The following is a 576,716-nucleotide window of genomic DNA, read 5'->3' on the forward strand; positions in this document are numbered from 1 at the left end:
CTGGATATCATCAGGATAAGAACCAGAGCAAGGCTGGCACGGTTTTGCAGATGATTTAATCTGAACCCCTGAACATCGACCTGCCCTGTAGTGGGATGTGTTCAGCGTAAGCCTGATGGTGATTTAGCCTGGAAAAAAGAGAGCCAACCTGGAGTCACTGAAAACCCTAAATTTGGCTCTAAATACCTGGCTAAGTCTTGAATCTCGATTTGTGGTCGACCCCTCTGCAGAAGGCACAACCTTGGTTTAGGCACAAAAGAAACCTCCCTCTTAAGTACAATACTTAAGAATTTCTGTGGGGTGTCATCTGAGACATCTGCACATTTTTTTCCATTTAACGAAATGCTTTTATTTTTTTCACTCATGCCTAACCATGCCAAAGTGTTATGCTTTGTGAGAAAAAAAAGCAGGGTTTTAAAAGGGATACTTCCACTTAAATTATATTCATTCACATAGACCTAAAATAGAATAGAAAAAACACATAGTTTTGTCCACCAGTACCTAGACCAATTGTATAAACCTTTTCGCAGGATTTACAGTTTCTTTCACCTTTTCTTCCAAATATATGTAAATGAAATGTTGCGGTTCATCTTTTTATTGTCTGTATTGTCTAAAACAGGCGCAGGCAGAATGAGTCGCATCAAATGACTATCAGAGCAAATAGACTGACACAAATTCTAACCAAGTATGACTCTGAGAAGCTTCCAGATCTGTTTTCTGTCATGAGAAAGTGGAGTGAAACAGTCCGCAGTTATAAATACACCTCAACCGTCAGAAAAGCCCACGGTTGGGAGATGATTGCCATGTTTCGCCACCAAAACACAGCTGCTAACTATGTTAGAATAATAACGTTGTCTAAATCTATGAGTGGTGGAGGGTTAAGAGGAGGTAGTCGAACCACACACTCACACACACCGCTTCTCATCCTGTGCCACAGTGATTGTCGGCCCACATGCATGGTGTGTGTCCGCCCAGGAGTTAACCGCCAGCCCAGCCGGCCGTAAAGCATGAGAGTGATTGCATGAGTCATATTTAGAAAGGGCTTCATTTCTACACACGCACACGTTACACATTTATTCACGGAGGTGTATGCATAATAAACACACTCACGTTAACACACGCATGCTGGTGTGTTTCAGACATGACCAGATGTGTTCAAATTTCAACCATATCTCAAAAACCCCCATAATTGCTATGTCCCCTTTGACGTTTCTGTATTTTACTGACCAACACACACAATCAGAAAGGCTTTATCGCTAAAAGTGGCAGCACTGGGGCGAGTTGTTAGACCTACACAAATACCAGACTGCACTATTTATTCATTTGCTATGAAAAGACTCATATGTTCCCCTTACTGTAAAATCTTACGGATTTTGTGTTCCGGGCCTGTAACTAGCATTATTTAAAGAGTCATGAGATGAAAGTTAGAAAAGTAGACCCACTCTAGGGTGTCTCATTTTGGTTTGGCGGAATGCATTACATTTACTTTTGCCTTGATAAGGATTTTTATTAATCATTCAATACATGCAAGTTCAAATGGCAAAGAAAATATTATGTTGGCTTTTTTCAAATTGCAAATATAGTTCCAACTTTTAAAATCTGAGTAAAGCAAAAATAGAAATATGCATTCTTGGTTTGTTATGTAGAGAAAAATGTTTTTTTTTTTACCACTCAGCCAAACACTAATGATAACAACAATCCCTAATTATATGAAATGAATACAAATTGATTGAAATGACCATTATTCTCTGCTCTGTAACACAAGGGACCCGTTTGCTGAGGACACACAGATCTCAGATCAGAGAAAACGGACCAAAGCTACCCAAACCTATGTGAAATCACAAATGCAAACTGCAGATTTAGTATATTTCTGTCACCTTTCATTTGTAAACTACATTACAAACATTATCAAATTCTACAACTATACTTAAGTGGCAGGTATGTCCGAAGGTCTGTACCTGAGGTCTTACCCTATGTGAGCACGTAAAGAGGGAAAGAAAATTCAGTCCGATTGTGATAAAATGTGGTGCAGGTTTATGCGTTAAACTCAGCTGTCTTTACTGGAAAAGGTGGAAAAAATAAGGCCAGTGTTGGAGGTGATCCTCAACTCTATTCTTCGGAATACGGTGTTGCACTATTAAGTGTGTGCACACACGGTCTGTAAAATCTGTGGAACAAGACTTACAACTTGGCTCCTCAAACCACCAAGCATTATCGGATCCTCTGAGCTGTGGCATAGCTACTCCAATATTTGCAGTGCTTCAACTTTCAACATTTTGGTGTTAGAGATTAGCTTGGCTTTTACTCACCAGTCTCCAGCATCATGGAGCTCTGATTTCAAACCTACCCTAAAAATCCTGAATCTGAAATGAAAAACTTGAAAAACAGAACAACATGGTTCTCACTTTTTTCTGTGTGTACTCAAATGACAGAAAAGCATATCTTGTAACTCACATCTGGTGCTGTCTTGGAAGTAGTTTGGGTCTTAGATGGCCAAGTTTCTGGCTCCACACAGATACATCTGGGGTGAATGAAAGTAATTTTTTTTGCTTCAAATGAATTTTTCTGTGTTTTATGCGAATACCTTTCCTGGACTCTGATAGCTTTAGTGCATCTCTGTGCCTGTGTGCATTGACACCCTCATATATATCCAGAATCTTGGAATCTAATGTAAAACCCATTTGCTTGACTAACAGCCTGGTTGAGTGCTTGAAAAGCCAACATTTAGGCTGTGATGGACTGTGACTGCTCAACTGAGCTTCTGCTTTACAGGCATGATAGCTTACTGATTGGATGGCTGTTATTTTGACTGACAGACTGTGTAAATGAGCAGAGCTGTTCACAGGGGTCCTGTGCCAATGGCCGCCTCTGCAACAGGGTCCTGTGAATTTTAACAGCGCTGCGATGCTTGCCTCTATTCTCCAGGAAACCTGGCCCAAACCCATTTAGAACATTTAATCTAAGTTTCTTTATGCGATATGATATATATTCAGAGAGAGGTCATGTTCACTTCAAGCAGGCACATGTGACAATCATTTCAGGCTGTATTGTTTCTATTTCGAATATTATTTGATCTATTTCTATCTCCTTATTAATATCTATGGTATCCTGGCTACATTGCAAAGTTTGCAAAGTAACAGCAACAGATTTTTGTGTGCTTTCCTTCTCTGAATGTGTACCGTGATGTACATGTGTGCACTTCTTTTTGTGTGTATGCAGCTATTTGTGTGTTTTTAAGAGGTGGCGGAGCAGAACTGGAGCCTCAGCACATCTGTGCCAGTCTGGAGGAAAGACAGGAAATTCATCCCGGGAAGATAAGGGAGACGAAACACAAAGTTGGTCTTTGTGTATGTGGCCAGTAGCACAGCGAGGGGATATGAGTGCTTTTAGATCACTTCACCCACAGAGCTGAGATCAAACATTGTTCACTCTAAAAACAGAGATGATTAAGAATGTTGCAGGAAGCGAAGTGAAAGATGAAACCAGTAGTGCAGAGCGCAGTTCAGATTGCTTTTCCATAGTAGACCTGGGAATTACTGCATTTTGAGACTTTTTTTTTTACCGAGTTGTGAATATTGAATAAAAACAGTTTTTACAGGTTTTAATTGGGAATTTCATTTCTGACTGAAGTTTTTTTTCTTTCTTTTTTTTGTAACATCAAAAGGCGGGTGCTCGATAAGATCTCCTTCTCAGCCCTTAAACAGGATGCTTTCTCTTCCTCTGCACTCCCCTCAGTTCCTGGAAACACCCAGTTTTCTGAAAAGTTTCTCTTGAAAGTTTCATCTGCAGCTGGATTTAAAATGTTGAAGTTTTATTGGTTCAATGGTGTATGTTTTAGAGACAAATGTTAGAATAGTTTGCCCGTGTGTGAAGACACGTAAACTGATGTGAAATGTAAACTAAAGAGCAGAGCGAAAGCTTTAACTTGTGGTTAACAGGATTTAGCCACTGTAAATGCTGTTGTTTAATCATTCCAGTCACACATGTTATCAGACTTTAATCTTCCGCAGAAACATATTTTCCATCGATTTTTGTAGCTCAGAATCTGTAAAATAATGACAAGAAGAAATACATGATTTAATTTGTTTTATTAGATTTTTTTTAACATTCTTTTTTATTATTGTGATTCTGCCATGCACATACCTGGCCAGCCAGGGTCTATTTACATACATGTATAAACAAAAGCTGATAAAAATGAAGCAGACAATAAAAAAATTACATTTATTTGTCACACACAATATTTACAATCATGAATATACTGACATTTTGATTGATTTGAGCCTTTATAGAAATAATAGCACAAACGGCAAAGATATGTTTTTGCATGAAGAAGTACTGATGCCATCGACTGTTTGTTGTTTATTTGTTGTTTTTTTATTGCTGGCAAAAAGTGTTAGACATGTAAACATGTAAACAAAAATAAAAGGAAATAACAGCAAGCATGTTTCTGGCATTATTTACAACAATTCTATTCACAAAAATATACAATGTGCATTTTATCTGCCTGATAATTCTGCAATTTTCATAAATGTTAATTCGATGTGAGAATGAATATCGTGACAACAAACTGGAATAAACAAGATCTTTAGGGCTCTGCATATTGTATACTTGAAAATAAAATGACTTCCATAATGGATTTACAAAAAATAGTTCTGTGAAAATATTATGAAATCTGTCATTGAAAAAAGAAACACATTTCTTATTTTATCCAACTGTATTTTCATGCACGCTATGACATTGGTGCCAGTAAAGAAACTATGCTTCCCTTTGCTACCTAGAAACAAAGTGTGACACATTAGATTACACTGCAAAAAGCTTTGATATCAGACGTTGACCTATAAGTCCCAAAATTACGGGTTGGAAATGTGCTGAATTTGGTGGTGTACATTTAATGTTTGACTGTTAAAAAGCATGATGTCATGATATCATTTCTGCCAAAAGTTTGTGTGGCAGGCATACTGTATGGTCAGCTCTGGAAGTTTATGGCAACAGACGTATGAGACCACACTTCACCAAATATGCTTTGCTACGCTCTTACAGTGATTCATTGATGACCAAAGATAGAGGCAAAACCTTGAGTAAAAGCATGTTAAACACTTGGTGTCAGAGTCAGAGATGCGGGTTTATTTACTGCAGGAATTATCGTAATTATAGGTTCTAACTCCACAATGGGTGGGCTTGTTGGATGTAAGGTGGCCATGATTGATGGAACTTTGTCCTTTCAGTTCACTTTTTTCAGATGACTGCGAAAACTCTGAAGGCTTTTCCTCCTGTGGGGTTCAGTAGGCTGAATAAGGATGAGCAGGAGAGAAAAAATGACAAGTTGGATGTTACAATGTGTTACATGAGTAAGCGTTCATACTGTATGAATGTCCTGCTGAAACGAAGTGCCCATTTTAATATCAGTTAAAATTCTTTATAAAAATTCTACATATTGTTGCCAAATATCAGGAACCGGTGAAATATTACCTCTCTGAAGTGATGCCATTCTGATAACTGCCACTGTACTGCCGCCTCCTGTCCACTGGCATCACGTCAAGGTAACCACCTGACTCATTTAGGATCACACCTGCATGAATGGCAGCTCTGCAGATACCGGATTTCTGAATAGAAAAGACCAGGGAGCAAAAACGTCAATGAAAGCCCTGAACAAACTACTGTTCTGTATTTTGTACAGAATAAAAGGTAAATGCCAACATTTCATGTGAAACATTCATATCCATTCATTGACTAAGCAGAAAATACAGCTTTTTGCCAAAAAGTATACTGGAAATACAAATGATAATTCTAATTGTTGGCAAGTTAACTGACACAATGCTTTCAGAAAAAGAATCATGCTGCTAGGAAAGCATTGCACATGTACAATATTAGTGTACTACTATGCTGAATGCAGACTTGTCATAAGGAATTGTTCTGAAACCCTTTGCTTTACCCACTATGACAAGTCAAACACGGCTATCCACTCAATAAAAGACAAACACTTACATCTGAGTAGTATTTTGTACCAATGACCCGGGCTTGACTGTTATGCAAACAGTTCCTGGGACAATACAACCTGAAAAAAGTCATAAGCTTAGACAAGGTCATGGAATATTCTTTGTGCATGTTTTTTTTTTTTTGTAAACTTGTCTAATTGGGTGATATTATAGCCAGTGGTTAATTAATCTGGCTTTTAAAAGGTCTATTTCCGTTCCTAATTGGGTTTCTACTTCTCCTCTGCTTTTCTCTTTAAATGCTCTTGTCCAAAGAAACTTACAAGAGAGGGACAACATTTAAACTTCAGCGCAGTGTGGAATCCTGGTCTATACTTTGAATGTTAAGTCAGTTTAAACCTATTTAAAGCAAAACTGGAGAAGCTTGTGAACCTTAAAACTATGTTGACTTTAGTTACGCACCTTCCTGGGCCTTATACTGCCCCAGGGCACCTGAGGTCTGAGATACCGCAGTTCACGACTGTTTCTAGCTCCACACCCTTTTGCCTTAAGGTTGCTTGACATTTTTTGGGGGCTTTTGATGCCGTCTTTTTTGCCTCTTCAAGAGAGTAGGTTTTTATGTTGATATTGTGTTCGATGGAGCAATTGGTTTATTGAAGATTGATGATTGATAATCTATCCTGAGATAGATGTAGCCACCATGCTCATTGGTTTTGGAAGTACAGTTACACGTTGCACCTTGTTTGTCTTTTTTAGCTGGAAAGTATATGGAAAATATGGATTTGGCTGAGACAGGGTGGATGTTACACACACCATAACAATAACAACTTTCAAGTCTCAAAGTAGCCTGATCCTGAAGCATAAAGTGGGATACAATAATGTAATGAACATCACGTTGTATTAAAGAACACTCAAAAGAAGTGATTAAGACCATTTGGAAAATGTTTACCGAGGTAATGAATAAATTGAGAAAAATTATTGCTTTCTGTTAGGCTTCCATAAGATTTGACTTCTTTTTGCAACCAGAGGAGTCACACTGTGTCGGTCAGTGGAGTGAAAGCGAATTTGAGCTACTTTTGCACTGGCTTCACTTTTCAGAACAACAGGTAACATTCATTTTTCATAAACAGACAACTATACGGGAAAAAGATAAAGCATTCTGAAGTGAAAAAAATCAAAGATGAATGGTGAAAATAAAGATTCCCTCCCTAATGAGGGAAGTTACAGAGGCTGAATGCTGCAGTAGGTCGTAGTCCAGCAGTTATAACAACATTATGTTACCTGGGACAGTGTCGAACAGGTTTCTTGAAAGGACAAAAAAGCGCCACTGTGGTATCACACGTTACTGCCTTGACTGGGAGACAAAGTAGAAAAAATCCAGCAAGCAATGACCCTGCAGCATTTCTTTAAACAGACAACCTCACAAAGTGAAATGTGAGTTTGAAATGTGCTTCTTACCAGGGACTGATTCTACTTTGAAGGAATTTGCACTTCTGTTTTTCCTATAATGTGAAACCAAACAACATACATTTATGGTAATGGTGGAGTAGCAGTGCAACCTAGTGAGAAAATTGCACAAAATCTTTTAAAGATCGAAATGTTTGATAAGATGTTTGATTCCTACCCAATGGATTGGATCCCATTCTTGTAAGACTTGGTAAACTGCTGTTTTCTGCCAAGTCGGGTCACATCCAGCCATCCTCCATCATTGTCAATAACTCCAGAGTGTAGTCCAGCTCCACACACAGTGGATTGCTGGAGGATTAGCCAAAGACAGGTGGATTTGTTTTCATACAGTATACTACTGAATGCATTGAATGCTTTGGTAACTGCTATAAGTGATTACATTTACCATGTCATAGTATGCAGTCCCAACTACTTTTCCAGGCCTGTCAAAGCACCCAGGTGGACATTCATATCTGAGGACAGAGACCACAGTGAAGTGAGCAGCATTATTGCGCTGATGCTATGTCTTCAATATAAGCACATACAGAAAAATAAGAAAAATATTTGATGCTTGTCTGAGGTTGGTCATACTTTCAATCCTCATCTACCTATTACAAGTTGTTCCCTTGCACCGATCCCTCAGCTTGGTCTCACAGTCGACCTGTTGACCTTAAGTAACAACAAGCAGAGTAATACTTGTCAAAATACATTTAATGCATTTATAAATGTGTCATTCAGAGATATATATATTATGGGAGCTTACTTACACATTTGCTCTGTGCTGGCAACTTGGTTTCTCGCAAGGTTGTCATTGGCTGATGGGTTTGGTGTCTGGACCCTTGGTTGGGGCTCTGTCCCTCTGTCCCTCGCAGGTTCTGGTTCAGGTTCAATGTAGTTGGTCTCCTCAATCTCAGGTGCTGGTCGCCTGTCAACACCACCTTCTAAAAGAAGATACTGGATTATGTATTTTTTTATTATTTCCTGAATTCGCCAATTATCAAATTGTCAAATTATGGCAAATTTGCAAAGTAAAACATTGTAAATTGGTCAATAACTGGATGAATAAGAAAAAAAACAAAAAACATTTGGGCAGGAACAAACAGTTCAAGGAATTTAAGACCTTCTAGAAAGTCTTTCTCTAACTTACCCTTATAACATAGGTTGTCCCTGCATCCACCAGCATAGCTGGCTGGACAGGCAGAACAGGGAGCTCCATATTTGTACGGAGCATGACCCCACCAGTTTCCCCTGAAAAAAGTACATTACAACCCAAATTTAGTCACAATTGCACAAAGCCAAAATTATCTTTACCCTTCTGTCTTGGAGTTTATGGCAGTGTATAACAGGATGCCTCTGTGGACAACTTACGGTGGAGAGTAGTTGCAGACCAGATAGACAGCTTTGGCCCAGATCATTCCCCACACATTCATGTTGTAGCATACATTGATGGCACAACCTATACGATTACTCGTTGCCCACACCAACTTAAACAAACAATAACAGATAAACATTAAAACAGTGTTAACTGATCACTTTCATATTAAGGGAAATATGTACAGTAGCTGAATTTCAAATGGATAATGTCTGTGGTACAGCAGTGTTTTACATGATCATTATTCAGTAAGTTATCCTGGATAAGTTAATGTCAGTTATAATCGCAGAAACAGTCTTCTACATCTGTCTGTCTCCATTGTTAATTTCTAAGCTTGCAGTGAACTATTCTTTTAGTGCTTTAGGGCTCTAATCACCAAGAATGACAGTCGAATGACAGTTCTTACCTGAGTGTAGTGAGTGCAAACAGGTCCTGAACATCTCAATGGACAGTGTGGGTTACACTCCTGGGAGTATGGATAGCTGTAATACCTCACCTCATCATACCAGGCCTGAACGTGGAAGGTAGGGGGTCTGTCCCTTTAGTGACAGAAAAGGTGTTTTTCAATATCCTGTACTGTATGTTACCGAAAACACATAGCAGAAAGTAAATAACAAAGCATTCTATCAATGATTGTTAAATTTGTTATAATTTATTACAAACACCACAGTGGAAGTTTCCATGAGCAACGCATAACGACTGAGAGTTTCAATGGAAAGTAAACTTTGATGTATACTGTCTAAAGGTGTACACTCAATCCATTTGCCAGAATAAAAAGTGTTCAATCTATGTTCCTGGAGACCATGGTTATGATAACCTCAATGTTTCCAACAAAAGCCTTCAGCATGCCTAATTAAACAGAAAACAAGTATGCATTAGGAGTTTGGAGGGATGGCAATAGAATAAGTCCTTAAGGTGTGTACATACTCCGCAGGAACAGAGAAATTTGTTCTCTCTTTCAGGGCTCACATTTCTGGTTTGGGAGTTCTCGCAGCTTGTTCTTGACACATCATCTGGGACAGAACTTTTTTCTCATGTGGTGTCTAACATCTATTGTGTAATTGGTCAGATATTTGATGTGGGTGTAGTTTAAAGCGATACAATGTAACTTCTCAAAAAGCCCACTATGGAGCTCCCCCTACAGGCTTGGAGGTAATGTATGGTTACACTGTCGTAAATACAACACCCTTTCACTTTCACGTTTCACGTTTGTTGACGAACCGGCGAGGAGTCAGAAGGTGCAAGCTATGTCGACCGAGAAGGTAAGAGTAATCAAATGTACCTGGGAGCGTGAGAGGGGTCTATTTGTTTTTGCGGTAGGTGTGCCAGAAAGCAAGTCGAAGTACTTCCGCTCAGCTCCCGGGCCGCTCCAGCAAAGTTACATAGCGCAGTTTTTCCAACTCAGACCCCCGAAGGGCATAGGAGACAGGCTAATCGTAATATTAAAACTCATTCTAGCCGCACAATTTTTTTCAAGCTGTTATTTTAAGGTAGAAATGTTACATAGTATTGCTTTAAGCAGAAAAGCTAAAATGATGTCATTCCCGCTTTGTTGTTTCTGTCTGTGTAATAACTCACAGGTTCAGGTAACTGGAACACAGTAGTCAGTTTATTGTTGAATTTGGACTGTCAAACATCACTGAGGTAAACGGTGTTGGTTTTAAATATGTGCTTGGCTTGTGATATACTCTGATGATAATAGCACCATTAGATGGAATGGAGTTGATTTGGACTCTAAATTCATGTTAAATTCCATTAAGGTCACTACTTTATTCGAATAGTGTTGAAATAAGATTCCATTAACGCCTTATTATCCCGAAAAATAAATGCAACACCTTCACTTAAAGCATAATTTAAATGCTTGTTCATACACACCTGCCCCAATGCGTTCCAAGGTTTTGGCCTATTTGTGTCAACATGTGGCTCGGTCCGTGCTCCCATCGGCAGGCGTGCGCCCAGTGCTCTGCGCTCCTCTCCAACTCATAATCCCATACCTGAGGAGAACACACACACATATGAACACCAAGAATAGCACAGGTTCGTGGGTAAAATTTGAATTGCTTTAAAGTTGAACTTGGGTTACCGTTCACGGTCAGCCAGTATAATGGGCCGTCGGGTAATATTAGTTTTCTCTGAGCAAAAGGTTAATCTCAGATACTGGAAGTTCAGAGCAGCTTTGTCTTGAACAAAGTTTGCAAACCTTCAACTCCACTGTGGATCTTTCACCTGATTTAAATTGCCTAAGTGGCCACTTATCATAGTTGTGGCTTTAACCGCTGCTCATTACAACTTGTTCAGGTATCTCATCTCACTCACAAAAAAAACAAAAATTCCACTGAATCCAATATCATAGTTACTATGCACACTTGAGGCCCGTGAATCTGAAAGATGAACCTGCTCTTAACTGCAGTGGTTGTACGCATGCCTCTTGCAAATTTGACACGGTATAGTCAGAACTCGGCCTCTCCTTTTAAACACACACGTTCACTCTCTTACACGCAGACACATACATGAGACACCACCGCATCAACTTGCAGCTTTGTGCTACTATTCGGTGTGGTTGTGTCATAGCTTGTTTCCAGTAAGTTCTGATCTCGTAAAAAAAAAGTCTGATCGGAGAAAAAAAAAAAAAAGAACTGCTTACACAAAACGTCTCTGTTTTGGGTTTTGATGCAATCTTTTCTCAAAGAGCAAAATCAGCTGAAGTGAAGCCAAAATACCTGAGAACAATTCACACACATCTTGTTTTGAACAAAGTGAAACAGCGGTGCGTATGAACGGGGCTGGGCAATTTAAATGCTGCGGCAAAATTAATGTACTGTTGACTCTGTTGGGGAGGGGGAGAATTGTTACAGCGTGTTCTGCTGTTGGCATACTGTTTAGATGCATTACAGTAACACACGTCAAGACTAATAGCATAATGCTTAAGTATGGACCACCATAATACTTTCCATATGTTCTGTATAAAGCTAGCACATAGTAGCCCATTCACTGTGGTACTGCTCTCTGTTCAGGTCTGATTGGAAAACTGATATATTGAGTCAACTACAATCCTGTGGTGGCCAATATACCAACAAACACAATTCCATCGTGCCACGTGATGCTGTACTTTCCAGAATAGCTGTTTGGTAGAATTGAAAATTTATGTTAACCTACAACTCACTGCTATTCCTTCACCCTGTTCCTCTTGAGCACACGGCAATCGCCCTTTTTGATAGCTTCCTTCAGCTCCATCCATTCGGTATGATTATTGATCCAGGGCTCACATAAAGTCACTTCGGGAAGGTTCAGACATCAGTATTTTGATATTGCAGGCCAGCTTCTATGTGCTCTGAAATATTCTTCAGCTCCATCATTTAAAAAAAAGTTTCCTCCTGCCTGATAATATAAGCAGCTATGGTCACAGGAGTAGCTTCACTTTTTCCATGCCTACAATCCACACATGGGTCATTAATGAGTAAACTGGCAGTGTAACTTCATAGAGCTAATGTACAATCCCAATTCCACACAAGTTGGGATGTTTGTGAAGACTATGACTATTTAATCATCTGCAGGACACAAAAATGTTAAAATGTTTGGTGAATCTAGAGACTGTGCACAAGGACCACAGTTGAAAATCATTTTGGGATCTCGAGCGTATTGCATTGTTGTCTGTAAACACAGTTCACTATGTCATCCACAAACGCAGGTTAAAGCTCTGTCATGCAACACAGAAGCCTTGTGTGAACATGATCTAGAAACACTGCTGTCCTCAGTGGGCTAAAGCTTATATAAAATGGACTGAGGGACAATGGAAAACTGTTCTGTGGTGATCCATTTTCTATTCCAGTTTTATCACGGGGGGCTGCAGCCTATCCAAACTGCCACTAAGTGAGAGGCAGAGTGCCCCCGAGACAGGTTGCCAGCCCATCACAGGGCCAAACAGAAACAAACAACCATGTGCACTCTCAAATGTAGTCCTCGGGTCAATTTAGAATCACTAAATAACTGAGCGAGCCCATTTTTGGATGGTTAGAGGAAGCCTGAGTACCTCGAGAGTACTCACGCATACATGGAGAGAATATGCAAACTCTATAAAGAAAGACTCCAGCGGAGAATCAAACCATATTTACTGGGTAGTGGCAGTGCAAACCATCCACCACTGTGCAGCTATGTTCTGTGGTCGGAATAAGCTAAATTTCTAATTTTTTTTGCAAAACACAGCTGTTGGGGACCATCCAGCTGGTTGCTCAGTTCAAAAGCCTGCACCTCTGGTGGCATGGGGGTGCATTAGTGCCTATGGAACTGACAACTTTCAAATATGCATCTTTTACGTTACCATCAACGCTAAAAGGTAACATATCCTCCCATCTAGACAGCGTATTCTTCAGGGAAACTCTTTCATATTTCAGTCAGACAATGTCAAATGCACAATGGCTTCTTGATCCCGTCATGATGACCTTTTTGAAGGTACCTGAAAGAACTGCACGCTGATTGCGTTGAATAAAAAAATCCCCTCCCACTTTATCTCTCTAATGTTTAAATTTGGAGAGTGTGGTTATGTCTGATTAATTCTGTAACTTCACAAAACTCTGGCTAACGAACTAGCCAGCTGAGCAGAGGTGAGGTGAGAAATTATGTAAGAATTCAACTTATCTCAAGCATTGCTTTTTATGTTTTTTCAGATAATCATCTTTCATTTCCTTTGAGTGTGGCATCCAAAAAAGGCAGAAACATTTATTTTTTTTGTCCGGATAACACCTCATTATTTGAACCAAATTTATTTAAAGTTTATTGAACCCCAAGCCTGTATTAGAAGGCAATACAGTCCACTTGGAAAGCCATTGAGAGACTGTGTGTGATCATGAAACTGAAGTTGAGCACAAAGCTTTCACTGCACGCAATCTACAGCAGACTAATTACCTCTGCAAGCTCATTAGTTTTTCCACGTTCATGTTATTCTTCACCTCTCAGTTATCCAGTAGAGGGGAAGATGGACTGCCCACAAGCCTTTGTAGAGAGGTCAGAGTAACAGTGACCAATCCCTTTCTGCATTCCAAAGAGAATTAAGTCTCCAAAATGTTGACCTGCCTCTGGATATCTGTCTGTACCGCCTCTCTCATGAGGCTAAATGCAAGATGCACATTCTCAGAGTCATAGACTGAGTATGAGTCCTAAAGTCAGAAGTCCAAAAAAACATCTTTTGTTTTTGTATGTCAAAGTATATACGTAAATTCTTGTGCTGCAGTACAACCTTAAGTGGCTGTATTTATGGGATCCTTTGCAGAAGTCTATTTCTCAAGAAGATCAGCTGGGGAAGAACTGGCTTGTTTCAGACTGACAGCAAAAGACATTTGCTGAACAGCTTTTTCATGAAAATACGGATTCAAGCATTTGCATCCGGGAAATCCTGCTTTCTGGAAACCAAATTCTTGGCCCTCATCAGTCCCGTCTTACCACATCATTATCATCGGTAATAGTATCCCTCTCTGAAGAAACATTGGATTTGTGCACATAACATACATTTGCACCACTGTGCCTGACACTTCAAACGATGAGGCTCAACATGTTTGAAATAGATTCACCGCTGTGGCACCCAAAATGAGATGTGTGGAGGATCAAATAAAAGACAACAGTAGCCTGGTTTAAGTGAGTGGAGACCAGGGTTAGAGTGAAGGTAATGGAGGGTGAAGATCAAGCAAGCAAATTAGCAAGGCAGTGAGAAAGAAAATGTCACGATAGAGTAAGGGGGGGTGGGGTGGGAGGAGGGGGCCGGTTGGGAAGAGTGGTTGAGGTAGAAGGCAGGACAACACTGCGGGGGTGAAAGCTGGATCAGGGCCAGGGTCAGCAAGGGCGGGCAAGCCTGAGGCAGGAGTCAGAGCTAACCAGATAGGGGCTGAAGCTCGCAGAACTTCTTTTCTCTTTTCCCTTTCCCAGTGTGCTCTTTAGCTAACAGACTTGCCAAGGCAGAGTCAAGGATGTGCTTTTTGCGCAGTGTGGCAGGATCACAGGGACATACTCTGTGTCCAACCATAGTACATATGAACACAGACACAGAACAATGGGTGTGTTACATCAAAGAAGTTTGACACTGACCATGCGTTAAACCTATCAAGCACTCAGTACTCAAGCAGCACCTGCAGATTCACATAGATTTATGACAGTTAGTACTCATCTTTGATTCTAGACTCATTTCTAGCTGGTAAGCACTTGGTTGGTAATGCATAAATTGTGGATGTGTAAGAAAGACAGTCTCACAGTCTAAAAAGTTAAAGAAAGTGCGAAAGATGGTAGTGTTGGCTACCAGACACTCACTAGACTCTCATTGAATGAAGTCAAGAAACCCATTCCCACGGGTCAGGATATCATTAGCTAAATTCCTTTTCAAAATATTTCCACGGTCAATTACATAGGCAGACGGTATGGTGTGGTTGTGATTAGCACTGTCGCCTCACAGCAAGATGGTTCCCAGTTTGAATCTCAATGGGCCTGTTTGTGTGGAATTAGTATGTTCTCCCAGGTAAGTATGTTTTTCCTGCTTACCCTGGCAGACATGCAAGTTGAGTTAAGTGGTGATTCCAAATTGACCACAGGTATGACCGTGAGTGTACATGGTTGCTTGTCTTTGTCTCGACCCTGTGATGGACTGGCAACCAGTTCATGGTGTATCCTGCCTCTCCCCTGGTGACAGCAGGCACCAGTTTAATCAGTTTTCATTTGACTGTAAGCTTGTGCTTTGAGCAATTGGACTAATTTTAAAGTATTTCAATATCCAATTTAGATTATGATTATTTTAAAGGCTTCTGTATTGCTCAGAAGAGGAGACAATCGGCATCTCCATAAATATCACAGATTTAAATGGATCCACCATGCTAAATGAGCCAGTGCTAACATTAACAATAACTTAGCACTGCTCCCTTTAATTTAAATATGGTGACATTGAGCTCTAAAAAAACCCCCAAAACAATAACAACAACAACAACAAAAAACAAGCTTAAAAACGGAGGTCAACAAAACCATTGTTAGTGTTATGGCATGTTTCCACTATGCATGCCGGTACAGGTCGGAACAGTTCGCTTATTTCAGTGTTTCCATTACCACGAAAGCGTACCGATCCGTACCGTTACCATTTTTGTAACTCTTCTGCTTGGGGTACCTAGCACACAGGACCGGTTCCAGGCTCTGCTCTGTTGGTGAGGAGGCTGTGCAGCGGGAGCTCGATGGCGCTGTGCGAAATGAAAAAGTTTTCCAGCTGATTGCCGCAAAAATGGCAGAGAGTGGTTTCAACAGGACCACGATTCCAGTGTCGCATTAAGCTGAAGAAGCTTGGAGGTGGTTCGAAATTATGGATGATATTTGCTGTTATTTGCTATTTACGCTTCGGCACGCACTCCGCCCGCCCCTGATGGTCCCCTTTGTACAGTGGGAACGCAAGCTGACCCCAAAACGACCCAACCCGTACTGTACCGTTCCAAACCGACCCGTACCGGACTGCATAGTGGAAACAAGGCTTTAGTGTTAGGGTGCTGTCAACCCAAAAATGACATCTGACACAAGTTTTCTAACATTTTCTGATGGAGTTGGTTTAAAAATGGGGTGGTAATTTGGTGTTAAACGGTTGGTACATGATGTGAGTTACTTCACATTATTTCAGTCTTAAATACAAAATAAGAGCAAATAAACTGAAAATATATCTGCATAGTTGTATTGTTTGATTTGCACAAAAGAATCGACAAAATTGTACTAACGTATGAATTAAATAAAGACAAATAAGTGATCTATATCATGAAATCATGTACAAGGGACTAAAAACTAAAACTATGCATATTTAGCTTAGGCTTAGGCATGCTTTGAATTAAAAATGAAACTACTATAGGCTGAGAAAGATGGTGGTCTGTCTATCAGTGCATCAACTGGCCACAAGATCCCTCCTACGTCTGTTCATGTTGGTGTGATTTTTTTGGAATATTAAGTGAAAACAAAAACATAACAAAACTATATTGATATGTAATATCACAGTTATTGTGTTGAGTCAGTGAGCAGCGTCTCCCCTGTCCTCTCCATTTGAGCATAGGTGAGCAATAACACATGAAACAACATGTCAGCCATCACTTCCAGAACAGGAAATAGGTCTTGAGGCCTTGAGGGCAGCCACTGAATGCAATGTGCTTATGGGAGTTTGTATTCAATGTGCAAAGCAACATCTTGGCTTTTTCTGACTCCTAACCCCACAAACTATTACAACTAAATCAGTTGTTGTTGCTTTTTAGATACTCCTGTAGAGAAATCAGTCAGGCATGTCAATGACTGCAATAGTTGCAGCCTCTGACAAAGCAGAGGGTGGTTTTGGTTTCAGAAAGCCTGGAGTAAAAACTCCTTCAGTTTTTCGATCTTTTCCTCAAACCTCATGAACACCACTTCAGCATGCGAAGAAGTTGCAACTAAACTTGGCAGGCTGACAGGCAGCTGTGTCCTCTGCACTAACCATGAACTCCATGTTGGAGGCAGGAGGGTACACCTGACCCCGCAGCTTGTTGTGCAGGTCCAGGATTAGGTGCATGTCTCCCTCGCTGATGGCTCTCTTTCTTCTCGACTTCGCCTTCCACCACTCCTCATTTTTGTACCTGTACTTGTCCAGGATGGACTCGAGTTGGGTGGAGTTTGTAAGGGTCATGGCCAGGATGGTCCGGGTCAAGCACAGGAACAAGCCTACCACTCTAACCCAACAAGGGAAAGGAAGAGACCTCTTCATGACGGATGAGTGATGCTATGAGGGATGCCTTTTGTCTGCAAAACAGTTCAAATGAAACAGCTTGAGTTTGAATTTCTGTTCTTTTTTCTCTTTTGAAATAATCTTTCTTAAGACTTCTTGTTATAAATGAGAACAAATCTTGAATGCAAAATTTTAGGATTCTTTCTCCATTAAAAAAAAAGAACAAGTTCACAGTAAATGTTAGCCTTTATATAATTATAATCAGCTAATTATAATGGATAATCATTTCAATCAGCATTTATTCTTTCTTATTGGAGTCCAATAATCCTTTAATTATAGGGGACTCCACTTCAAACAGCGAGTCTACTACAGTTTTCATCAGACTGAGTGCATCCACAGGTCACTGCATCACTACACACAGTAGGACCAGTGTAAACTGAACTTTCACACATCATGTTAGAGGACAAAAATGCATTGCTAATGCTTACGGTACTTTATGTGCCCTGACATTTGTGATGTGGAAACTATAAGTAGCTATATCAACATATTTTGATACTGAATGACAAACAAAGTTAATTAATAGTTAATAATAAAAGTTCATATTTCCACACATTTCCATAAGAAGCTTACCACACATACAAACAGCAAAGTCGAGTTTACCTCTAAATTCTCCAACAGGGATCGAAATGTGTCCGTGGTGTAATTATTCCAGATGTTCAACCGTCCAGATATTACAGCAGTATGACAGTGCGCCAAAGGTGAGCACATTTATATCCATCCATCACACAAGATGAGCTCAGACAGCTGGGGCTGTTTCAGGCTGTACATCCACGCTGGAGGACAAAGAGCTCGCGAATGCCTAGGTACCTGTTGAATTCCTCAGGTCGCTCAGTGTGCCGCAGGCTGCACGGAACTGCTGCTCATTTTGCGCTTATATGCCAAATTTGCGCTTAGTTACGCTCGGCGCAGCGGACCACGCCTCTATAAACCCGCTTGCTCCCCCTCACCTAATCCTAACAAACACACACACACACACACACGCACTCTCTCTCACACACACAGGCCGGCAGGGACCTGTTGGAACTCCAGGGTTGATGTATTTGAGGAGGCAAGTGATTGCAGAAGAAGTGACGTGAAGGTAAACTTGTGGATGTTGTGAAAGCAGCCCACGTTGGTTAAAAATATTGCACATTTTGCTGTGTCCAGTGACCCCCCCCCCCCTTTTTTTTTTGACTGAAAGACAAGGTGAACATTTTTTCTGTCAGATGAAAAAAAGGCTGCAGTCTTCAAACATGTCCAACAGGCCACGAGGCATCGTTGAAAGCTATATTCTCCACTGCTAACAGAAACTTTGTTTGCTGACACAAAACCTGTGGAAAACTGTGCATTTGAGCATTCTTGGCGCAAATGCACCAAACATCCCACTCATGAACATCTTTGAGTTGTGGGCTTGAGGGCTTCACATGAAATTTTTCATTACAGTGTGTGAGAACTGCTGCAGCAGCCGGCAGGGTGGCCGGTATTTTCCCTTAAACAAAACCACAAAGCACTGATTCATCTGCCTTAACACACAGTCAAGCACATTTGTCAAAGTCTGTGGTCTCTGTCTGTGTGTTCTTTTCTCCCACCACTCTTTGCCGCATCTACTCTAACATGCTCTGTTCTGTCCATCAGCAAAGAAAGAGATCTCTTTTAGACCGTCACTATAAGGAACAGAGAGAAAATGGATAAAGGAGCTGGGGTAAGCCATGAAAAAAAACCCAGCATGGATAGCACTTTGCATCTATGAACGTCAAAGTACAAAAGTGATCTGTAACTTTAGCTTTCACATCAGTAAGTACAGGAAATTGCTCTCACACATTATTCCATGCAATGCCAAAGTAAATGAAGATCTGACAATGTATTAAGACAGAAGCTGAATGTCAGTGTCTCTTGTAATATCTTATCAGAAAAGATGTAATTGCCATCCTCTAATGTCCTGCCAGGTGCAACAGAATGTTCTATATTACTACAATATGGCACATTTACTTAACAGACTGAAGAAATTGTGGAAATTAAAGTGCATTGTCCTTTTCTGAACAAAGAAACGTACAGTGGCTGCCTTCTTGGTCATTTCGGGATCCAGTTTATACTTTTTTTCAATTTACTGGTCAATCATGTGGACTATAAGAAAAATACTATGGGGATGTCAGCAAATTGCTTGTTTTGTCTCAAACTAAAAGTAAATGTCATATAACGAAGTGTTAACATGAGTATATTTGTCTTTTGCAAACTCACTATTTGCATTCTATGCATTTATGAGATTCTGTAACATAATTTCTACGGCGGTGTTCTCATATTGCGTGCAGGATCAGAGACGTCTGCCAGCATCTGCTGCCCCCTTATGGATACAGAGAAGCTCTTCAGTTTTAAACATGCAATTCATGCACATGTGATGTCTGAGTTGCCAAAAACAAGTGAATAGTGAACTCATCAGTGCTCAACCTTAAAAAAGTAAAAGGGAAATATAAGAAAGCTAGTGCGTTCTCATATGCAGGGATAGTTTCATTAAAAAAAAAAGAAAGAAAAAATTGTAAGGATGCTTCTGTCTATCCTTTCTATTTTCAAAGCATGCACAGTCCTTTGTCAAAGACGATGCATACGTTATCACATAATTATCCTATGTGTTGCTGGCATTGTGATGTGGTCCATCAAAAGAAAGCAAATTAAGAATTGCTGCTATAAATGGCTGACAGATAGCCAGCTCAGAGCGAGGTGCTATATTCAACAGCCATGTCAGTTTTTCAGGGTTTGTTTATGTAGGGTGTAGTTTAATGCAGGACTGTTGCCATGATAAACTGAATTGAGTTGAATAATAAGTTATTAACTGTCAGGTTCAAATACCTACAAATTTATAAAGAAGTGAGAGAGACGTTATAGGACTTTTTAACTCATGAGGAGAACCGACGAGGAGACAGCCTTCATAGCTTTGTCCTGACCAATTCTGACCATCTCCTCACGCCTCCTCTATTTTATTCAGCAAGTGGGTGTGTACAACAACTCTCAACTGAGAGGAAAGGGGGTGTCACGTTTCAGGCCGCATTCCTAACAAGGAATTTTTACGACCTTAACACAAATGAACAAGGCACACTTTTCTTACAACTCTTGATCAATACAACAAACAGAGTTTATATGGGATAACTACATCACATGCATTAACAACTCAACATTAACCCAATAATGGCAATAATTTTTTGCAGAATAAATAGTTAAATATTATACTAAATATTCATAGTTATTCATAATATTATTCATAGTTAGAAAAATATGTAAAGTCTTTGTGCAGAGTTATTTTTGTGGACAGGAATAACCTCCTGAAGTGTTCTATGTTGAAGAAGCCTCTGACTGAACACAATGTTGTGCAGAGGGTGTGCACCATTTTCCATTTTGATGAGCAGCGTTTGCAGCATTCCTCTTTTCACGATCAGCTCCAGAGGCTTCAGGACAGAGAGGAGAAGGACCCAAATGCGGACACGGATGACGACAGGAGGTCGAAGATGAGCTTATCGTGATTAATTTACAAACGAACAGAAAGTGCGGCCAAGCCGGAGCACCATATAACTAAACTGTGAAAAAACCAAAACCTAAGAACTAAGAAAACATTACTATGCCTATAAACTTGAACATGAAAGAACTGGGACGCAAACCATGGAGTTGTAGCAGCAAGGATCTGACAATGAGTGTGAGAAGCCAGAGAGCTGATGAGTGAATGATTGCAGCTGAGACAGATAGAACACGTATAACAGTGGAGATAATGACCTGAACATGAAGACTGAGGAAACTATGAGTGAGAATGTTAAATTGGAAACTAAACTGAACAGAGGCAAGACGAGACTAACAGACAAAAGCAATAATAACAAAGACAAACCATGACAATAACTGAAAGACAGATAGAAACTAGACGAATACTAACAGAATAAAACTTGATTCAAACCAGTGAGTCAAGACACACAAAAACACAGAAAAGAAACAAAACCCAAGAGCAAAGTCCACAAATCCATAAACCCCAGCAAATAGATGCCTGCAAAGAGCACACAGACTTAGAAAAGGATGAGATACACTCAAGATCCTAAGGTCCTATTTTGAGAGGGGCTGTGATTGCTGCTTCAGAGATGAGAGAGATGTTTGTGAACTGATTGAGAAACTCCATGAGAGGAAGGTTAATGACATTTACCCTAAAGGTGGGTGGACCTTTAGGGTAAATGTCATTTAACCAATGTGTGGCTGGAGCCGTCACAGCATGTGTGTTTAGAATAAACCAAATGTCGGGACCTGGCTTTAAGCAGTAACTTTACTTGGTTTAGGGTAAGAAAACTAACATGATCAGAGCTAAAAATATCATTTTTATAGCATGATGGTCAACTCATAGATGCCACTTTTTCACTTCATATGCAGTTGCTCTCAGGACCACAAGAGTTGACCGACTCTTTGAATTATAACTCATATCTGCCTACACCAGCATATGCGACACAGTATCCCAATTTTTTTGTTTAAAAATTCTCCGCACATTCTCAGTTGGAGACAGGTCAGGACTGTGGGTAGACCAGTATAATACCTGTGTCCTCTTCTTTGTCAGCCATTCCTTTTTAAAGTGTGCAGAGGGTCTTGAAGTGTGATTGATCTGACCCCTGTTAATCTTTCAACTGTTCAATGGTCCATCCCAGATGCCTCTGAGCTCAGTCTTCTCTTTTAAACTGTAGAGTTTTAACTCTGTATTGTGCTTGATAAAGATTACCCATGCTAATCGCTTTAACATTTTTTTTCTTTATAGGACCAAATGTTATGAATGAATAAATGGAATATAGGAATATATCATAACAATCTATCCAAAGGAACACAAATAAAACATGGTGGGATGTTCTTATAAGAACATCACATACACTGTTTCAATTAATCAAGAACTGGACTCAAAATCAGTGATAACAGATCTTATGGATGGATGAATCTTCCCCAGAGCCCAGACCTCAGCATTATTGAAGCAGTGTGGGATCATCTTGACAGAGAACGGAACAAAAGGCAGCCCACATCTGCCTGGAATGTCCTTCAAGAAGTCTGGAGAACTATTCCTGAAATTACCAAAAAGCTCATCTAAGAGGGTTCAGGCTGTGATGATGAATAAAGGTGTTCATATTAAATACTGACTTCTATGCCTGTCAGAATTGTTCAGGTGTTTTTTTTGTGTTAATTTGTTTTCATTTGCTTTTTCTTGATATATTGCATTTATTTTTTAATGTGTTTAAATAAATCTCTGCTCTTGTCTCCTGTTTTTCTGGCAATATAAATAAAAGATGGGCCCCTAAAACCACTGCATATCACTGTATTTATCAATGGATTAATATATGATTTGTAGCCTATTTTCTTTCAGCCTACTCCATTCTTTATTGCCTATTAAAACATAAGAAATAAGTTAGGAGGCCAGTAATTACACGGTATCGTCTGAAACTTTGTCTTCAAGCGTTCACCAAGGTTCTGTTCTGGGCCCAGTGCTGTTTGCCCTAACTTGCTTCCTTTGGGTCATATAAGAAGTACATTTAAAGGTGTATCCTGCCATTGTCACGCAGATAATATTCAGCTATATGTCTCTTTTAAATCTCATGACATTTCGAAGACATCCGTGCATCTTAACTGCATAAAGTCCATTAAAGACTGGATGGCTTAAAACTTTCCTCACCTAAACACAGATAAAACAGAAGTGCTTCTTTTTGCTCAGCTGGTTTTGGCCCAAAGGGGAGAGAGACTCTGGATTCTCTGTCTTCCTCTGTCAAACCTACTTTCCATAATCTTGATATTTTTGTTAGCCAGGATTTGAGCCTTATCAGCATGTAAATGGCAAAGTTGTGTTTTTTTTTTCATTATTGGAATATTGCCAAAATCAGGTCTGTTGTATCCCTAGTGGAGATGGAAATGATTGTCCATGCTTTGATCTCAACCTGTTTTTTCATCCAGTGCTTCTTTGACCCACTTACAAATGGCTCAGAACACAGCTGCCAGGATGCTGACAAAAACGTCCAAAAGGTCTCATTGTAGACCAGTTCTGATTTCTTTACATTTGCCCATTCAGGTTCAGAATCCAGTTCAAAGTTTATGGACTCACATTCAGAGCCTGACATTCAGGTCCCTTCATGTGTAAAAAATCTGCTGCAGCCATATCATAACTCTGAGGTCCTATGAACAGGTTTTGTTGGCTGTTCCCGAACCAGGCTTAGAACTAAAGGAGACTTTTTTAAGGTTGTTATTCCCAAACTGTGGAACCCTCTTCCACTGGATCTAAGATGTGTGAGCAATGTGGACATTTTTAAAAAGCTTCTAAAGACACATATTTTTAAACTGCTTTTCGTTTAACTCTATTCTATAATGTATGCTTTATCTTTCTTTGCTATCGTATTGTCCTTTTATTATTGTATTTTTAATGTTTTCATTTTACTTTTTGCAAAGCACTTTGTGACACATATGCTCGAGAAAGTTCCTATGAATAAACCGTAGCCTACGTTTACAGTTGAATGATGCGCTGCAGATAATGACTGAAGAATAGAAATATAATAAAAATTAGAACTGAAAGCGATGATCGCAAGAAATGCGCACACAAGTGCGTCAACTATGCACAATCTCCCGTTTGCTCATTAATGTTCCGTGTGGATTAAATCAGCCTAAAGGTGGAGCAGAAATTGTGAAGGTTTGTGGCGGACGTGAGTTTAATCCTTTGAGCCGTCGGGAGACAGTGAGAGGGGGATGGAGATGTCTGCTCTCGGATTTGGTGCATTTTAGGGGGAATTACTGGGCTCAACAGTAGTTTTTCAACAAGAGGCGTGGGAACGCACGGACCGCTACGTCAAAACAATTTAATGGCAATAATTGAGAGGCAGCCTCTCATCCTCAGGGAACAGAAATGGTGCACAAACTTCTGCTGCCCGTCGGTGAGTTGACTGAGTAAACATGTATCATCTCTCCTCTGTCTTTTAAGAATGATCACCACGACATCTGATACTTTTACTTTGATTCTCCCATGCGGTCGACCTGTAACTGTTCAGCTCTCTGCGTGTGTGTTTTCCCCATTTCTTTTTTCTTCTTCTTTTGTCCATCTCTCCTCTCACAAACGGTACAACATTTCATCTCGTTTCTCTTGTGTCTTCTCAGCTTTAGCAGTAAGCCTCATGTCACATGAGGCATCTGGAGCCACAGCTACCACAAAAAAAGCTCAAGGTATCACATCCTTAGACGCTGCTCTCACAACACTGATGACATACATACATTTTATAGACTGAATGACAGTTGCGGCGTGTTTCAGCGTCAGTTCACACCTCCAACTTGTGAGTTTGAGAAAGTAATTATTTCTCCATAGTATTATCAGGTGATTTATTGAGTTAGATTCTTGTGACAGAGGTTGAATAGGCAGTGGTGTTTTTGGGGGTTGTTCTTTGGGTAGATCAGAGTGTTGACAAAGTTCTAATGAACACTCAGGGGAGAAGCTTCCCCATCTCCTCTCCGAAATTATGTTATTAATAATCTTTCTGTGGCTTGGAATGTGTCAAACTGTGTGCTGGCTGAGTTATATATTCTGAAATATACATCGTACAAATAGATTTGAAAAAAGAGAGTTTTTTGAGTTGTAAACCTAATAAAAGGGAGGCATCAAAACTAAGAATTTCTGCTTGTGTTAAGCTGTGTGCTTCCTTCTATTTGCTGGCAGTAAAGAACAACTCAGGTGTAATACCAGCTGAACAGTGTGGGACCTGGATTAAGGAGTCCGATGGAGGGTATTTCACCTCACCCAACTACCCTGAGAAATACCCACCAGAGAGGGAATGCATCTACATTATAGAAGGTGAAACCTAACCTTTCTAACCTCTATGTTTACATGCACACGTTTTCCATCTACCATACCGGATATTCCATTCATAGTCATCTTTTTATGTCACATTGTCAGCATAGTCTGATTAATGAGTCATGGCCATGTTATGTACACCATTGTGATATTTGTGCGCCTCCAAAGGTTCAATTATATCCACATGCCTCAGTACATAGAGCATCGCTGTGGTGTCTTCCCTCGCCCCAAAAGTCTGTCCTCATTTCATCTGCAGTCATGCTTCTCTGCACTGACTGTGCTGCTGGAACTGGTGTTGCCAGGTCTTGTGACAGAAACCAGCAACTCATTTTGTGAAAACAAGGCCAAAACAAACCCCTGGGTTCTTAAAAAACAAAAGCCCAAAAATTGCTCAAGATGAGCAGAACTGGCAACTGTGAAGATTAAAATGCCATGAAATGCCTTCAGTTTATACATGACTACATCATGCAAGTAAGGTTGGCATATTTCACATAGTTTAATGCTGCTCGCTCCAGATTTGATTTTATCCAGGTTAGGGTGATCAGAAAATGCTATTTACATAGCAGTGTCTTTTTCAGATTAAGGTCTTAAAGGGGTTAATAGCAGAATATTGCTGTGCACGTAAACATAGTCGGTCTCCCTCTACCTTTTCTGCTTTTAATTCCCCCCTCTTTAACTTGTCTTCCTACTGCAGCCTCACCACGCCAGTGCATCGACCTCTTTTTTGAAGATACCTACTCCATTGAGCCATCCTGGGAGTGTAGGTTCGACCACATTGAAGTCCGCGATGGTCCCTTTGGTTTCTCCCCCATTATTGGTCGCTACTGTGGGCAGGAAATCCCCTCCTACATCCGCTCCACCGGGAGGTACTTGTACATCAAGTTCGTGGCTGATGGTGAACTGGAATCTAAGGGTTTCTCCGCCCGGTATAACTTCACAAACGGTGAGGAATGGAGGTTAAAAACTCTCAGCAGTTCTCTTTAGTTTTTGGTACATCTTTGAACTGATTCTGTGGATTTCACAGGCATTTGATCTTAACCATTTTCACACATGCACAGGAGCCCAGAAATGTTCTAGCCATGTTCCCAAGCGGTGGCATGGAAACGCAAATTTCTGCTGTGTTTGATTTGGATTTCTAAAGATTTTCCACCCAGCCACCAATGGAACAACCATCAAATCTAGCAGCAAATATCCCGGAGCATTGAGCTAAGGGCTGTGCGTGCTGGTGAGAGTCGCTGGTTCATTCTCCTTCCTTCTGACCCGTTTGCTGCATTTCACTTGCTCCTTACCATTGTGGGTTCGTTCAGATTCACGTGTCTCTTACAGTATCTTGCTAAGATAGATACTGTTAACCTCAACAGCAGTTTTTAATGTCATAAGTTTACTACCACCCACTCAGCTAAACAAAAGGCTAGTAGGATTAGTGTCCATCAGCATGCACACAAAGGTTTCTGCTTTATGACTACTTCATGTTTTTCATGAAACTGGGTGGCTCTGCGCAGCATAAACTGTCATAGAGCGGCATAGTAAACAGAAAGCAGATACTCCCTACATGGCTTAGTAGGATTTGAAGTAGGATTGATTGTGGTTCTGTTGTGTCATACAGGTTTTGACTTTATTTATGTAATGAACTTCACAGAGGACTTCAGCCACAAAGGCAGTTTAGCTCACATTGTGTCTTAGGTGAATGAGGATGCTAAGGCTACTAAATTCCCTGCAATATATTATACGCTTCTGTGGTAGTGTGTCAGGTTGATGAAGTGAAAATTAGAACATGAAATAATGGTAAAAAAACGTGCAAAACACAGACATGAAGTTCAAGTTCTGCTACACTGATGTGGCTGGCAGGTGGATGATCAGAGTATTACTGTGGCTTTAAGCCTCTTCCTCTATTTCCTGGCACTCTCTCCCGACCAGCTGTGATTTTGACATTGTTGCATGTCAAACCTGGCTACCTCTTTAACCCCGTCTGTCCCTTTCTGTTCTTCAAATCCTGTTAAAACATAAACCAAACGGCATTTACTTGCTTGAATCTTGTTTTCGCAATGTCATAATATTATATCCAAATTCACTTTTATATGATACTACAAGATCAGCATCACAAGGAACCTTTGCAATCTTTCAACAACATTAAATGGATGCGAGGCTGTGCTGATTTTTTTGTTGTACATGCTTGCAGATAGTTGCATATTGCAACTTTAACAATAGTCTGGTTGCATTCTGCCGTGGATGTGCTCTCATTTCCATTCGTAGTGCAGGCACAGCAGCTGCAGCTGACAGGAGAAGAGGAGGGGAGCACATGCAGATACACACTAGTACATACACCCACACACAGAGGCACTTGTTCCCTTGGTTCTCTCTCACACACACACGGGAGTTAATGAAAGCTTGTCTTCAGGGAATGCAGCTTGTCAGCGCTGAGCCGTGGTAGCAGCTTAAAGGAGTCCGAGGCAAAGGCTTTATTAACCACAGATTTTATGGGCCACCTACACCAATGAGGGGCAGGGATTAATCTGCATCCCTCTGCCCATCTATCTATGTAGTCTTTGTTATTGTTTTTATTCCTCATGGATTTTTTTCCAGTTGTAGACTCTTCGGTCTATCCTGCATGCTTTAGTTTTGAAGGTGCCAGCGGTCCGAGATTGCTTGCTAGAAGTGCATGTCAGGGCTCAGCGCTGTTTTTCTGAAAAATATGACACACTCGGCTTCTGCATTATGCAACATCTTTTAATGAGGTCTCCATTCTGCCTGTGATAACTACAAGTAGGCAAACTTAAGAGTTCATTTTCAAAGACTAGTTCATTTCAATAAGCACTTTGACATGATTTGTCCCTTTAAGAGAGTATTTTCCATTATTAGCAGATCAGAAGATGCTGGTTTCTGTGTGTTTATATCAGATATAATAAGTACTTAAAGTCAAAAGTTAATCTCCTCACTAATTCCACCCATCAGGAGTTGCAGGAGGGAATACATTCACCCACATGCATGCTCGCATGATTACAGCCAACCAAAACACAACAACATTCTGAGAGAAGATTGTCGGCTCAGCTGTGTGCTTGATACCGCCAGAATGAGGACATACAATGGTAATGTCAGCGGGCTGTTTCAACTGACATAACAAACCTTTTAGCTAACCTTCTCTTTTCTTCATAATACATTATAGAATACAAAATGGTAAGTTTATCCTTTCAGATGATGAGTCACCATTAGCCTAATGTGCGCAGTTTCCATTCAATCTAAGGTCATCAGTCCAAGATTGGTCCCAAAGAAACAGAACGGCGTTAGCTCTCTGTTTCTGTGTACCCTCCATAGTGCGGATGTGAGAGTCCAGATGTGAATGTCCAAATTCTGTGACAGTATTATCAGAAAAAAAAGTATTCATCAGAAACACACGATGCTGCACAGAATGTAATCTAAACATGAGGATTAAATAAATAAAGAAGATTTAGAGAGGTAAAGTCAATTTTATGGAGCAGAGACTTTACTTTTTTCTTCCTTAATTAAGCATTTGTGGTGGCAGACAAACCAGAAAGCACAAAAATTATATCTCGACAAACCAGACTAAATTTAGTCAGAAAACTGTTTTAGTAACTCTGAACTTTGTCTTCAGAATGTGAGACATTCTGCAGGATCTCTCCTACAGAGATTTCTTGTTAATGCAGCTTAATGAAATCCTTTACATCACAGTTATGTTCAAGCTTGTGTTTTGTGGCAGCATTTTTGTTTCTGTCTACTACTCAGATTTGTCGGCTATCGCACTCATTACGTTAGCTCACACATTAGTGAAGTAAATCAGCACATGTTGTAAAAATGACTTCTGGATAAAATATTCTCTTTGGATAAAATCATGTTAACAGCCAGAGCTGTCATGGCGTCAGATTATTACTGCGTGATTATCCGGACCAAAACAAATTCGCAGTAAAACTATGACTGTAATATCAACAGAAAACAATATTACTGTCAGTTTAATGTTTTTTGTCTCCATAATTTTTGTCAGTTAGTCTCAAAATAGGAGATAAGGACCTGTGAAACTTATACAAACACCTCAATCTGCACTCAATTTTGTTTTTCATCCATACCGGTATACTATGACTCCCGTATTACCAATATAATGTCTCTCAGTTTAACAATGCAAACCAACGCTTTCTCTCTTTATTTCTATTTTGCACAGGGTGTTGAGAAACTGTTCAATTTAAAAGTCCCCGTTCTTGTCCGCACCACTCATCATACATCTAATTTGATTTCAGCCATACACATTTTTTTCTTGTACTCCCCGCAAAGCCCCATGTTGTATATCATAGCATCTCTCTCACACACATGCGCACACACCAGAATGGATGTGAATAATCTGACCCGGCCTGAAGCAGAATTGGTAAGAAACATGGGTGGATTAAACAGAATCCTTGTCGAGATCATCACCTTACTTCTGTCCACTGTTCTGCACAACCAATGATGAAAAACATTTGTATTTTAAGGCAACACTTTGTGTTAGAGCATTATTTTTTACAGAATGATAAAGAAGGTGCTTTTCAAAGAAGTCATGAGTATAAATCCAAAAATTTTTTTTATCACTCTGCTGTAGTTGATGCTGCCTAAGTCTAATCTGTCCTGACCTAAACTGATCTATGAGGATTTTTAATCCACCTAGCAAGTAGATTCATCAGCACAAAGGTTTAGGAAACAATATCTGTTCCCTTTCTGATGCAAGATGTATTTTTTCTTTTTTGATGAAGGGCATCAAGGTTTCGGTGGTGTTCAAATGAGGGCAGAAGAAATGTTCTGGTACATAGATTATGCAAGATTTAGCCATCTGTTTGTTGATTTTGTTTTTCAATATACCTTTAATGTTATATTTTTATTCTGATGTGTGTGTGTTTTTAATTTTCTCTCTATACTTAATCCAAAAATCTACAGTCGAGATTTTTGATAAAAATCTGTTTTCCTCTGAAGCATAATTCTCTTTAAAAAAATCTAGTTATTATCAGGTCTTATCTTTAGGTAAATACAACCCAAGATTAATAAAACACATAACATTGTGTCATTATTTATTTATTGAACAAAAACAAAACCAAAAGGTAGAAGGAGTGTGTAAAAAACAAAGCCCATCCTTACACACAGGGTAAGCAGCAGCTGGGCACTGCAACTCAAATTAACTTGATTAACTGCTCAATAACAAGTGCGGGCTACTTTGTGTTTGTATTCATGTTGACACAATGCCAAGGAGGAAAGACGTCAGCAATGATCTTAGAGAAGCAACTGTTGCTGCCCATCAACCTGGGAGAGTTATAAGGCCATTTCCATCAATTCCATCATTCTACAGAGAGAAAGATTTTTCATATGTGAAAAACATTCATGAGAGTTGCCGCTCTTTTCAGGAGTGGACTCCCCAGCAAGTTGTGCAATGCGCAGAGAAACAAAAAACAAAAACAAAAACCCAAGAGCTACATCTCAGTTAGCATGTTAAATCTTAAAGTTCATGACAGCACAATTAGAAAAAGACTGAATAAGTATGGCTTGTTTGGTAGGATTACCAGGAGAATGTCTCTTCTCTCTAAAAAGAACTTGGCAGCACGACTTAGGTTTGTAAAGTTATATCTGAACAAAACATTTGCCACAAGCATTACAATTGCCAAAAACACAGCACATCAGCACAAACATCTCATACCAACTCATAGAAATGCTCTGGTGGGACCTTACGAGAGCTGTGCATAAAAAAAAACCCTGCAAACCTCAAGCAACACTGTAAAGAAGAGTGGGCCAAAATTCCTCCACTATGTTGTGTGAGACTGATAAAGTCATACAGAACGTAATTACTTCAAGTAATTGCTGCTAAAGGTGGTTCTACAATCTATTAAATTATGGGGTGTACTTAGTTTTTCCTAAATTCTCTTAGTTCTTAGTTCTCTTAGATTTACAGTTCTCCAACATACGGTTTCTGCATTTTGGTTGAATTATTTCTCAAGAAATAATGACATTGTATAATATGCCATCTCTTGCTGTTCATCTGAGGCATTGTTGATCTCGTTTTAAAACCAGGGTCCTGGTGCCTGAGTGATGTGTCTACACAAAAACCATGTCTGCATCTTTTCCTGTGTTCAATTTGTAATAAAGGAAGACATTCTGTGCTATGTATACATAGCAATCTTACCCTGATATAAGGCGGAAATGGGAAAAGAGGTCTCGTAATTTAAAAAGAATTGAAGAGACTATTTCACTGAGTTTGCTGAGTAGTGATTTTTCTCAGATTTGGTTTCTCATTGTCATTTTTTTTACAATATACTCTTATTTACTGTAATAGTGTGGGCTAAATAATTGCAGTGTGATCTCTTTGGAGGACCTATAATGAGTTTGTTTGTTTTGGCACAATATTGTCTCATAGGTCTCCATGGAGCTGTTTAAGAAAACTGCAAACATACAGTTTTATGAATCTGCCCCGGGATGAAGACCAGATCATTTTGATTAGTGTCTTGATACGTTAAACTTTAGAATTTAAATGGGATGTACCGGTGAATAGCTTGTCTCTAACTTGACATGACATATTATCTTTTACTTTCAGATCCTGAGTTTAAAGAACTTGGTGTGCTGCCAGCTCTGCCATGTGAGTATTAATTTTTCATGACCCATAATTTTATTATTCCTTATGCACCAAGTGGCAAAAATTACTGCAGCGCCTGTCTGAAAAGATGCTTGAATTTAATGTAAATTATATATTTGAAAAGGAAAAAATGCATTTTAAAACAGTTGGGTTTCAGAACATAGTGAATTTGCTAAAAAAAGAGATCCAAGAGGGCAACAAATGAGAGCAGACTGAACGTCAAACCAAGCCATTAGAGAGCATGTCTGACAAGCGCAGTATGTCAATAGTTCACGATGTCTGCACTGGATGTTTTCAACTGGCAGTGTGGGTGTTACATTTACTTCTTTTAACCTAGTCCTAGCTAAGTAGGTATCAAGCAGTTGAGCTCAAAATGATTCGTAACTATACCAAATTTTGAGCTATAGTGATGCTCTTTTACCAACAAAAATTCTTCTGGCTTGAAAAGATTTTTTTTTAAGTGCCCTGTCTAAAAATGATTCTCACTTTCTCTCTTCTCACCACTTTTCAGTGTAATAGCAAAAAAAAAAATCTGTATTTGGCATCACAGAAATTGGTTCTGAGAGCTTCTAACAAGCTTTTTTGCACGTGTACACTGGGGTTTTGGCAATCTCCAGGTCTTTGGAGTTGTAGTAAATGGAACTTTTTCATCTGAAGAAACCTTGGCAGGCACAGGAATAAGTAGGCGATCCTTCAATGTTGTCCCAAATCGTACTGCTAGATAAATATGTCTAGGCAGCGCAGACCACCCCTTAGTATGACAATAATCAGTGCTTCCTTAGTGCATCTTGAGAATATTCGCATATATTTAGAACTGTGTAGTTGATCGGTTCACTTGGCACATTTTTTTTCACCTGTTACACAAAATTGCAGTTTGTGACTTTGAGCTGACCGGGCCAGAGGGTTATGTGGAATCGGCGCAGATAGCAAGGGAGGGCCGAGCACAGCGAACCGATGCAGTGGACTGCAGGTGGTACATCAAGGCACCACCAAAGGCTAAGGTATGTATGCTAACAAATACAAATGAAGCTACATCTGAACAAGAAATATCCTGCGTACAACTGAATCTACCAATTCCCATGTAAATTGCTATTATGAGTGCTGATAAGGAAAACTAATTGCCCATATTAGTACGAAATCTAGGTGGATGAACATAAAAGCTCTGGGTGGTGGAATTCACGTGGTCACATTTTGCAGTTTATGCCACCAGGTGTCACTTCATCTCATACACTGCACCTTTATTAACCACTCTTATGTGACAATAAACTTGTCAGTATTCACGTTTTCATTCACAAGATATTTTTTTACTAATTTTATTTCTATTGCTTAACTGAGTCTACCTATTGGTCTGTCTCTGGTAGAGCCAATTCAAATAAGAATTCCGTCAATGTAAAGTTTCTTGAACCTTGAAGGTAGCCCGAAGGGTCACTTGTTGAACTGTGGTCCACTTACTGCTCCTTTTCTCTCCTCTGCTCAACTTGAACCCCTCACAGATCTACATGCGTTTTCTGGAGTATGAAATGCACAATTCAAATGAGTGCAAGCGCAACTTTGTCGGCATCTACGATGGCAGCAGTTCAGTGGAGCACCTGAAGAATAAGTTTTGCTCCACGGTGGCCAACGACGTCATGCTGGTGTCCTCTCTGGGTGTGGTTAGGCTGTGGGCAGACGAGGGAAGCAGGAAAAGCAAATTCAAGATCCTCTTTACAACCTTCCATGAACGTGAGTGACGGGCCTTAAAGATCAATGTTTACATCAAGGAAAACATAGAACGCTTGTGTGGTATAGATGATTATCTTATTCAGCTGGCTCGAGTGATGGCAACCATGATAGTCTTTTTCTTTGCTGAGGAGGTTTTCTAACTGAGTGAAATGACCCAAGACTATGTAGGTGGCAGACATGATAAGATCTGTTTTCTGACAGCGGCTGTCTTTAATATCAACGCAAACTGCTTGAGATGTGAGAGGTGGAGTCTAAAGAGGCAAATTGGCCACACAACAAGCTCACAACAGTGACTGATCTTGCGGGAGTACCGGCTGAAACAACACTTTTAGAAAGAAAACTTTCTTTTTTTTCATATTAATTTCTTATAAATACAGTAGAATTACATTGCAACGGTTAACAAGAAAGTGACCTCAAAGGGGTTAAAAATGTAACCCTTTCTTGTTGGAAATGAAAATGAGAGAATGAGAAAACCAGATACATTAGGTCCTCTAAAGGAGAGATAACCATAAGAGATATTAAAACCTTCTCACATCTCATGCCTGTCAGTGAAGCCTGCAGCCAATCCTTGCAGAGTTGAGTCATTACAGAGGAGGTTCCCACCTTGCTACCTTGCTCCTACAAGTTTCTGATATCACGTGGCATTCTCCAGCACCAGCTAAAGTCGATCAAGATTTCTCAGTCTTTGTTTGGGTTGTGCCAAACTGTCTTGAGGGCAGGCATTGTGCAATCATGATGTAGCTAAGAAAAGGAAGAAAAGCCTGGCTCCAACGCGTTGATCACTTCTAGTTCCAAAAAGACTAACATTGTAACGGCCGAATGCCAACTCAATACATTAGCGAAACATTACACGTTTCATTAATATACTTTCAAAATTGACTACAGATTAAGTGAGATCGGCTTTCTGCCTTCTGCTTTTTAGCTCCGTGCGCAGGAGACACTTTCTTTTGCCACAGCAACATGTGCATCAACAACACCCTCGTGTGCAACGGGATCCAGAACTGCGTTTACCCATGGGATGAGAATCGCTGCAAAGGTAGGCTTACACACAGGGTGAGAAACTCCAGCCACAAACTACATCATGCATTTACAACACATGGCTGAGCTCTGTTTTTTCTTTTCTTTTTTTTTTTACATGTGCTGTATGTTTGACTAGAGAAGAGAAAAGCCAGCATCCTGGACACCCTGGACCACACGAACCTCACTATCATTGGAGTAACCTGTGGTCTGGTTGTCATCCTGCTCATTATATCTATCATCATTCAGATCAAACAGCCACGCAAGAAATATGTTGTTCGCAGGTGAGAGATTTCAAATTCACTGCGATGATTATCATGTTACTGCAAAGTTCTGTGTTACTGGCAAATTAAGACAAAAATATGAATACCAAGCCTGCAGCTGCCTCGATTGATTCAACTGCTTCAACATTTACTTTAATTATAGTTGTAGAGGTTATGCTTTTTAGCCCCTTCATACTTATTGATTTTGTTTTCTATTTCAAAAACTCATTAAGCTGTTTCCCAGCTGAAGATGGCAACAAAATGTTCTGATAAATGTGCTGTGCAACGGCAGACAGAAGACAGCAATTGGCCGGTGAACATAGCACTTTGCTCCAATTATTCACTGAAATCTTACTTGACTTCAACCTTTGAGTAACAATTTCAGCACTTCATCTTTGGGTGCATGCATTGTGCCATTTTATGGAGAGGACATCGTCTAAATCAGTGTTTCTCAATTCCGGTACTCGAGTACCACTGCCCTGCATGTTTTCGATGTTTCCCTCCTCCAGCACACCTGATTCAAATGATCAACTCAGTGCAGTGGCCTGATCAGGAGCCATTCATTTGAATCAGGTGTGCTGGAGGAGGGAAACATCGAAAACATGCAGGACAGTGGTACTCGAGGACCGGAATTGAGAAACACTGGTCTAAATGATGTCATAGCATTTACGCTTAGCAGCAGGCTAAATGAGACAAGGAGAAACCAATAGATCACAGGAATGGCGTCTACATCAAGATAACATATAAGCTATACTCAAGTCAGTTGTCAGAGGACAGTGCAACTGCTTGTTAAAAGTTGCACAGTTTCATTGTTGTGGTACATGTAACTGCCAGAAAAAAACAAAGAACAGGGAACTTTTGAGGAGGAAGTTATGTTGGACAAGTTCAGTGTTTTGCTAATGTCACTGTGATGTGCAGAAGAAGATGGAAACAAGCTGCCAGCGATGAAAACGCACCACGTGTTTTAAAACTTCAGATTTTATGAACTTACCACTGGAGTGATGCATGTGACATGTGGGAAACGCATTGCACAAAATAAATACTTTAGTAAAACAACTTATACAGGAGGAGTCATGTTAGCCATTTTCACCATTACTTAACATGAACACAGCTGATTCTGATTAACCAGCTGAGAATTAATGGGGCACTCTCAACTTTGCTCCCAAACTCTGGGAGAGGGGAAGAGAATCTCTAAAATATGTGACAACTTTCATGGACTTAACTGGACTTTGTCAAAGAGAACCCCAGGATTCATCAGCTGTGGAAGAAAGTATGATAGAAGCTTCACACTTTACAGATATGGCTATACCTGCAGCCTGCAGTGGTATTGAAGTCCTCGTAAAAGAGACTGCGCATAGGGCAGTTCAGTAGCCATTAGATGCACCTCTCTGATGACTGAGTCCTATTGTTTGTAACAAATGTTCAGCATTGAGGTGGGTCACTCACACACTGGGGTTGAAAAGATGCAGCTTTTTATATGAAATTTACCTGTGTGATTTTGAAAGCGCTAAATAAACATGGAATCCAGGATAATCTGACTAATGAAACTGTAGCTATGTGGCTCTGTAGTGTTTTGAGGATGCAGTACAATGAAAGGCATCTTTTGGTTAACAGGTAATCATAATGGTGAGGCCAGAAATGTGTGCTTGTAATTGTTAGATACTCTTGTAAATGTGAAGGACAGCACAAAACACAGATAAAAACAGAATAATCGAATCGGACTTAATAGGGATTTAAACATTTACTTTACCTCGCCTGTGTTTATGCATGTCAATGTGTGTTCTCTCTTTCCCTCTTTGCATCCACAGAGACGATTTTGACCCTGCCCTCCTCCATCCTGGTTTTGAGCCTCCTCACTATGAGCTCTGCACAATTCGACGTTCTCCTTCTGGGGAGCTGACTGATGCTGCCTTGGCGGAAGACTTTGAGAAGTTTCACAAACTCAGACGCTCCGAAAGCAAATGCATCCGCGACCACCACTGCGGCTCTCACCAGGGCAGCATGCACGGTAGCATGCACGGCAGCATGCACGGCAGCATCCACGGTAGCCGCAGCAACTTGAGCATGAGGGATGCCACAATTGCGCCTGACGGGGGGGCTGTCGTGTCGCCGATGATGGTGAGCCAGATGTCGCCACACCTGTCTCACCATAACACGCCAGCAGGTCGACGGAGCATCCTGGTGATGAAGCACAGCTACTCGCAGGATGGAGCAGAAGGGTACCGACCGGAGGAAGAGGAGGATGATTTGATGATGGATGTTGGTCCCACTAACAACATGCACCACATGCACCACCATCAGATCCCCCATGGCATGTCAGGGATGGACCACACTGTCCATCGTACACTTTCCAATGACTTTTAATTTGCCGTAAAGTGACATACGAAATAGAATAATCAGAACCTAAACCGAAATGCGATGCAACTAATGAGCAAAAAGTAGGTTAATTGTAGTTTATAATTTATTTTTTCTTCCTTATCCAGCCTAAAAAATCTTGGCTTTAAAGTCATAATGCTGGTTAATAAGAATCTTGTTGGAGTGCATCCAACTCAAATCCAGTCCTCACATTAAATGAGCAGAGTGTACTGAGGCTTGTGAAATAAACATGTACTTGTGGTTTTAGTAGAAATTCCCTCAAACCAAAGAGTTAAGAATCTGTGTTTATTAGTGCACAACTGTGGCAATGCAACAGACAGTGGAGGTGCAGGAATGTGAAGTATCACAGGAGAACATCAAAGGTAGATATGTATACATATACCACTTGCTCTAAATCACAGTTCCCTTTTGTTCTCTTTTGTTCCTGACCTTTCAACTCCGGTGCAGTGTGTAGTACAAAACAGATCAACTGTATACTACATGATATTGTACAGTATATTGTTTTGTTGAATGTTTTAGTCATATTTATAATCATTTTGTGAATGAGTGGCTGTAAATATGTTTTTTTCCTTTATGTTTGGGCATTACTGTACCACCAAAGCAAGAACAAATGTGTTACATGTTACGTCACCAGTGTTTATGTTTGATTCATGCCACCTTATGTCTGATTGTTTATTTATTTGATTAAATATTATCCCTCTTTTTTTTATGTCAACATGACATTGTCACTTTATTTCTGTGTTCCTTTATTCCGCACATTCCTATGTAACTGCAATGTCGACCTTAAATCGGAGAGGAACCTTCGATAACTTATCCCTGTGATGTACCCGGTTTAATAGTAGCGGAGCACAGGTCAGTGACAGGACAACACATTTTGTAGTGTAAGCTCTGTTATTTAGATATAAAGTTTAAAGTGTGTGAGTGGGGTAACTGCGGTTGGTTTGCATGTATTTTTTTTCACTTTGCTTAGGGCAACCTTGAATTGATAATAGCAGCTTAGCTTTGTCAGAGTCTGGTGTCATGATGGAGCTCAGCTAACGTTAGCTTCTGTTGACATCTCGGTAAAGTTAGCATCATGCCGCAGGACGAGCTTTTCGTAGACTCGGGGCCGCCTAACGGGGGTGTTAAGGAGAAAGGCAGCAGAAGCCGCCTCGGTCTCGTCGTCACTGGGGTGGTTGGGGGGTCGCTGGTCGCCCTGTACGCCGTGGCCACTCCGTTTGTTGCCCCCGCCTTAAGAAAAGTCTGCCTCCCGTTTGTCCCTGCAACCACGGCTCAGGTGGAAAATGTCCTCAAGGTGCTGCGAGCCAGGTCAGGGACACTGGTGGATATCGGAAGCGGAGACGGAAGAATAGTAAGTGCTGTGGACACCTGCCTCACCTCATCTTCAGAGGAAAGTTAAAGTATTCCTTTGTGTTTGTTTCGGTTTCCCCCACATCCTTGTCATATTCACCTCTAAACCGAAATGCTCTCATTTGGCAGTTTGAAGGAAAACTATCTGGATCTGCAAAGAAGTTTAATGGGTTCTGCCTTTGTCGAACACAATTTAACAAAAAAGAAAAAAACAAAAGCTGCTGCCACAGTTGGAATGTATTGTTTCCACGCTCATCAATCGCCTCAAAAAGCCTCCTTCCTCTTGCAGGTGATCGCCGCAGCCAAGCATGGATTTCAGGCATCCGGTTTTGAACTGAACCCCTGGCTGGTGTGGTATTCTCGCTTCAAGGCCTGGAGAGAAGGAGTCCACCGCTCCACTTCCTTCCACATCTCTGACTTGTGGAAGGTCAGTGACTCCTTATCAGTGCGGCATGTATCTATTTGATCTGGAGAAGGTTGTGCTAACAAAAGACTGTCCTTTTTTCCACTTTGTCTTTCTTTTCTTTTTTTTTTTAGGTCAGTTTTGCTCAGTATTCCAATGTTGTTATTTTTGGAGTACCTCAAATGGTGAGTGCTGCTGTTTGTCACAAATACTAAAACATTCCTATTATTATTATCATCCTTTAATATAATGTCCCCTTGTGTGTGCCAAATAAAGTCAATAACATAACCAAATAACGTTATTTCTCGACTTCACGTTGTAATAGTTGCTTCCTGTGTCTGCAGATGGACCAGCTGGAGCACAAGCTTGCAAGTGAGCTGCCGGGTACAGCCAAGGTGGTGGCCTGCCGCTTCCCCTTTCCTACATGGGTCCCTGAACAAACCGCAGGGGAGGGCATAGATACTGTGTGGGTGTACGACGCCAAAACATTTCAATCGAACCTTCACAGTGGACTGACAAGAAAGACGGCACCAGAAGAACAGGACTCAACAGAGTTGCATACATGAACTCACACCGCTCTCGTTGTCATGTTTATAAACAATCCTTGCAGGGCTATGAGGTGCATTCATCAATGATCTGTTTTGATAATGAAAATGGAGGGGGGGAAGGAAGGAAAAGTGGCCGGTTTATCGTCTGAAGCTCAACAGACAGGGGGAAAAAGACAGATAACACGAGAAGGTGACTAATTAAATTCAATTTCAATTCAGTTCCTGGGAGATGCAGTTTAACTGTATACAACACTGTGTCAAGTGGCTGAAGTAACGTGTTGTTGGTTAGCTTGTCTGAAAGGAAGCTTGATGTGTAAATTTGTATGGTAAAACTGCAGTGTACAACTTGTTTTGAACTTGTGAATGTATTATTAAAAATCTATAATTTATTATCAAGCCGTCTTGTTGTGCATGGTTGCCATCTAGTGGTGAAAATACGGCACAATCACGTGTTGATGCTTTGAGCATGTCCTGACCGCTAGCGAACGAACTGTTACCTAAAATAAGCTCTCTTTCAAATCTTGAAACGTATGGTGCCGTCAAAAGACTGTCGCAGCTTCAACAAAACACTAACTTGAAATGTTTAGATGTAGATAGCAAGCGGCCATTGCTTTTATACTGACTGTCTTACCGGAATACTGCTTTTGTGCAGGGCTGCCTTAGCAGCCAGTCAAGATGGACACCGGGGAGGAAGGTAGCTTATGTTGAAACTTAATTACCGTATTGTTGGCGTTAATTTGTTATACCTCTAATAATAATAACACAGTATGAGTCACAGCCTGGCACATTTAACTATGTTCAATGGCAAAAAAATGGGTATTATGTCTCCTGGAACGATGACATTGTCACGAAACCGCTAGCAAATTAGCCTTAGCTAACCAGCTAACGGGCATTAGCTTACAGCCGTTACCCAAGAGCTGTAAATGAAACAGCGACAGGGTGCTGTTGTTTCGCAGTGAGAAATGGGATATGAACCACTTGAGTTGGGGCAATGTCTGAAATCATAAGGAAATACAATTTAACAGTTCAGATTCACGTTATATCGTTAATTATTATCTTACAGGATGACGTGGATTAAGTGTATAGAACGTAACCGTTATCACAACATTACGTACAGTAACACAGTAGCGATACGGCGAGCCGCCGCTGAGCCACTTCAGCCAGATAGCAATGCTCGTTTATTATGTGTATAGTTATTTATCACGACCTAATGCTCCAGCGATATTAATTCCCTCGTCATAATGTTTTATCTCGCAGTTGTAATTATTGTTTGTAATCTTGTAAAAATGTACAGAACTAGTTTTTCGACAAAATAAAATATAACTCTTTTTTTTTTTTTTTTTTTTGCCCAATGCTTAGTTCATATCGGTATAATTTGCAGTAATTTATCACAGCCAGTAAATACTAAGGGCATCCTGAATGCTGTCATCGCTGGCTAATTATAGTAACTCTACTTTGGTCATTGAGCTACACTGGTAATCCAAGGATTATAGTTTGGCCCGGTCGCCCCGTGCTCGTCACATGTTCGTATCATGACAAATGTATCTTGTTTTCCACATTGACACACATTTGAAGACTGTCCCCTACACAAAGCTCACATTAATTGTGCAAGGCAGTTTGACAATGTGGATTGGTAATGAAACGCACTGCCAGGTCAAATCGCTGAAACGACACAGGGTTATACAGGGTCAACAGGATCTTATCCACTTGTGTTTTTGTGTGTTTTTTGCACAGCAGACATCTGCCGAGTATGTCGGTCAGAGGGGACCCAGGACAAGCCCCTCTATCACCCCTGTGTTTGCACTGGCAGCATCAAGTTTATCCACCAGGAGTGGTATGTCAGTGAATAAAATGTTTGTTTAAAGGTGGTTATAGTTGCATTATTCGCTGTCAAAAAACATGTATTTATGTAGACGGATAATTACACACCTGATAAACTGTATTTAAGGTCAGACGCAGACTGTAGGACAAAGAAATGTCCAATACTCGGCACGGCTGCGTTTTTTCTTTGGACCCACGGGAAACTTTCTGTGGGCCAGAGAGGGAAAACTCTTTGACGTGTCCTTTTGTCTTCACAGCTTACTGCAGTGGCTAAAACACAGTAGAAAAGAATACTGTGAATTATGCAAACACAGGTTTGCATTCACACCAAGTAAGTTGCTCGTTTTTCCCTGGAAAATCGTTCAATCCCTCCACAGTTCATTCATTTGTTGGAAGCTCCTCTAAATGACCAGTTTGTCTGTTCTCTCACCTCTCCAGTCTACTCTCCGGACATGCCGCCTCGCTTGCCTGTCCAGGATATTTTTGCAGGTCTGGTCACCAGTATCGGAACGGCCATCAGATACTGGTTCCACTACACACTGGTAGCCTTTGCCTGGCTAGGTGTAGTGCCTCTGACAGCATGTAAGCCACACCTTAGTTGACATGGAGAGATTGTTTTTTTTCTGTACACGAATCTGTCAGTTACCTTCTCAGTTCTTTGATTGGTCAAAGAAAGTAGACATCATTTGTATCGTTGTCCGTCATTGTTCACACCCTCTTGCAGACATAACACAGTTCTCACCTTGTACTTTGCAAACGATACTTTTTCTGCAACATCAAAATAGGTAAACGCATTATGTCTGTATAGTTAAAAGGAAATGTGTCCCTTTTTAAGCCATAAGTTTGTGCTTTGATTGAGAATCTAATTCAGCTTTCACCGGAGTTCAGCTTCCATTAAGAATAAATGCCAAGTATGCCACGGGTTATTGTTTTGACATTTTGGAATTCTGATGACAATGGTTTAAATGGTTTGATTGGCTGGTGCCTGCATGGCCAAATAAAGGGGAATTAACAGACCCGTTTAATTTGGGCGATGCACAAAGATCACCTCATTCAAAGTGAATGTGAAGTGAGATCATTGAAGCCTGGTGAGTACACGGACCGCCTGCATGATCCTTGGCAACCGTCTTGACAGTAAGAGCTCGCAGCAGGACACTCTGTAGTCTGAACATAGTCAGAAATTTTGGGCTCGTTTGATAAGAGCAAATTTGTTGTAATACTTCTTCTAGAATGCGCTGCTGAGGGTGGCAGCATGTTGGAGTAGCTCTGTACCTCACATTGAGATTTTTCTTTTTTTCTAAATTTCATTCCTGTTATTTCTTGGAAGAAATTGCATTTTTTGGACAACTGTTCCTTCCTGCCTTGGATGCTGTGCAGCTGGATTAATTTTTCCCAATACTTTTGTATATTTTACTCTTTTGTCATGATGCATCACCATAGCAACAAGGTGGTTTACAACAGGGAGCAGCTGAATAACATTGGAAAAGCAGAAATAATTCGACAACTGAAGCCAGAAATCCCACTGGAATTGAAAAGGAGGCGTCGTGGATGCAGAGCAGGAGCAAAGAGGAGAGAAAGAAAGAAGAAGAAGTTCAAACCATCTCTGCCATCCTGCATCATGGGAAATGTAAGATCGTTAGCTAACAAGTTGGATGAACTTTTAGCCTTGATAAGGACTCAGCAAGAATATCGGGAATGTAGCATTATGTGTTTTACTGAGACATGGCTACAGGATCATATACCCGACTCCAGCGTCTCTCTGCCGGGCTTCCTGACTGTACGAGCAGATCGAGATATAAATAGTAGCAGGAAAAGGAAAGGGGGTGGATTGGCAGTGCTTGTCAACAACAGATGGTGTCACCCAGGACATGTTACTGTGAAGAGTCGTATCTGCAGTCCTGACATTGAACTATTGGCAGTAAGTTTTTGTCCATATTATTTGCCAAGAGAGTTCACCAGTGTTGTTTTGGTGGCTGTTTACATTCCACCCTCAGCTGTTGCCGACACTGCATGTGATGTCATCAGTTCCGTTGTTGCTAAGATACAGACTCAACACCCCAATTCTTTTGTGGCAATATCTGGTGATTTTAATCATGCCTCACTCTCTGCTACACTGCCAACTTTTCAACAGTTTGTCAGCTGCTCTACCAGAGAAAACAAGACATTGGATTTGTTTTACACAAATGTCAAGGATTCATACATTTCCAAATCAAGACCTCCCCTGGGAAAATCAGATCACAACCTTGTTTTTCTCTGTTCAGCATATAAACCCCTTGTCCAGAGACTACCTGTCATAAAAAGGACTGTTAGAAAGTGGTCAGAGGAAGCTGAAGAAGCCTTACAGGGTTGTTTTGATGCAACTGATTGGATTTCTCTTTGTAAGCCACATGGAGAGTACATTAATGCCATGACTGAGTGTGTGACTGACTATATAAACTTCTGTGTGGACAACACCATCCCCACCAGAACAGTGAGATGCTTCCCTAATAACAAACCCTGGATCACCAGTGAGCTAAAGGAACTATTGAACAAGAAAAAAAGAGCCTTTAGGGAGCGAGACAGGGAGTTACTGAGGAGTATACAGAAGCAGCTCAAAGTCAAGATAAGAGAGAGCAAGGAGGTGTATAGAAAGAAGCTTGAGAGTAAACTGCAGAGGAACAATATCAGAGATGTGTGGTCAGGAATGAAGAAGATCACAGGCCTCAAGCAGAGGGAGGATCGGATGGATGGAAGTCTGGACAGAGCAAATGAGCTGAACACATTCTTCAACAGGTTCAGTTCAGGAACAAGCTCACCATCCTCCCATCCTGTTCCCAGCCAAAGAGACATCCCACCCTCCTCTGACCCACAGCTTTCCTGTAACATCTCCACCTCCACCTCAGTCATGGATTCTTCTGCTTCCACTAGTTTGTCATCAACCCAATCAGGAGATGCTGCTGTCTTTGCCTCCCCCTCCCACTTTTCTGTTTCTAGAAGTCAGGTGAAGAGGCAGTTGGAAAGACTGAACCGGAACAAGGCTGCAGGTCCAGATGGTGTCAGCCCCCGAGTCCTGAAGGCCTGTGCAGAGCAGCTCTGTGGGATTCTGCAACACATTTTCAACCTTAGCTTGACCCAAGAGAAGGTACCACTGTTGTGGAAGACATCCTGTCTGGTTCCGGTACCAAAGACAACTCACCCTTCTGACATCAATGACTACAGACCTGTTGCCCTGACATCCCACATCATGAAGGTCCTGGAGAGACTCCTGTTGACCCACCTGTGTAAGCAAACCAGCACATATCAGGACCCCCTGCAGTTTGCTTATCGCCATGGAGTTGGAGTTGAAGACGCTATCATACACCTGCTTCAACAAACCCACTGTCATCTGGATAAAGCAGGCAGCACTGTGAGGATCATGTTCTTTGATTTCTCCAGTGCATTTAACACAATCCAGCCTGATCTGCTTAGTCTGAAACTCCAGAAGACTCAGGTGGAGGCCTCAACAATCACCTGGATTAATGACTACCTGACAAACAGACCACAGTTTGTCAGACTGAAGAATTGTGTGTCTAACCAGGTGATCAGCAGCACAGGAGCACCACAGGGGACTGTACTCTCACCATTCCTTTTCACTCTGTACACTTCAGACTTCCAGTACAAGTCAGACTCCTGTCATCTACAGAAATATTCAGATGACTCTGCAGTTGTCGGGTGTATCAGAGATGGACAAGAAGCTGAGTACAGAGAGCTGGTGGACCGCTTTGTGGCATGGTGTGGGAACAATCATCTCATCTTGAATGTTAACAAAACAAAGGAGATGATTGTAGATTTCAGGAGAAACAAGGTCAGATCAAACCCTGTTTCCATCATGGGAGAAGAAGTGGAGGTGGTTGAGGAATATAAATACCTTGGTGTTCATGTGGACAACAGAATGGACTGGAGACACAACAGTGAAGCAATCTACAAGAAAGGACAGAGCAGACTGTACTTCTTGAGGAAGCTAAGGTCCTTCAAGGTTTGCAACAAGATGTTGCAGATCTTCTACAAGTCTGTTGTTGAGAGCGTCATTTCCTCTTGCGTCATCTGTTGGGGCAGCAGCATCAGAACCAGGGACCTAAAAAGACTCAACAACCTGATAAAGAAGGCTGGTTCTGTTCTGGGGACGACTGTGGAACCTCTGGAGACAATAATGCAAAGAAGGATTTTGCATAAAATCAAGAGAATTATGGACAACCCTGAACATCCTCTCCATGAGACTGTTATCAGAAAACAGAGTCTCTTCAGTCAAAGGCTTCTTCAGTTTGGATGCAAAACGGACCGCTACAGGAAATCTTTCCTGCCCACAGCCATCAGCATCTATAATAACTCTTTGATTTAATTGAGCTACATCAACATTTAATTTCCCTCTGGGATAAATAAAGTATTTTGAATTGAATTGAATTGAATTCATTTGCCACCAGCAGCACATTTCGGTCCTAAACATCGACAACTCCTAATATGTCTTTTGGTAAAATATTTCCCAATTTTACTGTGAAATGCAAGTTCTTTGCTAGCTGAAAGTTAGAGAAGTTGCTCTCTTGATGTGTTTGTTGATATTATTGTCATTATTTTTGTTCTTTCCCCAACAGGTCGCATCTACAAGTGTTTATTTACCGGCTCCGTGAGCTCTCTTCTTACTCTGCCATTAGATATGCTTTCAACGTAAGTCTCCGGTCTTGGTTTTTTCTCTTTTATCCATCACTGTTTATCATGGGCCAAACCTTTTTCTGACATACCCCTGCAGCCCTGTCAGGTAAACTAACCCCTTAACGCCTATTGTTGCATATATGCTACAAACCTTTTGACTCTATCAACCAGCTGTGATAACATCTTTATTCCCCCAATACCAAAAATTCTATTTATTTTTTGTGCAAAAGTGAAATTAATAATCTCAGCATTATTTACCATCTGCTTAAAGGCTAAAACACACACAAAACATTTTTTTATATACAGCTATATAAATTCAGGCGTTAAGGTGCTAGAATACCTCTTAATACAGATCACCCATCGTGATCCAAACGTGTTCATTTAACTGGTTCTAAACTGCATGTTTTTAGTATGAAGAGGCAATTGATATATTTTGGATTTATTTCATTGGAGTTGTTACCCATCTTCATGTACATTCTCTAACTTCAGCCATTCATTCATTGCTTTAGGCTTTCATTATTTTTCACATCAGTTGAACCACCATCCCCTGCTCTTAAAAGTTGTTTAAAGGTTATAAAGATGCAAAGGGGTCTCATTCACTGACTCCTGCAGTGGATTGTTTTCCCATTCTCTCACCTTTGCTCCGATTCGTCTAAAAACGGTTGCAGTGTTTGTGGCTGACGTGATGCAAAAACTGAGAAAATGTCTTACCCGTAGGCAGAACCTGCTCGCTGACTGCCTCCAGGGCTGTTTTGTGGTCACATGCACGCTGTGTGCCTTCATCAGTCTGGTGTGGCTCAGAGAGCAGATCGTCCACGGTGGTGCCCCACAGTGGTTAGAGCAGAATCCACCTCCTCTGATTCCGAACCAGCCCAACGGCCCTGCGCAGGCGAACGAGGTGAGTTTGGTTTATGCTGACGGTAGGCAAAGTTCTTGTGTGTCCGTGTGTGAGACGGATAATCGTCGTCTCTGCATACTGCTCAGCCTCAGTGTTCAAACCACATTATTGTGTAGTTGTAGGGTCACACTTGCATTACATTTTTTTTATCGTTGTCAATGTCTTTGAATTATTTCATGGCTCTGCAGGACCCCGGCGCTAACGCCGCAGGCGACGGGCAGGCTGCTGCAGGTGCCGCTGCCGCCCAGCAACCCGCAGACCCGGGTCCTGACGAGCAGGTACCTCCCAACCCGCGCGACAACGGAGACGAAGCCGAACAGGATGACGATGAAGGAGATGATGATGGGGAAGAAGATGAAGACGACGAGGAGGAGGAAGAGGGTAGGGAGGAGGACGCTGCCGATGCCAACAATGGAGGACAAGGTCAGTGATCAGAGAGACAGGATTTGGGTTTTTGGGAAACATAATTACTAAATTTTCACCAAAATTAAAACTAAAAAAAGAAAAGTTAATGATGGGGAATTAACGCGTAGTGTGGCAATGTGGTCGGTGTAAGTCGATGGACGTATTTCTTTCAGATTGAACACATATGGTGGTGTTGTCAGTCTGTGTGCCTGTAACCACCTATGGAAGAGTGCAGCCACATTGTTATTCCTTACCTGTTCCTCTGTGGGTGTCTCTTTGCAGAGGATTTGAACTGGAACGCCCTGGAGTGGGACAGAGCAGCAGAGGAGCTGACCTGGGAAAGAGTGAGAATGTGTTTTTTTTTTTTTATCATAAGGTGCCGTACTATGGCCATTGAAAACAAAACAAAAAAACATTGGAAAGCGAGTGGACCCAGTGAGATGACACATTTGGGCCTCCATAACAGAAACGGTGCATCTCTGCATAGTGTGCCTGCATAGCAGTCTGAATCAGTCAAAGTTTTCTGCTTTGTAATAGCAGAAGTTGTGGTTGCACTGAAATAATTTGTATTACCATATTAATTCATGAGTCTTAAGCAGTGATTATGACATTGTGCTCGATGTGTGTCTCAGATGCTGGGGCTGGATGGCTCCTTAGTTTTCCTGGTGAGTATGAACTCTCACTATTACACCACTCTCACACAGTTGAAACTGTTTTCAAATAGATTAGAATTACATGCTGATGTTTTTTTTCTCTCCTTTTCAAATTTTTACCTGTGCACTGAACTTTTAAAAGATTTGAAAGCTGTTTATCACCACCAAAGGCTGTTTGCAGCTTCCTCATTCTGCAAGACAGTAAATCTGACCCACTGTGCCATGTTAATGATTAGGCTGCTTTTGGTCCCTTACAGATGCTCCATAAAGGCCATGATTGATAAGATATAAAGATTAATATCCATGGATATGCATCCCATATTTATTTTACAGGAGTTTTTTGCAAAATTCAAATAAAGATTATTGTATTCAGCACTGTTTTTTTTTTTTTTTTTTTTATGGTTGGTTTTTGTTCAAATAAGAGAAAACGAATATTCATACAAACACTTTGATGAAACGGCGCAGCCTCAAAATAATGTGTGATAATGAATGAGGGCCATGTTGCGTGTCTTCTGTAGGAGCATGTTTTCTGGGTGGTGTCTCTCAACACGCTCTTCATCCTGGTCTTTGGTGAGTCCAACCTGCCTTTACATGCAGGCGTCGCCCCCAAGAACCTTTGACGGCTTTTTATTTATCATAATGCAAAGTCTTGACTCTGACTTTAGCATTATGTTCCCCATACTTGAGCAATGAAGAGGCCGTTATACAGTATGAGACGGTCACGTCTGCCTTTTCCGCTCCTGCAGCTCTGACCTCGTGTCTTTATTTCCCTTTAGCATTTTGCCCCTATCACATTGGCCATTTCTCAGTGGTTGGACTGGGTTTTGAAGACCACGTAAGTGCTCGACGATGCATAAAGAGAACCCACCACAGTTGGGGGATCACAGTAGTTTTCAGACGTCCTGCAGCGATGGAATGCGTTTATTATTTTTTCTTGCAGGTTAAAGCATCCCATTTTGACGGCCTCATCACCACAATACTGGGGTACGTCCTCCTGGCTGGAGCTCTCATTGTCTGCCACGTATCCTGCACATGCCACACATCACTTTGTGTGTGAAATGATATTTACGGTGTTCATGTATGCTTCGTTTGATCAGTTCGATACATATTCAGTATCATTTTATGTGGTTCAGTAATGTTTAAACTTCCAGAGTGAGTTTCAAAAGCAGTAAGTGAGTAAGAAAATGAGTCGTGAGACGTGTGAGTCCTTAACCTTTCCTCCTGTAGGCATTGGCTTCATTGGTGAGCTTCCAGCGGTCCAGACGCCTTCTGGGGGTCTGCTACATTGTTGTCAAGGTAAACTCGTGAAATGTTTGCACTGGAGCGTTCTCAGCTGTCTGTCTCTATTTTGTGTTTGTATCAAACTAGCAAAAAGTTGAGACCGTGATGAGGAAAAATTCAGATAACATTAAAACAGAAACTAAATTGCAAGTGTTTTGTTTTTTTTAACTTTTATATGTCTCAGGTGTCCTTGCTGGTTGTCATGGAGATTGGCTTGTTCCCGCTTATTTGTGGTTGGTGGCTCGACATTTGTTCACTGGTAAGACAAACATATACGGAGTGTAGTTGAGCCACATGCTGGCGCTTTCTGACTAACCAAAGAGATGAAACGCAGTCGCAGCGATGCGTTGTGCACGTTCAATGAAGAACAAAAAAAGAATGTTTAAACATTATTTTGCTGTTTCTGTATTGAAATGGCTGACCCGTTATTTGTTGCAGGAGATGTTTGACGCCACTCTCAAGGACAGAGAGCAGAGTTTCGACTCTGCTCCCGGTACCACCATGTTCCTCCACTGGCTGGTTGGCATGGTCTACGTCTTCTACTTCGCTTCCTTCATCCTTCTGCTCAGAGAGGTGAAATGAAAGACAAAAGAGGAAAAAAAGAAAACACTCACACCCATCAGCCTTTTGAGCACGAACATTTGTGCTCTAACCCACAGGTTCTTCGGCCCGGTGTGCTGTGGTTTTTGAGGAATCTGAACGATCCAGACTTCAACCCAGTGCAGGAGATGATCCATCTACCCATCTACCGACACCTCAGGAGGTTTATACTCTCAGTGGTCAGTCAGATATCCTCCTGCTTTACATGCAATTTTCCCTTCAAAGTCATTACAGTTTGTACGTTTTCACAGAAAAGTATTGGTAGTTGTTCCTGGGGATTGATGTATATATGATATATACAAGGCCATCTGAACAATAAAAAACAATGTTCCGAAGGATACGTATTAACTTAACACCTCTGAGTGATGTTTTAGGCTCTGAGGTGTTTAAAACGAACGTTCCCGCTCAAACTTCAGTGCGTCTAGCATGCTTTCCCTTATTTTACCAAAACTTAAGTGGTGTCAGCATACAGAGGAAAAATCTGAGTCTTATTAACATGCTTGAGCTTAAAATAATTTCCTAAAATACTCATTTGACTGAAGCTGTAGCACATCGAAATCTTGAAATAAGAAATCAAAAGACTTTTTTCAAGTAATGCGGTTAAGACTACGCCATCCACAAGAAGCCTTTTAACCATAGTTAAAGTTGGAAGCAGCGGAATGTCTCGGAATGTTTTCCCCCCTCATGTCCACGTATACTGGGACGAGGACGGCGGTCCAATTAAAAGGCCAAACCGAGCTGTAACTGCCGTTCAATTATGCTGTGCAGTTAATGTAATTGTTCTGAATGATACACTGGATAACTTTTTGGCCAGGTCCAACTGGGGACAAGTTATCCAGTAAAAGGATTTGGAGTGTACGCTGTGTTTTACAGTTCAGGTCTTGTGTTTGTGGTGTTTCCTGTCACGTCGTATGAGCCTTTCTCCCTGGAAGTGAAGCAGAGCATCACTGCTGTAATTGGGAGCAGAGAGACCTGGGCAGGAGTTGTATTCACTGCTAATGCCAGCATTACTTGTATTGACTCCGCTGTCAACACATGGCTCTGTGTTCAATTAGTAGCCCGTTGTGTCATTTATGATACTGCAGCGTGTTTTGAAGATTGTGTGTAAAGATGTCAGACAATGTTGTACATGGTAACCGTGACATTTCTTTTGGTGGTGGGATAGTGTGGATGTTTTGGAGCTGATGTGTAAGAATGTAGTGAGCTTGCAGGAAAAGCCAACACTGGGGTTGTTTACCAGTTGAGCGGTCGGTGGTTCGATCCCTGGCTTCTCCAGACCACATGTCAAAGTGTCCTGGGGCAAGGCACTGAACCATGTTGCCTCTGATGTGTTCACCGGTGTGTGAATGTGTGTGATGGAAAAAAAAGCTCAGCTGAGCCTGTATGACTGTGAACATGGCCTGTAGTGTAAGCGATCAACTAGTTATGAATATCTTGTATGTGTGTTACCAGGTGGTGTTTGGCTCCATAGTTCTCCTGATGCTTTGGCTTCCAATCCGAATCATTAAACTGCTCTTCCCCACCTTCCTCCCCTACAATGTCATGCTTTACAGGTACACAAAATCATCATTACACTCTCACTGTTGGATAGCTGAAGATGAGCGGATGCTTAGAAAGTAAGAGCTGGATTCCACAGCTTTTTATCCTGAAGTGAGTGTGACCTTGTTCTGTGGTCTCTTTGCAGCGATGCCCCGGTCAGCGAGCTGTCGCTGGAGCTGCTCCTCCTCCAGGTCGTTCTGCCGGCGTTGTTGGAGCAGGGCCACACTCGCCAGTGGCTCAAACGCGTCGTCCACGCCTGGACATTCACAGCTGGATATGCGCTGTAGGTCCCACGTGCACGCACAGAAAGGCACACCGGCACACGCATGTTGCAGATTTGCACTTATGAAAAAGCACGAGACGTGCAGAAAGGCTGGAGTGTTTGTTTTTCTTTGCTTCTTGGTCACACAAAGTTGTAAAAGGAAACTTTGCTCCACCACAGCGACCTCCACTCATACCTGCTGGGGGACCACGAGGACGATGAAAACCAACCAAATAACCTTCCCGGTCGCCATAACAACAACCGGATCCCTGGCCTGGGGGAGGGACTTCACGCTGCCCACCAGGCCATTCTGCAGCAGGGTGGGCCTGTGGGTTTCCAGCTTTACCACCGACCCCCCAACTTCCACATCAAGGTGCTTATAACTGCGCAGTTAATCACATCACAGACAAATTTGCTCATATTGAAATGTGATACTCATTTGAATTCTGTTTGTCTTTTGTTTAGATCATCCTGCTTGTTGTCTTCATGTGTGTGACTCTGTTACTAGCAAGTCTGATATGTCTTACGCTGCCAGGTGAGCTCAGAGTAAGCACTGTCTGCACATGGCCTCTCCTCCTCCTGTCCTCAGTAAGTCACCGCTGTGCCCCCACCTCTGTTTCCTCCTCTTTGTTCTCCTGCTCAGTGTGTGTGGGGCGTTGGCTCATGTCTCTCTGGATGGGCAGCGCGATGGTTCACGAGCTGTACACAGCAGCCAGCGGCCTGTACGTCTGCTGGCTGTCCATTCGAGCTGGCACAGTGCTGCTGTCCTGGATGCCACAGGGACGGACCGTCATCTTGCTCAAAGTGCACGAGTGGACGCTCATGGTAATGTCGTTCTCTCCCCGTTGTCAGCCCAGCTAAAGGCACAAACACGGCTTCTCATGTAATGGATGGCAAACGTGTATTTTAATGTCTATTTGTCTGGTGAGAACAGATCGTCAAGACCATTATGGTGGCCGTGATGCTAGCCGGGGGGATTCCTCTGCTGTTGGGTCTGCTGTTTGAGCTGGTCATCGTTGCTCCTCTCAGAGTCCCGCTGGACCAGACGCCTCTGTTCTACCCCTGGCAGGTATATGAGAATATAAATGTGCTGCTTTGTTTTTCGGAAAGTTTTTGTAATATCGTTGTAATATTGAAGAGGAAAGAAATGCCAGGATTGAATTGGTACACACAGATATGTTTTGGTGTATTAGTGAGCCATTACTAGGCCATCTTTGTCAAACCTGGTTACTCATCTGATCATTTTAAGAGGAGATGTTGAAATTTCATGCAAACTTTGTTGTGTCTGCTGTAATTACTCTGCCTCTCTCTGCCTACAGGACTGGGCCTTGGGAGTCCTTCATGCTAAGATCATTGCTGCCATAACACTGATGGGGCCTCAGTGGTGGCTGAAAACAGTCATTGAGCAGGTCAGTCTCACATTCTGCAAAGTTCCATCCGATCAACAAGGGGCAAAATAGGAACTGTGATGTTTGAATACACTGAAAGATGGTAAAACCCGGATGAGGTCTTTAGATTTAAGATTGCCTCTCAGAAAGATGCATATTCTCTCAAAATCTAGTTTGACTCTTTTTTTATAAAGGACGGTAAGAGCTCAACCGTCTTTGAGACAAAGTAAGCATGTCTGTCTCACTCCTGCAGGTGTATGCTAACGGCATAAGAAACATCGACCTCCATTTCATCGTGCGCAGGCTGGCCGCCCCGGTCATTTGCGTCCTGCTGCTGTCTCTCTGTGTGCCCTACACCATCTCTAACGGCATCACGCCGCTGCTGGGTGAGTCTCTCTGAAAGGTAATGTGTCAGGGTAGAGCGCTGATTTCTCTGCCCCCCCCCCCCCCCCCCGATCAGTCGCTGGTTTTCAAGCTCGTGGGGGGAAAATAGAGAACGGGTTTTTGCCTCCTCCGTTTCTCCCATTTCCCCCCAGCTGCTTCCCATCCTCGCTGCTCTGCTGTTTTTACGAGTCGTGTCAGAGATGGCAAAATGAGGACGAATAGCTCTGGTTTTTCTTCCTCCTTTTTGTGGGATTTTGATATTATTCTGCAGTAATATATGTGACACATCCAATCACTTAGCAGCTGAAACTGCATTTTGTCTGAACCGCTTTCTTGTTTGTTGTTATGTTGTAGGGACATCATATGTAATACTTCTACATACAGAGAGCTAGCTTTAGGGCCCATATAAACAACAATTTCTAACGTTAGCCCCTAAATAATGAAATAACAGAGGAATTGACCAGCAGTGGTTTACTGAGCTCATATCAGCCAGAGGAATTACGGCATCATTTGGATTCAGCTTGGCTGGCTTCAGGGTTTGAAATTGGTGTTCGAATGCAACCAGAGGAAAAGCCCATGAAGGTATCATGTCCTTCTTGGCACTCCCCAGGTACTGTAACTGTCAGCATTAGAGTGGTTTGGCTCAGAAAGCAGCCCGCGAGTGGAGTAGGCTGCTGGGCTGATTGAATTCTCACGTTACCATTGATAAAATTGCGTTGCAGTGTCAAAATAATGACCTTATTCCACCGTATTTCTTCCTGCCAGCTTGGAAGAGGAGGGTAAGGTTTGTGCTGCTGGATGGAACTGAATCCTCCACACTGGACCTTTAATGTTTATCTTTAGCCCCTTTCACACTGCCGAATAACCCGCGTTTAATTCGCGAATTTAGCGTGTCCGCTGTTGTGTTCACACTGCCGACCCGGGCTGCCGCGTCAACTCGACTCGCCTTTCGACCCGCGTCGGACCCTAGTCTTTTTGCCGAGCCGAGTTTGATGTGAACGCAATCGACGCGGGTCGGACGTGGGCGTGACGTGAGGAGTTTAAAAGACAGAATGGACAGCTGATTCAGAACAACAGCGACAGGTGAGGACAAGTTTCACTCTGTTTTAGCCTATATCAAGTTGGAGACGTTTTTGAAGATGGCCAACTGGGGAGACAAGGAGGTCCGCGAGCTCCTCAGCCCCCGAACAGAGGACGTTATTTTCCGCCACATTTCGGGGACGGTGAAAGATGGACCTCTGCTGGAAGGGCTGGCGAGAAAGATGGGAGAGCGCGGTTTCCCACGCAGCAAGAGGCACCGTAAAGTAACATCTCCATGAACTGCATTGCAAAAATGAGTTCTCAAGGTGTCCCGCCATCGTTTGTTTGAAAAATTTAATGCAGACAGGTGTATTTCACCGACGCATGGCTTGTGCCTACGTCATTGTACACGCCCAGCATTTTATGTGTTTCGTGTGACGCTCTGCCACTAGGCAACTCGCCCTGAACTCGGCTTCAGGCGACACGGGTCACCCTGACACACCAAGCGTTCACATTGCTCGACGCGGGTCGAAGGTGCAATTTGGACCCGCTAAGATAGCGGGTCGCAGTGTGAAAGGGGCTTTTGACTCATTTGAATTGATTCTTTGTGCTTTCCGTTCCACTGCTAACACTTTTGTTACTCACTGTTTGCAGGAGTTCAGCCAGACATGCAGACGCTGGTGGACAGGAGAATCTATCCCTTTCTGATGATGGTCACCATGCTGTTGGCCGTCCTGTCCTTTCAGATTCGCCAGTTCAAGCGCCTCTATGAACACATCAAAAATGACAAGTTAGTAGACATTTAAAGGATCAGTTTTTAGCCAGCTGACACATGGGGGCAACAAGAGAAGTTTGTCAGACTGTGTGAGTGTGACAAAGGATGAGGTCTTTTCTCATGTGGCAAACATTCAGGGTGGGAGTATAAGGAAGGGCAAAGCCCGCTTTAGAAGAGCGGATGAGATTTAAAGCATTTTACTTTGTGAATGTATCGTGTAAATAACACGTATAAACAACAGTTACCTTCATTTGTCCTCCGCCTCCAGATACCTGGTGGGACAGCGACTTGTAAACTACGAACGGAAGACTGGCAGGAGCACCGCCGCCTCCTTCGGCACCTCCTCATAGACCTGACACTGCTGTTGGATCAGTGGCGCCGAATCACTCCGGCCAGTTCTGGAGGCCGTCGGCAGCTCCCGGGGTGAAACCTTTTCGCTTTCTCTCTGCTCGTCTGTCGACTTCAGACAGCATCCATAAAATTTTGAGCGCAGCGTAGTCCTTGTTTTCCCAAACGTCTCCCAAGATGTTGACGACTGGAGGCAGAAGCGGCGCAGATATTCTGTACGAGGTTCGAAACCAGCCTGGAAAACTGTCAGCTCGACTGAAACCTATTTTTATTCGATTGTACAAAGGTTTGGGTTGGAGTCAGGTAAGCCGAGCGTAGCTTTTACCTCAGACTGTGCTTCGCTTTAAATGTTTGATGTGAAAGAAGTTATTTAGGTCGAGTGTCTTTTCATATTATTTTGAGCTGTGGGTGAGATGGTCCTGCTCCCACTGCTGATTCTCCGCAAAAATTGTCAATGATTAGGCGGGAATGTGTTGGAATGTGATAGAATTTTTACTTTTCTTTAGACCCGTTTTCATTGATTTCATTTAGTTCCATTTTTTTAAGAACATGTTTCTGGAGGGAGCTAAAAATGTAGAAAAAGAATCAAAGAAGGTTTTGGACAAAGCTAAGGACATGTTTTTGGTGCTCCCCTGAGGTTTAACAGTATGGATTTTGTTGCACCTTGTTCTCAGATTTTTTTTAGTCGTACCCCAGCAAAGTACAGCGTAGGAAAGCGACTTTATGGCAACATCTACGTTCAGGCCTGATTAAAAAATGCGAAATGCTCATTTCAGGCTAACGCAGCACACATGCAGGCCGGGCGTTTCATTTTCAAACAGAAGCCAGAGGACACGCAGGCAAACCAGCCACAGAAAGCCACCAAAGAGGGCCCAGGATGTCACTTCAGCCACGAGTTGGAACGCTTTTAAAAGTTATCTGCGAGTGCAAAGTCAGCACATAAACTTCTGTCATTGTCGTGCCATTTCTCTTCTTCCTCTAGACAGCTGTAGTTTCATAAAACACTGAAATGCTGCATTTGTGCCACAATCTGACATAATTTGTCCGCCCAGGTTGGTTTTCTTACGTTTAGATTCTGTGGAGGCGGTTTAATAAAGTTCTTTCTGCCTGGGCTGGCATCAGCGTTATAGACAGTCTTTGCTGTGCTCCTGGATTCAAATGCGCTCAGGTTGAGTTTTCAGCATCACTAAATCAACATCCATCAGCAAAGTGTAAACTGTGTGCTCCTAAACTGAACAGGCTTTCAGATGAGAGTATTCATTAAAGGGAGGAAGTCAGATGTGGCCCTCAGTTCTTCGTCTAATATCCCGACAGGCGCTACATGAGGAAGACAGCTAAATGTTTTTCTGCTGCAGTGGCTGTTCAAGTGGTTTTGCTTTGTCAGCGTAGAGACGCATCAAATAAACCGGGGCACCTGTAAATCAGCTTAAGAACCGCTCAAAGGAGCGAAGCGAGGTCTGGAAATCATCAGTGGCTCTTCTATCCAGCATTGAATTACTTACTTACTTATTTTATTGCTTTTATGTGGATTTAGATGAGAACAGTGGCACCACTGTCAATAGTTAGCGGCATAAAAAGACTGGAAACGGCGATGTTGGCTCTGTCCAAAGACAACTTCATCAACTCGTGCCTCTGAAGCTCACCAATTTCCTGCCTTTATACAAACACAAAGAGTAAACATCTAAATGACAGTGTGCAGTCTTAAAGGAAATCTCCTCATGGAAGAGGGTGGAAGTATTGGGAATGGATTCATCTAAGGTTTGGGGAATATGCTTCCTCGCTGCTTCACCACCGTACCTTTACCTCAGCTCCTTGCGTTTGTGAAGGCACTCTTTGCATGTGAACGCGGAATCTGCATCTGGCTGTCGTCCTACTATCTCAACTCATGTGACCGCATCGTCTGCTCTGCTACATTTTCGTGTTTCGAATATCAGAAGTCGTCGTAAGCCAGAATCGTTGGCCCCAAAACAGAGAAGAAAACCTGAAACGACAAAAGAACTGACAACGAAAGCCTCAGCCAATCTTCCAATCCTTCTAACTGACAGCGAGGAGGAGACGTTTGAAATGTTTTAGGTTCTTTTTTTTCCTTTTTTCTCTCTCTCTTTGGATCAGAATCGATCGTGTAGAGATGAGTGTTTTTACTTTTCATTCACATGTTTTATTGTGTTGCACTTTATACCACAGTTACAATCATTTCAGACTCCGTTGTAACACAGTCATCATAGCTGGGTTTGTGTGTTTTTTTACTCTCCCCCCATTGAGACGGAGGGACGTCAGTATTTGACAGCGGTGACTCTACAATGGATTTAACTTAAAAGATTAATTAAGTTTGCATCTGTCTATTCACACTGCATTTTTTTTAGGACTTTAGTTCGTAATAACCTGCTTTTCTGTCGATATGGATTGTGAATCACATTAACATTAGCGCTGACAGCTGTAGTGCTGCTGCTCACATCTGAATATGTATATCTAAATATATCTATATACATATAGATATAGATAAATATATATATAAGATGGTATAAAGTGACCTTTTAGTAACTTCAAACTGAGCTGGAAGCTTCGAATTTTTGGTGTTGAATTTCAATTTCTAAAAGCAAATGATTTCTATTTTTTTATATGTGCATAAACGGCAGTGGCATGTACTGTAACATTAAAGGTTATACACCTAGAGTTCTATCGATTGTTGGTTCTGTCACATGAAACGATAATAAACAGTTGTGAAGATGCGACTAAAGTGCCACTTCTTCTAACTCCACCAACAGCTTTCAGTTCAGGTAAGTGCGACTGAGGATAGGTTGGCTTAAAATCCCTAGTCTCTAAAACTTTGTATCAGGGTTAAAATCTTGTAATTGTGCCTCCACAGGCCTCTGAAATCATCAAAATGACATCGATATGATATTTAAACATTATATTTAGGCTTGAGGGAGGCTAAGTGGGATGATGGCATTCATTTTTATCATTACCAGTTATTATTACATACCCAGAAAACTTAATCTAAGAATGTATATATGAGTATATGTATTGCCATCAATTAACCACCTGTTTTTTGTCTCCATGAATGACAGTGAATCACACTCAAATCAGGATAAATGAAAGTATCCGCTTCTTTCGGCCTCTGCCTTCATCACGGGTCGCCACAGTGAGTCGATCTCGCATCATTGGTTTTGCACATGTTTTACGCCGGATGCCCTTCCTGATGCAACCGTCACCATTTATCCGGGCTTGGGACCGGCACTAGAAACACACTGGCTCGTGCTCCCCAGTGGCTGGGCGCTCACACTCACACCTACAGGATAATGTACACCACCAATTAACCGAACATGCATGTTTTTGGGGGGTGGGAAGAAGCCGGAGTACCTGGAGAGATCCCACGCATACACGGGGAGAACATGCGAACTCCACACAGAAAGGCCCCAGCCGGGAATTGAACCTGGAACCTTCTTGCTGTGAGGCGACGTTGCTAATTACCGCCCCACCGTGCAGCAAAGGAGATAATGAAAGTATAAAACCCCCAATTTGAAGTTTTTCACAGGTGAGATCATATCGTGACACTATTATAAGTGCATTATCAACAGGAAGTGAATATTTTACATAGAAAAACGAAACAAAACGAAAAAAAACTTCCATTCCACCAGATTGTGACTCGTCTCTAAATGTTTTTCTAGCCTTGTGGTTAATACGTGGGCTGTGTTAAAGGCAGAGGGAAAATCAATGAAGGTCCATCTCTACAAAGGTTGTTTCCCCCTCTGGATTTTAAAGTGAAAGGTTAAGCAGACTGGTTGCAGCACTTTTATCTCTTCTGTGTGCCCTACAGGAAAAGTGCTTGGGGTTAAGCACATGCCAATACGTTGGAAGATCTGTCTCTATGAGCTTTCAGTTGTGGAGAATCAAGGGCAGGAGGCCTTTTAGGCTGCTGCCTTCAACAACAAACCGAGCAGAGCCTGCTTCCTCAGATTAGAGGACAGAGGACATGCTGAAAATGTCATTAAGTTTACCGACCCGCTGTATTTTACTACTGATATTACCTGAGGCTGTTATATGCCTTTAAAGAAATGAGGCACCTTTAAACTTTAGGCACGTGTCACATATCTCATATTTTCAGCATTATGGTATCATTGCTCAGTCAAACCCATTTTTCAGTGTCAGTCGATAAAGACAGCTCATCTAATATGGGATCATGGCTGTGCAGGTGCAGAGTGTAGCTCCAGGAAACAGGATGTGAGGTTATTTCTGCTGAATCCAATTACCACTCTGCTAATGCAAAGTCTTAACAGTTAGTCCAAGAGCAGATTAGGAGCACATGAAGCTGAAACCAGATTTCTCATGTTGAGCTAAATGTGATTTTTTTTTTTCTCCAACCTGTGCTTCATTTTTCCCGAGCACAATGGGATCAACTTTTCCATGAAGATCAAATCATCCAAGTAAGCGCCTCTGATCTGCAGCTCCTTTTGGAGCTCTGGAAAGATTAGTGTAGTCTCTAAAGGACTTTCTTTTTCTCCTCTATTACCAGACCTCAGATATCACACATGAAAAAAAATCAGTATTCCTTCTTCCATCAGACTGGTGGAAGTTATTTTACCCTCTTAAAAAGGTATTTAGTTGTAGTTGTAGTTGTATAATGCTTAGCAAGAGAGGCAAAATTTAACAAGCACAGATTGCTTTATGCCCCCAAAAAACATGTTGGCTTTGTGTAGTGGTCATCTCAAAAAGTTCATCCAAATGGCAGACTGTGCAATGTTCAAAAATCATGCAGAAATAAACCCAAGAGCTACATCTCAGACTCTACAGGCCTCAGTTAGCATGTTAAATGTTAAAGTTCACGACAGTACAATTAGAAAAAGGCTGAACAGGGTTCTTATTTGGAAGTAGAAAGCCTCTTAAAGGGACATGGCAAAGTGGAGGTGTTTGGTCAAAACACACAGCTCGACATTTGGAGAAAACAAACATATCAGCACATCAGCACAAACGCTCATATCAACTTTAAGGCACGGTGGTGGAGGCGTGATGATTTGGGTTTGTTTTGCAGCCACAGGACCTGGGCTCATCGCAGTCATTGAGTCCACCTTGAAACCGAGTATTCTAGAGTATTGTGAGGCCATCTGTCTGACAGCTCAAGCTAAGGCAGAAAGTGGGTCATGCAACAGGGCAATGAGCTCAGCAGCAAATCCACGTTGGAATGGCTGAAAAAGAAAAGAACCAAGGTGTTGCAACGAGCCCGTCAGAGTCTGCGGTCCCTAAGAGAGTTGGGCTTACAAACTGCTCAAAGAAGAAGAGGGGGGCAAATGAGACCAATAACACCATACAGAAAACTGATTATTGCTAAATTACAAGGTCTTCATCTAAAGTTTTGCTTAGTTTTTGTTCAATAGATAATGAATGTGTGTAACATGCCAGGCTCACCTTTGGTTGTATTTACCTCGGCGATCTCACGAAGACAAGATAATTTCTTTAAATGTCCTGATATTTAAACCCTGGAACCGACAATAGAGTTAACACCTTTTATTTTTTTAAACCACTTAAATATGCTAAATATATTTAAAAACTATAAATGCAGTACTGTTTAAATCTAATAACTAATGAATTATTTGAAGACTCAGCAGCTTTAAAAGTCTTAATGTCACACTTACACACATTCTTTGACATTTCTGAAAGTTACTTATTAATCCAGTGGCATGCAGTAATTACACGTTAAATAGATTATTCGAACCGCACTCTACAAAATGTGTACGTTTGATGACTGAACTCTCTAGGCCCGAGGTAGTGTGAAGAATGCCCGACTTTCCACTGTTGCTGTTATACAAATTAGGTCACAGGGCTGGGAAATCCAATTTCAGTTGGCAGTGTTAAGTTCATCAGGAGATAAAAAAAACAAACAAGCGGGCTGGGGTCAGCTTGACCAGTGAAACTATTCACATTAATTAATTAGCACAGTTGTGTCAGTACAAAAGCCGTAAACAAATGTTGGTCTAGACATTTCTGGAGCCCCTGGAACTAAGTGTGAAAAGAAGATACAAGCTGCATTGCATAGCTGAAAACATAGACCACAGCACATCATTCCTGGCCTCGGCCTTGCACAACTCGTTATTCTGTTTTTTTTTTCCTACGACTATTCTTTAATGGTTCTTTTATTTATCTATTCATCTTATATTGATGATAAAATATTCATGATCATACAGAAAAATATATAATTTCCCTTGCAGGATTAATACAATAATATTCAATTTCATCACTTACACTTTTTTTAGACCTGCATCTACATCAATTTTATCATATTATAAAAACAAAATATTTACTTGTCTTTTTGACACACACACATATATATATATATATATATACATATATATTCACACACATATAAAATGTAAATAGTGGGAATGTTTTTTAAAGTTCCCACCATCCCTGGGCCAGTCAATTTGACAGATTATTGTATTCCAACAGAAGGACAAGAGCTAGTGAGACAGTCTAAATGGATTATCCTGAGGTATTTCAACAGAAAGCCTCTCATCCCATTGCTGGCCATCATCAAAGAGAACCTGAGCTCCTCCAGAGGGAAGAGCTGGATTAGTTGCTCTGTGCCATCAGTTTCAAATCAGGAAGGCTGCCAGTTCTTTTCCCTTTTTACTTTAGAACAACTTCAGCTTCAAAACATCAAGAATCCGGGATTTCAAGGTGCCCGGCGGGCTTCTATTGCAATGTATATACAATGTGACGGGCGAGGATTCTGGTGCTACTGCAACGAGTCAAATGGAAAAGGGCACTGGCTTTTTCGCATTTCAAAACTCATGGATGTTTTTGGACTTTTCAACCTCCGTGTATTTGAAAACGCAATTTTGACGCGCTTGTTAAGGGAGAAAAGAACTCCACTGTTATCGACTCTTTTTGGCCACTGCACCAGACGGTCATGTTTATGATCAAGCCTTTGATGACATTATCTTGTAAAGTTGTGGGGAATTCTAACTTCTACAGTGTCCTTACAAGATTTATTCAGCAATGTTGGAGAATCGGCAGCATGTGCAATGATCTCATGCCTCCTCTGTGGTATCTATTGACCGTTTAACCTCTGAGCCGGAAACTGCTATAATCAAGTGCCACGTGGGATTGAAACTTGTGGTGGGTTAAAATGAGACACTGCATTGTGATGGCTTGGTGGACCCAAACACTATAGGTACTACTAGAATTTTTTTTTGAATTTCTGAAAAGTAAGTGGGGACAGGGGGGGAGGATTTAAATGGTGTTAATAACAGAGGAGCAAGGAAAAGATTCAAAGATTCAAGAGAATGGAGTGGCTGGAGGGGTTGGACTTACTGACTCTGAGCATGGAGCTAACAAAGTGGCTGCAAATACACCTACTATGTCCATCAGTGAGGTTGATGAAGATGGGGATGAGTGTGAGGTTGAAGTTGATTACATGCAAAATTATTGGGAGGATGAGGACGATATCTATCAGGAGTTTGAGGAATTGGACTTTGAGGCCTTGCCGGATCGCTCAGACACACAGAGCATCACCTCCGATGATTCCTTCTATCCCCCGGAAAAATCAGTCGCCACCTGCTTCTACCGCTGTCCAAGCCCCGACAGCCCCGAACCCATCTCTTTCTTCAGGGCCTGCAGCAACAACAACGCCATCATAGTCAAGATTATGATCAGGCAAGGAGTGACCGAAGAGGAAGTGAAGGAGACAGACCGGAATGGAAGAGTAGGTATCTGGGTTTAGTACCTTTTTACTTGATGTAATGTTCGGAGGCTCCTCTGCATCTAAGTGGAGCCAAAAGTTTCAGCATAATATTCACAAGTTCAACTTTTCTGATGGAAACATAGAGTCCCAAAGTGTTTTGTAGATTATCAGTCATCTCAGTCATGGTAACACTTATAGTTTAAGTAGAGAGCAACCAGACTCATTTCTTATCGACTGATCAAGACCCTGAATTGACTTCTACTTCTGGATCAAAAACAAACATTCTACCTCAATGACTTTCAATGTGTCCCAATACCTGACTCCCAGTCTGCTAGAACTGAACAAGCCTCTTGGATGAGATGTTGAATATCCTCAAGAACTAAAATTGCTGTTTTCTGGTTGACATAAACTTTAGGCATACCAGGGGTTGTTGCGGCACCCCACCCCAGGAGTCCACTTGTTTTCTTTTTGAGTTCTATTGTTTTTTCCAAGGAAAACCAGTGGAAAAAGAATCTGTTGAACCAATCAGAGAATATTTCCCGGTCAAATTGCACAGCATGGTTGGTGGAATGCTCAGCGCTAATATTAAGCACTCACGATCTAAAGGCTAAAACGTGATAAGTTGCAAATATGCTCACAGGAGCCATCATTTTCAATTTCAGATAGCATTATTTTTAGTGTTCAATTTTGTTTAAAGTTTGTATTTGTATTTACAGCATCAGTGCGGTCAGTCATCCAACACCGATCTTCTGCATAATGCTGCTTAAGTCCAGCACAAACTTTAGCGTCTCCTCACAAAGCTTGCACACATGCCTCAGCCGCTGCAGGATGCAAAAGCAGAGTCTGCGCTACACTTTCCAGATTAAAGTCTGGCTGCTTCAAGCTTTAAGGCCTGTCAGTTTCTCAGCAAAGCCTACAGGTTTCCTCATCGCTTCCTTGTTACGTACCACTGTTGAAAAAGATGCATGTTAACAGGCTGTTCAGCCAGTGCTGATTGTTGCTTTTCATGGTCAAGATGACCAACTTCATCTGGGATGGACCATGCCACCAGCTACAGGTAAAATAAAGTCAGAAACGTTGGTCCTTCTGGTAAATGTGCTCTCCAAGCTGAGGCACATGGTGCAATTTAAGAAGAGATTGAAGTTCATATGAACTAATTTAGCAGGTAATGCAAAGGGGAGTTGATGCTGGAATTAGAGTCAACAAAATACTATCAACACCCCAGTAGGTTGAGAGACAAATCCTGAAAGAAGGTTCAGAGCAATTGGTTAAGCCTTCAGTGACAGATGGGGAGTGTAAACTGCACAGTAACAACTTAAAGAAGCAGCTTGCCATGAGGGCTCAGCTTTTAAAGGGCTCAATGAAGACACTGACCTTAGCACTGGGTGAGAGATACTGTGTTCTTTAGCTGGAACAGACAGAGTACTGTGACTGTAGCAGCCTTAGGATCGTTTTGGAACAGCAAATGCTGCTGTGGAAAGGCACAAAATATCAGGTTACTGAGCAGGACAACAACTTTATCAGAAGTTACCTTTTTACCCGGCACAAAGTTAGTTATTATTTCATGTGGTCTGACAATCCAACCGCCCTCTGGATTTGCCACCTCTGTGGGGAGACTTACCATGCAATCATAGCATCAAACCTCCCACTGTTTGCAGAATGGAGAAAAAAAGAAAAAAATTAGAATAACAAAAAAAAAAGAACTAGGGCCAAAAGGACCTCTATATCGAGTTAGAACCTAAGTGTGTGGCAGTTATCTCTTTGGGTGTGCATCCATCACCCATGTGCTCAATTCATAAAAATATATAGATTTTTTAGTAGCTTGAGTTTTTCAATTATGAGCTCTTTTCACACATAAAAATCCAGAAGGAAGTGATCGCCATACCTGATCCAGAGGACCGTTCTATTTGCTTGCATCATCTCTGTGATTTTAACTTGCCCAGAGACCGCCAGGGTTGCCTTTATAATAGATTTTGAAAAAAGAGAATATGATAAATAAAGAAACTAATGGCTTATCTTCTAATTATTTTCTAATTTTGTTGATTTGCAACATTTTGGCTGGGTTTTTCAACATCCAAGCATAGCGTATGCATACACTAGCTAATGATAATGAACAGACCACAACATGACAGAACTGTGCGTGTGACATTGGTGAAAATAACAGCAAAACGTCAGCTGTGACAAGCCTCGGATTAAAGAGTGGAAAATGTCATGCATGAATAGTCTAAAATCCATTTTTGTGAGGGAAGACTAAGCTTTGATGTAGGAGGAAATTCTCGAAGAATGTGGTCCCATTGCATGGTTCACATTTACAGATCTGACCACATTACCGGCGTCACAGAGCATTTACAAATGTGGTTTGACCGATTCAGATGCCTTTAGAAAAGCTCACGAGAATCACAGCCCACATTACTATTTTGCTGCACCTCGCCACTAAATTTCGTGAAATTCTGCATGGTAGTTTGTTGTGTGACGCTGCTGACAGACAAACTGAGGTGCTGCTCAGGCTGCCCATTTTTGTGGGAGAGTGAGAGCAAATCTGTCAGTAATAACGACCGCTGTCAATCCCAAATTAACATTCCCTTAGCTCTGTCTGCTCCCAACTGAAATGAAAAAGCGGCCCACAAATTCATCCCGTCGACAGGCTGACTGATCGGTGCTCTTTTACGAGAATCATTGTGATTAATGCATGCAGTGATTTTAACCCATTAGGGAAATATACGTGTGAATCTATTTCAAAAGTACACAACACAAAGCTTCACTTGAGCTTTGACAACCATGTTCTTGTTTTCGTAAAGAGACAAAAAATCTAGTCGAAGACAGAAAAAAAAAAGAATCATGCTCATTTGTTTTTGTGTTTCAGTCTGGCCTCATCATGGCGTGCTACCATGGCTACGTTGATGTGGTCATGAGCCTCTCTCAGTGCCCGTACTTGGATGTTAACTGGCAGGACAATGAAGGCAACACGGCTCTCATAACAGCAGCACAAGCAGGTAAGAAATGCAACGAAGGGCCTCTGAACTGATGATAATCAGCTGTTGTGTGATTCTTTACAAATAAAACTATGAAGGAAAGCCTTTAACATGACTTCTTCACTGAAAATTATTTTTAAATTTCTTCTTTTTTTTTTTTTTTAAAACATGCTTGTTAACTGTAATGTTAGTAGTAAGCTAAAGCTGATACCACTTCTGTCATGTACAGATGTTGATTCATGAATATTAGATCTTCTCAAGAAAATAAATTGTTACCATTTTAAGACAACATCACAACATTCATTTCCATGCAGAGATTCAATCATTTTCTCCATGATGTTGTACTGATGATGGGAGGGGTGGGTTCACAGAGTGGGGTCCTCTTTACCACATCCCAAAGAGTCTCTAATGGGTTATGGTCTGGAGTCTGTGGTAGCTCATTCCCATGTAAAAATGAGGTCTCATGCTCCCTGAATCGCTCAACCGCAATTTGAGCCTAATGAATCCTGGCACTGTCATCTTGGAATGTGCCTGCGCCATTAGGAGAGAAAAACATCTATTGATGGAAAAACCTGGCCGCTCAATATATTCAAGTAGTCAGATGACCTCATTTTCTGAGCACATGACATTGCTGAACTAAGACCTGACCAGCTGGAGTAACCCCAGCTGATTTTGCTTAGTTCGTTACTTTTTAAAATTTTTATTTTTTGGGAAGTGGCATGAAACAGAAAAAAAGAGGAATTCTTAAAGACTTGAATTCCAGCGTGCCTGCTTTCATACAGTTAAAAAGGAAACAATACTTCCTTTCTGGTTTCTGCCTTTATGGACATATTGTCTTACCAGCTTTGACTTTTAAAACACTATGACGGACTTATGATCTGTCTGCTTTTGATACATAATTTACAGTGGAAGAAATTCGACTGTGAAGTAAGGGGACGTTTATTATAGAAACAAATTAAAGCTCATGGTATATTATGAGGTCTGGGGCTTCCAACTGCTAAAATCACTGTTATTTACTGGCATTAGAGAATACTATCATAAGTCATTTCAAAGCGATGCAGCCACATGCGTCAGACGTGGTCCCAGCCTCTTATCACCTAATGATGATGAATAGCTCACTGTGTCCTGTGATGAATGGCTGCAGAGTTGCTCTTTATTTTCTGCTTCATTAAAAGAGGTATTGATTCCCTTTCATGAAAAAAAAACCCACTCTGCAACACCTCAGGGAAAACAGTTGACCAACCCGGAGTGTCCACAGCACAACAGCAGACTGCACGGTCAGAGAAGCTTTTCTGGAAACTTTTCACAAAGGTAGACAGTGTCTTGATATAGTTATGGGATCAGGCTCAAGCCTGTCGCATCATCCCTGACCTTCCTTTCAGACACGTTTCTGTTTCTAGGTGCTCCTCCAAAATGAATTCCTGTGGTGTGCCAAAATTGGTTTAGCCCGAAGAAGCTTAATTTGCCCTCTTGAAATTATAAATCAGGCAAACGGATTAACAAACAATCAGGCTTGTTCTGGCGCATCCGGCAGATGCCTGATCGGATTAGGATGTGGGGAGTCCCTTCAGGCTTTTTTGTTAAGTTCCATATGTCTTTGCTTTGCTGTCTCTGCACTGATCTGCTGAAGGGAGGCCACGGCTGTCGAGTGTCGCTGCCCTCCGAGTGTGCTCCAAATGTTAAGTGGTGTGGTGCTACATTACTGTGCACACGAATGCCCGGACCTGCAGTTTCCTAGCAGGGCATCGCCTTACATCATGACTTCACTTGCCAGTGCTTTTAATGTTGTGGCTGACTGGTGTATGTTTACACATTACCCAAGAAATTTGAAACAAAATGCATGAAAGCAGAGTGCATGGCTGATAACTTGACCCCTCCCCCCTCATATTGTTTAGATTGATGACTGTTGGTGATTTAGCATTAAAAAATAAATGCTTGACTATATGTATACGAGAAAATACCTTACAAGTCTTGAAAGCACAAATTTCATGACACATCTTTCTCTTTGGTCTGCAGGTCATATATGGATTTCAAACTTTCTCTTGAATTATTTTCCTGGGTTGGACATCGAGAGGAGGAACTGTCACGGTTTCACGGCTCTGATGAAGGCTGCCATGCAGGGCAGGCCTGGGTGTGTCAGAGCACTGGTGCTGGCAGGTATGTACAGCTTACAGGAGACATATTTTTGACAAATATTCACAGGCAGACAAAATCCTGAAATCTTAATGAAGTGTCTACGACAAGATAACACAGAGATACACCACAGCAACTTGTTTTTATTCCCTTTAGACACAGCTTTGCACGTACAGATCATTTTAAGGCCATCATTCCTCAGGGCATACCTCTTTTGAGATCGATAACCCTATGAACACGTTTTTGCAGCAACAGAGAGTCCTCAGAGCTTTTTACTGTGTACTTTGAGCTAAAATCACACACCAATCTGATTAAAAAAAACAACTTTTGACTGGCGATATTGTTGCAAATATTTACCCCTGATCCTTCTTTTAGGCACAATTTTGAATCAGCCCCAAACTGTTAAACAGGCAGCCCAGATGTAACAGCTGCTGGCTGGTTAATCACACCATTTAGATTAGGTAGGTTAGGTATTGAACTGAATTGGAATTTGAAAATTGGAATTCCCAAGTCCAGAGTGGTAAGAAAAAAAAATAAAGAATGCAAATCAGAAGTCAGATTTCCTTGTCAGGATATAAAGTATGAAACAGAATACTAGATCACTAATTTATTCAGTTTGGTGAAACATGGCAAAGCAAATGGCAAGAGGACCCGAGCTTAAACGTCCCACTTCAGAGTAACAGCAAATGCAACATCTTTTGAAGTTGAAGCTCGAAAGATAAGGATAAAATGGGCTGGATGACCTGAAGGTTGACCCTGAAAATATAAAGAGCTGACCTAAAGTCACATTTTCTGATTTTAAAGGGACCAAAACAAAATACTGAGGTTGTGTTTTTTCTGAGTTTTTGGTAAAAGTATATGGTCTCAAAAAAAGTGATTTTTCAGTCACATGTCCCCTTTAACACATACAGTACTCACAGTAAGTCAACCTGATCCATACTAGGAACCTACAGGAAAACGTCTGTTCTTATTAATGATCACAAACCAGCTTTTTTGCACGGCACTGTGAGCCAATATATCAAAAGTGACACACTTTAATGGAGAAAGGTAAAGCAAACTCCAGGACACCTTTAGTTACAGACCTTCACTTCACTCCACATCATCTCAACATGTCTTTGTGTGTCCAGGAAGTGATATCCAGGCCCGGGACTATGGCCGCAGAATGACACCCAGGGAGTGGGCTCTCTTCACCGGCCGATATGAGACGGCCAACCTAATAGATCGGCTGATGTCAAAACCCTGTGCTGAGCAATTCTGTGACTCCTTCCCCCGAGAGTGGCCCATGTTAGAGGTTAATACATTACTTTGGACTTCAGCCGCAGTATTGAAAGCGACACCCCATGCTATTTCTAAAAGTCTAAACATGTTTTCCTGCAGGAGCTGGTGGCCCAGAACCAAGAACCAAAGAGCTGCTGGATGCGTCTGATCAACTACCTCTTTTGCTGCAATTGTAGATTTTACATCAACAACAAGGTCAACCCCGTGGATGATGGTGTTCTTGACCATATGGTCCGAATCACCACCAGCATCTCCAGTCCATTTATAGCCACAGCATGCCACACTGTGTGCCCGGGCAGCCCGCCGTGCATCGGGAAGCGTCGTCCAGCTGTGCAGGAGATTCTGAGGAGGCAACGGGTGGCGGAGCTGAAGCGCCTGGGTCCAGACAGACTGAACAACTACAAGAAATTTTTCCAGAACTCACGGGTCCTCCTCATTCCCAAGGTGAAGGATCGAAGGGCAAGCCTGCAGCCTCAGCTGCTCAGCGAAGTGGCTGCGGCGTCCACGGTGGCCATGAGACGTGTCAGTCTCCTGCCACTCAACATGATGCGGAGAAGCAGCGTGCGGCCGGGCATCGTGGTGCCAAAGGTGAGGCTCTGCAAGGCCCCGCCACCCAGCTTCACACCGGTAAAACTCAGAAGAGGCACAAACCAGAACGAGCTCCAGATCCCAAAATGGGATTACAAGATCAAGAAAATCGAGAGGAAGCAGGAGGAGGAGAGGAAAAAAATGCTATCTCTGACAAGAAGAAGATGAAGGATGGGAGGAAGAAAACAAAGCAGGATGTGACTCCTTACAGAGCTTCAGTGTCTTGTTGAAAACCTCTTTTTGCAGTCGTTTTGCAGTCCTAGATAGGCCGAACCGAAAAAAATCCGACTGCAAATTTTTATTTTGATTGCTGAGATCATCAACCTTGGTGGACTTGTTGCCTTGTTTTCTACTTGGATTCACGCCCCCTCCTTTGTGAGGTATACTTTGAGATGCAATGTGGGAAATGGGGGCGCACGAGAAAAAACATCTGCAATTATTATTTGTAATCCCTGCAAAGACACGTCCTCCATAAATCCTCTTTATGTTGGCAGCTTTTATTATGGTGTATTGATGCAGGTTACCCAAACGCATGTGGCAGAGGAACAAGCAGAGCCGAAGTGTCAGTGTGCTTTAAACAAGGTGCCCTCAAGCTGTGGATTGGAACATTTGGAACATTTGCAACTTGATAACAGATAACTGGATACAAGAAAAACAAACAAAAATTCTTCGACAGCTCAACTGATTTTACCACCTAAGAATTTGCCCTGTGAGGAGCCACTTCTGTCGAATGAGATTTTTAACCATTAGCAATGGTACAGAGCAACATTTTTATATGAAAAATCACTATTTAGTTTGCATCATGCACACACAAAGATGTACATCAGTAACTAAATTCACTTTGTTGTAAACAAAGCGGGCATAAACTCTTCAGTTCCATTTTGTTTTAAATGTACTGAGAAACGGGAGAAAAAAATGTATGCATTAAACAGCAACATGATGAGAGGTCTTGCCGAGGAGAGGAGAAGAAGGCTTAAAGGAAAGTGCCATAAAGTGGAATAATCTATGCTGCTGTGGAATTTGAGAGGGAAGAAATGGGGCTGGGAAAGGCAGGAGTGCCACAGCCAGTGAGTGGGCTTTTAACAGGATGGACAAAGGAGCTCTGACTACTGCTCGCCGGCTGCTACAGCAGACTGAACCAGGACCGCTGAGCATGCAGGAGGACGTCACAAAGTCAGTCTGCGCTGATCGCGAGAACAACAGGTATTTTCAACAAAGAGAGGCGCCTGTGCAGAGTTTGACAGCTGAGCTGAGCAGCCAGCTCACACAGGCTTTGTCAGGGCTTTGTTGAGAAGCTGAAAGGCAGAGCCAAAAATAAACAGCTTAGTTCTTTGCTCTGACGTGCTGACTTCTGTCGCGAGCTATTCCACTGCCAATGCGGTCTGTGACACCTGCTCTGTGAATGCTGGAGAAGATATGAGGGCCGTCATTACCTGTTCCTGTATGACGCAATCCTTGTTTGAATTTTGCTTTGGAATGGCAGTAATGAAAAAAAAAAAAAGAAAAGAAAAGAAGAAAAAAAAAGGCATTTTTATGCAAGTGTCAATAAGTGATATAAAAGAAAACAATAAGCATGGCTCTTTTAGAATTAAAAATCTGGTTCAGTTGCAGAAGTACCCAGAGCCTTGAACAGTTGACCAAATAACCAGACATAATATTAAGTAGACAACATCGAATGCATTCTAAAGATGTACGGACATTCATAAAAGTGTTTTTAACAGAGAGGAGATAGTTGCTTTCCAAATTTACACCGCAGTTAACGGAAGTTATGCCATTTTCGAACAGAGCATGCCAGCTCGTGCTGGTAGTGCAGCTGCTGAAACTGAAGGCTCTCGTCAAAATATACTCAATTCTGGTGCCAAACACAGTTAGGACCAAGGCTTAAAAATGGCAGTCCAAAAAACAAAAGATGACCTATTTTGATAATCTATAGTGCCCTCTAGTGGCAACAACTTGGGATTGCAAACAAACAGTACACATGCCCTCCGTACACGTGTGAATTGCTCTGCTTCGTATTTTTGTTAGGCATGTTTTTTTCCATCAGGAAAGGAGTCAATGAGTACAATTCTTTGAAGGACAACTGCACCTTATCTTACTGTGAAAAAATCTATAATCCATGAATGTGTAAATATCATTTTAAAGGGAAGCTACTTGAAAACAGAATGGCTCTGGCATCACTGAACGTTCACTCTGAGTATCTGCACTACTCAGAGGCATTTTCTGTTGTCAGCAGGAGAGTGGACAGTCTCAGGGAAGACCTTGACTTACACCTGCCAAAGCCTGAACTTTAAAAGCTAAGGTAGTTTAGACCCCAAGAAAAAGCTCATTATAATTTTGAGTTTTGTTCGGAGCTATTCAGTGCAGATTCGTTCCAGTCATATACTGCAGTGAGCCAGGACTTTTTGATCGATTTCTCTCAGAGCTGGAATATAGCAGTTACCTGTAAGACTCCCTCTGTAGGTCTGGGTGTATCTCTGCCAAAGGCCGCACATCTTACCAACCAAGCACAGGAGACCGTCTTGTGACATGTTCACTGGGTCCAGAAACAACATTTGAGACGGATTTAAACACAGCTACTTAGACAAACTGAATTTGGAATTTCATGTTCTATTTACCAGGGGTGGAAAGTAACAAATTACATTTACTCACGTTACTGTAATTGAGTACTTTTTATGAGTAATTTGTAATTTTCTGAGTAGTTTTTTAAATGTGTAATTTTTACTTTTACTCGAGTACATTTTGACCCAAGTACTTTTACTTCGCTACATTTGAAACCCCTCACATTACTGAGTAAAACAAATATTGATGGTGAAAAATTAAATGCGGGCGGAAATTTAAACAGCTGTCCCGGAACTGAAAGTCAATTGCGTGGCCTTGCCTTGCGCGCGCCCTTACCATTGTTAAATAATCTGGTGTGGTGGATCTAGGCTACCTGCGCTTTGGAAGATGGCTGTTGCTAAACCTAGACGTGGAGACTTTGGAGGAGGAAAGGTCCGAAGACAAAGAGGATACACATTCTGAAGGAGACGAAAGCCAGAAAAACCTGTGGCCAAATTTAGAAAAAATATTCGTTTTCAAACGCACAAAAGGCAATAATGTGATTATGCAGTGCAAGATGTGCCTGCCAGCCAAAACGGAGCTTTCGGCTTTCAGAACATCGACTTCAAACTTACTTCTTTAATACACCTCGAAATCGATTAAAACAACTTGTACTGAATTTGATTCATGACTCATCCTTTTTTGCATAAAGAAACTGAAAGTATTTAAGTAACTTTTACTCAAATTACATTTTAAATGAATTAATTTTGTACTTTTACTTAAGTAAATTTTGAGATGGGTAATTTTACTTTTACTCTGAGTAGAATTTAGGCAAAGTAAAGATACTTTAACTTAATTACAATTTTTCAGTACTCTTTCCACCTCTGCTATTTACACAGAAACACAAAAGACGAGGACACCAAATCTACATGCCAAAGTCTTAAAACTCTAAAACTCTACTCACATTACACTGTCACTGGTTTATAACTCATACTTGAATGTTGACATTTTTGTTATCTTTGACTGTGTATCGAATGTAACTTTGATGTATCTAAAAATACTGATGTGCATTTTTTACCTCTAATATTGAAGGCCCAGCTACATTAAAGGGTGCACACATCAATGTGATGCTCTTCTTTGTCTTTTTGGAGAGGTGGAAACATTTTTTTCACAGCTGTAATAAACTGCTCAACTATGAAATTTCTTTTTCTGAGCTTTCTCATTCCACACAGACCAACAGAATCATAGTTGGCCGCAACAAACTTAATTTGCGATTCCTTGGGGTTGCTCAGCTGAAAAATCGCTTTAATAGCACGACCTACAGCATTTCACCATGTCGCCATCCTTTCAAGACTTTGTTTTTTGGCATTCAGAATTAGTGAAATTTTGAAATCCTTTTAAAGCACTATGCAGACTCCTGCGATGATTCTGTTGAAGTGCACACCAGTAACCACACAGTCCACCCATGTTCTGTTCCTCACTCCGGCACTTCATGGGAGCTGCGAAAACCTGACCGCCACCTCTCACAGATGCAGTCTGTGCCTGCAGCATGTTGATCCATCTGTGGAGAGTCATGCATAACAGGCCCGCGAGACTAAAATGGCTGCCATCCTGACCTGCGATGCAGTCTCCCTAATGACCACCAGAGAGCACTCATGACCCTTTACAGGTCAACATTCTGTATAAGCCTGCAGCTTTCACATAGAGACATATACACACACATGCTCTCGCAACTACACACATTTTTTTTTTACACATAATTCGAGATGATTTCATGGGGTTTTTGTACTCATCTCCTTGTCTCCTTCTTTTACGAAGCACTAGAAAGTTGCTTAAAGGACCATTTCGGTCGTTTACAACATCCAGCTGTATTGCCCAATCTAAGCCATGATTTAGCCATAGCAAAGAAGCAAAAAAATGTCATCCGACCCTGACAGTGTTGCTTGCACGGAGATTTCGGACTGACAACATAGCCATGGGGGCATGGATTTATATTGTGTTTTAAACGCTATTTTTATACCTCTTCTACAGCTCCAAACAACATAACACTTACGTGGTAGTGAGTAGAGGGTCCCTAAAGCCAAACCGAAGTGTCCCGAGGTCTTCATGTGGTCGGATATAGAGTCCAGAATGAATTTAATCAAGCCAGTACCTGCTCTCAATCAGAGCCTCTTCCGTCAACAGGAGGCTATCTCACGCGAGACATCACGTCACGTGACATTTTTAAAATTCCAACCTGTTAGTAAGCTAGGCTTTGATGTTGTATACAACATTTAACTTTCGAAAGAAATACTGGACTATGTTTGTAAAAAGAACGGCAACGAAATTGTGACTTTCCAGAGCGAGTTACTCCACACTCGGCAATCAACTACGGACTCACGTGACGTGATGTCTCGCGTGAGATAGCCTCCTGTTGACGAAAGAGGCTCTGATTGAGAGCAGGTACTGGCTTGATTAAATTCATTCTGGACTCTATATCCGACCACATGAAGACCTCGGGACACTTCGGTTTGGCTTTAGGGACCCTCTACTCACTACCACGTAAGTGTTATGTTGTTTGGTGCTGTAGAAGAGGTATAAAAATAGCGTTTAAAACACAATATAAATCCATGCCCCCATGGCTATGTTGTCAGTCCGAAATCTCCGTGCAAGCAACACTGTCAGGGTCGGATGACATTTTTTTGCGTCTTTGCTATGGCTAAATCATGGGTAGATTGGGCAATACAGCTGGATGTTGTAAACGACCGAAATGGTCCTTTAATGCTGCTCAATGACACAGAGCAACATCCATTGCATCATTTTCTGTATAGTTTGTTACTGCTTTTATAATGTATCACGTGTTTTTGGTTCATTATGTGTGAGCTGGCATTATGAAAGCAGCAAACCCCAATTCCTGAATTCAACCTTGACAATATACACCTAAAGGACAAAACATTTTTTTGTATTGGTTTTGGTCCAGATAATTAATATAAACAGTGCAGAAATGAATAACTGTAGAAATCAATTACTATGATATTTATTAAGTATTTTTCCACCCAATTGTTGTTGTTTTCATACCTAAATATTCTTCATTAGAAACTAAACACAAACACTGAGTTTTCTTCTCAAACAGTCTCAGGTTTTGGTGTCATGGATTCCACATTCCTTTGAGATTAGGACATAATTACATCCCAATATATCTGCAGATTTGCCCGTTACACCTCTGGTGTACCACCACATTCCAAAGGAGCTCAGTAAAATTATGTTAGACTGCACGTCGACACGCATAATACTGTTTCCATGTGATTGGCTGACTGGATAACTGTATGAATAGGCTGGTGTATAATATAGCGCTAAAAGCACGTACGACCTGAAATAGTTTTGCTTGTATGTTGTGTTCACCTGTAGTGGAAGCAGCTGGACATGCTTTTTAAAGTCCCATGAAATCCAATTTGATGCGGCTATTTGTGTACAAAATGACCTTGCTTTAAACTTGTTGTGCACAACAGTCTCCACTTCAGGGAGGGGCTTTGGAGGCAGAGCTAAAGCACAGCAGAGAGGGAGGAAGGGACCTGTAAGTTGCACTCATTCAAACTTCATGATTTCAAACTCCTTTTCAATACACAAGAACAAACAACTCAAGAAATGAGAGGTTCTTCGATGGTCCGTTTATATTTTTTGGAGCAGTTGCAATTTGTTTGAGGCAATAGAAAGATTCACAATTCTCTTTTTAAAACACATTTGGTCTAGCAACAAAAAGGGCACCGACATTATATCTCCATACAGGTCTTACAGTCAGATTTTCTGCCTAAGGATCACAAAGACATACATAACTCTGTCAGTTTCCAGATGCTTACTAACAAATACAGTACATCTGCTTTTCATCCAGTGCGTGTTTGTGAGGAACAGCTGCATTATGAGTCACTTTTCAAGCATCGGAAGGTAACCTCTAGGACTTCTAAACAGCAGTGGGTAGGAAGAGCCAGGGTCTGTTGTCATGTGTTACCACTCAGCCTTTCTCACTTGATGACAAAATACTCGTTCACTGGTGTAGCCTTTGCTATTTGAAATGACGAGATCAAGAGATCAGAAAGAAAGTGTGTGTGTGTGTGTGTTGGGGCGTGTGCCTGTGTAAAACATCAAACTCACACCTGGTACTCTGATTTGCTATCAGTGCAGCAGAAGGGTGGCGGGGGACAGCATATTGTGCAGTTAGAATACAGACATGTTGGAAATACTTCTCACGGATGTGTCATCTTTTTGGACTGCTTCGGTGACAACGTGGATCCCTGGGCCCTGGTCTACTCTACTCCACATAGCAACGACATTACTACACAAAGTTGACAATTTAGTGTGTTAACCAGAAAATAAGACGTGAAGAAAGTTCCTACATGTAGCTGTTTTTTTTTTCGTTTTTTTTTTTAATAAGTGTTTTCCCAAAATGTTGCTGCTATAAGTGACATCCACATCTGCACGTAAAAAGTATATATTTATATTTATATAATATATATCCATACTCTATTAACAGGTTTGTCTACCATGAAGTTAGAATTGCCACTCATTTCTCAGAAAAGCTTTTTTTTCCTTTTTTTTTCTCGTACTTCAAACATTGATTATTTTACAACACACAAATCAACTAAATTTGTACAACTTTCAAGGAAGGCTTCAGCCGGTCTCATTGTCCCTCTGTTGGTTTACTGTTTCTGGTTTTGTACCGTTTTTGTTTTCTTCCCAATGGCTGATGCATCTAGGCAACTCTCGTCTCAGAAAAACACAGCTTAGAAAAACTAAAGCATTTACAAACAGGCATCGTTAGAACCGCGAGGATGTTCAGCTGAAAACTTTCAGCTCAACTTGGACCCTTTTACGCACCCTTAACATTCCCCTCTTCAGTCGGGGGGGGGGGGAAGTATCGCTTGTTTGGCACGATTATATACACAATGAGGGACAGGTCACTCAAAGGAAAGGCTCACGGGGAACAAAAAAAGAGGAAATGTGGCGTTAATGTGGAAAGAGAGGTGCCGAAACACCAGTGCTAGCCTCAAAAGGAAAGAAAAACAAGCAGAACAGAAGGGGCTGCTCAACTTTTTTTTTCATCCTTTTTTCTGCAGATCTGGCAGCTGTACCGTCTGCATTAAGTCAGGCAGTGAAAGGAGCACCGTGACCTTGCAAATCATATCCAGTGTTTCACATTAATAACAAGTCGGCATCCGTGATGTGAGTTTCGCAGCCATCGTGTGTATTTGTGTGTGTTCGGAGGGGATCCTTCAGTGAGGAGGTGAGGCTGACCCAGTGTGGCGAAAGGCCTGACATGACACAGAAAATAGTGCAATGTACAGTACACAATGCATCTCTGTAAATGTACAGTGTACACACCAGATACTATACAACCAGAATTAAAAAAGTAGAAACACAACAAAAAAGAAAGAGAAACAAAAGAAAAAGAAAAAAAAAATCTTTACAAATGACCAAAAGTCCAGAGGTGATTCTTTCGCCCAGAGGAGGATTCATCTTTCCGAAGCCATGGAGAGAAACCAAAGTTTGTGTGACAGACCTACGTATCCTACAGCTCAGCTTCTTGTGCTTGACGTTTACTACAAGCCATGTTGCGAGACCACATATTTACAGGTTTCACCCAGATATCTCTGACGCTTTTTGTTCGCATTGCAAAACCTCCCAAATCCGATTCCACGGATCCATTTTTCTCTTTCATCGTCCCTTCTAATCTCAGCGCACATCTTTACACACTCCCTCACCATCCAACTCTCATCAAAACCACCGTGTTTTTTTTGTTTTTTTTTCACTTTCTGTATCCAAAAGCATTCAGAGGCCCGACGTCTTTCTGCCTGCATGCCGAACCCGCTCTACCAGCTGTCGATCACAATCACAAACTTAACACAGAAAGAAAATGTGTCTGTCAGTTTGGTTGGTGGTGTGCATGCACATGCGTGGCCGCTCCCCCTGTTGCTTCAGGTCTTCTTCCGTTCCCTCTCCCACCTCCCTCAGACGTCTCCAAAAGAAGCGCAATGTCACGTCTACGTCCTCGCGTCGTTTCTTGTGCTCCATCCTCTCCCTCCTCCATCCTGCTATCTAAAATGCTACTCAGGAGCTACAGGGGAGGATGAGGAGGGAGGCAAAAATATCTCTCAGAAAAACTACCCCCTTCGCAATTTCGTCATTCATCCTGTCCCCCTCTTCCTCCTCCTCCTCCATCCTCATCTCCCTTCAGACCCAGGAGTCTGGTGAGGCTGGATAGTGGCTGGTCTCATAGTTGAGCTCACTGTAGGGCCGTGAGGCGGAGTAGAAGTCTACATAGTTGCCGGTGGACTTGAGGCCCTGCAGGTGCATGTTGAGATCACCCTGCGGCGGCCGCCCGCCCGCATGAACCTGGTTGTCGTAGAAGGCCTGATCCTCGTAGTTGCCACTGTCGGGCGGGGGAGGATTTTGGAAAGGGGGGTAAGGCTCTGATGGCAAGCCTTGAGAGGAGACCTGCAAAATGAGCAAAAGTCACGCACTGAGACAAAAGCAATTCAAACCTTTAAAGTGCTGATACACACGACACTGTGTGACTCCTAAATGATGGCGCACCCGTGGCCGACAATGGAAAGTTTTGAGGCTGACTGCGAATTTACACAACACTGATGCCCATGCGCTCTCAGAAATTAGTTTGAATTCTAGTCTCTCCTCACATTGCCATAAAGCTTCCATGATGCACTGCATGCCGTCTGCCACCAGCGAGCTATCCCAACACATGATATTTCAGTATAAGGCTTACCCAGACTAGAAGCCTGCGTCGCCTTAAACCCACCTCGCTATTGTTGCCAAATGTGACAAGAACCTAAAGGTGTTGGTTATACTTTACACATGAATGCAAATGTTTGTTAAAAAAAAGAAGAAGCTACAATCATAAACTATATTAAAAAAAGATTCAGAGCCGATTCTTCATTCAGGAAAACAGCCAGCAGGGGTTTGCCCCCCCCCCAGTTAAACCATTGTGATTGCAGTGGGGGAAAAAAGCCATCTTCTCTGCTGTTAATATTTGATGCTTTTCTTTGAGATCGAGGATAAAAAATGTAACACTGGGTGGGTGTTGGACTGTGGACAGAGCAAACTGCCTCAATATATCAGCTGGGGCTCTGAGAACTCCTGTGAAGATTTCATGCACTTGTGTTTCTTCTACTGTATGAAAAAACAACTAGACCTAATCCAAGCTTTATTATTCACTCACTTTCTTCACTCAGTGTTTTTATTGCTGGCTGCTGTGACAGATCTGTAACTCAAGGGGCTTAGCTTCAGAACACAGTGGTTGACTGAATGTGTAGATACAACTGAGTAATGAGTAATGGTTGTAAAAGTGCCATGACCTGTGTTTAAAAACACAACCAGCCTGTGATACCGCTGCCAAAGACTGTAACAGGTAATATGAGGATGATTTACGATCACACCATGCCTGCTGAAATACTGTAGTGCTTAAATTGATTTCTACATAGGCGTACAGTTTGGTCTCTTTAAGGGTTGCCTACCATACATTTGTAATTTATTCTGTTTTGGCATCTCCATCTAGAACTTATTACTGAGCAACTGTGCAGCATATCATTCCCCTAAAAGTGGGGAGAGTCATAAAGAATTAAAAACAGCTTGCAGTGCAGAATGGAAAACACTAACACCCAAAGGGAGAGTGATGGAAAGGTATTCTGGTCTATCAGGTTGGGAGTTTAAATGTTCTCTCAGAGAATGTGGGACATCTAAGATGTTGCCGCTGCGTTGAAATTAACTCACTAGACATTCGATATTTCGATTTCTGCCTTCCTCAGCAAATTGACAGCTCATTTGAATTTGCATCTATTTAAAGGGAGCCGTCACATACAGTAAAGGAGTATCTGTGAGAGATAAAGGTCACGAGTCACATAAAGTCCTCTAGAATCAGGGAAATGCTTCCAGAACAAAAACAATGGTCCTACCTGATTATACTTTAGATCTTCAGTGGGAGACACATATGCTCCTCTGTGCAGTGTTGAAGAACCACCGGAGATTTGGCCTGGGGAGACAGTGAGGGTGAATCATTGAGGCTAGAGCTGATTCAGCAGAAAGTGGTTCACTGTTTGAGGCCGTCAAACAGCATGAGCGGAGGATTGGCGATTTCAAACTTGTTCATTTATCCATTGGATTTAACAAATGTTACCTTGTGTTAGCTAATAGACGAAGATTTATACAACCCTCATTACTGTGTGCTAAATATGTGCAGCGAGCAACCTGCTAGCTTAGAAACAGAGGAAACAGGCAGACTTTTCGTCTCATCAGTACGTCTGAAACCTACAAGTTAACTCGTTCATATAGTGGATGATTAATCTTTCGAAAAATAACTGCGATACTAAGGATTAATTATTAAGTTTAAAAGGTGCTTATATGTGGATATGTCTAAACTAACCATCCTCTGCCTCCAGCTTCATTCAGTGAGCAGATTAGAGAGCAATGTTCATCCTCTCACCTGTTAAAACAAATGACTCCGTTTCCCAGAATGCTGAACTATTGTTGTATATTTTTAAAACTCGTCTTAAAACCCATTTTTATTCCCTGGCTTTTAATCCAGCATGAGACTCTGTTTCTGTTATTGTTTTATTGTTTTTATTGTTTTAATATTGTTATTATTATTATTATTTTCTAAGGAGCCAAACTTTTGTGCAATCTGTAAAAAAAAGAAGTCTAGTAGTTAATTTAAGTTCTCGAGAGTTTCTATTAAAACAGGCATGAAACAATATTATATATATATAATAGCACCAACAAAAGGAACTCGAAGAGCTAATAGTTGAAAACTTGGCATATCCGTGCACGTCTTTAAATGAATTGTGGAAACTGGTGAAGTGGAGGACAAAAGAAGAAGTGGCAGGTTTAAATTTAAAAAAAACTATCTACAGCAGATGGACATCTGTAAGTTCGTGAATAGGGACAAATCCAGCAAATATCTGACACACAGGACCTGAGGGCAGTTTCTGGACCTTCAGTTGATCCGTCTACTGTTCACTGAAGCCTCGTCAGAAATGGTCTCCATGGAAGGGTGGCTGTCAAGAAACCGTTCTTAAGGAAGCTGAGGGATGCCAAATGACACAAGAAGTGGACTGAAAATCAGTGGCAGCAGGTCTGATGGAGGGATGAATCCTCCCCGGAGCTCGGACCTCAACATTACTGAAGCAGTGTGGGATCATCTTGACTAAGACTTCAACAAAAGGCAGCCAACATCCAAAGAAGAGCTTTGGGATGTCCTTCAAGAAGCCTGGAGAACTATTCCCGAAGACCGCTTATATAAATGGCAGAGAGCTTGTCTCAGAGGGTTCAGGCTGTGTTGGAGAATAAAGGTTGTCAAACAATGTGTTGAGTATCAAGCTTGTTAGAATTGTACAAACTCTGTTTTTACCTTATTTTGGCCTACTGTATTTCCATATATGTTTGCACATTTCAGTAAATCACTGCACCTCTTTCTTTCTCGTTTTCCCGGCAATATATAAAGAAATAAAAGGTGGCTCAAGACTTTTGCACAGTAGTGTTCATGCGACGGATTGATATTTTCCCCCTAAGCTATCATCTCAAGGGACAACAGCCGCTTCATAGGAGAATGTGTTTCTGTGACAGACGTGCATGATGGAATACTTACCCGTCATGGCGTCCTTCCGGGATGTGTGCTCGCCCTTGTTGCCATGGTAACTGGCATTGCCAGTCGACTCGTAGTCCGCCTTCCTCTCCTTCAACGCCATCATCTCCCTGGGGGATGCAGGAGCGCTTGCTGAACACAGAAAGACACACATACACACAGTGAATATCTTCACCCTTCAGCAGATAAACCCTTCATCAGTACATATGAGAAGGAGAATACAAAAGGAAGGACGAGGATTTATATCATTCTGGAGTCCTTGAACGGCTGAAAAGCCAGAAAAAATGCTGTTTCTGAGAGCATCTAAGCTGTTGCATTTATCCTGACTCTCAACCAATGCACAGCACTCTGAATATATTATTTTCTCTAGCCTGGAACGAGTTAAAAACAGGAGTACTGTGTTCACTTTGTACTGTGAGTCTGCGGCAGCAGCCACAAGTCCATGGTTTCATTTCAAATAAGTACATTTAGAGTCATTCCTCCTCACCGTTGAACTCGAAAAGCTGAACAATAAAAAAGAGGTGATGTAATGACAGGCAAAGACAATGAATTAGCTCTGGCAAGCCACAATGGAAGAAACCGGGCTATCAGTTCAGTGGGATACGTTTTCCTCTAATTTACAAATGATTTTCAACAGCCTTTCACAAAGAAGCTCTGAGCTGCTGTATGGCTGGCCAGCCGGTTTGATCTGCTTCTTTGTCTCTCTTCTGTATGTTATAATGCTGTTAGCATCGATCCATGTGCTCATTAATGCTCTGCGAATATCACCAGTCTATTGCAATATCAGCCCATCATCATCTTTCATCGGCTGCTGTTGAAATGCACGCATTTCTAAGGCTCCGCACACACATGCTTTCTAACTCAGAGACGAAACTAAGAAAAAGGTCAAATTAGTTTGTTTCTAAATGCAGGTGGTTAAACAAAACTTGTTCAAATGCCCTCTGCTTTGAATGATGCATTACTGAGCAGAAGCTGTACCGCAGCTGCTTGGCACCACAGAGGCCTATGTTCATGTTTTTGGTATGTGCTGAACATAAAGTCCTTTCTTCATCACACAGATATGCCGTGTCCAAAAAGGCCTTTAGTTGAGAATTCTAGGGTTGTCCTGACCAGAACTAATATCAGGGAAACATTCTGATCCAGTTCCATGAATCTATTATCATTGTTCTCTTTGTTTCGCTGCTGTTGTTGCCGTAGTGTGGCAGCCTAACACTAAAATATTGAACATTTTCCGAAAGTGTCATCATCACTCCAGAAACACGAAAGCCTTTGAAGGCTCAGATTATTCAAACCCTAACTTTGACAACACAAGGGCGGGAAACTTTCTTAATGGGCATGGTGCAAGGATTTTACGTGACAGAAGAGTAATTTATCACAAGTCACTGAGGTGTGAAGGTGAAAGCAGACTTGAGCTATAATGAAGCGGTGCTTGTTTGACTGGACTCTACTGGTGGAGAGAATGATGGAGGCTGAAAGGGACGACAGTGGAGGGGGAGGTGTGGACTCACCTGATCGATTGTTAGGCGAGGTCCGCACCGGAGAGATGGACGGAGTACGAGAGGAGGAATAAGGTCGCTGTCTGTCCCGCTCTATCGTGGAGGAGGAGCCAACAAAATGGTACTGAGAATAGCCATCCTGAGCAAAGAGGAGAATCGGGAGGAGACGGTGTCATAAATAAAGCTCTATTTTACAAGCCTTCGCGGCCATATTCTCATTGCTCACTTTCCAGTCTGTTCGTATGAATTATGAAAACACCGACAGGACTGACATCACCATTGTTATACACCCAGAGCAGATGGGTTGTACCTTTTTGTAAAGGCTGCGTAGATCTCTGTATTGCCACATGCTGTTCAGGACTTGCGATGCCGCTTTCACCACTTTAGGACTATGTCTGGGAATTCAGCAGAGAAGAAGAAACACACAGCGTAAAGCTCGGCTGTTCTTAAGCTATATTGTGCAGGTTGAAGCCACAAAAACATCACAGTGCAGAACAATGAAGAAGAAGGCAGGGACCGACACTACGGAATGTAAATCAGCTTACTACACCTTCGAAAAAGAAAACAACAATGAAAACTTTGTCTTCATATTCTCAGCTGCGGCACTTCAATTGAACTGAGACTAAATTGGATAATTGCTTTTCTGACTGATTGATTGGCCAATATTTCATTGTGCTTTCAGGGTTTGACTCAGCTGACTAATGGCTGGGGCTTTAATTGGCTCATACACCCTTATCAGTGTCCGGGAAATTAAACTTGGTTTCTTCAAGACATGAAGACGTAAATGGTATTGTTTTGGACTGAGGGATGATGTATCGTGACTTTGCAGTGAAGCAAAGCAGGGTGCCTGCTTGTTCTTTGAAGAGCAAGAAACTAGTGAATACAAATATTTCAAAACCTTTGGTTTCTCTGAAAGAAGTCTATTGATAAAGTCATCATTAACTAGTATCAGTCTATGATTATCTGTGGAGCACCGCAGGATTTCAGTTGGCTGCATAAGTATAAAGGAAAGAAACAAAACAGAAATTAACTTGATAAAAGAAAATAAACAAAAATCCTGCGAATATTTTACTACCTGGGGATGAAAAACACTTTTTTCAGTTCGCAATTTCAACGAAACTGAACTCAAAATCATTAAACGATACGAATGAAGCAAGAACGTGTCATGAAAGAAAAGCTAGCTGGTTTGATCATGAATGAAATGAGACATCAGACACACAAAAGGAAAAAAGGTCCCAGACTTGTCCAGCCAGGACTGAGACATCTTTATCAGGAAAATACACCAAACAGCCATGTGGGCCAGCCCCATTCAGCAGTCTTTCCATGGGCAAGATAATCAAGGCTAAGTTCAGTTATAGCTTGGCTACATATACATCTTGATTTTTCTTTGTATGATATTTTGTTAAGTCAAGATTATGTTTCTATTTCGTTTACTTAATCAGGTAAAGCAATGACTGAATCTAAGCGTGTCAGAGACAAAAAAAACCCCATCAACCAGCTGCTAAAGGCTAAGCTACTTTTAAGGTTAGGGTTTTGATTTGAATGTTTTACATTCTATTTGTGTCAGTTTCAACATGAAAATAATCGATAATAAACAACAGATTTCCAAAACGTAGATGAATTTCATTACGCAGGCACAACACGCTGTTAATATTATTTTTTTTAATCTATTCAAGTTAAAATCCCGGCGGCCCTCTCTCAGTCCCTGTGTTTCCTCTCACCTGTCCAATCACACAGATGATAAAAAGTGTAGGTGTGCAGGTACACAGTCGGTGCAGAGAGCACACAGGGAGCTCTCTGGCCACAGTTCAACTTCAATCCCGTTGACTCGCAGCTCTGAAACAAGCACGCAGGCTCTCATTACCTTCCCTCCTGCCTCACCCTGCATCTCTGCTGCTCCTTCACATTTCTCGTCCAACGCATGCACACGCCAGACCTTTCTTTTAAAGTCTGCTGTGCTGGAGAATTTGCCTTCACCTCTCTCTTGGCCTACCTAACTCATTTTCTTATGCACCTCCTCCACCTGTCTGCTGTGGGCTCTGCTGATGACAAAAATAAGCAGCTGTAGTTTTCATGTAGAACAGAAGGCCGTCTGATTAACAATGATATGCAGAGGTGTGTCGGACGCCTCACAATCAACCAGATCTTCCATCCAGCTGTACATTCTGCGATAGTCGCTTTTTGTTTCACAATGACAAATAATGAATCCATCCGACATCTAAACTTGATGCTCTTGTGAATAAAGTCACTTTCAGTATGCTGATCAATTGTATAAAAATTGGATGAACAATGTAACTGCACAATGAGATGGCAAGATCCTTGCTGTCCTTGGTCATACTTTACATGTTTTTTTTTACCTGTGATTTCTTGTTGATAAGGATCTATATACTCTGATACTCACAGGCTTAAATGTTTGCAGATCTTAGTAGCTCTCATAAAACTACACAAAGTGTCGAAGCATCCTGACTACACTGCCACGTGATGTCATTTCTACCTGCATCTGAGCACACCTTCTCATCCTCTTTATTTCCCCTCTCTTTCACCTGACATCGTCCCATTCGGCTTACTTGTCTCCCTTGCTGCGAGCGACGCTGATCAGCTTCTCAATGCCGCCGGCGTCCCTCAGGGCTTTGGTGTTCTCCATGTTCTTGGTGATGACCTCGTGCAGCGCGCAGCAGATAGCGGTGATGGTGTCGTCGGACATGGTCTTCCCCACCAGGATGCTGCTGTTGGTGCTTCCTCCTCCTCCGCTACTGGTGTTGTTGTTGTTACTGCCTCCGGGTAAACGGTGCACGAGATCCCTCATGGCATATTTACCTGTGATGATGAAGGATGAAAACGTGGGAATTTAGAGAGGAAGGATGCAGTCAGGAGTTGGAGGGTGGAAAAAAGTTGAAAAAAAGGTAATAATATTAGGCAAAAAAAGATAATAGTTCTGGAATGGAAGAGTGTCTTTTTTAATGTTTTTTCTTTTGAGATATTTTCCTGTGAAAACACGTATTTTTAAAACATTTCTCCACACTGGTTTGGCTGATGTGCTGCTGGAAGGACTTCTGCCGGTAACTCTGACATTTTTTTTCCACCTGTCATGATGCATAACCATTGCAATGGGAAAATTGTTTGCATGTTGGAGCAGCTGATTGGGCTTCAGAAAGCCCAGGTAATGGCTGGAATAATACCCCCAAACCAGGCTGGCTAAAGAAGAGATGTTGTGGATGAAGAGCTAGAACAAGGCAAGGCAAGGCAAGTTTATTTGTATAGCACAATTCAACTAGCCTGGAAAACCAGCGCCAACTGCTGGACGGCAAAATGTTTTGCCTGCGGTTGGGTCTGGCCTCGATCCACTTGTCATTTTGAAAATACTGCCCTGAATCTGGCAGATGGCAACTAAACCAATCACAACGCAGAGATGTGTTTTGAATCAACGCGGGCGGGCCAGAGGGTTTTGAGGGAGTGACGACAGAGCAGTGCGACGTTGGGCAGTGGAAGCGAACATAGACAAGCGAAAGCACAACAAGAAAGATGGCGGCGGCAATGGAACAGTGCTCGTTTGATTCAGCCTTGGCACACAGCCATTATAACGAACAGCCTTGCCACTCTGTATTAAGCCCCATTGTACCGGCTTTTTGGCTGCAGTTCCACCAGAATTCCACTGGGAGCGTCGGTGGAGACCAGAATGAATGGGACCCTATGGAGCTAGATGCTACAAATGGTCAGTTTCACCTAAGTCTCCTCAAGAGCGCTCAGATTTGAATGTAGTTTCTGAGAGCTCAACATGGGTTTCAAGTAAAAAATCTACTGAACGAGTACATATATCGCTTTGATTTCTTACTGGTTGGCTTCTTGTTATCCACAACGCGCTAGCATTGTGCTAATGACAGCTGGTCGACCCGCTATGTATGACGTCATATACACTTCAAATCCTTTTTTTAAGCAAATGAGTGGCTCTAAAAATCTAAAACTCAGCCATGGGTATTTTCTAAACACCCTTTTTCGAAAACAACATTCGAATTACTAGAGAAAAAATTATATCTTGAGATAAGGGCACGAAAGGGCGTATAGCTCCATAGGACTCCATTCATTCTGGTCTCCAAAATTGGGCGCCCCACGTGGAAAGAGGGTGGAACTGCAACCAAAATCGCCTCGTTGGAAACCGGAAATGCACCGTGAGTGGCGTATCTGTCCTATTATAGAATCTGTGCTTGGCATCAGTTTTGGAAGAGTCCCCTCCCACCAAAGCTTTCTGTCGCGCTTACTACGTCACAGTCAGTTGCGCTGATTGGTCAGAGCGTTGGCCTATAGGCACAGACGCGGTTTGAAAGACAACGGGTTGTGCTCATCAACAATGTTCCGTTGTATCCATTGATCGGTGCCAGACTAAATTAGACATCCAATCCATTTAGGCTGGTTTATCAGGCTACAATTCAACTACAGGGCTATTCAAAGTGCTTTACAGATACATTAAAACAGTAGAAATAAAAAGCATGATTTAAATTTTAAACAAAAAAGAAAGAAATAAGAACAATAGATAAAATCAGATAAAATCAGTATGTGATTAAGTTTTGAGCTTTATTCAAACGCAGCTGAAAATAGGTGTGTCTTCAACCTGGACTTAAATACTCTGCGTGTTTCAGCTGATCTGAGGCTTTCTGGGAGTTTGTTCCAGACATGTGGAGCATAGAAGCTGAATGCAGCTTCCCCATGTCTGGTTCTGACTCTGGGAACTGATAAAAGACCGGATCCAGATAACCTGAGGGGTCTGGAAGGTTCATACTCGGTCAGGAGGTCACTGATGTATTCTGGTCCTAGACCATTCAGAGCTTTATAGACCAGCATCAGAACTTTAAAGTCTATCCTCTGATGGACAGGCAGCCAGTGTAAAGACCTCAAAATGGAGAGCAGGGAGGAGGAAGTTTAAACCATTTCATTCCTTGAGTGTGAGCTCTCTGGCAGATAAAATGGATCCATTTAGAGTGCTGACAAAGATGCAGCAGGAATATCAAGAAGGCAAATTTAATTCACCATGACATGGCTGTAGGAGCAACTTTTATCACCTCTCTACTCAACTTTAAGATAATATGGGCAAACAAAGACTGCAGACAGAGTGATGTGAAACTATTAGCTGTGAGTTTCTGTCCATGTTGTCTACTGAGAGGGTTCACCTGTGTTACCTGCGGACGCTATGTATGACATCATCAGCAAAGTTGTTGCCAAGCTACAAAAGTAACACCCTGAACCATTTATTGCCATCTCTGAAGATTTCTACCACACCTCTCTCTTCTAGGCTTTCTAAATATTTGTGATTTTTATTTGATTATATCTACCTATAATTGAACTGAACAATTCAAATGATTTTTATAATCACCTCATTAAGAGTTGCAGGAAACTTGTAGGGGAAACTTTTCCATAGTCTCAAAAATCTATCTGCAAAATGTGTGTTTTACTAAGTTTCTTGTAAAAGTTTGAGCTGCAACCTAAAAGAATTCCTTAAGAAACCCTAAGCTGTGCATATATTATAAGCACTCAAACATTCTGTAGCTTAACACAGGGAGAAGGAGGAGTCAATTTTTAGTTTCGTATTTCTTGAGTCATGTTTTGTTAAAAACATGACATGAAGTGTAAACACATCACAAGCTATTTATTATTCAAATCTGAATACATTTACATTAAAAACTGGAGGAGATATAGAGAATTACAGTTAACTTGCAGCAGAAAGTGACACAAAGACTTAACTGTTTAATATTAATTTCACCTACTTTCGGAAAAAAAAGCTGGCAACACGAGCTGCTGATCTCCAATTTCCTGCATATTTTTCAGTGCAGTTTCGATCACGTTTTGACTTAAGATTTTTAGTGATATTCCTCTTTAAACAATGATAAAAAAAGTATGAATTAACACATCTCAGTTACAAACATAACTATTGATAAAGCCCATCACGCATTAAATGAGATTTTGGATGCAACCTTTGGACTGTACCAAAATCCCACAGAACAGAAGTTAAATAAAGTCTAAATCTCGTTTTCTAAACTAAAAGAGAAAGAGAAAAACAACCCCTCCCTAAACTCATTAAAAGGAAAGCAGAAATGCACTTTGGCTGGGTAACTGTCAGACACTGACGGAGACATGGTCACATGATCCAACACAGCCTGACTACATTTCCCATGACACCTCAGTACTGCTGTCAGGAAATCTTGTCCACTCTGGCCTGTGGCCCTCGTTCGGATCGGGTCATCGCCCTGGGGTGGTGTTGGCCTATCATGACTGACTGACAGCTCACGTCCACACTTTAGATGTATAGATCCTGCCACTGCCTCTGTTATACGAAACCAAACTATCTCTTAATCTAAGAGTAACACTTCATTGTCACAGACGTATTTTCTCTGTGATTGGAGTATTGACCACTTGTTGCTTCTGTGGACAGCAGGAAATGCTCTGCAGTAAGAAGTCAGTGCCACGGAAATGTTACAGCCAAAAAAAAAAAACCCACAACAATTATCTCCAGATAATCAAAGCAATTCAACATTTAAACAGGTTTATTGCAACGAAATATAACTGAAACCCTTATTAGGTTAGTCACAATCAACAGTTTGCTCACAGCAGACCTGTCAGTACTGACAGTATTGATATATGCTGCCAGGAGCTCTGTGGGCTCGACAGCACAATATGCTGCGCTGCTAATACAGTTTCATCATGTTAAATACAACACAACTCAGGGCAGCACAATATGTTCTCCCCACACATACCTGTTTGCCCTGTGGCAGCACAGTGAAAATTTTGACATTTCAGCGTACAAAGACTCCGCACATGGATGGTTGTATTCACTTACTAAAACATCACACCATTTAGCTCAAAGCCTAAAGCACCAAGCAGAGTAACATGTGGTCGTTGCCATGGGGACCGGCAGAAAAACAGAGTTTATCACAGCCATAACTCGGCCTCCAATGGAGAACCTAGAGTCAGCCAGAGCACCATTACTGTCTGCAAAAAATACAGACGAGAACGTTTAGTTTCTTTTTTTTTTTTTTTAAATCAAAGTTCAATTTATAAAAGTCATTACCAGCAAAGATTCTCCTCACAAATTATATTGCAACTGAAAGTCTACTGCCCAGCAACAGCTGGAAATCCCTGCATTCCTCTTTCTGCAATCACTTCAGTCGAGGCAGAATCAGGCACATTACCAAGCTTTTATCACTGTGGATCCACTTTGTAAGGATTCGCCTTTCCTCAGTTTTACATACATGTCGAAATGCAAAAGGCTTGCAATATCAATTGATTTCAACATTCTGACTGGAACATAAAGGTGTCCTTCTCTGTGTGTGACTTTTGTGACTGAAATACTTACCAATGAGCTCCTTGTTCCTGATGTCCAGAGCCATGTTTCTCAGGGCGGTAGCCACAGCACAAACCACCCGGTCGTTGTCTATCCTCAGCAGCTCCACCAGGATAGGGAGACCTTTCTCTTTGCGCACTGCAGCTCGGATGTAAACGGACCACTGGGCAGGAGTAAAGGAGCAGGGAAGCAGATGGACACAGCATTAGAGATTTGTTTGTGTGTAATTTTCCCTGAATTCATCTACCATCCTATATTTCATGTCCATCTACTGGTTAATAGGAAATGAATGGTATACAGACAGACCATTGTTGTCATTTTAAATATTTAAATATCTAATGCCCTACTTAGACATGTATTGAGCAGTAAAGGGCTTTCTTGAAAATGAAAATTGAAGGTTGACGAGAACTCTCAAACAGGCTCCACATACAGCACAGTACACTGTACTTCATTTCAGAGGTTTAGATGTATTGTCACATGATGCACAATTAATGAAACACCGCTCCGTAATTCTAATTACCTTCGTAAATGGTCCAACTAACCAGATACATTTTCATGAGCATTTAGAAGTTGAACTCAGCAAAGATAACTTAATGGCAGTAGTAGTTAGATTTTAAAATGTCATTTCATCATCTGACTTTCTTATTTATTTAGGGGAGGGTTTCAGAGATAATTAAAGTGTTGATTTCTGAATGATGTGTAGGAATCTGTTAGATCCAGCCATGAGCAATTTAAAAGGACCAGCAATCAATGCATGCTATGTTTTAGGACAAAATAAGCTAAATATTTGGAGACTTTTGGCTTGCTGTTGTCATCCCAAGATTTGCTTCTTTCACAGCCCATTTTGACACATACTGGAAAATCAACAACCTATTGCAACTGCTCTTTAGAACAACAATGGCACAGCTCTTACCTTCCAGCTGCCAGCGGCTAGGTTCTGTAGAGCCCCAGCTGCTCCCTCCAGGGTGTCTGGGTTGGAACACTCAGACAGCAGAGTGAGGTAGGGCTTGACAATAGTGGGGTGCCATAACATCTGGATGCCTTTTGGGGGCTCTGCCAAGTCTGGAAACGGGCCCACACCATCCCACTGCGGAATATGACACATAATTCATAATGGCAACGAATTTCATATTCTGTGTGAGGGCCAGCAGGATCCCCTCAGAGGAAAAGCAGGGACAAGAAGTTGAATTACGCTTCATGGTAATGAGTGGTGTATAAATAAGGTGGCATTCAATTTTTTGGTAATTCTGTTCTTTTGTCTCTTCTGTAATTAAAACTTGACTTTCTTTCCTGTACTGATGAGGCGTGAATAATAACAGTGAAAATGTTGGATAATGTAAAGGTCTGTATTATGAATTAACGATGCTGATCAAACTACTTTTAGGTAAACCAATACTCTAACTTTAAATCTCAATGAAAAAAAACACTTTCTGATCACATAATATTGGATGGAAATTTTCTGAACGTTATAATTTATGATACATTGACATGAGAAATGAAATGATAGCTTCAGCTTGGAGTGACCAAAAAAAGTAAATACAGAATATTCAAGTAAAAAGCTATCTGCTACAAGTCAAATGGCAGTGTGTGTGTGGGTGTGTGTGGGGAAGGGGTGAGGTGGGACACAGAGGGGAAGCTGACTAAATCACTCTGAGCAGCATGCATGCGAATAAATAACAGAATTGAAGATATTTTTCAATTGCTGCTGATTGTTTTGGAAAATGAGCTGCTAATGTGCTGCTCTTTCTAATCTGTCTCCCATTTCTTACTAATAATAGATGGATGGTTTCAGAGTTTAAAGTATCATCTGAATGAGTCTCATGCACAACGCGTCTGAGTTGGCATCTTTTTTTATCCGATGTATGTTTATGTAATGTTAGGATTTCCTTAGTTTAGCAACTATATTATGTCTTATCTATGATTGTCCTGTAAGCTTCCTACTCGTCATCATATCCTTTTCCAAAGCTGATTTTAATAGAAAACAATATTAATGTCCCATCCTTACTGTAATGAAGTAATCTGAGATGACATCTGTTAAGATGATGTAATACTGACAGTAGTTGTTTTCTTTTTTTGCTTCTCTATTTCATCTTTGACTTTATTATGCTACTGCTCTCTCCTCTCCTCTCCTCTCCTCTCCTCTCCTCTCCTCTCCTCTCCTCTCCTCTCCTCTCCTCTCCTCTCCTCTCCTCTCCTCTCCTCTCCTCTCCTCTCCTCTCCTCTCCTCTCCTCTCCTCTCCTCTCCTCTAATTGCCCCACAGTTGATACAGTATTGCCCTCTTCAACATGCACCCTAATCGTTGCTTCATGATAATCACCCACAGCTGCAATGAAGTGGAAACACACACACACACACACACACACACACACACACACACACACACACACACACACACACACAGAGGGTTTTGTATTATTATTTGAAGAGGATATGTTTGGTCCTTTGGCAGTCTTATCCCAGGGTTAGTTTTATGATCCTCGTCTCCTTGGAAACAGAAATAAAATCCCTGAAGGTTAGCTCAACAGATAGAAGTCTAAGTAAAGGTCTGTCTCCTTTAAATTTCTTTCTTGTCTCTTTTTTAGAGGGTAAGCCTGCCTTCTTTGCCATTGCATGAAGATGGGTGGAAAAAATAGCATCCAGAGCTAATGAGCAATTCACACGCCACGATCAACCGGAAGTGTTGGGTTTTCAATCCCAACATCTTCACTGGAAGTAGTAAAAGACGTCCTCCACTCAACCAGAATGTGATGCTGATTGCCTATTAGCATGACAAGAGCTCAGAGCCTTCTCCAAAGCAGCCTTTTGGTTTCTGCCAATTCATTAACTCGATGAACTCTCTTTCTTTCTTTTTTTAAGCTACAGGAGGATGGGACTCAAAAAATCCAGAGAGCAATAGCAAATCAGCTTGATATTTTTGGGGTCTAAGAACATGCCACAAGCATGAACAGAAATGAACACTACTTGATCTAAAAGCAAAGCTATGCTGGGCTGATGCTCTATAACAGTCAAGCTCTTTTTGTAAATATACATGAATGTCCTCTTGTTCTGCAGATGTGACCTTGATTAATGCAGATGACAGGCGAGTGTCAGTTGTCAACTAAAAGAAAGACTTTGAGACTTCAGACAGAGTGAGCCAAGGATGAACAGAGAACAAATCTCTAACAATGGAATGACAAAAAAACAACAAAAAAACATTCAATATTGTGTCATGAGTCCCAGCATAAAAATAAAAATGTAATCTTTAAACAGGAAGCACTTTGACAAGAAATTAATGCTTTTATAAGATAATTAAAATGACAGGATTAGCAAAAAATGAGAGAGAAGGATAAAGGAGCAGGAGTGGGGGAGACAGATTGTGAGATTAATCAATAGTTAAATCCTAAATTAAAACCACCAGGAGAACACAGAGTTCTGAAACACATAACTGAATCTGTTACAAGTCTTCAGTGTTTTAGTTTTCTGACAGACACAGACAGACACTCCACAGTAAAAGCCAGCTGCCATTTCCAACTGCCAGATGTTTAAACACAATCATTTTCTCTTTCTCTGAGGTTCCTGCTCAATTAGCTTTAGCAACATACATTTTATAAGGAATTATGCTGCTTTCCATTTGCCTTGGAAATCCAAACTCCGAGCTGATAACCCTCCCTAGTTGACAACATAAACCCATATTTGAGTTGGAAGTCAAACAAACTGTATGATTTGATATTTTTTAGGGCAAACTGCACAAGGTAGCATTTAGAATCAATACAAGCTTATAACAACACATAACGTTCTATTTTACCCACACAAACGCTGTTGCACCTGTGTAGACTGATAGAGGTTGAACAGTATAGTATGTGCAACTGATTTAACGAAACACAAACTGACTGACATTCAAAGAAACAGGTCACCATTTCTCTCCACTATGTCTGTGCAGGGAAGCCATGTTATGTTTTGAGGTCAGGTTCCTCTGATTCAGAGATCTGACTCAGGGGGGCGTTCCAGTTGATTTTTTTCCAACTGGTAACTTGGAAATCACAACTTAGTTGTTCTAAGTTGAATGCACCAACACTGTGGAAAAAGATGGTTGACACGCGCTCATTGCCGTATTTTTCCTTCAATTTATTGACGCGTAGGAAAGTTGAGTTGACAACATTAATCACATCAAATTAATTGAACTATGTTTTCCATCTATCTTCCCTGCATCTGGCTTGTGTTTCTGCTTATTGATTTGACACTTTGATAAAGCATGGGTACTTGTAGCTTGAGGTTACACAGTGTCTTACAGTGTTACACAAACTTGCACCTTCTCATTTTCTTGCTCCCAGCTCTTTGTGTACCACGGTTTCTGTAGCTTTTCCACCTGCATTGTCCCTGGTTCTGAGAAACAGGAAAAGTGGAGCAGTATATAACATTATTAAATGGCCAAAGTGTTCTCCAAGATGTCGAGGAGGGGTTTCTGGGAATGGCAGGCTTAGAAATATTCACTTTTTCTTTTAATGAGGAAGAAATTGCAATAGGCTTCATAACAGACTTTAATGAGTCAGTAATAACCTCACTGTCATGCTGTCTGTGATCCTGAACAGTGAACAACAATGAGAAATTTGAATGCCATTAGGCTGGAGATTGAAGACATATTACAAGTGTGAATGTAGGAGTGTGGGCTATAGACACACACACACATATTCTTAGTACACAGTGTAACTTGGGTGTTTACAAAAAAACAACAACTTCTGACTGAGACATCTGGTGTCTCTTGCCTTCACCTGCTTGGGTTCAGCGTTTGGCCTAGGGTCGTATCACCATTGTGCAGTTCTTTAGTCTCTTGATTGGCTTCCCTGCATGCACTGCAGTGTTGTGAAGCAGGCACCATGCAACGACAATTAGACTTGGGGAGAGTGATGCTCCTGCAGTTGGGTTAGAGCACGTAAGGTGCTTTTCAGTTCAGCACCCATTCAGCTGAAAAACACCCGTTCAGAACACGGTGACCTTGTGTTCTGAACGGATGTTGTGATCCAGGGGTGGAAGTGGTAAGCCTGGTCACCTTCAAGCTCATAGCCTTTGAGGTTTGTAAGATCACATGCAAGAGGTTGTGCTTGTGTCGTTTAGTAGATACGGTAAGCTTATCGGACCCATCTATGTGTAATGATGCCGGTTTGTGGTTGCATCAGTGATTATCGGCCATTTCGACCACCAACGATGCACTTTTTCATTCTGGCCTGACACTAGAGCTTGCACTGCTTGGAGCCAACATGTTAACACAGTGGCTTCTGTTGCATTCATGCTGAAACTTTGGAAACCTTTGTGTCTGCAGCTCAATGTATGCTGGCGAAAGAAAACTAACATCTATGCATCTTTTTGTCTCAACCATAAGCGTCAGAGTAAATGCATGGTTTTGGAATGAAAGCCTTGTATCCTGAATGTCTCCTTAGTTTCTCAGGAAATATTCCTATATAGATAAACACTTCTGTTCAGTTACAGAGAGCAAAGCAGCCTCCAGCTCAGGCTGAACACAGTTCAATTGTTGCGTGGATCTTGATCAGAGGACTTAGCTGATACTGGACAGTTAAAGAACAACCTACCATGTCACTCTTATCTGCCGTAATTAAAAATCATATTAACTAAAAGGATATTGTAGTGCACTCTTAATATCTTGGCAGTATACTAAATCCAGTAAATATTAGATATGAACCAGTGAGACGAGGCAGTGATTTAAAACCTGATGTTTTCTCACCTGGTCATGTCCCTTCTTTTTCTTCTTCTTCTTGCCCCAACATCCGGAACTCTCTGCGTCCTTGCCGCCAGTGTCGCATAACAGACCGTCCAGCTCCTCTGACCCACCCTGCTGGCTGTGGGATGTCTCTGCAGCCAGACGGTATGACAAGTTCCTCAGGATGCACACGCAGTTCTCCACAGTCTGTTGGAGGCAAGGAAAGTGAGAAAATAGGGGGGGAAAGGGAGTGAGATGGAGAATAAGGGATACAAAAAGAGACAAAGATGAAGGAAGCATAGATGCCAACCGGAAAAAGAAACTCAAAGATACTGTGTATGTACAGCATGTACACGGACACTTGCACATGTACCCAAACAAACTGAGCAGTGCAGACTCTATATATTATAAATACCCAGACATAAACACTTGCAGTGTGTATGGAGCAGACAGACACACACTAATCCTATTGTTGTTAGTGGCTACGCAGCCAACAGTCACAGACTTTGATCTGGTGGAGGATTTCTGCGGATTAAAAACTTCACTTCCAGTGAAGAGCCTCCACTGAACAGCACCAACTTATACACAAACACTGGTGACTCATCAAATGCACATGAACGCATGCAGCACTTTCACAACTCTAACCCAAACACATACACATGGATGAACATAGACTCACACAAAGCGCACAGACTCTTTCAAACAGTGTTTCTGTGTCACTGTCAATTTGGGTTGAGTACTATTCTGTTAAAACATTACATCACAAGCAAGATAGGTATTTTTTCTTATATACGATTATTAGTTTATCCCTTTTTGTAATTTCTAAAACTTTGAATGAGGTGAAACTGTGGTTTCTTTTAAGATATGAACAGATTTGGGACTGGGACTTTTGATGAGGGAAGTCTTTGCTATAAGATTTACAGCAAGTGGAGTATTAAACAACAACATTAAGACTTTGGATATAAATATATAATCTGCAGACTTAGTAGTAATATATGTTTTAAAAAGAAACTTGCATTTGCAATACATCTGCTTATAACTCCTGTAAATTTATGCAAATTATGAACAATGTCATTAATTGCACGAATAATGATAATTATGAAAGATGTCATCACATAACAGCGATTCACACAATGTGGACACATGCAAACACCTCATTTTCTATCATCAGGTGTTTAGGTATTTAATCAGAATATTGTGTATGTGCACATGCTTGTAGTTGTGTGTGCCAGCTGTTTATGTGTTTGCAACATGTGTGTTACCTTGCTGTCAATCTCACTGCTCCCTAGAGCGGTCTGGATGACAAAGAGCAGAGCGTCTGTTAGGCCCTCACACTCCCTCATCCTCCTCCGGGCTTCCTCGCCTGCAGAACTCACGTTCCTGTTTCACAGATACACAAACAGATCATCAATGAACAGAGATTCAGCACAGCTTCGGAACTGTCCACGCACTAGTTTCTGACAAGTTCTCTATATGTGAGCTCCTGCGCATCCTGAAACATATGGGGATGTACTACTAGTGTTTGCATGTCTGTGAGGCCCCACTGACAGAAGCTGAGAAATAAATATACTTTAACATAAGAGATGCACATACCCTGAGTGAAATAATGAGAAATGACAACCAGCTGGTAAACCTTTGGTATCCTTATACGGCATCATTTAAAGTGTTTATGTATGTTCTGTTAATGTCTAAATATTTTGGACCTACACTGACCTATTATCATTAGGTTCTTATACCAATAAATAGTTATATATAAATATATATATATATATTTTTTAATCTATTTTTTTAGCTTTTCTACTATAATCAGATAGATGCCTCATCAAGCTAAACAGAAAAAACTCAACCAGCTGTGTGAGGCAGAAGGAAAGCCTAAAAATACAGACCCATTCACAATATATCATTTCTACTGAGCTAAACTTAAGCTCATGTCGTGCTCATTTACAGGTTCTTAGTTCTACTTTGGCTCTCGACTGGAATATGCTTTCATGCTTTAATGTTGGAGAAATACAGTTTTTCGCCCACTGTACGTTGCTGTAGGATTTATTGTGATGAATAGATTGTGTCACCTTCTGACTGAAAAGCTCCAAAGATTTTTAATAGAATTACACACCATTTAAGTTTATTGTCCCTTTCTTTGCATGTAGGCCAGTTTTGAACACATCTGACTGAAAATTAGACACACATACCCATTCAAATCTTTTCTGGTCTGGTTATGTAAGGATGATCTTTGAAGAAGAACAATTTCCAAAAACAAGTTGTGTAAAATAATGATAAAAACAAGATACAATCATTTGCAAATCTTTTAAACCCTTGTTAACTGAAAGTAGTTAAAACTTCTTAAAACAACTTGTTTCAACAATCAACTTTTTGTTTTGTTGTGAAGATCTCACTTTGTTTCGTTAAAATGGACTTGTATTCATGTTAAAATGCATATATTCATATTAGTCTGACTAAAATGGTACAAATCAAAGCTCTAAAAGTTGGGCTAATACGCCCATATAATAGGCATGGGCAAATAGTTCAACACCTTAAAAATAATGATTTCAAACCTGAATGTTGAAACAATTTGGGGATTTTTTTCATCTACAATACATAATACCATTAAAAGAAGAGCTTGAAACATTGCTGTTGTATTATTAGGTCCAAATGATTTGCTAAATTGTTGTTGCAAACATCTGGCAACAATGAAACTCATTTAGGCTTAAAAAAAATTAGTCCACTAATCTGTCAAAAAAACAAGAAGTGCAACTGGGATACGAGCTCACAATAAATGAGATAATCTGCCTTTTATTAGTTACTGTAGAGTCTGTCCCATCTGCCAAGTCATCGCAAAAATTCAAAATCTGGCTGTTAGGCGGCACAACGGGATATGAGCATGCACAGAGTGTAAACAGAAGTGAACTGGAGGGGGGACAGTGAGGCATTGACAGAGTAAAACAAAAGGAGAAAAGGAGAAAAGCAGCATAATGTGATTGAGAGAGGAGATATGGAGTAATGGGATGAGATGGAGTCGGAGCGAGGGAACAGAAGGAAGAGGGAAGAGGGAGAGAAAATGAGGAAGCAAGGAGGATAATGGGAGATGGAGAGAGCGAAATAAAAAGAGAGAGCAGGTGGCCGGCAATATACCAAACCCACCATGAAATATTCAATCTTTAATCAGACTCCCAGCATTCCCTAACGAGGCGTGAGAAAGATGAATTAGCCCTTCGAGTTTAGGGAGCTGAGCCACTCAAAGTTGTCTCCTGCAACACGCACACACAGCTACGCTCAAAGATACCCACACATCACGCTACCAGATGAGTCCATTTTCACACATGTACAGTATTAGAGGCTAGTGAAGCTTTTGTTAGCAGTGAGATTAATGAGCCACACATATAGTTAGACAGACAAACAGCAGAGTGTACACGCACGCACGCACACACACACACACACACACACACACACCCACACACACACACACACACACCCACACACACACACACACACACACACACACACCCACACACACACACACACACACACACACACACACACACACGAACGAGAAGCAAGAGATTCCCACTCAACCTGTGCTGCATATCTGCCTCATTCTAATATAGAGATATGCAGAGACGCTCTCCTCACTGTCAAAACACAAGAAATTAAGCAATTTGTTGCACAATGAAAGCGAACACATCCGTTGCAATTTATAACAAACTGAAATAATGATCGATGCAATGAGAATTTAAGCGACAGGTGAGAACACTAACATTCAGGAAATTCAGACTGTCCATGTTTAAGGCTAATTTGTCATGATTCTGTCTCCGAGGCATGCATCTTTTTATTTTTTTCATTTTATGATCCAGTGCTTGAAGAACAGGAATGAATAACACATCTAAAAATGTCTGGTACACTGCCGATGTGTGTCTTTAGAAATATTTATGAGCTCCGACTGAGCCACAGAAATTTCATCACGCAGTCCTGGAAATCCTGAGAATGTTTGGGTAACATCTTATAAATGATCATTTTATGTGTGTGACTATGTGGCAGTGGTGGAAAGGACTTTTCTCATCCGAGCAATGGCAGTTTGCATGGCTTCAAATGTCTACTCCATTACATTTCAAATGAAAAATGTTCACAGTTTATGTATGACACATTCTAAACTTGGATCGGTAAACCCTCCAGGTTGCGGACCTCTCCGGTGGAGGTGAACTAATGTGGGGAACATCATGAGAGCAATGTTGTATTACAAATGTAACTGTTCATCGTTGCTCATTAAATCATAAACTTTCAGTAAATTATTCTTTTGTCCACTCTGCTCAGCCGGAGCGAGTTGTGAACACAACATGTTCACATTATCACTTCTCGGCTGCCAGCTTGTTGGGAAACAGTTGTTTATTTCCCATCCAGCAGTTGTGGAGTCAGAGAGAAACATCAGCATTTGTGAGTTTTTTTTTTTTTTTCCTGACCATCTGGCGACTGCAGAGCTGAATACCTCCCAAGTTCATTGTTAATTTTATTTGTTGCTGAGCTGGTAGTGGAGAGCATTCTGTTTCCATTATCAGAGTTGTGCACATGGGATACATTTATTGAGTCTTTAAAGACGGACTGCTGGCTCAGCATATGGTAAGGTTATCCATATCAGGAAACCTAACCATAAACTTAAACCTTAACCAGCTCACACATTACTCATAACCCCATTTCAGTAACCCGATAGAGGGTTTTGCCTCATTAGCACAGATCCTCATGAGGACGACTAGTCCCGACAAAGTTGATATTTATAAAAGGGCCCAATAAGGAAATGATACATGATTACACTCACACACTAATGCATGCAGACACTGTTTCATTATGGTGGCAGATGATGTATTAGTTTTTTAGGTAAGTCAGACACCACCATTATCAAACAGGCCTTAATTATCCTCACTTCTTATCCTTTTTGTTCTTTATATTCCTAATTAGTGAATTGTGCCAGCAATACCAGCAACAAGCACAGATAAGCAAAAAAAGATGTGTTTATTCATGTGTATATATATATATATATATATATATATATATATATATATATATATATATATATATACATACACATACACATATAAGACAGAGAGTGTTCATTAAGGTGGCTCAAAAAGGCTGGATTATCTATTTATTTATTTCAAAATACCCAATATTTAAGTTAGCATCATGTCTCAAACCAGCTGAAAAAATGAAAAGTCGAGTCATCTTAAATGAATTAAGACAGCTTTGAGGCAAGGAGCAAATACTTTAAGGCAAATTCTACGCTTGTTAGTGAATACATATCTCAGAGCCTTTCTGAGATATGTAGAGAATTTAGAAACTGGTAAAAAAAAAAGTTTGCTCAAACACTGACCGGAGACAGCCAGTGGCGTTGCGGAGGACCTGGGAGGAGTGGAGGTGCAGCTTGCGGTCCTCCTGTGTATGCGGGGAGGTGTCCCAGCCTGAGTGTGGGATGATCACAGCGTTGGTCAGCACGGCCAGGGCGTCCTGGATGATGGGCATCTTCAGGGCATCACATGACGACAGGTTCCACAAAACACCTAAAGGACAGCAGGGACACGGGAGGTGAAAAAACAATGCATATAGGAAGACTGAGAGATACGGCAGACAGACAACTGCAGGCCTGATGCCACTGAAAGATTTAGTAGGTTTCTTTGAGCAGCATGACTGAGCAGTCACAGTTATAGTGGCTTTACAGCAGCCTGAAAAGCCAGACACAGACCTGTGATACGCTCTAAAAACTGGTATCACAGGTCTTCTTCGCATGTCAATTTGACACATCACAGAGAAAAGGATGGTAGCAGCTTCAGATTCAGGGTGGAACGCTGCCTCAGCTTGAAAAGAACTCAGAACTTTGTATGAATCAAACAAACTGAGCCAACTGATGGTGCAGCAAAGCATTTTACTGGCTAAACTGATTCAAAAAGACCAAAGAGAAGCCCAATGTGCTACTGAGCTTGGATTCCTGGAGGCTGGCAAACTCCGGTGCTCCAGGCGGAACCTCGCACTGATTTCAACATAGCAGCTTTTTTGTTCTGTGATTTCAAGCGCCGATGAATCACAGCAGGTCCCACAGAACGCAGTGCTGTGTTTCAAACTGTATTTGAGTTGTTAAAAAATCCTGATATGGTCACAGAAAATACAGTCAAAATTCACAGATGAGCTGTTTTTTTCATCAAATGTGATGACCAAACAAAAACGGACCTTTGGAATGTTTCAGGGATCAACGATATAGGAGCCAGTATATCCACATCTCCAGACACCATTACCTCACTCTTGCACCCAATCCACGGTTGCCAGTTCTGCATGTCTGGTTAATGTAAATTCCATTATCTTCTCCTGTGCATGTGTTTTAATTCAAACATGATTTAATTTAGGCAGCAAAAGGTAGACATAAGCACATCGTGTGCACGGGTTGTTTTTTATTGCTTCAAAACAAGAACTATTTATTAATTGCTTTAGGTCACGATTGTGCTACTACCTGAAAATGTAACAAAACAGTACTGAAGTAAATCAGTTACCCAAAAGAAAAGTCCACAGGGCCTCCCTCTATCCGTCTCTTTGCTGTTTTTAATTCTCTTGCGAATTCAACACACAGTGAGCAGCCAACCAAGAAAATGGAGTGAGTTTTCTGCCTACCAATTACCGTCCACTCTTTTTGCCACAGACACAAACACGCATACTAGAATAGACTAAAGCTCTTCCTCTGTCGAGACCAACTCTCTCTCCCACTCAACCGTACGTCAGCTTGAACCTTTCAAGCCGAGGACAAAGAGGGTAAGAGGCAAATCACATCTTGCTGTTAAACATTTTGATATCTCGAAAAAGCAAAAGCACACTCGAACACACCAACCGCGATAAGAGCATCACAGCACTTTGTATCTTGTTGACCCCTGTCTTGAAGAATGTCTGCGTCTTAATCTGCGTTCATGTGTAATTATATGTTTGCTCCTTTATGAGTGTCAACCATGTCACATCTGCACTTATCTATTCCTCTTCTTTATGGTAGTAATTATAGCCGTCGTAATGGTAAAGCATCCTATCCTCAGATCTGTGTTTGTGTGTGTTTGCATGTATGGAATAAGGCATCTTCTCTTCAGAGGCGTGTTGTTCACCCTTGGCTTAACGGAGACTGTATGATTACAGCTTCTGTTATCTGTATATTTATATGAATTTCTTCTTGTGTGTGTTTGTGTGTACATATGTTTGACTGTGTGCATCTAAGCCCCTTTGAAAAATCAGACTTAACCCTGTCAGCTGTCTGGATTTTGCATATATAAGGAAGAGTGTCTGTTTGTGATCAAAAGGAATTTCTAAATGACTTTTTTCTTCATCACAGTGATTAGTTGGAAGTGTCCCATTATCTCCAGCTAAACGGGTTTTCTAAAAGGTTTTCTTTGTGAAAAGAACTTTCTTGTAGCCTAAATGTTTTCCTAACAGTATTCCAAAAGAAATCCTCTACCTTTCAATTCTCGATAGCAAAGAGTGAAACAAAAAGCTCAGGAATAGCTCTTTAAGTTAAATATTAGCTTAACACCATGAGAGGAAACAAAGAAAAACTAAGCATCAATAACTAAAAAAAAATTGCTTTATGAAAGCACCTGTCACACCGTGGTGAGGTTTTGTTTTATTTTGGTGTTTTTGTCTCGTCATTTCCTGTTTTATTTTGATGAGTAACTGCCCTCTCGTTTCAGGTCACTTGCCCTTCCTCGTGTCTCTGGTCTGATTGTCTCCCTGATTCCTAATTGTTTCCACCCGTTCCCTTTCCCCCTGTGTTCATATAGTCTGCGTCTCCCTTTGTCTTGTGCCAGTGTGTCATCTTCGCAACCATTGTCATAGTCTTGATTTTGATCCTGCATATTTCGCTTTTGTCAAGTCACAGTTCTATAGCCTCATTACGAGCGATTTTTGGTTTGTAATTTTCATAGTTTAGTTTTCTTCTTCGAGTAAGTTTCATAGTCTTTTATGTTGCCTCCCTGGGAGTGATTTTTGTTTGGAGTTAATAAAGTCTGCCCTTCCGCCAACTCTCTGCATCTGAGTCTCCTCTGGTGTCCAAGCCTGACAGCACCAAACTGCTGTGCACAGCGTAGTATGTAATATAGGTATGTGTGACAACCTGTCCAAAACGTAACAGTGTCACAATCCAGAGTTAGAAACTGTCAGATGGCAACATGTCCCAGGGGCAGTTGTTTTCTGTGAGGTAGCATCCACATGTCAAAATGAGGATCCCATGGATGGTTTTGGTAACCCTAACCATCCATGGGTGAAAACAAAGTAAGAGAGTTTGGATCTTTTGCATGGAAGTTGTTGCACTAATACCTCTGTTTAAAAAATTAAGCTTTGGAGTTTATGGAGATCTATTTGGTTCAATCTCCTCAGATATTTCGACTCCAGCTTAACAAAATGGAAATTTGAATTAAAATTAAAAATGATCTAATCTTATTTGCAAGCAAAAAAGTAATTCCTCCACAAATGTGTGTTTAGCAGATCATTCTATGTAACTGAGACATTGTTTTCAGGGAGGTCATGTAGCGCAATTTCTTTATGCAATTATTCGTGGAGCGTCACATACATTGGGAAATTGTTTTTGCTCTCTAATTTGTTGTTCACGCTGTATGCTGGATGTGCGGCATGCCTGAATCACTCAATGTTTTCAGGGCTGCATGCAAAAACCATGTCAGTTGAACACTGGCTTATTTCTCAACACCACCAAGGCTGCTCACTGTGATGAAAATAATGAATCACATCCCGCAAAGTCTAAACAAATTCACTAAATAATGCATTTAATGTCCTGTGGCTTAATTGTTTAAGCACTGCATGCAATTCCCCTTAGTCATGTCACGCATTAGAAAAATCCAGTAGACATTTGTATGTAACGGTGGCTTTTTTAGATCCAAAACAACAAAATGCCATGAAAAACAAGATTTTCCAGCGAGAAATATGATTATCCATATTATCTTCTCAAACTAAGTGGCACTTGTGATGCATTTTTTTTGTTGTTTTCAGAAGTGGTCCCCAGAGTAAATCTGCTTCAAGGAAACTACGGTATGTATGAAATTAACAGGCATACTTCTCATGAAAATAACCCAATTCTCCTTCTGAGGAGGATGTGAGCATCACTTTTAAAAGCGGAACTTACCAGACCGCTGGTTTAGTGGATAATGACCATAAATTGTAAGTCAAAATTTAATGCATGATGTCATGTTGCAGCTGCAAGACAGAGAGGGTTTTTTCTTTTTTTTTACCATCTTGAGTAAAGTCAGCTGTTTGCCAGAATCACTACTTACTGTGCAGAGTATGACATCATCTCCCTGAGGTGAAAGGCAGTGGGATTTCATCTTTGAAATGAAACATACGCTCCCGAACACACGAACCGTCTCACGCGCGTAATAACCATGAGACGCTCACCAACTCACACTGCAGCTTTTTCTAACACACACGAACATACAGACGCACACATCCAAGCTCTGAGAGGTAAGACACAAACACAGCCATGAGTGTGTGACAGATGAAAGAGGTTAATTGCCTCAGCCTTACATCATGAGTGGAAGCAGGAGGTTGTGAGGGCGCTGTTGTATAGAGGGAGGGGAAATTAATATGTTGGCCATCTTTCTTTGTCTCTGATGCTGTTTCCCATCTCTCATTTGCAATGTGCGTGCATTCCCTGTCATATTTGTCTCTTCTGGAGCACTGCAGCATGTCTCTTTGTTCTTCAGATCTCTTTCCGATATTTTGTTTCTCAATTTTTTCTTTTCTTTTCTTTCCCCTCGAGTACTTGATATTGTACTCATGCACTTGTGTGAACTGTCATGAATTTAAAGCATTCTCAATAAGCATTTGTACAGAGTTTTTTTTTTTCCATCAATTTTTTTTAATTATCCTTACATTAAAAGATGAAGATGGGATAAAATGTGATGCACTTTGGTTACCATTACAATGCCAAATGAAACATATGTAAATTTACAATTATAATAGGCTTGCTGGTCAATATTTGGTATGAGCATCTTAATTCAGCACAGCCTGAACCCTTTTACACAAGCCTTCAAGGATTCGTTCATCCCTCCATAAGACCTGTTGCCACTGATTTTCAGTCCACTCCTTGTCTCATTTGGCATCCCTCAGCCTTTTCTCCCTGTTTCCCTATCTTAACAATGGCTTCTTGACAGCTACCCTATGCCAACCCATGAAGAACATTTCTGATGAGGCTTCTGTGAACAGTAGATGGATCAACTGAAGGATCAGATGCATCTCTCATATCCTGTGTCAGGTTTTTGTTTCCCTATTTTTTAAGGACATCGTGTTTCACATATTCTGCTGTAGATAATTTTTTAGGCCCGCTAATTCTTCATTTATCCTCCATTTATCCTCCATTTTCTCCTAATAGCATTTGGGAAATCAAATTGTTGGTGCATTTTTCATAGCAACCCGTTCCCTTTGTGACAGGCTACGAGTAACAATGTGCCTCAGAATTAAAATGATCTGTAGACACAAAAGAAGTTGGGCCCCTTGAGTTAGGTGCCTTGTTATAGTTGGTTCATAGGCCAGTGTTAAGTAACACATTCCTCTGAAAATGGTCAGGTACAAGGACTGGACTGAAAATGAGTGACAAAGCAGCCAGTGTCCAAAGAAAAATCTTTAAAAAAGCCCAGAGAACCATTGCTCAACAACATGTTAAAAGACTACAAGGAAACTAAACCTTAAGAAATGGGTAGTGGCTCAAGACTTTTGCACAGTACTGTCCAAATACGCCTGCGGTTAATGACTAAGTCAGAGAACATGGCTGTTGTTGGCTTTCAACAGACCCCGTGTTTCTGTGCAGAGCAGCTTCGAGCCTTTTATCTGAATATCTGTAATCACTGAATGTCAAAACAAGCAATCAGTGACATCCTCAGGAGCTGCTTGTGAACGTGTTAATTTGGCCTACAGGTTAGTGACGCTCTAAAAGTCTCTGAAAGGGCCCACGTGGCGGTTTGACCTTGAAAATGGCAGCGTGCCTTTGTGGTGAGTGAGATCACCCTCCGATGACAGACACAGAATACATCACTTTCCCTCTGAGTAGATCTGTGGAAGGAAGATGAGTCCTTTCAATAGCTCAGCGGATAAATCAGTTTTCATTTTGGTGCAGAAACAAAATGGAGAATACAGCTCTAACAATCAGCGGTGACATGCTGGGCAAGCTGCAGGGCCGCTCTCATTTGCATCCCTCACATGACGCAGATCGAGCCTTCCATACGCAGGCTGAACAGCCACATGAAGCAGCATAAATGTTCACCGTATGAAGAGATTCAAAGCATGCAGCCTCCGTGCAGTTTGCATGTATAAAACAGGCGACAGAATGAGTATATTTCATAAAGCGCTGGTTAAGTTCACATGTCAGAGATTCATGCTGTAAAATTTCTACACAGGCTCTAAAAGTGGCTTCAGGCGGAATCAAATATCAAATATTTCAAATTTGATCAGAAATTCTAGGACACAAAAGTTAAAGCACAAAATGATGCGTCTCATTTTTATCGAGTTCCCTCAAGTTTCAATTTGGACAATGTCCTTAATCTCAGACTGCTGCTGCCCTTTCAGTCACGTACTTGTCTATCAGAAAAGTCATGCGAGACATGCTCTCCTTATTGGAAATACCAGCGTGATGCCATGCCATGGGTGGCGAATGAAGCTACCAACTTATCCACAATGATAACTTAGAAAAAGCACACGGGTAGGCAGAGAAGAGTTGTTCCAATCACAGCTGCCGATTGTGAATTCATCAGACCTGCTCCAGTCTCACATGGTGAGCCAGCCAGACTTTATACTGATTTCTTTTTAAAGCAGTGACCATCTGGCAAAAATGAAATCTTTCTAATTTTGAATAGGTTTCGCTTTATCTTCAAAATTTCACATTGAGTTTTAAATATAAGCAGCCTTTCAAGGTGTCGTCCTTGCTGCATTTCTCTGCTGTCCCTGAACGTGATGGACACTGTGACTGGACTGCATCCAGACTGTGGAAGGTTCCCATCGCAGCTCAAGTCCTATAACATCCATATCTGCCTCTGAAGAGCTAACACCATTATAAGGTGTCCAGGTCTGTTGCAGTGATGTGCGCTGCTGAGATCGAATGAAAAAGCTGCATCGTAGTGACAGGTGGAACCACAGTTACTGACAGCCCGCAGAGTTTAAAAGGGAATAAAGAAGTTAAGGAAAGCTTGGAACTCTGCGAGAGGCCTGATATCATGTTGTTACTTCTCTTTTTCACAAACAGCTTCACATCGCAGTTAAATGGGTCTCACGTTGAAATAGAGAGACCAAAGGTAAACTCAGGGACTAATAGAACTATACGAGTGCAGATCTCCCGACCCTTTCAAGTGAAAGTTTTATGGATGTCCGCTGCCCAGATGTGGACACAGTGGGCGACACTCGAGGCAGACAGGTGCATACTTTACAGAGACGCTGTGCTTTTTTAACATCCCACAGCATCAGTGATTTCTTTTATGTATTATGTGGTGCAAACCCAGACAGCCTGAAGTGATGCATTTGTTGCCCTATGCTGTTTTGTCAATAATTCTGCTAACATAGAGGCAGAGCAACAAGCATATACAACTTTCATGGTGGCAATTTTCTCTGACTTCTCCGACCATGGCTCCTTAGAAATTACTTATTGCAATGGCGACGTCTCTTGAATGGCATGTTGAATGCACGTTAACTCCCCACAACCGATTTTTCTTGCCGCTTCTTGCATACAGTTTCCAACAACTGGAAATGAAAAACAGCTGAAATGTGAATGAGATAAGTTTCCACTGACTGGCTTTAAACAAATCAACTAGGATGTCGCCAGGCCAGAAGGGGGGCAGTATAGTGGTTGTAATTGAGCAGAGGAAGTAGTTCTCCCAACTGGAAACGAACAAGAACTACTGTGGTGGATATCCATAAAAGGACAATGAAGAGAGCTCCTCTTCAGGAATTACTTTCATATCTCAGATATCATATCATGTCTGGGAAGACGCCGGTCTGTCTCGGGAGTTTATTGGTCGCCAACTACGACCGAAAACAGCCGGTAAGTCAAGTCTGTAATCTTTACCATGTCACATTTTCATCCCGAAACAGAAACCTGGCTATTGTCAGGATAATTTGGCCTTTAAATAATAAAACAAATTAGTTTGATAACTCCTGCTGTTTCTCATCAGCATTGGGGATCCTATATTCTGATATGATAAAGTAGATGGAAACAGAGGGACATTGTGGCCATTGGTTTGTTTGTATGTCTTCACTGTGAAATACAAGAAAGTCGCCAAAGCTGGCTGACATATTATTTTTTGTGTTGGGCATCTCAAGTAGATAGAGGTCAGAAGCAAACATTCACATTGCACGTTCATGCTGGATTTTAATCTCCAAAGGCAGAGGTAATATCTGCTGTTTTAAATCAGCTTTATTCCCTCCAAATGATCATTTTTAGCTCTAAACAGTTGACAGAAATGAGAAAATCAAAGCAACAGAAGGCAGAGGGCAGAAACCTTGTTTTGTGACTCGTTGTACCTCCAAGCAAACTGCACATCTGATAGACATAAAGCGCGTTTGTGCGCAAGTCCTTTGTGTATGTGTTTATGTCTGTCCACGCAGGTGTGTGTGTGTGTGTGTGTACACAGCTGAATCTGTAGCAAGCGATGCAGGCAGCTTGACTTCCCACTGTGATTCTGATTCAAAATGCCCACCAGAGAAAGAGGAGCAGCCAGACAAGGCCGGCGATACAGAGGAGGAGTGATAAAAAGGAAGACGAAGAAAGGCAAAGAGGACAAGAGATGGACAGGAGGAGAAGGAGACACCAATTATGAAAACCCAAAAGCAGAGATTGAGTTGTTTCCTATGGGTCTTTGAAAGGGAGGAGAGCGCGGTCTGCCTGCATCCGGTCAGTCGTTCAGCTGATTAATTTGTGACAGGAGGGATTTCTGTGTTCCGTGCCTTGAATTGCTGCTCTAATTTATATGATAATCTTCTTTAAGACTCCAGCAGCATACAAAACCCTTTTATTTCCATCTCTGTTAAGCCGAAAACCCTTTCTAGACTCGCGACACACATCTACATATGTACAAAAACGCACACGCGGGTCACATTGCGCATCAAATCTGCTTGCATGTGAAAGTCGTGAGGTCACTTCTCGTTTCGCTGTTAGTATTCATGACAGCCTCCTGTTAGCGCGAACGATGCTAAAAATGTAACTCAACCAGAATCGCACATCAGCCCGAGGTGTGAAGTACTGCTGTAAATGATTTGGAGTGTGGCAGCAGGCTCAAAAGCCCGCAGAGACAGCCTGCTTTCAGAGAGCTTGGAAAGGACAGCTGAGTTAGGCACTTATGGGGTAAAGAAGGAGGCTCCTCTCCTAATGTTTAAGATTTTCGTGAGTTTCATTGCTGTTAAGCAGTGAAATGGGAACCTAGATGAAGTCCTTTGTCTGTTTTGCACCACTTAGTGTCAGTAAAGGGTGTCAGACATCTGAGATAAAGCCTTGATGGGATTTTAACTCACTTTCAGTTATGTTGAAAACTAAAAAAACAAAATTGTAATTCCGTTTTGTTTTTCTCCTGTCGGCAAAAAACAAACCAGGTGAAGATTAAAAACATCTATTCAAATCAAGCCTGGATTTGATTAGAAAGAAGACTCCACCACAGCAATGTTAACACTCAGGGTGAGATCTGTGCGGCATTTACTCTATTTGTAAAAACAGAGAACGTTTCACTGCTTTTCTCCCCAAACAACACTGGACCAGATCAAAAAAACTAAGATGAACAACAATTTCAAGCAAAGACAGTTTAAAATTGTGCCTCTGACTTGCAAAACCTTCACTCTTGATGATTTTTCTTTGTGCTTCACAGATATAGTTTTCTAAGTATAATTGTTCGGCTTGGTGTTGATGGTCTTTGGGAAAAAATTGGTCCCAAATTTGGGAAATAAATATCCTTTCAAACTGGCAGCTGCTCTTAAAAATAGGAAGCAACATGACAGGTACCTCTTTATGGGAACTATCTTTATGAGTGTTACTAGATATGTACCATCCACTGGTACAGGCGTGCCTGGTAATCCTTTAATCTATCTGTGTTTACTTCCCCGACCCAGTGTAGCTTAAAATCCCAAATTAATCAACCCTAAATACATTATTAATGACGAGAAAGATATTTGTGTTTGCTTCCAGAGAATGCAAATATGCGGTGGATACTAGTGTAGCTTGACAAGACAACAGCTCATGGTGAGTGCTGGCAAGCAGGGAAGCAGGGAAGCAGGGAGGTGGTAAACAACTCTCTTATGTGTGTCTTTGCATCTCACTCTCTCTCTCTGTGTGTGTGTGCGTGTGTGTGTGTGTGTGTGAGCACATCTCTGTATTTGAGTATAAACAGGTATTTTTTGGCTGTTCAAAGTCAAAATGTAGGTGTTTGTCTACTATAACTGTGCATGCATGAAAGGATGTACTGTATGAGCAGGAGAGAAAACAAAAAACATGTGCTTCAAGATTCTAGAGATACTCTTTTGTAGTTACAGTATGTCTTCAAAATATCATTTGATTATTTATTGGGAGTGACTGATCGTGGCCAGACATAAAAAGATGTGAGCTTATGTCCCTCTAACAGCCCATTGAACACGTTGTATTTAGTCAGATGGCTGTTCAGAAAGGTTGGTGTCAGTTTTTTTTTCTTGCGAAAAAGCCTCACTGTGCGAGTTCTAATATAATTAATATACCCTTTCACTAAAATTACTACTTTAATTATTCATATGATTTGTCCTTGGTTGTGTTCTCTGGAAAACTTTGCAGGAAGGTTTTATGAATGGATTGATATTTCCAAAATAGTCTTAATATTCTCACTTTCTAGTGACACGTGTGGTGCAAAAGCTTAAAATTGACTTAATTTATTTAATTCAATTAAAATCTTGATATCTATTATGTTGGTTAAACAGTAGACAAAAACAGTAAGGATAATATTTAAAAAAAAAAAAAAAAAAAAAAGCTTCCAGCTGTAAAATGCCAAAGCAATGTCAAATCCTCCAATATTCCAAAAATGTAGAAGCTCCGGTTAAAAAGAAGCATCTCGCAGTCGATGCTCCACTTGTTGAAAGCTGTTCTGCCCTGTTATGTGTGGGTGGGTCTGGTGGGCTGCTACTGCTTTTCCAGTTATATTATATTTCAAATCAGACATTTAGCGTTTAGCCATGACGGAAGCATCGCAACACACAACATACATAAGCAAATACTTTTTGGAAGAAGGTACAAGTAATCATTGGGCCACTCTCTAAGCTTTCTACAGGTGCAGGTGCAGGGTACACAAAGTAGATTCTGGTGGGATTCTATCAGGATCCTTTGATCTTTGGCTCCTCACCTGTGAGAAGCTCCCGGATCTCCACGTCAGTGGTCTTCCGGAGCAGTCGGACCAGAGCGGGTATGCCTCCGCAGTTCTTCAGGGCGATCTTGTTGTCGTCATTCGCTTTGCCATACACCAGATTCCTCAGGGCTCCACAGGCGCTGCGGTGCACATCTGTCATCCGGTGGTCCAACAGGTCCACCAGCAGCTGGATTCCACCCTGCCGTCGAATCTGATGGAGGAGGGAGGACGAGGTAAGAACAGTTCGAGGGTTATTTATGAATGATGGCAGTGATTTCATTCAAGGTCAAGACATCAGAGCTACAAAGGTTAGAGGAAATGTAATCTTATTTGGCCATGTAAATATCAATGTTTACCTTGTAAAAAATAGAAAGTGCATGTTGTGCTGGTGCACAGTGTCTGAAAATTTACCCAGATTTTCTGGGAAATTATTTCTGACATTACACTCAGAGCCTGATGCCTTATATTGATTATTATATTAAAATGAAAAAGAGAAGGAAAGAGATTAAGACTAACACTACAATATAATAACACCTCCAAAAAACCACAACAAATTGGGTAATTACTGTATGTTTAGGTAATTACCCCTGAGGCTTCACCTCAGTAGACAAGGCAATCCACTTCCATTCCCTTTAGAATTTATTTTCTTGTAATCTAACAGCTGAGGCTTAGATATGTTTAAAGTTTTTGTTACAAGTTACAATAAACTGTTATTTTATTATTTTTGATAGATTAAGCCATAACTATAAGCTACTATCTTTGTTTTTTTAATCACAGGTTGTGCACTGGAGTGTAAGGTAAAAAAGGGTTAGTTGTAATTTATTGACAAAACAGGCCACAGAAAGCAAAAGGTAATGCAACATAAGTGAGTACACGTGTAATTTCCAGTTAAAGCAGGTGTGATTACAAAACAACCTGACAGCACCAAGGTATTATCAATTTTGCTCTGGGTTTTGTTGAATGCAACATGGCTCCAGATGGTAAGTGATGTTAGGAAACTACCCAAGCAAGTTAGAAACCAGATGTGTGACTTAATTAGTGTGAGAGAAATTACGAAAGCAGCAGCAACATAAACTGAAACGTGGCTGCAGCAGTGGTTAGGTGGCACAAGATGAGCTGCCACAAACAATAAATAGCTTACAGTATGCACAATGCACTATTTAAACAGCCTTGTACTTAGATGCAGATGTAGAACAGGGCAGTAATGATGTTATGCCTCGGAGCGATGTCATTGTCTATAGCCGATGGGTTACAGGGAAATTGATGGCATGTGATCCTTGTGAAGTGTATAAAGTTGTGCATGTTAGGGCAACAGCAAAAGGTAGGACAGGTTGCATTCTAACAGCTTTATTGCATTTGAGTCGTCATTGGAAATGTCCCCAAAAGTCAGTGGTCCACAGAGCCTCAGTTACAGCAGAAGCTAGAAAACTAACAGAAGTTGTACTGAGCGCATGAGCATAAGCACAGAGCAGGCAACAGATATTAGATATAAACAGATAACAGTTACTGCCATGGTTGAGGGAGAGGGAAAAAAAAAGCTCTATCGCTATGGCTGACTGTAGGGAAGCTCATAAGTCAGCTGTGATTTGTAGTGAGCACTTATTGAAAAGCAAGTTTACGCATCAGTCAGTTTACGTCTCACTTCGGTTTCAAACTTAAAAGACAAAAAAAAAGGAGAGACTGTGAAGAAGTTTCCGTGTTCTGTCACAGAAATCGATCTTATTGATCGCTGTTTTGAGGTAAATTCAACTTTGCTTAAAATATAAGAATTCTATCATTTCTTTGGATAGAGAGTGCTATCTACATTGCAGGTTGTTCTGAATACAGGAATTTTATAAAGGGCAGTTCTCTTGGCTGACATCCCCTGAGCAGGGAACAGGGTGTAGAGAGTACTGTTAACAGTGGACACTAATTAGTCCACAGTGGACACTAATTAGTCTGTGGAATTTAATGCAGCAACACGGTTTAGCAAAGTCTCCGTTTGGCTAACAGCAAGTGTCCAACAATAGATTGAGTTCAGTAGTATTAAATAGCTTTGGTGTGGTCAACATATGGTGATATGTTAATTTGCTACGTGCCTGTTCCCTTTGTTCACGCTAACTAACCCTGTGAAGCTTTTTCAGCTGAGATGCTGCTTACGGTAGTAGCCGTTAAGTAAAGGGAAAGTGGAAGTTTTTTTAAGCTTTCATCATCACAGGATAGCTCGGCAGACATTGCACAACCTTAATCAGTGCATCCGACTATAGTCACCATCTTCTCTTTCATTTGGTCTCCCTTATACTCGGTGTTCCCTGCCTATTAGCCGATTGCCATGAAGAACTTTGTTCATCCTTACAGCCACTCGTCTCAGTAGGAGCTTAATAATGTGGAATTGGGCTGAATTTAGTTGACACTGAGGAGAGAGATGGAACAGTTTTGTACAGGACACTGGCTGACGACAGCTCTAAAGGATGAGACGAGAGAGTTCATGAGCAGGGCTATATTCAGAGCTGTGTTAAGTGTGCATAATGAGGAGCTAATGTCGTTTGATGTGGAGAGCAGCGAAGCTCACCCAGATATGTTGGACGGAGTTTCCTCTGAATAAAGACAAATTGTCATCACTGGGGGAGTGCCACGTGCTAAATAATTGCTCTTTCAAAGCTAACAGCTGCATCACACCAAAGCGAGTTCAAAGTAGGTAGATTTACAACTTATCTGCTCAGCTTCTGGGCACACGCTACATCGAGGCCTCCTTAAGTAACGCTCAGTACTGCATTAGCTTTACCAGCTTGATGGAGGTTTTTAAATTGAATTATTTTTGTTATTTATGTCAAATAATGTAGTTTCTGTAAATGGCAAGATGTTAGCAGACTTGGGGTTTAAGCCGATACAGGTCTATGATACCTCTAAACTGCTTATTTCTTCTTTCTTTAAATAAGATCGTTGTTGCCGTGTTGGAGAACGGGGTTTAACTGGTGAGTTTCAGAGATGCTGGTAGGTGGATTTTAGTTTTTTTCTTTTCTTTTTATTCCAACAAGCTGGCAAAAGCTTCTTATTTTTCTCACACACGCGAAACCCCGTTTGACGCAAAGCATGATACTATAATATGAATTTAATCTATTGATTCGTGTCCACGGACAAGACTTTCACTTTTTTTTTAATCTGATTACCAGCAAAGAGACAATTTTTTTTTTTTCTGCAGAGGTCTTTCCTTTTGAACTCACTCAATGAATGAATAAGTAAGTACATGAAAAAAACAAATCATTTTTCTGTAAACGTAAGCCTGTAGATGACTACAGTTTTCAGCTATTAGCTGGAAAACATAATCAGATCCAGAGAAATGTCTCTCTGTGTGTCTGATGTTTCTCACCCCAGACTATCTCCAGTACCAGATGTAGTTCAGATTTCATTTTGCTTTCCATTTCGCCTTATTTTAATCTCAGAAGCTCTAAGATACCCTTGAAAATGAAGTGCCCGTTTTGTACACACGAGGACACGCTGCAGCCATGTTACTTTCCGCAGGATTTTTCTTATTCGACATTCCAATGTTTCAAATACGAAGGGGAATATCCTCATTTTCAGAATCTCATTAGCCATTTGATGTGACAGTTCTCAACAAGCTCATTTACAGCCGGCTCGATGTTTGGACGGCAGAAGAGGGGCATGAAATCTGTGTACATGCTTTGAATTAGAGGGATCAAAAGAATCTTAGCTTTCCAACGATATGCTGCATAAGAAATGACTTCATGTACTCAGAAAAGTTGAGTTGAAAAGTGCAGATTTGGAAGCTACAGATGGGGTTGTTGGAACCTGGTCAAGAGAGGTTTTTTTTTAGTCTTTGTATCTTTTATGAATGAAACATAAGGACATCATGAGGGATATTAAGACCAAGTTGAAGTAAAATAATTTTCAGGTGAGGACACACACACAAACTCATTTACTCGCTTTTTATCAAGCATCTTCATCTTCTAGTCAAGACACAAAGGAAAAACCTCAGCAGACAAATCCTCTCTATTATCGCGTATTAGAGGGAACAGTCGGGGAAATGTTTCTGTGATATTGGATTGAACTTACTCTCGTTTAGAACCAAAGCATGGATGCTTTCAGTGATCAGTACCTCAGATTTGATCTTGTTGTCTCCAAAGCAGAGGTGCTGGAGGTAGGCGGCAGCATTAGACTGGACGGATGGAAACTGATGCTGCAACATCTGGATCACCTCTGGCAGCTCTGGATCCCTCCAGCCAAACTCCCTGCAGACACATACGCACAAAGGAAAATATAGTGTGTTTTAATGGGAGCAGAGGTGTGTGTGTGTGTGTGTGAGTAGTTTAGCCGGTTACTAGGCAGTGTGCTTCCCTGCTGTGTCCCTGATTTAGAATGCTCACCGGACAAAAAGACAGACAGAGACAAAGAGAGGCAGAAATGGAGGCAGGGGATGAACAAAAGAAACTAAATACACAGATTCATGTTGTGCTTCAGTGATCTTTGACAGCTCTTCATCTGTGGCGGTATTATTCACTAATCTAAACACATCAAAACACAGTTAATGCAGCTGTGAGCTTCCAGCTTCACAGCAACAATCTGGGGAGAGAAAAAAAAAGAAAAGACACCAAAAAAAAGAGTTTTCAAAAAGTAATGGAGTCACCGTGAAACTTTGGCCAATGTGTTCCTCGTTTTCTGATGTCACCGTTTATGTGCGAGCAGGTCACTCAGTCATGACAGGACAATAACACTTGAATACAAATGGGTTCGTTTGGGTCTATACCAGAAATTCTGGTGCCAGTGCAAACCATTATGGCAGCTGTTTTGGAGAAGAGAATACTGACTAGTTTTTTAGCAACTGTGAGAGCTCCCTCCTTCTGCTTTGGTTTTACCAGTGCTTTCGCCTGAGGGCAGGCTTTAGGGATGTAGACACACGCACACACACCCCCTAACACACACACACACACGCGCGCACACACACACACACACAGATAGACACAAGCTCACCTACCTTACACAATGTGTAAGGGTGCATGTTTGTGTGAAGGGAGAAAAACACATTAATGTGAGAAAGATTTGATGTGAGAGAGAAAGAAGTGAGGGATCAGAGAGCGGGATGGAGTGGGGAGGCGGGGCTAATCAATACACATCATCTGTGGGACCAACTTAGACCAGCACTTGATTTTGAGAGGTTTTATTCTCAGAGTCGATTACCACTACGGGAAGATAAACAATGATACTTCCTGGATACAAATTCTTCTCCATATTCATCTGACTATGTCCTGCTGCCTCTGATGAATTCTCCACATCCAATGCTTTCCTTCCATCTCCACTTTTTCCTGATTTGACAGGAGTGTTTCTGACAGCGGCGAGAAGTTCAGGCTGCACACAGAATCTCTGTTTATTCCACTCTTTGATGTATCCTATTCATGATGCAGCAACAACCCAACGTCCCTATGGAAACGATTTCAGTATATTCTGATCTATCTCACATGAAAAAATGGACACACTTGCAGGTTTGCATACACACAGAGGCATCGAAGAGCAGTATTAACTAACACCAGACACACAATCCAGTGCCCTACTATCACATCCACATATGCATACTGATTGAATACACACCCAGCCATCAAAAGGCAGACCAGAGAAGCCAGGATTAGAACGCTTTTGTCTCTAGTTTCATTATAGGCCAATGGGATAAACCCAATGTTTGAAAATAAATAAATAAATAAAAGGGGGAACTGGGGAGAGAAGAATTTCAAAGGTTATTTTTTTTTCTCCCCGTCTTATTTAACAATTTTCTTCTTTTGAAAACCTCTCCTCTCGACATCTCCGATTCTCCTCCCGCCTGCCTCCAGGGACATAAACAAACACACAGCCATATAGTGCCGTTGTTACACACATACAGAGGAAGCATGTGGCTCAACGGGATAGGATTAAGGATGGCATACTCTTGTATATGTCACCCTCTGAGTTAATTGGCCGATAAGACATCTAATGCTGCGCCTGAGAGAGCCGTCACATGTGTATATAAATCTATTTTTTCCACATAGTGATTAGAAAGTGGGAAGCCAGTGATGAACCAGCGCACACATAAAGCTTCTGTGTCGACCAAATGGCTTCCGTTATCCAGCAGAAACACACCGCCACATGATATCATCTAGTAAACAAACTGATAAATATAACAAACATGCATCTGCAAAAAATGCAGGTCTGAGTAACTATATATTACTGTATTTGTACTTCACTGCGTGTTATTATACTGTCTCATTCTTTTATTTAAAACAATGCTACTCTGGAGGAAAATACTTTTTATTTCCATTGCAGATTTTCAGCTATTTTACAACTACAAATATTTGTATATTAGTGGATGGACAGAGTCAGGCGTGACTGAGATATTCTTAGCCTCAAACACAATCAATGTACGAAAGTACATGTTTATGGTGAATAATCAAAGAAAGAAAGTCTTTCCTTAAGACACTGTTGAGTTTTGAAACTGTGTCCCCCAATGTTCACAGGACTGTGAGCAATGTGCGGACCACGACAGGAGGAGTCGACATTAAGAACTCCAAGATTCATTCGATATTTAAACCGTAGGCTGCTAAACTAAATTCTAAAGCTGGAACTATCATTCCACCATTCTACTCACAAAAGAAAAGAAGAGAAAAAGAAAGAAGGAAAGAAAGAAAGAAAAAACATGGAAGTGATTCACAGGTCAAGGCTGTTGGTATGGCAGCGGAGGCTTTCTTCGCAACTTGGCAAAAGGTTTAACGGCCGGTCTTTAGGGTCGGTTTTCTGTTTTGATAAAAATAATTTGTCAATATGTGCAAAATATAAAAAGGGTAAAAACAAAGGACAGAAATCGTGAGATGACAACATTTCTTTTTAAATTGCTGATAAGTTTTGTGTGTTTATTATTTACTTAAAACCTATTTTCAGTATCTCAACCCAACCAACTGTGGCGGAAAGCAAAGTTGGAAACTGAAAAGCTGTTGGATCATTCTGAGTTCGGCGGGAGTCGAACTCGGTTCCCTTTGTGCGACGATGGTGGTGTAATAAGTTGCACGGTATCATGTGCGATAGTTTCACATAATAGAACAAGAAAGCATGTTACAATTTGCAAGGGAAAATGAAGGTATGTAATGTTTCTTGAACATTGAAATTGTTTTTGTGGTCTGTGAGCTGGCATAGGCATGTCTGGGATTCTGTAGCCCAGAAAGTGCAGTGATTAAAAACATTCTTTATCTGACCAACACAGTGATGTGACCTGCACACCAGTAGTCAAACAATAAACACCAATAGAAAGTCGAGAAAAGATACATTTGTCAGTTTTGCAAAATATCATCGTGTCTCCTTCTCTTCAAATGTTCTGTCTCAGGGTATCCTCTTTCTTGAAGTCCAAGTTGGGGAAACGCACAAGTGATACCTTTGATCGCTCGACACAGATGAGGGCACACGGTTCCTGCTGTTTGTGAGCCGGCGGGCAACAGAATGTGCCACATCCGCACACGCTCGCAATGAGAACAACACTGCACGCACTCATGCACTCACACAAACAAACACAGTAATGTTCCAAGAGCCCAGAATAGTTGCATCTCCCGTGAGAAGGTGGCACATCACAGGAGATCAACCTCAAGCTAAGCTTTAAGGCTGCGAAGCTCTGCAGGCGCACACACAGAAAGACAAACAAATATGTATATTCATAAAACGTGTTCATACCATACACACTGGATTCCTCACCGATGTACGTAGACTGTTAGCATGTCAGCAGATGTGTTATATCTCTGAAACAAAAGTCAGTTTTGAACAGCCGGAACAAACTAATTAAACTACAGTTTGAATTAAACCAGCCCGTTTCTTCTCTCCTGTGTGTCATCTGCCCCAGAAAGTTGCACCATAAGAGCTCATTCATTCACTAAATCTAGCCTAAAGCTGTATAACTTTTCACTCAGTGCCTTTCTCTCTTTTGCCGGGTGTGTGTCTCCTGAAAGGAGAACACAGGAGAATATGGTGCTGCTAGTCCCAAAGACTGTGTGACAACATCACAGCAGGGTGAGCAAACACTACTGAGCCATCTGTGAACTCGGGGGCAAGTGTTCACACAGAGAATGTTTGAAGTGTTTTAAGAAGAGAATAAGCCACATACAGTATCTGGGAAGTGCTGCTGCTCTGGAAGACAAATAATAAACAAATAGAATAATAAATCCTACTGGAGCTAAAAAAAAATCATTTTTACTTTTTCTCATTATGTGTTTATGGGCATTCTGTGAAATTTCGAAACTGTGTAATTATGTTCGACCATGAATGATGTGCTTCCTTTAGAACTCAATTGCCATTCCAGGGCTGTAGCTGTACCTTTTTCTCAGTTGTAACACCTCCAATTTAGAAGACTGCTGCAGGTTCAGCATGCATTAAAGTGGTGCGAAAAACAGTTATTGTTGTGGTAATGTCAAAATTTGTCTGATGCACTGAGCATAGTCAGCTCTTTTAGAAGTTGAATATGAAATATTAAATAAATGTGAAAATAGACATGAAGACTAAAAAAAATTACTGTATTTTCTTCAAGATAATCAAAAAACCTTCAACTTTTTTTGATAGCTTTCTATTTTTAGCCCTGAACAGTGTCTGCAGGTCTTCATATCAAGCTAGTATTAACGTGCAGACACACCAAGGGTATAGTTAAATCGCAAATAAGGAAGGAAAAAAAAGTATTCCCAATTGTCTCTTTCCTTATTGGTTAAGGAAACATGGGAGAAGACATTTCTAAACACTTAGGAAAAGAGGACCATGTTGTGATGACAATCTGACCCCACTTAGACTGATACCTCCCTGTAGGTACAAAACAGCTCTGTTACAGTCTTCATGATATTAACACTTAGTTTCAATCCAAGACAAAGCAAATCTTTTTGCAAAGCTTAAGGACCAACAACAGCACCAAAGCTATCAAGAGCACCCCAAAGCTCAGACTATTACACATACCTACCAAGTGGCAGCGGAAAAGGTGTTACGTGACACCAACAGAGAGCATACAAAGATCTACTTTCAGGCCTCCACACTGAGCTGAGATGTGGAGCTGCAATAACTGCACTGCAGCTGTTAAAAAATACTCCATGAGAAGCATATTGTGTACTTTTCCTAGAATGTTCTTATCCTGTTGTTTAACTGAGGCTAAATTATAAACACAAATCATCTCAGTATTGTGATTTATCATATGAATTAACTCTTTATTATGAAGGATGATCATTTAAGAAAGTAAATAAAAAGTTGAATATAATTGCCGTCACAGGCTGCTTTCACACACCCTCCTGTCCTCATACGTATCAGAGTCACTGAAATTATACGAAAAAAGCATCAATGTGGGATTGAATTACTTCCTTCTTCACATATTTCAGTGTTTTTTTTATGCTAAGGGGAAAAAAAATACAGAAAGCATCGAGGCTCCTTTCCTTAGAACTTAGAGAATTCGACCAACTGTTATCGAGGCTGCCAATTTGATTCTTACGAGTCATTTAACTCAGTTAGGAAGGTTCCAAAGCAAAAACAGACGATTCGACCAGGCCCCAAATATATGTGTACGGCCTAAAAGGCTAAACCCAGGGCAAATAAAGAAGGTGCACTCCAGCTCATAAAGCAATCAGCAAACCAGACCACCGTCATAGATAGAAGGAATAATTTACTCTAACAAAAACTTCTTTGAAATCAAACTCAGTCTTTGGTTCCAATGGGTGTGGTCCCATTTATACTGGCTTGAAAGTTTGAGTTTGAAAAAGTAAGTCTTTAAGCTGCCGTCGGCAGGTTTTCAAAATTCCGAGTCTAAAGTCGGAAAATTCGAACTGATACAACTTTCAGGTCCCTCCCGCTCTGTGGACGAGGTTGTGCACGTGAGTTCACACCAGTGTGCGTGCACACAAGCTGGGGGCAGACTCACGCTCAGCATGGAAGACGTGGTTGGTGACTGTTCTGCTCAGATAATAGATCAATAATAAACCTAACGTGATTGGTTAAAAATAGCCGGGAGCGCTCGATTTTTGCAAGCACAATTACAGGCTTCAGAGGGAGCTACAGAATTCGGGATTTTTCCTAAACAGCCTATTTAATATTCTCCTTTCAGAATCCCATGACAGTTCAAGCTAATATGACTAAAAAAAAGTTGCCGAAGGCAGCTTTAATGTTGAAAATATAGTCAAGGAGAAGAAAAACACTTCCACTAAAGAGAGCTGGATAGTGTAGTATTTACTGGCATAACTATTTTTATGCAATACAAATTTAACTGTGTTTGTGTGTGCGTCTCACAGAACCATCCCTAACATTTCATTAGGCGGCTCACTGGACTGGGACAAAGTACAGATAAACTGTCAATCCACTTTTTTCTTCCAAACCAACCAGGTGGGTTATCTGCCATCATCATCATCATCATCATCGTCTATGTGCAAATGTGTGTGTGTGTGTGTTTCTGTGTGTGGCCATAAATGTGGCATCCAGAGCCAAAACATTTAAACCACATTACACATAACCACATTACTGCAACCACACTAACAATTAAATCTGGTAAATAAATCGACTATCTATGTATTCTGCAGCTATGTCGGGCTGAAAGGGCTTCCTGTGAGTCAGGGCTTTTTTAGGAACTGAGTGATATGAAACCAGAAATTGAGCTAAGTGAATTGTGTGAGTTCCAACTGAGAAATGTCATTGGGGGGAGGGTGGGGGGTTGGAGACGCATCTGATGACTCATCCTCCAAAAGACAGAGAGATAAACAGAAGGAGACGCCTTGAGAGTAAACCTGCAGAGTAAACTGACAGAAGAAGAAGAAAAGAGGAACCTTGTGAGAAAGAAAATGTCAAAAGTGCATTAACCTTTCTTCAGGTGGCTGATTACATGCAAAAACTAAAGGAAAAGGAGTAGAATGCAACTGAACAAATCCCGTGTTGTGTTGGTTAGCATAACACAACAAATCTGAAAGCGCAAGGATCTGTCTGCAGCATGTTCAGCCATGCCATCGTCCTAGCAACAATGCCATTGCATGTGTTCACTTTGTCAGCTCTTCTTCATCTCTCTCCATCTCTACCACAACATATCGTCTGCTCTGTACTGCTCAACATGCAGTCGACATGGCATCATTACTTACAGCTTTTTGAGTAATTAGATGGGTATACACGGCTCTGTCAAGATCATAAATACACAGTATCAGATGTTCGTTTTATTCAGCCCACCAAAACTAGACCGAATGCGGTGAATTCGAATACCGAATTCTCAGGTGAAGCCTGCACGATTATTAGGCATCTAAATTAGAAGAATTATTTGTGAACCTGTTTCCCTTCACTGTAGATTACAGGCCAGAAGTTCTCTGCATAATAGTGGAAGGTTGCAGACTTCCTCCGGTATCTATACTTAATATCCACCAGAAACGGGTCGCAGGTGTGAGTGTTTACTCAATCATTTGGTCTAACTTCAAAATGAAGAATCCAACAGGCTTATTAAGAATAGTGGTATCAATGTTTGTGCTTGCTGTGGTATTTTATCTGTACAACAAATTGTTTTTTTACAAATCTATATCCAGATATTTCTTGACCAAATATTAATGCTGTAATTTGTGAATCTTAGGTTTGGGTTGTTATCGGATCAGTACTTTAGTCATTCATCAAGTGTTCAAAGTCTATATTGTGATCTAAACAAATTTTATTTGCCCTGGGTTTAGCCTTTTAGGCCGTACATTGCTATTTGGGGCTTGGTCGAATCATCTGTTTTTGCTTTGGAACCTTCCTAACTGAGTTAAATGACTCGTAAGAATCAAATTGGCAGCCTCGATAACAGTTGGTCGAATTCTTTAAGTTCTAAGGAAAGGAGCCTCAATGCTTTCTGTATTTTTTTCTCCTCAGCATTAAAAAAAAAACCCACTGAAATATGTGAAGGAGGAAGTAATTCAATCCCACGTTGATGCTTTTTTTCGTATAATTTCAGTGACTCTGATACGTATGAGGACAGGAGGATGTGTGAAAGCAGCCTGTGACGGCAATTATATTCAACTTTTTATTTACTTTCTTAAATGATCATCCTTCATAATAAAGAATTCATTCATATGATAAATCACAATACTGAGATGATTTGTGTTTATAATTTAGCCTCAGTTAAACAACAGGATAAGAACATTCTAGGCAAAGTACACAATATGCTTCTCATGGGGTATTTTGGACGTTGACCTCCAGTAACGAATGAGACAATTCAGTTGATGATTATAGGGCAAAGGGCAAAGTTTATTCAAATTTTTTCTCCCTCCACCCCTCACAACATTAGAATTTGATCATGTGGAGTGTTTTGTATATCAGTGAAGAAATATAACTATGATCATTTCACTTGTTTGTGCGACTTCCTCTCTACACATGGTGGCTCTACAACAGAGCTCCTCAATTACATTGACTGTTGCCCCCAAACTGTGGAATACTCTACCTATCCTGATTAGGTCTGCTGACACTGTGGAAGGCTTTAAAGGGCACCTTAAGACCCACCTTTTTAAACTAGCTTTTGGGTAGACCTCTGTCTATTTTATTTTATTTTCTATGCTTTTGTGTGTCTTTCTGTCTTCTGTATATATATTTATAGATATATATATTATTTTTTTTATCTTTGTTTTTTTTACAACATTGATGCTGCTGTTGATCCTGCATTTTTCTCTGTGAAGCACTTTGTGATTTTAATTGTGAAAAGTGCTATACAAATAAATTTTACTTACTTACATACTCAGGTGGGCCAGATTTTCAGACCAAAATAAATAACTGGGCCAGAAATTGTCTTTGACCAGTAATTTTAGCAGTTAAAACTCAAATAAATAAATAGATACTAGAAAACAAATGTATGTTTTGAAAATAACCAAAGTTTATTATTTTTTTCTTTTGAACTCAGTCAGATCTGACAAAGGCAAATTAAAAATGCACATAATAAAATAATGTAAATTGCTTCAACGCGAAGGGATACTGCTGTGGCTCTTTCTCGGGCTGTGCATGGCTGCACTATGGTTGTACAGCTCCTGTTGTAACATGCCCAGCTCCAACACCACATGTCCCACCATGAGCTCTTCGAACTTCTCCAGTCCGGTTTCAGAATCCACCACAGTACTGAAACCACCCTCATCAAAATCACCAATGACTTCCTGGTCACTGCAGTCTTTTCACCATCCTCATCCTCCTAGACCTGTCCGCAGCCCTCCTCCTCACTCGTCTCTCTAAACTCATTGGCCTCACTGGCACAGCACTCTCTTGGTTCCAGTCTTACTTCTCTAGCAGGAAACAATACATCACTCTGAAAGGATCCAACTCCATCGCTGCAGCAGTTAACCATGGCGTCCCCCAGGGGTCTGTCCTGGGTCCCCTTCTCTTCACCATCTACATGCTCCCCCTAGGACAAATTATCCGTAACCATGGACTCAGTTTTCACTGCTATGCTGATGACACTCAGATGTACCTCAGCATAAACCCCTCCTCTCAGCTCCCACCCACGCAACTCAACAACTGCCTGCAGCAAATCAAAGCTTGGTTTGAAACTTAACAGCACCAAAACGGAGCTCATGGTGGTGGCCCAGCACCACTGCTTAAGAAGGTTGGTGATCTGGCCCTGGTTATAGATGGCTGTTCCATCTCTCCATCACCAGAGGTACGGAACCTGGGTGTCATCCTGGACTCCACCCTTTCATTTCGGTCCCACATCAAGAGTATCACTAAATCTGCCTTTTTTCACCTGAGAAACATTTCAAGACTCCGGCCCTCATTATCTTACTCAGCAACAGAGACCCTCATCCACTCATTTATCTCCTCCCGTCTGGACTACTGCAATGGTGTTCTGTCTGGGCTACCCAGTAAGGCCCTTGACAGGTTGCAGTATGTTCAAAACTCAGCTGCCAGGGTGCTAACTCACACCAAGCCCTGGCAGCACATCACCCCCATCCTAAAGCAATTTCACTGGCTCCCAGTCAAAGCATGCGTCACCTATAAAATCCTTCTTTTGACCTACAAATCTCTCCACTCACTCGCACCTAAGTACATCTCTGATCTCCTCCACCCCTACTCCCAGTCGCTGCTTCTGCGCTCCTCAGACAAGGACCTACTTTCCGTTCCTCGCACCAGACTAAAAACATATGGAGATAGGGCCTTCTGTTCAACTGCCCCTACCCTATGGAACAATCTGTTTAAGTGTTGTGCAACTTCAGGGATTCCTGATGGTGTTTCGGACACTAATTAACATTTGTAATGTATGATTAGCAACCATGCCACAGAGTGGCAAGTGAGAGCAGCTGACTGAGCTTTCCAAAGCCAATACCCTGTATAAGACCCTAACTCCCGATGCGGTGAAGAGAAAACATCACGGATGGAGAGCAGGAGCAAAACAGAGAGAAGTAAGAACTATGTCCTCCTATCACTGCCAGATAAAATGGGCAACTTTTCTGGACTGACAAAGATTCATCAGATTTATTTGGAATAGAGTATTATATATATTGCAGTGACAAGGTTGCAGGAACATATTTATGAATCCAACTTACGCAGCTTTCAGACTTTACAGGCACCCTGAGACTGCAGACAGAAAGGTAAGAATAAAGGAGGAGCATTGCATTCATCGTGATCTCTAGTTATTTCAACCCCACCTATTGCTGCCCAACACCTACAGCTTTCCAACAAGTTTTCAAACTGTTTTTTTTTCTAAATAATTTATTTTTGAAAAATATCATTTCCATTAGGAGATTAAGTTCTAATTTGATTCACAAAACAGTAAGTCTTTTATTTCCCCTCAGTATACACTTCACCTTATTAAGTGAGTCTTGGCTCTAGCTAATAGCTGCTCATGAGTTGCTTATGAAATAACTTTGAATTTGTCGGAGCAAAGTCTGAACTGTCGCTTAGAGACTCATCTGTAGAGTGCTCAAAACAGGAGCACATCAAGTGCAGACTAGCTGCAGCCACTTTCACCTTTCCTGTAAGTGAATGTTGATATCGGTAATTGTAGAAGAAGTACAGAACATTTTATTCATAGGTACAACTATTGATACAGTAAAAGTGTGTGTCAACATGGAAAAGAAGTTCCGAGATGAACAAATAAGTGGTGAGTGTATCCATACATACAATTTGGCACAGCTGCCAAGTGCTTGCTCCATGAAAGGAATTGAGGAATTTATTAGGTTTTTTGAGCCCTGAGATAACTTTTGTTGTGAATCTGCACCGCATGAATAAAAATGAACTGAACAGAAAATGTTTGTTACCCAGAGAGTGTGTGTTTGAATGTGTGATGACATGGCTGACTGGTCCACTGAATTTCTGTCTTGTATGTGCATGCAAGCACACCAGAGTACTCACACACACACACACACACACACACACAGCGTACCCAACGTGTTAAGTACGTGAAATAAAACAAGGCACTTATATGATCAGGTCAGATCCTGTCTAGCACAAATCTGTCTCGGTGTTAGTGTGAATGTTTCCATAAATTACCGGCAGCCTGAGGGAGGACATGCGTTGGTGTACATAAGAGGCTGTCTTCACCGTAATGTGCCTTGATTTGCTAGATTGCACCAGTGCGTGTCTTGACAAATCAGCTAAATGATACTTATTTAAGCTTACAGAGGATAAAGGTATGATTAGGAAGGCAGCTGCAGATGGTGACAATGACCCTATACCCTCTCATCTTTTCACTGTGCTGATGCAGACAACATCAGTGCAATAAGAAATGCTTTTTCATTTATGTCTTGTTTCCACTTACTGTAGTTAATTAGCCCATAGTTAATCTTTAAAAGTATCTTAAACCAGATTAATTAATTATTATCTTATTTCCAGGATGAGCGCAGCTTATGTAATGGTAATATCATGTCTATTTGATGATCATTAGCTAAAGTCATGTCTCAGCATGTTAGCTAATGATATGCTCCTGCTTTAGCAGAAAAGCATTTCCCTACCAGTACCATTAGTTAACACTGTGTCTCTGTCAGCGTTGTTAACTAATGTGTTTCAACCAGTACGGTTGGTTAACATTGTCTCTCTGCCATGACAGTTAGTTAATGCAATTTCCCTGCAACTGGTAGATTTAAATGTGTTATTTTATTTCTGATGGCATTTAATCAGAAAACAGCCAACGGCTAATATACAATGCTAATTTCATCACTACATATTTGCATTCTGCTTTGAATCAGCCTTTTATATCTGTTTGTGTCTCTCACATGGTATATTGTATATTGATATAGCCAAATTCCCAACAAAGATGCTCTCATTCACAATTTTCTCTGTTTCTTTTGTCAAAGGATGACAGATGGTCTAAAGGTGTGACTGATTAGCAGGCCATTACAACTAGGTGTTCACCTGTGGTCACTCTCAAAGCAATTTCAAAATGTTATTCGGCTTTGCTATGATCCATGCAGTGATTTTGGTTGCATTTACATGCACAATAATCTCCAAGAGATGAAAAAAAAAAAAGCAACAGAATGTTTGAAATGTTTTCTCACAAGTCCATAGCATCCTAATGCACCACGGGGGAAACAATGCACAGGTGCTGCTTTTCTCTGCCACGAGCAGAGTGGAGGGAAGTGTTCCAACAGCAGGTTGAAGCTGCAGTTATGCTCGCCGCACAGTGCAGTGAAGAAGTTTAGCTTCAGAAGTCACGCAGAAAGTACAACATGCGAATCTAATTACACAGTTTTAACATCGCTGTTTCGCTTTTAAGCAGTTTTTTTTTATGTTTTTGTGACATTTACCATTTTTGCGCGTTCTTGGGTCTTGATGGGTTGTACAGATGCCTGTAAAGATGGACCGGGGTCACACAATATTCTCTACAGCCTGTCCTGTTTTTTTAAATGCGCAAATGCACCCCTCGCCAGCGTGTGCCAGGTCACAAGAACTGAGGCATGCCCGAAGAGCAAAGACTACACCAAAGCTCCCGCAGCGCTACCTACCGTGAAATCAGTTTTGGCTTGATGCCGTGTTAGAGGGTGAACACGGCGAGCATAAACAATGTGTGAGACCTTGCGTTTGCAGAGTAGTAGCCTACTGCAGATGTCTGTCCTTAAAGTTGCTAGAGTTGGTTATAGTTTTGTCCATTTAATAAAAAAGAAAAGAAAAAAAAAGTCACCAGTGGGTTTGAAAAGTAACCAAACATGGCAACCAAACTGCCAAGTTAATAACACTGATGGTGTCAGTCTCTTTTTTTTTATGCCATAAAATCATCAACCAAAAAGGTATTTTTCACTGCTTGGAAAAAAAATGGATGTGTGGTCTGGGAGTGTGTGAATTCTGTGACTTTTATGGTCAATAAACCCGGGATTATTTGTCCATCTGATTAATCCAATTTCGTTGTGGTGGGCCCACATTGTTAACTGACACAGAGTTTCTTCAAGTCTCGCCAATGTATGCCAGTGTTGTTGGGTAGACGGTCACATAAGGCACATGTTGAACGTTTTGGACAAGTATTTGCCATCTGCTGGAGATGCAAAACATCAGTAGCGCTATGCCAAAAATTAAAAAAAAAAAAAATCTAATTTCGGCGCTGAAATCAAAATTGGGCAAGCCACATGAACACAGCCAACACAAGACAGGCCACGAAATCACCTGAACAGACAATGAAGACAAACGAATGACTGAATTAACCAACAAGTAGATACCGGTACATGGATGGAAGGATGGATGGATAGATGAAAAGCCAAAGGAGAGAATGAGGAATATTGACATTAATAAACAAATTAATAATTGTCTACAAATTACAAACAAACCAATCAATAATTGAATTACTGCTAGTTAGTTACTTAAATTTGTTGTCTGTCTTGAAGAGAAATCCCAGCTTCTTCCGTTGCATTTTCAGGTCAGAGGGAATGTACTTTAGATGCTGCAATGAACCCTGATCTACCCCTCAGTCTAGAATATAGTTAGAACTAAAAAATAGAAGTGATCCCTGTTTAATAAACGACTACATGGGTGACGATACAAATGTGAGATGTTGTCATGGTGCCTTTAACATTAACAACTGCATCAGATATTGGTGCAATATAAAGATGATGGAGAGATTCAGTGAATGAGACAAAGGTAAAATAGATAGACAAAATGTACATATGTATAAATAAATAGTTGGATTACTTTGTCATTCTTTGCTCGGCTTGATTTTGATTCCACACAAGGAATTCAGGGTCGTACCTATCGAAGGGGGACAGGCAGAGAGACACAAGAGAGAGGTATATGTTGGCTGTCTGGCATCAAATTATTCAATAATTGTCATAATAGTGATGATTAGTAAATAGAAAAATGTGTATCCACTAGACTCATCTTTCTCTCTTAACATTTAGTTAACAGGCAATGGTAGAAGAGGTGGGCAGGGTGAAGGACATGCACTCAGAGCGATTGGTGGGACGATGGCAGTATATGACAAGTAAAGAGAGGGTCTTAGCACAAAAGAAAAAAAGCCATTTTCTTGTTGCTTTTATAGACTAAACTGTACGTTTAGCTAGTGGTTGGTTTGGTTTTTAGGTGGCCTGTAAGTCAACGTAGCTGGCGAATGATGGCGTGGATGAAAAAAAAAACTCAGAGAGTGACGGAGAATAGTGTCTTCTATTCTTTTCATTCTACTGACTGGAAGTAGGTAACCAACTGTATCAAAGAAAAAAAAAAGAAAGAAAGAACATCAAGACTGGCAGTTGAGTAGCTCGCTAGTTAGCAAATGACTAGCCATGTTAAGCCTGTTATGTGTAGACTGGTTATAATTGGGTACGGTTAAATTTAGATATATTTTACAGGCTATACATATATCTTGTACAAATTTGGCATCTACTCTAATGTGTTGAATGCATTTTTGTTACTCACTTGAAAATATTTTAGAAAACAAAGCTACTATAAATACACACATTTCAGTTATTCAACCTATCCTATAACTTTAGAATGCATCCTATGATGCCATGAAATATATCTTGAATATATGAAGTACATGATAATCTAAGTAGTGCTACAGCTCAGTTTCACAAGAAAACGACACTGTCCAAAATACAGCAAGGCCACTATAAAGGTGTGAAAATTGTGACATGGTAGCATTTTATATCGCCTGCTGTTTTGTAAAGGGAAGCATTCCAGTAACGTGATGTGAACCAGTTAGCATGGCTAATATCAAAGCCAAACTATTTTTTTTAAGTCCCTAACCCTAACCGCATTTTTATTGATTTCTAACCCAAACCAACATTGACAGACAGAAACTAGAATATGGGGTAATATTGACTCGGACTTGGTTATGTTGTGTCACAGTCTGTGGTGGAAGTCCACTGTCAACTCCCCCCCACCACTCAAAAGCTATGTTGACATGTGGGCCAATCTCACAAACACTACATTTAAGAAAAGGTACAGTTTACTTCAGTCGGTGTTCATTTCGGCCAAGAAATGCACAGTTTATTTAAGATACGGAAATGTTGGCAAACACTCTTACTTCCAAGCTGATGTAATGAAATACTTAACATACTTGTGTCTAGCTTTTAAAGTTATTTAATTCAGTAGCTTGGGGTGTCACAGAAAATGTCAAGAAGTTAAAGAATATACAGAGAAGCACTGACAAAAAGTTGTTTTAGGTCTTGTTGAATGGGATTTGTTTACAAAGATAAAGATATAGAATCACATCAGAATGATCTTTTTGACATATTGATAATGTCCTAATGGATCGTGCTCTTACTGTATGGCTATGACCTTTGGAGGGACCCTCCCTTTAATGCAACAAGGAGAACAAGCTTCTGAGACAGCTACAAATGGTAATAGCACAGATGTTGAGTGTGCATGTGGTGAACATAAAGCAGAATGCCATGCATCGCAAGTCAGTTCCTTTAATGTAGCGGGGCAGATGTGCTGAAGCTACAAAAAGAGTGAGCAAACACACAATGTGAGCGCAATGTGCACAGAGAAATAACCACGTGGACGATGGGTGAAGGAAAGAGCGATGATAACAGCAGGGACAGGAGTCACCTGTCCCAATGACACAGGGACAATTCGGAGTTTCCGGTTGTTGAACTATGCAGCGATGAGCAATTCAGCAGAGTGACAGCCTCATTAGGAATATTGTATTTGGGGGGAAAAAAGTATAATAGCAGCTTACACCTGAGCTGAAACGTCACAAAGAGACACTTCATCTTCAATGAGGCTGTGTCTATCTTTGACAGGTGGTCTGTGAAGTCATTAGTCAGAAATAAAGAAGGCTAAGACAGAGAAAATTCAAAGACACATTTGGAATAGTGTTTCAAACTTGATTCAGCTGAAAAAAAGAGTGGGGGAAAAAAACAAAACAGCTTTTAAGCTGCCTTTGTGTGCATTTATCTTTTTTTTTTTCTTTGTCTGTCACTGCCTCTCTATCACACACCCACACTGGTACACGGAGCTGTGCTCCACTAAAAGCACACATGGGGCAGACTCTCCACATCCAATGTGTCGACCAGTTGCACAGAACGTGCATTTGAACAGTGTGAACAAGCCCCAACGACAGGCAAACTGGAGAGGACGGTGAAAGATGTGGCGTGATGTGCGTTTCATACTAAAGCCCAGATTCAGCCAGTTTCACTGGATCTGAATGTCAAATCCTGACATTTAACTTTTACTACAAACTGTTGTAGCAACACCTAGCTCTGGCACTGAATTTATGTTGGATAATATTTGAACGCAATGAGCATTAAAGCCTAATGTTCGCCAGGTAACACTTTCTGGTATATTTTCTTGAATAATCACATTTACTTTGGTGAATCTGGCCCTCAGTACGTTCAGTGAAAGTGGAAAGGGAGCAGAGCAAAGGGCTTCATCAACAAACCAGAACCCATAACTACACACAAATATCATGTTTGTTCTCACCTTGGGTCCTTCTGGATGCTGTCCACTGACGGAGACCGGCCTAGAGAAGCTTCGGGGGGAAGGGCGGGGCCTGACTTGCTATAGGGCGACTCGGTGGAGGGGCAGAACTGCAGAGTGCGGTACGGATTGGCGTAGTCAGCCACCCCGCCTCCTGTGGCAAAGCTGCCTCTCTGAAAGGTGGCGGTGGCGCTCTGACTTCCCGTTCGCTGCAAGGGGATTGGATCAACACCGGGAGAAGACGGGGCTAGAGTGGGAAGAGGAGTGTAGGGATAAAACAGATAGTTGAGGACCTCTTGGTACAACTGGTTCACCACTGGGGTTTGAGCCGCAGGATTTGAGTGGGCGGGGAGTGGAGGAAGAAGAAATCACAGCCAAACACGAGCCCCGACACGAGGGTGCGTATAAACAAGCAGGGGTAGCAGAAAGCAACAACATCAGCACCGATGGAACAAAGGGGAAAGATAAAAAAAAAACAAATGAATAAAAGCAAACTACAGAGACAACTTCAGCTGATCAGGTGGGGTAACTTCAGGAGAAAAAAGGTCAACTCACCAATTGATCTTATTTCTCAATTGTAAAATAAAATCACAGTAATTTAACTTAAACAGACAGAAGCAGACAAATTAAAGATAAGTGTTTAAAAAAAAAGGGGGTAAAATAAAAATGACACATATAAAACTTGGCAGGCTACTGTAAAAGGGCTCATCTATGATGACATATAAACATAGTTGCTCCAAAATACATTTGAAATAGGGTGAGCACAAGATAAAAAAAAAGAATTAAACTGTAATGCAATACACACTGTAAATAAACAATGGCCAGAGCTTCAGTGCCATTTTCTCTTTCTGGAGTCAGAAGTGACTTAATTTTCAGAAAGACCACCAGCTGATAAGGAGTGAATCTAACTAATGACACCTTAATGGATTATTGGAAATAAATTATTAACTTAGTATTTAGCTGTTATGCTGCAAATAAGTGGAACAAACTGCCAGTGGAGATTAAACTTTCACCAAATGTAGGCATTTTTAAATCCAGGTTAAAAACATTTGTTCATGCATGAAATCTGCACGGTATCTTTTAATTTATCTGGACTGTTGCTTATTTTTTAAATTCATTTAAATTATTTTAATTGTTTTTCTTTATATTCCTTTATGTATTTTTAATGGTTCTTCCACTCCCAGCTGCAATGCTTTTATTTTATATGAAGCACTTTGAATTGTTTTGTACATGAAATGTGCTATACAAATAAATTTGATTTGATTTGATTTGATGATTTAGCGGCAAATTCGGATGTTTTCAGAATGTAAATGAGAGTCAGTCCATAGCAGCCATCAGTGGTTCAACACTGTCTTAACCTTTTTTCAAGTGGAATTGTGTGAGGAACTTCAGTATCTTACCAGCAGCAGACAGCAGTCAGAGCACTCTCAGTTTGGACAATCAGGAAGAAATCTGATGGAAGAGCTAAGCTAACATCTGACACATTTTTGTAGGCAGCGGTTATGCGTAGCGTAACGCAACATTGAGCTGTAACGCAGAAGAGGACTGTAGCTACTGTACAATTCTTTAATCTTTATCGTGAAATTGCGACATTTTTAGCCGTAGACCAAATTACGCGTCACAATATTGAGTCATCAGAAGAATATCACAGAGGAACCTATTCTTTTTCTTTTTGGAATTAAACACATTTAAAACCTCATAACTTTAAATATGCTGACTTTTGTTGGACCGATCTTATTCACCTATTTGTTTTTTTTTGCTTTAGTAATGCATTTGCTGTTTACCATATTTCTCCTTTCTTTTTTCCACAAAGCAGGAGCTCGATCGGTTGCTCGAATCCTTTTATTAAGACACAAAAAAAAACTGCAAAACACAGAACTGTAAAGGCCCTTTGCATCATTGGTACAATGCCTTGTTTTGAGGGAAGCGAGCTGGTTCATTTCTTCGTGTGTAACAAAGTACAGGCACCTCAACAAGGCCTGAGCATCACCTGTTTGTTCCCGATTCTGTTCATCATGTTGAAACTAATTAAATTGACCTTAAAATGGCCAGGCAGCAACAGCAAAACTGCATTTGACAGATAATGTGGTGTTTCGCCGCTATCGTGACTTTCACTTGCAGGCACAGAAGTGTGGATGATTGAGCTCATTTGATCCGTCAAAGTGGCCTATCAGCGAGCTCCAGCATAACAAATACGACCTCAAATCCTTTAAATAATCTGTCTGAAACTCTATAGCTTGGAATGAAGCTCTTTGCGGCGCTGTAGCATTTGTCTCTCCCTCTGCATTTCTTTCCACAGCAACACCGATGCGACCAAACCGGAGGAACAGCATCAACAGCCTTTTAGGACACGGTTGATTTATGTTGATTGCAAAGCACCCAGGCTAACACCCATGGGATTAATTGAGATTAATTTTCAGTCTTGAAACTAATTAGTTAACAGACTGTGACTGAGAGACAAATTGCCATTGAGACCCCAATTGGATTTACCTACCTGATCTGGTAAATTGGGCTACACGATCAGATGGAACAAGAGAATCTCTTATGTGTATTAGCTTTGTATATACCACGACAACATTAAACAACAAATGTCTGAGTGGGACCGGGTGTATTTGTTTCTCCTCTTTTCATGCTGTTTGTCTTTTTTTTCTCCTCTTTTCTTCAACAGTATCCTGCGGTGACTTGTTCTTCTCACTTTCAATAGTGAAGGTTCAGGGTGTGATTTAGAAGACAATGCAGCTATTTATAGTTTTATTTTGTCCGATAGTCATCTTCGTGTCATTATTGCAGAGTGAGCGTTATAGCATGCCCAACAGATTTTCCTTAATTTGCCTTCTTCTTCCTTTTACCAAGGGCACCTTTGTAAATGGTTTATAATGCACAACTAATGCCTGGTAAGTCATTTATAAATTGCCATGTTATGAGAAAAAAAAAAAACTTTAGGTTAATGCAGTGACGTAGAACTGCAATTTCACTTAATTGGTTCAGTTCTAGTCTTTTATAAAAATCAGGCCTCTGTGCCCATAATCTATAAAACACTATTAAACAATCTCAAAATTTACATGTCCATGCTAAGCAAGGTTGCTGCACAATAAATGAACAATATCCTTTTATTGTGCTCAGTCCAGGCTGCTGTGAATCCAAAGCTTATCCAAGACCCAAGGAAAGAGTTTTAAAGTAAAAGGTGGGGATGGCGAAATCTGTCGTAGACCTGGCCGTGTGGAGAACCTACAAGTCAAAGATATCCCTCAAGGGGTTTTGCTCATGACGCAAGGAATCTTCACAGAGCAATTTGATTATCATTGTATCCTCAGTGAATTGTTCTTCTCACACTGCTTCTACAGTCACTGATGTGAAAGACGAGACAGACCGAGCCCTGAGGAGAGCCAGCAGTGGAAGAGAGACATTCTAATGGAAAGTCATTTACTCTCAACATCTGAGTCACCTATGTTGGAAAATCAGCAATGCAGTCTCCAAAATCTACATCAAGATTAAAATCAATAACCTATTCACTTGCTGAAACATGTGGCTGGGTATTATTAAAATGATAAGAAGTCAAAGAATAGATATATGACACGTGCACATCCCTTTGGTGTTTAAACAAAAAGATGTAATTGAGGCATCCTCTACTCCTACTCCTAGTCTGTTTTCTCACCATTTTAAAATGCCTTAAAATGCAACACCACCGATGACTGCTAGGAACTGATTCCAAAACATGCAAATGCTGCAGAAGGTTCACATTTTTTTCCATTAAATTGTATGTCGACTGTTGTTATGACGTCATTAGCTAGATCAGTGTATTGGTGGCCCTTCTGAAAATCTTTTCATCGCCAAATTAGATTTAGTCAGCATTAAAGTACCACTACTGCTCCTCTCTTTTGTATCTATGGTCATTTATGGCCACAACAAGACCAATGGCTTCAAACCAGGGCTTCAAAACACCAAGGGCTGTTTTGGTGGTTGCTTCACGGATATATTCTGCTGACTCCCATTCATTTAGCTCCCCTTTATGTAGGAAAAGCTATGATGGCCACAAAAACCACTGAAGCAGTCTAACATGGTAAAGGGCATGTAGAGGAACAAGCATAAGCACAGATCTTTAGGACATAAATTGCCCCTTTTATGCCCCTAAATACAATTCTCAATCCCATGCTATTCTAAACTAATGGAAATGAAATTATGATTGTCATCATATACATTTCTGCCACTAAACTGTCTAAACTACATTTGACACGGTGGACCTTTAAGCTGTGGCTTACAGTGGTATGCAAGAGTTGAATACCTCCGTTCTAAGTGATGTGTGTGTTTCTGTGCAGTACTGTGCGTTTGCAGTAAGTTTAGCCTGAATAAAATGGAAGTTTCACTTCGCACCAGTTTTGCTGCAGACAGTTGTGTTCGTAGTCACCCTGTTCTCAGCTGAAGAACGTTGAGCTTTGAGCCATTTCAGCTGGTGAAGTTTTGCTCTTCTGTATTAGTATTAATAGTATTAGTAGCTGTTTGCTTGGCACCCCATCTGAAATCCTTCCTGATTCCGAAAACGGAGACTGCAGAGACCAACTACCCAAAAGTAGTTCAAGCTAAACTAAATATAAACTCCAAGCCCAAGTTCTTGCTTTGTCAAAGCTGAGGTAACCGCTGTGGAAAGATTGGGTGCATTTCTTCTTCCTATCACTGCTACAGAGGACACTGAATAAATGTTATTTTATTTTGAGTTGTACTCGCTCTCAGAACTATAATAAAATTCATATGTGATAACGGTATTTTATGTCTATCAAGTGTTTATTCTGTGGTCAAACCCCCTTGTCTATGCCCCCAGTCTTGTTCTGTTAACCTCTGCCAACTGATGTCCTCTCACCTTGTCCTCTTAGGTTGGGTTTGGTGTAGACTCGGTCTTCGTAGATCGGGTCGATGTGGTGTTCGGGGGACTGAAGGGGCCGTAGTTCAGAGCCCAGGTGACTGTGCTGGCTACTGTAGGAACCTCTGGAGCCTGGAGAACATATAGTGATGGAGCTTAGATTTACTAATTCAGTTTATATGGAAATGTTCTCAATAAACAACAAATTAGACCACTTGTGTTACAAATACGAGCACACAATACATATGTTTTAATTATCGTAAAATAACACAATGATAGCAGGTGGATGTCAATGAGAAACTAAACAAACTGATTCCTAAAAGTAATTCCATGACATGACCAACAAGCACACAGAGAAAGTAGTAATGAAATAGTCTTGACCTCTACCTGCCAGGCTACCAGGCCTTTGCAGGGTTGCGTTGGCATAAAGCTCGTGGGAAATCTTGTAGCCGTCTGCTCCGATGTGATGCAGCATGCGCTTGGTGGGCGACAGTGTGGCGTAGCTTCCCACGACCGAGCTGAGCTGGTGGATGGGCGACGAGCTGTGGTTTCCCCCGGGAGAGGCAGCCATGGGAAGCGGAGAGGAGGAACCGGCAGCGCCTGATGCTACCATGTTGATGGGCGATGAGGTGCTGTGGGAGGGATGAAATGAAAGCATGAGAGGGCTCATTCCAAGAAATTATGCTTCAGTCAGAATGCAAATTATAGAAAAAATTGACTTAAAATATGATATTTAGCTGTGAAAATATGATATTTCATACACTGGGTGGCTCCGGAGGATTTTGATCAGGTATATCTGTTCGAAAGTAAAGACGACACTTACAAAAAACCTGTTTAAAAAGAGTCGAGAAAGCTCGACAGTCCTGCTTAAATGTAGATCGAGTCCTAAATGCAATTTGGTTTAGAAGCGATTTGTTTAAAGTCACGGGAAGATTATGATCTCAGTTAAACATTAATAAGAAAAACTCTTTCTGCACTTGCTCCACATTTTCAGCATTAACAAAAAAAAGTGTAAATCTTTCCCTTACCTTGCCAAAGTGCTGTGAGTTCCTAAACAACCACTGATTTCTGAATTTGGCCAAATATTGTGCTGCGAAGGCAGTTGACCCACAAAATACTTTCTGAAGTATCTCAGAAGTATTGCATATATATTCCATATGCATTTTCCCAGATATCCGCGCACCATATTTGGTATTTTTGGAAATTCTGGGACCTGTGCATGAAACTAAAATTAAATTCTGTGGGTTTGAACCACATTTGGCTACACAGTATGAGCTTGGAAAGATTGGCCCACCAACAGTCTGCTACAAAGTATCTGCTCTGGTGTGACTAATACCAGCAGAAGAATTTTGCTCCAACTAACTGAAACAGATTACCGGCCTGGATGTATCTTCTAAAGCCAGACGTGCAAAGTAATTTTCGAGTCATTGGTGTTATTCCACAACCATAATGATCTTCCTCAGATGTATTCTTTTGTGCCTTGGGGTTGGCATAATTCTCACCTAATCTGTTTCCTGTAACAGAGCCAAGGTAACTCAATCAGTCAGGCGGAGATCGAACCAACCTGTAAGATTTGGCGAGTCGGCTGGGTGACTGTTTGGGCGAGGACACTCTCTGTAGCGTGGCGTAGCTGGGCATGTCGGCAGAGGCTGATCCCAGGCGCTGCAGCTTGGTAGGGGATCCCACCGCCTGCAGAGGAGAGCTCACACGCTGTAATGCAGAGGATGATTTGCACCTCATTAGAAGGGGAGCGTCAGTTTAAAAATTCATCTTCTTTTTTCTATTCATGTCATTATTTTCAGAGAGATTAACAACTCCCCCTGGGGCAGGGAAACCAGAGAGCAGAAGCGCTAATCTCTGATAGGCTGCAGATGAAGAGCTGAGGGTTATCAGGCCAAACATGAAGGGATGACTATGAACTTTAAAAAACCAATGAACATGAAATGTTAACTGCGAGTAAAGATTAACTTCCATCAGAATTTTGAAGATGTTTTTTGGGTGTCATGGGGAAATAAGTTGAAATGATATTTTCTTGCAGTTGCAGAACTTAAGTTCATTTGGGTTTGCAAGTGTGGACGGAAGGAAACTGATGCTGTACTCTTGAAAAGTGATGTAAAAACTGTTTAGATTGAAAAAAATGAGAAACCTCTATGATTTAGTGTGTTCTTAAATGCTTAAATCGAACCCAACCCAGAAAACGAGTCACTCGCAGTGCAGAAAAAGTAGCAATAACAAGGAAAATCATCACCAAAAATGTCCACATGTAGTACTCGCTGCTGTTAGGTTTGAAAAAAGGCTCTGAAACATATGAATGGCAGCTTCTTCTCTTTGTTTAACGGGTGGCCAAATGGGCACCAAGTTCAGACAGTTAGTGTAGTTAAAGACATTTCTTTATAATATGGACTGTTTCATAACCAGCTGTTGAACTGAATGTAAAAAAAAATGTGTACAGGATGAGGACACTACTATTCTTTGCAAAATAGGAAACTACAGAGTTTATGGAGAAGCATTTCAACCCTTCAGGGGTGATTATTTGATTCTCAGGACATTATTAAGTGTATGAGACATGATACACTCAACACATGAAACCTCTAAATATTCTTTGGTTGTATCAGGTTTTTACCGGCTATAACACTGTGTGTGTCAGACAACAACTGAGGCAACACAGCAGCGTCTTCAGAGATTTGTACCTGTGCAGGCAAAGTGGCGCAGGAGTAATACATGGACGGTCCACCAGGTGTTGGTCCGCCCTCTGTTGGCATGTGGAAGGCGCTGCTGAGGGCCTGCTGGGCAAATGAGTCTCTCTGGGACTGAGAGGGCAAGTCTGTGCCCACTAACTGGGCAGTTGCACGACTGGATGTCACCTAGAGTAGAGAGTGGAAAATATTAGACCAGTGAGGGAAAGGGGGAGGGTGCAGATATATAAATATTGGCAGACACAGTGGACAATGGCAACAGAGAGGGGGGTGAGGAACAAACCTGAATGGGGACAGGTAAGAGAGGCATGAAGATGAGGAGAAAAGAGGACAAAGAAGTAGAGAGGAAAAGGAAGGTATGAGAAAATAAAATGACGATTAAAAAGAAACACGCACCTGATTGTAGCTATGAACTGCCCCTCCGACATGGCCGCTGCGGGCCGACACCGTTTCCCCAAGTGCCATCCCTTGATTACTATGGTAGCCAGCTGCTGCATAGGCATCCTGGCTGTTGAGCTGCAAAACGCTTTGGGACAGCAGTCCTTGTCCTGATGGGGAAAGAAAAAAAGAGGAGAAGATCTAAAATAGCATGAAAGGGAGATGAGCAACATCAAAGGATGCAATCTTCCAGCATCTCCTTTTCTAGTTTATGTTTTGTGAGAGCAACTCGTTCGACCGAGTTAAAACCATGACGTAAGTAATCTTCAGTGAGTGATGTTACTTGAGTAGAACTGGGCTCTTCTGGTTCAGAAATGTTGAGATGACATGTATCTGTTGTCTCCAGAAACATAAGGTGCCAACTTTTGTTCTTGTGATTGCGTTAGTGAGAGGAGTTGGACTTAGAGAGAATCCAACTCTTATATGCTTTCATTTCTGTCAAGCTACTTTAATATCACCACGTTCTTCTCCAACAGTCACTCTTCATGTAAAGAGTTTTTCTTTTCATGGCCTTGAAGGCGTTTTGTAACCCAGTTTACATCCCACGTGTTATACAATGTAATTCTTTTGTATGGGAAAAAGAGAGAATGTGATTGCAACCGGTATGAATGTCAGTTTGGAACAGAAACTAAACAAAGAGAGCAGAGAGAAAAAGCGGAAGGAAAGCTGAGGTCGAGTTAAATGAAATTCCTTGTCCTCCCGTTTTAAAACAGCCATTTGCTTTTATCCCGCTATGTTATTCCGGCCTCTGTCCTTTCCCGTCCTCTCATGCTCTGTGACCCTTATATCTCACTCTAATCCTGACCTGCATTAGAAAAGACACTTTGAAGGCTCTCTCACTGCCTCCCTTCATCTCATCCTGTCTCACCCTCTCCTGTCTAACTCTCTGTCTCCTCTCAACTTCTGGGTGAATTCAATCTTCACATCAGATTCCGTCCTCCTTATGAATAAGAGCACATGGGCTGTTTGCTCACGCAGGCCAAAATGACCTAAATTTACAGCTGAAGAATGGTCTCTGGTGGTCTTGAATTGAAAAAATGACATTCCTGATGGGTCTCAGGCTCATCTGCTTGTCTGCTAATGCCTCTGTAGTAATAGTTTATCAAACCGTACCACCTACTATCTTCTTTGGCAAGCTGCTGAGTGGATGAACCCTTTGTTTATCACAGTCTGCCACAGGTTAGCTTAAAACCTCTCTCTCGTGATCATAGTCTTGTAAATCATGGAATTGCAGATCGTGTGAAAATCCGCCTTCCTCCCGCGGAGGCAGCGAAGTCTCTAGATAATTACACATCTTCTACTCTTCCTCCGGCAAATAGAATAAGCAAGGATCAGTGATTGGCAGTTGCTCAACTCCCTCTCACTCAGAACATTTGCGCTTTCCGTTTCTACATGCATACAGTTATCCAAAGCAACCAAAGATTAACGCATCATACCTTATTTAGCCAATCACACTGAGCAGCCAGCCTCGGCCAACAAGTCATTTTAGATTGTTCAGGCTGCCTTTAAGCTTTTTTTTAATAGCTTTCCAAAAGAAAATATCATCAGTGATGCTTTCTCAATGTGGCTGATACATCTCCCCCATTCCACATCTTAACTGGCATACCCAAATTAGAATCATTTGGACATCTAAGCCACACTGACTACATCCAAAAACAAAGTTGGTAAGAAAGAAAGAAATGTAAATGTTACCACAGTTCAACTCAGTGAGGCCATTTAACTTAGCAAATACATTCAAACCCCAACCACATTATAAGGGTATGTTAGTCAGGGCTTGAGAAGCTGAATTTTGTGGGGTTTGGGTCTGACTAACATATCTACAAACATTTTAAAAGCCTAGTTTTGGTAGGACTAACAAAACCAGTTGTGTCCTTCCCAGGGCCAGGTTAATCAGCTTAGTGTAAAACTAGAGTCTAGTTTCTGAGTCCCTAACCAGAGGAAATATATGTGAATAGATGCTTCCTGTTTGTGTCAGCACCAAACATGTCCATGTTTTTTTTTGAAAGGTAAGAAAGGAGGGAATGGTAAACTAGTTAATGACAGTGTAGAGCAAACTGATGAGACAACAGAGTCGCACAAGCACATCTTCTGGCCTAATAGCCAAAGCACAACAGTATAAAATGCTTCACTGCTGATTTTAGATGCAGCCTCACTTTCCTAAAGTTTCTCAGGCATTTGTAGTTTTATTATTCAGACCATTTCATTTCCAGTGCCAAAAGGCCAAAATGCATAGACTGCTACACATGACGGCGCTCGCAAAGAAAAGAGAATGACAAAAAAAAATGGCCGAGCGCACTCTGTTCTGTGAAATGTAAACTTCATGCTCCTGGGTGTTCCAGTAAGTCTGAAGACAGGAGGGCAGGGGTTACTTGTACAACAGCCAAAACTCTCACACCTCTCTTTCTAAAGTGCTGTTTAATTTTTAATGCACCCTTGATTAATTCACTTTTGGCCATGATAGCACTGATGTGCCTACTATAGCTTTAATTACTGAGATAAAACCTTTATTTTTTTCACCCAAAATGTGACTTGAAACATTTGGTACCCCGGTGGCAGCAGTAATGCATACGTTCAGCAACTGTGCATACACGGAACAGCCACTGTACTGTTCCCTGCTGCTGCTCTTTGGCACTTTACTGCATTTGCCAGGTCCACAAAGTGTTATTTGAGAGCACAAATATTGAGTGCTAGGAATTTATGAGTTTTTGAGCTGTCCCCTGTCAACAGTGGCGGTTTCTTTCATCTTTGTTGATGTCACCTTTTTGCCAGCAGACGGAATCAAACCACAAAAGGCATGAGGGGGGAAAGAATTTTTGCTTGTTTGCGATTATTAAAAAAGCGGAATCTCAGTGCCAGCGGTTAGTATCCACTGCATGGGACAGTCAGCAGCTCACGGCCGGAGGAGCGACTCTGGATGACAGTGGGCTGAAAAGTCATTTTAAAAAACAGCCAATAACTCTGTATGGCCATATAGTTGGTGGTTGCGCATTATTAAAAATGTGATATGAAGTTAACAGTCCAGGCTGTGCCTATGTGCCTGGTATAGGCTCATCTTGGTTGAGTATTTGCATATATGCACTCACGTATAAAACACATCCCTGTTGGAGGGATCCGTGCTGCTGGGCTGTGTCACATGGATTCACACTCACACGAATATGCACACAAAGCCAAATGTGCGTGTTCAAAGCCTGGGGATGTTTGACGCTTTAGGTGTGTTTCATTGGGGTCGCGGAGCTTTTGGGCAATCAACAGTCCTCGTATAGCATTATCACTCGGATGGCAAACATGGAAGGTTTAACCAAATCCATCTGATGTGGGAAGGAAGAGGTGGAGGCATTTGTGTAATGAACAGTAATGGGGTGTCATAAGAAGACCTCCGTCTTTGCATTTTTAAATCTATGATATTCAGAATTGAATGAACACGCACATGCTAGGCTAACATCTGCCTTGTGACCTCGTGCGCGAGTAAGCAGCATATCCGTGGATACTCGACGCACGCAGTGGTGCACTTTCTGACTGGAATAGATTTGCTCCCGCTTGTTCATTCCCTTTTCTGTCACTAACTTGGACATAAAGTTGAGAGGCTTTTGTTTGAGGCAGGCTTCTCGATTGACACCTTTGAATATTTCATCACTTTTCTATTTCAGATACCCTTTTGAGACATGTCGATTCTGGAACACACGCACAGTCCCCAAAAGCTGCATGCAGAAAAATCAAAACCATAAAGATTAACATGAACACTGGCGAGCATCACCAGCATGAAGCAGCATGAAGCATGAGGATGCTCGCTGTACTCTGCTGCTGTGCTGCACTAATCTGCTCAGTAGCTAAAGCGAAGGCACGGATTCCACTGATGCCAACGTATGTGTGTGGCATGGGTCTGTGTGTATGTATATCCTCATTAGCGCTGTATGGGTGTCAAATACTTACACATGTTTGATGTGCTAAGTAGTGTGCATATGTTTGCGTTTGAGATAGAAGTGTTTAAGCAGCTTTTGCTCTTTTTTTTTTCCAACCACAATAAATAAATACCATTTGACTGAACAGGAGTAGGCAAAAACAAACTTTTTCCCCTTTGACGGCAAGCAGATTATGCTAATATCATTATACTAAAAATGGCGACTGTGGCCGAGTTCTTCAAGGGACTAAAATCAAAACAAAATCCTGTAAAATAGCCCATGTAATAATTGGTATTTAATAACTACATGCAAGACATTGTGTTGTAATACTGTCTTGTTAAAGATACACATGCAAGACTATAGTTAACATGAAAATTAGTTTCTTGTATTGCAGATTTGAATTTTTAGTCGTCGCATGTTAATCTACGGAAGCCGAGAACAACCATGAATTTTTTTTTTTTTTTTATGCACTGTTATCTAGTGATAAAAAAAAAATCCATGGCGGTTCTCGAATGTGAATCTACATTTTTTTTTTAAACCAGTTTCAAATGTCAGGATACTACATCTGAACATAAAACTTGTTTTTTTCTAATTTCAGTTAACTTAAATTAGTTGGCAAAGTCAACATTTCTGACAACTTATTACAGCTCAGTTTACCAACATCTTAATTAACCCAAACAAATTTAGTCATATTTTCTAACATAACCATGCGGGAAATATCAACAGTTTTAACTTAATGTTAAAGAGAGATGTGTTAATGAAGATTCTCAGTCATCCAGGTCGTGGTAATAATAAGAGGCAACTGTATGTGTTAAAGAGATGCTTTTAGTGTGAGGGCTAACACGGAGCTAACACAGTGCTAACCGAGGTTTGTTGGGAGTGTAAACTTCATCAACAAAGAGCAAGACAGAGCTGCTAACGCTAGCATGATAGCATCCATACAAGCTTCCAAACAATGGTCTAAAACAAAAACGACATGACAGATTTATTAGAAGTGTAACTACACAAACTGATATAACCTACCTTATGAGGTGCTTATTTGCTTGCGTCATACTGGAGATACTTCCTAGCATGTCAGTTTTCAACTTGCAAGCAAGAAAAGTCCAAGACCAGAATTTTTTTACGAAAGTAAATACCAAGTAAAAACTGAAGTCTCTCTTCAGTGATGGTAAATGAAATGCTGTACTTTAATTAATACAGCACTGTTGTGCACAACATCCAACTCCCACTCAACACAGATACACTTTGTTCAACCCACATGTTTTTAGTAGCCGGTAAAACTGATATTGTTGCTAAAGAAATGTTGCTAACATTTGTTCCTATTTCTTTGTGTGTTTCTATTTGTGAGAGTAGAAGTGGGACAACAATTCAAACATCCATCTTAAATTTGCTAATAACCAGAGTGCTTGTGAGCAATAAACAATTGAACTGTTCAAATCTATCCCATACGATACGGATGCGGCTTGTCTCCTGTTGACAGTAAGTCAGCAATCTGGACACCCTAAAGCTAGTACCTCATGACAGAGCAAACAAATATTTCATCCATTCCTTATATAAACTTATTTTTCTTTTTCTCCCACTCTCCTGTTGTTCTCTTGTTGCATTCATAGTACCATCTGTGTCTGGCCTGTATATTCATTCTTTTTCTTTTTTCGTTTCCTGAGACTGGTCAGGTGATTGGTTACATAAATGTTATATGAACATTAAAGAAATAAAAAAAATACTGTTTCTAGTTTTGCCAAACGTGTGAGTGCTGATGCATGACACTGTGAGTGTTGAATAGTTGGTACAGCACGCGAGCCTATACACCCGTCTGTGTTTCTCTGTTCCTCAGTGTGTGGTTGGGTTCTGTGCATCCTGTCTCTATGCAAACGGCCCTGGCTTCATGTGCCTGTGCGGTGTACAGTAGTTGCAAGTTTGTGGGAGTGCCTCCTCTCTCTGCACTGTGAACAGCAGGCCAGCTGACATCTCAGCAAGGATGGATTAACATATCAGACTACTGGCACAACTCTGCATGTCTGCTGACAGCTACCTCTCTCCCCTGGGGTCGAATCTAGCAAAGGAACGGGTATCATCTCCTGGACTGAAAGCAAAAAGATCAGAGTAGAGCAAGGAGGCACATGGAGGGGTTTGGGATCTCTGTGAGAATTCTCTCTGACAACAACTTTGCGCTCTGGATTTAAAACAAGAAAGAAACAGAATGGGAAATGTGATTAAGAAAAAGAGTAAGGTATTTTTTGGATTCCCACTGATTCATAGCGTCACTGCATTTCATCAATTTCACAGAAAGCAATGGAATCTCACGAAAGACAGCATATTGTTGGACCTTTAGATGGTGACATGCTTGTGCAAATCAGTCATTGAGTACATAATGTGATCTTCTGGGCTTGTTCAAAAACGACCCATAGTGCTATGTCAAGCCTCACCATGGAGGCCGTCACTGGGAACTGCCCTTTATTTGTAAATAAGATAATCATCCAAGGCAGGAATAACCATTTATGCTGCTTTTGAGTGCACGTTCCTCTTCCGAGCTATTACTCATAACTGTCTTATGAAAAGTACTAGGAGAACTACAGACGGGTGAAAATAAAGTATATTCTGTCTTTTGGTGATTTGATGGTGAAGGTTGAGTGCTGTCTTATTGGTCAGTCCAAAGTCCACTAAATAATCATCATACTCATTGACCCCTCGAAAATACAATAATTGTTCTATAATTTTCGCATCACTTTAAGAAAACGAAAAAAACTAGACTTTTTCACTCAAAACATTCATCTTACTGTCCCCTGTAGAAGTGTCCTGCGAGTCCAAGATGCCCGATTCCTGGAGCGATCGAATGCATGAGTCCACCAGCTCCAGGCCTGTCGTCAGCTCCTCCTCTATGTCCTTCTGTCCATCTTTATGTTCATAAAAAAAGAGGAAACGTGAGTGGAAACAAAGACACTGTTTACAATTTAGAGTGTCATTCAATTATCATTAATTATTATGCCGCCTACATAAACTTCCTCCATGTCTCTACTCTGCAGCATGAGAGTAAGACAAGGCCTCCGAAAGACCACATACATTTGCCACCACCGACTCTAATTTTTCTACCCAATGTTCATTCTTTGGCTTTGAGAACCTATTTATCACACAGTCCTCCAATCTGAACGGCCACATAGGTTGTTTGCACTGGATATTCTCAGATGATTTTAACTTCTAGTGAGCTCCAACAACTTGGCCAGGTGAAGAAAGATCAGGGTTCGGGTTACGATAGTCATTACAACAATAGCTACACTGCTAAGTTTATAGTTAATAACCATTGTCATGGTAATAACTCCGACGATCCATCTTCCTCAACCTCTGAATTGTTGACTGTTGCTCTTTAACACTATTTAATTCTCCCCTTTTCTCCCACCATAATTACTTCAATCACTAGGAGGTGCTGTCACATCGAAAACAATTTGTGGGTAATAATCTGTTTGGAAAAAAAGAACCTATGGGGTCCAATCTCAGGAGATTATAGTGCCTTGGTCTCCCAGATCGTGGCAGAAGATTAAAAAAAAAAGATTTATTGAATGATTATATTGAATCTCTATGGGTTTATTGTTTTAGTTTAGAAGAGATTGACAAGGGTTGTTGCCGTGAGGTTAGGGACGGTGCCTTATAATTCACATCCTGGGAAGCAAATGATGAAAACCTCATGAATTTGTAATCTAATTAGGATGTATGCTAAATTACCTCAACAAAGCCAAACTGGTGCTCAAAGTAACAAGCTCACGGGACTTTTGGTGATTGTGACTATAGACAGATATACCACCTAACATCGGAATCAGACACTATTTAGCTTATTGACTGTATTCGGCCTGTTTGCAAAAAAGATAACATCTTGGGTATGTTTCGTTTATTTTCATTTGATACTGTTGGATCCAAAATAAAAGTTTTGCAGGGCCATGTAAATCCTGAAAAGTCATTGGGTTGGCATTGGTTTAACAGGCTTAAAAGTCTTGAAAAAAAATAATATATAGAACTGCTTTTAAAAGCAAAAGGATCTTTTTAGGTGAAAGGTTATAATGAGGGTTTTGCTGATGCATTATTGATATTTGTGTCCATTCAAAGAAGCACAATGAGAGGCAGAAATGGTTTGAAACCATTCATATATTTTTTTACTGGTAAAATTAAGGGCAAAAACAACTGAATCAACTGTAGGGCATCAGCTGATAACATCAGTATAAGCCCAAAAATGTAACAATCAGCAAATCCCTGATTAAGACTTATATTACAAGCTGCATTTTCAAAATACGTAAATGGACACATGAAAAAAGAAGTGGAAAATTGCCAAAGTAAAACGTTTGAATATATATAAGTATCGCAAATATAATTATGTACTTGAAAACAGCATTTAAGTAATACACTTAGAAACTGTCCAAGACCGTTCAAACCACCTGACTCAGTGGCAGCGCATTCCCTAATTAAAATCCAGTTAAACCCCATTGTTAGAAGTTTAACATCGATTCTCACTCAGCTGCTCATTAGTTAGTTACTAAAGAAGTGGCCTGTACTCGCGTCTCATCACCAAGCAGTATGCAAGGGTAAACTAGAGGTCAAGGTAAAAACTTAACTGATAATCCAGCAACAAATCTTGTGGGATTTAGGTCCACTTTGTACTTAGATACCAGCAGTTTGCCTGTCAGACGGACAACATGCCCAGTGTCTTCCAGTTAGAGAGGGCTGCCAAGGAGGATAAAAGCTTACAAATGAGTCTTAGGAGCAACATTAATCTCCTACGGAGATGGGGAGAGAAACGGTAATAGTTGTGGCCTTAGTGAGAGGATTTAGGAGGCCTGTTTTATTGACTTGGACTGATGCGATTGGAGACTGATGATGCCGATGCTGCTGATAAAACAATACCAGAGCTGACTGTGACGTTGCTTCGGATTTACTCTCAACCTCGCACAGAAAAGCCAGAAGTAATATTTTTTGTCTCACAAGCAATTGGTTTTTATCGATATGTGAGTGATGATGAGATCAAGAAGTCTGACCGGAGTGAGGAAGGGTTTTCCTGTTAAATAAATTCAGCCTTCCTGGCGGTCGACTTAGAGCGCAGCGGTATGGACAGCGAAAGCAGACACTGAAAGCCTTCACCACAAAACCTCTGGGTTTAGTTGGGCTCGCCACCTCTTTGTTGGCAGAGGTCACGAACCTACTCATCAATCTACTCTCAACACATGTCTGACAAAGAAGCAGAGAAAGTGGCCGAAGTGTCATGCATAGCTGGTGTCTTTTCAATGAAAATGCTGTCAGAGAGGTTGTCAAGCCTGGAGAGCAGTTTAAATTTGACTTCTAAATGATCTAAAGGCTCATTGATTCTTGTTGTCCTTTAAGAAAAAAAAAAAAATCCCCATCTGGACAAATGCTGACAATTATTCGAAAAACTTTCAACCCCTTTTCAGCTTTCACAATGGACCACAAAGAGAATTTGTGAGACGAGAGGCTTTTGTGTGAACAAACACGTTTTACTTGAGTTTAAATATGGGGAATGAGTTTGTTTGTTTTCATTTCAACTCTAGTAGCAACCATTCCATCAGTGAATTGAAAGTATAAAATTAAACATGCTAACAATGTTACAAGGACAATTGAGGGAAGCAGAAGAGTATTTGATGGGAAAGTTACCTTGGTTGTTCCAGCGAAACTTCTCATCTGCTGAGCTGCAACAGACAAACAACAAGGAGAACAAAGGGTTAGAAATATAATCAATTCAACTTTTTTTTATTTTTTATTTTTTTCAATTTTGTGTGTTGGAGCATCTGTGGGATAATCCTACACCGTAACAGCATTCAGTTCAGCTCCAGTTCCTCTGTTTTTCACCTTAAACTGAAGGATGATCAACAGGAGAGACTTCTTAAATACCTCAGACAAAAAAGTCTTCCCAAAAAACCAACAAGAGTCACTATAAAAGACGATACTGTCAGGCTAAAATATGTTGAACTGCAGGTATTTACCCAAGAGCTGTGTTATTTTGTCATTTGACAGATTTCAGAAGTGTGAGCACAGAGACATGTGAGATAAAAAAAAAAACAGTATTAAAACAGTTTCTAAAAGTGTAGACAGTACTGGACTGGATTCTCTGAAAGGAGAAACAGTAATAACATGTCATATGAAATGATAATAGTTTTCCATACACACACACTCTCACACACACGTACTGCTAATAACACTTTGGTTCAGTGTGGCGATAATTTCTTTTTTGTTGAATAATTATTACATTTTATCCTGCATTTGTTTAATTAGCAGCATTATCATCTACGCAACGCACTACTGCGATTTTAAAACTACAGCACTGAGCGAAAGGAGATGTGAGCAAAGTGAAACTTACTGGCAGATTATATATTCTTGTTCAACAAACAGAAATGTCAAACACAAGGTGTCTTAATACTTCATTTCTATCCACCCTCTTGCATTTAAGCTAAGCTAACAGCCTGCTAGTAATACCTATCTGAGTAGCACACAGACATACAAGTGGTGTCAATCTTTTCAGTTTGTTAATGTAAGAAAAGCTAATGTATAAATTTTCCCAAATATCAGTTTCCTGATTTTTTTTATTATTTTTTTTTATTTCAGGTAATGACACCTGTCTTGCGTAGCTGAAAATTAAATGCATTTTTTGGGATAAAATCTTCCACATTGATAACAACAAACCTCCAGCCCTTAAACGACAAATCCGGCGACTGTCATCTATTCACTACCTGTAAACAACAGATGTTGCTAAATCATCCCACTGATTACCTCCATTCTGTGTGGGTGTATACAGCGAGTGCCAAAGTGTGAGTGGGAGCCAAGCAGCACATGTTAATGGGGCCCTCTTTCAGCATAGCAGACTCCTCATTCATCAGGCATTGTTATGAACACACCCCCTTCATGTGTACACACAAGCTGTGGAATAAAGAGATCGAGACTGAACTTTGGTGTCTTTGAGGATAGTGTGTATTTATTTAACTGCCTGGCTTGATCAGATGGCTCTTTTGGTAACACAGGCTGAGTCATTGTTTTCTTTGAGGCAGACACACTGGTCCTCTCGATTTGATGGTGTCAAAATGTTATCTCTTTGCTCTTGAAAAGGCATGACTGAAGGTGGTTGTGTGTTATTTAAGTTAAAAAAAAAAAGCTAAATGCAACCTGAGGGCCCACATGGAAACCTCGCTCAAACTGTGAAGATAGAGGCCGGGTGTTGTTAACATCAAGTGGTTACAAGCACCAAGGGGCTGAAGGTGGAATATTAAACAGCAGAGAGGGTGTCAGAGTTTTACTAAAGATTTCTGCCACAATAAGAAAAACAAAACTGGCAAAACCTCAAAAGACTAGAGCATTTGACCATGCTAATCAAAGCTTAATCAAACTAAACACAGGATTATCCACGTCTTTGAATTGGATTATAAATCAGAGTCAGACCTTGATCAATTATTTGTGCTGGAGCCAACAGATAGGTTGGGAATCTCAGTCTAGCATGCTGTCTATGGGCCTGACAGAGAGCGATGCTCCTACGTGGGCTCAAATTGAGGGAGCAAGAGGATCATCACATTTCCTCAAGGAGGAAGCTCGAAAACCCTTTTAGTCCTGGGACTGACCCAGCAGACTTAAGAATAATAGCCTGTCAGCACTCCCACCTCTACCAATTCTTCCTCTGCTGGCCACCAGGTATACCTAATCAGTGCTCAGTATTTGAAACAGCTTATTGACCTATTGGTCCAGGAAACAGAGAGATAGAAGGTCTTTTTGCCCCACTGAATGTCGTTGGTGCATCAATGGAATCTGACAGTATAATTAGTGGAACGAGTGAGGACTAATTGACAGTGTGACCAGTTCTCCTGCCGCAGGTCATGCCACAACATAGTACTTCATCACTGCTAATGACATAACGCTGTGTGGCTGCAGGTGTGAGTGCGGTTTAGTTTGTGTGCACACAAGTGACAGCACAGAGAATTGTGTGTGTAATTGTTCAAATCTCAAACATTAAGAGTCAGACATATGCTGCAGCTATAGATCAGCAGGAAGATGCACAGCAACAACAACAACACAACATCAATTGGCTCTGAACATTTGCTTCTTTTCACAAAAAAGAATATTACATCATCCAAAACAATGCAATTGGAAGTGAAATAGAAAATGTATTGCAAAACAGCTCAGCAGCAATACCGGATTATTTTAAAATGCCTCCAGCGTTTTAAAAGACCAACCTTGTTGAACTAGGATTACAACGGTGGACAAACCTCTCCTCGAGTGTGAAAGTCACACTAAACAAAACAAATATATTTTGTTGCCTCCATTTCTGAGTGGAGAGAATGCTCACATTTAGCTGTGTATTTCAGTCTACTAAAAACCACCAAATCTAACAGTTAAGGATGTTTACACGAACATTTGGCGACTTAGAAAGCAAAGTAGTCATGTTAACGTTGGCAAAAATGGATAGACCTCACAGGTATTTAGTGAGTACAAACCTGACAGTAGAAAAGGAAAGACAAAACAAATGTTATGAACTATTCCTCGGTTCTGTTAAGTGCCACAGTAGGTCATGACCATGTGCCTGCATTTGCAGACTAGGTCATGTTGAGTGGGAAAATCAATCCATCCATCCATCCATACTTCACACACTCCAGCTCCTCCTATGGGATTCTAAATTGTTCCCAGGCCAGAATGGATATATAATCCCTCCAGTGTGTTCTGGGTCTGCCCTGAGGTCTACTACCAGTTGGACATCCCCAAAGAACCTTCAAAGGAAGGCGACCAGGAGGAATTCGAATCAGATGCCTAAAACACTTCAGCTGACTCCTTTCAATGCGAAGGAGCAGCAGCTCTAATCTGGATTCCCCAGATGATTGAGCTTCTCACCCTATATCTGAGGCTGAGCTTAGCCATCCTCCGAAGGAAACTCATCTCAGCTGCTTGTATCTGTAATCTCATTCTTTCAGTGACTGCTCAAATTCCGTGACCGCAGGTGAGGGTTAGAACAAGGATGGACCAGTAAATTGAAGGCTTTGCCTTTCGGCTCAGCTCCCTCTTCACTAAATCGGACCAGCGTGGCTTCTAATATAGCCCCAATCCGTCTGTCCATGTCTTGCTCAAACTCATGAACAAAATCCCAAGATATGCTGCAAAAAAAAAAAGAAAAAGAAACTTTATTGCGTTCTAGGCCCTGTTGCTGATTTATCGCCCAGAAGTTATAAACCAAAAAGCAAAAGGGAAGCACAAAATGTTCCCTCTGGTGTCAAAGTTCTGTAATTACATCATCTCCAACACAGATCAGAGCAATAAACAGTCATGGCAATTGGCAACACCTGGATGACTCTATCGAGGGTTCATGATAATACTAAAGTGGCCAATGAACAAGAAAAAAGGATTTGGAAGCAGCATAGTAAGAACATCAGCACAACGCACACACATAAGCAATCAGGAGATCTGCTAGAGTAAGACTAAATGTACAGGCTTCAAAATGGTCCAAAGGAGAGCATTATCAAGAAGGTTAGAAACAAGATAAGAAAAAAAGATAGAATATTGAACCGTAACAGCGAGTGCTACTTTACTATCAAGTGGGCCAATTAGATAGTACAGCATGTAACCATTTTCCTGCTGCTGCCATCTTTGGACCATAATATGAATCTTTATCACAAGAGAGAATGTACGTGTCAAGATAAGGGAAAAATCAAGCAAATAATAAGTTGGGTAAAAGCTCTCTATTACAGTACTTGAGCCCAACTATGACTCTCAAAGTAAAAAGCTCTCCTTGATATTTTTCAGTTGGATGAATGAGGAGATGAAAGTGTGATGCTCTGTAATTTCAAATAATGATCACCACCTTTCGTACAATCTGGACAGATATTTTCAGCTGCATTAAGAAGCCCATTTTTGGCTATTTGATGCTGTTCCTCTAGGAGAGGGGGAAGAAAAAAAGATAGTGTTGTAAATGAAACCTTTGCTCTCTCACCACAGAATGGAAAGATAAGAAAGTGAAAGTGAGAAAAAAGGAATATGATACAGACACAGCCAGAGACGGAACAAAAGAGAAACATGGAGGTAGAGGACAACGGGGGTAATATAATACAATACAAAGAGAGGAAAAAAGGATAAACACAGCACAGAGAGAATGTGATGGGCAGAGAGAAAGAAAGGGAAGAGAGCCCTGCTAAATCCAATGAGGGGGCTCAAAGGAGTGAATGCCACAGATAGCCATGACAATCCTGTCATTTTATCCACCCAATAAACACATTCGAAACCCCTCCATATAATCCATCTATTTCAGTGCCTTGCATATTATCTGTTATCTTTGCTGACCACAATGAATGGCCCTTATGTAGACAGAGCTGTTCCAAAATAGAGACACCGATGAAGTAAGGCAAAGGCTTTTTGGGCTCTTGGAAAGCGTCAAACAAGCAGACACCAGTTTAGATTAAATACTGAAGCAAAACTATGGCTGAAAAAAAAACAAGACCTCTGCAGAAAGATTTTTTTTTTTTAATTCTAATTCGACACTAATCATCGGCTGTCAGCTGCAGCCGTCACAGTTCACTTTATCTTCGCTGCTCACCTCTCACGCTGTTTGATTCCCACTCGTCACAGCCACTGACGCTGCACTTTTGAAAAGCTCAAAGCATCTAAATAAAGTCTGAATTTGCATCAAAATGTGTCCAAGTTTTTCCTTTCACACTAAATAGAAGAAAAGGCGTACTTGTTTTGTTTTTTCCCCCCCCCAAATCCTAAACGCATCATCGATGTTGATTCTCTTGATTCGTTTTGCTGAGTCGGGCGATGTCTCCTGCTTCCTTCAGACAACACAGTGATGCCGTTATTGATTTGTACCACAAAATGAGGTCGGTGGTTCAGACTGACACTTCTTACTTGAAGGAGAGCGGAATGAATCATTGTTAAAACGAGATGATTGTAAACCACTGTCAGTCTTGTAGTAAGGTGCGATTAGTGAATGAAATACCCTCAACTTTTAAGGTTTCTATAACAAGGAGTACGGAACCTGTTTTGGATTCGGCAGAAACTGGTAATGACGATGAATATGTGAAAGCAAAGTTAGAAGGTAAATTTGAGGAGAGAGGCTGGAGCTCTCCTCAGTGCTGTGAAGCTGTTAATTGAGATTCTGTTAACTTAATGAATGCACACAGACTCCAGAGTTTTGGTGATTTGAGGGAAAATGTTGCCTTTTTTGTAGTAATTCAGACCTTGAAGAAATGAACTGTACAAGAAGTCCACTGCTTCTGCTAGTAGTTTCAGCTGACTTTTTTAGGTTCTCCTGGAACCTTCCTCTATTCAAATATCCAATACATTTATAACATTTGCACCAAACAGCACACAGAGACAGTTTGTGATGAGCTGATGAAGACAGTGGAAGATTAAGCAGCTAAAGAGCTGCCTATTTCCCTCAAGAACCTGATAGAGGCCATGGGAGACATTCTTCCGAACTTTAGCTGAAAGTGCTTTTGCTGCTGCTGAAAACAGAGTTAATAAGAGCGGATAAACAGCTAAACTGTGGACCAGGAAACAACAGCGCCAAGCAAAACAGTCAGTTAGGTAACACAAGATTGGGTGGGACTGTAGAGCAGAGTAATAATCCACATTATCACCTTTTTACATGCCATGTAGCCCTCCTACCCTCAGTAATTATTAAACTACTGTGTAATATGGCAGCAGAAATATGGACCCAATGGCACATTCTAGTTTTATTTTTTATTCATTAAAATGCCACAGGAAATATTTGAAAGCAAAACTAGTTTTCAGTCAGAAATGTGTCAGTTCTTGTGGACACATTTGTCAGAGCCACAGTACAGCATACATGTCTTCGCATGGGAAAACCTCAGTGGGAATCTGTGAGACTTCACCACCGTTTCAGTCACCTTCATAGTGTCCCCTAATATCCATTACCCTCTGCATTACCAACCTGAAGGTTCCCATTATTCAGCAAGCAACATATCTGTTGCGGAATTTCTGTGCAGGCTATTATACAAAATTACATTTACAATAACCCCGATAAGTCAAAGTCCTGTTCATGAGAAACCTGAATATAATAGCCAAGTGGCTGATAACTGCAACATAGCATCCGTTATGTTTTCTTTTTGTTGCTATGGTAATAGCCGGAGTGTACTGCCACTGCTGCTATGTGGAGGACGAACACGAACAGGATATTATCCAAAATGTGACCTTTACATGGAATGGATCTGGTGTTATACCTGCTCTGTGCATTTATACACTTTAGACTACAAGGCAGTTTTCTATGGCGAGCAGTGTGAAAATGTCAACTTTTTGTTTTTCCAAGGCAAGGAAACTGGTAGTGTGTCTGCCAAAAACCCTATAAAAATTGTCATATAACACAACACTGGAGAGAAAATGTCCCAGACTGGAGTTACTGGAATTAGGCCCATCGTATTACCGTATCAATCTGTATAACTCTATAAGGCTAAATTTGAAATAAACCTGTTTAAAACCCAGGTGGAGCTGCCAGTTTGGATCATGGCTGTTTCAAACTGGGTAAGTAGTCTTACACCGTTTCCACATTTGCCATTTGATACATCATTATAAGAATATCGACTGCAGCCACTTTAAGGTTCAGTTCTCTCTGTTACTGTAACTATCAGATTAAATAAGATATCAGATGAAATGGGAGGTGGATAGCAGCAGCCTGTAGTGGTACAGGTCATTAGAGGAATGGAGGTCGTCTTAGTTGAATTGTGCCATGATGTTGCTCTGTGTTTAACACACCGAAGAAGAAGGGTCGCCAGGATGCTGTTTGCTGGACAACAATGGACCAAGAACTGTTTGTAGTGCAGAAACTAAGTGGTTATACATGAGCCTCTTAGTCAGTCTGTTAGTATGCGTGCACACATTGTGAGCTTCGACCTTTGAGGCATAAATGACTCCACATGGCATATATGATACTGAGTTGGAACCCTGTAGATCACTTCTAACAAGACACCGTGATACATTTCAGAGGCTGTTGGCAAATACAGATAAACGCACACAGTCTTTCTGCAGAGGAAGATGCATATGCTGACTTTGCATCAAAAATAGATTTCCTGTTGTTATAGGAGGCGGTCACAGAGTACATCACAGTCAGAGGGGGAAGCCCAGGCACAGCCCACACCACCAGTTGTGGACCTTTAATTACAGCTCGAGCCAGAAGATGGAGTATCCCGTTGCACTCTGTAACTAGGTGCTTTATCTCGCCTGGTCACACAAGTTTTACCTAATTATGCATTACGTTGGAACAATAGATAACTGTTGCTGCTTTGTCCAGGTACTTTCTAACGCGGCTGCGTCTCATATCTCAAAAGAGGGCAGAAATGAACAGGTTGAAAATGTCAAAAGCCTCGGGAGAAAGAAGAACATTATGACTCAGAGAGGCTGTGTGGTGCATAATGCATGGCAGGACGACATAATGAGATGATGGGAAATTTTTCAACCCAAGGTCTAAGGCTTCCTGCAAGTTGGAGTTGGTCCCGTAAGGGGGGCCATGAGCAACTAACTGAATCCTAGGGCTAGTAATGCGCCTTTATTGAAATCAATACCCTTATGTGCAGCTCCCCCTCGGCTTTACAGAGCTTTATAGTGCATTTCATTCCTTCATTTAGCTGTGCAGTTGACAAATTTACTTTCTTGATGACAAAATAAGACATCTAAATGGTGCCAGGCAGAGTTATTGAATCTATTTGACGGCTGACACAGAAACAAACTTGAAAGTGCCTGACACAAAGGAGGTTGAATAAACATAAGATTTGCACCAATGATTGATGTTAAATCAGTTCTGATTGATCTGCCAGCATACTGAGACAATGTTGCTGAAATATTTGCATTCTAATAGTCAATTAAGCCAGAATACAATTTGGAGTCAACCAATGGAAATGTTAATTGGTTATATCTTTTTCCAGCATTTTAACTGCTAGATTATACTATATTTAAATATGCATTTATTAATTTCGCAATTTTAGCCTCAATGACTCATAAATGAAGAATAACATTCAATCTTCAGTATTGTAAGAAACGATGAACAAATCATTAACTGCTAGATCTGTTTCAGTCTAATAACATGACAGAGCATATATAGAACAGTAGGTGCAGGTCGGGCATGTTAGGTGTCTGGACCATTTTATACTTTCACACAGGTGCCTGTCTGCGGTATTCTAAGCCCCGCATACCAATTCTTCAGTTGGTCTAAAGGCTGGTCCATCGTGGACATTTAACCTTAACCAGAAAATAACCCTTTTGATCATAATTAATTGCTGAATGAACGTCTTCTTCTCTGATTGTGCTGTTTATGGCCACAAGAGGCTGCTGTTTTCAGCTAAAAACCCATAAAAATCCACTGTACAAGGCCTGCTCAGCAGCAAACAGCAGACAGATACAGTTAGCCACGAGCTGGTGAACATAGAGGAGCATTCAGCAGCTAAAGAGACAGATTCCCTCAGCAGTTGGACGCGATCAAAAACAGAGCTAACAGAGTGATTATTGGACGTATATTTGCCAGTTGGGCAGAACTCTGAATGAATAATAATGTTGCCAGCTACAGTATGTGTTTAACAAGCAACAATTTGCCAACAAGTTCAACATATTATATGTTGATATATTACACATGGTTTCCTTTGCCTACAAGAGGCTGAAAACATTGGTTTCTGCCTATATAACAAGGGAGTTTAAGTTGCTTTAAATGAACCATAAAGATGATAAACGTCGTCAGAAAGACAGCAGATGAGAAACAATGATATTGATCATCTTTATAAAGGTCATATGTGGTTGCTGGTGGCCTTTGTTGTTCCACTCCAGTCAACTATTCTTAGTCTAGAGTCTATGTGTTAGCACTAATGTCGCAAAGTCAGACTTCTTGAATTGAGTCTTAGAGTCAGTGCATTCTTCATTGTGAGGAAAGAGAAACAGAAAAGAGCATTTGAACTCAACATTGTGCAGCAGCAAATACAATAAAATACTGAATCCCAGCAGTGCTGGAGCAGATTGCAATCACCAAAGCAGAGCTCTGTGTCTGGCTATGACTGATAATACTTTTCCAGTCAAATCTTCCTCTCTTTTAACAGAACATGCCCAGTGTGTGCTGCCAAACTGAAGCTAGGACAGAGAAGGTGAAGGGAGATATCCATCTCATCTGGTTCAGATGCACAAGCACTGAGGTAAGGTGGAGTGCAGCTTCATTTTCCTCCCCACAGCCAAGAAGAGGGAGAGGGACACGGGACCCTTTGAAGCAAGTGATTAAAGCGCAGCAGGATGAAGAGCAGCTCGCCATTTCTAATACCCCATTCACATGCCCCAAACAAATGGTTAGGAAGAGGAGAGGAAGAGGGCGAAGGAAGCAGAAGTCTCCTGTGACCCACTAAATTGGTCGAATTGACTCCCTAGTCAGGCAGTCTGGGAGGCAGCCATTTTGACTTTTGGCCAGGAGGTAAATGAGAGGCGAGGAGGAGGACATGTTGGTTCTCAGTGCGAGACCAGCCAGTATTTTTCAGAACCACTCCACTCCTTGGCAAATAAATAGCCTTGTGTCCATACTCTCCAACACAGATACATAAGAAAAATAAATAAATGTAGACTGACATTTTATTTGAACGTTTGAAATACAGCTAACATACTCTTAGTGCTGTGTTGGCATTTTAACCTTTCTTTGGCTGAATAAACGTCCTTTGCAAGACTATAGAGTCTGAGATGTGGTCCTTTTTTTTTTTTTCTGCTGAGTACTGCACAAGATTTTCCAGTTATCAAGGGCCCAAACATTCAGCCTGTCAAGAGCTATAAATAAGTGCGACTGTCAATAGACAAAAAAACTCCCATTGGGATAACTGTTCAGAGGCCATTTATTAAAAAGACAGCAAAGCTTTTCTCTGCAAGAACTAAGGTTTTGTCTTATAATGGGCTGAGTACTTCAGTTTAATTACAAATCATTCTTACAATACATTCTGACATGTTCTCATCATCTGATGTTAAAAGGAAAAAAAAAAAGGATATTTCAAGGGAGGGTGATGCTTCCCAACATGGTGCACGAAAGGATGCCATTTTACTTCCATCATTTCAGCTCTGTATTTGAATCCCAAGTGCTGCTGCCTGAAAACATTCACCCCCAAAACCAAAATGGGATGTATTTCTGTTGCCAAACACTGTGTTCAATCTAGCTGTTAGAGATTTAGAAGCAGCAAATTAGTTTTTCTTTCACTCTCTTTTTAGATTGACAAGCCAAAGCAGTCATCTACCCGCCAGCTAGCTAGATGTCAAATCAATCTCCTGGCTTTGGACTTTGGCCTGTTGCACACCCACATTCGCTACTGTACATCCACTCACACCAACTGGGTGCCAGGTGTCCTTATCAGGATCGATCGGGTCCAGCAGGGCCACTTTGCTGGATGGCAAACTTCCAAAGCTAGATAAAGGAAAACATCAGTTTGTTGCCAAACCTGCTGACGACCTGCTGTCAGTTTCATATTGCTTCTCCAGCTAAGTCCTATGCGTGCTGAGCTTTAAAACAATCATCAAGAGTGCATGTAAGGAATTAAGTTAATTAAGCTTCGTTACCAGCTTTTCATCTCCTAGTGTTGAGTGTAATTTTCTCATTCTCTCCTATTGTCCAAATATGTGGCAGCGGTAGTTTGAAAAGGCAGGAGTAAATGAGGCACACTTTTCAGTGCCAAATAAGGTAAAAGAAAAAATCCACATGAGTCCAAATAGTGCTCATTTTGTTGAATGATTTTCAACAACCAGCACGGACCACATATTGGTTTAGAAACATTGAGGTGTGATGTTTCACTAAGTCTCCTTCACAGCTGGTTTTGACTTAGAAAACTGGTAAGAATTTGTAGTTGGAGCAGTTGTGTGCACATTCTCAGTGGGATAGCTGCTATATGTATATAAAGAAATCAGTAAAACTGCAACCCATAAATAACTCACATTGACCAGAATCATAGCTCCTTTTAATTATAGGTCAACCACTGGAGGGAAATGAACAAAACAATTCTTTCTTGGTGCTCAAAAGAAAATAAATACAGACCTTACTTTGCAATGAGTAGGCTTGCTGTATTTTGTGATTTGGTACATTTGAGACACAGCGTGTCATATTCTTCACCTGTATTGATGCTCTTTCAGCAGTCAGTAAAAAATATTAATTTTCTAGCTGAGTAGAGTTTAATTTCAGTTTAAAGGAAGGAATGTCAGCAAGCTGTTCCTTCAATTCTTGATACATAAGTTTGCGGTAGAGTTCAAGCCACTTATTAAATGATATTTGGCAGTTGAGAAAGCTTGCATGCGAGTATAAATATTGTATGTGGAAGTATTAAAATGCTGCCCATATGTCTGATGAAGGTCTTATAGAAGATGTAAGCAATGGAAATCTTTATTTACTGTTTTCAGATTAGGAACGTCATATAAAAACAATTCGAGTACCAAGTCAATTAAGACCTGTTTTTCAGGTACTATTGGTACAGAAGCTACTGCAGACTGACTCCTAAGGTTCTGCATATCCTTGTTGATTAGTAATCAGGGAACAGTCATTAACAATCAAAAGCTAGTATGAGCTCTGCTGCCACAGATAATTTGAATGACAGATGGAAACATCTCAAAGATATCTAAGCAGTTCAGAGACAGACTTCCAGATCTCCCATTACAATCTCACGGTAAAAATGGTAAACTATATATATTGTGCTGATGAAGACAGAACATGTGCCATCCAGAACTTCTTTCAAAGTACTGTATTTCGGTAAGGACGTCTGGTTCATGAGCACAGCATGTTTTGTGTGTTTAGTTGAGGGAGCGTGACTTAGCAGCCAATAACGCTGAATGCTGACTGGTTGAGCATCAAAGAGTAACAGAAAAGCAGTAACAAAAGCTGAAAAGTGAGCGAAAACACATGGAAACAGCGACTGAATGATAAACCTATACCTTAAAGTAAAGTAACTTGAGGGCACCAGTGGCGACGATGGGACTCAATCTTGACTCTCCCACTTGGCAGTCGGGTGTGTGGTGCCATCCTCATGCCCTCTGACCTCCGAATGCTGACTATATAAATGGTATACTATATCTAATATATATCAAACGAGACCTCCTTACAAGTGGACAATCACAGTGCAAATCACAGTGAGGAAAAAAAATGTCCTTTAACATGAAGGTTTGTAGAATTTTTACAACAATCTAAATTAGCAGCTTGGCATTGCGAATTCCCAGTACACAGTAAACAGATACTGCATCTAAGCTCGCATTTCTCAAAAGACACTTCTTCCATGTCAACATTATTATCCATTTGTGTGCTTGAAGGTATGTTTGTGAGTTTGAGAAAACAAAATGTGCAGTGGGTCTTATTGTGTAAGCGTGCATGTGGTTTAAGACAATTTTCATTGGAGCTTATCCATGACACTCCTGTCTCTGTTCTCCTGGCAATAATATAGTCACATGTGACAACACAAACACAAACACACAAACACACACATACACACACACACACACACACACACACACACACACACACGCACACACAAACAAACTCAAACCAACATCCATGTGTGACAGACAGAGTTTGTCTGTGACTGTGGAGGATATTAATCTTACTAAGAGTGTCTGGGCTCCAAGTGACTCGTACTAAGTCGGGTGTGTTTGCATATGTTTGGAGGGCAGCAGGTTAAAGGGGCTTAACATGAGAATGCACCCCCCAGCCCCCCACCATCACCACCACCAGCACCCACCCCCAGCCTTTTCTGCCTCCTGGTTCATCTTGTTATTCCCTTACCCCCTCAGTTCTCTTTGTCAGCCTCTTTCCTTACTTTGCATCTGAGCCGACTCCCTGTTCTCTCCTCTGTCCTCTTCCTCTTTTCAACCCTCGGTCCCCTTCCTCTCCGTGTCCCTGTCTCAAATTTCGAGCTCTTTTCTTTTTTTTGTTACAAGAAAAGAAAAAAGCCCTGGAGCTTCTGACAGCTTGGAAACAATGCATGCTGTGTTCATAGCATCTTATTGTAGAAATATAAATAACAAAGCTGAAACGTATGCCTCACTGAGTTATAAAGGGCATAAAGTATATCCCGCTCAGTGTGTATTACTATTCCATTTTGATCAATCCAGAGGTGACACCACTCTTGACAACTAGAGTAAAATGTGCCCCAAACGAAGTAACTTTTTTTTCAATATGACTGAATTATGAGAGCAAATTAAAGAACGGTGTGTTGATATCACATCACCCATGTTTCAACAGAATAAGAGTTGTTTTATAATTTGTTAATCTAAGGTTAGTCCAGCCTCTATCATATTATGAACGGACAAAGCTTGGCTTAATTTGACTCTACGTCTTTGTAAAATCCCATTGTGTCTTATGGCTAGATGACAAGTTGGTGGATTATTCAACACAGAGCATTGACTGCTAATGTTGTTTCCATTTCCCTCTGTCTTCCCCTGCACTCCACCCTCTATCCCCTCATTTTATCAAGAGGGAGAGCCCTCCGTCAATCACATCCTAATGACTGACTACCTCTCCCATTCCTCCTCTCCTTCTCTCCAGAGTCACACTGCCGATCAATACGCAGAGTTAAGAGCGGATCACCAGAAATGTTAGCGTTTAAAATGTAACACGCACCCATCTCCCCTGCCACACAGATGAACAGCGAGAACATATGGACAAACCCACTGCTTTCATCATCAAGCAGGTTGTTTTCTGTGGATCGATAGAGGTTTAAAAATGAATATTATCATCCCAATCATCATGATGAATACTGTAATCACAAATACAATTAATAAGCTATTAATAGAGGTTTCATTGTATCCTAGGCATAACTGCTCAGAGAGCCTTCATCATAATTGTGCACTAAATGCGACATTTCCACATTTCAGATAAATGTGACCAATATACTGGAATCACTACTTATAACAGTGAGCCCAGGGATCATTTTTTTGGATGCTGGGACTTTTTATAATGGCATAAAGTGTGACTAAGTTGGCTATGTTACATAGGTACATCAGTAGTAATGCATGTTCTTCGTGCATAAAGTAGTTTGGAAAGATCTCAATGGTCAGGTTATCTCTACACACGAGAGCTCAACTATTAATGATGAATGCGTGTTCAGAGCTCTTCAGATAAAAGCCACTCGGTGTCTATAATAATGATGATGCAACAGGCGCAGCCGCCTCATACAAAAGCCAAACGTTCAGCAATAATGTGGAATGTGAGGAGAAATGTGACTGGCAAAATATATGAGAACGAGTGAAAGAGGGGGGGACAGAATAAATAAAACTAAGACGCCCAACTCATTTATTGTGTTCAGTGTGCATCAAAACTACTGGGCAAACCCGTCAGAGAAAATACAGAACATTTTAAAATCCAATAAAAGAACCAGTCAGCTGACCTCGGGATTATATCATCATTTCAAACTCGTGTTTATAAATAACTGTTATATAAAAAAGGAGACAGTATCAAGTTGATAAAGCAAACTTATGTATGTTTATTGCTCTATTAAGAAGAGGGCCCTCAGGCAAATAGGCTAATGAAAATAGTTTTGCAGCGTTTGAATTATCCACTTTTTCACTCACTGCCCCTCTGTATAGTCTGTCTGCTATACAGAAACTTCATAAGGGGATAAGGTAAAGACAGCTTCAGACATCAGTTGGATACAGGCAATTGTTGCTGTTGCATTTGGAAATGCAAGAACATCTGCGACGCATTAGAGGTCACGGACAACCCTGTGTTGCTATTTTTGGATTAGTAGTGTGTGTTGAAAATGGCATCCCTGTCCAATACAGTGAAATAAATCTCCATAACACATGTTATGCCACGCATGTTTTGACACAAAATTTGATTTACAACAAATTCATTATGAATGAAGTTTGCAGCTAAAGTGTGCACCTCCTCCGTTTGTTAACAGCAGCAAGACAGACCAAAATCTGACTGAAGAAAAATGGACAAAGTAATCTGCTGTCATGAAGCTGATATTAAAGCGCCATTCCAAAAATAAGAAAAAATAAATAAATAAATAAATAAAGTACCAGACCACACAACTGATAGGTGATGGCTCCAAAACCCTCCCATTCAATAAGTTTAAAGTTCTCTTGCAAAGTACAAAGTGAAAACATTTTTCACTTTTTTTCCCCTTGTATTGGTGTCATTAGTTGAAAATACTCCCTCTAAAATGTGTGCTGGAGGTCTATCTAAAAATACACAATAGGTTCATAGATATTTTGTTTAATCAGCTTTCATGTATCACCCTTTCAGACTTCACCTTCCTGTCCAAATATGGTCACAAGATGGCAACGACCAAATGCCAAAAAAATCCAATACTTCAAAACTTGTAATTAACAAACCAGTGGCTGATGTCATTGTGACTTCATCTGTATTCTATTTAAAGCTTGTGGCCACAATGAATGAAGATCTAAGCTGACCACTACATCTGCTGTAATCGGTGATGATATGTGTGGTGCCTTAAATAGTGAATAGATTCAAATAGAAAAACTAAGATTTAAGGACCTTGCTGCACTTGATGTTTTAACCCGTCTTAAGTCCAAACAGTCACTGATCAGTTAAATTCTCATTAGTCATGTAAAACATTACTCATTAACCTGTGAGTGAGAAAGTATCTTCTGTGTCTCTCAGCAAAGCTGCAAGTCTCTGCAAACATCCTTGTTATTGTATCCGTGCTGGGAAGAGAGTCGCATATCTGTGAGTATAAGCTGGCAGCAGAGAGCCCTGACAGCTCCTGGGTAATAGGCCCTTGCTGGGCTCGCTAGACAGGTCACATTTTACTGCCAGACAAGTCGTGGTGGATCTTGCCGGGTACTACTGTCACGGCCAATGCTTATATGTGCAAGCTCACAAACACACACGCTCACTACCCAGCAGCCAGACAAGCAAGCAGCCGGGAATCCGATTAGCAAACAAATGCCAAATGGGCACGGCCAAAAGAGGCAGACAAACAGCCCGGCCTAGGAGGTGGCCATCCACAGTAATGCCACTAAAGCAAAGATATCTATAGCCCACTGGGGATATGTGCTTAGAGGTCCACTTAAATGATTAGAGGAACGTAACCAGAGAGCAGGTTGACAACATGCTGAGAGGTACACCTACAGGGACTCCACAGAGAGAGACTTTCTGGGCTGAGATGCAATTGACTCCTTGTCATATTTCAAGTCTCCAGTTCATAGACAGATGTACAGTAGCTGGGTGATCAAAGGGAACCAAGCACTCTGCAGCTGCTCTAAACCAAAATTGTGCTCCAAGCAAGGTCTGGCACTGACTGATGACAGTGTTTTCATTCTGAACAACCAAACTGTTGAAAACAGCTACAGGGCCTTAAGTTATATGTCTTAACTTCACTGCTGAAGCAACCAACCTAGTGTGTTGATCAGAAAGACAGCCGACAGCTTGAAAAGAAGAGAAAAGTGTTGATGGACGGGATCAACATAATCAACAATAGGAGCAGTCATATGAATGTGAATGTTTGTCCCCTTCTGATATTACTGGTTGGCCAAGGCTTTATGAGTCTGCTACAATCCAAAGATAAATAAGCAAGAACAGTGCAGCTCTTAGCAATTACAGTTCACCTGTAGGATGCATGAGGCATAATCAATCAACAGTGACAGATTGTCTACAGATTGTTTTGAGTTTCTATTGTGGTGAAAAACTAAAGTGTACCTTCGTAAACTCTACAAAATATCTGCCCAAAATGCACTGTACAAGGTTTGGGGAAAACTAAACACAGCATATCAGCACAAACGCCACATCTCAAGCATGGCGGTGGAGGGCTGATGATCTGGGATTGTTTGGTATACAGAGGAGTTCATGGTTCTGTGGCTGCAAAGGTATTCTAGAGTCATCTGTCATCTGACAGCTAAAGCTTGGTTGAAATTGAGTCATGCAACAGGACAATGATCCCAAACACAGCGGCAAACCAACATCAGAATATCTGAAAAAGAAAAGAATCGAGATGTTGCAATAAACCAGTCAAAGTCCAGACCTCAACCTGATTGAAATGTTGTAGTGGATCCTTAACAGACTGGTGCATTAACAGATGTCTGCAGACCACAATGAACTTAAGCTTCACTGTAAAGAAGAGTGGGCCAAAATTCTTCCTCAACAATCTAAGAAACTTATAACATCATACAGAAAATGATTACTTATATGTTAAGTGTTGTGTTTTTTGTTTTCTTTTTAGAAATACTAGATTTTTAAGTGATACGTAATAGAAGAGTAGAGACTTTACAACCAGAGAAGCTTAATAGAAGTTCAGGGGTAAGATATATTAATGGAAATCCATCAATCAATCGAAGAATCATCCAGATTTTAAATCAGATCAAGTATGTGAAACAGCAGCTGCACCACAAACTGACAGATTTTAGTCGTTAATGGGATCAGTGTAACAAACGGGATTGAATTGTGTTTCAGAGGTGAATGTGTGCAATGCAACCATAATCACATGTTTAATCACACATTAACGCAACATATGTCGCACATTTCTTTGTCCAGACACTGTCACAGTGTGAATAATACAGTCACACACCCATGGGTTTGTGCTCTTTGGTGTAATAAAGTAGCAGCATATGCCAGGGCAGACATGGTGACCCGTGGTGACTGATAAAGACCTGAAACAAAGAGAGCTGAACAACTCATTAACACCTCAGAAAGTCCTCATTTTCCACAACACAACAGGATTGGATTTGTGAACTGCCAGCACCCCTGCTGCTGCATGGCCACTCTTAACACTCACATTTCAGTCCATCCATGGCCTAACCTGCCCATCTGTACAGAGTTTTCCACTATGTTAAATGTTTCATTTACTTGTTCTTTCATAGAGATACCAAAGTTTAACTCCGGAAAACTTTGGTCTATGATTGACATTTCGGTTTTCTTGCGTTACCTTTTCTCGACATGTACAAAATGCATTATTTCGTTCAATACTTATTGTCTAACGCCCATTCAAATATGAGATCACACTAAAAAAGTTACATAGCCCATCCCCTACTGTATCCTGATTTTTTATCATAGCACACTGCCAAAACACTTGAAACTGTCACACAGTCATTGTATCATTATAATTTTTACTCATATCTGCTGTACCTCAGTCTATTCACTTCTGGGTGTGGAAATTCGAACATTTAGGCAAATGATCCTCAAACAGTACATTTAATGCTCCGTTTGATTAGTTTTTGAGAGTGAGAGGTAATCCTTTTTTTAATCACCACTAGGGATTGAAAAGGTACGGTGCAGTTTAGCTAAATAGAAACCTTAACAAAAGCCTGCTTCTCTGTAGCCTGCCTGATCAAAGTACAGCAATCTGTTCCATGATTTTACACTGGACTGCTGTTTCCAAGGTCAAGAACAACACAATATACATATTCTTTTATGAGAGTAGCTAGACTATATAGCATACTAACACATCTTTTAAAAGAATGTGTAGATGCAGTGCCACAAGGGGAGGAAATACACTAAAGCTGTGGCGACACTGAGCATGTAATAACGTGCATGTTTGTGGAGCAGCTGCAGCAATACTATTCTTACACTAAAATCAATGAACAAGGTTTCACCTGGTGTAAGGTGAGTGTGTAAGTGGTGTGTGTGTGCCACAACAATCCGCTCTGCAAATGAATGGTATGAGACACTTGTCTCCCTCTGTAGGTTTCCATCAAGGCAACTGACAGTCCTAGCTAGCCAGCTGTTCTATGAGAAATGCTTGCAGAAGTGATGCTAATTCAAAGTACCCCAAAACAACTTTACATGACAGAGAAAAACTATTTGGTCACTACCCAAAATTGCAATCTATCTAGTTTAGTACATGACCACCTAAGCAAATAACAACAACAAACAAAACACTTGCGTATTAGCTTTAATATATCTGAGGTACGCTAACATGCTTGTGTTAACCTAGCTAAAGAAAGAAGGAGTATATAAAGGAAAGGAACAAAAAAGAAAAGCTTCAATCAAACATGTCGTGCATTTAGATTACAAATTGAATCAACTAAAAACCCTAGTTTGAATTTAGCCATAATTCCATCACAGAAGGTTCATTGAAATTTGAAGCATTCACACAGGAAGGCAGAAAGAGTGCGTCCTGACACAAATGGTGTTGCATTCTGTTTTGCCAGCAATTTCAAACTGAAGGCAACAAGACTTTTCTCAGAAATGTTCCAAATTATTGTAGATTACATCATTTATGAATCTGAATATTCACTATGTCATGTTGTTGCATTTTGCCCACAGTCAGCCCTTGTCATCTTTTTGCTTCTCCCTCTGTGCTCAGATGCTGTATCGCAAAACAGCTAAATTGCCAAAGAAATATTGTTCCCAGACAAGTATAGTTAAAACAGGGCCTATGAAGACTAACATCAGTTAGCTTTCAAGTAATTTTCAAACCTTCACACTTTTAAAATCCTGATCTCAAAACCAGTATGTCGACGGACGACAACATTTAAAAAAAAAAACGAAGGTGCTGTGTTTAGACTATTTAACATATCAAATGATTGCTCCGAAAGAAAAAGTTAGAAGGGACAGAAAGTCCTCCTCATTTTTTCCTCTTAGGACCCAAACCAATAATTAGACATCAGGCACATCTGGAGTGTTGCTGCACGTCTGTCTCTCTTGTATGTTTGGAGTGTAACACACTATCGGCAACGATGGAGTCCAAGTTATCTTCAACATGTTAAAATCAGCGTTGTTTTTGTCAGTGAGAGAGCTCACTCAGAGTGGCTGCATAAAGCAGAAGAGGGCACTAGAAGGCAGGAGACATGGTGGCATAAAAAGAAAACAGCTTGTATGTCATACACAATCCCTTCCCATTTGTCATATTTATGTTTTCTCTGAAGAAAACCACACAACAACATGGCCATGGGAGTGAAGGAACTGAAGACCGGCTGATAAAATGGATGCAAGGGAGACCAGGTTTGCATAACCTCTTTTGAAAAACACAAAGAAAACTCATTTAATGTTTCTACGATCACCCCCTTCTACACAGGTGAGCCGTGTCTTTTTGTGTGAGAATACGTTGCACGTCGTGGCCAGCAGTTGGAAGTTGTCTTTGCTGTGTGTTCATCTGCCATTTTGTTTGCACAGGTGCAGGTAACGAGAGGAAACTCGCCTTTTGTTGCCAATAGTTCTTTACATCGTTTAGGTGGATAAGAACCCCTTACAGCCCATGACTTACTTCTGGTTAAAAAAACACAAAAGAAATGTTCTGTTCTCAGTGAATGACGATGGCCGACACATTTTGCACATGCAGCTCATTTACATCTATTAAAGGGGTCTGAAAATCAAGATGATGCATTCTTATTTAAAGCCATGTGCTGCGAAGGAAGGACTGGAGTATTTCTGAACTGATTATCAAATATCATATGCCGCTTGCAGCAAAACTCTGGATGCCAATCACTGAATGTTAGACACTCTGGACTCCAGGCCAAGCAGCATTAAACAAAACTGCACAGAATGGTGGGAAATAAAATGTTTCAGAGGTAATTGAACGATAAATTCTAAACACAAACCTCCAAGGTATTGCCCTGGTCGACTGGTTTGTTTGTCGAACCATTTTTCCATTTAGTAATTACCTCCAAGTCGAAATCAAGTGGATGAACTATAAAAAAAAAACATTGTGCAATCCATGGGACACTACCACTCACTAAATAATAAACCCATCTAATTGAGTTAGCAAGGCTGCAGTATTTGCTCTGCCATTGTGCAGCTGGGTGACAAAGTGGCAGACGTGTTTTTTTCGGACTCCAAACCTCTTACATCCCATCTTGCTGCTGCCCTGAATGCAGCCCTGTGACACAGTTGAAGAGCTAAATACATGCACCAGTTAATTAGACTGCTGAATGAATCAGTTTTAGACCATCTTCCTGTTCTTTCTTGGTCCATCCCTCAAATTGAAATGACAGTGACAATAGAAGCAGATGAGTAATTAGTTTGAGACAGACAGAATCCCTGCTCACTTAAGAGAATCAAAGAAGAATAAAGATGATGGATTGCCCAAGTGTGTTTATGTGCAAGTATGGTAGAGGGGTTGAGGCAGAAACAGAGCGTGGGGCTTTAATCGTGTTACACTGTCCTGAGAGGCAGACTTAAGTATATTACCACTATTGTGTCAAGTGTGCTGTTTTCACATTGGGGCTGGTATAGAATGCATTGACTGAATTGTACGGGCTCAGAGCAGACAGCAGACTGATGCCCTAACTCAATCAGCAGCAGATAATATGACAATCATTTCACATTGTGCACAGTTTTCTTCCTCTTATCACAAATAAATAAGAAAGCTCTAAACAGAAGAATAGGCTCCTGCACATTATTACATTTTTTTTCATAGCTGCCATTGCTCTTTTTAATGGACAAATTAAAATGTCTCTCTTTTTCTGTGCTGTCAAACCTGAACGAAAACTTGAGTTTAATTCAAATTACTATCGGCAGCTACTTTGAGTTGGCACATTAATGAAACACTGAGTACTTTTTTCATGGTCTACAGTCCAGGTTTATGTGTTTCTCATAACCTCTAATACAGGTTATATAGTGAATCACTTCACATAATCATTTCAAATATACATTATGTCTCTTAAAATCAGATGTCAATTTAGCATTTGGTTTTAAATCCTTTCAAGCATCCATTTCTCACACACCTCCCTTCTCTGGTGCAATATCTGCCAGTGAGGTTTTGACAGTGAACATAGAGCGAGGTTCTAAAAATGACTGGACTGAGCAACGTGTTAGACAAAATGACAACCTAATAGCTCCCCATCTTTGTCACCGCCCTGTTGTTGTCCCGCATGTTTAATTTGAGTGGCCAAGAGAGATATAATAATAGTAAGATCTGACGACAGCGAGCATGTGTACCTAAATGAGGTCAGCTTAAGTGAACATACTGTAATTATGAGATTGAAGTGGTATAAAAACCTGATGAGTAAATGTGGCTCCACGTGTTGCTTACCACCTGAAATTGGTAGATTGAACATTTCTTATGAGACAAAGATGTTTTCAAGAGGAAAAAAAACATCTAGTTCACTAAAATAATCTTACATCTACTCTCTATCCAGCAATCAACAAAGTTCCATGGCCACGAGTGGGGTTAACTAGCTGGCATTATTAGCAATACACTAGCTTGGTTTTCAGTTTTTCAAAATTGCAAAAATCATCATGTTCATAACACTTATAAATGAGAGGACCAAGGAAAATGTGAAAAGTGTCACTTGAGGTAACAAAAACAACAACATTTTTGCCAGACAATGCAGTGGCTCTCAGATACGAGGTGTTTTAGGCCCTTTCGGCTCTTTGTTTTGTTTTGACAGCTTCCACCTTTAGTGCAGCTTTAACTCACAGTAAACCGAATTTCAAACCCTTCTGGGTGACTTTTTGTTCTCGGCATTACAAATAAACCAAAAGTTTGGTGGCTGCCTTGTTCAGAAAAGCAAGGAAAAAGATTATAGTCACTGAATACAGCCAAGCAATTAGCAGCCAAGGATTATCCTCCTGCACTGTTGTTAAGACAGATGAAAAAGAAGATGACTTATCCATCTATTCACTGTGAGTGTGTGAGTGTGTGTGTGTGTGAGTGTGTGAGTGTGTGTCTGAGACCTTCAAATGTGTAATTTGGCATGTACGCTTCCTAACAATCACTGAATGTTGGAAGTGAAATAATGACTGATATTAACCTTGCTGCAGTGGGTCGCATTTTTACTAAATCAGACTTTTATTACAGAACTTTTATTACAGGAGGACCATTATTTCCCTTTGTCTGACCAATTCACATTTTAGTATGAAGCCTTGTTGTTTTGTTTTCATTCCCGTTTGCCCTTTTTGAACTGCTGCATTTTGCTGTCAACAGAAACTCAACACTTTTGTTTCAAATTGAAAGCCCTCTTGCATCCGGCTGGCCAAGAATAATCTCGACTTTTTAACGGGACGTTTTGTGAAAGATTTGCAGGGATACCATATGTGGCAACAGCTGGACAGGAGGGAAGAAGGACACAACAAAGTGGAACAGAATGACGGAATCAAATGCCACTGTTGGGTCACTTTGAACACTGTAAAACACTGAGTATATGTTTAGCAAATAACCTTAAGCCATACAAATATACATAATGATTAATACATGCTTATTACTGTATAACACAAGCACCAGTGAGGTTTTCCAGGCCTGTAAATGGCCACCTTTTTTTTTTTTCCTGGAAATATGGGAGAGGTATACAAATAAGATATCAGCATAGCTAAAATTGCTGAGCAATGAACAAATACAAATTTGAGCACCACAAATACACACTTTGACTGCATTATGAAACACCACAATTCGCTGTTTGAATTTTGGCTTTGAATCTGAGCTTTGAGCAATGACCCGGAAAAAAATGGACAACATTAGTAGTCTGCTGAAGTAGATATGGGTAAAAAGAAAATATGTCAGTCCATGTTGCCGATCTACTCCAGTTAGTGTGTGGAAACTGGACAGTGAACGAGATCTGGTGCGCCACACAAATGCGGAAGTGTTTCTTCTCGAGTTCAAAAGCAAAGTAAAACAATTTCAAACTGTGATTTCCAGCACACATCAAGGAGCGTAACTCTAATGTGACCAGCTGTAAAGCCAGTCACCTGCAAGAGCACAGCTGACAGACACACAGCAAAAATGTACAGAAGAGGATCCGACAGGTGCGAGAAGCGCGTGCGCACACACACACACACACACACACTCACACACATACACACATACACACATACACACCTGATGCTAGTCATGCTTCCAGTCTCAGAGCCAAGCTTGCATCTCTCCAGCTGACTGGCAACAATTTGTCGTTCGGCTTCCAGCTCCCTGGTGAGACGTTCAAACTGCAACTCCTGAAGAGAGAAAGAGAACGTGTCAGAAGAATCTGTCTGTTTATTTCCCGTCACATTTACAGCCATCCTGAACATTATTTTGGCTGCGTTGTCTCAGACACATTTTTAATTGTTGTGAAAGAGACTTTGCGGTCTGCGGTGGGAAAACATGCCAGATATCATTGTGTCTGCCAGTGTCATATTGCCAGATATTCACAGAGAAGAGTTTGACATGTTGCAAAACTGTGACAAAAGCCGAAAAGTGACATTTGCTATTCTGCCACTGACCAAGCTCTGGCACACATGAAAGTTTGAGGGATTTAGGAAGTAGATATATAAATTTTTTCTACTTAAAGTGACAGGCTCTAGTGAAACCATCTATACAATGGCACAGTATGGATTATCTTGTCATTCCAATGAGCTTGCTGATGTGAGGGGATTGATAGAGAAGGCTGTCTGTCCTGTCACCCTTGTTAATGACTCGATCTGAAAGTGCAAACAGCAGAGTTAACCCTATCATCTCCCAAGGCTATAAAATGTCCAAATGATTCCAAGTTTATATCGCGCAAGTAACATTTTAAACAAATAGAATAAAATGAAAAAGTGTTTAACTGGAGAGATGATGAAATACAAAGATCTCTGTTGATTGACGATACATCTCGAAAAGGGCAACCAAACAGGGGCTTGACCCGAATCTCTGCACATTGTCTGAAGATCACGTGTGAAAATGGCTTAAATCTCAAACTGACTGCTATTAAATCTTTGCAGAAGAAAGACCACAAGCTCACACAACTCAAGGAGCTTCAGTCAAGCTTCAATTCAAAGAAAAACAATGCAGCAGCATGATGAAAATAATAACGGTTTTGTCTCTGCCACAAAAGAGAAACATGAGTGGATGTCTACATGCCATGCCTTATGATTCAGTCATGATTAAGCGATCTTTTTCCATTGCATTTCAGTGCAATTACAATAGGAGCTGTTGGAATGTGTGACTATCCTAGGTGTGGTCTATACTAGAAGGTGTGATGCCAATTTTATTAGACCACTTGGGAATTTTGATCAAATCTATGATGTACATTTTCAAATACAGGAAAACTGTTGCTCTTAAATCACATCTGTGTGGTACTTAAAAACAAATATTTTCCCTTGGGTTGCTCTGGGAAGAAGATCAATTTTTTGATGGTTGATTTATATGTGATGAACAACCACTAATTAGCTGTTGCACACAAACAAAGCAGCATCTGATTAGAATATTTGCGCCTGCTGCTGAAGATAATTATAACAGATTAAACTAAATCAATTTGATCAATTTATGCCCAAAAGATTCAACAAACATTAACAAAAAAATAAAATACAAAAAGCAAACAAATCGAATTGGCTGGTGGAGTATTTCAAATCGAGTGGAAAACAGAGTGGTTCTCCTCTTGGTTTCAGAGGTAGGTTTTATTTTTCAAAACCCAAAGCCTCGTCAGATCAGGAGATACGGGGAATCATTGTATCCAAGAACACACCAGAGATTACTCACACATAAAACCTTTGATTGTTAAAGCAAAATTAAGTACATCTTTTAATTCCCGGTTAGCCTCACAGCATGATCGTGGTAATAAAACGAGACGTTGTGGCTCCATAATGGAAACAATCAACTAGAAAAACTGGGTTTGAGTCTTACACTGCATGCAAAAATCAAGCCTCAGGATGGGTACAGAGGCTGTCAGTGAAAATAGTTTCTATTACAGCTGGAAAAACATTGCACAATGTCAGCATCTGTGAATGGCATCTCTTCACATCGCCTGTACAGCTTGGCCTTCAACACAAAACATCAAGATTAAACTATATTGAATAACGTTCAAGAAGACTGGTGAATTTCAGAAGCATATTCAATCAGAGGAAGCCCGAGTAAATTTGAACAGCTCAGATGGGGTAGGGCATCTTTGGCATGAACTTGGTCAGTCCTGCCATGTTGAAGGCATGGTCCAAAGATTGAGAGTGTGATGTGCATGAGAGCAAAGGTGTTGAGGAGATGATTTATGAATGGCGCCATAAATGCCAGGGGATATATCCCAAAATACTGGCTGGTAAAATGGCTCCCAATCCCCAGATGCTTAGCAGAGAAGGAATTCTCCAATATGTTAACAACCCGAGACCTACCGGGAGAATAACACAAAGGTATCTAAAAACAGACAAAAAAGCGAAAAATATTATCTTGCTAAATATGTCACCCTGCTTTAACCCAACAGAACACCTTTTGGGTTTTTGACTTCAGTGTTTAGTTACAACCGCTGGGCCTGGATTTTGAATAAAGTAAATCCTAACTGTTGGTAAATTATAAACAAGAAAAAAAACTAAACTAAACATTAGTAATGCAGTTACTGTAAGGTGATACAATTGGATTTGACATGGGTGTAATACTGCACTTTGCAAAATTCTATGCTGTAAAGTAAGAAGTTCCATCTGTCATTCTTCCTGAATCAGAGAAAGACTACAGTTTCTGGGTGAACTATATATAACTTATACAATATTTTGGCAAGAATACGGACCCTCGGGAAGCTTCTAGCTAAATTATACCTCATACATTCAGACAGCAACTACATATCATTAGTGCATAAAAAAGTGCATAAAAAGGCTCATGGCACAGAAACTGTCAGATAAGCAACCAAACTTTTGAAATTGTCTCAACAAAAGAAAGAAGGAAAGTCAGTTCTCCTTATATTTACTTGCACAATGTGTGTCTTTTGGCTAAGAATGCTTCATGGAGTGCTGGTTTTGGGGAGCTGTAACTCTGATACTGCCTGAGGCAACTCCAGGCTTCCCACCATAATAATACAATTTGATTATAATGACTCATTAATGTAATAAGTTCACAAATCAGATTGCATGTTTCACTGTAATTATGCACCATCTGCCCCACACCAGTATTAACTGGGTAAATAGGCAGGCTCAAACACGAGCACATTATATCCATGTGCACATGTGCAAACGGAGACACATAAATGCATCTGCATGGATTCTGCACTGCACGCACGAGGACACACGACTGCAGCAGAGTCACTGACAGTGACAGGTTATAAAAAGCTTCCCACAGACTCCATGACAAAGTTAAGTCCTTTGTGCGACTGTAAAATGTCATATATAGTCTACTGTGAAACACTGAATTTAACTTCTTGGTGCAGTGGCGGAGGGGAAAACGCTGCACCAGTCCGTTGATGTTAAAATGCACAGTGATGCAAGGTCTTTAAAGTGCGAGTACTGTTTAACAATGAGCGCGGCACGCAGTCTCTCCTCTGTTTACATGGACGTGTTTGCCGTGCATTGAAAATGAGGAGAATATAGCCACTAAAGATCATTTGTGAAATTTGGCTCAGAGTGGGTCTTATTTCCTAAGCTGATAATAAATTATGTTTGAATTAAAGGAAAATAAAAGCGATTACCACCAATCTTGTTAGCACGTAGAGTCTAAAATCAATCACTACAGTATTTGTTGAAGTTTTAGCAAGCAGCCAATCAGCCACTGGAAGAACACTGATCATTTCAGTGTGTATGATCACATCACTAAAAAGCTTCAATCCTCTGATGTTAAGCCAAACCAGCCACTGGTTACGGAGGCAGTTGAAAGCTGATTTTCCTATTTGCATCTCAAACGCTGCTCCGTGCAAGAAAACCAGCATGTTTTCCTCTGTGTGAGCAGACTTTTTGTGCAACCAAATCAATCTGAAACCCCTTAAACAGCTGATGTAAAGACCAAGAAGAAAGAAACCTACTTTGAGGCAACATCTCTGTAGCAGATGAAGGAGAATATGTGGAAGAAGTTTTTTCCTTTTTTTTTTTTTTGTTTGCTTGTTTAGCTGAGACAAATAACGAGAGACTGAGGCTGACCGACTAGCTTCATGGCGAGCCGTGAGAATTCAGATGTAAGTCTTCTTAAAAGCAGCAGAACAAAAGCGATTGCTCCCTCCTTCTAACCCCCCCTCCAACCTCCCAGCCCACCCCCTACTGCCCCTCCGATCTCTGCTCCCTCCAATTCAGAGCTGACATGCAGACACCTGTTACTGCAGAAGGAGAGGCAGGAACTGTGATGGAATTCATCTCGTAAAAAAAAAGAAGTGCTGGTGAGAAATGGCAGAAAGAGAAAATGTAAAGAAAGAAATGGAAGCTGTGAGGACACATACCTTCACATGGACCATGCTTCACAAAAAAAAAAAAAAAGGAAAAAAAAAAAGCACAAATTCACAAAGTATCCCGCTTTTCTGTGCTCCTTTCTGGTCAAAAAGCAACAGCAACGCGCCCTCACCCTCCTCCAAACACTCATCTGTCCGGGGTCAGAACACAGCAAGTGATAGAGAGATAGAGAGGAAGACATAGAGACTCAGAGACTACAAGTGTCACTTGAGCTGACTGCAACTCAGCCCCCCCCCCCCCTTCTCTGTCTCTATGTCTGTGTCTTTCTCTCTCCTTCCTCAGGGGCCATGAAGCACACACACACACACACACACACAAACACTGGCTGTTCACTGAGGCACAAAGGTCCCCATGGCAACGGAGCATTTAGAAGCCCCGTGGCATTATTTATGCAACGTTGCATCACAATGTGCCCTCCCACCGGCCGACCCTGGCAAAAAAGCCCGCCGTTTGCCAATCACTATCTGCCTTTCACTCTACCTCCTTCTCTGTCTAGTTCTTTCTGACCAGACCATCTGTACCCCTCCGTACCACCTCCCTCCCCCTTCCCCTCATCCACCATCATTGAAAAGCAAAGAAGTGTTTTGAAGAAAAGGGGGAGAATCGAGAGAGACTGAAAATGGATTTGGAATGGTATGGAGGGAGGCCCATGCACATAGTCAAAACAGTAGACTCATGCCCACACAAACACACTGACACACACACGTGTTCTGCCTCAGTAAAATTCTATGGCCTGAATCGGGAAGCGAGGAGTCGCTATGGTGGCCAAGGGCACATTAGCTGGATAGAGCAAATAAGTGCTGCTCTTTAAACCGTGGACATTTGTGTGAGATGTTTGTTTGGATTAGCCACTAACGTTACATGGTTAGGTTCTAAAGTACATTCTTTTTACAACGCAACTGTCATAAACATGGACATCAATTTCAACATGGTCTACGGCCGAATGTCGACTTTGTATATAAGGGCCTTAAAAAGTGATCCCTATACAAAAGTAACTGTGTTTTACCATAAATTGTTCTACAGAGTAACTTTCTATTCAAATCCAGCATCTAAGTCAAGTTGAATCATCTCCAGAGAAGGGATGAAACAAACCAATGGTCAGTATGAATGATATTAAGAGCTATAACCTTACAGAAGGACAACCATTGGTGCAGCATTCCACATATCAGGACATTATGGTAGCATGATCACACAAAAGGTACTCATCGTGAAAATAGATTGCTGAAAGATACCTGAATAATTCAAGACCACAGGAGACAAAATCCTTTGATCTGATGAAATCAAGATTTGAATATTTCCAACATTTTGTACGGTGGAATGTCCCTTTTCAAACGTGTTTAACAATGTGAAGGCAGCATCATTCTGTGGCATGAATTTCCAGAGGCTTGGCAGAGAGTCATACTACAGGCAAAGATGGATGCAGAAATTTATAAAGTAGTAATAGTTTATCTAAAATGTACACTGACACAGGAAAACAACCTGACACATACAGTGCCACCAAGAAAACACAAGAGCAGCATCAGGAATACTGTGTGAATTTCCTGGAGTGACCTAAGCAGAGTTTAGACCTTAAAAGGGCTGTGTACTGATGCTCCTTATCCGATCCGGGTGATCTTAAATCTTTCTGCCAAGAACAATGGGAGACACTTTCAAAGGAAAGGTGATCCATAAAGTGACTGAATGCTTATGTAAATTAGATGTATTTTTAATAAAAATGGACAATGTAAGTTTTTCTCTCTGTACTTTATGCTAGAGCTGTTTTCCAAATAGCCCTCATAAGAAGGAATGCTAAGCATAAAACAAAAAACAAGCATGCACAAGCATCTCTTACCCAGATACAGTCTGCCTCGAAATCTGAACCCATGGCCTCTCAGCAGACACCAGTTACGCCGTAATGTGCCAAAAAGCCCCTTTTCTCATTTTTCTCCCTTATCCAACTTGTTCACTCACCCTCTTTCTGAGTGGCACAAACTAAACCGACAATTACATGACAACAGATATACTTTGTACATGCAAAGCTCTAGTCTCTACTCATTTCTTTATTCAAATTTCAATAGGCTCAGCTTACATGGCCCCTGTGCTGCATCTGCTGGATTTAATGCACAGCATTTCTGAGTGGAGCTCAGACTGAGGGAGTAGGGAAACTGACGGTGGGGCCTCACCAGGGTTTACTGACCAACTGGGCAACTGTAGATTTAATCCATTTTACTTACTCAAGCTCTACATAATTTGATTTATCGCAAATTTGTCTGAATTTTGTTACACCGAATGCCAGCTGCACATATTCTTCCATCAAAAATCTTGCTTCACATCCTAAACTTGCTTGAATTTATTGTGTGTTGAGGAAAGACCGCATTGAACAACAGTGAAAAACATGAATGTGTTTCGGTCACCGTGATAGGTATCAACAAAACGAGCAAATCTTCATATCGCTGACGCTGATATCAGTGAATTTTGGACAGTATTATGTACAAATCAACAGATTTTTTTCTTCAAATGTTATTTTCATGTCAATTGACAACATTAACATATGACTGCTTTCCACGTGTGTGTGTATGTGATCATGAATAGCTTAAAAAGCCATTTAGGGAGAAGTACAACAATTAACTATGTCTTAATGACAGGGTTCCACTCAAGTTCTTGTCAGCTGATTGCATTGCTAAAGATTAGCTCTGATCTTAGTCTCTGACTGGAGAAAGAGGGTGAGAGAGAGTCAGAGCATGGTGTCACGGGCTTACAGGACCATGCTGGCCCCTGAAAGCCCCATTGAATATATTACTAAAATGTAACGAATGACTGGAGGACAGTTAGGGCTGCATGAAGAGTAGATTTGGATCATGTGTTCCATAGCTGTAGCAGCCTCTCTCTTCCTTCCAGTATAAAGTGGTCTAATTGGGCCCTGTGGTGCCCGCCTGGCATTTAGAAGTTTTAGACTTGGGGGGGGTTGCTTTCTATGAGAAAATGTCACACTGGCTGTATCAGTTAAAACCGTGTACTTTGGGGCTTTTGTTTCAGGATGGAAAAAGTATTAGGTACAGTAAGTCCATTTGATGACAAAGCTGTCCCAGAGAGAGAGAAAGACGAGTTAATATGAGAAGATGTGTTGATAGATGTGAGCGAGGTATGGCGGGGATGAAGATGTAAAATGAAGTGGAAGGAGACTGCAGAGATGGAGACAAAAGATTCAAGCAGATTGAGCTCTCCCCAGAAACTACACAAAAAGTGTCCATCTAGAAGCATTTGTCTCATTTGGCGCTAGCTACAGCTGGCTTATTTTTGTTTTACACACTTCTGTTTTTTTATGGACACGTTAAGGGAAACAAATTATGAGCAGCGATAAAATATTCAGGAATCTTTGTCTTCGTTTGAGTTTATGATGCGACAAAATAGAAAAAAGTGTTCAGACAGTATCAAGGTGAAATTTACTCACACTGCAAGCATGCTGAAAGCTCAAGAACTGACAACTCATGCTTTATCTGCAACGGATGAACACATGGCCTGTTTACTGGCTCTTACAATTTTGCAGGGCGATAATCAGAAGGGAGACATGGAATTTAGATGGATCATTCTGTGATGGTTATTTTCCTTAATGGTCTGGGAAGCAGTGCGTGAGCCAATCTTGAGCAAAATATTCAGGAACAATCTTTAAATACACATTCAGTTTAATGAAGTCTTCATTAGTGAAGTTTTCCACAGTATTTTTGACACATGACCGTGGCACACAGCTGCTGTCATTTATAGCAATTACAATCTTAGAAGCGGATGTTGTAAAAACTAATGAATAATGAATGTGAAGCTAAATTTGACTTGAAAAAATATCACTGCTGCTTTGGTCTGTTTAGTTTTACGTTCAGTTACGTACCCCTTTTCATTTTTCCACTTCACTATATCAGCCTTTTTGCTACTCTAAAAATATGCGTATGCGTGGTCTGAAGAATGTGTGCAGTGTGCACATCATCGCATATTCTTCCTTTATAAATACCAGTTTACACTTGACAGCAGGAAAAGTCATTTGCATGTTTTTTTTGTGTAAGCATAAGTTATATATCCAGCCCCTGATGTTTTTGTTTTGCTCTCTTTGTATTGTGTGGATAAGAATCCATGTGTACAAAGCTAACATTATCAGTCATGTAATCAATTAATTGAAAGATCTTCTCTGATAAATCACTTTGATCAAATGGCTCAGTGAGGAATGATTATCTTTGGTTTTTGCCTCTGCTCGACAAAGATGGGGAATATGTCACCTTGGATTTAAGGAGATTTTGTTGATGATAATGAATGATGATAACAGCGGTTAGCACCTGCCCTACCTGCGTGTAGTTTGAATCAACCAGAGGTGATGGTGGATAAAATAAGCCTCACTTACAGTTTTTATTGTGAAATTATGTCATTCTTGAGAGCCATCCTGCTAACCAATTGAGATGATGTCCTTTTGGCAATTAAAATGACTCATTTATTTTGAGTGTATGTCTACATTGGCAATTAAAATGACTCATTTATTTTGAGTGTATGTATACATTGGTATTTAGCTTAGCCTGCAGACTGCAATATCAAAAGAAAATAAATAAGGTTATTCACTGTGGAATTTCTCATACATGTGTTTTTCATTGACGTCAAAGAGATGAGTCTAGCACAGAGGACACGCTTTGATCAAGGACGGTTGTTAATATGCACATTGTGTATGTGGGAGAGGCAACTTTAACGCCAGCCAAGAGCAGCTGGAGACTACAAATGATTTAGTCTTTCTTTACAGCAAGTTTATACCTCATGCCATTTACACTTTGGTACCTGTATTCAGCTGAAATTTAGCTTTACTTTGTTTATGTAAAAGTAACTGGAACGTCAGTGAGCGATAAAATAAGCTGTGAATTAATATGTTTTATTGTCCTAAAAGAACCAGTGCAAGAATGGAACATTTTGGTATAGCTGCTTGAGACCTTGAATTAAACAGTTCTGGTTAAGTTTTGAGATCAGAACAACTCATCTTAAAAAAGCTAATCAATGTTTCTCCAGTACATAAACTAGAATGAAAAATTTGAATGCAAAGGATATTTTCATGTGGAAATGGTAGGAGAAGAGGGAAGAAAAAGTTTTCTATAAATCCTCTGTGCTCTTTCATGAATGAGCTGATATCCCAGCTCCAGCCATATTGCTGCATTTTTTGTCGTCTTCATTTGCATGTAATGAAATAATCAACATCTACTGCTAGACTTATGCTCAGACATCAAGTTTGATATCTCGTCCATCACACTGTTAGCCATCTGCTCCTCTCTCTGCATAAGGTCTGGAGCGCTACACTCAACACACACACACACACACACACACACACACACACACACACACACACACACAATGTGTCAATCCCCAGTTACCAACTTTTTCTCACTTGGTACCAGAGGAAAACTCAACAAAAAGATTGAGCTGCCAATTGTAAAATCCCCTTGGTCATTCATGGGTAGACCCGTAATGAACTGCTCTGCCTCCGCTGTTGCTGCATTCCGCTTCAAACTGAATACAGTCTACATTCATTTTGAAAGACACATGCATGCAAATATTCCTCCCCCAAAAGCCTTATTCCCAAGAGCAACAGTTAGAATTTCTAATTTCATATAACAATTGCTGGCATGCAGATGGGGTTAAGCAACACAGAAGCAAATACAGAAACTTTGGAAATGATTTTGCTTCATTCTCTAAGTGTGTTGAACAGCTTTCAACTGAAAACTCAAATTTGAGACAATAAGAGCTAGTTTTAACTTGACAATCACGTTAGCAAAGCAACAAGCTGTAAAATCTATCAACTGCAAAGCTACTGCCAGTTTCAGAGGAAAAAAATGTAAGTAAAAATGGTAAATATACTGTTGTCTACTTTGGTCTGTAAATTATAAAGCCATTTACTAATGATTCCAGTTGTAAATTAGTGATTAACATTACTTTAATGCTCAATGCCAAGCTAAAGGGTGAGTTTATTCATTCACCTTCACATCCAAAATAAGCAACCTATTCTCATTCACATTGCATCCAATGTTGCCAATTTTTTATAGGCCATTAACATTTAAGATGTGCGCAAGGTTTTTCTTTGGCAATATTTGACACCAAGTCAGATGCAGTATTTCACCTTTTGAATAAGCAACTAAGTATGCATAAAGGGTTTGAGAGGTGGTGATATAGGTCTTGGAGATTTTGGTTTGACTCTTGTGTGAGACTGTTGTATTTTCAGTTTCGCTCATACGCTTTTGTGCAAGAACTTCAATAATGTAAGACCGAGGTCATGGTTTGGTTTTTAAATAGGCACTTTAACAAGGGAAATCTGTACACAACAGATGGGCATCCTGACAAAGCACCAATGAGTGATTAGGTGGGTATGAGACTGAGCTTAAATATGAGAGATATTGACATATTTCTCCGATGGTGCACTGGAGACTTTCTTTCACTACAAAGCACTGTAAAGACTTTCCGAAACACCAATACTATGGCAGAGATGAAGGGAGAGAACACAATCCTCCAAAATCCCTAATAATGCAAATAATTGGCTCTTCTTTTTACTGCACACCCCCTTGTGAAAGAAATAAAATAGAATAAAACATTTAATCCACTTGAAACTTGAAACAACTTGAATATCTAACTCTAGTGAGAACTATGAGGAGATCTATATTTGGTAACTTAATGAGTTAGCCAATGCTAAACAAATCTTAATTAGTTCCTAATAAGCAAACGAAAGAGTTGCAGTGAGTTAGAAGAAAAGTCTTTTATTCTCACAAGGCTGCTGAGCAATAAGTAATAAAAACAGCCTAATGAATTATCTGCTCTAATGAATTAGAATTAATTTTATGTTCTTCCATATACCACAAATCATTAGTGTATAGGAAAGTTTATATTTGGAGACTTAGAATGTGTTAAGTGTATATTTTCCTTTATGTAAAGACAAAGATCAATCAAATGTTCGACAGATTTTATAATGAAGTGTCTGTGTGTAAAGCAACGAACAAAAAAGAAAATTAGTTGTACAGTGAAAATTAAAGTATAAATTAATCTCCCTCGAGAAAAACTGTAGTATAAGTTCATATGATTCACATTTACGACCTACGAGAATCTATTTCAGCTGCGCTGCCGATCAAAATGAACAAATGAACATTTTCACTGAGCACCATAATGTATAATGATTGTCCAGGGTTTGGAAAGCTAAAGAAACATTCACATTTTGCCTTAAAAACTCTGATATGATAATCATACAACAGCCTTGGTGGTATCATTTTTTTCCTTCCCTAATGAGGCAGACTTAAACAACATCTCTTTTTTCCAACTTGTGTTTCACCCCCGTTGAAACTTCTAAAAACACTGCAGGAGGTCATGTTTTCCTCATGTGAGAAGCTGAAAGCTAAATGCATAGCTTGAATGAACAAAATGTTAATATGAAAGCAGTAAAAATGGTGACTTACCAAGAATACTGAAGCACAACTGATTTGCATCTGTTATTTACATAAAACATGTTATGACATATTATGTTAACATACATATTTTAACAGGAGATTTCAGAGATGTGTATGAATAAATAAATAAATATCAAATACATTTTGTGTAAATCAGTATTTTTCTTCTGCCACAAAATCCCACAAAAAAAGCTAAAAAGACAAAGATAAAAATGGACTACTCTACCCAACAGCATGAATCGATAGAGACGCAAGTAAATGTTTCAATCATGGAAATACATTCCAATTAAGTGTATCAAAAATTAGAATGGCATCCAGTTGTCCTTTGGATATTTCAGTCAAGGCAAAAGTGACGGATGAGGCAAGCGAGAGACGTTGCAAATGTGCAAGGAGAGACTGTTTTCTGCACCTGATGAGAGGGGTTGACTCAGAATATGAAATGTGATATTAACTTGATTTAAATGATGAACTTTATTTCTACAGCTGCCTGAACTGTTTATGCACTCCTGATTGTACACCTGCTTTTCACAGATGTTGAGTTTAACAAGCGTTCCCTCTCCACATTGGTCCAGCAGTTATGTTTGATCAGGTGCAGCTGCTATTTTCGCATCATTTTCGCTATCTCCTCTATATCAGGCCTCCAAAGAAAACCTCCACGAACATGCAATACTAGCCAATGCACAACATAATATTCAGCTGTGCTGCTTTTTTTTTTATCTAATATGGATCATCTCCTTCTGATTGGATGACTATATCTGAACTGTATTATCAAATGTTACAAAGCTACAAGCAAAAGACAGCAAATCAATACCTAGTGCCACTTTCACTGTCTGCCACTGAATAAGACAATGTGTCAGATTTCTTTTTTCTCACATCAGAATTAAACATTTTTAGACTTCACACTGAGCTTCCCTCAATATCAGACATGGTGACAGCAGAGATGATGAACTATATGAAGACAAAAGCTGACGGATGGGATAAATACAACACTGAACGGCTAATCAATCTCGTGTGGGTAGAAGGAAACGGTGAAAGAACAGCAGACAGAATCTCCTGATGTGAGTCTGGGCGGGCAAAAGAAGCCGAGTCTGTGTTTGTAAGTGTGCATCAGGCTTTTTCTTGGTCTCTCGTGTCTGACCCCGTCTTCATGAACTGAACCAAAAAGTAAGCTTTGTTGTGTGTGTCTTTATTTGCGCTCCCTGCCTAAAATAATACTCACCTGTTTTCTTTTGCTTTATAGCCCGGTAACAAACGCTGGCACCCACCCAAACACTTTGAAAAATTACACACTGCAAAAACAAGTATTAAAGGAAATGACAAATGGCTGCTTTGAAAAAGTAATAACTTCACCATGGTGCAGGAGCATGAAATATAACAAATAGAGCTCGCAGAGGATGGAGATGGAGGAGTGAGTGAGGACCGATCTATTCATCTTTACTCTTGCCAAACAGTATACGTTCTCATCAGAAGGCCATTATCCTGCCCCAGACCATCATGTGGAAGTTTCTGGGTGTGAGCAGGCATGGTCTAGTTTCTGATTTCAAAGCTGCGTCTCTTGAAAATATTTTCCATCATACAGTTCATGCAGTTACGGAATGTTTCTTATGACTAATTTAGGACAGAAAGTACTGAAAACCCTCAAGCTTGGTGCAGCGTAGAGTAATGCTTCCCCTTCCCCTCCTGTTGATGCAAGCAGTCAGTCAACTGTGTAACATGGCTTAAGGAGGCCACCCCCCTCACCATCTTTTTTTCCCCCCTGTTCGAAAAAGACCAATTAAGCTGTCTGAGAATTTTGCAGTTTTTTAAGACATTAATAGCACACAGATTTCTATAGACAGTCTTGCTATGAGGTAGATAACATGGCTAATTAATGAGCTAACATCAGCTAGCTACCCTACTAATGCAACTTCAGAGCAGAAAAGCAGATAACATCAGCTGAAAAGTACTAATTTTGCAGAAATTTATTTTTATTTTTTTTAATTACTTTAGTAGCCTATTATGATTACATTTAGCATATATCACTTCTATACAATTGTTTACACTCACTTTCATTGTGTACAACTGTTTAAAATCACAACAATTTTTAAAATGGCAAGCTGGCTCTCTGGTGGTTCATTCTTGGAGATTTAATCCCTGTACAATGAAAGTGTGTGATATTTTTTCTTAGGGTTATCATGCCGTCCGAATGTCCGAACATTGGCCCACGCCTTTGTGTGTGTTTAAGTCTACTACTTTGATCACTTCAGGAATATTGTGTTAACTCAGATGTAGGTTTGTGTAAAAAAAACATGCAGGATTCATACTTTCTGCTACTTTCACTGTCACTTGCTATCTTTCGCTTCAGAAAACTTCCGCTGTCATTAAGGAAGATTACTTCATTCACATAATATGCCTCAGACATTGTTACTCATGATCAAAACCTGGCACCATCATTACTCACACCGCCGCCCCAACTGCCTTCAATTTAGTTGGTAATTCAGATGGATTTTGTTTGCAGCTATCGCAGCCCTTAGGCTTTGGCCCCATGAAGCGAGGAGTATGTGCTGCAGAGGTCTGAAAAGATCACTTTTTTTTCCTAACAAAATTCCTCCACATTTTTTACAGTCCAGACTTCTAGTGTTCGGTCCCAACTGTTACTGACACACATGAGACAGTTCAACAGATCTCTAACAGCTCCCTCTGGAGCCTCAAAGGGCTTCATACAAGTGCAGCAGTACTCCCCTCGGAGTCCTCCCCAAGATCTGTAAACAGAATCTAATGTAAAATTTAGGTTTAAGCACATAATGGGATATCACGCTGACATATTTGCAAATCTGTTTTGATTTTATTTCATACTTATTGGTACTTATCCCAGTGCAGAGTAAGCCTGTTAAAAGTAGTTTTAAATACTGCAGTGTTGTTGCTCTTGGGGTGACAATGTTGGCCCATCTGTTCAACATTTTGGTCCAGATTAAAAATGTGTGGACAACTGCTGGATGGATTAACATGAAATTTGGTGCATTAATGCCCTGCAGTTGCTAAAAACATGATGAGTCTGGCACTCCCTGTACTTTTGACTCAGTCACCAGCATGTCCAAATTCCAATGGACAAAATGCTTCCAAAGCTCATGTAGCAAAGTGACACAAAGTAGCTGTTAGCTTAGCTGGGCATCAGAATTCCTTTGTAATTCTTCAATCTGAGAGCACTCTGACTACTGTCCACCGCATGTAAGACACTGTCTGTTCAAACAAAAAAAACAGGATCTTTTGTTTAGAAATAATGTGACAAAGTATTTGGTCATTGTCACAAATTACTAGTGACAATGTCGGATTCAGAAGGATTGGTCCATTTTGAATTTTAACCAGTGCAAATTACAGGAAATCCAAGACAGTGGCTATTTGCAAAAAAAATGTCTGCCTCTTGTGAGTAGACCTAGGTTGTCTAAACTGAATTCATAAATACATTGGACTCACATGTTGAAGCCCTGGTAGAGTAACACAAATTACACATGTGAACCATTTTTCCACCACATAATAGTGCTGCTGACACAATTGAAAGACGGAGTAATTAAAAATCAGAATGCCTGAGATGCTGAAAGTGTCTCAAAGTCAAAAATAAAAGTGCAGTTTAAAAAAAATCTGAATACATTCAGAGCACTGTGATGAATATTCTATCCCTCATTAATACATAAACATCAAACGGAGCCTAGCTCTGAAGCCTAATCTTAGCTATACTGAAAATAAAATCAAGGTGACTCTCCATGCTTACTCATCACATGCAGTTTCTCCAATAAAGCTGCTCAGACTCTGATAAAGTGCGAGGAAACGTTGCATTCCACCACATTCGGGTAGCTGTGCCCCAAGGCTCTCTACTACCAGATCAAGGTGGGGTGACCTATTTGTGACACACCAGCTCAGATGGATTTTCCATCATTTGTGTTTACTGTTTACTGTCACATTCTTTTACCCTGAAAGGATGGAGGAATTATCCACGCTACTTTCTGGCATTCATCTTCCCCTAATTTGAGACAATGTTCCATGCATTTTGCACACACACATTCACAAAAAAAATCTTCAAACCTGTTCCTTGACGGATGCGAGGATGGCGGAGGTGGTTTCAGACTCCGAGCCGTCTCCGTTGGAGGCATTGAGGACGGGGCTCAACATGGCGGCAGCAATAGCAGTGTCAGACGCCACCTCAGGCACTGGCATACCTCCTGGAAAACAAGAGAGCGGAGAACTCTTTTACCATTCTTAAAGTCACTCTGAAAGGCCAACACTTAGGCAGAGACACTGTCACACCTACACTCTGCCTCACTTCAGTACTCACCCATACTTTTATATATGGATGTTGGAGTGAGCAGCAGAAAATCATGTGCTTTGAAACACATATATAAAGATTAGTAATCGAGTTATCTAACGGACAGTCTGGTAAAGACTGATTTAAATTCTCAATCTCTCTTAACTCGGATCATTTTCTCTGTTTGAACTGTAATGCCAAGATTAAAGAAGACTACTCTATATCCCCTCATGGACAAAAAGATGAATGTTAAGAGTAAAAATTAATCTCTCACAATGTCCCCGCGCTGTGCTGTGTGGGCAGGACCAAAGGAAAATTTAACATTAGAATTTCAAGAGAAGTATCAGCACCAGTCTCAGAGGTCCTTTATTGTCAGACACTTTATTTCGGTTGGACATGGAGGTAATAACCTACTGCTCATGGATATTGAGTTTGTTAGGCCATCAAAAACCATTCAACAATGTGTAATTGGTTATTTTAGAAGGAAATTATCATGAAGTGTTAAAATCTTTTGGCCAAATTTTTGTACAAAATTCTCAGTTTCAAGAGGCCCAACCCCAGAAATATTAACACTGACATACAAACACAAAGAATTAATCGCTTGATGCCATGTGCCACCCTGTATTTGATCAAGTGTAGGAGGACACGGGTTCCACATGTGCCATGTAATCCTGATGCAGCACAGAGCTGGTGTAATGGCTGCATCAGCCAGCTCTCCACACTGATGAAAAGCGTGCCATGAGGAATTTCAACTCGCGTACATAAAAACTGGCTGTGGGCATGAAGCAGCGGCAACCCTGCGCTGAGGTAAAAAGAGTGGAGAGTGTAAGTAGAGTGGAGGGAAAAGAGAGGAAAGAAGAAGAAGAAGAAGAAGAAGAAGAAGAAGAAGAAGAAGAAGAAGAAGAAGAAGAAGAAGAAGAAGAAGGTTGACTGTGAGAACGACAGAGCACAGACAGGGCAGCAGAGATTTGGAGGCGAGGTGAGGAGAAAAGGAGAGTAGGAGTGTGATGGGAATGAAGAGGAGATGAGAGATGAAGAGAAAGGAAGAAAACAACTATTTTTACATGCTGCAAGGCGGCAATCTCTGGCCACTGAAGCCTGCTAATGGAGCTGACCTGGCTATACTTGTCCTCCATTTTGGAAAATATTCCCTTTCCTCTCCATCCATCTTTCCAGTCACTGTTTCTGAAAAACTAAATTTTTCATAACCATCCACCTTGCTACTTATACTTTTTCCTGTCTCTTCTGGTTGCATCCTCCCCCTCCATGCTGCCTTCCAACTTCCCTCTCTCTCTTTGCCCACTTCTCTTCACTTGACCTGCTTTAGGTCGGTTTTATTACATTGCATCTAGCGGAGGGTGACAGATAAAGGATGACCCAAAAGGTTTGACTGGAACCTGCAACGCTACAGTGCACCCAAGCCCTTTAAGCACCCTCCCCTCCGCTACTCTGAGCATGCACTGTACCTCAGACACACTGCTTTTTTGGCCCTGTGACACCACTGCATGCTTCACATTTATTACGTCATCTCTCTTTTCTGGAATTTTCTTTTTCTTTTCCCATCCAACTGGGCCGTCGCAACTGCAGATTATAATTTGAAACTATTTTTCTTTGAAATCAGCCCCACATGTCTAGTTTGGTCTCTGCTGCTTCTGTAGTGACATAAAGTCATCTCTCTCATTACCACTTCTACTAATCCTACTGTGTTCATCCTCCTCCCTCTCTCTAGAATATAATTCCAAAATATCTTTTTTTAATCCAATTTTCACTTTTTGTAAGAAGAGGGCCACGGAGCACAGTAGTTGTGGCGATATGTCAGTCAAGCTGAATGCTTGCTGCAAAACACGCCCATCTTTAAAATTTGAAGCAGGAATCAATAATTGTTGCTGAACAGCGACCCCTGTGGTCAAATGTTCTCACTGCAGACAAACAGTACACTGAAATTTACCTTGATTTCCAAAAGATGATTTCAAAAATTATCTCAGGAATCAGTTGATTTGCTTGCAAAGTGAAACTTGACATGCAAATAATCTTGACTGTGCTGACTTTTGACAGAACAAAAAGCCAAAGAGTCCAAAATGGAGAAGGCTCTCACATCTTATTAGCTGCAACACCCTTTTTTTTTTTCAACCTGTTGGACTGCTCCACGAGAGAGGTTTGTGGATATGGCACAGAGAGTTATGGGGCAAATACCTCTCTGGAATAAAAACTGTGTACCCTTATTGTTCGGTCAGCTAACAAGCTTCATCAATTTAGATTTACAATCCTCAAAGCAAGCACCATGGGGAAGAAACGAGAAAAGACATCCCTTTCAAAAGTACTATCAGTACTTGCCTGAGATTACTTGACATTTTTTTAATCAGAATAGTTGGAGGGTTTCCACGTCACCTCAACAGAATCAGAGTTTCCTTTGATCCAACATTCACCGGAGCCGTAATGAGTCATGCATGCGGTGTTAAAATACAGAGGAGAGAGACCATTTAAACACCAGCCCATGGTTGTTTATGAAAATATAAAAAAGTTGGGCCAACTATGTCTCCATTAAGAAACCCTTGTTAAGAAATTACATTTAGTCTTTAGATGCAAGTAAAGACCTGCCGCAGTTTGTCATGCTGATCACATAAGCGTAATTTATATCACTGCTGATGTCTTTTGTTTCATTTATGCAATAGATATAATTAAGTAATATTATATAAACGCAGCCTTGATAAAGTCCTTGTGTTTGCACAGGCCTCCTTTTTTACTGTGTGTCTGATCTGCTCAGTCTGCATTACTCTTTTCACTATCAATACAATTCTAAAGTGCCGTGTTGTACCAGGGCAGGATCTTCATAAGGACTCAGAGGAAGTCAGGCTGAATAACATTAAAACCCTTGAAAAAGAAAAAAGTACAGAAAAAGAGCAGGAGATTATGGAAAGCTTTGTTTTTCCTCTTCACTTTGCAGCACGTCAGAGGCATTTTCCAAAGCATCTACTCTGGAGAGTACTTCTAAAAAGAAAAGTTTTGGTGGGAAAATGTCTGTATAGCGTGGACAGAAATACATTACTAAAGCTAAATTAAACCCTGACTACAACTTACAGGCCTTAATGTGTTCTATTTGAAACCTTTTCTTATTGAAATACCTTGTCAAAAGCGCAGGATATTTTGATGATTTAAAAAATCTTTGAATGTTTTTACAAAATCTGAACTACAGAACTACCTGCCATCACTTTATGTGCACAGTGTATTATGAGTTGATCATGACGTCATTCAGCTATACTCAACAGCTACTGTTTTGATGATGTTGCAATTTTTAAGTAAAGATATCGATTCAGTAGCATATGGTGCTACTTTGGGTTGTAGTTTCCAGCTGAAAAGCAACAAGGGAAGTCAAGCACGCTACTGCAACCACTTCTAGATTACAAACGAAGAAAAGACCCATGACTGTGTTCTCACTACATCTTCTCTGATCTATTTGATACATTTGACAACTACAGCTATTGGACACATAACGCTGCACTCAATCATTCAATGTCCAATCACCAAGGAGGTTTCCGTGAGACCAGCTGAGTTTAACAGACCTTAAAAACCACAACAATCAAAACTCAAACACATCAAATCTGTACGACAGCTGCATCACAAATGAACAATATGGACTTCATGTAGTCAGAGGATAGTAAATTCAGAGATTTGCATGGAAACCTAACTGTGACTAACACATTTTAAGTGATACATTGATGCATCGCTGTATATCCACACCCGCTGCACCACCTCCCCCACTGGTGTGTTGGCGCTGTAAAGTTTAACTTTAGACATAAACTATATCAATCCCATAGCAGCCATGACCATGGAATTTGCACCATTCAACAACATTGCTAACTTTCTTCCACAGCTTGAAGGTGACCAAAATATTTAATATCTAAACTGTGCATTTGTGAATGTACACAAAGCAGTTTGCTTGGTGTAGTTTATTACAGCTGATCTGAGAACCAAGACATGAAAGCTATGAGTAAGAACAGAGAGGACTGATCATATTCATTTCTTCACCATTCTGTTTACGAGGTGACACTTTTCATTCATCATGTTTAGTTCATTTTGGTTCACTTAAAATTAACTTGGTTATCTTCCTCTTTTATGTTAAGTTCAAATCAAAGTCAAACATGAGACATATTTGTACCACAGTACAAAATAAATAAAAATCATATCTCTCTAATGATTTAAGCGATTTTAAAGAATTTTCATTTTACGTTACCTGGATGCAAGAAAAAACTCTGGCAGAGGTCTTAATGATCAGTACTCCTCTCGGGATGAATTAAAAGCCTTGTGATCCTTTAACTTTCCATTGACCACTTTCATCAGGTAATAGTTTGGCCCAAGGCCTATTAAACCAATAACTAGCTCCTTTGAGCTGGAACATTAAATAAAAAAATTAACAAAAAAAATCAAAAATCAAAAATTAACATTTTAGCACTCAAAAAAATTGGCATACTAACTTTTAAGTCAAAGCATCATTTGACAACAGATAAACACTGCTGCATCAATATTGCAAATTCCTGCACACTACTGGTGGGTAAAGTTCTTCTGCACCGCGTATCAATCCTCTGCTTACAGTACTTTTCACTTGACATTACAATCGAGCTTAAACGTGAACAGAGGATGAGAGGAGAGGAAGATGCCCAGCGGCCCAGTTGCTCTAGAGAGCAAAACATGGGGGAAGCTTGGGTTTTCCACTGTGCAGACAAGGAAGCCAGCCAGATATAGGTCAACACAACAGACCGTGTCCAAGCCCTCATCACACAACTGACCAGTACAAAGCAGCTTTCCCCAGTAACAGCCATCAGAACTAGGTTATTGAGGCCCATAGAAGCTACAGACAAGACTTTGAATATGGATTAAGCCAAAAGGCTTTATTTCACTCAACTATAATCTTGGATTTTTTTAGGTCTATATTTCAGCGTCATAATGCAGGGGTATTTAGCCCTGCATTTCAAAGCTATAATCTCTGATATTGCTATTGCATTGTGAATGCAGCTAGCCATGATATGACTGGCATGCCTGACATGGGCAACATTAAGCTTAAACCCTTAGACCTTTAAGCTCATCCATTCGGTTCGAGACAGGAATGTTTAGGTGAAGATGGAATTCATCACAGATCAGCAGCAAACCGCCATGTAGATGTTTTTATTTTACTCGTCTTACTCATCACTGTGTTGTGACTGTACGGCATCCTGTGTTTCCTCCTCTGTGCGTGCTCATGTCTACATAGAGCACTAAAGCATGCTTGTGTGTGTATTCATGCATCCCTTCTGAGATGCAAACGGTTTGACGGACAGTCCCTTGTTGCCTCATTAAAACTCTCTGCAGTGTTAGGTTTAGTCAGTCATCTGTCCCTTTGTCTGGACTGGTTGCCCATGGGTCTGCCTGTAAGTTAATAGTTTAACACTTTCATTAGCAATGTAATTAGCACTGTCTGTGCCACACTGTGTATTTACCAAGCTCCAGGGTTCACAAAGGAGATAGGTCTTCAGTTCATTTCCTAATTCACTTTCACCTTAAATAATTATGTGAGTCCTTCATCCTTAAACAGGCCAGTAGATTAGGCTTGTACTGATTGCTATAAACAACACAGGAATACTTCTAGAAGTTCATAATATACTGTATATGATGAATGGTCCACGAAGCATTTTAGCCTCTTAGCTCATGGTTTTGATTTTATGGCTTGCTTTTTCTCAGTGTCCCTTACATTAACTGTATTTCTAGCTTCAAAGCTGACTTGGATGAGTAAAACAAACTAAATGTGTGAGTGAATTTCAGACTTAATGTTAACTTTGTAAGTCTGTGTTGTCAAAACTTGTTTCACAACCTTGAAGGGGCAAAAAATGAATTAAAAAAAGTGGTGCCTTACCACAGAGCTCCTACCACAGTGATGTAGGTGACATCATGACATCAAGACCTCATCTTGTCAGAACACTGGACCCCTGATACTGGACCCGTGATACTGGACCCCTGATACTGAACTGAATTTACAGGGCACAGGTTGGAGTTAAGCAGCTTTTGGACATGCATCCTTCACTGTTAATCTGACAGCAGATGAATTGGACAGCCTTATCACGTTTAAGATTACGATCTATTGAGTGAGCTTGTTCTTCCATGTAAGGAGCATACCAATCATGACAGATAAGGAAGATTTTAAAAAACAAGCAAAAAAAAAAACAATCTCTCCCTGAAGTTATGGCCCAGAGGCAATGATGTCCTGAAAGAATATGGAAGGAAGTTATCAATCAACGTAACAGGGCTAACAGTTTAACGTTACATGCAACTGCTGGCACAAAGCTCGAACTTCATTACATTTTTTTTTTTCTAAAAAAAACCCAAAAAACTAAAATTTAAAAAGTGCAACACAGGAGACAAAGGCTTTTATCCGACAAAACAAATGTTGTTAGTTTTAAATAAATGTTACAGTCGTCCAAGCCAAGGCAACATTATTCTGATCAAATACTGAAAAAACCTGGCATGTGCTTCAATTCTTTTCCAAGTGCTTCAGTTTCCTGTGTGTGACCATAAAGATGTTCAGGCTTTAAATAGCATGCACACAAAGCTTTTTCACAAAAATGCATTTTGACATGTCTCTGTAGAAAAAGTAAGAGTGTATATTGATCAAAGTTGCATACTAGTGTACATTAAAGACACACTAGAGAAGCATAAGGACCTTAAAGCTGTGTGCCTGACAATACTTTAGCACATTGCTGGGCAGGAAACTGCGCTGAAGAGACTAGTGGCTGAAATACTGCAGCTTGTCACGTTCTGCAACTATCTTGCGGTAATTTGCATTTTGTTTTGCCATACAATGTCATAGGATGACAAGACGCTTTCACAATGAAGGCTATTTTCAAATAAGAAGTTGAAAAAAAAAAAGGAAAGAAAACAATTTCGCCGTAAAGGACGATTACCGTGGCAGAAGGGGTGAAGAGGCTGAAAATTACGCTATCTGGGAAAGCAAAGTAGAGGACGAGAGAAAGAAACCACACAAGTGTAAATATTTGATCGCTGCAGAGCGCTTAGAGGAAAAAAAAAAAAAAAAAAAAAAAAAAAAACAGGATCCAAGACAGATGTCATGTCATGGATATCATGTCACTGGTTGCTTTTGGTATGTCATAAGAGATTAGGTCTCTAGCTCTGTGTTGTCACATTGCTTTGCTATGTGAGTAAATTTGTCCACTCGTGGGTGTTTATAATCATGCAAAGATTCTGAACATTTCAACAGCATTTTAGCTGCCATTTAAAAATCCTAAGGGTGACCTTTAATACATTCTTACAAAGTCAAGTTTTCAATCAGATATTAGTTTAGCAGGATATCATCTCTGCTTCAGTTGTTGGATTAGCATTTTACAAATTCTGTGTAGGTGGTGAATCAGAGGAAGCTGAAGCAGTGTTCAATCCCTAGGATAAAACAACTGAAATAAACATCAAACAGTCAAACTTTCCCAAGTAATTATTTATGTATTATTTCTATGCAAATGCTGCTTTGCAGCATGTTTATTTACTCCAGACTTTGCTTTCGTGCTCTGTATCATGGCTCCTGGGAATTAAACAACAGCAACATGTTCATCCCAGTTATATTATTCACCAGAGACTAAAGAGCTAATCTTTTAACCTTGATGTTATCATGTCTGCCTTACAGTCGAAGCCTCAGTAAGCAACCTCCATCCTGTTTTAGACCACCGTGCCAATATGTTCTTCTCATGTAAAAACGTTTGGTCAGTTTTTTGCGAATCCCACTCAAAAGTCTTGAATGTTTTCAGCGTTTCCAAAGGCTATCTGGCAATACAATAATATCTACAGTGTGCAATGCGTTGCACACATACCAGTTTCACACATATGCCACATTCAAATGCTTCAAAAATGTAAACCAAGAAAAGCAAACCATATTACAGACAAACAAGTTTGTTTTGTGCGAAACAGTGTTTCTTCATCGCATATATGACGATATACAAAATTATACATTTTTAAAAGTCTCCTGTAACACGACCCTTTATGGTTGCATGACATTTTTAGTGTCTTGTGGTGGTGTTTTGTCAGTCTTTTCAAGCATGACAATGAATTAATGTGTATGGTTGTACATGTGCAGGGCTCAGATGGGTATTTGTTTAATAACAGCGGAGTTACTTTCCACAACTTTAGGGTGCAGCACGAGAACAATAAAATTGCCAGATTGTCTAGAGCTGCTTTGACAAATCCTGCAAACCTTCACTCAGCCTGAACTCAGTAGGAGCTAGAGTGACACATGTGATCCCACTAATTATAGAGTAACAAAAAAGACATTCAATGCATCACCACCTCTTTCCACCAAAGAAAAGTTTAGGTAAAATATAACAGAAACAGATTTTGTCTACTTGTGCTGGTGCCCTTGTAAAAAACAGTCTAGCTATTAGTAACTGGGGTATGGAGAGGTAGTACTGAGGTCCTGCCTGGCCCAAATGTGAGCACACAGAACACACAGCTTGAAAGAAATTAACCCCAGCCACTGCAGTGCTGGCTGTCTTGATCTGTAACTGATTCTTATTGTAAGCTTGCCATCTTATGATCAATAACTGCAACTTGTTTCACAGTTTGACTACATATCCTTCTTTCAAAAAAAATTGTGTTGTGCTCTCAGCTTTGTATTGAGGACTAGGCATGGAGCCCCTCAACTCAAAATCTCATTCATGTTGACTGTGCAGACTAATGGCATCAAAAGCAGAAATTGGTAGCTTCCATTTTCAGGATTTTATTTGTGCATCCCTGGGGAACTGTTGTCCATCTTTACATACAATCTATGGTCTCAGTGAATTATAAAGGTAGAAATTCACCAACTCATCTCATCCCAAAACATCTCTCTAGATTCACAGTGATAACCTCACTGTGATGACATCACTCATTATCCGCATATCCACATACAAATTAAGACTTTTCACCACAGAGCTGTCACTGGCAGACAATAGCAGATATCTTGATGAGCATTAATAAGGGCTAATCACCCTTCAACTAAAGCTTACTGCGGTGAAAGTTCTGATGCTAATGGACATTTATACCATTAAGAGGGCTCACAAACACGAACTGTACCTACTGCACTGATACTATGTCATCAGAGCTGCTATCCTTAAGTGATATTCTGAGCCATGCACAAACCATTTGAAGGCAATTGGGCACAATAAAAATCTATTATTTAATAAAAAATGTATTATTAAAAGCCTGAGAGCAGAAAGCCACTTACATGTCAAAGCAAACACTTGCCAACCCAACTCAGAGCTGCTGATGTGTTGTTATTTTACTGCCTGCCACATAGAAAAAATTATCCCAATCCAATTGATTCTGGTTGTGTTTTAATTAGTGTTCTGAGTATTCTGATCATAAATGTTAATGATTCAAGGACAAATAATAACAATAAGAGATTTTTTTTTTTCATTCTCCAACAGTCATGCTACACATGCATACGATTTATTACCTATAGTCGCATAATCAACTATGTAACTGCAACTAAGGTGGTGCAAATCCAAAGAACAATGTGACTGACAAGGAAGCTGTAAAACAGCAATAGCTGCTCAGAGATGACAGAAGCTCAATGATCCTTTTTAAGGTTTCACAAACCCTCAGGCACAATACACAAGCAGCTGTGCTAATCTGGCTGTTAGACACACATTATTAGCACATTCATTTTAAAAGAGACAGCACAGAACTGCTCACCATTACCATTTGCAGGTGAGAACGAAGAGAAAATGCAGTGGAAACGTTCACGAGTCAACAAACACAGTGGGGGGCGCGTTTAGAACTCGTGATCTCTCCATGGATAGTGCTTCCTTCCCTCTTTATCAGCATTTTTGTCCAAATAAACACAAGACGTGAAAAGTTTATGCCATGATGCATGAGCATGTATGAAGGAGTTGAACACTGACGTGCTGACAAACGAAAACTTAAGCAGCATCTTTGTAAGAAGGAACACGGTATAGAGAAAAGTCTTTATTGGGAATCTGTCATTTATTCCAACAGCAGATATTTCACGTTCTCGCATCAGATTGGGTTGAAAGAGTAGAATACACTGGAGAGAGAGCCAGAATAATGTAGCATTGAACAATTCCTGCACAATCATGGGCGATGGAAAGTTTCCAATACATTACTTTATGTACTTTATGCCACAAAAAAAAACAAAAAACATTTTTCTCACTACATTGTGATTTTCTCTTTTTTTTTGGAGCCGTACATCACATTCAAACTCTAGCTTTCCATATGATAAAACTGATATTAAAGGCAACTATGACGAGCATAAAGTAGAAGCCATGTAAACTATCAAACTTAAGATTTGTGAACTGATTTAAACGAAAGAAGCCAAAGACACAAGCTGCAGCATCATTAACAAAGTGAAAACAGCTGAGAAGCATTTTAGAGCTACTTGGAGGGCTAGATTGCAATACTCGCCAAAAATGCCAACAAGGCTACACCAAAGCAGCGAGCGTTGATGTCACACAACCTGGGATTTCAGGGGACGACAACTGACTTCTATTGAGCTAACTGGACGTGCAACAATAGACCATTCTGTCAAAAAATTCAGTCAATGTATTAAAAGTAAGTCTTTATACAACAAATGCTTCTAAAGGTTCAATGTTTTTAGATCTATTTAGCACTACATAAAACAGAAAGAATACAGTGCAGCTTTTTTTAATCTAAGGCAAAAAAAAAAAGAAGCTTACTGTTCTACCTGATATGAAGCCATATTAAAAAAATCTATGCTTTGTATACCCACTCAGATCATTTGACTGGACTGTAAAACTGTACCATTCCACACCATGTCTTCACAGTTCTGCTGTTGAAAGCTCAAGTTCATTTGTTCTATATTTAAACTTCACACAGGCTAAAATAAACCTCCGATGGAGTTCAGTTATCTGAGTTCTTCTGTAATCAGAGACAACCGTATTCATTAGAGTTATGTTATCTCTACCTGTTCACATGCCTTACGCTGCACATATAGAGGCCAAGACACAGTTAAGGTGGACAACCTTTAAGGTGGACTGGCAAACCGCTATCTATACACACATATCAGAGTGGCGGCATACATTAAAGGATTTTAATCCATCCATTCATTCATACACATACCCACTTAAACCTCTATTCAATCGGCAAATGGACCTCCTGAAACTTTTAATTGCAGTGGCTAACTTCTGAGAAGTTTAAGCGGAATTAAAGGTTCCTTCTGCTCTTTATTTGCATTCTAAAGGTCGAAAGCCCAATGAAAAATAATCAAATAGTTCAGCTCATTTTCAAAAAGCCAAGACACAACTGACTTTTTTGGGTCTACAATAGCCTACAAAATGACATCCTCAACAGATTTTAAAGATAGACCTCATTGTGTTATAGCCGTCTCACATTTTCTCATGGTATTTTTTTTTTATAACATTGCACAGTATAATGTGGTGTTGTACGGTTCAACTCTGCATAGTTCTCCCGTTTTACGATGCAGGCGGTATCAACTCAGCGTGGGCACAATCAACTTTATCACTGTAGCAGGAGTGAAGCTGTGGCGACAAAGAGACAACTTTGTTTCATGTGGGACGCAGAAGCAATGCTGAGCAGTTCGAATACTTTTTGGGAGGAAGCATAACAACTGAGCGCTAGAGCTCAACTCCGGTCGGTAGAGAATAAAAGATTAGTCTGTAAATGTAAACGCAAGGTTGATAAACATGGTTATTCATTTGTTAGTCATCCACACGGCACACAGAAGACACATCCATGATTTATGTCATAAACTGTGTGTTGGACTTTCAAAACAACTTGGTAGAACAAGACACTGTGTCATCGTTTGCTCCACTTCAGAGACGTTGTTGTTTACACTAAGAAATGATGATTCTGTCTGACCCTTCTGCAGAATGCAGTTTCCACATCACCAAATAATATTGGCTTGGTTATCTCGTTGGCTGAGTTAGCACCAAAAGAAAGCATCAGTTAGGATGAGTTATGTGCTACTACCTACAATGGGGAAAAAAAAGAAGAAAAAAAAAGAAAAAGGGAACCGTACAATACCAAACTGTATCATAATATGTAATGATTTAATCCTGAACTACACCAAGTCCCACCTCACAAGTAAAAGGAAATATATTATCCATTAAACTTGAAATTCTTGCATTTAGACATTAATATTAACATTTCTAAAAACCTATGAATGACTAAGCTGATTGTTCTATATAAGAAATCTCCTGTATACTGTAGATTAAATTGATACATAATTGTATCATTATCATTCCACAGTCCAAGAAAAGTCCAACTGCAACATTTACACAAAAGAAAAAAGAATCCCACGCTTCACTCTGCCAAATCCATGCAAATGATTACACACACACACACGCACACACACACACACACACACACACACGCACACATAACCATGTCCCTCTTCAACCTCACCAATTATGATTTTTTTTTCAGCAGAGAAATATCAGTATACTTAAACATCAGTTGAAAACAGACACACCATATGTGTCTATGCGATTATGACTGTCATTACAGCCAAAAAAGCTTCACCTCAGCACACTGAGTCAGTCCGTTGGGGGAGGAAACATCTTGCTACTATGGCACAAATCTGATCTGTGTGCATTGCCGTTACATTTTATGGGAAAAACTTTCCCACGCATCTCCTTTGGTGATGCTTTCAGTTTGATGTGAAAGTTAGTTTTACCGCAGCTCAAGTATGTCCATCTCAGATAAGAAAGGCAACGAATACAGCAGGTCTTCATAACACCGATGCAGTTGAGGCCATTAATGAATAACTGCGATATTTCCAATAACATTAATGGTTCCTAGCTGACTCAACACTGTATAATGTGTCTGTTCTGTTTAAATGTGTTCCATCTGTGATCTCATAATTAGATTTCCGCACAAGTCCCAATATGGGATTGCAGTCCATTGCTCTGTTTTGCTCTTGATGCCACATGTATTTTTGTTTGTGCTATTTCTTTGCTTATATAGTGTCATCTAAACCCGACATAGGACTTCTGAAGCTAACAGCATCAATGGGCAATGCAAGACAAACATAAAAGAAAATCTATTGGTGCTTTGTCTTCTCACAAGATTTTTCAAATATGTTCCTGTGCTAATGTAATGTTTATCTCAGCATATTATAGCCTATTGTAGATTGCTAGGATAAGCAGATGGACTTTAAGTTTTAAAGTCATGCTTTAACTGCGTATCCTCTTGTTCAAAAACTCTTGAGCATTTCATTTGATGCTAAGGTCTAAATATGTCCTATAGCAGTAAAGAAAATTGCTTTAACCAACACATTTAAAGCAAACTTGGTACCTCTTGGCTAAATTTGTTAATGTGCAGAATGTTGATCAGGATCTTGCCGAGTCACATAAACAGTCGACAAAGTCTGTAAAAAAGTGGAGGAGGAACACTGTAAGACACAGGACTTCCAATTCATTTGTATTTTATTGAATATTTTTTTTTAATGTCAGCATTTAACTTTTTCTAAAAGGTATTTGAATGGGAACAGACAGCCTAATGACGGCAGGTTAAAGCAAAACATACCCTGATTCGTGGCGAACGTAAACCTGGCAAGCCATTGGGGCTTTTTTTATCTTACATTCTTAAAACTACTGATTATGTTTAGACATAAAACTTACTGGATTAGGTAGTTGAAAACATCATGGTTTGAATAAAAGAATACAACTTTTAACAATATTAACCACATCTTTCAACTGTAAAAAGCTTCTCCTCCATTTTCTGGGTTACCACAGTAACTGGTCCTATGTGACGTTACTAGCAGAGAACATGTCGTCTCTTGCCATCAGATGCTGAGGTACACCTAGCATGTTACAAAAATATTTTAAAGTGATACCATGTAGGGAAGGGAGCCTGGCCAAGCATCTGTACAGTATGTGATTGAGAGACGGAGCAGCTTAGTTTACAGGGACTTATTCATGAAGCCGACAATCGGCCGTCCTGCATGTCTGGAACATTGGTGAATGTCTGTCTCTTGTATTTTTGGTTTTTGCACCCTGTCACCAATGTAAAACGCCAACAGTGTCTTTTTTTCAGTCAAAACAATTGATGTTAATGGTGTTATTTTCTGTCAGTGAAAGAGCCTGCCAGCATAGCAAATGTGTGTATGTTTAGAGAGGCAGCAGTGATGACAGAAAGCTAACAGCTACTTAAGCATGAGGCATACTTACACAACATGACCATGAGGAGTTAAGAAACTGAAGACAAACTTATAATCACGACTTAAGAGAGAGCAGCTCTGTTTGACATTATCGGAAAACGCACAGCACATGCTGCTATGTTTAAGCATCTATTTTTTTTTCTAATCATAGTTTTCTAGTTTCCCGTATCGTATATGTACTTATTTGCTTGATACCTCCTCCTTTTGCACTTGCAACCAATATCTTCTTGCGCAGGCATAGTTTGTACATCCTGGCCAGCAGACACAAGGAGACCCCCCCATGGGCCTCTCATCGACTTTGGTTCTTCACATCGGTGTGTAAAAAGCCCTGACAGTGAGCTCATGTGTGCAGCCACGATGAGACAATCACAAGTAAGATGTCAGTCAATTTCAGCGGAAAGCCCTCCAGCTGCAGAGGTCAAAGTGATGCAGCCAGTGGGAGATGAAATAACTTAAACTGGGAATGTGCTTTTCCATCAGGGAATTGCTGTGTGAACTGAATATATAAATACAATACTTGGCACAAAAAAAAGAAATGCCAACATGTACAGATTGATATTGTACAAAAGGAGAGAGGCCGTCCTTGTCTAGTGTATTATGGCATTATAGACAGTTAGTGTGGTGTGAAACAGATGGAAGGAGATGTTTTCATGAAGATATCTATAAAACATTATGATGGTCATATATATATATATATATATATATATATATATATAAAATATGTGTGTGTGTGTGTGTGTGTGTATTCTCCTGTTTTTTATGAAAACAGATGTTTCCTTAAGTACCTTGAGATTTGTTTTACTAAACTAGAAAGGAATGCATTTGTTTCCTTGTTATCCAAACATAGGGGAGAAAAAAAAGCAGAAATAAACCCCAAACCATTTTCTTCTAACTGCTACTTTGAATTTCTCTTCATCTATTTCACCATCTCACACACAAGCCTTTCCTTGTATTGCTATACTCCTGAGAAAAAGGCCTTCGGTGACAAGGCTTTTAAAGATCTTATCAAGTCCTAATTCTCATCTACCTGCACATCTATCTGCACATTTGAAGTTAAGACATGAAAACTGGTCAAAACTGAGGATCACACAGGCCTAAACCTGCCTAAACCTTAATCGCAATCATGTAAGTGAAGAAATCCTGAGGATATCAGTGTCAAACTGCTGCCATATCAAAGCAAATCTCCTACGCAGGTATCCTTGGGATGTGCATTGATCCCCTGATGGTGATAACGGAGCCATAACGATGAATCCTAATGTATTATTTCAAGGTTCTGCCAAGGTCATCCTGCCCGAATGGAAAACTTAACTTGTTCAAACTCACTTATTAGAATCACTTAGACAAGGGCCCTGGATAGCATAGCAAATTGAATGGGTGCCCCATGCACGGGGCTGAAAGGCTTCAATTCCTAATCGTTGACCCTTTACTGCATAGATGTCAAACTCAGGCCTGCGGGCAAAATCTGGACTGCAGTGTCATTATATTTGGTCCCGCAAGATATTACCAAATGTCTGCTAGAGCTGGCCTGCCGGTAGACAGTGCATGCTACTAATCCCAGAATTCTCTGCTGGTGCGTTGGCGCACAATCAGACCCACAAGCACCCCCTCCTCTGTTGCCATTCATTAGTGACCAGATTCAACGTTCAAGCAAAACTTACGTTTGTTTCCATATTGTTTCCATTCACCGTTATATCTGAAAAAAAAACTTCTTCAACTGTAAACATTTTTTCAATAAACATCAAGGCAGGCCCGTGACTTTGTCCAAGTTTTTAATTTGGCCCACTGTATATTTGAGTTTGACACCCCTGCTTTACTGCATGCCATCCCCCTTTCTGTGTCCTCTGCTGTCTTTATCCACTCTTGAATAAAGGCCACAAGAATCAAAAAGAAAAAGTCATTTTGCCAATGTCGAACATGGCCAAAGAGCTTCAATGTGATTGGCTGTCAATATAGAGCTCCCGAGAGAGACCCCTATAGTTAAGGTTATGGGACAACAACACGGGCACACCTCTGAACAACCTTGAGGACACATGGTTACGCTCATTGTTCTAGACCCCGCAAACAATAGCGGAGGCCAAAACTGACCTCACAATACCTGGTGTATTGAGCCCTTTCTTGTCTTTTCCATCCGTCCAGATTTTTTTTTTAAAGCTGTCACACACTAGTGGTACGTTTGAAAAACATGAAGACCTGCAGAGGAAAGCGTGCACGCAGGCCGGTCCCTGCAGTCAAGTGTTTGAACCATCAAAACCCAAGAGGGAACAACTATTGCAAATATTACAATAACCGAACAATGAGAGCACAAATCAAAACACGCCAGGGAAGGCTGCAGGTGTTGGGCCAAAACGCATAGAAGAATCATGACAGAAAAAACAAAGACGGCTCTCACACACACACACACACACACACACACACACACACACACACACACACTGCAGAGCTCCGCTACCTTATTGCACCAAGGTGACATTTCAAAACAGCAAAATAGCATTTTTAAAACAATAGAATGGCTGCTGAGCTCAAAAAACAACCTTGGTGCAATAAAGTAGCCATGAACAATGAACAACATTAAATACCTCCTCAAAGTAAACAGAACAATTAAAACCATGTAGTTACATTTGTGTATGACTTCTTCTTGCACTGTACCTGCGGTGTTGCTGTCATTTTCTCAGCAGCAACACCTAGGATGAATACTACCAACATATCTCAAGCAGATACATACGGTACATATGGCGCCGCTTTGAATTCTCTGTAGAACTCATTCTTATTTCTTTTAAGCTGGAATAGCCTAAGTTTTGATATCAAGTGGAAAGACGAAGTTTCTTTTTCCACTGTCGAAATAGAGAAAGAGCAGCAAAAAGAAAAGAAGATGCACATCTCTGACTCTGTCTGCACAGCCTCTCAGCAGGAAGTGGCCAATGTGTCACCAGGAGGAAAACTATTCACTGAAAAAGTACATCCTCATCTAAAGCGTCTCATGTTTAACGCTGCATCTCTGTCTCCAAACAAGAGCAGGAGCAGCTAAAAATACAATCAACATTATGAATTATACATATTTTCCACAGATCCTCTGGGTGAGCTGTGTGCGCAAGAGGCTTCATCACATGGTATAATTACAGAGGTTACAACTGTGGCGACAAACACATTGCAATGACAAATTAAAACTCAACTCCACCCATAGAGGAATCCAAACCGCTTGATGACAGAAGAACTGTGACAAAGCTGTGAACAAAGATTGAGGAATGAAATTTACAAACTGAGACACTTCAAAGTTAACCACAGTGGTCGAACTGTGGCTTTTGTTGTAAAAAGCTGCCAGAGGTTTGTTAGAACTAAATGCTTGAAGGTTTAATAAGTGGGGCAAAGTTATCCAGACAGAGAGGATCGATCAATTGTAAAACCGCAGGCTCAGATTCTGAGATTCAAGAATGATATATGTACAAAATAATTTACCCATGAGCTTTAAAAACAGGATTTAAACCAACAATGACTGCTGCTGGTCTACATTCATGCTAATAGCATTCTCATCCACTGCCTTTAGCGTGGCAGCTAAAAAGCTTGTGTTTCTTCTCTGGGTTGATATATGGGCACTGTCATTTTTAATGCAACAATTTAACAAAAAAAAAAAAAATGGAACAAATCCTTGTGAAGAATACACAATGTGTGAAAAAGCCAAAAGATGATTAAGGACCTCAGTTGCCAATATAATTAACTAGCGTGTTTGGCTTAAGTGTAAAGAAGAGCAATGTGTTATTCAGTTTATGCTCCAGATTCTGCCGACTCATTAGCTCACGAAGAGTGATTTACTGCTTTCACTAAAGACACTTCAGTCTTTGGGCATCTGGTCAATTGTACTTTCAACATAATAGGAACATTGAGTCAAAAACTAAAAGGAACAATGCACCACTTCTGTACACTGAGGAGAAATCTGTGCTCCTTTGTCCTGGCTTCTTAACAATGAGTCGTATTTCAAAATGCATCTAAAGCAAGAAAATACGTGGTATTCTACATGATGTATTATAATTATTCTTCTGATTTGCAAATGTAAAGATTATTTGTGAAAATGCATTTGATGATATTGTCACACAGGTAATATACATTTAAGGGAAGAAAAAGTTGACCACAAAGGATTTCAGCCTAAGAATGAGCCTTCAGTTCAAAGGCTCCCGTTGCTATTCTCAGCACAGCCAACATCACCATTACCACCCCAAAGCACTACTACCACACTGGCTACCTACTATAGTGCCATGCATAAAACATCAGCCTGACTTTGAAGGGTTTTTCTCAGAAGAAATGACATCACTGAAGGAATGGCTTATGGAAAGCAGCATCAAAGAGGAGCAGCTGCCTCTGGCTTCTGCCTTGGACCATGGCTAAAGCTTGAGTGTAAGAGCAAGATCAACTGTGTTAACCAAGATCACAGCTTAATGCAAGTTCACACACATTATGGATCACTGAAATTTCCAGAAAAAAATAAAAAAGACCCATTTAAAACACTTTCCAAATATAAGTTTCTACAATCTTTAGTGGCTTGAATATTACAGGGAGATAGTAATTCTTGCTGCTTTCTCAATGGACCCCAAAGCTGCTGTGAATCCTATAAATAAAAGGCTTCCTCCTATGTTTGTTACTTTCATCTCATGTTTTGATGACTCTTTGGCCTGACAGCACCGGTGTGTTATGTAATTTGGGGTCGTAGCATTCTAAATTATGTTGCATCAAAGGATAACCCAGCAGATGATGTCAAGCAATAAGAATTCTACAAATAATTCATCAATCCATTCATAACCACAGCTGACCTTTTAACCCCCATTAATTTTGCATTACTGTTTATGCCTGTGAGGCCACAACAGCTCTATGAATTTTAGTCTCGTCTGTTTATTACTTATAAGTCTTCCGCTTAACATTGCGTAATTGGAATGATTCTCTTAAGCTGCGAGGCCACTTTCGCTCTGCTGCTTTTTGGCTTCTTGTCACACGGTCTCCCACTGAACAGGACATGCTGTTGATTTCCCAGAAGCACTGATACATTTTTAGCAGTTTGCATAAAATAGTGCCGGGCTGCAGATGGGTTTGAAACAAAAACACAAAGCCACAACCGGTGCTTCCCCCCGAAGCATCTGCTTTGCTCTGCGAGTTTAAAAACAGGAGATGCAGAGGCATATTTAGTCACCACACGCGCGTGTTCACAAACCCAACTGGTCTGTCCAAAGCAATTGCAGCAATATACGTGCATTCTACAAACTGGGCACAACTCCTCCTTTTCCTCTTTAGCGAATGAAAAAATCATGCCAGCTCTGCCCCGGAGTGTAAGTGCTGTAGCCACTTTCTCCATCTTTCTCTCTTGCAGTGCTATAAATAGTGGAGAGTGCTGCTGTCTCTCATATTTCATGTGTCAGTGGCTCCCACAATCACGAATGAAGAATGTTCACCGTGCACACATAAAGCCTCTTCTTGCATCCTCCTGCGCTTGCATGCACCTCTTCAGTCTACATTCTGCCATCTAATGGTTTGCTCCTCCTCTCTCCTTTCCTCTCCATGCTTCCTCCCTATAGACCAGGTCCGAGTCACGTGTTTTTCAAGTAGCCAGAGATCTCCTATGTAGGGCAGCTTAAGGAGAAAAACGAAAAAAAAATTAAAAAAAGGCCAAAAATGCTCTTGATGACTCAACAAGCATTACTTATCATTTGACAGGACAGCAAAAATGAATAGCGACCTTTTCTTGTACTCTTTCATGTCAGTATTAAAATCTGTCAGCATTAATTCAGCACAAAGCAGAGCTGGCATGAAGACTGAAAGCTCACTTTCACATGTAGACATCTGGGAGAGTAACAACAAAACACACTTTTATTTAATGCAAACACTAGCAGATAAGAGAGGGATACTTTCATGAGCCAGACTGGATTCCTGCTCCTTTTAAACTGAGTTGGTAAGGACTGATTTGTTTCTGTTACTATTAAGAGTTCCCACCCACAAAAACTTTGCCCGCATAAGGCAAAAGATACGAGGTAAAATAGTTGTATGGGAAATGGCGTTTGGTGGGTTGGCCCTGCTCATCAATAGCTTCTCAACATTATGACCTGAAGTTCATGGAGCTTGCTCAGAAAGCCATTAGGGACCGATTTTTGCAATTTCTGTCTGAAATTCTGAATCATATTTTGGTCAAATCTGAACAAATGTCATGTATATGACTATTTAGTTTGAAGAACTTTTTCCTAGTACATCAGATATCTGATACAAGTAAAACAAACAGACGACCTTGAAAAACTTGCCTGAAAATCATCACATTTTGAGACTTTTATTCAACTAATAAATGGGACCTGTGAATAACGGAATTCATCAGACCTCGTATTCCAGATTATACATAAAAATGGACTAAAACATCCACTCATTCTATGCTTTATTTTACTTGATTTCTTAAGTGCCCTCTAAAACTTAAAACGAAAAATAAATGTACCTGGTCTACTTTTTACAATGACTGGGCATTTCTATAAGTCAAATCTTGCAACAGATTGAAAGAGTTCAAACAATGGAAACAATATTATCTGAGACATGCTTTATCAAATAGTAATAGGCCAAAGAAGAGAGAAGTTTAGAATTAAACATCTTTCCAGCTGATCCAATGAGGTTTATATCTTGATTCACACCTGCTGTAAAAGTCTGTCTATCTTAAGAGGTGTTTTTTTTTTTTTTAGTCAACGGTACATTAGTGGTATTAATGACACTCATATGTTTCACCTATAATTGCTTTAGTCCAGGCACAAAAACAGCTCGGTCAGATTAAATACAGTTACACTAAAGTTACACTAAAGAAGCTTGGTTAAGATGTTTATACACCACGACAACAAGCATGAGGTATAGCCAAGATGAAAAGAAATGATAAATTTAAAAAAAGGGGAGGAAACAAATAGCAATTTCCACCACTAAAGTCCAATTGGATGTGACACCAACTATCCTCCAGGGCCCTCCTCCCAGAATGGACTTTGTGACTCTGTAACTACATCACCACATTTCCTCCTTTGCTCACTTTATGATTACTGCCCACAAGAGAAAGCCAACACAATGAAATGGAAGAACGAGCTGTAATAAATGGCTTGCACAGATGACTTCTGGGATCTTTTTTTTTTTTGTTATGGGAGGGCAGTCTCTTGTTAGAACACTAGCTGAACTGTGTGCAATGTCAGATGTGTTTAATGTAGACTTTGTGAAGGGAGAGATAAGCAGAGAAAGAAGTGTTTCAAGATATAAAGAAAAAGATATGGGAAAAGACTGAGTACGCCAAGATTCATCTGATCGGACATGCACAAATTATGAAAGCCACCATATTATTAAGCTCCAGGTTAGAGCTGTGCCTCGATGGTACATGTTTTCAAAGGCACTGTATTTGATATAAGAAGCATACTGTGGCCAATCAGGGGTGGCATCCAAAGGCACTGACAGAGGTAATGTATGCTGGCCTATAATTGTAATGCATACATTCAGCTTATCATTGTCTGATCAATGGCTGCCATTAATTAAGCTGGAAAGACAGTTAACTGGGGACACAGTGTTATATCACTGCCACAAATCAATGACATCCATTAATTTAGTCTGAAGGCCAAGATAAGTAAGGGTACACCGTTATTTTACCAAAGCAGCTGAGTGGAGTGCAAATAAGGAAATCCCAGTCCGAACTCGTGTAGTGAAGCACACATGGAGTGCAGTATGTTAGCCAGCTGAGTGAAAATCTCTGAGGGATTTGACCTCTAACCAATAAAAAACACACTCTCTTCGTCTCTTCGATAAAATGCTCAGTCATCAGCGAGAAGCTCAGCTCAACCTGACAAATCCTTATTAGTAAACTTTGAAAGAGCGGAGAGAAAAAGAGAGAAAAAATAAATAAAAGACTTGAGTCCTATTCAGAAGCTCATTCTTTGTTCCAGGCCTTTTTGTTAAGAGGGAGTGTGTGATATTTTCAGTAAGCAACTAGCAAATGGAACACTTTTTTCCTGATTGGCTTTGATGAAAAAGATCCAGAAAAACACCAACACAGTCAACATGTTTCATCTGTATTCCAATAACTTTCCAGACGAATAAGGACTCAGGGTTAAATGTAATCATGTCGTGCAGTGATGAGTGTGACAACAGCAAAAACACCATGTGTGCTATAATTTCAGCCTTCATATGCTCATAAAATATACATTGAGTTGAGGTGGGCTTGCCATTGATTTTATGTGTGGGCTTATCAACACAGCTTTCAGCTAATCCCCAATCCAGAGCAGTGCACTAAGAGCACTGGCGTGGCCGTGTGTGCTGGGGTAGCTTCACAGGCAGTGACAAGAAACAACATCCTCGTTATTTGCACTGCTCATTTTGCTTCTAAACGTCTCATGACAAGACCTTTCCAGCTAATCAACTCTGTTAATGTTTCCTATGAACAGTAACATAGAGAATTTTAAGAACGGGGGCAAAAAAAACCCAAAAAACAACTTATTTATCCTGGATCTAAAAATGGTGTCAAAGTGCGATCACTCTTTTATAACAACTAATCTTTTGTTCTCCTATGAACTTCAATGGCACTAATCTTGAAAATGTATAAACTCGTCCTGACTATTGTGGTAGCAGACAAAGTATGTGCTGTTCAAATGAATGGACACACATTTAATTTTTTTTCTGCACAAGAGGATTTGCTCCTTTTGTGTTGTATTGATTGGGGTGGTAGCAGCAGGTGGGAAACCACAGAGAAGTGTGTAAGACTACAACTCTGCATCCTGGTCTCAACCCTGGGTTGTCATGTTTTTGGATGACTATTAAATTCGTCCATATTTCTAGAAATGAGAACCGCTCCTTCCAAAGTGGGATGGATGCCGTCTCTCCTCATCAGACCAGGTTTTCTCCTGTTAGCTTGTTAGATCCTGGTGGCTACAGTCCCCACAATGTAATATGACTACCAACAGTTAAATAAGAGATATCATGGTGTGGTATTTGCCTCAAGCCACTGGCCTCCAGAGGAGATGACGACACACTGTCTTGGAGAGTGTGCCAATTACTTTCAATGGAAAGCAGCTAAAGCTTACTAATCTTTTTTTTTTTAAATTTGCAAAATGTTGCCAGATTACATCATATAATGATTAGCATATTTATGACATCACCACATTTGATTTCTACACTGGTTCATGGCAGCTTTGCTCATGCTCTCAAGGCTTACAAATATTGTATAAAGACAAATTCCCTAAAAAAAAAAGGTGCTCTCATTCATATTTTTTTCTGTTTCTGTCAGAAACGCACCTGAAACTGAAAGTGAAAAACAACCCTATCTCTAGCAAAGATTGCTGCTGCTCTGATATAATCCTGATTTTTAGATATGGCCTCTGGAAGCCCATCTGTGTACCTCCAAATTTTAGATATTAAGTAGCACATACAGGCTTGTCTGACCTTTCAAAAACTTTCTGTAGTGCTTAAATCAGAAATCCTCAGCCACAGCACTGATAACGGATCTTGCTTATGATGCGTCTTATAACACCTAAACAACAACTTATTGACATGTTAAAAAGTTAAACCATGATCACCTCAAGGGAAAGTAAGAAGTGGCAGAATGTCTCAAGTTTTCTCACGCAATCTGCAGGCTTCTAATACCACACATGGCAACACTGCGTAGGAGCAAGCAGCTCAGAGGCATTGCTATCACTGAATGAGTAGAGTCAGGGAGTTATGGACTTGATGTTCCCTTTGTTAAAAAATAAACTTATATGCAAGTGCCTTCACGAGCTATATTAATCAGTTTGAGTAAGTATCAGATAAGCAAAGTTCATGTTGACTGCAGTGTTTTGGGATTCAGGAAGAACCGGCACGGTTCTTGGTACTCCAACAGTGGTGATAAACTTTAACTTTAGAAAAAAACAGAATATTAGATTAAAAAAAAAACAAGCATTTACTTCTAGAATTGTACCTCCATCTGAGACCTGATTAAAATACATGACCTCTTTGCACAATGACAAGCGTGTAGCTTTCAGGTTAAACATGATGCAACAGGAATCATTTACTACGTTAGCAAATGTTTATAGGCTAAGGCACTCCAGTGGCTGTGGAGGTCGAACAGAATAAATCTACTCAGTCAACTTACTGACAAGTTACTGTGAAATTTTACACTCGTTTCTCTGATGAGGACAACTCAAAAACTACAGAGAAAACATAATTAAATCAGCATCACAAACAGAACATGTACATTTAGAGCCAAACATTTGTGGGAGAGGAACTTAACGGTGGATAAAGTCAACATTTTATGCCAAACAGAAATGGTTATTCCTTCACTTTTCATCAGTACCTGGAAGCCACTGCCTCACACAGTCATTTCAGCTACTAATACTGCAGTTACCAAGAGGAGGTAGCAGTAGATACTGGATGCCTAACACTTGCCATCACCGTGAGGAGGTAGCAGTAGATACTGGATGCCTAAGACTTCCCATCACCTTGAGGAGGTAGCAGTAGATACCGGATGCCTTAGACTTGCCATCACCGTGAGGAGGTAGCAGTAGATACCGGATGCCTAAGACTTCCCATCACCGTGAGGAGGTAGCAGTAGATACCGGATGCCTAACACTTGCCATCACCGTGAGGAGGTAGCAGTAGATACTGGATGCCTAAGACTTGCCATCACCGTGAGGAGGTAGCAGTAGATACTGGATGCCTAACACTTGCCATCACCTTGAGAAGGTAGCAGTAGATACTGGATGCCTAACACTTGCCATCACCGTGAGGAGGTAGCAGTAGATACTGGATGCCTAAGACTTGCCATCACCGTGAGGAGGTAGCAGTAGATACTGGATGCCTAACACTTGCCATCACCTTGAGAAGGTAGCAGTAGATACTGGATGCCTAAGACTTGCCATCACCGTGAGGAGGTAGCAGTAGATACTGGATGCCTAACACTTGCCATCACCGTGAGGAGGTAGCAGTAGATACCGGATGCCTAACACTTGCCATCACCGTGAGGAGGTAGCAGTAGTTACTGGATGCCTAACACTTGCCATCACCGTGAGGAGTAGCAGTAGTTACTGGATGCCTAACACTTGCCATCACCTTGAGAAGGTAGCAGTAGTTACTGGATGCCTAACACTTGCCATCACCTTGAGAAGGTAGCAGTAGTTACTGGATGCCTAACACTTGCCATCACCGTGAGGAGGTAGCAGTAGTTACTGGATGCCTAACACTTGCCATCACCTTGAGAAGGTAGCAGTAGTTACTGGATGCCTTAGACTTGCCATCACCGTGAGGAGGTAGCAGTAGATACCGGATGCCTAAGACTTCCCATCACCGTGAGGAGGTAGCAGTAGATACCGGATGCCTAACACTTGCCATCACCGTGAGGAGGTAGCAGTAGATACTGGATGCCTAACACTTGCCATCACCTTGAGAAGGTAGCAGTAGATACTGGATGCCTAAGACTTGCCATCACCGTGAGGAGGTAGCAGTAGATACTGGATGCCTAACACTTGCCATCACCGTGAGGAGGTAGCAGTAGATACCGGATGCCTAACACTTGCCATCACCGTGAGGAGGTAGCAGTAGTTACTGGATGCCTAACACTTGCCATCACCGTGAGGAGTAGCAGTAGTTACTGGATGCCTAACACTTGCCATCACCTTGAGAAGGTAGCAGTAGTTACTGGATGCCTAACACTTGCCATCACCGTGAGGAGTAGCAGTAGTTACTGGATGCCTAACACTTGCCATCACCGTGAGGAGGTAGCAGTAGTTACTGGATGCCTAACACTTGCCATCACCTTGAGAAGGTAGCAGTAGTTACTGGATGCCTAACACTTGCCATCACCGTGAGGAGTAGCAGTAGTTACTGGATGCCTAACACTTGTCATCACCGTGGAGGTAGCAGTAGATACCGGATGCCTAACACTTGCCATCACAATAATGGTGGCGCTGCAGGGTGGCAGCAGGCACAAGTTCATTTTTGAATTGTAAGAATGGTTTTAAATACTATCACTTTCTACAACAGTTTGACACAAACCTATTTTATGACCTAAGGTAATGATTTTCTAAGAAGTTTGTGGTTTTAGTTTCACATTTTATAAAAACAGAGCATGATGTCCATTTTGTGAATTATGGTCCCATTTAGAGTAAGATGATTAAAGCATGTTATGCATTAGTTCGGTGCTTTGTTGTGATTGATAATCCGCTGCCAGTGGGAGTGCATCATTTCATCGGTCTCAGTCATCCACTGCACATTCATGGCTTCTGCTCAACCTGAGGCTTCACAGTCCAGTGCGTGGTCTCAGTGGTTCCATCCATTTACTGTTTGCAGTCTGTGCTTTCTACAACACATCCCCCTTTTTCTCTTTTCAAACTTGTAGTCCTTGGCCCCAAATAATGTTGCCCCAACTAACATGACTACAGCTTCCTCTGGATCCACAAAAGACAGTGATCCAACACGTTTTACTCTTATGCAATAGTATTCCCTGACAGACGGCAAATTCAGTGGAGTTCCCGTAAAAGGAAGCATTGTATCATTTGCAGTCATTCATTCTTTGTGCACTATGAAAATTTAAAACAAATTTAATGGCCATCCTTGTAATGTTTGCAAGTCATTTCACAAAAAGCTACAACGTCATGCTCACAGTAGCACAAAAGGATAAGACAAGATCCACCAATGTCATTAGTATGAAGCTTATAGGAAGCAGATCCCACAGCAATCCATTCAATAGATACTGAGAAATTTCTTTCTGGATTTAACGAAATTGTCCCAGTCTCCGAAGTGCACTGATAACTAATGAACGGAATAGTCAACAGTCAACTAAGCATCATGCAATATCTTTGGTCGGCAGCAAACAGAATGGGGCAGCAAAGTGCTGAGCAAACCTTTAAGATAAAGAGGAGATTAGTGTCTGTCAGGGCACTGGCTGAATGTGAGTGCAGTGAATGAAGAGGCATTAAAGCCAGACAAAGCTGGCTCTCCCTGGTCAGACGCCACTTCCTCTGCTGCACGCGTACACTCACAAACCCAGTCACCAAAAACTTGCAAGCAAGCAAATGCCCGCAAAGGGTTAGAAGTAAATAAAAGCTCTGATAAACAAAATGCATTTAAAGTATGAAAAATGCTTAGGTCAAACATTTTCTGAGAAAGAACAGATAGCGCAGCCTTTCATTTTTGAAGACCTTTCTTGCTCTGTTTATTTTTTCCCTCACTTTATGTCTACTTTAAGTGATTTTTTTTTTTTTTTTAAATAATAGATTCAAAGTGCCATTGGTGACAAAATTATCAAGTACACATAGTGTAGCAAAAGAATACAATGACACCATACAGTTTGCAACAGACCCGACACAAATACCAGTGTCGGCAAAATAAAAAAAAAAGGAAAAGTGATAAAGAAAGAAGCCCCAGAGGCATGGAGGGTGGAGCAGCTGGGAACAAAGAGAAGAAAGTTGCAGTTGGAAAAGTTAAAAAAGATCATCACAATCTGATGTCAGTGTGTTTAGTAGGCAATGCATAATGTTAATGTGTTGTTTTATTGAGCCAACAAGAGCAAAAAATCACAATAGCAGGGCTACTGTGCCCTCTTTGAAACCACTTACAGTCCACCAGATAAAAATGATCCGTCTGTGAAAAGTCCGTGTGAACTTATCCGATGCCCGTTTCAAAGAACAAAGGCCGTGAAGTATCATACAGCAGAGTGAGAACCGCTCTCATCAAGGTGATAAGTGATAAATGGGAGTTTGACCACAATGTGCGTTTTTTTATTTTTATTTTTTTAAACTTTGTAGCTGCAAAAGCTCCACAGTTCATAATGGCTAATGGCTTTCCCCCGGCGGCATAAACCATAAGAAGCTCATTTGTAATTATGTAAGGCCCACTCACATGTAAGAGGGAGAACAAAGAGCTGTCGAGCTGCAGCTGACAGTCCTCCAACACCCACCAGGCCCAAAACACACATCCACGAAGAAACAAGGGCACCAAAAAAGGCAAACATGTTGAAAGGAGTACTTCCCCTTGTCAGGACAGTAGTGTGAGTTGGTAAATGTGTCTAAAGTACTCAGCCTTTGTTCAACTGTACAGTCCATGGGAATCATGAACAGTAAATAAAGAGCAGTAAGTTATTTGAATTTTAAATCTAACTTTAAATTTAAATGAAAACTCAGGCATGTATTTTTCACAAATATAAAAATAAAGATAGATCATATGTTTTGGTTATTCATTTGTACTGGAATGTTATTCATGTAAAGGGAAATAGATGTTTTTTTTTTTCTTTTTTTGGTGGGCAGCGGGTACAAAACAAACTACGAATCGACCCATGATTCGATGTAAAGGCAACTGTTGCATCAATTACTTGGTCAGCATCATTTCATGTGTTTTCACATTTCATTTCTGTAAAACATAACAATATTAACTATTTAATACTAGGCAACCTTACATGACACAAACATTTTAGTCTGACCAAAATCATACAGAACCAAGCTTCTTATTATTGAGCTCTCTCTCTCTCTCTCACACACACACACACACGCATAGTTCCACAAATGCTGAACTAGGTTTTATCACAAAATTTTTTTTTTGTCAAAATATGTTGTTTTCATGTAACCATGGTAACCAGCAAAGCGGCCACCATGAAGGTAATGGTTGCATTGTTAAAGTTACCAATATGTTGGTCATGAACACATGAATGATTGACAGCACTAGAGACCATCGTGAATTTGAACAAATGACCGATTTGATCATTTCAGTTAGAGGACCTGTTGCTTTATCGCTTCTTTGTTTGGTTCCGATTTGTTTGGCAAGTAGGTCTAAGCTCTCAAACTCCTTGGTTAAATCAAATAAATAATCATGGGTTAAGTTAAAATACCCCATTTTACAATGTTAACTACATGTTAGAAGGCAAACATCTGCATCAAGTGAAGGAGAAGTTCCACTAACAGTAATTTCACTACCGTCATTCTTACAAAAATGAATGAAATTTAATCAATTTCATGAATTTTTTCAATCAACAAACAGTAACTTGCCGTTTCTCATTGTCACATAGTAAAAAAAAAAAAAAAAAAAAAAAACACCTCCAAGGACCATTATATTCTTTTATGATATCTATGTGCCGCATAGGTTTATTATTGAATGTTATAGAGAAGATCATGCCCACGCACAATCTTACAGCAACAAACCTGAAGGGGAACACTGACTTCCCACTCCCATCCGCCCACTCACTGTCTCCCTGACACACGCCAAGCTAATTGGGACTAACCCCTCGCTGACCTCACCTCATCCACAAAAAGAGTCATCGCCATGGCAGCAGAGTCTGGCTCATTATCTCCTACAAAGGTCGGCCTTGTTGGAGTCCAAACTGCCGGACCGCACCTGGATGACATCATGACGAATCCATGTTGCCAGGCCAACCACAAATTTGGCATCCACAACTTGGCAACGTTCCACTCCGTGGGGGATTGATTGGATGAGCAATGCAGCGAGAGGTGGATTAAGAGGAGTATTATTGTCTCCCTCAGTGCAGAGGGACACGCGGGGTCTTAGCTTTGCCAGAAACAGAGGATTGTGGACTCACTGCAACAGTGATGACAGACCTGGACTGAACTTGGCTTAACACAAATGAAAGATGTCTCTCATTTAACCATTACTTATTCAATTGCTTATGTTCTGCAGTGATTAAAGAATAGTTTAGAGGCCTTCTGGCTAAGCAGTCATAAAGCTTAACTAAATATCATCATTTAACTTAACAATGAGACAGACATAGGCGCCTTTTCACTCAAATGTCTGTTCTCTCCACAACCGGATGGGAGCCATAGCAAATAATGGTGCTAAGTGACTTCGTGAAGGGAGTCTTCCATCTGGAAAGCGCACACTCAACCACAGAGCGAAAACAGAACAGAACTCAAGTGACAAAAAGATGTGTCCAGCAAACAGCCATTATCCCGTCCATATACAGCGATCTACTCTCCTTTTTCTTTTAGGGACAGAGGGGAGGGAAAACCACTCAGTGCCTGAGACAGAAAGGCAAAGTGCTGCTGTTACTCGCCAGCATCCATTAGTGCACCTGCCTGACTCACGAGTGGAAGCTGCACAGGGAGAATATGGATGTGGTCGTTCAGTCACCTGAGCTCTGCGCCTGGTCACTGCTGCAGGTGCTCCATTAGCACACACTCAAAATGTAGCTCTTTAACTGGTCTTTTAAGTTTTCTTCTGTGCCAATACAGGAGGTGTTGTAACCCTTATAAGGCCATTTAGAAAGGACTTGTGTGATTGAATGCAGATGTTTCGACTTTAAGTTGCAGATATGGAGTTAACATTCATCCTTACCCTTTCCAGCATCATCTTTCTTTTAAGATAGTGGAATAAACTGCTGTGTGCTTTCAAAACAAGAGAGGGATTTGTTTCATGAATAAACTATAAGGGCACTCAGAGAGCGCAGTCCTATCTGCGCCCACCTTGCAATTTTAAAGTGATTCGGATCTGCACCAAAATGGAATGTGCTCCTCCTTTTGCCAACACCTAACCTCTCTACCGAGTTTTAGTTTCAAGTTTGCTCATGCACACCCTTCCCATCCGATTGGAAAATGTAGCTTCAGAGATACATTTTAAAAGTGTGAGCAAATGTAGATCAAAAGCAGAGTGTAACAAAGTAAGCGAAAGAGTGAAAGGCCTGGGAAGACAGTCGAGTATCTTATGAAAAAATGTTAATTGAAATCGTTACTCATGACTGGATCTACATTCATTTTCAAGGATTAACAGGAGACACTTTCTATGAAGTTATTTATAGGTCCAACTGTAGACACTTCATTAATAAATATGCAGTTGGCTCCAAACTCAATTCATGGCATAATACGGTTTCAATGTTATGATTCATCTTTCACTTATTATTTCAAAATTCTTTGTGTCAGCTTTGACTGAAAATGCGATCCTCTGCTTGTCCTGCTTTTTTTTTTTTTGTATATCTCCTACTATTTTATTTTACCCTCAGTGGCTCACAGAAGGAGACAGTTGACCAGGCAACCCATCTCACCATCTACTCGCTGATACAGCGGAAAGGGGGGGTGCCTGCTGTGATATGAATCAGATGCTGCAACAATTGGAATACAATGACCTGGCAACACAGTCTCGCTCTCCATGTGTCTCTGTGTCTGAACAAGGTTATCAGCAGAGATTATCAGGTTAGGATGATGGTTGGCTGGTTTGTATCACAAATGGTTCTGCCAAAAAAAAAAAGAAAAAGTATCTCAGTTGTCCCGCATTGGCATTTTATATCACATTAGACTGCAGTTGTTCTAAAAACTGCTACTATTTGCAACCACGTGAGAAAGAGAGCACCACAGTGGCGTGGGAATAGCCTTGTAGAAAAGAAATATTGTTGTCTTCATCCATTTGTATTTATTATTGATAATACTATCAATGTAGAGAATCTCCTCACAGCTATTATTTTTTATGCAATATGTCAGAAAGTCTACAGGGGAAAATTAAATGACATATGCACTCACAAAAACATTAAATACCAAAGCAGGCTACAGTAATGCTGCCTCCAAAGTGGGTCACCGGATGATTTCTACTAATAAATTATTTGCCAAACAACCTATAGGATGTACATGTGGTACCTGCAATATCCCTGATGGTTTTCTCTCCACAAGTGAAAGATGTTCTTTCCTCCGAGTAGGTTGCCCTCATTTTTTTAAACTCTGTTCTCATTGAATCATTGATTGATTTAAGACGAAGAGACATACATCATCTGATGGCGCTCAACACATCACATAGTCACACATTGAAATGCTGGTGTCCACCTAAAGGTGGCCCAGCTTTGAAGTACTGCGATTACATTACCACACAGTTAAAAGATGGAGTTAATTAGTGGTGGGTCTTGTTTTTTGGGGTTTCGATCACCGTTTCCAGCACTGTATCTAAGGAGTCACTTAAAACAGATGTGAAAATGATATAAATTGTTCTTGAGCTTGAGACAGGCAAGGAAAATATTTTGATTCCGAGTCTTGTGCAGGAAGCTATATGTCCCGGGTAAGTCAGTGAGAGGCCATTAGAAGTTTGTCCACATCACATGTATCATCTTATGCATATAAAAACTTAATGAAGCCTGTTGAGGCAGAAGCAGCTGAGGCGAGTCTTTGAAAAAGGATGATGGTGTGCTCCGAACACTTCCCTGAACCGTGGCGGAGTGAATCACTTTTCAGATTTTCCTCCAGGGACATAGCTATAAGGGTCATTCCACCATCTATCATGAATCTTTGGCAATTAGGCAGAGAAATGGAGAGAAAGAGGTTGGAGAGATGGGAGATGGTGGTGGGATGATAAGGGATACTATATCCCAGAGTAGCAGTTGAATGTTCTCTGAAGATTTCTGCCTTCCCGTAATGCTGCCCAGCATGTTACCAGAATGCTACATTAGAGGAAAGAAGCTCTTTGATCAGTTAAATGTTGTGTGACGAGAACACTAGCTAGCGGTTTCACCTGTGTGTGTGTGTGTGTGTTTTAAGTGTTCAGATCCCTGCTTTAGGATGTTGAAAACCTAACTTGTTGCAGCCAGTAAACACATGTGTGTGCTCTGGCAGACTAAATGAAAACTGGATACCAGAAGGTCATGTTCTGAGTTGCAACATGAGAAAACAGCTTGCGTTAAAATGCCAATAACGGTATCTAATGTTTCATTACGAGGTCAGTCATCGGCAAGCCTGTTACAAACTGTGAAGGGTGAGGTCCTATGTGGAGTAACAAGATAAATATGAAGGAGCACCAGTTGTTTGTCCTCAATCTGTGTTTATTTCCAGAAAGTCAAAGTCAGCAAGTTGTGGTTTCTCTGAAATGCATGCAAGGTCCTTAGACATCAATGTAGTGACACACTAGCTGTAAGTCATGGAAAGTCAAAGTCATGGAACTAAAAATGGTAAAATATGGTACACTATTTATCATTTTAGCTTTAGATGTGCAGGAAAGCAAAGTGTGATACCTCCTTGTTGTTTTTTGGGCTTTTAGTCTTGCTAAACTAATTTAACTGACTGCTAGCTAAGGCTTCTCATGTATCAAGCTGTACAAGCCAGGGCTGTCAGATTTTAAGTGTTTTTCTTTGTTCAAACTCATTCAAATTTCGTGGGGGAAGAAAAGTCAGTGTAATGAACCGATAAACTTAAAAGTTTGTAAATGTATGAAACACTTTGCAGTAACTTTCCTTGAAATCCAGTAGACTGCTCTGAAAACTCACTGCTAGCTTGACTAGTAACGTAATGTGATGTTGTTTGGTGCAGGAATGGATTATACCAGCAAGCAAAGTCGTCCTGAGTGAACACTGATGTTACAAACCATCCAAGAAGCAAGAAAGCTTCCGTCTTTCTTTACAATGACAACAAATCTACAAATTCCCCCGCTAACTAGCTACCCGAGAGCCACAGCAGAGGCACGGACAATGCCTCATTTAAAACCTCATCTGACTACTAGTGACTGCTGTTCTTCCTCAGCAGGAACCCCACCAGAAGTTGGTAAAAATGCCATCACCATACCAGGAGCCTCTGTGGGCTCCTAGCAGGTGTTGTTGTCGGCTTGTATTAGGCTAATGTACCACTGGGACCTACTGTAGTAATTAAAAAATCCAGGAGGCCTGGTAAAACTGTTGCTTTTACTGTAGATACAACAACCAAATCTGATGAAGAGGTTGTCTTGATTAGGTTTGATTAGTTCACGCACAAAATGAGAGCCGAGAGACTCCAAATGGTCCTGTGGTGGGATCAGTAGTTCATAAACTGCAGAAACAAGTGTTGCAAACTGACTCAACTGATGTTCAAGCTGCAATACCCACGAATCCTTTAGGATTCTCCTCTCAAACCAAGCATACTGTACACAAAACAAGCAGCATAAGCAACTTAATCGGGCATTTCACTGTCCGGCTTAATCTGCTCTGCTGTTTACCAACCCCAGCCCTATATGTTCGCAATATCCATCAAATTAGACTTCTTATCAGGTCTCGTGATCATCACGGCCCGTTTGAAAAACTTGGTGAAATATCACAGCTCAGGCAGCAGGAAGGGCCCCTCCATGTCTGCCCAGGTCACGGAGCCGAAATTCATAGATAATTAGCGCGAGCAAACATTGTGATGATCTCTGCTGAAACATAGTAATCTTGGCAACGTGATGAATGTGATTAATTGCTCCACGTGAAGGGCAGAAACAACCTTTTCCGACACACGATGTGGGGGTGTATTCGGCTCTCAGCACGGAGCGCGCAGGCGGCAGGATGCTCTTCATCCGTGCACATGCCTCGCTGATGGCCGAGGGGAGCGTCGTTTCAGAACGTCCAAAGCATGGCAGCGCAAAGGCAGCACAAAGACGTGAGGCGATGAGCCGCTGTCACGTAATAATCTTACAAACGTCGCTCAAATTTAGGTCAATCAGAAAGTAATGGCGTTTTCGCAGCAGCCAACCCCATGGTCGCTCTCGCCCTGCCGCTCCTCCGAACCCCCCATCACACACACACACACGCGCGCGCGCACACACACACACCGGCCTATGGATGGATGCACGGCGAGTTGAGATGAAATAGAGGGCGGGAGGAGGGGTAGTGGTGGTGGTGGTGGGGATTCCATTTTCACTCCACGATCAATGCAAGCGCACCGCAGCCCCTCAATGCATCATTACAAAGAACACAATCCACATCACACCTCGGGATAAACTGGCATGAGATGAAGCAGAAATTTAAAGGGAAAAAAACCCCCCAAAACACCTGGGACACACTTAAGCCAAAATACAACATCCAGCCATATTCCCAACAGGCTGTCAAATTCAAGCAAATTCTCATGTCAAGCATTTACTCAGATGGGAGGCGTGAGAGGAGCGAAATGAGGAAAGTGGGATGAGATTGCGCCTGCTTACTGTAAAATAAATTCCCCCGGGGGATGGAGAGCCTCCTTTCTTCCCTCTTGACTCTCCTCCTTTCCGACGAGCGAATTTCCCGAAATTCAGACCATGCAAAACAGGTAGTCAGTCATTCCACCCCTCCGAAGTATTTGCTCCTGCTCGGTTGAGTGGAAAAAGGAAAGCCAGCATCCGAGAGAGAGGAGAGAGCCAGCTGTGGGGAGGAAATGAGGGAGGAAGGAAGGAGCGGCAGGGCCAGAGCACTGCGCACAGGAGAGGAGGCAAGGAGAGCGGCAGAGGTGCTTCACTCCCTCTCTCTCCAAGTTCACAATAAAACATCCCCCCATCCCTGCCAGACAGACTGACAGACGGCTCGGGTATCAGTGTCAGCAGCGACACCCACCGGTGATGGGAGGGACTGCAGTATGAGGGGTGATTAGTGCCACAGAACAGGAACAGCTGGAAGAGAGAAGAGTGTAGAAGATATATTGCTGCAGGTGCCTGAGGGCTACGTTTAGCTATGGAAACTGGCTTCCATATTTAGCTGATAAACAAACAAACAAACAAAAAAACAGTCACAGTTAGGTAGAACTGTAAAAAGGCCAAAATGATCCTCATTAAAGTTCCTGAATATGAAAAGGTTGGTTGAAAAACATATCCCGTGATCTTGTAATGATAGCAAGAGGGGAAAAAACACTTTGGTTAAAAAATAAAGTAAATGGGACAAAAGCTGGAATCTTTAAATGTGACATCAGCCTTGAGAGTGACGTCATGGTCAGGGCTTATATGCAACTCTTACGCTTCTCAAACTACTGAAGATGTAGGCTTGGGTGTACATTATACTCCTAAAAGACTCACCCAAGTCATTACTATAGAGCTTAAAAGTTGTGAACTCCTTAACATTTCCAATTGTTTGGCATGAATATGACCCATAAAACAGCTGATTTTCACATGTTCTAAATGTAACTAAAGAAAATACCATCTAACCCACGTGGACAAAACACAACCTTGATTCAGCGTAAAAACTTTGCCCCATCTGTGAAACATAGTCATTTTAGTAATTCTAAAGTACAAAACAAGGTAATTTGTTCATGAGCTGAAAAACAATTCGTGTTGGGAAACCCACCAGAGATAAAGCTGTTCCATTAGTTGGGATTCCTGCAAGCTGATTTGAGCTGATCAACAGTTACCAGGAATAAAAAAAGATTTAAGGTCTGGATGTTAGGTCAAAGGGGACTTTAATACTTATTTGTTCATTCATTTCAGCCTTTATTGGGCAGACGAGTAAAAAGGGATTTTTGATTTCAGTGGCTTTACTGACCAGCTCAAACACATCTGGCATTTGATTGATATTTGAGGTACAGGTTTGCTGTTGAAAATGGGAGAAAATGAAAGGGAAAAATAAAGGCCTTAATTCAGACAATATAGTGACACATGAATGAAAATATCTTTACTCACCCACAAAATGCCTCTTTATACCAGCAAAAAAGTCCTCACACAGACTGTCCTCAAACCCCAGTGGCTGCCGTGGTAATACAACATTCCCTCGGAAGCCACCAGGAAGCAGAATCTCCCATCATATCACACCTGACTGATACCTCTTGACAACATTTCTCAGTCATATTCTATTGTGCAGTCTTACCAACGCAGACAAACTCTAACCCCTTTGTTAAACTGGCTGGAAAGAACACAATACATGCAGAATCGTGTGCCAAATCAGGACAAAGCTTTTACAAGAGGGGGTTGGAGCACAAAAGCACGCTGGGGGAAAAAAAAAAAAAAAAAAGTTTGTAACCTACTTGAGTTGAGCAAGTCGGGGAATATACAGATTCCTTCACTCTTTCCTATCTCTGGATCCATCTGTATTCGTCTCCGTCTCATTCGGCCTCCATTCTCTCTGTTCCCGTTCATATAACATTTCTTTGTTCATTCAGCTGTAAGCTTTGTCCAAATGCCACTGTCAGCGGCGTCAGTGGCTAAATAAATCTTGCAATGTTCTCAAATGAACCGTTTGCTTCATTGAGCAAGAAATGGCTTTGGATTTTCAAATTAACCACATAACACAGCCAAAATGTCATACCGTGATGCTCGAAGAAGCGGTTATTTTAATTTGAAGCTAACCATAAAGGATCACCAAACAGAAGCAGATGCATCTGTGTTGCCTCAGCATTCATTCTTGAAAATTGCATGGGCTTTTTTTTACATTTCTTCATTTTAATATATATGTGTGGATGAGTCTGTGTTCTCATTTATTTACTGCACTACTCCTAATAAGCTCTCCTGGCTCTGTTTCTTGCAGAATACGTTGTTTGAGCTATTCGTATCTGTAACCCATCATCTGCTGCTCTGACATGTCCACGGGTAACAAAAGTTTCATCTGACCTAACCTAAAAATTGAAGTCCCCTTAAGCAAGGCACTTGTTTGCTTCAGTGGAGCTGCTCATTGTCCATCAGCAGGGGAGCGGATTTGTATGAAGAAGCAGCTCGCAGGTGTCAGGATGGCTAGGCGTTTGTGTGCGATACACGATGCTGCGGGGGCCAATGCACACAAACATATATATATGAACCCACATTGAAGTGAGGCATGAAGATTGGGGTGAGACTGGTTTCACACACACACATAACGCAAGTAGAGCTGGTGAAAAATCATGGCAACATGTGACATTCATAGTAGGAGAAATGTTTCTGTGTTGTAGCCTACATGCTAGAGGCCTTTCTGTATGGATGCCAGTGTCAGTTGGTCTGTCTTTCCACAGCTTTGACCCAAAGTAAACTATATCAACAGTAACCAAATTCAATTGTGATGGCCCTGAAATGATGAATCTTTCCGACTTTGGTAACGGTTTGTTCCATTATGCAACCTAGAGGTTCACAAGCATGGGTCTAAAATCAAATGGCTCACAGTGGATGAAAATTCAATGACACTTTTTCTATTTTGTCCTTCTCACCAAAATTGGCTTGGTTTAGACAAACTGTCAGGTTTAGGGGTTGGGGGTGAAGGTAGGACACGGATGCGGACTTCAAAAAACAAAGGCTTGGTTTATTTAACAAAAAACAAAGTACAAACGAAAGGCGCGGCCAAGCCGGACTCAAAAACTAAACTGTGACAAACACAAGACAAAATCACTTGACATGGCATGGAATAAATACTTAACTTTAGCCGGGCAGGTTGGGACAGGCAGGTCATGAACACTAACAAAGGCAAAGATCCGACAAAACTGACAGGGGAGGCAGGAAACTAAATAGAGGGCTGGGAGTGATTGGGGAGTGAGTGCAGCTGAGGAAAAAACACAGGTGAAGTGAGTGAACCTAATGAACAGAGTGAAGGGAAACTAAGGCAAAACTAAACATGGACTGAAAACAAAAGCATAACCTAAAACATGAAAACTAAAAACGTGAGTCCATGGGTGTGACAGAGCCCCCCCCTCAAGGGGTGGATCCCAGACAACCCTTAAGAAATCCGAGGGTGGGAGGGAGGGGCTCGAAGCCGGTCAGGCTGGGTACCAGAAACGGGTATGTGGTACCGGCTTTGGGTAGAGTTGGATGTCTCGAGACCGGTCTTGGTCTCGAGACCGGTCTCGAGACCACTTTTACGTGTTCTCGGTCTTGTCACAGTCTCGACCGTCTTTGGTCTTGGTCTTGTCTTGGTCTCGGATCCCTCGGTCTTGTCTTGGTCTCGGGAGATTTGCAACAAATAATGTCCATGATACAAAACATAACATTCGATAATACAACATTAAATTATTTCACCTTTCACGCCTTTCAAATGCAACCAATCAATGACATGCATGTATTTTGTTGTGATTAAGAAACTGGCGCTCATCCAATCAAAAGACGCAAGTGTAGAGCCAGTGCAAAACTTTACGTTTACGTTGTAGCTCAGTCTCAGTCAGACCTAGTAGCCTAACAATAATGTCAGCAAATTCCGGCATCATCAAATTTGCATTTACGGACCATAAAGACATTTGCAGTTTTGCAAAGTGTCTCTCACCGAAACAGCCATCAACGTTCACCAGACACCTGGAGCGGAGACACCCGGAGAGGTAAGCTAGCAAGTCGGTACTGGCTCCAAACTCTTTATCCGTACCAATATTACATGACCAGATCATGCATGTGCTAGTATTATTTATCATGACATGCTCTTCTTACACGCGCGGTATAAATTATTTAGGGACGGATATTTTTTTGGAAGCTTCAGTTCTTTGCAGACTTACTGAAACATTTTTGGCTGAGAGTGTAACTAAATGCTAAGTACAGGTAGTTAACTTATCAGTGGCTCTTGGCTACTTAACATTTTTCACTAACGTTAGATATTTTGGCGAATTCATTGAGTAGAAATACTTTATATTAAAACCGTGTCAGTGAGCACTTTAAGGCCTGGTACCATGTGGTTTGTTGTTGATTTTGGCATAATATTGTTGCTGACGCGCAAGGAAGGATGAGCCATGGGTGCCTCGACATTGCTAGGTTAGCACTAGCGGCATTCTCGCCGATGAAGCCAGATATCAGAGCAGCTGTTTTCGACTGACATTGTGTCATAAAAGCTGTGAGGTAAAAACGTCCTAAAACCAGAGACACTTATGAAGGAGAAAGTACAATTTGACATGTTGATTGTTTAGCGACAGCTCGAAACTCCTTGCAACGAGTTTGATTCACACGCCGCAACTCCTTTACCACTGTCTCGTCATGAATCTTGAGTTTGAATTAACCTGAGCATAATTGCAACTGACACCCATTCTACAAAATGTACAATCATGTTTGACGTGGTTATGGTGGTTAGGCGTCTTGTCCTGTGTTAACTGTAACCAGTCCAGCGTGTAGGGCAACAACAGCATGTTATTATTAGATAGGTAGATAGGTGGATGGATGGATGGATAGATAGAGTAATGTATTTATCTATCTTTCTCTTTCTATCTATCTACTATGGGACACAATTCTATTGTATAGTAACTTTAGACTTTTTTGAATATGTATATATTTTTCTTTCATTTCTTGTCATTACCTGTGTCTGATTGCTGGCTGACACATAAGGAGGCTTAATGCAATGTGAAAAAATAATTTTCTGTTAATGTGTCACACTGGATTGGATGAGGTTATTTTGTATGTAAAGACCTGCACTCATTGATAGATTTAAAATTACTGCATTTGTAAGATACAGTAGTTTGTTGTGGTTGAATAGAAACAGATGACTTACAGATTCTTTTCCCCCTATGTTGTAGGTACTTGGAGTACAAATCTCTGCATTGTTCTGTCTGTAGTTGACATAATACCTTCTTAAATTGAATTTAAACTGGGACTCAACCTCTTACCCCAGTATGCTGCTTTTATTCAATTGATGCAAGTTATGGTGTAACACTAGTTCACTAGCTGTTTTTTTTTTTTTGGTCTCGGTCTCTGTCTCGTCTCGGTCTCGTCTCGTCTCGGTCTCGTCTCGACTTTGTCTTGGTCTTGACTCAGTCTGTCTTGGCCTTGGTCTCGTCTTGGTCTCGGTCTTGATACCCTCTGGTCTTGGTAGTGTCTTGGTCTCGGTTTAGGCGGTCTTGACTACAAGACCCCGGACCCCCGACGGCGTGGCAGCAGGCGACGGTCTGGTTGGCACCCAGACTTCCATCTGCATGGCGGGAGGAGGAGCCGGGGACCATCCCACGGTTGACCAGACATCCGGTGGGGGGGAGCCCCCCCTTCAAGGGATGGATCCCAGACATCCCCAAAGTCTGGGGGTGGGAGGGGCTCGAACAGGTGAGTCCATGGGCTGGGGCCCCATGGGCTCTGAGGCTTTGTCGGGCCCTGCCGCCTCGTGGTCAGGCCCAGCGGCCTCCTGGTCGGGTTCGGGGTCAGGCCCGGAGGCCTCCTGGTCAGGCCCTGCGGCGGCTGGGGCCAGGGCCAGCTCTGGAACGGCTGGGGCCGGGGCCAGCTCTGGAATGGCTGGGGTACTGGACTGGGATGCTGGAGTGGTGAGGGAGGATGTGTACAGCGCAGCTACCTTCTGTGGCTCCATGCCAAAGATATCCAGCATAGCCGCGCGCTGTACACACCTCACCTCTGCCCAGATGGGTGTCACTCCTGACATGTGCTGGAGGACCTGCTTTTGTACAAAAAAGTCAATTAGGTCATTGGCAGCGTTCAGTTTCTCCCAGGAGGAGCTACCCGATCCTGAGCGGCACCAGAAGTCCCCAACCAGGTCCCAGAAGGCTGAGTAGTCTGCCGCGTCCATTATCTGGTCGGATCTTTCTGTCAGGTTTAGGGGTTGGGGGTGAAGGTAGGACACGGATGCGGACTTCAAAAAACAAAGGCTTGGTTTATTTAACAAAAAACAAAGTACAAACAAAAGGCGCGGCCAAGCCGGATTCAAAAACTAAACTGTGACAAACACAAGACAAAATCACTTGACATGGCATGGAATAAATACTTCACTTTAGCCGGGCAGGTTGGGACAGGCAGGTCATGAACACTAACAAAGGCAAAGATCCGACAAAACTGACAGGGGAGGCAGCAAACTAAATAGAGGGCTGGGAATGATTGGGGAGTGAGTGCAGCTGAGGAAAAAACACAGGTGAAGTGAATGAACCTAATGAACAGAGTGAAGGGAAACTAAGGCAAAACTAAACATGGACTGAAAACAAAAGCATAACCTAAAACATGAAAACTAAAATTGTGAGTCCATGGGTGTGACACAAACTACATTAGAGTTAGGAAAAGATTATGGTTGGAAAAATTAGTGCCGTCAAGTTTTTAAATTACTATTAATTACACGGATGTGTGGTTCATTGGGTAATAAATATGTACTTAATTGTATAATCAGTAAAAAAAAAAAAAAAACAACCACCATGCAATCTTTCCGAAATAAAGACTTTGCAGTGCAGACACCGTCACGTATCATTAGTCTTTTGGATGAGCCCACTCCTTTAAGAAAAATCCATAGTGGGTAATGTGGTTCTAAGACGTTTTTGGAAGGATGCAGCTGAGGACTGTGTGCAGACCAACAAGTCCTTCACTTGAAGCAACCAAGTAAATTGTTCAACCCCTTAAAAACAACATAAAAGGTGTCCTGTAAAGCATTGCTCCTACAGAGGGCCGTGGGCTCCTGTGAGAAACCTGAGCGTGACTAAATAAAACAGCTTCCTAGTCACGTTCAGTTAGAAAAAAAAAAAAAAAAAAAAAAAACAGCAATTTAAAGCTGCCGTCGGCAGGTTTTCAAAATTCCGAGTCTAAAGTTGGAAAATTCGAACTGATACAACTTTCAGGTCCCTCCCCCTCTGTGGACAAGGTCGTGCACGTGAGTTCACACCAGTGTGCGCGCACACAAGCTGGGGGCAGACTCATGCTCAGCATGGAAGACATGGTTGGTGACTGTTCTGCTCAGATCATAGATAAATAATAAACCTAACGTGATTGGTTAAAAATAGCCGGGAGCGCTCGATTTTTGCAAACACGATTACAGGCTTCAGAGGGAGCTACAGAATTCGGGATTTTTCCTAAACAGCCTATTTAATATTCTCCTTTCAGAATCCCATGACAGTTCAAGCTAATATGACTAAAAAAAAGTTGCAGACGGCAGCTTTAATTCAACATTTTTCTCATTTCCTGGTCAGGTTTGGGAAATAACATTACTTGGTCAAGGTTCGAAAAACACTGCAGTTAGGATTAAAGAACATTCTTCTTTAACATGACAGTAACCAATAACCCGGACCCCAGTTTGCTTGTTGCCTTGGTTGCATGTAAACTAAACATATTACAAAGAAACTTTGCTGCTTTGTTGTTTGGTTTAGGCAGCAGCAGCATAACTTGGTGGGGATTGAAAGGGCGCCGCACTAGTGGCAGCCTGCTGCACTAGCTCTGGACATATTTTCGTCTTTTTAAGAAAAATGTTCAATCTTCTGGAGGTTTTTTTTTTTTTAATGAAATCGCAAATCTTTTAAATATTCGTCTCTGTGCTGCTTGAACAATTTATGCTAAAAATTCTATTTTTTATTTATTTTTTATTTATTTCACATCGGTTATTATGTGTGACCTTTCCAACAGGAAGGGTGTTTGGTAGCAGCTGATTGAGCTTGTCAAAGTCCAAGTAATGTCTGGATTAAGGCTGAAAATACACTTGCTGTTAACTCCGCATACCATTGTTAATCATGCCTAACATTTCTTGCTTTGTTTGGGGTGTGGGTTGTGCGCGTGCTCAGAAATCACTGTTAAGTGTACACAAGGTGCAGAATGTAGGTGACCGATAGGGGGTGACCAGGCCTACTAATAAGGTTTTGATAGTTTTTATAGTCAATTTCTCCCGCTATGCTTGGTTTAGAGGCCTCATACCATCTGGTACCATCCATGATACCACTGCTGTCGTGATCTTAAGTCAAAGAAAATGTGAACCTATTCTAGTGACACCATGTTAACCTTTATCAGAGTGCTTATGTTTGCATTCAGTAAATCCGAAACGTGTGCCTCCCTGTGGAATCCTCCGGTAAAAAGCATACTACACAGAGCAAGTGCATGAGCCGTTACGCTGAGAATGGAGACGGTTGCTTACGTGAACCCGATGTGAAACAACAAGTTTCAGCCTAAGACCTCAAATCCAAATGAGCTGAAGAGCAGATGAACATGCAGAGCAGGAGCAAAAGGAAGAGAAAGGAGGAGGACGTTTTTCCCCATGGTTGTCATGGGAAAGTGAGATCACTAATGGATCAAATGGACGAGCTTGGAGCCCTGACAAGGAGAATATTATTGAGTTGAATTTAACTGAACTAAAAGCAAAGCTACATGGTTAAAGTTAAAAACTATAATAAAATACATTCTTTCAATTGCATAAGTGCCACATTATGGATGCAGTTGCTCTGATAACCATAAGGAATTGCACATTTTAATGCAATTGTAGGTCATATGTGCCTGCATGAACAAATGATCCATGGAGGAGTTTTTTGGGCACAGTCTCTTCCAGACAGATTAGGTTAAATATTCATAATCTGCCATTAAGTGTCCAGATGGGCCAGGTTCCAGAATAACTAGTATGCATCAACTTTGACAGCACAATAAATCTTTAAACAATTCAGCAGTTGAGACAATGAAATATTTTGATTATACATATTGGTTCTGTGCAGAAATATAAATTTCGAAATTTTAGCAACTATAAAATTTCCGCAATATCCAGTAGAAGCGAGCTGGATTTAATCTAATTCGTTGTTTGGGGGGCTTATTGCTGAGATGTGACTGTCTCTTGCTTTCAGCAAGAATTGACTGTTATTCCCCAGCCAGGTTCTTACATCAGTAAGAGAAACAATGACAGATTTGAGCCTCACAGCAAATCTCCACCATCACTGACTGCTACGAAATGCATTCTGTGAATTCCTGCCTACACTACGATGGATATTTAGCCAAAGTAAGAGTTTTCATCTGCATTTGCACCTCTTATTCGCACACAAATGCTGTTTTCAGACCAAAATCTTTAACCACACTGTCCAAAGCGAGGATGTTTAAAAAGTCCTTTCCCAGTCTATGAGTTAGTACATACAACACACAAAGGCTTTGGGCCTTTTGAGATTCTTTGTGCATGCACACTATTACTTAGTGTAATGAGCACGCCCTGGAGACCATAGCAACAAGGGTGTCTATATACTGGCTTCTTTTTCGTCACCTTATACTTTAACATATTAGTGAGAAACAACTTCATCGTCTGTCCACACAAACAAATCGTATTCTGTTTTGTTCCTGCCCAAACAACTGTTTTTGTACTGGAAATTTGCTCAAGAAGAATCACCTCAGTAGGCATGCTTAGAATGTTCTTCTCTTGTATTTTGGTGTTATTTATGTAGACAGTATCGCCACCTCCTGGCCAGTCATAATATTTTCGTTGTTTGTCTGAATTTCTGCATACTCCTCTGGATAGATTCTTTAAAAGGTTAGGAAACATATTCATTAAAAAAAAGATTGTACCAATATACTGTACTTGGCAAGATATTGTATTGGAACAGTACATAGACCATGTCAGGGTTTCACAAGAGCACAAGAACAGGTTGACTCAAGTTCACATTTTGAGAAAGTTCTATCACCTTGTGGCTTGTTGGTCCCATAAATTGTCACCACATTAGAATTTAAATTTGAGTGTGGAAGAAAAAGGTTGATATCATATTTTTCCTTTTCTGATTTTCTGAATTTCTGCTTAGTGTAATGCAGCTCTGGAACCTCTTACGTCTTATCTTTTTATTTTTTTTTAACTTTGTGACAGGGTACATCAGGGCATCAGACACTTAATTTCCTGTCTTGCTGCTACTCTGAACAGCTGCAGCCCCATAACTCCACTACATCTCCACACATGATGTGAAAAAAAAAAAATGATAATAATAATAATATCAGTAATATGGTCTGACAGGAGGCTTTGTTCGTTACTGTGGATATATATACATACATACAGAAATGTATGAATGCAGAGATTTCCTGCAGAAAAATATAAATAAGCCAGATGGATCTTTTTTAAGAAGTGATATATTTCATGTGGACCAGCAATTTTTATAATCTTTAATAAAAATTAAAAGTTGAATGTGTAAGATAAATGTTGTGATTTATTATTTATATATATATATCTCCTGAGCAGCTCCTTCTCTGACAAATTTGTGTGCAGAATCAGGTCCAGCTGCATCATGAGCAGAGAATTAAACATGACGTCCCATTCACAGAAGTTTCATCACGTGGTTTTCTCTCAGAGTAGTTTATAAAGATAGTCCTCTCTAAAGATTATCCTTCTCGCAAAAATCAAAGAGACAGGAAGCCCGGAGCCTGGCAGAGAGAGACTTTGTTAGCGCGGGAGGGAGAGGTGCAATGTTTACTAAAGATATGGTTGGAGAACATGAGGAATTTCATCGATCCACTCCAAACTGCCTTGAACCATATTCACATTTAATGAGATAGACAGTGGTGAAAGCAGAGGAATTAGAAATCAACCTTCATGAGGTTCAACCACTGCTCCCACACAGCTTCTGACTGCTGTCAGATGGGCATCCATCTCCAGAAGGTTTGTCCCCTGAATCAAAAGCCTTTACATTAACATTCTCTTTTGTTCGCTATAAGATATTACTCGATATATCTGCTTTAGGTTTAGGTAAAGAGAATATGAAAAATGGTTTTAGAATGGAAAAGGGCTCCCTATTAAGTTCCCTTAAAGTCCATAAGGCAAAAGTATAAAAAAAAATTTAAAAAAACTATACCCCCAGAAAAACTGCCTTTATGACCATATTACCATAAACAACACAAGTTTTCCAAATCAAACTGTCATATAGGCAGTTTTTTCATTCCCTATATTACCGTGTCCTGTAAAGTATCGTCCCTACAAACTGCAGCAGGTAAGTAATTATTAACTGTTATCTGCCCACATGAACAAATACCGCATAGGCAACTTTTGTGTAGGACAGTCTCATGTGACCACATCCTCAACTTTCAACATTCTTAAACTGAAACAGCAGAATACAGTTATTTAGGTTTTGTGCAAGAAACACGAGGAACAAATGACAAACAGGGGTTAGTTGGAACTTAGACCACTGTTCAGTTTACCATAATCTGACGTCCAAGTTCGATTTGACGAATGAAAAAAGTGAAAGTTAGTCTGACTAACTGCTAATGTTCAAGCTAACTTAAAAAGTGGAAATGTTGCATGACCAACAGAAACTATGAAAAAAAAAGCTACTCAAAAGTTTGTCTTATTCAAACAACAATTTAACTAAAAGCATTGTTAGATTTTTTTTGTAAATGTTGATAAATACATTTATTACTAACTGCTTTACTTAATGATATTTCTTAATAATTTCTTTCTCCAAAAGTTATCTAACACACATTTTACACAGTCCACACATGCATTTTCTTAAATGGTTAGTTGAGGAGATAAAAAGATGTCCTCTTTAACCAGTAAAATTGAGTTGAAAAAATATAATTGACCTATAAAGCATCTCACATGTAGAACACAAAAAAACAAATCCTTTTGAAATGGAAATATCTCCTTCATTCTGAGGATTTTAAAAAAGTACTCAGAAATCCTTAATGTCATCAGACAGCTTTGTGTAACATTCTTTGGGTGCTGCATGAAAACGGTGCCTTTGTTTCCTGATATCAGGCAGAATTGCCAGCTCATACCGATTCATATCCAGAATATCCAGATATCCTTCTGTCAGCAGAGTTCAGGGTAAATGAGATTGTAAAACACATATGTTTTGAATGTAGTCTGAGAGTTGCTTCTCAAACTGGGAAGACCATAGGGGTATTCCACGAAGCTGGCTTAGCCAGGAAAGCCTGTCTTTTCTCGCTACTTCTGGCTAAACTTAGAGAGAGTTCCGTTCCACGAACCTGGCTTATTTGAATCCCCGCTGAGTAACCATGGTAACTTATGCCGCTGAACTAGCCTGGTCCCGGGCAGGCTAAAGTTGAAGCTTAGCTTAGCTGCATCTCAAAGAATGTCCGACTGGCTGGAACAGACTCCCGAAAGAAATGTTCACCTAGAAATGATACAAATTATTGAAAGCTCCTTTCAAAACAGTCAAGGACACTATACAAACAATATATTAGATAAAACACAGGAATTAAAACATCATGCCATATTAAAAATATACAGAACGGAGCAATCACTGGAGGTAAGCACACTTGAAGGTTGAAGGGGGGGGGGGGGGGGGGCAACATTGCGCATGGCATGTGTACAGAAGAATTTTGACCTCTGTCCTTTCAGGTTGCTGCTCCACATTTACAGTAGCTGATAATGTAAAACAACCTACTGGCTGAAGTATTTGCATTAAGTTCATCATCTCCCTCAGGCTTTCCCAATGTTATCGGTGCACTACACTGTGCCCATGTAGGCATCCAGGCCCCTGCTGTGGAGGCTGACTATGTAAACCGAAAATTTTTCCATATCCTAAATGTACAGGTACACTTGGGGATAATTGTCCATAGACTCTGAACTGGATTTCTCATTTTGAAAAATACCACATCAAGCCCTTTGAGTAATGCTGAGCAATGTTACATTTATGCCCTGTGAAAGCTCATCATTGACTCCTATCCTCCGTGCATACAGATGATCTGTGATGGAGGTCATTTCATTTCCAACATTGAGGCTAAATGGCCGGGATCAGTTCATGATTCTAGAATCTTACGAGCATCCTCACTGGCACAGAGGTTTGCACAAGGCGCGAGAATTTTACTGACCTGAAGGAGTGTACTTTTGAAGTAAGGTGTATATAGCATAGGCATAATTCCTGTGTTTTATCTAATATCTTGTGTGTACAGTGTCCTTGACTGTTTTGAAAGGAGCTTTCAATAATTTGTATTATTAACATTGTAACCTGTCCCCCATTTTTCTGAGTCTGGTCCTATGTGGGTGTAGATCGGATGTTTGTTAGGTGTTGATTAGTTTTAATGAATACCATGTTCTTTCTCATTTAATTTCATGTTCAATACGTGTGTATAGTTGCGTTTCTTTAGTTGCACTGGCACCGACTGATTGATTTTTCGAGACAGTGAAAGTGGTGATATGATAACCACAGTTTTTGTTTCGTTTTTTAGACAAGACATGAGTTGCAGGAGCGCAGAATTCTAGGTGAACATTTCTTTCGGGAGTCTGTTCCAGCCAGTCGGACATTCTTTGAGATGCAGCTAAGCTAAGCTTCAACTTTAGCCTGCCCGGGACCAGGCTAGTTCAGTGGCATAAGTTACCATGGTTACTCAGCGCGCGTTCAAATAAGCCACGTTCGTGGAACAGAACTCTCTCTAAGTTTAGCCAGAAGTAGCGAGAAAAGCCAGGCTTTCCGCTAAGCCAGCTTCGTGGAATACCCCTCTGGTGAAGGATAAGAGGAAAGTAAAGTACAATAGTACACACGTTTATTAAGATACGTGTATTATTCTTGCTGACAGCAGAGCTATCCTGGTACCAAGCAACTATATTGCTTATAATCATACAAAAGGGAGATTTTCTCTGTCACAATAGAACAGGCTTTTCTCCATCATTGTTGCCTATACTGGGATCTCCCTGTTCATCTGCAGAACACACATTGCACTGCTCACTGTTCAGCCTCTTCTAAGGCCTACCTTCACAGAGGCCACAATCAGTCATTTTTTGTGAACTTTTCTTTTTTAGACTTTTTTTTTTTTAGACTTTTTTTTTTTTTTAATCACTGGTCATAATGCTAGTTATTATCTCTATCAATCGTAATCATCTCCTTCTCAACAAATTAGTAAATAGAGAGAAAAAAAAAGAAAAGATTAGTCAGACTCATAAAGACAACCAGGGGGATGTTGGGACAGAAAAAGATGGAACCATTATTTGGCACTTTCTTCACGAAACATAAAACAGCATCACATCGATTATGAGAACCGTTTATACCATTTAATGTTTTGGTCATTTCTAAATTGTACATTTTCTTCTGATTAACAGTTTAATGTTACCGTTCAGTTCCCATCTAGAACACATAATAGCTGCATGGTTTACCAGTTCTTTGTGTAATAATACAGCCTAATAGTAAACAACAGTACATGTATAAATAAATATTCTAGCGTTGTTGCTTTTTTTTTGTTTGTTTAAAAATCCCTTTAATTTTCCATACAAGGCAACCGTGACGCATCACGAGCCTCGGTGCTGCTCAGCGCGCTCTCCTCTCATCCTTTTGTGTCTTCTGTCCAATCAGCTGCCAGAAGCGGGCTGCCGGCTGCTGATTGGTCGCAAAGGAGGAAGATGCGATGTCCACGGAGAATTGACTGAGGACTTTTCAAACCGTCCAGCTGATGTGATTGATAATCCACTTTTTCATGCTCCGACACGTCGCAGAGTGTCGTGCAGTGTGCTCGGAATTATTGTCCACGCGACGCCGACGGTCGTGGTGGTTTTATCCTTCTCTTACTTCACTGCTTTTGTCTTGTTTGTTCTGTTGGATCGTTTGATGTCATGTCGGGCCGTTGCTCCGTTTTGGGTAAAGTCACTCCCTACAAAATGTAGCTTCAGGGTGTTCCACGGCAAGTGTCGTCACTAAAGGTAAGGAAATGTGACAAACTGCCCTTAAATGCAATTAAATCGTGTTCTGGGTTATTATGGGAATTGGATTTGACTTGTGGTCTTGATTTAATTCCCGATCCTTGACTTGTGGGCCTAGTTACAACCGTGCTGCAATGTTAATCCAGTCTGTACAGCTGACCTGATCATCTAGTTGTTGTGAAGGTTTCAAAGTGACTATTAAGCTAAATTATAGCCTTCTTTTCAACCATATAAGTTATTTGTAAGGTAAGATGTACATGCAGATGTAAATTTAATAGTAGCCTAAGTCATGTGAGGACAGCTCCACTCAACTGTAATGTTACAACATGAGCTCCAGTACACACAGTGCGGTGTGTATGCTTGAACCTTCACTGGACATACAGCTGTACGTCTCTGTTGTAGGTGTTGCTGTGTGAGCGATGCACGAGCGATGTCTGATGTTGAGGCCACGTACGCAGACTTCATCGCCTCCGGCAGGACGGGACGCAGAAACGCTCTGCATGACATCCTGCAGAGTCCCACCGACCCCGAGGGGCGAGAGCTGCCCCTCACCCTGTCCCTGTCCCAGCTCCACATCAACGCAGGAGGGGGAGGTAAGCCAGCCCATCATAATTACAGTAAGTGCTGCGTGTTGCATACGTCCTGGAATCCGTATTCGATAATGCACTCTAAACGTTCACCATCTCAAGTGTGACAGTCCATCGCTAATAGAACTATGCGGTGTCACATCACCATGAAGCAGTGGTTTTTAGAATTTCCAAATTTAAAGTCACATCTCAAACTTTGGAGTTTGACGTGATCGTGCACCCTCACTGGGATGATCTGCACTGAAAATTAAGGTGTTAAGACAAATTTGTGTCCTCTTGGTCAGTGACCGGATCATTTTGAATCCATTGTTGTGTCCAAAACTGTGTGCCAAATTCAGGCAACAGCAGTCACTCAGGAGTCGACATCAAGCTTTCCCTGCAAATGATATAAACAAGCTGCGTTCTCAGACCAAACTGTGTGATAAGACATTTTTATGATTTACCCTTTTGACACGTTTTCATGTGCTATAATATAAACTTAAACAAAATACCACAGAACAGAGAGTAAACCAAGGAAATAATGAAACCATAGAAAAGATTAGAACCCCCCCCCCCCCAAAAAAAAAAAAAACAGGAAAATGAAAACACAAAGACCCATTTATCATGACACTTCAAGGATTAGCAGTTCATTTGAGAATGTAGTGTAGTTTTATTTTGATTAAAAAGAAAAGAAAGACAAGGATCTATGCCTTTCTGAAAGATTTTTTTATTCTCATAAGTCAACAGGGACATTTACCTCAGTTAAATGAATTAGTATTTGTTTTATGCTTTTATAAATCTGCTCTGTGATTTTTTTTTTTACTTTTGACAGAATCCACAAAAGTATGTGAAAGTATAAACTTTTATTTTTTTGCACACAACCATGAATCATTAGGGCAAGGAAAGTTCTACAACCCAGAGTTATGTTTCATTGTGACAGCCCCTGCAAGTGGCTACATTATTTATGCATGGAGCAAAACAGGAGACGATGCATTCATGGGAGCCCAAAGTCTGTTTCATGAAGAGGCTGGGGTCGACGCACATGAGACCGGAATAACAAAGGCCCTCGATTCTAAATCAAACTCTGATCTTCTCCTAAAAATAACAAAGTTTTTATGTCTGAACTGAACTGAAGTGATGAAATACTGTCTTTGGAGCAGTCCAGGAAACAGTCCAATTGATTGTTTTTAGAGTGACAAATGGTGTCTTCATGTTGAAGGACTTAGTAACATCAGAGCATCCAAACAAAAAAGTCTATTCGTGACTTTAAAGGGACTGTTGATCAGTGTTGTTTTCTAACTCCATCTTAAAGTATTTAAGACTTTGAAACTAACGGTACAGATTTGTAGCTACATGTCAGTGCAAACTATCTCTGCACCCCGTTTCACAGTGTACATAAACTGTCACGCCCAGAGACTCTTGTTTTTAGTTTTCATGTTTAGGTTATGCTTTTGTTTTCAGTCCATCTTTAGTTTTTGTCATGCCTTAGTTTCCCTGCACTCTGTTTATTAGTTCACTCACTTCACCTGTGTTTTTTCCCTCAGCTGCACTCACTCCCCAATCACTCTCACTCCCTATTTAGTTTCTGGTTTCCCCTGTCTGTTTGTTGGTTCCTTGTTTGATGTCAGTTTGTAACCCATGCCACAATCCCCGCTTCCCATGATTTCCACGTTTGTGTCAAGCTAAGTATTTATTCCATGCCATGTTCTTTTTTTGTTTTGTTTATAGCAACGTTTTTAGAATCCGGCTTTGCTGCGGCTTTAGTTTGAACTTTGTTTGTTTTTGTTGTTAATAAATCAACCTTTTTTTTTGAAGTCCGCATCCGTGTCCTCCCTCCACACCACAACCTGACATAAACTGTACCTTGTACTCCCTACTCAAGGAATGTTAGCTGAGGGAAAATCTTTCCTTCAGAATAGCTTTCAACATTACAAACACAGACTGTTCCTCTTCAGTGGATTGCCCTGATAACCCAGTCACCTTAGATATTAGATATAATTTCAGCACCAACAGTTATTTAAGATATTTTGCAGTAGTCGACACAGCTTCAGTAATGATATCACCTCAGTAATGATGACATTAACTACTATGGCGGTTCATAATGAAACTCATTTGCGAACTAGTTTCTATTTCTTTTCAGCTCGGAACTTAAATGGGCCTCATTAACACGGGGGTAATATTACTATTCAATTTACTCTGGAAGTGTGGTGATTTCTGAGCAGTATCCTGTGAAGTGGACTGTACAGGGTTTGCAGGCATGTTAATGTTCCAGACTGTAAGGAAGAGATGCTTGAGCTCCTAATTGGAAAAACAAATAAAAGAGAGACACAGTTCTTGCTGAACAGCTTATACGAGTATTATGATCGTAATAAATGTTATTGACCTAAGAAGTGAGGTTACTTCAAAACAACAATTTTCTAAAACTCGGAAAAATTGTGAAGATTTTTTCTTTGAAAAGCAAGCTAGAAGGCTAAGCTAGCATTGGATTGGCCAATGCTAGCTTAACTGTTTGTTTATGTTTATGCATTTGACAAACATGTTTCTCCAAAGCGACTTACTGGCTCATATCCCAGGTAGGCAGTTAGCGTAATGGGGTCTTGCCTAAGGACCCCTACTGGAGGCAGTACCTTTCATGCAGGCGGTGAGGTCAGGATTCAAACTCTGGTCACCCACATGAAGGGCAGCAATCTTAATATCAGCTTTCTGCGATAAGATTACAACAGCAACAGAAACGCTTCTCAGATGAATGTTAGACCAGTGTAGTGCATCAAGGGAGGGCTGCCTGCATCGGCACGTCACAGGATGTTCTGAATATATTCATTTTTAGTCAGGGAAGTTCTCTCCCAGTAGTTGACATTCCCTAGGCAGGGAACATCGGATGTACACATTAGAGCACAGCTTGTGTAGTGACGAAGAAATGTTCAAATTCTTCCCTACACATTTCACAGTTCCCTTTGAATTGAGTTTTTCTGTTCATTACTGAAATCTGTTACTTCTGGAGGTTTACAGACAATGTATTCCGCTGAGTAAATGGTTACAAAGTAGTTCTGGAACACGGGAGTTGGGGAATAATGCCACTGTTGCTTCTCTTTCTGCAGATGGAGACGACACCGAGGACAGCCAGAGCTCCTCTGCCTCGGCCCAGAGAGAGGCAGAGCAGAGGAATAGCTAACCTTCCACACACTCCTGCCAGCAGACAGAGAGCTGCGAAACGCATTACAGATGTCATGGTGATGAATCTGTTTGTCCAAAGTGGGTTGGTAGCTGGAGGGTAGTGCCATTGCTGCTGATATGCCTTTAAGTGGAGCAGTGATACCCCCCCCCACCCCCCTAAATTCACAATAGAGGTGCTGCATTGTGTGAACTAGAATTACAAAGGTGCTTTTCAGTGAACACAGGATGAGAAATTTGTAGGTCTTTCCAAGCTGATTTAACTTTTAGTCTTTGCTGTCAAACACACACAGAACAGGTAAAAAAAAAAAAAAAAAAAAAAGAGGGAACAGACAGAACTCCTAGGGGAGTTTTGAAGTAGTACAAGCAATTTCTAAGACCGCTGAGACGCGGTGATGTAATGGGTCACAGTGGGAGTAGCATGTTCGTAGAGGTAGTGATGCTAATAGGGACTGTATTACCAGCTAATGGCTTGAGCTTCCTTTGAATTTGACAATGTTGCAGAAGGATTAGGACTCAGCTGTGGTAGAACATAAACACTGAGACTTCGTAAGCTGCATATAAGCTGAGGTGTGTTCACGGAGTCTGTTTTATACTAGAGAAAGCAGCAGGTTGTAGCAGAGCAGCGTGATGGTGACGGGACAGTCTTCTGCTGACGCCAACAATATTTGTCATTCAGTGGTTGAAGAAGTGGCGATGGAGTAGGATCCTGCAAAGTATTTCTACTTCTTTTTTTAAACTTTTCTAAAAATGCCATACTTATCACATTGTAGGGGTAGTTTGTCAGGTTTGTAAATGCATTTATTCCATTTCTTATGAGGAGTTAGAATGAGAGGAAGCCTCTTTGTTATATTTAGCTGGAGTTCAGTAGTTTGACTCGGGGGGGTGGGGGACGGACGTATAGATTTGCTGTATCCAAAGATTACAAAATCCACCTCCCTGCACATCTAAAGCTCATTTAGGGTTAGTTGTTTTTTACAAAGCTTGAGAAACAAACAAAAACAATGATTGTACACATGGAAGCATATCAGATCATTCATACAGTCTTTTTACTGTAACTGCATCATCTCTAAGTTGATAAGCAGATCATTTTCCATTAAATACAAAGGCTAGTAGAAAACCCGATGCTTCAAAATTAAAACGCCTACGGTCACTGGTGCAAAAATTAGAAAACATTTCGATATTGAAGCAAAATGAAGACATATCAGATCTCCTACTCACCCTACTGCTGGGACACGGTTAGAGAAATAACCCACAGACGCCAGAACATCCTCGGTTTCAGACGTTCAGACTTTTATTTGGATTTTTTTCTCTGCGTACCTGCATTGTGGTTCCACGTGTCAAAGAAACTGAGGAAATGAAAACTGGACGCAGCAACCAGAAACTTTTGAGGTTCCCTGGCCACCAGTAGAAACTCTTCATTCATTCTTGTGTCGATCTATTTATGGTGGTGTTGATTTGTGAGCTTTGAAGGTGCCGATTGGGAGATTCTTTTTTTTTAAGTGGTCGTAATTTCATTTCTGTGTTTTGATCATTACTGTCAGCTACAGTTTGTTACACTGAAGTTTAAAAACCTATGCCCTGATAGGGTCACACGGCCACAGACTGTATACATAAAGTATACCCGCTGCGACATCACCTCTCCGGTTTTTGAAGCCTTGACTTTTAGATGTAGTGATCACATCTGGCTTTTTTTAAACTGTGCGTGATGAGTGAACAGAGGATCTGACAGAACCTGCCTATACAACTGTCAATCACAGGGCAGTCTTTTTTCTCTACTGTAAATCTTAGAAAATACCTTGCTGCATTGAAGGAAATTTGACATTTTTTTATATCAGTGAATCCATTTAAGAAACAATTACTGAAGCGGTTCATTTATTGAGGGGATTTCTAATGGAAAATTAGAATTTGGCATCCTTTAGCAGCCACGAGTGTGGCTTTTTAGAAAGAATGCAGGTTTAAGTGTTTCCCTCACAGACCATTCCAACTCAGATCAATGTTGATTTGCACAAAGCAACACCTAGCCACGTAACAACGGACCCCTGCTGAGAAATGGCTTCGTAACAGCTGCTCAGGCTTTTTGGAAGCTGTGAAATTAAACAAGAATATCAGAAATACTTACATTACAACTAGGAACTGCGGGTGCAGAGTCGATCAAGTGTTGCTTTAACGGAGTGATAGTTATGGATGCTAATTTAGCAGAGGGAGGGACGTAAACAATTTTCGGTTCAGTTTCATTTACTCATCTACACATCACAAGAGTCGGCATCTCTTGGCACTTTACACAGTAATGTCAGGACCTCACAATATCTGAATGGCAAGTCCTACTCCTCTATCTTTGCCACTCTTGAATTTGTTCCTTTCTGACCAAACCATCTGTGGGTCCTTTCAAGAGCGTTACCATAGTGATATGTCTGTGAAACACTGAACGTAATGCCAGACTCGTTGGGCTAATGCCGCCCAAATTACTAGAACAGAGATACAGCATATGTCTTCTCCACCAGTCGGTTACTTTTCCTCCCGTCTTTTTTTCTTGGTTTCCCTTTTTGTGAAATATTCCTGCCACGCAAAATGGACATTTACATCAGCACCAAAGTAAAAACAAGAACTTTCGTTGGGTTTGTTGTGCTTCTGTACAGAGTGCAAGTGTTGAATTGCTGGGCAACCGCAGCATCGTCAAATGAAAGGTAGCAATTTTGTGATTATTTGGTGATGAAATAAGTAAGAAAAAATGAATGAACTGTCATGTCCAAAAGAGGACACCACTCACAAAAATCCCCAACAACAAATCAGTTAGGACAAATATGTCTTTCTGTTCCTTGGCTTCCTGGTGAAGGGTTGGTGCTGCCGTTATTATGCTTTACAGAACGGGTTCAGATTTATGTTCTGCGGTGGATAAACTTGCGAGGCTCAGCTGCTGGCTCCAGCTACATATTTAGCAAACAGTTCTCCTTCAGTTCTGAGTACTTCTATACTAAGTCATGATAAAAAATTAAAAAAAAAAAACATCCGGTCTTTACCAGATCTTAAAATAAAGCAAATACAACATATGCAGCAACTCATGTCATTATTTTACTAAAACTCATTGGGTGTAAAAACAAAATACATCTTCCCCCGGAATTGTGAGGGGACATTGCAGCCAGGTGCTTTTGATCAAATTAACTTTAGATAATTATTCATAAACAAGGGTGAGCACCTCTATAGAAGCAGACGTTTTTTGAATTCGAGATTTTGCATAGAGTTTGGTAATAATGCACAGCGCCGTGTGGCAGGACCTTAAGAGAGATGCACGTAAAGTGATGACACCACACCCATAATCAACGGCAGCAACGCTGTCAAGAAGAGTAGAGAAAATGATTCAGCAGCAAAGTAACATGTCAAACAGAGAGCAATTACCGTGAATTATTGTTGCTAAAGGTGGATCTTTAAGCTACGGAACTCTAAGCTACGGGGCGTGCTTAGTGTTTCACACACGCCTTCTACATTTTGGCTTGGTTTTCGTAATGGTGTTATATTTCATGTGTTGTTGTTCATCTGAGGTTGTATTTACCTTCTTTTAAAAACTGCGAAGGAACAGGTCATGTTTACTGTGACGACATTTGTGAAAACCCTTGAATTGAAAGGGGGTGTACTTTCTTTTCCACGCCACTGCACATGCATGAGAGTGGTACACGTCTTTTCATCTAACTCTCAGCAGTAATAACAGTAAGTGCATTCTCCAAAAATGTCAAACTATTCCTAAATGTGGATATGCAATACTCAGTGGAGCTTCCAGGAACTGTAACATTTGTCTTTTTGTGTGAACGTTTCTATCTCTGACACTGCATTCCTGCCACCCTGTGTAATATGTCATAGCTCATAGGTAATCAGCATCTGTACCGGCCCTTGTGCATGCACTTTTAAAACCGTATGTTATCCATGTCTTTTTTTTTTTCTCTCTTAGAGTTTCTTTTACCTTCCTGTGACACTGCAGCTTAACTGGGATTCATTCATGCTGATGGAATCAGAAGAGGCAAATGTAGTTCTTCTTTTGTGACCTTTATTCAATCAGGTGCTCGAGTTGTAAACTGACATGTGACTTGGGAGTCAAGAAGACTGTGTAAACCTAGCTGTTCATTACTTAGCATGTAGATGTTGGGCAGGTGCATGATTCTGCCGAACAAGTAGCTGTTTGTCAGACTGTCTGTAACCTCATTTTCTTCTCAAACAAAGTCAAATAAACCAGACGTGAGAACAAAAGGGGAAGCCTCCTGTCTCGCTGCATTTCTAGAGCTCGACCAGCAGGTGGCAGTGTGTGGGAGTTTATGAAAGCCAAACGCTGAACTATGCTTGGAATTTTATATGTGTATATATTATTCTCACCATACCTGTAAGGATGCAATGAACTCAAACATCTCAAATAATTAAATGTTCAAAGAAACACGATAAGTCAATACAAGGTTGATAAACGGCGTCAGAATTCCTCAAAAGGATTCACTTTTTGGTTAACTTTTTTTTTCAGCTTTTATATTCATGAAAAACAATATGTCTGTTGTGTGTGAGAAAGAGAGAGGGAGAGAGAGAGCTGATGATTATGCAAATAATGGTTTGACAATTGTACCAGGAAGTTTTGGCAAGAAAAAAATCCCCGTCTTGTTACTCCAAGTTCCTCATTCTGGTACAACAGTCTATAACGACCAAGTGACTCACTTGTCAAATGTCTCTGAGTGTGTCAGCACCCTGATAAAAAGCTCCAACAAGATATACGAGGACTACGGGAATTCTACTCGGTGGATTAACTGCAGCAGGAAAACGCACTTAGAGAGGTAAGCACTTGTTAGGTGTGAATGAAATCAGTGAGAGACACGTCACACACACACATACACACTGTTAGAATCAAAACCAATGCAAATAACTGTTAGTTGTTTTTTTTTTTTTAATGGGGGGGTTGGAGGAGGTCAATGTTACAGAGAGAGGTTGAGTTAGTCAATCTTAACATTTTTGTGATACACAGCCTCTGATTGTTTAGGTGAGTCACGCATCTGTCCTCTTTCAGTTGTTTTAGGGTTCATCATTGTGTCAAACTCAGTTTGTCCCCATCTGTCCAAATCCTACATTTAAATCCCACACTCGGTTATCTTCTCTCCTCTGCTTCCTTTTGTTTCCTTACCTCTTACATATTTCATTCGCTGCACTACTAAAGGAGGAAGTTTGTGCATTGGTCACAGTGGGGCACACATGGGGGGGGGGCTCCTAATCCACTTAGACCCTCAGTTTCCGGCTGTTTGCTCGTGGTCAAGTTAAAAATATATAACAGGTGCTGAACCAACACAGCTGTAAACAAGCCTGCAAAAAGGTTTTAAAAAAGCCAAATTAAAGGCAGCTGCACTTGAGTTCACCGACCGGCTCACACAGGAAAGAATTCAGTGTTTTCCTTGGAGGTACCCACTGAGATTTTGAAATGAACTTAGACAGGTAATGCTGTTTTTCAGGTGTTTGCCCCCCCCCCCCCCCCCTTCTTCTATCCAAACAACCAAAATCAGGTTAACCAGGTCCAGTTGTGCAATGTTCCAAAAAGTGCCAATCTGAGGTAGTCCAAGTCTCCAATGTCTCGAACAACTGCTGGCTGTATTACCATGAAATGTCCTGCAAAGTTGGATTATTTAGTTCAAGTTAACACTAAGTCAGCCAAACCAACCTCGAAAAGCTGTGACTAAACTGGGGTAGGCTACATGGTAAATATTACTCCGTTCAAATCATGACAGGAAAAATGCATTACAACTCAACTCAACTTTATTTATAAAGCCCTTTAAAGCAATACTATGTAACATTTCTACCTTAAAATAACAGCTTGAAAAAAATTGTGCGGCTAGAATGAGTTTTAATATTACGATTGGCCTGTCTCCTATGCCCTTCGGGGGTCTGAGTTGGAAAAACTGCGCTATGTAACTTTGCTGGACCGGCCCGGGAGCTGAGCGGAAGTACTTCGACTTGCTTTCTGGCACACCTACCGCAAAAACAAATAGACTCCTCTCACGCTCCCAGGTACATTTGATCACTCTTAACTTCTCGGTCGACATAGCTTGCACCTTCTGACTCCTCGCCAGTTCGTCAACAAACGTGAAACGTGAAAGCGAAAGGGTGTTGTATTTACGACAGTGTAACCGTACATTACCTCCAAGCCTGTAGGGGGAGCTCCATAGTGGGCTTTTTGAGAAGTTACATTGTATTGCTTTAAAACAGCTGTGGCTGAAACAAAGTGCTGTACATGAATAACAACACGAAATATAAGGCATAAAACATAAGAACAATGTATAAACAATAATAATATTAAAACAATAAAAACAATAACAGAAACAGAGTCTCATGCTGGGTTAAAAGCCAGGGAATAAAAATGGGTTTTAAGACGGGTTTTAAAAATGGGCAGTGAAGGGGCTTGTCTTATGTGAAATGGGAGGTCGTTCCACAGTTTAGGACCACCAGCTGAAAAGGCTCTATCTCCTCTGAGCTTCCGTTTGGCCCTCGGTACCTCCTGGAGCAGCTGATCAGCTGGGGCGAGTCCATTTAAAGATTTAAAAACAAATAAAATAATCTTAAAACGGACTCTAAAATGCACAGGCAGCCAGTGGAGGGAGCTAAAATGGGAGTAATGTGCTCCCTCTTACATTACATTTATTTAACAGATGTTTTCATCTGAAGCGGCTGATTACTGAGGAACTCACTGAGGGCAATGTGGGGTTCGGTATCTTACCCAAGGACACTTGGACATGTGAACAGGGAAGCTGGAAATCAACCTTTCAAACTGAGGGACGACCAGTTTACTCCCTGAGTTCTGACCTGTCTGATCTCATGTTGAACCACGTGAGCTTGCTCCTCACTGACCGAAGCTTTCCAGATGTTGTTTATCCTTTGGCTGTATTGTTGCTGAATTTATTCAGGACATAGAAGGCAATTCAGCACAGCAAAGGGTCAACTTGTTTGATTATGTCTCCTTAATTTCCCTTCTGCCTGATTATAATGACTATAAACAGCAACATCAGCAGAGCTGGGACTCAATGGTGGGCGGTGTGTGCTCAGACCTGGAGCTGCACCTTCAGAGCATCTTCAGAGCACCATTTACGTTGGCTGCCCATGATACTCTGCGTGAGCTGAGAAGCAGCGGCATTGGATTAAGATGAATTGCTCCTGACTCATTATTCTACTAATTTGTGCTTTAATACAGAGGCTAAAAGGATAAAGCCATATTATATTGCAAAGTGTAAGCAAAGTTGCAAGCAAGGCTCATGTGCTTTAACTTAGATTTGCAAAAGTAGAGCAATGAAATGAGGAGTTACCCCTAAATGGGCGTTTTACGTGATTCTGTGTTAAAGTGAATTATAGCTCACTTCATGCTCAAACTAACCATCATCATAGTGAGCATGCTGCCACTCCAGTGTGTGAGCCACAAGCCCGTTAAGAGATTCCCTCTCATTTTGTTATGCTGAATCTCTTTGAGAACTTGTTGCAAATAACATTTATTTAACAATAACAATTCATTTGGGATCAGACAATGTGCTACCTTTATGTTTCGTTTTTGAATCTTCGGTATCTATGTTTGGATTTGATCCATCAGCTCAATAAATCATTGAAGGCTTTTCAGTCTCTTCTTATAGCTAACCTCATTCCAGCCTCATGAGCCGACGTAAGTGCTCTTAACACATTTTTCCCCTCTGAGAGAAACAGAAGCTTCACCTGGAAATAGAGTCTGCACTGTCGAGAGCTTTCTTATCACATTTCCTCATGACATGGAGACATTGCCGCTATAAAAGTCACACCCTCCATTCACAAAATGACCTGTTGAAAATATTCTTAGTGCTGAAATTATATACAAGGTGCATGTGGGGGAAGGTTTAGAACTCGGACGGTGACATTAGAATGCAACACTTGCGTCTGTCTTATTTGTCTTTTGAATTACGACACACTGCAGACAATTCAAAGTGCATGCATGTCCATCTGATTATAAACTCAAGCAATGCCATAGAGCTTTTGAGTTGCATGAAAAAGAAACGTTCCTTCACGCCATACTCATCTTTATTTCAGATATCTACTCTGTGGTCTTTTATGTGTTTTTCCTCGCAAGACCACTGTGTAAAACCTGAGATACAACCTCTTTTAGGGTTAGGGTTAGGGTTAGGCTTTTTTTCTTCACTTTCTATTTTTGAAGTTTGGTCAGATGGTTGCATGTGTGCATACTAGGTCATCTGTGCTTGCATACAAAAGTTAAGGCATGTCACCAGCAGTTTGTGGATTTATTGCCCGTTAGTAGACAAGTCAAAAGTCACAATAACAAACTACAAAACAGATAACAGCAGCTTCAAATATTTTATGACTCTGACTGGACAGAAAACACAGTTTGATTCACTTCGTTTTCTAAACACTGATAATGATATATTTTATCTGATGCTATTAGTAGAAACAGCCAAAAAAAACACTTTGAGGTCTTTTCTTTTTCTTAAAACAAATGTTAAAACTGTTTTGCCAAAAGCTCATCAGAGCTTCCAAATCTCCTCCTATTTCATTTCTTATTTCTCAAAATGCATCCATTTTCTTATACATGGGATGCCTTGTACAGGAAATCCGAGTTAAAAATCACTGGGTAACTTTAACCTAATTTTGTTTTGTTTTCCCAATTCAAGAGGCGTGCCAAGCTTCTGAGGTGCAGGTGATACAGTAGACTGGTGTGAAATGTAGAACCTCACACACCTGAGACGGCTAAAGGTTTTTGTTGCATGCCCCGTGTGTTTTTAGGTTTACTTCAATCAAAGCTTTGTCTGATATGTGGTTGTCATAGAGTTTGATAGTGTCTTTGTGGATTTGATATAACTGTGGAGCTAATGGGTAATTAGCCTAACATAGCTTTAACAACTGATGACATGTATTCAATTCAATTCAATTCAATTCAATTCAATTCAATTCAAAAATACTTTATTTATCCCAGAGGGAAATTAAATGTTGGAGTTATTATAGATGCTGATGGCTGTGGGCAGGAAAGATTTCCTGTAGCGGTCCGTTTTGCATCCAAACTGAAGAAGCCTTTGACTGAAGAGACTCTGTTTTCCGATAACAGTCTCATGGAGAGGATGTTCAGGGTTGTCCATAATTCTCTTGATTTTATGCAAAATCCTTCTTTGCATTATTGTCTCCAGAGGTTCCACAGTCATCCCCAGAACAGAACCAGCCTTCTTTATCAGGTTGTTGAGTCTTTTTAGGTCCCTGGTTCTGATGCTGCTGCCCCAACAGATGATGCAAGAGGAAATGACGCTCTCAACAACAGACTTGTAGAATATCTGCAATATCTTGTTGCAAACCTTGAAGGACCTTAGCTTCCTCAAGAAGTACAGTCTGCTCTGTCCTTTCTTGTAGATGGCTTCACTGTTGTGTCTCCAGTCCAGTCTGTTGTCCACATGAACACCAAGGTATTTATATTCCTCAACCAGCTCCACTTCTTCTCCTATGATGGAAACAGGGTTTGATCTGACCCTGTTTCTCCTGAAATCTACAATCATCTCCTTTGTTTTGTTAACATTCAAGATGAGATGATTGTTCCCACACCATGCCACAAAGCGGTCCACCAGCTCTCTGTACTCAGCTTCTTGTCCATCTCTGATACACCCGACAACTGCAGAGTCATCTGAATATTTCTGTAGATGACAGGAGTCTGACTTGTACTGGAAGTCTGAAGTGTACAGAGTGAAAAGGAATGGTGAGAGTACAGTCCCCTGTGGTGCTCCTGTGCTGCTGATCACCTGGTTAGACACACAATTCTTCAGTCTGACAAACTGTGGTCTGTTTGTCAGGTAGTCATTAATCCAGGTGATTGTTGAGGCCTCCACCTGAGTCTTCTGGAGTTTCAGACTAAGCAGATCAGGCTGGATTGTGTTAAATGCACTGGAGAAATCAAAGAACATGATCCTCACAGTGCTGCCTGCTTTGTCCAGATGACAGTGGGTTTGTTGAAGCAGGTGTATGATAGCGTCTTCAACTCCAACTCCATGGCGATAAGCAAACTGCAGGGGGTCCTGATATGTGCTGGTTTGCTTACACAGGTGGGTCAACAGGAGTCTCTCCAGGACCTTCATGATGTGGGATGTCAGGGCAACAGGTCTGTAGTCATTGATGTTTGAAGGGTGAGTTTTCTTTGGTACCGGAACCAGACAGGATGTCTTCCACAACAGTGGTACCCTCTCTTGGGTCAAGCTAAGGTTGAAAAGGTGTTGCAGAATCCCACAGAGCTGCTCTGCACAGGCCTTCAGGACTCGGGGGCTGACACCATCTGGACCTGCAGCCTTGTTCCGGTTAAGTCTCTCCAACTGCCTCTTCACCTGACTTCTAGAAACAGAAAAGTGGGAGGGGGAGGCAAAGGGGACAGCAGCATCTCCTGATTGGGTTGAAGACAAACTAGTGGAAGCAGAAGAATCCATGACTGAGGTGGAGATGTTACAGGAAAGCTGTGGGTCAGAGGAGGGTGGGATGTCTCTTTGGCTGGGAACAGGAGGGGAGGATGGTGAGCTTGTTCCTGAACTGAACCTGTTGAAGAATGTGTTCAGTTAATTTGCTCTGTCCAGACTTCCATCCATCCGATCCTCCCTCTGTTTGAGGCCTGTGATCTTCTTCATTCCTGACCACACATCTCTGATATTGTTCCTCTGCAGTTTACTCTCAAGCTTCTTTCTATACACCTCCTTGCTCTCTCTGATCTTGACTTTGAGCTGCTTCTGTATACTCCTCAGTAACTCCCTGTCTCGCTCCCTAAAGGCTCTTTTTTTCTTGTTCAATAGTTCCTTTAGCTCACTGGTGATCCAGGGTTTGTTATTAGGGAAGCATCTCACTGTTCTGGTGGGGATGGTGTTGTCCACACAGAAGTTTATATAGTCAGTCACATACTTAGTCATGGCATTAATGTCCTCTCCATGCGGCTTACAAAGAGAAATCCAATCGGTTGCATCAAAACAACCCTGTAAGGCTTCTTCAGCTTCCTGTGACCACTTTCTAACAGTCCTTTTTGTGACAGGTAGTCTCTGGACAAGGGGTTTATATGCTGAACAGAGAAAAACAAGGTTGTGATCTGATTTACCCAGGGGAGGTCTTGATTTGGAAATGTATGACATTTGTGTAAAACAAATCCAATGTCTTGTTTTCTCTGGTAGAGCAGCTGACAAACTGTTGAAAAGTTGGCAGTGTAGCAGAGAGTGAGGCATGATTAAAATCACCAGATATTGCCACAAAAGAATCGGGGTGTTGTGTCTGTATCTTAGCAACAACGGAACTGATGACATCACATGCAGTGTCGGCAACAGCTGAGGGTGGAATGTAAACAGCCACCAAAACAACACTGGTGAACTCTCTTGGCAAATAATATGGACGAAAACTTACTGCCAATAGTTCAATGTCAGGACTGCAGAGACGACTCTTCACAGTAACATGTCCTGGGTGACACCATCTGTTGTTGACAAGCACTGCCAATCCACCCCCTTTCCTTTTCCTGCTACTCTTTAAATCTCGATCTGCTCGTACAGTCAGGAAGCCCGGCAGAGAGACGCTGGAGTCGGGGATATGATCCTGCAGCCATGTCTCAGTAAAACACATAATGCTACATTCCCGATATTCTTGCTGAGTCCTTGTCAAGGCTAGAAGTTCATCCAACTTGTTAGCTAACGATCTTACATTGCCCATGACGACGGATGGCAGAGATGGTTTGAACTTCTTCTTTCTTTCTCTCCTCTTTGCTCCTGCTCTGCATCCACGACGCCTCCTTTTCAATTCCAGTGGGATTTCTGGCTTCAGTTGTCGAATTATTTCTGCTTTTCCAATGTTAATCAGCTGCTCCCTGTTGTAAACCACCCTGTTGCTATGGTTATGCATCATAACAAAAGAGCAAAATATACAAAAGTATTGGGAAAAATCAATCCAGCTGCACAGCATCCAAGGCAGGAAGGAACAGTTGTCCAAAAAATGCAATTTCTTCCAAGAAAAAACAGGAATGAAATTTAGAAAAAAGAAAAAATCTCAATGTGAGGTACAGAGCTACTCCAACAAGCTGCCACCCTCAGCGGCGCATTCTAGAAACATCAAGCCAGACGCTTGATACGCTCAAAATTTCACTTTTACACCTTTTACATCAAAGCACTCAAAATCACACCTGTATTTAAACTGTTTGCATTAAAGTAACAGTCTAAGTATCAGTCAAACAGTTTAAAGATTAACATTATAGGTTGTCATCAGTCCAAAAAAGAGGTTCATAATATTCAAATTTGCCGGGTACTAACAAAAATTGATATCTTCCTGAAGGCCAATAAGAATATTTTACAAAATGTGAAATTACTACAGTTTTGTAATATATCCTAACTGGTCCTTCAAATCCCTAATCATCTTTTTCAGATGTTCTGAGAGGGGATGGGGGTCTGAAACATTTGCTCCTGCTTTAACATAAACTCATAACACTAAATAGCATAGCATGTCTGGCTTTTGCATGTCTTTTTATGCCATTAAAATGACTCGCCAAATGGTTGGCTTTGGGTAAACGGCATGCAAACTAAACAAAGGGGGTAATACTGACGCATTACTTGCGATCAGTCTGCCTGACTTCTTGCAGAGATTATCCAATAAGCAATCTAGTAGAAAGTGAAAATACATATTTGCTGTGGATATGGCAGCAAATACGCTGTGGTATTCACAGCAAGCGAGTACACTGAAGTTGAAAAAGGCTGCAGCTGATGCCATGTAGATTTTTCTCCACTTTCTCGATGATTCCCAGGATATATCCAGATGCATGTGGTATTTATGGCAACACAACAACAGTCATCAGGGAACCTCATTCACCAGGAATTGTCTGGTTTTCATGTCCGAAAATAACTTAAGCAACCACGACTGCAACCGATTCTCAAGCCTTGAGGTAGCATAAAAATAAAGAGGAACTGTATTTCCCGAGCCACTAGTGGATAAAGCAGATGATGGACTTTTACTAATACATTTTCTAAATACAATATATTCAACATATTGAAATCTGAAACAGCTTAATACAGCCCATACCCATCTTAATTTTCAACTGTAAATATGTATGTATTTGTAATCATGTTAGACGATAAAAATCATATATACCACATGTGCTAACACAGGTATGAGCTATTCTTACCAGTACTTACGCCATGTTTTGACTACATTACTACATGTGATTTGGATCCAATGATGATTGGGCATTTCCTGTTAGATTCACTGCAGACTATGATTTATACAGCGCTACATGTAGATCTGACAACAGGCAGAGTCTAAGGCAAAAGTATTCAGCATATTATTGCTGCTAGCTTTTTGTTACAATACAGTACTGTATACATTAAATATAGCGATGTCACTACTAGCCTGTTTGTGTTATTTTTACATGCAAGAACTGAAAGGTCACAGGTGTTTGGTGTCAAACATTTTGTTTCAGCAGCTGTTGATGTGCAACCGTGTACTCTAGCCTTCCTTTTTTCTCTCACTTCCTCATGCAGGCAGGATGGGCTGTATGAAGTCCACGCTGAACGATGGTATGAGCAGTGGTGGGGACAAAACCATCCAGCAGACTGTACGTACCGACCAAACGCACTATGTCAGAGACCCCACCTCCAATACAAAAAACAACATAGTAAGTAGCCAGACAACTGGGCAAAGCAAAAGCAGAATTTCATGTGGCTGATTTTAGCCCAAACTGAAAACTAAAGAAAAACCATGGGGATAGCGATCAGGCATTTCATGGCTTTTAACATGTCCTGTGAATTAGAAAATATGACAAATAGAATGTGAAAATAGAAACTGCCCATAATCATGGCAGAAATATCATCCATCCATCCATTGTCTATGCCGGCTTAATCCAGTTCAGGGACTGTAGCCTCTCCCAGCTGTCACTGGGCGAGAGGCAGGGTACACCCTGGACAGGATACGTTTTCACTGTACTTGAACCTTAGTGTCTTTTTTTACTGTGCATGAAAAAAAACACTCGTACTCGAGTAACCCTTTTACGTATTCTCTCCTACTGGTTTACAGGAAAGTGACTCAGATATTCCTTCCTTAAATGATGATGTCTGTCAGAATTGAATGAGCAGACTGTGAAAGTGTGGAGCCTGAACTAATAAGTTTGTCGAAATAATGGATGAAACGCGGGTAGAGATACCATCTAACACATGTTTTGTTTGCCTTTGCAGAATAATTTCCTGTTACCTGGTCAAGTTTTCCAAAAGATGGAGGGTATTTCACTTTTCTTTCTTTTCTTGAGTGCATTTTACTTCCCCTTCCTTTATCTAGGAAAGGGATCTCATAACAAAGAAACAATAGTTATGATACTTGAAGAAACTAAAGTCTGAAGCTTACTTGCTATTGGTCATAAGCTATACATCATGAGCTATGCTGGCTGAGTCAATAATAATATGCAGTAGCTAAACTGATCAGTTTTTATTCTTGAGACTAAATTAAAAAAGGTGCAATATGTACAGTACATAGTCAATAGTTACTTTCCATTCCAGTTATAAAGTACCACCTTCATGTGACTCCAGGATAGAGATCAAAACACATTTCTTGTTTTGGGTGGTTTTGTCGCTAAAGTCAAGTCGAACTTGATGTGGCTGTAAAATTCAATGCTTGCCAAACTTAGTGTCTATATTGCAGAGTTCTAGTTAGAGCAAAATTCTTTCTTTGTGTTAATCATCCTAGCTGCACTTGCAAAATCAACTAATTAAGCTAACTAATAGATTTGACTATATTGAAGATTTTCTTATTACAGTTTTAGTATTTATTTTGATAGCTGTTTTCAGAAATGGTGGCATTACGTCATTAGTTCCATCGTGAAGTGAGTTGTTTTAAATTTTTTTTACCAGTGTTCGTCAGAATGTGTAACCAGCTTTTACTTTTTCCATATACGTAAGTATTGCTAGTATTGCTATCGAATAAAATCACGTGATGAAGCAATCCTTATACACAGATACCACTATTCAGGGAGATCAATCTTGCATTCTCGATGCCAACAGGTGGTTCCTTCTTATACATTCACACAAAACTTTAACAGCACTCACTCAATAACTTACTGATATAACCAGCTGACGTAAAAAAAAAAAAGCCCACCACAGAAACAGAAATTTGGACAAAAATTATGCTAGGTTGCCCAAATTATTACTAAAGGAGAGAACATGCACTAAATACTCTAAGAGCTCGCACTAGCACACTCAGCATACCAAGCTTTCACTAGCACTTCATAAACAGATATAGAAAAATATTGAACAAGCACTTTTATTCTTAAATGATACCATTTCCTTCCCCCGTATGTTTAGACACAGTACTGACACGCTTTTGTTGGTACAAGCTCCTCAATAGTCATGAATTTAACGGGTCAGGTTGTTGAAACACTGTACTGAAGATATGAGTACTGAAGTAAAGTGACGGACAGCTTTGAAGTAATAGACAAGTCTAAATCATTCTTTTGCAATTCCTTCATCACATTTGAGTTTAATGAGCCCTGGGCTTCACTATCGTTCAGTTCCTTGTTTTTTTTTTTACATTTTTAGAGGTCAGCTTCAGTTACTATTGTAGATATGGACAATGTTTCACCAGTGTTTACAAGTGTGGTTTTGTTGATGGCAGATTCCTACTATGCATTTGATGCTACACTCAAAAACAAATGGAGAAATCAACATTTCCAGCTTCCTACTTCAAGACAATGCAAAATGAGAAAACAAAAATTTCTACAAAAAGATAACTGCTGATGAGCAAAAAGTTTTGCTGCCAGTGTGGCATCATTTTTAGTCACTATTTAGGGTTTGTTCATCAACTTTTCAATACATTTTCAATATAAAATAACATGTATCAAGTTTGATGGTGATAACTGAGCATTTCAATGATTTACCTTGTCACAAAGTATTGGACATGTCAACATTTTTCTGTTTCCTGTCTCAGAGCAAAAAGGGGTCGGTAAAATCATGATCAGCCTTTATCCATATGAAGCCACGCATTCTGATGACTTAGGCTTCAAAAAGGGAGAAAAGATGAAAGTCTTGGAAGAGTAAGTGATGGATATTTATTATAGAATGATTGAACTGCAGAAAATGTGTGTCATCCTCTACAGTGTTTAAAGCTTTGAAATGCATTGATGTCCATTCGCAGACATGGCGAATGGTGGAAAGCAAGGTCTCTGACAACCAACAAAGAAGGATTCATCCCATCCAATTATGTTGCCCAAGCTGACACCATGGAAACAGAGGAGTGCGTGACTGCATCCTAATAAATGATTGTGTTACTCAAAGTATACTGATGAATAACACTAATCAAGGGGAATTATTCTAAGAGTATTTCCATTTAATTACAGGTGGTTTTTTAAGGATATCACCAGGAAGGATGCAGAGAGGCAGCTGTTGGCACCAGCAAACAAACCAGGCTCTTATCTTATCAGGGAAAGTGAAACATCGAAAGGTACAGCATTCCTAACATTATCCACACTCAATATAAGGACTTCAGATGTGCCTAATTTAACCATTTGGGAGCATCAATCAGTCAATTTTACTCTGACTTCTTCACAGGCAGTTACTCACTGTCAATCAGAGACATGAATGTCCAAGGAATGGATTCAGTAAAACATTATAAAATCAGGAAGCTGGATAACGGTGGCTTCTACATTTCTCCCAAAATCTCCTTTCAGGACATCGGCAGCATGATCAAACACTATCATGGTGAGTATGGCTCTGGAATTTTAAAAGAAAGGCCACCAGACAGTAGCACAGAGCTACCTTGGTTTCACTTTTACGATGAATGTGATCTCATTTGTTTATGCTATACAAAAACACAACAAGGTTTTTGTTTTACTGAGAGTCGCAGTATTTTTTTTGTAAACTGCAGCCAGACAGGTCGCTGTACAGAGATGTTTCTGCAATGAAGAGATTTCTTAAAGAAACAAGCCAGCTGTTTCCAGCTGCATCTAGTTTCATGTTAAGGGAAACTTCCACTCAACAGTTTGAGTCAGTGTTCTCCTTTGAAATGATTTTATAATCATCCCCAGGGGATTGTAAAAATTGCAGAGATTAACCTAAACGATCTCTCTGTATGGAACCAGAGTCCTTTGCAAGGCCCGTTCGATCCTGACGGATCAGAGCCACCCTTTGGCTCATGAGTTCCTGCTGCTTCTGTCAGGGCGGAGCTTGCCAAAATGCAGGACTAATAGACACAAACGTTCTCTCGTCCCTGCTGCCACTGCTCTGCTAAATAAATAGCTGTACTTTGTTTTTATTCATCATTGTCCCTTTTGTTTTGCTTTGTCTTTGTTGTTTTTGCACGATTGTTGCAACAACTGAATGACTGCTTGCTGCAGACCAAATTACCCCACGGGGATAATAAAGATACCTTGAACCTTGAAAGAATATTGAACCCTGAAATGAAGAAATTTTCTCTGTAAACTGTATTAGGCAAAGCGGATGGCCTGTGTCGGAAACTCGATCGTCCGTGTGTAAAGCCCAAAGCTCAGAAGCCATGGGATAAAGATGCTTGGGAGATTTCCAAAGAGTCTATCAAGATGGTGAAGAAGCTTGGAGCAGGACAGTTTGGAGAAGTCTGGATGGGTGAGTAATGAATACAATATGTAATGCTGGCTAGAAACAGAATCTTATGTCCAAAACCTAAACATCCGTAATCCCCTGTGGGATATATGGAGGCTTTAGAGTGTGTGGCACCTGGACTTTGGCAGAGCATTCCTTGTATCCTGTGTGTTGCCGGGTGGGGCCCTTGATCTAGGTTAATTTCAGTTTCCCTGCAGATGTCTGATTAAATCTGAATCATGAAAGGTCATCACCTGCATCTCTTTACCCTGTTCTGGTCATTCCTGAGCAGCTTTTGTGATGTGATTGGGCACATTGATCTGCTGGTGCCATTCTTGGTCTGTATTCATTTTTAGGTGTATGGAGTGAGTCAATGTAGCATCCAGCATCCAAAGGCTCATGGTTTCTTAGCACAATATTGCACTGTAAAAAAGGAATTTTCACCACGCCAGTCAGTCACTTAAATGTTGTGGCTGATTGTTGCTGTTAGGTCTCATATAAGTCTTATATGAGTCCTGTCTCAAAGAGTCTGTGGCATTTTATTATCAGTAAATAATTGGCAGATGTCTGTTGACAAATGTGATATCAAAGGATACAAAAATCCTAAAGTAAACTGATAAATACATAAGAATTTACTCACTAGGGTAAAATGTAAATAATTGGCGGGTGATAAGCAAGCCAAAAAATAAATAAATCAGTGAAATTTTGCATGTAAAGTTGGGGCTTCCACACAATTAACAAATTATTGTTCAAATTATTATTCAAATCTTATTCAAATTAATTTGTGATAGCACATTTTAGTATCCTACCAACAGTAGTGATTTGGGATAGAGATGTGTGTGCCTCATTGTGCTTAGTTCAGATCCTTCTGCTTATTTACTATAAATTCAGAGCTGCAGAAGTAAATACTGTGGGGAAGTTCCATTTCCCTGTAAACATAACCAACACTGCTTCCTCCTCTAGCTAATCATGAGCTGTTTCACACCTTCTAGAACAGCCTTATCTTGAAAAAAAAAGCTTAACTGTGCCCATGTCTCCTGCTGGGTATACAGGATCCCATTCATGTGTAGATCAGTGTTATTTTACAGAGGATTGAATCTGAAGGGTGATTTGCATTGGAAATTTGAAAAGGGTTGATAACACATAGTACATGCATGAGGTTGTGTTCGCATTGCAGGCATGATGTATCTCAGCACAGTGTGGGCGCAGAAAACCAATAGGCAGTTCTGATTTTAAAATCTGATATGTGCTTCTAGATCAGATATATATAGATCTGATACATGGTTATACAACATGAGTAGTGACGCTTCTCGCTTCGAATGGATTTCGCGTGGCTTTTTGCAAATATGCTGGGCCTGCAGCATGAGTACAGCGTAACTAGCAATAGTGGCTAAAACAGCCAAAGCTGGCCATCTAGCTTTTATTGTGCTTTGCAATTTTTTTTTAAAATAAAGTTGGACAAATAGTTGGCATGTTCTAGAGTTAAAGTAATACTATGTAACATTTCTACCTTAAAATAACAGTTTGAAAAAAATTGTGCGGCTAGAATGAGTTTTAATATTACGATTGGCCTGTCTCCTGTGCACTTCGGGGGTCTGAGTTGGAAAAACTGCGCTATGTAACTTTGCTGGACCGGCCCGGGAGCTGAGCGGAAGTACTTCGACTTGCTTTCTGGCACACCTACCGCAAAAACAAATAGACCCCTCTCACGCTCCCAGGTATAAGGCTAAGCTAGCGCAACATTGTCAGTACGATCATCATGGCAGAGGCACCGAAGAAACAGAAGAAGACGTTGACTGATGAAGCAAGGAAGAGAAAGAGATTTACGACAGTGTCTTAACCGTACATTACCTCCAAGCCTGTAGGGGGAGCTCCATAATGGGCTTTTTGAGAAGTTACATAGTATTGCTTTAAATGTCATACACAAGTTGGCTACGATACCTTAGACTTAAGAATTCATAGTGTGTTTCAATCTACTCTCCAAAGGGATCTAACAAAAATGATGTTTTCTGTTATTGTTGATCCAAAAGACTTTAGTTATCTCCAGCACATGTGCGCTGTTCCAGGGCGCAGTTTCGAACACAAGTCAATTGCAAGACACTTGTGGTTATGTGGTTACGATGTGAATCAGAACTGGACAACATGGCCAGTAATGTTAAACGTAGCTTATGATGTCTGTGAAGGGCTTACAAAGAAACATTTCAGATTCTTATGAAGAAACAACTTGTAGGGCATTGTTTTTTAGCAAGTCTGTGTTCCCCATTGGCATAGTACCACAACACATACTGAAGTTCTTTAACACATAAAGGAAGTATAGTAAGTGACAACAGTGAAAGGGCTATTTGAGATTTGTTATCTCTGAGTGGGTTAAGCAGGGGAAGTTTGGGTGATGGTTCCAGATAGGAGGTGTATCGTGAAAGACCAGTGTAGTTATGCTTTTCTTTCATTTTGATAAGAGTCTGAGGAGAAAAACATGCATAGAAAACTGTTGATTGATTTAAAAAAAAAAATCATATTAGAGGATTTGAGTGAGGATTGAGGCATGGTGAAACATTTGGATGCTTTGCACAATATGAGGAAGGGTCCAAAACTTCCTACAAGTCACTTAAAGCTGCCTCAGGATGTTTCCTTAGTCCTGTCTTCATCGTACATTATCCAGCAAGTTTACGAGCATGTAACATCTATGACACATCCAAACTTCTTCTTTGTTTTCTTTAAAATATGAGTGGTAGACTTGACAGTTTAATTATAGCCTGATTCGAAGTTGAACAAAAGGACCAACTTGAACTTGCCAACAGTAATATTTAATTTGAAGGCCGAAGAAAGTTCTTAAATCTGTATATCTGCTCTGCTGAAGTTATTTGAAGCTTTGCTAAGCTGCTTTGAGTAATCAGTGATTTCACTGGGATATAAAGGCTCTCCATAACTCAGTGCAGCCCTTCAATCTAATTATTCAAAATTAGTTGAACCTTGTTTGTCACGTTCAACAAAGCACAACAAATTGAATTCTAATTGTCTGTTTATGACAAGTTAATAAATGTATCATGTGAGAATGGTGTCATCAACATTGCCCCAGCATTAGCAATTTTTTTAATTGATTATTAACACTAATACTAATACTTAAGGCTGTGCTTACCCTTGGCGCACATGCACAGGTGTCGTCACTGATGCTGATAATGTCACATTATACTCCCAGTCATAAAATGCACCTGCACTCAGCCCAGAAAATGACTGCCACATTTCTAATACGGGAAAATGTTTCAAAATGAGAGGGATGATACAATTTGTCATTTTTTAGAATATTATATTAAATCTGGGAGTAAACATGCCACACTGAGAGTGTAGCAGTGTTTTGGACAAACGAGCTAATCTTGTCAGTTAAAGTCAAACAAAGGTGAACTTGCACCTGAGTCAGCAAAACATTGCACGGAAAGAGGAAGTTTACTGGCACACTGGCTCCAACAGAATTTGTAGGAAAATGAAGCCACCACAAGTGTAGGCGCTTACAGACTGCTCGATTGGCCCACCTGCAGCTCTTATTTTGTACATATTTGGGTGGAAGAGCTTGCACCGTTTTGCCTTGTGAAGTTTTGTAACCGAACATCCAACATGGCTTCAGTTCATTGATTCTACACTTTAACAGGGTTTACAGGTCAAAAAGAAAATTCAATCTAAAATTGTTGCATAACACTTCTGTTCTACTGAAGCAAGCTTTCCAAACTAAAAAAGAGCCTAATGAGAGCCCTTCATGCAAGCAAAACTCTCTGCTGTGATCCATATGTATACTAATGTTCTCCATCTCCTGTGCCACGTCTTCACTTTCTGCACCTTCAGCGTACTACAACAATGCAACCAAAGTAGCGGTGAAAACCCTCAAGCCTGGCACCATGACAGTTGAAGCCTTCATGGAGGAGGCCAATGTCATGAAGACGCTGCAGCACGACAGGCTGGTGCGGCTCTACGCTGTCGTGACCAAGATAGAACCCATCTACATCATCACTGAATATATGGCAAATGGTAACTACAGTGTTTATTCAATATTGTTTTGATCAGGGAGAGATCTTTAATTTACACAGCAAGATGGAGGGCAACATCAATTCAATTCAATTAAATTCATTTCTATTTATATAGCGCCAAATACAACAAATGTCATCTCAAGGCACTTAGATAATAAAGTCCAATTCAAGCCAATTGGAATTCAATTAATTGCAATCATAATTATTCATAAAATAATCCAATTCGTTCATATAGAGCCAATTCAAAAACAATTTCCTAGCTAAGGAAACCAACAGATTGCACCGAAACTTTTTTCTTTTTCAATCTCACGTCCTGAGCGTGCCTGAGGCGACTGTGGAGAGAAACGACTCCCTTTTAACAGGAAGAAACCTCTGGCAGAACCAGACTCAGGAAGGGTGGCCATCCGCCTCGACCAGCTGGGGTTTGAGAAGACAGAAAGGAGGGGGTGGGGTGCGGCACTGTAACACCATTCAAAGGATATCTGTTGGAACAGGGAAACACGAGTTAATGATCACAATAATGTCACATATACATAAAGAGAGTAAAGTGAGGAAAGATGTGACAGATCAGGCCCCCCAGCAGTCTAGGCCTATAGCAGCCTAACTATGGGATGTTTCAGGATCACCTTGTCATCAGCATTGTCTATAGGGCTACAAACCGATCCTTACACATACAGTCAAGTAAAAATTAATAAACATCCTCGCTCTTAAAGTCAGATAAGTACAACAACGAAAGAAACAAATAGGTACATACTGCATTATATATCATTACCTATTTAACAAAACAAAGCCAAAATGCAGGAGGTTGCCAGGAGCTGCATCTTCTCTCTAAGAAAAAATAGAAGAAAAGAAAAGTGACTTCTGGAACAATGTCACAATGCACAGTACCGTATTTGGAGAAAACCAAACCACAGTATATCTGCACAAACTCTTCATAACAACTGTGAAGCATGGTGGTGTAAGGATGGTGATTTGGGCTTTTTTTTGCAGCCAAAGGACCTGGGCACCTTGCGGTCATTAAGTCACCATGAACTCCTTTGTTACCAAAGTATTCTAGAGGCAAATGTGAGGCCATCTGTCTGACAGCTAAAGCTCAGTTGAAACTGGGTCAAGCAACAGGATAGTGATTGAAAGCACTGAAGAAAATCTTCAGAATGCCTGATAAAGAAAAGAAACAGAAGAATCAAGGTTTAGACGTCAACCTGATTAAAATATTTTGCCAGGACATAACGAGAGATGTGCATAAACAAATGCCTGCAGACTTCAATGAACTGAAGCAACACTGGAAAGAAGGTTGATCTAAAATCCCTTCACAATGTGAGAGACTTATGTGATACAACAACAAAAAAAATACTTCAGAATATTACTGCTAAAGGTGTTTCTACAAACTGTTGAATCATGTGGTGTACTTAGTTTTTAGTGGTGCAATAAATAGTGACAGTCCATCTCATCTCATCTTTTTAAAACGCCAATTCCAAAAATGTTGTGACATCGTGTAAAATTCAAATAGTTTTATTAACAATAGAACATAGGAAAGCATGTCAAAGATTGAAACAGGAATTTTACTATCATATGACAAAAATGAGCTCATCCAGAATTTTTTTGGCAACATGTCTCAACAAAGTTTGGTCAGGGGCAACAAAAAATAAATGGTGCTAAAAAAGAAAAGCTAGAGGAACATATTGCAACTAAGTAAGTTGATTGGCAACAAGTCAGTGACATTATTGGGTATAAAAAGAGCACCTAAGAGATGCAAAGTCTCTAAGAAATAAAGGTAGACAGGTTTATCAATCTGCAAAACAAAACTGCCCTCAAATTGTGCCGCAAAATAGAATTGACATAGCATTGCAAAGATTTCGAAGAATTGGTCATCAACAGAACATATTATCATCTAAAGATCCAGAGAACCTTGACGTACAAGGGACATGACTAAAGATTGGTATTGGATTCCCGTGATCTTCGGGCCCTCAGGCTGTACTGCATTAAAAACAGGCATGATTCTGTCACTGAAATCACTGCATGGGCACTTCCAGAAATCCCTGCCTATGAACCCAGTTAGCTGCGCCATTAACAAATGTAGGTTAAAGCTCCAAAATGTCAAGCTGAAACCATAAGAGATCGTGACCCAGAAACACCACTGTCTTCTCTAAACTAACGTAAAATGGCCATAGGCCAAGCGAAAAACTGATCCGTGGTCAGATCAATCAAAATGTTATATTCTTTTTGGAAATCATGGACCCCACCTCCCCCTGACTAAAATGGAGAAGAGCCATCCAGCTTGTTATCGGCGCTCCGTTTTCATTTACATTTTACACAGTATCCGAACATTTATGGACTCAAGATAAAACCTTAGAACTGAAAAAGAGTTTAGTTTCTTTTTACGGTGACTGTATTTCACAAAATAAAGACACTGTATACTAGGATGAGAGCTAACAGATACATATAGAAGTGAAAATGCAATACACCAGCGCATGCAGGCTCACAGATACAAACAGTGATGCCTTTTTATATTCTGTCTCGTCTTCAGGGAGCCTGCTAGACTTTTTAAAGGGTGACACAGGATGCAAACAACTACTACCCAAGCTCATTGATTTCTCAGCACAGGTAGGGTTTTTTTTTTGGTTAATATTCACAGCATGCTTCCTGTATGTGACCTTATTCTCTCTCCTCATTGTTGTTCCCACATCATGCAACACCACTGTCCAAAATGTAGCAGTTTCATAATAAAGGGTCAAAAGCCGTGAAATACTACAGTTTCTGAGCTAAAAAAATTATCTGACTCTACTACACTTTGGACACATTTTCTTGTGAGACTCGTCTGCATGAATGCTGCATTCTGCCTATAACCCTTGAAGAATAAGTGTTATGATGATGTCAATACAGGTAATAATTACTTATTTTTTCTTGAAATGTCTTCCTGTTCCATTTCAGATAGCAGAGGGAATGGCATACATAGAAAAGGAGAATTATATTCACAGAGACCTGAGGGCGGCTAATGTCCTTGTGTCTGAAAGTCTGCTGTGCAAGATAGCTGATTTTGGATTGGCCAGAGTCATAGAGGATGATGAGTATTCCGCCAGAGAGGGTAAATGTTGCGTGTGTGTGTTGTAATATCAGTCTGTATCCATTTTGTATCCATATTGTGTTGTGTAAGCATTTTCTCATCACACAGAGGAGCCACTTCCCAAGACACACTGAAATTGAAAAAAAAAATCAAATCCTTTGAGAGCTTGAACCTCTCCGAACAGGTCGTTTTGCTGCAAAACAAGCTGGACACTTATAGTTTCATTTTGTGGTTGCTCCACTCTTTCTGACTCATATGATGTGTGTTAATACCACTGAGGCCAGCGCCTTTTTCGGCCCTAAACCCCAACACAAGTCACATTTCCCTTTTTTTTATCGCAGGCGATCGCTGTGGTTTTGCACAAGAAAAGAAAAAGTGAGAAAAGTCCCAAAACGTTATGCTTTTTAAGGACAAAAACCTTTTTTGCAGATTTCCTTGATCAAGTGGTAAGACATAGATCAGCACAAAGGTTCAAAGAGCACTCCAGTTCCATTTGCTCTAAAAACCCAGGGACTGTGAATAAGAGTGGAAGAAATTTCCACTTCTTTCAAACTATGATTCAGTGCAGCCAAACCGTGCCTCTAAGCAAAATGGGCCTTGATCGGAGGGGTGACTAAGAACCCAAAGGCCATTCCACAGAGCTTCAGCAGTACAGAGACAAATGAACCTGCCAGAAGGATGAATGCCTGGAGTTCAGCACTCTGAGTAAAACACACATAACACCCTGACTGAAGTTTGCCAAATGATATTTGTAAGACTGACCTCTCAGGGTGACCACATAGCTCAGTAATGAGGGCACATAGCAACACAGATGTATTGATTCAAGATCTACATTTTTTTTGTCAGTTTTAGATATTTAATGGCTGACTTTAGACTATTTAGAATTAAATCCACACATAAATAAAGCACATAAATTCTCTCTGAAGCATCCATATCTATATCTGCATCATAAATGAAACTTGTCTAGTCACTGATCTGGAACTAGGAGTCACTGAAACTACAGTTATAGGAATGTAAAAATAAACATAAGGGCATAGATAGAACGGAAAACTTGTGTGGGCATGTGTGGGGGGGAAATCCTTAATGACATGGATTTATTTAAATCTCAGTATCCGCCATAGATTTTTTCTAATGGCATATATACATGTGTGCACCACCTCAGGGGCCAAATTTCCCATAAAGTGGACCGCTCCAGAGGCCATTAACTATGGCATCTTCACCATCAAATCAGACATGTGGTCCTTCGGAGTCCTGCTCTACGAGATTATCACCTTCGGAAAAATCCCCTACCCAGGTAAACGTGAAGTGGACTGTGTGTGTCACCATGGTGTGGCATATTAACACCATTGTAAGCTAAACCTTTGATCACATTGACTGTTGTAATGAAATGATGTCCCGAGCATTTACCTGATGCTTACTGCCCTCTAGTGGTTAATCTTACTTCCTTTGATGCCACTTTTCAGCGCCATACACCCTCTCAATCGTCCTCCAGAGGTTCTCTCAACATTCACTCTGTGTCTGCATTGTCTCTAGGTATGACTAAAGGAGAGGTGATCTCCTCAGTGCAGCGGGGCTACAGGATGCCCCGGCCTGACAACTGTCCCCAGGAGCTGTACGACATCATGATGTCCTGCTGGAAGAACAAACCCGAGGACAGACCCACCTTTGACTACATGCAGAACACCCTGGGTGACTTCTACACTGCCACAGAGGGACAGTACCAGCAGCAGCCATGAGGAGACCAAGCCATAAAGACTTTTCACACATAAGGACATTTCACATTCACTCAACATTATGTTTAAAACTATATGTCACATTGTAAAGTACGCTGCACTTTCATTTAATTTGTTGACAAAAAACTCTTTGCAGGTTGCAGGATATACTTTACAGTGAACCAATGAAAGTGCCATCTATGGCGATGAAAACGTATGTTTAAGCATATTCTGAAGCACATAAAGAGCAGTTGTGTATAATGGTGGTCTGTTTCGAGCACTTTTGTACATAAAGAAACTGTCAAAATGCTATTTTTCTTTTATCTTTTCATAGTAGAGCCTTGTAAATAGGCTTTTCAATATATGGGGCAAATGGACTATTTGTTCAATTTCATTGTTAGAGTGACTGAACAAAGAGCAGACATTATGCAAAGAGTTTGCAAGCAAAGGAGACAATATAAGGTCAAATATTTGGTGGAAATACAAATTCCTGTCTTGGTGTTTTCTTGAATCACTGAATTTGTTTGCATGTATGTACACACAAAACCTAATGTTTTTCAACTGGAGATATCATATATTCTACCTTTACCTGCTGTTGAATGTTTTTCCACAGAAAAGGAAAATGATGCTTATCAAAAATACAGTATATACACAAGCTTTTCATTACATTCTTTTACATTTCAGGTCGAACTATTCAACCTCTGCTCCAACAATAAGACTTTTGGGTTAAATTCTGCCATTTTAAGTGACTGTAACCTTCCGTTTCATCAGCCAGTGAGGGTTTAATCATCTCTATGCCCACTTCATGTTGAAGTGCTGTACATAGCTCATGTTTGTTTGGTGAATATATAAGCTTTTTTTTTCCTTGATCATTTCAAATATTGACTTTGTTTGAGCAATAAAATCTTTTATCTATAGAAACTTGGATTGAGTTTGACAGTGATTGCTGAAAATTAAATACAATCTTATCAATTGAAGGTATTTATCAGAATGGTATAATATTAGTGTATGGGCTATATGGAAACAGATTGTCTTTAATGGAATTATTATTGATATCAGGTGTTTTAATGAGAATAGGCAAATTTAGTATGAACTAAAATTGCATGCAGTGAATTGTATTCTTTGGACATCGATTGTTTTTTAATCATTTTCAGTCTTGTTGATTATCAGAGGAATGTGGGTTTGATTTTTTTTTGTTTGGGAGTGGCTCAAGGGATGAACCAGTGTTGTGTCTACACATAACACACAACTTAGCAAAGAACCAATTTGAAATTCTTTAAAAGTTTAGCTCCATGTTTATATCTAGTCACTTTGTTACAAGCAGCCTACCATGGAGACTTTTTTTTGACATGCATACAATAGTATTTAAATCAACAAGGTGATTTCCAAAAAGCTGTTTGCTGAACATTTGAGGAAACTGTACTGGGCAAAAGAAGAAGAGTTAGGCCTGAGAAACTACAGTGGAAATCTGAAAGTGATGGCCTGAGGAAATAGAAAAAAAAAAGTTCCAGCAAAGACCTGACAAAGGACCTGAGAGGACCTTCAGTTGATCCAAATGCTGTCCACTGAACTCTCACCAGAAATGGTCTCCATGGAAGGGTGGCTGTTAAGAAGCCATTGTTAAGATAGGGAGAAAAGGCTGAGGCATGCCAAATGACACAAGAAGTGGACTGAAAATCAGTGACAACAGGTCTTATGGAGGGATGAATCCTCCTCAGAGCCTGGACCTCAATATTTTTGAAGCAGTGTGGGATCATCTTGACAGAGAACAGAACCAAAGGCAGACAACATCCAAAGAAGAGCTTTGAAATGTCTGTCAAGAAACCTGGGAACTTGTTTCTGAAGAGTACTTAAAGAAATGACAAGAAAGTTGCCTAAGAGGTATGTTGAAGATGATGATGATGTCATCCAGCTCATGGTAATCATAAGAGCTTGAATAAGACACACACGCACAGATATACATACACACAACCATAAATGCATCTAGATACAAAATTAGAATGTAAAATAAATTTGTATTTTTTTATTATAATATAATAAAGTACAAGATATATACATACATATCTATACATATATATGTGTGTGTGTGTGTGTGTGTGTGTGTATTTTACGCGTAAGATTAAAAATGACAGGAGCAAACGAAAATCTATTATTTTGAAGCCTCACTTCGCTTCCTGGTCTGGTCACATGGTCTTTCAAGATGGCCGCGCCCACTTGAGTCAGTAGCTTCACGAGAGCCAGTTTAAATGACAGGTTTGGAGCTGCCGGTCTCAATTGATATCGTGAGAGATAGCCGAAGGAGTTTCTAAGAAAGTCCGTCACCCCTGTACTCCTGCTGACATGAGCAAGAACGATTTAATCCTGTGAGTACTTCTTTTCTTTTTCTGAACGTTTCAACGTTTGGGCTCACGCCAGTATTTTGGCCGCAGCCTGTCCAAACAGAGTGACCTTACGAAAACCTCCTGTGTCATTCTTATGAAAGCATTACTTGGTGGTTAATTAATTAATTTCAGCGTCATGTTTACCGTTTGTAATCTTTTTTTTTTCTCAACAAACGAACAAACAATATTATTCTTCAAATGTCTCGCTCTGTAGTGCGACATGACACCTGCATTGGCTCAGCTTGCTCTTCTTAGGAGAATCCACGTTTAGAAACCCAGCAGTTTAATAAACTCTGCTTCTTATTGAAGATGGCCTGTCTTTGCAACAGAAATAACGAGCTTTAACTAATTTCGAGTGCCCTCTAAAGTATTCGGCATACACACAGAATTTAGTTTGTGCTTTTAAACTCTTACATGGACTAGGCTAGTCGACGTGTGTTGAATGTGAATTTGCCCGTTTGTGAGAGAACTCTTAGGTGAACACACCAGATACACACCAGATCACAGCGTCACTTAATTGTCCCAGACAAAGACCTATATCGATAGTGTGTGTTTTAACCAGATCGGGTCTATTATACAGAACTGTAACAACATAATTTAAAGTTATCTTATCAGGTTCCTGTTTTTGACCTTGTAACGACCATATTTAGTCTGACACAGTTGTGTGACATCCCTGGTGCGTCCACACCATCCCCTGATTCAACCGTTTTTTCTACTGCTGGGAGATGATAAGAAAGCGGAGGAGAATTATCTCTCATAATCACTGAGAGCAGGTCAGCTGGATGCTCAGTATGATTGCAGAGAGAGGGAGGGGTACGCCACTGTGTTAGATAACTACAGCAAGCTTTTGTATTGTAGAGGTTTAGGACACAACCAGCAAGGCCTCACAGTTTAAGAATTAGGATTATTGTAAACCTATCTTTTGTAGAAATTTGCATCAGTTTGTTTAGTAGTTAGCTTAGTAGAGCCAGTGCGACTGGTTAGATAATGGGAGTCATTGGGAGCTACACCACTAATGTGACTAATCAACTAAAAGATTACATCGTCCCGAGTCTGTGACTGGACCTCAGCGGCACCTGTTTGTTAATGGTTTCCTCTCATCGCGGCAGGATTTTCTTCAGTGTTTGATGCAACATGCTGTAGAAACCCGTTAACGTGCTCCAAGTATGTGTGATGAGTTCTGGCGAGAAAATGCCATTATTCAGATATAACCATGTTTCCCTTTTGCCTGAATGACATTTATTACAGATGTGTGTTTTTTTTTACGCACATTTGAATAAGCTCCGTAATCTTAACAGATGTGCTGTGAGAGAAGTAAATGGAGCTTAAACTAAATGTGTTGGGATGATGCAGAGTTCAGTGTGGACACGCCCCAGCTGACTAAAAGTGATTTAAAACTCTGTTGTCATTTTGAGAAACAGAAACGCAAAACATCTGTTCACAGTGAACAGCAGCTTTGGCACCTGCAACACAACGGCTCGCCAAAAGGCAACTTTAAGAACGGACGGGACAGATCTGAAGCTCGGCCACTGCCCTCGCAGTTTGCTTTGTTATTTTTTTTTGCTGCAAAAGCTAGTTTTGTGTGAAAATGTCACACAGGACACAATTCCATTACACCGTCATAAGAATGCGGCCAAGGCCAACTCCGAATGTGTCCTCGGTGCATACCGAGCGTGTTCACACCTGTATTTACCGCCATCCACTTGTGATTGGGTTGCTCAGGACACATGTTGGCACCAGGGCTGCATAGCATGTCCTCTTTCTGCACAGAGAAGACACTGATGGCTAACCTAAAATGTTTTTTTCCATCCAGCCCCAAGGACTTTCCTGAGCTGAAGAATGATGCATTCCTGCGAGCGGCGCGCGGAGAAGAAACTGAACATGTTCCCGTATGGTGCATGAGACAGGCTGGGAGATACCTGCCAGGTACAGACCTCCGATCACAGCTTTGTTTTTCCCTTTCCCCGCGACACGGATGACAAGAGCGCAACGAAATATTAAATACATTTCCAAAAGCCCCTCAGTATAGGCAATCACTTTCTAAATGGACTCGGTGATCGTTTGTCTTTTGTTAAATCTCATCTGCAGAGTTTCGGGAGTCCAGAGCGGGGAAGGACTTCTTTGAGACGTGTCGGACACCGGAGCAGTGCTGTGAGCTAACCCTGCAGGTAAAACCCTCGAGTCATGCTGAAAAGTCAAATTTCGCTGTCGAGCCGTTCCTTTAAAACCTTGAAAATAATATTTTCTTCACTTTTTCCTCAGATGAGAAGATTACTGTGTTGTTTTGGTACTTTGTTTTATTTCAACAAAGTTGTGGGCTTTTAGAGGAGTTGCATGGCCCAATTTGGAAGCGTCAGAAGTGACGAGTGTTAATTACTGTTTTTTTTAATTTTTTTTTTATTCGGCCTTAGATTGGACTGCTCTTATTCTTATTTTCTTTTTTTTTTCTTTTCAGCCTCTGAGACGCTTTCCCTTCGATGCTGCCATAATCTTCTCCGACATCCTCGTGGTCCCACAGGTATCAGCCAGACTCACCATGGGAATTATGGGCATTATGCTGTTTATTCTCCTGTTATCTTGCATTTTAGATAAGATTAGAAAAATTTGCCCACGATTTAGTGTAAATTTGTCCCATTACAGAAGCTGAAGACGCTTCGCTCGGTTTCAGTTCACTCATTACTTCATAGGTGTCGTGCTATACCTTTCTTTCTCCTTCCTCCCGTCAGGCCTTGGGTATGGATGTCCAGATGGTGGCCGGTAAAGGCCCAACGTTCCCAGATCCACTGAAGGAACCCGATGACCTGCAGCGCCTGCGGCCCAACGTGGACGTTGGCAAGGAGCTGGGCTACGTCTTCAAAGCCATCACGCTGACCAGACACAAGATAGAGGGAAAAGTTCCCCTCATAGGATTCACAGGAGCTCCGGTTAGATCCAGACATGGAAAACGAATAATAATTAACCATTACATGGTAATAAAACAGCTGTAACGCATTAAGCTGACCACTTACTGTGTCCCTCCACAGTGGACACTCATGTCCTACATGATAGAAGGCGGAGGCTCCACCACCCACTCTAAGGCGAAGTTTTGGCTCTATCGGCACCCTGAGGCCAGCCACATGCTGTTGAGGATGCTGACAGATGTGATTGTTGAGTATCTGCTGGGGCAGGTAGCAGCTGGAGCTCAGGTCAGACCCTCTGCCCTCAAGTAATTAGGAACATTTTGAAAGTTAATAAAAAAAAATTTTTCTTTCTACAACCTCAAGCAGAAAGGAGGAACAGATCCTCTGCTTATGCGTTAGTAGCTGCTGGTATCAACCAGCCGCAGTAAAACTCAGCATATGTCATTCTGTATAGTGCAGCACATTTGAAAAATGGACCCAAATATTATTTGCTGATTGTGCCAGCTGCTGCCTACGTGGAAACAAAACTGCTTCCGAGTATCAGCACTAAATACAGTTGAGGCAGCATTCTTTCTTCTTGTTCCCCAAAAATGGACCACAGGCTGGGAGCACAAACCTTTGTTTTTACACGAGTCTAGACCATGTGATTTATTTCATTTATTTTTTTTAGTAGAGTCACGCTTTTGCTGAAGGTTTCACTCAAAACTAGTTCACTTGGTTAATCTCCATGCTTTTGATGACACGGAAACCTCCTGAAAACAGGACTTTTTCTTCACTTCTCTTTTTGAAGTAGGGTTGCGTCAAGTCGTGTCCACCATTGTGAAATTTGATATAATTCTGTTTCGATATTGGTGATGATGCATTTTGGTTGGCATTTCACAAGTCTGTTTCTCTGGAATGACTGAGACGGTCTATCGGTCGGAGTATACACACACCGTAAACTCGAATATTCAGACTAAAAGCAGCCACCTTTCAACTCTAACGGTTTAAGTAGAAAGGACGTCTTTGTGCCGGTGTACATGCAGGTTTACCAAAAGTGAACCCCCCCCCCCCCCCCTCCTCATTTTCCTCTTCTGCTGTGTGTGTCGTGCAGGCTCTGCAGGTGTTCGAGTCCCACGCCGGCATTCTGGGACCAGCCGAATTTAAAGAGTTTTCTCTGCCTTACCTCCGAGACATCGCTCGCCGTGTCAAAGATAAACTAAAGGAAGATGGGCAGGATGTTCCCATGGTGAGGAAAAAAAACATTTTTACATCTGTACCTGACACGCCCTTCGGCTGCCAAACCTGCAAACAAATCTGTGAAATCAGCTTCCTTTTATCAGTTTGTTGCATCAAGCTGTTCGTTAATTTACATCTTTTTGTTATTAGTAGCCGTTTTATTTGTACGTTCACTTCTTTTGTCCGTTATTGGTGTGGCGATGCTTCAGCAGCACAGTTTTCCTTGAGAGGTCATGTAATATGCTGTGATACTCTGGTGCCTGTAGGTGGCAGCATTTCACCATAAATGGCTTATGAAGACTTTTGGAAGTCTGCTCCGTTAAGTTTCGTGTGTGTGTGTGTGTGTGTGTGTGTGTGTGTGTGTGTGTGTGTGTGTGTGTGTGTGTGTGTGTGTGTGTGTGTGCTCCAGATTGTGTTCGCTAAGGATGCTCACTACGGTCTCGAAGATCTTTCCGAGTCTCATTACGAAGTGGTCGGGCTGGACTGGACCATTGACCCACGGTCGGCACGGTAATTCACGCACAAAAACACTATTTTACACTCGAGTCTCCCGAGTTGGGTTTTGAGTTGAGTTGCTGCTCTGTTAAAACACACCACGCCATCCCAGGTGGATGAATGCAGCTCTTTGAGCTGTCATCTGTAAGATGGGAGGCAGCTGAAAGCTCGTGTGTCCAGTCGGAGTTGGGATGCTTTGCTCTCCTGAGCAGCAGGTTAACTATTGCTGACCTCTCCTTCATCCTGGTTTGCCACTGGGTGCAGAATTCGAGTGAACAAACATCGGCGTTTCCTGCTCTGCTCATCAAATACTTCACCTGTTGGTTAAAGGATTAACTAGTGTCCTGTGATTTGTGTGTGTTCAGGGAACGCACAGGAGGGAAGGTCAGCCTGCAGGGGAACATGGACCCTTGTGCTCTGTATGCACCAAAGGTAACCTCTACCAGCTCTTTGTTTGGAAAAGAAGTTGTTGGTTTTTCTAATTTGGTCAAATCAGTTTCCATGAAAAGTATACCTGCATGTGTTTTAGTCAGATTTACTTTATCTTTAATTGTAACTTAAAGATCAGACCACACTTTGTAACCCAGGCCTTCCCAAAGGGATCTGGAGGTTTCTCCTTTTTTTTTTTTTCCCCTGTCAAATGTGCTTTTTTGCCATTTTGTCAACGTGATGATGAAAACACTACCAAACTGTGGAGACATGTAGCAACCACGTCTTGTATCCTGTAAGTGGTTTAGCATGACTTGGTTAGATATTAATTGGCTTTTCCTACATTTTTTTTTTTTTTTTTTAATTTTCCTCGCCTGAATCCCTCATTTCGGCCCTTCTCTAAGTAATCCAGGAAAAAAAGGTTTGGCGTTTGCACACATTTCTAAAAGCTGTTGTCAGGCTTGCTAGCTGAAAAAACTGGCCTTTAACGGCCTTTTAGCCAATACCTAACTGTAGTCCCTTCTCAGGAGCGCATTTCTGAAATTGTGAAGAAGATGCTGGAGGGTTTCGGCACGCGGGGCTACATTGCCAACCTGGGCCACGGCCTCTACCCCGACATGGACCCAGAGAACGTCGGCGCCTTCGTCGAAGCTGTCCATCAACGCTCTAAGCTCATGATCAAACAGATATGATGACAGATGCGTCTCATGAAGAAGTGTGTGTTTTTTTTGTTTTTCCCCTAAATGTCATTTCCTATTATATAAACTGCAATAAGACAGAAGTAAATGTTTTTTTTTAATACTCTGTGACGGACTAAGGAGTTGTCCAGCTTTGCTTTGGTGTTCAGTCGATGGGGGAAAAGGAAAATCAATTTTCTGTCATTTATTTTCATGATGAGCCCGTGCACGAAGGAAAACAAGAAAACATCGCCTCAGTATTAGTACGAGATGAAAAACATCGAAATCAGCACGCGTCCAACACAGACCAAATGAATTCTGCAGCCTTTCAGGATAAACATGTTGCTTTTCCACATGAGATTTTCTTTTCATCTGTAATGTGTTTATCGGACCACGAGTGGATTATATGTGTGGATTGAAAAAGAGATTTAAGCATGTATACGTACACATACAGGCACATTTTGTATGTCGCGGGATCATATTTGTAATAGTGTTGGATCTATTGGAAAAAGCTTTTAACAGCTTTGACTAATGTTATGCGTGCCGTTTTGTTTTTTTTCTTCTTCCTATCCCAACGACGGTAGGTTGCTCAGCATGCATAAATGCACCAAACACATCCTCCCAGAGGCTGTTGCAGTGAAAAGAAAACGGCTCTGAAAACAAAAGCTGGTGATTTGATGAAAAGGGGTCTCAGCAAGGGACTCGACCGTCACAAAAATCACGTTTTTTAGGAAAAGTGCCGGCACACAGCAGTGGTTCATCATTCCGCTGACGAACATCTCAACAGAGCAAATCCCCCGCTGGAGCTCAGCGTGAAGAGCTTTCTTTATTTCATCCTGCCGATTGAAAATCTTTCAAGAAACACAAATCGTGGAAAGAGGAAGCCCTGTGCTGCTTTCGTCTGTTACTCAGGCTAAAATGTTTTTTTTGTAAATCGACTCACTAGTTGTTGTACTAAATGTGGTTTATGAAGTGACTGAGATTGTTACGGCCCTGACTGAAAGGCGAGTGAAGTGACCAGGAGATTAAAACACACAAAGTCTTTTTCCTCAAGCATTAATAAAGACTGATTTTTTTTTTGTTTGTTTGTTTCAATCCAATTTTAAGCTGCTCATTCATTTTGACTTTGTATCTGGAGCTTGTGTGGCTAATGACCCCGCTATGGGACTGTTCACTCCCATGAGAGTTGGTCACATTGGTAATGCTTGGGTACATCGTTACCTTTTTAGGCATGGGCATGTTAACTGGGGCCCAATTTAGTAGACTACATGGAGCTGAACCCAGATGGACAATTTACATGGGGTCCAATCCCATATGGGGCCCATTCCTAAACCCATTGATTACCTACAGAGGCCCCATGTACAAATATTGGCTGGAATTCAAGCTTATTCTACTCTTAGGATGAAAGTTAAGCTGTATGAGAAACTTTTTCCACCTCTCCTCTTTCTGTTGTTTTGATGGATTATGTGGAGAGTGCAGTTCGAGACGGAGGCCTGGTTAAGAAAATGGGACAGGGACGCGACAGTGATTGGGGCTGAAACTGGGACAGAAGCGAGAGTGTCCTGCCGGAAGGTGTGGGGATCTGTTTTTATCCGCCCCGCCGAAGTCCTTTGAGAAAAACTTTGTAATGAAGGTCTATAGAAATAAACATCTTTAACGGTACAGTACAGACTGGCCTCTGGAACGGCGTAATAGGACCTTTTCTGAATAACTGTTTAGAGAAAGACTGAAAGTGACACAATAGCTGTTAAAATACATATTTAACACGTGGCTCATTTTTGTCTGCCTGACCTTGGCATGTCTTCCAGTAAGGAGTACAACACGGCACCTCCTCTCCCCTCCTGACCTCTACAGCTTTCAAGTGTTCCGACAGTGGGTTTCATAACTTGTTTATCCTTCAAGACTTGGTTAAAACCTGGAAACGTTGAAACAATCGACTCCTGTTATGAAGCCAGTTCGCTGCAGTGGAGAAATGGAATCTGTAACAAGCTCGGCTTTGATTCCAAGTGCAACATTCAGCTCTTTGAATAAATGCCTGAAATCAAATTATGAAAAGGGCTCGCACATCAATAATCATAACATTTTCTTTTAGTTTAAACATAATTCAGTGGAATTTACAAGTTTAGGAAGCAATACGAGAGAAACTGAGAACAGTTTAGAGTAAGAGATTATCTGGTTTTTAAAGAGGACACATTCATTTCAACCAAATTGCTTTTTTCTTTCTTTCTTTTTAAAGAAAACCTAACGACACCTTTGGCAGGTTTTTGGCTACATCTCGTTTTTAAAGCCCATTAAGAGTCTTTCAATTGCCTCGACAGAAGGATAAAAAGAGAAACTCGCCGACACAGCTGCTGACAAAAGCCCAAATCCTCTGCACACCAGCTTTGAATAATTCCAGGTTAATCTGCTCGGCTAATAGCAAATAAAAAGGGACAATTAAAGCTAATGCATATTTATTTGTCAACAATTTATAACTCACATAGACTTCAATATAGACAGTAACAGTCAAGGCTTTTGTTATGTTTCCTCTGACATGCTTTGAAACTAGAACACAAAGAGTCCTAAACTCAGCTGATCCGTACACATCATAAAACTCGGTTAAACTTAAAAAGAGACGGGTCACCTGACGGATGAGGGAGGAAGTGGAGCTCCCTCCCACTGGCCAACAATAAGCAGCGTGCCATGTTTTTCTACTTTAACTTTTAGAATTACTGGAGCCATGACTGATGAGGCGAAAGAGCAAACTCGGGAAACAAACAAAACACCATATGCTACAGTGTCTGGATTAGTGCCTGAAAACCAGCAGATCATGTGATGCCTCGGAGCTGGATTTCTCTGTTATGTCACGAAATCAGCTTGAAATTATGCTGCAGACCAAATGCCAAGAAATATTCCATCAGTTAGCAGTTAATGGCCGTGCCGGTGAGGGGAAGTGTGCCTCCTTGCAAACTGCGCAAAGTCCACATGGCCACCCGGACTGCAGCCAGGGGGGTTGTGGGGTTGGCTTAGAGTAGAGCAAGACTGCCAGAGAGGTCCACGGTTCAAATGAACAACATTGTGTCATTCTTTTTGAAGGGGAGACCAGGAATGTAAACACTGGAACAGTGACCCCCCAAATTAAAATTTCAAGTGTCATTTTGTCCGAGTACAAAAAGTAGAATAAAGCTGTCCTTCCAGGAAGACACTCACACACAATTTCTGTCACTAATATGAGGCTGTTTGGGAGCACTTTTTTATGTTTTCCATGTTTTAAAGGCACCGAACTCAGACGGAGGTGTTTGAGTCCAAATGTGTCTCTGCCAAATTAGGGCTTCTCTCCTCTCACAGTTTGAAGCGCGGCCATGCCTGAGATGCGGCATCCAATCCCAATCCTCAAGGTCCTTTGTCTCCAAGTGGATTTAACAACTCAGTAAATAGAAAGCTACATGTTATTACGCAGAAGTCATGCGCCTTCATTACTGTAATCGTGACAGAGTATCAGAGAAGATACCAGTTAATCCAAAATGATGTTTTTTTCTCTCTCTGGGAGGCAGCTAAGAACGTCAGATAAGCAGATTCTGGTAAATCCGTTTGTTGTTGCTGCTGATGGTGTTGTTGCTGCGTCGGATTCCAGCAAACCCCACATGACAAGGGTGGGGGTGAAGGAAGGGGACCCGTGCGGTCTCTTTCCTCACCGGTCACTGAGTTCCATGGCTTTAGCTGGTGTTGACCGGGATGAGACGGAAGACTCCGTCCTTCACATGCCAGAACCTGTTCTTTATTAAGCTCTGTTCTGAAGACAGAAGTTTATTCTGGAGAAGCTGTAGATATCATGGACCCGAGTCTCTCTGTCTCTTTAAGTTTTTTTGTCCGTTTGATTTTGCGTTATGTGAAGATATTTAATCGGTTTATATGCAGGATTCAAGAGATGTTTGAGGATGAAAATCAGCTTTAATTCAGGTTAAGATGAACTTTAAGAAATAGAAAGATTATTAGGCCTATATGTTTAAATACCACTCAATTAAAGGGATCAAAGTTTGCGGTGATAAAGTTGCTCAGTTTGACGCAGTAAAGGACACCAACACACCTAAACCTGCCAGCTGGAAACAATACAGGTGGACAAATCCGTGTTCATGGCAGGGCCCCGAATTTGTGTCGATTTCTCTTTTACTATAAAAAACTTCAAGCTTTAAAGTTGATTCTATTCCATTATGGAGGGATAAACTAAGAGGTTTGAACAAAGTGTTGATGTGCGATAGCTTTCAAACCGAACCCATTTTTTTAGCATCTCAATATGAAAAGAATTGTTGAGCTTAGTGTGTTTATGTTCACAGATTCACAATGGCGCCCGTGCGCCTGAATCCAAAGCCACTGATCAAGGCCACGCGGCGCAGCGCCGAGGCCGTGCGGGATCAATGCAGCGCCTTTTGTTGGTTCGCCTGCTGAACGCACTTCAGCTTAAAATGGAAGCGCTGAAACCGAGCCTCCGAAAGATGAAGACTGTACAACAGTGAGTGTTATTAATATTTACAAAAACACACAGAGCTCAAAGCAGCCGATGGAGTGAGTGAGGGGGGGTGCAATCAGCGGCTTTATTCATCTCAGCCCTTTGTGTTGTTGTGGCACCGTAAACACACGCGTGCGCACGCACACAGACGCACAAGCTTTTGTTGTGGCCCCATAAATAGCGAAGACAAATGAAAAAAATCACTGCTGATTGGCGACAGGTAAGACTGAAGAGGCTGGGGCTGTGTCAGTGGGCCATCTGGGAATAAAGTGACAGGCTGCGTGCGTGCGTGCGTGTGCGTGTGTGTGTGTGCGTGTGTTAGACAGAGAGAAAGAGAGAAGGTTGTAACAATGAATATGTGCTCTTTAGAAATGGAGATCAATTTCCACATGGAACCTTTCAAGGCTTTGGCAGGAGAATGATATATAAGTGTGCATGTGCGTGTGTGTGTGTGTGTGCGTGTGTGTGTGTCTGAATGTGAACATGTGCGTGAATCATTTCATTTTGTGTATTAGTGTCTTTGTTTATGGGCTTTTATGTGCTTATTTTGCGCACAGAGATTGAACAGGTGGATGTGTGTTTGTTGGTTTCTGCACGTGGGTTTGTGTGTGTGTGTGTGTGTTGTGTGTGTGTGTACGTGTGCGTGTGCGTGTGTGTGGGTGTCTTTGAAGGAGGTCCAGGCTCCATCTCTCAGCAAATCAGCAGGCCTGAAAATCCAATCTGCCTGGAGAGACAGCAAGCTGTACATCATCTGTCATGGATGGACACTATCAGTGCTTTATCAGTGACCGCCCCCTCCAAACACACACACACACACCATATCTTTCAATGACCACATGCATGAACGAACACACACAGCCCACAGTGACAGAGACTGATAGGCATTATTACCATGGTGGTTGTGTTGAAGGAGACAAAGGCAGGGAGTGAAACTCCTTGAGATGCCTCACGCTAATGCAGATGCTGACAGCTGTGACAATCCTCCTTTGCCGATGATACCTTCCTATTCCAGTATGTCCGCCATGTTGCTCTTACCCTCGCCCCCCCCCATCTGCATCCTTGCAAATGGTTAACATCTTGAATTATGGCTTCAAAACTCATCTGCATAGCTGATTGTTAGCACAAGACGGCACGCAGTTTAATGGAGGAAAGTCTGCTATTCAGCTCAGATCTGCTGCACTCCAGCTGCTAAACTCCCCAGCTCTCCTCTGCGGTCATTTCCTGGTTGTCTTTAAGGCCATAACATGACTTCATTAAACATTTCTTAAATGCTTTGGTTAGAAAACAGTCTTTTTACAATGAGACCGTGATGTCACGAACACCATTTTTACCCCCCACGTGCAGTTTCTTTCCATGACCACTAAAGGTCATATATTCTTTGAGTGTTATTATTGGCTGCATCTGCCAGCAGGAGCAAATGCCACAAGGGCACATTTTTGAGGAGGAGGACTGTTTCAAGCTGTCAGATAATGATTCATTTTCCATTCTCAACCGTTGATACATATTATGTTACTAACCGTGTATGTTGGGCTTGTTACGCCTCTGCTGTCATAACTAGAAAAACATGAGACAAAACTGACTCTGTTACGAGCAGTAAAGTCTGAGATTGTACCAAAAAAACAGAAAAAAAAAAGGCCATTACTCGGCTCGTAATATGACATGCTGGTCATAAAACTTGACTGTCACGGTCGGAGTGTCGTGTTTAGTTGGTCACCTTGAAGAATGAACGTGCGGGGAACGTACAAAGGGAGGCTGGTGAAAACTTCTTGTGCTCTCACTGAACAATGTGGTTTTGCAGGTGTGTGTATCTCCAGTGTTTCAGTCTGCACGAGCTTGAGAGGGTGGGAGGGAGAGACGGATTTGGAGACAAAAAGAATGAGCATAGAGCAATCACTCCTCTATCTATCCGTCTGGATAATTAATATAAATCTGCTCGTTTATCATCAGCCAATCAATCTAGATTTACACTCGCACGCAGACACACAGCCACAAGCACACTTAGCACTTCTTGATCGCCTGATTGTCTGGTTATATGGCTCCGCAGAAATCCGTAATGAATCAGAATGAAGCGGTGAAGGAGGGATGGAGGGAAAATATTCTGATTAGAGACAAATGGGTGAAAGATTGATGGGGCTATATCAGCCTCCGTGTGCTTCATTTATCACTAATTCACATTGGTCGGGTGGGTGAAGATGCAGGGATTGGACACCAGCTGCTGTAAAGAAAAATCAGGCCTGCGTTATTAATCTTTAATGGATGCCCTGGAACTTGCCTTAACAAAAGTACATTTCAAACTTAAACGTCATCTTGAAGGGCTGCCGTCAAGGCTCTGATCAGCTTACAGCATTTTATTTTTGTCCACTTCCCTTTATCGGTGAAAAGCTTGCTCAAGTAACGTTGCCGCAATGCTGAGATGAAATGGTAAACAAGCCCCACGCTCAGCCATTGATGACATGTTCCTTCTGCTTCCACTTCTCTAGATTAGAAGAAGAAAAATAAAAAGCAAACGGAAAGGCAACGATACCCAAAATATGAAGCAAAATGAAGATGGATTCCAACAATCTACTTTTCTGGAGTCGTAAAAACATTTATAGTAACCACACATAGACCAAAAGATGCATTGGTGGAACTGAACAGAAGTGAAGTAAGAAGATGACGGAGTAGATTATTTAAATTTTAAGCTTATCTATTTGCTTCTGATTTAGTTTTAATCTGTCAATTAATTGAACTTTGTTCTATTCTTTGGAGAATCTGTCCAATTATGATAACACTGGTGTAATCCTACTGAGTCGGCTTTGAATCAGTTTGAATAATAAAGGCTGATGTCTGAATAAAAAATGCAGTTAAACTACCTTTATATTGAGCTAAGGTGGAGAAGACATTAAACGTGTTGTGTAAAACCCTTAAAGGTGATGTCTTATGGAAAAAATAACTTTTTTTCTGCTCTTCGGAGCATATATTAGGGGTCTGAAGTAAAAAGTGAGTGTAAAACTCCCCCAAAAACACAACCCTGGCATTTTGTTTTCACTGCCCCTCTGTTTGAAAGTTTCTCATGTAACGAGCTATTCTGATTCTGATTTCATTTTAAAATGACGCAACTGCTCAAGTTCACCCCACCTCCACCTCCTCCGCCGAGCCTCGACCTCTGAGCCCCACCCGCTCGCATCCAATCTGTAAGACTGACGGAGCCAGCTTTGCTTGGAGGACAGAAGAGGCCAGTGGATGAACCATATGTGAGGGTAATGTTCTTCTCATCGGACTGTTTGAACAACTTGGTCCGGTTCAACGCTGGACTAAAGAAACTGGGCCACAAAGACGGATCAGTTCCAACTCTGTGCCTGAGCTTCAGATGAGGGAAATGGAGGCATCTGTGAAATAATTCATCATGGTTCATTTATTTGTAAAAAAAATTTGTTTAGGAGTAGCTAACGCTAATGGCTTAGGTAATGAAGATGACGGACACCAACTTCTTAGAAGCTTTTGCCGTTACTTTGTGAAAGAGTATTGTTGCAACGTTACTTCGTCAGCTGAATGCTTTCTAGTGGATAAGCTGTGTGGATAAGGTGCGTTTTCTCGGTTTTCACAGCTACACAGTGACTAGCTACTAGCCTCACCAGAAGGGCAGATTGTGGGCGGGGCCGAGCACTCTTAACTGACAGCTGTGAAAAAAGGGCAAAGACAAGAGCCCCTGTGCTTAGAACAGTTTGACCAAAGCCTGTCTCCAAAATCTCAATAAGACCTCAGAAAATTGTGTCAAATTCTTAAAAAAAAAAAGAGGGGGGAAGGGGGCATAATGTCCTCTTTAAAGTGTGCAAATATGGACATCTAGTGGCAAAGTTGCAGACTACAACCAACTAAATACACCATGCCACATTCCCCTCTTTGTTAAAAATGTCCTCTTTAGTAATGTTTGGTTTGGGAGGAAGAGGACCTGAACCCCTTGTGGATTTAACATTTACTTCAGGTCCCTCAGCATACAGCCTTAAAACCATCACATCTTTGCTCAACGCAAATGATGACGCTTTTTTTTATAACGTGTTTCACACTTTATTCATAGAAAAGCACTGAGATTCAAACAAACAAATCAATATAAAATGGTAGTAGCATTACATAAATAGTAATAAATTCTTGCTTTATAGACAGTAGCTCAAGAAATCGCACTGAAAAAAAAAAAATTATATATATATATATATACCAAAAGAGTGTTGATGATAAGCTATGATACTTCTGTGGCAACAAATACTGGAAATACCTTTTCATAATCAGTAGCACAAAGAGGCAACAAACACTTTCAATTTTCCCTTAAGTTAAGAAAGAATCCAAAACAATAAACAAACAGGGAAACAGTAGGTGAACTACATCTCTACCAGCAAATAGTACTCTCCTACAAAACAAAAGAAAGACAGGGAAAACTAAGAAAACCCCAGGAATTGGCTGATTGGGTTAACACAGAGAGAAGAGCCTCTCTGCTGTGAAGCCGTCAGTGACTGCGCCACACATAGACGGCAGCTTCTGAGCTAAGCAAGTAGTAAAATGCTGTTTCTATCATATAAGTCAAGGAAATCTTTTTAACTACTTTTTGTTGTCTCCTCGAGAATTAGAAACCTCGCAGCTTTTTTGCACAACTTGGCTGTGTGGACACGGGACTACGGACAGTGCACTTACGTCACAGAAGAAGCTGCTGCACCACCGCACTTAAGATGCAACCGGTTCTAATCCAGAATGGTGTGAAAGGGAACTGAGGGCAGTGAGCAACATCCTATGGGGAAAAGTATCTATGGCAATGACTTTGAAAAAAAATGTAACTCAGGAGGTGAAAAATTGATTAAAAAAAAGTGTACGGAATTAACAAGCCGTCTCTTTTGTTCAATCATTTGCTGTTTCTGACACTTAGATTTGCGTATTCTGTCTCACAGTCGCACACCGCGACACTTCTGAGAAGACACTAAAGGCTTGAGTCCTGATTTTAAAAAAAGAACGACAACACAAAATTAAAGCAAAAACAAAACTCTGTACATTGATCGGTCGGAAAGGCTTTTCCCACCATTGTTCCATTTTTTTTTTTCCGTCTCCTTCGAAGCCGGAGCAGATGCAGTCATGGTAACTGTGCGTTGTCCAAATGCAAGCACACTGGGTATCGCTCTTATTTCACTAGTGGTTCAGCCCACTGCGTCTCATCCGCGACGCCTCTAAGTTTTTGTGACAAGACCATCAAAGTGGTTCTGCATAGTCAGGTTTAGTACAAATACAAATAAAATGCCTCCCTCGTTTCCCCATAGCTCTGAATAACAAGTTTCCGTTTGGGGAACAGTTATCTTTTCTTTGCTAATTGAAAAATGGCAACAAAAAAAAAAGAAGCAAAAAACAGACTCAAAGAAATGTACACTGGAGCACCTGAGAAATGCCTTGAAGTCTTTGCTCTTACAAAAAGAAAAAAAATATTGTCAAATTCCCACCCCTTGCCAAACAATTCAAGTACACCCCGCCAGAACACAAAGAAAAACAAACACATAACAAAATTTATCATAAATAATTATAACTTTACAATTTTCTGAATCGAAACTTTCATATTTACAATATCTTAAATGCTTAATGCTACTACTTTTTGTTTTGTTTCTCTTTAAGTGATGTCCCTGAGAACTGAGTTTAGCCTCTTTTCTCTCTTCTGCTCAGTTTTCCTTTTTCCATTTGTTTATCTGCATTTCTTAAGATCCAAACAAAAAAAAAAAAACAAAAAAAAAAAGGCCCAGAGTTATGACTAACTACCCGGGTAAATGAGTAAAAGGTAGCTCTCGTGGAATGTAAAAGCAGATAAGAAAATGTCGCTCTGCTCAAAAGTTTTAGTCAGGTTGCGGTTCGTGTGTCTGCGATTCCTCCGCAGTCGTAAAACGCTAACGAAACAATAAATAAACGCTGAAGCAGGCAGGAACGTACTGAAGAGGTATATGTGTGAAGTGCTTGTACAATGACATTTAGTCTGATCAGTGAAGTTTCAAGCTCTTGTACTTTTTATACTGCCATCAACACTTTGCCACCGTGTACGAGAAGCGGCTGTGGGCGTCCCGCGTGAAGAGGAAAATAACCTTTTAGCGCCAAGGCGTGTGGTCTCAAATACGTACAATGAAGTTATCAAGTCATACAATACACAGTATCTTTTGTGTGTGCACTGTGCATATGTGACTGTTAAAGGTCACTGATATTCACAGTCCTTAATGGTAGCAACCGGTGGCATTCGCAGGCAACTTCTCACCCTTTTCCAACACAAGAACAAGAAAGTGTAATGCAAACAGTCAAATATTCCTTTTAGCTTTAGCCATCAGAGCCAATCATGCATCATCTTCTTCTTTCTTTTTTCTCAAAGGGAATGTTTCAAACTTTTAAAATTTGAGCCTTTTCCCTTCAATTATTGAGACACAACTTAAAACTACTGTTAATTGACATTTTGGCTAGTTGGGGGAAGACCAATAAACTACAGAACCGACTTGAAATAGAAAGTTGGTTAGGCTAATGTGTTAGCAAACAGGTGCTAATTCAAATATCTCAAATATATGCACATTAACTTGGCATCACATTAGTTATGCTACATTTAGTTTTTTTCTCATTTGGCCATGCATTTTTACTTTCATACTAGTTCTATTTTAGTCTTTATTTACTCCTCAGGAAAACATGTGGCCACTCAGAAAAATATCTACCTCTGAAGGAGTTGAAACATTCGTTAGCTAACGAGCTGTTCATTTTGGAGAGCTAATGGGAGCTGTAGGGTTGCGGGAAACAACACTTTTAGCATTGCATATTGAAAATGTAAGTCTAAAAATACTCATTTATACTGCAAGGGTTGTATAACCTAATTTTACCAAAGAAATGTTCCTTGCTCCATAGCATAAAATGGATGTTTCACCACTTATCTACACTACCACAGCTAGTAGAAAATTTAAATTATCTTGGCTGGGTTTTCATAAATCGAGCTTATAATGAAAAATTCTCCTCAAGACTTTGTTGGGTAAAGTTTGCATTATAGGAGACATTTACTTTGAATACCTTTTCCTCGAATATTGTAAAAATGTGTTTAAATGAAAAGCCTCAAATAGCAGGTCTTTAGAGAGAAGGTTTCTCATTTCTGGGAAATGTTCTTGGGCTGCAGAAGGGATTGAAGTGACCAGCAGAATGATAAACCAGCAGTTGCTCAAAACAACAAGGTCCAAACCATTTCCAAAGTGTCCTAACAGGAAGTGATAAAAAATTTAAATAAAGAAGCAGAGACTTGTACTATCATGCCTGTTAGCTAATTGTTGCTCTAGCGAGTGAAAAGCTGAATCTTTGCACATTTGACAGGTTTGGCCACAAAAAAAGCTGAGCAGCTGTGCAGTGGTATCTTCAGACATGGGAGCAAGTTTAACCCACTGCCCAATACATTTTTGACTTTGTTTCTGTTAATAATAAGCTTAAAGAAGATGTCCAAGATATTCTGTATACACGCATATACTGATGTGCACTGAGGCTCAACTGTTAGCTAGGCCTAGATTGAGTCACTCTCAGGCTTCTGCATTCGAAAACATGCACTCTGTGAAGCATCATGGGTCCTGCTCTTAGGATATTTCTAGGAAACCAGCAGGTAACGGGTGTTAAATCTACAGAAAGACCGCACATGAGTGGCTCTGTTTTCTGTCCGCTCTCCTCTAAAAAGCCCTGAATGAAACAAGAGGCTAATTCTGATAGAGAAGTTAAAGCTGACATGTAACACAGTCGAGGTATGACAGTAACACTGCAAGTGTTTTTGACTGCTTTTTTTTTTCTCCGATGACATTTCCTCCACTTTGAAAGCCACTTCTTGTTCTTAACCACAGCTGAAAGCATCTTCTGGCTTGAAGCACATACCCCCATCCAACAAGGTCATTTGGTTATCATAGCCATATGCCATTGGAAAAAAAACATTTCTTTTGCTTTTGTGATCACATTCTTTAGATTTTTCTTACGAGATGTTACATTAGTTGGAGGGGTAGATGGTTTTGCTTTTCTTTGTTGCTTCTTTGAGATTTCAAGTCATGACCCCGTTTGCAGTGACAGTGAAGTCAAGCAATGTACTGCGAACACTCATTCGTTCACATTCTAGAAACAAAACAGAACAAACCCTTAAGACTTAGTCAACAAATGGCTCAACGGGAGAATTGAAAATACAAAGGTTCCAAAAAAAAGGAAAAAAAAAGCCTTAAATAGAAACAAATAAGTTTGAACTACTTCCAAATAAAAGAGGGTCTCTGTGAGGGAGTGGTAATGTCAGCCGAAGCGCTCCCTGACCAACATCATCAGTTTCTTCTTGCCCTTGTAGATCTGTTTCAGGTTGTCTATAAACTGGGCGAACTGAATGTGGCCATCCTGTGCGAGCAGGAAAGTCTCCCGCGCTTTGCTCAGGAACTCTATGAACTCCCCGTAGTGCCGCGGACTGATGTGTGTCAGTCGAGAGTGCGTGGTGTTGATGTACGCCGATATCGTGGCGTCCAAAAGCTGCCGCAACGGGGCTTTGTCCGTTGACATCAGCTTCCCAGAGTTCCTTCTCCCAGGAATGCCGGCGAGACCCGGCGCCGTCATGGTGCAGCGCCGCAATATGTCGGACAGCACGGTGGCGCAATGCACGCTTTTCACTACCAAAGGAATAATGGCTGCCAGCTCATTTTTACCCAGAGAGTGGCTGAGCGCGCAGGCCCAGAGCACGTCATTAATAGCAGGGTGCGTGTCCTGGTTGTAAGCCAGGTTAAGGTGTGTCATGGCAAGAGAGGCCAACTTGAACGACCGCAGAGGGTATCCTCTGTGTTCCATGTACCTGGCGATGGTGAACAGCTGCGAGTAGGTCATCCCCGTCGATGCTGCGTCGATCACAATCTGATAGGCCGTCTCAAAGGCGATGTGGTCCTTCTCGCAGAGCGTCAGAGCTGACAGGGCGCAGTTCTGGGGGTCTTTCATGGCGCACTGCAGAGCCAGCGTCCTCGCACAGCTGGCCAGCTCCTCCCGCTGGGGGTAGTCGAGGCTGAGGCGCAGGATGGTGTTGTGGGACATGACGGTGGCGGCCACAATGCTGGTGGCCTCAGTCGGTGTGAAGAGAGTGTACCAGCTCTGCAAGATGCTCACTAATGCCCGTAGACCTGACGAGAGAGAAGCGGAGAATGGATTTAACGCTCACTGTGGTCAGAGAAAGAGCTAGCTTGAGATTCCACAGATATTAGAGAAATCTGATAGAAAAAAAGTCAGAAAATAGATGTGATAATGTTATAATCACACCTTATGAACCTTTAGTTTAAGAGCAATAAGAATCAGTGTCAATGTCAACAATTTTCCAAATGTTACTGCGGACAAAACTCACGTTATTTGGTCGCTTTCTCAGCAAGTCACTCCGGCAAACCTGTGACCTTTGATTGGTCTTTTAACTTATTGATGTGCTCCACTTTAAAGCGATTTGGAGGTTGGAAACTGAAGCCTTGTGTGTTTTCAGCCTGAGACCATCCTGTGCACTTGTTTCAGCAGCTTTAAACAAACTCATTTCTGTACCATGCAAACGTCGTTCCACTACTGCTGGCAAGTTTCTACAAATCCCACCATCCTTCTTCAGTGGTTTACATCACGTCTTCACATAACTTTTTTTATTTAATCTTTTCTAACAGTTTCTTGGGGGACTCTGCAAACATAAATCTGCTCTTTTTGTTAACTCATAGAGTAATGAGCACCTTTTCTGCACCATCCTTACAGCACTGAATAAAAAAAACAGTGGTTATCTCTCTATGTGGTGAACCAACAAGATGTTTTATTTATTTATTTATCTAATTCAAAGCCAAAGTAAGCCTTAAAGCTTAAACAGAATAAACAGCAGCGGACCAAAGAGAAAATCCAAAGTCACTACAGAGGCCTTAATTAAAGCATGAATCCTATTTTATTGGCTGGCCCTCACTGGGGTGTGTGATAAGGCAGCACATACCGACTTCAGTGGCGCAGGTTACCAGCCAGCGAACCATCTCTCTCCTCCTCCAGTTCAGAGTGGACAGTGTCATCCTCATCACCTGCAAAACACACAAAGGAAACATCATCTCTCCTGATTCCATGTTGGACAAAGGAAATGTTGTGTTAAGTGCAGTTTTCATATCGTAGCAGCCTGTTTGCTCTGGTAACAGATGTATCCACAACTCGTTCACGACTGCACAAATGACCAACTGTGACTCTTCTTTTCTGAGCACTTCTGCAGCAGCACAGGGATTGAGTGGGTACTTTACTGACCAGAGGAAGGAGGAGGGTGAAGCCACAGCGGCACTGCAGCCTAGTTTTTCTGAGTTTACTGAGGAACCAGTACTCTTTACTTATGTGGGCTTTTTTGTCTCATCAACAATAATTAGACTGAGTGAGATGTTTTCTTTGTTAATTTGTAGTCGTTCTGCAGAGGCCTGCAGAAATAACACGGTGAAGGAAACTGTTGCATGTAACTGGTGACTGATTGTTTTGGCCGTGGTGAAATGGCTGGAGAAAATGATTGACTTCCCCTCATGCTTCCCCTGCAAGTGGACAAACACACACTCAGTACCTGCAGTCCGAGCTCTAGTGCCACGTTAAGCAGGGTTATATCGGGCGGGCTGTCTGCGGGCGTGGCTATCTTAAAGGCGTCCTGGGCCAGTTTGAAGATTAGGGAAGAGGAGTGGATGTTCTTCTGGATGGCCTCCAGCACTGTCCGCAATCTCAACATGTCCCCTGTAGGCAATAAAAGAGAGCAAACTAAGGTTTTTGGTGCACTGTCCGCTTGTTAACAACCTTTGTCTCCATGAGAGTTTACATATGTGCTGGCGGTACCTTTAGCAGCGGTGAGCATGGTTGAGGCAAGCTCACACTGCTGTGACTCCAGGTGTCCAAGAGTGAACCAGCGGGGGTATCTGCTTGGAACTATGGAGATGCCGTGATGGGGATGGCCGACATCCCCGGAGCCGGCTGACGACTCCAGCACCGGCAGCCTTGTGGACACAAACGGAACAAAAATCTATTCAAGGTACTGACTTCATGTTTCATGTAGGGCCGAATTCAAACAAAATAGATAACTAACATAAATAAATAGCATTGTGATAAAGGCTATAATGTTCAAATTATGTTCAAACAGTTTCAGAATACAGGTGTTTTGAAGCACTCCTTGTATTAGACTACATTTGTAATAGCAAGGTGTATAAGCTACATTAAAAACCTGATGAATACTTTGTCATGAGGTAGAAGTTCTGATTTATTTTGACAGTGGTCTTGTTTTTCTAACGAAAGGATGTCACAAGTCATATTGCCATGTTGTGGTGAACAGAAATCTGACCTCATGGCACGGAGAGCCACCTTATACGCCAGGTCGGCATCATGGGGCAGCAGGGCTGAGAAGAGGTACTTGGCAAAGGTGTGCATGGGGACACTTTCCCTGTGGATGACCTCCCCAAGACCGCTGAATGGACCAGCTGGAGCCAGGAAAAAGAAAAGCCAAAGTTAATACATCTTTCCGCCTCAAACATTTCTCATTGAGAAGCATGAAAAGCACTTTGTTGTCACCTTCAAGCAACTGTAAGGTCTGTTTCCGAAGCGTCTGAACCAGGAGATCGTCCAGCTCCAGTTCTTGCAGCTTCAAAACAATCTGCTCTTCGTTACGACACACCTGGAACACGTGGCAAACACAAACGGTTCTGCCTTTTACTCCACAGTCAAGTTTTTTATTTCAGGATGATTGAAAAACAGGAGGAAAATGCCCCGAAGTAGCTAGAAAAAGGCCAACTTGGCTACTTCAGATATCAACTCTGATGACGCACTTCTAATCTCCAAACTGAATTAATTCCAGGAGTATCTATCGAGACTGCCCCTGGCATTAAAAATTCCAGCCTACACATGCAATAAGTTAGATATTCATATCAAAGATTGATTTCTTTGAAGTTTTAATGCCTTTTAAAGGAAGGGTTTGAGTTAGAGGCATTAAGGACAAGCAAGGCACTTGAATGCGTCTCCTTTGTGGATCTGTGCACATCTTTTGTTACAGAACTCATGATAGAAATTGGTTTTATTCCAGCCAAGGATCTTGTACGAGGTCCTTTCACACACGATTGGTTTTAAATGCAATTCCTGCTTAGAACATGAATATTGTTGCTAATTCCTGTGACATTAAGAAAGGTCTGAGGAAGCTGTGTTAAGCCCTCTAAAGCAGATTACCATTTACACAAAGAAATGCTTCTTGGATTTATTCTAATTCACAGTGAACTTAAGTACTGTGACTTTCTACTTGTTTTTCAAGAAACAAAAAATGCATGACCTTTTCCTTCTTTTTGAATGGCATTTACTTCCAACAGATGTTAAATGGTACGAGTTTTTTCTAACAGGGCAACGATGTCGCCAACAGACAAATTTACACAACCTTTCTAAAACGTGCAGTGAGCCATGCGAATGTTTTAATAAAGCATTGTCAACATTAGTTAGTAAGCCAAGCATCCCAACGTTACTGTGTTATCTATGAGGGAAGTTCACTGATTATGGAGGAAAGCAAAAATGGTTACCTTGTCCTGAGCATACAGTCCCTCTGGCATTATCCTCTGCTGGCCCATACCCATCAAAGCCACCTCCAAGGCCAGGGTCAGGTAGGACTCCCCCCCATCTGAACTGCCCCACACTGGCACATGGTGGTAGACTGGCAGTCTGGGGTCACCCTCTAAAGAAACAAGACATAAAACAGGAAACATAAAACATCATTAATCTTAACACAAAACACATGAGCCGACTTAGTTCCAGCCGAGCAGCGTCTCGGTTTCTTAAACTGAAAGGACATTTGGGTTCACGAGTTATCAGTTATTAATACGGTCAAAATCTGACTAACTAGCCAACTCTTTTACATTTTAAAAATCTAAGATGGTTGCACAGCCTACACTAATACTTGACAAGTATAAGTGAGAACAGATGCAGCGAGAGCCTCATCTGTTGACTGGTGCCCATTTGTTCCCTTTTGCTCCCCCGCCCCATCCCTCTGCTTAAATCCCCTCTGAGCAATAGATCCCCCTCAATCCTGTTGATTCCAGGGATATGTGTGTCTCGTGAGTTTGTGTGTGTCTGAAAACACACACACTCACTCCCCTCAAAGGCACTAAATTGATTGGTCAATTTGAAAAGACCAAAGAGAAAAGTACATTGGTTGGATGACGCTTCGCTTACATCCGCTCACTGCATAACAGATGTTCTCAGCTGTTTTCCACAGGGAATGAAAGCAACTGCAGGCTTTACAGTTATCATACCACTTTCCTCATATTCCAAAAACAGAACAAGACCATCATTCACTCACTCTGACTCCAACACACACACACACACACACACACACACACACACTCACACGCCCACAGATGACTGTGCCAGTTGTTAGCATTGTTTAAACTGACAATAGTTCCCTGTAGCCTGGTGACAATGAGAAAACCCAACCCCTATTCTGATGTGTCGCAATGGCCACAACTGCAAAGAAAAAGAAAACTCCCTGGGAAGGGCGAGAAATGCTAATGGGGATGGATTCTATACATACCACACACACACTGACACACACACACACACACACACAACAGTAGTATGGTGTAAACAGGCAGGGTGTTCCAGCACGATCCATTCATGCTCTCATAGTTTAGGGCTGCCTGCAGCACAAACAGTAAATAGTCCTCATGTAAGAACATGGAGTCCACTGTGCGATGAGTCACCGCTGGTGAGTCTCATCATCTCTGCTCCGGATTACTGCATCAGCCGGAGAGGTGTGCCAGGAATTATGCCGTGTGTTTAGTAAATAACGTCTTTGATTTGGGTAGCAGCGCATTTAAGAGAAGAGATTTCTGGCCGAGTTAGCACTTTTGCTGAGATGCAGGTTAAGACTTTGTTTTGTTGTGACGATTGAAAAGACAAGAGGGACAGCTTAGCTTGGCATTGCTGCTGTCCAAAAGTTAGCTGCAGTGCATGGACAATCCTGATGCTAAAAAATACGTTATTATGGCTGCAAAAAAGGAGAACTTTCATAATGAAACCCCAGAAAGAGGTGTACAAATCTTACCATCGGTCCGAAACCCACGTGAGGACATAAAGCAGAACCATACAGAAAATAGTCACAGGTAAAAAGCTAAAAATCAGCAAATATTCGAGCCTCAGCTAAGCAAATGAAATGGTAACCTTACAAGCCAAACGAAGATAAAGGGCTTATAGTTGCTCAATATGTTTGACAGTGCAAATAATAAAGCATGACATCCTTTTTTCCATCTTTTTTAAAACTTGATTTAGAAAGTACTTATTTGGGAGATTTTAGATAAAAGTTATAATGAATCTGGTGGCAACTGAACATGTCAGTGTGATGTCTGAAAGGTGACCAGTGTCTGAATGACCTAAAGTCACTGCTTTAACAGATCAACCAAGCTTTATTGTAGTTTGTCAAATGTCTAAAAAAAAAATAATAATAAAAGGCATTGGACTATTTTTAAACAAAATGAGAAACATAAAACTATTTCTTTCATACCTCCAGTGTCCATGGTGTTGTCATCATCCATGCGGCACGTTTCTGTGAGCGTGACGAACAGACAGCCAATCGGGTCTAAGGGATGACCCACCCAGCCTTCTAGGTTGGTGGTGGAGGTAACTCCTCTCTGGAGAAGCTCTGAGAGCAGAAAGAGTGACGGAGACAGAGACCAATATCAAAATTACAGAATTCTTTCCAGAAAATCAACACTGCCATGCAGGCTTTGTGTGTGTGTGTGTGTGTATATACCTTTCTTTTGGTGTTTATAGATATCCATCTGTCTCTGCTGTTGGAGGCGGAGTGTGTTGATAATAGCGACAGCCAATCGCAGGGCTTCCCTGGAGTAACCATGGGAACGCAGGGCATCGACGCGAGCACATGCTGTTGGGACGTGGTCTGTGTAGTGGACAGGCAGGCAAAGTGAGGTCAGGACAGCTTCCAACACACACACACACACATATATATATATATATAGTTTCCCGTAATCTGTCGCATAGGATTTTTCTTTTCTTTTTTTAAGCAAGTATTTTGGTTTGAACATTCAGACATACAACACACACTTAGGGAGATGTGTTGAAGTTAGCAGTGTCACACAGACTCCCACACAGTGCAGCCTCAGCAGAAAGCCTGTGTGTGTGTGTGAGAGAGAGAGAGAGAGAGAGAGAGAGAGAGAGAGAGAGAGAGAGAGAGAGAGAGAGAGAGAGAGAGAGAGAGAGAGAGAGAGAGAGAGAGAGAGAGAGAGAGAGAGAGAGAGAGAGAGAGAGCTGGCTTAAGTTGCAGAATCTGACAGATCTTAGCTGGAAGCTGCTTACTGCAGATACTGGCTTCAATATCAGCAGAATTACTGTCTAAGAGTGTGTAAGAGTGTGTGTTGGGTCAGCTTTTAAATAGAGTCAGAGATTCTGTGAGAAAGTGTGACACAAGCATTGTCATTCTTTTTGGAAAATAAGCTTTTCTGCAGACTTTAGTGGAACAAAAAGTCTGTATGTGATATTGTCATTGTTTGTATGTACGAAAAATGAATATATATTATGACTAAATGTGAGTACTTATACACTGTCAAAGGAAAATCCTGAAATAGACAAACACAATTTATTTCCCTGGAACTGAGTAAAAACATTGTACCTAGCCAGAGCGGCAGCCCCTGCGGGTTGAACAGCAGGCTCTCCCCCTCTCTCTGGTAGGACGGAGACATGTAGTAGTCGCTGCTGATGATCCTCTGCAGGTGGCTGTCCTGCCAGTGGAGGTCGCAGGCCTCGATGGCCCTACTGAACACCGTCCTCCTCGGCCTGGACAGAGAGTCTGACACAACACGCACAGAGTGGTTGGTGGCTGGTTCAGATTGATGCCTGCAGTGTGTTCTGTTCAAAGCCAAATCAAAGCTGTAAGTGTGTGTTTCCACGCGGACCTTGTGCGAGGTTACTCTGCGGCAGAGCGTTGGTGATGTTTGGGAGCTCGCTGCCATAGTTGCCATCCTCAAGCGGGCAAATGTCCATGTCTCCCCACTTCTTCAGCTGCTTCAGCCAGCTGGTCTTTTCCTCACTCTTACAGTGGGGATTCAGCACCACACACACCCACAATGCACCTGGGGAAAGGAAGGGGGTCAGACATCCGGGTGCAAAGAAAGCAGAAGCTCTGGAGTGTTATTTTCAAAGTGTTGGCCTTACTGAGCTGAGAGCTGGACAGCATTTCACACCCAACAACCACAAAAAAAAAGGACAAAATTCATTTTAATTTGCTTTGTCCTGTAGAGTCAGAAACGGGGGACTTTTTCTGGATTGGTCGTGAAGAAAGAGAAGAACACACAGCCGTTTATTCTAAGATAATGGAAACACTGTAAAGGTTTTCCTTTGCTCTTGGTTGCATCTTTTGTTTAAAACAAATCCTTCAAAAACTTTGAGGTTTACTGAAATCCTGTCAGTATAAGCTTTTATTTCTCAGCCTGTGAAGAAACTGAAAAGAAAAAATGAAACTCAATTAATGTCTGTGTCCTTTATATATTTGAAAAAAAATCGTGACTCATCCCTAAAACTAATGAAAACTAATTATGATTTTGCTTTAAATCCTTCGAGCTACATGTCATACAGTAAATAAGGACATCCTGTCCTTAAATAACCCATTCAGTAAACGTACTGTAGAGAATAAAAGCCCGTCACCTGCTCTACATGCATAAACCTTCCACTCCGTCAGACGTCTGCATCATTGAGAAAAATGATCTGACTGTCTGGCTGTTATTTCTGTCTGTGTCATGATCTCACTGACTCACTCACCCGGGAAGTGTTCTTATTGACCTCCTAAATGCTGAGATTGATTGCAGAGAAGTTGAGCAGCAGTATTGATCGACGCCCTTTATCATTCTCTGCATGCAGGAAGTGAGAGGAGAAGCCGGGGCAGGAAGGGCAGCAGCTGACAGGATAACCTCAACATTTACCCGACCAGGTGACTAGATATTTGTCTTAGAGACCGACACCCCGGCCGTTTCTGCAGACCTTGCTGTCTGACGTGCAGTTATTGATGGGCCGACTATCAAGCTGACGGGACAATTTGGAAAACTTGTAAACACATAAGTCTTCGTGCTGGTGTGTTGCTGTTTGACTTTTCTCTGCGAGTTCTTACCAAGCTCATCCCACAGCTGCCGACACTTGTCTGTCATGCCTGTTCCTTGCTGTCTCCATAGCGACAGTCGCGGGTCAGCCATAAACTGTTCCGTTATGAGCGTTAGCATTCGGGCGCCATTGGAGTCTCGCATTCGTAGCATCTCCCGCACCTGTAGAGGGTAGCAGGCTTAGTTTCTACAGGGAATCCAAGAAAGTCTGACCTGATATGTGCTGTGCTGATCAGAATGAAATAATGTAGAGAAAACCCTTGTTGAATGTGTGCTACGTATTGCGTTTATACAAAAAAACATTTTTTTTAAATAAATAAATCATAAAACGAAGGCAGCTCAGGTACACATTCTAGTCTAACACTGACATAAAGTGAGAATGCTTCTATCAATAAAGAAAAACGTTAACATATAGCACTTGTACGCCCTGCACTATTTTTTCTATTTTGGCTTAGCTTCACACAAAACTGAAAAGAGCTAATAACTAAAATAAGATGTGCCAAGCTTTTCAAATTGCCAAATTTTTGTGTGAATGCAGCTAAAAAGCACTTCCTCCTTTCCGCTGTGGCCTCACTGCTCTGTGTGTGTACCTCGTGTCAGAGCAACAGCAGACGTTTGCACATATGTCAGCAGTCTATTTGCCTAATCTTTGCAGGACCTAAGACTTCAGAGGAAACTTGACCACATCTGAAGCAATCTTTTTATTTCCTTAAAGAAAAGTCCCAGGAAAGTATTGAATACTTTTTCTTTTTTTTTTGCCAAACACCTGCTATACTTAATAAAAGATGACACAGTCATACAGATTTTCCGAGCTTGTTGGCAAAAAGGGAACTTTCCAAAATGTGAAACATGAACACCACTTAAACTAAATAAAAGAAAAAGCCCTGATGGTTCAGTCGCATTAGAATGTGTCAAGTTTAGGAACTGGTGATGTGAACCTTAGCGAACATGGAGTTGAGCTGCTTTCCAGAGCCGTAGTATCCTCCCTGGGACAAAAACTGCTTGACCTGCTCCCTGACTTGATCCTCATCCAGATGCCAGCAGTTGTCATCGTCGATGCTGGCGCCCGCTGTGGGGTCTGGAGCGCCTGAGAATACGCACACACACACACACACACACAGGTAGATAATGAAGAAGGACCGGAGAGAAGCCTGCAGCAGTCGAAAAAAATGTATGCAGACAGCAATGCGAGAGCACAGTAACGTCCTTCGATCTGCATAAAAAGCAGAAGCTGGTGTAAATAGTCTGTATATTCTCTTGGACACATCCTGTTCCCAATTCACACCCCAAGAAAAATAAGAAACATACAGACAGTGACCTCAGGAAGGGAGTTCACTTGGAAACAAAAACATAACTCTGACTCTTTAATTCTCATACATCTCATCCAATCCTGTACAGCTGATAGATGGTTTGAAATTCAATCATAAAAGCAGAACAGTTATTTGAACCTGTTGATTAATGGAACTGAAACGCACTGCTTTCATGTTTTTGCTTTACACTGCACCTGCATCAGACTTAAGAAATGTTGCGAAAGTTAAGTTAATCACACACTGAGAGAATATGTAGCCAACTTTATTTTTTTTCGGCTATGTGGCTGTGCGTGTGTGTGTGTGTGTGTGTGTGTGTGTGCCTGACAAATACTGCGGAGAAATGTAGATACGCTCCGGAGGGAGAAGCCGCTTTGATCTTGCAGGAAGCAAGCTGAGGAAAGCCCAAAGATGTGTTTCCAACTATCTGGGCGAGCACTGCAGCAAACAGCAACATTCTGCCATCAAAGACATCCTCGCTCCTGGACCGACTGAACTTCAACCCCCATGATCCCCCTTGTCAAACACAGACAGGAAGCATAGCGCGGGGCTTCCTGGACGCAAGCGGTGGAGAATGTCAACATTTAGCAAGGAAGATGAAATAGAGAAACAGATGAAGACTTTTGTTTGGTGAAAGGATGTGCCTAACTTGTCGTTTCCCTGATGCAGGACTGCTGTGGTCCTCCTCCTCCTTTTCCTCTCAGTACTTTCTCCACCCCTTTCATCTTTCCTCTCCATCTCCTATCTCCCGTTTCCCCGAGAGCCTTTTCTCTTGTTTCTTCTTCTCAGTGTCCCCGTCCTTTTCACACAAGACTCCCAATGTCTCTTCCTGCATCCATTTCATCAATCAGCCCCTCTTTTTTCTGCTTTATTCAACCTTCCCCTGTCAGTGGGAGGAGGTAGTGACTGTAGTGCGGAAACTAAGAAATCAAACGAGCCATTTGAAGCTTGGCTTGCTGCTTCGGAGTGATCAGGAGCTCTGAGGTACGGCAGCCTGTGAGTTAGCATGGAGCATGTTTAAAGTCTGACGGCTTTTAAGTCTGGCCTGTCGCTGTGAAGATATCACTGCGGAGGGATGGATAGCAGCTCCACAGAGCAGGGACTTTTCAAGATTTTTGAAAAGTGCTGTACGTCCCCGATGACTGTCGTGCCTTCATGGCATAAAAAAAGTCAACTGCAGATGAAGCTGGTGGATGAGCAAAGCACTGAAGTCTAAAAAACAACAACAACAGAGTTTTGTGAGTATGAGGAGAAGAAGCTGTGGTCTCACCATGAACCTGGTTGATCTCAGAGTTGGAGGAGAGGATCTCGTCGGCCAGTTTCTGAGCGGTGGGCAGCACCTCGGTGTGGTGGGCTGTGATCAGATACTGGACCAGCTTCTGCAGCTGATCTCTGTTCATCTGAAACAGCGTCTCTGATATAGGCAACCGGAGCTTCACCTGCATGCGACACAACAGAGCCATTTCATTACTGGAAACTCGTGGTCTGTAACTGGCTAGTTAGCTTACCGGCATTTTCCAACTAGCATACCGTTTTGGTCTTACATGATCATATGATTGTGCTCCAGATCTTTAGGGCTGTTACCTGTTCAGGCTTGCGAATCCGATAAAGAGAGAGCGCTACGACATGGGCGCAGTAGAAGATGTCTCGGTTCCCGCAGCCACAGGTGACGGAGGTGATCTTGCAGCGGTCGAAGCTGATGGCCACCTTGTGGGTTATCTCTGGCTCAGACGAGGTGGCTGGCTCGGTTACTGTGCCGCTGAGGTGAAATCCTATAAAGACACAAGGAGGAGCGAAGGGAAAGAAATGTGAAATTTGAAATACTGAAATACACCTTTCATATCGTATATAAGTATATATTATATATCCATCCATCCATCCATCCATCCATTATCTTCCGCTGGTCCGGGGATCGGGTCGCGGGGGCAGCAGCTTGAGCAGAGAGACCCAGACGTCCCTGTCCCCGGCCACTTCCTCCAGCTCCTCTGGGGGGACCCCGAGGCGTTCCCAGGCCAGCCGAGAGACATAGTCTCTCCAACGTGTCCTGGGTCTTCCCCGGGGTCTCCTCCCAGTGGGACGGGCCCGGAACACCTCACCGGGGAGGCGTCCAGGAGGCATTCTCACAAGATGCCCGAGCCACCTCATCTGACTCCTCTCGATGCGGAGGAGCAGCGGTTCTACTCCGAGCCCCTCCCGGATGACCGAGCTTCTCACCCTATCTCTAAGGGAGAGCCCAGCCACCCTGCGGAGGAAACTCATTTCGGCCGCTTGTATTCGCGATCTCGTTCTTTCGGTCACTACCCACAGCTCGTGACCATAGGTGAGGGTAGGAACATAGATTGACCGGTAAATCGAGAGCTTCGCCTTCTGGCTCAGCTCCTTCTTCACCACGACGGGCCGGTGCAGAGCCCGCATCACTGCAGACGCCGCACCGATCCGTCTGTCAATCTCCTGCTCCATTCGTCCCTCACTCGTGAACAAGACCCCGAGATACTTGAACTCCTCCACTTGGGGAAGGATCTCATTCCCGACCCGGAGAGAGCATTCCACCCTTTTCCGGCCGAAGACCATGGTCTCAGATTTGGAGGTGCTGATGGTCATCCCAGCCGCTTCACACTCGGCTGCGAACCGCTCCAGTGAGAGCTGAAGGTCACGGCCCGACGACGCCAACAGAACCAAATCGTCCGCAAAAAGCAGAGACCCGATTCTGAGGTCGCCAAACCGGACCCCCTCAACGCCCTGGCTGCGCCTAGAAATTTTGTCCATAAAAATTATGAACAGAATCGGTGACAAAGGGCAGCCCTGACGGAGTCCAACCCTCACAGGAAACATGTCCGACTTACTGCCGGCAATGCGGACCAAACTCTGACACCGGTCATACAGAGACCGAACAGCCCATATCAAGGAGTCCGGCACTCCATACTCCCGGAGCACCCCCCACAAGAGTCCCCGAGGGACACGGTCGAACGCCTTCTCCAAGTCCACAAAACACATGTAGACCGGTTGGGCGAACTCCCATGCTCCCTCCAGGATCCTGCGGAGGGTATAGAGCTGGTCCACTGTTCCACGGCCAGGACGAAAACCACACTGCACCTCCTGAATCCGAGATTCGACTATCCGGCGGATCCTCCTCTCCAGTACCCCCGAAAAGACCTTACCAGGGAGGCTGAGGAGTGTGATCCCCCTATAGTTGGAACACACCCTCCGGTCCCCCTTTTTAAAGAGGGGGACCACCACCCCGATCTGCCAGTCCAGAGGCACTGCCCCCGATGTCCACGCGATGCTGCAGAGGCGTGTCAACCAAGACAGCCCCACAACATCCAGAGCCTTGAGGAACTCAGGACGGACCTCATCCACTCCCGGGGCCTTGCCACCGAGGAGTTTTTTGACCACCTCGGCAACCTCAGCCCCAGAAATGGGAGGTCCCACGTCCGAGCTCCCCAACTCTGCTTCCTCATCGTAAGGCGTGTCGGTAGGATTGAGGAGGCCCTCGAAGTATTCCCCCCACCGACTCACGACGTCCCTAGTTGAAGTCAGCAGAGCCCCGCCCTCACCATACACGGTGTTGACGGTGCACCGCTTCCCCCCCCTGAGCCGCCGAATGGTGGACCAGAATCTCCTCGAGGCCGTCCGGAAATCGTTCTCCATGGCCTCCCCGAACTCCTCCCAAGCCCGAGTTTTTGCCTCAGCAACCGCCGAGGCTGCGTTCCGCTTGGCCTGTCGGTACCCATCAGCTGCTTCCAGAGTCCCACTGGCCAAAAAGGCCCGATAGGACTCCTTCTTCAGCTTGACGGCCTCCCTCACCACTGGGGTCCACCAGCGGGTTCGGGGATTGCCGCCACGACAGGCACCGACCACCTTGCGGCCACAGCTCCGGTCGGCCGCCTCAACAATGGAGGCACGGAACATGGCCCATTCGGGCTCAATGTCCCCCACCTCCCCCGGGACATGGTTGAAGCTCTGCCGGAGGTGGGAGTTGAAACTCCTCCTTACAGGGGATTCCGCCAGCCGTTCCCAGCAGACCCTCACAATACGTTTGGGCCTGCCAGGTCTGACCGGCTTCCTCCCCCACCAGCGGAGCCAACTCACCACCAGGTGGTGATCAGTTGACAGCTCCGCCCCTCTCTTCACCCGAGTGTCCAGGACATACGGCCGCAAGTCCGACGATACGACTACAAAGTCGATCATCGAGCTGCGGCCTAGGGTGTCCTGGTGCCAAGTGCACATATGGACACCCTTATGCCTGAACATGGTGTTCGTTATGGACAATCCGTGACGAGCACAGAAGTCCAACAACAAAACACCACTCTGATTCAGATCGGGGGGGCCGTTCCTCCCAATCACGCCCCTCCAGGTCTCACTGTCATTGCCCACGTGAGCATTGAAGTCCCCCAGCAGGACGAGGGAGTCTCCCGGAGGAGCACTCTCTAGTGCCTCCTCCAGGGACTCCAAAAAGGGTGGGTACTCCGAACTGCCGTTCGGTGCATAAGCACAAACAACAGTCAGGACCCGTCCCCCCACCCTAAGGCGGAGGGAGGCTACCCTCTCGTCTACCGGGGTAAACCCCAATGTACAGGCGCACAGCCGGGGGGCAATAAGTATGCCCACACCTGCTCTACGCCTCTCACCGCGGGCAACTCCAGAGTGAAAGAGAGTCCAACCCCTCTCGAGGAGGCTGGTTCCGGAGCCCAAGCCATGCGTCGAGGTGAGTCCGACTATATCTAGCCGGAACCGCTCAGCCTCGCGCACCAGCTCAGGCTCCTTCCCCAGCAGAGAGGTGACGTTCCACGTCCCAAGAGCCAGCTTCAGTAGCCGAGGATCAGACCGCCAAGGTCCCTGCCTTCGGCTGCCGCCCAGCTCACACTGCACCCGACCCCCATGGCCCCTCCCACGGGTGGTGAGCCCATAGGAAGGGGGACCCGTGTTGTTTCTTCGGGCTGTGCCCGACCGAGCCCCACGGGCACAGACCCGGCCACCAGGCGCTCGCCGGCGGGCCCCACCCCTGGGCCTGGCTCCAGGGGGAATATATATATTCGTATATAAAGTTTAAGGTCAATCAAATTCAACCCGACTTTTCCTTTAAGCTTTAAATTTGAGCTTTTGTCATTTGGTCCACTGAGAGGCTAAGAAGATAAGAGGGTATATCTGTGGTAATCTGAGCCTCTACAAACATATGGGGTAAACCTTAGGAGCAAAACACACACATCTTACTGAGACTTCACCAACAGCGCACTGTGCCATCTGATACTCTGCTTTTATCTCTGTGTGTGTGCAAAGCAGAAAAGGGAGTTGCTGGGTTGTGATCATTTCCTGCCCCCCTACCACACACACACACACACACAGAGACACACACATTCTGCCCCCAGCATGGTAAGGAAAGTTGGCTAAATAAATAAACGTTAACTCTGCTTTGCACCGTTTATCTTTAGAGCCACACCACACACTGAGCTGACCATTAACTGCTGACCTCTTCTGGGATGCGGTTGAACATCTGTGGGCAACTATTTCCTGTACTTTGTATGGTATATCAGGCATAGCTGTTTCTATTTAGTCAAGCTGTTTGGTCAATTGCACACACGGTGCATTTGCGGATTCAGAATAATGCCTGCAAAGTTTTTTATTCCCTCTCAAAAATGATGCATGCCGGCCATCGGCAGTCCAACAGCTGCGGTCTTTGTGTGTTTAAGTAAAAACAGACCGAGATCAAAGACTTTCCTAATGTGGGACACATTTGGAAAGATGATTCAATCTAAGCTAGCAACCAAAGAAACCGTCCGAACTGCACGACACAGGAAACGTCTTGGAAATTCAACTGTCAAAGACTACTGCAGCGTAAAAGAGAAAGACTAATTTTACTCTTATTTCACAAATAAAAGACCTCTGTGAGAAGTTTGCTGTGGTTATTAACACTCAGGGTGTATATAATGATATAGGGAACAACTGTGGAGTACCTCAGGGCTCTGGCTCAGTCCTATTCTAAATCCACATGCTTCCACTTGTTAGAGTAATTTGTCTCTTTTTTTTCAATATCATGCTGTTGCCACAAAGTATGAGTTAATCCAAGGAGCAGTGGAGTCAGACATATTCCCTGGAATTTAATGATGAATTTGAGTCAGTTCTAAAAGGGAATGGGACTAGGACAGAAGACGTGAGGAAAAGATTAGGGAGAGGTGGGACAAAAACTCAGCATAATGGTATAAAGGGGCTGAAGCGCAAAGAGAAACATGAGAGCAAAACAGAGAATCGAGGAGGGGAGACTGCATCTTATATGTCATGTCGTCTCACCATGACGGGTCAATTATTTATGAGATAAGGTGAATGTATGCGTGTATGTACACACTGGATTACTCTTTCTCTCCAAACCATAGCAACTCCACTGCAGCTTTCACAGCTCGAGGGACAGGGGAGAGGGCAGCCGAGTTAGCCAACTGGAAAGTGAAGATATGGGTATCATGGGCCTCAAAAGTGCAAATCTAAACCTCAACCAACCAACACAGTCAAACCTGCTCTTCCACAGACATGAGCACATCAATTCTGGGGTTTGGGCGTGCATGGTAGAGCAGCCTAATAAGCGTGTTTTAAGCCATCTTTCCCGGCAAAATCCAACAATAAGCTTTTCCAGACCAAAGGCTGTGAGCGCCCACACACAAGGAAGCTCACAAGCAGCCACGCATACACAGCCAGATCCAATCAACGGCAAACTGCTTTCACTAAGACAAAGAGAGATTTAAAAAAAAGCTGCAGGAGGGAGACTAACAACAACATGCAGACGAACAGTGAACTGTCACATTCAATGACCGCAGCATGCGCCACAGAAGAAATAGGAGCCAACAGCACTCTCTTCAGGTAAACCCGCGGCCTCCAAAAATGCACACAAAGAGATAATTAAGGCTGTGGTTATACCCATGCAGGGGGTCGTGAAAAAGAAACTCCCCTCTGTGCAATGCAATCTGCCAGCTCTGTGTGCCCCCCAACCAACTGCAGCACGAGCAATTCATGATTGCATTCATTTTGCTGTACCAAAAGCCTGTCAACGGAGAAAAGGCTAATAATCTATTCTAAATACATTAAAGCTCTTAGCAAGACAATAACAGCAAAGCAGTATTCGACACGTAGGTCGACTTTCAGTCTATCCACAGCCAAACCACCTGAATCACCCACCAAGGGACAAACGTGTAAATACCAACAAAGGGACCACATGTTTACCACTGCTGGCTGACATACCGACACACTGACCTGGAAATTGACTCATCGACCTGCCATCAACTTTTTGGGTCACATGCCAACTAACTAATCTGACCGTTAATGCTTTTAACAAACCAATACAGCATTGGTTGACAAACACATTCGAATGAGAGGGAAAATCTGCCCAGTGTGGCAACAAGACATCTGACCGTGACAGGAAGGGTGAATGATACAGAGAACAGACTGGAGAGGGAGGAAGAAAGCCCATGCATCTGCCAGTGATGCACAAAGAGTCCTCCAAATTGTTGAAACTCGCTCCCCCTCTGAGTCCTGCTCAACTACTCATCTTTCGTCTTAAGGCCCATGGGTATTGGTGATGTCATAAATTGACTTTCCATTCCTCTCCTTCTTCACCTGTAAAGCCAGTTTGTGCTAATCGCAGATAAGGGACACAACATCTATTTGTTTGACATCAAAAGGAGGGAATTTCTTAAATGTATCTGGAGAACAATTGAAGGCCATCTACCCTTCTGGCTGTCTAAATAATGTATCATCAGTCGTGACTGCACTTGTCCACCAAACTCCAGCCCAGTATTTCAGATAAGGGTAGAAGTTTTTATGGCAGATGATATTTAGCATCAAGTCTTTCCCACAGCTGGGAGCGCTGCTCTCTCTTAGCTTCAGACCCTTTTCTTTCCATCTGTGTCTGTTAGATTAAAGCCTTTTGTTGCTTAGGCCACTGGGATGAATGCGACGGTGACACTGCTGCTCTTTTCACTTTCAATCAAGTCTAAAATGGCTCACACACAGTTCACAGTCCGTCCGTCTGGCACTCCTCCCCTCCATCTTTGCCAGCTTTCCACACAAACACCTCATCACTGTAGGGTTTAATTATCTGGGTAAGTTAGCAGTTTTTTGGCATTCGCACCTCAGTTAAGTCAACATGGTCAGTTCTGACAGATTACACAACACTTATGAGTCTAGATGTCTGGTATGCCATCCCTTAAAGGCCTTTTGATTGGCTCATGGGCTAAAGGAACGCATACATTCAGATTTGACAGATGAGAAACAACTCTCACCCTTGCCTGGCAACTAAGCTTAGAATTAAAGCTGAAGGCTCAGGTTATAACTCAAGAGAGAACAGGGAGTCATTGCTTCTGGCACGAAAATCAGTATACATGTACTAATCAGTGAGCTTCGGTTGAGTTGCTTGGCAGATTTCGTCAACTTTGGACTGGCACGCCACTTTTTCTATTCTACAGCTGTAGCCAGCTGCTTAGCGTTTGTTGCAGCTATAAGAGGGATGACCATCTTATCATCTGATATTAGACAAGAAACAGATTTGCATTTCTGTCATCTTTTGGCCAACTTAACATGAAAAGCAGGATGCCTGTGATTAGGCTAATTACTCTAAACCCATTAAAATACTACATCATACACCAGCTACTTAATATATGCTCATGGCCAAAACAATACGCACAGTATAAACAGAGGGGGGTTCTATGACGTGACCTTGCGTTACTCCTTTCTATAAACATTGCTTGGTATAAAGCTATACCCTATCTTTCTTTCTTTCTTTTTCCTGCTCGTGTGTGTCAAAGCTGATGTAGACGGCGTGTCTTCAGCAGATGGGGATGTAGTGTCACTTGATAAAAAAAAGACACTGCATTAGACAGTCTGCAAAAACACACACACACACACACACACAAACATGGAGAACAAAACAACCTTTTCAGAGTCTGTCTGCTTTTATTCTTAACGCCACAGCGAGCATAGAGAAGAAACGGTGCAAACTAGTCAGTGATATTCACAGAAGATATCACTAATCTCTCTTTTATGCACACACACATCATTTTCCCCAAGGATAAGGCCACATCATCGTACTTGGCAAAGCTCCAAGTTTACACACATCACACTCCTGATTCATCTTTGTTAGAAATTCATCAGTTTTGGGGGTATTTTCCCCCCACAAATCTGTAGCCTTTGCAGGTAGGCAAGAGAGCCCTGAAAACTCTCTCTCTCTCTCTCTCTCTCTCTCTCTCTCTCTCTCTCTCTCTCTCTCTCTCTCTCTCTCTCTCTCTCTCTCTCTCTCTCTCTCTCTCTCTCTCTCTCTCTCTCTCTCTCTCTCTCTCTCTCTCTCTCTCTCTCTCTCTCTCTCTCTCTCTCTCTCTCTCTCTCTCTCTCTCTCTCTCTCTCTCTCTCTCTCTCTCTCTCTCTCTCTCTCTCTCTCTCTCTCTCTCTCACACACGTCTTTCTTGCAGATGACAGTGTGCATGTGGTATTTGTGGTTATTAACACTCCTCATATATAGAGCAGAGTGTATTCGAACCCCAGATATAATCCACATTCTGATGTGTTTAGTAGAAGAGGAAACACAATGAACCGCAGCGGTTTCCCCACCTCCTCTGTCAAATAAGAGAATTGAAATTTTGCACATGGATTAGTTTTCAATCTGGATTATTTTCTTTTCAACCAACGTGTGTATTGACAGTTGTGTAAGTTGGGATATCTGTGGATGTGAGAAAGCGTAAAAAAGCTTGGAGATACCGGAGAGACAACCACTGTACATCTTTCTTTTGTAATTAAAGACCCGACCCCCCCCAAACCCCTTTTTCTGGCTGCCATGTACATGCATACACACTCAGATACGCACTTTACCCTGCCTCCCTCCCTGTTGTACACCATCTGTCACTCGGCGGCAACCCCACCCACACAGAAGCCTGTCAGCCAATCAAAAAGGTTGAGAGTTCCTCACGCTCATAGGCCATTAACCCCTAATCAGCTGGGGAGAAGGAGCTGGGCGGAGAGCCAAAGTGTGCATGCACACTGACACTGGTGCACCACAGTCTGACTCAACCAAATGCACACAGACAGGCAAACCACACCAACCCCTCCCACTGAACTTTAAAGTTGTGGAGGAGACCGGCTTTGAGTCCATTCATCTATTTTCCCCACAGCACTGTGCCTACGTTCCACACATGCTGCCAAAAGCCACTCCTTCGTTTTGGCGCCCGCTTGGGATCACTGAGTCTCCTGTTTGGGGAAGCAGCATAGATGGCTGGTGAATAAGAAAAACCAACATAACATGTCTCAGTTAGGCAACCGTCTGCTACAAAAGTCTCCCATAGGCGTGAAAATGTTGAGCTCTGGTATCTAGGGCTGCAACTAACGACTATTTTAATAGTCGAACTAGTCACCGACTATTGAAACGATTCGTCGACTAATCGGATAATTATTTTTTTATTTCTTTTATTTAGCATGAAGTTGCTTTAATTATGTGGCAAATGATAATAAACACAGGAAAGATGGGTACTTTAATGAAAAAGGCATCTTTTATTCAACTTTGCTGCTGATTCATACAAAAAGTAAATAAAAATGTCCCATCTAAAACCAATTAGGCACAGTGCTCGGTCAGTATAGACATAAATCCATAAATAAATAAACCTCTGTCCATTATAAAATGTACAATGTACATCAAAAACAAAACGAATTGGCTTGAGTGTTACTTGAATGTTGGCGAGTCGGACTCCGTTTCGTTCAACTGCCCGACGTGCTTCCTCTTTAAATGTTCGTGCAAAACCTTGCAAGTAATCTTTTTATTCTCATTATCCAGGCTAAAATGCTCCCAAACTTTAGAAGTTTTGCTACGCGTAGCGAATGTGTTGGACGCCGCCATTTCTGTGTACGTTACCGTTACATTGTGCATGTGCGACTCTCGGCAGAGATTGTTATTAAGTGAGATGCCTCACTCTGTTGGAAAAACACGTCTGGCGACAATAGTCGACAATGGAATTCATTGTCGACTATTTCTATTGTCGATTTTTGTCGACAACGTCGACGAATCGTTGCAGCCATACTGGTATCTCTGAAAGACCAAAGCATACTCAAAGAAGCCTTGTGGTCTGTAAAACACCATCTGCATTTGATATGATACTACATTTATTTAGTCCTTTACTTTTTCCTTGTCACCAATGAGTTCCAGCAACAAACACTCCTGATCCTTGTCCTACACAACCCTAGCACTAGAGCTGCTATGAGTATCTCAATAACCTTGAATTCTATTTGGCAAAGATTAGGTCATATCACAATATTATCAGTGTAAACCTGCTGCAGCAGAAGAGGGGGTTGCATTATTTGGAAGCAAAACCTCAAACACTGTGAGTACTCATAGTTTTCAATTTGTTCAGTGGTCAAGGACAGTCTCTAATTTAGTAAGACAAATTGCAAACACATGCAAAATAGTACACATAAAGCTGGTACAATACAAATCCTCCCCCGCCGCCCACAAACTCCCTGTCAAAGCAAGCCAACTGTCTTCTGTAGTCTGAGCATTTCTCACCGTTCCCACTATGCTTCCTTGTTCGGTCTGTGCTGACACATTGCCACAAGTACCTTCATCAAGAAACTGCATCCCGGCACAAATACGCCCAGCAAAAAGAAAAACCTCTCACCTAATCTCACTTCCTGCTCACCAAAAGTAGCCGAGGATTCATCCCCCTCCAGCAGCCTACGCATCCCTCACAGGCTGTGGCCTTTCCCATCTTCCATCTGTTGTGACAGCTCCAAGGTTAACGCAGCACCCCCCCACCTTTGCTCACACGCATACACAGACACCCACTTGGCCCTGCATTCAATCAGCCATCTATCTCTGCACAGCAGACGTGCATATGTGCCTCCACACGCACACACCGAGTATACCGACTCTTCTCTGTTCTGTCGGCCTGTCCATCCATCTATCCTCCATCCAACCATTCATCTTGCAAGGTTTGCTGATGTGATAATAGTTGATTGATTCATTTGTGATTTCCCAGAAGCCCAGACACACACACACACACACACACACACACACACACACACACACACACAAAATAAGAAATCCTTGCTAACCACTGGGACTCATTTGTCATGATTATATTGAATTGATTCCCAGATTTGCTCTATTCTTTGCTAAAGGGAGGGGGAGACGGAGGAGACAGCAAAGACAGGGGGGGAGAAAGAGGAGAGACGAGAGGTGGGAGAGAAAGGTTTAATCAAGTTCCTTTCAGCTGCCACAGTGAAAACAACGAGAAGTGGAAAAAAACCTGCAGATTCGACGGAGCTGACGCAGGTGAAAATCAGCTGACGTGTCTGCCCCGAGTCGCCAGCTTGATTGAGCAAAGGGCAACAAAACAAAAACAGAAAAATTGAGCAAATGGGTTCAAGTAAAATCAGACGGAGGAAAGAAAGGAATTATACTGAGAGGACATTCGAGTTTGAAAAAATGTTGCCTAAGAAAGATAAAGACAGACAAAGAGTAATCTAAATCATCAGAATGAGGAAGAACACACAAGACTGTGCTCGTAGACGCCGTTTTTTCTCATACACACATTTCTGCTGATGTAAAAGCTGTACCGATGGAAGGATATATGACATCCTTTCCTTGATGCATCTGAAATTCAGTCAAGGACTTCATCTTTCAAAACTAAAACGCAGCTGAAGTGGTCCAATGCAAAATGAGTATCCATTCTGTTGTTCTTGGCAAGTCTCTTGGTCGATTCGTACCTTTGTGAATGTGTTAAACACTAGAATGAAGGCTACTTGGAGCAAAGACAAGCCGTAAATTCTGCTTTCAGGTTCGACGGAGAATACGGGACCGGACGGCTGAGAATACCAAGAGCAGAAGCATTCGCAGAATACCACAAAAAATACATTGTGTGGAGTACAAAGCTGAAGCTGTGCCGAGATGAAGCAAACTTGAAGAACCTTGGTGCATGTGTGCTGTACAAAGAACCCGTCCTTCTTCAGACTCTCTGAACCCTGTTCACTCGGAGCTAAATTAGCGATAAGGAGGCCGTGTTTTTTGTTCCAGCCGCGTCTTTGCCGTGTTTTCAGTGCAGAGGCTTTATTGTGCTGCGGCCTTGTCTGACCACATTTACAAAGAGATGAGCAAAAGCAATTTACAATGCTCCAAACACTCAGAGAGAGAGACTCATGTCATTCCCTCGCATGTGCTACAGCCTACATTCCCTGAAAACCTGGACTTCCAGTTTTTTTTTTTTTTTTTCTGTGCATGCAAAGAAAACGCTGGTGAGTGGTGTTGAGTGGAAGCTACTCTGCTGTTCGTGGTGTAAGAAGTGAAAAGCAGCAGGGCAGCATGAAGAAACAATTCTTAACTTATGCACCTACTTTCTGTCCCACGGCACAGCAGATTATTCCTTAAGACGAGCATTTAGGTGCTGTTTACACATACCCGGGTATTTTGATAAACGCATATTTTCTAACCTTCGTTTTAAAAAAAAACTTGGTGCACACAGCCCTGTTTTAAAAAAAAAACACGTCTACATTGATACGCTATGAGGAGCTGTTAAATTACGCCAAGCCTGACGGTGGCAGTGTTAGAACAATGAGAATTCCACACAAGCCAATCAGAAGCCTAATAGAGAACCGCTGACAGGAAGAACTTCCTGATCCTTTTCAAGAAGAAAATATGGCGCCAGGCTCGTGTGTGGACTGATAGCAAGACTGAGCTACTTTCACACGTTGCGCTGGACTATAAAACTGCTAAAGCCGTGAAAAATGTCTTTGTTGTTCAATACATTGTATGACTGTAATTTTCAAAATCACACAAGCGAGTATAGCTCTCAACAACAGAAATGCTGCTAGTACCTCCATGCTTGCCAGATAAACAATGAATGGCGTTATCACGCTAGCATCCTGCCAATATGGCGGATAGGGGCGGGGCTCTGTACTATGACGACAACTCCGCATTCCATTCTGAAAACTCCGTTTTCGTCTCTTTCAACCAGTTTACACACAAACGCTAAACGGAGTTTTTAAAAAATCTCCACTTTTGCCGGAGTTTTTTTTTAGCTTCGTTTTCGGAGGAAAAAGCTCCGTTTGTGTATAAACGAAAGGCACAAACGAAGGGAAAGGTCTTCGTTTTTCAAAATACCCAGGAATGTGTAAACAGCACCTTATTTACAAGGCACCAAAAATGTCCCATCATCCAATCAGAGCTAAATATGTACGCTAGCTCATGGCGAAATAAAGTTAAAGAATGTCTAAAGCGTACAAAAATCACTGAAACAGTCTGCTTCTCTGTATCTCTTAAATGTGAGTGTAAAAAGTGTAAAATAAAATTCTAAAACAAATCAAATATTTACCGGTCATAAACTATGAGGTTAGGTTGGTGAAAGCCTCATTACATAGCATTTACATCAGCAATAATGATATAAACTTTTCATCTATATGGTCTATCCCTAATCATTAAAACTATGTCAGAGCATACATACCTTTGCTACTGAGAGGGCAGCATGACAATGTCAATATATCAACTCACATATGACACAGAATCAGCTGCCTTTAACATGAGACAACTAGTTAGTTAGTGATTGATTAAAAATATGTTTTTTTTTTTACTAAATCATAAGATCGTAAAGAGATGAAAAAAAAACTGCAACCAGGAAGCTAACACTACTAACTCGCTCACTAGTAAACAGTGTAAAAACAGATGCTAACACCTTCACACAGAACTAGCTCCCATTAGCTAATAGCAGCTAGCTATCCTTTAGCTTTTACATCTTTTTTGGTTATATCTGTTAGCATTACCAAGTGTTTTTCCATTTTTTTATGGTTTAGTCTCTGATATTTCTAAACAATTTATCAGAAAATGTTGAACATGATCAATTAAAAAAAAAGAGTTTGGAAGAAATGACAGTAGGCAACAAACTATTCTGTGCCTGGTAACATGATTAAACAATTAATAAAAACAGTATGAGGGAAAACATTTGATTTGATTCACTGAGGAGATTCAAGACAAGTTCATCTACAAAATCAGCATGTGTGCAACTAAAACTGGCTCCCAGGAGTTAGGATAAGATAGGATGGAGCATGGAGAGGATGCTACCGTGGCAAAGCTATAAACTAAGCAAACCTTTTTCTCTTATGATTCACTTTCCCATATCAGTGCTCCCTTTTCTCATTTAGTCTCAAGCACCTTCGACTACTGCAGCTTGTGGTCCGCACCGTCTCCCCACCGAAATGATGTAGGCACAAGTGTCTGGGTTTGAATGCTGTGTTGCATATGGTAACAACTATTCAAGTGACACAACTTTAAGTGAACAGACTTTAAAGAGCTATGGAGATTTAATATGAGAGGACAAAGCGTGACAAGAGGATCCAATCTGTGAGCAGGAGCAGTGATCGTTGACTGTGGTCTCATTTGTAACTGTCAGTTCAGCCCGAACAAACTTCCGTGTTTTATCCACAGAAAGATACGTTTGGAGCCTGGCGAGAGGGATTCTGTTGAGATTTTGATCTCGCAAGAATCCAGTGGCCTCAAAATGTAACCAACAACAAACACAACAAACGTTTAAGCTGATAAAAAGATCCGACAGCTGTAAAAGGTCACGGCACTGGACCCTTTGATTTCTAATGCGGCAGATTATCAAAGACATGCACACATATGGAATCATTTATACATGCAACATGCGCAAGTGTCATACACAAGACATCACACGACATGCGATATCTGCTGCATATGCAGATGCTTCCTGTGTAGTGAGTGCCTGGATGGATCTTTGTAGGCTTATCTATGCACACAACATTAATGTGGTTATGCACACGCTTTGATTTCCTACTTGTGTTGTATGCCAAGCCCGTTGGCCCCATCTCTCCCACTGCTGCTCTTTTGTCTCTTCTTTTTCTGCCCGTCTTGCACTTTGGCCTTTTCCTAAACCAGCCACGGCCTTAGTAATGGTTTTTGTTTAATATGGCGGCATGCAAAGCAAAGGCACAACCATCTGCCATATGCATACAGCCGCTGTCTCGGGAACAACAAGGGCTGACATCACAATGCCTCTTTAGTTGGTGTGTGTGTGTGTGTGTGTGTGTGTGTGTGTGTGTGTGTTTGTTCTTCAAGCACAGTCTGCAGGGCAAGATAAGTATGCATTAAAGAGGCTTATATTTCATTTCAGCAACTGAAGGAGACAAAATGGCTCCATTCTGAGTTGGCAAGCACAACACAAGGAGCGGTGAGGTAGCAACAAAAACAGAAAGGAGAGAAAAAGCTTGCTGTGATGCTTTTTGTGTACACACACGGAGGGAGGAGGCACAGAGCCCGAGCATTTGTAGCCCGCGCACAAACACAATTGAGCACAAAGCTGAACATTTGAAATACAAATCCAGCTTTATTAATCTGTGTTTTTTTTTTGTTTGTTTACACGTAAAAGCCAACACGTGATGAAAGCTGCCGGATCGCTGTCTGAAGAAACTGAAGTGACTTTAAGAAAGAAGGGAATTATGACCCAAGCTTGTCAGATCAGAACAAATCTACATGAATATGAATAAAGAAACAATTTACTGATGTTTTGCTGGGACCAAGTGTGGCTTGAATAGAGTGTCACCAGCACTTCACAGCGGAAGCTGGAGTATTTCAGCTTTATTTCTGGCCCAAACTGTGTAGAAATACTTTCTGACATGTCATTTTGCAGGTAATAAACTTTAATTTTAGAGGTTAAGATTTACCGACTGTGAAGCGTTTCAAATCTCAGCAAGCTGAGGGAATTCAAAAGTATGTGCGGTTGGTTTACTGGTAAATCTGGTTGCCCATTACCCATAGAAACAGCTCATCCCGCAGAGGTTCATATTGAACAAAAGACATTTCAGGCATGAACTCGGTTCAGTCCCTGCTGGCGCTGTACGTCTCGGAGAATCAGAAAATAAACACTGACTGTAGTATCATTGTGATGTGTTGGTTTTGCAATATGTTTTCTTTCTTCTGTTCTTTCTCAGAAAGGTTTGCTGTAATGCAAGGGTTGGAACATTTGTTGGACTGTCTGCATTTCTGAGGTAAGAAACCTTTCCACCCCCTGATTAGCCTCCACCCCAACGGAGCTGATCACCGCTCCTCTTGCACAATCATGCATGAAACATGAATAATGAAATATAATGAAAACAGCTTGCACGCCAATATACAAGCTGACGAATCACACGTGCCCCTTCTCTCAAAGTCTCTCACACGTACACAATGGCCGGGTAAGGGTGAAACTCTCATTTATCCATTAGCTGAAAAGCAATCACAGATTTGCACTGACACACACACACACACACACACACACACACACACACACACATACAGAGGTGGGGGACTTCTGGTTGACTTCATAAAGCTCTCATCAAGCCAAGCCACCATATGGGGATGGGGCCCAAAACAGAGGGGGATTGGATTGTGTGTGTGCAAATGTGTGTATCACAGACGCCCCCCCTTCATCCCCAAATTTAAAACTAACACAAAGGAAGCATGCACCGCCAAATCAGCAGTGTTGTGCATGCATTATGACGCCACTGCTGCCCCGTTCAGAAAACTCCTCCAACACACACATACCCCGGAGGTGTGTTGAGCTAAAACAGCTGAAGCGAGGCACAGAAGCATATTAGAGGGGCAGACCCACTTCCTTTTTTCCTCATCCATGCAAACATCTCTCCTGACTCCACATTTGTGCCTTTATTCCTGTCTCACTTGTTTTTAGGCTCATCTTCCTCCGTGTTAACTGGTGAGCCAGCATCCCAGAATCCCAGCTCCATGCACCCCCTGCTTGCCTCCTTACACACACTCCGTGTACCCGGGTCAGCTTGCTGACGCAGGCAGACAGTCACATACACTGAATTTTAATCTGGGTGTGACCTGCTTTTCTTGGCTTCCCTCTCCTTCTGGCTGCCTTTCACGGCTAAACACACCCCTTCTCCCCAAGAACCGCCTACCCTGCTACCCCCTGTACGGCCCAGGCTGCAGGCCTCGAGGCTGGGGCCTCGCCTACCATTGTTAGCCCACAATGGGTGAGAGGCGGCTGGCAGGCAGGCAGCAGCCAGGAGGCCTTGTGGAGGAGGCCAGGAGAGAGACAGGAAAGCAGCTACAGCAGGGGGAGCACACAGGGAAGAAGGCTTTGCTACACAGGCAAATACATATAATAAATCTAATTACTGGAACAAGACGAAAAGAGACGAGAAAATAATGGAAAGTAAGTTCCATAAACAGAATGCAGCATATGAGAAAAGCTAAATAATTTAAGAAGAAAGGGACAGAGTAACAAAGTCAAAGGGACTGTGTGAAAGATGGAGACTCTGTTCACAAAACCACCACAGCATTATACTGGACACTGGCTGTCTACTCTATTGAATCGGCCATCTAAAGCTGGGATCAAGCTCAACAAAGTGAGCTTTATTCTCCAGTAGAGGTTCATTTCATACATTTCAAATAGAAGCATCTGTCACTGCAGTCAGGCTGCATTACAGAGGTTTACAGTAAGGCCAGGCCGTGCTCAGACCAGCACAAGCGCTGCGTTGAAAAGAAGCCCCTCCATTCATTTCAACGAGGCCACAGCCTGTGTTAAAACAGCGGGGGTCCCGGCACTGGGCTGTCAGACAGAATGTCTGAATTTGGCTCAAATTTTGCTGCAGTGCAATCTGGTGAGAAATCACAGGCCAGTCGAGTACATTGACAGTTGTACTGTGTAACATGAGCTGCATTTTCTTCCGTTTGCCTCATAAACGTTTTAACTGCTGTACCAGACCAGTCTTACCAGAAAGTGTTTGATCGGCACGTTTGTCCACATGTCCAAAGTGTAGGCAGCTGTTCTATGTACGGCAGAGTGGTGTCATGAGGCAAACCGCCACCTAAGAGAATCCAACTGTGTAGTCCTTGACTATGTATGGTTAATTCAAACACCAAACCATGTGGGGGATGGAGCGAATTTGGAAAGGAATCATGAGTGGGAGGGGAAGTGGAAAAGTGAACGAACTGTGGAAAATGTAGCGCAGGATAGGACTTGAGCTCACGATCCACCCCAAAACAAAGAGCTTCCTGTAAGTAGCTCATGTTCAAATCATCTTCACATACAGCAAATACATTTTTACTGAAGCTAAAACAGATGCACAGAGTGAAAACCAAACTCAAGCTTGTCTGCTGTATATTCTCAGACATTTCTCTGTTGTTTCAGCGCGACATGTTGGGGACATTTGGAAAATCTGGGATCTTCATTCTAAAGGAAAATTCTGCTCAATGAGTCAGAGCTAGGTTCGGTTGTGTCGTACATAAGTGTAATGAATGCAGCACAAGTAGACAAAAGCATGTACTGAAGAAGCCTTCAGCGACCAGTCAGTTTTCAACAGCGGAGTAGAAAACTGAAAGCCCCTGTCCCGTAGTTTGTAGTGAGATCCTGCTAAAGAGAGTCTGTTTAACTCGGTCAATAACACGTTGAATGAAGAAGTGACGCACAAAGTAACTTTTCCCAGGCTTTACATCATCATGTTGTCAAACCAAACACCACGTTTGAATGGAATAAAAACACACGCACACTGTATATACACACATATATATATATATATATATATATATATATACACACACACACACACAAGCATGCAGCTGTTCATGGACACACACACACACACGTATACAATGGTGGCAATCCAATAATGTCAGTTGTCATGTACATAACCCCACACAGCCACGCGTGTGCATGAACACACAATGACGAGTCTTGGGAGCAATCAACTGATAATGTCAACTGTCACACACGATGCGTGCACATGCATACACACACGGACGGAGGCAGAACAAAGGAAGAGAGGCTGGTAAACAATGCTCCACAATGCTCCATGGCACAGACTCCAGTTTACAAAAGGTTTCCAATCGCTAGACATTCATTCACTCCCTCTCATACACACACACACACACACACACACACACACACACACACACACACACACACACACACACACACACACACACACACACACACTGCAGGGGTGAGAGTGAGGGAGAGACCTTTACGACATGCACAGGGGGACACACAAAGCTGGGCAGACCATTCTCTCTCCGATTCTATTCAGTCCTTCAATTGCTCTTTTTCTACTTGTCCCTCTTCTTCATCTCTGCACTTTAAAATAAACTGTTTCCCTGGAAGTGTTTTTTTTTTTCTCTTCCTGTTCTCGGCCTGCTTCATATTGAAGATATCAGACATTTTTCACCCAGCTGGCAACACTGGACACATAAGACAGATGAGGCTGAACTCGCTGGCCCGGCTCAGTGTGGCACCACACGCGCACACAAACCCTCTCGCAAATCACCCGCCATCACAATAACGCGGATTCACAACAGAGCAGGGACGGCTTAAGATTGAACAAACAGTGTTGAGAGCCTCCCAATGGCCTCTGTGCAGACAATGGCAGGCTAGTAACAACAACCGTGGGCAACTTGTGTGCATGTGTGCATACTGTATACTCACAATTTGTCTGAGCATGTGCGCAGCTTATATGCAAGGTTTTTCCATTCAAATACAAAGCTCAAGCAAATTACTTTTGTTTCACTGAGCAAAACTTTTATCTGGATGGAAGAACACAAACAGTGTCGTAGGAAAATACCGAAGACGATCAGCGAACGCTGCAAGTCCTTCCAGTTCGATGCAACATAACAGCTAAAGACATTGTCTAAACTCTAATCCTCAGCCGTCTAATCTGACCCCAAACCAGCATTCAGTTGTCAAGAGAATGAGGGACCAGTATTTGTCAGTCATTCTCTACTTGCTGGTATGTTCCCTCTGGCCCTGAAAACTTCTATTGTGTAACCCCTTAAAGACAGGCAACCTGGACCGACATTCTTTCTACGCCTCAGCGATTCCTTTCAGAAAAATCGCTGAAAGACAACTGAGGCCCGACTTGATTCTACCTGTGCTGGGCTAAAAGTGAGCGTACAAATGGCTTTATGTTTCCTGCAGCACCTGGTTTGAGACTTTTATGGCCACTGAGAACGATACGAAACTTCGGCTTTTGGCACTTTTATGCTTTTTTTTTTTTTTTTCCTGCCACTGAATGATGTGCCTCTTAAGGCCTCCGTTCTGTGTAGTTCAAAGCATGCGGTTCATGGTGCCCGTGGGATTTTGATGAACATGTGCTGTTCTGCTGCCAGTTCAGAGTATGTAATAACTTTAGGAAAATCACAGAGAGCCATGATATCGCTCACAAAACACGGAACTCAAAGCGAGCCGACGCGTAGATGTGCTTTTTGATCCTGATTTTTCATATTTTTCATGGGTCAGTGGGCCTCCGTGTTCTTAATACATGCCTGATTACATAAACTGTGCTCGATGATAAAAGTTCCCTTAATTGCAAGTGAGTTCTAGCTCGACTTCCATGCATCTGGTTGTATTCGCTAAATACTTGGTTGAATGGAGTCTGATGAGCCTGCATTGAGATCTCCTCTTTAGAAGTTTCCAGTGGAGCTACCAGGATGACCTCCATCCGGACCTTTCTAGCTGACTGGGCTGCAAAAAAAAAAAAAAAAGGAGAAAAAAAATGCACCCATGGCACTATCAAGCCCAAGGCCCTGATCAGCTCAGTCAAAGTCAGTACCTGGCTGCGTTAGTGATGGTTAAAGTGAAAACAGTGATTAATCAAATTACCTTCAGCTTGGCATTCAGAGGATGTCGCAGAGAGTCTATTAATGCCAGATAGGGCATTTGCATTGAGTCAGTGCTGGCTACAAGGAAATATTAAAGGCAGTGTTATTGGATGTCAACTTGAAAATGGTGCAAAGTTGATAATTCGTCAAGTTAAAGCACTAAAACATCACAAGAGTTCGACATGATCCAGTGTGCTTTCAATAGCACGGACGTGCATGAAAAGTCTGAATATCTAAAACTATGTTTGCTGCAGTTGTTGACCAACACTCACTATGCCAACGGGTTCTTTTCCCTTTTCTAAGATGCGATCTGAATCCAGCATTACTCCTCCCCGTCTCATTTCATCTACTGCACTCACACTTTCTTTCACTTCTTCATTAGGCTTCTCTCATTGCATCGCCCATCTCTTTTCAACCATGAGTTTTCTTCTTTCGCCGTCTATCCCTGCACGTCTGTCTCCATCTCACAAACACACACACACACGCAACCCCATACACAATGAGAGGCTGATTAATAAGTGTGTCTCTCCCTTGTTTCCGGAAAGTGTTACAACAGGGAAGGCCATCTGAAAGGCACTTCAAACCCAAATTATGTAGATTTTAAAACAGCTCTGGACACATGAGGCAGCAGGAGGTGGGGGGGTGTGGGGGGTTGCACTCTGCTCATGAATATTGATGAACAGACACTTCAAACATATCCTCTTCATGGGTCGCCACATGGGGAGAACCGGCCAATCAACTTCTTTTGAGACGTTCCCTTTATGCCGCTGCAGCTCCAGCTCGTCAGGCTGGTGTGTTTTCTTGGCATCCGTGCTGGAAAAGAGCTGGCGACGCATTTAAAAGTGGTTCAACGAAAGGGTTTGAAAATATGGTCCTTGCAGCAGTGTGTCAAAAGTTCAAAAAGGAAAGATTTATTTTTTGCAAACCGAATCCGACACGTTAGTCAAACCCAGAATCAGACTTTTAATGTGCGTGTGAACTTGTGAGCCAGACAAAAACTGTGCCCTAAAACCCAAACTCGCATTCAGAGAATGTGGTTGGGGTTCGAAACGCTCCTGAATATACACTCAGCTGGAGTGAAATGGGCCGTGGCGCTCCACACACGCTCCAAAGTTTCATCTTTCTGCATAACTTTATAAAAAACAGCAAAGTGTATAATCATACAGCCAGATCCCCAGTAAAGCTGCTCTCTTTCACGTATTCTTCCATTTCTTCTGACAAAACGAGACAAAACGAACACCAGCTCTAACACACTTTTCTGTGGTTAAAAAGCACTGTAAACTGCTGCGAACTGCCAGCCGCAGCAGTTTCCGAACAAAATTGATTCAAATTCACCAAACTAGTTTACAGTGTTTGATTAAATCTCGACCCAGCAGCACGGGAACCAACACAGCTGTAGTAAGAGGGCAGAAAAATTTAGTAAGTTGCTGTAAATGCTAGAAGCTTTTGGGTAGTTTCTCGCGTTGCGTTCTATTTTACTTGTCAAAAGTTAAACATTTTGATTCTCCTACCACTTTATTCTAACTTCCTTTATTTAGCAGGAAGGTCGCGAAGGAAATAGGGGGAGACTCCTGGTCACACTGCCGCATATCTGACCAAAACAAACATGCAGCCACCTTGATTCTTAGATTAGAAAAGGGTATTGGACACTTGCAATTGAACGGGCACTTCCTCCAAAGCATACTGATAGCTTTACAATTATCGGCTTCTCTAGAAAGTTGCCCACAGTGTTGCCCGACAGGAGCAAAAAAATAATCATTTTTTTAAATGAGACCACAGTGGTGCCCATCCTCCTTTTTTTGGTACAACGACAAGTGTAACATCCCAGTTAAGTCCAAAGTCAAACACATTGACTATTAAGCAGGTGATTACATGCAGCAGTATTTAATTTCTAATTCTCTCTATTGGCCCACTTGTGTTTCTGGGTTTCTTGTGACATCAAGGTCACTGCCATAAAAGACACACACACACAAAGGGAGAGAGAGGTGGAGAGCGAGTGAAAGACTCTTCACAACAGTGTGTGTCGTGGGCTGAATACAGAGCATGGCACAAAACAAAAGCCTGAGCGACAGCCAGCTGGCTTGGCACCACTTGGCACGGGATGGGCCCGCTTGTCCTTGGCATGACAATGAAACACACACAGATACACACAAATATACTTTTCCCTCTCTTCTCAGGTATAAAGAGAAGCGTCGCCACAGAGAGACTCGACAGATAAAGAGAGACGTTATCATCAGATGAAAAGAGGCAGCGCTGGGCGACCAAACAGAAACACAACAGGATCCACTTTCATCCTAGAAACGGGAGAGGGATGAAGAAACTCAGAGGAACTTAAATGAGACTAGTGGCTCTGGAGGAGCTCGACCAATATTTGTGAAAAACTCTCCGCCTCGAGTGATGTTCAGAAAGCTGATTTAAACATGCAAGTCGACCGGAAGTTTTTGATTTCACGAAGAGAGGAGAGCTACTTAGTAAAAATTGCTTTCTATAATTGCCATCTATTGTCTTTTAAACTCTTGTTTAACTTGATTCCTGGTGAAAAGGAGTTACCTAGCAGTTTATTTAGCCTCAAGTTTAGCAGTTTCACAGATATCCTGTAGCAGAACTCCAGCTGCCATCTGCTGAGCAGCAGATCAAACAATATCTGGGTAACTGATCCATTGAACAAGAGAATATTCTGTGTGATGAGAAGCCGATTAGAAGTTTTGGCCACACCGATCAGAAAAATCAGTCATCTGCAACGAGGCACAGACAATAGGCTCGCCTGCAGAGCACAGTCTCTCAGAGGTGGTGCCAGGTCCGTGTATCAGCTCCGGTTATGTTGCTGAAAGTCCAAAAGTCTAGTTCAAACAAACTTGAAATGACAGAAAAAAAAAAAAAAAAAAACTTCTAAATAACTCAAAAGACCTCTTTGAATAACTCTGAGGCTCCCTCTTTCAGACAGGACATGAGGTCAAGCTGATTTAGCCTCGCAGTGTATCACAGAATCAGCTGAGTGATGCTACAAGGACCTTCAGCGTCTGAGCTTGGGCATCCTCAGATACCTAGCTCCCCACTCTGATTATCTATAGAAGAAACAATTCCAAAGATAACCATGAGGCTGCCAGAAGTTTTTCTGTATGTTACAGATTACGCCTGTATTATCTGACTCTGCTAGGCAGAAAGGCACTGTTACACCAGATAAATATGAAGTGGATCCTTATTGCAAAAACTCTTAAAGGAATGAGCCTGAGGGAGTTTTGACAAGACTTCCCATACCAGAAACATGCTCTCAGATGTCTTATGTGTCGAAGTGCTATCAGCAGGAATGAGAGAATGTGAAGCGATAGAGAGAGAAAAAAAAAAAGAAGCCCGTCCCACTTCATGAACATTACTTATCATGAGGAAAGAATTCAGCATGCCCAGATGACTCAGGTGTTCTCAGTGTGTATATCCTTTAATCGACGGCACGGTTGCTGTGTGCAAGCTGGAGCAAATACTCAGAATAACGATGCTAACACGACCGTTCTTGACAAACTTTACTTTTGTCTTTGGAGCCGCTTAAGTCGATAATTGATATCTGAGTCACAGCGAGAGGATCGGGCAACTGCCCATACACTACCTGCCATTGTGTACCATCATCTTTAGCTTAAGGGTGAGCACAGCTGCACGAATCCCCGACGCCCCACCTCTTACTCTTATTTGTTGAGACATTATTGCCAGCAGGGGAATAAAGACATGACTAATGGCCGAAGTTGTGTGCACATCCAGTTACGACGTGTCAATTCAAAAGCATGCGGTGGGGCTTAGCCGTGCTGCAATACAGCAGACGGTAGCCTTTGAAGCATTTCATAGGATGGGGGCTGCTTCAGGATAATGGGAGGGGGAAAAAAATGGGAGTGTCTTGGGTTTACTCATTTTCTGTGGGTGGAGGACTTGTTAAAAAAAAAAAATGAACCTACTGTGCGGACAAGAAGGAGAAGAGTGAAGGCTGGTGTGAAAGGGAGTAAGAGGTACAAAAAGAGGCAGAGCAAGACAGAGTGAGGGCTTCCTTACTCAGCAGGAGATGTCTGCCAAGGCAGGAGTCAGGCAGGGGGCGAGTACATGCTGTGTGTGTGTGTGTGTGTGTGTGTGAGAGAGAGAGAGAGACACTGGGGAGATAGTGGCCACGTGCCAAATACAATGACCCACAAAGCTGGCAGGGCACTGGTGGTTGTGAGAGCGTGTGTGTGTGCGCAGGAATGTGGTGTATGCTCGCATTCCTGGGACGCATGCTGCCAGTTCCTCCACAGTAACAGTGAGAAGAGGCAATAGAGTCTGTCTCAACAGAGACAGGGAGGGGTGGGAGGGCACGGAGGACAAGGAAGGAGAGGGAAAGTGCTGCTGCAGGCAGAAAGAGCAAATCCAATGACAAACCGGAAGACGACCCGAACAGTGCTTTTTATCCACCTTTGCTTTTTTCCAAAATGTTTTAAACGTGTGATAAAATTTGTCAACATAACTTTACTGAGACATAGAATCCCAACTAACCGTCTTCTTCACAGCTTTAGTTGTCGGATAGATGGTCTCACATGTGACTCTAGAATACTTGGGTATACAGAGGAGTTCACAGTCGACCTGTGGCTGCAGAACAAGCCCTAATCATGCCCCCTCCACCACCGTGCTCGACAGCTGATTTGAGGTGTTTGTGCTGATATGCTGTGTTTGTTTTTCCCAAAACATGACACTGTGCATTATGGCCAAACATCTCCACTTTGGTATGGTCTGTCCAAAGGACGTTGTTCCAGAGGTCTTGGGGTTTGTTTGGATGCAATTTTGAAATCCTAAGCTGTGCTGCCGAGTTCTTTTCCAAGAGAAGAGGTTTTCTCCTGGCAAGCCTTCTGAACAAGCCACAGTTAGAGTTATACACAGCATTTGCGAAGACAGCAAAGATGTAGAAAAAATTGCTCATGTTCGGCCTTTTAGCCATTGGAATTTCTTTGAAATAATAGTTCCATACTTCAACTTGTAAAATTGTGGGAAAATAAAGTCCAAAGCAACTGCCTATGAAGCCTATTCTACGATTAAACCACTGTTCAGAACTACTGAACTACTCTAGCATAATTGCAATCTGTAATAAACAGAAAAGTGGTATCTGGTCAAATCTGTTATATTTGGCTTTGTCGACAGACCCTGCTGGAAGCCAGGAGACAATACAGAAGTGGATGATTGGACACCAACCAGAAGAAGAAAGATGAGCGCTAAAGAATGTGATGTGTGTGTGTGTTACTGATTTTCTTCATTGGAAGAGGCACTGCTTCCATCTGGCAAGGACACAAACACACAATCATACACAATCACGCACACACACAGCCATTGTGTGCAGGGGGAAAGGGGGTTAAAGGGTCCCCTTCCCTCCCTGCTGACTCTTGAATGCTTGGAGCACTAATCCTGTTATCTCTGTCCCAATAAGAAATGAATAAATGAATGGCCCTGCATGGAGGCCAGTGAGCTCTTAGATCTCTGTCTGCTCACCCTTCCCTCAATTAGTAGAAAACACTGGTCTGGATTCTCCCATGTAATTATCTCTCCAAAATTTTAAATACAAAGAATACGAAGACAATGTGCTTTCTAAAATACAAAACAAATGTGATACTTCTTTTACCAGTGATGAACTACAGACTCCTAAAAGCCTTCCTGGATAAAGCCTCCAATAAATGCTAAACATATTGTAATGTAGGGTGATGTGCAGGATAAGTCTGATCAAAGCCATTTTCTTTCATGGGGCCACTGAAGTTTAATCTTATCAGACTCCCAGTGGATATTATGCAAAGCTCAAAGAAATGCAAAGTGCACACAAAACTAGACTCTCAGCAAAAGGTGTTCTTTTGCATCTTTGTGTCCAGTACTTTGTCTAAAGCCCTTTTCACAACTTAATTGCATCTTAGAGCATTGTTACAGCCATTTTTGCCTCTGTCATTGTCTTCCTTTGTAGCTCAAGGATGCATCAGTGGAGGATCAACTTCCAACTACCCCCCCCCCCACGCCGTGACATGATGCACACAGCAGTGACACAACTTGAAAGTCATTTGTAAAAAAAAAAGGCTCAAGTTTCATTCTTTCATCATCTAGTTTACGGTAGATCAGCTGATTCGAGGAAGCGGCCACTTTGCTTACTTCATGTGAAATTTTCTTTTTTAACTCTGTTTTGGCTGTATCAAAAGCAACCACAGCCATGTGTCAGAATGGGTGTGAACTTTTTTGCCAGACGACTTTGCCGGTACAGCCGGAGTGCCGCTACAGTTTATAAGACCCAGCAGTGTTGTCGGCATTATAGCTGATCCGCCGCTCAATTTCAAGTGTATATTTAATCTTCTCCCGAGCGCACTCACAATAAAACAGAACTTTGTGGTGTTAACGGTTGAAGCGCTGACGCCTCAAGACTGTGTTTGAGGGTTTTGCTAAGTTGGCAGATAGATGGTAAAGTTTAAGCTCCAGTACAACAAACATTTACATGGTTTCCCTGTAGACTCTCCTCGAAATAAATGGGACAAATGATAGAGAAAACCTGCAATTGTAAAAAAAAACAAACAAAAAAAAAAACAGATGGAAACACATTTGAACATGCATAGTAAATAATTTAGTTAAACAAGTCAAATCAAAGGGAGTAAAAACAGGATGAGGACAATAAAACAAGCCCTTGGATAGTACTACAGATGATAAAAAGATCTAACGTGTAAACACGTGGCAGCGACTGACTAGATGTTATTGTGAGTTTGTGCATTGCTACTGTACAGACACACCTGCCCCTGTGTGAATAAGAATACCTTTGCTATGACACGAAAGCATCCCGACGTGATTTTGTACTAACGAAAGGAAGAAAAAATAAAGAAATAAATGCCCCGAGTAAGTTCTGGCTTGTGTTTGCGTGCGTGTTTCTCTGTAAGTCTAAACCCAGTCCTGCTGTCAGCTCAAATATCTTCTGTTGTATTTTTATAGAAGAAAATTCCACTGTCTGCGTTTCTATAGGAAGACGTCTCTGTGGCAATCATTAACCTGGAGTGAAACGCCATACAATGCAGAGACAAAGACGAGCTCTAAGTTTTCAAGCTTCAGGGTGAGGCAGGTTCATCAGATCTGTGGAACAGAGCCGACACTGAGATCTTACGCTTGCTTTCTGGTGTCATAAACACGGCCTCTCTGTTCTTTGAACTCAACAGAATGAAAAGTCACAGCAGCCTGTTCTTGCACAGTCACTCACACACACAAATATATGCACACATTTTATGACAAAGGAAAAGGTGCTTTTAGTGTGAGGACCTAAGGGAGAAGAAGCAGACGAATGAGGGAACTCCCCCTTAAGTTAGCATACAGCCATGACACAATACTACAGGGAGCAGAGGCAGATGCAATTTCTAAGACAGAAAGGGGCCAAAAGGAGGCGAGGATATATTGGTGCACATTACAATGTGTGCATCATTCTTGATTTACTTTACAAAGCTGAACTTTTGCCATGTTTCAAGTTTTAATATCTGAACTGTGTTCATAGTTTGAGAATCTTCACACACTGTTCAGAGATACGTTTTACTGGTCAGTGCGATAATTTCCCCACTTACCCCAGAAACTTTGTTAGAAACATTCATTTGATCAAGTCCAGTGCCGGGGAACTGGTTTGTCAGACTCACTTGGACACTAGGCTGGTAAGTTCACTGACCTAAAACAGAATGACGTAATTCAGCGACCAAACAAACGAGACTACGCATCACGCTCAGTCGAGCTGGGAGCAGCCACCTCGTTGGCTGATTAAGCTCTCTGGGTGCTGCCGGTGCGTTTACAGTCGCATTCTTTGGGATATCCAGCTGTTGTTTTTTAATTAAAGTTTATTCAAGTAAAGATCGACTAACCCATCAACTTATTTGAGTCAACTTTATGTCATTTAGAAGAGTGACTGATCACTTTGTGTGTATTTGTGTGTTAGGCTAATTAGATCAAACTAATCTTACTTTCAGATTCCCTTCAGTCAGTATTGCTCCAAACTGATTAAGGAGTCATTTTTTAAACTGCATGTCCTTGTGCTCATTTTAAGCTTTTCTCTTTTGTGACACTTCTTTACCCCCTTTACAAAAGCAAACATCAAAAATCTCAAGTCTTTAAACTTAAAACGAATTAGATCAGTCTTTTAAGTCGAGTGTCTTCCAGCTCTGGTTCCTTGCACAAGACGATAAAAGTCTTTGGTATTCAGTCTGGATGGCCAGAAGGGTCTCACTTTTGGATTTTAAAAGATCGAAACTCATTTAAAGGGATTCAACTCTGTATGGTGTTGCCGCGGGAAATGCAGTGCCGTTTAATAATAAAGTAACAGCTTTTCACCAAGTGCCAGCAGCCTTAAAGCTGGTCCTGGCAGGCCCTGTGTGGCCTTTCTTAGCTTTTGAAAATGACTCTTGCCTGGCTTCCCAGTTTTTGATGTCAAAAGTATTATTCAGCCTTCAGCTCACCACTGCCCTGCTGTTTACTGAGTCGGATGAATTGGTCACCTGGCAACACAGTAAAAGCCAGGGCCTGGTTTCACCTCAGAAATTCAATACAAGTCAGACTAGCAAAGGTTCCCCTAACTAGCATGCATAATAACCCTGTTTGAAACCAGCACAGTGGGTTGCTTTCATTTTCATTTGTTGATTCACATAACTCCTTGGGCAAAAGTGAAACCTCAGCTTTTGGGGGAGAGGAGTTTGGGAATGCTATGACCAAAGCTGAAGGACCTTCTAATTTGAATTAGTTTCACTTAGTTTGAGGAGGAGGGAAGAAGGTTGAAAGTGCAGGAACTGAATCACTGAGGTTCGGATCATAGTATTTTCCTCCTCTGAGAAACATACACACACACTCACACACAAGCGCTCACAGCCCCCAGGCCTCGGTAACCACTGGGTTCCAATGAAATGGTCTTTGTAAGTTAAAAGGTGTGCCAGGCTAGGCTATAGACCTCTGCAACAAAAGCAGTGGTTAAATGGCATGGGAACCCCCCTGGGGGTGTAGGCCAGGGTCACTTGGTGTATGCACAATGTGTGAGTGTGTGTGTGAAGTTAAATACTGCAAGTTTACTGAGGATGGACACACATGTGAGACTGTATCAAATCCACAATGCTGTGTGAGTTTGGGAATGTGTATACATGCGGTGTTGTGGCGATATATGATGATATGTGGACTGCGTGCCAGCCACAGGGGAGGCAGCTAATAGTCATGAATGTGAAAAGGCATCCGTTACTGCAGGGCCTCTGCTGTTATCCATCTCATGACCCCAAAAGCCAAGAGAACGCCTTCTCATTGCCCTGAAACAGAAATAATAATTAAACTAACTAAATAAATAACTAAATAATTATTTATTTATTTTTTTTATTCTCAAAGGATCAAAGGACTGGACGTAATGTAAAAGAGTCAAGTGGTAGAAATGGGCCATCTGAGAATCATCCCGAGGCACTTTGCAGAGGACTTTTTTTTGACTTGCTGTCAAAAGTTTCCTAGCCCGGACTCCCAATTTTTATCTCGTAATTACTTTCATCAAAAGCTCATCCAGCTGCAGAGCAGCCACGTCAGGTCAGTGAGGAGTAATCTGCATGATCCTGACAGATACTTTGACTGCAGACAGGCTTGTGCTGGAAACAGCCTGCAATCAGCTTCTAATGAGCTCAGTGATCACATTCATTTCAATGGAAACTTCTTCCTAGAACAGTTACACTGCTCATACAGTAAATGGCACCACTTTATCACACCCCCACCCGAAATCAAACTAACGAGAAGCAAAAATGAGTTTAAATAATCTATACACAGGAGGATATCCTCTTTCCTGCGCAGTCACAGACGCCGTTACCAAATACCAGTTCAGAAAAGCTGCATCCGCATTTCTTTTTCTAAAATTTTAATGACACGGCTCGATGGATAGCGGAGGCAAAAGACATGAACGCGGGATGGATAACACAGAGGTAAAGCCAAGGCTAAGATGCAGCTCTGACGCTCACCACAGCCGCCACAGAAGTCCGAGACTCCAATCAGAGAGAATTATCCTGACAAACCCTCTTCAGTCGCACAAGCCGCCTCCCCCCACCCTCCGCTGCATCTCTTCATTTTCCATCATCTGTCATTTTCTACCTCCTACCGCTCAGAATGGAGAGCTGAATGATGATTAAAGGTAATGGCCATGAATATACCCAATTAGCTTCTCTTTTTTTCTTCTTCTTACCTCACAGGGAAGGAGAGGAGCTGAGAGAACACAGCGAGGAGCATTGTTCACTCGTGTCAATGGTGACAAACGCATAATACAGCTTTAAAGCAGCTCGTTTGTTACCTCTCCATCAAAAAATGGCTGGTGATGGATAGGAATAAGTGGACTGTATCGCATGTGTTAACATTAGGACAATAACTATGTCAGGTCCACTTGTCCCACCATCCCCTGTCAATCAAACACTCAGGCTGGAGTTTGTTTAATTGGACTCGGCGTTGCAATAGAAGATTTCTATTGTAATATACAATTATGAAAAAAGAAAGCACTCTTCGTTTCAATTTTATAGAAGTGCAAGTCAGGACAAGGAATTTTTATTATGTCTCTTCACACAATCGTTTCTTCACAGCTCTCTTTAGGTCTCGTGGTATTACAGTCAGGTTGAGGTCTGGACTGACTGGACCACCGCAGCACCTTGATTCTTTTCTTTTTCTGACATGCAGAGGTAGATTTGCTGCCGTGTTCGGGACGATCGTTATGTTGTTTGACCGAGTTTCAGCCAAGCTTCAGCTGTCAGACTGGAATACTTTGGTATACAGAGGGGTTCATAGTGGACTCAGGTCTCCGTTCTTTTTCACTTAACTGCAAGTATGAGTTTATATCATTTTAATCTTGTATTCATCATATTTCATCTTGTAGCAGCGTTACAGATGTGAGGATTCGGTGGTGTAAACGGTGTACGGTGTAACGGAATGATTGGGTTTAGACTGTTGAGCTATTGCAACATTTACGCAAAGGGTGTATAGCCACATAAACGTTGGGTGTCTGGAAATTGGTTATCGCCTTGAAAAACAGCAGAGAAGAAAAGATAAAAAAAACAGTCAGCATAAAGTTATACAGAACATCAGCCAATCAGATATGGGGGCAGTTTTGTTGTCCGCGAATCAGCAGCGTCTGACGAGAACCTGCGGACACTTTCAGGGAGGAAGAGGAGAAAACTTGAGGGGAAAAAAAGAAAAACATGAAAGCGCTTTTGGTGTTAGAGGCAGATGAGATAAGATACCATTTAATTGCTTCTTTCAAAAGCACAGCTTTAATCCTATTGTTACAGTAGTGGGGTTTCATCCCACTGATAACACACAACGCTCCGAACACCGATTTACACGCACACACAGAATATGGTGTACAGTATACGTAGAGACAAAGATTCCCTTTCTGCTGCCATGGCAGAAAAAGTGCTTAGCGTGCCACATACCCTCTTTTCTTGCAAAATGCAGATCATGGCTGGCGTCTGTGCCGAGAGAAGAACCGAGAGTTAAAGAAAGAGAAAGTGATGGAGAGGAACACTTTAGAGCTTTTCTAGCCATGAACATGGCTCTCAGTGAAGCCAAGAAACTAAGTAGAGCCAAAACAAACACCTCAAAAAAAAAAAAAAAAAAAAGAAGAAGAAAAAAAGACGACCTTCAACGTGACTTTCAGTAAATGTGTTATGAGGAAGTTGAATGCTAAGGAGATGTTTCAATCAAATGTATCACTTCAGGGATATTTCACAGCTCTGGGCAGAGACTGAGCGCTCGCATCATGCACACTCACTGCCCTCCTCCGGGGTATACAGGACAGCAGGACCCCCGGAGACAAAAGCTCCACTGATGGACCCCAGCACGCACACACACCCACGCACTACAATAGTGATGAGGTGTAAGGCAGCGGTGAAGGCTCCTAATCCTGTTACACCATGACAACTACTAGAAAACCTTCATTCACTGATAAATACCCACATTTGGACACACACACACAAGCATGCAGCAAAAGAACAGGACGTCGTCTTTAGCCATGAAGTAGACGGTAATATTTTGCCGGGCTGATCTCCAGTTTAAAGTGTTCTGGGATCGAACATCTAAAGAACTTTTAAAATGGATGAATTTACAATCAACCATAATTAACAGATTTTAAGATAAATAAATTAGACACCATGATGCTCTGCAGCTGATTCCATCTTTGTTTGGGTGCGAGGAGGCTAAAGATGGCTGTTTGGGGTGAGGAGGGTGTGCTGGTGGAGGAGCCAGAGGGAGGCTTTTGTGCTTGGATGTGTGTGTGCATGCGTGTAAGAGGGTGAGAGGTCTCGACCAGACTGATCCTCACGGCTGTTGACCACATTAATCATGTTGCACAGGGACAGAGGCCGTGTGTGTGTGTGTGGTGGGAGCTGGTCCCTTATGTCCCCTGTGTGTCTGTCTGTGTGTGTGTGTGTGTGTGTGTGTGTTGCTGCACTTGACTGCTCCTATGAATTCAATTTCATTCCTCCTTCTGCTCCCCTCTTTTCTGCGGGCATCCCCATCCCCCCACCACAGAGCTCTGTAGGCTCTCTCCCTGTGTGTGATGGACTGCTGAGAGCCTAATGAGGTCCCTCCCTCCCCTTTGGCTTTCCTGTGACTGTGAAGTGTGTGTGTGTGTAGGGGGAAGGGAGAGCCAGAGGTGACAGGCTGGTTATGTACTTCTTACATTTGCCTTTCAGCTCACCTCTTCCTCCCTGCTGTCGCATCTTCCTTGCTTCACACCTCCTCTCACCCCACCCTTTCCCCTTCATTCCTCCTTCTCTCACACCCTCCTCTCCCTCCGTCTTCATCTCTTTCCCTCACCCATCCCATCTCCACCCCTTTGCCTTTTTCCCATCCTTTCCTCTTCTCTCTGCAGTCATCTCACCATTCATTTGTCTGTGAGACAGTGGCCTAATGGGCCATAGCTGGCCTTCCACTAAAAGAAACCACACAGAGTGCTGTTATTAGCAGGCAGGGAGAGAAAGAGAGGAGAAAGTCGTGGGGACAAGCAAAGAAAGAAGTAAGGAGAGGAAACGGTGGAAACTGCAGGATAAAGATGTACAGGGGGGGGGGGGGGGGGAAGTAAAACTGGAGTGATTCCTATCAAAACTGGTATGATTGTGGATAGTTCCGCTCTAGCAGCTAGCAGCCTGTCTGGTACAGAAAAAGAGGTCACTGATAGAGCAACATGACCCAACAGGCTCTTACAGAACAGATAGATGAGTCAGACTAAGAAGAGGAAAGCTGAAGAGCAACAATGCATTTATAAAATTCTCCTAAGAGTTGGGATTCATGTAGGGTATTGCTCACACACTGGATATGATTGAATTTCACTCGTATAACATGAAAAGTCCTTGCCACTAGAGCATTAGCAGCTAAAAACTGATACTTTTTTTCTCTCGTTAGCTGGTGGAGACCAACATGGAGCTAAAACGAAAAAAAAGAGCGATGGATTTTGGTCAAAACCCCCAAATAAATGTTGCCGTTGCTCTGTGTCTGAAAGACGCATGCCCTCTTTTTAAAGGCACAGGAATGTACGGGAATACTGATCAAAATTAGAAAGATATGACCCAAATTATGGCGGACGGGATTTTTTTCTGTTCAAACCATCTACTGTGGTAGAGTGGATATTAAATGACACATTTTAATAAGGTAAAGACTGTTCACAAGCTAATGTGAATCCTTTTTTTTTTTTCTCGACATTCGTATCAGTTTTGCCTTTGGCAACAATTAGGGGCATAGCGGAACATTTCGAGCTGTACTGTGTGTGTGCACAGCTTCAGCAAATGACTGACAAAGTGATCATGACTACTTGTACCAAGGCAAACAGGAGTGGCAGCAAGTTTTAAAGGGGGGGCAAACATGCTAGTCACGCTTCTGACCCAAATGATGACAAGCTTTTCACTTTCAGCCACGGGAACACCAGGCCCATTTGTTGATGTGGACCGCCTCTGAATAACAGACTCACCATAATAAGCATCTCCAAATTGCATGAATATTTGTAGTTTTAGCACAAAGCGCTTCCTTTTAAACCTTATTCATACATGTGGGCAGAGGGGACGGTGGAGATGAGGAGAGAAATCAAACGCACAGCATGAAAAGAGACAGAAAAACCTTTGCAAACAGAAAACTCGCATCATTTGAAGGGGTTAGTGCTGATGATTTACATATCAACAGCTGGATGCAGCTGGCTGAAAAATGTTTTCGACTAAACAGTGTATGACCGAGATACAGATACCATCTGGGGGCCATGACAACACTCAGCAAAACACACTGAAAAAGGAAAGAGGATATTCAGCGTGGTTGTTGACTCTCTTTTCCTGAGATCAAAGTCAGCTAAATGTATGGAAATAGTTCCCAATCCGACCATAATGGAAGTTTCTCTCTCACACACACACAACAGGCTCCTATGGGCCCTCATCTGTCTTACTCACTGTAATAGCATTGTTATTGTGAGGGGCTTTTGAGTGCTGCTGAGACTGGGAAAGCACATAGGATGCAGACGCTCATCGCAATACGCAGTTGTGTGTGTGTGTATTCAAAAGAAGGGCGAAAAAAAAAAAGGAAAAGGGCGATGACTATCTGTGCCTGAGCTCTATGATCTATGACTGCCTATTCCAACAGGAGATGGGCAACACAATAAAGCACCAAATTCACTGCATTCAAAGGAAAGATGGAAAGCATTAGCATAGAGATCAAGAAACACTCAGGACTGGCTAACACAAAGTGGGGCAAGATGGGAAGGGAGAGAAAAGGAATTTTCATTACTGAAAGGAAGCAAAGTGCTGTGTTCAAAACGCTGCATGTGTGCAACATGCAGAAAATATATTTTCAGAGCTATTAAAAAAAAAAGGAGGTTCGTTTTCCAGGTGCTGCCATATATTCAGAGTAGCTTACATTTAAAGTGACAGATCAAAACAAGAAGAGGCCACAGCTGGAGATGCTCTGGAAGGCTAAAGGTCAAAATAAACTCTAACTGGTCCTGAGAACAACTGACATGTTCAATGTACTGGTTCAGTCAGTATTTTCTCTTTAATAACACAAAGAGACACAGGCTCTTCTTGTTTTCTTTAACCATGCAGTTATCAATCATTCTGCTTTTGTTCCTTCTTTGAAAAATCTTCTTTTTTTTTTGTAGAAACGTGACTAAGAAGTGGGAAGAGTTATGAGGTTATATTTCAGGAACAAGTGGTATGATACTATTGCAGTTCGGGTGCACAAGCAGTCTGATTTGGGTCTGCTTTGCATTTCAAATGACCCCTTCTCTGCCACGTTGGTCCACTTCTCTCCTTTCTCCCAACATTTGTTAGGCAATTACAACCAAGCCGAGACCTAATAGTCCAGTTCACAAGCCTCAGTCTTCCCTTTCCATTCCAGCCCGTCTCTGAGACATGGACAGGGGCCAAATGTGTACAACGACTGCAGTAAACACACACTTGTGCACATTGAGAAAGCTAATAAAAGACAGGTGTGGAACGGCGCAATAACTGAAAGCTCCGAGAGCTAAAAGAACAAGGCCGCCATTGATCTCAGGTTGATTACTGCACACCCACCTTCCAAGGTAAAAGCAGCAGAGGTAGGCGGGAGGAAAACACACGCACCAGGACACAAGATAGAGAGGGATGAGAACGAGATAGGGGTTATAAAAAAAAATTGCATATGCACGTGTGCTGTGCTAACACAAAAATGCAGGGAAGGAGCTGGTGTCGAGGGACAGAGGTGAGCAAACAGCGTCAGCAGCAAAGCCTGGCATTTTCACGAGCTAATGCAAACAAGGCTGCTGCTGAAGCTGGAAACTGCTGCAAAAATGTGGCGAAAGCACCTGAGGCCAGGTTTAAACATAGAGCACAGGAAATACAATGAGAACAATGCAGAAAACAGGTATGTCGAAATGCTGCACTCTGTCATTGTGTCTCATGACAAGTGATCGCGAAGATAGTTTTAAGTTCAGTTAATGTGGAGCCTTCCATTGTCTGCAGTTACGAGATGCTTCTGTGCGAAGTACGTGCACTTGCTTCATGAAGAAAATCTGACAATCGCTGGAGAAGGGCAACACACACACACACACACACATACCGTTGAAGACAAGAAAAACAAGGAAGCACTTTCTGCATAACCACAGCAGGAGGTCATAGGCAGAAAAGTTTTGACACAGAGCTTGAACTTCTCGAGCCGACTACAACAGCAGCACTTCCTGTGTGTTGGGTGTACATTTTGCGATGCCCATTACAGCTTCCGCAACAAGAAGGAAGCTGAGCGCGAGCACATCTACAGCTGCAGAGAACAAACACGCAGCCGAGGGGATCCGGAAGAGAGATTCTCTTTGAAAAAAAATTTAAAAATGAAATCACGGTTTCAAGGTTCAAGACTGCGGTTTGATATAAGCCGAGGTCACGGGTGCTGATTCCAAAAAGAAAAGAAAACAAAAGAAGAGCACATATCTGACCTTTTACAGACCGCTTTAAAACTTCCAGCAATTTCGACTTTCTTTCTACCTCTAAAGTGGCGACACAGCGTTGAGTGGCTTATTTGAAAAAAAAAAAAAAAAAAAAAAAGAAAAGAAAAAAGGTGTTCATTTAACGCAATCACCAACAACCAGACCTGCTGTTTAATTGACAAGAGAAGAGAGCTTAGCAACAACCAGACTGGAAACTGTGAATTAATGCTTTCCAATTCCTCTTCCAACATGTTTTTTTTTTTGCCTCAAAAATCGGTGATGGAAGCCCTCTGATTGAATGATTATTCTTTTTTTTTTTCTCTCCCTTAAATCAGGACTCGTGCACTCTGACACGTGCGTGCGTACAGGTGCGGCTCCCTTTGATGAGTGGAGCAACGGAGCATCTTCCTAATAGCCTCATCTTTCACCAGACTATCTGCGAGCTAATAAGAGCGCGGGGACAATTTGTTTAACCGACGTCTCTTTTTGAGCGTGGCGGGCGAGGAATTAATTACACTGATTAAATATCCTCTGTCTGTTATGTGAACTGGGGAAAGGCTGAGGACAGAGCCTGTGTGCAAAGTTGGCTGAAGTTTGGGCAAGAAAACACTGAAGATACACGAGTGAAAAGTTAGTGCACTTAAGGAGTGCATCCCATCGCCCTCTGCGAGTGGATGTTCAAGCCCCCATGTAAGCTCAAAATGCAACGCCGTTTGATATGAAACATCTACGTGCATTAAAAGGTTGAAAAATGTTTGCAAATACAGCTTTACATCGTGGTGACTCAAAATGCTGTGCTGAGGTTACAATTTGCTTCGAACTGTAACAGTATCTGTCTCGCTCATAATGCTAACACAATAACCAGCATTCTGTCTGCGTTTCCTGTCTTCAAAGCTCCACCACGACCTGCACACAATCAGCTGATCGGAAGGTTGCAGACACTGTTTTCTCTGACGCCGTCGCTCTTCTCTCCTGTATGTCGGTCATTTCGGCAACTTATTCGCCAACTGAACTGAGGCTAAACCCAGCGACTTCGGATTTCAGTCGCTCACAGTTGAAGGTATAGAAATAAAAAACCAACCAGAAGTTTGAGAGTTTACTTGCAGGTGTGAAGCAGACTGTCAAAACAGTAGTAAATACTCAGAATGGTGTAGGTGACTTGCAAGAAGGTTAAGGCAAAAGATTGTTTTATAGTAAAGACGATATGCAATTCAAAAGAAGCTGACTGAGTTGGCTGTGGATTTGGAGAGTTGCTACACCCCTGAACTCTCCCCGAAGACTTCATTAGCATCTGTTTGCAGTTGTTTCTGACCACAACTAACAAGCCTGTGAGCACCTGTGAGATCTCAAAGATTTGTGGGTCAGATCTTCTGTGAAAACAGCTGCAGATCAAAGCTGGAAACGAAGCTGCTGAGGGCAGCGTGAAGGAAATCAATGAATGCGCTAACTTTTAAAACAAAACTACCAACCAATGTAAAAGGAGAATAAACGGAAAGTCTGGAGAAGTATGAAAAATAATGGAGTCTAAAGAAGACTGAAATTTCAAATACACTGGCAAGGTCTTCTATTTAGGCCTCAATGGACCAGAGATCAACCAGTATGAAAGCCTTTAACAGTCACACACCTCAACCTCACACTGTAAGCTGACTTACACTGTGGGCCTGATCTCTATGTAGTTACTCACAGCTACCGAGAAGAACACAAACTAGCATCCTGACATTGTGGAAACACACACACACACACACTCAAGAGTGTCATCAGCAGCCGTTTGACCCAGACAGAGTCATGACCGACTCTTTCCAGCACTCCCCACCCCCACCCCCACCCCGTCCTGTCAAAACCACTAACACTTCCTCAAACAGCAGTAGCCTCGCACTCAAACGGAAGAGGACAGAGTGAGGTGAAAGGAAAGTTAAGAAAAAAAGAAACATTCAAGGCTTCGATTTGACCCAACCAACGGCCCGTCACTACTCACAGTCAGATCGAAGTGCGAGTCATCTTTTACTGAACACTGCTGAGGAAACAAAGGGGGAGGGAAAGAGCCCGATGCATTGAAAACTCATGGTGTAACACGTAGGTTTGGTTGATGACTAAGTGGAAAGGGAGACAAAGAAAGTAGACGGGGCCAAAAAATTTTTTCATTAAATGCACAGACGTGGTGGGGATGGAGGTATTGGAAGGGATGATTAAACGTAAGCAGTGTCAGCGGTGTCACTCCTAGGACTCCAGTCAGGAAGAAAAATGGGAGATGAGGCAAGAGAGGATGATCTCACCGCCTCCTTCTGTCTTTTATCACAAGACAACTCCTGAGAAGCCAAAAGGCAGATTTACACCAGAGCCTTGCAAGCTTTTCCGCAATGAGGAACCCTGCGGCCATCCTGCCAGGAAATGACATCTGAGGAGATATTGGCAGGACCAGCCACCATCCTCGTACACATTCTGCAAGTTAAAGATTGTGAACTGATGCCGAGCGTCTAAAACCATTTTTTCAAAGAAATACTCAAATTAAAACGGACTTTCTCTCCAAAAGCCTTTCAAAGATTCCAAAGATTAAACAGTTTGACAGATGTGAAATGGTGTTTTTCCACCGAGAAGGAGATTCTCAAAAGAGCTTTTAGCTTTTAGACTTGGCATATTTCAGCATGATGTGGAGTGTGTCTTGAAAAAAGTGCAAAGGAACTGGACAAATAAAAAACAAAGGAAGAAGCGGTAGGCCTAAGAAACAGATGATCAGCACCTGAAAGCGATGGCTGAAATAATCCAGCAGAAGACCTAACACAGGACCTGAGAGATGCTTCTGACCCTTCAGTCGATCCATCTACTGTTCACTGAAGCCTCAGGAATGGCCTCCATGGAAGGGTGGCCACCAGGATCCGAAGAAGCGCCATGAGAACTATTCCCAAAGACTAAGAAATGACAAGAAAGCTTGTCCATGAACGCCCAGACTGTGTTGAAAATATAAAGGCGCTCATACAAAATAACGACTTTGAGGTTCAGTAATACTGATTTATGGATAAGTGATTTCTAATTCCCAAGACGTATAACGTTAGCATTGAGACTTACTAAAAGCTTCAGAATCTGAGACCTTGCTGCCTCACTTTGTCAGAGTCACCGGTGCTTCAAAGTGTGTCAGGGAACCATAACAGCTTTATGTAACGTCATGGAGACAGCGACAAGCACATACACCCCGTCCCCCCCCACTATTCTGTGAAAAAGGGGGTTTTTCTACAGCTGGGTAACAAAGCATGACCCAGTAATCCCAACGCTTGACTCAAAGCGAAAGAACCCCCCTCCACCCCACCCTCACTCCAGTTATATCCCTTCCTCCTGCTCTCTGAGGACTTTATAGAGGCTCTAACAAGACGGCTTCTGGCTGAGCTTGTGTGTGTGTAAATATGTGTGTGTGTGTGTGTGTGTGTGCGTGTGTGTGTGTGTAGCATAAGGGAGGGGAAGCTTGTGACAAAAACAATCACGCTTTGCTTTGATTATTCTAATTATGACTCGGGGCGAGGAGTAGATTATTATGAACACATGGGCTGATGAGTTGTTGATGAGCTCACATCCCTTCTATCCGTCAGTGTTACTGTTAAAAGGGGCTGACATACAAAGGCCCTTACCCGTAACAAGGGACATGCCAGTCAACTCATTTCTGAATGGTTGACGCATTAAAAGAAAGATATCTTTGGCGATGCAGACTATAAAAGTAGCAACTGATTCTTTCACATTTTCCTATTACTCATCTTCGCTAAGGTGCAAAATTTGAAGTTGAACAGCAATACGGCACGCAGGCAGTTTACCACCATGTCCACAGTACCTTGCCGGTAGTAAAACCTGGAGAATGAATAGTGACACGGAATCTCGCCGTAGGCACACCGGTTCTGAGAAACCAGGGCAAAAACCCGAGTCAAAAGATGAGCATGATTTTTACAGGAAGGCGAGGCGCTGCCCTGCTTGTGATAGCTGTGAGGAACAACACAACACTATTAGAACTCATGATAGTCTATCTCACGGGCTCATCGCGTCTGTGTTTTTCGCCGGTTCCAGGTTGGTGTAATTCTTCACTGAATCAATAAATCACAAGCAAACGGCCGACTCTGTTGCCCAAGAAGACATGAAAAAGACGTGTCTTTCTGACTGCTGTTTCTTTGGTCTGAGATGCCATTTTTCAGGCCGTGCATCATCGCCGCACATGTGTCAGCACGCAGCTCGGTCTCGTTCCCTAATCACTACCCAGCAACTTCCTATTACAAAATACATAAGACATGAACACTTCACTTTTCCTGAGAACAAGTACGGCCTCTGTCTTAAGTGATTATATTACCCCAAGTCAGGTGAAAGCCGCCTTAAAACTGTTGTTTGCAGCTGTGTAACCTTATGCTTAATGAGGGCAGTTTGTGATAGTCCAACGCTTCTAAAAACAACCAAAAAAACCAAACATACAAAACAATTGTTGTCAGTCGGTAAAACCTTCCACACCGACTGATTCCCATGCTCTTCACATTTAAGAGCCTGCCAGGTCTCATCGCCACGCCACCCAGCTATTCGTTGACAGAGAGAGAGAAAAACAAGCGCCTGCATGCTGTGACTGACCTTCAGGGAGAGTGGGAGGTGAGGCAGGTAAGACTAGAAGTGTCTGCTTGCTTACAGGTCTTTTTTTGTTGTTTGGAACTTTAAACTTTCCTCTTGAGTTTTATCCAAATGGGATACAGATGCTTGTTCAAAAAAAATGAGGGCTTTATGCCCTACAAACTTTGGATTATTATTTTTTTTTTTGTAGTTTTGCCGCTCCAGTTCGAATGGCTTCACCTGTGTGGGACTAAACTGACACACTTGTAATGACAGGAAGTGGTCATGTAGGTAATTACTAAGAACACGCTCAGGCTGCTTTTATTCAGATTAAGCTTCACAATCAATCCATATCACGTCTCAGAGCAGTCAGAAACAAACGCAGGTTGTACTAAGTTATAAGCTCCCCGCAAAAAGACGTCCAAAAGCAGGCTGTGACAAATCTCACCCAGAGCACATCTCAAATTCATATTGACAAGTCTCAGATTTCCTTTAGTTTAGGGGATGGGATCAACGAACATTTATAAGATGCAATTAGATACAGCAGCCACGGAGAAAAGCAGCAACCACAGTTTAAAGCTTTCCACCCCCTGATACCTTGGAGCAACATGAAACCCCAGACAAGCTCCAGTGACTCTCACACCATATGGCCCCAGAAAAATCCTCCTGGTAACCATAAAAGACTGTTTTTGACTATCCGTCGGTTTCATCCCACTAATTTCCCTGATGCCTAGGCTCATTTTGTGGTCGTAGCTGAGCTGGAGGGAGTGGAGGGGAGGCGAGGCGAGGTGGGGGGGAGCAGAGGAGGACGTGAGTGGAGATTGGAGCTTTGCGGAATGGCCCTTTGTTTGAAAGCAGCCTCTCTGCAGCGCTGGAAATGCGAGACGCTTATCGATCATTTCAACTGGAAACCTTTTGTGTTGCAAGCGACTCAGAGGGCTGCGGGCAAAAGCACCAGTAAATGGAAATATCGCAACTACTAATGGGTTAACTTAAAATTACGAAGGCTACACATTTCCTCCAACGTTCCTTTTCCATGTTGGTGACGGCTGCGCTCTTTGTCCGGTTGGACCAGCAGCCGCAAATAAACAAAAACTGCGGGGGATTTTTTTTTTTTTTTTTCCTTCCCCCGGATTAACGTTGGATTAATCATATTACCAGACCCAATAACCGCCTTTGTTTCTCGCATAAGCCACCCTCAACCAAAGTTGAGTTTAGAAACGATGAGTTGTGCAGAGGGGAATTCTCACAAACAAAAATAAAGCCCCGACGCTTTACGTCGGGTCCTTTTGTATCCGCGTCTGTCAGCAGCCCTCCTCCTCCTCCTCGCCTCCCCCTGCCTCAATGCCGGGGGTACGGCTCCAGCCAGCTCCGGCCGAGGAGCCCCGGAGAGGGGGAGAAGTGTAAATAGTTACTGAAAAAAACAGGTTCCACTGGTGGGAAAGCGGGTGGCTTTATGACAGAGTCAAAAATGGAAGAAAAAAAACGCAACAGCGGTACACCTACACAGTAATGAAAAGCCACAATAGGAAGCCCTTTAATTTTTAAACAGCAGCTGGTCGGCTATGCTAGCGAGCAACACTGCCTTCGCTCCCGTTTCCCCAGAAGCTATTATGAACTCTTAATTCGACGGCAAAGGTCTCTTTCTAAGTTTTTCCAAACTAAAAGGAAAGCGCAGAGAAACAAGAGTAGTTTTAAAGGCGCTGAAAGTGGACGCTTTGCATACTTTCCGCGATGGCAGGAAAAACTTCCATCAATCATCCCCTGTATAGATCCAGCAGCAGGAACTCGGAAACAGTCCAACGTTTTTGTGCCAAAAAAAAGAAAGAAAGAAAGCTTCGCTTGGGTTAGAGAGAAATATTCCACTTACCGACTTGTAAAACGTTTTCCACACAGCCGGTTTCTAGCAGCCTGATACCCCGGCGGAAAGGCAGCCCGTCTCCCGTCCCTACGGCTCCGGCTGCCCCCGCTGTAGCCGCTGTACCAGCGGCAGATCCTCCTCCGCCGCCACCGGCAGCCGTAGATACGGACCCTGTACCCCCAGCCCCATTAGTAGCCGCGGACGGACCTTCTTCGCCGGCGACTCGGCACTGAAACGAAGAGTACATGCATATCTCCTTTTCGTTGCGGGGGAAAGACCAGTAGACGATACGCCGCTGGACGGGCTCCGGGATCCGCTCAAAGCGCTCCTCCACTCTCTCGAAGGCCCACTTTTCCGCTACTGCCTTCGCGGCGCAGTCCAGAAGGGACTCCGGGGAACGATACCGGGAGCTGGGCAACCCACTGCCGTGACCGGGCCCCGGACCGGGACCTCGGGGTGCAGGGCGAAGGCAGGGTCGCTTGCTGGCCGGTGGTGCGGAGAGGAGATGATGAGGCGGTTCTCTGCGTCCTTCCGCCATGGCGAGCCGATCAACACTGAGGACACGGACGGTGTGCGGACACAGAGCAACAGCAGGAAGCCGACAATCACAAACACACTTACCAATTCACTCACACACACACACACACACACACCACACACACACACACAGACCGAGCATCCAGTGTCAAACTGAACAGGATCTCAACCAGGACTTCCGATTACAACTTTCAAAACAAAATGACACAAACGAAGGCACTACTTTACAGCATCTTAGTTGTTGGACAAAATACATCAAGCTATAGAAATGGTCCCATCTGTTACAATCTGAAGAAACTCTCTGAAAAAGCTAAACACATTTGTCATTAGTGGCCAAATTTAAATGTTATCAAACCATTAATAGAAATACTGTATATTCCAGCTATCAAAGGGATATAAACAAATACACTTAGATAACACAACTGTTATTATTAAAGCACCACATAACTTTCTAAGCTGTGTTACTCAAATATCTTCAAATACTTATAGACTTATGTTTTCAGATAGACTGAACCAGTTAGTAAATGATTCGGTATTTGATAGAATATCTCAGAAGTAAAGACTGGTAGAAGTTAAGCAATTTGTTTAGACATTTCATGATAATGTTCCCCTATATAAAGTTGCAAAGACTTGGAATACCCCATCATCTACAGAACACAGTATCCTTAAAAGATTCAGAGAATCAGGTTAAAGCTCTATCATGCCGTATGTAAACATGATCAAGAGACATTGCCGTCTTCTCTGAGCCAAAGCTAAGTTAAAATAGGGGTCAGGAAATTTGAAATGACTAATTATTTTTGGAAATCATGGATGCTGCTTTCTCAGGACTAAAGAGGAGAAGGAAAATTCAATCAGTACTCAGTTCAAAAAGCCTTCGTCTCTGATGGCATGGCGGCTGCATTATGGAACTGGCAACTTGCTCTCTGGAAAGTCACCCTTTATGCTGAGAGGTACTTGCAGGTTTTAGAGCAACATATGCTGCCATTGAACAGCTAGAATCCTATATCAGATAAAATGATACAAAATTCCTCTCACAAATGTCCAGCATCTGGTCTCAGCCATTCCCAGATGTTTGCATAGTGTTGTTAAAAGAAGAGGGGGATGTTAGACATTGTTAAACATGGCCTTGTCACAATTTTTTTCTAGATCTGTTGCTGCAATCAAATTGAAGATGAGCTGAAATGCTTAATTACATATTAATTGTTTCACTTTCAACTTTTTGTAAGTTTGATATTTTCTGCGATGAATAAGAAATTGCTTCACGAAATTTAGAAATAACTTAATTTAGTTTTTTGTTAACTTTTTTTCAGAGCATTCCAACTTTCTTGGAACTGGGTTTGAAAGAGCAATTATTCATTTCCACTTCAATCATTGAGTTTGTCCGAAATGTTAGTTTTTGAGTTGTTATATTGATGGATTAGAATCATACTAAATTCATAGCCATTGATTTATAAACATTACAATCACTATGCTGCTAAATTAGCAACATGATCCTAGTATTAAACCAAACTACACAGAACATGCACCAGTTTCAGACCCTTGCAGTCATTTTAATTTACTCATATTAATTCAAGGTCACTACTTTGCCTCCTCTCTATTTTTTTCTCTCTTTCTCTCTGTTCCAAAACATGAACAAGTGACATTTTGGAGCTCCCGCCCGCTCCGCTAGTTTTATCATCTTCTATTAAGCTGCTCCGATTCTTCTTGTGTATCCAAGAACTGGGTTTGAGTTTTGTCATAGTTGACAAAAATAAAAATGCCCTCTTTGTCATTCCATTTGGAACATTAAGGACAATGTTGGTCTCCACCTATTTTGATGATAGAAATATCTTAGTGGCAAGACTCGGAAAAAGTTCCAGTTTCCCCAAGATTGGTAATGGTTTTTAGAGACCTTTACTAATCGCATATCCTACCGAAGAATTCAATACTCTTATGAACACTGAAAAATGTCATTTAAGTCGAAAATTTGCAGTGAGGTTTTTTTTTCTTTTATTTTAAAAATCCCTGTTTCTCGATTTCCTGTCTCTCCGCCTGTATGCAGTGACTTGATGCAGATTAGCTGGCAGAGAGAGCAACAGTGCAGAGTAGAGAGAGAGAGAGAGAAGGGGTCAGTGTACTGAGGGGAGGTTGAGAAGGCTGCTTGACTCTGACCAACACAATAACAAACCTCTTCAGACTCCAGTCACCATGTCATGCAAGCTGCAGCTCCAAGATCTGCTCTCGTGTGCTCAAACGTTCTCTGCTGTTTATTAGAATGACTGTTAACCACCGAAAGCAAGAGAAGAATACAACACAGCTGGCTGAAAATAGGGCAAACAACAGCAACAAGTCAAGAGGTCAAATTCATGTGGTACTCATCTTGAGCTTATAATGTGATCTGTCTGTAAAGGCTTGGCGGGATCATTAGGTCTCCCTTAAAACTAATGAAAGCACATTCTCTCCTCACTCCTCTCCCTGAAAAGACATCAAGGCTCTCGATGTGTGTGAACTTCACACCAGAGTAGTAAACGGTCTCAGCATCTCCTAATGAATAACAAAGTTTTTGTTTTGCTAATTAAATTCACACCATTATGCGGCCATAAATATCAATTACTTTAGGTCATCAAATACACATTCACTTGAATGGCAGTAGCATGCAGATCTGAGTCTGTTTCCCACAGCAGGAAACAGAGGGTTTAACTTAATACTCAGGCTACAGCTTATGTCCCATCAGAATGGAGCCTGCTGCTCATTCACCTGAGGCTATACCTGAATGTTAAAGACTTTATATGTAATTAAGCAAGTTTGTGGAGCAAAGTTCAAGAGGAAAATTGGTTTACAGATACAGCTTACGGTGGGGGCTTACATCTTTGTGCTAGCGTCCTATTTGAACCATAGAAGCTGAATAAATCATGCTGAAATCCTTTGCAATGATTTGCTCAGATTTTATTCTCTGGCTACTCTATACTGTGCTGGTTAGCACTAGCGCCTCACAACGAGAAGGTTCCTGGTTTGAAAATGACTTGGGGACTTTCTGTGCGGGTAATCCCTGTCTAAGTGGTGATTCTAAATTGACGGTCCATGTTGGAGAGTGCACGGTTGGTAGTTTGTGTATTGGTCCTGTGATGCACTGGCAACCTGGCCAAGGTGCCCTCTTTTTGTTGGCAGGGATTGGCTTCAGCTCACCCAGGATCTTAAACAGGATGAGGAGGGTATGGAAAAGAAAGAGCCAACATAAAAGTATGTTTAAAGGTACATTTTTTTGTCATTAGGAGGACACAATAGTTATTTCAAAGGCACAAAAAAAGAAGGTACAAAAATGTACAGATTTTCAAGGCACCATGCTCTTACCCTTAAAGGGTACGGCTGGAGAGATAAAGCTAAGTTACCTTTTCCAGACCATTCCCACACCTGGATTTCCAAGTATGCTTCTGCAAAAAAGACAAAAGTGATTGAACACATTTTTAGTAAGAAAACCAACCCTAGCACTCAAAAAGAATGAGAGAATTCAAGTATTATAGAAAAGATTTCTTAAAGGGAAACTGCAATCTGTGGGGGGGGGGGGGGGGGCCTTTCATAATCACGAGTGTAAAATTAGACCCGAGAGACTCAGAATATGTGACCATTAACTTACAATCATGAATAGTTAGCGAAAATAAAGCCATCGTAAGAGATTTTTGGTTCCCATTTGTTCTTTACAAATACACATCACTTTTGTTCTTCACTGACCTTGCACGGGCACTTCTACTCTGCCATTTACACTATAATTGACAATCGTTAGAGCAGTGAAGATTTTTCATCAGCTCGGAATGAAGCCAATCCACTCGTAATGGCTAATGAAATGTCTGATAAATGGACGGTATGGTTGAAATTAAGCTCTGAATCTGCTGTGAAGTTGATGCTTTGGAGACGTGAGAGAGACATTAGTCGCCAAGACAATATCCAGATATTTGCTTCTCTGTGTATCCCCTTCTCTCTCCTCTAAAGACTGCTTTTTGGAGTGCAGTTTTATTGAACAATAGGCCAAAGCCAATGGAGGATGCAACCCGTTACCATGGAAATGATTATGATGGATTTGTGGATAGACAGAGCAGGTAATTGGAAAAAGATTGATGGGTGACAGGGTGGAAGAGAGAGGTAGAAATGGATGGATAGAGAGAGGGATAAATTACCAATGCAGCAGTGGGAGGAAAGAAAGTACTATTACACACTATCTTTGTGGGATTTACAGTTGTGTAATGATGCATCCTCTCTCATCAAGTCAATAGGCAATCACTCTTTCTTGCTCTTGCAGTCATTCCCTCTCGTCTCTTTCTTTCCCTGGTATTAGCCCCTCTTTTCACCCAGTATCCTGTCTTCTCGCTGTCTCCCCTTCTCAATATGTCTCTCTCCTGACTCCAAAGAGAAAAGTGGGTCCATTGTGTAAAATTCCTCTCATTATCGCTCAGTGTAGAGAAGTGCTGTAGGGGGCTGGAGATATCCCTGTGAGAAGTACTCGTACAGATACACTCACAAAAGCAGTGTACAGGGAATGTAAAGATGTCGTGTTTCTGTAATGACATGTTTTCATTTATTGTGGAGGGGCCTTGGGGTTAGAGAGGCAAGTTTATAAGCGGAAAGTCACTGCTGAAGATACAGAGGATGGATTAGAAATGTAGGTGAGAGGGTGAAAATAGACAGTCAACCTACAGAGTGTATACTGTGTTGTGTTGAGCAGCTAACAAAGACATTGCCAGGAAATGGATGAAATGGAAATTTGCATCATACAGAAATGTTAAGTTGCATGCAGAGTTCCTGTGTAACCACTCATCTCTGACCACACATCTATTTGTGAGGGTAAATGTTTGAAGTGTGCACAGTCAAACTGAAAAGGAAGAACATTCGCTTTAGGTTCTGAGGTTAAATGTATCTGGACATTTATTTGCTCCTTGCCAAGTCTTGAAATTAAGTAAATACAACATAAGACAAACAAAAGATGACATATTTTATTTTGTCTTTGTTTTTTTTAATCAAGTGGTGTAAAAAAAAGGAAGCACGGTCTTACTGCTGCCACATGAATTAAGAGGGTAAGTAGCAGTCAGGTGCTGCTAATTAAATCTGACTTTATTAATAAGCGCCTCTATAAAAGCAAAAGTTGTTGCTGGTCTGGACAATTGAAGTCAACACAATGCCAAGGAGGAAAAGACTATAGGACATTTTCAAACATCATTCTACAGTGGGAAAGATTATATGCAAGTGGAAAACATTCAAGACAGTTGCCAATCTTCGCAAAAGTGGACGCTCCAGCAAGTTAATCCCAAAGTCAGACCATGCACTGCTTAGAGGAACTGTGAAAAACCCCAAAAGTTACATCTTTGACATACATTCTCGCTATGTTGTAACGGAAATTTGAGTCCTACCTCAAATTGGGTGAGAACCTAAACCGCCAGCGTCTGTTTTTGTGACGGGACAAAAGGTGCCCAATTTGCATCAGCAGCTGTCTAGTGAGTCCTCTATAAAGTGAACAGTATAGTGTGGGAGTGAATAAGCAGGCATTTCAATCGCACTAGTACAATTGGATAGAAGATAACTGAGCGTCGCTTTGCCTGTTGCAGCCGCAGGGGCTTGTGGGACGGAATTATTTATTTTCTGTGATAAAGGATGTTCCAGTGTATCCTATGCTGCTGGAGACTTAGAGGAAGCATTGAAGCTTCTTTCAGTAGCACTCTGTGTATTCAAACGGCTCCTATTTATTAGCTTTTTTTATTTCGGCTGCTGCTCAGATACCTCACTCAGTTAGAAAGGTTCCTAAAAAAAAGACCATTGTTCCGCACCGAATAGGTTAACGTAAAGAGAACACACAAAGCAGCGGACAAAACAGGACAGAAACTTAAAACTATCACGATGAGTTTTATGTGGATGAATTGTTTTTTCATTTCAAACTTCTCAAAATAAGATTGCAAAGAAAAAATGTAGGAGACTTTATCAGTTGCATGAAAGTATGAAGGACATTCTCAGTGCTCTTGCAACAAAGTCTTTGACAGAGCATTCTTGAACTTGAATGCATAAAAACAAGTACACCACCATTCTACGCGCACACACATTCAACGATCTGATACAGGCACTTATGAGCAGACATTTTCTTATCTAATTTGTAGTTCCGTTCTTAGTTTTCATTCACAAACCCAGCAGGCACCCTCTGCTCTGAATGTAACACTATGCTGCCATTCAGGAGTCCACACAAAAATACACCTACTCACACTCCCCGAGTCATGTTCTGTGGAGAAAAAGGGAAAATAGAAATAGATTTGCTGGTGAGGAAAACATGGTTTCGCCTCAGTGTGAAGACATTCAATACACAAAATGTGTGTGCCGCCGGCCTTGACACTGACACACATGCCTTTTGTCTCCCACAGTCTTGCTCACCAAGGGACCGACAGCTCGGGAACATGCTTTCCACCACAAAAAGTCCTCCTCAGTGGTTCATCACTGGGGGACAATAGAACAAGAATATCCACCTTTTTAAATGTCCCTCCATTGCTGTTTTCTTTCTCCGTTCCCACTGACAACTGTAATCATTTCCATTTATTTACTGCAGTTTTGTCCCTCTGAGCTGTGCAGCTTCATTGTACAATGATTGAAAGGCTTTAAATCAAGAAGCACGAAGCAGAATAGACCGGTCTGCAAGTCAGTGTTTTTGGTCACGTGTTGGGTCTCATAAACAACTCACCTGATCATTCAAATAAAAGTGTGGAGTTGCTGTAGATACCGCCTGTGATTGATTAAAGTACAAGGCGCTCATAATACTGCATTGGAACACGAAGAACCGCAGCTGATTTTGTTTAGATTTTCTTTTTCGATTTAACCGACACAGTGGTTAAACAACCCACAGTGGATGAAGAAGACGGCGTGATGAGGGGGTTTTTCCACACAATAGCGTAAAGGGTCGCATTATTTGAATTATTCAGAGTCAGATCTTTCTGATAGTTTTCACATATTTATGATGTAAAATACAGCCGTCAATTTCTCGAGTGGGGAGCAAAATGTAGAATACTGTGCCTGCTGATGATTTATTGGGACAATGTGTTATTAACTGAACAATCTATACCTGTGCACTTAAAGACAGCCAAGTGTCTGTCACTTGTGAAGAGCTAAATAAGCCCTGCGTAAGCGTCTATAAATTATGTCTTTTCTGAAAGACGTTGAACATGGCAGAGGTTTAGAAAGGATGAGCACTGTGTTCTCCATTTCCATGACAACTCCATGGGTTGCTTGTTCAAGCATAAATAACACGTTGAACTGTAGCGTTGTGATGGAATTCATTTTAACCTGAAACAATATCTTTTTCAAAACCTTTACCCAGTCATTTTTATATATAACCCAAGTGCTTGTCATGCCTAAACCTTACCAGAGACACTGTTGGACGGCACCCGGAACTTAAACAGCCATGGAACTTTTTTGAATTGGTTCAAAGATTATTTCAGCCCTGTGTCCTTTCTGTTTTCCCTCAGAGGTACAGGGTAGTTTTGGCAAATTAGGTACTTAAGAGTGCCACTTCTTGCTGGAATGTTAAGACGCGGGCTTCAGCAGGGTTAACACAAAATCAGCTAGCCTTGCACATTTCTTTGGGTTGTGGGTTTTTTATTTGGGCCTCAGAACTTAACCACTGTGAAAGAATCAAAGATTAAACGTTCACAGAATAGATTCCTCTCTTGTCCTGATCCACCACCACAGTTTACAGTGTACACTGTGCCTCCCCAGCTGATTAAAGCGGTCAACACTGGCGGAGTTTGAATGTTACATTTACAAACAGAATCAACTATTCAAGCGGTACAACTTAAAGTTAGGAGATTTTATGAGCTATTCGACGAGGTATAAGCTTAAATCTGCGATTACTGAGATAGAAAGATGGAAATAAGACTGGGATAACTCGACCAATCAGAAATGTTTTACGCTGCAAACCCCAACCCAAAGGTCACAGGCAATCTAAAAAACTCTGCCTCTTTACTTTAGCTGTTGTTTTGGAGGTGAAATATCTCCCTTGCAACTTTTTTGAGCCTGTGGTTTCAAGGGTGGAAATAGAGGCCTAGAGGACAGGACCGCCTGGAAGACCCCAGTTCCTATAAAAGGTTCTTGTAGTCAAAATATATTTCAGGAAGTGGGGTCCCCTAACCTCAATCAAGTAGCTATGAGTCAATAATATTGAGTGAAACAGGAAGTGGGTTACATCTTACTTTAAGGGAGTTGCTTTTGTGATTCTGTCTTTAGTTTTAGTCAGCTTTAGTTTTGTGTGTGTGCGTCAATTCTTGCTTTATTATGCTTGTGTTCTGCCCTTGTATCTTCTGTCTGTAGTGTGTTATTCCTGCTTCGACAGCATCTTTAGTTCTGCTTCATTAAAGCCACCATTATCATTCCTCCACCTGTAGTCCTGCGTTTGGGTCCTTCTCCCTCTCAGTTCAGTTATGAATCCCGACACTGTTGTCTTTAATTGGAGTCCCACTGTTGAAAGAACTACATGGACTGATGGCATCCCCCTTCTTTTAGTCTTGTTAAAATATATGTAAAGTTCAAGAAATGTAAATGTAATACAAAAAAGAAAAAAAAACACAATTACAAAGAAACACTGATGACCTTATTTAGTGTTGCCTTCTATGGTAATTTAGTGTTTTTTCTATGGGAAATTCAGTCTAAGATATTTTAATTCACGCTGTATCGTGGACTGTATATATAAAATGAATGTAACCACTGGGATGTTACTAAACCTATTAGTTTGTGAGCCGCTGTTTTTTCAGCAGTTAGCTGTCGCCGTCCTGGGATTTAAGGTAAGATCTGACACACAAGCTGTGAACCTGAACAAGACTTTGAGGATGCTTTGAAAATCCAGCGAGGGATTCATCTGAAACTGAGACACATGAAAAATTGTCATAACCTGCTGTAAAGTTTAACAGTTCATCTTGGATGTCTACTGACTGACTCACTTCTAACCATTTAAGAAATGACATCTCTTGGCTCCTGTGTTGGCTTCATTTCAGCCCTTAAAATCGCTTTTTGAGCCAAACAAACTCACCCACCCTCTTGTAATGCATACAACTAGTTGACTGGGACTTAGTAATTCAATGATCTCTGATTGATTTCACACTGCCTCAACAGCTGGTGGTTTAGCATCTCTAAAAACTCAGTGAACACTATTTTACACTTTAGATGACATCAGTCAACAGCTGCTGAACACAGTGGAGCATTTTAAAGCTTTTTAGGCTCTGTGGCCTCTCATCATCAAGTGGGGAGACAGGAAAGTGGGCAGAGAAAGAGAGAGGGATCACATGCAGTAAACGGCCATGGGTATGCACTTGAATGTGGGTTTGCTGGACATTAGCCTCTATATACTGGAGGCCGGTTCAACCAACTGAGATGCTCAGTGAAGTGTTTGAAGAGGCAAATGTTTCCTTCAGTAGTTGGCCGGATACAAATAAAGAGTTCAGGCTGGACACGTGCATCACAAAGATGATTCTATATGACTTCTTGGGTAACTTTATGTCTGCTTGATGTAATTTTCCTTGGTAATTAATCAAGATTTGTTTTAGCATTAAGAGGGACTGAATTTAGTGAGTGGGTACAGCAGATGTTTTCTGAATTTTCAGTTTAAAACTAAGCCTCCTTACATTTCTAGAAACCACAAACACAAGTTGTATCAACTTTTCTGAGCCAACGGGAACCCATTGTTACAATCACCTTGTCACAGAATGATCCTTTGAGATGAAGTTGAAGGATTTTGAAAGGCAAAAACCATGCAAAACCATTTTTTTTTCTCATATGAAGAAAGCACATCAAAATATGTAAAAAAAAAAAAAAAAAAAAGATTGAACACAAAATAAAAATTTCATGGATTCTTTCAGCTGGGTGTGTTATTTATTCTTGCGTCCTTGGCTTTGTGCTCTGATCTGTGGTGACGGAGCCTGATCTGGGCAGAGCAGACCTTGGATCCGCAGATACAAATTTGCCAACCACTACAGGGTAACACGTTTGATGATAAGCACGTCATGCCTGTATTCATCTACACATTTCTAAGATGGACACTGAGGTTTTCACCTTGTGATGTTTATTTCACTGAAGTAAAATAATTTGCCTTTTGAAAAATGTGCTAAAAGAAAAACATAGATCCACTAGATCCGTATTGTTCGAGGTAAAACTAAGGTCTCATTGGAATAGAATGCAGTTAGGTGTGCTGCTTTTTAAGGATCATACCTGCGCATGTTGCAGTAGCAGTTGCTGAGATGTACTACACCCGATCATGTCACAGGCTAGCAGGCTTTGGATGTTGGCTGCCTTTTGTTCTGTTCTCTGTCAAGATGAGGAGTAGATGGATCAGCTGAAGGGACGGATATATCTTCCAGGTCCCATGTCAGGTCTTTGAAAAGCTTCCTTGTCATTTATTTTAGTAGTTCTCAGAATAAAGTGTAATCTAAAAATTGTATTTCTTTTTTTATTTCTTAAGGACTTCACTTTCAGATACTGTTAATCTCTCATTTCTTCTTTTGTCCTCCACTTGTCCAGTTTTCTGAACATTTTTAAGAATACATTGTACACCATGCTGAGATATGCCAACAGCTCTTTGGAAATCATCACTTTAAAAGACAAAAAGAAAGTCTGGCACTCTGAAAACAAAATATGAAGGAATGGGGGGTGGCTTCAGACTTGTGTATAGTGCCATACCACACTTTATTTCCTGTCCAATCTCACATGAATGGTAAATAGCACATGCCCACCGCAGGACTCTCCATCAGTCTTTAGGGTATGTCTGAATGGAGTCGTGAGAAACATGTCTGTTCATGTGACCCATGTCTGAATCTTTTTTTAACAGATTGATGAAGACCTTAAGTATTTCATGCCTGAAAAGGTTTGAAGAACTTTATCAAATTTAAGCACAAGGTTAAGTGATTTATTTTAATCAATTCATTATAAATTATCCCCCCCAATAAAAGGAAGACCTTGCAAAGTGCAAATCTAAAAGTGCACCCTTCCAACTTAAAAAGGTTCGGTTCATCAAGTTTTTCTTCATCCCTTCGCCCATAATTAATGAATTCAAATTTCTCATGCACAATTTTTTTCAGAAATCAAGTTGACACTGAAAACAGAGAACGACATGATTTCTGACCGAGCCACATCAGTGCAACGCACCGCCAGCCTGACACAGAGCTGATGATTAGGGCTGAGGCGTTAACAGGCTGGGGACTGGCCAGACAGTGTGTGTTTGTGTATCTGTGTCATGGGGGAGAAAAGTGTGCCGCCACCTAACCTGTGGCAAACTCACGAGTTCGCTGTTTGGGCCTGAAAACACTTCCTCTCCAAATTGCATGCTGGCACACACACACACACACACACACACACACACACACACACGCATTCAACTGATGAGATGTTTTCTGAAGGGCTCCTCCTCCAGCAGAGGTGGCACAAGCCTTTTAGCAGCTACTTATGAGCCTCCATCCCCTACAATACACACTCATACACAAGCTCCAGGCAACCGACCCTCTCCCTCCCTCTTTATTCAAAGCTTGATTTCTTTTCATCAAGTCTGTCTCTTCCCCTTTTCTCATCTCCACCTTTCTACTCAGCTGGATACTCTTTTGTGTCAAATCCCTATCCCTCCATCCCTCCCAGCCTCTACCTCTCTCTCTGCTCTTCTCTGTATCTTTGTCTCCTTTCCATTATCCTCTCCTGCCTCTTTTCTCCTCCTCTTGTTCTATCGCTTTCACCACTGACTATCTTTCGTGCTCCGCCTTTTATTTGCCTCCTTTTCTCAATACTCTCCTCCCTCTTAAGGCCTCCCCTCGCTCAGTCTCTGTTTGCTATTCTCTGCTCTCTTTACAGCTCCCCTCTCTGCTTACACTCTTCTTCTTCCTCTCTTCACCCATCTGACCTCTCACCCTCTATTTTCTCCTTGCCGTTCTCTCTCCCGGGCACTCTTTTGGCAGCCCCTTTCTCCTTCACTCTGGGTGTCAGGTCTTTGTGGAGGTTCAGCCCCCGGTGGGACATCCACCAGGAGAACAAGGCTGGAAAACAAACTGTGGGACAGAGGAGGGAGGGGAGCAGTGGAACAGGATTGAAAGAAAGACGACTGAAAAGAGGTGGAACGACAAAATGTGAACGCAGACATGTGAAAAAAATTAAAGCCAAATTTTACTTGAAGCTTATCTCAGTTGGCTTTTTATTGGATTTTCTCCATAATAAGATTCATTCATAAACTTGTTTTTGCTTGCAGTGTGCTATAGATAATTGGCTTAATTCAATCTAAAAGTTATAAAACGATCATGCAGAATTTCCCTGTAATGACCCCACATGGCCTGTCCACATGCCACCTGGGACCCACACGGACAGCAGATCGGGGATCAAGTTCTAATTCAGTTCTACACATCATTTACCCCCTTATGTTCTAACATGTTGGCTGGGAAAGTGTCAATTGTAGACACAATGGGTTTTCACCTGAACACATAAGATGGAGTTCAGCCTGCATGCAGGAGAGCTTGTGTCACACCAAATGTCAGAGGATATACAGAATATTCTTCATTAAAAGGGCCTCAAATCCTTTCCAGTCGTGCACTCCTTTTCATATGAAAAGCAGCTGAACATGTCGGCCTCTTTGGATGAGCAGTCTGGTCACTTGTCCATAAAAAGTCAATCTTACCACATTGGACCAGGAAACAATCATGTCTAACATTCAGCCTGATATGAGTCTAAACTGCATCCAATCTGATTACAAGGATAGGAAAACACAAGTACAGTTACCGTATACTATTTGATCGATTTTTCTCTAGGGAAGATTTAAAAAAGTCCCATCGTGTAGGCAAACACATAGTCGCCCTTTTTTCACACAGTGGTCATGCCTTATGACCACGGAAAGACATCCTCATTAATCCGCCACGGTCCCTATTTTGTAATTCACACAAAACAGACGAGCAACTCAGCTGGGTCTGATTTGTGAAAGTGAGAAGTGGAATGGGGGATGGAAGTTGCCCACATCTTATATGCTCCTGAGCTGGCAAGGAAGGCAGTAACGGAGGCAAGCTGTCATTGCAGAACATTGCACTCTAACCGATGATGCTGATGCAGCTGATTCTGGAATGCTGGCGTGATGTGTGTAAGCACACATCTACGAGCTGCTTCTGTCCTGCATGCGTTAATTACCAAAGAGGAACAGTGGGAGGATGAGGATGTTTTTTTTCTTTCATTTTATCAGCATAAAAAAGACACCCTTGTCTTTTTTTGCACCCTGTGAAAAAGGCTACAGGCTAACAAGTCTAACCTTGACCAGGCTGTGGGAAAAGGACTTTTGTAGAGTTTGGTTTTGAGATTTGGGACTATTTTATTTATTTTATTTGGGGCTATTAACATGTCCTCTTTCAGACCTAGAAAAAGCAAACACTGAAAACATACGGTAAGGTGTCATTTTTCTCCTGACACTCAGGTTAATGAATATTTATGTTCATTAGCACATGTTAAATTAAATAAACCATTCCCCGTATATCAAATCATGAAATTTCAGAAGACTTTAAATAGCAAATTACTTAATGTAAATAATCAGAGGAAAATTTATAGTGATATTCATTCGTGAGAATTTTGTACATAGGTTGTAGTTTCAAGTAAAAACTGAATTTTGTATTCAATATCTGTATAAAAGAAGCTTTTTCAGTGTCAACCTCAGCACATACATCCATCAATTTTGAAAATGGTTTTCTAAACTGTTTCCCGAGGACTTTTAATTATTTATCTATCTATTATTTTCTTTGGCTTCGCGTTATATTCATTACCTGAAATCCCCTCAGTAAAGACATTTAATCTAACCCTTTTTTTAATGTATATCCTTATTTAAAGGAGAATTCCGACTATTTTACAAACATATCCCATCTGTTGGAGACCCAGGAAAGTTGGCCAAAGGGAAAAACGCGAGAAATTTTCATGCCCGCTGCGCAAAGTTGTCCAATTGCTTTGATTTCCTAGCCTGGCTGAAGCGTCCACAATCTCGATGAGATGGTGGTCTGGGAACTAGGTGTGCATTTTCTTGTATTTGAGGCGTGGTTTACGAATGCCTAGAGCCGTTTATTGGGCGCTACGAATGTCTATCAAATGACGTCAGGTTCTTCCCATGCTGCTTTGCGCGCGATTCATAGCCAATTGTATCACTTATACCAGATGACGACAGAAATTCGACGAGGAAGAAGAAGAAGAAAAAAAAGTAAAATAAAAGTAAACTTGCGCTCTAAGCTACTTAAAGTGATGGTTCGGAGTAGATTCACCCTAGGGTCATTTGAACCGTGACATCCAGCCAAGTTTTTCCGATATTGGCTGAACATCAGCCGAGTTACCGAGTTATCCCGACTAGCTTAGTACAAGCGCTAATGGACCCTGGCAGTATCTCCAAAATTACCACACTAAAATCACATGCCATGACACCAAACTTCTACAGTAGTACAAATATGGTCTGTACTCACAAAACGATGCATTTGGAAGTTTGTACATAGTCCAGGAGTTTATTATTATCAACACAAGCCTAATAGCTTCTCTGCTGCGTCGACGTCACTTCCCTGATCTGGGAGCTTCAATGTAAGATGAGGGTTGATCTACTACTGTAGACAACAAAGAATATGCTATATTCTACATGAATTTTTATGTTGTATAGTTGTGAATTTATTTTATCAATGGAGAAATTGAGCAGCCTTGCTTTGTTGTCTACAGTAGTAGATCAACCCTCATCTTACATTGAAGCTCCTAGATCAAGGAAGTGACGTCGACGCAGCTTTAGCAGCAGAGAAGCTATTAGGCTTGTGTTGATAATAATAAACTCCTGGACTATGTACACACTTCCAAATGCATCGTTTTGTGAGTACAGACCATATTTGTCCGCTGCCATGTTGGATTAACACTCTACAAGCTTCGGTGTAGCGCATAGACGTCGTCATCGTCTTGCTGCCCCCCCCCCGTTCTGTGATTGGTTCCCAAACTCAGGCAAAAATAAGGGCGGTGGTTTCCAGGGTGACTTTGCAGTGAGAATGAAATTGAGCACAAAGCAGCATGGGAATTCCCAGGCTACTGATTTCCATGAAAGCGGGCTCTATCGGGCAAGCGTTTAACCTTTCCTGAGGCTCTTAACGTGTATCAAAATACTTTTTACCGAATTGGCCGTGGTGTCAGTAGCAATACAATTCAACCCAGGGGCTAACCATACCATTAGCTAGCACAGACATTATACATTTTGAGATTTCAAAAACAGCACACCTACCTCTCTCAGCTTCCGTGTTCCACAGGCGTGCGCACAAATCGATTGCCGAAGTCATACACTATAGTATTCCAAAATTGTCTTTTTGTCCACCAAAAACGACCCTCGGGAACCGAACTACACATTGCCATGTTTGTTATTGTTTCCTATCGAACAACTGACTTGTCAACACCCATTTTCGCCGTGATGTCATGACGTGTCACATGACTGCTTGAAGGAGCGCACCTTCGCCCATTATTCAACTGCGGGAGATAAGAACCCTCGGGATTTTATTGTTAGCAATTTAGAGATGGATAGTTCGTCAGATTCTGATGTTGGAATGGAAGAGTTTGACGAGTTTGATGGTCGGGGTTATCTTTTTGAACCAGAATACACTGATGAAGAGTTGTTGGCACAAGATGCAGCGAGGATGGTTCAAAACGATGATCCAGAAACGGGAGCTGCTGCTAGGTCACGCATTGGGGAGACATGGTGGTGCAGATGTGGACATTGTATTGCACTGACCACAGAGGAAGACAGCATGTGCTGCATGGATTGGGATCTCTTACAGCGCGATCCAGATGGGTCACATAGCAGCGAGTGTTTCACCCAGACAGAGACATCACGGCGAAAATGGGTGTTGAAACGAGTCAGTTGTTTGATTTATGCGCACGCCTGTGAAACACGGAAGCTGAGAGAGGTAGGTGCGCTGTTTTTGAAATCTCAAAATGTATAATGTCTGTGGTAGCTAATGGTATGGTTAGCCCCTTGGTTGAATTGTATTGCTACTGACACCACGGCCAGTTCGGTAAAAAGTATTTTGATACACTTTAAGAGCCTTAGGAAAGGTTAAAAGCTTGCCCGATAGAGCCTGCTTTCATGGAAATCAGCGCAATTGGAAAACTTTGCGCAGCGGGCATGAAAATTTCCTGGGTCTCCAACAGATGGGATATGTTTGTAAAATAGCCGGAATTCTCCTTTAAACCATTCATCTCTCTGATGTCAAATTGCAACAAAAGCATAAAAATACCAACAAAGAAGAAAACAAAAACTAAAAAAAAACCCACAAAATGTAATTCAGTGTTATCCAAACCTAACTGCGTAACAACACTCTGTTTGGCAATATGGTTACATGCCATACTAAAAGAAAAATATGAGACTTGTAACTCAACTCTTAATGATTATATATGTATTTTCTATTTAAATCATGGTTTGACCATTTTACATATCATTTCATTGCCAAGCCTATATCTGACAACAAGTTGACTGAATAGGCTCATCATCCATAATTAGTGGCGTCAAGAGGCCTCTTCAGATGCCTGAAGGACAGCAACTGTCTCCAGTAATCGTGAAAGAGCAGCAGTTTCTCTCTGAACTCTGGCCTCTTCACCTTGTTCACTCACCCAACACAGGAAGCTCATTTCCAGACTGAAATGTCACTGTTTCCACCATCGCCCAAATAAATGACATCATGGAGAGAAAAATGGCTAAAAATGGGTGGCTGGAATGGACAAAAAGGGCTGGTGATTACTCGAAATTTTTCATGGTAAGTCGATATATGGTGGACAATATTTCGTGAAGACAGAAAGGAAAGTGGAAACAGAATGTAAAACAGGATTCTTTTTTTTACGGTAATTTTAGCTGTACACTCAGATCCTTTCACTCCGACAAAATGGACTCTCAGCATATGAGACTTATATCTGAAATTGGGGACATTACTTCAAAGCTGTATATCGGTCTCCTTTCCTGTTCTTCTGTCTCCCAACCCCCCAATTCTGTCTTTTCTGCCCATTTCGTTCTCCGTATGGGCTCATTGGGCCCTGATTGGAGTGTGTGTCTGTGTGTAGGTAGTACTAGGCGGATGATTTGAAGTGCGTTTGCAAGTCTGTGTGTGTGTTGGACATTATTTCACACCCAGCAGCCATATGGTCCCATCAGCCACTATCTCATCCAAATGGTTTGTGTGAGTTGAAGACATTGCACACCTAGTGTGTGTGCGTGGGCTCATGTGGTGGGAGCTAACATTAGCGGTCGCTGTGCTTGCTTAACTGCATCCTTTTGCCTTTTGTTGGTTTTGGATTTTTTGTATGCTTGTGGGTATCTGTGTACTGTTCCACCGTCTTCATTTGCATGATCAAACAAGATTAGGGGTATTGAGGGAATTGACAATAAATAAACAGTTCAGTGACAGAAGATTGATAAAACAGATTAGCATTAGCAATGCAGATTACATAATGCCCCATTTTTTTCTCTTGAATCAAGTTTTGTTGAGGTGTCAGCTGTGCTGGAGCCGATGTGAATCAATCTGCAGCAACAGCAGCCACACATAAAAAGTAGCTTATAGATAAGAAATAAGAAATACACATAGATAAGAAAAACTTTTCTGTCGCCATTCTGAGCTGCTGCATTCGAAGTCGGAGTGAAAGGCTTCCTTCAAAACAGCCTGTTCATTCAGGAATCTTGTGCCCTTTGTTGCGCTTTGCCGTTTGATTTGTGAAGGCACGGAAACAGGACAACGGGTAAAGCTGTTGCACCTCTGAGAGAGCAGTGGAGGAAGTCACAGAGCCAAATATACATCCATGTGTGAGAGAGAGCCGGCACAGCAGAATACACCGCAACAGCAAACCGGTCACATGGTGAACGTGTCAGTGTTGGACACTTTCAGCGGTCTGTGTCCTTATGTAGCTATTTCCTCTATTCATTTATTCCCTCATTTCTTTTCACTTTATTTATATTTTTCTATTATCTATATTATACATTAGCATTCATTGTATTAAGCAGAAAACAAGCCCGCAGTACGGAAATGGAGGGGTGGTGGGGGATCTAGCTGGATTTAGATTTAGAGCATTAAGAAAGGTGGTTTTGGAAAGAAGGCAACCATAGACCACATGGAATGGGTATTTTTTTCTTTTTGAGTGTCAGGCAATAAGTAATCATTGACATAAGGAAACTCTCTCCGTTAAGTACTCTCACTTCATTTCACTACATTTTTGGTCATTTTAAAAACAACTCTGTCACAAGGCAATGTGGCAGTGTTTCTAAAGGCAGACAAATGAACACATATAAACAAAGACTAATTTACCAATCAGAACTGTGAAATCTCTTTTCTCTTTTTGCTCATCCGGCAAATGAAACCTGACAGGCGGGGAAATTGTTTGTGTGCGAGTGCTTCAGAGTGCGTTTAGCAGAGGCGGGGTACACCCTGGACAGGTCGCCAGTCCATCACAGGGCCACACAAAGACAAACATGACTCTCTCCTAGGGACAAGTTAGAGTCACCAATTAATCTAACATGCATGTTTTTGGGTGGTGGGAGGAAGCCGGACAGAACCCACGCATACACAGGGAAAACATGCAAACTCCACACAGAAAGACCCCATCTGGGATTTGAACCAGGAACCCTCTTTCTGTGAGGCGACAGTGCTAACCACCTCATTATTTGATACAATACTTGAAGATAGTATTTTTTTTTTTCTATCACGGTGCAGCCCCCATCATGGTACCTTGCTGTGAATTAATGATCAAACTTATCTTACAGCATTACAACAAGAACACCAGCTTCCACTGCTCTACTCAAACATTTCACCGTCTCTTCTTACACGTGTAAAGCCTGATTTATGGTCGGAAACCAGGTCGTCTGCGTGTGTGTCGCAGTTAACGCAGACATGCCCCCGCCCCCTACGCAGACACTACGCAGACACTCTGGTGCACCTCCCCAAAATTGTAACTCACCGCAGACAGTGCCGCAGACATCGCCGCAGGAGGAGAGAAAGGAGGCCTCTGATTGGTCAACTCTACATCCGCTCTACACTATGCGTATTTCCGGTTTGCTAACCGGCTAATGGTGACGCTAACCGTGCTAACCGTGACGATTCTTTCGCCTCTCTGCCAGCTCCAGTAGTAGCAATATTTATTCTATTTCTAGATCGATCAGCTGCATCTCAATCAAAGTGCGCATTCGTCCAGTCGCCATTGTTGTTGAATGACCTCCGTAACCGTAACACCCACAATCCTAGCTTGTTCGTGATTGTCCCTCTTGCGTTGTGGCATGGGATTAACATAGCGCAGACAGCGCTTCAAGGCATAAATCAAAAATAACTGCGTCGTGTCTGCGACAAGCTCACTGCGACACACTGCTGCGAAGTATACACGAGCCTTAAAGCACAGCTGGTGGTTAGAGAAAAATGTGTCAGAACCTGCTCCGGTGCTTAAAGCCATATGAATGTTAAACAATCATGTCCGGCGTCTTTTTCTAACTCTATATCCAATTTCTCAAAGCCTACAGCTGTAAAGAGGCGTGTTTGTCTGTAGTCATCAAAATATAACCAATTCATGGAATATTCTTTAATCCTCACAGAGAAGCCTTTTGGTTTACAGCTTGTTTTTATTGGTATCTATGTAACTCACATATGCAGAATTCCATTTTTTTCCACTTTCTTTAGGTTAAAGTCTTAAAGAGATTTTTTAGTAACAAGCTGTTAGAGCTGGAACTGGGACAAGACTTCAAGATAGTCAGTGGTCCATGTAAAAAAAATTTTCCAAAGGGACCAGCTTCATGGCCAGTGTGAGACCAATGCTCACCATTTTTCAGCAACCCCTGGGAGGAACATTTTGCTCTATAGTTACTGTTTCCTTTAATCTTTATGCTCTTTGATGACAAATTCCAGAAACCCCCAAAAAACAGGTACTAAAATTCTCTAGGAATCTGTAGAGTTTGATTATCATTCTGCATATTTGACCATACAGATGAGGCCACTCACACTGGCACTGGATTAATGACATTAAAGTGCAGCTTTAAAACAGAAAGATATTTTTCCTCTGCCAGATTGCTAACAATAGACTTTTATTTTCCTATTTTCATATGAGAATTTTTGACTCTACCGATGGAAATGAAAACTGATTTCAGCTTTTCCTTGACTAATTTTGGGGATTCTTTTTTTCCATTCATCATAATAAGTAAATAATTTTTACCATGAGGTCAAAAATTAAATTACAGTAGATTAGCAAGTACAACTGTGATATGGTAACAGGTGGAAGACCTTAAGTGTAAGTTTGTACACTCAGATGAAATCCAAAACAAAATTTGTTTGTAGGCAGAGGGTCACACACAGGTTGACGGTCAGTTAGACAAGGCTGACGGCCAACAGACGAAAGGCAAAATCACAGACAGTCCAAAGAACCCGACAAAAAGGAGACTCCGAGGGGAGGTAAACTGCAGAAATGGGAATCAAATGCTAAGAAAAAGGCTAACAAGCCTGACTGCATAATAAAAAGACAAACGGGCACGTGAGTGCTGAAAACTGGGAGGTATTTTTTTCCAGGTAAGTGGTGACAAAATGATGAGTCTTGAACAATCAATGAAACACAAAACATGTGTGGAGAAAAAGTGGTAAGTAATAGTAATCAGCAAGGACAAATCCATTTAAAAATAAAACATGAAGTCAACAAAAGGTGACAAGAATGCTAGAGAAAAGAGATTTTTGGAAAATACAAAAGTCAGAGCTGACAAGAACGCAACTCATCTTTCAGGTTATATCAGCTTCTCCTTTAGTTTCAGTGCATGCTATTTATGTGCAGTTACAGTAGTGTACATATGGTGCAACAATTGTGCAGCAGGCCACAGGGTTGGAGAAAGTAGTGCAGGTGTTGGTCAATAACGCCATATGAAGAAAGACAATTTATGTTTGTATTATTTGAATGTCCTTTGAAAATAAATAAAAAGATATTACAAAAAAAAAAAATAAAGTTGTTTTGTAACGTCCCCATGCCAGTAATCTGAGAACCATGCATATGGTTTTGATGGTAAGGCTTGTGACTTTATTGTCGGATGGTTTATAAAGTGGTGTGACGTTTCTGCAGTGTGCAAGTTGTTGTTTTACGTGGAAGGTTTAGCACTTGCCCCTTAGCCACCACGTATTTGGCTAGCATGACAGGCTGCGCAAACAGCGCAATCGCCGCACAGGGAGCGCCGATTTGCACCGGTCTGTGTCCTACTGTCAGTATTTGACAACCTCTAGCAATGGGAATGCGCTTCAAATGCCCCGGAGTTCCCCTTTAACTCGGCACTCTAAAGTCTGCGTGTGACTGAAGCGAATGTTGCCATAATAATGTCAAATATTGATAGAGATGTTGAAAATTAAAAACCTATTTTTTTTCTGTTTCTGAAAAAAACAGTTCAATTCAATTCAATTTCAATTCATTTTTATTTATATAGCGCCAAATACAACAAATGTCATCTCAAGGCACTTAGATAGTAAGTCCAATTCAAGCCAATTGGAATTCAATTAATTAATAATAATCATAATTCATAAAATAATCCAATTCGTTCATATAGAGCCAATTCAAAAACAATTTCCTAGCTAAGAAAACCAACAGATTGCACTGAAAACTTTTTGTTTTTCGGTCCAATCTCCCGGCCTGAGCGGCGTGCCTGAGGCGACTGTGGAGAGAAACGACTCCCTTTTAACAGGAAGAAACCTCTGGCAGAACCAGACTCAGGAAGGGTGGCCATCCGCCTCGACCAGCTGGGGTTTGAGAAGACAGAAAAAGGGGGGGGGGGGGAAAGGGGGGGGGGGGATGGGGAGGGGGGCAGGGGGCCACCGCGACGGCGGCACTGTAACACCATTCAAAGGATATCTGTTGGAACAGGGAAACACGAGTTAATGACCACAATAATATCACATATACATAAAGAGAGTAAAGTGAGGAAAGGTGTGTCAGATGAGGCCCCCCAGCAGTCTAGGCCTATAGCAGTTCAGTTTGTCTCACACATGAGGTGAACAATCCTTCTCTAACTGCTTGACATGAAGTGCATGAACAGAAAGAGGGGACTGTTACCTGTTGAGTAACGCACATTTCCTTATATGGAAAGCCTTGTCGGAATGGTGGGACGTTTGCATGTTGGAATAGCGGGATGTCGGAATGGTGGGATGACGGAATGGCGGGATGTCGGAATGGCGGTTGCCGCCCTTTCAGAAAGCAAAGTAACGGGCAGGTTTGTATCAACTGATGCTAAGAAATAAGGTGATTGATGTATTTCAGACATTTTGCTTCTCACAGGATGTTTTTCTTCATCATTATGTGAAGTTAGCCTTCCTAATCACTTTCAAATGTTTATATTCTGGCATTTTTGCATCAGTAACGTGATAGATTCATCATTAGCACATGCTTGCTGTGAATACTCTGATGAACACCTCTACACACACATATCACGAAATATCTTCTTTTTTTAAAGTATTTTTTTGGGCTTTTTATGCCTTTAATGACAGTACAGCTGAAGAGAGACAGTAAGCAGTGGGCAGAGAGAAGGGAAAGACACGCAGCACAGGGCCGCTCGGTGCGGGAGTCGAGCCGGGGCCAGCTGCAGCGAGGACTGTAGCCTCTGTACATGGGGCGGCTGCTTAACCCACTACGCCACCGACCCATCATGAAATATCGTAAACCTTAAAGGGATATGCCACCCCCAGGCCAAATTAAGTGTATCCCCGCATTCCCGAGACATAAATAAGTGTGTGGGAGCGTTTCCCTGGCGACCCAGGCATTGTCCGAATCTCACAGCACTGACCACTGCTTGGTTGCGCGTAATACATACATGCTAGCGTCGCCAATCGAAATATTTCGCCCAACGTGAATTAATTTACTTGATTTACCTTCTAATTACTGTGTGAGTGGTGTACTTTCACATCGAGTGCAAATGACTGTGTAAATCTACACGGAAGGTTTGGTTTGCTCATGTCGGTTTGGGAACTAGTTTCCAGTGCGGAAAACAATGACGTAGCGGGGAGTGTGCTTCGGCTGTGTTTCCCAATGACGTATGGATAATGGATAAGATATTTCATCTTTATCTTACTTTTATTTAACTTTCCAACCTATATCTTAGTTTTATTATGTTATCAGGTTTCAGTTTTGGAAGTTTTAAAAAGAAAACCTATGGCGCTTTTCCACTATTTTGCCACGGCTCGGCTTGGTTGTGTTTCCATTACAAACGAGTATACTTCGTGCCTCTTCGACGTGGGCGGGGTCGTCGTAACACGGCTACGCGTGTTGCAGCTCACCCTGTGGCTTTTTGTCGCACAGAAGGCAAGAGAAGAGAGCCAGAGAAGACTCCTGGCCGCCAGACAAAACAGTATTGAAAGTACCGGAGAGTTATGTTATGAGCTTCAAAAAGACGTTTGGAGGTAAGCTAACGGTTGCTAACACTAGCTTTTATTATCCGCGTTATGACGCTTCCAGTGACGACACTCATCGCTGAAAAAAAACAACTCATAATATTTCCTTAAAAAACCCATTGTAAGTATTTGTATTTAAATGATTTAAGTAATATTTAATGCTGCAATACCAATTAACACTCACTTTCCAGTATCAAGTAAATTTTACTTACCATAAAACATAACAGTTTTTCCGGAAATGTTGCTGCTGCAGCTGCAGCTGCCGCTAAAGACCGTGGTGAAGTTGGTTTGATATTGGATATTCGACAGATATTCACAATAAGGAAATAAGGTGTCTTTTTTTTCAAACCAATATCAAACCAACTTCACCACGGTCTTTAGCGGCAGCTGCAGCAGCAGCAACATTTCCGGAAAGGTACTGGCTTGATTAAGACCACATGAAGACCTCGGGACACTTCGGTTTGGCTTTAGGGACCCTCTACTCACTACCACGTAAGTGTTATGTTGTTTGGAGCTGTAGAATAGGTATAAAAATAGCGTTTTGTAGCGGTGACATAATATGCCCCTCTGACTTCCAGGCTAACGACTTTTGGCTAAAAACGGTCAAATCGAAATTCTCAAAACACATCCGAATGACATGATTTTGATGTCAACTCAACGTATGTACTCCCAACATCCCGTAAATTGATCTAAAGTGCATTTTACTCCGGATTATCCCTTTAAGAAGCTCTAGTTCTTACTGAATCTTAAAAATACAAGGTAGAAATTATGACAGTTGCTCTAATAGAGTTTACTTCACCAAAAAGTCACTTTTTTTCAGTGTGCAGGAAAGGCATGTGTGAATGTTTCATTGTCTCTGAAGATCAATTAAAAGCAAAACACCTGTGAAAATGTGTTAATAAGACCTACTGGTAAAGAGTAGCTATCATACACAGAGCCGAAGCCTCCCTCACCAGTTAGAGAGAGCTGATGGTAGTTCTTCTCAAACTACTCTAAAATCATGCTACTTTTGTCCTACTCTCCCTATCTGTTTCCTAATACTTAACCCTAATTCAGTTAACCTTAAGTACAAAGCCAAAGCCTGATCCCTTGTTTAGAGAGCCTTCATTTAGTAAAGTCAGAATCTGTCACAACGTTTCAGTCGACCAGCATACCTCTGCTTGTGTTTGCTGAGGAGGACATTTCGAAGATGTTCTCCTCAGGTGAGACTCTGTCAAAAATGTCGTCTCCACACCAGTCCACACTCCCGTTTGTTGCATTCACTGCTGCTGGGGAATCATCAAATCAAATCAAATCTCATTTATTTATATAGCACAGTTCATGTACAAACAATTCAAAGTGCTTTACATAAAATAAAAGCATTGCAACATCAGATCCTGCAGATGTCATTCCACTTGAGGTTGAAGGAGAACCACATGAGTGTGTAGCAGAAGCTGTGAGATACATTAAACTAAGACCTGACTTAGAAGCAACTCCACTTGTGCAGGCTGATGTCACTTATTTTGTGGATGGATCATGTTTTAGAGATCATTTGGGTAATCATGCAGGTTTTGCAGTTGTGAAACAGGAAGGTGGAAACTTTGTGATGGTGAAAGCTGAGAAGTGTGAACAGCCATGTTCGGCACAGTTGGCTGAACTGAAGGCATTAACGGAAGCATGTCTACTGGCGAAAGGTAAGGTTGCAAATGTGTACACAGATTCTGCATATGCTCATGATATTTGCTATTTGTTTGGAGCAGTTTGGAAGCAGAGAGGGTTCAGGAGGGCAGACGGAAGTCCAGCGCGACAGGAGGTCCAGATGAAGGAGTTGATTGCAGCCATGATGCTCCCCTCGAAACTGGCAGTGATAAAGTGTCAAGCACATCGTAAAGGTAACAAAATGGTCAGTAAAGGTAATAACGCGGCTGATGAAGCAGCAAAAATAGCATCAAAGTGCCAGCTTGCTGTTTTGGCACCAATGGTGTCACTGGAGCCAGATGTCACGCCACAACAAGGATATTGGTCATACATATTGGATAGTCAGACCTCGGTGATTCCTCGGTTTGGCATTCTATCAGAGATTAGCTCAGATAATGGCTCAGCGTTTGTTCAGAAAGTTGCAAAAGGCATTCTGCAGCAGCTGCGAATCAAGCAGCGCAGTGGGGCCGTTTATCATCCACAAAGTTAGGGGATGATTGAAAGAATTAATGGAACCTTGAAAGTGAAACTGAATAAAATCTGTGCTTCAACTAAACTAAACTGGGTGGATGCTTTGCCGCTTGCACTAATGAGCTATCGCATGCAGACTCTTAAGCCCCATACACACACGTCGCTGCTATTTACTCGCTACTCGCTCACTCGCCTACTCGCCACTCGCTTGGGTGCTTTTGCTGACTTGGTGTGTAGAAGTTGGGTGGCCACTGTTTGGAGAACACTGGGGGAACGTCACCTGTCAATAATCTGTATTCTGCATTTTAATTGGCTACTCGCTTTACTCGCGTCGCTCGAAGTTGAAATATGTTCATCTCGGAATCCGCCCACATCGCATCGCTTGTACTCTCCTCGCCTACTCGCATCGCGTGAACACATAGACATTCTATTGACTTCACTCGCTGAGCGAGTAAATAGCAGCGACGTGTGTGTACGGGGCTATAGAGTCACGCACTAACACCGCATAAAATGCTAACGGGTCGACCCATGCCGGCACCTCAGTTGAGAGGTCCCTTTAAAGCAGTGGCGGCTGCTGACTTTTAAAACAGGGGAAGTCCATATTACGCGTTCAGGGTTGTAGTGGCTCGTGCCATCCCAAAGCAGAAGATAGCAAAGTTAAAAAGAATTAGTTCTGACATAGCTGTGTCTAGTATGACAAGTATGCCCAACAAATACACAGAAAGAAGGTATAGACTTTGAAAATTCACACAGCAAGGCCAAAATCAAGTATGATCCAATCTAAGGCCTGTAAATGGCTGGATCAGAATCTGTGGAGCATTTTTCCCTGTCATAATGAATACTTAGAGTTTGATGGAGCATAGCCGCCATTGTGACAAAAATACTAGCTAACACGACAAACAAATGCACAACAAGAATATGATTGACAAAACTTCTAAACAACAAGGATGTGTTTCTTATTTACAGTGTAATATTTACAAAAGTGTATGTGTGTGAGGATGGAAATGGAAACGATGGGAAATGAGTGAAACTGCGACAGCACTTTCACAGACAACCAGTCTCTTTCGTATCCGCTTTGGGACTGAAGTTCCAGCGTGCTTCTCCCCGCTTAAATATTTGGCTGCCACAACATCTCTCATGATGGACAAACACTAACTCCAATCATCACGACACAGCCCCTCATATTGACACGCCCACGTCTAATCTACCCCCAGAGACGCCGAGCAGCCTCGGAAGTGATGAGTTTTTGTCGATTTAGCCAATGATGACCTAGAATTGTAGAAAAAAACTTGACTCTCTCGCCCCCTCCTCGAAGCCGGGCAGCCCTCGACTCGGAAGCCTGGCTGTTAGTGGCGGCTTCACAACATGATTTCCTCAGTGAACGGCGGCGATTTCAGAACAAATCACTTCATTAAGCTACAGGACAACATGTTGTAGTTATGAAAGTAAATGCAGTATTGGGCATATCTTGTGTTTTGTGAATAACTGTTTTATCGTCAATTTAACATTGAAGATGTAGCAATTTCGCCAGAGAATGGGAGAGGCTGTCCGGCTTCCCGTGTTGTCTCTGAATAGCCGCGGCTGCTTTAAAGGGCCCCCACTTGAGCAGTTGCAAACAGAGTTGAAAGCTTACATGAAGCAACTAACTGCAATCCATAGAACAATCTATCTACAGCAGAAGACCAGAGACTCGGGTCTCCGGTGGATAGGTCTTTGTGCACTTGTGAGGATGAAGACATCGGTTGTGTTAGTGTATGACAAGGTAAACGAGATGCTTGGATTGGATGTGGAAAAAGGGAGAGTTAAAAGATCTAGTGGTAACTACATCATGGATAAGCACGTTTACTTGGATGCAATAGGGCAGACGAGAGGGATTCCTTTTGAGTTCAAAGCACGCAGTGAGATTGCAGCTGGATTTGAGTCTATTTTGCCTTGGATCACAATTAACAAAAATGTGGAGTGGATTAACTACATATACTACAACCAACAGAGAATTCTTAACTACACGAGTGTGAGATGATTCAAATTTAAGATTTTAAGTCACTTTCTTCCTATTATCTGCCATTAACTCGGCACTCTAAAGTCTGCGTGTGACCAAATGTTGCCATAATAATGTCAAATATTGATAGAGATGTTGAAAATTAAAAAACAATTTTTTCCTCTTGTTTCAGAAAAAAAAACAGTTCAGTTTGTCTCACACATGAGGTGAACAATCCTTATGACATGAAGCCAGTGATGACACATGTAGTATCACAGGTGTAATGTCTTGAAAAGGTTTCTGAACTGTGTCTATTTAGATATAACATTGACCCTATTTTCAATTTCAATATTCACATACTTTATTTTTAGACCTCAGCTTTTACAGGCCCCAGTTAGCGTCTTAAATGTTCAAGTTCACGACAGTAAAATCAGAAAAAGACTGAACTTGTTTCGCTTGTTTGGAAGGGTTGCCAGGAGCAACCCTCTTCTGTCTAAAAAAATAAAAATGGCATCTAAGCTTAGGTTTGCAAAACTGCATCTGAACAAACTTCTGGAACAATGCCCTTTGGACTGACGAGACCAAAGAGGAGATTTTGGCCAAAATACAGTGATGTTTGGTGGAAACCAAACACAGCATATCAGGACAAACACCCTACGCCAACTGTCAAGCATTGTGGTGAAGGCCTGAATATTTGGGCCTCTGGAACTGGACATCTTGCAGTCACTGAGTCAACGATGCACTCCTCTGTATACCAAAGTATTCGAGTCAAATGTGAGACCATCTGTCTTGGCTAAAATTGGGTCATGCAATGGGACAATGATCCAACAAATAGCAGCAAATCTACAACAGAATGGCTGAAAATGAAAGAAACAAGGTTTTTCAGCAACACAAAGACCGGAGCTCAATCTGACTGGATTGCAGGAGCAGGACCCAAAATGAGCTCCACATAGACAAATACCCACAAACCTCAATGAACCCAACGGGCCAACATATCGCCACAAAAATGTAAGAGACTGATAACATCATATAGAAAATGATCACTTTATACATAAAACCTAATTATTTAATAGCTCAGATGCGAGAAAATATATCAGGAAACAATTATCTATGAACTGAGAATGCACAAAAAGAAAGTTACAAAGTAACATGGCTGGACCACTTTTTCTTAGGAATTCGGCACACATTTGCTCTGGCATCTCTAATCACAATCGCTCAAGATTTTCTTTCGACCGCCCCCTTCTTCCTCAAGGATGGTTGTTCACCACTATTGTTCAAGGTTTTAATCATGCAATAGAAAATTCAAAACCCAATTTCAGTTTTTTCAGCAATGCTCAACAATATTTTCACGTGATGCTTCTTAAACAAAGTTACGTCTTTTTCACAACCAGAGGACGTTGGTCGTTGAACATCGTTTTTCAGGAATGAGAGGCTGATTGCTGCATTGCTTCGGGTTAAATAACTGTAATCCTACCAGATGAAACATATAATTTGCAAGAATAATTTTAAAAGGGAGACTCTTACAGTACCTACCTGCTTAGTTATTTCCAAGAAGTGACTTTCTTAATTTCTTTGACCAGACAGTGAATATCCTGACAGGGAAAAACATTTCAACATACACAGTGTGTATATTTTTTATTGGGTTTAAATGATTAAAAACCTTTGGATTTAAGTATTTAAATGGAAAAAAATCAAATGAAATTTCTGACATGATTTTGAGTTGTAGCATCCGACTCCTCACACTTACCTTGATGCTTTTTGGAGGACACGCTTGTCAACTCTTGATAAGTTACCAGACACGACTTGTTGAAGTCTACAGCGAAATGATTTGAAAATGTAAATATTCCCAGACATCTGAAGAGTGTTTTCTGAAAAAGATTTCATCTGTGCACTACAGTTTTGCAAGGGTTCCATCCAGAATATGAAGCTGCACCCTCTGTGACGTCGCTGTGTGAAAATTCTATCAATCTCACGATCCATGTGGCAAAAAATGGAACCATGAATACACAAATTAGCAGACAAAATTCCATCTCAACACAGTTTATTTTCAAACATTTCATGTGTTTAGTCTTAACTCATTTTCAAATAACATCAGATTTAAACTGTTATCTTAGCACAAAGTGCTGTGTTGTTGCATCAGTCTTTGTGCATACAGGGCGTGACTATAAACAAGGAGGACAAGCTCTTTATTTACCCTTTATCACACTTAACACTAACAACTGGGTCATACTTCTATACAGTACAGATGAGCACCTTCTTTAATTGTATATTATGCATTTGTCAGCTGTGTTGGAGGATGAATAGTCCACATCAGTACTAATGATATTTTAAGGTTTTTTTAAAGAGTTTTGGGGATTTACACTCAGCTTCTATGTGTAGCAACAAACAGGTTGCCAACGTACAGACACTAAAAGATAGAGGTTCCACTTGCATGAAATGTGACAATTTAAATAACAGAATTTTTTTCTGATGAACCTAGGTCTCATTTGTCCAAAGAACAGCTTATCTGTTAATGTCTTTGTGTTTGCATCTCAGCTTTACTTAGGGAAATACAGTATTTTATTAATAATTTATCAGCTGAACACGCAGCCATTATCTGTGTACACATGAATGGATTAGTATTCACTGACATGTGTTCACGTTATGTTTTTGTGAAACAGTTTGAGGATGTATGGGTTGGGTTTGCAGACACTGGTAGCAATAGATGTCTAACCTTCATAGGTTTATGACACACAGTGAAAACAGTACAGATGCATTGCTCTGGAGCATTTTTCCAATGCGTTACAAAATTATAGGTTATTTTACAGCTTGGTATGGAACACCATCCTGCTGTGCCAGTCTAAAACAGCCGTCCCAGCGGCCTGTCAGCCATGACAGCTCAACAACATCCAGAGCCTTAAGCAGTCCTGGGCAAAACACATCGACCCAGCTGTTTTAACTACCCTCCAACATCCAGAAACCATATTTATCAAAGAGAGGGTATCTGACACCTAAGAAGGCTCTGCTGACACCTGTGACGATCAAATATTCCTCAGCATTCCTTCCACCTTCCAACAGTGTCCTCACTTGAAGTCAGACTTCATTTAGATTCCTCCTCAAAAGTTGTCCACTTATTTTGAAAAGCAGATACTGCTGAATAATATTTACAGGTTCGGGAAACACTGAAACTCTCACTTGCCCTAACTTACTTACAGTCTTGGATAATAGATATATGTTTCATGGTCATATGTCATAATTTAATGGAGATATGTTCTCTAATTCAAAACGAGAGTATAATGTAGAGGAAATATTTTTAGAATGGTGGGCATTTACACCTCATATTGCAATTTCTAGCCTCCGCGTAATATTGGGAGCAATGCATTACATTTTATATCCCCACTATTTTGCCCTAAGGGTCAGTCCTCAGACCCAGCAGCAAATCCCCATTACTTGAAACCTCCAGAGAAACGTTGTGGCCTCACCTTGCCTCAAGGCTCTGCTCTACTTTTCATTTCTTGGCAAAGGCCAGACAAAGACACTTGTCAGTATTCATATTGAACCAATCCCACACAAAGCTCAGAACCATTTGAAACACACACGCACACGCTCATATATCTCGCCTCAGAGGTGGATGGCAGATAGTGGGGAGTATGATTTAAAAAAAATAAAAAATCCTGTGGCAAACAAACAAAAACAGACATATTTTCTCTCGCTCGTTTTAATCTAATTTTTTAAAATACTATCCATGATGCTGAAGGGTAAATGATGCCTGCCAACAAGCCCACGTGTGGCTCAGTTTTCTCAGGCACGTACCAGACTCTCCCAGTCAGAATTTGGATGGATGCTTATGAGCGCAGTGAGCAGATGAAGTGACAGCGCTGCAAATGATTAATTTCCCCACCGACGCACAATATCTAAAGTCAATCTGCCGCTGATAAATTTATCAACAACAGACACAGCAAATTCAAATTCTGGTGACTCACACTTTTCTCTTTTTTTCTTTGTTTCCTCTCTACACTGTTGGATGACCCCCCCACCACTCTCCATGTCTCCCCTCCTCCTCCTTCTTCTTCTCTCCAGCTGTTAAACCAATTAAATGCTCACAGAGGGTAGACTGCCCACTCTCCCGTTGAGAAAAATACATGCAATAAAAGCCTGCTCTGTGCAGAGCTATTGTGCGACAGCAAAGCCGCCATCTTTAATTATGGCCCACGCCTCCACCCTTCTTCTTGCTGAATAGGAGTGGGTTGTAGGTACAGACAGCCTCTGGCACTGGATCAGGTTTTTTGTGTTTTGTGTTGAGCGGGTGGCTCAGGAGAGGTTAGCTGGTGGATGTTGCTGATCCTGGATCAGTTCTGGGGTCACGTTGCATCATAGAAGGAATTAATGGTTGATATCAAGTTGAAAACCTGGATTTCAGAGTGAGAGCAGGGGTTGACAAAGGATTAGAGAGAAACGTAATTCCAGAGCTATCGTACATTTGTGTACTTTTGGTGTGTACTGTACTCTGGTCCAACATATCTAAACAACAAACTCACTTGAGAGAACGTATTTAGAGAGAAGACTGATACAAGATGTGTGGGAGTGACACGGAATGAATGAATGTAGGGAACTGAGAGAGGAAAGTCAGTTATATAACCAGCCAACATAAATAGATAAATGAATGAAAATAAAAAACGTATCATTAAAACATGAAGAGACAGAAGCCTTCAGAAAAATATATGGTAGATGTCATGGTAGTTGGGTCTAAAAGAGTGATAATACCATAAAAAGAAAGGGAAATAGGGGCGTACAGAGACCCCTGCTCCTCCCAGTGGCCTGTGCCTGGAGGGGGACCCAGGGCAGGTCTAGGGAATGTGAGGCATGAAGGGGGGAACAAAGCCGACTACTGTCCCCCAGAGAGAGGCCTTGTTCTGGGCTGGAGAAGGAGGAGGGAGGGGTACAAGAAGTCACCCGCTCGTGTATGAATGGATAAATGGATAGCTGACCGGCTGTATGGATGGAAGCTGGGTCCCTGGCTGGAAGGCTGGCTGGGCTGCTTGCCCACAGAGCAGGCATGTAAGGGAGTCAGGGCAGGTCTGGGGAATGTGAGGCATGATATGGAAACAAAGCTGACTACTGTCCCCCGGTGAGAGGCCCTGTCCTGAGCTACAGGGCACGAGGAGTCAGGCTTTATGGATGGAAGGATGGATGAATAGATGACTGACTGGTTTGCTAGTTGACATTAATACCATGTACCCACTGGGGTCTCTTTAAGTGGGTACTTATACTTTACAAAGTGCCAATGACTCCTTCAACGCACAAAACGTCCCATCATTGGAACAATTCTGCACCAATTTACACTTTTATGAATCTGAGTTTATAAATTCTAACGTAAACACCATACAATTGTGTATTTGGACACCAAAAGAGGACTTTCTAAGCAGCTGGTGTTTCTTTTGTGCCTACACTTTTGCATATTTTGCAGATGCAAAAGGCGATTGCTAAGATGTGGCAGATATTGTTGAGTGGTCTACATTAAGGCAAGCCATTCTGTTTTTCTGTCCCTAACCAAAAAAATTGTCTACTTTTCCTCTGATCAGTTATCCTAATCATGTAGATTTTGTAAAATTAAACGAGTTTTGAAAAGTATAAAAGGTGGTGAGTCAAACAGGATAGGAGCACACAGACTGACAACCATGTTAAAACTGTTTTGGAAAATGCTACTCAGATCGTACTCATGTACAAGGCCACATTATGGTGTCATGGTCCCTCAGGCTACAGATTTTACAAAACCCTTCTTAGGATAATCATTTTAGAAAAATAGTATATGTAGATTTTTTCCAGTCATTAAGCACAGAACTTCAGTAGAGATTGGCAGTGAGGGTGATGGTTGTTCCGAAAATATAGACGTATACTGTCAAGTTAACCACAGGTTGCTGGCATGAGCGTGCAATTCAGTCCTGTATGTACATTATTAAACCATTCCCTGAGATATCAATGTTCAGCCATGTAGTGACTGCGTTCATTCCTCCATAAAGCAATTCTCTGCATGCATCTGGAGACTTTCAGTACTGCACTCAGCCTTTCACACAGCTTTAGCAGAAAGGAGAGTGGTGAGGCTAGACTGGACAGTAAGGAAACACAGGAAATACTTTTTTTTATTTGAGCGCTTTCAATGGCATAGAAGAACTCAGTGATAGTGGCATTTGAGCTTACAGTAAAGTCTAGACCAATTCAAGGTAGATGGTAACAGGCCCTGTATAGCTGTGTGAGAGGTACAGCTGGCTGCTGCAAGTCAAGTGATAAAAGCGTATTCAAAGATTGGCCAAAGTGCTGCTCACACTATGAAGGAAAGGTTAGGTATATAATGACAAGGTATAATAGACATGGTGTTCCTTACAGTCAGCAGCTTAAGGTCAGACCACCTTAGAGTGGTGTTAGAGACGGGAGAGCTTATGATTCATGTTCACAATATTGATCGAACAAATACAAAAATATTATCTCTGTATTCAGGTCGTACATCTACACCAGCTGAAATGGATCTCTTTCCAAAACTGAAGTGAGTGCATTTAAAAACAGAGTTAGCATGTTTGTTGGGCTCTTTCTTTCTTTCTTTCCATAAGGAGATGGACGGGAAAACATTGCTCAACAAGTCAAAACGTTTTTTTGCTGCAAGCCCCACCTTAAAAGATCCCAAGCTTTCAGAAAGTGCCACCCCATTCAGCCCTCCATGTAAAAGTCAAAGAGGTGTGGGGTTTGGAGGGTTTCAGGCAATCAGACAAGCACTTAATTTGAAACAGTCTGACCCTTTTATAGTCCTTGTGAAGATAGAAAACCTTTTTTTTGCATGTACTCCACACTGCTCTGTTCCTGAATCTATAATTTCAATGGCTGCAGAAATGGGAAGAGGATATGGAGGACATGGTTGTTAATACTAAAGCGATGTGCATGCAGATCTTCTTGGTTTTCTGCACTCAAAAGGACCAACTGCTTTTCATCAAGAAAAGGGAGATTTAAGCAAATTGCCTGTGTTACCATGGTTATTTCAGGTAATTTCGTGTTATTAATGCCGAAGGTGCCAATCACGCTGTGGTATGTCACCCCCTCATTATCCTACAGAGCACTTTCTTTCTCTGGTCATCGCTATTGTGTTTTTATTGTCTCACACTATCACTCATTTCTATTAAATCTTAAAGAGGCCCTGAGGTGCAAAACACAATAATACTAAGCAGATGACAACAACAAAGCGACAGGTCTCAGAAACAATGCCCCTGTGTTTTTTTGGGAAAAGTAATTTTACTTATGTTTTACGAAATGTTTGGGTTTTATGCTTTTTGTTGTGTCTGTTTTTTTTTCTTCTCCTTTTTCGTCTCTGTATCTTTTTATTCAGTTTGTTTTGTGAAAATCTTGAGATTTCAGCTGTTGTGGGTAAAAAATTCAAGCAGGAAAGAATTGTTCTTTCGGAATAAAAAAAATAAAAAATTGGGTAAAAACGTGCATTTTTCAATAAGCCAATTTAAGCTGACGTGTCACACGGATACAAATTATTACGTCACCGGTGCAGAATGTCATTACAGGCTCTGTAAACAGCAGTAGACAAGTTTAGGTAAGTTGAGACAAATTCTGGTTATTTGTTCAGGCCATGCGTTGTGAGCAAAAGGTACAGAAATGGTCACAAGGGCAAGCAAAGTCAGGGCTGTGTTTATGTGGTGGAAGGTGAAGTACAGTATTTTTGTTTCCATCAACACAATTTCTATTACTTTATTTTTTTCATCTCTCACAGGAAATAAGATCCAAATCTAAAGTTCAAGCAGGATTAAGTACGGTCAGAAATGAGCAACAGTCTCTCTTGAAGAATATCAGAGCTTGTAGAATGTTTGTGTTGCCAGCTCTTTAGGCTTTTGTTTGACATTTGCCCGTTCTTCCTGCAAAAGCCTCTAGTTCTGCATAATTGCTGCGGCAGCTTTTCATACACTGCTCTTTCGAGGTCCATCTGAAGATTTTCAATGTTGGTTAGGTCATGAGTGTGAGGGCCACGGAAAAAAAACCTGTTGGCTATACAGAAATGTTAGAGGGTAGAAAAACCCCCCACATTTCTATGATATTTCTATCGACATTTTAAAACTCACGGGCGGCATGTGACGCTGACGCTGCCATGTACAAAACAATTGACCAGGCATATGTTGACGTTTTAATCGTGGATTTTTAACGATTGCTATGGTTTAGACATGTGGAAATACATTTTAGAGGGAAATACAATGTTTGTTTTTTTCTTGTATGAGAGCAGTTCCTTGTTATTTATGATTCATTTCACACAAGAAACTCACGATTTGACACAATTTAAACTGACTAAAAGCAGATTTTATGAAGCTTTGCGTTCACCTCTACATTTAGCATACATATTTACAATTTGCATTTTAAAGACATTTTATTTGATCTAGGTAAAAATGATGGATGTAGTTCTTTACCTGTAATCTGGGCATTAAAAGTACCAGTTCTCCTGTTGTCCATTGTTACCTCTATAAAAAGAAAAAAGAAAGTTTACATAAATCTGAACTACGAGTGAAATGGACAAATGAACAAAAATGGAGTATTGTAATTGTATTATGACTAAAAACTTGGCGAAACTGTTAGACTAGAAACACAACACTGGCAGTTGGGACTTAGTTTCTGGGAAAAGCAGGTTGACATTATGGCTCAGCACCAAGTGTGCTTGATGTTTCACATCACCAAACAGCACGAGAAGCACAATATGGAGCCGTTAATAAGCCATTTTCTCCCCACTTCTGGTTCCAGAGATGGAGGCCAATCAGAAAGAGGCAGAATGGCCAATCAGAGACAGCAGCCTTGGAAATATCCAATTAGGCCTGTTTGTCTTTGAGGACAAAGGAAGTGATATTGCAGAGTGATTGCACCAGCGCAGAACTAGATAAACATGCTCAAATAACACCTTGCCTGTTGCCTTTAATTTTGCAGGAGTGTGAGAACTTGATTGCTTCTGTGCCGGCAAGAAAGGACGGCTCATTATTACACCAAAACAATTGCCACCTCAGAGGCAAAAACTGAGATTTTGTTTTCATTAGGGAGCAATTGAGTCACCAGCTTCGGAGTCAAGGCCAACACACACACACACACACACACACACACACACACACACACACACACACATGCACTCAGGCTTCAGTCTGGCAATTTTATTCAAAAGATTTTTACCTTGCACCAGTCCACTTAATGAAGCTGTAAATTTAGAGGTGTGAGGGCCTTCATAGTGCTCCTCTGAGAGCTGCTACAATGATCCTGGGACTGAGCTGGTTAATTAACTGATTGTTTGCTTGGCTGGGAGCCACACAGAAATAGGATAGATGTTGAGGGAGAGAAAAAGAGAAGACGTGAGGACAGAAGAGAGTGGCAGTAGAGGCGTGAAAAGGAAAAGAAGGCACAGTAGAGGACCAGGAGCTGAGAGGGGTGCTGAAAAAGCACGCAGAGAAGGAAAAGCCCAGAAGGGAGAGTGGTGAGATTAAAAGAACTGTCATGACAGCGGCTGGATTTCCATTCAGTGGCGAAGCAAATTTGAAGCAAACTTGTAGCTTCATAGATAAAATGCCTCAGGCTTATTTCCATGATCCGGCTTGGAGTGAATAAACTCAGCTGTATACGGATGGGAGTGTAAGCTGTGTTAAGCAGCAGTTACTATTTTAGAACAGATTTTTGAGGTAGATTACAAGAAAAGGTTGTCATAGGAAAAAAATAGGCCGAGGTCTAAAGCAAATATATTGGGTGTGCTCCATTTATCCTTCAGAAGAGAAACAACCGATCGTGATCATCCGCGAGGAGCTTTTACTACTTTTAATTAGATTTTTTTGAAAGGCCACACCCATCAAAAGTCTTTTTTTTTTTTCTGCCCAACACGTTATTCTAAAACGCACTTCAAAAGATGCTGGTAGAAACCCGAAAGACAGACGATGAATTAGTATTTAACGTCTTTTTGTGCTCTTGTTTGCTTATAACCAGTACTTCTAACACCTGAACAGATGTTTTTATTCGATAATTGTCAAACTTATTCATTCATCTGATAGGGCTTCGAATGTGTGCACCAAATTTCCGTGACTGTGAATCCATTCTCGTCGAAGCATCTTACTAAAAGCCTGAAATGTTAACTTCCTGTTGGCATTTGAGAAAATGTCAGGGGATCATCTCAGTCAGCGGGATTCCTTACCTGCTCAAGTAATTGTGCCAGTCTTTTAGTACGGTCATGTGAAAAAATAACCACATCACTTGGAAATTGTTGACCTATTCAACATACAGTATTTAAGCCTGCAGATAAATTTGGCATACGGTACTTGAGCACAACTAAAAGGATAATTACCAAAGGAAAATATCAGTAGATTTGATACTACTTGGTAGAAAAAGCAGGTACACATGAATAATGCCCCCTTAAGCAAAGGTTTAGGGATAGATGTTGGTCATTTCTTACATCGGCTTGATCAGAAAATTGGCTGTTGGCTGTTGTTTGAACACATATTGTGCAACCACTGTGTGAAAAGAATGTAACTGTGTAAAAAAATGTTTGTTTTATGTGGTTTTTGGGGAAGCCCGGTAAGAGCTAAAGACATGTTAGGTTGCTTGGTGATTCTACATGAAACCCTAACTTGAAACCGCAGGGTTTTGTTGTCACCAAAGGGGAGGGGCCTCAAGGAAAGGCTTGAGTCCCCTATGACCCTGAACAGGATAAAAGCCGGCGTAAAGACTGGATGAATGACCTTCTTCCGTAGGCCCTGTTTCAAAGCGTTTGCTTGTTCGAATAATTTGGAGGAAGCCTACTACTTCCACACAATCTATTTTGGTGATAAAAATCAAATAACTCTTCTTCACTGCAAACTTTGACCTGATTTTGGTGGTGAATAAAAGTCGGGCTATCCCTTAATTCATTTTGGTGAATTATCTGGGAACAGTGAATACGTAGAAGTACAAATGTCCATGACAACAACCGCTGAAACATTTCATTGTGGACCACAGTGTTGAATGGAATGACCGATCATCTGTCCATCATAAAGTTGCCCCTGGTCTCATGCCTGGAATATATTTAGTAATGAGTGATTGCTGCAATAAAGCTTCTATCCTACACCGGTCGACAATGAATTTCCTCCAGCTGAGCAGCCCTCCAAGAGGCAATCTTTCCATCTTTCTTAGCCTAAATTCGGGTCATGCTTTCAGCTTTCCATGATACAAAGTCCAGTTTGCATTAATGAAAAACAAAACAAAACGTAATTTATGAATATATTTTCAACAATTTTTGTCCAAACAGATACATTATGCAGAGGGTGATATCTGCATTTTTATCTGCATCTATTTTTGCATAATGTATGTTGCCATTTAAGCTCCCTTTGCTGTGCAAAGATTAATCAAGCCTAATGTGACTTTCCCTCACTTTTGAGTCAACTCTTGAATTTCAAAAGAAGTTCAAGCTTATACTTGTTTATTTTGGGAAATCTTACATTATCCAAACACTCACACTGAAAATGATCAGCCAAAGCACAGGTTCATGTTGGCATGAGTTTTAGTTTATTAAGTGCAACTCTGATTTCTTGTTTGTAACTGTGGAAGACGAGAAAGGTCAGCCGTTAGATCTTCTTGCTGGTTCTTTTCATCACAAGAGAGCCGGATTTGGAGGTCTACAGGAAAGACAGAAGAAGGTATGGACCGTTAAAATCATTTTCTTTGTATATTTAACAAATCCCTCCAAAAAGAAACGGATTTGGGTGAATAGGGTAAGAAATTAGAAATGATGACTGTCCCTTATTTGTAATAAGTTGGTGCATTTTACCTCATGTCTGTCAACTAAATTAAATACAACCGTTTGGCTCACAGAAATACAAATTTATTCAACTCATAATATGCATTTAATAAGCTAATCAAGTCACCAGGCAGTCATCATTTTCCAATTTCAGTCTTTTATTGCGTAAATATTTTCCAGTTCTTTTTCCAAATATTTCAAAGTTACCTCTGGAAAGCTTCTGGAAAAGCAGAAAACGTGGAAACAAAAGTTTAGAGAAGCATCAAAACGGAGGCGAGGTTTAACTGTGACGCTGCATTCAGTGGTGCTCAGTTTTGTTCCCCAGCAGCAGGCTGTGATGACTCTAACAATCCCTGCTGGGTGTTGAGTGTAATAACCGCTGTCAATGCATGACTTTCACAGCAGAAAAACACAAGTGAGAGTATTATTTACCTCGACGAGCTTGCCTCCGCAGATCTCATTGACTTGTTCGTAGTTGGGGAAGTTCACTTTCAGTTTACCTCCATCCAAGTGTACCGTGGCCTGTCAAAATCACATTGATAGTATTAGCAGTCAGATACTCAGCTTTCTAATACTGCTCCTTTAATCTGCTCTGCACAGTTAAGAACTTATTCGTCCCCTCCTACCTTAAAATTCTTTCCTCCAACAGTCTGCATTTCGCACTCTTGGCCAACAGTGAACTTGTTGGCGACCTTGTGGTTGTTGGGGTAGAACTGGGTCCAGGTAAAATCATTCCCACTCTGGGTGATCTCTGTGACCACCTTTAAGTCACGACCCTTCTGGATGATGTCGTCAGGGACACCTAGAGTGGGGCGACAGGAGAAGTGTGAGGTTACAAAAGCTCTAATATTTCCAGAGTGTATGATGTTTGCTAGAGAAAGGTTTTAGATTCAGTCTCTGTTCCCACCAAGAAGCTTGCAGAAGTCATCGTATCCCTCCTGGGTTTCTGTTTCCCATTTTCCAGCGAAGGCCATTTTGGTGGTGTTGGTGGCTTAAGAAGTGACAGCAGAGAAGCCGAGGCAAGGTGAGGGAAGAGCAAGGTGTCGGGACCAGGACTGTTCCCCTTTTTATATCCTGTAAACCTCTCACTGCCTCCTTCATTTGCATGTGATGACACAAGAGAGCAATAACAACTGAAGATGATGAGTACAACAGGCTTCGAGGGAGAGGTCAATAAATCGCATAAAAGAGCATTTATGGAGTTCACAGGCAGTGAGTAAAATGCTGACTGCAAATCAGGGTGAGTGGCTAGTTCACCTCAAGGCCATTGAACTCTCCTGCAATGGCTTTATGGTCATAACCTCCATTTTTACTGCTGCGTTAATTCAAAAATCATATAAAGGCCTTTGTTTTAAAATGTATCCATCTGTTTGAAGGGGTTGGTTATCTCCCACGTGGAAATGGTGTGTAAGAACCTATTCGTGTGCTGGCATAGGAAAAGCTCCAGAGGAATAGGATTGGAGTCATTTTATTGAGCATACATTTGTGTAAGGGGGGGCCCATAATTATCTTGTTGGTGTAAAAGGTGAGGAAAAGCACTTTCAACACAGCTTGATAATGAAGTGGACTATTTCTTCTTGTCTGTTTTAACTTATTTATAAATCCATTTATTATTTTTTTACATTATTGCTGTGGATCAGTTATTATGTGATGTATTTTCAACAAAATATTGTGATTAAATTGTATTTATTCAAAAAGATTGCATTTAAAGGATGGGGCTGGTTGTGTTTTTTATAACCTTAGGTCCTATAAATAGATAAAAAAAATGTTTTATTCATTGTTTCTATGGCCATTTCAGGATCCTGTATTTTCAAAAAACTTTCTACAGTGGCTATGGCTTTTATCCCCATGCCCATGATGGAGGAGTTTGGCACAATTGTCACTCAGACATTCCCTCAGACATGAGGCTGAAAATGGAGAGGTTTTAGTGAACTAGAGTTTAGGGCACCAAAGTGAAGCTGACCAGGGTACAACCAGGGTAATTTGATTGGTTGTCTGTCTAAAACTTGTCTATGCAGCCAAAATCAGTTTCAACCAGTTTGCTCGATGCCCTTTTCCTTTGTTGTTATTTGCCCAAAAATACCACTAAAAAGAAAACAACAACAACTGTTATTTTCTCAATGTGTTCGGTAGGGGTCTGCTTCATTATTCATCCCCTCCACAACCTGCCCAAACCTTTGTCTCCCGGATCCTTTCATTGTTGCTTTTTGTCTTTTTTCGTGGGACCAAGTGACACCTCCATAAAAGAGCCTCCCATTTATCGTAAATTATTTATACATTTCGATAATACATCCTAGTTAAGTCCACAATACGAGAAAGATGAGAGGATATTAGAGTGGTAGCATTGGCAGCACTGGCAATATTTTCAGAGAAATATTACAAAGACTTGGGCTTGAAATGTTCACTCCATGGACGCAAAGTTGTTTATTTACACACATTTGTACAATCTCATTAAACTTGTATTAGAAATGCATGTTGATTTGCAAATTTGCCTATAAAAAGCGTATGTGCTCTTACAGTGCAGCAAACATATTTGTTTATTCGAGCAGTATTATTTCATTAAGATAAGTGAAAGGCTTCATAGACAAATACAGCAAACGAGAGACAAACACAACAAGTCTGTTTGCACAATTACAATAAAATGGTGTGTGCAGACATGGTGGCTGAAAATTCTCCATTAATAAGGTGACTGTACGACTGAAGCACCTCAGGCTTTCACTTCTGACCAACTGTAAATAGGTAAAAGCTTTTGATGCCGCACTTAACTTCGATATCACCCAATGCTGCCATTTTGAAGTGCTGATAGCGTTTTTTTTAAACCACGGAAAGTCAACATGGCCTTGGAGCTCTTTATGGATACATAAAACATCAGATTGGCCAACATCTCATAAAAAAAACACACACTATCTCGTTTTACTACGCCAATCCGTCCATCCTTAAGCTGCACATATTCATTCAATGATCAGTATATTTTAGTGCACAAATGGAGTTCAATAAAGAGAAGGAAAAAAAGTTACGACTGAACATGCTGTCACCCTCCAACTGCAGATTCTTTATCGTTCATTCTGCCCTTACATCTAACCTTCCAGAATATACTTGATGATGCAGTATTGGATAGACTACCAGAGCATGTTGTTCAAGCTACGATGTGACTTCGTTGTCACTTTCCACATTACTCCATTAATCTTTTTTTTCTCTTCTTTTTCTTGTTGTGTTCCGCAGTAAAACTCATTTGAATCCATTTTTACATGAACACACTGAAGGGGAAACACTGTTGAGCTCTTGGCTCGATTTGTGTCTTAACTGTTTCTGAACTGTTTTACTTGTAGCTTCTATGTTGTATTAATTTACTGCTTTAAGGTACTTGTATTGTACTGGATCATTTCCATTTCTCTAAAACACGGTAGAGTTAAAATATCATATATATATATATATATATATATATATATATATATATATATATATAAAACAAACTATGATTAGAACACTGACTCTGTGAGTTCAGCTTTGCTGATGCCTGTGCCTCTGAGTAATGCAAAAATGAGATAAAATAAAAATTAACTCGAAATGCCAACGATGACAATATTCAACACAAATAACCACGAAAAAACAAGTAAGTTATGACTTTTCAAGTCTGAAATGTCAAAGGTTATCTTAACTGGGACATCATGATGTCCTATAAAAACGTTTTCCTCAACCTTATTTAACACCAAGTCTCAGGAGCAGAAGGGAGGACTGTGACCATGTTTTTCATTTAATCTGACACATTTTCTTTGTAACAAAAGTAACAACTTTGTAGTGTAGCTTTGTTAATGTCATGGACAGAACTTTGTGTTTTTGTGGCCACCTAGAAATACCTGGAAGTACCTTTGATCGAATTCCTTTAAAAAGTTCACTCGGTACGCAAAGGGACATTAGAACAAAATAAATAATCTCTGTGTTAATCTGACTAAAACTGGATTATAAAATATACATTAACATGTCTGTAACACAGAAATCGTGAATCGAGTGTTTCAAAGTCACATTACGACACCATGATAAGGCAGTTGGAAGGCCCTGAAAGTAACAGAAGAATCCAGTACACAGAAGAAGAAGAAAGCGGTAACAACAATGAATAACTGCAAAAGATATTGCGCATTTCTTGATTAAAATAAGGGGAAAATAATGTGTATAGCTTCTAAGAAATGAAGATATCTGTCAATCCATTCTCTGCTCAACTAAACGTGGTACCAATTTGCCACCAGCTAAACTGTTTTTTAGCTTTTTCGTCTGTGATATAATAAGTCAGTCAGTCAGTCAAAAAAAAAAAAAATCCCACTCGAGATTTCATGCCAGAACTCTGTCTCTCCGAGTGCAGCGCTGATACTTGACTTGTGACCACCAATAAATACTTTGTTTAACTTAAGACTGCTCTAGCTTGTTCTTGGTCTTCCAATAAAAGAATTGGGCTAACAATATTAACAAGTAAGTAGAGTAATGTTGTAGAGCCAGTGCCTGTATTCCGGGACAAGGACAGAAATTCTATAGAATGGCCTTGCTGAGCTAGCCTGGCTGACGCGTCCACAATCTCGATGAGATGGTGGTCTGGGATCTAGGTGTGCATTTTCTCGTATTTGAGGCGTGGTTTACGAATGCCTAGAGCCGTTTATTGGGCGCTACGAATGTCTATCAAATGACGTCAGGTATTTCCCATGCTGCTTTGCGCGCGATTCATAGCCAATTGTATCACTTATACCAGATGACGACAGAAATTCGACGAGGAAGAAGAAAAAAATGGAAAATAAAAGTAAACTTGCGCTCTAAGCTACTTAAACTGACAACAAAGTAGGCCTATATGCTATATTCTACATGAATTTTTATGTTGTAGAGTTGTGAATTTATTTTAATAATGGAGAAATTGAGCAGCCTTGCTTTGTTGTCTACAGTAGTAGCTCAACCCTCATCTTACTTTGAAGCTCCCAGCTCCCAGAAGTGACGTCGACGTAGCTTTAGCAGCAGAAAAGCAATCAGGCTTGTGTTGATGATAATAATAAACTCCTGGACTATGTACAAACTTCCAAATGCATCGTTTTGTGAGTACAGACCATATTTGTACTACTGTAGAAGTTTGGTGTCATGACATGTGATTCTAGTGTGGTAATTTTGGAGATACTGCCAGGGTCCGTTAGCGCTTGTACTAAGCTATTCGGGATAACTCAGTAACTCAGCTGATGTTCAGCCAATATCGGAAAAACTTCGGGTGGGCTACTTGGCTGGATGTAACGGTTCAAATGACCCTAGGGTGAATCTACTCCGAAACACTTTCTAAGGCTGCACTGAACGGTAACGTTGTGTCCGCTGTCATGTTGAATTAACACTCTACAAGCTTCGGTGTAGCGCATAGACGTCGTCATCGTCTTGCTGCCGCCCCCCCCCCGTTCTGTGATTGGTTCCCAAACTCTGGCAAAAATAAGGGCGGTGGTTTCCAGGCTGACTTTGCAGTGAGAATGAAATCGAGCGCAAAGCAGCATGGGAATTCCCAGGCTATTGCTGAGCCTTAACTGCATGGAAACATACTGACTATGTATGGGATATGAGCCTGGACTAAGAAGAATACAAACCCTGAGATGGTAATTCTGCACACTATTGAAAGAATGGAGATGACCTTAAACCTCAAATGTGCCTTTTTCTCACAATCATAATGGATTGTCAGTTCAGGCCAGCTCAGTTCATGCAGCTTCCGGTAAAGACAGAGCACTATATGGATGTAGCACTAGATTTAGATCATACTTTATGTTACTGCGGTAAGTCATCTCATCCCAGACCAGAGAACCTACATAAAGTAAATAAGAAATGTAATACTTAAGAATAAGAAAATGCTTTTGTTATGAACTTGTTCATCCTGCCAGCAGAACCTGATTTTATATAGTTTATCCCCAATCCAAAACCATTCAATCAGCTAAATTGTATCCAGGTGAAAGTTAATCTCAGTTCTCTGTTGAGAGTGAGCAAAGTGCAGCTTTTTGTTGGGTTTATTATCAGCGTTGTGACCTTCTAGTTACACTTTAATTGTTGGGCGTAGTTTAAACCTTTCCTGAAGCCTTTTCCCCGGATCTCACGAGAGTGAGTCCAGCCGGACAATAAGTAACCAGAATCAATGGCCATTACAGCACATCCAATCACATGCTGATGAGGTCAAGCTTTACTTTTGCCTCTCCCGTTGTTTTACGATGTCTTTCAATGTACACAAGAGGAGACGTAGAGAACACTATGAGCTGAGGATGAACACAAAAGGCAAAACAAAATGAAAAAAGGAATCTGAACAAATGAACAAGTAGATAAAGAAGAACAAGAGGGGCGAAGTGGGGGAAAGATTCTACAGAAAGATACATATAGATAGATTCCTTTTATCTACAGATATAAAGAGGGGATTTGCGATGGATGAATTAAAAGAAGTGAGGCCTTGATATGCAAATGAAGCTTCTGCTAATCAAAGCAATAAGATTAGCCTTCCAAATTGAGATGAAGAAAGGCTCCATTATCTGGGCCGAGTGTCATGTTTAATAACGCGGAACGGCATGGTAATTCACTTTTGGTGCAACTGTAGCCTCTGTAAGAGAGTGTGTGCATGTGAGAAAAATATGTGTCTGCGCAGTTATGTCTGAAAGGACAAAAAAAAAAAAAAAAGACAAAAGTCATATAGAGAGAACGAAATATGTGAAAGACAAATTGTGACCTTGTCTGTGTGTCACCCAGCGTGAGTGTGTGTCAGAGAAAAAGGAAGAATGGATGGAGGAAGGGAAGGAGCTAAAGGCTGGTTCCCATGAGAAAAGTGTGTGTGTGTGTGTGCATGAATATGCTTTTGATGCTTAAGTTTTGCACTATGCTGCTCAAAGAGATGCACTACAGACATTCCAATGGATTTTTTACACTTTAGGAAAGCTTATTGCCTCACCCGCTTTGATTAGATACATAATTACTGAGAGAACAACTGTAAAACATTTTAACGAGCACACAATCCAACACGTGATTGACTCTGTCCCGGTCTTGTCAGAAACTTCCACAGTTAAGTTACAGTCATCGTTCGACGAGGTCATTTGACTGGAGAACTATCGTCGTCTCAGTATACATTTACGGGAGTGGAATTCAGCTGTTGACGAAAGTATGTCAGACACTGCAACGCTCTGGACTGTGTGAGAAAACATTCAAGACATCGTGGCGCTTCTAAGTTTCTCTGAGAGGTCATCGTAGTTGTAAAAACAGATTAACTCTCTTCACAGACGCTGTCTTCAAGTTTGTCTGATGATGCTTCTGTTATAAAAAAAGCAGGATTTTATGAGACATTGAGTTGACCTTCATGGGTTAATTTTCAATCACATTGGCCCTCATTTATCAAGCCGTCGTAGAAAGCATCGTAGATATGAGCGGAGAACTCGTCGTACGCAGAGGTTCAAGTGAGATTTACAGAACATGCGTACCACACCAATCCCATCGTAAGATCGAGCGGCTGTTGATAAATCCGGCGGCCGAAATCCATCGTAATGATCATAACCACGCCTTCTACAAAACGGGGCTGAGAGGCCGCACCTCTAGAGTTTGCGACATGGATAGACGAAAGGCGGCAAAGAAACGCTGTCAACGCTGTTGACAGCCGTCCCAGCTGTCAACAGCGTTGGCGTTGTAAATCGCAGACCGGACGAGGTATGTATTTTCCCCTACTGTGATGGTCAATAAAATGTGATAAACTCCAGATTAAATTAAATCTAAAATTGAACGATGTTTTACTTTTTCTCCAGTAAGATAAGGAAGAAGTGGTCCGATATGAAATTGGCCAAAAAAGAAGGTCGCAGCTCTCCGACGCAGCATGTCACAAACGGGAGGAGGGGGGGGGTCCAGGTTTGGATTTGAGTGCCTTGGAGGAGAGGGTGGCTGGCCTGATCGGAGCTACGAAACTTGACACTGATGGGCCCATGCTAGAGCTCGAGAATGGTAAGAATGACTGCACACCCAAGACGTTTAAATAAAACAGTTGCTTTAATTTTCAACACAAATGAGGTTCCTAATCAAACTAATATTTTTCATTCACAGATGAATCCGAAGTGGCATCCGGGCAACCTGACCCGCGCGACGAATACGCGGCCCCGTCAACATCCGAAGCGTCTGCCTCTGCCTCTGCCCCCGGTCTGCAGCGTCACACCGGCCAGCCGTGTTAACCACAGAGGTCCTAGAAAGACAAACAGAGATCGTGAAGTGGATGATGGCTTTAACACACACCGTGCAATCTATCGACAGTACATTGAAAGACATAAATGAAACACTGAAGTCACAGAATAAATGCTGAAAGAAATCGTTGTTCTCCTTTCTTTTTTCCTTGAATAACAGAATGCTTACCAAAAGTCAGAATCGCTGAATACGTCCCTCTCTCCTCCTGAGCGCTCTTGGCTGTGCAGGCTGGTGGTAGGGATCTCTGGGTACGGGGTCCTCTGGATGTACATCTGGAAATGGCACTCCATTTTTTTGGGCAATGTTATGGAGATCCCCGCATGCAATAATAATATTGCATACCTTTTCGGGCGGATAGGGTTCCCCCCGCAGCCGAGAGACAGATCCAGCTTTAGGAGCCATATACAGCTCTCCACAGTGGCACGCGTGCGCGAATGCGCAGTGTTAAAGCGCCTCTCCTGTTCGGTGTGAGGGTGCACGGTTGAATAATGAGCCATCACTCTCCCAATTACGGAGTTGTACTTGTTTAATTTATTTAATTTGCGTTTATGTTTATATTTATGTTGAAGTCAAATAAAACATGGGCCTTCTTTAAAGTGATAAGTCTGTCATTTTAACCAAGGGATTTGTTGCGACTCATAAGGCACGCACTAGTGACGCTGCTGTGTTGCAGTCACCGCAAGTCAAAATGGAAAAGTGCGTACACGGCCTCAGACCTGTCGTGGCGATTTCATCTTTCCTGCGCTCACGATGGATTTGATAAATGCCAACCTTTGCGCAGAAAAGAACGTACACACGACCTACGCACGTTTTTCGTCTTACGCAAGTTTGATAAATGAGGGCCATTATCTTTTCTTGTCTTTGTCTCCTTCTTCCAGCAGTCTTGCGTTTGGGTACTAACATCTTCTACTATAGAATGTGATAACGGATTTGATCCCCAACCCCATTATCTGGGTGTGTTGGTCGAGTTAGTTAGTTAGTTAGTCGGTTTTGTGCAGTTTCATGAACATGTTCACATTTCAAAAGTCCAGTTGTGGTCAGACAAGCATACTATTTTTTTTTTGTGTCACATAAACATGCATAGAGTTCCTTTGCAAGTGGCAGCTGAAGCTGTGCTGCTCTTGTGAATCTTTGTTTTGATAATTAGTGACAACTTTCGCATTAATAATGGCCAAATGAGGAATAGAAATCATCTCACTCATAGTGGTAAGCCTGTAGAGTATTTTCACTCAGTTCTGTAGTTCCCCCTTAGCTTTAAGAAACATTTCAGTGTCACTGAGCTCATTCTGATGTTTGAACAGTGAAGCACACGGCTCCATTTTTCATGGTTTGATTTCAAAGATATGATTAAATCTGCTTTCAGTCGCAGCCAGAAGAGTTTTCAGGGGTGAAAATAATCCAGTTAACCTGTTGTGAGCTTCACTACCCAACATAAAAAAACAAGCTAAACATTGAGGAATATAGTGGAGTGAAGTAATTAAAGAGCAAGTCATGTCTCTCTAACCTGAAGAACTGCATGTTTTGTTACACAGGAACAGAAACAGCTTGTGGAAAGGCAGGCTCTTTTAAAGGAATGTTCTTCAGGTTATTGGATGAGGTAAATGCAATCACAAGTGAACTTCAAGTAATCCAGACGATAAAATGATACGAGCGGGGTGGCTGTACTTCAGGCAGTAGAGTGGCTGTCAGTCTGTAAGGAGATTGCTGGTTCAATCCACAACTTTTCATTCTACATGTCGAAGAATCCTCGGTACAGATTCTGACGCCTTCCAATGTTTTCCTCACGAAAAGCGATGTCAACGTACGTTGATTCAAGTAAAAGCACCTGCTAAATAAACACAATGTAACATGCAGGCAGCTTCTTTAAGCCTGTCAAGATGGATTCTCTGTGATCACGACTGTCTCCTATATCCAGCTGCCTCAAACGGTACAAATTCTCTCTGGGTCCTAAAAGTCCTAAAAAAAAGAGCCAATTTGTTATCAACACTGCTCATTTCGTAAAAATGTTCAAATGTTCAAACCTTAAAACACAAGTAACTGTAACAGTTCAGTTCAGTCTTTATCAAGAACGCATACGGGCAATTTGGTTGCAGCACAACAGCCATGCAAGAGATGGTGTACATCAGGAAGGAAAGGTGGTAAGCTCAATAGAATAATTATGGGCTTAAGCAAAACCATTTCTGATGGTGCTGCAAAGGATATTTTCAGATGGTTGTGATTGTAGAGAGAGCGTTATTTACTTAACATATTTTGTGAAACACTGCCATTGGTGTCTGTACTACATTAAATGATGATACTTTCCAAGAAATTGTCACTGGCATTGCCTTCAGATTTTCTTTGGCACAGCAATACTCGATGATGTAAACACGAAATCTACAGATTTGTGTTTGCAGCGCGGATGAATGGAATGCAAAAGGTTCTTTTCATCTTCAAGAAGGAACACAAGCAGTGAATTAGTATCACCGTTTTTAACTCAAAGAGGTTTGTGGCAAATATGTGACTGCAGTACTGCTGGTGCACAAGAGAGACCGCCAGTTGTTTATGGTGATTATATCAGTCTATCACAACTAATTTAAGCATGACCGATGATGGTTGAAAATGCAGCACGTAGCACCTTAAACTCTGCACATGGGGAGCTGCTTCAGTAACTCAGGCAATGAGCCAATGCAGCCATTAAACACCAAGACAGAAATAGGCCACGGAAGCCGCCAACAGTAAGCATTCTGTTGTTGTTATCTTTACTGTTTCTCAATCCTTCCTGACAGCCTTACCATCCTTTGGGGAAGGAAACTGCAGTCACTGGTGATTAGAAAGAGCCCACCACCCCCTCCAACCCTCATCCAGGGAGCCAAATTATGCCTGCATTAATATTTCATATTACACAGGAGAAAGCACATGTGTACTCAGCCCTTTGTCTTTATGTCAAATGAAATGTGCTCAGCAATCATCAGAGAGTGAGCCGCTATGGTGGGAGGAGGGTTGAGAGGAGGGGGGGGGGGGCGAAAGGAAGGCGTGGAGAGAGAAAAGAGGAAAGGAATGGTGGGAAGGAGAAGAGGAGAAGGGAGGAGGAGAAGAAGTGAGGTCAGGTCGAAGGGAGGGAAGAAGACAGCGTAAGGACACATGAAAGTGGTGGAGAGTATAGAGATAAATGACAGGAAAGTAGAGGGAGAATGGTGAGAGAAGAAAGGAGAGGAGAGAAGGAGAAGAAGGGGGGTTGGAGAAATACTTTGGTGCTTAAATAATGTAAGGAGGCAAAAATCTATGCTGGGCTGAGCAAAGGACAAAGAGCTTTCTAAACAGACATTCTGAGGGGAAAAAAGTCCCTGCACAACAGAAACATGTTTCAAGTCCATTTTATTTTTATTGGTTGGGACCTGAACAATTCCAAGTAATACCTTCATACGGAAGTTAGGAAAGCTATCAAGAAATGTAATCCGTCAAGTATTGATTTGACACACACATTTCTCTTTTTTCCATGCAGGTGGACACAGAAATATTCATAAAATCAGATTTACCAGGCAACAAAGTCTGCATTTGGATGGTTGAGGGTTTAGGTGATGGATATCAAACCCAGTGCTTTCGAAAGTTTGGTAACTGTAGTTTACAGCTTTAGTTTTGTCTTCAGTTTATGTTTGGTTAGGTTAAAAAAAGTAATAGGTTTGGGATAGACTTTAAAAACTACTTGGTTAAGGTTGGGCAAGAGCGTAGGAATAAGTTTAACATTGGGAGGGACACATATCGGAAACCTGACAGATATGTCATAAATTAATGCGCACAAATGCGCCTGTCTCCAACATTTGGAGGGGACATGTCCCCCCCGTACCCCCAGTTCCTACGCCTATGGGGTTAGGGAAACACAATGGAATGCATTAAAGCTGACATTAATAATTTAAGGCTTAAAAATCACCTTTGTCATGCTTAATAGCTAGCAAGTCCTGACCAATCTGCATTGCAATGCTTGGCTACGAAACTTCTGATTCGCTCACTCTTTTTCCCTCCCTGTATATCTGCTGCAGACATCAATGATTTTGTCAGCGTGACCAACCAAGTCTCTCTGAAGACCTCAGATCGAAGGTCGGAAAACAACACTGATGGACCAGAGACATGTCAAAAAAGGGTCATTCAGCTGCCACACTGACCTTAAATTAGCCCTAAGAAGTTCCACACGAGCTAAATGCAACAAATCAGTATTGTGTTGAAGATGTAAAACAATGGCCGGGTTACCAAACCCTGAAGAACTGTTTTGAGATGAATATGCAGTTGCAATCATTTATTTACACAGACGTTTTTTATGTGGCATGAAATGTTGAGTTTGTAGTGGCAAATATAGTGATTACCAACCATTATTACCAGTAGCTTGTATTGGTTTTAAATTGGGAGTAACTGTGCATGCTACTGCAATAAAATCACGTACCTGCCAGAAAGGTGTTTTTCTGTATGTTGTGTCTGATGTCATGATATCTATCTTTGAGTTTATGGACAGGTTTTGTCAATCAGGCAAGATCATGAAACTTTCTGAGGTTCTGAGTCCTTGTCGGTCAACCGAGCAACTAGCTGTGGACTGCGACACAGACCACAGCAACCCACAATTTTCCAGACAGTTGAGAGTCTGCCCAGAATATTTAGACTTTGAGTTGTTCTATGTTTCTTTGAAGATCAGTTGCTCAGGTTATGTTTTATTTATGTTCTGTGGCCGTGGTTGTATTTGACAAGTTTGCAAGCATGCCTCAGAAAAAAAGTGACTTTTTTCACTGCAAAAATATGATTCATGGAAACTCAGGCTTTATTAATGGGAAACTGAGCCAATATTTCTGCCACATTTCAAAGTGGGAAAGGAAATGATTTTGCAAGAAAAATTGACAGATTATAGTTTATTGAAATATAAATGAAATCACATAATACCCAATGGGCCGATGTCCCTGAAAAAACAAATCTTGTTGTATTTGAGGCTGTCTGTGTCATGGTCTATGGGTTTTTGTGTTTGACTCGGTCTTTTGCTTTTTGCACTTTAATTTCTTTACTTCTTGTTTTATTTTGTAAAGCTTTCTCCCATGTGTATTCTGTTGCATTTACTTCCTGTGTCACATCTGGTCTTCAGTTACTGATTGGCACACATGATCCTTGTTTATCATCACCTCCCTCAGTATATTTCCTTCAGGTTTCCCTTTGTTCAATGCCAGATCATCGTATGTTGATGACTTCTTCTGGTGATAACTGTTGATTTCCTCAGCCCATTTGTTCTGTCATCAATCAACCAGCCAGTCAGTCCTCTTTGTTCTGTTAGTTACTTCTTTTATTTCTGCCCTTGGTTTTCTTCCACCTTCATCTCTGCCATGAATCATGACAGTCTGACTAAAAACAAACAATAAGGCACGAGCAATAAATCAAGCTGTCTGCCTGTCAAAATAAATGACATAACCCCCATAAGCCACTGATAACGGAGATACAGGTGGCGTTGGGTTCATCCCTTTGTCCATAGAAAGGGATGGTGTCACCAACAGATGGGGTGTCTCTTGTTTAGCACAAAGACACAATTTACAACAAAGTGACGTAGTCGCTTTCTAAAACACAGGATTATTCTTGATGTTTCAAATAATAAGGCCTCACAGAGTATATGTGGCATACAGAGCCATAGTTAATTTGATTTCCCATTTTGGACAGCTCATGTTCAGGGTGGTGAAAATAGTCTGGGTGTTTTGTGATAAGATAGGAGATTAGTTTATTGTTGTTATTATTTAGTGTAAAATATGGTCATCAAGCAATCGGGATGCAGTGTCTAACCCTTACCAGCAGAGGGCTCGTTCGCTACACTGTGTGTTCAGGGACAAAGGGAAGTCTCGCGTGAATACGTTCCGCGAACGAGAACACACCTGTGAATGTGAAAGAAGCTGTGTGTGGCGAACGGGAATAAATAAGTTTACCTACTTTTGCTCTTTGCAGGTAAGAAGGGAGGGTTAGAAGGGTGTAATTGATGTGTGAATATGTTATGTGGTATTTTATAATCCCGGTTGGACTTAATGTGATTTTGTTTATAAACGTTACTTGTTCAGCGAACGTAATGTACTGAGGATGGCTGGCCAGTGGTTAGTGTTGGTTGCCTAGCAACCTCGAGCGCCCGTTAAACTGGAGAGGAATAGAAGTTGATCTTAAAAGCTCGCGCTGCTCATGTTTAGTTCATGGTTTAAGAAATAGATACATGATTAATTTGGTTAATATGACAATGTTTGGGAGACGTGATTGACTGACTGTGTATTTCAGAAGTAAGTTGATATTGAATGTACTTGATGAAACTGGTTTTTGAATAGTGATGTAAAATACATAATTATTTGATTTGATGTTGGTGCTGATGTTATTAGCGAACGAAAACACACCTGTGAATATGAAAGAAGCTGTGTGTGGCGAACGGGAATAAATAAGTTTACCTACTTTTGCTCTTTGCAGAACAAAAATCATTACAACAAATTAAATGTGTAGTGGAGGCAGTCTTCACTCTGCACCACGCTACATGTACTTGTCAGAGCTTTATGCTTGTTAATTACACACTCCTATGACGAAGCTACAAGCTGGTTGGAAGGCTGATTAACGGTAGTTTTCCAGTGGTGGAGTGTGTTCCCATCATGCTGGAATTGCTGCAGCCTCTTGTTAACCCTCATTGTTTAACCCTCTCATGCATGAATTATGATAAACTCAGTCAGGATTTTTTCACTAAGTGTTTTTATACATCCTTAGGGATGTAAAACAAGGTTTGAAAAAAAAAAAAATTCTATCTTTATTCTATAAAGAAATATTTATCTGTCCACTCAAGTGTACTTCATGCATTTTGTACTGTAAAAAAATATCAATGTAATAACATGGTAGTTATATAGGTATTGTTGTAATTTAGTTATACAGTTGTAATATGGTATTCTGTTGGAATGGTGGTTACTCCACTACTCTGTAGGCCTCTCTATTTGAGCTCTATTGATAAACGTAAAAGTTAACATAAACATAAAACTTTTTTTTCACTAGGCGTTTTTATTTATCTTTAGGGATGTAAAACAAGGTTATGAAATAAAGACATATTCTTTCTGAACTGAGGAGGATAGTGTGACACAAGTAACAGTCTCTGAACTGTACAAACTCATAGAATCTTGACTGTAACTGGTGTTTATCATACTGTATTCTTGTCAAGTCTCTGAACTGTTAAGTCTCTGAACTGAGCATATTCTCTCATAGTATCTATTTCCTGTCAAATCATGCTTGTTGCTCATTTCTGAGACTATTTTCTATGGTAGTTGCCAAAGCATCCGGGGCACAAAGCTACAAGACACTGCATGCAGATGTACTTGGTTCTTCGTGTGCACGCAGCATCTTGGCATCTGCTGGCGTTTTTTGCTTCCTTGAGCTGGGGCCAGTGGTTTCCAGGGGCATACCGGATCTGCATGAAGAAATCTATTGGATCTGCTCCCTCAACATTCATCTTGCTCTCTCCTAAGAAAGGAGGCAGGTCTCCCTCAAACTGGTTATCCTTAGCTTTCCAGACATTTCTGACACTCTTTTCTTTTGCTTTTTTCCCCTGAGCTCTGGGAGGTGGTGCTCCCTCAGGTTCAACAGCCTCATCTCCTTCATCAGCTTCATCTCCTTCCTCAGCCTCAACTCCCTCAGCAACATTTCCAGACTCCTCACCTTCACTATCTCTGCTTGATCCTACTTCTCTGCTTGCACCTGTCTGTACTGGCAGCCATTCCTCATCACTGCTACCAGAAGCACAGTCTTCCTCACTTGAGTCTGGAAACTCCTCTATTACCCTGCATGCCTGTCTTTTTGAGCTCTACAAAATATAAGGATGTATAGAAAAACCTCAAATTACATTATAAAGTTCATTTACAGCCAAAACATTATAGGATATGAATTATTTTCAAGAACAAAGTTGGTAGTAATTGACATTGCATTCAAGTTGAAACATAGCTAGTGATGCATGATGTACAATTGAGTGGACAGATGATTAATCTGTATTTCCTCCAAATATAAAATCAAAACTTGGAAAATATTTACATAATATGTCACCTTAGATGTTACTTGATGTAATTATATTTTTTTTACCTGCACTGGTATCTTTTTGTAGAAGGTAGAAGCCGAAATAGCTGAGGTGTTTTGTCTTTCTCCCTGTCTGTCGGCCATCTTGATTTCACTGACTACTTTTTCCCATTGCAATGACCAGCCAATGGGATTTTTTTGTATGGGATGATGCAATAGCTTCCACTAGAGTGGACTATATGCAGCAGTGCCCAAAATTGCAGGCATATATAGAGAAAAAACACTTTTAAACAGTTGTACACTGTAGTGACCTCTATGCATGAAAGGGTTAAATCAACCCAGTGGCTCACCTTCAAGCACACTTAGAAGCCTCTTTGCCCCAAACCTCTCTCACTATCAACAATTATGTCTGTGTGTGTGTGTGCATGTATATGAGTTTGTATCTCTCTTCCTCTCACAAGCTTGGAAGTAAGCGGCAGCCGTTCTAAGAGTGTTTCAATATCCTCTCACTCTAACCTGATTATTAATTACAGTCTGCTTCTAACTGACCGCAGCCCAAACACTGTCTGCCACAGTTTCCAAGGAGACCGACACAAAGTCATTCACAAACAAGATTCAGAAATTTTTTATCTAAGTACCTTCACGGCACAGTTTGCCAACGTATTCATGACTTTATCAACTATGACACCCAAAGAATTCTAATTAACATGCATGCCAATCAAAAGTTATTCATCATGTTACATGTTAGTAAAGGATTATTTAAGTCTAGTTAATCCCTCTTTCTAGTTTGGTAGAATCTCAAAAGCATCATAACTGGCTAAACACACCAGAAGAAGCCCATCATCTGGTTGCAAAAGTAGACGTTGGTCAAAATGACTGCAAGCCAGAAAGTCAGTCATGCCTGAGCAGAGGAGCACTCAGCAGTAATGAACCTGGAGCTGTGCCTGCGGCGAGGCTGAGGGACATCAAGCTTCAGATGGGCTTCTGGAAATCAGCTGTGTGTGTGTATGTGTGTGTGCTTGTAGCACACATGTTGAGATGGGGATTAGATTAAGTACTTGCCAGCAGCAAAATATGTTTTTTAATGCTACACAAGAGTTTTTTTTCAAAACTCACACAGCGCTGTTGACTCTCAGACACAGGCATAAACTACTAAAAGCTTACACATTTAACGCACCGGTGGCAAAAGTATCTTTACAGTTAGGTTTTAAAATGTGTTTAACTCCTTTTTATTCTTATTAGGCATAAGCAAACCTAACTATTTGAATATTCTAAAACTTATACAGTTCAGAAACAGATTCTAATGTTGCTCACTGGCTTATCCTCCACTAGACTACTTACTCTACTATATATATATATATATGAAAATATATACTGTATATATGTGTATAAGTGTGTACTCATATGGACAACTATGGCCAATACTGAATTGTAGTTGTTGTTTTATCTGCATTTCCAAAAAGAGTTACACCACGCATGCACACATCTTTTGCACATTAGGGAGTTTCTATGGTTCAACAGGTAGATCTTCACAGAGTCAGAGTTGATCTGCACATCATACCTCATCAAGGATTTGATGGAAAATATGACGACGTTTTAAAGCTTTTATACACCAAGCCAACAGAGACGATGGAAGCATTAGTGAACATCTGCCTCTCTTGACTATTCTATGCGTAATACATTGTTGGATTGTTGGACCACATTAATGTTTTTCACTTTTCAGCCAACTCAACTTATGGAAACTATTTTATGAAAAATATTAGCCCATCTAGAATTTGATGGCAGCAACACATCTCAGGATATTAGGGATGGAGGCAACAAAAAAATGGAAATTAGTGGCTATAAAAAGAAAGGGCAAGGGCAATTTTGCAACTAATCAGGATGATTGGCAGCAGTTCAGTAATTTGATTTGGTATAGAAAGAGCACCTTAGAGAAGGAGAGTCTCTCAGAATGAGAAAAGAGTGGCGGACGTCCAGCAGTCTGCAAAAACCTGAATCTACAAATTGTGGAGCAATTTCAGAATAATGATCCTCAATGTAAAACTGCAAAGTCCTTGATTGTACTTAGATATATCATCAGAAGATTCAGTAAATCTGGATACATCTCTGTGCCCGAGAGACAAAGCTGTAAATCTATATTTGCCTGTGATCTTTAGGGACTCCGGTGACATGAGATTAAAACAGGTGTAGTTGTCATGGAAATCACTGCATGGGCTCAGGAACACTTCATTGTCTGTCTGTGAACATAGATCAGCATCCCAATCACAGATGCAACTTGTTAACATGTGTTAACATGATCCACAGATGCTGCTGTCCTTTCTGGGGCACACCTCATGTAAAATGGGCCGAGGCTAGATGGAAAACTGTTCTGTGGTCAGATTAATCAAAATTTGAAATTCATTTCATGGACACGCCGCTTCCTCTGGACTAAAGAGAAGAGGGACCCTATTGTAATCAATCTTCAATTCAAAAGTCTACATCTCTGATGATATAAGGATGCATTAGTCCCTATGGAACTGGTAACTTACACATCTGGAAAAACATTATCAGCACTGAAAGGTATATATAGGTTTAAAAAAGCAACATATGTTCCATGCCAGATAACATACTTTTCAGGGATGACCTTGCATGAATAATAGTTTTTGTCAGCGTTGCTTCATGGCATTTTCTTTTGTGTTCTTCTAATATTCCCTACTGAGTAACGTATATACTACACCTCACGGGTGCAGATAATTTGTTCTAGCTTGGAGTTAGATATCTCTATGGTGTATTTAAATGCTATTTCCCAGAGGATAGTGATGCAAGGTGACACGGCAGCAGGCATTTTGTCCCTTATTCTTGATGTAGGCTAAGTGTATAAGAGGCCATAAATCCTGTTGCTGAACCAGTTTTGCTCAACAGGGCATGAATACCTTTCTCGTAGTTCTTCAACAGGACTTTTTTTTTAAAGTTTGCACTGAAGTTTTCATTTCTACAAATGCAAGCTTATGTACTTGTACTGATGTCTCACAGAACTGTGATATTCTATTCACTGCTTGGCAGATTAAGCACATTTGGTTGTTTATATCAAACATCTGTTTAGATGTATAATTATGCTGAATCTAAAGCTCATAATAGAGCATTTGGTGACACACATGTTGAATTGCCATGAGAGGAAAAGCTCAAGTGTTGCTGTGACTCCACTGTATTGAAGTAAGCTGAGCCTGAGTAACAAGCAAAGCTGTAGAACTTGAACATGTTGCTTTGAAAAACTCACATTAACAAAAGGAGATTTTCTGACCTTATCTAGTTGCCACAAGTTGATGGATATTGCAGTGGCTATTGTGAGATGCTGCATTTGATATAATCCCTTCAAAGTCATTTTTCATGTTCTTTGTCAGCCCCCTGTTGAGTTTGGAATAAAAGACAGTCAAAACTAATATGCTGCTTAACATCAGGGTTGGAATATTTAATGATGGTGGCAAAATACAACATAAAGAAGGTTAATTTGGTTAATACACTTTCTGTCCCAAGGGGGTGTGAATGGGACTGCGTGAATGAGACTGTAACTCACTTGTCCAATTGTGTTTCTACATCATGACAGATGGTTTAGGTGGCAGGAAGGGGGACTGTGGGGTGAGTGGGGTCATCCCCCTGGTTAGAGGGATTAAATATGAGAAACCGAGAAAGATAACACAGTAACAAAGTGAGAAGAATAAATGGAGAATGTGCGATATAGACTTAATGGCGGCGTACTGAGGTCTTGCTGGATGAAAGACTGGAAATTGAAAGAGCTCTGTACAAACTTCTGTAATGTAGGCCAAAGCCCCTCTCTGCTAAAGATCAAGTTCAACCTTTTAAAAGTGTCCATAAAATGTTTTTATGCGTTACATTCAGTTATCATGAGTAAAATAAGGCAACATTCAGAGCCTTAAGGTGAGGTCAGCGCCAACCAATCCTGACTACTTGTGGGTTGGGGCTGTACTACTGATTTGCATGCAACACGGGTAACAGATGAAACAAGAAGCTAACAAGCCGAGAAGAAGTTAGTACAGGTTATGTGGAGAACACAGCAGAAGCAAGGCAAGTGAGGAGCTATAGAACCAAGGAAGGCAGTGAGAGGCTTCCTTGCTTGCCCCCACATGAACATAAGCTAAGTGCGGAAGCCACTAAACTGAAATAAATGTGAGTTTGATTTACCACAGTAAGAGTGGTTACGATCACAGCGATTTGTGTAAATGTGGGGAAATCCAAATTATGTTTCACATCATTGATTGATGTCCTGTGTCAAAACTGGAAGGCAGTCTTACATGTCTACGTTCAGCTGATGATGAAGCTATCACTCGGTTGACATCACTTGGTGTTTAATGCAAACAACAACAACAACAACAACATGGTTCATGGTAAAAATATGAGTTTTATTTTCTTGAAAAAAACTTTGAAAAGTACAGTTTGGAGGTACACATATGAGCTTCTAGAGGATTAATAACTACTGCATCAAGTATCTGCATGTGTACATGAGTGGCAAATATGGACGTGCACGCAAAATACACATAAAAACTCTTCATTCATCAAAATAATAAAGCACCACATTTGGTTAATTTTCCCTGTTTTCAGATGCCATAAGTTACGTTTTCATATTGACATTAATTACATAGAGGAAATATGTAGTTAGTTATCATCGCATCATAATCATGGAGGAATTAACACTGAAAACAAACAGAAATAGTTTTTCAAATGTCCTTAAATATTCTTTTGGCTTCAAAATCTTCAAAATCACTCTTCCTTCTTCCCCTTTCCCTCTCTCTATTTTTTCTTGGTCTTCCTGGCGAGGTAACTGTGGTAGTAGAAGTTACTGAATAGAGCAATGAGGCTGAGAGAATAGGCCAACACCACCACATTCATGGAGTCTGGGAAGTCACAATCAGCCAACAGGTTATAGAGGGTGTGGATGGTAACTGTGAAAAACTGCAGCTGATGAAAGAGAGAGAGACAGAGAGAAGATCAAAAATTAAATGACACACGGTCCAGCTACTCTGACTGACCAGAAACTAAGGAAGGCAAAATAGAAATGCAATATAAATTACCATAACTTTATCACTGTATATGTAGAAGGGTTAGCAGAAAACGCCTCTGTCTACCTTACAGAAGTAGAAGCAGACAAGGCCATGATGTGGCACACAAGCACACACGTCTCCTTAATTCAACACCGAAATGTAGCACACATGCGAAAGTTTGCACCCTCTGATCAAAATGTTCTATTTCTCTGAAATATAAAAATTACCAAGCACAACCTCAATTTTAAAAGAAAGTTGTGATCTTTTGTAAAATGTGAATAAAAACAGAGTCAGTGGTTTGCTTTTTTGGAGCAATTTCAGAATAATGTTCTTCAGTGTAAAACCACAAAGTCCTTGAATATTCTATCAAGTATAATACTTAAATACCATTAAAAGATTTAGAGAAACATATCTGTGCCTAATAAACACAGCTGGAAATCAGAATTGGACGGCATTGACCTTTGGACCTTCAACAAGGCATTACAATAAAAAAACAAGCATAATTCTGTCATGGAAATAACATGTAATGTGCTCAGGAAAAGTGTCTTTGAACACAGTTCACTGGGACATCCACAAATGCAAGTCAAAGCTCTTTCATGCCAGAAGACATATGTGAAGATGATCCAGAAACATCTTCTCCGAGCCAAAGGTAATTTAAAATGTACTGAGGCAAAATTGAAAAACTGACCTGTGGTCAGACAAATCTAAATCTGAAATACTTTTTGGAAATAATGGGCACTGCGTCCTCCAAAATGAAGAGCATGGGGACCATGTGCCTCGTTATCGGTGCTTATTTGAAAAGCCCTTCACCGCCCAAACTTTTGAATGATTTGCCTTCTTTCCACCGTTGCCAAAAAAAACAACATTAATCTTCAACTTCATGTGAATTGGTGATAGATTCATCTTCTACTCCGACCAGCTGCATTGATGTGATATGTCGTTCCCATCATAGCTATTTAGTTATAGCATAAAGTTTTGCATGCCTCTGGCAACCAAAGTGTTTACTTATATGAATGAAATAAATAAAGTAAGAAGCAACATGAGCAAACACACAGAAATATAATCTTTTAGATCAACTCGGCTCAGCTGTTAGCTAAACTGTGAAGCCAACTTTTAATGAAGGCCTGGGGGCCAGCGGGAAGGTCGGGTGAAAATATTGTTAGGAAATGCCAGTCAGGCACCGTAGTGAACTGTATGTGCTGGAGCCATACAGACAAAAGAAAACCCCACAACAGAATGTATTGTTTCACCATCAATGCCATAAGTAGAGAACAGATGGTCCAGTTAACAGAGGGGCATCAGCGCTGCTAATCTGACCAATTAAACTAACAGCCAGTCAGAACAATGACGAACCAACCAGGAGGCTTCCATGTTAATCTCATCAAAGTGGAATACTCCGAATTTTTTTGAACATATACCCAAACGAAGAAAAGACTGAACAACTGACAACATTATAAATTGCTAGAGGTGACTTTTTTTTTCTGAAGTAGAGGCAGACATGTGGTTTCACACGGAATGGAATTTTTTAAACTCTAAATATGCTGATGCTGCTGAAATTATTCACCAATCCAACATTTAATAGAAACTTTTATCAGAGACTTACATTTTTTTGTAATCATTTGATTATTATGAAAAAAGAGTTAAGATATGAGATGTAAAGCTGTGAACTTGTTTAAATCCTACTTTTAACTCATCTCCTTTTTTTCCTCTATTTTTTATTTTCAGCCTTTCTTCTGCTGCAAGAACGCCGGCAAAGTTTGCCAAGTTCAAGCTTTTTAATAGCTGCAGTTCATGGAGTGTCACAAAAGTAATCTTAACGGTGCAAAGGGTAATGCAGCTCAATAGTCCCACCCACCCCACCCCCATTTACAGCAGCCTCTCCCAGAAAATAGCCTCAGCATCCCTGACACATAAGCACATACTGACCAGCTGCAGGCAGGTGAGGTATCGTTTCCACCAGAGGTATTTGCTCATGCTCGGTCCAAAAGCTGCTAGTCCATAGTACAAATACATTACTATGTGGACGAAGGAGTTGATCAGACCAATCAGGAAAGCTACGGACAGATACACAGGACAGATGTCAGGTGTTATCTTCTTAACCACACTGTATGCGTCAGTGTGTGCAGATGTGTGTAGATTGTACTCACACTGGCCCCCAGCCACATATTTAACTCCAGCCCACCAATTGAAGATCATAGTGGCATGGTGGTATACGTGAAGGAAGGTCAGCTGACTGTTCTTTTTCCTCAGGATGAAAAATATCTGCGCCACATAAACACAAATATAAGCATGGAGAAAAAGCTTGCAGCCGTGTGTTTTGATGTGTTGTGGAAGCATTGCAGAAAAACACGGGGATATGCAGTGGTGACTGGGGGACTTGTAGACTTGAGAAAGTTTGAGAAAAGTGTCTCCTGAAATGCTCCCGAATCAAAATTTGAACAAACAAACTGGTAAAATGCAGGCATAGAATGTAACTGATTACTTTTACTCAAGCACTGCGCTGAGGTATTTCCATTCATGCACACCTTAACCTTTTAAATAATCTCGTTAAAAAACTAGTTGTGCATTTAAACACACAACATTTTCTATAATTGATTATGTACAGAAATGTGCAGAAAATGTACAATTCAAAAAAATATTCATACAGAATTCGTTTAGAAAATATTTGTGATGATTCACCTTTTGTTAAAACTGAATTGAATTAGGCTGAATTGGTTTGAATAAATTGACTTGGACTGAATTGGTTTTTCTCTGTGAGGTGCCCTGACACGACTGTTTCTGTGAATTTGCGAAAATAAACTGAATCGAACTGCTATTGTTGGGACACAGCAAGCACGGTGAAGGGGCTGGTTGAGCTTAGAAACGATAAAAGTTAATTTACAAGACTCCTCCTTTAACAGAGGAAATAACCAGCAGATTGGAATATGTCTGAAGTCGTGTCTGAAATATAATCATTAGGTTCCACCTCCATTGGTTGCCATGTTCATCTTTGCTGCAGGCACCACGCATGTGGAAATGTTACGTGCATCTTTTGTACAACCCATTTGGCAGGACAATATGGCACCAAGTATACAATTGCACAAAATCGCAGTTATGTGCAGTGTTATGTAACTTTTTGTTTCTTTGTTTGTTATTTATTTACTGTAAATGTGCACATCCAATTTTGGCTTTAGCCAGCGACAAATAACCATTTATCAGGGGGGAAGCAGGCATGGTGCAGCTCTGAAACTTGCATGCTTTCACCTGAGGGATTCCTGAAGGAGGTGTAATGTGCCACGTAGTGGCAGAGACATAAAGCTGAGGAATGTACGTAATATATGCAACTGTGGGCCCACAGAATCTCCTGGCACTGTACAAACTACATATGGATGTTTGAAAAATCTGTTCAAAGTTACTGTTCAGAATATAGTTCCTCTACTTCCAAATAAAACAAAAATCTGAGCCGTTCTCAACTTTTGTTTTACTTACAGTGTCACTGAGTTCAATCACTTTGGAGAAGTAGAACCACCAGCACACTCTTGCCATCTGTCCAACACACAAAATATGTATACATAGACATCAGCCTTCTCTTGTGCTGCATTTATCCATGAAACATATGCATTTCAACATTTGAATAGTATATTAACTTTGGCTACTATAGCTCAATCTCCATTGCTGCATGGAAGAATAATTTCAGTGTGTTTCAAATTAGAAAATGAACCTCTGTCTCTAATTCAAGTATACACAAACCGCACATGGCACATATTAGTGTATGTTGTCAAGGACTAGAAAAATGTTTGTACGGTGTTCCAATTCAAATTTCAGAGTAGAACATTACTAAGAAAGTGCTGCACAAGCAACCATGTAGAAAAAAAACGATTTACCCTCATGGCCAGTGGACTGTTGCTGTAGTCGACTGGCTGGCACAACAAACTGTATCCGGCCAACCAAGAAGATGCTGTAAACTGTAAATACAAAAAGTGTCTTTCATGTCTGCTTAGGTTATCCAATTAAATCCACACATATCTAATTCAGTTAATTTCAATTCAATTTAATTCAATTCAATTCAATAAAACACTATTAAGGGAAATTATATTGCCGCAGTATTAGTATTTATTAAAGACATGCCATTGTTACAGATAGATAACAAAATCAAATATAAATCAGCTCACAAACATGGAGAAAGTCTATGTGTAGCAAAGAGGAAGGTGTGGTAGTTATCCTCATGGAAAAAAAAAAAGAGCCTTTAGGGAGCGAGACAGGGAGTTACTGAGGAGTATACAGAAGCAGCTCAAAGTCAAGATCAGAGAGAGCAAGGAGGTGTATAGAAAGAAGCTTGAGAGTAAACTGCAGAGGAACAATATCAGAGATGTGTGGTCAGGAATGAAGAAGATCACAGGCCTCAAGCAGAGGGAGGATCGGATGGATGGAAGTCTGGACAGAGCAAATGAGCTGAACACATTCTTCAGCAGGTTCAGTTGAGGAACAAGCTCACCATCTTCCCCTCCTGTTCCCAGCCAAAGAGACATCCCACCCTCCTCTGACCCACAGCTTTCCTGTAACATCTCCACCTCCACCTCAGTCATGGATTCTTCTGCTTCCACTAGTTTGTCTTCAACCAAATCAGGAGATGCTGCTGTCCCCTTTGCCTCCCCCTCCCACTTTTCTGTTTCTAGAAGTCAGGTGAAGAGGCAGTTGGAGAGACTGAACCGGAACAAGGCTGCAGGTCCAGATGGTGTCAGCCCCCGAGTCCTGAAGGCCTGTGCAGAGCAGCTCTGTGGGATTCTGCAACACCTTTTCAACCTTAGCTTGACCCAAGAGAAGGTACCACTGTTGTGGAAGACATCCTGTCTGGTTCCGGTACCAAAGAAAACTCATCCTTCAGACATCAATGACTACAGACCTGTTGCCCTGACATCCCACATCATGAAGGTCCTGGAGAGACTCCTGTTGACCCACCTGTGTAAGCAAACCAGCACATATCAGGACCCCCTGCAGTTTGCTTATCGCCAAGGAGTTGGAGTTGAAGACGCTATCATACACCTGCTTCAACAAACCCACTGTCATCTGGACAAAGCAGGCAGCACTGTGAGGATCATGTTCTTTGATTTCTCCAGTGCATTTAACACAATCCAGCCTGATCTGCTTCGTCTGAAACTCCAGAAGACTCAGGTGGAGGCCTCAACAATCACCTGGATTAATGACTACCTGACAAACAGACCACAGTTTGTCAGACTGAAGAATTGTGTGTCTAACCATGTGATCAGCAGCACAGGAGCACCACAGGGGACTGTACTCTCACCATTCCTTTTCACTCTGTACACTTCAGACTTCAAGTCAGACTCCTGTCATCTACAGAAATATTCAGATGACTCTGCAGTTGTCGGGTGTATCAGAGATGGACAAGAAGCTGAGTACAGAGAGCTGGTGGACCGCTTTGTGGCATGGTGTGGGAACAATCATCTCATCTTGAATGTTAACAAAACAAAGGAGATAATTGTAGATTTCAGGAGAAACAGGGTCAGATCAAACCCGGTTTCCATCATGGGAGAAGAAGTGGAGGTGGTTGAGGAATATAAATACCTTGGTGTTCATGTGGACAACAGACTGGACTGGAGACACAACAGTGAAGCCATCTACAAGAAAGGACAGAGCAGACTGTACTTCTTGAGGAAGCTAAGGTCCTTCAAGGTTTGCAACAAGATGTTGCAGATATTCTACAAGTCTGTTGTTGAGAGCGTCATTTCCTCTGGCGTCATCTGTTGGGGCAGCAGCATCAGAACCAGGGACCTAAAAAGACTCAACAACCTGATAAGGAAGGCTGGTTCTGTTCTGGGGACGACTGTGGAACCTCTGGAGACAATAATGCAAAGAAGGATTTTGCATAAAATCAAGAGAATTATGGACAACCCTTAACATCTTCTCCATGAGACTGTTATCGGAAAACAGAGTCTCTTCAGTCAAAGGCTTCTTCAGTTTGGATGCAAAACGGACCGCTACAGGAAATCTTTCCTGCCCACAGCCATCAGCATCTATAATAACTCCTTGATTTAATTGAGTTACATCAACATTTAATTTCCCTCTGGGATAAATAAAGTATTTTTGAATTTGAATTGAATTGAATTGAATCAGACCATAATGAGACCATATTGGTTATGGATCAGAGAACTCACTCCCTGTTTGGGGACTCCTAAGATGGAATAAAGCGTAAAACCTGTAGAATCACCTGAAACGTACATCTGTACCTGTCAATGATTGCAGTGGCATTTGCGGCCGTGAACTTGACGAGAAGCTTCCTCTTTAAACTTCCAGCATAAATTGAGGTTATTTAATTTTGATATTTAGCTGAAATCAGGTTTCTGTAAGTTTTTGGATTTTGGGCTGATTTGTGTTCATTATGATTAGTTTGTAAAGTTTAACAACCTTCTGTGGTTGCTTGAAATGCATTTATTTGAGACCCCTACAAATCTCTCTGTAAATTTCCTCCCTATCCAATTCCTTCATTTTAAATTCCTTCCTGCTGTGCAGTACATACCTCGTAAAACATGTAGGCAGAGAGACAGACCATGGCAAAGTTGTAAACTATCAGGACAGGTTTTAGGTTGACAGGCTGCCTCTTCGCCATCAGCTTTGGCCCCACCCATATAATGATCAAGTAGCACAAGAATATACAGATAATTGGCACAGGAGAGTAGACCAGCAGCCAGCTGTCTGTTCTTTTGTCTAGACAGATAAATAATACAGAAAACAGAAGTTATAGCACAGATTGTCCTGTTGTTTGTAAAAAAAATATATAAAAATGTTACACAGTTATATATATGGTAAAAGCATATAATTGAGCTAAAAATAAAATTACAACTTGCCTCCATTTTCCAGAATACCCAGGCAGAATAATTGGACTTTCTGCCACAGGGTGACAGCCTTGTTACCCTGAGATGGAAACATATAAGCAGAAGAAATTGTCATTAAACTCAAAATTAGGCCAAACACATTGATTTGAAGGTGGTATAACTCTATAAATGGCTCGTGCCATCAGTCTCTCAAGGACAGATATTAAACCAAATGCAATTTTAGAGGACAAGAGGGTAACAGATGCCATTACATTATAACCGGTGTTAATTCACTGACATGACTGGCAGCGAACATTGCATGCAAAATATATTTGCACATGTTCTTATTTTTTTTATTTTTCATGCATTAATTAGTAATTACTACTTAATCAACAGTCATCATTGAGAAAAAGCAGTCAAACAGGCAACGGAACTAGGAAAAAGGCATACAAATAGTCTATTGGGCCAAAAAAAAAACAAATACAAAGATTATCACATGAAGCACACAAAAAGAAATAAATAATGAGAAAAAACTAAATCACAGCATCAGAGAGGACGACAAGAATATATGAATGTACAAATCTTAGCTGGTGCATGGGTTCTCTCTTATTTTCTTCCTATAGTCCAAAAAACATGCATTTCAGGTTAATTGGTGACTAAATTGACTCTAGGAGGGAGTGTGCATACTTGTCTATGTTGGCCCATGATGACTTGTCCAAGTTGCAACTATACCTGCCTTAAAACCAGTAGCTCCAGTTGCTGATTTTGCAACTAAAGCAGCTCTCTGAGCTACAGGACAATGTACGCCTATACCACAGGCATATAGACTCTAAGCTCTGAGAATGAGCACATTCCAGATGTATTACATACCACTTGGCATCAGCCTTCAAAGTACCCTTTAGCTTCTAGTTTTGATGGATAAATCTAACCAGAATTGTTGCTCATACCAAACCCATTTTGCTGCCCAAACCTAACTAGAAAGTAATGGAGTGAAACAAAAAAAAATATATTAAAACATGTCCAGCAGTTAATGAAGTTTCAGAGATATGTCAGTTTGTTCACCACTCTTGACCCGAGCAAGGGTTACTGGAACCTGACCTTTGAACTGGAGACAATGAAGTTGACAGCCTTTGGTAAACAATTCACTTCAAAATCCCTGGTTCTTATGGAGTTCTACAACACAAGACCAAAGGACATAACAGTAACTTACAGGGAATATTTTGATGTTCTACCTGGATGATCAAATTAGCTGCTCTCACCTCTAATCCTCATAAGTGTATACGCAGGGATAGGTGGAGTATTGGATGTGTATATGGGTGAGACTAGTTAGCCCGAACAGTTCATATTTGGTGCCCACAACCAAAAGGAAAGTGTGAGTTTGGTGTGGTGGTACTGAAATTGTGACTTGTCAAAACCTCTGCACCAAATAAAGCTGAGTGAACTACGATGGGATCTACAATAACCTTAAGGCAGTGTTGGGAAATGACTCCAGTCATCATAGTCTTGCCCACAACCAGCCATTCACACTGCAGGAAGATGCCTCTGGAATGGCAAAAGGGTCAGCGCTGCTACAGGAAGTGAATAGAGAGAGAAGGCTAGTAGTATTATAAATCTGCGGGTTCTAGACTGATAGACGAGGTACTCTACAGAAAAAAGGCGGGTGCTGCAATCACACAAATTGTGGCGTGTCTTTTGGGTCGATGCTATGCTCTATATATGTCATGCGTGCAGAATAGGATTAAATGTCGTCTTGCAACTTTATCACTTTTACCCTATATTCTTGAAACGTAGAAGTCCCCATGGTTGACTGTCTCCCCTCTGTATCAAGATTGCTGTACTGTTATTATAGAGTTAGAAGAGATAAAAAGTTATGGAGAAGAAGGTTTGTGATACTTAAATGACTAGATGCCTCTATGATCATTTTCATTCACATGGCATTTGTCTGTTGTTATTGTTATTTTTTTATAGTCCATGTCCTAATATGTCTTAATGTCATTATTCTGAAAGACTCTAGACAAAGAATTCTGAAAGTCCATGAAAGTTATATTGTACCACCGTACAGGAGCATGTCTTAGGTCCTGCGGCCTTCATTGGAACCAGCTAGCATGTGCAATGCGTGCCTTGTGAAAGAAATTATATGTATATAAAACATGTGGTATTAGCAGAACAAGGTAGAGACTTAAAACAGCACATGTGCATAAAGTGCAGCCTTCTTTAAGGTTTTATTAAAGAACACCCCACTGCAAATTTGATTAAGCCACCCTGTGATGATCTGCATTATATTTCAAGGATTATGTTCACTAATCCCAACGTATCTCTTGATAATGGATAATAACTAATAATCCTCATGATGAATGGCTGCCTGATGGGAAGGACAGGGTTATGACTTCCAAAAATGATCAACATGTTATAATGCTGCCATCTAGTGTCTGAAGATGAACTCTAACTACATAAAATGACTAATAGTCTCTCCTTCATATTTGCTTGTATATCAGAGAAAACTGAGTTGACAGAGGTATAGTTGTTGTATGTTAGAGCTTGAGCGCTGCCATTTGGTGTCTCAATCAGTATTTTGAGTCAAAGCAGTTTTCTTCTCTCAGTTACTCAGTTAATCTGAACTTTAGCTGAATGCTCACCCTCAACCTCCCATTAGTTTAAAAAAAACATCAATCAAATTGTATTCTTTTTCTGTTTTTGGACTTTACTTTTTGGGGAAAAATGCAAAAAAAAAAAAGCACTATCGATAGCTGCCACTGAGATTGTGAAAGACATAACAAACCCAAAAAACAAAGGAAACCTCTGGTGTTTCCAAACATCTCACATCATACTTGATTCAAAGATGCATAGTATGCATTGGATGCAAAGTTGATTCAATGCATTTCGTCTGACTGATTTTCAGTGCACAATGACACAGTTTAATCGTGATTTTTAAACTTAATGAGTAAAAAAAATGATGCCTTCCTCTTTAATCATTTGCTTTTATCATGCATAATTCAGCAGCCCCTGATAATAGCCTTTCTTCAAGCTCGTACATGTTTCACCTTGTTGCCCTAAAGAAGGACACAGTAATCATGAGATCAGTTCCACTCATTTCGCTGATCTCCACTGATGACTAGTTAAACACCACAGATTCAGTGTAGCCTCAGTTCCCAGTGATTAGAATCAAATATACAGTACCCCCCCCCCCCACTGCTGAAGGTAGGCTAAAGCACCATTTACTGTTACGCCTGTGGCAACATACTATGGGGACAAAGCTAAGTAGTTAATCCTCACCTGTAGCCTCACAAGGATTTGCTGAATAAATCCCTAACATGTCCAGACTCCTGCAACCTGCCGAATTTCTACTTGTGTAGAAATACTGGATGATAATTTATATGAAAATGTTTTCAAGGCCTGAAACATACTAGCAGTATACTTTGTAATCGTTAAAGCACAAAACTCTGATGATGATGGACTGTCTGCCTGTTTACAGTATACCCTGCCTATAACTCAGTGTAAACTGGGATCGACTCCAGCCCACAACCCAGCACAAGATTAAGCAGCTACATATAGCTAATGGAAGGATAGCTAAATTAGTGCAACTTAAAATTACAGCTATAGAGTCACCAGCCGTTAGCAATCTGCAGTACATAAGAAGAAATAAATGTATAAAAAGTCGATCAGTTGCAATGCATTATGAACTTCTAATTGTGTCAGCAATAACAAATGTTACTTTACCGTCATTCTGATGGTGTATGGTTGTAATATTTCCCCTCAGCTCTGTGCTCAGTCAGAGCGTGCTGCATCTCAGCCAAGTCTTAAGCAGCTCTGAGGTAATTGACCTGTTTCCCCTGTGTGCTTGGTCTGACATATGGCTTACTGGGTAAATCCCACCTAAAAGTAATATTTATAGTGCGCAAAATTGCGCTGATAGGAAATGGATATGATGTCGAAATTTCAATTAATTTTTGACTAAATGTGTCAAATTTAGAATAACGAATGACCTGATTAAATAAATAGAGAATCCCTCAGGTATGACTAACCTACAGTTCACCATTAGTGGAGGAGACTATGCGTAATTTACATTCAATTTGAAAAATAGTGCTGCTCGGTTTTTCTAATGTTTAAAGAAATATTGATTTTGAGAAGAAGATAAATAATCTCTCAAATCGATTAATTTCACAGGCTTCAGACATTAGAGTAGCTCAGTTTTATTTTTTTTTAATGTACATCATCTTGAAACAGAAATTACAATCTAGAAGCTCGTTCTTCATGAGGGAAAAAAATCGCATGCAAAACTGGAAAGACTTTATCTGTGCACAATGAATGAAAATGATACCAACAGAAGTACAACACAACCAATGCATGCTTCGTCAAAGCACACAGTATCTAATTCATCCAATAGATTAGTGTATTAATACTTAAGGCTTTTCTCAATTCCTTAAACATGTCAGTGGATGGCTTTCATTGAGACCACAGTAAGAACAAAATAGTAATGAAAGTACAAAGTGAGCTGTGATGAGAAAAGAATCAATCTTAAACAATAACCTGGCTGAGTTCACTTGAGCGGCATTGGACACTGTCCTCTGTCTCTATCTGAGTGACAGTAACACTCAGCCCCCTCCCTCCTCTCCCCATGCATCCATCTACAGCCTCCTGCAGGCAGGTTTTACACTGTGGACTTCATTAATGGCAGAAGATGAGAAGACCTGGCTACTTTACCCAAACAGGAGAGGGGTGTGCAAATGCCAACAGAGAAATCGCAACCAGATTGCTGCGTAAGACAGATGCAGCTGCTGGTGAGATGCTGTTTACCTGCATATGTAAATCCATAACAAAGATTTTTAATCATTTCATCTAAATGGGAGTCTAAGCAGTTATATTCTAACAAGCTTAAGACAGGAGAAGCCAACCAAAACACAAGCAAATGAGCTGATATCGGATTATCTATTCTATGATTGCTGTTGTCAGCTTGATGGTATTAATTATAGGGGTCGTGATGCTGAGGATGGGGGTCTTGGTGCTGATGATTGTGAAGTTGAGGAGTTTGAGTTCTATTTTGATTTGTGTCATTCTGATACTGAGTCTGACTCTGATGATGGTGGTCTTGGTGAGAGTGATGATGATGGTGATGATGATGAGGCCCACTGGAAGGTGCGTCTTCCTCCTCCAGAGCATCAGTAATTGTTTGGTTGACGTTAGACTGAGTTGTGCCATTCTTTATGGAGAGATTCCCGACTTTTGATGAGGTGGAATTAGACTGGAAAAGATAAACTCAATCAGTTGCGTACCCAGAAATTAGTTTTTACAATTTTACTCTCACTGGGGTGGCATACAAATTGATGTCTTAATATAGTTTTTTTCCTGGGACACTAAGCTTAACTTAGACTAACTATAGATTTAACATTATGCTGGGTGTATAGTTAGTTCACATTGACACCATATTTCCTCATGCCAATCCTACAAGATTTAGGAGCTCTCAAGGTGATAGTTTCCTCAGTTCTTTAGTTCCTTGGTAAGTTTAGTGTCTGTTTGTGTGTTCTGATTTTTCTTGTATTTTGGATTTTCTTTTCTGCAAAAAAATCGGGGTAGAGTGGGATGGAAAGGTTGGGTACTTCCTATTTTTGTTGCTTCTTTTTATTGTTTCCAGTGTATTTTGCTCTTACACTTTGTGCTACATTCAGTTTGTATGAAAGGTGTAATAGGTCAGATGGATTGATTGACCAACTCGAGCTGCGTGTAGAAACTCCGGATGGGTGGTGGCCAGCACCGTTCCACCCTTGGCTCTGCGGCTGTGCCAGAACATGATATAATCGTTGCACTTTTTACTGCTGACTGTGTCTCATTGATGAATAAAGAAAAAAGACATCCTTGTCTGTGCCGTTGTTCCTCTTTAGTAATTCACTCTTGAAAAACAGACTAGGCCTGGCTGTATGGTTACTGACATCTAGCTGCCATTGCAGAATCCGCTGAGTGATGAATGCGTTTCACAATGCTTCCTTACACACATAGCCTGTTTCACCTCTGTTACTATATCCTTTCCTGGCTAAAAGGCGAATCAGCAGCAGATCAGCTTTGGACCCGAATAGGACACTTTTTTGTTTTTGTTTTTACCACTTTAGGGCCACAGATCAAAATTAAAAAAGAATACTGACAAGTTTATCAAATTAAGTTACACTTATAGTTAAAATAACTGTTTAGACATTCAGAGGAAATGGGGGTTCATTGTCTTTAAGACATCAGCAATCAAATGCCTTTGTTTTGGTCTATAGAAATATCTATTTTGCTTTCTAAAGGCTCTATCATTCATTCGCAACAAGCTGATTGCCAAATATTTCTGACGATTAAAGTTTAAGATGTAGTTTATGTGTGTACGATCGATGCAACACAACCACACTATTAGCTAAAAGAGACTACAAAGCCCAGTTGATTGAGCTGAAGGTGGTTTATAATTCAAGTCGTATTATGCTTTTTGTCTAGCGTGCGTAAATTGACATAACAAAGGCTGCCATTCCCTGCACTTAAGTGTTGTTTCTGCCAATCCTGCACTTGTAGATTTTTGCAACCTGGCGTGCTGCATGAGTGGCAAATTTGCACCGCCCATCAAAACTCAATTAGGTGCAATTATTGTAAATGTTTCAAAAACACAAGAAAATGTAGCTTAAAAGTGAAACAGAGAAATTCAGACTTAGATGTTCTTCCTGTACAACATCTTCTTAAGCTATTCCTGTGATGTCAGGGCACCATTGTCCCAGTAACGTCTTCAGTTTAGAAAGAAAAGTCCCGTGCTCCTGAAGCTCCGGGCATAAACAGCTATGACGCTGTGTCTACATAACAATTCACGTACACAATTATCAATGCGGCGAGCATAATCACATCTTAATAACTGTGTCCTGTCGAGTACAATCCCTGCGAGTGGCAAATTTGACTCACACAAGTGTGTCCGCATCAGACGTCATTCTCAAGTGTTTCATTTAAGAAACCACAAAGTCCTGAGAGAGGTGTGGTTAAATAGAGAAGCTAAGCGTTGCACTTTCAGCTATGGGCCTTTATCTGACATCAATTAACAAACCAGAACTTTGATAAACCACTTTAGTCTCTTTGTGACTGGGTTTAGGAAAACCTTAGATAGTTTTGGGTTCGAAAACAATCATAGATCATTCTGTTTACAGCGCAACTGTCACTGTCATGGATGCCACTTTGCCGGTTGCCTTGGCTACATGTGGACACAACATGTTATGATGAAAGGTTGTCACATTCTGGTTGCATTACTTGGTTAGGATTTCAAATCCAAACCCACTGGTCAGGGTAAAAAAAACAATCATATATGTACAACATGCATGACACTGTTACTGTTTACAGCCATGCATGGGTGTGGGTATGTGCAAGCATTTGCATGAATGTGTTAATGTGACTACTCACAGAGCAGTTGCAGATGCCACCGTTGTAAGAAGCTCTAATAGCAGCTTCTACATAAGGGTATTCCAGGAAACTGTAAGGCAGCACAATATGGAAGGTGAGGAGACCACACCTAAAGAAAATGGAAAAAAGAAAGAATTAGCTTATAAACTGACAATCCCTGCAGTAATAGGTTTTCCTTTTTCATTAGCATTTTTGCTATGTCTTCATCTCTTAAAGCCAGATGTTGGTGGTTTAAAAAAAAGTTAAAAAGAAAGATAAAATGTTGACATGGCATCCTTAAAACAGTGAAGTCAAGAGACTCCCACAAATTGTCTCTCCATTTTATGTTCGCAACAATCAAGGAATTGAAAACCTGAAGGGTTTTTTTTTCTATAAAACCTGCAAGGGTTTCTACATTTAAGCTCAAATGCACAGCGGTGCGGCGGTTAATTCTGTGGCCTCATAGCGAGTAGGTTCTTTTGTTTCAAACCTCTCTTTGTGGGGCTTGCCTATTTTCCCCAACCTTGCATGGGATTTATCGGAGTGCTCCACTTAATTCCCACAGCTGAGAGAGCAGGCTGGCCTTACCTATCGTAGATTAAAAAATCATCTTTGTCACCATCCAGCGCCTCCCACACATCATCTTGAAAGGGGGTCTGCTGATACACAGGGACTCCACTGGGAGCTGCTTTACTCAGCGCCTTGTACATGGCTCTGGAATGAGGCTCTCGCTGGTTCACTATCATGAAGGACACCTCTGTCAGGTTGCTGCGGTTCAGTTTGTCACGCAGGCCTCCAATTCTATGGATGGTTAGATGGATGAAGAGAGCAGGTTAAGATTTTTTATCACTGTTGATGCAGACGAGTTGAGGATGACAGAGAAACTTAAACTCTACACAAAAAGCATGGAGAGAGCTTAAAGGTAAAATCCATCAGTTTGGTAATGCTGTCGAGTGTTTATTCATTTCTGCATGGTCAGCAGTTATCTCAGCAGAGGGTGCTGTTGTGTTTTTTGGTCGGAGGTTGCAAGTGCACTCACATGATCTCAGAGATGTTTCATTTCACATTATTTCACTTTATTTGTGGATTAGATAAAAATGTGTCATTGAAAAAGTGTTATTTAAACTGTTCGTGCAGCAAAGTGTTGCAACCATCTCAGCTGAGAGAAAAACTGATTAAAAAGCAACAAACTGAAAAAATTGCCACAAGCTGATGTCTTTCTGAAGTACTACAAATGACTGTTCAACACAGATGCTGCTGCAGAGCAGTGTTTAGAGCCATATAAGAGGGCATTTGATCAATATTGCTGTGTATAGTACAATAGATGGAAGTGGTTCTGATACTCTGACTAGCATCATCATCACATTGTTCCCCCTCTAGAATCTTTCTCTGAAGAACTCTGACTATATGTCCAGTAATGGATATCTTAGGTCTTTCAAAGCGTTTTTTTTTTTGGCCCTTGACTGCTTTTTCACTCATTTTCAGTCCATTTATTGTCCCTGATTATCAGAGGAATGTTTTTTTTTGTTTTTGTTTGCTTGTTTAGCCACTTAACACTGACCTATGAATCACTCAAGCATAAAAAAAAGGCATATGTGTCGACATATAACAGACCATTTCACAATCAACTAGCTTTAAATTGTATCTTTAGGCACTTTGTCACTAGCAGCCTGTCACAATGACACATATTTTGTTCCCGTTTCTTTAGTTGCATTTTTTTTTAAATGCCAACGATAACGCAGTTTGACAGACACAAAATAGTATTTTTCACCAACAAGTTGAAAACTCGGCATATCTCTGCATGGTGTGCTGTGTGTCCTTAAAAGAATTGAGGAAACTCGACAAGTGGAGGACAAATGAAAAAGTAGCTGACCTAAAAGATTATCTGCAGCTGACAAACAGTATCTTAAAGGCATGCAGGGAGAAAAGGCTGAGGGATGCCAAATGACACAAGAAGTGGACTGAAAATCAGTGGCAGCAGGTCTGATGGAGGGATGAATCCTCCCCAGAGCCCAGACCTCAACATTACTGAAGCAGTGTGGGATCATCTTGACAGAGAATGAAACAAAAGGCAGCCAACATCCAAATAAGAGCTTTGAAACGTCCTTCAAGAAGCCTGGAGAACTATTCCTGAAGACGACTTAAAGAAATTACCAGAAAGCTTATTTAAGAGAGTTCAGACCGTGTTTTTTTTTATTCTTTATTGAAGAATAAAGGAGCTCAGACCAAATACTGACTTTCAAGCATGTTAGAATTGTACAAGCTCTGTTTTTTTTTTTACTTATACACCATATTTCTGTTTATGTTTGCACATGTTTCTGTAAATTGCTGCACTTACTTCCCATTCTATTGGCTACATATAAAGAAATCATTGGTGGCTGAAGACTTTTGCCCATTAATATAAGAACCGTACTGTATTTAACTGAGGTACACCCTTCTTACCTGGATGCCTGAATGAGGCAGAATCGTCAGCTCGCCTTCAGAAGACCCACCAAGACCACGTTTCCCAGCAGGTCTTGCATTGGCGCATGTCCCTTTATGGCCCAGTGTGGGGCGGGTTTGCAGATTCTGGAGGCATCAGTGTCCCCCTCCACTAAAAGTGTGGAATGTGAGGCCCCCAGCAGATCCAGGGTTGCACAGAGCAACAGCAGAGAGAGCATTGTGACTCCCTGTCTGCTTGGACTCAGTAAAGCTGCCTGAAACGAAAGATATGTGAAACCATCTGCTTTATTTTGACTTCGGGGCACGATGCAAATTTCACAGCCAAAGTTATCATCAAAATTCTATGTTTGACTTAGTTTTGTGGCGCAAGACGTGTCAACGAACGTGGAAAAATCTCCATATTGTTTTTATTTGGGTCTCCAGTGACATAAATTCAGCCTGTGGACAATGAAGCAGGGCAGCATGTGCAGACCAGACAGTCTGGGATTCCATTTTTTTTCTTCCTCTCAACTCTGAAAACAAATGACCCGTCAGTCTGATCCCAAAATGATTAAACAAGCAAACCCCTCATTGTCTCTCTCATCACATGGGGAGATAATCTGCAAAAATGAGTTCATTATTGGGTGCACAGCCAAAAGAAAGAGGAATGTCGGGGGGCAAGTGGACAGACAGGCTGGCAGACACACACGGAGCTGGAAAGACAAAGAGAAGCTGGAACAGAGACGCCGCCCTCTCTGCACCAACAAGGTCTGGATGATTGCAGGCTTTTTGGTGGTCTGTTTATCATTAGTTTATATTTAGCTTTCAAATTGCAAACGCGTCCACAACCAGGACACCAGTGACTGACAGATATTTTTACTGCTCCAGTTAACGTTCACGTGTGAACCTCAGTAGTCCAGAACCTTATGTCCAGAGCTCAAACGCACCTTAAATGTTTGAACAGTGTCGCAACTAAATCTAAACTAGACAAATCCAAGCACATGTGAAGTGAAAATGGATTCATTTGAAAGCCCAGAGGTACGCATGCAACTGGTTGCTAATTACTCTTCAGAATAAAGAAAATACATCAACTCATTTCAAACCCATTTTAGGCCAAAGAGAAACTCTTACCTCCTTCCTCCCTCTGTCCCACAGTGACACACACCAAACCCCTGTTGTTTTTAAAGCCTGTGAGGTTGGCTGAGCACTTCCCCCAAATTAAACAGACGGAGAGAGATAGATGTCAAAGGACTTCAGTTTGAAAGTGTGTAAATCACCAGTGCAAATAGGGTTGCGAAGGTGACCTACATTATGCCAAAATACCCCGTTTCTTTTTTATAACTCTTTTGTTTCTCAGGGTTTTTTTCTGGTTCCTGAGTATGATGAGCTGGCAGTATTTGTGATAGTTTTCAGAGGAGCTGTTTGAGTTGTTCTGGTAAAAGCTACGGAAAGGAGGTGCAGTGATTCATTTCCATTCTCCTTTAGCAGTGGATACAGTGACACATACTTAATGAAAGAAAATGGGGCAATACAGTCCCACCATCTCACTTTTGGTCTACTGCTGTTACTAAGCAGAAATGTTACAATTATTTTCATATTGTCACACCATTTGAGTCTCATCAATGAACATAACTGAGGGCGAGCAACCATTTTCCATGTGGCAATCCTTTTATTTCCCCTTTGTGGCCAGTATCCTCTGTCTTTGTCAGTTGAATAACCAACCTTCGGAACATTTTCACTTTCATTGACCTCATCAGGCCATTATTCTGAGGACAATGCCCATTCAATGAGTAAAGTGCCCAAAATGTTCTTGTATGGAATTACACGTACAAGGATGAATTGTCAGGTTTTTTTTTATGTTTTGTCTTGTGACATCATCAGGTCCAGATTTTGTTTGAGTCCAGTGTTAGATCTGTGTCTGATACCTTCAAAGCCCTCTGCCTCAGCTGTGCTTTGTGTTGAGTGTTAAGTATTGAATATTAGGATGCTAAGACACAGCAAAAAAGCTGCTTAACGTTGTGCTGTATACATGTCAGCACAATGATGCTCGGATCTCTGCACCCACAGATCTTTTGGTGTGTCTTGTTGATCCAACTGTGCGATTTAGCCAGTTTTTGGACTGTGTAAAGGTGAACACCACCGTGACAAACACAAGAAATAGAACAAATAAATGTTTCCACTTTTGAAAGCGGTCGGAGAAAAAACAAAAAAATCAATGACAGCGCATGAAGGTCAATATGGTAAATGTGCCAAAAACTTTTTTTTATCAAGGGACCTGGAACGGAAAGGCAAATTGCCCTGGGCCTGAATCTTGGCTGTGGTGTTAGCAGGCCATGGTCAACTTCATCAGCTTAGAGGCTACATTTGCTGTGATCAGCCTCTTTGATCTTCACATCAAGGCTTCTTACCTTTGCCCTAGTTCGAACTTTAAATCCGGGGGTGAACAGGCGTCCGTGGTTTTCGCTCCCAAACTGTGGAACAGCATTCCCCATTTCATCACATCTGCCGTTTGTTACAATCGACTACTAGGAACTCACTTCTGAAAGTTAGTCCATTCGTGAATAGTCTCTACTTGCTCTTATTTTCCGTCTCGTCAGCCGCTCTTAACTCTGATTTGATATCACGTTCCTGTTTTCTTCAGCATTAAGCCTCTGTGTCTTGACATTGATAACATCCCACTTGTGAGGCACTTTGTAAAAGTGCTCTGAACAATTGTTTTTCAAATCAACCGTGATGCTATTTTTGCATTCCAGTGCAACTCAGGAAACAAGTCACCTGCAGAACAAATATCTTAATCTGGCGTCGGTTTGATTTGCTCAAAGTCCGTCCCGGGCAGAGGCAAACACATCACCTGATACTGTTCAGTTACGTGTGAAGGTTTTTCTGTCACTATTAGGAAAGTGCACCCTCACTGCAACGCAGCGGAAACTGGGACGACGGCATTTTTCGTTTTGTTTTCTTTCATCTGCTGCTGTAGACTTCTGTCTGAAATAAAAAGGCCGACATGAATTATGCTGTTAAACGTATACAGTATGTCCGCGTGCTCATTCACAATCCCAAAGACAAGAACCACAGGCAAATACAGGTCGTTTTTCCATTTTTATTTTGTAACAGTGCGCGTGTTTTACATATTAATAATCAAATAACTTACTGTGACTGGCCTTGAGCCTTTGTTTCCCCCTGTACACTCAACTACAATTACACTGCAAATTAAAACACTCGAGGGATCAAAGCGTCAAATTCTAAAATGTAAAGTCTCTGTACAGAATAACAGTGGTTATCTAGTAGTAGATAATTTCCTTTCGTTTTCCTCACCCGTAAAAGATTTCTTACCCTCTGTGTTAGTGCAAAGGTGACCTGAAAGGATCGCATGAACCAAATTTTTGTTGAAAAGCCCTCCACAGATTTAGAATCTGAGGCGTCCTTAAACAATACGATTTGTGAACAAAACCTACAAATCACACAGCATCAAATTTACATGGAAAAAAAAAGCACCCTGTTCAGTTTACAGTGTAACACGTCTGCATGACAGAGTAGACTCTGTAATGAGAGAATGTATCTGTTCCACGATGCATATGGTTATGTTTCCAGACTCTAACACTCTCTAAATACTAACTACTGCACTATACTCTAAATACTATCTTTTCTTGTAAATGCAAACAGAGCCAGTGAAAAACGCAGCTTTCACTGGCCAATGAACAAGAAAAACTCTCAAATCGCTCTGCAAATGATTGACTCGCACAACTCACGTTTAGAACTTGGATTAGAAATGAAAAAGCTACACGGTGCACATGCTCCCCACACCTTTACGCTCATACAGTGGGTCAGCATCCTCAGCACCACAGCGTAAACTTAGGCTAACTGCGATCCAGACCATCACGCACTGCAAGGCCAAAGAAAGAAAAAGCCACACACTAAGTTTTTGTTGGTCCGCATTTAGCTTTGATTATAGCAATATATATATTCCCAGTGACATGGTTTGGATAAGCTCATGCAATGTTACAACCTCCACTGGCGCACTGATTTTTTCTCCACGATCTTGTGTTTTTGGGGGAGTTGGACCGCCGTGTGAAGTCCTCTCCAGCACATCCCAAAGATTCTCAGTGGGGTTATGGTCTGGATGCGAAGCATTATCCTCTCAGACGCCCACGCCATCCAAATTACAGAGAAAACAATCTACTGATGGAAAAAAATTTGGATTATTCTGTACATTTGGGTAGTCAGCTGCCTTTTGAGCACATTCCATTGCTGAGCCAAGATCCGACTATCTGAAGTGACTGCAGATCATTTACTTGGTTAAATCCAAGTGGTTTTGTGGCCAAGCAGTGCACGTCTGCTAAGAAAAGGCATCGAATGGTATAGATTACAACCATAACCAGGTGACATTTCAGATCAGTCAGACATCTCGCAGTTGCTTAACACAGCAAACTGTCCCCTCAGTCTTCCCTTAGCAAGAGTCAACAACTCATGCATACAAGCAGGATCAGGACAAAACACCTATTAGTTCTTCCTCATCATTGTTGTTTCCAACAGCTCCCGTCGGACTGTCACATGTGGTCATAAGCCCCAGACCGAGCTCAGCCAGTTCCTCACAGCTCATGTCAGTTGTCACCAAGATCTTAGTCTCCACGCGATTACACAGAGTCCTGTAGGAGGGCAACGGGTAACCGATCTCCCTCAGGTAATCGTAGCCTTTGGTTCCGATGGCACAGCGGATCTTTCGGGCCTTTAGGATTGTCTCTGGAGACCAGACAGCACGACGTGAGCGCTTGGTGAGTGACAGAGCTCTGATTTGGTCCTCGTACAGAAAGTTCTGGAGACCCTTCTCAATTCGATCGAGACGATAAAGTCGCTTCTTCATCTCTTCTGCCTGACAAAAAAAAAAAAAAAAAACCGACAAGGGTCATTTATTGTACATTAGCATTTGTGATTCCTTAGCTGATTTTTGTTTTCAATGACTGCACATCAAAATAACAACTTCATTTGAGCAAATATTAAAAAGAACTGGATATAAGCAAACACAAGGGCTCAAAGTCCCCTTAAAGGGAAAACAAAAAAGAAAGCCAATGACCCAGGCAGTGTCTTGTGGCAATAAACTGCAGAAACCATCCTACCTCCCTCTGTAGTCTTGCAGTGTGCTGCATCTCCTGCTCCAGTTGTTTCTTAAGGAGGCAACACTGTGTGCAGGGCTGCTGATTTTCAGCTGTCCTGTCTCCATCCTGTTCCTCCATGCCAGGCAGGGGGGTGCGTCTGGCATAGCCGTGATCCCCAAAGTTTAGCTCCTTTTCCACTAGAGACACAATAACATTTTTAACTGGCATCGCGGCACTTAAATCTAACACATTTAAAAGGGGCCAGACCTCACAGAGTAGTAACAAATATCTTATTAAGCTGCTGCAACTCTACGGCACTGTCACGATCACTGCCAAGAAAGACATCACAATAACTGTTTGGGGTAAAGTTTAACCCCCGGAAACTACTGCATTTCATTTTAATATTATATAACCTATAGATGATTTGTAATTTTTCTGTTTATTTTAGTGCTTTATCCTTAGAAACACAGTTGGATTCCAGCCAGCAGAGTTCAGAAAAACATCAAAACAAGCAGACAGCTGTTTGTGCAAACAATGTTCCTCCTGCTTTGTTATTAAATGGTTGTCTTGTGTAGACATCCAGCAGACACAGAGCAAGACTCCTGAGACAAATATCTCCGTTTGTTATGAAGAGTAGAGAGAAACTCGGCGTTTGCTTTTATCTGAAGAAAGGCTGGACGCGTGTTGCAGGGATTTCAGTTCCAAACAGAAATGAGGCTTTGCATTTAACTACCTGTTTCATGTTTGAGTGGCAGCAGGGTGTATGCAGCGCTGACAACAGGATAAGGAGGGTCGCCCACACTGAACAGAGTGGGGACGGCATTGGGCTTCAGTTTCTTCCCACCAGCTGGAGACCTGGCTATTTCCTCAAACTGACTCAGCTCAAAGTGGTCCTTAGGGAGGCAGGACACGTACAGGGAAAACATGCATTTATCCAGCTAATGATGTGCTCCGACACAAACAAAAATACAGTAGCAGTTAGAAGAAATAAATACAACATTTAAAAAAAGACGGGGTCTTAACTCTAAAGGTAAATATCTGTATAGCTTGGAGTCTGGTAGATTTTTGACTAATGTCTCTCCATGGGTACCATAAGAAAGTGTTGATATTTACTCACTTGGCACAGTCTGGAGTGAGGAGTTGGTTCAAAGTCACGTCGACAGTTCACCACCCATTTCTTTTTACGGACGGGTTCTTTTGGAAACCTAAACAGCTGTTTGCCTATGCAGGTTGAATTGGAGCAGTTTGGAGCCGAGCAACCACCCATTGCACACGGTTCAGAGCTAAATTTAACAAACGGTGAGTTAGCTCAGGTGGGATTTGTGGTCATTACTTTTAGCTAACAACTCACGCGGCGTAAAAACAACACAAATGCAACATTGGCATTAAACGTTGACTCGTGCAAACGTGTACGCTGTGCGGCGAGTTTTTCCACAAAATTTGATAAAAAATATTTTAAAACACTATCAGGGATGAAATATCTCTGACTTTGTTTGAGCCAAAATGGCGCACGTCTCCTTGGTGGCTACGAATAGTGACGTAGTGAGCGTGTGTGTCTATAGTAAGTGCCTTATTGAAAAACGTTGCTAAAAAATCTAAAAGTTCATAGAGAGGGAAATAAAACGAAAAATACACCGTTTTCTATAAGAAAAATAATCATGTAAAATATTTTTTGATGTGCCATTTCAAGGTTTATGTTGAACCCTCCTTATTTGCACTCAGGGAATAGTAAAAGCACCAAGAGTTTTTTCACAGGACCCTAAGAAGCACGTTGAAATGTGTACGGTCGGAACGATGCTAGCAGTGGACTATAATTTGGTTTAAAATGCTTTGACTGACTTCTTACAGACGATATAACAACAAGCCAATCGAGAAAGAATTTGCGTACAGCAACTGAAAATAAAAACCTTCAATACATAGTTTCACATGCTTGCATGTAGCTGTGGGTAACTGCGGAAAACGAAAATTGAGTCCAACATGGCATCTTCACAGATAGTTCCCGTGATTGAGGCATCTTCACAGATAGTTCCTGTCATTGAGGAATCTTCACAGATAGTTCCTGTCATTGATGTGCATAGTGACAATTTTAAGGAGCTTTGGCCTGCTATAGTCGTTGCCATTAAAACGTCGTCCTTCATTGCGCTGGACACGGTAGGTGCATGTATCTGTGTGTATGTGTGCATAAATTCATTTGTAAGTTGTGAGACCTATCTGGATCATGGCTCAGGGGGTGCAGTAAAATTACAGCCGTGTGTTGTTACAGGAGCTGAGTGGTCTGGGGAACAGGAAGTTATTGCTTGCCGAGTAAGTGAAAACATTAGTCGCCGATCAGTTGCAATCTTTTCGGCTGGTTCCATTGTTCTCACAACACCCCCGGTTATGTTTCAGATCTATAGAGGACAGATATAAGGCCATATGCCAGGCTGCTCGCTCTCGCTCCATCATCTCCTTGGGAATAGCCTGTTACAAGAAACTGGACAACAAGGTATTACAAGAAAATAAGCCATTTTTAACACCATACTGTTGAGTAACATATACATACCCAATATGAAAATTAGTTTCTATTGACTTCTTATGTGGTTTATCCTGTATTCTGCCTGTGATGTTGATCCTTTTCTGCCCTTTCTTCCCTCCCCTAGACTCCAGACACATACCTGGTCCAGGTGTATAACCTCACCCTTCTGTGTTTAGAGGAGTACATCATAGAACCCCAGTCAGTCCAGTTCCTTGTGCAGCACGGATTTGACTTCAACAAGCAGTACAGCCACGGAATCCCATACTGCAAGGGCAACAATAAGGTGATGATGCCAGCATGCTGCTCTGGTCCTGATTTCTGTCCACTTATGTCCCCTTATATGCCCCTGTGAACTTTTCCGCAACTTGATTCTATCTCTGACCTTTGCAGTAACTGGCCTTCCTCAGATGTTATTTGACTTTTAAGTGTACTTTCACTCTCTGTCTCGTCTGTAAGGCAGGAACAGATGACCGCGGAGTCCATATTCGAGCGTTGTTCACTGAACTGCTGCGCGCCAGGAAACCGTTGGTGCTGCACAATGGCCTCATCGACATGGCCTTCCTTTACCAGGTACAAAGTATTCTGTTTTTCTTCCAGTTTGATTGCTAATATGTTTCATCTGTTTGTACATTTTCTCACCAGTTATTTCTTCCACATTGGCAAAATGTTAACCGAGTTCAACGTTCAAAGTTGCATAGATTACATTAGATTCTTGATTGAAAATGTGATCCTATTACTTTGATTGAGCACTTATTTAGGGTTTTAAAGATTAGCCTGCTATTTTAATGACTGTTTTTCTTTTTCTTTTTTTTTTTTTTGTTACAATGCAAAATATTTTGTCTTTTTGGTGCCAGAGTTTTTATGCTCATCTCCCCGAGCGCTTGGCCACCTTCACAGCTGACCTGTGTGAGATGTTTCCTGCTGGGATTTATGACACTAAATACGTCACTGAATTTGAACTCCGACTGACTGCGTCCTATCTGGAGTACGCCTACAAGAAATGGCAAGTACTGCGTCAACTTGAGGTGCTCATTGGCCCCAGGTTTGCCATGACAACACAAAGAAAGTGGTTGAATTACATGAAACTGCACTGCAAACATCCCAGCTGTGTTGCTGTTTGTGTGATTTTTGTCAGGATGCCTCTAACATCATCTTCGTCCCCTTCAGTTTGCTGGATAACAGCCGCGGCATCACCTCCGGTGCGACGGGACCTCACGCTCACATAGAATTCTGTCAGTATGCCGGTCACATGTCCACCTATGTGGACTTCAGAGAGTGTCCGGCTGTAGCCTCCTCTGAGGGGACATCTGACATCTGCCAGCGCTTCTCTGTAAGTTTCAAGTTGAAAGTATTTTTGCGCCTTTTCACCAAGAGGAATATTTCAGTTTCAGTACTTTGTTTTGAAAAAAAAAAAAACAGGGTACCTTAAAAAGTACTTTGTTTCTGGAGCAGAAACCAGGGGCCAAATACAGTTCCAGGGGAGAAATTTTATTGTTGTTATTATTGTTCTGGTTTGCAAGTCGTACTTTCGAAACTACCCTGAACCTTTGGGGTGGGGCTTAGTATTTTCCACCTCTCTGTCTGAGTCACAGCAGGTTTTCCATCCAATTTCTTCTAGAATTAGTTAACTTTTAGTTGTGAAACAGGAGCAGTTGTTACAGTTTATATACACAACATTCAGACTCTTTTGGAAGCTCCAGAATGAATATGGAGGCAGAAGTCAGATTGTGACAAGAAAGCAGTGAAGCAATAACATGTTAATCTCTCAGTGTTTGATAGTGGTTATGCTCTCAGGCAGCAATCGTAACGCATAAAGACATGGACAGATTTTCTTTTTTAGTTGAGATTGCTGGAGTTGCTCTCCATGGGGCACTACTACCCCTACGGCAGATCACAGAGGACACTTCAGTGAAGATGGGGGTCAGAGCATTAGATTGCTCCTCTTTCCACAGCACTGGAAAGTTTTTTGGTTTAAACACCTGAAGCAGATTTCCTGGTTTTACCGTGGACGCAGTCGAGACTCTAGTGTGCGCTTACAAAGAGACACACTTCAGATAAAGTGCTTGGCCTGATCCACCCTGAACCTTAGACATCTGAAAATACACATGATTTTTTTTTTTAGCTCCTAAAAGCAAAGCGTTGGGTGCAGTCGATCAAAATGCACCGAATGTCTGTCTAATGCCTTATTTATCCGTCGGTGGCCAGCAATAGGGTATCTGAATGTACCATTCCAGTCGTATTTCCACTCATTCTTAACACGAACGTTGTGGACATATTTAGCCTTTGTTGATTTTTTTTTTTTTTTTTTTTTTTTTTAAATAAAAACATCTGGTTAAGGCCTCAGTATGCTTCTCCATCGCTATCCGTCAATAGAGTCGTCAAACTTTTCTCATGCAAGACGCTGAACCCCAGATTGCCCCGAAAAAAGGTGCAAGGATATGTTTCCCAGCCACTGTGCATGCAGTCACAGATAATGATGGAGATTTTTTTTTTAATTGAGAAAATGTGACACTGTGTAAATATCACTATGTATGTTTGTTTGTCTCACAGGCTTTCGGCTGGTGTCCAAATGGCACTAAGTGTCCATTATCCCATGACACAGACCTCATCATCCTCGAGGATGAGAAATGCAAGGAGGACAAAAAGAAAAAGAGGAAGAGAAAAAGAGACAAAAAGAAAGCTGGAAGAGAGGCGACAGAGGGCTCCTCTATCTTTGACGGCACCCCACAAAACAAAATACCAAAGATGGAAGCGGATCCAGAAGAAACACCAGGTGCAGGTGCTGTTGGACAGAAGCTGCCTCCTGTCCAACAGGAGGCAGCTTCTGAATCATGTCCAGACACGGTGCCACAAATTAAAGTCGAAGGAAACGGCAAACAGGATGAAGGGCAAAGCATGAAAACCGACGGGGAGGGAAACGGAACGTGCGAAGACAAAGCGGACCAGAGAAACTCTGCAACAATAGGCACAGCCGATGAAAACGGAACAGGGGGGGGTGGTGGGGAAAGGATGAGGGACTCGTCTGCTGTGACCGATGCCCAGGGGAAGAAGGGTGACACAGGAACGCATCGGGCAGGGTTCGATGCCTACATGACAGGATACATCTTCGCCCATTCGTTTGCCCTCGCTAAGAAGGAGGACGTCGGAGAAGCCAGAGATGAGAACGAGTGGATTCCCTCTTGTCTTAATAAGATCTATCTCAGCGGCAAGGCAGCTCCTCTGAACGTGGTGAAAAGCACCTTCGCCAAGTCGTCCAAGGCCCACGTGCAGAAGATGGTGGTGGTGTGGGGTGGGAAAAAGTAGCATGCACGGTTGCTGCCAGCAGAGTTGATAGGTCACCGAGCACAACCTGCAGTTGAAACAAGTGATATTCACACCAGTCAGTTTTAGTTTAGGTTCTTTTAAAGTTAGCGTGCTAAATTTAGCATTTTGAATTAGCATGCTGAATTTAGCCTTTAGGTCAGAACACCTCAGTGCATACGCTAACAGAGTGAACAGGATGGTTTTATGTTGCTGTACTTTGATTAAAGCAACATTTCTGCAGTACTGGTTATGTTGATGGGGGGGAAAAAGTCAGCTGCTTACCACTATTTGATCTGCAATCTGTTCAAAGAATTGAATCAACAGCCATGTTTTCCAGTTGAAACTCTTAAAGGTTCAGCAAAATGCCCAACATTTGATGGCCCCATGTTCTTAGTTGTTGCTTTTCTAACACCGTAGTAAACACACCTGATGATGTCTGTTTGTGCCTATACAGAATTTGATTGGAATTTTTTTGTCGTTGTTGTTTATTTTGCTTTTTGGAACCAAACCATTCATATTGATTAGTTGAGAGAAATGTTGGTAGACATCTGTAAATGGAATTATGTAAGGACCTGTTGAATTACTGAACGTGTCGTTTTTGTCGAAAATTCAGAGGCATGTTTTTCATACATGGTTCGTTTTTTTTTTTTTTTTTTTTTTTTTTTTTTTGACTGCCATGTTTTTTTTATTTTTACTGCAGTTTTCTGATGATTTTTTTTTACTTAAAATTTTTTAAAAATGAACCAAAGATGGTAGTCAAAGTGTAGAAACACCTTTCAATTAGCCGCCATCGCACTGGAAATGTGGTGATATTTGGCATCTGTACCACTTCCCAGATTTCGTTTTACTTTCCCGGTTTCTGGTGGAAAATAAAAGCTCTTCCACAGTGATTCTTCCGTCTGTGTTCTTCATCGGAATTGTCTGAATCAATGTTTGGATCAAGAACTGTTTTTACTCATAGCACACAATGCTGGATCAAACAGTACACATGCAAGTAACCGCCCTAAAAATAGCTGATAACCCTACAAAAAAAAGAAGACCATTCACTTGGACAGAACACCAACATCTAAAAGTTTGGGAAAAAACAATGGTCGACTGTTCTTTGACTGTATCATACAGAACATTGTTTTAGTTAGAAAAGTTAGAAGTTATATATATTTCGTTAGAAAATATATATGTGTTAACACGTTTCTCCTTAGCTGATATTCAATCAATCTTAATCTAATAATTGAATCCAATTGTTCATTTTTCTTCAAAATACAATACCCAAAGGTTACCAATGAGCAGCCAACAATAGAAGAAGAGCGGTAGCAGAATTCAATATAAGCTATCGCGGCAATTAGACACAAGAGGGCGGTAGAGCAGCGTTAGTTTGATGCTGTTCGATGACAAAGAAGAAGAGATTCTCTGGTCGACAGGAAGGATCATCTTGTACCATTGACAGTAAACGGACCAGTTTGCCGTGTGTCATTTATTACAAATAGGCGTTCCTTTATCCAGCGCTCGGTAGTTTGGATTTTTTTTTTATCATTGTTTACACCGGACAGATGAGAGAACTACAATTAATTTTATAACATTTAAACATGGCAGCTGATGAAATTGATTACAATATTGTGTTTCCAGATGCGGGAACATCGGGTGAGCACCATTTCATTGTACAAGATGCGCACCCCTCACTTTGCGTAGCATTTGTGATCACTCCATCCAGCAAAGACGCCGTGAAAATGTTCGACATGTCAGCTTTGCTAGTTTAGCTTAGCGTAAACTGCTAACGCGCTGTTGTATCGTGTGACTTATTTTCAGAGAGACACTGGCAGGGGACAAAGGAGCCAGTTGTGATACTGCTGGGCTGGGCTGGGTGCAAAGACAAACATCTCTCCAAATACAGCTCCATCTACAACGAACAGGTTGAAACTACATAACACATGTCACAAGCCGCCTTGCTTTGTGTGTTGTCCCTTTGACAGCACTGTGGCACTCAACATGCGAGGCAGACGTGCTACCAGTCAACCTCATTCACTCTTGTGTGTGCTTTCTTCAACTTTCAGGGATGTGTCACCATCCGCTACACCGCTCCTCTAAAGACCGTCTTCATTTCTGAGTCATTTGGCTACAAGGAGCTGAGCAGCACAGCCCTCAAGCTGCTGGAGATCCTCTACGACTACGAGGTGGAGAACAGTCCAGTTTTCTTTCACATATTCAGTAATGGTGGCTTCATGCTTTACCGTTACATCGTGGAACTGTTGCACAGTGAAAAACAGTTCAGTTCACTGTGTATTATTGGAGCCGTGGTAGACAGCGCCCCAGGTAGTGGGAATATCCGCGGGGCCCTGCGAGCACTGACAACCACTTTGGGGCCAAAAATAAGCCCTGTTTTAAGGTACATCGTCCTGGCACTGTTTGCGGTGAGTGTTTTCCTCTTGCGAATCGTGTTATACCCCTTGACCAAGTTCATTCACAAGGACCACTACGACGCCGTCCAGGACAGACCACCTGCCTGGCCTCATTTCCACTTCTACTCCAGAGCTGACCAGGTAATCAGGCACAGGGACATCGAGCACTTCATGGAGACCGTGAAGAAGAAGGGCGTTCCTGTGGACAGTTTTGATTTTGTCTCCAGTGCCCATGTCAGTCACTTCCGGGATTTTCCTGAGCAGTATACTCTGAAGTGCCGCAGTTTCCTAGTTGCATGCATGAAGGACTTGGAAGGGACTGAAATAAAAAAGAGGCAACATGTTCACAGTCAGTGAATCAGGGGAAGAAATTCACAAGATTATGTAAAGCAGTCTCCAGAGTGTGAAGAAAGGACTATATCGCCCTGGGGAATGAAATGTCTACTCCGAGCTACGGCAAAGTTTTAATTCTCAGTGCAATTAATAATGAAAGTTGAACTGCACTGAATCTATACATTTCCAAAAGCTTAAATAATGAAAGGCTGTAACTGCCGAGGTAAACGCTGAGCTCTGCCTCCTCAAATGTCTTTGCAGCAGTCATGTGCCACACAATACAAGCAGTTCGTAGACACTGGAAAAACTTGGGGGACTTGGATCTTTTCAACTGATTTGAATTGTGCTGTGAAATGTGATGCATAGTAGGTTAGTAGTAGTAATTCTAAAACTGATGCAGCTGTATATTCCGTATTGTCCATTTATAAAATGTAACTTATGAATTGTTACTAAAATAAGATCACAAGGGTGCTCATAAGAAGGTAATTGTCTCATATTAAAGTGATTGTTTTTTTGTTTTTTTTTCACAAAGAGTCTCAGAATTGCTGCCTTACAGAGTAAATTCCTTTTCAATGTTTGTTCTCTTCAAAACATGTAGATTCTACAGCTCTAATATAAGATACAACATGAGTTTAGTCCAAGGACAAAGTGGATTGACAATGAATGTATATGTCAAGCACAAGTAATGTATTCTTTTCAACTGATGTGCCTTCAATAAACCTGAATGCTCATAGTGAAGGCTGTCTGGCTTATTGCTTTGTGATATGTTCAGCTTTCGCTCTGTACATTTCAGATGCAGAGGAAACATTCCACAGACATCACGATGTCTGATGTATAGTTTTGGCATCCGTGGGAGTTCAACATTGGCTGTGGAGAACTTTGTTTTAGCTGCTCCAAAACAACATGAAAACGGTCTTAAATAGTTCCATATCTCAGCTCCTGCGTGGCAGATTAATAAGTCAGCTGACATTCAGTTGACTGATCATGTATTTGTTCAAATGTGAACGAAACATAGCCTCCAGATGAGGTGAAAGGGAGTTCAAATTGCAGTTGTGTGCTTTTGTTTCTTGATTTCTTTTTCTGTGGCTCCCCCTGGTGGACACGTGCTCTCATTATTACCATTTAAAAAGCCCCACTGAGACAATAGGTGGCCCAGTGATGGACTCAGTGTACCTCTGTAACCTAACTAGTCATAACAGAAGCCGTCTTTAAATCCTCAGTATAGATTTATGGAAACCCTGAGCTGTAACTGCGTTGTCAGTCGCAGCTGCCTACTTTGCTCACTTGTTGACAACTTTCATGCAATTCATCACTAGAGGGCTAACTGACGGGAGGACTGCAGATAACATCCAGCCGCTGTACCTGCTCTCTTGTCATGAGATGTGGGGGGATTATTTGAGGAGCGTGGCTCTGAAATGGCCCAACAGGGATGGTTGCTGAACGTCTACGAAATGTCAGATTTGACATTTAGAAGAGTGAGCAGTTGGCATTTGTCTCTGCACCAGGCCTGGCCCCGACGCTTCACGTACCAGGAGGGAAAGGAGAAAGAGGACAGTTTACATATCCGCAAAGACAGATGAACATCGCTTAGTGGAGTGCACATGAGGCTGCTTCGATACAGCTCGTGGTCCTGCAGCCATGCACGGGATCGTCAGTGGTTGCCCTGTTTGCTCTGAATAGTGACTGCTACACAAATGGTATTAGGTCGTCGTTGAATTTCTTTTTTAGTTTTTTAGAGCCACATCAAACCATCGTCGTGGTTGTCATTTATGATCTCAAAAACCTCAGGAAGATTTCATGTTTTGTGATTGAGAAAGCGGTTGTGAAGGCAACTTTGAGTTTTGCAAAGCTACAATTCAAAATTCTGATGAAAGGAGAATAAAACACACAAAAGTGCCTAATTATGGATCAGTAACAAATAATAAACACATTACTAGAAAGCTGCAAGCAGCCTTGAGCGGGACCGAGATGTGCACATGTATTATTAAGATTTTTCTTTGCTGGATTTCTACATAATCAGGCTCATTACTGAATCTTACTTTTGAATCAAAGAATCCGGCCAGCATGCACACTCATGTTCAACTCAGCAATGGCTCAACCCAACATAAAAACAAAAAAGTGATGTTACAGGGGATGTAGATGAGAAATAGAATTTTATGATTTCAATAAGATTACATGGGTTAATCCCTTCTTCTTCTGTTCTATCTTTGAATCAACTAAGCATGGGCTCATAAGATGGAGTCTTGTACAATTGAACCTATTTCTAATGTCTCAAACATCATCCTGGCAGCTGTGTGCAACACAACTATAAGGAGAGTAAATTCACTTTTGATGTATTTGGTGTTTTGGATCTGTGTGCTTACTGCTTACACATGTATAAATGGATTGTTATGTAATTGGTACTGTTTACAAATGGGTGTTTAGCTTCAGTTTGTAATATTACAAACCGCAAACCTAGCCAGAGCTGGTAGAGTTATAATAGATTCACAGCTTTATCATGTCAGTGACAAAGTCAGTCATACAGTTGTCTGGAGAACATATCAAAAGTTAAAGAACTAATGTGTCAGAGGGGTTTAGAAAAAGCTGGTCCACGAATTTATCTTTAGTACACTTGATTACTGTAACAGTGTATTTGCCAGTCTGCCTAAAAGGATCAGACATCTGCACCTGATTCAGTCGTCGGTGTTGGAGTCCTAACCAAGACCAGAAAAGTGGGTCATATCACACCATTTCTGATGTCTGTTCACTGGTGTTCTGTCCACCACAGAGAAGATTTTAAAATACTGTCGTTGGTTTAAAAAGCTTGAAATGTTTTAGAGACTAAACGCAGCAGAGTAAGAACTACACACTGAGAAGCTGCTTTTGGATTCACTTCAGAACTTCAGGACAAACTCAGAGAGAACTACGAGTCTGCGTCAGCTCATGCTTCTTTTGAATTCAATCCCAGAAATTCCTTGTTTGCATTCAGTTGACTGAATTAAACTGAAGGACTTTGATAACTTTCACTGCACTGCACTGTGCCTTTTACTGGTTGTCTTATTTTTTTTCTTTGAATTTATTTTCATTGTTGTTGATATGTTTGGTTTGAATATTTAAAGGTGGGGTATGAGATGTTTTCTGGAGCATTTTTTATCATATTGTCTGAAAACCTCCTCATGACCCCATTGCACCCACTAAAATAGAATGTTTGGGGAAAAAAATTAATATTTTAGTCCATTGTAGAGGGTGTAGCAAGAGGAAATGTCTGACCAATAGAAGTAATGATGAGAGTTACTTTTTACTATTGGATTCTGACATGCCAATCAACCGTCAGCCCCCCTCCCCCCTCCCCCCTGTGCGTTCACAGACTCGTGACTCGTTCATGTGTTTTGAAGGCGTGGTTTCGAGGGGTGGGCTGAAGGGAGAGGCAAGGTTGTGTATTTTCAAAAATATAGCTTGCAGGAACCGTTTTTCCAAGATCTCATACCCCACCTTTAATGTTTTCTGTAAATCCTTTCAATCGGTTTGTTGAAATGATAAAAAAAATGGCCTGTACCTAAATTATACTGTACTGATGCTACAAATGATTGCTATTGTACTAAATCTAATTGAAGTGAATTATGCTACATTAATCCCACAGGGGAGTATACAGTATATTTCTGCCGTATATATTAATGACCTGGAAAGAAAGAAAAAATGGAACGAATGCAGAGAGCTATAATATAAGGCTACAGCGATGGGCGGGAATGACCATCTGTACTTGTCCTTATTTGCTGCAGACCTGAAGAAGCCTCTGACTTGAGGGAACTTTACTGATTCATCATGTTGTCTATTATGCTGAGCAGCTCGTGCAGCATTCTTCTTAATCATTCCCAGGGGCTCCAGAGCAGTCTCCAGCACAGAGCCGCCCTTCTTTCTCAATTTGTCCGGTTGCCTTGAGTTACGAGCTCCGATGCTGATGGCCCAACAGATAACTGTTGTCCTCAACCATCTCCACCTCTTCTATCAGCAATTCTACTGTGTTCTCACACCATGCCACAAACAGGTCTATCTCTTCCATGTACTCAGCCTACAATTACAAGTACAATTAATTATAAACAACACATCAATTGTTAATAATTGCTCTTGTGTGTTGTATCAAAATCTTCGACTAAAGTCAGTAAAGGCAAACTGAACATAAATGACAACTTAGCATCAGGACATCAATAGCCCAAATACAAATACCGACGTTACGCTAATATTCCTGAAGAGGGCAGCATTGACTCACAGTTTCCGCTGGGCCTGAGGCCTTAACTGAGCATCAAGCCGATTTCCGACATGTTCAGCAGCAGATATTTCATTTTAGGTTCTCCAGGGATAAAGGCTGTGAGCGGTTTGAATCAGAAACTAATTCTCTACATGCTGGGACTTTTTGCATTGCATGGAAGTCGCGGGGCTCTATTTGGGCACCAAGGAAAGATTTCCTTTTTTTGTCCCCCTCTGTCTCCTTTGTCTCATAAACATTTTCTGTCATTAGCGGTGATGCTGTAGTGGCAGAGAATGTCTCTATTTCAAATGAAAAGAAATATTTTTAAGTTAAAGATTGTGATAAAGAGAAAAGAGAATAGCTTGAAATGACTGGATGAGAAAACGTCATATTGCCTCCCCTCCTCTCAGAAACCCACTGGAAGAAGAAATTACCCCATAGAAGTTAATGAAGTCTCACAAGTTGATGAGGGGAAAATTGCGGCGAAGAGGGGTCACCGCTTTCTCTTTAGCCTTTCCTTCTTCTGTGGAAAATGGCTGCGGTCAAGATCCATACTTTTAGAGGACGCTGAGCACTCCAACGCAGAGATGGAGTGAGAGGGATGAGGGGGAGAGCACCGAGATTAATGGTATTAAGTGGTAGCACTTGGCAATGCGGTAACATATCGTCTATGTTCTCTATTCCGGGCTGATAGTTTCATAGACCTTGGCTTTGCACAGTGACTTTTAGCTGTGATTTACAGGATTCAAATAATCCTTGTGGCTTTTCATCATCACAAGACTCACGAGCATCCTCAGTGTGGAGTCACATCAGTGCCAGATTTATCGGAAAATACAATCAACAACTTAAAACAGGTTAATGTTTCTCTCTGCTCTTTGGATCGCTGGTTATCATGCAAAGCCAAAAACTTGAACTTTGTCTCCAGCTTCCTTTTATTCTCGGCAACAATTTTCCTTCGGTTTAATGTCACTGCAAATTGCAGAGAAATGTTTGTATTTATGTTCATGTTGACATTTCGGATCCTACCCCTTGAACCCCCTTTCGAGATCATTGGAAGGGGATGTGCATTTTATCTGACAGGAACATGCACACGGGTAGACATACAGTCAGAGATAGGATCGAATGGATAATCTCCGTGTCTGCCTCTCTGGTGATTTGGACTGATTTTGTATAATGTTTGACATTTTGATTTTACGTATGACATACTGTGATTTTTGGAGCCAGTGATGAAAGAGATGTTTTTGTTTTCTCTTTTTTTATTTGAAAATTTCCCCAACACAAGTGAGGCATTTGGAATAATGGAAGCTTAAGTTTCTCCTCGCAAAATTTTTTCCATGTTGGGCTTTGTTTTAATTCGATTGTTACTGTACTCTTCTTGCTCTCACAATCCCGTGTCCTCAGGTGTGTCATGCTGTCTTTTCCATGTGACACACACAGCGCTGGAACCTTGCTTTTCTCTCCCGCTCCACAGGAGTAGCCTTGTGATCAAGTTGAGCAGGGAGCCAATGAGAAGTCACTCAAGTCACACTCTCGTCCCTCTAATGAGCAAAGTGTCCAGTGGAAGCCACATCCAAGACAGCATGGGAGCTCCCCAACACACACACACACACACACACACACACACACACATAAGTAAATGCGTCATGAGTGCACACATACACCTTCAATGGGATGAAATCCAGAGGATTGGAACCAAAGTCCGATCTACCTTTGAGTAACTTTAAAAGGTCTCATGGTGTTAGGATTGAAGAATTGAAGAGAAAATTGAAGTGTGTCCGTGCGTGAGTGTGTACAGTTTGAGAGGAGAATCGGCTTGTTGGACTAGACAGGGAGCCGTCATCAAAATCTCCCCTGGTCTATCTCAGTCCCTCAGCCCTCTACTTAAGACCAAAAGCAGCCAAAAAAAAAAAAAAACGATGGAATGTTAGATAAAGAGGGTGAAAAAAAGAAGACAGAGAGCGGTAGATGGAGAGTGAGAGGAACAGCAGTGTGGAAACCCCTCAGCGTGTGTGCTGCCTCTGTCCCATCGTGCGGTGCAGCAGGCTGCCCCTCTCAGCCTATTCAAAAGCGAGTGTGTGGTAGCGCAGGAGTGTGTGTGCGTTTCTTCACAGATGTCCTTGAACAGAACCCCCTCGGCTCTGCGGATCCCTGCTGCCACTGGAGAACATTTGACAAGCAGCAGGCTCTTGTTAGAGCGCTGTCAAATTAAAGGTGTGTGTGTGTAGGTCTGAGCATGTGTGTGTGTGTGTGTGTGTTTCAGAGGCTCTATTCAGAGCGCTGTCAAATTAAAACTACCAAACAAACTGTGCGTGTCACACAGACAGGCCAAGTCCTGTGTGTGATGGCAGCGGTTGGCTTACTGCTGCTTTGTCTGTGTGCATGTGTGTAGGTGAAAGAAAAAGACTTTGCAGCAGGCATCTTTTTTTATATGCATCTTTCACTTGTTTTGCAGAAAACAAATACGTGCATTGTTGTGGAGGAGGTATCAGGTGGGGCGTATCTGAAATTGAAACATACATTCAACCTCAGCACAGAGAAGACCCCATTTGGGAATTTTTGTCCGTTTACACAGCAGTTATACTGAGGCTTTTAAAATATAAGCAATCTGTTACTTTACACAACTGAAAAACAAATGCATTCCAATCAGTGGATATCTCTTCAGTTCAATTAAAAAATTCATGAAACACAAAGGTGAATACACTGTATATCAAATGATAAATGATGATTAAAACCCGAGGGAGAGCGCTAGGTCTCCTGCAGATCGGGGGCCGACACAGATATATATGTAGGCAGTCTTTATGTATGGACTCTGCATCATTTATAGGATATCCAACTGTGTGTATGGTGTGTGGGGGGGTTGCACGCTGTTTTAGCATCTGCAGCGACTAAATGATATGCAGTACTGACTCTTGAGCCACCCCTCATTTCTTTATATTTTATTTCCAGAGCAGCCAGGGTTTCTTGTAATCTTTAAAGGTGGTATTTAACAATAGTTCTTCAGGCTTCCTGAACACCTTTCAGAGTTTTTCTTTGGACACTGGCTGCTTTTTCACTCGTTTTTAGTCTAGTGCTTGTACCTGACCATTTTTAGTTCCATTTACAAAAAGAATCCCATGGATAACACAGTTTTACAGACATGAATTAGTATTTTTTTTTTTACCAACAAGGCGATTCCCAAAGAGCTATTAAGTGAAAACTTGGCATATCTCAGCATGGTGTGCAGTGTGTCCCCAATAAATTGAGGAAACTCGACAAGTAGATGACAAAAGAAGTGTCAGGCCTAAAAAAAACAGCAGATGAACGGTATCTTAAAGGGATGTCCTTAAGAACTAGGAAAAAAGCCTCATCAGAAATGGTCTCCATGGAGGGGTGGCTGTAAAGGAGCCATTCTTAAGGAAGGGAAACAGGGAGAAAAGGCTGAGGTATGCCAAATGAGACAAGAAGTGGACTGAAAATCAGTGGCATCCTCAACATTACTGAAGCAGTGTGGGATCATCTTGACAGAGAAGGGAACAAAAGGCAGCCGACATCCAAATAAGTGCTTTGGGATGTCCTTCAAGAAGCCTGGAGAACTATTCCTGAAAAATACTTAAAGTAATTACATGAAACCTTGTCTAAGAGGGTTCAGGCTGTACTGAAGAATAAATTTGCTCATACCAAATACTGACTTTTAAGAATTACACAGCCTTTGATTTAGCCTTATAAACAGTACTTTCACTTGTGTTTGCTAAATAAATCCCTGCCTTTATTTTGTCTGTTTCCCTGGCAACATATAAAGAAATTAGGGATGACTCAAGACTTTTGCATTGTACTGTATTACAGAGGACTGATTATTGAAAAAAGACAGATTTTCCAAAGTGAGGTGATTTTGTTGGCTGTCATGAATGTCCAACATTTAGGGTTTAATGGCTCCCAAACAGTTGAGACCTCACAGTCACAACCACAAGGAGGCCACTTTGCCCTGTACAAATATAAGATGTGAGGCTCCTGCTCATGCACATAAATTACAGCAACGTGTTTAAGATGAGTTGTATCGCATGTGTAATCTCAGTACAATTCCTTTATTACTAAATTGAAAAAAAATATATCCTTACGAACATAATCTCAGCTCTGACCACTGTTTACAGAATGTTACTCTGCTGTTCTAGGAACTGGTGCGGACACCTCGTAACTCAAACAAGACGGACACTCTCAGTCTGACTCACTTTAATGCATTCAGTGAAAATTTCTGTTTCCCTTCTGAGAAAAACTCAGCTGTATAATTCCTGTAATTTCACTTGAATGCAACGTCCTTTTTATTTCACATAAGGTTCAGCTCATGTCTGTCCTGTGACACAGGTGTGTGCAAACATTTGAATATGTTTCAGCTTTGAAAAGCTTCACTTTTCATGACACAGCGCAGTCTCACAGATGACAAAGAGTCCCGCAGCTCATTTGAGCAAACAGAAATGTCAGAAGCTGTACTTTCTCCTTTTGAAATAAGTATCCTGGACTCGGGAATGACATGTGGTGCATTCATGTGCTGAGATTCAAACATTCATCTGCCCACCGTGCAACCGAGACACAAGGACCTGTGGGGTGATACGCTTAACGCAGCCCATGTGACGGTTCTGTGCCAGATGATAAAATTCAGTCTTTGAATGTTTTTCTAAATTTATTCATCTTACCTTTTTAGGCAACTAAAAGCTTTTAGAATAAACAGGCATACAGGCACATACCATTGCCATATGTCAGAATTTCTCCCAGATAATGCTATTTTAGTCATTTTCAGACAAGAGATAGGCTATATTAATGGCTTCATCAGCCTGTTGAAGCAATGACATTAAGTCGTTGGTTGCTTTTATCTTAACATTTTTCACACTTCATTCAAGCATGGCTGTGAAAATTTTTTGTTCAAGACACATTTGTTCAAGACTGGATAGTAGGCTACATAAAGTCAGAATATGTAATAACTTTTATGGAGTCTGAAATTTTACATGTCATATAATACATATTATAGTGCATAATAACGTGCAAAGCCAACATGCCAGCTGAAATATATCACTTTTTCACACGTTGAAGCTTGTTTAAAGGTTAGTGTTCCACTTATGAGGTTTTTTTGCTGTTTGCCAGATAAAGGCCACTGCACTGTACAAAATGTAAATCCTTCAAGAGTTACACTTGTCTTGTAACATTACATTGTTTTGCTATAACAATTCATATGAAGGTAAAAAACTAGTAGAATTGTGTGTCAATTTTCTGGCAGATTCATCTCGTTCATTTGGCAATGGTGTGAAAAAATGATCCAGTGCTCCAGTTTGTTTTCGTAGGTAAAACCATGGAGGAGGAAAGTTTGGGCACACAGCTATTTATTCGTTTCATAACATGATCTGATTTCTCTTTGAAGCTTATTATATGCCAGTTAACCCATTTGTGCTGTGCATTTCTGAGCGTTAATGTGACTGCCGCAGTTCATTTTTGAGAATGTTGAAAGTGTTTGCTATTACAAAATGTTGGAAAGGAACCATCACATGTAGTTGCTTCAAGTTTAACAAAAAGCATTGCATATAAGAAAAGGGCTGTCGTGGAACTTTAAAATGTTTAACAGGTACACATTAAAAACCTCATAGATATAGGCTACTAGGCTAGGAGTAGATCTGCCAAGTTAGAGAGTATTCATCTTTTAGTCAAAAGTACTTGTACTGTAAGTTAAAGATTAAATAGTATGTATCATTCTGACATGGTTAAATAATACAATAAAACTTTCACAAGAGCAGACAGGTGGCAGGCAGATGCAGACAAGTCAATCAAAGAAAGGGAAACTTTATACGGCTCATAAACATAAACATGGTTAGCTTATTTGAGCTAAAAGCACACGCTGACAACCGACAAACTTCAGCCTAAAAGTTTTTCTAAAACACAATTTTTCAGGAATGTACATTTTATTACAGCCTATTGAGCTTTAGAAGTGCTGCTGTACAGAGGTTTTAGTCAAGCTAACCTTTTTTTCCTCCATTGCAGTCTTTATGCTAAAATAAGCTAAACGACTGTACGAGTGTACAGAAACTAAATTGGAAAATATTGAGTGTTTGAATGTAATAATCAATTTCAAAGGTTACAAAACAAAATCCCAGTTAAGGCTTCTCTAGGGTGTAGCCAACTTGAAGCTTGGGTCAAAGTCAACCATTTGATAGTTAGATCTTAATAGGGTTTTACCCAGTATTACCAGTATACTGCTCAGTAAATGTATGTGTATTGTAATGTTCTTGCAATACAAAAGGCTGTTTTAGAGTTTTAAATTTGCCACCACTAGCAAAATGTTATGATTTATGCAGTTGCTAACAGACTAATTTCTTTAGAAGTTTTTTTCCCCCCTTTATCTTGTAGCTGGGAGGCCGATTCATCTTAAAGAGTGATGAGGGGAGGTTGCTCTCTATGCAAAACGCATTAAAGCTAAATGAGGAGTCTATTACTCAAATCTGGCTGATAATCCGTTAGCTAAAGATCCCTGGCCGCTAACTAAGTAGATTAAGATATGTCATTGCCACTGCGACCAGGATCACAATAGTACATCTACTTAAGTTCTCAGAGGCAAACACACCCACCCAATTAAAATGCAGTGTAATACATAGCTAGCTATAATTTGTATCTGTTTTCAGCCACAGTTCACACCCAGACTTGCATGAGGTAATAGTGTTGGCCAGTTAGTCTTGTACTTTTTCTGCACTGAAACACATAGAAGCACACACACAGTTCACAAGTTCACACCCCCAGCACTTATCTACATACAGTCTTGCTGCCAGCTCACCTCATAGAATTAATTTTGTCCTCTCCGCCCACTTTGTTGTGCATGTGTGTTAGGAATGCACTGGGGACTCATGAGGAGGCCGTGTTTGTATGAACACGGACAATTCATCATGGCTTGATTAACATACAAGATTTTATCTTCCCCTCTCCCTCTCACTTTCTGCGTGATGGCCCTGCGGTGATAATTACAAATAATTTATTCTTACTGGTTAATTAACCAAAATCCCTCGCAAAGAGTCTTGAAAACACAGGAAGAATTTTGTGTATCTCTGGGTAAAGCCATTTTTGTTGTTCGAAACATTTGCTCAAAAGTGGACGCTCTTGGTTTTATTTTTGTAGAAGTTGGTTGACAATCAAATCACTGTAAGATGTTCAAATACTAAAGAAAATTTTGGAATCCATCCAAAGACTTCAAGTGAAAACCTGACATTATAAATTAAGTTCTAAAACAGATAGACTGAATTTTGAGAGGTCTAGGAGACAGTAAGTCTGAAAGGTCAGAGGTTAATTTCAATAAATATGCTCAACCCATGCAGACCAAAATCGAACAAGGACACTCCAGCAAAAGGTTAACATATCACCATTATTTGAGGAGCTGTAATCAACAGGAATAACCTCCCCATACCTATTTCCATGATTTCTACTTTCATTTTATGTCTGGTTTATTGTTTTTCTTTAATCTCTTGTTTTCAGTGGTGCTCTGTCTACAAATCAAAATCCCTTTTCAAGTCAGATAAAACTTGCCAACATTTTTCTTTGGAGCTGTCCGTAAAATCTCTACAAGTAGTTGGGAACAAATGCCGTTGATATTTGTGTTCTAATGTGCCATCCCTCTAGGACGTTTTTGGACATTTTCAAGACTACGGTGCAGTTTAAGCAGGAAAAGCCAAGATGGTTTTTGCAAATGATTTTACCTTCTCACCTAATTGGCATGTTCTATGTATATAATGTTAGATAGATGTAATGCAGCCTAATATTTACTTTACTATTATCAGTTCTGGAATGACATATGAGCGGTCCTTATGCTCTTTGTCTTCTTAAGCCACAAGCGATTACTTTCCCTGGCTACCCAAATAAGTTATTCATGGAAAGATGTGCCCTGTTTTGTGACCAATGTGAATCAGTCAAGAGTCGGTGTGAGGCCCAGCTGCAGACAGTTGATGGCCCAGGGCAGACATCAATGTCCACATCATTCCAGACCTCGGAGCTGGTTGACCTGTGCTGGGCCTGTCTTGTTTCCAACGGCCGTTTGTTACTAATTAATGGACTGGAGCCCATTCTCTCGCGCTGAGTGCAACACAAACCACATGCATTAAACATGACCATGCCTTCGTCTGCTGCCACCACAAGGAAGACAAAAAGGTGGAGACAGAGTGCGACAGAGCAGACAACTGAGGGCAACACGGACCTGAGACATTTCATTTGACTACAAGAGATAAGAAAACATTCGGGCGCTTTGATGAAACCTAAAATACAAGTATACACATTTTGGTAAGAAGTGCCAAATCACGGAGCTTCAAGTTCAGTTGCATGTTGTGCTTATGTAAAGCAGACACTAACGATGTAGCTACGCAGAAAACAGATTTTGTTCCACTTGTATTCAGAAAATATGGAGCAGTATCGAAATGATGCCGTGGTTGAAGTTAACTTTAAGAGTCCTCAGTTGTTTTCTCTAAAATAACTCAGTTGTGCAAGTGTATTTCAGTGCAAAAAGCAGAAGGTAGTAGTTAGCAGTAAAGCCATTCTCACATTTACATAACAACCATTATATTTAGTTTATCTGGCATAAAAACATTTAGGGTGTCTAAGAGGAGCTTTTCAAACGATTAGACATGTCCTTTAAGACTGAAAGCGTCCTTGGTGGCCATCACGAGACATACACGCGCAGCCACACACACTGTAATGCACGTTAATGCATAAATTGTTATTATCTGAGCTGCTACCGGTGGCAGAAGCGCCCCCACCAAGATCACCTCGGCTGACAAAAGTTAATTTGCACTAATGATGTTTTACTCCTCTCATTACCTTAAATCATCTCCCTCCATCCGTCGCTGCAGAGCAGGAGAGAGATGCAAATAGAGAGGTGCAGAAGGAGACGCGTCCAAAGACAACCGTGGAGAGAAAAAGTCAAAGCAGAATAAGTGAGACGCAGTGAGATACTCAGTTGCAGAGAGAGCAGTTAGCAGTTTGTAATTGTTATTGTCCTGGATGAAGCTCGTCCGAGATCTTCTAAACAGCTCTCCCACCTCTCGCTGTTAAATATTTTACACCCTCATATAATTATCAAAGCTACTCGAGTTAGTTTTTGATGGAAGCCATGCGCGCTCTCGAGAGTCTTAACTGTACAGCCTGCTGCAGTTGTATTTATGTTGTAGGCTTAAGTGGCGGACTTTGTAATGATAACAGAGTCTAAGCTTAACAAGTGCGGAGTGTTTAATGTGTAAATGAGCTTTTTATAATCCAACTTTGAGTATTATGGTTTTATGAGTGGATTAACGTAATGAGTGTTTTGCTGTGTTTTGCCAAACTTCTTCCAGCTCACAGCTGCCATTCATGCTCCAGCCCATTGCAGAGATGTTGTTACAGTGTGAGTGCTTGGTGTTATCACTTAGTTTGCCTAATCTCTTATTCAGACTGCGGCACTGTGTACAGACTGATTAAATGGCATCTTTCTCACTCCTATCTTTGCTAAGGTGTTCTTGCTGTGCCAAGGGTAATAACACCTACACTGTTGAATTTTGCCACAGAATTCTTCTCACCTTGTTCAGCTGCATAGTTTTGGGTTCCTTGCCACTAAAAACACTGCCTGATCCAAATGGGAGAAGAATCCTAGAGGCAGCCAGCCACAAGACATGGTGCAATGGTACAAATGTGTAGTTTCTTAACGTAGCACAACTATACTTTTCTTTGCATTTCTGGCTGTATTAACTTATTGGTATCTGAAGTGATCAAACTGTCCTCCATTTTTGTTCATGCAGGCCCGGAACAAGCGATAATTACCTCAAATGTTTTTTAGTTACCATTACTGCATCTTTTTTTATTTATAACCCTGACCAAGTGATTTGACTGCCTCAACCCAACCAGGAAATGACAAAAGTGTTTTATCAAAGTGTTGTCATAACTAAATGATACAGAGGAGTGAAAAACCAGTTCTGGTAAGACAGACACAGAGTAGTTTGTGTCTTACCTGCAGTGGAGAGTGGTCAGAGCTCTCTCAGTTTGGAGAATTAGGAAAGGTTTATGACGAGCGGGGAAAGATGCAGCTCCGACCGCAGGCACTGGAAGAGTGATTTTTTTGTCATCTAAAACGACTGAAACCTCAAATGTATTATGGCGGTTCGAGTGAGCCCTAATTAATTGATTATTCATACCGTGTCACTTTTGCACAAGACTGCACAGGGACTGGCGCCACGTGACGTGGTGCATGTTGCAACGTTGAGAAATTAGTGACAGGCTGCAGCTTACATCACTGTAACCACAATGAAATCTTTGAGGTTCTACTTCTTTCAGATGGCAAAAAGATTGCTCCTCCGGTAGACGTGTTCTGATTAGCGATTAGCTTGGCTTGCAGGTCAGGGATCCTTCCTGATTTTCGAAACAGAGAGAGTAGCTAAGACACTAACGACACACATGTGCTTCAAACAACCTCATAGTGGATAAATAAAAACAAAAAACGGAACACACCTTTAAGAACAAAATCCGACTAAATTGAATTTATTGTTTTTCAGGTTATTTTCAACTTCTTGAAAAAATCTCACCCTATTTCAAATCTAAATGAAAAAATGACTCAAGAATATACGCAAGAGAAATTAAGCATCACAAAGGATAACCAATACAGAGAAGTTTATAATGACTCCTAATGTGTATTTATGGAAGATTAATTTATTCACCAGTATCGAAAATCTGTGAATCTGACTGCACTGCTTACAACGAAGGGAGCAAAAGAAAATGCTTTAGAGAAAACTGATTGTATGATCTGCTGCTTATGATAGATTGTTAGGTTATGTAGGAAAGCCCTGTGTTTCTCTTTCATTTAATGAAACGTTATGAAGGGTAATACAAGAAAAAGGGAGATGATACGTAACACTATTACATGTCATTCTTTTTGCGTGGCAGCCAAGTGTCCACCGCAACTAACTACTTTGTTTCCACCCCATAAAAATCACAAATGGAATTGCTTGCTCTTTGTTCTTGGATGGTAAATTAGTAAGTATTGACTAAAGAGTCCAGGATCAGGAGAATCACATATGTTAACTGTGTGGGTATCACTTTTAGAGTAAAGCATCACTCCCCAGAGTTTGCAGACAATGTGCTTCAGAGAAAGTTATGTGCCGCCGACCCTTCCCTCACATCAACTCTGAAACCTTGCAGTCATTAGCAGCCGATTGATGAGGGAAATGGTATTAGTCTGAAAACATTTGCAGCTCATCCTGAGCAGGAGCCATTTTTACAATTGGTTTAGGGGGTTATGAATGTGCGCATGTTCTTTTTGAAACAGGCAATGTTCATTTTTTATCTGTAATTGTTTCTGGAGGAGGCTTTTAGTGAGAGATGAGTTAAGATTCTATTAGAATCTTTCCTTCTTTTTCTTTTGTGAAGAAACACGGCTCTTTTGTCTTTTGTAGCCATGCTACTGTTATGAAGGACAAAGGAGATGTTGGAAACAACTATCATATTTGAAATATGAATAATATTACATATCAAATATTAGGTTTTAAAAGATAGTGTGGTAAAGCACTGCAGCTCTGTGTAAAATAAAATATTCAAAACTATTTTACAACAGTAATTCAATTTGTAATCGAACAGAAGGGTAATGATTTCTCACATATAACAACTCTTGTCTTTGGTAATGTTCATCACCATCTGCCTTCTTCGATGATACTTACAGTGCATAAAAGGCCTCGAAGAGGTTTCCTCTTTGTTGTCTGCACATATCTGTTTCATCTTCATCATCATTCTGTCAGTAGCCAGGAGCACGATGGATGTCAACCTGAATACAGCACTCTTTCTTTCCATCACTGACACAAACATGTATCCACCACACACACACACATATATAAACATGACCAGTGTAAGGTAGAGAGCGTGTCGTGTGAGTGATGATCAGTAGGTATGACGGGGGTGAGGGATCAGGAGCTGGCTTTCATGATGGATCAAAGGGTTACATGACAACCGGGCGAGGACTTCCTGCTTGACTGGAACATTGCTCAAATGGACAGCACGACATATCACAGATGATGTGTGTGTGTGAGTGTATGTGTGTGTAAAACAGAAAGAGATCATCCCCCAAAATAGACATAGTCCGGTATCCAGGATGATGTGTTTTCTTCATCTCATGTTATGCTGTCTGTCAGTGTCTTTATCTTTGTCACTTCACACCATGTGTCGCAAAGTACAAAAGTAAATTTCGAGTCGATCCAAGCAAATCTGGAAATGTGGGTTTTTCCTTTTACAAGCTTTGAAGGACCTCGTGCTTTGTTGGTCAACTGTGCATGCATCATCCAGTCAGTAGGGGAGAGTGGAGTAAGATCAGAACGTGGGTAAGTTAACCCAGGCATACATCGTGGCACTATGCACTTATATAGTCAGGCGGCCGTTCATTTTGAAAACACCCATCATTTTTGTCCGACAATAAAGACGAGTAGCACATTTAGAGGAGTGATTTGCACCAATTTTCCACATCAAATCAACACATCAAATGTAACGGCTGCTACTTTAAAGCCAATTTACCCAGGTCTAAAAATGTTTAAGGCGCACGTTGGTCATTTGCATAGAACCATGCAGCTGATGATGATTTGCCTGATCTGAGCAACAGTTTCTAATGTCATTTTTACCTTAATCTTTTGACTAAAATGGTTATTTGTTTCAGTTACATTTATTTATTAATTAAGCTTCAAGTCTGATTTAATTTCATTCAACAAACTCTCTCTTTAGTCTGTTTTTGAGAAGATTACAACTTCAGTGATCGGCAAATTGTTTCAGAAATACAAACAATTATAGAGATTGAAAATTAACTTTCATTTAGTTCGTTTGTTTGTCTTTAAGAAACTTGGATCATTTTAAAATCAAAATGAAATATTGAATTAGTTTCAAAACTCACCTCAGATCTAAATTCCACATGGGTTTGATTCAGTTAGATGGTCAATTTACCCCCAGACAGTGCAAATTTCTGATCAACTTACCGCAACTTATGTCTCAGACGTCAAATTTCTAGAACCCACAGACCCGTTCTGATCATTTGACTTGATAGGAAACATTCTGAAATGTGCTTAGATGCTTAGAACAAAGATGTGCCTAGATCTATGTAGTTTTTCCGTATCCTGAGGACCACATAAGTAAAAAAGTGGTAATACGTAATATGCTGTTAGTTTTCTCTCCTGGACTTGCTGTTAAGCCTGTCTCCATGTATCACCACACCCAGATCCCCGCAGCCTGTGGGAGGCTAGATAATGACACGGACCAAACATAATAAAGGTAATTTACTGCCTAGGCAAATTCCATAGCTCAGGGCCTCCATCCCATGTTAAACAGCCTGCTGACCTTTAGCGTCTGATTTCATAAAGAGGGACGCAATCCGATTAGGCTTGGACAGTAAAGGTCAAATGCACTGGCAGTTGTGGCGAATATGTAGCCGCTAGCTGGCTGGAGACTCAGAGAAGGACCACCACCAATAAAGCTGTAGCCCTGTGAGTACCTCAGTGTGTGTGTGTGTGTGCATGGAGGTGGTAGAAGTGGGGGCAGCTATTGTAGTTAGCCTCTGTGGCCTCTTGGGCTCTTAGCAAAAAGGGCAGCATATCTGACATGGGTTGCGTGCTCCCTTTTTATGTCCCAGTCACACACACACAAACACACGCAAGCATACACACACCAGATGGCATTGCACCAGCTTTAACTGATAGCATCTTCAGCTCAACTGAGCCTTGAAGTGCAGCGCTGGTTTGCAGTGGTCCTCTGTCCATTTTGCTCTTTTTTTCTTTTGACTTGTGTGCGATGTGAATGTGAAGGCATATTATGACGCTGTAGTCTTTACTGATAGCTTGAACCTGTGTTTGACAAGCCTTTTTTGTCATGAACGATAACCTGAGTTTCCTTGAAAAGTATGTCTTGTCTTCATTTAAAATCAGAGTAGGCTCCAGAATCTCAAAAAGCACCACTTCATTTCCACATGGGCATTATTTTTGTAGTTTGGGCTTTATTGCTTTGTTTTGAGACTACACACCATAAAGAGAATGCTGAGATATAGCAACTTGGGAACTCTGGTCTAAGAAAGAGCGAATGGGCAGTAAAGTACCTTCTATTGTAAATGGTTCTAAATAATTTGGATAATACACAGTTGATACAACATGATGCAATTCAAAAGCTTGTTCCATGAATGTAAATATGTCAGCTTTGTGTGGTTGGCTTGTAGTAAAAAACTGTGGCACAGCACTGATGTGATTCTTTACTTCAACTCGTACATGAAGGATAAAAAAAGAGGCCTTATACTGCCAGCATGTGGGGAAACAAAATGGTACTCTACCTAGATAGATAGATAGATAGATAGATAGATAGATAGATAGATAGATAGATAGATACTTTATTGATCCCGAAGGAAATTCAAGCATCCAGTAGCAGACATAATAAAACAGTAAAAATGTTTATACAATAATAAACACTTTAAAAACAATCTAAGAATTTAAAAAACTGTTTAAGAATATAAAATATAAAAATATAAAGTGACCAGTGAAGTGACATGAAAGTGAAATATAAAGTGATCAGTGAAATTCAGAAGTGCCATCACTGAGAGCTGTTGTACAGCCAGATGGCCAGAGGAACAAAAGAGTTTTTCAGTCTGTTGGTGGAGCAGGATTGAGACAGCAGTCTGCCACTGAATACACTGCTCTGCCTGATGAAGGTGTTGTGCAAAGGGTGGTGGCGCAAAGATGACCTCTAATTACAAGTGAAGCCTTTCAATCGATGATTAAGCAAGAAGATTGGCAGTGCAGAAGGGATTGGCAGTACATATGTAATGCAATAATGGGAACATGAAGAGTTTGAAGATTTAAGGGGGGAAAGTAAACAAAGCAGCATCCACTTTTTGTGTTTAGCTAATGTCATACAGATCTAGACTCTCTTGAGTCATGACTCAGTTTCTTCACTCCACACGTTGTTGCACAAGTGTTGTGTGTTTTGAAGAAATTAAGATAACAAATGAGAGGAGGTCATGTGTGACATGACAAAATTGTTCTGTCGTTATCTCTCTGTCATCTCTTCAGCTTAATTGTGCATTAATTTGCGACGGTGAACAGCCAATCAGAGTGAGCTCTCTCCCCGACAGACGCGCCAGGGATACTACATGTTGAATCGACTGAGAAAAGACATCGGCAACATCCGACATGGAGACGTGTGCACACACCAATAATACAAAAGAGACAGACATTTATCGATGTCCCAGACGTGCCCAACGACCAATTCTTGGCTTGATGTATAATGGTTCAAGCACTATTTATATGTCTGAGACTGTGCATGTTGTGTGTGTGTTTGAGTGCTTATGTGTGTGTCAGCACAGGTAGTCTTTCTCCCCTGTGGATATTCTTGGTAGCAGAGGTGTCATCTGTTTTACGAGGGCCCCATTAAGGAGCTCACATGGATAATGCTGATTGCATGCGGCCCTTGCCTGTATGTGCGTTTGTGTGTCCGTCAGAAAAATAAATGTGTACATGAGCTTCCACATATCGCTGTACTTTTGTATATGTGTGAATATCTACATGTAATTTAAAGGACACCTGAAGAAATTTGCTTTGTGTATGTGTGTGTGTCATTTAAAAGTATTGTTGCACAAACATACATAGTGTGTGTGTGTGTATATCCGCGTGTGTGTCATGGTTAATGTTGATTATGTCGGGGCACAGCGAGTGGCTGACAGTGCCGTGTCTGCTGAATGACGGAGATGATGTTAACAAGCACAGGGAGGCGGTCACCACCCTTCTGTTTACAATATGGGGGTGCTAAAGCTGTCGAGACCATAACTATCGCACACCGCTTTGTGTGTGTAGGTGTGTGCGAACACTAAAACCTCCTTGTCCTCCACCTCTTTGTTGTCACACTCCTCATCTTGGTTGCTGCAGAGCGACTTGCCCGGTACTCCAGCTAAGAGCGACAGAGGAATAGAGAGAGCAAAGGAACCTGTAAGCCTACACAATGGAGCAACATAATTAGACACAGGCAAGATAATGTAAACAGTAACCATTTTTATAACAAGCTTGGTGGCTTTGTATATATTGTAAGGGTCTTAGAAATCCCCAGATGTCTCAAATGATTTTTTTCTTTTTAATATAGCTGCAAAGATAAATTCATTAAATATCTGGAACTCAAAAGTAAAGCTTTTAATTACTCACTTTGTCTGATCAAGTATTTTAATGCACTCTGTTTGATCAGAATAGTCAGTTTAGTACCAGCACAACTTCTTCTTCCTCCTCTTTTTTAAAGGACTAATCCACAAAATATTTTGCAGGTAAAAAAAGGGAAGGTATTTTTGGAGGGCGGGGGGTTCCTCTTTTTTGGGGGGTGGTTAACTGATTTAAAAGATTTAATCTGTTCAAGTGACTCATCAGTTATTGAATGAGTCATTTCAGCACCATTTGGTCGTGTATTAAAGTGCACATTGCTTTTAAGACAAAAACAACAACCTCTCTGGGTCTGATATAGTTTAATTGCCTTTTAAAGAAGTCCCAAAATAACATCTAATTATTACTTTTTTGAAAGTCAGTCAATATGCAAATCTTTCTTAATTCACTCAAAGGAAACTATTCTCTGTAAATGTGCACTGGCTGTTTAATCTCTCCTCTTTTAAGAGCGTACTGGACTGACTTCCAGACAAGCTGTGATGTTTGCCATGCTTGGATGTGCATGCTTCATGCAGATATGTAAAAGCAACTTTTTCCCTCCCTTAAGGTAGTGAATATCAACACTGTGCAAGTTAACAGCCCAATCAAAGGAATAAAACATTGGCACTTTATGTTTTACTCCGTGCAAACCAACAACTGTGTATGCCATTAATTAAATCATTTTCAGACATGCGTTACAAACTACTAGAAGATACTAAGATTCTTCAGTTTGGTAAAGAGATGATATTAAATGATTCAGACATACCTACCATATCAGAAAGAACCCTTGTAACTTTTGGACTCTAAAGTCTAAAGACGTTTCCTACAACATGTTGAACTGCGTCAACGATTCACATTAGAGTTTAAAGCATGTCGTGGTTGTGTAACACAACAACTACAATTTTAGATATAGCTTTTCTACATGTTTAAACTTCATGAAAATGTAATGTTATGAAAACTGTCAGGTGCGCCGACAGTAATGAACGTAATTATTGTCAACCAGGCATTAACATTATGTTTTACTTCACTCGGGGACACAGTTGCATCATTGTCCTGCTGCCCCTTGTATATGAGTGGAGGAGAAGTGAGAACGTGACTCAAAATGCAGTTAACTCAAGCACAGTGAGGAAACACATTCATTACACCAACTAACAGTAAGGAAAAGGATTGAGTAGAATAATTTGGACAGTCCTGTTATTTATTTGATTATGCAGTCTGTTAGATTTACCTGAAAAGCAGCAAATTTTAATTAAATTAAGTGCTGTCACAATGAAAACAGTGCCAATAAAAGGTCAATTATCACCTCAGTTGTGGTGTTTATACATGTTCTCTCAGTTCATGCTGGACAAACAGATTCCCCCACTTAGTTGAGGACTTGTGAGGACCAACATTTTTCACTTTTGTGAGAAATCTTTATTTTAGATGAAACATATCAATCTGTTTTTGGTTAGGTTCAGTCACTAATTTGCTTGGTTCGGCTTAGAAAACAAACAGTTTGAGCTGCCAGAGTTTACCTGGAAAACAACAAGAGTCTGCTCCGTTTTGAAGAAATGACTCATTACCACCCCGTGGATCTGAAGGATGCTAAAGTCAGTGGAGGAGGAGCTTTTCTCTTTCTGTGCACCTCATATGAACACATAATGTGTCTTCAAATTGTAATGCTGTTTTGTGATATCAGGCTGAATGAAGGTGTGCTGCAATAGATGTAACGGATCAGATCAGCCGAGGTTGGTAATCAACATTGCGTTTTTGCTGGTCGGGGGTTGTTAACGGCCCATTACTATTAAGCTTCTGTCAAAAGATAAATGATATACTCTACATCTTAATCCTAGTTTATACAGTAACAGTCAAAAGTTTTGACATGCCTGCTCATTAAAAATTATTGTGTCCAAACTTTGACTGGTGCTGTAATTTTCCCCATTTAATGAATAGCCACAGCTTGTGGACACATAACAAAACATAACATTGTTTTGAAGATATGAATCTGATTTGAAGCAGATTCCGTGAGCATACTTGTTAGCATTTTTGCCATTTCTGGACAGAGATGAGCAATTTTTCATGAAAGTCCAAGTAATTCAACTTCCCCCATTTGTCAAAATATCAGCATAACGACGTGCTATTCTAGCCCGTCTTGCAGCTTCTGTGGAATTCAATAGTTGTTACTTGAAGTACAACAGCAAGATCCAAGGTCCTTAATGGGTGCAAGTTAAAAGCTTGGCTCTTGTAGAGTACCAAAAGTTAAAAGCTTACACAGAGTTATCATAATAGGCCATGCTCAACGTCAGCCAAGTCGTCTTTTTGAAGCAGGACTAATTTTCCATGATGATGATGATCAGCCGGACAACATGCTCAGAAACAATTAACGCTGGTCGCTGAAGTGGACACTTTCCCCCAGTCAGGCATCGAGGGCCAGGACATAAATAAGTCCCCTTGTCAGCCATTGCCAAGCGACAGCTAATGACTCTCATTAATATGCAAAATAGCAACCGTTTTTCTCTCATGTGTGTGCATGCGTGTGTCGTTTCTCATTTTGTGTGCTCAGTCTGGCCAGTGCAAAGTGACCAGCTCAAGAAAATTTCTAATTGCGAGTCAATTATGTCATTGAGCCCGTTTAGATGTTCATTTGTATGCAAATTTGAAGAGAGGAGAGGGAAGCTGGCATCATACAACATGGAGGGCAGAAATACTGAATGCTGACCCGCACACAGAGTTGCCAGAGCCTGCCTGACGTGATTCGTCACAATCCAGAACGTGAGGCCTTTCGGTAATATGTTTGGAGTCGAAGTTGCTTAAGGTATCAAAAGTTTCCAAACAACAATGTAAAGTAGACAAGTTTAAAGAACATACAATAAGCCTGCCATCTTGCAGTAATGTGCTTATTTTTGTAATTAGTAAGTAACGCTTCGTGTAAGGTGATGTGCATGGACATAACATTACTGGGTCTTTAAAATGTTTGTGATTGTTGTCATTAGAAGTAACTAATTATGACACCTTTCATATAAACCTGACAGTGTTTGAGATGTTTTTATGACCACATGATATTACCAAGAACAACATAGCATGCTTAAAGATCAAAGTTAATGAAACTATTCGGTTTGATTTTGACATTGGCTTTCATGAGATAATTATGTGTAAGTGTAATGATTATTTTCCTTTACCTCAACCTAACTACATACCAATATATTATGATTGCTCTTAAATGATTTAGATATTAAAAAAAATATACATTATAAAAGTGACAGCCCAATCTGTGTTTTCTATGTATTTGACCAACTGACATCTTTTGTGGTTGCTCCTTTTATACCCAATCCTGATACCCTCACCTGTCACCAATCAATTTTCTGATTTCTTACAGAAAGGTGTTATTTGCTAATTCTATGTACTTTCAGTGTTTTTTTCCCCCCTCTCCTAACTTTTTGTGTTGCTGGCACCAAATTCAAAATGGATTCAGATTTTCTAAATAGAGTGACATTGATACAGATTTAAGTTTTTTTTGCATTTTAGAAGTCTTACCCAACTCTTCTGGAAAATTGGGTTTGTAGTAGAAGTAGATAAACTTGGAGCAGATGACAAGTACGGGTTTGGTTTAGTAATAATCAGAATTCCTTTGTCAAAATATTTTACTTTGGCAATAAAACAGAATTCTAAAGTTTCTCTCGTCCTCATTCATTTTAAGCAGTGTACTCGTACTCAGAGCTCATCATTTCATCAAGCTATCATCCGGAAAATATGTTCCTGTGGTTTCGAGGTGTGGGCCAACCCCAGTAAATGATTCCCAGATCCATCATTCTGCTGTGATCTGATCTGATCCCTTCTGCTGTTGATTAGACGCTTATTGGAGCGAGGAGCTAATACATCAATATCAAGAAGGGGAGGAGAAGAGGAGAAGAGAAGAGGAGAGAGTAGAAAGGTGAGAGGAGGTACGAATGAACGATTCATAGGATAGAAAAAGACAGGCTGGCAAAGGATGTCTATTTCTACTTATTTATCTGCATCTTTACCTGTTTTTATTATTTGCAAACATGCATTGTATGTATGTGGGAATATTTGAGAGTGTGTGCTCTCGCTGTCATCAATTTACCAATAGCAGTAGAGTATCCTGGTGACATTGAGCAGTCATTACAGCAGCCTTCAGCAGTTAATGAACGGATGGAGTCCGCAGCATTTCCACTAAATTCATTATCACTGTATTGGACTTGATGGTGTAGATTAATAACTGATTTGTCACATAGATATTTTGCATGATTAATATGAGTATTGATTAAGACGAGAAGGTGGTGGTGGTGTGTGTGTGCTGATAGGGTTGACGAGAGGAACAGCGTGCACAGCAGCAGCAGAATACAGGAAGTCAATGGCTGGTCAGTGTGGAGACTGATCGGAGCAGCGGTGAGAAAATCACTGCAGCCTAACTTAATCAAAGCTTTGGTTTACATCTTGGCAAAAGTTCTCTCTAATTCTCTTTTTCTCTCTCTAGTTCTGAGTTTTTAAAACATTGCTGAAGATGTCATTGTTTGAGCAGATTTTTATTAATAAGATCACTCCATACCAGAGGATTTTAACACAAAAAAGGTAGTGTCGTCAGCAAAATAGTTGATAATGAGAGTGTTAGCTGCCAATACCTTCTCATTCCCAACTCATCACGTACTGCTGCTTAATGAAGAGCTTCTTGCGACAGTTTTCAACACATGGGATTCAGCTTTAGCATGCAATATCAGCTGTTAACATGCTCTGTGTAAGGTGACCAAAGGGGAGGAGGGGGTAGACACCTGACTCCCAAGCAAGCGACTTCTATTCAAGTTCAAGCTTGAAGATGCTGGTTTTCACTTCCTTTGCTCTACTGCCATAGTTTACTACTTTGTTAGGCATCAAATTCATGTTGTTAAAGTTAGGTTTTAAAAGTACTTGATTGAGGTTAGGCATTAAAAAGATTTGGCTAGGTTTGGGACCATGTCATGTCTAGGTGTTATAATACATAAGAAAATACTTTTTGTTGCGAAATGCTTTGCCAACATTGTCAACGTTGTCATGGAGACATGACCCATGACTGTTGCGTTACCGTCTAGGGCAGTGGTTCTCAACCGGTGGGGCCCGCCCCCCTGGGGGGGCGCGGACACTCTCCCGGGGGGGCGCGAGTAGACTACAGGATGAGGAAGAAAAAAAAAATCGAAAAAAAAAAAAAATCGGGAAAACAAAAAATCGGGGAAAAAAAAATCGGAAAAAAAAAACAAATCACGAAAATTCCCTCCTCAAAAATGCAAGAAGTTGGACTATTGTTTGACTAGTTTCATTTCAAATTTACCAGGGGGTAGTATTTTGAGCCTGTGACGTCACGTCACGTCACGTCACGTCACGTAACGTGTCGTGGGGGGTGGGGCCGTGAAGGGGGAGGGGTGGTGTCGGGAGGAGGGGGGGCCCCAACTGCAATGAACCATCTTAGGGGGGGCCCCGCTTGCAAAAGGTTGAGAACCCCTAGTCTAGGGTAAAGCTCTGGGGGTACCATCTGCACTCAAAACTGACACAGCACGGACCTAGATCAGAATGTTACAAGTTGGGATTGAGAAGGAGAGGTTACTGCTGCCCAGTCCTGCCTCCTCTAGAAACATACATAAATATTGATATGTCATATGCAGATTGGTCATAATTCTGTTTATCTGTTTATCTCAACATCATTGATTCTGAGCTTTCAGAAGAGATTAGAGTCATTACAGGTCCTCTGCTTTATATTAATTTCAACTAAGGAATTAACACTCTCGTCACAACAAAATTTTGTATGGCTTTGAATCCACTGATATTTCTTCAGGCTGTTACAGTTTCTTTTTCTACGAGAGTCCGAGACCCTCTGCCTGAGCGGATATAGAATATGAATTTATAAGTAAATCAGACAAAATCCAGCAAATATATGACACTTTTCTCTCTGTTTCTACTTCTGTCTCTGTCTTGTATATTAGTGTGTTTGTGCCTGTTTAGCTGACTCTCTGAGGACACATCTTGTTGTCTGCCTTCTGAGCTTAGATTTATTGTCATTGATCATCCATGCACTGGATATATAGATCCTCTAAGTATATAGATAAGCCATTTATTATGGAAGATCTTTGTCCAGTGTGTAGATTCACCATGTGAGGGTATAGATTGACCAGAGACAAGTTTACTGCATGTTATCTGCATCTTCACAGACTTTCTTCTCCATTCCTCCAAATAAACTGCTCTTTGAAACTTCTAATTTGCTCTTTTTTTTTTAGCTGTTAGGCAATAGGCAGGTATCTGCTTTCTTTAATCATTCATCTGAATGAGGGGAAAAAAACAGCACAATATGACTTATTTTCCTATTCCAATCTGCCAAGAAATATGCCACATTGAAAAGCGCACTAAGCATGTATAAAAAAGCCTAATGCTAGATAACAAAATGAAAAGCTGTAATGTATTCACACAATCCCAGATGTTTGAATAGAGGGATTTACAACTGTAAAACCAGAATACCTTTATCTCAGAGGATTGGACTTCAGAAGCTGAAATTGTCAAAAGTTATCTTTACAATTTCTAGGGGCGTGGGGTTTTGAAATAACACCCAGTATAAAGTTATCATTACATTCACCATGCCCTCCCCCTCCCACCATTATTCTATCAACAATTCCCCTACCTCCTCTGCTTTTTAATTTACACACACAAAACAGGTTCCTCTGATATATCCATCCAGACGTCACTAGGCTCCCGTCGTCGTCGTAGCATCTGTGGAGATGATAAAGTGATGCTGTGCTTCGTTTTAACGGAGAGAGTGAGAAGAGGCCTCCCTCACAGATTAAAGAAAGCCATGGTTTCCGCAGGGACAATGGGGAAGAATTACCATATGAATATGACCACAGCACCCCGGCCTCTTAAGACCATCAATCTCCCCATGGCAAACGCCGCGATGCCAGATAACCCCCCGGATATCCCCTCTTAACCTCAATTTCTCAGGATGTATTAAGAGATGGTTGCTGCAGAGAGGAGGGGAGAGGAGAGGGAGTTGGGAGGGAGGAAGGGGTTTTGGGTTGGATTGGCTGACGCACCCACTTTCCCATGCACACCCTCCACCCCAACCTGAAACAAGATATAACGCAATTAATCTTGTCCTGGAGGGAAAAAATATGGCAGCTAAGTGAATTTTACATGAAGATCCTCCCTCCATTCTTCTTTATCACAGCATCCGTCAGTTGAGAGATTTGTGCAGTGCGGGAGGTGGGAGATTCATGTGGAAATATGTATCAGTGTGTCAAATTAGTGGCGGAATGTCAGTATTGCCACAGCTGAGGAGGACAGTCTGAGGACGAAAATTGTTTTGTATCTGGTACTCAAGTACTATAAAGTTATAAACCCACACAAAATGAAAAGCAACAGAACAGAAGAATACACAAAACTACAGACATGTGGGGTCTGGACTTTCTCGGTGTTCTGGTGGCTGATTACACAGATACCATGTGAGGGTCATTAATGAAAATATTAAGATTTTCATTGCAATCACCATATTGCCGAGTTGATTTGGGATGAGGATCGCATGGGACTTGATACAAATTTCATGTGAGCGGGTGGTTTTAACATTGCTGTGGGTGGGGGCTGGAGGTCAGAAAATAAGTTGCTGGTCCTGCGGTGACAACAGCTCGGTACTTAGGCAATTTTAACCATGGTATTGGAATTAACAAATAAAGTTGAGAGGATGATTGAAAAAGGAATTTACAGTCTAAATGCAAAGCTCGTCTGTGAGAATGACTTAAGATGGAACAAAAGTTAAAGGGTCATTTCCACTCATTCACTTATATGTTACGCAACCGTTTCCATCTTGTTTTTGTGCCTCTTTTTCAGCGGCGTTTGGTAAACACCATATAGATGCCACCTTTTAGATTGAAGTGCATTGCACACTTTGAAACTTTATTACCAGTTTTTCTCGTGTTGGTGTGCATGACAAATATTTACCCCCTATTTATCGCTGATATTGCTTGTATGTGATTTAGAAAGTGGGCAAAATTTGTAACGTTTCAAATTGTGGCTTTATGCTAGTCCAATGCGAGGGTGTAAGTAGAGTTTGTTATGTAATGTAAAGTGTGCTCTTCTTTATCGCTGCTGCATCTTGTTTACTATAAATAGCAGCACATTTGTTAACTGATTCAAGAAAGATGGCTTCACTGCTTTGGGACTGGGTCCATCGGACTTGCATTGCGAGAGCGGGAGGTAATGCTCAGAAATATTGCGGAAGCAGGTGGTGTCAAGCTAATTGACAAAGTGATATTGTATACTGCACACACTGTATTTGGAATATCTTTTTCCCATAAAGTGTACAGGTTAGAATGTAAAGTTATGTATAAGTTTTGCACAATGGAACAAAATAAACAAAAGAATAAACCAATAACCTATTTGTTAGCCTATGCTCGGGATATGCAAATATACTTGGGACACAGTTATTCCACTTTTTGTTATACATTTTCTGAATTGAATCCTTGCCGTAACATCCCATCACCTGCTGGCTATTCAGATGATAATATTAAGAGATGAGAGACAGAGAGGGAGAGCGAGGGAGAGGGGAAAGAGATTCAAATGATGATATTAGAGGTGAGGAATGGTTAGAGAGGTGGCTGCTGTCACTATTATGCGTCTATGACACCTCAATGTGCTACAGTCAATTGTGTGTGTGTGCGTGTGTGTGTGTGTAATATGAGAATTGATGCTGAGGGCTGACCTCATCTGCCCCTCTCATTTCCATTCAGCCATTTTAGCTCTACTCAGAGTTAGCAGAGCCATTGTGGCTCAACCGGGGAGCAGTTTGTCCTCATTAGAACTGTTCCAAATGAAACCAGAGAACAAAGCATGGCGGGTATAAATTTAGATAAAACAGCGATGAAAAAGAAGAGAAGAGAAGAGAAGAGAAGAGAAGAGAAGAGAAGAGAAGAGAAGAGAAGACAAGAGAAGAGAAGAGAAGAGAAGAGAAGAGAAGAGAAGAGAAGAGAAGAGAAGAGAAGAGAAGAGAAGGGAAGACGTGTCATTTGTCACTGAATAGTTAATTACTGTTTACGTTTTTAATACACATGCCATATGCACAAATTAAAAAATAACAAGATTGTGATTTATGATGAGAGGATAAGGATGCCAATAAAGAAATCTCATGACTTTCTTCAATGTGGTTTTTACTTTGTAAAGTGCTAAAGATGTGACATGAACATCTGTTTATGAGGAATTGGATCGGTAGACACAGTTATATGAGTGCTACAATGAGCATTATCGTATGGAGCAAATGTCTTGAAATCTAAGTCCATGCTGCCATGCTGGCGTTATGGTTATGGATTACGCACATTGCATAAGTGCGGGATTGTGCTCTGAGCGAGGCAGAGATGTATCGTCATATAAAAACTGTGTCTGTGATGTAGTAAATCATTTATTCTGCTAGCTTCTTCATTCCTTTAACACCTACCACCTATGTAGGACCATATTTTATCCCAGGCACAATCATTCAAAAACCATTTCTTTTTCAATATCTGTGCACACCATCTTCCCTTTTTCCTATCTCCTTTCCTCTATCACGTTTGGCTTAACATATCTTTGTTATTCGATTTGATTTGACTTTTTCACTTTACTCTACCTGCCAAGATGTGAAACTCTCCCTTCTGTTTTTGCTGTCGCACACATTTGTGTGTCCATTTTATTGCTCGCCGTTTCGTGTAAAGGTAGGGAACAATCAGGCTTTTACTGAAAGCAGTCAAGCAGAGTTGGGACCATGTCCTCGACTCACCTGTCAATGTTTATTTTCACACAGTTTTGGAGACAAAAATGCACCCTTACACATTCATGACAGACTCACACAGGGAGGCAGTCACTGACAAATGGAGACAGATTGATCCACTGTGGGTCCAGTCCATGTCAAGTGAAACCGTGTGAGGGGAATGAGGCAAGTCTGTTTGTGTGTTGTATTGACAGACTTTGTTGTCTCCTCAATTGTTTTTTTCTGTTATGCCATTAGATTAAAGCAACCCAGTCAGAGAAAGAAAAAAAACATTCTAATTTGAGAGCAAGTGTAACATTGAACCAATGGGTTTTGTGGATTTAAGAATATTAGTTCTGCTACTTGAAGGTCATGACTGACAGCTTATTGTGCAAAGAAAAATCAGGCACAAGCTGCTAAACATAATGAACAACACTGCACAACCTGTACAAGAATTAATGATGAAAGAAAACAGTGTGTTCAGTCAGAGGCAGTTCAGTCAGAGGTAGGGTGTAATGGGTAAAACGGCAATGTGCAAGTACAAGGAAATAACAACTAAAAGCAAAACAACATTTCAAAGTGTGGTTGCATGAAGGCACCAATAGTCAGGTCTGACCTTGACTCTTTCATTTGGCAGTCAGGTGTGGAGCTCGGTCACCACCCTCCAAACCCCTCTGACCTGCAAATGTGGATTTTTTTCACTGAGCATAAAATGTGTTTGCGTGCAGAAATCAAGAGATTCAATTTCTGACCATTTCTGCCCTGCACAATAATTACTTATTATGGCAAATTACTATTATTTGTACAGCAACACTATAATTCCCCTTTTGGGTTTATTAAAGTATCATTCAGTTCAATTTGATTCCTGGCAGTTTTCCATTTACAATTTCTAAAGTCTTTTGCAGTTGATTTGCAGCTTTTCTTCCGTGTGTTTCTCAGTTTTCTTTTCACACACCGTTTACTATTGCTTTCAATCTGTGCTTGTTTAGGTCTTGGAACCAAAATTGCAACCGATCTAATGTGATCTATGAAAGGATCACAGGTTAATTTAAACTACACCTCTTAGTCACAATAATCCAGTGTCCAAAAATGTCACAAAAAGGTTATAAGGCTATAGTGTTAAATTCCTCCTTCTGCATTGATTGTCTATCCTCGTGATATAAGTTGTCGTCCTCAAAATGCAGTTTTTGAGAATTGGCTTTATTAAATCCAATGAGATCTAAAGATTATATCTGTGTTCGGAAGTTTGGAAATGCGCATACAATAAATCATAATATCTTCATCTTACACTAATGTCACCTCGGGCTGTTTACAGTTATAAAAAAAATACAAACCATACACTGACAGTGACACTGGCAGTTTTTCCAATACTTTAAGAAGAAGAAACTTAAGGTTGATCATTTTGCATTATCGCACAAAGCATATATGTACTATTTAAGGGAAAGATGATGATAGAAAAGGAAAACACACACATACTGTCGGTTACTGCAGCATCAAAGCCAAATAATCTGTGTACATTTGAATGGAGAGATTTAATAGTCATCATGAGGAATGCCTTCTTTTGCCACTATCAGTCGCATGGTTTATTGTAAAATAAAAGTTGAAGTCTTCATAGTCATTATTTAGTTGGATGATTAAGAAGAAAATTTGAATTGTTTTTAAGAATTTTTCCTTGTAATCTTATGACCCGGAAACAATTTTTTTGTTGACAACCGTGTCAATTAGGACAGAAAGAAAACAAAAGACCAAAACAAACAAATAAACAATAACAGAAACTTAAAAATTCCCCAAACGGGAAGCTGTACTGAAAAGAAAATGAACTGCTGACTGCCATGTCCCCTGTTCATCACAATAAAGTCCTCCTGCTGTTTCACCTCCCTCTAGGCTACACTCTCAAACCCTGTATTGAAATTTATGAAAATCATTCTTGTAATATTCAGCCAGCGACTACCTGCTACATACATATATATATATATATAACAATATATATCAACCTTATTAAATCCGCTCCAAGAAGGGTGATCCCATGATTGCACTGAAGTGGGGAGAAGAGCAGGGGAGGGGAAAAACAGCAAAGAGGGACGAGGGGAGAAAAATCAATGGCACTCTGTAATTGCATATTACAGCGTTATTTTGTGCATTGATATTGATAATACGTATGTTTACATTTGCCATGATTAAAATCAATGCTCTAAAGTGAGTTATGACAGCGTGTCCTGATGGGACAGCTTTATAGCTGAAAGGAACTAATGAGGTGGTTGATGGGAAGGAAGGATTACCTCCATCTATCTATCCACCGAATACTTCCAGCGTGGGACTAAGATACTGTCTGTTTTTTTCTAGCTTTCTATGAAGGACTAAAATTCTATTCATTTATCTCTTTAGTATTACGGGAAACATTTAAAATAATGTGTTATACATCACATAACATATCCACAAATGTTTATGTTTCATTACCTTTCACAAATCTTTGGGATATGCAAAGGAATATTATTTCAAAACTTTCCTAAAGCACAGCTCAGCAGAAGGGAAACCAAGCAGCGTAGTTCCGCACACAAGGATTTCCTTGAAGAATTCAAATGTCTGTCAGGTCATTTTGACATTTTTAACTTGTGATCATCTCCAGGGGTTTGACGACACTGGTCCGACAGCAACTATAAGATCTGTGACCATGAAATGCTGTACAGAAACGCTTAACGTGTCAACTGATTCATCTACAGAGACTTCTCTCTGTGTATGTTACAAATAGGTCTCGCCTTCAGAGTTTAGTCCCTGTGGTGCAAATTGTTGGTGCGTTTAGCTGGAAGCCAAAAGGCTGGTGGTATTAACCTTTATAGGCTACCTGCACTTAAATCATCAGGTAACTCAAGCGCTTCATCATAGAAATATACGGAAATCCCACACACCCAGGAATGAGCAGTCTGTGGGCAAATGAAGTCCAGTCCCTGCATCGCAATTGGGAAGTGTGTTTGGTGAGAAACCAAAAGCTTTATTTAAAACCCACCGAGGGAGCAATAACATTGTATCCGAATTTTCAGGGAACTCTAGGGTCAGAGAGTCAGTACACTTTAAGGTCTGTCTTCCACCCTTGTACTTTCAGTAACATTTTATTCCCTCATAATAACCTGACCAGTAAACATCATCCAATCGCTAATTACATTTAATAACACAAAGTAATTTGGAAAACAGTTCTTCATTAGCTAGAGAAATGTCATTTCTAGGAGACATGGCTGCCTGGATGACCCATTTACCTTTTGTCTGGTGTCAGGTCGAAATTTTAATTCGTCACACTTTGATTTATGACCAGATATCTGCAAAACTAATAACATTCCCACCAGGCTCAGCTGTAATTTCAATCTAGTGCTGATTAGAAAACAAAAGGAATCTGACATGCTAAACTAAGATTGAATTGCTCCTTCTAAACCTTAGCATGTTATCGTAATTGTGAGCATGTTGTGATGTTGGAGATACAATGTATTTTTGTGCTCAAGTACATTCTTGTAGAGTCACTGTGGCACAGGTATAGACTCTCTTCATCTTTCCCCTGCTCTGTTTATAGGTGTACTTCACACCAAGACTGAGGAGGAAGAATGTCATTCCCAAACAATAATTCTCTCAACAGATTTATGAAATGCATGTGAAAGGTTTACATTAAGTCTGCACTGACCGTATAAAGCCCACATTTTCCGCTAACAAGCTAATGTCACGCCAGCAGGAGAGTACAGCTTGTTTGCTAACATTGTTATGTGGCTTTTTAAGTCATGTAATTGACTTTGGCCGCTAATGTTGGTTCAGTGTTTTGGCATCAGCGGCCTGTGTTAAGTGTAGGCTCCTGTACTGTGCAAATGTGTTAGAGGATGATTGTGAAACAAGAGCCACTACAGGGAAACATAGGGGGGGTTAATGTGCTCACAAAAGCATACAGTACATGTGTGTACGGTAACCGCAGATTCTTTGGAAACCACAAAAAGACATTTGTGATGAAAGAGAGCCCTATAAGAGCTATCAGATATGCACAGACAACAATAAGGGACGTTTATGCCATGTTTGTGTTTTGTTGGATATCCCACAGCTGCTTCAACGCATTCATGGTGACATCTAGAAATTTCAACCACACCTCTCCCTCTAATACACTTAATAACAGTTTGTCAAATCATTATTTCTATTTTTTTTTAAATACTTTTTCCTCAGTGTTTTTTTTTCTGCAGCAACAAATTTTCCTAATTGAAGGGAAACACACCCTGTTTATTGCTTGCAAAAATAATATTCCCAAGCATCCGTGTAAATATTGTATGTGTGTCCATATTGAAGAGGTTTCACTTAACATGCTGGCAAACTGATGTGCTTTAAGAATGACCAAACTCTTGTTTAATGATTTGGGAAATCAGTCCTGAAAGTCGCACAGATTAAGAGAATCAGAATCAGAATCAAGTTTATTGCCAAGTAGGTTTGCACTTAGTGTAATTGATGCAGACAATATATATTATATATATATATGTCTAAAAAAATCTAAAAAATGAAGGAGCTGTAGAGAAACGTAAACATTGCCACATATAAGGTTTGTTTCCCATAAACAGCTATGAAATAACACTGAATGAACAGAGGGGTGTGTTTGTGCATGTGTGTGTGTGTGCTTCTGCATATAAATGATTGTGGAACACATAGACTAAAGTTCAAGGCAGGGGGAAGCACTTTCAGTCAGGGTGTCAATCCATTGTTACGTATTAGGGACACAACCTTGTCCATTAAGTCAAATTCATGGAAATTGCTTCCACTGTGGAGAGAGTGAAGGGACAAAATTATTAGATGAAAAGAAAAGGAGACAGCAAAAGATTGGCTCAGTGAAACATGCACGGAGGCATCCATCCACTCATCCAACCCCCCACCCTCCAGCTGTCCGGTTGTCACAGCTCTAACTTTAATTAAAAGTTTCTGCAGCAGAGGTGACCCGTTGGCAGAGAGGTGAGGGAAAGGCAAAAGGGAAAGATGGATTGATTATGGAAAAGGACGGTGAGCAAGTAAACATGCATCTTGATATGAGTAAGGATTTTAAAGCAAATGTTTCTATATGGATGATTCCTTCCACAAATCAGAGGCTCGTGGCACCTAAATAACTGATCATTTTTAAATCAAAGAGCTCTAAGAATGACTTACTAATGCTTACTGTATCCATTAAGCGATTGAAGAATTTTCCATTGGCCAGTATTTAAAAAGTTTTATTTGGTAAGATGTTGCACTACCTATTTTACCTTGGTGCAGTTTATTGAGCTGTAAAATCAAATTGTACACATATATTTAGTTTACCTTATTTCAACCTTTTAAACCTGTTTGTCGCAGCACTAAGCCCTCTGTGGTTCGATTGAGCTGTTTCCCATCATTCAGTTGAAATTTGGGAACAAAAGTCGGACTCATTGCTTTCTGAACTGATGTTTTCCATTAGTGTCTTTCACCTCTAACATTCCTTCAAGGCTTTAAATGGGAGACGCATCCTAGAATTTCATTTGTAGAATTGGTAATTGATTAGAATAAACAATTAAGCAGATGCGTCTGAAACTGAAAAAAATGACTTAAAACGCCAGATCAGTGTTATTTACAACAACAAATCTTCACATGATGATCCTGTTTGCATCAGTGTGGCTTGAACTTGCTGGGACGTCCACTCCCGGGAAGATTGTCAACAGTTTTTGAATGTTTTGCACTTGTGAATAATCTTCCTCTCAATAGAATGATGGACTCGAAATAGTTGTTTCTGAGACACAATTGCTTGTGTAAGATTATTGACGTTGTGTTAACGTACACCTGAATGCTCCAGACCAGCAAACTGACAAAACTTCTGCTTTTAAAGAGGTGCTCAGACTTGCTGATGATCAGTTAATCAGTGGCATCTGATCAACAGCACCTTGCTTCAACTTACTGTCTGTTCATAGGGAAGCAGTGAGGGTGAGTTTTTCTACACTCTGCTTCCATGTTTTGGCTTAGTTTTCATTCAATGAATGTCAAAATAAATTATGTAGTATATCATGTGTTTTTGTTGAGATCGTGTAAGGACCATGTGGTTTTTATGTGTGATATGTATCTTATGTCCTGATACATAAAACCTTAAAACCAAAAGGGGGTGTACTTTCTTTTTCACTCGAGAAATCGGCAGGGAAATCGTGAGTGTTGGGTCCAGACTTTGCTTCGCCATAACAAAAATGTTCTTGTCAAAATGAGCTTTTATAAATCACAACTTGGACTTTTCATTTCTGTTTATGTTACAGTTGAGAACATTAGCAGGCCCTTAGCATTAGTATGATATTGGATGGTATGTATTTGCAATACAAAGAAACTCAAACATTTCAGAATTAACGGTGTTTCTTAGCACATTATTACATGTGTAAACCTAAGCCTTTCTTCCCGTTGCCCTGACAAAACCCGTCTGTGCTTTAACCAGCGAATTAAACAGATGCAACTATTTTCTTCTTCTTTTCTTCTTTTTTCAGCACGATATGTGGAGGTGGCGTGTGCGTGTATGGGGGACTTTGCAGCAGGTCAGCCGATCGTTGCGGTGTGCAGGCCACGGGGACAGTGAAATATAGCCACAATTAGCCCTGGACACAGTTCAATGATGATAGAGAGGCTCTGCACCCCTTAGACCATGATTAAAAGGCCTGCCCTGCCCACCGCTGATAGAGACAACTGATCTCACATTATTAGTGGTACCATCGCCACCAACCAGCAGCAGCGGCTTCATTCTAATGTGATCTGTGATGGCTTTTGTTCATTTATCATTCACTGCTGAAAAAAAAAAAATATGCTATCCCATTTGTACATACTTTCTAATTTTTTCTAATTTTTTTGCATGTTTTTTGCTTTAGGATTCAGGCAGTGAAACTGTGATTTCTGAAATTTTACCGATTTTTGAAAGCAAACCCTTGTTCTCCTTACTGTGAGGACGTACTTTGATCTTAAGTGTTACTCCAGATGAAACATTTCTAATAAAAGCACAGTGGTCTTTGAAAAACATCTTTCATTATCTTTTTTACTCTTTGTGATCTGTTTGTCCTCTCATTAATATTCTAAATGATAGCCTAAATGATAGGCTAAAATGCCAATGCTTCCCAGAATCCCATTATGACTATACTTTAATTTTTTTTTTTTTATAATTCCATAGCATGCAACTTTTAAACCTGCCTTCATAAATATTCGTCTTTCCTCCTGGTTCTATCTTATTGTGTTTTGTATCTTTATCATGTCTTCCTTCCTTTCCTCTGTGCCTTCCTTGTAGTTGCTGTCATGCTCGTAGATCAATGCTGAAACCTTCTTTATCTTTTACACATCAGTAGTGCGGCGCTGTTCAGCTCTGCCCCATTTATTTTCAACATTTCTTTTTTCTTTTTTTCCCCCCATCTGCGTGTCTGATAATGCTGCCGCTCTGTCTCTATTCGCTGTTCACAGGTCTGCATGGGATACAACTGCTCCGCTGACTGAACAGAGGTCAGAGAGGGTCACAGACACACAGACACATTTGTGTACAGTGATCGTAGCACATGCGCGTAAGGTTCTGTGTGTATGCATGTGTGTATATCTGTGTGTAAGCAAATGTACATGTGGTTATCTGTTATAGAGGACAGTCAAACTGTAGTAGAAATATGGAAAAGCGCACGAGTCTAGTAGTTGCAGTTAATATGGGGCAAGTACACGCTCACACCAACAGTGCGCCATTCCAAAACTGTGTGTGAGGGGAGTCCCTCCTGGGATGAAAAAAAGAAAACAGGAAAAGTTGATAGATGAAGGGCTGGTAATGAAATGGAGACATCAGGGCGCATGAAGGGAGGGGATAGAGGGAGTGTGGAAACAACCAAGAAAGAAAGGAAGAAAGGGAAAGGAAGAGGGGAAAAGGGAGGAGTAAGAAGGATAGCCTTTTGCCTGTGTTCCATCAAGGGAGAAATTACACATTTACTAAGGTTTTTTCTTAAGACGACGGCCCTCATAGATCAAACTACTTGGATGTACCAGCCAATTTTCAACATGAAATATAGACACCAGAAATCTATTACACCTGTGTTCTCTCTCCCCTCGGTTATCTGCAGCTCTCTTCTCACAAAGGTTGATGCGCCTACATCATTGTCGGCTCTCCTCTCCGCGTGTCTCTCCTTCGCCTCCTCGGAGGCCATGGATCGCCCTCTATCTCTCTCTGACATGTACATTATGTTATCCACTCGTACACATCTGCTTGACAAATGGAGAAGTCGATCATATTCAATAATTATCTGACCTTTTCCCTTTGTTGTGCTCCTGCTGCTTCTTGTAGTGAGGCAACGTTAGGGCAGCTTACAGGCAGACTATTACAACTACAGCGACTAAACCGGGTGACATTTGTGACAATGATCATAGTGAGAGACATTCTGGCGTCAGACAGAAGTACTTTGAGCGTTTTTCTCTCAAAACTGTGCAATACAATTATAAAGACTATAAGAAAATGTTTAAGGGTGGACTTTTGGGGAATTCTTATAGGAATAGTAGAAATGAGCTCTCCTGTTTTCATCTGATGCGTCGTTCCCGCTTCCCTGTGGGCGTGGCAGATGGTCTTGATTGCTCGTTCTACTCAACTGTGGCCAAAAATCCGGCCACAGATCATGTGATTCAAGTTCCGTGAAGTCTGTGCAAACCCTGTAACGAAATTACCTTTTGTCATCTTGACCTTTCAATCCAACCACCTACACTTGCTAGTCTGCACCACTGCCACCACAGCTACAACCATTCCAAAAGGGAAGCCATTTTAAAGCTCTGTGGAACAACTTACTGGTCAGATATCACCTTCTGGATATAAATCTCTTTTTGGAACTCCTCTCACCACGGTAACCGCTATCTCTTCTCCCACAGACCCAAGCTGCCGTCCAGGGAGAGTTCCTCCCGTACTCCTCAAGTGTTTTTCCACCCGCTACTGAGTTCTTGTGTTAAACCAAAGTTTTTGTGAAATAAATCACTTCATGTTTTACTTACCTGCCCCCTCTCCATTTTTCTGGGTCCAGCCTGTGAACGAAGCTTAACAGGAATAAAGACAAATTCAACTTGGATATGGCAAAGATAGGCATAGCATCGATTTTGCTTTATCTTTTCACCCAGAAATATATACACTAAAATGAAAACATTCAAATGATGTTTTCAAACGGCAGATCTGCTGGGCTCAAATACAGAAAAATGGATTTTAATCCTCTTAAAACAGAAAGGACAATACATATTTCATGAAAATTATATTTTGAATTACATAAAGAGACTGTCCTCCTCCTTCAAATGTGCACATGTGGTGTTTGTTTATACAGGCAGATACATCCAATAATTCCTTTCAAAGAATGTGTGACATCTACTGATGGTGAGAGTAACTGCATGTTTGATTGATTACAGACTTTGAAAGCTAATGCAAATATCTTCTGTGCATTGACAGCAGCTTGTTTTTCAAATCTACAGCAGCAAACTGAATCGTGTTGTGTGAAAATGGCTATATATTGATATTATTACCTGCACAGCCTAGCGAACTTTCTTTGGTTATAAAGACTCCCGCAAGGGAGAGAACCACAGTTTCTGGAATCCACGGTGAATTGAAGGGCTAAGATAAAGACGTTGTACCAGCGCTGTTAGAGGACTGTTGACACAGACTTACTGGGAGCCCAGTCTCCAGAACATGGAACAGTTTTTATATCCCCCAGAATAAAAATGCAGTCCTTTCACAATAAAGGCAAACATTTTTGTATGAAGCAGTATTCACAATGTGTGATGGTGAGCCATGAAGATGTTTATTGATTTTATTTTTCATTTTTTACTTTATAAAAATATTCATGTATTTTTTAAGCCTAACTTTAAGCAATTAGCTTTTCTCACTAAATCGAAGTTTTGCTGATTTAACAAATCTAGCTCTGGTGCCAAAAGACCGTGGTATCTAACAGGAATCATAATGTGAACTAGTCTCCATTACTACCTTTACAGGAAACAGGAAATTGGGTTAAAAGATGAAGACTCAAACCCAGACCAGCTGTGACAAGTACTTTCAGCCTGCTAAGCGCTTGTGCTATGTGGCTCTCCATTTCCAAAAACTAACAAACTTGTTTTTTCTTTCTAGACCTTACCAAATAATGAAAATTACTTTTTTGAAGTATGTCCTGTTATGCGACCCAACCAATGGCTGAAAAACCCCTATGACCAATGTAGTTTTTCTATTACTTATTGTTGGACTCAACCAGAAGGGGGTGCAGGACTGCAGGCTGCAGTTTCAGGACACTCAGTTTTCGTAATTGCTACCTTGGAAAAGTCTGAATTAGCAAGAGTAAGAAAAGAGTTCACTTGGAGAAAATAACACCAAGCCCTGCACTTGTACTCTCTTCCTAACCATATTGACATATTAACAACATGGAAGTGAAATGCTAAAAATTTCAATTAAAATATGGGTTCTGAAACTGCGGTTGTAGGATTTTAGTCACAATCCTGAAACTGCAGAAACCCCATATTGGACTCAACTCAAATTGACGATGTGGAAGTTTGTGGCCCAGAAGTGTTGACACATTAGGAGAGATAATATAAATGCCATTTGCCTCAGTGTTTACATTGTACATTATTGTACAGACTAGCAACAAGACTAGCAACTTGCGTTACTCGTGCGCTGGCATAGCCTGTAATAAGTGGGGAAGACCCAAAGGTAGCGATTTGTAATACTGTATTCATAAGGTGTTATCATCTAAGGACGAGTAAGAGGATACTAGAAGGAGAAAAAAAAGAGTTCTGGCACCACAGTACATCCAGGCAGAAGATGGAGGTGTAACCTACTGCTCAGTAACACAGTAAAACTTTTCCATGATGGAAAGCACCTGTGGCCCAACATGACGACGGCTGTGAAAATGAAATGAAAATGAAAGAAAACTTTATTTTTAATAATTCTATTGTTATGTTAGAAGCACAACTTGGTTTTGAATACTTTCTCAGCCATTTTTTGTTTGTTGTTTCTAAGATGGAAACAAAAAAAGTCACTTAAAGGAGAAATTTGAGTTTGGTGAGGGTTAAAAAAATCTATTTATATTTCAGGCTGTATTGCTAAGGGTGAAATATTTCCACATGGTGTCGTCTTTCGCAGAATCTAGTAAAAACACCAAGCTCTGGTCTGTTAGTAGCACCTTACATAATGACTCTGAATGTAATAATGCAGCAATGTTTTGGCAACAGGACGACTCCCACATTTACACCAAACATATGTGGATGTTCCATAGTTACGATCTACCTTACTTACCACCTCTTTGGCTCATTGGTCTTCATTTCTCTATGTTTATGCTGACCACTATCATCTCTTATTTCCTGTTACAAGTGTTCGTGGAAGGCAGAGAAATCATAGAGCCATCAAAGGTTGTGAGCTGTTGGAAATGTCTTCATTTGCAATGTGCTAGCCTCACACCTGAGCTCCTGGCTTCTCTGTGCCGGCTTGCGTGTGTGTGTGTGTGTGTGTGTGCGTGCAGTGTGTGTGTGACTGATTGTCAGGAATCCCGGCTTCCCAGCAGGTCCGCCTTTAAATTGTCTCTGTGTGTTTTATAGCTCTGTGTGTGTGAAAGCTCTGCGTGTGTGACTGTGGACCTGTGCCCCATCCATCAGTGTTAAGATGGCACATTACTGTTAATGAATGATATTTGTGTTCACCGTGTATATCAGGAGGGAGGACTACAGAAGCAAAACAAGCCTTCCCCAATCCCCTTCCTTCTAGTCTCCACATTTTTTTTTTTGTCAGTCTTTTGCAAGTTTTGCATTTTAGGAATTCATTCAGCTGAATCTGGCTTAACCGTCGCCTCACAGCAAGGTTCCTGGTTCAAATCCTGTCCAATTGGTGCGGTGTGAAATGTGAAGTATGGAATGAGATTAGCTGCTGTCGAACTTGTATTTGAATTGCAGAGCTATAGAAAAATAGCCAGTCTCGCTGCCTGATGAAACTTGCTGTAGATTGATCAGCTCAGTCATTTGTAGTGATTTTGCTGTGAAACACAGTAAAAGCACCAAAAGTAATCATCAAAGCATCATAATACTATGGGAAACTGATCCCTGTGGAGAAAGTATCCTCACATCTGTAGATATCTCAGTGATCAGAGGTCGGGTTTAGCTGCAGAGCAGAAGCTGGGAAGCTAGTGGGGCTCCATTGTCTTTTTCCCGAACAATCGAGTATAGGCCACGAAGTCAGAGCTGCATTATTAACTTGGACAATTCTAAGATACGTTTTTTTTATCAAGGTGCTGTCTGTTACCTTTGAAGAAAGTGGTTGCTCTTAAGACCTCGGGTGCCCTCTCAATATAGACAGAGGAACACCTAATACACTGTTTATGTGATCATGTCCTAATAAGTTAAATATTAATGCTAATGGATTCAACGAAAACAAGGCAGTTAAATCAGCATGTGCTCTAAGTAAATGCACATATAGTTGTAGTAGAAGAAGGGGATCTTCCACTGAATCTGAATCTGTTGCAATTGATTATTGTCTGATAGTGTAAAAAATCTTCCAAGAGAAAGTATATATAGTATTTCTGAACAACGTGACTCCAAAACACTTGAACAACATTACTAACTACAAGAGATGTGGAAACGTATCCATTCTAGGATGCTTTTCAATGCAGATTTGGACGACTCTGCACTGATGAAGTGACAGAGCATTATCAAGAATTTGCAGCCTACACAAAATCAGGCTGTGTCATCGTTAGCTGGTGGCTGTCTGGAGTCAGAAAAACAACAAAGTTGTCCTGTTATTCCGGTGGAATATCATAGAATCATAGAATATCATCATATCATAGAAATATCATATTTAAGACTTTATGAACTTACCAGAAACCACACGAAACGTATGATATAATATTCTTGAAGCCACAAATAATTTTGGGCTAATGTCTGCAAACACCAGGAGCATTTAGCCCGGCTAATCAGCCAAGAATCGACAAGTTACTGTCAGCTTTACTGTACAACTTTAAAAAAGGAAAGAGAATCAGCTAAACAATGCCAACTTTGTATGTTATATACAGGACAGTGTGTATAAAAGTGAGTTGGGCCATTCAGACACTTTCAGGAAAGTCGCGATGACACAAGGTCTGCTCCTCCAGGGAGTTCTGGTCAAGAAGATTGAAGTTGGATTTTTCACTACAAAAACTAAAAAGGGAATTCATTTTGATTTGATACCTTTTTATTTCTTTTAATGAAATAGTAGCTATGTGTGGTATTAAAGAAATTTGAGGCCACGACACATTGAGATACATGGAATTAACATGTGAATTGGGATTGGATCGTGAGGCACATCTCTACCAACATTGTGTTGGTGAAAATTTGTAGCTTTTTTAAGGTAAATTATCAAATTCTGTCTGCACACAGGAGACGGTGTCACCCATCAGTTGGTGTGAAAGGAGGGGAAAGTGGAGATATCAGGTGTCAGGATACCACAGGGAGTATTACTGTGCGAAAGAAGCTCATAATCCACTGCTCACAAATTGTTATGAGGTTGAGTGCTGATGCAAGCAGGAGCACAGAGACTTTATGAGGGAACTGGGTGAGGAAGATGTCTCTAATCGGGTGTCAGTAATATGCAGAGCAGTCCTTGTGAATCTCTTATTGTCCAGCTGATTATAAAAGCTGAAAATATAAAAAGAAAATCTTTTGATTAAAGTTGAAAAACTCTTGGAAGCAGCTATAAATACAAATGCATTTCTTTTCATTTTTCTTGAATAGATCATTTCTAATATTTCATGTTACCATGCTGGGGTAGAAACATGGATGGATGGACGGACGAACATGGCCAGCGTCAGGCCGTGTGACTGTACTCTGACACACGAGTCCCCAGCAGATGTCACTCACTCATTAGTGAATAATATGTGAGACCAGTCAGCCACAAGCAGCAGGAGAGTCAGAGTACAAACATGTAGTGAGCAGGGTGCCTCCTACATTAATGAGGATAATGACAGTACCTAAACTTTATGCAATTTCATTTCTGACATGTAGTAGCACTTAGGCCTCTGGAAAATTAGGACATATATCTATGTCTTTCTCTCTGCCTTCCTGTTAAACTGTGGAAGATAAATTCCTTCATTATCATGTGTGATGAAATTTCTACCCTTTCAACTTAGAGAAAGAGAGAAAAACAATGGACAGCGGGAGGAAATGAGCAGCTGTTATGGCACTTAGCCAACGTTTGAGACCCACGTCATTTTCTGGATTTAACACATGAACTGTGCTATTTAGCCTCTGCAAGCCACAATGAAAACTTCAGTTCAGCCGATGTTCGTGTCCTGCTTTGTCTGGCCTTGCTTACGTGCGGTGGGTTTTACCTTGACCAGCGTCAAAATGCTCTCTGAATGTGTCAAACAGGAAGCTGACATTAGCTCACCATCCTGCCACCTCAGATGAATGCACTGAGCTGTTAACAAGCTGAATACAGGGATTGGACGGGGTTTGGAAGATGGGGGGGCGAGTGGTGGGTGGAGAAAGGGAGGAAATTAGGAACGGGATGGACCGAGAACAAGAGACAAGTTGATGAGAGCGTGGAAGAACTAGAGGAAGAGGGAGAGTTTAGGTAACAAGTGAGGTAATCAAGGAGCACAGGTGTTGTAAACATCCTGTGGAGTTCTCCATCTTTGTTAGGTTTGTTGGCACCGAGAGACTGACCCGCAGAGCAACAACAAGTAAACAATGTGGATTCCTGGTTTTATGATGACTGCCTGGTAAAAGGTGTTTTATCCTTGTAGGATGTAGGATTTTCGCATTTCAAGGCAAAATTGAGCTTTCAGGCAGTGAGGATGATTTTATGGTCCTCTCACTTCTTCATAGTTGAAATAGAAAAAGTAAAGACTGATCAATGCAGTCCGGTGTGAAGAACAAGGAGTTTCACCACGTGATCATGAAGTATTTGGTGCTGAGAAAGGAACAGAAGCAGTTTGTCACAGGTTCTTTTGGATAACGATGTGTGGATGTATGGTGGCTCTAAGCTGTTCAATAGTTTTAAAAAGAAAAAACATTTGACTGATGAGAAACATCAATAATTATAAAGTTCCAATAATTCTGTCAGACAAACGCTTTAGACTCATGTTTACATCATAAAGGTATCCCTGGTTTGGTGTTTTTGTCTTTGTTTGTGTTCCTGTTCTGTCCTCACGACCCCCTCCTTACTTATTTCATTGTTGGGACTCTTTGGACTTTGTCATTCAAGGTAATTCAGTATTTACAGTGGTTTGAGCATAGTTAGGACACATCTAATCATCTATTTTCAGCCTTATTGTATTGAACAGTATCTGATATACAGGAAGACCTTCTAACTAAACGAAATACACAGAGCTCATGGTATTAGTTAAAGCATACAGCATCCTCACTTTAATGGCCTCTCAGGATCTTTGCCTACAGTAATTTACAACATCACATAGATCTGTTTGAAGAGGATAGGCAGAGGGAAACATTGTGAGTATTATTATTATTATTATTATTATTATTATTATTATTGAGTGGACTGTAGGAAGATGTATTCATTTTAGAGGGACTGACATCTCAAGCAAGTTTCACTTGGGCCTGAAGTCAGGTTGCTCAGTGAGCAGGAAGTAACAGAGCTGGAAACAGGAAGCAGGAAGTTATTAGCCAGGATGATCTGAACACACTGGTCTGTGGAGTACATCAAGAGAACAACATGCGCACACACACACACACAAACACACAGACACATGTACACTGCACCTGGAACACTGTGTGTATGCGTGTGCCAGATGAGGAACAGGAAGGCTTTGGAGATAGACAGAGGTCTGAGAGCAGACTGCGTGTGTTTGTGTGTATCTGAAACCTTGCTGAACTACTTACTTCAGCGTGACACCTGCAGTTTCACGGTCACTCATAAAAACACGAAACTTCCTGAAAACATCATGACGCTCAGGTAAACTTCCCAAATAAAGGAAATAAAGGAAGCACCTGAATAAATGACAGAGTGCTGTGTTGTCAGCATGTGGTGCAAGTTCCTGTCCTAACTGGTAGACTAAACTTGGTGTGGAGGTTAGGTTAAATCAATAAATATGATACACACACACGTCATCTTTTGTATTATGTGCAGGACAAAGAGGTTGTAAAAACACACGTGTCACATTACTTTGTCACAGCAACATTGCTTTAAACCACAAAATTATTTTACAGTAAATTAGAGCAAATGGAGCTTATTTCATCAAAAAGTGGTATATCTGGTTCATCCAAGTTATTAATTCAACAAATAATAATATCAAAACTACACGCCCCGTGTCAGAGCACCATGTCTGAATGTGTTTTGACCCCTCAACACCCTGAGCAAAACACAAGCTTTTAGATAAACAAAAACGTAGTGATCTCAATATGGATGAAGCTCAGGTTTTGCTGTCCAGGTCTGACAGTAAACTGATGTGACATCATACTGGAGTATCAGTACATCAAGTCCACCCATCCATTTCTATAACCGCGTAATCCAACTCAGGTTGGCAGGGGGGCTGGAGCCTATCCCAGCTGTAACTGGGTGAGAGGCAGGGAACACCGATGATCATTGTTAGGCCTAAAATACATTCTTTTTACAACACGGAAGTCATGGACGCTATTTTGATGATTCACAAGTAGTTGCTCTCATGACCACTAGAGGTTGCATATTCTGTAAAAGTAATTGCAGGTTGTTTTGGCTTGCATGAACAAACGTGTTTGGGCGGAAGACAGTCTCCTCAGAATTAAGTTCTAAACACAAACAAACTGTGTGACACGTTTTGGCTGATGCCTACTGTGGCATGCAGACGAGCTGAGTTGTCTATTTAAATATCTGCTTAATCAGCTCCCTACTGAGTCCTTTTGACAGTGTTAGACACTTATTGTTTAAATTTACTTAAGATAGACACTGAAGTTATTCACACACGCCAACATATTGGCTCAGTAAGCTCCTGGATGTTCCCACTTTCCTTAAATAGGCTTCTATCAGGCAGGTGCTTCCCTTTGACACAGAGACCAGGAAGCAGGTTCAGAATGAAGTGGCAGAGGTCTTCGTGCGTCCGTGTGTGTGTCCCAAGTCGGGCCTGCTGCCAACAGCCAATCCTCTGGCTTTGCTGGGTTATTTATCTGTTCAATCTGTGGTAGTTGCCTCTGGTTTCCTGTAGACACGTGTTGGTTTGACTGGACAGGCTGACTTGAGGAAGCAGGGGAATTCCTAGGTTTCAAGCTGAAAAATATAGTCAGTTTGCTTCAGGTGAAAGCTGCTTGATGCTTGGGAAATGCTTAGGAATCCAGGTCTCCTCATTTCGGAAGAGGATCTCTTTTAACTTGCCTGTTTTGGTAAATTTAAACATGAGCGTTGTTTTTTTTGCAGCAGAAGTAACAAAGCTCCTGGCCAAATTTGATTTTCCCAGCAGAAAACTTTCTGAATAGCTTGACCTCTGCCCTCCAGTGGGGTTGCCCTGTTTTCGACTCGCACATAAGGAGCCGGCACGAGAACAATCGAAGCCCAGACCTTGAGAACAGGTTTTGTGAATAGTCCTTCTCTCTCCTCTATCTCTCTTCTCTCTGCCATCTCTCCATCTATCCCCTCTAATCCTGACGGTGTTAATTGAAAGTCAGGAGAGGGCACTCTTGCGGTTTCATTATTAATTTAACACTCAGGGTAACTTAAAGTGCAATTTTCACCCACGTGTGGAACAGAAAAATCAATGGCCACAACAGCAGCGAGCATCAAGGTTGATTACTGATGCAAGGGGCGAGACGGGCAAGACACCGGTTACTTGCATCGAAAGTGTGACGTGTGTGTTGGGTTTCTGAGTGGTTTTAGCAAAGTGTTTAAAAGGTGTCGACCCCGTTTTGACACCTCCTTCTGAAACACAAAGCAGTTGGTAAACACATATATCAGCTGAATAAAAGTGACACTGTGCAGGTATGTTCATGTACAAATTGGAGTGACTTTAAATGATAGCTGAATGCATGCGCCTGTGTGTATTTCATCATGCTAAATTGTGCACATACATGACTCTGATGCCTTATTACCTCTAGCTGTGCAGTCAGTGTGCTGCCCTGTGCTGAGGATTAAATGAGGGAAATAAAGGTATATTCCCCAGTAATGCAATCTGTCTGGTAAGTTGAGAGATGAGCGGCCTGCCCTTTGCGCAGACCAGCCTCGCAGAGGATTTACAGCAAGCAGATGGAAAATTCTATGTTAGCCTAACCCCGAACGGCAAGAAGCTAATTTATTCCGAACCCCGCGTGAGAATTACAGTTTTTCTTCAGTTGCGCCTTCCACACACCGTGCTCATCTCATCCTCTTCCTTTTCAAACAAAACTAGAAAGAATAGAAAAAAACAGAGACAGAAGTCAGTCGAAAAACTAAAACACATTTAAAACAACAGCTTGGAGAATTCGCATCCTTACTGTGGGGCAAAAATAACTGAATCTATGATGCAGCAATTAGCCAGAATTATGCCACTTTGAGGCGAGATAAAAACAAAGAAGAAAAGGAATAAAAATGACAATTTATTGTTAGTAGATGCTCTGCCAGGAGCATTACTCTCCCCACCGTCAAATGATGTATGCTTGCGCTTTATTTTAGGCAATTTCCAGTGCTTTGCACGTTAATCTGGTTATTCTAATTTATGACCGGGACATTATGCAGTTGATAGTGAATTACTTTTTGATCGAGGACCCCTAAAAGCCCCCTCCTCTCTACCTTTGTGTACTTGCGTCTGAATCCCTCTGCTTGCAAACTTTACATAAACATCCTCTGTCTCATCTGTAATGAGTAAATACCAAAAGTAAACAAAAATGCAAGAACGCGTTAAAAAGGACATATTTATCCCCTTCATTAGGACAACACACACTGATGCAGCGAGGCACACACACTTAGGTTTGCTCTCATCCTCCTCGTTTGCATCAAGCTGGATGATACATTTCAGCATGCTCATCCTGAAGTGGACACGTCCGTCTTGATAAACACTTTATGCAGATGAGCTTCCTCTTGTTTTTTTTTTGAGAGAGGAAGCGAGAAAGAGAAATAATACCTCTCAAATTGACCCATTTGGTTGCTTCTCTGCCCTTAGGAGGGGGCCTTGGCTTTTAATGTTTGATTGGCCTAATTTCCCCCCAACACATCATTAGTAGCCATCTTCAGCCTCGACTTAATAACCTCTTTATGAGGCGAATGGATGCCTTTAAAAGTCTTTGTCTGTCTCATCCCTCTCTCCAGGTCCTGGACCTTCCTCATCCTCCTAATTAAGTCAGATGTTTCAAAATATGGTAATGGGACCTGAACTTGTTTGAATTGAATAAGCAAGCATCTCCTGGACTCCTCTGCCATTTACATAATTTCATTATCAGGTAAAATACACTAATTGTTGAGTGGGCTTGTTTGTGTGGGGCAGTGCATGTGCAGAGTGAGCCAGTGGTTCCTTGGCAGAAATGCAGCACTAATTACAAAGCATATGGCAGAGCTCCAGAGCCATTTACAGAGAGGCTAATAGATTCCTGATCACCAGCCTGGCCATTTCAACAATGTAGGGCATCATTTTCAGAGCAAAGCTGATGTTTTATTACACATTGTTTCCAAATAATAGTTCAGTGCTGCTTACAGCTGAATACTCAGAAGCAAACCATAGATTTCCTTTTAAAAAAGATTAGCAGCAGCCTTCCATTTGTGAAGCGAGCACAGTCAAAGTCCAACAAAATATCATGGCAGTGAAAAATATTAAAACAGTCGATGTATTGCCTAATTTGCTCATGGAATGCCTCTGTTCGTTCCTTTCAAAGGCTTCCGGTCCTGTCTAGAAACAACCTCTATTTAGCAGACCCTGATGATCTTCAAATGTGTTGCAGAGTATGTAACAAAAGTAAACCGCGTCATTTCCTACACCTGCAAAGGGAGGAGAAATATCACACTTATTCCACTTTAGTGTTTGTAAGACTGTTGTTAAGCTGAAGATTGTAGTTGTGTTTGTGGTGTTAGTTTGGATAAGCGATTGAGACTTATGTTTTCACATGTGATCAAAGTAAAAACATCTAACAGTGCACCTGTAATACGGTTTGCATGGTGTCTGGTAAGTTGCCAAATAATGACAATATGTTGACATCCTGTACGCTATTGGTGTTTGCGTGTGTGAACCATGTGCTTCCTTTTATCGTGCCTCCCGTGGTGTTGTTGTCCAGATCACTCCAGCTGTGGGTGTCTCTCCACATATCACGCTGCAAAACTTCCCTCTTGTGAAAAACAACATAATCTTGCTTGTTTTAGGCTCTCAGCTGATGATTACTGACCCAGACTTAGCAGGACACAGCTGTGAAGAGGAATGATGACTGCACCAGCAACTTTTCAGACAAAACAATGATCCTGGCTGATTCTGAGAAAACAAGCCTTCTGTCCAGCGGTGACATCTTTCCAGCTGCTTCACACAATACCAACACATGGCGACCTAGGCTACAGTTGATAACTATTTTTATGAAGCATAACAGTGCCATATAAAGCAAAACAAAGCAAAACAGAACAAACAACGCACCATATCCTCAGGTCAGATATATCAGATACAGATGCTAATGTGACAGATAATGTTTTACCCCAGCCTTGTTTGCGCTTTGTTTACCCCTCTGACATCCAGGGAGGTGTATTCGTGTGTGTTTATTCATGTTGTCATCAGTGCCCAAGCACCTCAGCCTGCTCTCTTTGTGCCATTTGCCATTTACACCAAATGGTTATTAATTATCAGGTATGGTGAGACTTAGAGGAGGCAGCTTTGGCATCAGAGTGGGAGACAGCCCGACCGCTTTGCAAATACGCTCTGTTTAAATTGATATTTTATTTTAAATAGTCTTTTTAACCTACTAACTGAAACAGTGTCCTTGTCAATTTGGCAGATGAGTACCACTGACATGACTGTGTGTTAAGTGCGAAGCTTGAAAGAATTTAAGCCTTTTAAATGAAATGAGAATCAGCAAATGTTCAAGTTTCTGCACCTGTTGAAAAGGTATTTAATAACTGACACTTCTACTTTCACTCAGTGTTAAGAGGATTTAACTTAAACAACTGAAATAGTATTTTTCACTTGTTCTTGGTCCGCTGAAATTACATGGAAGAAAACTACATACCCCAAGGAAATTTTGATTTTGAAGTTATTTTTAGTGTTGACAGCTTTCCTCACTTATTTTCATATAATAAAGATGTTACATCTTAAAGTTTGCAGCCTATGTACATGCGCTCCCTTCCTCTGCTGCTCGTTTTTCTGTTCCCCTCTTTCACACAGTAGCCTGATACCACATAGCTCTTCATCAGGTGTGGGCCGTCAGGGCCTCTTGCACATCGAGACGATTACCTTGTCTCCTGATTACCGACATCCATGGAGGGGGAGGAATTTTCTTTTTCCCCTCACAAATTAGTGGATAAATAGATAGCCCACCGCCACTTTCACCATGCACCCCCTCTTCTTTGCTAACTCCACCCATCCACCCTGTGCCTAATGACGGGGGCTGGGGAGCCGTAATGAAAAACTATACATCACAATCAGCCGGACAGTCCTATTCATGGCTATGCATTATGCTCACTAGTCATAATCATTGCTGCTGTGACAGAATGGATGTGGAGAGGGAAGTTGAGGGGGAAAGAGGGGAGATGGTGAGACGAGAAAAACAGGTGATGTGAAGAGTAGAAATGATGAAATTGTGAGTTGGAAAAAGGGGAAATTGGAAGAAAGCACAATGAAGTGAAGAAAAAGAAGGAATGACATTCACTCAGGACAGAATTATTACTGGTTCTTCTATAGTTGGTCTGTTTTTAGCATTACCTCTGAAAAGTATGGACCACAAACCAGCTACTGGCTCTATAACATGGCTTAGAATATTTTTACTCTCATTAAATACATTTACGACTACAGTAGACGGCCCCAAAATCTCATGGTGGATATTGTGCTGTAGCAGGAACTACAACAAATGTGGGGCTCTGAGGTTCTCTTTTTTTAATAATCAAGTTTGAAAAATGTTTAAATAGATACGCAGTCACGCTGTGTACCTCAGATAAAGCTCATTCGCCACGTGCTTTTGAAAAATCCATGTTGGTTGACCACTAAGTGGATATTAAATCTGGACCCTAGTTATGAGCAATGTGGCTGTTTTTGTTTATTTTTTTCTTTAGGTTACTGTTTCCAAGTTGGTGACTTCTTTGCCTACTGCTGTATTTATTATAGCCATGCGCAATGTGGCTTTTACCACCACTGTTTGATTATACTAGTCAGCCTAGTTTATTTGCCCCCAATAGAACTAGCAGAAAAAGTACCCAATCACCTATTGATTCAAATTTAGTGAACAGTTATAGATAAACATTAGAGAAAAGAATGATGTTGACTCTGAAACATTTTTTTTTTTTTCTGTATGCATTCACACAAACATGTAGACATTAGGTGAGGGCTGCATTTCTGCAGCTCGTTAACCAGAACATCTCCTCTACATTGGCTTATTTGGCAGCCGCCTCACGCTGAGTCTCTTCTGCTTTCCACCATCCTCAGGACAGTTAACCTTGAAGGTGTGTGTTAGAATATGCAGCCGGAGTGTGTTTGTTGGAGGTTGGTAGATGGCAAATAAGCGGAGGTAGAGCAAAAAGGGGGATTGGCAGAGGAAAAACAGAGGAGTGAGACACACAAAATGAGGAAATGACAGAGGTGCAGTAGGCACACATACACACATGTTCACCCAGAATCCTTTGAGGGAGCTTTGCATGAGGACAAAGCTGTGTAATAAAAGTCGGATCACATAATCACTTTGGCTACAGCAAAAAATTCGACGAGCTAAAATACCCAGGGGACAAATAATAATGTTCTCTCATCAAACATGTTGGGACCGTCTGTTGCCAGGTGTATGAGAAGCAACACAGTGAGAGAGAAAAAAATTGGAGACATAGAAACATTCATATCCCACACACACACTCACGCTCATCAACACGAGCGCACACACCTTTCTTCAGTCTGTTTTTATAGACTGGTCCCTTACAAGACACCAAATGTCACTGCTGTTGTTAATCCCTTACAGCATGCCTAATGAGACCATACTTCACACAGTCGCCTTTGAGGGTCTGCGGGTTAGTGTGTGTGCATGTTCAGTATTTAGGCTATATATTAACATGTCTGGAAGAGGCTACACGTGCATGCGTGAGGTGTTGTGTATGTGTGTCACCTCTGACCTTGCCCTCACCCTCATCTCGCTCCATCTCATTAAAAATGTATATCTTATCACACAACCCTCTTACAAATTACTTCTCTCAGACATTTGCATTCAGTAAATTCCAGCAAGAGACAAGGACAGGGCCGTGCAGAGCGATGGAGAGAAAGAGGACATTAGCCTGTTACTGGATGAGGGACAGCAAAGAAAAGAACATTGGTGAAAGCGACAGAGTAAAACAGATGTGTGTGTTTGCATATGTAGTATCTCTTTCTGTTGTCAATCATGTGTCCGTAGAAAACTTTGCCTTCTTTTTGTCTTTGTGCACACAGCGAGTCTTCATGGATCTGACCTAATGAGAATGATCCAGTGATAAAACACAGCTGTGGCCTCATGTAAAACACCGCACATCCCTAGCATCAATTATTGACGGGGCTGGGGCGCCGCTGGAGGGGTTTACAAGGGGAGAAAACATTACTCTGACCACCAGCACAGTTGATCACAACTGGACAGTAGTTGGCAGTCAAAATGGATGGTGCGTCCAAAGCACAGGTGGTTTTATTTGTATTACTAGAAAGAAAATGATGAGCAAGTCATTAGAAGTTTTATGCCAACGCTTGGGCAGGTGGTTTCACTTGCTGAGATTATGAATAATATTATTTGCTGCACACTGACTTGGCTAATCTTTTACAATTATTTGAAATGTTTATCCATTTGGGGTCCTTGTTAACAACTGGTTGTGCACGTAGAACATTTCTTTCAGTTGCACATTGTTATGAGAAAAATGTCTTCTTCTATTTAAGTCAGCAAGAACAGAAGTGATGTTAATGTGGTCAGTAGTGTCCCAAAAGTTTAAATGATAAATTAAATGCTATTGTGTAGCACTTTTCTAAGTTTTTTTGACCACTTAAAGCACTTTGCACTCCAGGCGACATTTACCCATACAGTGTTTTTACAGTGTTTAAAGCTATTCACTGCTTTTCTCCATCCAATTTGCCTACCAGGAGAATGTGGGAGTAGAGGATGCTATCCTGTACCTGCTGCACAGGGTGCATTCTCACCTGGATAAAGGAGGCAGTGCTGTTAGAATCATGTTTTGTGATTTTTCCAGTGCCTTCAACACGATCCAGCCACTCCTGTTGAGAGACAAACTGCTGCAGATGGGAGTGGAGACAGGGCTGGTGACCTGGATTACAGACTACCTCACAGAACGGCCCCAGTTCGTCAGACTGGGTGACCTCACATCAGAGACTGTGGTCAGTAGCACTGGAGCTCCACAAGGAACGGTGCTCTCCCCGGTGTTGTTCACCCTGTACACCACTGACTTCACCTACAACTCTGAGACCTGCCACATGCAAAAGTTCTCGGACGACACCGCCATTGTTGCATGCATTAAGGATGGGCAGGAGGGGGAGTACAGGGGACTGGTGGAGAACTTTGCCGGATGGTGCAGGACCAACCAGCTGCAGCTGAACACCACCAAAACAAAGGAAATGGTGGTTGACTTCAGGTGAACCACCCCGCCCCTGGTGCCTGTCTCTATCGAGGGGGAGACAGTGGAGACAGTCTGCACATACAAGTACCTAGGGGTACATCTGGACAATAAACTGGACTGGTCTGCAAACTCACACGCACTATACAAGAAGGGTCAGAGCAGGCTCTACTTTCTGAGGAAGCTGAGATCCTTTAATGTCTGCAACAGACTCCTGCTGATGTTCTACCAGTCTGTCATGGCCAGTGTGCTCTCCTATGCTGTGACATGCTGGAGGGGTAGCATTAGGAAGAGAGATGCTGAACGCCTTGACAGGTTGGTGAGGAAGGCTGGGTCTGTTGTAGGCACAGAACTGAAGGCTCTCACTTCCACAGCTGAGAAGAGGACACTGAGCAGGCTCTTCTCTATAATGGACAACCACAGTCACCCTCTGCACTCTGTGTTTGCCAACCAGAGAAGCCTGTTCAGCTACAGGTTCCGCGCCATCCCCTGCAGGACGGACAGGCTACGGAGGTCCTTTGTCTCCAGGGCAATCCAGCTGTTCAACACCACACAGAAAGAGACTGCCATAGGTGTTTGAACGGCATAATCCTCCCCCCCAATAACCAGGAACAATTTCTCTGCACCAGGACTCTTTTTACTGCTCTTCACTTTGGACAATATATACATACTGTGTATGTGTGTGTGTGTGTGAGATCTGCCTTTTTGATGAATGTATGGAGAGTTATATGGCTGTTATATGTGCAATGTTGTGTATAGTGCCTTGTGTATATGTTTATATGTTTATATGTTTATATGTGTATATGTTTATATGTGTATATGTTTATATGCTACTGGACACCTTAATTTCCTTCAGGATTAATAAATGGTACTCTACTCTACTCTACTCTACTCTCTACTCATACACACACTCATACACTGAAAAACACGGAGGGGAATTTGGGGTCTATTGTCTTGCACAAAAACACTGTCATTTGGGAAGCTAGGAATTGAACCACTGATCTTTTGTTGGTAAACTGTCTACCTCCTGAGGAAGGGTTATCAAGATTTAAAAATGTCCCATTTTTTCTCATATTTCAAAGATTTGTAGTGGTGCACAGTGGTGTTGTGGTTAACAGTGTCACCTCAAGGTTCCTGGCTGGGACATTTCTGTGTGGAGTTTACATGTTCGCCTCGTGTCCGCATGGGTTTTCAGTTGTTAGGTTAATTGATCATTCTAAACTGACCATGAGCATGAGTGTGCTATGATGGACTGGCGACCTGCTCTGTGTATAACCTGCCTCATGCCTGATAGCAGCAGAGAATGGCTCCAGTGAACCTGAATAGGATAAAGTGGATAGTGGGTGGAAAATAAATGAATGAGTGAATAAGAAGGTGGCTCTGTGACGCACTCATCTAAAATCAGTATGAATAAATTTTTTATTGCTTAAAACATTTTTATAATGCACTAACCAATCACTGAAAACACAGTTTCTCACAGAATCAGCTTTGTACAGCTCCATTGATCAGTATGTTCACAGTTATTTTTTCATTTTCTTTTTACAAGTCGAGACTTGATTGGAGCTTGGCCCAAAAGTAAAAGCAGGGCACCATTTTGTTTTCTATGAGGAAGACACAGGAGAGGACGCAGCAACAGATATTGCAGTTCACGGCCGGCCCACCACCCCCAGATGACCATTGCAATCTCTCTCATGAACTCTTACACCAGAGACATTGATTTAGTTGATAAAAAAAATATTGATTTCTTTTTGGTAAATGGATTTTCTAGTCTTGTCGACCAATCAGCGCTTTTAAACTGCAATTATTTCCCCATCAGTAGTTTTAGCCCACATTTTATCCCTTCAAACTACCTGATGTGACTTACATTATGATTTTAATGTGCATTTCAAATTGATCATTTTGCATCTTGGTCACAATTTACTGTTGACAAATACTTGTTAATGTGGGTAACCCAGCAGTCTCAAGTTAATAAAGATGTTGCAAACACATAAACACTGAAATGACACACAGCAGGGGCAAAGTCGTGATCGATGGCCAAACAGTTCGTCAGCTTGTACAAACCCACAAATATGGGGTGTGTGACCATATATTCATGGGCTTGGGTTATAGTGTGAAAATCCACAGCCAAGACAATGGCCCATCAGATTGGAACTGACTTCACCTTGTATCTTTTGGCCCCTGCTAGTGACAATAGATTGGACAGAAAATCCAATGGCAAGCCGAGAGACAAGGAAATCACGAGAGGGGGATGGAGGGGTAGGAGAAGAAATCAGATTGCCCATCTTTGCTGTTGTTTAGGCGAATGTGTGGCTAGTGAACATTTAGATTACCATGTCTGGTAATGCATGCATGTCCTAGAACAACTGTGTATTTTAAGGCCCATTAAATAAACATGTGTGTATTTACGGAAGTTTTTTTTACATGATTTGCGGTGCAGCTGTGGGCAAATCCTTGTCGGTGAACGTGAATGTATGGGGGTGTGTTTGTGTGGCGGTTGACCTGGCCCATTTTAATCTGTGGAAGAGAGAAGATGTGGTGAAAACCATTATCACCGTCTCCCTGTCGCTGATAACAGCCCGCTAATCTGTTTGCTAGAGGTATTGAACAAATGCATTTGTGCCATGGACGGACAGGGAGAGAGCTGAGAGAGGGGCTGAATGGGAAGACGGGAGCTGGTGGGTGTGTAAGTCTGCGTGTGTGTGTGTGTGTGTGTGTGTTCGTATGGATGGGAGGGTGGGGGGGTGTCAGAGGCAAGCTGATGAAAAATGAGAGGATGAGGAGGTTGGGAAAACTTCCCCGACAGCAGTGGCCTCCCTGTGACAACAAGGAAAGAGGGAGAAATGAGAAAAGTGAATGAGCAAGAGGCGAGAGGTAAAGACAATGCTGGGAGATGGAGGAAACAAATTGGGGTAATGACAGAGACGGATGAAAAGAAATAAGAAAGAGAAAAACTAGATACAAAGGGTGAAACGGCAAAGAGAGAGGGTAGGAAAAAAATCAATGACAGACGAATGTCCTGTTGTAAGGTATGAGAAAAAAAGAGCTAAAAGTGATCAAATTGGAGATGTAAATTCAGTCGTAGATCTTTCAGGGACTCAACCTTGACCCAGGCTTCTCATTCGACTTAAATAAAGCTGATCATTGCCAATAGTGCTCAGAATGATTACGCCTATTTTCACTTGTTGAAGGTTGTTTATGGGCAGGCAAACTTCTCATCAGTCAATTAGTACTTGAAGAAGCTAACAAAGTTGTCGTCCTGCAATTCATATTTCAAGATGATTAACACAGTTACAAGAGGTGCTGCTATTTTTTGATCCGGATCATCAAAGTTTGCACATGACCTCATACTGTCCATTGCTGTTCTATCTTTGTGCTGTTTCCTTTGCTCTCCAACGCTGTTTGCTCTGTGAACAAATATAAAGTAAACAAATTAGACAGCCTTTAAGAAAATTTAAGCAAACTCAAGTGAAGCTCCGAAAAAACGCAGAGCGACAAGGAGGAATCTGTTAGAACAAATTTATCTTGAACGTATAGAACATGAAAATGATTGATTAGCCTATACAACAATACCAAAAGCTTAGCGCATCCGAAAGAGGTTGGTTTGGTTGCTGAAGCGGTGGCATCAAATCAAGTTGGAATAAGAGAATGAACAGAGGAGTACTGTATGTAGTTGTCGAACTAAAAAGCCAGATGTCTGAATTTCCAGGTATAAATGGACTATGGTCTGCTGACTGATGAAATATTTTCAAATCGGCAGTACTTTTCTGTCTCAAATCTCCCCGTAGTCAGACTGATTTGGTCAGAGGAAGCTGGTTGATGGGGTGACTGGGTATTACTGAAACCCCTGAGGCTAGCAGTTAACTTGAGCTCAGAGACCCTCTCCAATGAAATGTTGAAGATTGTAGAGATGTAAAAGGGGAGAATTTGTGGGATGGGCAGGGGTAACAACTCCCCGAGCAGCATGTTGAAAACAACGCAGAGCATGCACGTGTTTTCTCTGCTTTTTTTTTCTTACCACTTTTCTTTCGTTTTACATGGCAAATCTCTTCATAAAGGGTGATTTGCATCACATTTTTAATCTCCATTTCCATTTTATCTAGCATCTATTTTGTCTTTCTTTGGTACTGTCTCTCATTCCCTGGTGTCATCGCTTCATCTCGACCATTCCTCCTCTCACTCCCTCCTGCTCTGCAGAGGCCCCAGGGCACCATGCAGCTGCATCTAGTAACCCTTGTATAAGTTTTCCAATTGCAGTTCCTGCCGGATTATGGCATGGTGGTGATGAGGGGACATTTCCTGTCCGATTATATATTTGATTCAATGGCATGATTATTGGAACAGTGTCTGTGTAAGTGTGTGTGGATGGAAAAGGTGATGATGTTGAGTGGGGACAGAGACCTTGACCTCACCCAGGGGACGATGGACATTACTGCACACACACACACATAAACACACACACACACACGCACGCACAAGGTTGTGAATGTACAATATACATATACATATATATATATATATATATATATATATATATATATATATATATATATATATATTTATTGCAAATTGCTGTGCTTACACATACACACAGATGCATACACACACAGTCCCTTTCCACCCTCCAGCCCTGAAGTTACAGGCTGTAGATGGCAGACATGGAGATTGGTTTTTAGTTAAATGTCAGTGGAGGTGAAAGTACTGCCTAAAGGTACGAGTGTGTGTGTATGTGTGTGTGTGTGTGTGTGTGTGTGTGTGTGTGTGTGAGGCTGTCATGCTGTCTTTTTCATTCTCTGTCTTTCTCTCTTTCTCGTTCCCTGATTCTTGTCACAGTTTGTCCTTTTACCCTCTTTACCTCTTAGCTAATATCTTTTTGTTCCTCTCAGTATTTCCCTTGTTTTGTCTCATTATGATATATTTTGTCTGTCCCTCTTTAAATAAAATAAGACCCCTCCCTCCCAAATTCTTTCTGACAGCACCTTCCTGTGACCCGAGTAATTATGACAGGAAGGAGGAGGAAGTGACTAATGTAGTTGTAGAGCCACAAAGTCTCCATATGGAGCATGCCGGGCTCGATGGCATAGCTCGACAAAACTTTGTACTTTACGGCGGTACCAGAGAAGTATGTGAGCTCTAAAACTATGTGCTTCTGACTTATTTTGGTGACACACGGATATTGATTATGCTCGTTCTGAAACTTCCTTTAGCGCCATGGGCCTCAGAGATCACACTACAATACTTACTACATCACACATCAAGACACCTTTTTTTAATAAAGAAAAAGGATACTTTACTGTATGAGTACAACTGGGTAAAAGTCATGACTTATGCAGCGAAGAGACCCAAGATAATGCTATTGGAGAAGTGGGGAATCAGAGAGAAAGTGGACGAAAAGGAGATAAAAGACAGAGCAAGGATCAGACTGTCTTTGAGTTCAGAGAACAAAATCAGTCCAAGATTGGTACTAATGTAGCTATGTTGTTGATGTTAAACTGATAAGTAATAGCCACTTGGTTTGATTGTTCTGTGTTGTGACGCATTTGCTTTGCCTGGTTCTGTGGAAGTATGTGTCTATAATCATGAAAAGGTCAGAATATTTTCTTACTCTGCTCTGCGTAGGTTGTGAATCAGAGGAAGCTAAAACAGTGGCTGATCCATATAGCTAACTGGAAATGCATGACAATACGATTATTTATTAATCGTATTAATAAATATTATTGTTATTATTGTTATTACTGTTATTTATCAGAGATATAAAAGTAACCTTTTACCCTTTTTGTTATTGTCTCTGCCTCATATGGAGACTCAGTTAGCCAACAGCATGCAAATAACTGCTCACATAAAAAGGTGTGTTCGTTTTTTTTTGCAAATCTCACCCTAAAGTTCTTCCCTATCTTGCAATCCATGGCACTGTAATATAAACAATGTGAATCACATATTCAAACACCAGGAAACCGTTATTGCTTGTTTCAAGCCAATGTTATAATAATAATAAGAATAATGATAATAATGATGATGACAATTTACAGACTCTTTTATTACCTTAGGGCGCTTTTACACTCGAGCTGTTTAGTCGAGCTTTAAACGGACTAAACAGAAGTTTGTTTCTTCAGACAGTCCGCTTTGTTTGGGCAGGTGTGAAAGCTCATCCGAACTCTGGTGTGGACCTAACAAGCAAACTCTGGTGTGCCTGGAAACGCGAGTGTCGGTTTGCTTGGAAGTGAACCCTGGTGTAGTTCGTGGTTACCGTGGGAAATGCAAACCAAAGAGACGGAGTGATGTAGAGGGAAGCGCATTTCAGGCAGGAAAAGAAAAAAAAAAAACAGAGCCAGAAATGTGAAACCGAAGAAACAGAAGCAAACAGAAAAAAATGGAAAACGTCCCATGGGTGGATGTGAAAAAAGAATTAGATTTGAACATCAAAGTAAAAACAGTGTAAGTGAACCTAAACAAATGATTGTGTCAACATTTTCGGCATTCACCGCCCAATCATACCGAGTCCCCCGGACTATCTGGTGCGAAAGCGCTGACAGTGTTGACGCAACCAGCCTGCAACAATAAACCAGGACAAACCTTTAAGTAGCCTACTCATATATTTCAGGATATACATTCATGTTTTTCATAGTAAACATTGTGAAAGCTTTCACTTGTTTGACTTACACTGGACTTTTACAATGAAAATAAACAGTTCATCTCACCTTCTCTGTAATAGTTACAGGTAGTCATTGGGGTTTTATCCCCAGCCAGTCAACTAAGCTAAAGTTTTGCTCTTTCTACTCTGATCATGAAAGAGAGAGCATCAGACCACTCGATGCTGATGACTGTTTCCTTTTTTCTTTTTCTTTTTAATTTTAGCATCAGAATTCTTGATCGTTTAAGACTTTGCAAGTTTAAATAGTTAAAAAACTTTTCAGTGTTGCAAATCTGATTTCATTGCCTTGTCACATCAGTGGGGAATTCATTAAGTCAACATGTAATTTTATAGATAAGGACAATAAATGCTTCAGATGAAATCTGCCTGGATGCATTCTTGTGGTTATATCTTTCCTACCATTACCAGAAGGGTCCCTAAATTTTAGGCTAAATCAGTATTTTTTTATGCCCAACGTGAACCAAAAAGAAGTGAAAAATAATTATGCTATGTTTGCTACACTATGGGTAGTTCTATTGGAAGTTAAAGCTTCATCAATAATAATAATATTGATAGTTTTAGCACCACAAAAATAGATTGTATTAGTGAATAGCTGAGTGAACAAATGGAACTAAATCAGATATCTTAAAATGTCAATATCTTGAAATGAAAAGAATTGTCATATATTCAGAAGCTCAATCTGGTTTGAGCATTACCAACACCAGTGGTCTGAATTTCTACCACTAGATAATATTTAAAAGTCTTGGAGCCCCAGCTGGGGCCTTTCTGTGTGAAGTTTGTATGTTCTCCCCGTGGGTTCTCTCCCAAAACATCCATGTTATGTTAATTGGTGTCTCTACAGACATTGTCCTTAGGAGTGTGTGTGGTTGTTTGTCTCGTTTTTCTCTGTGTGGCCCTGTGATGGACTGGCAGTCTGTCCAGGGTGTACCCCGCCTCTTGCCCGATGACCGCTGGGATAGACCCGACCGCGACCCGACCGACGGATTCAGCGGGTATAGAAAATGGATGGATGGAGTTGATCGGGAAGTGACTTTGTTGTGTCATGCTGCTAAATGAACAGCTGGCTGTCAGTATGTGGTACAACTTGCGTGCTGCCATGAGTTTTCCACATGCCAGCCGCTACTTCTTGTGAGCTACCACCTAAAAGATTCTGTGCATCTGTTGCACAGCACTGACTGCTTTGGCCTTTTCATTGTAAGTGAACATACACCAAAGAGGAGGCAGAAATATTTGATTTATGTCATCATCCGTTTGTTCCCACCAGTCGAGATTTGACAGCTGGATCATGCCAAAACTCTGCATGAAAATGGCTTCAGAAAGTTGACATGCTGTCCAGAGTGAATATTTGAATACTTGTGCGTGTTTGTACAAGTGAGTGTGTGTGCTCTGTGCTGTTTAAACCCAGATGTGTCAATCAGCTTGGAGTGGAAGTCATCTCAGTGGATCTCACTGGTATTCACGGCTCCAGAGCCAGAGGGGTCACTCAAACACACACACACACAAACACACACGCACACTGATATTCACAAACCATGTCCTAAAGGGTTGTGATTGTCCTAACATGGTGCGTACGCTGGATGTCTACGAGTCTGATCACACGGACCACTAACCTCAACACTGCCCCTAACTGTGTATGTGTTTACTGCATGAGTGCTGACTGACAGCTGTCACCAAGACTCAGAAGCAACCGACCGAATGCACTTCGTGCTTGTGTGTGTGTTGTGTGTCTTTCTACTTAGGTCGGCGTATGCACTGTATGAACGATTGAATGTGTGCATATGTGTGTGCCCCCAGACAAAGAAAAAGGTCATTGTTTGCTCGCTGTTTGACTGTGCCCACACGTCACAGACAGAGGTTTCCCTATAAGCTCCCCAAAATGTATACGAGCAGTGATGTCAGCGTTGAAACTATATATCATTAAAGAAACAAAAAAATTCAAAGGAACATTACAGTGTAACCAAAGTAATTGTAGAACCTACTGCTGGCAGATTTTAAAAGAGACGTTTTATGCATACCTTGAACAAAACTTTCAGGGCTTTTTAACCATGGCCCTATTTTCCTGAATGAATTATAAGCACAAACATCTTGACGAGCAACCATTAAACAGCTGCAATGTTATAAGAGAGGACAGTTATGCTCTTGTAGACCTGTTTGAAACTGACTGGCTGAATATTACAGCATTATGGTAAGGATCAATATGAAAGTGTATCAAAGGAAATGTCGCTCTTAAATTTCTTTGGAGGCGAGCTGTTGCAAGAAGACAACAGGAAACACGAGCAGAAGAATCCATCAAGAGAAAAGTTAAGTGATCTTATAGAACTGGACAACAGAAAGTATTGCTTTCTAAAAATAAATAGTGGTTCATGTATGTGTATTTCCAAGCTGTAATAATTGAATGTTGATCCAAACTTCACAAAGCTTTGACTTTGACTTTGACTTTGCGGTCAACATTTTGACGAGGGTGACGATCGCCCATCATATAAAAATATTGAGCCCTCATTTTGTTCCCTGAAAGTAAAGTAATGTGAGCCATTCCTCTATGTATGAGACACTGACAAACATGTTAAGATCCAACTGAAAACTATGTGACATCTTTAGTAATCATATCACAACACACCTGCAAATAACCGCACTGAAAGGGAAGTTGAAAATACAACTGATGTAAAAAGCACTTCTCCCAAAGCATATCAAGGGAAGAGAGGAGAAAAAGGCTAGTCATGGAATGTGAAGATGTGTCTGTGTGAGCAGATCACACCATGCATAGAATAAGCTGTGTGCCAAAAAAGATTCTTATATTATCTAAATTACTCTGTTAACCTAATCGCTAACAAGGATTCCATTCACAGGAATCTGAGTTTAAAAAGACTGAAACACCAAAAGTAGATTATCTGGGATTTTTCTTTTTCCTTTGAAATGTTGTTACTCTTTTGACTTGACAAAATTCCTGCATAACAGTGTTGAGTCATTCCAAATGTGTGGTAAATGTTCAGGTTGCTAGAATAAGCTGTTAGGGACCCCAAAGACAGACGGAAAAAAAAAAAAAAACGACAACAAACCTTCACTAATAATGCAAGACAAACGAAAAAGAAAAGAATGTTCTATCTAAAATCCCTGTAAGGTGGTGACTATCCATTCTAATTAGATTCACACACAAATCCTCAGAGCACAGGGAAAAACATAATTTTCTCTGTCCTGTCCATATTCCATCATATAAAAACAATAGGTAAGCTTCAGTCACCTGAGGCGTAGCGCTTTGCTATTTTTATTGAGGTATTGTTATTTCCGGATTTCAGCTTCTCTCCACTGGCCCCACTGTACGGCGTCCATTTGAATCGAAGCACCGCTGGAACTGAATGGCAGACGGGAGAAGCCAAGAAATGAGCCAATTTGGACACACAACTGCAATGGCATAACACTTTCCCATAATTAAGCCCTATAACAATACACAGAGGCAGAGAGTGAATGTGGCATTAGTGGTTAGAAGTGTGTCCCTGTACAGCAATATGCTGCTGGTTGCCATATGCATGTGTTGTCACAGTGAGTAACTAAGACCATAAATTTACTGGAGATAATGCCCACAACTCTTGGAAATCCTCACAAACTGTGCTGCTTTATATGCAGATGTACATAAATAAGTGATGAACTGCTCTTTAGCTGTCAATCGTTTATTATGCTACTTTTACCTTTCACTATTAAGACACTAACTTCAAATCAATCTATTATCAATAGCTCTATTAATAAATGGTGGTTAAAAAACAAAAATAAATAAAAATAAGAATACAGCACTGATATGAGAGGCTTGCATAACTATTACTGTGTTCTAACTCTCTTTCCAAAGCCATTCTGAACCAAGTTATAGATTATTGTCGACTTGCTGGGAATAACTTCTCACTGGACGAGAAAGTGTGTGTAAACATGAAAACCTATGATAGGATCAGTGTTAAATCTGTGATTGCCTTGGACTGATACATGCTGCAGATAGCATAAACGTGTTATGAGTCTTGGTGTTTACTGCCACTTCCGGATAAGTGTGGCTAACCTGACCTGACTGATTTGATTTGTTATGAAAATAATTCAGACCTCCTCTCTTGATGGTGTGAACATGGACAGGCTGCATGATTGTCATTTGTCACTAAATGCTTTGATGAAATACATGAGGTATGTGGTTTAGCATTGTCTTGCTGAATTATGCAAGGTCTTCCCAGAAGTAGATGTTGTCCTGATGGGAGCTTATGTTGCTCTGAAACCTATTTATACCTCTCAGCTCTAATGCTGCCTTTCCAGATGTGAACGTTCTGAAGGCACTGATGAACCTCCATACCATCAGAGATGCAGGTTTTTGAACTGAGCACTGATGACAAGCTGAATGTTCCCTCTTCTCTTTTGTCTGGGTGATTTCCAGAAAGAATTTCAATGTTTGATTCCTCTAATCAAATCCATTTTTAATAAGCTGAGTGTCCAGATTATTTCCTGATACAACTTCTTTGCATGACGGAGCTTTAACCTGCTTTTGTTGATGGCACAGTGAACTGTGTTCAAAGACAATGATTTCTGGAAGTGTTCTTGAGCCAAGCAGTTCAATGACAGAATCATTCCTGTTTTTAATGTAGCGCTGCTTTAGAGCTGGATCTCTGTCTATCTTTACTTTTGAGAGACTCTGCTTCTCTAAGGTGCTCTTCTTATACCCAGCCATGCCATTGAATTGTTGCCAATTAAGTTACTTACTGTTCCAGCCTTTTGTTGCCTCCTTCGCAACCTTTTTGAGACATGTTGCTGCCATCTAATTGAACAAAAGCTGATACTTTTAATGAAATTAAATTAAATAAGATACACCATATTTCCAAAAGTTTTCGCTCATCTGCCTCTACATGCATATGAACTTAATTGACATCCCATTTTTAATCCATAGGGTTTAATATGACGTCGGCCCACCCTTTGCAGCTACAACAGCTTCAACTCTTCTGGGCAAGCTTTCCAGAAAGTTTAGGAGTGTGTTTAAGGGAATTTTGGACCATTCTTTCAGAAGCGTCTTTGTGAGGTCAGACACAGGTGTTCTATCGGGTTGAGGTCAGGACTCTGTGCAGGCCAGTCAAGTTCTTCCACACCAAACTCGCTCATCCATGTCTTTATGGACCTTGCTTTGTGCACTGGTGCGTAGTCTTGTTGGAACAGGAAGGGGCCATCCCCAAACTGTTTCCACAAAGTTGGGAGCATGAAATTGTCCAAAATCTCTCGGTATGCTGAAGCATTCAGAGTTCCTTTCACTGGAACTAAGGGGCCATGCCCAGCTCCTGAAAAACAACCCCACACCATAACCCCCCCTCCACCAAACACACTTGGCACAATACAGTCAGACAAGTACCGTTCTCCTGGTAACCACCAAACCTAGACTCATGCGTCAGATTGCCAGATGGAGAAGCGTGATCCGTCACCCCAGAGAACGCGTCTCCACTGTTCTAGAGTCCTGTGGCGCGTGCTTTACACCACTGCATCCGACACTTTGCATTGCGCTTGGTGATGTATGGCTTGGATGCAGCTGCTCGGCCATGAAAACCCATTCCATGAAGCTCTCTGCGCACTGCTCTTGAGCTAATCTGAAGGCCACGTGAAGTTTGGAGGTCTGTAGCGACTGACTCTGCAGAAAGTTGGATACCTCTGCGCAATATGAGCCTCAGCATCCGCTGACCCCGCTGACTCTGTCATTTTACGTGGCCTGTCACTTAGTGGCTGAGTTGCTGTCGCTCCCAATTGCTTCCACTTTGTTATAATACCACTGACAGTTGACTGTGGAATATTTAGAAGTGAGGATATTTCACGACTGGACTTGTTGCTCAGATGGCATCCTATCACGGCACCACGCTGGAATTCACTGAGCTCGTGAAGGCGACCCATTCTTTCACAAATGTTTGTAGAAGCAGTCTGCATGCCGAGGTGCTTGAATTTATACACCTGTGGCCATGGAAGTGATTGGCATACCTGAATTTAATAATTACTTTATTACTGAATTTAATGTATACTTTTGGCTATATAGTGCAGGTCACTTTTAACATTTTTTTGTTTTCAATGTTCAGTTTTGAATAAAATATTGATTTATGAAATTTGCAAATAATTGCATTCTGTTTTTATTTAGATTTTACACTGTGGCCTAACTTTTTTGCTCCTGGGATTGTAATTATTGCTTTGCAAAGGTGAGAGCACCTTCCAGTGGGATGCACGGTTTTCTAACCATAAGCATGTTGGTGTCTGAAAAGAGAAGACGATGGAACGTGCTGGAGGGACAAGTGAATATATTAAAGATTTAAAGTCTGAAAACAAAATCTGTGGGAGACCCTGCATGACCTCATTTCCAAATCTTAATGATTAACTGAATAATGGCCCAAACAATGAAAACAAGAGATCCACCAGTGAGGGTGGGGTTGGGGTGGTGGGGGGGCAGTCTCCTATTAAATGCCCCGTAGTCCAAACTCTTAAACTCATACCCCTACCAACATGGCAGCTGCCTGATAAATGGCTATCCCTGGTGCCTATAAACAACCACCTCTCTCTCACATACGTACACTCACACATACACAGAGGGGGCACTGCGCTCTATTCTCGCCAACTAATTCCTATTCATTTAAAACAGTCACCAGGGCACAGCGTAAGCTAGCCTGGCCCCAGACACCAGCCATTCATTATTCAGCTGCTTGCTTTATGAATGGCTTACAGGTGGATGCTACAGCGGCAACACAGAAACGCTGCTCATAAATCACATCACGCACACATTTACACACTTTTTTTTTGTTTTTGTTCTTCGTTTTTTTTGCGAGGATACAGAGCTTGAAGATATACAACCCTCTGTATATGTAGGTGTCCCTGAACAGGAGGTCGCATACAGTCAGTTTCCCTCTTTGCACTTTCACCAGCTGCTGTTTAATTAGTAATGAGGACAAATATTTGTTTGTTCCAGCATTACGAAGGCAGGGAAGCTAAGAGAGAGATAGTCAAAACCCACCAGACTAAATCTGTTTCCACACATTCACAGAAAGAAGCTGTCGAGCTGTTGTTCTCTCTCCGCAGGCAGCCAGTGACTGAAGTGGCCACTAAACTAAGTGTGTTTGTGCATGTCTGTGTGAACCATCACCAAAGCACAGGGCAACCATTAAACGTAGTCAGTGGTACAACTAATAGATCACACAGTGTTACATTTGTCAATGTGACACTTTCTTCTATATTGATTTACACTCCAGGGTATCCGGTGTTTCTTTTTGTCCCTCTCTGTGCTCTTCTCCTTGAATCCTCTTGCTCTCCATCCTTCTTCTTTGGTTTCTACTCTTTCCAATCTCTGCAGTCTTTTCTGTTTTTCCCAGCAAATCATGACTCAGACTGCTTGGAGAGGGGGATCAGTCCAGCAGAACAATGCAGTGGTCTGGGAAAGGTGTAGATGGCACTCACCCACAAACTATGATGGATAACAAGATATCTTGTGTGCTCCCTGAGTTTTGTCATGTTATACTGCAGAGTTCAGTCGAGCTCTCACTCTGTGGAGCTACAACATGCTGCTTAAATTTACTTTTTTAAACTTATGTTTTAGTCTTTTTTATAAATATGTCTTCACTGCAACATGAATCTAGTATTTTAACACTTGTAACAATGGTTAGTTATTCTTGAAGTATTGTTATTAATCATACATCCTGTACAAAATAGATATATCAATGATATCTCTCTCAATCTCTTAACTATATATACAAGTATAATATAAAGTACATATCTTTTTATACATATATATCCATTCATCCAATATCTTGTACTTATCCGAGGTTTGCGGAGGTAACAGGTCCAGAAGGGAATCCCAGACATCCCTCTCCCCAGCGACACTTTCCAGCTCCTCCTGGGGCACATTCCCGAAAAACCTCCAAATGGAGGTGACCAAGAGGCATCCTCACAAGATGCAGTTCTACTCCGAGCTTCTTCTGGATAATCAAACTCCTTGCCCTATCTCTAAGGCTAAGCCCAGCCACCCTCCGAAGGAAACTCATTTCAGCCACTTGTATCTGTGACCTCGTTCTTTCGGTCACTACCCAGATCTCATGACCACAAATGAGGCTTCGAACAAAGATGGAACAGTAAATTGAAAAACTAGTAAATCTTCACAACAACAGACCAGCGCAGCACCCTCATTACTGCTTACGAAGCCACTATCCATCTGTCCATCTCTAGTTCCAACTTGCCATCACTCGTGAACGAGATCCCAAGATACTCAAACTCCTCCACCTGAGGCACATCCCTGACCTGAAGGAGGTACTCCACCTTTTTCCAGTTGAGAACCACTGCATTGGATTTGGAAGAGCTGACTTTCATCCTGCCCGCTTCACACTCAGCTGTGCACCTCTTCAGTGCGCACTGAAAGTCATGGCTTGAAGAAGCCAACAGAACCACATCATCTGTAGGTAGGTAGCAACCAGATGCTGCTTGTCAAACACACTTCATTAATTGATAATCAGCAAGAGCAAAGTAGAAAAGGTAGGAATCACAGGTGTGACAGAAATTGAAAAGTGAAAACACTTTGGAAAAAGTTGTGCAGTGCTAGTTTTGAACGAGTGATCTGTCGCTTGAAAGTCCCTCTGCCATCCCTTATTTCTCCTTTATAACTTTTTGGCCAAGTCAGCGTAGTCGAGCGAGCGAGCGCCAAATTCATCACGTTGACTGTGCAAGCACATAGCAACTCAAAAGCTGCGTCTCAATAGGGAAATGGGTACAGAACTGTACTCATACAACTTTTGAGCCTTTTGTTGTGAAAGCAACGTTTTGAGCTGTAGACCAATGGAGCCATTTCATGTTGTACAGTGAGATTGCTTTCTGTAGAAATAACTACAGAGACACACTTAGGTTTAAAAACAACAAAGCTCATCATTACAACCAAAAGAAGTGAAAATTGTTTTAGTTCAACTTGATATCTGAGTAAAAGAAAAGAATGTAACATCAATAATTACGGGAGATCAATGACTGCATTCATGTTTTTCAGTGTGTGCGCCATTGTTGCCATGATTGATGGATCCTTCTCTTACTTCCAGATACTTCCACGAAGCTTGCCTTTCACAGTCAATCCTCTGCGTCTGTTTCCACTCTGTTGTTCTCTCACCTAAACACATCCACACACACACAGATTATGTTTCCAATTCGTCAGTCACGCAGATAAACACCAAGATATGAAAGTAGTATGTGATAGCGCATCTAAAGGCGCTCTCAGCAGCCCCACACATGCTCACATCAACACACACACACACACACGCACACACACACACACACACACACACACACACACACTTGCAGTGCTGGTTTTTGTTTTCCCAACTGACCTCTTGAAGAAAATGGCTCAACTCAGGTTGTGCTGTCTGTGCACTTGTCAGGCAGACAGAGGTATAAAGATCCTGGTTTATGTGCTGTATGTCTAGGTGCACACTGGTGTGTTTTTGGTTTAACACAAAACTGGACGAGCAAAATTATTCATGCTGGATTTTTGATAATATTATCAGGGTACTCTAAAGAGGTGCTGCTAAGACTGTCTCGCTCTTGTTGTTACAATATGACGGGCAAAAGGCCTACCGAGGACCACAATCTCTACACAAGGAGACTTAAGACTCAGGGATGACTCGTCCAGTCTAGGGTTGCTCCAGTAGAAAATAATTCCAATTTACAGCATCAAGGACATATACGAAAATCGCATTAAACTGCCCTGAGTGTGAAGTCATGTGGTGAATGCAGGCTTTAAGTTGAACCTGTTTAACCTGTGTGAAAGCGTAGCTATTGCAGTCCTTTCCTTAGCTTGTAATGTGTCTGTTAGAAATTAACCAACCCTTCTAAAAATGCAGTCATCTGTAAGGTTTAGATAGCATAGGGAACTGACTACCTGCACTCACACACACACACACACACACAAACACAATTGCATGCGCCATGATTCATAACCCAGTGTGAGGCCCTCTGACACAAAGGCAATAGGAGCAGCAGGCTGTACAAGCCTCAACTTTTATTCCTTTCAATTTGTCTTGCTTAAAAAACAAAGCGGCTGTGTGAGCCAGTGAATAAATAAATAAAGTGTTAGGTTCTGAGGGAGGGAGACGGGGTGGATGGATAGCCTCATCTCAGAAGCAAGGGGAGGAACCAGGTGGGTAGATCTGCCTATTTAAAGTAAGCTTTGGTTTTGGTTGAAAATAGACTTCATACAGAGCTTACATTCTGAACTCAAGTGGCTCAATGGGCTTGTTAGAGCAGAGAGTAAAATAGTATTCAAAACTCTAAGAACAGGTAAGTGTAAACTGTATTTTGGCTATAGTTTTTTAGCTGAAGTATTTTGTGAGACTAGTTTTCACGAGGGAATCAGTTTCTAAACATTTCACAGTCTTCTATTTTTAATGGCGTGAAAAGGGTGCAGTATCCTACATTTGTTGTACGATATCATTAGAATACCCTTGTCAATATTGTATATGTCTCCCTGAGGCAGTCGTAGTCCGTAGGAAGAATCATATTTGTTAATGATGCTTTCTTTCTCTATCCTGACTCCTCCGGTGTCTCTCATTTTGCAAACCACTCACAATCCATCCATCAGTTCCCTGCTCTCTCCATGAATCAGTGTGTGCAGTGTGTTCCTCGTGGCCTCGGGTTATTCACATCCCCTTCGTTTCTCTTCAACAAATGCTTGTTCGCTGTCTCACATATCTTTAATCCAGAAACATGTTGATCATTTCAGTTCTCTTTCAAGCATCAACCCACTTCTCCTGAGACATGGCTCCTATCTTTTTTTTCTTTTCTTTCCACAAATAGTTGCTGATGATGATTTGGGTTTATGGTGATTTCATTTTAGTGATCTGTGCTAATTTTGATGTGAAAATAGTCTTTCCTTGACACATATACTCTTTAACAGTGCTTACTAATTTGTCAACCGGATGTCACAGCAGAAGGTAGTGCAAGATGTATGTTCTTTGCACAACATATTCCATTTTCACCTGAAAAAAAAAGAAAAAGAAACGCTCAAAAATTGTACTTTGAAGACATTTACCACATTCCTCATCATGTGTCTAAGTTCAGCTTCTACCCACATCCCTGCTATGTGATTATGGTCAACTGTGATGTCTTGCTCACATGACAGCATACACTCGTTGGTGGGTGGTGGATAAAAGAGATCACGAGATCAAGATGGACATCCATTCAGTCCTTTCACTCATTAGTTGTAAGGGCTAGAAAACTATACAAGGATCAGACCTTTTATTATTCATGGAGGTCCGCGACATTTATGTCACGTGAACTCTCCCCTTTAGTCCTCAATCATGACACCTACATTTTGGACACAAGGACAAATCTACCTTGTACACATTTTGTTGTGAGACTTATGTTTGACTTTATTTTAGCCGATTTAGATGTTTCTTTCAGTGCTGTATACTTATGAAGATGGTTTGGTATATCTCTGATCATGTCATCTTGCCATTCCAGTTTTTGGATTAATGCACATTAGTTGCTGTTTTTGGAAATAAACAGCTTTGCATCTCTTGCATTGTGCATTGCAGACATTCTGCGGAATTTCAATTGTGATTTGTAAACATGAAGAATTTGACCCTCTTGGGGTTGGTAGATATGGGAAGCATTACTTAACAGCAAGTGCAGCAAACACATTAAATATCTCAGCCTCCCCTCCTCCTCCATCTCCTCCAATACCCTCTCCATCTTCTTCCTCCCAGGACCGCCCTGTAGTTTAAATACACACTTTCCTGACAACAAAAAAGCATTATTTCCGGCCAGCTACCACATACACATACTTAACAGTATAAGTCAAAACCCAGGAGATTGTTCTGTTAGAGGTAGATTAGGGTAGGACCTGGTCAGAGGGTGATGAGGCACTACGTGCTTGGTGGATGTGTTTGTTTCTGAGTATGTGTGTGTGTGTGTGTGTTTGTGTGAGTTTGCGCGTGAGTGGATGGCCAGGCCAATAAAGGATGTATGTTTTATGACAAGTGAAACGAGCCCTGTGAGAAGCTGTCCAGTTCAATACCTCATCACACATGGCAAATTGTGCTGTGTTGACGACACACTCACGCATGCACACTCACTCAATGACTGATGTGAGCGGACGAAAGCGTATTCCATGGCAAACTGTCCAATCCTGATGATAAACACACAGAGGAACAAAGCATGTACAGATGCAGTATGTATGCACGATACACTAGTTGCATAAAAGTTATCCCTCAGAAAAAACAGTAAATGATAAAATGTAAAGATGTGAAGGCCACAAATCCCTTTTATCCTTAATTGTAGGTTCATATATTGTGAGTTGAATTTGTGTTTGCACAAAAGTATGTTCATTTCAACTCAAAGGAGTACATCATTTTGCCTCTGACTAACCAACCCTGTTTTATAGCAGATACTGCAACGCTGGCCCACTCTTGTGCACTTTGATAGCAAATGAGGCAGAAAATGCAGATGCTCTGCATGTACTTTTTTTTACTTCAAACATTCTTTAAATTAATCCATTTCATTTAATGAATTAATGATTAAATACAGGATTTTTTATAAAAATGTGACAAAACACGTCAAATCATGCAGCTTAATATATAGCCCTATACAATGGTCTTTAACTCAGATAAAAAGAGAGCTGCAGTGCCGGCATACAAGTGCATTAGTGCACATGGCATTTGTAAAGGCACAATAATGCAAAACAATCGACATGTGCTGCCAATATATTTTTTTTATGGAAGTGTTTGATTACTTCAGCAAAAACATGCTACAATCCACGTTCTGCATATATTACTGTAACATGGCTCCAGGTGCTAATTTAGCCTACCTGAGGTCCAGTGCTCGTTTCCTGCTGGAAACATTTCCAGTATTACTGTTTTCAACAAAAAGCAGCCCAATCCCACCAGCAGTGATAGAATATGAACATTAGTCCCCACGTCCAACAATCCAGGCCAATAGTACACCGATTCAAACCCTAACCTGTAGGTCATAAGCATTCGCGTATCATAAGCAAAACAGACAAATGGCTCATTGCAGAAGTAGAAAAGCAAACAGATTTTGGAAGAGGTCGTGAAGGACACGACTAAGGAAAATCGTACATATCTTACAATCTGTAATGTGATTGGGTTGAAGACAAACACTACAACAAAGGAGACCCTGAAGTGCTGAGTAGCTGAATTAGCCAAGAACAGAAAAGGATTTAATTAAATAAACAAAACAAAACATACAAGGAAGAAAAAATAAGACAGTATTTGAAACTTTTCAATATAGTCGAGGTTAATTTCAGTTGTGAAAAAATGGAAAGCAGAGTTTCACACATCTCTCTGAGGTGTTCATAAGAATGGAAGGATGTCGTGCATGTGAACACGTATGTGTAAACGAGGTGTTTTGTATTTGTTTGTACCGTCCCAGATTTGGTTATGATGCATAAAAAAATAGGGCTTTGTCGAAAAATACAACAAAATCATACAGATTACAATGAGAACTATAACTAAAGGCCTGCCTCTAAAATTGCCTTGTATCCGAAGCAGCTGAAGTGAGCAAAAGTGTTTATTTGAGGAAATCTGGTAAACATGTGGATGGTCTGCCAGATAAACTTGTATTGAATATGGTTCAGTCCACTCTAGTAGAGTCTATGTGGGAGAAACTCATATGTTCATACTCAAACTGCATATTGTACATGACTTTTTAACCAAACAATGTATTTTGTTTTGAATTGGCAAAACAATTTTCCCCAAAAAACTTTTGTGGGGCTCTTTGCAGTCAACAATCTAAAGATCTGTGTCCGACATGAACAGAGCACACTGCCACGAGGCAGGGAGACGTGCACATGCTGCTGTTCAATGTCCGTGAGAGCTGTTCTTCACAAGAATAATAAGTTATGCTGTCTTGATGTGGACAAATACACACAAGCACAACAGCACTATAATGCATGCTAAATTAGTTCAGATGTAATCACTTACTGTGGACACACCGCACACACATCCCTGCCTGGCCCAAACAACATGCTCCAATTAACACCTCCTTAATCAGTGCTCAGCAGTCTGCCTGCACCCTGAGCAGAACCCTCAGAGCCCCAGCAACCTTTGGAATCACAGAATCAAAGAGTACACATCTCTCAATAAGGAGGTAATTGGCCTGACCCTGCGACCTCTCGTGCCTTGTATCAGGAACGCATCGAATCAAAACTACTCCGAGACACACCCATGCTGCTAACTAGCGCCACGGTTGCTTAAAACACACACAAACACACGCACACACACTCCATACAGTAACATTCACACACATCTGCACACAAAGATGTCATTAGTGGCTGTGTGGCGCTCATCGCTCATTAGACACAAACTAGGGAGAGATGCTGAGTTGATGGGGAGGCAAAGTGGCTACTCGTGCATGTGCGCGCGCACACACACACACAGGCATGTTTTGGCAAACATAAAAAATCTTTGGGTCTTCATCTAGTGAGGATAAGAAGCTGCAGAGCTAATAAGGCAGTCTTGCAAATAGACAAGAAAAAGGGGGAGAGGGGGGAGGGAAGCGATTGGAGAGACTTGCAGTCCTTCCTACTGCGAGAAGAAGTTTAGATTGATGGTGGGACAGAAAAGATGGGACTTCTTTAATTAGCACCTCACAGAAAACACTGTGTATACGCTAAAAAAATGACGAGGGTTTTATGAATACACCCACATCACTGATTTGATACTAAAAAGTCCACCTAAAAGTTCATTTTTCAGAACAGACTATGCTATGTTCTGTTGCCACGGCAGCTAGATATTATCAGTGTTTTCATTTGGTGTTGATCTGTCCTGCATATCAGCTTTTCAGAATTTTAACCCATTTCTCTAAACAGATTCAACTTTATATGTCTCTAACTCTTCTTCTTTAGAATGGTTTGTGTACTTGGGCATGTCTTTGTGGCAGCATGACACACTTTCTCCTCATACTCAGTGAACAGACATGAAGTCCAACACATTACTTACTGATATAACTCCAATTCCATTATTTCAATTATAGCAAACTGTCCTCATCTAGATGCAGCAAAAGTGGTCCAAACCATAATAACACAACAACTTTGTTTTTGAAAGGTGAGATCAGGGGTCCGTTTCACGTAGCAGGTTCAACCAACTCTGAGTCTATTCCTGATCTCTGAGTTGATCTACTCTGAGATAGAAAACTCTGAGTTTTCGGTTCCAGAAACGCTGATTTGAGTGAGGTTAATCAACTCTGAGTAAGTTCACCTTGAGTTTAGCGCGTGCACCACAACTTTAAAAAGCCAGCATCAACGGAGCCCCGATTCGACGAGTCACCTTGGCAACGGGGAAGAGGAGGGGCTACGTTTTTCACCAACCTCGAATTGGAAATCTTAATGCGCTCATAGCGCGAGTTTCAATACGTTTTTAGAAATAAGTGCAACACCGCTGCAGCAACAAAAGTGTAAGTTTAAATGTAGTCCTTTGCAATCACAATAATATTACAGGGAAACTGCTTGAATGGTAGCCCATTCATTTATTTCATTTAGGTGCAATCCCGCAAGGGAGAAGCGCTCTTGGCAGCAGTTTAAGATGAAATATAAAAATATTGTTCAAACAGGTGAGACCTCGGCATGGAGGTACCTCATTCTGATCATGTTTTACACTGTAAAATAAATATTAAGTGGCTATTTGACTGTGCAGTTATTTTATTCCCAACATAATGCTGTTTTCACACACATAAACTATGTCTTCTCATCTATATCATCCATCCATCCATTATCTATACACCGCTGAATCCGTCAGTCGGGTCGCGGGGGGGCTGGAGCCTATCCCAGCGGTCAATGGGCAAGAGGCGGGGTACACCCTGGACAGGCCGCCAGTCCATCACAGGGCCATACAGAGACAAACGAGACAAACAACCATACACACTCACAGTCACTCAGAAGGACAATTTAGAGTCATCATCTATATCATGTTCTGTTAAATAATTAAGCCTATTTAAACTAACACAGATTTCTACTGAGCCAACAGAAAGAAGGCAGATGCCCGTAAAACGGGTGGTGGCCACCACCTCTAGGGAGGGCAGTGGCTGAGGGAATCCCCGAGGGAGTCCACCCCCAAGACACGAGTGCCTTTATAAAATATAATAGGCCTATATATGTCTTTTTTAAGCCTATTCATACAAATATTTATTTGTCTTTTATGTCTTTTTTTTCTTTTGTCCCAACACATTCTGATGGTGCCGCTCAAAAAGATAATTGTCTGTCAATGCAAAAATCTATGCGCGGGCTGATAACCATCTCCGACGAATATTTATTTCTCTGCGCAATAATGCTGCACCTTCATCCACGGGATCATTGTCAAAAGGACATGTTCGTGAAAAAAGTTGCCTCCTACTGTATCTAATGGACTTATAGAAGTAGAAGAACTCGCTCTGCTAAATGAATGAATGAGGAAATCAAATGGCGTGTGTGGCTGAAAGAGGGCGGAGACAGAAAGAAACTCCAGGTTTCTTAAGGAAAACCTGGTCCCGACCAGGTTAGGTTCAGAGAGTCTGTTACTCCGGTAACTGACCGTGAGGTTAAGTTACCTCTCTTTGTGAAACAGGCTAGAGTTACCCCTCTTTCTCGGGGTTGAGTTACCTCCCTTTGTGAAACGGAAAACTCAGGGTTTCCCTCATTTCAGGGTTAACCTACTCAGAGTTTTCACTAAACCTGCTACGTGAAACGGACCTCAGGTCTTTAAAGTGGAGTGCAGTGTTTTTTTTCAGTGTTTTTCAATGCCTGGTTCTGTAATTTTAAGGAAAATGATACAAACCAGTCCTATAATCTGAAGAGGTCTTTCTTTTGCTCATGCTCACCATGTAATACGATGAAATTGGGCTTGGTAATATTGACCTAATCCTGTTAACAAGTAGACTGAAAAACGGAAAATACTCACAGACCTGCAAACAAGAGAAGAACAAATGCGACCTCAAAGTCACATACAAAGAAACTGCACAATTCATTGTTGCCCTTTTTTCACAAAGCAGTAGAATAATTTAAGGGTGAAATGGTACATTATGGGACAGACACACAGGCACAGACCGCACATGTATATATTTCGGCATCATACATTCACGTGCATAATAATGCAACCTAATGAAGGTATCTGGCAGCCATTGCGGGGTTTGCTGTAAATGATGACACCACACAGGAGTTGAGTACTATTCATTCCATTTACATGCTGTATGCTCATGAGGGATTTTATTTACTGGACATGGAGGAAAAACTCAGCAGATCACCTTAGAGGTTTATATTGTTAACCAGTTGTAAATATGTTTATTAGCATTCCTATAGGAAATAAATTAGCTTTATCTCTATGTTCAGGTCTTGCACCCATTCTATCAGGGCCTCTCTGTAGAATGGAGACTTTCTTTTGCCTTGCATATATGTATACAATATAACAAGCATACATTACATGAAACGTGTTTATGTTTTAAAATAGTCGAAAGAAAATCATAATCATCCATCCATCCATCCATCCATTATCTTCTGCTGGTCCGGGGATCGGGTCGCGGGGGCAGCAGCTTGAGCAGAGAGACCCAGACGTCCCTGTCCCCGGCCACTTCCTCCAGCTCTTCTGGGGGGACCCCGAGGCGTTCCCAGGCCAGCCGAGAAACATAGTCTCTCCAACGTGTCCTGGGTCTTCCCCGGGGCCTCCTCCCAGTGGGAGGGGCCCGGAACACCTCCAGGAGGCGTCCAGGAGGCATTTTCACCAGATGCCCGAGCCACCTCATCTGACTCCTCTCGATGCGGAGGAGCAGCGGTTCTACTCTGAGCCCCTCCCGGATGACCGAGCTTCTCACCCTATCTCTAAGGGAGAGCCCAGACACCCTGCGGAGGAAACTCATTTCGGCCGCTTGTATTCGCGATCTCGTTCTTTCGGTCACTACCCAAAGCTCGTGACCATAGGTGAGGGTAGGAACATAGATTGACCGGTAAATCGAGAGCTTCGCCTTCTGGCTCAGCTCCTTCTTCACCACGACGGGCCGGTGCAGACGGGCCGGGGTCTTGTTCTCGTGAACAAGACCCCGAGATACTTGAACTCCTCCACTTGGGGAAGGATCTCATTCCCGACCCGGAGAGAGCATTCCACCCTTTTCCGGCCGAAGACCATGGTCTCGTATTTGGAGGTGCTGATTCTCATCCCAGCCGCTTCACACTCGGCTGCGAACCGCTCCAGTGAGAGCTGAAGGTCACGGCCTGACGACGCCAACAGAACCACATCGTCCGCAAAAAGCAGAGACCCGATTCTGAGGTCGCCAAACCAGACCCCCTCAACGCCCTGGCTGCGCCTAGAAATTCTGTCCATAAAAATTATGAACAGAATCGGTGACAAAGGGCAGCCCTGACGGAGTCCAACCCTCACAGGAAACATGTCCGACTTACTGCCGGCAATGCGGACCAAACTCTGACACCGGTCATACAGAGACCGAACAGCCCATATCAAGGAGTCCGGCACTCCATACTCCCGGAGCACCCCCCACAAGAATCCCCGAGGGACACGGTCGAACGCCTTCTCCAAGTCCACAAAACACATGTAGACCGGTTGGGCAAACTCCCATGCTCCCTCCAGGATCCTGCGGAGGGTATAGAGCTGGTCCACTGTTCCACGGCCAGGACGAAAACCACACTGCACCTCCTGAATCCGAGATTCGACTATCCGGCGGATCCTCCTCTCCAGTACCCCCGAAAAGACCTTACCAGGGAGGCTGAGGAGTGTGATCCCCCTATAGTTGGAACACACCCTCCGGTCCCCCTTTTTAAAGAGGGGGACCACCACCCCGATCTGCCAGTCCAGAGGCACTGCCCCCGATGTCCACGCGATGCTGCAGAGGCGTGTCAACCAAGACAGCCCCACAACATCCAGAGCCTTGAGGAACTCAGGACGGACCTCATCCACCCCCGGGGCCTTGCCACCGAGGAGTTTTTTGACCACCTCGGCAACTTCAGCCCCAGAAATGGGAGGCCCCACGTCCGAGCCCCCCAACTCTGCTTCCTCATCGGAAGGCATGTCGGTAGGATTGAGGAGGCCCTCAAAGTATTCCCCCCACCGACTCACGACGTCCCTAGTTGAAGTCAGCAGAGCCCCGCCCTCACCATACACGGTGTTGACGGTGCACCGCTTCCCCCCCCTGAGCCGCCGGATGGTGGACCAGAATCTCCTCGAGGCCGTCCGGAAGTCGTTCTCCATGGCCTCCCCGAACTCCTCCCAAGCCCGAGTTTTTGCCTCAGCAACCGCCGAGGCTGCGTTCCGCTTGGCCTGTCGGTACCCATCAGCTGCTTCCAGAGTCCCACTGGCCAAAAAGGCCCAATAGGACTCTTTCTTCAGCTTGACGGCTTCCCTCACCGCTGGGGTCCACCAGCAGGTTCGGGGATTGCCGCCACGACAGGCACCGACCACCTTACGGCCACAGCTCCGGTCGGCCGCCTCAACAATGGAGGCACGGAACATGGCCCATTCGGGCTCAATGTCCCCCACCTGCCCCGGGACATGGTTGAAGCTCTGCCGGAGGTGGGAGTTGAAACTCCTCCTTACAGGGGATTCCGCCAGCCGTTCCCAACAGACCCTCACAATACGTTTGGGCCTGCCAGGTCTGACCGGCTTCCTCCCCCACCAGCGGAGCCAACTCACCACCAGGTGGTGATCAGTTGACAGCTCCGCCTCTCTCTTCACCCGAGTGTCCAGGACATACGGCCGCAAGTCCGACGATACGACCACAAAGTCGATCATCGAGCTGCGGCCTAGGGTGTCCTGGTGCCAAGTGCACATATGGACACCCTTATGCCTGAACATGGTGTTCGTTATGGACAGTCCATGACGAGCACAGAAGTCCAACAACAAAACACCACTCTGATTCAGATCGGGGGGCCGTTCCTCCCAATCACGCCCCTCCAGGTCTCACTGTCATTGCCCACTTGAGCATTGAAGTCCCCCAGCAGGACGAGGGAGTCTCCCGGAGGAGCACTCTCTAGTGCCTCCTCCAGGGACTCCAAAAAGGGTGGGTACTCTGAACTGCCGTTCGGTGCACAAGCACAAACAACAGTCAGGACCCGTTCCCCCACCCTAAGGCGGAGGGAGGCTACCCTCTCGTCTACCGAGGTGAACCCCAATGTACAGGCGCACAGCCGGGGGGCAATGAGTATGCCCACACCTGCTCTACGCCTCTCACTGCGGGCAACTCCAGAGTGGAAGAGAGTCCAACCCCTCTCGAGGAGGCTGGTTCCGGAGCCCAAGCCATGCGTCGAGGTGAGTCCGACTATATCTAGCCGGAACCGCTCAGCCTCGCGCACCAGCTCAGGCTCCTTCCCCAGCAGAGAGGTGACGTTCCACATCCCAAGAGCCAGCTTCAGTAGCCGAGGATCAGACCGCCAAGGTCCCTGCCTTCGGCTGCCGCCCAGCTCACACTGCACCCGACCCCCATGGCCCCTCCCACGGGTGGTGAGCCTGTCGGAAGGGGGACCCGTGTCGTTTCTTCGGGCTGTGCCCGACCGAGCCCCACGGGCACAGACCCGGCCACCACGCCGGCTCTCACCACGCCGGCGGGCCCCACCCCTGGGCCTGGCTCCAGGGGGAGGCCCCGGTGACCCGCGTCCGGGCAAGGGAACACGGTATCCAAAAATATCATTCATCATAGGGGTTTTGTGAGCTGTTCTTTGTCTGGTCCCTCATCTAGGATCTGTTTGCCATGGGTGACCCTACCAGGGGCTTAAAGCCCCAGACAACATAGCTCCCAGACTCATTGGGGCACGCAAACCCCCCCACCACGGTAAGGTGACAGCTCAAGGGGGAGAATCATAATAATCATAATCATAATCATATTCTAAACATATTCTAAAACTAACAATGAATTGGTGGACGAGTGCTCTGTGTTCTGGATCACAGCTTCTCCAAACAGGGTAAAGATGCCACAGTTGTGTTTAGCTGAGGACCCAAATGCAGAGTCAAAGGTAGAAGGGACTTAAGTGAAGAACAGATTATTCATGGGAATGCTTAAACAATAAAACCAGTGGCCCAACACTGGCAGATACTCCCAAAGTATAAACCCAAATAGCAAAAAAAGGCTGGGATGAAAAAAGACGGGGGAACTGGTGAAGGACAAAGAAAATCTGGAGGTGATGAAAAAAGATGATACAGGTGTGGAAATCAGTAACTGAAACCAGGTGTGAAAACAGGACATCAAGCAAAACTAAACAGAATGCACAAGGACTCAAGTTTTTACTGAAGAAAACAAAAAGTGAGTTAAACTAAGGTGGGGAGGGAATCCCGATTGAAAAATAAAACACATAAAGCCGACTAAAATTAATTATATAACCAAAACCCAAAGATCATGACAAAGAGTACTGATGGTAACTTATGGGGGGAGGAGGGGGTGAAAATAAGGTAACATCTGACATCAGGGCTGCACGTTTCACACTTTTGACTCTTACTAATCATACTTCAGGATGTATGGCATTATCAGCAAATCTGGCATGTGTTGATCAGGATTTTTTTTAATAAAGGCACGTCACTAACCCATCTGGGATAGGCTCCAGCCAGAGGAGTGAGAGGAGATTATAAACCAATAAAAACCCGAAATCTGTAATAATGACTGGAAAACGGATGTTTTTGCAGAGTGTGGCAAATCTAGCTGAAGTCTGTGTTTGATATTTATCATTTTTGCTAAAAACAAAGTGAAAAGGACACCCAACAGAGTAAATCTAACCAAACAGTGGAAAACGAAGGACAGAAAAGTGGAACATGTCTTTTCCTGAATTCTGCCGTTTAGTGTGCAGTGCAGTTCTCACTGTGCATGTGTACCTTTTGCTTTAGTGGGTTTTTTTGTTCGTTGGAAGCGTCACTGTGCAGTGTGGTAAAAGTATTGATGATCAAAGTGAACTCGGAGGTGAACAAAAACAAGGGATAGAGAGAGAGAAAAAGAGGAGGAAATTAACCAAGACTAGTGGTAGGAACAGTAAGTTAAAGAGAAAATAAAATAATTGGAATAGAAGAAAGAGATGGAAGATGTAAAATGGACAGGAAAGTAGGAATAAGAGGGGAAGAGTTGCTTCTGTGGGGTTAGAGGGAAGACAAAGGAGGGAGAGGAGGCTTGGAAGAATGAGGTCATGGTGAGGAGAGGATTTAAACAATACAGCAAAGGTAGTTGAATGATTGTGGTATTCTGCCAACATTTACCATAAACCACAGTGTTAACACAATGATGTATTCTGGCAAAGGAGGAAGAGAAAAAAATGCAGGAAGTGAGTTTGGCCATGCTGGCTCCAGTCATTCTTCCTCTGCCTTTACACACCGCCCATCTATGTTGTGTTGGGATAAAGGTCTGGGTCACAGCACATTTACTCACTGACATGACTCGAATTACACTCCAAAACACATACACCTTTCGCATTACATCACTGCTGTATCAGCACAGAGTGGAAACAGAGGCCACAGAGGCTGCAAGGTGACAACAACTCCTTTTGTTCAGGCCTTTTCTGCTGTATAAATCCCCCTTCTTTTATACTTTCTACGGTATATATATTTCTGTTTGGAAACACACAGTTTCTTCTCTCAGGTATGGTCTCTTTCCATTTCTTGTTCCCTTTGCTTGTTTCTTCTTCATCTCTTCCCTCTCCTCCTCCTCTTGTCTTTGAAACACAATGACAGCATTACATGTCACCAGATGTCGTTTTAACACTGCGTAGGTGTAGATGGAGCACCAACTTGGTTGACCCTTGTCCTTTGCTTGAGACGTTAAAGCAATTGCCACGTCTCATAAGCGCACATACACACGCATAGCTACTGGATAAATGTATGTGAGGGCATGTCTGTCAACATGAAAGACACAAGAGGTGATCAGCTGATTGGCAGGAGGCTGAGAAGGGAGGGGAGATGAAGGAAGGGCAGGAAAGGGGAGGGATATGTTTAGGATATCTGGAAGGTAAAAAGAGATAAGATGATTGTCTTGTGCTTGTGTCAGAACAGAAGGGCGGATTACCTTCAGAGAAGGAAGATAAGTGCGCATCATCCCAAGTCCTTCTCCCGCACTTTGTCTGCCCCTTGCCTTTGCTGCCTGTGGATATGCTTTGTCTAGTGTACTTTAGGAAATCAATGACTTTGTGTGCAAACAGATAAACAAATGATTATTTATTTGGATTTATAGCCTGTAATCAGAGGTCAGACAATGTGGTGACATTTATTCAGCGTTGGACCTTGTGCCCTTTTGGCTGCAGCTGAAACTGAACCTGACCACTCAAATGTAACCAAAAAGCAGCTGAATTTATGCATTTTTAATCCCAAAACGCTGAGCCTCATGAAAGCAAGTGGCAACTTCTCCCCAGTCATAGTATTGACTAGACCTTGATAGAAATGTTAATGGATTAGCATAAATCGTTTCTCGGTGCCCTTTGATTATACAGATGATGCATGGAGAGATGAAAATCTCTGTGAGGTTTAATGTCCATTTGATTTAATACACTCATAATCCATAGATTGCTGTTTCATCAGTCAATCCTGTTTCAGTTATTAATGGCTTATGGAGTATACAATTAAAACACATCTGAATAGTTTATCCTGGTGTGTGATGCACCAGAAGTGTATACCTTACATTATAAATTTAAAAGACATCAAATCCAATAAAAGTGCAAAAGACATTTAGAGATGTGCAGAGATACAATTATCTATCTCCTGTTCAAACATCATGAAAAAGATACTGTACAGTGATTTGCATGGTTCTGTGGGGGACTGGATCCCATCCCAGCTGGCATCGGACACTCTGCACCTTTGACAGCTTGCCAGTCCATCACAGTGCTAATACACTTAGGGTAGCACTTACAGCCAGTTGGGTCATTTATGATATTGTCAAGTAAATGGGCTTGATGTCAAGTTAGAAACTTGATTATGATTTTTATTACGAGATGTGTTTGTTAAGCGGGTCAATTAGATAACATATTGTAAAGCGCTGTGAAGAACCTAAATAAGAGCTGTACGAAAGTTTAGACCATTTATTGTTTAATGTGTATGATGGCCTACGATGCTGAAGGTCTCTTCACGATTATAGTTTAATCATTTGTAAAACTTTAAATTAATGGAGGTTTGCCACACAGTCCGGTTGAAACCATTGCACTGTGTTGGGGCTCAGAGGGGCAAACTCGGTCTCGATGCCACTGGACCTCACACAAGACCTCCACACATACTCCTACGTCAAATTTGCTGAGCCCTCGGAGTGTGGGACTAGAGGTGCAGTTGTCACACTCTGCCAGGTTATAGCCAAGCGCCAACTTTGGCAGATGGGGGAAACAATAAGGAATCCAAGTATTAATGGACATCTGCGCACATCTGTAGACCCTCCACTTTAGCCATAGGGAGAGCAACAGAGGGTGGGAGACCATAGGCCAACAAGCATCTACCTACGCTGCACTCTACCAGCAGTTAACCGCCACAAAGAGACTCCCTGCTTCATGTAGTCAGGTTCAGCAAGAAAGCTTTGCACCTCAATGTCCAATGTTGAGGCTGATAGTAATTGACCCTATCTAACATTCAGTACATGCACATTGAATCATTAAGAAAGAAAAATCAATCAATCAATTAAGAAAGAAAAACTTAAATAAAGCTGTTGTGGTGATTTTTGGAACATCCTAAAAATGGCCTATCAATGCCACCATGTTACAAATCTGTGGTTATTGCGACTACTATAACCCCCAGTGGCTTTTCTTGATTTAACGACATCTTATCTTTTGTGAAGTTGTTAGCACCTGAACCTTTATTTTTCCAAAAGCATGCACAGAGTCCCCATGATTGCATATTTTAAATCAGAGATCAGTGGCCAAATATGGATCTGTGTTTTGGTCCTTGACTTGAGGGTAGTTGAGAACCTCTGAAGGTGTAAAATGTGGGGAAGTTGATTAGGACTAAGAGGGGCACTCCAGTATCTGCTTGGCCCTTAAAGTGCTCTTTATCCTTGATATGATGAGTACCAAGGGCCTCTCTCTTCAACCAACCAGGGATAGACTAGACTGCCACACAGGCAACTGACACACCAGCAGATAGAGAGGAAAATGCAGAGCAGAGAAATAAAGTGCCTCTTCACACTGCCAGTTAATAGTACCAGAGTGAAGTGCGGGATGGAGGGGAACCTCTTTGCTGTCCGACCCCATGAAGAGCTCTCAATGCAGGGCTCACAGACTCCCAACCCTGGTGCCCAGCAGGGTCAGAGCTAGCCTCACAACCTACTCTAGTGGCTCAGTAATGGGGCCTGGATGAACTCCTCAAGGGGAACAAAAGGCCCCTCTTTCCCCTGGACTCCAGCTTTTTAAACTGGCAGGTTTTTAATTTTTGAATGTATTTATCACCTGCTGTTTTCAACCCAACTTTTGATGAGCAGAGTACAGGAGTTTGTTTCCATATATTTCTCCGTCTTTAGGATATACTGTAGTCCGTCGAAAAGGGTTTGCAGTTTAAGTTTGCAGTTAAGAAGGAAATTCTTTGGCAGGAGACGGTAAGGACAAAGATAGGTAACAGCAAGTTACCAAGAATGAGAAGACGTCATGAGTGAACCTGCAGTTCACTGGGTTTGCTCATGGGCACAGAGGTAAAACTGAGGGCAGTTGAGAGGTGAGGTACACACACTGGGACCAGGTTATTCGTTGCAGCATCAGGCTACCTTGAAAATATGTTTTTGTCTTTGTTTAAAAAAAAAAACTAAAAAAACAAAACTGATATGTTGCCAAGCCCCAGTGAGAATTTGTTCATTAATCTTCCGTATCCATCATGTTTACTGGCTATTTCTTTATCTTTTCATCAGATCTTTTTTAGCCACTCACATGACCAAAAAAAGGTATTACTTGAGGATCAACATAAGCAAAACATAAGCAAATCATATGGAAAAAGGATATGTTTTTAAAACTCTTCACTTGATGGAAGGGATTTTGTAGTTGGTCATGTAAAGAATTGCAATTTTGGATTCATACGTGTCTAAGGGGAACTTTGGTGAACTTGAAAAGTGTGAGGAATTACTCACCAGATGCAGGCTGCGGTGCTTTATGAATTGCATGTCAAAGTAGAATAAGGTTAACTTGGCTATTCCTGTCTAAACCAGGAATTATATGGGGTTATCACTTGGAAGCGGCCATCAGCTTATACATTACAGGTTTGTAAGTTTCCGACAGTATACTTAGAACCTGATGCAGGAAGATTTTTTTTTGTTTCTGCAGTTTTTCTACATGGTAGAAATTGTTTTTTTGTGATTTGGAAATCTGAAAAATCTAACAATAAATGATGATGCAACAAAAAAACACTGGGTATTCATTTTTTTCTGTACATCATTATTACATGATCAGTGCTATAACATCAAGGCAGTTGAGACATTGTGTACCAAACATTAGTCTGGGTTTATCACGCTTATTTTTGTGTTGCCTCTTTTTGGAATCCCATCTCTCACCCTTCCTCCTCCCCCTTTTGTTTGCCAGTGATGGCATGCCAAAGTAAATTGTTCACTCGTGTCAGGGGCTATGTGGGGTTGAAGTCGAGCACTCTCATCCATGTGATAATTAGGTATATGGGCATTTAGGAGCGACTGGTATTATTTTAGCCAGTTGTGAGGGGGAATTTTGTGCAAAAGAAAACATTGATTTTTAGTTTCCTTACAAACTAGTTTTAATCTGCCACTCCCAAGTTTCCCTCTCCACCCACCGCCTCCCTCTTCCTATCTTTTTTCTTCTTTATCGCTCCCAACCCTTCCATCTCCCCTTGTCCACGTTTTCCAATCTCCCACACCCCTCTTCCACCATTCAAATCCTCCTCTTCCTCTCTCCAAGTCAGGTGACACCAGCCAGACCACTAATTAGAATTCTGTCACTAAGTAAATGCATTGTGACCGGTGGCTGACAGCTCTGTGTGTGTGTGTGCGTGTCCACATGTGTGCGAGTGTGTGACAGTTTGGGCAGCTTGTTGGCGGTGACGATGGCAGCCGCCTGGCATTTTTAACGTGGCAAGGTGCTGCTCCAGCCACTGACCTGACAGTCATTTAAATTACACAGAGGATGGCTGCTCTGTGTGTGTGTGTGTGTGTGTGAGAGAGAGAGAGTGTGGGTGTGTGTGTGCGTGTGTGTGAGTGTGTGTGTGTGGAGACAATGAGAGAGATTGAGGAAGGACCATTAGTAGCTGTGGGTAATTCACTGACTTACAGGTTGACTGATTGACTCTCTGACTCATTGTTGGAAAACAGACAGACAGACAGATAGGCAAGGCTTGTTTACCATGTCAGCTCACCAGTATAACACAAAATTCCTTTTTTTTTTTTTTTACAACCCATACATACTTACACACTTGCAAGCTTAGGGAGGCAATGCACAATGTGAGGACAGTGAAAGATGAGAGGAGAAACAATGTAATAGTGTAGAAGGAGTGTGAAAGAGGCTTAAAATCAATTTCTTCAGCTTGATAAAAAAGACTGACGGTGCAGGTGGGAGGGAGCGGAGAGACGGAGAAATCTGCAAACAGTATTTACTTGTCATGGGTTTTCATCCGAACTGCGTTATCTGATTGTTTCCAGAAGTTCACCATCCGTGTTAGAAATGCCAAAACAACAGAAAAACTGATAAATTTCCTTGTTGAGCATGACCATTGTGTCAGAGCCACTGTGTTTGTTTAAAGCAAATGTAAATTATGGTGTGCAACGGCAAGTCAAGATCAAGCACAAAGAGGCTTCACATGACTCTTAAGCGTCAGTAAACCTTTTGATTTTTTTGTTCACAATTGGCAATCACTTGTTATTTCACCATATTTGAAGAACAATTTTGAAAAGGAGAAACAAATTAACTGAGGAAGATCGATCTAACACGTATCTGCAGTATATCACACATATTACACAATAATGCGTGCTTCTGGTACGTCTGTTAAAATGTGTTTTATTTGGAATTATGAATTATGACGGGAAATAATATTCCATTTTAATAGCACACTAATAGGTGTTTCCAGCACACTCCGTACACAAGTAAACAACAACAAGAGAAAAATATGCAAATGACCACATGTAAAAGGTGTCTAAAAAGTCAAATGATTTATTAGAATTAAGAAACAAACACATTCTTCATGTTTTCAAAGCTTTCAACCAACATTGAGTGTTTAGACCTGTCAGAATTTCTACATAACTGCCTTTTCTCAACAGTTGAAGCTCATTACAACAACTTTTTCACATAATTGTTGGAATGATTTCCATTCACAGGACCTTACACACCAAGCCGCCAGGCACATCTGGATCATCTGTGATCTGTAGCAAATGAGTGCACGAGAAGTGCACGCTTTCTGGCAGTGGTGACAGAAAGCAAGTGGCTAACTCGACATTATGAAGTCACACACAATCTCCTCTCGTTTCATCGTCACGTCTCCAAAACAAGCAACACTTTCACAACGTGGCCATGTGGGGTGAAGAGGCTGAAGACCAACTCGTCACTTCTCAGGAGAGATTACCAAAATTAACAAAGCACACGTGGTGTTGTGTTTTCTTATTTCAAATCTTCAGGTTTCCTTTTTGTGTATAATACATACTTTAAACCCTGTCTGCATTTTCGAGCTACGTCTTCTTTCGCAGGTGTAAACTCAACATCCTTCCTGGCAGTTGGAAGTCGTCTTTGCGGTGTGTTTGCGGTGCTATTTAGTTTGTTCAGATGCTGGTGATGGCAGCAAGAAACATCTTGTTGCCACGTTTGTTTGGTATTTAAGAGCTCCAACATTTCTTTCTCTTTTTCTAGTGGAGTTCTGAAGTTATTTTGGATAGTTGCAGTAGGCAGTGGTGGAATTTGGGAGGATTCCTGAGCTCAGACCTGCTCAGAGAGGGAACATCAGAAAAGGGACTTTTTTTTTTTACCATCAGAACAACTCACTGCTCAAAAATAATATAGCAACTTGATTTAACAGTGACACGATGTAATATTGTCATGTGCTGTTGGTCATCTGACTTTTTATCATCATAATTTTAAGCACCCTTCTATATAAAGCCTTTGAACTGAAAGATGCCATACTTCCTTGTTTTACAGGACTGTACATATATATATATATGTCACACTGTGTGGGTGAGGATCCAAACGCTGACTCACAGGTGGAGGCAGGTGGATATGAAGTAAATCCGACTTCATGCCTCATGCACAAAAACAAACTCAAGGTGCTGCTAACAAGGTAATCCAATCGGCAAACTCAGAACCAGAAGTAAAACTGGACAGAAACCACAAACTATACCACAACAAACAAAAATGGCCATAAACACATCAAAACCCACAGATCATCACACTAAATGACAACAGTATAAAAAGCTCACTGCAGATACAAGAACTTGTAGCTAAACCAGACAGATACGAATGTGATTAATCTGTTTGACCTTTTTAAGTCAGAGCTTTAAGACAGTTTATCTGCAGACAGTAAAGAAAACTGAGAGGCACAGGTGGGTCCCATGCTTTGGAATTTAGTCTAAGTCTGTCAAGACGTGTGGATGGAGTTGTAGCTGTAGTCTCAGTGCAGAGTTATAAGCAGAGAAAGAGGAGGTTTCCAAACCATGACGAGATAGAGGCAGGGAGTTATTGATCGGTGTTGGCATTCCAACAATTAAACCAACTTGCTGCTCTCTCTTAAATACACAGCTCTGTGACTGCTGGAAAGCACAAGTCAGTCAAGTTAGGGTTGGTGAATCGATAAGGATGTGATTTGACTAGTTTTAAAGAGAAACTTTCTTTCTGAAAGCAGAGCTGGATGAGTCTGAAAGAGCTCCGCTGTCCCTGTAGTATAGGATGGATTATTCCTGATGGGGAGCAGTTGGTTCAGTAAACTCCTGTCCCTCAGTGACTCGACATCTCCAGCTTCTGTCTGATGATTTTTCAGACCTTATGAGTGACTTCATTGATCCTGCTTGTGTTTCTGGCACTGATGCTGCTCCCCAAGTAGAACACAGTAGATGGCACTCGTCACCAAACACTGGTACAAGATTCTCCAGCATCTTAATGCATACAGAGAAGGATATGAGCTTCAAAGCAAGAGGCTATAATTTTATTGTGAAAGGCAAAGTGCAACCCAGTGCAGAGGAAAAAACACAGAACCCAAACAGAATAGTCCCCTGAAGGAAAACAGCACTCTGCGTCACAGCCAGCAGACAAGCCACAATGACAGCAGCATGGTAAAACACCTCTAATGCATCTCTATGGGTTTTTACTGCTTCTCATATAGCAGCAAGGACACACATGTGACACATGCCTGCACAGGCAGAGACACAAACAAACTAGCGATCGGGACACTTGGATTTTTGTTTTTGTTCCACTGCAACCTTACTCGCACAGTGTAGATATTTATTATTCACTCTTTTGTTTTGCACACAGACAACATGCTTGCTGTTGAGGGGAGAGGAGGAAGAAGGGAGGGGTGGGTGGGGGGGTTTAGATAAATAACAGTGATAAGTCTTGTCTTGTCAGAGGAGAGAAGAAGGGCTGAGTGACATACGATTGGTCTCCTGGTCGTGAAATATGCATGGCTTTTTCAGCAGCCAGAGGAGAGGAGTTAATTTAGGCCTCTCGCTATGCTCGGGGTAATTAAAAGAGATGATCGATAGTCCCCCCACCCATCCACCCCCGGGACTGATAACAACCACCACACACACACACACACAAACACACACACACACACATGCAGGCACAAGCAAACAGGCACTAACAATGCACAGACTACTGCAGCGAGTCTACATGCACACAGCTGTGCACGCTCACACTTGGAGAAGCACAAAAAGAAACAAGAAATAAAGAAAGAGTCAGTCTGAGTTCAGAATAATATGGCACCTAAAGTGAGGCACAGTTATTCATGCCAAAAATACATCTTTACGGCAAACTAACAAATCCAGGTTACAGCACGTACATTTTCAAAAATTCCCTCCTGGAAACATATTTGAAAAATAGCAGTTTGCACACTATAAAGACAATCTTTAAAAACTGCAAATTTCTACTACTTGGCTGTGCGTGGTAGACAGTTTAACGCTTTTTTAGATAATAATTCATATTTTAAGCTGCTCCTAAGTCTAATTTGTACTGTAATGTTTCAACATTTCATGGGACCGGCTGAGTCTTGTCTCCAGTATTTATGTATGAATGGGTTATGGATTTTTTTGAACTGCAAAAATAAGATCAATGAAAGCAAAATGCTGTACTTAATCTAATGTATTCCACAGCTATTTGTGTTTTCCCTGCGCGTTATTCATCCACCATTAAATATCCCGCCGCTACCCTGGTGAGGATGATTTTGTATTGTGTCATTTCTGATAAGAAGATGTAGAAGAAGTGAGCTCAGTCCTCCAATCTCTTCCATAAACCTGCACTCTTTCATCAATATTGTAGAGGAATCCATACTGCAGGACCAGAAGACTAATTAGAGCCAGCTCTAAATTATTTAACTCCCTCTGATTTTATTGATTTGTCAGTTCAAAGCTGCGACTCCGAGCTGTAAAATTGACTCTGCTGAAAGAGACATGCTCGTCTGCTAGTTTATGGCTGTCAGCACATGGACATAGACCGACACTGATGTACTAATACAGACATACACCGAACAGAAGGAGACAGTAAACTCTCATAAATATAGACAAAAGCGCACATGCCACCTATGACGCAGGACTGCATGCGATCAACAAGTTGCTGCATTCGCCAGCTTAATGAACAGTTTTGCAAAATAAACACATCCATTTAGCACGCACAAACACACACTAATTATGTATCTCTCAATTAACACGGATCTCCTTGTGGAGTGTGTGAAGCCCCAGGGATCCAGTTAGCCACCTGTTACTAATATCTGAAGTCGAGCATGATAACATCAGTACACAGATGCACACACATGAATTCCCGGTACTGGCCTCCAATCGAATGCACCAAATGTAGTATACACTTACACACTCGGAGTCAGCCTGGATCTTAGACGATTGTTAAATTGGTTAATTGCCTAAGTGGTTAACTACAGAGGGGTTCTGTTCAGATGACTGAGAATCAATTGACTGGGCACACACCGAAGCAGGTATGATTGACAGAAGTGACAAATGATCTCAAAGGCTGTGAGAAAAATCAGGATCTGCGATTAACCAATCAGATCACATGACAGCTGATCTTCCAGGACTGGGATCAATACTAAGTTTGTTTGATTTTAGTTTTGATATCTATGTTTTGACATATACATACATGTTGAGGAGCTTAAGATTTCAGTTTGGATTTGGCATTTTTTCTATCTTATATTACAAGCTTTTTTTTTTCTTAAAACTTGCTGAAAACAAAAACTACTTATATTATCATACAGTTTTGGTGTTTGTTTAAGAAATGTTTTTGCTGTCATTGCAGAGAAAATGAAAGCACGTGATCCCATGAAATGTGCTTGTGATCGTCTTAGTTTACATGCATGGGAATGGAATCAAGTTATTGACCAAAGTGTGTCCAACACTGAAGCTGAGAGCTAGACAGAATTCTGTGGAACAGAACTGACCCAGATGGGGAGGTAGTAATATTGGGATTACCCTGAAACTCCTGGGTGTGGCTTGCAATGCTAAGCATTTCCCATTGGTTGAATATTTGTAGCTTTTTTCCAGCATAATCCAGATTGTAATATATCCTCAATAGCTTGTAAAATCTGTTAATCTCATGTTGTGTAGTTGCAATAGTTGTTACTTGTTGAGCAACCGGTTTGCTCTGACCCACGTTTGTGAGTTTCAACACATTACGTGTCTGCACACAAACTCAGAGCAACAAAAGGAAAACATAACTGCAAGGGAAACAGAAAAAATAAGGGAAAACTCTGCTGCTGATATATTATGTGACGTATGTCACAGAATAAGGCAGATTCCATCAATTTTCTGACACATTTTTGATGATTTTAAAGTTTCAGGTGTTTTAGTTGATTTAGTTTAACCCATTTTAACCCCTTTTTTGGTTGTTCATGTGTACAGTAGCAGGTATCAGTGATTCCTCTCTGTCAGTGGACCATGTCCACTGACAAATTCGGCAGCGACACCAGAGCAGCAGAAGCTTTAGATGTTGCAGGATTGCGGTCAATCCATCACTATACAATCATTTATCAAGCTCTCTTGCTCTCCTTGTTTTTCTTCCCCCCTGCTCTCTTTCTTCATTTATCAAACTCTCCAAATCAAAAGAGAACCAGCGGACCCTGAGGAACACCTGGCCTGCAGTGACAGCAGCCATCTCGCACACACACACATAAACGCATACAAACACAATGAAAAAGCATTCCAGCAACAAAAGAATTTCATTTCTAACCCCGTGTCAATCAGCAGCAAAGAGGTGTGACTATTTTTCATGTTGGTGGAAGTGTGGCAGCTCTGCAGATGTGATGTTTGTGTATGTGTCAGGGCTGACTGGACACAGATTAGAGGTGGCGTTACAGACCACTCCTTCATTGAGCAACAGCTAGAGTGTGACTGCTGTTCCTCTCTATCACTCTGTCTCTACTTCACTCTCTTCTTTCCTTCTTTCCCTCCCTCTGTCTTTCTTTCTGACTTATTTATTATTTATTTATTCATACATTATCAGAAGGTAGCTCCCATTTTATCGAGTGCTTTCAAAAGTTAGATAACCGTCTTTACGATAAAAAGCTTCATCTTTTCAGCTCCAGTAAAATAAATGTCGAAAACAAAAACGAGACCAAAAGAACTCTGAAATGTGTGACGAGTGTGCCAATCCACAAAGTTAGTGTTTCACATTGCATCTCAAACATAGAGCACTTTCCTAACTGTTGTGGACATCACAAACATGACAGCAGATAACAGGACTATAGCAATAATTAAGCTGACATGGAAGTCCACAAAATCACAAATAATGGCCACTTGGTCATTCTCTGAGTCCAACCTATCCGGGCTTTAGTTTGGCTTTCAAGTAAAGATACAGCCGTCTCTGTGAAGTAACTTTGTTATGGAAGCTTCAAGGTATTTAGCACCTCAGTGGTTCCCTGCAGCTGCAGCATGAGTGTTATATAGTTTTATACATGAGTGTTCAGTAGTACATGTAGTTTTTTGGGGTGAAGACCAAGTAGGGTTTGGTAAAATGGCACAATTCAGCAGAAGAATAGAGAGTGCAGTGATGTGTTTATAGCAAACCTGTTAGCAGAGTGGTTAAAAAAAGTATCTTTCTTAGATTCTTGAGAGCAAACTTGCTGGCTGACTGATATCACATCACCATACTTTAACATGGAAGGGAGGGACATTTGAATCACAAACATTTTAGCAAGGTAGAGTGCATTACATATAAGAAAGATTTTACACACTGAGATGTGCGCATCTTCACTCGTTCTAGCTTTCTAGTAAGTTCATGAATCCAAAGAGAGCTGGACTTTTAATATGCGTGGAACCATGTTAGTTTAACACACCCATATAATGAGATCAAATCGCTCAGGAATATATACACACAACTAAACTTAAATGGACTTAGGGACTCTGCTCATGCGAGACAGTACGTCCTCTCACAACAAACTGACCTCTAACTTTACTTATCATCCACTTCCTTCTCCTCTCACCTCACACCTTTTTTCCTCTCTTGCACATCTCTCGAACTGCACTTTACTACCCTAAACATTTGCTCTCATCCTCTAGCTTACATGACTATACGTACTTGTTCATTATCTCCCAAAGAAAAAAATTGAAGCAGCATTTTCTCACACAGTTTACAGTTCACACATAGTTCAATTAATAACTCAATTCCTCTCCTATTCATGAATGCTGGGACAAGGATGGTCCAATTAAATGAGCAAGGCCAGCTGTAACCGTGATTAGGCTCAGCTGTACAGGTAACTGAGCTGAGGAATTCAAAGAAACTGAGCAGATGGATAAGGAAGGCTGGCTCAGTGTAAAGAAGACTGTTGCAAAAGCTGATCAACATAACTGAACAGTGCTACTTGCCCTATACATAACATAGTTATCAAACAATGAAGTGTGTTCAGTCAGAGGATTCTTCAGCTCTGCAGCAACAAAGAATAGAGTTGGAAATAATTTCTTCCACAGCTATGACACTACACAATGACTTTCTTTTACATTTGCAATGACTAATAACTGTTTAAACTCTTCATGCTGCAAATTAATTTCCCATTTTGGGATTAGTGAAGTATTATTATTCTACTCTATTGAAACAAACAGAAACATGACCCCCAGGAGGAATATTTAGCAAATGTTTGCATTTTTGTTAAAGTTGCGTCACACCAGGAACAATGTCTCTCATGGAGGGAATGGCTGCTTCTAATTGCTTTTTTAAGCTTCCGCGACACTGTGGCTGTCTCACCGTCAGTTTTTATCCATCCTCTGTTCCATCTCTGTTCAAGCAGCACACTAACATAATTCAGCTGACATCAGGTGAAGAAACATGATTTAGAATAGAACGGTTCTAGGTGTTCAGTGTGACACAGGAGGGGAAAAAAAGGAGTCAAAATCATCTAAATGAGAATCACTGACTCGACCAATCACTTCATATGATAGGATTCTATTGGTCGTGTTTTCAAATCTAAATAGCATGGACAGCATCAAGCCATGTGTTTCTGTATATGTTAAGATATGCATGTATGCACCCATAGACACACTTACGTTTCCGTGTCTCAAACATATGTCAATAAGTGTGTGTGTGTGTGTGAGAAGGCAAAGTTTGTGTGTGTTACGAAAGGGCGACAGACGTATCCAGTGGCAGTCCCATGAAGAATGAAGTCACCTGGCTTTCCCCTGTCTTTGAAGGTCAAGGAGACCCACTTGCATATTCATGGTCAGGCGCGTGTTTGTAAGTGTGTATTTCTTGCGCAGAAGTGCGTGCATGTCTGTGCATGTTCAAGCGCGTCCATGCACGAGTGTGTGCCTGGGATCGATGGCTTTTAATTGTTTTTTCCTGAGCTGTGGAAGGAAGTGCCAGCAGTTATTGATTAGATGGAGGGATGGGAGAAGAGAGGGGGGAGAGGATGGAAAGACAGCGGGAGTACAAAAGAGGAAGAGAGGGAGACAGTGTGGCAGACGAGAAGGAAATGTGACAAGACAGGGTGGCGACATGGAACACAGAATCACTGTCTAGTGGGTGTTTGGGGTGTGTGCACGTGTGTCTGTGTGTGAAAGAGAGAGAAGAGGGGGTTGATGCGTGCATAGGTAAGTGTATGCACGTGTGTTTGTGTGTGCGTGACGCGGGCTGGGGGAATGTCACAAGGTGTCTGATCTGGATGCTACACACACTTTGCGTGCAACACTCACAAGCTGCATTATTGAGTCAGGTTAAGTGTGTCTGTGTGTGTACGAATATGTATGGGATTCCTTCAATGAGTTTGGAGACATTTTATTTTATGGGATATTTCATGTTAAGCAACAACAATGACATTTTTCCTTTTTCTTTCTTATCGTATCATATGGGGTTTGATGGCCTCACGGCAAATTAATCCGAGATTTATGAGACAAACAGAATAAGTTATTCATATTACATGGTATAAACAATAAAGTAATGTGCTGCGGCATTAACCCGTCCCACCCCCCAATTCCTTTACATTTCAATTCCAACGAGCCGGACTTCCTACTAATCTTTTAAAGTGGTCTTGAACAACAGTGCTAGGCTTTCTGAAGGTCTTTCAAAGTTATTCTTTGGACATTGGTTGCTGTTTCACTCATATTTACTCCAGTCCTTGCACTAGACCAGTTTGTTAAGCCACTTAATACGGACCTATGAATCAATAAAGCTTAGAAAATGCACCTAATTGAAGAGATGAACCAGTGTTGTGTTTACACATGACAGGTGACTTGGCAAAGAACTAGTTTGAAATAATATATCTAGGCATATTGTTGCAAGCAGTGTGTCACAAATGCATGTTTCTTTAGTTGTGTCTACAAAAAATACCAAAGATACCAAAATTTGACAGACATGTAATGGTTTATTTGGACCAACATGGTTACTCGCTGAGAGCTACAGTACTAACCAAAAACATGGTTTATCTCAGCGTGGTGAGCAGTGTGTTCTCACTCACAAGAAATTTTAGGAAACTGGGCAATTGAAGAACAAAAGTGGCAGGCCTAAAAAAAACTATCTTCAGCAGATGAACAGTATCACTATCAGCCTCATCAGAAATGGTCTCCTTTGAAGGGTGACTGTCAAGAAACCATTCTTAAGAAAAGGAAACCGGGAGAAAAGGCTGAGGTATGCCAAATAAAATAAAATGCGGTTTGACTCAAGAATTTCACACAGGACGTAAAGTACACACAGCATATACAGTAAAGAAGTACCAGTAATTGAATAGATTTGCGCTTTCTCAATATTTTCAGGCACTTATTTGATGTCTCTCCTGAAAAGAGGCCTTTTTCTGTGTACCATAAAACATTACAGCAGACAGCAGCACTGTTGTTTTCTCTCTTCAGCAGTTGTGAGGGAAGTCGTACTGTGGAGGAGCTCATCTCTCTGAACCCAACTGTTATAAATCAATACATCAATAAATATCACAGCCGAATTTAAATGTTGCACCGAGATGCCTGCTTTGTTAATAGCTATCAGGAGATACACATCCAGGGTACCTGCCGGTGCTGAGAGGAAGAAATATTGCGCTAGTATTGATGGCACAGATCTTTTTCAGTCTTTTAAACCTTTCAGAGAATAGGGTAATTAGACATTTTAACACACTTTGATATCATCAACAGAACCTCAAAGTCCTGCACAGCAATCTAAGGTGCTGAGCAAACACCAAAAAGTAGAATATTTCAAATGCACTCCTGGACTTAGTAGACTTGCTTTGATTGAATGTAAAAACAATAATAATTTAGTTCTGAATGCCGTCTCAAAATCTTTTAGACTCTGGAATGAAATAGCAAATCTTTCTTTTTCTCTCTCTTTTTTTTGCTGGCTTAAGATGAATAGTCAAACATAAATGTGCCAGGCATAACAATGTTGAAGTATTTCATTTTTCTCTAATTAAATTTGTTATGCTTCAAGAACAGTTTAATTCCTCCTAATTGCTTTTTCTCGAATTTCTTCTCTATTTTTTTCTAGAAACATTGTAATTTTTAATCACCACTGAGGAAAGGTTTTAAATACATTTTTTTTTCTTGTTGATTGCTTTAAAGTCACATGCGCTAACTTGGCCGTTCAGCTACTAGTTTCTATAGTGTCAGAAAATAAAAAGGAGGAAATCAGGCTCACATTTGAGCTACAGGGCAAGATTAAATTGGAGTCAATAGTGTTGGTCAACCCTGACCCAGTGTTGGCTGATGCTTTTTTGGATACGATGTGTGTGCGTGTGTGCGTCTGTATTGTGTTTGAGCAAATTCTTGTGTGTTTACGTGTATTTGGAGTAAAAGTAACAAGCTTTGTTCCCTAACAATGTTCCACCTTGCCCTCATTACACACAGGTTAAAACGGTACTTGGCCCTGTCTAGACAGCTAAAGAACACACACGTGCACTAACCTACACACAGGTAATAGCAGACTGTGTCGCACCTTCACCGGTGACCAGGCCACAAGCCCTCAATCATAGGATAGTTAGAGGGAGAGATTGTGATGATTTGTGGGTAGAAGTGTTTAAGGAATTTAACACAACAACAGACCTCCAATTGAGAAGTAAAGAATGTTGTAGTGCAATATATTTTACCGCAGTTGTACTATTACAACTTTTGAATAATAATTTTTAATAATGTTCTTTGAAATTATCATCAAACAAAGCAATTTCCTCACTATGAAATAATCAGGATGTGTGTTCAAAATCTGAAGGAAATGGGAAGAAAAGTTGGAAAAAAACCATAAATGTCAGGGGTATTTATTTTTGTTGTTCTCTTACAGTACGTAAATCAGAGAGCACTGGTAAATACATGTCCAAAGACACTAGTGCTTGCACGTCTTAGTGCTCTCCTGCTCTGCGAGTGCATTTTCTTGTGCTCTAAGAACTGTTTCTTACTCTACCCACATTGCACCCCGGTCGTTTTTTGTCCCGCTGTCACCCACTTTACGTCTCGCTCCTTGCCCAAAAACCTCCATTCCAAAAGACGTGATAATCAGCGTCTACTGAAGCAAGGCAGAAAGACATGTAAGTGAGGAGAAGGTGGATGAGAAGGGGGCTGGGGGTAAGATCTGGGGGGGTAAAGCAGCGTTGGGTTTGAGTGTTGAATTGGTGGAGAGGAGATTGCAGCTACAACACACACAAGGCTTTGCTCTGCTCCGCCACACTGTCAAATCTGCCTTGTATTCACACACACACACACAAATTCACACACAAAGATTCTCTGTAATAGATTCTCGTCTTGACACTCAATTCCGTGGCGAGACGATCCCGCTTTATCCCTCCCTGCATCAAATATTTAAACACTTGTATTAGTGGCTGTGTCATCCCCTCAAACAACCGCAGCTCAGAGCACCAATCTCCTCTCCTCTCTCTCTTCTTCTTCTTCTTATTTATTTTCTATCTGTCCTCCACCCTGCTCTCACTCTTTCCTCATCTTCCACAATTCCACCCCTAATATCCTTAGTGTTATCACCTGCTTGCCTCCCTCCACCACCCCACCATTTTATATTTTCTAATACTTTCCACCTTTTTTTTCTCATGAAGGAGTGTGATAGAGGGAGGGACATAAAGGAGGGGTTACATTTTTTTCTTTTGCTCCCTTGTTCTTTTCAAGAGAGGCCTTTTCAATCTCATGAGGCGCAGCTCCACAGATTGCAACAAGGAGAGAGGGAGCAGGGATGGAGAAAGCGGGATAAAAGAGGGAGGGGAGAGGAGAAGGTGGAGGGGACACTTGTGTGGCTCGGTGGTGGCGGCGGTGCGCTTGAATGACGTCTTTCAAGAGGAGCAGTCTAGCTTGTCAAATCGCCGGCTGCGAAATGAATTGGCATATCTGTTTGGCTCGGAGAGGAGATGTCACGCCACGCCGTTTCATATTCCTCGATAAGGCCAAATAACGCAATTGTCAGAGAGACAGAGAATGTGTGACAGAGAATGAGAAAGCAGAGCCAGTTAGAGGAGAGTGGCGGTAGCGGGGGGGGAGGAGAGAGTGAACCTGGCAACAATGGAGTGTATATGATAGACAGACAGAGCTTTTACACCTGATACTCTGCCTGCCTGCCTGCCTGTCTGTGGTTTGTGTTATGGCAGGCTAATGCAAACCTTTTAAAACCACTCAACACATAAATCTACTGGCTTAAATCTGATTGCTTGCCATTGAAGTTTCCCCACCTTTGAGGCCAAACAGAGCTAAAGCCATCACCTAATCATTTTTGCAAGATTTTTATGGGAGCATATCTGCTTCAGATGGAGCACAATAAAAAATACATTGGATGGTTGGAGAGGGCAAGCGTTAAAGGCCAGAAGCCATGAACCAACTCTACAATGCCATGAGTAAATGCTGTTGGGACCCCGTGGTTGATCCGCTTTTACACATCACGCTCTTTTCTCTAACAATGCTCTGCTGTAAGATTTGGGAAAAAAAAAATTTGAGGGCGGGGGTGGGGGGTATATATATATTTTTGATCGGACTTCCTTGCTCTTGTGTGCAATTTGTCACTGGGGTGTTCATTGTTTTGCTGTCCACTTGTAGACTAGAGTCTGGTTCAGGTGTGACAAACTGAGACTTGTTTGTTCAGCAGCACTCTGCCAGTCCAGCATGGGTGAGAGTGGTAGGGTATCGTTAAGGGAGACCACTGACTCCAGAGCTTGTGATGATGATCGTGACGAGTCATATAATAACTTATATATCCACACCTGCGAAGGGTTACAATGGCTTCTGGAATCTGATAGTAGAACAGGATGTGACAAACTCTTAGGAGGGTTGTCTGAAGCTGTAGTCCAGTTGGAAAGGTTGAGGAAAAAGATTGGACAGACTTGTCTGATTGTTGGAATAAGATTGCAGGTGTTTTTGTGTGTTTGTGAAGCTTCACCGGGTTCGTTGTTGCTAAGAATTATGCAAAAGAAACAAGAAATGCTGTCAGATTCTGGCAGCATATTGCAGAGGACACACACTAAGCCGCAGTCTCTCCCCTTCTCTCTATCTCTACACATGCACACATAAACACAAATGCACCAACAAATGATAAAGAATCCTTGCTGTTTGCTGTTTCGTGTGTGTATACAAAATATATGTATGTTTTGTTTTTTTCGCTCATAACACTCACATGGAAGACTTTTCAATTGTTGGTTATTGAAAGCAAAAACAAAGAATATTGTAAATATTTATTATTCTTGCATCATATTAATCTAACTAATGCATCAGCAAGCAATCTGTTTTTATAGTAACTAATCTCAACAACTAAACAGTATTTTCGTTCTGAAATATTAAATAAAAACCTTTGACTTTTGCTGTAATCTACAGACTTTGCCCCTAAGTTTATCAACATCTAAAATTAAATTTAAATAAACCAAACCCATTGTTCATGAGCCGTGAAACTGATGATTATTAGGTGCGAAAGGAAAAAGCACATGTATGCTGCATATTATCTGAATGGGTTCATGATTTGTTGTCGCCTACTTATCTTGTTGGTCCACAGCACCGACAGAAATGTTTTTCCAAAAAGCGGGATTCAATTAAAGTCACAGACGAGCACACTCTACAGACGCAAAGCAGGAGGTTGAGCAATTTATTGTTCGTACAAAGAACTTCAGTCCACCAGAGAACACAGTGTAATTTATAATGTGCATCTGTTTCCACACGGCTCGGCTGCTGTAGCCATCATTGTAAATGACATGTTTCTGACACAAAAAGACATTTTCGTCTCACCTCGTTGGTAAACAGCTTATCAAGAATTACTGCAGATGAAACTTGCTGAAAAGATGTTGAAGGAAAAAGGAAGATGGCACTTGCGTCAGCATGAGATTAGCACATTTGGGCAAAGAATACAACAATCTGTAACAGCAGAAAAATGAGCATCATTTTCCACCAATACAAACATTCTGTGAAATGAGCCCACAGGGTCTGAGCACTCTCTGGCTTTTCTGTCTGCGGGACTTGCTCGCAGTCTTTCCCTCCCCTCCATCTGTTCTAGCCAGCCTTTCTCCTCTGTGGTCGGCCCATTAGCTGGGTGACCAGTGGACTATGACAGGGCGGCCTGGTCATGGCAACACACAGCTGTAACATGGATGGTGCCTTTCACATTAGTGTGGTGAACAAGGGGAACAGGAGTAGGAGCTTTTCCATTAGCACCTCCCACGAGCTGCCAACATCATGACAGAGAGAGAGAGAGAGGGGGAGTGAGAGAGCATGTTTTCAAACAGCTGCTTCTTAACATCATGACAGTGACACGAGCCGAGCCGCAAGCAGGCCGATCACTCCATGTTCACACTGAGAGACTGCAGAGAGGGTTGTGTGCCACGTTGTATATGGCGCATGCTAATATTTGTGTTTCACACTGGGAAAAAAGCACACCTGCACTTGAATATAATTAATTAATTGTATTCCTCTTTGTGTGTTCATTATTATTTGCTCATGAAATACTGAATCCCACAATGTCCGTAGTGATACAGGCATGCACACCTCATATGTGGCCAGTTGCTGTGTATTATAAATATTCAAACCCAGCAAACAATTTTTTTTAATTTTATAGTTCAATTTTCACAACTAGAAACTGAAGAAGGTCACGGCATCCAATGGCCTATCTAAAATTAGTTTGCTAATTCAGTATTGAAAATTATTTGCACAGTGCAACTTCAGTCACTAAGTCACTCAAATTAGAATGCATTTGTTAACATAATTTCTAGAATGCCAGGTCTCCTTTTTTCCTTTAACTTCTTGTTTTCCCAAAGCCATGACGCATTATTACAGAGCTTCTGAAATGGATTGCCTTGCATTTCACCAATGGTTTGCCTTTCTGGATTTATTAGTTTTCTTCATTCAACTGCAAAGGCAGCAGTGATGTTTCTGTTGATAAAGTGATCAAACGACGAGGAGCTCATTTGCTGTGATCACAGAGCAACACATGCTCTCGAGCCACCAAGTTCATCATTTATTTTATCTTTTTGTTCTTCGTCTCCTGTCTGTTCCCTTGTAATTTGACATGGAGACGCTCGTTATGGCAGATCAAAGACAGCCATCTGTGGTCTGTCACATTCCCTGAGACAAAGTGGGACCCGAGACGAGAAGCTCCATGACGTGCATATATCAGAAAGAGAAGGAGTCAATCAGAGAGGCAGGCATTGGCAGCGTATGACACGGGAATGGAGGGAAAGGACTTACCTGCATCAGAGAAATGAAAATGAAAACTGCAACAACAAACAAAAGGAGAATGTCTTTGGTGGTGCAAAAGCCAAGAGTAGAAAAGTCAGGTACAATGATTATTTTGTGAGTGTCGTTTTTGACCATTTAGAAGTGGTCAAACTATTCGTAAAGCATTTTGGTCCCTTGAAGTTTAATATAACTTGTTAGTTGTTTTAGTAGCCCAGTAGGCTCAAACCATATGCTGACACCAGAGCAGGCTTTTCAAGGTTTTTATGACAAAATATTTTGTGCTACATACTTAAAGGGATAGTTCGCCTCTTTTGACATGAAGCTGTATGACATCCCATATTAGCAATATCATTTATGAACATTGACTTACCCCCCGCTGCGTCCTGTGAGCCGAGTTCCAGAGTAATACATTTGCATCACAAAATAGTTGTGCATGAAAAAGTCAGACCTCACATCGCTTGGCGCTATTTTTGCCTCCCTTGATATTAATGCGTCCAGCCACCTAGCGATAGGCGCACCTGTTACGGTATTTGCTGCTCGGAAGCAGGGGAGTGCTCGGTCTGCTCTTCGGTCTGCACAGTTTACATTGGACGCATTGATATCAAGGGAGGCAAAAATAGTGCCAAGCGATGTGAGGTCTGACTTTTTCATGCACAACGATTTTGTGATGCAAATGTATTACTCTTTTGAACGCATATTGTTTTGAGAAGCAAGACACTTTATTTGTTTAGCCCCAGCCAACTAGCCGGACTACCTTCGTCAGCGCCAAAACTCGCCTGGAACTCGGCTCATAGGACGCAGCAGGGGGTAAGTCAATGTTCATAAATGATATTGCTAATATGGGATGTCATACAGCTTCATGTCAAGAGGCGAACTATCCCTTTAAAGGAGAAGGGTGAGACATTTAGTTGGTTGCAGTCTACATTTATGCCATTGGGTGTCTATACATACTGGAGCTTAGATAGCAAATTAGTGGAATTGGTTCCACCAATGCATGCTCTGATGGCATAATTTAAGGCTGTGCTATTGATCTTCCTTAAAAGCATTCTGGCTCAGTTTTAATCAGTCTCAATTGGTGTGATGTGATTGAAAAGTAGTTTTTACTGAATAAAGATGGCAACAACAAACAGCGTTCATACAATCCAAAGGCACTTTTTTTTCTCTCTGTGAAATTCTGATAAGGTCTTTACTTAAGACATGGAAGTTGACCAGAAAAATATCCTTTAAACAGCATGTAAAAGTTAGGTGAAGGGTTTTCTGTTCTGAATCCTTCCTGTGAAAAGTCCTGTAATTCTTTGTGAGAGTCACTTTTCAATCAGTGCTTTATTGAAAAGTGCTTAGATATAAAAGATACTGTACGACAAGAGCATGGCTGCCAAATGATGAAGGGCACACATTACATGGATGAAGACAGAAATGAACAGGATAAGAGATTGTTGGGACGTAATGGTACAAGGCCATCATTAGACAGAACAAGACATCGCAGAGGACAGGACATAAAGTGATCGAACCTTCTCTTGAGAGATAAGGGATGAGAATGACAGAGAGGGGGACATGAGGGAGTTGGGGAGAGGACAAAAGAGTGAGGGCGGGATTGAATAGGAGGACAACTCCACTCAGAGAGACCCTATCCCTCAAAATAATGATGATGTTTTAGTTGGTTAAAAAGCAGTGTTAAGCATTGACCGGGTTGAATATCAGGGAGAGCTGGTGTGAAGAGACGGATAGCTTCTTAAGTAAGAGCATCCTGATAGATATGATGGCAGGGGAGCTAAGCATGATGCATACTGTAAGGAGAGGAGGGCATGAAATATTACAGGAGGTGGAACGATACATCAAGATATGGAGAATATATTACAAACAAATATTTATTCTCAATACAAAATTAAATTTGAATTATTAACGCTTCTTTTAAATGAAAAAATAAAGCTTGGACTAGGCTAGGCAAACATTGCTAGGCATTCATCTCGCTTTATAGTACACCCATCTGTTCTCGGCTGCACAAACACAGGAATCTATATCACACATCCATGACAATAAGAGTCCAAACAAAACAGAACAACAGTAACAACCACAGCATATTAAACCAGTGACTTAAATTTACACTTTCACGACTCTTTGCTCTCAGCTGCATTAGGAAGTTTACGGTGGCCCAAACCACCTCCCCCGTTGTTGCTATGATACATTTCTCGCTAAAAGAGAGACACAACGGTAATGTTACATGACATGCTGACACACCATGTGTCTATATTGCTTGAATCAGATAGAACTGAAACGAAATGAGACATGAAACCCGAGTCTATATAGAATACAGTGTAGTGGTTGTGTGAGTCCAGACTTATGGCTGTCTCCTTACAGACGACTAGATGTCAAGACAAGACCGTGGTTCACCTCGCCCACATGTGACAGATAGAACTAACACAGTGGGGCCCGATTTAAATATCCCTTTGGGCCATACCATTTGAAACTTGCATGTTCTTCATGTACCTGTGTGGGTTTTCTCGAGGTACCAGTCCAAGAATATACATGTTAGGTTAATGGGACATTATTCTTAGCCCTGTGATGGCCCAGGAACCTGTCCAGGGTGTACCCCACCTCTCACCCTCTGGCAGCTACCAAACTTCCCCTCCTGTAAAGACACAAACCAGATTTGGTCAGTTTTATAACATAAACTATCAGATTATAATTTTTTTTCACTTGCCTTTTACAATTTCCATGTTTGGTTTTCTATGTGTTTAATCACTCGATTTGTATTGTCCCTGCAACAATACTGTAAACACCATCCTCATATGGACAGGAAGCTCTCCAAGCAGACACCCAGAGATAAGGCTATAGTCATAAATAGCTACTACTATTATTAAGATATACTATTCATTCTTCTTATGACAACATCATGTCTCAGTGTTATGGCAATCAATCCAATAGTGGTAAAGATGACTCACTAAGAACCAAAAATGCCATCTTCCTGGCGCGCCGAGGTGAATTTAGGGGTTTACCAAATTCCAGACACTGTGAATGTCGGAACAAAATTTCATGGAGTTCCATCCGAAAGTTGACCAAAGTCGTTGACTGACCCAAAGTCTGGTACTGCCAAAACATTGAGTACAAAACAACACAAAACACTATGTGATGTTTTTCTCTCAGTCCCCTGCTGCCAACAGAACACGGGGTAGATGGACATGGGACCTCTGGGAGTTTTCTGTGGTGGTCACGGTGTTTGGCAGCAGATCCTTTGGGTTCTGTGGGTTAAGGGTTGGGGCCATGTCGATGGAATCTCTGTGGATCATACTGGTTCTGGCACATCTTGAGTAGAATGAATTGAATTTTAGGTCCTCAGTTCTCCAGTAGTTTTTGTTGTGTGATGGGCCACATTGTACTGCAGAGGGAGGCTACTGCCATCGGGGAGGGCTGTTCCGGAAGGTGTGCGTACCATGTGACAATAATTAGGTGGGTGGTATTTATTAAAGCTGCCAGGACCCAAAGTTTCCTAACATTGGATTGTAATGGGATAAGATCAGCGTCATTTCATTTGCCTGTCGGAGGTTTTAATTTTGTGGTTAATGAGACCATGAACGTATTATTGATGGAACAAATTTTTTGTTTTGAAATAAAAATGTGCTCTCGTTTTTAATTTCCCGGGTGAGACTGAATATTTCTGGTGTTTTAGAGGAGGCAAGTGTAGACTTAAGCTGGAATACTGCTTTGTCAGTAAGACTACGATATGAAGCGACAGCGTGATTTTATAAACAGGACACTGAAAGTTTTTGTTGGGGATTTACAAAATTCTAGATATTTTTCAGACGATTTTTTAAAGAGAGAAATAAGCAAAAAAAGAAAAAGGCAAAGAAAAAAACTGCATCTTGCCTTAAAAAAAAAAAGATGTGTCCATTTATCATTGCCTCTAGACTGCTCTTACCCTCACACAGTTATTTTGTGCGATAGGACTGAACCAGCCCTCCTACCCAACCACTCCAATAAGTGTTTTTCAATTACTGCTGTCAGCCGGTAATCATCTAGTGATGAATAGTCTGATATCTAGCCTTTATATTCATCTGCCGTCTTTGTTATATTGTTTCTAGGCGAGGGTAAATTTGTGCGTGAGTAGAGGGAGAGGTAATGTGTTTTATTTACAAAGTATAGAAGGTGAGATTATATGAATGGCAAAGTTAATGAATTTTGCTTGGTTTAATTTTTTTGAACGCAAATAAATATGAATGTTGTTTTTCTGAACAATTAAACAGTCTACTGTCATTCCTGACCGAAAGCTGGAGACATTATTTGACTGAATATTTATGATTATTGCTCATCACGGATAATTATTGCAATTAATTTCTCTTTTCCACGTTTTTCAGTGCCAGTAACATTAGTGGCAAAACAGAAGTGGCCTAATTTTATCATTAGAGGCATTACCTCGATATTTAAAAAGCATATAATTGCACCACACAAGGCCAACACAAAGCAGATGGAAAACGCTGATTTCATTATTCTAGGGTCATTACAAAAATAGAAGAACTGAAGCGTTTTGTAAACACCGTTAAGTACAAAAAAGATCCGAACAGATAAACATGAATTGCCTCTCTGTAGTCGACCGAAGAAACAAAAACAAGAGGAGTTCTGTCAGAACCACTCTCGTCAAAACGAGACGAGAACAGAGATGAATTTCAGAAGCTTATTCTGAATGCATACAATTTATGTTTGGCGGTATGGCTCTGTTCGGAGGAAGTTCCCGACTTTTCCATGAGCTCCATGGAAGCCAAGACAGGGAACAGCAGCATCCTCAGGTGGAGTGCCTTCCATTTGCTGTAAAGGCAACAAACCCCCCAAACAGACCATACCGAAACGCAGCCAGCCAATTGGATTGTTGGACCAGGGTGTCCTACAACCCCCTAACTGACCATACCGGAACGCAGCCAGCCAATTGATAGTTGGAACCAGGGTATCCTACCCCCCCCCAACGATTTATTAGCTACCAACGTGTGACACCATTATGATTAGTAGTAGTAATATTACAAAATAATTATTAAACCGCGACTAGCTTGACCTTAAAAAGGTGGAACTGCCATAGGCTCACATTAACACAGACTGAAATGTGATGCGAGTATTTAATTTGGGCAAGCATTGAACTCAACCACTTAGGTACACCATAAAAATATATTCGGTCTCCAAAGCAGCGACAGCGCTTTGCGGCAGGGCAAAGCAGAGCAGATCCAAGCAAAGCAGCAAGATCCAAGCAGAACAGGATCCGATCCAAGAACAGCAAACGAGATCCAAGCAAGGCAGAGCAAGATCCATGCAAGCAGAGAGCAAAAAAAAAGCAGTGACAGCAAACCAAGTTTAAATGAAGTGCCCCAAATGCTAGCATCCAATTGCGAGCATCAGCTGATTACCCATTGAGCGCAGCTGGCCATAAGGGTTGGGTCGGCGTCAGCCAATAGGCAAAGGGCGCGTTGACTACGTGGTCTGCCAGAACTAACGCGGTGCTCCATTTATGAAGTTACACAACTCCTGGCAGAAGTTTGGTGGTTTATATGATGCCATGGCACAACTAGGCTTTCAGTGATTTCTCTGAACTGTTCTTTTTTCTGGAAAACAATGATTTCAGGCTCAAAGGTCAATCTAAGAACAACACACAGAATGTTTGGTTGAACGTCTCCTGCCAAACTGCAACTTGACAAGATGCTGTTGGTAGCCATCAATAAACTTCTGGCAGGATTCTGGTTGCATACAGTTCATTTGGCATAATTGTAATCAGCATAATTCTGAAGAATTCTGAGAATAGTTCTCCTTCATTATTCATTCATTTTATACAAAATGTTAGTTGCACTGGCAGAAAACCAGCCCCAGAGCTGAATGCTACCACTGCCGTGCTTAAAAGCTCCAACAGTGTGCTCTTTTCCAATCAAAAATTACTCAACATTTGCCTCTGACCATAAAACCTTTTTTTCAGGAGGCTTTTTTATTTGCTGATGGGATAAATTTCAAACTTAAGTTGAGCTTTAAGTGGTAAATTTTGAAAAAAGGGGCTCCTCAGTTTGTGAGTATGTAAGTTACCAAAAGGAGTTTTTTAGAACTGTCCAGCACCGATATTCTTCTCTCAGGCACAGGAAGGAACAACGGATTAACAAGAGCCAACTTGGACACAGTTGACCTATGATCCATTGGCAGGAAATCCGCCATGCTTTTAGCTATGGTTGGCTCAGTAATCACATTAGCGCTTGTAATGAGAGTTGAAATCATTTCAATCATGAAATAAACTAAAATCAATTTCAGCATTTTTCTGTGGGACAGCCATTATGCGGAGCATGACAGAGGAAATACATCTTTACATCTGGATGCAATAAGGAGGAGCGGGGTTCTGTGGACGGTCGATGGTTCAATTCCCGCCCTCCACTGACCACATGTTAGTGTCCTTTGGCAAGACACTGAACCCCACTTTGCCTTTAACATGTTCATCAGTGTGTGAATGTCTGTGTGATAGAGAGTAGATATATTTTGAGTGTGTTGTGATTTTTCTAAAGTGACTAAAAATACTCACATATATGCACAGATGTGAACAAAACAAACTCTACAGTAATTTCTTGTAATTTTACATGTGTAAATATTACCAAGTCACTACAGGAAAAACAATACAATAGAATGCGTGTGCAGGCAGAGGAAGGACTCCCTACCCTCCTCCTCCTCCACCACTTCCCCTCCTGTTTTCTTGCCGCTCTCCATCTATCACATCCAGCGGGTACCACAGGCCACTGACCAAGCCTGTCCTCCCGTCATTAGCCCCGCGTTCTCCCCACGCGATCCGTGTGGCTACCCCTGTCTCCTCTCTCCAGCCCAACACCCCATAATAATATCTCTTTCAACCTTCACACCGTGATAAATAGGAGTGCACAGAACAAAAGGAATGGTGGGAGAGGAGGGAGGGAGAACAGAGCGGTGAAGTTGCAGAGAATAGGGGGCAAAGAAAGAAAAAGAGGGGAATGCTGATGTAGTCCCTCGGTCCACAATATGTCTATTTCTTTTGTGAACTATTACTGCTTATTAATGCGTATTATGAAAAGTTATAATAGAATGTGGACAATCAAAGATTATTATCGCATATCCTTTTTTATATTACCTCATAAAGATCTGTAAAAACAAACAAAAAAAAAAACACAAGCACTTTTTGATTGAAATTACTTTTACTAGACATAGAGGCTAAAATTCGGCTAAATCAAGTTAAAATGGGATGAAAATTATTTGACCAGGTTTTTATGAGAGTCTACTGTATAGCCTAGTAGGTTACAAAAAATGACCTACACAGTCATGTAGTTAATAAGGCACGACCATAATTTCATATTGCTGAAACCAGTAAACATTGTGTCTGTGCTGGAGTTGAAGCTGCTAAATGATTGCCATTATTTTTTGTTTGATGGGTAAGTCAAGCTATAACTTATAACTCAACTGCCCCCTTTTGCAATGTCCTAGATGCATCATGGTGGCATCATACAGCCTGTATAGTTCCATATTTATCACACATTATATGAAACTTTAAATTTAGCCTGAGAAATTCATGGTCAAGTTGGAGCTATGACTAAATGCAACGTTGAAACCACATCCAGTCCTCGTAAGTGTTTAAATGAAATAAAAATAAATATAACTCGTGCTGAGTAATGATGGACACTTGCACCTACTGGCATCATACCAATAGTTCCAGTACAGCTAATACTCTTATCACTTTCACATCAAGGAAAAAATAGACCCCGTGGTCTAAATTATGGGGCTACATATTGTATGTATGAGGAAAAGTGTCATTTTCAACGCAGAGCCTCAAACTGTCAGGACAGCTATAGAAGTCAAGTGCATTCTGATACAGCTAGTTTGTATGAAACTTTATTATTTTAATTTATTTAACATCATTTTAAAGTCAGGCCTCATTGTTTACTAATAACAGGGATAAATCAGTGTTATCCATGCTAAATATAGGCCACTTTTCCTCTGCCCATATTTCACGTTGTCCTACTGATTTTAAATCCAGGAAGGTGAACATGTAACAGCAAGCAAGTAGAAGCACAGGAGCAAAAGTCCCTTTGCAAATGAAATTTAAAATTTAAAAACAAAAGACAAATGAAATGTGAAACTTATATTTTAACGACTGATAATCCACCGGTTGAGTTTATTTTGTTGCATTTTGTTGTCAGCGCTGATATATTTAATTGTAGGACATTAAGAGATATTATTTTGTTACTTTCAAGTGTGTAAAAGTTGCTATGGCTTCATTAAAGTTGATAAAGCGACTTACTGTTCTTTTTGTTTCATGCGTGCGTGTTTACACTTTTCATCACTTTATCATTGTAAAACTGCCTTTAACAGGACCATCCCAAAATACTCACATTGCTCAATGGACAAACTTTCCCCCATGAAAAATACTCATAACATGACAATTTGTGATAATCTGTGCAATTTCTTTAACTTTAGACCATTTAATCATCATAGATTGCAGTCAGTCATTCACTTGTATTACAGGAGCTGGAATTACTTGCAGTTTTCCGAGGCTGATTATGTCCACTGCTGGTTGTGCTGTCGAGCAGCGTCTTTGTCTCTTGACTTTTTTAATAGCACAAATAATGATGATAATGAAATAAATCAACATCCTTCTGCTCCACCAGACAAAGAGGGATATGAAGTCATTATGCAGGTTCCCCTGAGACCTGCTCAGAGTTTGATCTTTAAGTCATAATTAAAAAGTCTCTCGCCTCTCGTCTTTCTCAGTCCCTGCTCTTATATCGCTGTGATTTATTAGCACAGCCACAAATTAGTCTTTTCATCCTCTCTGTATGATATGATATTTTCGTACTTTATTTCAACGGTTTAAGCAAATTATTGTTTGTGTGTCTCCATGCATTCGTCCTGTGAAGCAGCGTGGCTTTGATGCGAGTAACACAGTTTGCATGTCTAGTTAAGGACTGCAACAGTGAACTAGTTGCCACATCTTTATCACCTGCTGAGATGAATCTGCCATTAGTTGGGGAGCTGGGTTGCTATGAGTAACTGAGTGTGTGTTTGTGTAGTTGCCAGTGTGGACATTCGTTTTGCATGATTACTTCTAATATGCCAGTCGTGAGGACAAAACGTGATGTCAAAAAGGACAAGAATATTTTTTTATTTTTTGGTTTTGAGCAAGTTTCCAGTGTAAAGTTGCTCAGACTTCTACACTATAAATCCCTCCATCTTCTGCTCTGTCCCTCTGTCTATCCGCCCTTCCCTCCCTCTGTCTCTCCCCAGCTTGATTTAAGAGTTGCCCTCATGGCTTTGACACATTCGTATTTCTATCAGAGGAGATTAGAACCGTGTGTGTGTATGAGTGTGAAGGGGGGGTGGGGGTGGTCCATGATGATTCAGATATAATAGGTCTGTATTGCTGCCTTCCTTCTACAACGGTACAGTTCAGCATCAAAGATGTGTGCATATGTGTGTGTCTCCACTGTTGTGTGTGCATGTTTGTAGACTCGTGCAGCTGCAAATTACAGCCCAGACAGTAATATCGGCCATGCATACATTAACCATCATTCCTATTATCCAGAAATCACAAGCGGGAGAATTAAAGTGCAGCTCCTTTCAGTTATGTTACTGTTTCTGAGCAGAGCACACCGCTGTGCTCCCCCACCCCCCCACCCCACTCCTACAGTCAGAGGTTAAGTTAGCAATCAGGGCAGAAGCACAGATGGAGAGAGACATTTTAATAATATTTTAATATTCACAGTAGCTGGTAATTGTTAAAGGACAGTCCAGTCCTCGCTACTCTCAATTGAGCCAAAGTCTGCATGCAGTGGTATTAAGAGAGAAAGAGAAGAAATAAAGACTGTAAACTGGCTCTTGGAATGCCAGCTCTGCCACTTGGGTGACTGATCTCAAGCTGAATATTTTTTTAAATGCTTTAATGTGTTGTGATCATTTCTGTGCCATGTTTTTTTTTCCATGTGTTTAAAGAGATCTATGTTTACTGTTTTCTTTGAATATGTTTATTACTACAGATTGTTGTATTGCCTGCTTTTATTGTCGGTCATTTTTGGGAGCGGGCAGTGTAATAGCAGCATTCATTCAACAGTTCATTCTCTTCTTGTTTTTCACTTTTACCTTTACTAAAAACCTGGAACCTCGTCAGAGGTGTTGTTTTTATTTCTATTCTTACTTTTAAAGAAATGAATGTGCCATCCCATTTTTGTCTGCACCACCGACTACTTTTCCATTTGGGCTCACCACTGCCCTGCAAATATTTAACACTGCATACACAGAGAGGGGAAACCACACATTAATGTTAAACATGCAGGCTACAAAATCAAATGTCAAATCGCATTATGATATGCTTTAAGAGGGCAGAATACATCTTTGATTGCCTCACAGCAAGTATCAGAACTATTGGATGTAAAGTGGCCGAATAAAACATGACCAGCTGAAAAGTAAAGGGAGCTGACACCAAAATAGGCTGCCTGCTCTGCATGCTTCTTACTGTTATACATCAATCTATCAAACAGCCTCATTATTATTCAGATTACACCAGCACACACACACACTATTCAGATTAGAGTCTAAAGTGTACGGGATGTTGGGGGGTGGGGGGGATGCAGCAGAGACACAAGTGACCTTTTCAATCTTTGCTGGACACTTTAAGTCAGCAGTGAATCCATCTCAGTGAACTGGTGTGATAGGCGATTTCTGGAAACCTGTCTAATACTCTTCAGATCTACTACGAGCCTAATGTATGCATATTACATTTGTTCAGCTGTGTATTGCCGTACTTCTGTGTTTCTCATATTGTTGTTGATTGCAAGTATTTGGGGCTCCTGCTCAATCCCAAAAGTCAACAATTCATCATTTCAGTTTTATTTTGGATAACTTTAAACAGCAGTTCTTAGTTTCTCAATTTAAAATGAGTGGGAGAGGGCTATAGCAGAAGTCCTGAACTAAACAGGTATAAGTCTCATTGAAGGTGTTGAAAACTTGATGATGTTAAAATTTGTGAGAGAAAATGGAAAGAGTCTTTAATGACAAATAAAATATTTTACAATTGGGAAATTGAATAAATTTGAGTAAAACTAAATGAACAGAGAAAAGTTCAAGGTCTAAAGACAATATACAATATACTGTATATGAGTATTTTATACAATATTGGGCTAAATCTTCAGGTTTAATTCAATAATGATGTCAAAAGCCCTTTAGATTTGATAGAGTTGTTTAAAGATTAATCTAATTCAAAGAGAGCTACAACTTTGTTTGGCTGATGTTGATGGAAGAAAACAATATGCACATGCTCTTAATGATTATTTTTACATTTATTAAGTTTTTTATTTTTCAGCCAATTTGTTGTAGATTGTTTAGAATAAACAATTATTCATTATGATGATAGACAGTTGTGCTGACTGATAAAAGGACTGGCTTCAATTTATCATCCATTCAAACATCAATCCATTTTCTAGACCTGCTTAATCCAATTGAGGGTTGAAAAGAAATTATTTGAAAAAAATACTTAAGCTGGAAGGTCTGGAGCACTGAAAACATTTATTTGTTCTTTTAAAAATCACACTCACAACAAAGTAATATATATACACTGAAGCAAAAGTGCACATTATGAGTGCCCTAATAGCGATCGGTGCTCCTTCACGTATATATCCAGCCAATGTCCTGGTTAATTATATATCCCATTTAACTGTTGCTGTTCTTTATCTGTTGCTTATTAGCTCTCTAGTGAGGCAGACAACACCCAAATATATTTACTGTGTACAGTTTAATAACAGTGTAACTGTCTACAGTAGGGACCAGAGTATAGGGATAATATTGAAAAGAATCACTATCACAAATACAGACATACACATTTGAGAAACCACTTATACTCTGTATTAGGGCTAACATGTTTGGAGAAAATTTGGTCACATTTAAAGTGTATCACTTGCTTTAAATTGAGTGATATCCAAGACCTTGCTAAATGACTACACAGTGTTAATTAAGCACATAAATACCAGGTCAGTCCATCTTTATTTCCTGTTGCAATAACCCTTTTTGCAACAGGAAACAATTTGTTTAAACAATTATATTACTTGTGTCCTTTTGTGCTTTTTTTTGTGACCTGTGCTTCCATCTATAACCTATGGATCACCAGTGACGACTGTGAACAGGCCAGTTGGCATCCAGGGAAGACTGGAGGACAGCTGGGACAGACCGACTGATGGCAGGAAAGACTACATCAGGTGTAGAGGGGCTAGTTACCCTCTCCACAGGTCTTCACATCGGGGAAACCCCAGCCAACTATGAGCACAAATAAAGATTGACAGCCTGAAGGTCCACCGAGAGGCAGGATGGAAGATGGGCCAAACAGCACAGACAACACAGAAGTGACCGGCATGGATATGACAAATGAGCAAAGGACCGTATGGAAATGCAGCTGTGGGTGGTCCAAAGTGATGAGTCATAGGGGCTTGCGAATACACAGAGGAAAGAGTAAGTGCGGAGGGAAGGAGCAAAGGCAAACTTGCCCTGTACTAGCAGGCCAGATAAAGAGGAATCAGAGCCTGGTTAAGCACCACAGCGCTACTGACTCCAACATTGCTGACAGACCAAGGGAGGTGGGGCAGCTTTGCCAACAGCTGGTGTGCACACAGCGAGAAGTACACAACCAAGAACATGAGCACCACGAGGAGATGCCTAGCACGGAGCCTTGAAGACAAGCAAGGGTGGAGGAGAGACCAATCACACAACCCAAAGTCAAATGGCAAAGCAGGCTGGAGGAGCTTCGACCAGGATTTGCAATTCTTGCATTGGCACGAGAAGGCAGCAAAATCACCAAGCTCTTCAGTAGCATTGTCTATGGGGAAGGCAAGGAGAGGTTCTGGGAGATCATCCAAAGGAAGAACACCCCCAGGAAGAAGAGAGGGTGAGAGCTGGAAATCCTGAAGCTTGTAAAGGAGAGGCAGCTACTCAGGAGGGCCTGGCTGAAGGTGCAAGACAGGTGCAAGACAGCTGTGACAGAAGCCTTAAAAGAAGCCAGAGCGACAGCTAAGTCCTCAGTACTTATCCTGCTTGACTTATTGGCTGCATTTGACACTGTCAACGACGGCATCCTTTTGTCCATACTCACTAGCATGGGCATCACAGGGAGAGCACACTCCTGATTTGAATCATACCTCACTGGTTAATCATTCAAAGTATCCTGGCTTGATCACAGTTCTGCAGCGCAGGACCTCGCCACAGGGGTCCCCCAAGGTTCAGTACTGGGACCTCTTCTCTTTGCCATATACACCACCTCACTGGGCCAGATCGTCCGATCACACGGCTTCTCATACCAATGCTATGCTCGTCTTTCCCACCTGAAGACCACACGGTCGCAGCACTAATCTCAGACTGTCTCTCTGACATATCGAAATGGATGAAAGCCCATCACCTCTAACTAAACTTCTCTGGAACTGAGCTACTTGTCTACATACACCACAATATCTGCATCCAAACTGAATCCCTATCTCTTGCTCCATCAAAGGTAGCTAGAAACTTGGGTGTCATGATTGATTACCAACTAACCTTTAAAGATCATGTTACCTCAGTTGCTCGATCATGCCGCTTCGCATTGCTTAACATAAGAAAGTTCAGGCCATATCTAACCCAACACGCCACCCAGCTCCTAGTGCAGTCTATGGTCATCTCCAGCTTTAACTACTGCAACGCTCTCCTAACTGATCTCCCAGCCTTTGCTGTGAAACCTCTGCAGATGGTCAAGCGCGATGGCGTGTCTAGTCTTCGATCAGCTGAAAAGAGCAAGCGTCAAAGGTTTATGTCACAACTCGCTCACTCCAGTCGTCAAAGGATTGTCATTTAGCAGTGCCTACACCACATTTAAGACAATCCAGACTCTTTTCATGTGTCGTTCCACGATGGTGGAATGACCTACCGAGCGCTACCTGAACAGGGGCGTGCATCCCTGTCTATCTTCAAGAAGCTCTTGAAGACCCAGCTCTTCAGAGAACATCTCCTATCATAACACCTTACCCTGTACTTCCCACCCCCCTCTACTGCACTTTCTCTTTCTGTACTTCCCTCTATGCCTGCACTCTCTATCTCTACAGTGTCCCCCCTGTCACCTCTGACAGAACCTGACCAGTGGTTTTCTTTCTACGTAGCTTATTGTTAGCTTTGATGTTAGCTGTAATGTTATATCATCATTTGTAAGTCGCTTTGGATAAAAGCGTCTGCTAAATGCATAAACATAAACAGAAAAGAGTAGTCAGGCTCACCTTTGCAGCCTCTTATGGGGAATTTAATAACAGGAACAACATAGAAACATATTACATGGCAGCATACAAGGAATTCCTGGCAACAACAGCTTGTGACCCTCTTATACTTCCGAGTAAGCTTCTGTGCATACGTGGCCAAAACCCAATCTCTGTCTGGCACCACTATGTTTGAGATTGCCACAGAATCTTCCGTTGTCACCTTGATAGAGAACATTCTGACACTAAATGATATGTGGTGTGAGCAGCCACAAGAAACACAGCCTATTGCCAACCTCTGGCAATATTAGGCAGCTTACTTTATTGACTTGAAGGCAGTAAGTGAAAACACGTTTTGATTCACAATGAACATTTCCTACTTTTTTCAAAAGATATCTTTATGTTTTATTTGCTAGTGAATGGAAAACCAGCTTTTGTTGAGTTGCCCCTTAAAAGTTTCTATTATATCTTCATTGTAGGATTACCTAATTTACAGTAAACTCTGACAATATCCTTCTTACTTATGGTCCTATAAGTTCATTTATTTAAACTAAGATGTATTAGTAAATGGAGAAGAGAGTCCATTTTCTTGTCGCCGTGACTGATGCCTATCTCGTTATTCATGTTTTACTGACTATTATTTTTAGTTCTTGATGTCTTCTATTTTCTTTCCATGTGGTTCCTTAAGTGCTACATGATGCTTTCCTGCAAGAAATCAAACATAAACTGTTGAAAGCTTTACCACTTGCCACCAAATAACAACCTGGAGAAAAAGCTTACAACAGACACAGACAGAAAAGTCAGAAGACATCTATACAAAGATGTGAAGGAGGGCAAGCAGATATCTTAATAGAGGGATTGGACAAGGGCTTAAAAGGAAGAGTGAAATCATTAGAATGCAAATGAGAGGAACAATTAGAGTGTGTGCAAGAGATTGAAAGAGATACTGTATGAAAGGCAGAGGATGAGATTGAGTCATCTCTGCTTTCACTGGGGCTTTGCTCTCAAAGCAACTGTCACATGTTCGCTGTCAAAGTTCCAGACGACGGGTGCAATTAATTTTACAGTGATGACTATTTTACCAGCCAGAGGAATTTGTTTAACAATGCTACAACTCGTGCCTCTGTCCAGACCATTTCATGCAGCTTTTTATTAAAAACCTGAAGGCAAGGTTTGGCATTGATCAAGTCCTGCAAGTCTATTTTCTATTATCCTCCAGAGGAACAGTCTTTGGAGAGGACAGTTCATGTTTTTCATATAAATTGGTTTCATCCTGCATATGTGTAGATGTGTGTGACTATGTTAAAACAAAAAGAACCCACAGTATTGAGCAAAAGCCTTGTGCTACCCCTCATTTCTTTATATTTTTCTCTCAAAAAGCCAGACTTTCTTGTAATATTTTAAGCAGGTTTTGAGCAATAGTTCTCCATGCTTTCTAAAGATCTTTCAAAGATCTTTTCTTTGGATGTTGGCTGCTTTTCACTCATTTTCAGTCTTCTTCTTTCACCTGAACATTTTCAGAGGAATGTGTTTTCTTTGTTTATTCACTCATTCACACTGACCTCTGAACCACTCAAGCATAAAAGGCATCAAACTCAAAGGGATGAACCAGTGCGGTGTCAACACGAGACAACTTAGCAGACAACCAATTTTAAATTGTATCTTTAGGTACTTTACCAGTAAAAAACTGGTGTCCCATGGACATTGATATAAGTGCAGTCACAAGTCTTCACTGTAGTGTGTGGTTCATTACATTTACATATCTGACTATTGTGTGGGAAACCTGGGTTTGATTCTCATTTGCACATGTATCTCCAGAGAGTTGGCGAGCGGCTATTCTTTATTGTCACAATCTTGCAAATAATGTCCCTGTACAGTACCTAAAATGTTTTTCTTCTATAGCAGCCTGCCACAAATGCACAACATCTATTTTTTTTGTTGCATCCATAAAAATACCAAAGATAACAGTTTGACAGACAGAATAGTATTTTTGCACCAACATGGTTATTCGCTAAGAGCTATTACCTGAAAACTTGGCATATCTCAGCAAGGTGAGCTATCTGTCCTTACAAAAACTGAGGAAACTGGACAAATGAAAGACAAGTGGCAGGCCATCGACAGCAGAAAACTAGTATCCGAAAGTGATGTACTGAGGCGTCATCAGAGATGGTCTCCGTGGAAGGGTGACTGTCAAGAAGCTAACTGTGAGGAAGAGATGTGTAGAGAAAAGGCTGAGGTTTGCCAAATGACACAAGAAGTGGACCGAAAATCAGTGGCAACAGGTCTTATGGAGGGATGAATCCTCCCCAGAGCCTGGACCTCAACATTATTGAAACGGTGTGGGATCATCTTTACAAAAAACAGAACAAAAGGCAGAAGCCTGGATAACTATTCCTGAAGATTACTTAAAGAAATGACAGAAAGCTTGTCTAAGAGTGTTCAGGCTGTGTTGCAGAGTAAAGGCAGTCACACCAAATATTGATTTTAAAGCTCATTAGAATTCTACAAACTCTGTTTTTGCCTTATTTATTGTATATCCATTTATGTTTGCAAACGTTTCAGCAATTCACTGCACCGTGTTTTATTGGGAATTTGTTAAGAAATGAGGGGTGGCTCAAAACTTTTGCGAAGTAACACATTTCTGAACAGCAGACACAGACAGACCATAGACTCTCATAGACTGTTTTTATGCACCACATAAATTGAGCCAGTGTCTTCCTTTAGACTCACTCCCCTTTTTTCTTTCTTTTTTTACTATCTGCCTTTCACCTGTTTTTTCTCCTCCTTCCCCTTCCTTCCAGTTTCGTCTACCAATGAGATGAGAAGGTTTGCACTCCGTTAGCCGCTGTCTTTGCCGTTGAGTCTCTTCATAAAACAGAAATATGTAGTGGCTCGGGCCAAATCCATGACCAAATAAAATCCAGCCAAGTGTCTTCCAGGGAACCCATCCATTCACGTCATAAAAATGGTTCTCTATTTGTGTTTTCAGTGCGTCAGTCTATTGTTGGCCATTTGGCTCGTCTTAGGTACTGGGATATCCCCCCTCTCCATAAATCCCTCTTTCATCTCTTTCTCTCTTTTTTTCCTCTTTCACTCTGTCTCTCGGCATCTCCTTGAGTGTTTCATGGTGCATCATGTGAGATTTATCTCCAAATATACGATTGCAAAATGTACTCTGTGTCTTCTTGTTTTGAGGAGGGATTTGCTCCCCGTTAAGAAGAGTTATGTACACTGAGGCATTTTACACCCTGACTCTTGGTAAAAGGGTGTTCTCTGACATATTTCACCTGGGCCTTCACCTAATCCACATATCAATCCAAAGCCAGAGACGCACACATTTACTGAGGAGAAGAAAGAGATCTCATGGTGTATTTGACGTGAAACATTTTTAACCCAGTCAGCACTCGACTTGAATTCAACATTGCGTCTAGTCGTGGCCCTCATTTAGTCCTAAATATGAATTTAGACCACTTTCATCCCCAGCGGTTGAGACCTTATTATTACCCAAGTTGTAAATCACACAAACAACTCTAAATATGTCATTGAAATACTTATGAGAGAAACTATACTGGATAATATGAAAATATTTTTTCTAAACCGATATTTCACGAGCAGAAATGTGGTCAACAGAAATACGTACTTTCAAAGCATTTGATTTGTTGTATGAATTATAAATATGGAACTACACAAGCTATGTGCTCACACCAAGATGCTACTGACACTGTAAAGTTAAAAACGGAAATGTAAAAAAAAAAATTGTCATTATTTGGTGTGATTTAGGAATAACAACTTTAACAGTTCCCCTTACAGATTGCCCCATGCTGATGGTGTGGTTCATATATTCTATCCACATATATTTCCTTTTCAGAGCAATGCTGATGAGAAGGGTTGTGTTGCTGACTACTCCAGTAATGTGTCCATTAGTACCAAATAAAACATGATATTAGCACATGTATATATGTGCTCTCACAGCATGTGGTTAAGATCAAGGAAAGATCATGTTCTTGGTTTAAGGTAGAAAACCTGTGCAGTGAGTTTAAACACAAGATGTGGTGAGATCACTTTATTAACATTTGCTTTAACCACAACCAAAGTCCTGTTGTTGTCTGAATCTCTCAGGATGTGAACCCTGCTCTTTGACGTCAAATTCCTGTACTTGACACACACACACACAAACACACACACAAGGGAATCTAGGAGTCACAGAAAACAATGCATGTATGGACAGGATGTGAGGCAGAGGACAAAAGCTGGTCCATGCTTCCAATTCCCAAGCTTGTAAGATAACATTTGACCATCAGTTTAGTGTTCTTGTGTCAAAAGGCAGCTTTCAGTGTCCTGTTTCACTTTATTTCATCAAAAAATGTGTTTAACGAGGAGAATTTCTTATGTTGTCCTATTTTATTGGGTGGTGTATAGTTCTTATCAGTAAAAAGGGTTTTCTGATGGGTGAGCTACACGTTTAAATCTGGACTTATCCACCTAAAAAGGAATCTTTCCATGGTTTTGCAAACTGGACCTTTTTGCGTCACACAGGAGTAAAAAACATGTGGTGACAAAGTTAATAACTACCTAATATTGAAGTGAAGCAATGCAAAGATGCACAATACAGCTCAACTGTATTTGGACAGATGTAAACCTGTGCAGACATTCATGGTGCTCAAAAACCATCAATGTGATGATCTTTTCGATTTTCCTGCATTAGATGTTGCAGAGATGAAATGGAAATTAGGCTAATACCCACTCACACACACATTGCTCTTGTCTGTGACCTTTGGTAATTGGTGTTCAGAGTATAGAGCTATTGGAGGAGTGACTTCTGTGGCCATTTTCTCATGGCCCAAAGCTACAAAAACTGCTGAAAATGTGCTCTCGACAACCTTTTTCCCACACTGAGCATTCATCCAGTGAGCACTAGCTACAAAACTACATACATCTGTAAATAAGATTCTCAGCTGAAGTCTATAAATCATGATAAAATCATAGAGACCAGAATGGCAGAATCCATAGTTGCAAAAAGTGGTAGTGCCTCCTGCAGTTATGTGACTGATAATTTGTTTTAATTTTCACTCAAAATACATTTACAACATACTGTCAAAAACACACAATTGCTTTGTTCAGTTGTGAGTTCACAGGCAGCAAGTATTGGTTAATTGGAAGATTTCTAAATTCATGCATTTAATTTGTTATCTGAATTATAGACTAAATGTAGAACTACACAGACTGTGTGTTGACAACAGACATAATAATGGTGGCAGTTGAATATATAAATGTGAAAAAGATTGTTGTGATTTGGCATGAATTAGGAGTAACAAATCCAACTATGCTACTCAGGCTGTCAGCTGGAGTCAATGGTGTTATGTAGCCTCAGTGGCCTCTATTGTTACATAGCTGTATAGATCAATTGGTTATGAGAGGTGCTTATAAAACGAAGACTCAGAATTAATTCAGAGGGCCATCTTGGAAAAATGTAAATACTTAATCAGCGTCTTAGGCTAAGCTTAGATGTTTTTTGTTTTTTTTTGTTGTTTTTTTTAACAATTTTGACCCAAATTTAGAGTAGACAGTTATGGACCATTTAGGCATCTTTTAGATATCTTTAAAAAAATGCTCATTGGGCAATATTCCGGTAAATATTGATAAATACATAGCCAGTGCATAGTGAAAGAACATAACACAATCTTTTCCACTTCCTTTGTCTGAATTACTCTTTCCGTCCTTTTCAAATATTGCTTCTGGTGCAAAAATGTCGAGGTGATCAGAAACTATTTCAACAAGGGCAGACTGACCATGCAGATGGGTTCAGTGGAACTTCATCAGGAAACATGGCTTTTTCAGATTCAGTTGTGCAATCCCCTCTGTAGTTTCTGTTTTCTCTCTATTTCTTCCCATTTCAGTTCCTCTCTCCTCAGGCTGTGTATCAGGGCTCTATGTTAATGACAGTTGACAGATAGTTGAAGGGCATGGGCTGCTCCCTGTCAGCCCTGTTTTGGACTCATAATTATTTCACCAGTGTCACATCACTGTCACCATTGCCTGTATTACACTGTCACACACACACACACACACACACACACACACACACACACACAGATCCCGCCCACCCGCCCTGCTTGAGGAGAGAAAGACTGTGTGTGTGTGTGTGTGTGTCTGGCTGTCAGTAGACCTCACCGTTGGCCGTTTCCCTGCCAAGACAAGCATCGCTGTGCATCTCTGTGGTAACAAACCTGAACCACAGCCTTGTGGCAGTGTGTTGGTGTGGTGGAGGATGACTTTCCAAGTGGGTACCAAAATAATGTTTTGGCAAAATGTTTTACAACTGGCAGCAGATGTGCAGAGGTTTGCATGAGAGGAAGTTGAGGAGGAATTTGAGCAGCCTGACATTTTACTGGCAAGTTACTTTGATTATAAAACTGACTCATAAATGAAGGATGCCCTGAAAATAAACTGCCAGAAAAAGCAAAAGCAATGGACAGATTCCACTGTCATTTAAAGCTACCATACAATATCCATTTTACACGTGTTGATTGTGCCTCATCATTTGAGGTCCAGTACCTGTTGATCCCACTGACGTGAATTCAACTGTCCCATTATGTTTGTAAGTGCCTGAGACGGTAAGCTATCTTTTCCAGGACATTGATAAGCTTTCCAGGTTGTATAAAGATTATCAATGATGTTTCAACAAATCAGGAAGTGATTCACGTTTTGTTCTTTATATTGGGCATGGGGTATAAATGCAAACCAACATAAATTTTATAAGTATACAGCATTGTTATCCCAAATTTTGTTAAAGGGATAGTTCGCCTCTTTTGACATGAAGCTGTATGACATCCCATATTAGCAATATCATTTATGAACATTGACTTAACCCCCACTGCATCCTATGAACCGGGTTCCAGCTGAGTTTTGGCGTCCACGAAGGTAGTTCGGCTAGTTGGCTGGGGCTAGAAAAATAAAGCGTTTTGCTTCTCAAAACAATATGCGTTCAAAAGAGTAATACATTTGCATCACAAAATCGTTGTGCATGAAAAAGTCAGACCTCACATCGCTTGGCGCTATTTTTGCCTCACTTGATATCAATGCGCCCAATGTAAACTCTGAAGACTGAAGAGCAGACCGAGCACTCCCCTGCTTCCGAGCAGCAAACACCGTAACAGGTGCGGCTATCGCTAGGTGGCTTGACGACTACCTTCGTGGACGCCAAAACGAGGCTGGAACTCGGCTCATAGGACGCAGCGGGGGGGTAAGTCAATGTTCATAAATGATATTGCTAATATGGGATGTCATACAGCTTCATGTCAAAAGAGGCGAACTATCCCTTTAAGTTAATAAATGCTTGATAAAGCAAGAAGTAGAAATAACTTCAACTCCATTTAATAACTCAAATTATCTGTATGTAGCTTCTATGGTTATCAGGTGAAAGTCATGCTTATTTTTACATGTAATATTATCAAGCATAAAAAACATGCAATGGGCTGCTCAATCTCTCCCACCGATGACAGAAGCCTCTGAGATAATACTCGGTGGGAGGAGACAAATGATGGGAGGTGTAATATCACAGTCAGGCCAGCGACTGCCAGCCCTAAGGAGTTACATGATGTAACAACCCTCCTACAAACGTCAGCCTGCACCACCCGGCTCCTCAAAAGGCTCGAGGAACTCGTCGCATGGGCCAGGATGAAGATTAAATCATCTGTACACAGCTTAGCTGTCTGACAAACACATGGCCACATGACCACTGTCATGACTCAACTCTCCGAAGGCCTTGAAAGGATAGATAAAAGCCATCACCCCGTCAAATTCCAGACCTGGAACTATCAGTCCACCCTATACAGTCGTGTGGCCTCTTAAGATGTGTGAGGTCACCACCTACACAGTGCAGAAGATGGACTCAAAAGCCAACAGGTACATCCGGAAATGGCTGGGTTTACCCTGGAGCCTCTTAAGCACAGGCCTTTTCGGGAGGAATGCACTACAGCTGCCACTGAAGTCAATCCATCTGGGCTACAGGCAGGAGAAAGCAAAGCTTGTCTTGGAGCTGAAGGACTTAACAGATCCAGCAGTAAGAAACACAGAGGCCCCGGTCCAAACAGTTCGCAAGTGGAGGGCAGAGCAGGCGGTCGACCAGGCTATCAGAAGCCTGAAACACCAGGAAATCGCAGGACGCAGTCTGAGAGAACTGGGTTAAGGTGGGGAACTGCTCCACAGATGTGATCAAAGCCACAAAGAAGGAGAGGAAGGAACTGGTGGGATTGGAGGTAGCCAGGGCAGAAGCAGATGCCCCAGGCCAGGTTAAGCTTCCTCAAAAGGTCCACTTATGACACCTTGCCAAGACCCAGCAATCTGAGCCTATTGAACGGCTCAGAAGAAAGCTGCCTACTTTGCAACACTACTAATCCAAGCCTGCAGCACATATGGTCCAGTTTCAAAACAGCACTGGCACAAGGTCGATACAGGTGTCGCCATGACCGTGTTCTACGGAAGCTGGCGGAGATCTTTGAGACACGCAGGTTAGAGGCGGCCAGAGGTCACCTATCAATACCAAAGCGGCTGATCCACTTTGTTGGAGAAGGGGGTGTTGCACAGAGCACCAACCATATGGTGAGATCTGCCCGAACATCAGGGTGTGAGTGGAACCTCACAGCAGAAGTTCCCAACTGAGATCACCACCATCAACTTGTGACCAGATATTGTTCTATGGTTCTCTGCAGGCCGTAGTGTGATCATGGCAGAGCTCACTGTCCCGTGAGGAGGGATGGAGGCAGCTTTTAAGAAGAGAGAGAAGTACCTGAATCTGACAGCAGAGTGTAGAAAAGCAGCGTGTTGAGCTGTCAGCTATCCAGCGGAAGTTGGCTCCAGAGGATTTGTGGGAGCATCCACTCAGCGCTCTCTGCAGAGCGTAGGCGTGACAGGGCACAAGCCCATAAAGGCCACTAAAGACCTGGCAGAGGAGGCTTTAGCTTAGATGGAAAGCTCAAATGTGGGGAAGGCAAGGGTCCTAGGCTTAGCTGCAGGGGGCGGTAGGGAGACATCCCTGTCATTGTTACACCACCGTGAGATTAAGGGAGCGAATCATCAATGAAGTGTGGCTCCCAACTGATGACCCTACCGCTACCCAGATGTTACTGTCAGTGTTGCAACAGGCAGTAATGTCTAGCAGGTATCTTATTACCTGTGCTTCCACCTGCAATTAGATAAACTTGAATATGTTCAAATATGAGAGTCATTAAGGCCAGTACATAAATTGGAGATTATATATTTTCAACCAGATGATGCATATTTTTATGGAGAGGTTTAGCAATAATTCTTAATAACGTAAATTTTCCGCTTTATGCAATGCAGCGCTTCTTTTCTGTGACTGCAACAAAATACTGTCCATGTTTCCACTGGTTTTGGTTCCCATTAAGACATCCTCTAAAGTACCATGGAAAATGTGACTAATATGAGCTTTTTCCACATCAGATTAACATTGCTTTAACAAACCACAAAGTCCTTATAAGAAGGAAGGTGGGGTACATGGCATAGTTACGTGCTGGACTTTAATGTGTCTCCAACCATTGAACACATATTCACTTCTTTTTTCACTTCTGAGTTACAGTCAGTAACACAACCTTGCTAAAGCACATTTGTCACTTCCTGTCTGGGTTTATGCAATGATATTGCTTGGTTAGGGATAGGAAAAAGATAATGGTTAAGGTTAAAATGCACTCTTTTTACAATGCAAGTGTTACTCTCATAGACTTAATTGTGCTGCTTACCTCGGTTATATGTGAACACAACATGTTTAGACAAATCTTTGCTCTATGCCACCATACCCTTAATTTTTACCACCATTTTTACACTTAAAAAGCAGTTGTTCTCACGACAACTAATATGAGATAAAAAATATCAGATATTCTTGTGATTATATATATATATTTTTTAATTCATATATAAACAAATGACCTGCAGGGTTATTTTTTGGTGGACAACACTCTTGAAATTAGCATCTACTTATTCTCATTACATGAAAATTTGCATCAACTTGTCATTATTGCTTTCAGGTATGTTAAAGGCCATAGTTTGATAGTTGATAGACACGATTGATAGTTCACTCAATCATCTTTTACCCGTCTTAAATTCAATGTTGTGAATGACAATAGGATAGGCGTGTCCCCTCAATAAGATTGATCACAACATGACAAATGATGTTCATAGACAGGTGTTATCTGTATATTGCTTCATGTTGATTTTTGTATTGACAGTTGTTAATACAGCAATGCATGATAAATGTTTCAACGCTGCTATTGCCACATTACCAGAAGACTCAGCCACACAAGGAGAAAAATAGCTAATTTTAAATGTTTTTGTCAGCTTTTCACGCAGAGAGATTGCAGAATCTGTTCAAAATATGGCATGGCAACAATTGAAGAAAAAAATGAATGATCAGGACCAAGCAGAGAAATCAAAAACACTCAAAAAGTCAGCAAAAATCTTGACAGGGATTTAGCAAATGGCAAAAAATCCAAGATAATCTAAAAGCCAGACAAAAGGAATGCAACTGGAATGATGGAAAACTACAGGTATACATGCTCGACACATACAGGTGTTGGGGAAAAAATGGCAGGAAAGAATAGAACAGACGGGCAAGATTTTTAAAGTCATACAAGAAATAAAATGGGTTGAAGTCACTGGCAAGGTAAACAGGATGTTAAAGTGCTTCAAATGAGAGAAGCAGATGCATATGATCGTTTTTTTCCACTCCTAATCTTATCTAAAGTCATAATCTTGATAGCTTTAGAGATTTAGATCTCACTGAAAACCTGGAGTGAATTGGATAATTTATAATAGTCATAATGTATATTCAGAAAACGATGAGTCGCGACAGTAAGGAAACAGTTTATAGTATCAGAGCTTCTGAATAATGACCCTTATAAGAAGAGAAAGAGAAAAGACAAAACGGATGTAAAATGCAGAGTGTGTTGGTGTCCAAAATAAAAAAGGCATGGCACAAAAGGTGACTGACACAGAGACATCTCAGGAAGAGAAACGAGAAAAAGATGGAAGATAAGAGCAGCATAGAGTGAAGAGAGCAAGACAGATGGAAGCGATCAATGATTTAAACAATAATGCAGCCCTCTGTATTCACTGTCACACTCTCACTTGCAGCCGCCATCAGGATTGTCCTGCAGACACACACAAGTCGAGACTGTCCATCTGGTTCATGTGGTGTGTTGAAGCTGTCTGTAAGGATGCTTCACTCTCCTCTTCCTCCTCCGACCCCCCCTTTCAATTTCTCTCTCCATCCTGTGACATCTCTTGTGTTTCTCTCTGTCTGACTTTGTTATTTACACAATCACGTCAAGATCAAACCACTCCTGTTAAAGCTGCGCTTCCTTCCCTTTTGTCTTTTCTTCCAGTTTATTTATCTGTCTGCTGCCACTTATCTGTCCATTGCTATTTTCCTTGTTTTGCTTCTTTCTTTTTTTCCTTCAGAAGGAAGAAATATGATTTGAAACTACTCATTTTCAGTTTCCGTGGTAATATTGGATGATTTCTGTGGAAAGAAGCCAATAAACACTGGGGAAACCCTCAAAAGCACATTCACACACATACTGCCCATTTCAACTGCAAGTCTACCAATCAAAAAGCGAAGGTGTCTGTGTGAAACCCTCTCATTCCCTCACTCTCTCACCTCCCTCAGTCTTTCCTTCTCTTCCACTTCCAGCCTTCTGTTTAAATTAAGGTGAGCTGACAAACAAATTAAATCTGTCACATCCTGTTTGCATGAACCAGACGGGAAGTCAATATCATCAGCCATTTTGGTTAGCCAGAGCTCTAATCACACTTCAGGGCCATGGCAACGGGGATCAGGGTGGGGGTAGAGTTGGCCACACTGACTTGTACCCATAACAGTTGGCCTACTATCTGCTATGTCTGTCTGAGGTAATTCTAATCATGGCAGTGCTTTAGTGTTTTTTCTGTGTTGCAAATATACAAATTTAGTGTTACCTTATGCTACGCCATGAGGATTTAACATATAATGGAATGAATTAAGAAAGGCAGAGCCAAAAAAGAGAATGATGGCAAAAGATATAGAAGGAATGATAAATGCGATAACTTTAGACACAGTTTTAGGCACATGCCATTCATTTAATTCACATCTGGAATGTGCCACATTGCACTTGGAAATCACATGAGATACAAAAAGAGGAGAGCAACATCTGATAGACCAGCATGGAGTTGCACAGCATTTGGTAAAAGGCTTGGTGTGGTTCAGGAATAAAAAATAAAAAAAATAAAAACTGCTGTCACAATATTGAACCAGGGCAGGCTATAAATGGTTTGAAGCCAAGCCGAAAGTCTCTTTATATTTCAACTGTTGGATCGCTGGCCTTGGAGGACTTCGCTAAAACCTGTCCACAGTATACTGAACCATTGTAAATATCACCCAAACTGCTTATTTAACTAATCTAAGGTTGAAGTTTCGATAACTTGTGAGAAAGAAAATCCAGATCCAAGGACGGCTACAGGGAGGCACATACAAATGGTAATGGAGATCGAAGCAGCCTTTTGTTTGCTGTTGTAGTTTGTCTTTTTGTCTTGTCTTTACCAACAAAGCAGAGCTAAAAAAAATATATGTTTTAATTAATATAAGGGGGGATCCAAGGCGGGTAGCCAAAAAGCAGTTTCGACTGTGTAATGACATGGAGCAATTCAGCAACGAAGAGTACGTCTGCAACAAAACTGAGGTTTGAGCAGACTGAACTGGTAATATTTTATATTTTATATTTTAAACTGAGCAGGTGGGTGTGTAAGATTTTAAATCATATTAGCCATAGCCTCTTAATATGGCCTTGTGTGAGCTTTTTTCATCGTAACCCTCTTTAACATTGCCAGTAATGTCCTGAAACCATCCTGTAATTGCTTTCAGAAAATGTCTCGTAGAGAAAAATGTGGAATGCCACTACTCATATTTTGGCCTTATTAAAAAACTGTGGTGTCACCAAACTGTGTTGTGCATAAATTGCTTCCGATTTCACTGTATCAGTTAATGTTTTTATCTGTCAAACTGAATGGCAGCCAACTGAGCCACAGCACAAAGTTACCGTCAACATTGTACTATTCGTGAAACCAAAAGAAAGAAAAAGAAAAAAGACGTCTTTTGTTTAAGTGATCAATAAAGAATAAGGAAAAGTCATTAGTTTTAATGAAATAGTTATTGCTGTGGGCAAGACCTGCAGTACAGCAGATTCCTACAACAGGAAAGGCATTAAATTTTCTGACAACACAGCTCCAGTTGCACTGTTAAATGGTACAATGGTGTGAACAGCACACTTTTATTCTTAACACAGTGAAACAGAGGAGATAATTTTTGAGTTGCTAAGAAAACACCCCCCCCAGCAATTACAAATCATAATCACACCATAGAACAAACTTCATCATTTAAATATCTGGGTGTGTTTTTGACTACTGTCCTGTGCTCACCACATTGACGAGAAAGGAAATACCTACTTTTTCTGTTCCCCTTTTAATTTACAGTGAATACTCTAACTTAGAGTCTCTGATCTATTTTAGCTGGCTATTCTATAGAGCATTTCTTATTTGACAGTTGCTCTAGGAGCACTATTAGACTGACAGATAAAATGGCCCTGGATTACAACCATGTCCAATGTGAGACATACCAAGTTTTGCCCACTGGAAGGCGCTTCAGGATGTCTGAATGGAGGAAAAATGAATACAAAAACTATTTGTTCTTTATTCAGTAACATTACTCTATCAGCAAACTTTGATATTTGGATTTCTGTGTATAGAAAGGGTTTTGCATATTAAATGTTGAATTTTGTATATTGAAGTTTTTACTGTTCTTAATGATTTTCAGCTGGGATTCACATATGAAATATACGTGTTTAAGTGGTTGTTTGTGTAATATCTGACCTTGTGATGCAAGACAAATTTCTTGGGAAGTGTGACTCCATTTATCAAGCAAATGTAGTTGGCTAAAGGGACGTTCTGGCACCTCTGCATTGGATATTGGACAGCTTTTTAAGAAAGTAATGCATGTCAAATTGGGCCAACATCAAAAAAGCTTTGTTTGGCAGAATTTGAAACTTCTGTGGAACTGATTGAAGATAGTTCATTCCTTTAAGGGATAGTTCGCCTCTTTTGACATGAAGCTGTATGACATCCCATATTAGCAATATCATTTATGACCATTTTCTTGCTGCGTCCTGTGAGCCGAGTTCCGGCTACAATATGTATTCAAAAGAGTAATACATTTGCATCACAAAATCGTTGTGCAGGAAAAAGTCAGACCTTACAATCGCTTGGCGCTATTTTCTCTCCCTTCGTATCACTGCGTGCTGCCACCTGCCGACAGCCGCGCTTGTTACAATGTTTACTGCTCGGAAGCAGGGGACTGCCCAGTCTGCCCTTCGGTCTGCACGGTCTACATAGCATGCAGTGATACGAAGGGAGAGGAAATAGTGCCAAACAATTGTGAGGTCTGACTTTTTCCTGCACAACGATTTTATGATGCAAATGTATTACTCTTTTGAACACATATTGTTCTGAGAAGCAAAACGTTTTATTTTTGTGGCCCCAGCCAACTAGCCTGACTACCTTCGTCAACGCCAAAACGAGGCTGGAACTCATCTCACAGGACGCAGCAGGGGGTAAGAAAATCGTCATAAATAATATTGCTAGTATGGGATGTCATACAGCTTCATGTCAAAAGAGGCGAACTATCCCTTTAAAACTATTTATCCAATGCTAAAGTGAGTGTTGAAACCCTTTCTAGCAGACTCAGGAACTGTGCTATGTCAAACCAAGTTGAACTCAATGTTTTGGACAGCAGGCCAGGGCTTGAAAACGGAATTATTTTTCAATCGTTCCGTTCCGAACGGTTCAGGCATGTTTAACGTTTTCATTCTTGCATTCCGCCACCAACATATCGTTCCTGAACCGGTTCGGAACGTAAAATATCGTTCGTTCTTATCGTTCCGGCAGTGTTTGGCGGGCCTATTAAGTCTACGTGTGTGGACTTTACCTTAGAATAGACGTACTCATTAGTATTTGCCCTTGATTTACACCGTAGCTCTATGCCCAAAAATAATAAATCACCGGCAGCATCCAAAAACATTCCGATGGGCTATCCATCCCACATAGCTTACTGTAGCCTATAGGCCTATTCTATGATAAATAATTTCTTATCAAAAACATTTCTGGATAAGTGGGAGAGCCGGGACGAATGAAACACGTGCGCCAATGCGCGAGATCCAAATTTCTGTTAAGCTTTTTTTCTGCCATTCTGAAGACTATATTTCATCTAATTCACTTATTCTATTATTATTACTTTAGGCTACTTAATTGAGCCCTGTTGCAGAATTTATAGTGGATCCTCCTGTTTTATTTTGACCCAGCATTAAAGCTGCCGTCGGCAGGTTTTCAAAATTCCGAGTCTAAAGTCGGAAAATTCGAACTGATACAACTTTCAGGTCCATCCCCCAACCCCTCCCCCTCTGTGGACGAGGTTGTGCACGTGAGTTCACACCCAGTGTTACCAATTTAGCGACTTTGTCGCTAGATTTAGCGACTTTTGGCCATCTCTGGCGACAAAAAAAATAATCTAGCAATTTAGCGACTTTCGGGCTCAATCTGGCTGAATCTTGAGACAATTTAACTTGTTTTGTGAGTGACAAATCAGTTGCCCCGCGACACCATACAAGCCGAGACAGAAGCACTGCAGGACAGCGGCAACCCGGCATACCGTCATTTCCTGTCAAAACGGCAGTTTCAATCTAGCTACAACGAGGGTAGGTTCACTTCCTGTTTTCAAAACAAAAGCACCTTTTTATCGTAATGGCTTTCCCTATGATAAAAGGCAACGGGTATTTTATTTTGTCAAAATAACCGGAAGTGCGTTGCCCACTGCGGCTAGCTTTAGTAGCGCCGAATTCGTCGGAACAAAATTGTAAATAGCCAGTATTTTGGCAGGTTTTTAACACGTTGGGGATCTAAACGACAACTTTCTGGCCTGAAAAGTTTCAAATGTTGCTAAAGTTTACAGAGTTTAGAGCTGAAATCAGCTTCAGGCCGGCTGATTTCGGCTCGGGTAGGAGCGAAAATATATAATATGGGCGTGGTTACGTCACTTATGACGTCATGACGCAATCTAGCGACTTCTAGCAACTTTTCAGAGAGCCAATAGCGACTTCTTGTGATTTTTTTTTGGCAACACTGTTCACACCAGTGTGCGGCACACAAGCTGGGGGCAGACTCACGCTCAGCATGGAAGACGTGGTTGGTGACTGTTCTGCTCAGATAATAGATAAATAATAAACCTAACGTGATTGGTTAAAAACAGCTGGGAGCGCTCGATTTTTGCAAGCACGATTACAGGCTTCAGAGGGAGCTACAGAATTCGGGAGTTTTCCTAAACAGCCTATTTAATATTCTACTTCCAGAATCCCATGACAGTTCAAGCTAATATGACTAAAAAAAAGTTGCCGACAGCAGCTTTAAGGCGTGGGTGACAATTGAAACAAGTGTTTCATTCGTCCCGACAGTGTCCTCCTACTGACACTTAAATCCTTTTTGTCAGTAAACCTGACAACGTTAACATTTCATACTTTTGGATTTATTAAAGTAACTTTTGATCACAAAAAAACAACGACGGGTAAGATTTCACTTATCAGTGTCAAAAACAGGCTCGTGGGGCTAACGCTGGAACTAGGTGACGTCACGGTGATTCGTGACAACTGCCTGCATTGAGCCGAGCGGGCAGCGAAGTGAACGCACAACCGGAAGTAGTCTTTTTTTTTCCCCTGACAAAGGCTACGCTTTTGTGAAATTTTATAAAATATATAGAGAACGAAAAAATAACTTTATTAACCGGTTTTGTGGATTTCAGAATAACGTTTCTGCTCCGGAACAGTTGAAGACCATTTCGTTTTCGTTTTCGTTTCCGTTTCCGTTCCTCGTAAAATTCCGTTGGTTTTCGGTTTTCGTTTTCGTTCCTTGAACCGGTTCGGAGCCCTGCAGCAGGCCTTTGGTAGGTTGAAAGGGAAATGGAAATAACTTAGTTAAAAAACAAATACTGCATTTTAAAAGTTGTTGTTTAATACGATGGAGGCTTGTTCACTGTACAACCTTTGTAAGTTTCACTTGAAGGGTGGAGGACAGATGAACAGGTTGTGTGGCCTGGGAACAGCTCTGCTGATAATGAGGTCTGATGTGAAGTGTGTTGCAGATGTTTGTACAGCAGCAATGAAAACTGTGCTCATTCAATGAATTTCAAAGAGTTTGCTCTCCCTTTTCTATTGTAAAACTTTACAAAAGAATTTTGTTCAAAGATATGTTAGATATCAAAAGTGGGAGAACAACTTGTGCAATGGAAAAAATCTACTCTTGCCTTCCCACTTCTGGCCAGATAGTGTAACCAAGCTTCACTGTCTACATAATTTGACCGTTGTTTCCAAGCCAGGGAGGACCCAAACATGCAAAACAATAATTGTGTGATCCACCTCTGAATGTCCCCAGAAAATCAACTCTTTGCAAATGACAACGGACTCAAAAGTATGTTTAAACAACATCTCTGCCAGCATTCTGAATCAAAACTACATATGGAACCACAATAGCATTGAAAAACTGAGGGTACTATTCCAAAAGAATACCTCTGTGTGGCAAGGTTTTCTACAGCAAATGGAATTAAAAGTTAACTGCAGAACATACAACAGGTGTCACTCGCTGTCTCCTGTCAACCGACAATCCTCAATGGGACCATCATTGGAGAGAAGCAAGCTGAGGGCTCCCACTGACTCAGTGATATTGGTTGGTTGTGTCACTGGATCTGATTAGGAGATCTAATATAGACGCCCTCTCATTCGCCATTTAAATGGTGTCTGTCTACTTGGCCCATTGCTCACTGTGCCAGCATGTGTTGCAGACCCAGCCTGGCATATACCTCATACCGCAAGAAAAGTTGGAGACCACTGCAGTTGAAGACAGACTTAACTCAGCTTCTTAACCTCCAGGCCTCGATGGTGATGTTTGTTCGGAGATTGTTGGTTTTAGACCAATATACAGAATACTTTATTTATGAAATGTGATTTCTCATCACTGAAAATGTTCAAATAGACATTTTTGAACGCATTTATACATAATAGGAAAATGCTTTGGTTGTCATAGATCTCTGCACCTTTCAGAGGTCACTGTTGTCATCTTGTCTTTAGCATCCGTGGTTGTCCAATCAATGCAGACCCCCCCCCCCCCCACAGCCGTTTTCTCTCTCTCTCTAGTTGTCTCACACACACACACAGCTGTGGTTAACTCCCTGTGGAAACATACAGCTAATCTCAGCGACATCAGTCAGAGTCATATGCTTGAGGCTGTGTGTTTGTAGGTGGGCAATTTTGTGCATAATTTGCGTGTGAAGGTCATGGGTCAGAGGTCAGGACACCTGCAGGGCAGAGTTTGACCCTGATACCCTCTGAATACACATTTGACACCTAAAACGGCAATACAGCAAATTTGTAGCTGTAAAGACTCGTCAAGGAAAGAGAAAAATGGGACAATAAAAAAGGTCAAGAGGTTAAAAGAATTAACACTTGAATACAGACGCTATATTTTTGAAACGGGTTAGACTGAGCTATGAAGCTTTTAGAACAGACTCGTTGACTCAATGACTTTTGCTCGGAAGTATGAAACTACGAAAATCATGCATACAAGTAGTATGTATGTAGCAGTATGTAAGTAGAACCAGAGACCAAATTTGAATCACCATTTCAGACTTGTTCTTTTATCTGGTAACATAATAACAAAAATACAAACTAAAACAGTTTTATTGGGCATTCAGCTGCCTTAAAATACATTATAGGCAATCACAGAGAGAAGAAGAAAAGGAAACGGATGTAAGGGGCTTTCTGACAGTTGGCAGAACACTAATAATTCATGTGATACCATTAAAATGGCTATAACATTAAATCACTGGGATAATATGGAGATATATATCTTTAATGCATTTGATACAGGCACATGGACGGGAATTATATTATGTTCAGTAAGAAGATTTGTCTTAATGAGGCCCCAGGTCCTCTGAGATAAACAAGTGTTTTTTTCCCACAGATTTTGCATTTTCTTCATCCATCCACACTGACACATCCAATTTGTCCACCTATCCTGCCCTATCGTGCTCCTTTCTTTTCGCCCTCAGGTTAAGTCCTGTTTACTCATTTGACCCCACTGCTCTGCTGTTTAAAAATGCATGAACAATAAATAAGGATGCTCCTTCCCCTCTTTCTCAGTTACTTGCTCTCTCTGTCCATTCACCCATCTCTCCATCCATCTGCTCATGTTTGTGCAGAGCTCATTCAGCCTTTTAAAGGAAATGGAAATCGCCTGTAGTGACCCTGCAGTCACTGAGGTGACTAACTGATATCCTCTTGGTCAACATTTACAATTCTTTGACTCCAAGGTAGGCACTCCATATCTCCTGGGGACACTGGGAC

The 576,716-nt window shown here is 41.3% G+C and overlaps 16 protein-coding genes and 1 long non-coding RNA gene across 32 annotated transcripts; 10 read left to right on the forward strand and 7 right to left on the reverse strand.

The window, feature by feature from the left end:
- Window positions 1-4,122: 4,122 nt before the first annotated feature.
- On the reverse strand, window positions 4,123-18,332 carry crispld1b (cysteine-rich secretory protein LCCL domain containing 1b). Its single transcript, XM_075482336.1, has 15 exons — window positions 18,104-18,332; window positions 17,216-17,517; window positions 10,627-10,745; window positions 9,158-9,290; window positions 8,748-8,863; window positions 8,527-8,627; window positions 8,147-8,320; window positions 7,988-8,048; window positions 7,786-7,852; window positions 7,558-7,688; window positions 7,392-7,435; window positions 7,215-7,287; window positions 5,986-6,055; window positions 5,470-5,603; window positions 4,123-5,287 (listed from the first exon to the last, which is right to left on the reverse strand). Exons 2-15 carry the CDS (start codon window positions 17,480-17,482, stop codon window positions 5,236-5,238), a joined length of 1,542 nt encoding a protein of 513 aa, XP_075338451.1. The 5' UTR covers window positions 17,483-17,517; window positions 18,104-18,332; the 3' UTR covers window positions 4,123-5,235.
- Window positions 18,333-24,744: 6,412 nt separating this feature from the next.
- LOC142399528 (neuropilin and tolloid-like protein 1) lies at window positions 24,745-37,994 on the forward strand. The gene is made up of 9 exons (XM_075484255.1): window positions 24,745-24,772; window positions 25,170-25,304; window positions 25,999-26,247; window positions 31,861-31,902; window positions 32,773-32,900; window positions 33,393-33,621; window positions 34,544-34,657; window positions 34,778-34,922; window positions 36,710-37,994. The coding sequence occupies exons 1-9, from the start codon at window positions 24,745-24,747 to the stop codon at window positions 37,263-37,265; spliced, it is 1,626 nt and encodes a 541-aa protein (XP_075340370.1). The 3' UTR covers window positions 37,266-37,994.
- Window positions 37,995-38,109: 115 nt separating this feature from the next.
- Window positions 38,110-39,970, forward strand: atpsckmt (fATP synthase c subunit lysine N-methyltransferase). The gene is made up of 4 exons (XM_075482337.1): window positions 38,110-38,628; window positions 38,917-39,054; window positions 39,165-39,215; window positions 39,375-39,970. The coding sequence occupies exons 1-4, from the start codon at window positions 38,353-38,355 to the stop codon at window positions 39,594-39,596; spliced, it is 687 nt and encodes a 228-aa protein (XP_075338452.1). The 5' UTR covers window positions 38,110-38,352; the 3' UTR covers window positions 39,597-39,970.
- A 59-nt stretch (window positions 39,971-40,029) lies between these two features.
- On the forward strand, window positions 40,030-58,354 carry LOC142399225 (E3 ubiquitin-protein ligase MARCHF6-like). Of its 2 annotated transcripts, none has more exons than XM_075483763.1 (26): window positions 40,030-40,272; window positions 41,313-41,412; window positions 41,657-41,730; window positions 41,838-41,981; window positions 46,007-46,079; window positions 46,782-46,962; window positions 47,151-47,385; window positions 47,650-47,711; window positions 48,000-48,032; window positions 48,539-48,590; window positions 48,797-48,855; window positions 48,961-49,041; window positions 49,248-49,316; window positions 49,486-49,560; window positions 49,740-49,874; window positions 49,961-50,080; window positions 51,354-51,454; window positions 51,586-51,723; window positions 51,883-52,075; window positions 52,168-52,237; window positions 52,346-52,527; window positions 52,637-52,771; window positions 53,022-53,111; window positions 53,344-53,476; window positions 55,149-55,284; window positions 55,538-58,354. In XM_075483763.1, the coding sequence occupies exons 1-26, from the start codon at window positions 40,254-40,256 to the stop codon at window positions 55,617-55,619; spliced, it is 2,772 nt and encodes a 923-aa protein (XP_075339878.1). In that variant the 5' UTR covers window positions 40,030-40,253; the 3' UTR covers window positions 55,620-58,354. The 2 variants fall into 2 exon arrangements, with proteins under 2 accessions (XP_075339878.1, XP_075339879.1); XM_075483764.1 differs by having other exon boundaries at window positions 41,316-41,412.
- Window positions 58,355-62,971: 4,617 nt separating this feature from the next.
- ankrd33bb (ankyrin repeat domain 33Bb) lies at window positions 62,972-70,443 on the forward strand. The gene is made up of 5 exons (XM_075482338.1): window positions 62,972-63,316; window positions 66,159-66,288; window positions 68,284-68,424; window positions 69,528-69,691; window positions 69,778-70,443. The coding sequence occupies exons 1-5, from the start codon at window positions 62,972-62,974 to the stop codon at window positions 70,432-70,434; spliced, it is 1,437 nt and encodes a 478-aa protein (XP_075338453.1). The 3' UTR covers window positions 70,435-70,443.
- A 5,986-nt stretch (window positions 70,444-76,429) lies between these two features.
- Window positions 76,430-226,914, reverse strand: ctnnd2b (catenin (cadherin-associated protein), delta 2b). Of its 10 annotated transcripts, none has more exons than XM_075483766.1 (26): window positions 226,636-226,914; window positions 191,405-191,541; window positions 175,651-175,763; window positions 151,628-151,662; window positions 148,756-148,872; window positions 142,038-142,189; window positions 141,636-141,809; window positions 140,510-140,655; window positions 139,333-139,577; window positions 138,946-139,077; window positions 134,094-134,337; window positions 133,351-133,419; window positions 131,364-131,420; window positions 117,397-117,529; window positions 113,298-113,511; window positions 102,305-102,491; window positions 98,211-98,328; window positions 96,973-97,155; window positions 92,169-92,342; window positions 91,268-91,418; window positions 86,493-86,742; window positions 84,236-84,329; window positions 83,938-84,064; window positions 82,433-82,561; window positions 80,745-80,821; window positions 76,430-79,272 (listed from the first exon to the last, which is right to left on the reverse strand). In XM_075483766.1, exons 2-26 carry the CDS (start codon window positions 191,534-191,536, stop codon window positions 79,009-79,011), a joined length of 3,717 nt encoding a protein of 1,238 aa, XP_075339881.1. In that variant the 5' UTR covers window positions 191,537-191,541; window positions 226,636-226,914; the 3' UTR covers window positions 76,430-79,008. The 10 variants fall into 10 exon arrangements, with proteins under 10 accessions (XP_075339881.1, XP_075339882.1, XP_075339880.1 ...); XM_075483767.1 differs by having other exon boundaries at window positions 84,236-84,320; window positions 139,327-139,577; XM_075483765.1 differs by having other exon boundaries at window positions 139,327-139,577.
- A 14,408-nt stretch (window positions 226,915-241,322) lies between these two features.
- Window positions 241,323-249,570, forward strand: pkia (cAMP-dependent protein kinase inhibitor alpha). 3 transcript variants are annotated; one of them, XR_012772859.1, is made up of 4 exons: window positions 241,323-241,606; window positions 242,009-242,199; window positions 245,271-245,424; window positions 249,287-249,570. XR_012772859.1 is itself a non-coding variant. In XM_075483776.1 (3 exons), exons 2-3 carry the CDS (start codon window positions 242,037-242,039, stop codon window positions 245,342-245,344), a joined length of 237 nt encoding a protein of 78 aa, XP_075339891.1. In that variant the 5' UTR covers window positions 241,323-241,606; window positions 242,009-242,036; the 3' UTR covers window positions 245,345-246,229. The 3 variants fall into 3 exon arrangements, 1 of the variants encoding a protein (XP_075339891.1); XR_012772860.1 differs by having other exon boundaries at window positions 245,271-245,402; XM_075483776.1 differs by lacking the exon at window positions 249,287-249,570 and having other exon boundaries at window positions 245,271-246,229.
- Window positions 249,571-250,010: 440 nt separating this feature from the next.
- lyn (LYN proto-oncogene, Src family tyrosine kinase) lies at window positions 250,011-272,589 on the forward strand. Of its 2 annotated transcripts, none has more exons than XM_075483777.1 (13): window positions 250,011-250,148; window positions 258,849-258,982; window positions 259,539-259,581; window positions 261,280-261,385; window positions 261,487-261,585; window positions 261,689-261,792; window positions 261,900-262,049; window positions 262,779-262,931; window positions 266,742-266,924; window positions 269,451-269,527; window positions 269,855-270,008; window positions 271,150-271,281; window positions 271,521-272,589. In XM_075483777.1, the coding sequence occupies exons 2-13, from the start codon at window positions 258,854-258,856 to the stop codon at window positions 271,721-271,723; spliced, it is 1,533 nt and encodes a 510-aa protein (XP_075339892.1). In that variant the 5' UTR covers window positions 250,011-250,148; window positions 258,849-258,853; the 3' UTR covers window positions 271,724-272,589. The 2 variants fall into 2 exon arrangements, with proteins under 2 accessions (XP_075339892.1, XP_075339893.1); XM_075483778.1 differs by having other exon boundaries at window positions 258,849-258,922.
- A 1,304-nt stretch (window positions 272,590-273,893) lies between these two features.
- urod (uroporphyrinogen decarboxylase) lies at window positions 273,894-280,879 on the forward strand. Its single transcript, XM_075483779.1, has 10 exons — window positions 273,894-274,062; window positions 275,894-276,006; window positions 276,169-276,248; window positions 276,536-276,598; window positions 276,807-277,004; window positions 277,104-277,265; window positions 278,074-278,208; window positions 278,608-278,708; window positions 279,059-279,125; window positions 279,650-280,879. Exons 1-10 carry the CDS (start codon window positions 274,040-274,042, stop codon window positions 279,812-279,814), a joined length of 1,107 nt encoding a protein of 368 aa, XP_075339894.1. The 5' UTR covers window positions 273,894-274,039; the 3' UTR covers window positions 279,815-280,879.
- A 7,448-nt stretch (window positions 280,880-288,327) lies between these two features.
- On the reverse strand, window positions 288,328-347,805 carry zswim5 (zinc finger, SWIM-type containing 5). Its single transcript, XM_075483780.1, has 16 exons — window positions 347,197-347,805; window positions 304,297-304,484; window positions 303,983-304,151; window positions 302,344-302,492; window positions 301,417-301,567; window positions 300,209-300,385; window positions 299,926-300,102; window positions 299,050-299,196; window positions 298,801-298,938; window positions 296,825-296,976; window positions 295,836-295,938; window positions 295,609-295,744; window positions 295,110-295,267; window positions 294,847-295,010; window positions 294,250-294,331; window positions 288,328-293,422 (listed from the first exon to the last, which is right to left on the reverse strand). Exons 1-16 carry the CDS (start codon window positions 347,723-347,725, stop codon window positions 292,560-292,562), a joined length of 3,483 nt encoding a protein of 1,160 aa, XP_075339895.1. The 5' UTR covers window positions 347,726-347,805; the 3' UTR covers window positions 288,328-292,559.
- A 38,970-nt stretch (window positions 347,806-386,775) lies between these two features.
- LOC142398370 (gastrotropin-like) lies at window positions 386,776-388,087 on the reverse strand. The gene is given in 5 exon segments (XM_075482339.1): window positions 386,776-386,858; window positions 387,413-387,502; window positions 387,607-387,782; window positions 387,888-388,041; window positions 388,043-388,087. Coding segments are annotated over 5 exon segments (516 nt in total). The 3' UTR covers window positions 386,776-386,807.
- Window positions 388,088-394,349: 6,262 nt separating this feature from the next.
- Window positions 394,350-395,386, forward strand: LOC142398371 (uncharacterized). Its single transcript, XR_012772786.1, has 3 exons — window positions 394,350-394,660; window positions 394,756-394,948; window positions 395,048-395,386. It is a non-coding gene; the product is annotated as an uncharacterized LOC142398371 (long non-coding RNA).
- Window positions 395,387-407,973: 12,587 nt separating this feature from the next.
- On the reverse strand, window positions 407,974-415,999 carry elovl8a (ELOVL fatty acid elongase 8a). The gene is made up of 8 exons (XM_075484256.1): window positions 415,991-415,999; window positions 415,077-415,143; window positions 414,749-414,936; window positions 412,098-412,178; window positions 411,703-411,759; window positions 410,382-410,496; window positions 410,161-410,288; window positions 407,974-408,151 (listed from the first exon to the last, which is right to left on the reverse strand). The coding sequence occupies exons 1-8, from the start codon at window positions 415,997-415,999 to the stop codon at window positions 407,984-407,986; spliced, it is 813 nt and encodes a 270-aa protein (XP_075340371.1). The 3' UTR covers window positions 407,974-407,983.
- Window positions 416,000-419,231: 3,232 nt separating this feature from the next.
- On the reverse strand, window positions 419,232-426,045 carry selenop2 (selenoprotein P2). The gene is made up of 5 exons (XM_075482340.1): window positions 425,976-426,045; window positions 424,866-425,119; window positions 423,012-423,224; window positions 422,445-422,553; window positions 419,232-420,282 (listed from the first exon to the last, which is right to left on the reverse strand). Exons 2-5 carry the CDS (start codon window positions 425,081-425,083, stop codon window positions 420,004-420,006), a joined length of 819 nt encoding a protein of 272 aa, XP_075338455.1. The 5' UTR covers window positions 425,084-425,119; window positions 425,976-426,045; the 3' UTR covers window positions 419,232-420,003.
- A 1,885-nt stretch (window positions 426,046-427,930) lies between these two features.
- On the reverse strand, window positions 427,931-431,781 carry LOC142399234 (THAP domain-containing protein 1). Its single transcript, XM_075483785.1, has 4 exons — window positions 431,055-431,781; window positions 430,671-430,830; window positions 429,959-430,134; window positions 427,931-429,714 (listed from the first exon to the last, which is right to left on the reverse strand). Exons 1-4 carry the CDS (start codon window positions 431,202-431,204, stop codon window positions 429,328-429,330), a joined length of 873 nt encoding a protein of 290 aa, XP_075339900.1. The 5' UTR covers window positions 431,205-431,781; the 3' UTR covers window positions 427,931-429,327.
- Window positions 431,390-436,645, forward strand: toe1 (target of EGR1, exonuclease). 3 transcript variants are annotated; one of them, XM_075483783.1, is made up of 9 exons: window positions 431,390-432,088; window positions 432,201-432,241; window positions 432,326-432,422; window positions 432,577-432,735; window positions 432,909-433,022; window positions 433,307-433,455; window positions 433,620-433,782; window positions 435,003-435,233; window positions 435,270-436,645. In XM_075483783.1, the coding sequence occupies exons 1-9, from the start codon at window positions 431,915-431,917 to the stop codon at window positions 435,753-435,755; spliced, it is 1,614 nt and encodes a 537-aa protein (XP_075339898.1). In that variant the 5' UTR covers window positions 431,390-431,914; the 3' UTR covers window positions 435,756-436,645. The 3 variants fall into 3 exon arrangements, with proteins under 3 accessions (XP_075339898.1, XP_075339899.1, XP_075339897.1); XM_075483784.1 differs by having other exon boundaries at window positions 431,400-432,088; window positions 435,003-435,231; window positions 435,274-436,645; XM_075483782.1 differs by having other exon boundaries at window positions 431,405-432,088; window positions 435,003-436,645.
- Window positions 436,646-437,148: 503 nt separating this feature from the next.
- On the forward strand, window positions 437,149-439,219 carry tmem53 (transmembrane protein 53). The gene is made up of 3 exons (XM_075482341.1): window positions 437,149-437,393; window positions 437,559-437,662; window positions 437,804-439,219. The coding sequence occupies exons 1-3, from the start codon at window positions 437,339-437,341 to the stop codon at window positions 438,503-438,505; spliced, it is 861 nt and encodes a 286-aa protein (XP_075338456.1). The 5' UTR covers window positions 437,149-437,338; the 3' UTR covers window positions 438,506-439,219.
- Window positions 439,220-576,716: the final 137,497 nt, after the last annotated feature.

Source organism: Odontesthes bonariensis, chromosome 14, assembly GCF_027942865.1.
Source record: "Odontesthes bonariensis isolate fOdoBon6 chromosome 14, fOdoBon6.hap1, whole genome shotgun sequence".
Taxonomy (NCBI): domain Eukaryota; kingdom Metazoa; phylum Chordata; class Actinopteri; order Atheriniformes; family Atherinopsidae; genus Odontesthes; species Odontesthes bonariensis.

Coding starts and splice junctions, on each gene's coding strand:
- crispld1b (XM_075482336.1), bottom strand. CDS start 17,482: ATGAAGAGGTCTCTTCCTTTCCCTTGTTGGGTTAGAGTGGTAGGCTTG. Junction 10,746..17,215: donor CCTCCAACATGGAGTTCATG/GTTAGTGCAGAG, acceptor TGTTCTCCTCAG/GTATGGGATTATGAGTTGGA. Junction 5,288..5,469: donor AATGGCATCACTTCAGAGAG/GTAATATTTCAC, acceptor ATCCTTATTCAG/CCTACTGAACCCCACAGGAG.
- LOC142399528 (XM_075484255.1), top strand. CDS start 24,745: ATGACAGTTGCGGCGTGTTTCAGCGTCA. Junction 32,901..33,392: donor AGGCACCACCAAAGGCTAAG/GTATGTATGCTA, acceptor AACCCCTCACAG/ATCTACATGCGTTTTCTGGA. Junction 34,923..36,709: donor AAGAAATATGTTGTTCGCAG/GTGAGAGATTTC, acceptor TTGCATCCACAG/AGACGATTTTGACCCTGCCC.
- atpsckmt (XM_075482337.1), top strand. CDS start 38,353: ATGCCGCAGGACGAGCTTTTCGTAGACTCGGGGCCGCCTAACGGGGGT. Junction 39,055..39,164: donor ACATCTCTGACTTGTGGAAG/GTCAGTGACTCC, acceptor TTTTTTTTTTAG/GTCAGTTTTGCTCAGTATTC. Junction 39,216..39,374: donor TTTTTGGAGTACCTCAAATG/GTGAGTGCTGCT, acceptor CTGTGTCTGCAG/ATGGACCAGCTGGAGCACAA.
- LOC142399225 (XM_075483763.1), top strand. Junction 46,080..46,781: donor CCATTAGATATGCTTTCAAC/GTAAGTCTCCGG, acceptor TCTTACCCGTAG/GCAGAACCTGCTCGCTGACT. Junction 52,076..52,167: donor CCCCCAACTTCCACATCAAG/GTGCTTATAACT, acceptor TCTTTTGTTTAG/ATCATCCTGCTTGTTGTCTT.
- ankrd33bb (XM_075482338.1), top strand. CDS start 62,972: ATGTCCATCAGTGAGGTTGATGAAGATGGGGATGAGTGTGAGGTTGAA. Junction 66,289..68,283: donor CATAACAGCAGCACAAGCAG/GTAAGAAATGCA, acceptor TTTGGTCTGCAG/GTCATATATGGATTTCAAAC. Junction 69,692..69,777: donor GAGAGTGGCCCATGTTAGAG/GTTAATACATTA, acceptor GTTTTCCTGCAG/GAGCTGGTGGCCCAGAACCA.
- ctnnd2b (XM_075483765.1), bottom strand. CDS start 191,536: ATGCCAGTGCCTGAGGTGGCGTCTGACACTGCTATTGCTGCCGCCATG. Junction 139,078..139,326: donor TGGTAGCCTGGCAGGTAGAG/GTCAAGACTATT, acceptor TATGTTCTCCAG/GCTCCAGAGGTTCCTACAGT. Junction 84,330..86,492: donor GCTCGCAGCAAGGGAGACAA/GTAAGCCGAATG, acceptor TCTTCTCTGCTG/AATTCCCAGACATAGTCCTA.
- pkia (XM_075483776.1), top strand. CDS start 242,037: ATGTCTGATGTTGAGGCCACGTACGCAGACTTCATCGCCTCCGGCAGG. Junction 242,200..245,270: donor CATCAACGCAGGAGGGGGAG/GTAAGCCAGCCC, acceptor CTCTTTCTGCAG/ATGGAGACGACACCGAGGAC.
- lyn (XM_075483777.1), top strand. CDS start 258,854: ATGGGCTGTATGAAGTCCACGCTGAACGATGGTATGAGCAGTGGTGGG. Junction 259,582..261,279: donor AGTTTTCCAAAAGATGGAGG/GTATTTCACTTT, acceptor TTCCTGTCTCAG/AGCAAAAAGGGGTCGGTAAA. Junction 262,050..262,778: donor CATGATCAAACACTATCATG/GTGAGTATGGCT, acceptor AAACTGTATTAG/GCAAAGCGGATGGCCTGTGT.
- urod (XM_075483779.1), top strand. CDS start 274,040: ATGAGCAAGAACGATTTAATCCT. Junction 276,007..276,168: donor GGCTGGGAGATACCTGCCAG/GTACAGACCTCC, acceptor TCTCATCTGCAG/AGTTTCGGGAGTCCAGAGCG. Junction 276,249..276,535: donor GCTGTGAGCTAACCCTGCAG/GTAAAACCCTCG, acceptor TTTTCTTTTCAG/CCTCTGAGACGCTTTCCCTT.
- zswim5 (XM_075483780.1), bottom strand. CDS start 347,725: ATGGCGGAAGGACGCAGAGAACCGCCTCATCATCTCCTCTCCGCACCA. Junction 298,939..299,049: donor CTATAAACACCAAAAGAAAG/GTATATACACAC, acceptor TTCTGCTCTCAG/AGCTTCTCCAGAGAGGAGTT. Junction 295,268..295,608: donor GTGGCTCTCCGTGCCATGAG/GTCAGATTTCTG, acceptor TGTGTCCACAAG/GCTGCCGGTGCTGGAGTCGT.
- elovl8a (XM_075484256.1), bottom strand. Junction 412,179..414,748: donor CTGCCTACATGTTTTACGAG/GTATGTACTGCA, acceptor TTGTATTTACAG/TTTACAGCATCTTCTTGGTT. Junction 408,152..410,160: donor ACCTCACCTGCCTGCAGCTG/GTCAGTATGTGC, acceptor CTCTTTCATCAG/CTGCAGTTTTTCACAGTTAC.
- LOC142399234 (XM_075483785.1), bottom strand. CDS start 431,204: ATGGGTGGTTGCTCGGCTCCAAACTGCTCCAATTCAACCTGCATAGGC. Junction 430,831..431,054: donor CTCACTCCAGACTGTGCCAA/GTGAGTAAATAT, acceptor TGCCTCCCTAAG/GACCACTTTGAGCTGAGTCA. Junction 429,715..429,958: donor CTGCAAGACTACAGAGGGAG/GTAGGATGGTTT, acceptor TTTTTTTGTCAG/GCAGAAGAGATGAAGAAGCG.
- toe1 (XM_075483782.1), top strand. CDS start 431,915: ATGGCATCTTCACAGATAGTTCCCGTGATTGAGGCATCTTCACAGATA. Junction 432,089..432,200: donor CCTTCATTGCGCTGGACACG/GTAGGTGCATGT, acceptor GTGTTGTTACAG/GAGCTGAGTGGTCTGGGGAA. Junction 433,783..435,002: donor ACATCTGCCAGCGCTTCTCT/GTAAGTTTCAAG, acceptor TTTGTCTCACAG/GCTTTCGGCTGGTGTCCAAA.
- tmem53 (XM_075482341.1), top strand. CDS start 437,339: ATGGCAGCTGATGAAATTGATTACAATATTGTGTTTCCAGATGCGGGA. Junction 437,394..437,558: donor TCCAGATGCGGGAACATCGG/GTGAGCACCATT, acceptor ACTTATTTTCAG/AGAGACACTGGCAGGGGACA. Junction 437,663..437,803: donor GCTCCATCTACAACGAACAG/GTTGAAACTACA, acceptor TTCAACTTTCAG/GGATGTGTCACCATCCGCTA.